At 42.1% G+C, this 576,716-nt stretch overlaps 6 protein-coding genes, 3 long non-coding RNA genes, 1 other non-coding gene and 3 pseudogenes across 26 annotated transcripts; 6 read left to right on the forward strand and 7 right to left on the reverse strand.

Annotated features, from left to right (window-relative positions):
- Positions 1-48,190: 48,190 nt before the first annotated feature.
- On the reverse strand, positions 48,191-51,752 carry LOC123330576. The gene is made up of 2 exons (XR_006546594.2): positions 50,053-51,752; positions 48,191-48,799 (listed from the first exon to the last, which is right to left on the reverse strand). It is a non-coding gene; the product is annotated as an uncharacterized LOC123330576 (long non-coding RNA).
- Positions 51,753-53,678: 1,926 nt separating this feature from the next.
- ARHGEF28 (Rho guanine nucleotide exchange factor 28) lies at positions 53,679-404,466 on the reverse strand. Of its 11 annotated transcripts, none has more exons than XM_044932457.2 (36): positions 404,403-404,466; positions 338,757-338,800; positions 261,356-261,503; positions 258,519-258,812; positions 237,968-238,151; positions 234,443-234,623; positions 226,967-227,039; positions 212,581-212,633; positions 211,948-212,008; positions 168,575-168,696; positions 163,253-163,530; positions 160,153-160,360; positions 153,333-153,444; positions 148,565-148,607; positions 142,655-142,778; positions 142,171-142,303; positions 135,204-135,259; positions 134,083-134,131; positions 131,527-131,671; positions 131,323-131,450; positions 129,981-130,121; positions 126,640-126,887; positions 119,231-119,353; positions 117,940-118,057; positions 113,772-114,026; positions 112,813-112,889; positions 109,246-109,424; positions 108,138-108,229; positions 106,463-106,645; positions 100,780-100,911; positions 97,752-97,852; positions 94,866-94,904; positions 94,720-94,767; positions 89,699-90,184; positions 88,141-88,441; positions 53,679-54,891 (listed from the first exon to the last, which is right to left on the reverse strand). In XM_044932457.2, exons 2-36 carry the CDS (start codon positions 338,787-338,789, stop codon positions 54,728-54,730), a joined length of 5,112 nt encoding a protein of 1,703 aa, XP_044788392.2. In that variant the 5' UTR covers positions 338,790-338,800; positions 404,403-404,466; the 3' UTR covers positions 53,679-54,727. The 11 variants fall into 11 exon arrangements, with proteins under 11 accessions (XP_044788392.2, XP_025126646.3, XP_044788387.2 ...); XM_025270861.3 differs by lacking the exon at positions 404,403-404,466 and adding an exon at positions 403,815-403,940; XM_044932452.2 differs by lacking the exon at positions 404,403-404,466 and adding an exon at positions 403,309-403,833.
- TRNAW-CCA lies at positions 112,168-112,240 on the reverse strand. Its single transcript has one exon. It is a non-coding gene; the product is annotated as a tRNA-Trp (tRNA).
- Positions 355,569-358,506, forward strand: LOC102396377 (annotated as a pseudogene).
- LOC102412391 lies at positions 359,999-360,963 on the forward strand (annotated as a pseudogene).
- LOC123330564 lies at positions 403,620-423,659 on the forward strand. The gene is made up of 3 exons (XR_006546578.1): positions 403,620-403,743; positions 418,167-418,327; positions 423,126-423,659. It is a non-coding gene; the product is annotated as an uncharacterized LOC123330564 (long non-coding RNA).
- A 5,685-nt stretch (positions 423,660-429,344) lies between these two features.
- On the reverse strand, positions 429,345-448,294 carry UTP15 (UTP15 small subunit processome component). 4 transcript variants are annotated; one of them, XM_006062117.4, is made up of 13 exons: positions 448,039-448,294; positions 442,873-443,036; positions 441,801-441,893; positions 441,526-441,710; positions 440,244-440,422; positions 439,662-439,787; positions 438,128-438,263; positions 436,483-436,567; positions 434,953-435,102; positions 434,128-434,229; positions 432,498-432,631; positions 432,272-432,330; positions 429,345-431,812 (listed from the first exon to the last, which is right to left on the reverse strand). In XM_006062117.4, the coding sequence occupies exons 2-13, from the start codon at positions 442,960-442,962 to the stop codon at positions 431,592-431,594; spliced, it is 1,560 nt and encodes a 519-aa protein (XP_006062179.1). In that variant the 5' UTR covers positions 442,963-443,036; positions 448,039-448,294; the 3' UTR covers positions 429,345-431,591. The 4 variants fall into 4 exon arrangements, with proteins under 4 accessions (XP_006062179.1, XP_044788640.1, XP_006062180.1 ...); XM_044932705.2 differs by having other exon boundaries at positions 448,017-448,294; XM_006062118.4 differs by lacking the exons at positions 441,526-441,710; positions 441,801-441,893.
- A 79-nt stretch (positions 448,295-448,373) lies between these two features.
- ANKRA2 (ankyrin repeat family A member 2) lies at positions 448,374-459,088 on the forward strand. Of its 3 annotated transcripts, none has more exons than XM_025270863.3 (9): positions 448,374-448,798; positions 450,781-451,148; positions 451,770-451,928; positions 454,276-454,341; positions 456,378-456,496; positions 456,949-457,074; positions 457,324-457,390; positions 457,902-457,982; positions 458,571-459,088. In XM_025270863.3, the coding sequence occupies exons 2-9, from the start codon at positions 450,860-450,862 to the stop codon at positions 458,624-458,626; spliced, it is 963 nt and encodes a 320-aa protein (XP_025126648.1). In that variant the 5' UTR covers positions 448,374-448,798; positions 450,781-450,859; the 3' UTR covers positions 458,627-459,088. The 3 variants fall into 3 exon arrangements, with proteins under 3 accessions (XP_025126648.1, XP_006062181.1, XP_025126649.1); XM_006062119.4 differs by having other exon boundaries at positions 448,388-448,798; positions 456,378-456,475; XM_025270864.3 differs by lacking the exon at positions 448,374-448,798 and having other exon boundaries at positions 451,023-451,161.
- A 17,692-nt stretch (positions 459,089-476,780) lies between these two features.
- LOC123330565 lies at positions 476,781-478,814 on the reverse strand (annotated as a pseudogene).
- A 16,244-nt stretch (positions 478,815-495,058) lies between these two features.
- On the reverse strand, positions 495,059-501,713 carry BTF3 (basic transcription factor 3). 2 transcript variants are annotated; one of them, XM_006062116.4, is made up of 6 exons: positions 501,555-501,713; positions 500,880-500,948; positions 497,965-498,078; positions 497,454-497,655; positions 496,322-496,378; positions 495,059-495,497 (listed from the first exon to the last, which is right to left on the reverse strand). In XM_006062116.4, exons 2-6 carry the CDS (start codon positions 500,946-500,948, stop codon positions 495,451-495,453), a joined length of 489 nt encoding a protein of 162 aa, XP_006062178.1. In that variant the 5' UTR covers positions 501,555-501,713; the 3' UTR covers positions 495,059-495,450. The 2 variants fall into 2 exon arrangements, with proteins under 2 accessions (XP_006062178.1, XP_006062177.1); XM_006062115.4 differs by lacking the exon at positions 501,555-501,713 and adding an exon at positions 501,317-501,529.
- Positions 501,714-533,874: 32,161 nt separating this feature from the next.
- LOC123330608 lies at positions 533,875-541,701 on the forward strand. The gene is made up of 3 exons (XR_006546632.2): positions 533,875-534,119; positions 538,065-538,192; positions 541,477-541,701. It is a non-coding gene; the product is annotated as an uncharacterized LOC123330608 (long non-coding RNA).
- Positions 541,702-553,697: 11,996 nt separating this feature from the next.
- Positions 553,698-556,479, forward strand: FOXD1 (forkhead box D1). The gene has a single exon (XM_025270865.3). It carries the CDS (start codon positions 554,321-554,323, stop codon positions 555,746-555,748), a length of 1,428 nt encoding a protein of 475 aa, XP_025126650.2. The 5' UTR covers positions 553,698-554,320; the 3' UTR covers positions 555,749-556,479.
- A 5,558-nt stretch (positions 556,480-562,037) lies between these two features.
- LOC112580688 lies at positions 562,038-567,122 on the reverse strand. The gene is made up of 3 exons (XM_044932735.2): positions 567,086-567,122; positions 565,702-566,295; positions 562,038-565,194 (listed from the first exon to the last, which is right to left on the reverse strand). The coding sequence occupies exons 1-3, from the start codon at positions 567,120-567,122 to the stop codon at positions 565,040-565,042; spliced, it is 786 nt and encodes a 261-aa protein (XP_044788670.1). The 3' UTR covers positions 562,038-565,039.
- Positions 567,123-576,716: the final 9,594 nt, after the last annotated feature.

Below are 576,716 nucleotides of genomic sequence, written 5' to 3' on the forward strand. Positions count from 1 at the left end.
TTTGAGAGGCTGCAGGAATCTGAAACTAACAATTTTCAGCTCTGGTGGAAGTACTTAACATCCTGTGCATCTCAGTTGATCATGTGGGATATGTTTTCCTAATGATAGCATGGTCTTTAAGGACCACTGACTAAATTTCCCCCAAAGTCATTCAGAGTCCCTTCTACTGCCTAAAGATAGAAGATGTGCACACCTTACAAGTCCCTTTTCTGTACACGCCTCTACAACAACATGTATTCTAATAATGACGTGGACAGAGGTACAGGGAACAGAACATGAAGAGAATACTTAGTTCTGAGATGGGCAGGAGGGGCAGGAACACCCTTGAGGTGGAATCCCAGAGCTGAGCACAAAATCCACATTTCAGTTCAGTTGCTCAGTCGTGTCCTACTCTTTGCAACCCCACGAACCGCAGCATGCCAGGCATCCCTGTCCATCACCAACTCTTGGAGTTTACTCAGACCTCATGATGTCCATTGAGTCAGTGATGCCATCCAGCCATCTCATCCTCTCTGTCGTCCCCCTCTCCTCCTGCCCTCAATCTTTCCCAGCATTAGGATCTTTTCAAAAGAGTCAGCTCTTCACATCAGGTGGCCAAAGGATTGGAGTTTCAGCTTCAACACCAGTCCTTCCAATGAACACCTAGGACTGATCTCCTTTAGGATGGACTGGTTGGATCTCCTTGAGAGTCCAAGGGACTCTCAAGAGACTTCTCCAACACCACACTTCAAAAGCATCAATTCTTCTGTGCTCAGCTTTCTTTATAGTCCAACTCTCACATCCATACATGACCACTGGAAAAACCATAGCCTTGACCTTTGTTGACAAAGTAATGTCTCTGCTTTTTAATATGCTGTCTAGGTTGGTCATAATTTTCCTTCCAAGAAGTAAGCTTCTTTTAATTCCATGGCTGCAGTCACCAACTACAGTGATTTTGGAGCCGCCAAAAATAAAGTCAGCCTCTGTTTCCCCATCTATTTGCCATGAAGTGATGGGACCAGATGCCATGATCTTCATTTTCTGAGTGTTGAGCTTTAAGCCAACTTTTTCACTCTCTTCTTTCACTTTCATCAAGAGGCTTTTTAGCTCCTCTTCACTTTCTGCCAGTAAGGGTGGTGTCATCTGCATATCTGAGGTTACTGATATTTCTCCCAGCAATCTTGATTCCAGCTTGTGCTTCCTCCAGCCCAGCGTTTCTCATGATGTACTCTGCATAGAAGTTAAATAAGCAGGGTGACAATATACAGCCTTGACGTACTCCTTTTCCTATTTGGAACCAGTCTGTTGTTCCATGTCCAGTTCTAACTGTTGCTTCCTGACCTGCATACAGGTTTCTCAAGAGGCAGGTCAGGTGGTCTGGTGTTCCCATCTCTTTCAGAATTTTCCACGGTTTATTGTGATCCACACAAAGACTTTGGCATAATCAGACAAATAAAAAATTAGAAGGCATATTTACTGGCCTCTAATTTTTTATTTGTCTGATTGTTTTGGTTTTGCTGAATCTGTTTCCCTGGAACTATAGGGGGAGGTAATAACTGTAGGTGGAAACAGGAGCTTATCATGTACTTAGCCCTGCTAGGGCTTTTGGATAGATGCTGTCTCGTTTCATCACTACACAGTCTGTGTAGTCAGCACTATTATACTCCTTCTCAACGTTATAGATGAGAAGGTTGAGGCCAAGAGAAGCAAAATGAATTGTCTGAGGCCGTAGGTACCAAAACTGCCTCCAGAGTCTGCGTCCTTTACCCCTCAGTAACACTGTCAACCACTTTCTTAGGCCTGTTGATGTAATGGGGAAGGACCACCTTCATTCGCTAACCCGTTCCCAGGTGTCGTCGTCACCTCCACCATATCTGAGAGATGGCACACGGGCTCTAAGGTCAGCACCCAATTATCCCTGAAACTCATCACTGTCTTTCCACACTACCCTGTTCCCAGCACCAGACATACCGGTGGACTTGACATCTGGGATCTCCATCTGCTTCCACTGCTCCTCCTCTCCCACGTACCAGAATCCAAAGGTGGGACTCAAATCAGAACTTTCCTTAAAAAGCACTTACACTGAAGCAACCATGTTTTCTCCAGGTTTTATCCTTATTTTCATAGTTATGATACAGCAGGAGCACTTCACATGAGTCCTGCACTGAGCTAATGGAATCATTACCTCATTTAATTATTGCAAATACCTTGCAAGGTTGCTGTTCCTATCTATGTCTTAAAAATGAGAAAACAGAATTAAACTACCCCACTCAATAACTAAGCGACGGAGCTGGGAATGGAACCAGGTGCATGCGATTCCGAATTCATTCTGTCAGTTTCTGCCCTTTGAAACTTGTGATGTCAAGATGTCTGTTTCCTCCACTATGTATTTAATAGGCGTCTGCTTTCTATTTGTTCACTTAATGTCTATCTTCTAAAGGCAACCTGAAAAGTAGTTGAAATAGCATTCTGGAGTGACCTCGGGCTCCAGGATTAAATTTTATTCTTATCCAAAGGGTCATAATGATAAATCACAAACAAGGTTCGCTACTCGTCAACACTGTTTCACTCTGCCCGCAGCTCATCTCTTTTTCCATCTCTCTCTCCTACTCTCTGCCTCCACACTTTGAGAGTCTGTTTCTATGAGAAAAGTGTTATAGCATCTACCACTGTGAGCATAAATTATCTCACTTTGTCTTTCAAACAAGGTCAGTTTGATTTGAACAAGTGAGGAACTGACGCAGAAGCCATCTGAGTGATTTGCCCTGAGTTACAGCAGTGGGGTCTGTGGCAGAATTTGGTGTATGTGTGTGAGTCACTCAGTCGTGTCCCACTCTTTGCGACCTCGTGGTCTGCAGCCCGCCAGGCTCCTCCGTCCATTGATTTTTCCAGGCAAGAATACTGGTGTGGATTGCCATTTCCTTCTCAGGGGATCTTTCTTACCCAGGGACTGAACCTACGTTTCCTGCTTTATCAGGAGGATTCTTTACCACTGAGCCACCTGGGAAGCCCACCTGGCAGAATTAGGAATCGGCGAAGTCCTTTAATGGCAAATCCATCAGAACAGCAGCCAAGTTAGTCAAGGCCAGTGGGCTCCTCTGCCTGCCCGGGGCCTCTCCCTCTTCTCCCCTCTTCTGGCTTCACCCCTAAGTCAACAGTGTGTGGTGGAAACACTGCAGACTTGGGGACTGAAAGATTTGGGGTTTGATTCTTGGTTCAGCTTCTCACTGGCAACTTTTAAGCCTCAATTTCTTTAGCTGCCAGAGAAAGGCAGCATCAGCCTCTGCAGTGTGTTCTGAGGAGTCAGGGAGAGAATGGTGAGTGAGGAATGTTGCACATGTGTGATTCGAGGTGCTCACCCGAATGTGTATCTTCCAAGTCCTTTGTCTCCTTCTACACAATGCCCATCTCTAAACAGGAACCCAGCGTGCCTGTCTCCTTTTGCACCACTTACGTTGGTATTTCTTGGCTGTCGTAGCACAGAATGTAGGTTGAGAGCTAAGTCGCCAGCAATGAAAGGGGCAAACAGCACAGGAGAGATACTAAGATTGAGGGCTCTGGAGTCCAGATGCTCAAGCTCCATCCTATGGCGAGCTTTGCTCCCAGTCAGCTGAGCAAATAACTCCTAAGCCCCACGTTCTTTCTCTGTAAAAGGGGGTAATAGCACCTTCCTCAGAGGGCTGATGCTGTCAGCATACTTGGTAGACTTCCTGGCATATAGTAAATGCACAACACATTTCAGCATCATAATCATTTTTATTAATACTCATTACAAAGGATGAAATTTAAGGTTCATTTCAATTTTTTCAAAATCAGTTCTGATTCAAATTTACCACTATAATGTCACTTTTTCTTGCATTCTGAGTGGACGAGAAAGGGGCAGGGCCATAGCCAAGAAATGCTGAGTCCTAAGAATGCCCACAGAGTGTCAGGCATGTGAGTGGCATGTGACGTCTGGGATCCAAGCTCAAATAATAACACATGCATAGTGTTTATGATATGCCAGGCATTCTTCTAGGTGCTTTATACTTATGAATTCATTTCCTTCTCACCAGCATTCCATAAAGTACTGTCACCATTTCACAAAAGAACAACACTGGGCAGAAGGGCTAAATGATTTGCCTAAGACCACATCGTATCAGAGCCAGAACTTGAACCCAGGTAGTCCTGCTACAAAGCTTACCCTCTATGCTATACTGTCAGACAAACAAACAAATGTAGAAAACCACTAATTTTAATATCATGTTCTTGATTAAAGAACTTAACATTCCAACAGTTGATTGCCTAATTGAGCTTTCAAGCACAACTGGTCTGTAAAATAGGACTCAGTCACACTTTCTGCATTCCATTTGGAGTGCCAGTTGCATATTTATTTACATTCCAAATAAGGCAGAAGCCATTGGGCTTCAGCCCCCTGGCATCTGGGCCTTGGGGAGGAGCAAGAGCAGAAGAGCTTCTTCCCAACCCCACTGTGGTGGGTCAGCCACACATTCATACAACCCCCGCTCCTTGAGCGCAGGTGGTACCTGTGACCGGCTTCAGGCCAGTAGAGAATGGCGAAGGTAATGGATGGATGTCACCCCGGAGTTATAGTACAGAGGGAGAGAAGCTGCCATGTTTTGAGAGGGGACCACCACATACAAGGACCCCAGCGATGGCCAGCAAGAAAGTGGGCTCTGCAGCTACTAGGAGCTGAATTGTGCTGACAGCCCAGTGAGCTTGGAAAGGGTCCAGAAAGTACCACATCCCACTGACACCTCAGCCTTGTGAGACCCTGAGAAAAGGACCCAGGCAAGTTGCACCCTGAGCCCTGACCCACGGAAACCATGGGACAATAAATACACATTGGCCTAAGCCTCTAAGTTTGTGACCATTTTTTATGTGGCAATAGAAAATGAAGATGCCCTGCTTCTGTCATCATGCAGGTGGAGAAGTTGGACTCAACTAGGTACTTCCAGAGGGATTAGAAAACAAACCTGCCAACTAATCTAACTCCTTAACTTAGCCCCAAAGGGTGTCTTTCAGGCATCAAGTTAAAAATGAGAAGAAATTCAGACATATTCTCTACCTAGGATCATCAATAAACCAACAGAGAGATGTTTCTTCCTTCTGAGTTCATTTTTCCCCAACTGGGAGTTTTTCTTGTTCTACAGGCTGTAGACTTAAAGAGCAGAGCTCCTCAGGAGTCTATCCCATTCATCCTCCTGGCTCCAGGAAGGGCCCCATCTAAATCCCATCTAATGAAAGGGTGTCTACTCTTTACTTAAATGTCTCCCTTGACATTCCAGTGACTTACAACCTCCAACCTCAGAAAGTTCTTTCTGTCCACTGGAAGGTCTCCTTCCTAAGCCTGCTTTCCTTTGGCCCCTTCTCAGAGGGGTGGAAGATGGGCTGTCTGCATCGAATGAACAGTTACACTTCATATATTTGAAGGCAGATAAATCCCTCTTAATGCCTGTCTTCCTGAGGCTGAAATCCCCTCACTCCCCCTGCATCTCTGTAGCTCCCTGGCGTCTCTTGCATTGACTTCCTGCTACCTGTATCTCTTACTAGAGTGGAGACTCAGCCATGTGAAGTCACAATTCTATCAGCTGGGGAGGAATCAGAGCTTCTCTCTGACCACAATGTAACTGAAGAGAGCCCCACAGGTTATTTGGAGGTAAAAAGATTAGAACTAGAAACAGGGAACTATTAAGGAAACGGGAGCTTGTGAAACTTCTTAGGGAATTAAGCAGGTGCTGGCAGATGCAAGTAGGAATTAGTCCAGAAAAAAATGTATCATTGATGTTATAAGGAGAAACAGGAGTTGAAGGAGATAGTTTAATTTTGATCGTGCATGCATGCATGCTTAATTGCTTCAGTCGTGTCTGACTCTTTCTGTCCCCATGGACTGTAGCCCGACAGGCTCCTCTTGTCCATGGGATTTTCCAGGCAAGAATATTGGAGTGGGTTGCCATGCCCTCCTCCAGGGGATCTTCCTAAACTAGGGGTCCAACCCACATCTCCTGTGGCTCCCACATTGCAGGCAAATTCTTTACCACTGAGCGACCAGGGAAGCCAATAATTTTGATCAGTGGTTCTCAAAGTGTGATTTGGGATGTCTTAGTATTTTCTAGATCTGCTGAAGTGGATTATCACAAACTGGTGACTTAAAACAACAGAAATTCCTTATCTCACGGTTCCAGAGGCTAGAGGATCAAGATCAAGGTGTAGGCAGGACCATGCTCTTGCTGAAGGCCCTGAGGAAAGATCTGTCCCACACCTCTCTAAGTCTGCGCTGTTGCTCCCAGTCACTGGCCGTCCTTGGCTTGCAGACACATCACTCCAGTCTTTGCCTCTCTTGTCACATGGCCTTCTCCCCTGTGTCTCTGTCTCTCTTCTCCTTTCCTTATAAGGACACCCAGTCACATTGGGCTCATGATCCACCCTGTTCCAGTACAACCTCATTTTAACTACTTACATTTGAAACGACCCTATTTCCAAATAAGGTCCTATTCAGAGGTTCTGGAAAGAGTGTGGATTCAGGGGTAGAAGGGGGGTCGGTGGGGAACCCTAACTCATTAGTCCTAGAAATCAGTTATAGATGGAAACTCCTGGGCCCCACCCAGTCAGTCAGTTCAGTCGCTCAGTCGTGTCCGACTCTTTGCGACCCCAGTGAATCGCAGCACGCCAGGCCTCCCTGTCCATCACCAACTCCCAGAGTTCACTCAGACTCACGTCCATCGAGTCAGTGATGCCATCCAGCCATCTCATCTTCTGGCATCCCCTTCTCCTCCTGCCCCCAATCCCTCCCAGCATCAGAGTCTTTTCCAATGAGTCAACCCTTCGCATGAGGTGGCCAAAGTACAGGAGTTTCAGCTTTAGCATCTTTCCTTCCAAAGAAATCCCAGGCCTGATCTCCTTCAGAATGGACTGGGTGGATCTCCTTTCAGGCCAAGGGACTCTCAAGAGTCTTCTCCAACACCACAGTTCAAAAGCATCAATTCTTTGGTGCTCAGCCTTCTTCACAGTCCAACTCTCACATCCATACATGACCACAGGGAAAACCATAGCCTTGACTAGACGAACCTTTGTTGGCAATGTCTCTGCTTTTGAATATGCTATCTAGGTTGGTCATAACTTTCCTTCCAAGGAGTAAGCGTCTTTTAATTTCATGGCTGCAGTCACCATCTGTAGTGATTTTGGAGCCCAGAAAAATATAGTCTGATACTGTTTCCACTGTTTCCCCATCTATTTCCCATGAAGTGATGGGACCAGATGCCATGATCTTCATTTTCTGAATGTTGAGCTTTAAGCCAACTTTTTCACTCTCCACTTTCACTTTCATCAAGAGGCTTTTTAGTTCCTCTTCACTTTCTGCCATAAGGGTGGTGTCATCTGCATATCTGAGGTTATTGATACTTCTCCCGGAAATCTTGATTCCAGCTTGTGTTTCTTCCAGTCCAGCGTTTCTCGTGATGTACTCTGCATAGAAGTTAAATAAGCAGGGTGACAATATACAGCCTTGACAAACTCCTTTTCCTATTTGGAACCAGTCTGTTGTTCCATGTCCAGTTCTAACTGTTGCTTCCTGACCCGCATACAAATTTCTCAAGAGGCAGATCAGGTGGTCTGGTATTCCCATCTCCAAGACCTCCTCAATCAGAAGCTCCAGGGGAGGGCTCCACTGAGCTATTTTAACAAGGCCTCCAGGTGAATCTGATGCTTGGACTTTTTGAGAAAAGCTGATTGTGATACAACTAGAGGCATTTTCCCTGGAAAATCCCATGGATGGAGGAGCCTGGAAGGCTGCAGTCCATGGGGTCGCACAGAGTCAGACACGACTGAGTGACTTCACTTTAACTTTTCACTTTCATGCATTGGAGAAGGAAATGGCAACCCACTCCAGTGTTCTTGCCTGGAGAATCCCAGGGATGGGGGAACCTGGTGGGCTGCCGTCTCTGGGATTGCACAGAGTCGGACACGACTGAAGCAACTTAGCAGCAGCAGCAGAGGCATTTTCCCAGCTTCCCTGGTGGCTCAGCCATAAAGAATCTGCCTCCAACGCAGGAGACAGGGGTTCAATCCCTGGGTCAGGAAGATCCCCTGGAGGAGGGCATGGCAACCCACTCTAGTATTCTTGCCCGGAGAATCCCATGGACATAAGAGCCTGGCAGGCTACAGCCCATGGGATTGCAAAGAGTTGGACATGACTGAAGCAACTTAGCAGGCAGCAGGCAGAGGCATTTTTCCAAGTACACACCAAAGTGACCTTGCTTGACTCAGAGTTCAGAATTTACAGACATAGGAGAGAAACCTCAGTGACATGCGAAGTGGGCCATTTCATCTGCAATCGCGTCTATGAGTCTGTCTATTTGGTGGGGAAATATTATTTTCTATGAGTACTTTCAGAGGATGCCTTGCATTTGCATACCAGGAACCAATACGTGACTGCTTTCTGTCATCATGCACTCAAAGACAGCCCAAGAAAAGCCCTGAGAGGAAAAAGACACTGATCTTAGATCACAGTTCATAAAGAGCCCTTGGCCCCTGCTGAAAGGACTCAGCCTCACTCGTAATAGTACAAAGGATTCTGAAGGAAGTAACCTCCAGGATCCAAACAAAGCTCCAGGAACAAGTCTGAGACCCCAAGTGGCAAAGTCCAGGCTCAAGGCAGCACAGGAGGAAAACACAGCAGGAAGAGGAGGAAGCATCCCCAAAGGAAGCATTTCCAGCTCCCCCTTTGCTGCATAAACACACCTGCCTGGGATGCTAGATGCAGGGCCTGAATTTTAGTACTGTCAGCAGAACTCCCCTGCAGGCTACAAAGCTTCATGCCATATCCTTCCAACTTGCTGAGTTTTTATTGCTGAGCATGGCCTGGAGACTTTGACTGCCTCTTGGGATGAAGTAAATGAAGGGACATGAAAAGAAAGTGAGAAAGCTTCGGGAAACGCCCCTCCTGCTGTGTGTAATGGAGAATAATCCCCGCAAAAAGAAATGGTAACGCATGCTTTGGGGACTCTGCGCTGCTACTTTGGGCCTGGGTTTCTGTTCTTCTGGAAGGAATTACGTGGTGATGTCGGCTCCTGCACAGGCGGCTGGGCTCAGGTTTCCCAGACAATATCCTGACTTTGGACGCATGTGTCTCGGCAAGATATATGTCCATCGGCGTGGGAGAAGGCAATGGCTGCTTGGTGGCTTGTTAGAAGAGTGAATATAGTAAGTGAGGCAGCAGTTTTTATTTTTTTTTTAATTCAAGGTCTTTTTGATTCAAACATGCCTGGAGGAATAATACTGCTTGTTACCTCAATTTTATGCAGACTTAGTCCTCTTAAAAGCTTCTTAAAAGAGAAATCAGGCTATTTAGAACCCCAAGTTTTGCTCAGACACTGCATCTTTTCTGTAGGTGCTTTGAGATTTGGAGAGTGCTGTTTCTAAAGAGTGTGGATGCCACTGGTTAGCTGCCACATCCGCAAGCATGTTTGGGGTGGGATGGGGCTTGAATGGTACCCACCCCAAGAGGATAGAAGGAGATGAGGCAGGAGACCTTATGTAGACAGGACCCGTCACATTCTGTGTGTGTCATTTCCCTTGCTGGCCTCCTTCCATACCCCCATCCCATCCCACCCCACCCCATTCATCCACCGCTTTCCCTACCCTTGAACACTTAACCAACCTCCCTCCCCCACCTCCCACCAGTCTCCAGGAAGGAGTCAGCCAGGGGCCACCACCACGGCCTTTACACCCCTCCTGCCCTGCCACCACCACTCACAGGCACCACTGGCTGATGCCAGCAGAGTCCCTGGTCTCATCTCCATCAGGTGGGCACCCAAAGGGGCAGAAGGAGAGGCCTGCCTCTCCAATCCACCCTTAACCCTCACTCCTCACAGGAGGGAAAAGGCACTTAGTGCCCCTGGAACCCAGAAGGAAACCAAGCTCAAGGGAAGTGTTTCTTAAGAAGCAATAAGCCCTTCCAACAAAAGTCTGGCTTTACTGCAGCTACATATTCCAGGTGATTACACCCAGCCCAGCCCACTGCCCAAGTAGCTGTGGGTTAAGATACAGGAGGAGTTTATCCTGTGAGAAACACACTCTATCCATGGGTTCTGAAATGCCTGGAGGATCTAGCCATCAATAAAAAAAAGAATGAAATTATGCCATTTGCAACAACAATGTTGGGCCTAGGGACTGTCTGAAGTCAAACAGAAAAACAAACATATCACTTATATGTGGAATCTAAAAAAACAGTACCCATGGACTTATTTACAAAACAGAACTAGAGTCACAGATGTAGAAGACAGTTACCAAGGGGGAGGCAGGAGGAGGAATAAACTGGGACATTGGGATTGACATATACCACACTGGTATATATAAAAATAGAGAACTACTAAGGACCTACTGTACAGCACAGAGAATTCTACTCAATACTCTGCAATGACCTATATGGGAAAAAGAATCTAAAAAAGAGTGGATATATGTATAACTGATTCACTTTGCTGTACAGAAACTAACACAGCATTGTAAATCAACTATACTCCAATTAAAAGAATTATTTTTGAAACAAAAAAACAAAAAAAAAGAAAGAAAAAAGTTTCCCAAAATAGAGCTCAGTAGGGGACAGACTTCCTGTTCCTTTCAGTGTTTCAACACCAGCCATCGGAGTATTCAGCGGAACTGGGGGCTGGAGGAGTGGGGGGCAGTGGATAGTGAGTCTGGAAATGTAGCTGTGTTATGTTGTGCCTGTTTTTTAATCAGCCTCAAGAATGAGCAGATTTATTTAGATGCTGCTAAATTATGGTATAACACAAGTGTTATGCAATCAAAATACGAAGCACCTGAAACCTTTCGGGAAGCATTGACAAAGACTCTCATATAACACTGTCAACAGCATAGCATACAGCATCAGATAGGTCTAGTAAGGTATAAAAGTAAAGATAAGGGACTCTGCCCAGCTATTATACACAGCCTGATGAATCATTTTAATTAGAAAATGTGAAAAGTAATGTATAACATCCCAAAGAAGTTCCCTCCTGGGGCAAATATTATATGTAGACGTTTTAAAGTTCTTTTTCAGTCTGCTGCTGTTTTTTGTTGCTTTGGCACACAATTATTTAACATCTTTTTCATTCCAGTCCTTTTGCAAACTTTTTTTTTTTTTAAACGGCCTTGTCTCTCTCTCGCATTTCCTGTCATGGAGTAGGAGCTTACATTTTTATTCTGTAATAAGGTTGCTTAAATCACTTCCCTCAATCTCTCTCTGGAGAACAGGGTTTCAATAAAAACACTTCAGGGGCTCTCAGAATGTCTTTCCTTTGTTGCTAGCTGCTTAGGAAATGGGGGAAAATGGAAACTCTTGCCATGGATCCGGGCCTGGCACGGAAAGCACAGGTGAGTCTCCAGAGATTAAGTACAAATTGGGAGGGTGGGGGCGGTGCCCACACTGCAGCAGCAGCCCCCCACCCTCCCCTGGGCCAACAGGAAAGGTGAGTGTTCGGTTGCTTCCCACCCTCCCTGCTGGCAGCCCTGCTCCCTCCCCAGGCTCCCGTGTGTGCAGGAGGGCAGCGATGGGATAGCTGCTCTCACCCCCTTGGAAATATTCACGGCTGAACATTGCAAATTGCTCTGGGAAGTCGTCCTATAAATTTCCTTGTGACCTCCACCTCCACACCTTCCCCGCTATCTTGAAACTCAAGAGGAATCAATCCTAGAATGAAAAAAGGGAGGGAGAGCTGAAATTTGATATTTCCTTATCTTCCTGGCAACTCCGAGTCTGCGTGAGCCACTTGGTTGGCCAGGAGATGACCCACTGGCTGGGAAGAAACAATTCCTGGAGGGGGTTTCCATGCCGGAGCTGGAGATGGTTCAAAGGGACTCGGCCCGTTTTGGAGAGATGGACACCTCAGTGTGTGGGCCGCCAGCGTGTAAGTCTGGAAAGAAGGGGTTACCTTCTCCTCATCTCTGGGGCAAGAAGTGAATGTTTGAAGCTGAAGAGGCCCACAGGGGCTTGGTTGGGATTCAGCGGTGAGACCTCCTTTTATGAGTTTCAGGAGACCCCCTCCCTTCTGACCCACGCTGGGGTAGTAAGCTGGGTGAAACGTCACGTGGGGCCAAGAAACAAGGGTGGTACTCAGACAGGACTTACCATCAGAGCGGCATCAAGGTCTGAGGGTGCTTGATGAAATGTGCAGGGCTCGCTGAGGGCCCACACGCACCCGCCTTTGTCCTCTGGCTCTGCATCACATCAGTTATGTGATTTGGGTTCCCTTCACTTCCTCTGTAAACTAGAAATATTTCTATCAACTTCAGAAGGTAATTGTGAGAATGAAACACGACAAGGTCTATCACCTCTTGCGTGACATCAAGCCCCAAGTGAGCCCTAATGAGAAGCCAGTTGTCACTGCCATTGATGTGATGGTGACATTGTGATGGCTTCCCAGGGACTCTGGGCTGGTGGCATCCTCAGTCTCTTCATGGCCGAGGGTCCTTGCTCGCTGCACAGCCTCTTCTGGTGTCTGTCCAGCCCCAAGCATGGGCCGAAAGAAATCCAGACCAACCCAGTGTGTGAGGCGCTAAGGTCTCCCTACCAATGCTCTCTCAGAAGTATTGACATCACAGACAAACATCCCTGACATACAAGTAACACGCTGAGCACGTAAATACAAGCCCTTTGACTGGAATCGAGGGACACTTGTTAGGGCTCCGGGATCAGTTGCTACGTGTGGCCTCATCACGCAGCCAAAGGATGCGTGGCTCACAGGCGTGACTGCACGTGGCCTGCCTTGCACACAGTGCACCTGCAGCTTTCATTTCATCTTCTCCTTTTCCTAGTTCTTCTGCACATTGCATCAGTGTTTGTGGCAACAGCGTTCCTGATTCTGGAGAAATTTCAAGAGATGATGAAAGTCAATGCTTTCAGATTTCTGAGACTTATAATCACTCCCCACTATCTCCAAGGCCAATTTGATGGGGTTTCCCAGGTTCAATTCCACACATCTTAGATAGCAAGCGAAATTTCTTCTTTACCTTTAAAGGCTTCCCTTCAAGTTCATTTCTGAATGACTGCCTACAAAAGCTTCCATGAAATAAGAGGGGAGGCTCAACAGAGAGGGGAGATGTGTGTGTGTATATATATTTAATTATGACTGATCTACATTTATGTATGGCAGAGACCACCAAAACATTGTAAAGCAATTATCCTCTGATTTAAAAAAAGGAGAAATATTAAAAAATAAATAAATAAAAGCTTTCACGTGTGCTGCCAGAAGGGGCCTGCATCCCCCAAGCAGGATCCTGAACATATGTACTCTCCTTCCCTTTGTAATCACCCAGGCCATCCTACCTCACCAGAAAGAACCATGCCTCACTTTTTCCCATATAACTTAGGGATCTAGAGCATTCTCCAGTGCCAATTGCCTTGACCACCAGGCACCATGGCCAGGATTGCAACATGCTCTGCAGAGCAGCCTTGACCTGTCTTACTTCGCTCCTTCCTCTGATCACGTCTTCGCTCCCTCCACAGTGGGGAGAGTGTCCTCCACCTCCCTGCTGTCCTAGTGAGTGAACAGACAGGAAAGTCATTAGTTCAGTAACAGAAATACTGGCTTTGCCTGCCGCACAAGAACAAAAGTGTCTTGGGTACTGTAGGGGTCCCATAGGGAAAGGAGAATGGAAACTAGCATCTCAGTCCTTTTGTTCAACTTAAACCCTCAGCCTGCAGGACCCCTGCTTGTTGTAAATACGTTTAAGTCAATAAATTTCAAGAGTTTTTTTCCCTCAGTTTCCATCACTGCCCATGACGGAAATGAATCTCTCTCTGGGACTCGGTCCTGTTTTGAATGGCACGTGGTCTCTAACACTCTTTCGATGGAATAACACTGAAAGGCCCTCCTTTCTATTCAAAGCTTCTTGGTCCTGAAGTAAAATCGCTTCTGATCAGAGAACACTACTCATATCATCACTGAAATATGCAATATCTATGTTCCTCGAGAGAGCAATCATCAACTATCGGAAAAGTAATGCTCTTAAGAAGTTGGAACAATCGTTTCCTTTAGCTCAAATAAAATCCCTACCCAGGCTGCACATTGTACTGGGAAACATTCTAACCCGTGGATTTCTGTACAACGCTGGGATTCTATTAGGAAGAAATAGGTCATGGGATGGATATTGGGTAGGCAACCAACAGTGTCGACCTTTCGTGGGCACCAGAGCACTGATGCTGTCCTTACTTAATCTTCATCACACCCTCATGGAGTGGGAGAAAATAGGGATGGCTGACTCATTCCAAATGGAAAAATATTACATGGAAATGACTTACTATAAATTTCAGGGTAAATTCATAACATAGGACCAGGACACTGCCTTCAACTCCTCACTTCCTACTTTTCCTGAATAAAGCTCCCACTGGATATAAAACTTCACACTGTGCCACTGTCTTCCATAACCTTCCAGTTCTTCTACCTTCTGTCTCACTTTAGAAGAGACTTCATTTCACTGTATCTTTGACATGCAATTGTTCCTTTACAGAACAGCTTTAGAGATGGAGTTTAAAAGATTGCAAGTAAAAAGGAAAAGCAAGTTGTGTAATGGAAACAGTCTTGGCTCAGCATTACAAGGCTTATTGGCCGAAGAGCCAGAGGACTCAGGTATAAAGGGTCACAACCATTTCTGACTTCTCTGCCACTCATGCCAGTTGCAAAGTGATTATCCTGTCTTATCTCTCTCCACTTAAGAATGACTGAATTGTGATTGGGAATAAGAACTCAACTCAGTTGCCTAACCAGAGAAGGCAATGGCACCCCACTCCAGTACTCTTGCCTAGAAAATCCCATGGATGGAGGAGCCTGGAAGGCTGCAGTCCATGGGGTCGCTAAGGGTCAGACACGACTGAGCGACTTCACTTTCACTTTTCACTTTCATGCATTGGAGAAGGCAATGGCAACCCACTCCAGTGTTCTTGCCTGGAGAATCCCAGGGACGGGGGAGCCTGGTGGGCTGCCGTCTATGGGGTTGCACAGAGTCGGACACGACTGAAGTGACTTAGCAGCAGCAGCAGTGCCTTACACTAAAAAAAAAGCTTGATTCACTGATCTAAGTGAAAATGTATGGAGATCAGGGATCAGGTGTGGTTTTTATAATATCTTGGCTTTACACATTGGGTTCTCTTGGCTACAGATAGGCACAGGTAGTCCATGAATTGTTTTAATTTTTGAACTCTTATCAACAGAGCTACAGAAGTTCTGGACCTTATGTTTGTACATGACCACCTCCATCCTAACTTTCCAGGCAAGAGCCTTAGGATTCATCTTGAGTGGATCACTTGGGTCACATGCCTTCATTCTGAATAGATGACAATGAGCAGAAAATGGGATGTGCTTATTGTCTTAATTAATTTAACTAAAAATGACCCCTGGACCATGGACCATTAGGTTGAATAATCTGAAACTATGCTATGCTAAGTCACTTCAGTCATGTCCGACTCTGTGTGACCCCATAGACGGCAGCCCACCAGGCTCCCCCGTCCTTGGGATTCTCCAGGCAAGAATACTGGAGTGGGTTGCCATTTCCTTCTCCAGTGCATGAAAGTGAAAAGTGAAAGTGAAGTCGGTCAGTCGTGTCGGACTCTTAGCGATCCCATGGACTACAGCCTACCAGGCTCCTCCGTCCATGGGATTTTCCAGGCCAGAGTACTGGAGTGGGGTGCCATTGCCTTCTCCAAATCTGAAACTGCTAATCATCAATTCATCATTTTGACTTGCAGAAACTGATTTCCTCTGGGTCAACCTAACAAATGGGATGTATGTGGAGCAGGATGAAAGCCAAATGAAAACCCACATGATTAAGAAAGTGGGTAGGAAACTGACAAGCCCCAGGTGTGACCATGGCAGGGGTGCTGGCAACATCTCTCTGACTAGCTTCACTGCGTGTTAGCTACATTAAGTCAGTTTTCCATTTCTCTGAGCCTCAGTCTCCACATTCACAAAATGAAGAGCACAACAGAACCATACTTTGAAGGTTGTGTAAGGATTCAGTGAGTTAATACACAATTTTAGAATGATACCTAGCTCTCAGAGATTTTGTTTAGACACCCAGTTGTGTCTGTTTGCAACCCCATGGACTGCAGCACTCCAGGTTTCCCTGTCCTTCACCATCTCCCAGATCTTGCTCAAACTCGTGTCCATTGAGTTGGTAATGCCATCCAACCATCTCATCCTCTGTCACACACTTCTCCTCCTGCCCTCAATCTTTCCAAGCATCAAGATATTTTTGAGTGAGTCAGCTCTTCACATCAAGGGCCCAACTGAGAAATTATAAGCCATTATTATCTGCTAGGTGAACCGACATGGGTTGTGAAAGAATTCACAGAAGTATGAACAAAGGAAGAAATGAGAGTTTTTAATCACTTTCCAGAGGAGGAAAGGGGCCAGATGCATAGAGTGTTGTTGATCCCGAAGGGTGAGGGTTTGAGTCTTTTACTGAGTTTTAAAGGGCAAGGTAGGGATTCCCTGGTATCTCAGCTGGTAAAGAATCTGCCTGCAATGCAGGAAACCCCAGTTCAATTCCTGAGTCAGGAAGATCCACTGGAGAAGGGATAAGCTACTCCAGTATTCTTGGGCTTCCCTGGTGGCTCAACTGGTAAAGAAAATGCCTGCAATGTGGGAGACCTGGGTTCAGAAGATTCCCTGGAGAAGGGAACAGCTACCCACTCAGTATTCTGGCCTGGAGAATTCTATGGACTATATAGTCCATGAGGTCACAAAGAGCTGGGCAGGACTGAGAAACTTTCACTTTCAAAGGGCAAGGTACAGGAAAGAAGGCATGGGTTCCTACATACTTTGATCCACAGTTGTATCTGGACTGACTGTGCTTCTACAGGATGTGAGTTTTTTGAGAATAGACCTTCTGTCATCAGTGATTTTCCAGTTGGTTATCTAAAGGAGACTTGATAGTGGTCATTGACAGGAATTGCTCCATTTTGAACCATGTTAGGTGTATTTATATTATCATTGTTTTTGTTATTTCTGGACAAATGCAAAGGCCTTCATTTGCCATCACTATGGTGCCTCTTGATTCATATTTGGGTGACGTGCTGTCTTGAATCAGTAGCTGCACTCCCAGACCATTAACATTCTGGAGTTTACTAAAAATTAGAGCAATCACATTTCATCACACTGAGAAAAGCTTGTTTCATTTCTGCTCTGTCCACAGTGGATCTGGTATCTCTATGCTTTCAAAGCCAGTTGAGTCAGTGAGTTACCCAGATGACCTAAAGTTAGTGAAATCTTCTGCCCGAATCATCTTCCAGAAAGCACCGAGTGACTCCATAGACGAAACTCAATTCCCAGGGAAAGGTCAGGGTTCCCACTATCCTGACCCTCTTAAAGGAGGTCTGCTTCGTTGTTTGTAAATCCTGGGTCTCAGTATTATCAGCAGCATCCTAGGAAAATCATCTTAGTTCATCCCTGTACCTCTCACCAGAATTTTATTAAAACCATTCCAGACTGAAGTGGGCTTCCACATTACCCTGAGGGAACCACCCGGCCTCTGCAAGAAGCACCCCCGCTCCCGTGTCCTCTGCTCTGTCCTCAGAGGGAACCTGGGCTGCAGCAAAAGAGGCAGCGGCAGGAGGAATGTTGATGGTGAAGTTTGGGGTGGAGTCTTAGCAGAGGAAGAACTGTTCTGAAAGTTGACAACACAAGCTGATCACTCCCCAGGCTGCTGCCCCTGCCAGCAATCTCTCCTGTGAGTGCTGGAGTGTGAGTGAAGGGGAGTAGATATCCTTTGTAAAGTAAGGTGTTTAGGCTGCACAAGCTTTATAATCACACTCAGCTAACAAGCTTCTAGGACTCAGGGGTTTGGGGTACCTAGTGACATCCCTCCTGATCAGTTCCATTCTAAATTCCCAGGGACACCATCGATTCACACACTTTACTGCAGGACAAACCCTGTGCTGGGCTCCAAAAATACCCAACCACATCACTGCCGGCTTCATACCCACCAAATGGTCTTTATCAGAAATGCCTTCACGACACAACCCAGGGAACCATCTGCGCCAAATATGATTTTTAGCTGCCTGAATAATAAGGCCATTGTATTGGAACCAGCTTTAATTCTTTTTTTATTTGTATAATATAGATTAATTGTAATAGTCACAAAGATAATAGCCAGCTTTTAGCATAGCTAATCTCCATAATAGCATGGAGATTCTGTATCAGGCCACTAAGCCCTTTGCCTGCTTTGTCTACTTGAACCCTGGCAAACAAGCCCTCTAAGGGGCTTGCCCCATACCACATATGAGGACACAGAGGTCAGGTTCAGAAGACATTAAGTAACATGCCCAAGGTCATCCAGCTGATATATGGCATGAGAAAGGCAGAACTTGAAGTAGGTGTCTGCTTCCATAGTTAATCTCCTTTCTTTTTAAAGTGCTTGTGTTTCAGCCTCCTCACGGACAAATACAGATCACTCTGGGCCTCCATCTCAGCTTCCAGCTCAGAACTCTGCACCTACTAGAACCTCACAGACCTCTTCTGATTCACCTTCCCCCTGCTGAGGTTCATTGATCTTCTGACACCTGCCCTGTCCACCTCTGACTCCACCCCATCTCTCTCTGTTCTTGTCATCATATCATCCATGACTACTGAATACCAAACAAAAGCAAGAACTATTAGTTTTGGAAGCCCTCACAGGTATGAAATGAATTCAGAATATTTGGCTGCCAGCCTGCTGAAACTTGAGGCATCAAGCAAGCACATGTTGTTCAAATTTGGGGATTTTTCTAGAGCTGCATGGCTCCCTTAGCTTTCATTCCACATTCTTTGGGTGCTTGGCTGGACATTCAATGTACAGCTTTAAATTTAACTTCCCAGCCCTGATAACAACCCAACGCTGTTAAATGGACCAGTGTACCTGGTAATTCATCTTACTTGAAATGTTCACAGCTGGGCGAGCATGCCTTCATTATCATAGAAATCACTTGAATGTTTAACAAACATATCTGGCGTATTCTCAGCATTCATGGTTCCCATTTTCACCTAACCTGTCATGATGCGTGCTATATGTACATAACTCAACAATTCTTGCAGAGATGGTTTTTCACTTTGTCTGAGAAAAGACATCCAGGTTTCAGATTGTTTTAGGAGAGAGGCTTCTCATTCTTCAATAGCCTCTGTGTTTTGACTCTGAGTAGCTATTCACCCAGGGTGACAGGTCCTCCTCCTATTCAAGATCTAGTTTAAGATTCAAACCCTGCTTGAAGGTTTCACTGAGTAACAACACATCTCCTGTGCGGTGGTGTAACACTCCCTTTCCAGAGCTGATAGTGTGTGGTTGCTATTTCTCCTGGGTTCCTAGGTCACATGAGCATGGGCCCTTCCTTTCGATTCCTGGGATTTGCCAGTTTCTATTTCTTTTGTGCGCTTCCCACACACTTTTCTGTTTCTAATAGTGCTGTGCCCTCTGTGAACGCTCTACAGATGGAAGACAATGTAGGGCGACAGGATATCATGTTTCTTTGAAAATATCGCAAAGACCCACCAGAAGCCACAGATCAGGTATCTTTAAACAAGAAAAAAATATATAGCCTGTCCCTTTTTTTGCAGATGGCCGGCAATTGAGTTGGAGAGAAAAGATTTTACGGATGGCATGATAAACCATGTTAAGTTAGTGTGGTAGATCCTTGGTGTTCTCCAATGTGCAATTTTAATGAGCTTCCTCATGATAGAAGAGGAATCAGACCAACTGTCCAGGCATACACGTAGAGCTTATCCTACATATTGTTGGCTCAGCGAGTGTTTAAAAATTTAGAAATTAGCTGCCAAGAAATTTATAAAAATAGAACATATCACAAATATATTTCCAGCTTCTCTTTAAAAAGTCAAACAAGTTTCTTTTTTTGGAAAACAGGCAATGCTGAATCCATATTCCCATTCCAAGATCTCTTTGGATGCGGTGTGAGTCCTTTCTTTTTCTACAGTACTCATCATTTTCTACTTTTATCTTCCAGCAATAAGTCAGAGTTCATCTAACACTTATTTTTTCACTTTTTTTAAATTTTAGTATTTTTCTTTTCAAAAAGCAAGAATAGTAGACTGAGAGGGCTGCATTTTTTATGTTTGTTTTTTTTTTCCAAAAAGTGTGTTAGAGGTACATTTCTAATGGAGAGGAAAACTATGACAATGTGTTTAACAGGAAAATTGTGTATGAGTGAAATAACACAGTTTAATGTTCCATTATGATGAGAACTATGATCTGGTCAAGAATATATCCAGCTTCAAGTAACAGAATATTCAAACATATTGGCTGAAGTATGAGGGCTAGCAGCTCCACGAAGCTGTCAGAGACACAGGCTCCTGTTTTTGTTTTCCATCTTTTGTGCAGTTTTCATGTCCGTGGTTGAAAAGCACTTTGCATATTTCAGGGACTGAGAAGGAAAAGAGATATGAGGCAACCTTCCCCAGGCCCTCTGCCTGTGCCTTCTCGCCAGGATTCTGTCACATGTCTATTCCTCATAGCAAGGAAACTGGGTAATCACGTTTCAGCCCCTAGAAGTGCGACAGAAAAAGAGAAGGGGGCTGAGTGAGCCCTTCCGTGCTATCACCACCATCAGCATGTGAAAAGCTGTGTGTGGAACAGGCGGAAATGGAAATACCCTCAGAGTGCACTGATGAACCTGGCTCTCTTCATCCCTGGGCCTGGGCCTGGAGGCATCTGAGCTTGCGGTCCTTGGTCCCCGATCTATTGTTATTGTTGCACACGCTAACTTGAATCATTCAAGGTAGGAGCATGGTGTATCCAGGAAATCATTTTGCCGGATGTCAGAGCCCAGTATAACCCACGGCATCCACCCCCCGACTCCCACCCCCTCAGATCTGGGCTCTGCTTCCCTCTGTCAGGGCCCACACAGTAATGTTGGTGCAATAATAAAATTTTATTTCTTTGTAAGACATGGCCCCGAAATGAAAGTCAACCAGCTTTATAAGTAACTTAAGTCCTGTATTTATAGAGTCATTAAGGGTCTAAAGGAACACTTAAATTTTTCTACCATATTTTATTACATTGTGTGAGGGATATTATTATGTTATAATAATATTTGCAATTCTAGAGATTTGCTAAAGCTTTAGACTGTATCTCCTGTGAATTCCAGGGGTCTATTGTGTGTAATAAATTACTAGCTGTGTGGTACAGATCAAAGCAAGGCCCTCAGGGAATCAGGAGAGGGATTAGCATGGGTTGGACTGATCAGGAAGACTTGCATCTTCATGGCTGGAGCAAATGGACTCACAAACTAAATTCAAGTAATGGATTCCTTTTCTCCAAGATTATAGCAACATCTCAATTACCTAGAATTCAGACATCTTGTAATTTCTCCTATCTGGAACACTTCAGAAAAACACTAAAAGAAGCACAAAAGTTTACTAGACTAGCCAAAAGAGAACTCACTAAGTCTATATACTGAAATGTAAATGTTTTATTTCTAAGGAAACCTCACTCAGACTATGAAGCCTTTGGTTTACTTAAGAGTTCACTAAGACCAGTTTATCTGGTTTCAGTGTAAAGTAAGAATGGCTGGTCTAAAGAGACCTCATACAGGGCAGGAATAGAGACCCAGACCTCAGGAACAGGCCCGAGGGCACGGCAGGTATGGGGCGGGAAGGGTGGGGTTAGCTGAGAGGGCAGCCCTGGAACACACACACTGCCCTGTGCAAAACAGAGCTGACGGGCAGGCGCTGCAGGGAGCTCAACCCAGTGCTCCGTAATGAGGGCCAGGGTGGGAGGAGTGGGAGGGAGGCTCCAGACGGAGGGGCAAATGTATATCTATGGCTGATTCACATTGTTGTACAACAGAAATCAACACAGCATGTAAAGCAATTGTCTCCCAATTAAAAATAAATTTTTAATAAGAGAGACATCACAGAAGTAAACTCACTGATAGAGGCAAGATGTTATACCAGCAGAACAAATGCAAGGAAGGATACAAGAACTATTCTAAAAATCAGAAATCCAAAGACATTGCTGCCCAGAACCATCTAAAAGAAACCATCTAATGAAGGCCAGTTTTGAACCCCTATAAGAAAGGTGATTTTTAACCCTCATTCTGAGTTATCAAAATGGTTAATTTATATTGAGAGTCACCATTTAGTTAGAGAAGTGTGTTTTCTATTTCAAAAAAAGATTTTCACTTAAATGATTACAATAAATAGGTTTTCAATCTTAAAAGGAATAAGTTTCAGTTGTCTTGAAAATTCCTATTGGGGAGGACTTAATTCCCTAATAATGCTAGAGAGATGTGACTATATGTATTATATCTATAGAGTGAAGTTATGTGTATATGTTCAATTTGTAAAAAACATGAGAAAACAATCCATGTTCAAGAGATGACCATCCTTTTCTAATTAGAATCCACTTTGAGTCAAGCTGTAAATATTGCCATACTTGAACACAGAATGAAATAAACATGCTCCAGGATATTTACTGACCCATACTAACTCCTTAAGTCAATGTGAGTCCAATACAAATTGCTTCCAAAGCATTCTAACCCCCCGCCTCTCACATACAACTCAGGCAGGACTGGACATTACAAGACAGAAAACAGAACAACCAAAGTCTAATGCTTATTAACCACAAGCATATGGAACACTCAAGCATGGTTTAATGACTATGTTCCAACTGAACCACAATACTGAAACGCATCACTTCCAGTAAATGGACACTAAATATTTTCCATTAAAGAAGTATCAAGTAACAGTCTCAAAACTCAGGTCTTTCTCAATGACTCTTCTGTTCAATAACCCTACTGCCTAAAAGGATATACGTTATATAGTGTCTGACACTTCAACAGGAAGCAATGTAGAACTACTTGGCAGTTGGCTCTTTCCATATCTCTTTGATAGAGGGTGCTTTCTTCTCCTACTCAAATGAAAGAAGGGTTGGACTTTATCAAGCACCTCCTCTCGGGTATTCCTAATCCGGTTTGGCAGCACCATTTGCCCCAGAAGTGGGGTAGACAGCAAGGGCAAGAACATTACTCTGAAGGCCATGTGAAGAAGTAATGAGCATCTTGCCTGCATCGGTGAGTCTAATACAAGGGCCAGCATCTGCAGGAAAACCAAGGATTTAGAGAGCATCCAGAGATTGAAAGGTTAAATAGAGATAAGTAAAGAAGGTTTCTAAGGTTAAAAACTAAAGCGTCAGTTTTTGCTATCAACCTTGATTCTCAGGCTAGGAATCAGCACCATTGTTATCCTCATCATTATGATTATATTTATGAATAAAACTCTATGCCAAACATTTTATATACACAAACTCTTATTTAATCCTATGAGGTAGCTGTTGCTTTCCCATTTTTATTGCTAAGGGTGTGAAAGAGTAAAGAAAGAGATTTAAGTGGTAGAAAATGGTAGCATTGGGGTTTGAACCCACACATCTGACTCCAAAGCTCACACCTTAAATCCTGATCAATGTTCTTATGCTCACTAAAGTAACCACATCACCTTCCAACGTCTTCCACCGAGTCAGGCTCAAGGAAACTGCCTCAGTTCTGCTTGGAGGAAGTGGCAGCATCAGGATAGGACTGGTGGTGTTCCAACCCTTTGTGGCTCAGATTCTGGTCTTTGTTTCTCTCTGGCCTCCTGTATTTCCTAATTACTATCCTAGCTCATGTTAACCCCTAACATCTTCTTTCACTGTCCTGCCCAAGCTCTACGATTACAATCCACCCATGTAGCTCTGTGTCACAGAAGGCAAAAATGATTAAACTGTAGGGAAAGGGCTTCCCTTGTTGAATTTGTCTTTAAACATGTAGAAGATCAATTGCCTAGTTCTATAGCTGCCAGGTATTGAAAACCCCAAGGTAAGTTGACTCAACAGTTTGTGGGTTTCCTATTAGCCACCTCCCCAATCACCTCAAATATATCTACTAAGATCCTTTTTACTTTCCCATAAAGCTGATTGCTTTCTCTCTACTAAAATCTTTCAGCATCACTTTCCTTTGGATACTTGTTCCCAAATCTTTAAAAATTTTTATCCCTTTAATTAACTGGCCCATAGAGATGAAGCCAAATGCCTGGGCTGTCCAGGAGGAGGAAATGTTCCATAAGGAAGAGGGGGAAACTGTTGACCTCCCCTTCTATACACCATTCTGTCCCACCCACAGTCGTTGCTTTAGCTTAGAGGAAAGGGAAGATCTAATACATCTTCCATTCTTAGTTAAAACTGTGGGAATCAACTTCCTCCTCCTGCCACCTCTCTTCTTAGGGGCATCACCTGCTTGTTTTCTTTTGCCTGGGTGGTGGCTTTCTCTGAGGACTGTTTTGAAGTAATTTGCATGCTTGGGTAGCCAAAAGAACCTAATTCCTGTCTTCTTCACCCCCTTCACCATCATGCCATTTTACCATTGTTTTATTTTCCCTGGAACTATAGCCACCAGCTTCTCATGGTCTTCGCTCGAGTTTCTCCCTCTCTGCAGAGCTCCTTCCTACTCATGAGAACCAGAGCCAGCTGGCTTTCCCACCTCCTCCACACTTATCACCAACACTTTCAAAGTCTGGCCTGCCCCAGCCCACGTGTTGGGTTGGGGGAAAAGGGAGTTTCAGATCAGCTGAAAGAGAAAAGTGGCTGGTATGGAAAACTGGGAATTAAGGGAACATCAAGGTCAGCCCCAGGGTGAAGAGCTGCTCAGGCTGGGCTGGGCCCAGGATCCAGAGCCAGAAGCCCCAGAGGGCTCAACTGAGAGCAGAGTGAGTGAGAGGTGGGAACCAGGCAAGGGGATGAGTCACACAGAGCAGCCCAACGCCCAGGGCCAATCCAGAAGAGGGGCCAGGTCAAAGCAAGTCATGACAGGAGAAGCGCAGGACAGAGGTGAATCCAAGGACAGGAATCGAGAGGCAAAAACGGAGCAGAGTTGAAGGGAGGCAGAGGAAATCAAGTGTCAAACAACAAGACGACAGGGGGTAAGGAGTGTGGTATGCTATCCAAGGGCTGAGTTTAAATTCCACCACCTAAATAACACCCCAGCCATATTTGCATCTGTTCATTCTAGAGGCATATGTAGGTTCATGCACTATAAAGCCACAAGGGGCTTCTAATGGTTTCTTACTCCCTGATCTGAGGCATCGTTTCCAAGAGAGGCCAAGGACAGTTAAGTCTGGCTTCCCCCCACAGGCTATTATTCTTTTGCTCATTAGTTGGGTGCAGATCTGGACTCAAGTCCCAGTTTTGCTGGTTAAAGTTGCCCTACCATTTGGTTGGTTTTGGCCACAAAATGACAATGCTGTATGGTTCAACCTAGTATCACAAGAGCTTAGACAGCTTACTTTTCTAAGCCTCAGTTGTCTTTTCTGTAAAATGGGGAATACACCTCCCATGCTATAGTGATTAGATAAAGTCACAGATTTTAAGGTGTTTGATATAATGTCTCACACCTGGTAAATGCTTAATGAACACTTATTATCCCTAGATTTTAGGAATAAACATTTGGAATTAAATTTGATAGTAAAACACTAAAAACATACACTAGGCAGGTAGTCCTGAACATACATATAACACTTTTGATACCTGCTAAAGCTGAAACTCCAATACTTTGGCCACCTCATGTGAAGAGTTGACTCATTGGAAAAGACCCTGATGCTGGGAGAGATTGAGGGCAGGAGGAGAAGGGGATGACAGAGGATGAGATGGCTGGATGGCATCACCGACTCCATGGACATGAGTTTGAGTGAGCTCTGGGAGTTGGTGATGGACAGGGAGGCCTGGTGTGCTGCAATTCATGGGGTCGCAAAGAGTCAGACACAACTGAGCGACTGAACTGAACTGAAGGGAACTTTTCATGCAAAGATGGGCACAATAAAGGACACAAATGGTATGGACCTAACAGAAGCAGAAGATATTAAGAAGAGGTGGCAAGAATACATAGAACTATACAAAAAAGATCTTCACGACCCAGATAATCACAATGGTGTGATCACTCACCTAGAGCCAGACATCCTGGAATGTGAAGTCAAGTGGGCCTTAGGAAGCATCACTACGAACAAAGCTAGTGGAGGTGATGGAATTCCAGCTGAACTATTTCAAATCCTAAAAGATGATGCTGTGAAAGTGCTACACTCAATATGCCAGCAAATTTGGAAAACTCAGCAGTGTCCACAGGACTGGAAAAGGTCAGTTTTCATTCCAATCCCAAAGAAAGGCAATGCCAAAGAATGCTCAAACTACTGCACAATTGCACTCATCTGACACGCTAACTAAGTAATGCTCAAAATTCTTCAAGCCAGGCTTTAACAGTACATGAACCCATGAACTTCCAGATGTTCAACCTGGATTTAGAAAAGGCAGAGGAACCAGAGATTAAATTGCCAACATCTGCTAGATCATCTGAAAAAGCAAGAGAGTTCCAGAAAAACATCTACTTCTGCTTTATTGACTATGCCAAAGCCTTTGATTGTGTGGATCACAACAAACTGTAGAAAGTTCTTCAAGAGATGGGAATACCAGACCACCTGACCTGCTTCCTGAGAAATCTGTATGCAGGTCAAGAAGCAACAGTCAGAACTGACATGGAACAACAGACTGGCTCCAAATTGGGAAAGGAGTACGTCAAGGTTATATATCATCACCCTGCTTATTTAACTTATATGCAGAGTACATCATGAGAAATGCTGGGCTGGATGAAGCACAAGCTGAAATCAAGATTGCCAGGAGAAATATCAATAACCTCGGACATGCAGATGACACTACCCTTTGGCAGAAAGCAAAGAACTAAAGAGCCTCTTGATGAAAGTGAAAGAGAAGAGTGAAAGAGTTGGCTTCAAACTCAACATTCAGGAAACTAATATCATGGCATCTACTCCCATCACTTCATGGGAAATAGATGGGGAAACAGTGGAAACAATGGCTGACTTTATTTTTGGGAGCTCCAAAATCACTGCAGATGGTGACTGCAGCCATGAAATTAAAAGACGCTTGCTCCTTGAAAAAAAAGTTATGACCAACCTAGACAGCATATTCAAAAGCAGAGACATTACTTTGCCAACAAAGGTCCATCTAGTCAAAGCTGGGGTTTTTCCAGTAGTTAGGTATGGATGTGAGAGTTGGACTATAAAGAAAGCTGAGTATTGAAGAATTGATGTTTTTGAACTGTTGTGTTGGAGAAGACTCAAGAGTCTCTTGGACAGCAAGGAGATCCAACCAGTCCATCCTAGAGGAAATCAACCCTGATTATTCATTGGAAGAACTCATGCTGAAGCTGAAACTCCAGTACTTTGGCCACCTGATTCAAAGAACTGACTCATTTGAAAAGACCCTGATGCTGAGGAAAATTGAAGCCAGGAGGAGAAGGGGATGACAGAGGATGAGATGGTTGGATGGCATCACCAACCTGATGGACATGAGTTTAGGTAAACTCCAGGAGTTGGTGATGGACAGAGAGGCCTGGCATGTTGCAGTCCATGGGGTCGCAAAGAATTGGACACAACTGAGCGACTGAAATGAAATGAGTATGCAGCCCTGAGGGATCTGTTTTATCTCCATCTAACTCAAGCAGGAGTGGGACAACGCAGTGTTAATTGCTCAGTCCTCTCTGACTCGTTATGACCCCATGGACTGTAGCCTGCCAGGCTCCTCTGCCCATGAGCATGCTCCAGGCAAGAATACTGGAGTGGGTTGCCATGCCCTCCCTTCAGGGGATCTTCTCAACCCAGGGGTTGAACCCAGGTCTCTTGCATGACAGGCAGATCCTTTACCATCTGAGCCACCAGGGAAGCCAAGGAGTAGAGATATGTTTAAAACCATAGCAGACTTAGAAGTCAGCTGGATAGTGGTTGAATGAATCTGTCTTTACCACTGGATGACCTTGAACAAATCACTCCACCTTTCTGAACGTCAGCCTACTTACTGGTTCTCTGAGAATAGCAATAGTACCTGCAGAAATACTGCCCGTGACATATTAGCACAACACATGACAAATCGTGAAGGATCGATATAGTAGTCCTCATGTGTTGATCAGATGTCAACTCTGACTCAGGTCTGCTTACATATTCCAGCTCCCAGCACAAAGCCACAGCAGCCCTTGCACAGGAGGAGAACAATAGATAAGCGCACCTGCCTATCTTCCATCCATTGCCCCATCTCCCACCTAGATTCTAGGACTTGTCTTGCCTGGAGGTCCTGGACTTACTGTGCTGCCAGTCATCAGCTATTTGTTCACGGCAGGTTAATCTGGGAGGCGATCTGGCTTGGTCTAGGAACTCTTACTTCGCCTGTGGTTTTGGGGTTTCAGAGGTTGAAGGACAATTTTTGGCAGGTGGAGAATTTCCCATTCAAAATATAACAGCTTATTTTAATTTAAAAGATCTGTTAATTTAATTTAAAAGATCTTGGACATCAAATGACTCTTATGAAGGAGAATATTAATTGGTTTCAGCAAAATGGTCACACTTCTGTGACCAGGCAAAGAGAGAACGTTTCCTTCTACATGCAGATGGATTTCAAAACTCGGTGCAGAGAGCCAGCAAGGATCCATTGATGTACAGCTGAGGCTGAAATGTCTGCAGGCACTGGGCTGAGCCTGGTCCATCTGCTGTTTTTCCCAGTGGAAAGTTGAGCTATACCAACCTCACTGCAGCCAGATTACATGTTGCTACTGGGAGTCATGTTAAGTCATCTTGCACAAAAATCTGCACAAACAAGCCAAGTTTCTTCAGTAAAAATCAAAGGCCCACTCCTCTCTTTCATCTTACCGGCTATACACCTCGAAGGCTCCCACGTTGCCACCTGCTGCTTAAACTCTGCTGATTTCAGTGCAAAGAGTATCTACTCAATTTGTGCGGGGTAACCCACGCTGCACAAACAGACTATGGCGGTGAAACAGAAGCAGCTAAGGGAGCTAAGAACACACTACTGAGACATGGGCATGGTGGGCAGAAGCAACAGGGACCATGGGACAATTTCACTTTGGTTCAAAAGAAGGAAACTGGTGGACCCTATAACATCAGGGAATGGTTCTATTGAAATTACTGACTCAAGAAAAAGTATTTGGCTCAGTTAACAAGTCAATAAAATTTCTGGTATTTTTTTTTTTTTTTTTGGTAGTATATAAATTACAGATTCTGTAAAGATTGTCTTCTTTACAGAGTGTGTGCATGCTAAGTCGCTTCAGGCATGTCTGACTCATTGTGATCCCCTGGACTATAGCCCATCAGGCTCCTCTGCCCATGGGGATGCTCCAGGCAAGAACACTAGAGTGGGTTTCCATGCCCTCCTCCAGGAGATCTTCCTGACCCAGGCATCGAACCCATGTCTCCTAGGTCTCCTGCTTTGGCAAGCAGGTTCTTTACCACTAGCACCACCTGGGAAGCCCTCTTTATAGAGTATGTGGGAACAAATTCAAGTCCAAGATGAACATTGAAATTAGACCCAGTTGGCCTCTAATGCAGCTGAAGAGGTTCAGGGGATTTTATGTCTTATTCAGCAACACATCATATTGGGCCCAACAAATTGTACCTGAGAATCAACTGGGCAAGAAGAGAGAAACAATAGGAATTTCTATGATACCTAAATGTGAGACATCCAGAAACCTCTATCTCTGGAAAATGGCTCATTTCTCTCCATATCTATTCTGAGGTATATTAATCTCAATTAAGAGAAATGAATTGAAAACAAATTAGTCTTGGGCAAGTGTGTTTAACCACCAGAGTCCCTTCCCTGTTGATTACATGTAATATGCTGAGACAAGAAGGTCATATTCCTATGGAAATTAGTATCTTGCCTGAGAGGTAGTTTTTACCGAAGCCATGGCATCTGCCATTCCCTTTTGCTCTGTGGGTTTTTGCTGCAACTTTGGCAGGAGTTTCTGGGTGGAAAACCAAAAGGTATCAGACTTAAGTATCTCAAGTGACAGTAGCTTGAGGTCTCGCCATCCCTCTTCCTTTTTATCCTCCCTTCTTGGGAGTGATAAATGACCATCAGCACTTTCCAGGGGAAATCATGAGCTTGTTCATGAGCCCGATGCCCGAGTGAAGAGAGAGGGATTGTGAAAATCCAGAGAACCAGCCAGTTCATGACCACTTAGGCACATACAGCATCGGTTCCACATCTTTGACAAAGATGCTATTAGAGGAAACTCTTCTCGTTTCCACTGTGGCAAAGTGGCCTATACTTGTTCTCTTCTTGATGATGTTGTGAGAATTAATGAGGACCGCCATCCACTTTTAACTTCTCAAAGAACCTCTATGAATAAAGTCATTTCAAGGGAGTAATGGGGATGGTGAATGCTGTGATCTCTTCAAGAAAATTAGAGATACCAAGGGAGCATTTCATGTAAAGATGGGCACAATAAAGGACAGAAATGGTATGGACCTAACAGAAGCAGAAGATACTAAGAAGAGATGGCAAGAATACACAGAAGAACTGTACAAAAAAGATCTTCATGACCCAGATAATCACTGACCTAGAGCCAGATATCCTGGAATGTGAAGTCAAGTGGGCCTTAGAAAGCATCACTACGAACAAAGCTAGTGGAGGTGATGGAATTCCAGTTGAGCTATTTTAAATCCTGAAAGATGATGCTGTGAAAGTGCTGCACTCAATATGCCAGCAAATTTGGAAAACTCAGCAGTGTCCACAGGACTGGAAAAGGTCAGTTTTCATTCCAATCCCAAAGAAAGACAATGCCAAAGAATGCTCAAACTACTGCACAATTGCACTCATCTCACATGCTAGTAAAGTAATGCTCAAAATTCTCCAAGCCAGGCTTCAGCAGTATGTGAACTGTGAACTTCCTGATGTTCAAGCTGGTTTTAGAAAAGGCAGAGGAACCAGAGATCAAATTGCCAATATCCGCTGGATCATGGAAAAAGCAAGAGAGTTCCAGAAAAACATCTACTTCTGCTTTATTGACTATGCCAAAGCCTTTGACTGTGTGGATCACAATAAACTGTGGAAAATTCTGAAAGAGATGGGAATACCAGACCACCTGACCTGCCTGTTGAGAAATGTGTATGCAGGTCAGGAAGCAACAGTTAGAACTGGACATGGAACAACAGACTGGTTCCAAATAGGAAAAGGATTTCGTCAAGGCTGTATATTGTCACCCTGCTTATTTAACTTCTATTCAGAGTACATCAGGAGAAACGCTGGACTGGAAGAAACACAAGCTGGAATCAAGATTGCCGGGAGAAATATTAATAACCTCAGATATGCAGATGACACCACCGTTATGGCAGAAAGTGAAGAGGAACTCAAAAGCCTCTTGATGAAAGTGAAAGTGGAGAGTGAAAAAGTTGGCTCAAAGCTCAACATTCAGAAAACAAAGATCATGGCATCCGGTCCCATCACTTCATGGGAAATAGATGGGGAAACAGTGGAAACAATGTCAGACTTTATTTTTCTGGGCTTCAAAATCACTACAAATGGTGACTGCAGCCATGAAATTAAAAGATGCTTACTCCTTGGAAGGAAAGTTATGACCAACCTAGATAGCATATTCAAAAGCAGAGACATTACTTTGCCAACAAAGGTTCGTCTAGTCAAGGCTATGGTTTTTCCTGTGGTCATGTATGGATGTGAGAGTTGGACTGTGAAGAAGGTTGAGCGCTAAAGAATTGATGCTTTTGAACTGTGGTGTTGGAGAAGACTCTTGAGAGTCCCTTGGACTGCAAGGAGATCCACCCAGTCCATTCTGAAGGAGATCAGCCCTGAGATTTCTTTGGAAGGAAAGATGCTAAAGCTGAAACTCCAGTACTTTGGCCACCTCATGCGAAGAGTTGACTCATTAGAAAAGACTCTGATGCTGGGAGGGATTGGGGCCAGGAGGAGAAGGGGACAACAGAGGATGAGATGGCTGGATGGCATCACTGACTCGATGGACGTGAGTCTGAGTGAACTCCGGGAGTTGGTGATGGACAGGGAGGCCTGGCATGCTGCGATTCATGGGGTCGCAAAGAGTCGGACACGACTGAGAGACTGAACTGAACTGAACTGAATGCCGTGATACAAATCAAGTATCTGAAAGCAAGTTCCAATAAAGGCTATTAATATACTCATTGGACTCTGTTAGGGGTTTCCTATGTACAAGGCACTGTTCTAAGAACTGTTTATATAACTGTATATATACTTCAAAATAACCTGATGAGGAACTTCTCTGGTGGTCCAGTAGTTAAGATTCCATCTTCCAATGTAGGGGGCATGGGTTCGATCTCTGGTCAGGGAACTAAGCTCCTAATTGTTGCAGAGTGTGGCCACATATTAAAAAAACAACAACAATGTTATGAGGTAGGCATGGCTACCCAGACAGACAAATGAAAAACTGAGCCACAGAAAGATCAAGCAATAACTCATTTAAGATTATGCAAGTACTCAGCAGTAGCCCCAGGCTTTGAATTGAGGTAGTCTGACTCTAGAACCCAGGCTTTTCCTTGCTACTTTGCACTGTTTTGTATTCACCTTAGATTTGTTAAGGCCTACTGGTTCTACTGTATTCTATTCAAACTCTCTCTCTGAAATGGAGAAAATGATGGGGCTAAATTTCTTTCTGCAAGTCTAGGATTCTCTTTGCCACGTTCCAGCTGATGAATTCTCCTCTAATTAGTTTGGAATGCTGTGCTGTGCTCAGTTGCTCAGTGTGTTGGACTCTCCGTAGCCCATGGGCCAGGCTCCTCTGTCCATGGAATTTTCCAGGTAAGAACACTGGAGTGGGTTGCTATTTCCTACTCCAGAGGATCTTCCTGACTCAGGGATCAAACCCATGCCTCTTGCATCTCCTGCATTGGCAGGAGTGTTCTTTACCACTAGTGTCACCTGGGAAACCTCTAGTTTGGGATGAATTAATCTTTTTTTTTCAAATTTATTTATTTAAATTGGAGGCTAATTACTTTACAATATTGTATTGGTTTTGCCATACATCAACATGAATCCTCCATGGGTGTACACAGTGTTCCCCATCCTGAACCTCCCTCCCTGTACCATCCCTCTGGGTCATCCCAGTGCACCAGCCCCAAGCATCCTGTCTCAGGCATCAAACCTGGACGGGTGATTCATTTCACATATGATATTATACATGTTTCAATGCCATTCTCCCAAATCATCCCACCCTCTCCCTCTCCCACAGAGTCCAAAAGACTGTTCTATACATCTGTGTCTCTTTTGCTGTCTCACATACAGTGTTATCGTTATCATTCTAAATTCCATATATATATGTTAGTATACTGTATTGGTGTTTTTCTTTCTGGCTTACTTCACTCTGTATAACAGGCTCCAGTTTCATCCACCTCATTAGAACTGATTCAAATGTATTCCTTTTAATGGCTGAGTAATGCTCCATTGTGTATATGTACCACAGCTTTCTTATCTATTCATCTGCTGATGGACATCTAGGTTGCTTCCATGTCCTGGCTGTTATAAACAGTGCTGCGATGAACATTGGGGTACACGTGTCTCTTTCCATTCTGGTTTCCTCAGTGTGAATGCCCAGCAGTGGGATTGCTGGATCATAAGGCAGTTCTATTTCCAGTTTTTTAAGGAATCACCACACTGTTCTCCATAGTGGCTGTACTAGTTTGCATTCCCACCAGCAGTGTAAGAGGGTTCCCTTTTCTCTACATCCTCTCCAGCATTTATTGCTTGTAGGCTTTTGGATCGCAGCCATTCTGACTGGCATGAAATGGTACTGCACTGTGGTTTTGATTTGCATTTCTCTGATAATGAGTGATGTTGAGCATCTTTTCATGTGTTTGTTAACCATCTGTATGTCTTCTTTGGAGAAATGTCTGTTTAGTTCTTTGGCCCATTTTTTTGATTGGGTCATTTATTTTTCTGGAATTGAGCTGCAGGAGTTGCTTGTATATTTTTGAGATTAATTCTTTGTCAGTTGCTTCATTTGCTATTATTTTCTCCCATTCTGAAGGCTGTCTTTTCACCTTGCTTATAGTTTCCTTTGTTGTGCAGAAGCTTTTAATTTTAATTAGGTCCCATTTGTTTATTTTTGCTTTTATTTCCAATATTCTGGGAGATGGGTCATAGAGGATCCTGATGTGATGTATGTCAGAGAGTGTTTTGCCTATGTTCTCCTCTAGGAGTTTTATAGTTTCTGGTCTTACATTTAGATCTTTAATCCATTTTAAGTTTATTTTTGTGTATGGTGTTAGAAAGTGTTCTAGTTTCATTCTTTTACAAGCAGTTGACCAGATTTCCCAGCACCACTTGTTAAAGAGATTGTCTTTAATCCATTGTATATTCTTGCCTCCTCTGTCAAAGATAAGGTGTCCATATGTGCGTGGACTTATCTCTGGGCTTTCTATTTTGTTCCATTGATCTATATTTCTGTCTTTGTGCCAGTACCATACTGTCTTGATGACTGTGGCTTTGTAGTAGAGCCTGAAGTCAGGTAGGTTGATTCCTCCAGTTCCATTCTTCTTTCTCAAGACTGCTTTCACTATTTGAGGGTTTTTGTATTTCCATACAAATTGTGAAATTATTTGTTCTAGCTCTGTGAAAAATAACCGTTGGTAGCTTGATAGGGGTTGCATTGAATCTATAGATTGCTTTGAGTAGTATACTCATTTTTACTATATTGATTCTTCTGATCCATGAACACAGTATATTTCTCCATCTATTAGTGTCCTCTTTGATTTCTTTCACCAGTGTTTTATAGTTTTCTATATATAGGTCTTTTGTTTCTTTAGGTAGATATATTTTAAGTATTTCATTCTTTTCGTTGCAACAGTGAATGGAATTGTTTCCTTAATTTCTCTTTCTATTTTCTCATTATCAGTGTATAGGAATGCAAGGGATTTCTGTGTGTTGATTTTACATCCTGAAACTTTACTATATTCATTGATTAGCTCTAGTAATTTTCTGGTGGAGTCTTTAGGGTTTTCTATGTAGAGGATCATGTTATCTGCAGTGAGAGTTTTACTTCTTCTTTTCCAATTTGGATTCCTTTTATTTCTTTTTCTGCTCTGATTGCTGTGGCCAAAACTTCCAAAACTATGTTGAATAGTAGTGGTGAAAGTGGGCACCCTTGTCTTGTTCCTGACTTTAGGGGAAATGCTTTCAATATTTCACCATTAAGGATAATGTTTGCTGTGGGTTTGTCATATATAGCTTGTATTATATTGAAGTATGTTCCTTCTATTCCTGCTTTCTGGCGAGTTTTTATCATAAATGGATGTTGAATTTTGTCAAAGGCTTTTTCTGCATCCATTGAGATAATCATATGGCTTTTATTTTTCAATTTGTTAATGTGGTGTATTACATTGATTTGCAGATATTGAAGAATCCTTGCATCCCTGGGATAAAGCCCACTTGGTCATGATGTATGATCTTTTTAATGTGTTGTTGGATTCTGATTGCTAGAATTTTGTTAAGGATTTTTGCATCTATGTTCATCAGTGACATTGGCCTGTAGTTTTCTTATTTTGTGGCATCTTTGTCAGGTTTTGGTATTAGGGTGATGGTGGCCTCATAGAATGAGTTTGGAAGTTTACCTTCCTCTGCAATTTTCTGGAAGAGTTTGAGTAGGATAGGTGTTAGCTCTTCTCTAAATTTTTGGTTGAATTCAACTGTGAAGCTGTCTGGACCTGGGCTTTTGTTTGCTGGAAGATTTCTGATTACAGTTTCAATTTCCGTGCTTGTGATAGGTCTGTTAAGATTTTCTATTTCTTCCTGCTTCAGTTTTGGAAAGTTGTATTTTTCTAAGAATTTATCCATTTCTTCCAAGGTGTCCATTTTATTAGCATATAATTGCTGATAGTAGTCTCTTATGATCCTTTGTATTTCTGTGTTGTCTGTTGTGATCTCTCCACTTTCATTTCTAACTTTATCGATTTGATTTTTCTCCCTTTGTTTCTTGATGAGCCTGGCTAATGATTTGTCAATTTTATTTATCCTCTCAAAGAACCAGCTTTTGGCTTTGTTGATTTTTGCTATGGTTTCTTTTGTTTCTTTTGCATTTATTTCTGCTCTAATTTTTAAGATTTCTTCCCTTCTACTAACCCTGGGGTTCTTCATTTCTTCCTTTTCTAGTTGCTTTAGGTGTAGAGTTAGGTTCTTTATTTGACTTTTTTCTTGTTTCTTGAGGTATGCCTGTATTGCTATGAACCTTCCCCCTAGCACTGCTTCTACAGTGTCCCACAGGTTTTGGGTTGTTGTGGTTTCATTTTCATTCATTTCTATGCATATTTTGATTTCTTTTTTGATTTCTTCTGTGATTTGTTGGTTATTCAGCAGCGTGTTGTTCAGCCTCCATATGTTGGAATTTTTAATAGTTTTTCTCCTGTAATTGAGATATAATCTTACTGCATTGTGGTCAGAAAAGATGCTTGGAATGATTTCAATTTTTTTGAATTTACCAAGGCTAGATTTGTGGCCCAGGATGTGATCTATCCTGGAGAAGGTTCCATGTGCACTTGAGGAAAAGATGAAATTCATTGTTTTGGGGTGAAATGTCCTATAGATATCAGTTAGGTCTAACTGGTCTATTGTATCATTTAAAGTTTGTGTTTCCTTGTTAATTTTCTGTTTAGTTGATCTATCCATAGGTATGAGTGGGGTATTAAAGTCTCCCACTATTATTGTGTTATTGTTAATTTCCCCTTTCATACTTGTTAGCATTTGTCTTACATATTGTGGTGCTCCTATGTTGGGTGCATATATATTTATAATTGTTATATCTTCTTGGATTGATCCTTTGATCATTATGTAGTGTCCTTCTTTGGTCTCTTTTCACAGCCTTAGTTTTAAAGTTCATTTTATCTGATATGAGTATTGCTACTCCTGTTTTCTTTTGATCTCTATTTGTGTGGAATATCTTTTTCCAGCCCTTCACTTTCAGTCTGTATGTATCCCTTGTTTTGAGGTGGGTCTCTTGTAGACAACATATATAGGGGTCTTGTTTTTTTATCCATTCAGCCAGTCTTTGTCTTTTAGTTGGGGCATTCAAACCCATTTATGTTTAAAGTAATTGTTGATGAGTATGCTCCCATTGCCATTTACTTTATTGTTTTGGGTTCAAGTTTATACACCCTTTTTGTGTTTCCTGTCTAGAGAAGATCCTTTAGCATTTGTTGGAGAGCTGGTTTGGTGGTGCTGAATTCTCTCAGCTTTTGCTTGTCTGTAAAGCTTTTGATTTCTCCTTCATATTTGAATGAGATCCTTGCTGGGTACAGTAATCTGGGCCGTAGGTTATTTTCTTTCATCACTTTAAGTATGTCCTGCCATTCCCTCCTGGCCTGAAGAGTTTCTATTGAAAGATCAGCTGTTATCCTTATGAGAATCCCCTTGTGTATTATTTGTTGTTTTTGTCTTGCTGCTTTTAATATTTGTTCTTTGTGTTTGATCCTTGTTAATTTGATTAATATGTGTCTTGGGGTGTTTCGCCTTGGGTTCATCCTGTTTGGGACTCTCTGGGTTTCTTGGACTTGGGTGATTATTTCCTTCCCCATTTTAGGGAAGTTTTCAACTATTATCAACTCAAGTATTTTCTCATGGTCTTTCTGTCTTCTTCTTCTGGGACTCCTATTATTCGAATGTTGGGGCATTTAACATTGTCCCAGAGGTCTCTGAGATTGTCCTCATTTCTTTAATTCATTTTTCTTTTTTCCTCTCTGCTTCATTTATTTCTACAATTCTATCTTCTACCCCACTAATCCTATCTTCTGCCTCTGTTATTATACACTATTTGTTCCCTCCAGAGTGTTTTTGTTTTGTTCTGTTTTTAGGATTCCCTGGTGGCTCAGAGGTTAAAGCATCTGCCTGCAATGCGGGAGACCTGGGTTCGATCCCTGGGTCGGGATGATCCCCTGGAGAAGGAAATGGCAACCCACTCCAGTATTCTTGCCTGGAGAATCCCATGGACGAAGGAGCCTGGTGGGCTATAGCCCACTGGGTCGCAAAGAGTCGGACATGACTGAGCAACTTAACGTTTGGCTTTTAGAATGTTTTTGATCTCATTTATTGCATTATTCATTATATATTGACTCTTTTTTACTTCTTCTAGGTCCTTCCTTGCTAAACTTTTCTTGTGTCCTCTCAGTTCTTGTCTCCAGGCTATTTATCTGTGATTCCATTTTGTTTTCAAGATTTTGGATCATTTTCACTATCATTATTTGGAATTCTTTATCAGGTAGATTCCCTATATCTTCCTCTTTTGTTTGGTTTGGTGGGCATTTATCCTGTTCCTTTACCTGTTGGGTATTCCTCTGTCTCTTCATCTTGTTTATATTGCTTGTTTGGGGTGGCCTTTCTGTATTCTGGCAGTTTGTGGAGTTCTCTTTATTGTGGAGTTTCCTCACTGTAGGTGAAGTTGTATGGGTGGCTTGTCAAGGTTTCCTAGTTAGGGAAGCTTGTGTCGGTGTTCTGGTGGGTAGAGATGGATTTCTTCTCTCTGGAATGCAAGGAAGTGTCCAGTAATGAGTTATGAGATGTTAATGCGTTTGGAGTGACTTTGGGCAGCCTGTGTATTGAAGTATATTCCTGTGTTGCTGGAGAAGTTGCGTGGTGTGTCTTGCTCTGGAACTTGTTGGCCCTTGGGTGGTGCTTGGTTTCAGTGTACGTATGGAGGCATTTGATGAGCTCCTGTCGATTAATGTTCCCTGGAGTCAGGAGTTCTCTGGTGTTCTCAGGATTTGGACTTAAGCCTCCTGCTTCTGGTTTTCAGTCTTATTTTTATAGTAGCCTCAAGACTTCTCCATCTATCCGGCACCATTGATAAAACATCTAGGTTAAGGATGAAAAGTTTCTCCACAGTGAGGGACACCCAGAGAGGTTCACAGAGTTACATGGAGAAGAGAAGAGGGAGGAGGGAGATAGAGGTTACCAGGCTGAGATGAGGTGGAAACAAAAGGGGAGAGAGCAAGCTAGCCAGTATTCACTTCTTTATGTGCACTCCACAGTCTGGACCGCTCAGAGATGTTCATGGAGTTATATAGAGAAGAGAAGAGAGAGGAAGGAGACAGAGGTGGCCAGGAGGATAAAGGGGGAATCAAAAGGAGCAAGACAGATCCAGCCAGTAATCAGTTCCCTAAGTGTTCTCCACCATCCGGAACACACAAAAAGACTCACAGAGTCGGGTAGAGAAGAGAAGGGGGAGGGAGGAGATAGAGGTGACCTGGTGGAGAAAGAGAGTCCAAAGGAGGAGAGAGCAGTCAAGCCAGTAATCTCGCTCCCAAGTAAAAATGGTACTGAAGATTGGGTTCCCAAAGGTACAAAATTGATAACAAATACCAAAAAGCAAAGATTAAAACTCTAGAGGTTGGATTTTCAAAAATATTAAAAAAAATTTTTTTAAGTCACAAAAATTATAAAATACATATATATGAACTTTGCTTTCATTTTTGGATAGTTCCTTGATCCGGCTTATATTTCTCAAGTTCTATAGGCCCCTTCCTATACAGTCCATGCTAACTACAGGGTTTTAATCTATTGCACCTGTCACTTCCAAGGTGGTTCCCTCTGTTTTAGCTTCTTCTGTTTGCTGGTCTCTTCAGTGTCTAATTTCTGCCCTGGCACAAGGGGGCGGTGGTGGACACTTTTTTAGGCTCACTTGTTCAGTCGCGCTGTGGGGAGGGAGGAATACTGCAAACAAATAACACTGGCATGTGTTCGCAGTGTCTGGGCCGCACTGGGTTTGCCCCCGCTCACAGCATATGTGCTTTCCCTGTCTACACTGCTTAGGCTCTAGGTTGCTCTGCCAGGAACTGTCTGAGGCCGGCCCTGGGTTGTATGCACTTCTGACGTCCAAGCCGCTCAGGTTCAGGTACACGAGTAGTCCTCAGAGGCACAGACTCAGTTGGGCCTGCGTTTTGTGCCCTTTCCAGGTCCGAGCAGCTCAGGTGATGAGGTGTGTGACGAACATGGTCGCTGCTACTTATCACCTCCCCCATCCCTGTTGCTTGGTTTTCTGGGTGTACAACCGGCACATCTTCTCAGGCAGATGTTGACCGTCCAGAATCCCAAGAAGTCTTAGTTAGCAATGAAGCCTGCTTGCAGTTTGGAAGATAATGCCTCTCTGGGGCTGCGATTGCCCTCTTCTGGCTCTGGCTGCCTGTCACTGGAGGGGGATGGTCTACAGCCAGCTAGCTCTGCTCAGTCCTTTGTTCTGTGAGCAGGCCTGGCAGTATCTTAGGTTAGGGCTTTTAGCATGGTAGCTATCCCACAGTCTGGTTTGCTAGCCCAAGTTAGTTCCCTCAGCATTCAGGCCCAGTCCTTACTCTAAGCAACGCAGCCTGCGCCTCCCTGCCCAGCCCCCGCTTGCTAGTGGCGGATGCAGGCCACTGCGCTGCTTCTCTGCTGGGGGAGTTACGTTGGGCACGTAATCTGTGGGTTTTAATTATTTATTTATTTATCCTCCCGATTATGTTGTCCTCTGTGGTTCCAAGGCTCACCACAGACTTGGCAGTGAGAGTGTTTCCTGGTGTTTGGAAACGTCTCTCTTTTTTAAGACTTCCTTCCCAGCATGGAGCTCCATCCCTACCTCTTTTGTCTCTCTTTTTGTCTTTTATATTTTTTCCTACCTCCTTTCCAAGACAATGGGCTGCTTTTCTGGGTGCCTGATGTCCTCTGCCGGCATTCAGAAGTTGTTTTGTGCAATTTACTCAGCGTTCAAATGTTCTTTTGATGAATTTGTGGGGGAGAAAGTGGTCTCCCCGTCCTATTCCTCCACCATCTTAGGACTGCCTCTCCTGATGAATTAATCTTCCTTTGCCTCTGCCCCCCAAAATGTTTCTGTGGCGCTTTCAGACTGCTCCCCCTAGAGGAGTACTTTGGAATTTCAATGTAACAGTTGAATGAATGTATTAGAGGCAAAATGTCTACACCAGCAATGCAACCCTAACAAATGAACAAGCACAACAATGAAACTCACTCGCTGGATTTATGCCAGCCATTCCTATATGCCCATCTGTAATCTGAGGTTGCCCAGATGAGTCCATCAGCAGGCTTTTCAGTGGAAGTTGTTAGAATTCCATGGTCCTCCAAGACTTTCTTTCTCTGCAGGGAAGGTTGGAGCAAAGAGTGGAAGATTTGTGCCTCTGTGGGCTGCACAAGGCTGCCAGCCAGCATGCAGAGCCTCAAAATTAGCACACAGTTCCTACAGTTCCTTAGCAACGTTGATGGGCTCTTGTCTTTCATTAAGCATCCTGAAAGTCAATCTCTTGATGGATCCCCCAAAAGGAAAAGTCAAGGAGGAAAGAGTTTGTTTTCAGATGCAGTTTAATGGCAACCAACTTACAAAGCACATAAAAAATAATTTGCTCCTTGGAGAAATATTTAATTAAGATAAATACCCCAAAAGTTATTTCACATAGATCTGTTTAGAAAATGCCCAATTAGGGTAATATAGACCACATTTCAAGGACCACAGGAGACTGTTTTGCTTCACTTTTTGTCATTGTTGATACTCTAGGTTTCTAAGAGAATTTTATATATATATATATATTCATGTTCAGGAGCAGAATATCCTATCTAAGGAAGGACTAGGAGCCATATTTGGTGGCACAATATCACCCCAATTTGGGGAGCCAATGGCTTAAGAGTCAGAACTAAAGATGATTTAGAGCTATGAATAGGATCTGAGTAAAAGGACAAATCTTATCGTCAATCAACTTCTGTGTCTGTTGACATGATTTGTGCGGTATTTTTCTGGGCTCCAAAATCACTACAGATGGTGACTGCAGCCATGAAATTAAAAGACGCTTACTCCTTGGAGGAAAGTTATGACCCACCTAGATAGCATATTCAAAAGCAGAGACATTACTTTGCCAACAAAGGTTCGTCTAATCAAGGCTAGGGTTTTTCCTGTGGTCATGTATGGATGTGAGAGTTGGACTGTGAAGAAGGCTGAGCGCCGAAGAATTGATGCTTTTGAACTGTGGTGTTGGAGAAGACTCTTGCGAGTCCCTTGGACTGCAAGGAGATCCAACCAGTCCATTCTAAAGGAGATCAGCCCTGGGATTTCTTTGGAAGGAATGATGCTGAAGCTGAAACTCCAGTATTTTGGCCACCTCATGCAAAGAGTTGACTCATTGGAAAAGACTCTGATGCTGGGAGGGATTGGGGGCAGGAGGAGAAGGGGACAACAGAGGATGAGATGGCTGGATGGCATCACTGACTCGATGGACGTGAGTCTGAGTGAACTCCGGGAGTTGGTGATGGACAGGGAGGCCTGGCGTGCTGCGATTCATGGGGTTGCAAAGAGTCCGACACAACTGAGCGACTGATCTGATCTGATCTCTAGTTAGCAAAATGAAATGAGCACCTACTTTTTCTGAATGGAAACTATGGGTTCTCTTATTAATGTGAATAAGTGGTTTGTAAATAATTTTAATTTATTTTTGGCTGTGCCAGGCCTTCCTGGCTGCCTGGGCTTTTCTCTAGTTGTGGTGAGTGGGGGCCGCTCTAGCTGTGGTGTGCCAGCTCCTCACGGTAGTGGCTTCTCTTGCTGTGGAGCACAGGCTCTAGGCACATGGGCTTCAGTAATTTCAGCATGAGGGCTTTGTTGCTCTGTGGTTTGCAGGATCTTCCCAAACCAGGAATCAATCTCATGTCTCCTACACTGGCAAGCAGATTTTTAACCCCTGAGCCAGCAGGGAAAACTTCTTCTCCTGTTAATTTTTACTGGGCTTCCTGTAGGCCTTTGTCAATCTGGCTTCCTGATAAATGTCCCCTAGTGTGGTTTCATTTCAAAAGGATTTAAAAGTATCTTGGATTGATCCTGAGTTAAAGTCCTTTATGAGTCTTACTCCGTTCATCTTCTGAGAGAGAGAAAGCTTTATTAGACCATTTTATGGATGGAGAAAACTGAAGCATGAGAGTTTGGAGGCAACCTAGGGGTGCCTGAGGCCCGCCCGCTACCCCTGCCTCTTCCCCCTCAGCCCTCTGATCATACTACACCTCGGAGCAGCGCGAGGCAGCCCTCTGCCCAAAGCAGAAGACAAGTTTCCAAACACAGGTTGGTTGGTTTAGCTTTCTGACCTGAGCTTTTCAAACCTCCCACATGTGGCGTAGGGTCAAAGCAGGACCAACCCACATACAGTATTGCTTTTCACCTGTCTACCTATAAGGCTGGTGTGTCCGGAGCACATTGGGAAATTTAAGATAGAAACTACTACTGTCTTTGACACAAGAAATGCCTACCAGGGTCTTTTTCCTGTTTGTTATCAAGATTCATAAGAGAATATGCTCTACTGAGCAGAAGAAAAGCAGTATTTGTATGACTTTTAGTCTCAATGCGATGCAAATTCCTGCAGTGCAAATGCAGAAAGTGCCTCCTCTCCTTTGCTTTTGGCCAGGAATAGATCATTTATTACCCCTCACCATGAGAAGCATGGCAGAGCTCTCATTATCTCATATCCAGTGCTTTCCAAATCCATCAGCTCCCTGCTATACTGCTGGGCTTTTTCATTTAAATGTCAGCTAAAGCGAGAGTGTGTTTTATAAAAACGTCAGAGCCCCGTTAACTTCGGTTCTGGGTTGGTCTTGTCTCTCACTTCGGGGTTGACAACATTAAGGAGATGACTTCTCTAAGGATGCTTGTCCTAAGGTCCCTCTTTGAATCTGCATGATGTGAGCCTTGAAAATCTGAACTCTGGTTGAAACAATCAAGGTGCTCAGAAACCAGTATCTATAAATAGTCACCTTCTCAGCGTGTGTGAAAGATTTCTAAATGCTTCCCCACTGTGAATTCACATTGTTAATTAGAATATATTCTCAAAAGCTGGCATTCAATCGGTGCTTCTCAGAGGGATTTTGGAGGCAGCTTCTATCCTTACAGACCCATCCCACCTACTGCAGCATCTGAGTGTCCCTGATCCTCTTTGCTAAATGTTAATAACTCTTCCCAGTTATGGTGACAATCAAAAAACCTTCCACTCGTTTCCAAACACCTCCCAAGCTGTGGTTTGCTCTGGTCAAGATGAGACTACATGGAAAATTTCAAACCTCTGACATCAGACAAAAACCAACCAAAATACTCACCAGCCCACGAAGTGTCTCCTCCCACCTCCCATCTCAGAACTCTCCCCACTTAACTCCTAGAACTGGGTGCTTGGGCTGTTCATTTATTGCTCTGTGCTGCTGCTTGAACCATATTGTTCTTTTGCTGTAGATAGAGGTCTCTTCTGGCTTCATAAATGGTGCCTTCTGGTGGGCACACACCTTAGAATAGGCATCTTGTGCCCCTATATCAAGCAGAGTCCTAGGCATGACAGATGTTCACTGACTTTGTTAGATGAATAGTTGGTGGATGGATGACAGAGAGGATTGAAATCCTGGACCGCTGGCCACTGGCCTAGGAACAAATAGAGTTATACACTGCATGCTTCCTGTCTTTCAGGCTTGCCAGGGTTGGGATTGTGTCTGCAGCATGGTGGCAACTGGGTTCTTTTGCCCTCATACTTTTAATTATGTTGGGCTTCCCAGGTGGTGCTAGGGGTCAAGAACCCACCTGCCAATGCAGGAGATATGAGACTCTGGTTTGATCCCTGGGTCAGGAAGATCCCCGGGAGGAGGGCATGTCAACCCACTGTAGTATTCTTGCCTGGAGAATCTCCATGGACAGAGGAGCCTGGCCAGCTACAGTCCATAGCGTCACAGAGTCATACATGACTAAGTGACTGAGCACCCATTAATAACACAGGGCAGGAAATGATAGAAGGAAAAGAGTTTGTTGCTGGAGCAGCAGGTATATTGAAGTGACACAAATAATGTGTGAGTGCATACACACACTTGCACACATGCAGAATACATATTAACATGTAACAAGAATCAAAAACGTTCTCAAAATTTGATGAGTTAGGGGAAAGGGAGATTTTCCTCAAATTCACTCCCTATACTGGCTCTATTTTCTTTTGTTTCGAGGTTTTTATTGTTGCTCTTATACTAAAGCACTTAACAGATGTCCCTCTAAAGGCATCAAAATGGTATTGCTTTTTTCTTCTTATCTCTAAGGATAAAATTACCCAGAATATATTTTTCCATTTATATATATTGGGGAGAAGAAAAAGACAATTATATTTTTAAAGGTCTTTTTTCTCATTAATGACCAGAGATGAAAAAAACCACAGTTGATTCAAAAGGCAAATCCTAATCCATTCTATTTATGTAGCCTCAGTCATGCTTTTTCCCATGACATAAATGGAGATAATCCTCAAATAAGAGGAAAAGTGGGAAAATCACAATAAATTGAACCATCAAGTTTAAGGGTGAATGAACTATAGGTCACATCTGGAGAGGACACTACAGAGAGGAAGACGGGCACTTATATTTTCCCCTCAGATGGTGATAAATTCACACTGATCCAATTTGTCCCTCTTTTCCTATCTCCATAGCTCCCAACAGCACACAATTGTAAGGTGTCTGATCTTCACTTAGATTGAGTGCCACCAGCAGCCTTCACCTCATTAAAAAAAAAAAAGAAAAGAAAGAGAAAGGAGCTCCCCATTTGTAGATTGAGCCAGGCAGTCATCAGTGGCATAGCAAAACTGGGCAAAGGGTACCACGGGGGTGGAGCATGGGAGCCTGCCTCTTGAGGGGCATACCTCTGTGATCAGATACCTGTCTCACCTTGTGAGGCAGCTTTGTCATTCCCTCTCCCTCCCCTCCCCTCCCTCCCACTCTACCCATCCCTACGGTGCAATTCCCTAGTACATCACCCCATTCTGACTCAACCCCACGGTCTGGGAATGGGAAGAAGTTGAGTTTGGCCACAGACGCTAGGACACTGTGCCCCAGGAAACAAAGTACCTCTGTGTGTGATGCTCCAATTCCCCATTTTCAGACAACACTGCTCCCACAGCTTTGAGACGAAGGAAAAATTATCTTGCTTCAAAAGCTACCAATTCTAGTCAAGCTGCTTCCAGTCCAGCAGAAAGATCTTAGCATGAATTTCAACCCATTAACTGCTTCCTGCTGACCAGGAGGAGGCAACATGGGGACACTTCTGGGGCCAGGAAGCAGGATTCTCAAGAAGCCTAATTTGCTGAACTTGGGTCTCAACCTATGTATCATTCACGTGAAAATACAAATACAGGGTGGTTTTTTTTTTTTTTTTTTAATCAACATTTAGTTCAAACTGAAAAAATCAAATATCCTCCAAATTAAACCTGAACTAGATTGATGTTTCATTTACTTTCTCATCTTGAAGGCATTCCCAGGACAATTTCTCCATGGCAGTGGGCAGCCAGTCTCTCTCTTGGCTGCCAAGTCACTGACAACAGCACCCCTGGCAGGTTGGACAATTAATATAGCTCCAGTCCACACGCCTGGCCTCCCTGCTACGTAGTTTAAAAACCATTTACATGGTCCAGTTTGATTTTTGAGTGTTCAGACAGATGGGCTGTTTGAACCCACTGATCCAAGAACACATTTTTGTATATTCCTATGCCTCTTATAAATCAGACCAAAGAAAGGAAGGATGAATGGGCCACTTGTCCATTTCAAGCAATTATCCTGTCTGGCATGGGTGGAGGAGATAATAGAGTCAGCGGAGTGATCAGTGGTTAGTTTTACCAGAGGAAATGTTACGTGTCCAGTGCCAAGCACATCTATCTGACGGCTTTGTCTCTGTATTTTTTTCTCCTTGCTCACGTACACACATACCCTCTTTAATTACTAGCAGAAAACAGTGCATTCTGCACACTTCACAACATCTGTTCAGGCCTTAATTAATCCAACCCTCATGGTCTCCATAGCAACGATGCTTCCCAGGCTCGGTCCCTGCATGCAGAAATCTTCCTCTGAGTAACACAAAATACGACCATTACTGAAATGTGTTTACATTAATTCAAGTGTCAGATATGAGAATTTTGCATGGAGGCTGTTTGCATGGAAAGACAAAGTTATGAAATTGTATTCAGCATCACCTTACTAAAATCAACTGTCTCAAATAGGGAGCACAAGTTAATACTAATTTTTCAAGGTATTGCAAGAAAAAAAAATCCCATTACTGTCTTTATGTTACAAGAAATTTTTGTGCTACAGAAGATTAATGGCCACAGGTACCTTGATGGAGCTTACAGTTATTGTTTGTTGGGCAGTAAGAAGAAACACAAGTGTTAAAAAGAAATTCTTGGGGCGGGGGAGGCTTCCTGAGCTTCTGGACCATAATTAAAAGCCTATTGTTCTTTGCGGGCACCTGCCAAATTTCTCCCCCAATTAGAGCTTGCCAGAAGCAGAGAGGTGCCTTAAGCCTTTCCAAGGAGGCCGTGAAAGCAGCCAAGGGAAACGTCAAGCACATTTCTGAAGAGTCTGTTTCAAGCGCCATGGCCTCTTCAGATGCTCTCCTTGATGCTGGCTGTGTTTGCGTTTCTGTTTGAAGCTATTATGTTAGAGACAGGAAAAAGAAACACTGACAACTACCCAGAAAACCTGCTCAGACGTCATATGCTCTTGGGGGTGGGTGGTGGTAAAGAGCATGGACGAAGGAAGACAGGCATTTGCCCCCAAGTGGCATTTCTGTCCATACCAGCTTCTGTCAATAAATATTTAACTTGAGTAACTTAGAACTCTGATGAATTGTTTACTCTTGTGAGCATCTAACACCTTTCCCCTTCACGGCTTCCTTCATTTGAATAGGGAAACAACACAAAACCCACTAAGGAGGGAGAAGAAAAGAATTTAGACATACTCTTGGGTAAGTAAAAATGCATTTCAGTAGGCAAATCAGACCCTTTTTATGATATACATTAGGATCCCCAGATGAGCCTCTGAGTAAGGAAGGGAACTTCCCAAACCATTCCAAATGACTGGAACTCTATAAGCCTAGAGACATTGGCCCTGGGGATAATGTATCTCCAAATTGAATGAAAGAGGAGTCCTTGAGGAAGTGGGGTTTTGGGCTCCCCACAGGCGTAAGGGCCAGTTCTCTAATGGAATTATGATATCTAATGAAATTAGCAAATGAAAGTGTAGTCCTATCTTCTAAATTCATTCTTTGCTGGCAGACAATTGTCTCTGAGTTTTTTGGCTGTTGTAACTAAAACGTCTGCCTTTCCTCTCTTCAAGAGTTTAGTTGGTAGGGAGACAACTAGGAGTCAGTTAATGGCATGCAGAAGTTTCTGAGCCATGACGCTTCTACAAAACTACTGAACCATGGTCCCCCATCAAGTTATTTCACCCAAAACAATATTCAATCATCAACTTGAAAGAACTGCTTTGAACTCATGAGCCAGAGGCAAAGAAACGGAATGGAAACAGGATCAGGGTTCTAGCTCCTCTTTGAGCTCAGATTTCCAAAGATTTTCCATTCGGTCAGTAAGTCGCATAACAATCTCAGTCTGGGTGCAGCATCGTGGCAGGCTTTGATCATGGACATCTCCCAGGGCAAAGGAGAATGGGCTGTGAAAAACTGAAGCAATGACGCCCCAACTACATCAGATCTTGCACAAGCCCAAGCTTGCCTTCTCTCCATCCCTATCACTAGCCATGGAACCCCGGCTGTCGTTTTCAGAGTGGTTACTGTGCAGCATTTACTGTGCTCGGCTTAACTCAGCTTTCACAACAGCCCTGCAAGATATGGCTATTATTATCCCCATTTCATCTGTAAGCAAATTTAGCTCAGAAGAAAGGTTGCAGGATTATGCAACTCCAAGAGATTCCATTCACCTTGAATTTCCATGAGCAAATTCATACAATGTAAGTGGTGTTGTGCAACCCTGTGGCCCAAGGGAACTGCAGTAAACAGAGCCCAGGTCTGCCTTTTCCCTGCTTCTATCACACTTAGGAGTGGGAGATCTGTGCCTGAGAGGCAGTCGGGAAAGAACGTGCTGGGCTCTTGGTGGGAATCACAAGGTCATCATGGAATCTTTATTTCATGTGTCCCCTCTACTCTTGTTTCTTTTCCATTTTCCACGAAGCCCTAAGTGGAAATGAAAATGGAATGAGGGACAGCATCAGCGTTGATAAAGAAAAAAAGCACGAGGTGGTTAAGACAGTGATGTAGGGAGATCCCACCTCCTCTGAACACACTAAATCGATACCTGCGTGTGTAACAATTGTCTCTGAAAAAGACCTAAAAACTAGCTTAACAGTTCCATTACTTTGGAAAACAAGATTAAGGGCTACATGGAGGTGAGATGCAGTCTTGCCCTAAGCCCCCAGCGTGGTGACCCACTATCTAGATGGAACTCACAAACACCTCCCTTAGGAACAAAAGGTTTCTCTCTCACATTAGGCACTTTAAGTTTTGATATCAGCTCTTTAGACTAGTCCCTGAAACATCTGACTTGAAAACCAATGGAACTTAGATCCCCAAGATCCACAGGACAAAACAGGGTCTTCTGTCCATGAAATTCTCCAGGCAATAATACTGGAGTGGGTAGCCATTCCCTTCTGCAGGGGATCTTCCCAACCCAGGGATTAACAACTCTAGTCTACCTGCATTGCAGGCAGATTCTTTACTGTCTCTGCCACCAAGGAAGCCCCAGAAGACTGGCTTTTACAGCCTCCCTCTCCTCAGGGCCTGTTACAGAAGTAGCCCTTTGAAAAGCCCACCGACTTTCTGTGAAAGAGATTCATTTGCTGATCTAAAAGCCTCAGCCTACACAGCTGAGTCGCATTCTCTTTCTGGATGGGGATGGAGATGCTGACAGGTGCCTCTTACTTGCCCTTCCTCTTCTCCCTCACTAAAGTTGCTGCTGCTGCTGCTAAATCGCTTCAGTCGTGTCCGACTCTGTGCGACCCCATAGACGGCAGCCCACCAGACTCCCCCGGCCCTGGGATTCTCCAGGCAAGAACACTGGAGTGGGTTGCCATTTCCTTCTCCAATGCAGGAAAGGGAAAAGTCAAAGTGAAGTCACTCAGTCGTGTCCGACTTTTCGCAACCCCATGGACTGAAGGCTACCAGGCTCCTCCGTCCATGGGATTTTCCAGGCAAGAGTACTGGAGTGGGTTGCCATTGCCTTCTCACTAAAGTTGGTGAGGTGCAATTGCTTTTTTCCCTCCTCCCACCCTCGGCCCCCCTAAAGCCACTCCCCTACACAGGCATTCCCCACTGGGTCGCCCCTGGTCTTTGCAGCTGCAGCCCAGGGGAGCAGAGGCAGGAATGCCACCTTTGTGTCCTCCCTCTGCCTGGCTCCAGCTTGCCAGTATCCCGCAGAAAGGAGTTTATACCTTCGTCTGCTGTCCTGGTTTTACGCTGTCGTCCAGCAGACACCTCCAGATCACCTGGCTCTCTTGGCCAGCTGGGCTTGTGCTTGCACTCCCACAGCACTGTCTACATTTCACTGTGAAGTACTGACACACTTTAAAGCTGCTGACTGAGGGTCTGGGTTCCTACCAGCTGAAATCTAGGTGCTGACTAAGGTTCCTTGCCACCCTGGGAGACACTGATAGGTTTCAGCACAGTCTCCACCACTGGGAACCACTAAAAACAAACACGGCTGCTTGGACAATCCCAAAGGTTTGGGAAACAACCCAAAGCTAGAGCAGGTTTGAACAAGAAGTTTCAATCTCCTACGCAAGACCAATTTTTCAAGATCAGGAGAGGTGGCTGTTTCATATATTGTGCAGAAACCCCCCACTCAGGTAAAAGGAAAAAAAAAAAAAGAATGTGTTTCAAAGGAAAGAAAAAGATAAAACCTCAAGAAAACCTTACTGAAATGGAGATAAGAAAATAAAGCAGACAAGCAAAGTGAGTCTCTTCCCCTCCCCCAGCTTTTTTTCCTCCACTTAAAACTCAACTCATCTGAGTCTTCAGTTCATCCCACAGAAGAAATTAACATATTTTCCTGGGTCCCTCTATTCCTATAAGCATCTTCAGGTAGCCCCAAGTAACCCCTTTACTTTCGGCTTCTTGTGGTTTAGGATCTGTAGGTAGACACCCAAGTAGCCTTTTGACCAGAACCCAGTTGCTCTATGGTGGAGGTGGGTGTGGAAGGACGAGGTGACAGGGTGCCCTCCTTTTGTCTAGCACTTAGCAAGCAAAATCGCTGAGACCCCCAACGTGTGCAGCAGAGAGAGAGCTTGTTCTTAAGGCAGCCGAGCGAGAAGACTGAGGAGTGCATCTCAAGTGTGCCTCCTAGAAAAACAAGCTGCTGGGGAGTTGGGGTATTTATGGGATAACAAATAATCATGGGGAGCATGGGGAAAGGATGGGAAAAGGTGCGGTAATCCTGGTTTTGCTCAGGTGTAACTGAGCTCCAGGGCTCTGCACGTTCTAAAATGGAGGCACTTAACACAAACTGAGGGTGGAGTTTTCAGCCCTTGGCTGATGAAAGGTCACAAAGCAGACACTCACGCATGCCCAGTTGGAGGGTCGTGGGCCTATCCAGTCTTAACCAGCTCAGCTTCAACTAGACACAGCTGACTCCAACTCCTGGAAAACAACTTGTTTAGGCAAATCTCTTCTTGTTTAGGCTCCGTGCCTCTTGGAGGACATGCAGGTTTTTTGTAGATGACCTGGATTAGTGAAGGCAGGTGAAGTGGATTTGAATAATGATTTCCCCAGGGTTTCAGCAGCCCTCCATCAGGTGGCTTTCTATGGCACCTGATCAAGTACCAAGTTCAGAGAGACATGTCCCTGTTTCCCCACAACTTGTACTAGAGTGCTTGAAAGAGGCCAAAGTAGATGGATTTTTCCCTGACTATTTTGATCGCGAGGGGAGGAATTCCTTCTGCAGCGCCTCCAAATATATGTTAGATTTGTCTTTTCTTTTGTACCTCTGGACTTTTGCTTGGGTTTCCCCTCCTTGCCTGGAATGTCTTTTCCTCACCCTCTAACTCTCTACTTATCCTTCAAGCCTCAGGCATCTTCTGCTTTAGGACAACTTCCTCCATTCTATATGGTCCATGCTAAGTCACTTCAGTCATGTCAGGACTCCTTGTGATCCTATGGACTGTAGCCTGCCAGGTTCCTCTGTCCATGGGGATTCTCTAAGCAAGAATACTAGAGCAGGTTGCCATGCCCTCCTCCAGGGGATCTTCCCGACCCAGGGATCAAACCTGTGTCTCCTGCAGCTCCTGCTCTGCAGGCAAATTCTTTACCACTGTGCCACCAGGGAAGCCCCTTTCTAAATATTACTGGCCCCCAACATGCCCTTTCTCTGAGCTCCCATAGCAATCTGTGTATCTCTTTTCATGTGTTTGTCTTCAACAGTTTTCAGGCTTGTTCATCTTTGCCTGCTTCTAACAGATTGTTTAGTCTTTAGCAGACAGTCAATAAATGTTTATTGAGCAAGTTGAATGGAAGCTTAGAGATGCTAACCTTATGAAGCCTTAGTCCGCTCTTACTACTGGAAATCTTCAGACTCCTGACCCTTCAGTGTTTCCGGCTATGCAGGTACAATCTGCCTAAGGACTGACCAATTATTAATGGAGCATGTGATATGATAATAGCCAGAATATGTTGTGATTATTATGCCCCAGGCTCTGTTATAAGCACATTGCATAATCATTTAATTCTCACAATTCCATAAGGTAATCATCCCAGTGTTTTTTTAATGAGGAAGCTTAAGACCTAGAGAGTTGAAGAGATAGGCCAAGGACACAGCCAGGAAATGGATCGTCCAACTCCAGAATTGATAATCCTCTCTCATTAAGACAGAGCTGGTTGAACCTTAATAATTTCAGTTTGATTCCAAGTTTGAACAGTGAGTCCTACCTAGGTCACAGAAAGGAATACCTAACTCCTTTTCATTTTTTTGTAATCCCATGATTTCACCTTGTTCACCTTCTTCATTTCATATTTTCCTATATACACCACCTCCTCTGCAGTGAGTATTTTTAGTCTTTTCTGAATTGTGAGTGGGCTAGAGAGTGTTACAGGACTCCAACAATTATGCAGTCCTGATGAAGTACAGAGAAGCTTGGACTGCAAATGAGATGCACATGAATATATGAAGCTTGGAAGGGACAGGGCAGAAATGCTGCTTTCATTCTACAACGAATCTTTAAAGGGATGACGGTTTCCTTTAAGATCTTCAGTTGGTGGGAAATGTTCTTTGAGGGCACCTTTTTATGATGCTGAGAAACAGGGTGGTCTTCTCCTAAGATGAGTGAAACTGTATTGGAGTCACAGGGTGAATTCCACTGTGAACTGAGCTCATTACATAGTGAGGATAAAGTGGAAAGGAAAAACTTATCAAGAAAGCATTGAGAGTTAGATTCAGTTGACAAGTCATAATATTAAATTTAAAAATTAGCAAGAGGAACCAATGAATAGAGATATATCAAATGATGCCAAAGCTTTCCCTGTGTGACTACCCAAAGTCCCATAGTTTGCAGGGCTTGAAAATCAACTGAGCACATGTATTTTTAAAGAACTCTATGGGGATTTTGAACATCTTTACCTATTTTCACATATGGTTATTTCCATATCCTCTGTCAGGAAAAAAGGAAAGATATTTATAGTTATTGGAGCAAGGATTTAGACTGAAATATCTATAAGATTTTTATTCAAAGGATAGGAAATTCTGGAATAGACATTATTGGAGAGAGAGGGAAGATAGATTTTTTTCTCTCTAGATGCCTGAGGAATAGAACATGCATCTTGTCATTTAGAAGTTCATCTTGGAGATGAAGTGACTGATTAAAATTTTAATAAGACATATCCATCTGTGAAAATTAGTCTCTGAATGTAATATGATTGTGACTAAAATGGCCAGAAGCAGTATTGAATGTCTGGGTGAGTTTAGTACTTCTCCTTTATTTTCATTTTTAATAAGGGGAGGTTGTGTTTGAGGGTGATGTATATATTTTACAATGGCTCAACACAATTTAAAAATTTCAAAGTGAAAGGCTGAGGTAAAAGATATTTATTGACACTGACCAAAATATATACAAATACTTGTGAAGAACAAACTGAAAACATTTCTTGGTTTATTTTCTCACAAAAGACTCCTATTACCCTGAAGGCAAGATGTGCCAATGTTCCTTTGTGGAAAAGCACATTCCGGCAGCAAGTTCCACCAAGAGGGCAGCCTTTATCCTTGAACCACTGCAGGGCAGAGGTCCTTCCGGTGAGTGGTTGTCCTTGGTGCTTCCGGAGCTGGTGGAGACAGGGCCAGGTGACGGAAGCAAGGTCATGACTAAAGCCTCGCTGCAGTAATAAAATTTCATTACTGAAGTTTTACATCATACTGGTTTGTTGGGGCTCTGCCTCTGGGCTGTGTTGAAAGAGAATGCTGAACTGTGACTTGAAAGACCACAAGCATTAAGACCTAGAAAGTGCACCTGAAAAGGCTCTGGCCCAGGTCCTAAGTGTCCAGATTGTGTCCGTAGCAGAGCGGCCAGCTGGTTAGGACAGGTGCCCAGACAGGGACTCCTTGGTTGCATGCGGACTGTTGCAACTCTCCACCATGACTGACTCCTTTGATGTCCCAAGACTAGCCAAGAAAAGATTTTTCCTACATCTTTCTCTGCCTTTGAGGCCCCTGAGGGCACTCTCCCTAACCAGCTTCCATGATTGTGAAAGTCTGCCCATTATATTACTCTTTCCATCCAAAGTGCTTCATCTCGATCTTAAGAGGCATTCCAAAAACCAGATGACCCAGTAGAGAACACTATGTGGGATTCTACTCTAGGGTTCCAATAACTTTGAAATTTTTCCTGCTTATCTAAAGTCAATTTCTCCTCCAGAAATCTGAAATTAGGTGTGATAAGTTAATGATGATACACAGTTGTTTCAATAATTTAATTATTAGACTCATGCCCCTCAAATAAACCTGCACAAAATATTAAACATTACTCCTAAAGTACTTTGGACAGTCACACACATCAAGAGAGGAAAAAAAAAGAAATCTCCCCAAAATGCCAGTATGTTGTCTCATTTGGAAAAATAACAACACAATTAGAGGTAAACAATATTTTCTTCTGCTCCATTTCCAGTTTCCCCATCTTGTCTGGTCACTCTCTGTAGATTTAGCTTTTCTTCTGCTATAAACGTCTGCAGCCGAGGGCCGTGTGGATTTGAGTCATGGAGGGGTGGGTATGCAGTCTGAGAGATGTTCAAATCTGCAACAGACAGAAAGCACAGGTCACAGGAGAGTCAGGTTGAGACCCACAAGGCAGGTGACACTATGAATCAGAGACGGAGCCCTCAAAGGCTGGGCAATACCGTGCCCACAGAGCCAGCCATGGAGAGAATGGCGGAGTCCCCTGAGAAAGGAACAAAACAGATATCTTGTGATTTAATAAAAATCATTAAAATCTTTGGTTGGGTGTACAAACATCTCCTGAGCCAAAAAAAAATCTTTACAAAATACTCCCAGTAAAATGTGAAACAAATAAAGACTTGTCACCATTTGTAAGCTGATCAAACACCACACCTGCTGAGAAAGGGGTCCCAGGTATTTTTGAAAAGGGGTTCAATGTCCTAGAAATACAGTATCTACTCTGGCTATGTGCAATAAGCCATATCTGCCTCTGCAAGGATCTTCCCTCACAGTATCTCAAAGTCAAGAACTGACTAGAAGACTCAAATAATGTACCTGGGATTTTCCTGATGTGGGTGAGAGGCAGGGAGAAAGGACATGAAGGACGGAGACCCTGCAGCCTCACCAATATGCAAATCTGTTAACACCCCACGAATCACTTAGCAAGAGTAGCCAGGTTCCTGGGGAAAATCATTTCAATATCAACTCTAACTGGGTTTGTTATTTTTCTGGTTACCTAGCAACAGCAGGGCATAATCTATTTTCCCCTTTTCTGATTAAACTCTCTCATACATGGTTTAAAGGGAAGGCAAAGCGGGGGACGGTGGAGGAGGTGATTTGAAAAAACTAAAAGCACAGCTCTTGCTACAAACCATGTTCTGTGGATTGCGCCACTGACCACCCTCCCCGAAGCTTGACTATGTGGCAAAATTACAAATAACCAGTTTCAAGAGGAGCAAAAAGCAGAGTAGACATGGAAACCCAGGTGGGGAAAATGCGGAGCCCTGAGGCCCACCTGTTCTTTTTTCAGCCATTAACAAGAGGTCATTATAATCCTTGCCACATTTTACTGAAAGCCTCTATTATTTACATGGATACACATAACTGCCACTATTCTAATGATAAAAATGCTTGTAATTTTTACCCTCCTGACAAGGATCTTTGGTTATTAGAGAAGGCAGGAAGCAAGGCCTGGCTGCAATGAAGAGCTAAATGTCCTCACAAGGCTCCATCTTCAGGGAGGCGGTTTCCTTTGCTACACCCCCTTTTCTCACTTCTAACAGGAGGCAGGGCCAATGGAGAGGGGAAGCCGGGGCCACAGGAAGTAGACACAGGTCACCTGGAGCAGCTGACCTTTGCCTCCAGGCCAGCTGAGGAGGATCCTGGGGGGAGGCAGAAGGAGAAGAGGGGAAGGGGAGGGAAGGGAGAAGGAAGGAAGGAGGGGCAGGAAGGGGTTGGAGACAGGAGGGGAGACTGTACTCCATAGCTCTGCCCAAAGGTTCAGACCATTCCTGACTCTAGGTATCAATGGGACACTAAGAAAACGATCCATTTACATTGAGGTGACTCGATTCTCCTGACCTTGATTCCAAATCCTGTACCTCAAATACAGGGTATTCATTCACTACTAAAAACATAACTACTGAAAATACCTCTAAATCCACCCTGTGTACAGGGCCTTCTCCAGGTAGGGGAGCTGTTCCAAGCTGTTTACAGTCATTATCCCCTTAAGCCTCCAAATGTCATCACCCACAATTTACAGATTGGGAAGCTGAGGCTCAGACTAGTTAACTTCTTGTCCACCATGCAGCTAAGGGAAGTAATCCAGAATGGAACTCAGAAGTCCATTGCCACATGTTCATCTGCTCAAGACTCTCATGGTCCTCATTCCTCGTTGTGCTGGAAATGACCTGACAATCTTTGCTGAATTAAGACACCCTGGATGTTTAATGTGTAATTTCCCTAAGGACCACATTTTGAAGAGTCACTTACCAAAAAAAAAAAAAAAAAAAAAAGGAAAGAAAGAAAAACACATTCTGAGCTCCTCAAAACTGACATAGTAATTATTATAAAATTAGGGACCTCTCTCATTTAATCAGGTAAACCCCAGGCAATGAGTTCACTATCAGGGCAATATAAATCAACCTAGAATGTTCTTCCTCCTATGCCTGTCTGAGGTCATCACACATTTTCACAATTTCAGCTCCTGGTCCCAGCCCTTAAAACCATTTCACCTCTAAAAATAAATATTCTAGTTAAACTACTGATGTTGTACATCATATACAACCTAAAAAACAAAAACGCACCTCAAAACTTGAACCTAGCAGATGCTGACAGATTGCAGAACAATTCACTTAGGCCACAGACCACAGCACTGTCTCCTGGCCCACAGAAGGTGCAGCCAGGGCACAAGAGGCACTGCATGGAGGATGAACAATCATCCATTGAACGAGGCCGTTGGGAAGTGATGGCTGACAAATGCGACACAGCAGGGCAAACGGAAGCCCCTGATCCACATACGTTTCCCTCTCGGGTACGAAACATGCAGCGAAGAATCCAAAATACTGGTGAGTCTAGGTATCTGGGAAGTCCCCGTCATGGTTTCAAGAGAAGACTTGTTCAAAAAGAGCCAAAGAACCAAATACATATCAGAAAGAATTCTTTTATCTTAAATTGTAGGCTCCAGTTCAGGAAGACAGAGAACAAAGAATAAACATGGGTGGTGGGAGGGAGATTTTTTCATTTGTGAGTAAAGGGGGTATAGAGGTATTTTTCATCAGAACTTTTTCAAGCAAGAATAAAAATACAGGAAAAAACATCTTCTGGACCCTAAAGTGAATGAATGGCCCACGTTGAAATCCCAGATGTATTAAGGTTATGCTGTATATCACCTGGAGGGGAACTCAATTTCCTTCTTCATGTTCCTTCTTGGTTTCTACCTGAACTATTTAGGCAAGGTCAGACACTCTGTGTTTGAAATTAGAAACCATGCCATGATTTCTGATTTTATTACTCCATTTCAACCCTGAAAGAATCCTAGCCCAGCAACTGTATATTTCTCAAGGTCAGCCACCTTTTTCCACACGTTCCACCCTAGAGAGTATGATCACCATGTAGAACCCTAAACTGAAAAAACATTTGTTAAAGTAAAACCACTCTGATTTAGAAAGCAGGATTCTTGGGGAGTAGAATTAATCATCCAGTTTTATTTGTGATCAAAATGCCTATAAATTACTGGAAATAGAAATATTACTTCATTTTTTAAAATAAGCAGGGAAATATTAATACAATCATAATTTGGTCAACTAAAAACCAAATGCTATTATGATGAAATAAAACGTCAAACTCTAAAGAACATTTTAATCTATACAACTGTCTCTCTTCAATGACATAAAAGAAATAATTTGATCCTTATCATACCTCTGGAAACTCAACAGAGTGAACATACAGTCAGTTCAGTTCAGTCACTCAGTCGTGTACGACTCTTTGCGACCCCATGGGTTGCAGCACGCCAGGCCTCCCTGTCCATCACTAACTTCCGGAGTTTACCCAAACTCATGTCCATTGAGTTGGTGATATCCAACCATCTCATCCTCTGTTGTCCCCTTCTCCTCCTGCTTTCACTCTTGCCCAGCATCAGGGTCTTTTCTAATGAGTCAGTTCTTCTCATCAGGTAGCCAAAGTATTGGAGTTTCAGCTTCAACATCAGTCCTTCCAATGAATATTCAGGACTGATTTTCTTTAAGATGGACTGGCTGGATCTCCTTGCAGTCCAAGGGTCTCTCAGGAGTCCTCTGCAACACCACAGTTCAAAGCATCAATTCTTCAGCAATCAGCTTTCTTTATAATCCAACTCTCACATCCATACATGACTACTGGAAAAACCATAGCTTTGACTAGATGGACCTTTGTTGGCAAAGTAATGACTCTGCTTTTTAATATGCTAAGTTGGTCATAGCTTTTCTTCCAAGGAGCAAGTGTCTTTTAATTTCATGGCTGCAGTCACCATCTGCAGTGATTTTGGAGCCCCCCAAATAAAGTCTGTTTCCATTGTTCCCCCGTCTATTTGCCATGAAGTAATGGGACCGGATGCCATGATCTTAGTTTTTGGAATGCTGAGTTTTAAGCCAACTTTTTCACTCTCCTCTTTCACTTTCAACAAGAGGCTCTTTAGTTCTTCACTTTCTGCCATAATGGTGGTGTCATCTATGTATCTGAGGTTACTGATATTTCTCCCGGCAATCTTGATTCCAGGTTGTGCTTCATCCAGCCTGGCATGTTTGCATGATGTATTCTGCATATAAGTTAAATAAGCAGAGTGACAATATACAGCCTTGATGTACTCCTTTCCCAATTTGGAACCAGTTCTAACTGTTGCTTCTTGACCTGCCTACGGATTTCTCAAGAGGCAGGAAAGGTGGTCTGGTATTCCCATCTCTTTCAGAATTTTCCACAGTTTGTGGTGATCCACACAAAGTCTTTGGTGTAGTCAATAAAGCAGAAGTAGATGTTTTTCTGGAACTCTCTTGCTTTCTTGATGATCCAACTGATGTTGGCAATTTGATCTCTGGTTCCTCTGCCTTTTCTAAAACCAGCTTGAACATCTGGAAGTTCACAGTTCACGTATTGCTGAAGCCTGGCTTGAAGAATTTTGAGCATTACTTTGCTAGCATGTGAGATGAGTGTAATTGTGCAGCACTTTGAACATTCTTTGGCATTGCCTTTCTTTGAGATTGGAATGAAAACTGATCTTTTCCAGTCCTGTGGCTACTGCTGAGTTTTCCAAACAATGAGTGAACATTATTAGCCTTAAAATAAGAACAAATAAGCTGAAACACATCAAAGCCTAAACCAAGTGAAGGAGTATAATCTTGGTGTATGGGCTTCCCTGGTAGAGAATCTGCCTGCAATGAAGGATACCTGGGTTTGATCCCTGGGTTGGGAAGATCCCCAGAGGAGGACATGGCAATCCACTCCGGTATTCTTGCCTGGAGAATCCCATGGACAGAGGAGCCTGATGGGCTACAGTCCATGGGGTTACAAAGAGTTGAAAATGACTCAGCGACTAAGCACACATATGGTTTTTTCCTATTTAGCTGAAATTTTCTTCATAGCCTAAAACTTCATCCTTCACAAGAAATTTCCTTAGACTTCTTGTAGGGTCTATGTCAGCCTTCTCATGAAGTTTCTAAAAATTATAAATGCCAACATTTTGGCAGGTGCTATCCACTTTGTCTTATGGGTGGGAAGCAGAAAATGCCCAGGCCATGGGGTTGCAAGATGCACTGATACTCAGAGACAGTTCTTCAAACACCTCCATTTTTAGCCCTTTGTTGCAACCTGTTGGTTGACATTTGAAGTAATCATTTCACTCTGCTCACCTGCTATTGAAATTTCAAACTGTTAAGGAAGAGAACATGGGATCTGGGACAACATATAATCTTAGGGATCAGCTCCTGAAAAGCTGACACAAGCCAGAAGGAAAATCAGCCTTCCCTCCAACAGTCCCTCATTATCATTATTCTTATGAGCCCACAGGATAATCAGTTATTTTTAAGACCAGACAGTAATGTCAAGGTATAAAATGCAACCATGTCTCACACTGGAAATGAATGAAGTGCTTCCCAAGCTGAGACATGATCTTTTACAGCACAAGTTAAAATGTAACCTTGGGCAAGTCACTTCTGCCCTCTGGACTTCAGTTCATGAATGACGGAACCAAAATCATTCAGCCCTATATTGTGGGAGAATTTTTTCATCTGTGTTTTGGCTCAGTAATGCACCAAATACTATTCTAGAATTGCAACAAATGGATGCATTTCTCAACTGCTTTCTACTCAAGGAATACAAATTTATTACCTTACTGCTGCTGCTGCTAAGTCGCTTCAGTCATGTCCGACTCCGTGCGACCCCATAGACGGCAGCCCACCAGCCTCTCCCGTCCCTGGGATCCTCCAGGCAAGAACACAGGAGTGGGTTGCCATTTCCTTCTCCAATGCATGAAAGTGAAAAGTGAAAGTGAAGTCGCTCAGTCGTGTCCAACTCTTAGCAACCCCATGGACTGCAGCCTTCCAGGCTCCTCCATCCATGGGATTCTCCAGGCAAGAGTACTGGAGTGGGGTGCCATTGCCTTCTCCTTAAGTTGCATTTAAAAGAATGTTTTTAGGGTAATTTCCAGACCTATGTCCCATCCTTCTACTTTTAATCTTCCTAACAACATGTATTTGAATTGAGCACAAATAGCCCTCAGAGTATAGTATTTGGAAAGCTACCTAATAAGTGGAAGATAAGTTCCACGGTCAAACTCTACACTTGATCTTCCCTTCTATGAACAGCAAACCTAAGAGTAACTCGTCATAAAGAACAGAGTTGTCTATTGTTTTAAAATATTTAATTCAAGTAGTCTTTGCCTTTTTCTGGATTTTCTGAACAGAAGAGCATTTAAAATCCTGATAATTTTTAAAGACAAGCTTTGTTTCAATTTAAAAGCACCAGTATAACTTCCATCGTAAACATTAACTCTCTAGGTCTGAATTTAGCTCCCCATTACCTGTCAGCCAGGCAGCAAGCAGCTCAGTGCTACAAAAGCAGGTTGAATCGATACTGGGATCATTGGTGATGCCATGTCAGCTTTCTCATGTCTTATCCCATTCCATTCTCCAACAAGACTCACAAAACAGAGTTTCATGTCCTCTGGGTCTTGGCTCCGTTCTTATTTATTTTAATGAAGTGTTCTGACTTATACTCCTTATTACCGTATCCCTTGTGTGTGTTCCTAAAATCAAAATTCACACTTTCCCAGAATAACACCACTTCAAAAAGAATTGTGATTCATGTTCTAAGTCTGAATAAGCTGTATTCCCCATTTAATGACCGATTCATGCTTGTTCTGCAAAACATTTAAAAAATTGTTTCCTGATGGCATTACTGGCAGTCACTATTTTTTTCTCATGAGCACTAATGCACAGCATTTTCCTTCTAATGGAAAACACTTATTGTACAAAACTCAAGGTGTCCTCAGAGTGGAAGAAAATCGGTCTCTCTCACTAATTGTGCTCAACTGCATTTTCCATAGCGAGCCACAAACAACATGTAGGCATCTGGCATAAAAACCAATTTGGAGCTGATATCTGAAGGCAAAGACCCAGTGAGTACTATGATTCCCTTTATTACTCCTCATATACCAATACTGCACTGGAAATAAAATAACTGAAGTGTGCTCTGGGAGGGGAGGGTGTGCACATGAATGCGTGTGGTGTACACGTGTAAATCTGTAACATAAGAAAGCAAACTGAAAAAATTTTAAGTTGTGACTGTTAGAGTTGGGCTTTATTTTCTTACCGGTAATTAACATATTAGGAATTCTAAGTTGGTTATGTAGATTACACTGACAAAAAGCACAGAAACTTAAGCAATCAATGTAATGAAGATAAAACCATATAAACACAAGACGCATTATGGTATGTCAGTTCTCTGTGTGAACTGTGGCTTGCTCTTAGCCTAGAAGGGTGCCCATGTTACCGAGTCTTGACCTTAACATCAGAAAGCCTCACAGGAGGATGGGACAAGCGCCTCCACCTTTCCCTCTTCTTTGAGATGCATTTCAAGGTGTGTTTCTCTAATCAGGATACTAATAGGTATTACTGATAAAAGAATATAGTGATCAAGCAAGTTGATGAAACTTGAAACTTAATCAAGTTTCTTTACTGACAGACTCCTCAGAGCTTCAATAGGCTCACCTGTATTATAAATTTCTAAGAGGGAAAAACTGTATGTGGCAGGCCTCGAACTCAGGGAGATTTTTCTCCCAGTGTACTTCGCAGTGCTGTGTTCTGTGTAGTACACGTGGGGCAATGGTGTACTAGAGAGTAATAAGTCTATTAAACACCACGAAAGGAAAAGACAATAAATGACCAACATGCAAGATAAATCAGGGGTGGGAAGCTGGAAATAGGTGAGACTTTCCAAATTCAGAAACTCTGCACCCTGTACATAATGTCTGTTTGAGGACTCAATCATCATCAACAGTTCCTAAAAGCATTTGGAAAAGAGCTGATGGGGAATGTTTTAATGGATGGATCAAGCTGGCAGCTCCTGAACCCATGCGTCAATCTTAATCAGAAAAACAGATATACCAAGCCTCCTAATAGGATGCAAGAGGAAATAATTCAACATATACAATATAGGAAGTAGACAACTCCATCTATGAAGATTTTTTTCATGTCAAAAAATAAAGATTGTATCTAGTCAAGTATCCAATATCTATTCCCAACTACCAGTTTACATCAGGAAATACAGAGACAGAAGATTATGTTAAGTGACACCACAGGGATGCAGTCAGCAAAACCCAGAACATAGCAAGTTCTTCAGAAAATACAACTTTTTCAGAAGAAAAGTCTTTTCAGCAAATATACAACCCAGTCTTTTCAACAAATTGTAAGATTATTATTTTTTTAAAGGTGAGGGAACTTTAGATTAAAAAAGACTTGAAAGATATACAAACCAGATGCAATATATGCAATTATTTGGATCCCAGTTCAAACAAAGGGAAAAAATGGAGATAATCAGAGAAATTCAAGTACTCAGAGTATGATTTTAAGTAAAAAATGTTAAATTTCTTAAGGTGTAATAATGATACTGCAGTGACATTTAAAAAGATAAAGAAAGAAAGAGTATATATCTTCTGGAGAAAGATACTGAAGTATTTTTAGATGAAATGATAGGACGTCCTGGATTTGCTTAAGATAACCTAACATAAGAGGACAGAGAAAAGGTCATCAATGAACCAGACTGGCTATCGGTAATTATTAATTCATTAAATGATTCTCTCTACTTTTGTATTTGTTTCATGATCAATTTTTTTAAAGTCCATAGTCTTTCATGAAAATGTTAGCTGCTCAGTCATGTCTGAGTCTTTGCCACCTCATGGACTGTAGCCCACCAGGCTCCTCTGTCCATGGAATTCTCTAGGCAAGAATATTGGAGTGGGTAGCCATTCCCTTCTCCAGGAGATCTTCCTGACTCAGCCATCAAACCCAGGTCTCCTGTATTGCAGGCAGATTCTTTACTGGCTAAGCCACCAGGGAAGCCCATATACTTGGATTATAAATGAGTCTCTGTTATTCTAATAGCATAGCTTCATATATCTGATATAAACAGAATACTATGGTAATAAATTAGATGTCTCTTCTGGATGTGAAATATCTCTAGATCAATTTTATTACAACTGTATGACAAGTCATTGGCAAGTGCTGGGTAGGGATTTATATCTATTTAGAAAGATAAACAATTTCTATGTACCTGTTCCATAAAATAGATGAGGTTCATTTGAGTTTAACAGCTCCCTATAAAAACTAATACAGATTCAGATATGGTCTTCACTCCTGTCTAGAAAATCTAACATCTCCTAGTGAAATATAATTCAGAAAAGATTTCATTTTATATCCTTGGTCCATTTGTCCATGGCAATAATTGATAAGGTTCATTTGGAATTTGGATTCCTATTCTTTAGCCTTCTAAAAGATTAAAAAGCTTAATTAAAATTTGTTTAAGAGTTAAAAATTAAAAAGCAATATTTTTTAAAAAATCAGAACTAAAAGTTGTACATCTAGTCCAACAATATCAAAGTTAATTTCAGTTCCTAATGATAGTAAATGTCAATATATATTGTCAAATGAATTAGTGAATTAGTGAATACCTTATTCAAAAATTCTGTCTACTCTAATTAGATTTGTGGGAATCACCAATTTGGAATTCTTATATTTAGAAAATACCTTACAATTTCATTTATTCTAATCCTCATCTTCTCAGTAGGAATCAAGTTGAAAATGGAATCAAGATAGAACTGCATAATAGAACTTCTCTCTTTAAGCCACTAACATTATTTGACTTTGAGTCAAACATTCAATGCAATTCAAAACTTCACACCAATCCAAAATGGTAGGTGTGATATGGAATATGGAAAAGAGAGCCTAAAACAGAGGCAAACCTAACTTGAAAACAAAACCCAACTCAGGAACACAAGAAGCTGAACACAAGAAAGCATCTACGCACCACAATAAACAATCTTTTAAAATGTAGTTTAAAAATATTTCAGCCACCAAATAAGTTTCCATAAAATAGGAACTATAACAGAACAATAAAAAACTCCTAGAAGTTAAAAATTTGCTAGCTGAATTTTTTTTTTAAATCAATGAAATATTAGAAGGTTAAGGGCAAGAAAATCTCCCAGGAAGTAGAACAAGAACATGAAGAAATAGAAATGAATAGAAAAAACAAAACAGAAAAATCAGAGGCTCTAAGAGATTTAATTTATAACCAGAGAGTTCCAGTAAGCTGAAGACTAGCCCAGTTTTTTAAGGAAGAAAATGTCACAGATTCAAAGGAAATAACAGTATATTTCTCAACGGAAAGAACCTAATGAGTAACTAGTAAAAATGATTTTAATAAAAGACTACACTAAGGCATATTATAAAATTCATCCAGGAATGAATAAAGTGATTATTCTAGAGACTCCCAAAGCACAAGCGGGTTACAAATAAAGGATTAGGAATCAGAAAGTCATTAGACTTTTCAACAGCACTGCTGAGAAGTAGAAGAATCAAATCCTTCAGAATTCTGAAGGAAAATGATTTTGATCTAGAATTCTAAACCCAGACATATCATAAAAACCAGGTGTAAAAGTAGCAAAAATAAATAAATGAAATGAAAGATACATTTTATGCTTTTATTTAGTTGGTTCATTTCATGTGATGGTAAGTGAATTATCACTTAGTAATAGATATCAGCAAAAGAATAGGAATTTACCATTAAAACAAGACTGAAACCGAAATTACAACGAAAAAATGACATTTCAACTAATGTGGAAACAATTTGTTTTATTAAATCTTTTCTGAGAAAGACTTAGAAATATGCTCCATCAAATAAAAGTGTGTCTTAATATGCCATAAAAGAGAGAGGATGGGAACGAGAGCAATAGAATCCAACAGCAGAGAGATGTGAAGAGATGTCCCAAGTGATGGCTATCAATACATTGCTGGCTGGGAGGGCAACAGGGTTTATTAGAATGAAGGACAGAGGATTCTGGAAGGGGAATTTGCAGGAGGGACGATGAAGCTGACAGATTTTGGAATGTGTTCAATGTGTTTAAAATAATATTGACGGGTTATTGAGAGAAGTATAGGAACCCTGGAGGTAGAAAAAAAAGTGAGCAAATGAAAAAATAAGGCAGACGGTGAAAGTCTCAGTAGGGTGGAACAGTCAATAATATTATTTTTGGTAGCTTCTGCTCATACAGGTGATTTTTCTCCATCTGAAAAAGCTCACATCTCACAAATGTCCTTTTCCAATTTTAAGTGTCCACATGTAATTATATTTATGATTTCTCTGAAAACTACTTCTTAAAGAACAAAATACATTGAGTCTATTCAAAAAGAATTAATGTGTCTATATAATTAAGATTGGGGTCTTTTGAAATTCCAATACCTATTGTTGGAAAAAAACTTTATGATCAGGCATTCAGAGAGGCAGAAACATAAATATAAAAAAGGTGCTAAGCTTCACTGGTAATTAGGGAAGTAGAAATTGAAAGAAAGGGGTTGCAGGCACGCCTAAGTCGCTTGAGTTATATCCAACTCTTTCTATCGAAGCATCACTATGAGCAAAGCTAGTGGAGGTGATGGAATTCCAGTTGAGCTATTTCAAATCCTGAAAGATGATGCTATGAAAGCGCTTCACTCTATATGCCAGCAAATTTGGAAAACTCAGCAGTGGCCACAGGACTGGAAAAGGTCAGTCTTCGTAGCCCACCAGGCTCCTCTGTCCATGAGATTGTCCAGGCAAGAATACTGGAGTGGGTTGCCATGCCCTCCTCCAGGGGATCTTCCTGACCCAGGGATCGAACTCCTGTCTCCTGTATTGCAAATAGATTCTTACCGCTGAGCCAATGGAAAAGCCGAGAAAACCATGAGATAAGGAATTTCTGTTGTTTTAAGTCACCAGTTTATACATATGGAGAAGCTCTATATAGTCAACAAAAACAAGACTCGGAGCTGACTGTGGCTCAGATCATGAACTCCTTATTGCCAAATTCAGACTTAAACTGAAGAAAGTAGCAAAAACCACTAGACCATTCAGGTATGATCTAAATCAAATCCCTTACGATTATACAGTGGAAGTGAGAAATAGATTCAAGGGATTAGACCTGATAGAGTGCCTGAAGAACTATGGACAAAAGTTCATAACATGGTACAGGAGACAGGGATCAAGACCATCCCAAGAAAAAGAAATGCAAAAAAGCAAAATGGCTGTCTGAAGAGGTCTTACAAATAGCTGTGAAAAGAAGAGAAGCAAAAAGCAAAGGAGAAAAGGAAAGATATACCCATTTGAATGCAGACTTCCAAAGAATAGCAAGGAGAGATAAGAAAGCCTTCCTCAGCAATCAGTGCAAAGAAATAGAGGAAAACAATAGAATGGGAAAGACTAGAGATCTCTTTAAGAAAATTAGAGATACCAAGGGAACATTTCATGCAAAGATGGGCTCAATAAAAGACAGAAATGGTATGGACCTAACAGAAGCAAAAGATATTAAGAAGAGGTGGCAAGAATACACAGACGAACTATATAAAAAAGATCTTCACGACCCAGATAATCCCGATGGTATGATCACTCACCTAGAGCCAGACATCCTGGAATGTGAAGTCAAGTGGGCCTTAGGAAGCATCACTATGAGCAAAGCTAGTGGAGGTGATGGAATTCCAGTTGAGCTATTTCAAATCCTGAAAGATGATGCTATGAAAGCACTGCACTCTATACGCCAGCAAATGTGGAAAACTCAGCAGTGGCCACAGGACTGGAAAAGGTCAGTCTTCATTCCAATCCCTAAGATAGGCAATGCCAAAGAATGCTCAAACTACCGCACAATTGCACTCATCTCACACACTAGTAAAGTAATGCTCAAAATTCTCCAAGCCAGGCTTCAACAGTACATGAACCGTGAACTTCCAGATGTTCAAGCTGGTTTTAGAAAAGGCAGAGGAACCAGAGATCAAATTGCCAACATCCGCTGGATCATGGAAAAAGCAAGAGAGTTCCAGAAAAACATCTACTTCTGCTTTATTGACTATGCCAAAGCCTTTGACTGTGTGGATCACCACAAACTGTGGAAAATTCTGAAAGAGATGGGAATACCAGACCACCTGACCTGCCTCTTGAGAAATCTGTATGCAGCTCAGGAAGCAAAGGTTAGAACTGGATGTGGAACAACAGACTGGAAAAGGAGTACATCAAGACTGTATAACATCACCCTGCTTATTTAACTTATATGCAGAGTACATCATGAGAAATGCTGGGCTGGATGAAGCACAAGATGGAATCAAGATTGCCAGGAGAAATATCAATAACCTCAGATATGCAGATGACACCACCCTTATGGCAGAAAGTGAAGAGGAGCTAAAGAGCCTCTTGGTGAAAGTGAAAGAGGAGAGTGAAAAAGTTGGCTTAAAGCTCAACATTCAGAAAACGAAGATCATGGCATCTGGTCCCATCACTTCATGGCAAATAGATGGCGAAACAGTGGAAACAATGGCTGACTTTATTTTTGGGGGCTCCAAAATCACTGCAGATGGTGACTGCAGCCATGAAATTATAAGACACTTACTCCTTGGGAAAAAAGCTATGACCAACCTAGATAGCATATTAAAAAGCAGAGACATTACTTTGCCAACAAAGGTCCATCTGGACAAGGCTATGGGTTTTCCAGTAGTCGTGTATTGATGTGAGATTTGGACTATAAAGAAAGCTGAGTGCCGAAGAATTGATGCTTTTGAACTATGGTATTGGAGAAGACTCTTGAGAGTCCCTTGGACTGCAAGGAGATCCAACCGATTCATCCTAAAGGAGATCAGCCTGAATCTTCATTGGAAGGACTGATGTTGAAGCTGAAACTCCAATACTTTGGCCACCTGATGTGAAGAACTGACTCATTTGAAAAGACCCTGATGCTGGGACAGATTGAAAGTGGGAGGAGAAGGGATGATAGAGGATGAGATGGATGGCATCACCAACTCAATGGACATGGGTTTGGGTGGACTCCGGGAGTTGGTGATGGACAGGGAGGCCTGGCGTGCTGCAGTCCGTGGGGTTGCAAAGAGTCAGACACGACTGAGTGACTGAACTGAAGTTTATGATAATCCATTTCAGCAGACCTAGAAAATACTAAGACACTCCAAATCACACTTTGTGAACCAGTGATCAAAATTACCAGCTTCCTGGGTGGCTCAGCAGTAAAGAATCCCCCTGCAATGCAGGAACCGCAGGAGATGCGGGTTTGACCCCTAGGTCAGGAAGATCCCCTGGAGGAGGGTACAACAACTTTCTAGTATTCTTTCAACCTACTTCTCCTGGATCTCCTGCACTGGCAGGAGGGTTACCATTTACCACCAGGGCTACCTGGGAAACCCAAGAAAGGGGATACCTATTCTATACTCATGACATCAGCCAATATTTAGAAATCTAACAATACTAAGTGTTGGAGAAAATCTGGAGAAACTGTACGTCTTGTATTTTGCTGCTGAGAGTTATACTACATACAATTTTAGAGAGAAATCGGTAACACCCAGCAAAATCAAAGACATCCCTACCACTTACAGGTGTTCATAATCTAAATAAACTCTCACTCATGTGCACAAGGAGACATGCATATAAGGATGTTTGCTGCTGCTGCTGCTAAGTCGCTTCAGTCGTGTCTGTGTGTGACCCCATAGACGGCAGCCCACCAGGCTCCGCCATCCCTGGGATTCTCCAGGCAAGGACACTGGAGTGGGTTGCCATTTCCTTCTCCAATGCATGAAAGTGAAAAGTGAAAGTGAAGTCGCTCAGTCGTGCCCGACTCTTAGCGACCCCATGGACTGCAGCCTACCAGGCTCCTCCGTCCATGGGATTTTCCAGGCAAGAGTACTGGAGTGGGGTGCCATTGCCTTCTCCGATAAGGATGTTTACTGAGAATCATTTGTAATTTAGAAAAACTGGAAATATCCTAATGGCTCATTAGGTGAGTAATGAATAGGGCTTCTCAGAAGATCCTCTGGAGTAGGAAATGGCAACCCACTCCAGTATTCTAGCCTGGAAAATTCCATGGACAGAGGAGCTTCAGTCCATGGGGTAGCAGAGTCATATACAACTGAGCAACTGAACACAAAAGCACAGGGTAATGAATATGTGGGTGTTTATCCACATAATGGAATAGCATACAACATTTTAAAATTAACTCTTTGTGCTACCTATATGAAGATGCACTGAATGAAAAAAGTAAGTTGTAAATACACATACACATGAGGGGAGAGGGTGAAGATGGAGAACAGGCTCTTTTTATACCATCACTACATATATATGTATCCATAAACAAGATATATATTTTTATTTTCTAAGCTGAAACTCCAATACTTTGGTCACCTGATACTAAGAGCTGACTCCTTTGAAAAGACCCTGATGCTGGGAGGGATTGGGGGCAGGAGGACAAGGGGATGACAGAGGATGAGATGGCTGGATGGCATCACCAACTCAATGGACGTGAGTTTGAGTGAACTCCGGGAGTTAGTGATGGACAGGGAGGCCTGGTGTGCTGCAGTTCATGGGGTCGCAAAGAGTCGGGGATGACTGAGCGACTGAACTGAACTGAACATATATATGTATCCATAGACAATAAACAATATATCATATTTTTTCTTTGTTAAAACAAAATAAAAATACATGTTTATAAATATATATATGCAATAAATATCATTTTTTGTTTTATTTTAACAAAAATATGACATGTTTATGGATACCTACATATACAATAAACAATATATTTTTTGTTAAAACAAAACAAAGGACATATATTTATGGATACATATACCTGTTTCTGGCATAAAAATATACTATCTAAATGATATACACCAATTGCAGGATATTGGTCAATGCTGAAGAGAAAAAAAAAATAAGGGGAAGGGATTTCATATCTAATATTTCTTTCAAAAATGGGGGGCAGGGCAAAGAGATGTCTGAAGCAAATATACTGTAAGGTTAACATTTGTTAAATTCATGCCTGATACATATTTTCTATACTTTTCAAGTTTGACGTTTTCAAAAACTTTTAGGTTAAAAAGTGCATTAAAATACACAGCGACCAATTGTAACACGTGGTCTTTATTTGCACACTGAGTCCAAAAAATAAGCGGGAAAAAGGACACACGCACTACATTTATAAAACAATTGGAAATTTAAACAGACTGTATGTTGATGTTATGGAATTTGGGATAATTTTTCCCAGGTGTGATAACAGTTTAAAAAAAGAGAGCCTTATCTTTTAGAGATATATACTGAAATGTTATGTATCAGTAAATGTTTACAGATGATGTTTAGAATTTGCTTCAAAATAGTACAAGGTGTGTGTGGTTGGAGGGTGGGGTTGGTGGGCAGGAATCTAGATAAAACACGACCGGCCCATATGTTTCTAATTTTTTGAAGTCAGGTGATGGTACATGAGTATCTCTGCTTAATTTTGTACATGTTTGAAATCATCCATACGTTCAGGTAGACAAGAAATATGTCAAGCTCAAATTTTAAATCAAAACAAATTAAGTTGTCCCAACCTCAGAGTCCATGTTAAGAAGCAGGGACAGCTTTTTAAGACTGTGCTAAATTAAACATGTAGGTCTCTAGCTACCCAGACAGGGCAGTATTTTCATGGCACTGAATTCCTCTTAAGGATGTAGAGACCAGGGACTCCTAAGTACCATGGCAATAAAACTGGAAACTGCTTCAGGACCCTACTCACATTGAAAGACTTATGCCTCTCATTTTGCTGAAAGAAGACTGAATACATTTCTCTGCCCGGTGAATAATGCAGGAAATCAACCTAGGAATTTTAAAGCTGCATTTACTTCTTACTGGTTCAGCAGAGGGAAAAGCAGCTGTTAAAATTCTTAAGCAAACAAGATCCAGTGTTCTTCTTTAAACTAGAAGGCAAGCAGGTAAAGCAAACACACCCAAGCTAATTAGTTCTACTTAGTTCTTAATAATTATGTTATTGCCAGACTTAAAAAATGGCACCCAATTATTTAAAGATATACAAATGAGTGTATTTTTCTCTTGATCAACCACAAAATTATGCGATGTCAAAGAACTTACATGCCTTTTCGTGTTCTAAGAAATTGGTATTTACAGTTTTCAGAGCAACATAAAATTTTTTTCTTTTTAAAATTGAAAAACACTTCATAATTCTTATCTGTTTGAAACATTTGCTGAGAAACCAAACCCTGAAATATCTTTTCCAACTGCAGCCTTGAATTAATGTCACTCAAAATGATTATAATTTTAAAAGTACTACATAATATATAGGAAATGTTTTGTTCAATGTAAATTTTCACATTTAGCATTCTTTTCATATTTAATGTTTGCAATCTGAGCAAAGACTGCTATATTACATTTCTGGAAATTAAATACTTTTAGAAATTGTACCATTAGTGAAGTAGATGATAGTCTGCAGGCAAACGCAGGCAAAAAAAGAGGCAAAATCAGGACTTTACTAAAACAGGAATCAAATGAGAAGATACATCACTAGATAAAACCACTTTACCCCTTGGAGCCATCTCTTCTTAGAGGAGATGACTTTATATATTATCTTATGCATACAATATCATGTGGAGCTATTCTAGATGTTAATACTTGTGCTTCCCGAAACGTGACCTGTGACTCACACTGGAGCCTGAGAAACTCATTTCCTTTTACACTGAAGTGGCTTGCCATTTCCTACTCCAAGGTATCTTCCGGACCCAGGGATAGAATCATGTCTGTCTCCTGCATTGGCAGGCGGGTTCTACACCACTAGGGCCACCTGGAAAGCCTAATCATCTACCAGGTGACACAAATCCCCAAGTGTGCACTCTATCCTCTCCTTTTAGACAGAGCTCTTTCTTCTGTAAACAACTCTTTCAAAGGAGGAGTCACAGAAGTAACATGTCATTTAACTTCTCTTCAGTGGAATCAGCCACCAACAGCAAAGAGCAAGCAGCCTCAGTGATGCCGTGGCCAATGGCCCCAGCTCCTTCCAGACCAGTAAGGGTCACTGCCCTCAGAAAGCCTATTACTTCACAGAGAACTATGAAAGAGGCTAACGAACACTCTCCACAGGCAAACACCACTTCAGAGACCTTCCCAAGAGAGCACCTTCAGGTGGGTGGCCAGGACAGGCCTCGGAGCAAAGACAGAACTGGAACTGAGCCTCGCTGCTGAGAATGTCAAGAGGAAGGGGTGGCCTCAGGTGGAGGTATTCCAGGTAGAGCTCTCTCCTATTGCAAAGGAAATGCTGGATGCTATTAAAAAAAGAGAGAGAGGGCTGTTTGGTCTGGCGGAATTGAGTTTGTGCAGGTAAATCAAAGAGGTGGGCTGGGCTGGAAGAATAGGTTGTGAAAGGTTCTGAATGGGAGCGCTGGGAGTTTTACCTTTGGGAGGGAAGTCGGCAGCTGCTGGCGAGGAGCCTCCTTCTATGGTCCCGTGTCCACACGTGGCTTTACCTGCACATGTGGATCTACGGCAGGGTCAAAAGGGGGCTGTTATTCCCCATTTCTTGTCTGCTTGGAATAAGCCCACAGTTAGCCAGTTTCCATCTCTCTGATGGACAAAGCATTAATTTTCTTTTTCCGTTAGTAGAGGGTGTGCCAGGCAGAAAACTGTTTTGAGCTTCTTGTCCACTCACCCTTCAATCAACACTGAGCACCTAATCTGTGCCCTGCACTGGGTCCAACACCAGCGAAACCAAGTTGAACGCGACTTTGTCTCAGCACCCAAGAAGTTTATAGTCCATTCAATCACTTTGAAAACTGTTTCAGTTTCTTAAGAGCTAAAGAGGCACCTATTCTAGGAGGAATTCTACTCATTCCAAGAGAAATGAAAACATAATTCACAAAAAGCCTTGTACAAGACTATTTACCGCAGCTTTATTCATAAGTGCCAAAAACTAGAAATAAGCCAGGTATCCATCCACAGAAGACTGGATAAGTAATTGTGATAAAATCATCTAAGCAAGATTCCTCAGTAATACAAAGGAACCAACTATAGACTCAGGCAACGGCATGGATGCATCTCAAAAACAGTATGTTGAGTAAAAAAAAAACCTAGACACATAAAGGTACATAGTATTTGATTCCATTTCATTCTAGAATAAGCAAAGTTAACCTGCATTTGATGGAAAGCAGATGAGTAGCTGCTTCTGGGAGGGAGGGTTGGTTGGTAAGAAGAATAAGGGAGCTTTCTAGAATGATGGCGGTATTCTGTGCCTTGACATTCTTTCCACAAAAATGAATAATAGAGTTAATGCCAGAGCATTTGATGTAAGTAAATGTCTCAAACAAACAATATACAGCAACTTAGAGTCCAAAGGGAAAACAAGTGACACAATATGGTGGAAAGTAATACAAGGATCTACTGGACACTACAGAATCGCAAGGTGCACTCCTAACCCAGATCAGGAAGGTCTGGATAGACATTTGGAAAAAAGCGCCCCTGGAGCTGGGTGTTGAAAGATGAACAAGAGTTTACCAGGTTGGGAATAAAGGGTGGAGGAGAGGATATTCCTGACAGAGGAAACAGATATACAAAAGCAGGGGGGTCATTCACATAAGTGGAGGAACTTCCTACGGCTGGACCACAGAGAGGAGGGACAGAGCAGCGTGTGATGAGACAGAGAGATCAGAGTCAGAGCAGGCCTTCAGGCCCAAACACGTAACCTCCTGGGCTTCATCAGCGATGACTAATTTCAGCACATGGTATGTTTGAATAAGTCCAAGAAATGTGACCCAAAAAAGACCTAAGTACTGGACACAAGCCCTTATTCGCAGGCCCAAATGCTTGCCTCGGGGCTAAACAAAGCTATATCTTATATTCATTGTGCTGAATTGGGTATTCAAAAGACAGCCCACGTGGTAAATCATGTCGGGATATGTTGTTTGGATTTCAATTGTTCCTACGGGGGGAAAAAAATGAAGGGTGTGCTATGTACATTGAATTTATTTCAACACCCACTTACATCACTGTTATTTTTTTTTTCCCCCTAGTGTATTTTAAGAAATAGTAGCCCTGCAAGATTCTGGGCTGGAGAAGAGGATGTTGTGGTTAAATAGGTTTGGGAAGTGCCACTTTTGGAGATTCACAGTACACATGAGCACAACGAAAGTTTTGAAGAAGTTGTTTAGTCTCCAAACCACCACTTCCCAGTATCATCTGATTATGGGAACTTTCTATGCAACATTTTTTGAGAAGTGTCTGTTTAGATAAGACTCAAACAAGACATAATATGTCCTTCCGGTCCCCAGAGCAGCTATTTTGGAAGTAACCTACTGGCTGAAATGACTGATTGCTGTTCCTAATGATTTATTCTTCTTTTAACACAAGATAAAATAGTAACAGCAACAATAACTATATCTACTGAAAATACCTTTTCTCTACTGAGAACTTCCAAAGTGCTCAGAATTCTACATGTTTGGTCTTATAAAATCCTCCTACAAAGCAGATAGTATCAGAAGTCCAATTTAATAGATGAGGACACTGAAACAGACCAAGTTTAAACACTTGCTTAGGTTTTCACAGGTGGTAAATGACAGAGCTGGAATCTAACCCAGGCCTGCTATCTTCACTCTGCCACTCAGCTCCATTGTTCAATATTAATCAAGTTTATTCCTTCATGTATTCACTTGTTAATCATTCATTTATTCATTCATTCAAACCCCTCATTTAACAGTGAAGTACCAGAAACTGTACCTTAAGTTCATTACATTGGAAGAGTATCATTTTAGTCTAGTTTTTGCTGAAACTTGGTTTAGGAAGTGGGAGAAGGAAGATTCTTTATCTTTTCATCTCTGATGATAGACAACTACACATCACCTACTCTCCTGACATGAATGTATGTCTCGTCTTGATCATTGTGGTCAAAAATGATATTGCTAGACAGGTTTCCACCCTAGCATTTTTTTTCTGGGTCCAGGTTACATCAGTCATTTAATTAAGCCCTTCATGAAATACATTTTCTGAAATTTTCCTGAACACATTCTCAAAGTTAGCCAATAATCTAAAACAATAATCATCATCATCATCATCTCTAAAAACTAGCCACCATTTCTATGTATTAATATCTCTATCTCTTATCTGAAGAGGAAATATTTTAATCTGAAGATGAAATAGTTTATCTCACTGGCAGTAGTATGTGCAAAAACTCTTCCATAGTCTTGTTAGGAGCAACGCTAACTTCTTTGAGTAGGATCATTTTAACATGATTTTTCCCAGTACTTCACTTACACAGTTTAGATTTAACCTTTTCTCCCATGTCCATACCCAGCTCAGAGCACAGGGAGCTCATTAAAGACAAATGCTGTATCTGATCTTTCACAATGCTTTACCTTGGGCTGCTTGTTCAGCATAAAATAACTAAATTAAAAAAAAAAAATCTTTGCAGGTAGTTGAGTGGAGCACCCTAAAAGGCAGCCAAACACGCCTTCTCCCTTGCAGTCCTGCTGCGTTCTCCTTTCAAGAGGGATGGGGTTCAGTTCACAATCCTCGGGGACACATCAGTGTGTGACTGGACTTCCTCACACTGGAGCCCAGATGCAGGACAGGGCCTCGTGACTACACACTGACTAACAGACCATCACATTTTGGCCCAAACGATCCTTACGCTTTCTCCAATTTACGTGCCAGTGAAAAGTAGTCTGCACATGCAAAACTTTGTGGGTATATTTTAGAGCTCATGCTAAACAGAAGCATCAAGCACCTAAAAATACAATATGAGCTCTGCTTTGTGTATAATCTATCATGCCAATCTGGATACATTTACAAGTAATCAAAAATAGGATGACTTTTTTTGGTAGGAATAAATTCATCAAGAGTCAGAAGTTGAATGTACTCACTGGAAGTGATATAGCTCTAAAAGGCTTTAGCTTCTTAAAAGAAGGTCCCATTTTAATCAGATGGAATATACATTAAGAATTACACAATTCCATATTCTTGTTATAAGAACATCCCCAAAACAAAGCCATATGGAAACAAGTCAAGAAAACACAACCTACATCTATCCAAGAGTTTAGGCTTATATAATTTTAAGAATATTTAATGGCTCCATATTTACTATGCTAAAATAAGAAAAAAGATTCAGCATAGCCCAACTTCAAGGGTGCGTCTGAAATGACAAGAATACAAGCCTAAGATACTAAACACCCAGATTCCAGAAGTTTTTGGCAAAGCCAAGTATGTAAAGTCTCTTTCTCCGTGACTTCTAATATCTCACCATCCCATCTTCTGCCATCTGCCTCTAGCAAATGTCAGTGTATCCCCAGGATGAAAACATGCTTCCTTTCTGAATCATCCCCTAAAATACTCTGAAAAATATGACCTATTGCAATTGAGCATGATTGCCCAGAATTCAGGGAAAATAACCAAACCCATAGTTTTTTTCCCAGCAATCCAGAAGAACTAATATTGTAGAGCAATTGTCCTGCAATAATTGTGTTTTTTCTATTAAAAAAAAAAGAATCCCCCCCATCTAAATGACTGGTCTAAACTGAACCCTTACAGACTCCTAAACTGACAGCCCAAACCGTCTTTGAGAGACAGCAATCAAAATTCAGAACCTACAAGGGAGTACTGAGGCTTCTGAGGACATGTTAGAAAACAGAGCATTAAAATCACCTCCTGACTTGGAGTTTTGCATGGAGAGGGCTTTGAGCATAGAGTTCCTCTTTTTGTTGCTGGCGGATTTGTGAGACTCTTACAGCGCAAGGCCCTTACTGCAGTGTTACAACATCCTGTGTGATTCATTGATTGCAAATCACTGCACGGGGTGCCAAGATCACTGGTAGGAAGCAGGTCATTAAATAAAATTAAAGCTCTGCCAATGTTTTGCTTGTAAATGCTTCTTCCAATGCCTTATAGCAATAGCACCAGTCCTTACAAAAGGACCTCAATATACCTGAGCAGTAGAGTCTCCTGTATTTTTTGGCAGATGATTCAAATATTCTATAATTAATCCAAACATTCAGCATGTTATGTTTTAGGAAGAAAAAGCTGTAGTGTATAATGGAATTTGCACAAAGAGAACTATGGAAAAGAAAGCGATGGAAGAGTCACCATGAAAATAATTAAATTTGCACAGTCACACTGTGAAATTATTTAGCAAAAAGGCTCAGAGTCCTATCCTACAGAACTGGGAACCTCTGCAAGACCACAGTTTTCCTTAGGTAAGCCTTCAAACCAAGCATTAACATTTCAAACTAAATTGAATTAATATCTCACTTAGAATGAGAACGGGTACCCCAGCCCCTTCTCTAAACAAACTCTACAGTGATTTACCATAGCAAATCAGCATTGCCACAGATTAAAACCCAGCCTTGGCTTATTTCTCATCTGGCTCAAAGTCTGAGCAGAAGAATAGGACACGACTTCACCCCCTCAGCCAGCTGTTTCTGGAAACTGACTAGCTGAGAACACATAGGTGCCTTTACATCGGTCTGTCTGGGGCAGAGCAAATGGATATATTTCTTAAGATGTGATCACATTTAATTTTAAGATTACTATAATAAATATGTGATCTTTCAGGCAATATTTTAAGGCTGATGAGCAGAAGGTGGTGCTAGGGAAACTGGTTCACATTCTAGGAGTGTACTTAACGAAACAAACTGGGGAGATACACTGGACTGTTAAATAGGATTTAGCAGAAGGAAAAAGGTTTAAGAAAGTGTTTCACTGATGCTGAGCTAGCTGCCCATGTTTAATTTACTGGTGTTCGAGCTACTTTATGGTTAAAAAGAAATACCCCAGTGAACAAATAGGCTGACTAATTGTTACTGATGTAACAATTCAATGCAAAATTGTTTACATGCCGTCTTTCTAAAATGACAGGGATGAATTCAGTTCCAGTTGTTTAGAATAAATTAAGGCATTTATGGAGAAGATGTTTTAACTTTTTGAGCTTTCATTTGCTACACATATTCATCTGGGGCTATACGTACAATATTCTAAAAGGAAAAAGAAGAAGATGTTCTCCAGAGTTGAACAAAGAGTACCTATATCAAACGCAAACGTGAGACTATACATTCGAAGACAAATTTATTTCAACATTAATGAAGAAAAAAAGTTGTTCAGTAGCTCAGTTGTGTTCAAATCTTTGCAACCCCATGGACTGCACCTAGCCAGGCTTCTCTGTCCTTCACCATATCCCGGAGCTGGTATTAAAGTGTGCTACTTAGCATCCAGAAAAGTATTTAAGGCAAGCAATCATATAGTTATCCTGACATTTTAAAAGTGCCATCTTACATACACCCACCTGACAGAAGTTTTCAAACTCACTCAATCCAGGTAGCTATCCTGAAGCACTTGTCTAATCTGTCTGTATTAACTACCATCACACCTCACACATCTGCTGTCTTTCCTCAACATCTCTCAATGCCTCAGTCAAGCCAAACGTTGCTTTCATTTCTGCTAAAGAGTGTGGATCTTAACTCCTTCATTCACGTCATGCCCAACACTGTGCTTGGTGCCCTGTGATGGAGCAATTAACAAAGGAGGTACATGGAGTTCCCCGCGCCCTTGAAGCTTCTTCTACAGCGGGGCAGGCAGTCCTTACATAAATGATTACACATGTCATTAATTCAAATTATGAGAAGTGCTAATAAGGGGTGCTTCCTGGTGATTCTGAGCCTTGATTTTTCCCAGTTTATCCAGGACTAACAACAACAAATCAATTCAGGATAACTGAACTCAAAAAGAAATTAAGGTCATAAACCAGAACACAATTTTTAAATTTAAAAGGGAAAATGATTTAAACCATAATATTCCTATTGGGCATTCTTAACATTTTCTTTCTGGGCGGAAAGCCTATTCAGGGAACTCAATTATTACTATAAGTTCTCCTGGGGATATATTGATGTAATGCAACCATTTATATAATGCAGCCAGTGAGGGTTGGGTGTTCTGTAGACATGGAAGCTCTGCATCCGAAATTGAGATGTTCAGTCTTGTCGCCAAAATCTCTCTTACATTTGGTTTTGAAAACATGGTTGACTGATGTAACTTCTTTCTCTACAGAGAGGAACAAGGGAAACAAAATGCTGTGACTTTTCCCTAAGACAGTTCTGATAATAAACTAACAAACACTTCTTCTTAGGCCAATATGGAAGAGGAGCTAACCCTTTATAGCCTATTATATTTCCATTCTGAGTAAAAACTTCCCCAATTTACATTTTAAAAAATTGTATTTGAAACTACTGGCTTCCTACTGTCATTCAGGAAAGTAAAGTGTTAGTCGCTCAGCTGTGTCCAACTCTTTGTGACCCCATGGACTGTAGCCTGCCGGGCTCCTCTGTCCATGGAGTTCTGCAGGCAAGAATACTGGAGTTGGTAGCCATTCCCTTCTTCCAGGGGATCTTCCTGATCCAGGGATTGAACCCAGGTCTCCTGTATTGCAAGCAGATCCTTTACGTCTGAGCCACCAAGAGACATTTTCATTTCTATCAGCAGCCACCTCTAAACCACAATTACAATGAATTCTTTCTGCCAGGTGGGGATAAAGCTGAAGTTCAGTGGACCCAGAACATGCTTGGCACTTTTTTCTAAGTTCTGCTAACACTTCTCTTTTGTACAGATGAGGAATTAAGGCTTAGGAATCACCCAGCAGGCATAGGAGCCTGAGTTAGCATTTGAACTGGGGTTCTTTAACATCAAGCCCAGCACTGAGGTTGGCAGTTCAGGGAAAGCTAACAGGATGGCTGCTTCAGAACCACCTAAGAAGAACATTAGAAATACAGATTTGCAGGCCCATCCAAGTCCGACCAAATCAGAATGTCTGAGCAGAGGAATGCATTCCTCTGTTTTATTGCTCTCTTGCAGAAACTGTTAGAACCATGGTTCTAGCAGCCAACCCCACACGTGGCATCTCATTTCTCATGAGCCTCATAGTTAGAGGGGGCCCTCCTCAACACCATCACAGGATTTAAGGGGTTGGAGATGGGGGGAAAGTCTCTCTGGGTTTCAATCCATTGGCCTTAATTCCATCCAGTACACTTAAACCCCATTTTTCCAAATTCATCTGCTCACAGGGACTGAATGAATAGAAAGTGAAAAAGAAAAGTTGTCTTTGAAAAACAGAGACAACAACCACCAACACACAAGGTTTTTGTAAAGGACATATGAGATCATGAATTCAACTGCGTTTTAAATGCCATGAAGTGCCATATAAGATTACACTACTAATTTCAACGGACTAATTTCAAGCCAGAAAGAATATAACCTCCTCAATTTAAGTGAAAACGATAAAACAAGTTAGACTATCTATTTTTACAAATAAAATTTTACTAGAACACAGTTTATCTCATTCTTAATGTATTTTCTATGACTGATTTTGAGCTACAGAGGCAGAGTTGACTATATGCAAGAAAGACCAATGGCCTGAAAGGACCCAAGCATTCACTATGTGGTCCTGTAAGGCAAAGGCTGCCACCCACACTGAACCAGATGGTCACATTTTTCTTAGGTAAACACGAAACATCAGTCCTTAGTGGAACACCCAACATCTTAAGTAAGCCCTAAAAATGAAATTTTCATGGTTGGATGGATAGGGATGAGGGAGTAGACAGTCCCCAGATTGGGATTTGTGAAAAGTGTGATGCTTTCTCTGCCCAGTTTGGATCACTGTCCCAGGAGTCACAGAGACAGACAGGAGCACACCTTATCCTACAGGCCGGTTTGGTACAAAATTGGTTACAAACTTTCCTTCCAAACCCAACCTTTAATCACTTTGAGAATAAAGCCACACTGTACTACAGAGGTCAAATATGCAAGCCATAGACCACAAACTTGTGTCTGCACATAAATGTATGTATGTAGATGCATGTGGGGTGTTCTTTTATTTCAGCTAAGGATGACCCAAGGTCAGGCCTAACCCCTGGAATCCTTCACACAGAGTAGGCTCCCACTTCAGCAGCTTGTTCAAACCAGCCTGGAACCTCAGCGGGGAAGAACAGACAGCCCCACGGCTGGCTGGCTGCCTGGGAACCCACCCACCTGCTGGTTTCGCTCTCCTGCTGTGTGCTGGGCTCTGCTCACTGCAGCGGGATGGCCCTGGCCCAGATGGCTCACGCAGCCAACCTGCCCCCAGAGAACTATGCAATCAGGAAGCTGGCAGCCAGCACCCGCAGCTCACCAGGCTCTACAAGCAAATGGCATGTTTCCCATTCCTGGTACAAAATCCGCAGAAGGTGAAAGTCAATCACCTCCACCCATCAGTGAGGAAGATTAAAATTAAGCCTTTGAGCCCAGCTGTTTATACTCTTGTCATGACACGGATGACCGAGAGCAAGCAGTATTATGGTTTCCCTTAAAATGTTAACCAAAGTGATAGCCAAGATTCTAGAAAAAAAAGATAAAGAGTTGATCAATAATTTCCCAGTTTTGACCTCTACGAACTCTCATAGATATAATAATTTCATGCCATATGAATATTCTCAACCCTTCAGATTTGGTTTTATTTAAGCAATTCAAAATAAAGGCATCTGATTCTCTCCCAATCATAGAGAGAGTTCAAAATTCCCAAAGCTATTTAATTAAGGTCTAGGTTTGGAAAAATATCCTAATGAATCTATAGACATCTTTTGCCCTAATTTCTGTGTTGAAGGAAATGGCAACCCACTCCAGTATTCTTGCCTGGAGAATCCCATGGGCAGAGGAGTCTGGTGGGCTACAGTCCATGGGGTTGCAAAGAGTGAGACAGGACTGAGCAACACTTTCACCTTCACTGTGTTGACAGAGGTTTGATAGCAGATACCTATATCTATAAAGAATATAGATATTTATCACAATTTTATTATTTTGCATTTGTAAAAATTTCTCTCTTTTTTTTTTTTTAAGTTCACACTGTAGTTGGAGAAGGCAATGGCACCCCACTCCAGTACTCCTGGCTGGAAAATCCCATGGACAGAGGAGCCTGGTAGGCTGCAGTCCATGGGGTCGCTAAGAGTCGGACACGACTGCGAGACTTCACTTTCACTTTTCACTTTCATGTATTGGAGAAGGAAATGGCAACCCACTCCAGTGTTCTTGCCTGGAGAATCACAGGGACGGGTGGGCTGCCGTCTCTAGGGTCGCACAGAGTTGGACACGACTGAAGCGACTTAGCAGCAGCAGCAGTAGTTAAATTACAATTCAACTTTGGTATTTTTTTTTAATTAAAGCTTCATGGCACCTAAAAATAGCAAAGAGAAAATAATAATTTATCCTGTGTTAAAGGCAGAATTGTATCCCCCTCCACAAATTCAGATATTGAAGTCCTAACCCCCAATGCCTCAAAATGCATTTGAAGATAGAGCCTTCAAAGAAGTAAATGAGTCAGGTCACTAACGTATGCCCTGATCCAACATGGCTGATGTCCTTTAAGATGAAATTTGAACACAGATTTGTACAGAGGGAAGACTATGTGAAGGCAGGGAGAAGACAACCCTCTATAAGCCAAGAGAGGCCTTGGAAAAACAAATCCTGCCAACACCTTGATCTTGGACTTCCAGCCTCCAGAGGTACAAGCAAAGAAACTTCTCTTTGAGCTACCCAATCTGTGGTACTTTATTCTGTCAGCTGCTGCTGCTGCTGCTAAGTCGCTTCAGTCGTGTCCGACTCTGTGAGACCCCAGAGATGGCAGCCCACCAGGCTCCCCCATCCCTGGGATTCTCCAGGCAAGAACACTGGAGTGGGTTGCCATTTCCTTCTCCAATGCATGAAAGTGAAAAGTGAAAGTGAAGTCTCTCAGTCGTGTCCGACTCTTAGCGACCCCATGGACTGCAGCCCACCAGGCTCCTCCGTCCATGGGATTTTCCAGGCAAGAGTACTGGAGTGGGGTGCCATCGCCTTCTCCACTATTCTGTCAGCTCTAGCGAACTAATACATCCACCTTTTCAAATACCTCTTTGTCATTGAAGTTTATACTATCCAGTGCCAGGTTCAGGCTTATGGGAAATTGCCTGTAGGTCTTTGGCAAAAGCTTCTTTTCACACAGAATACACAAATAAGGTACCCATTTCTGAATTACAGAATATCTTTAAAATGTTAGAAATTATCACCTACTCGCTTCTTAAAGACTATTAAATACTAACTAGAGCATAGCTTTTATTTGGAAATTTTCTATTATATTTCCATATGTCAAAAAAAAAGAGTCACTGAAAGCTTAACACAGCTGTGTTTAAAAAAAAATATGGCAACACTGCCAAGACGAAATATTCTGAATACAATGCTTTGAATCTGAAAATATTTTGATGGGCACTAAATTCTAACATGTAGTAAAGGGAAACACTCTTCTGGAATTCAAACTTAATAAAGTTATTCTTTTTCCAAAGTCAACTATGTGACTAATGCCTGAAATCTGGTTCTCAATTTCAGTTTTATCATATACATTATGGAAAAATTATGATTTTCTGAAAAGGAATTTTTCGGTAACCTGCAAATATTGAGGTACAGATAAAAATATAACTGAAAGGGGAGACTAAGAATATTTCAGATTAATTATCATACCATATTTTCTCTGTTGATTAATGGAAAAGGCAAATATAAACTCTGGGCTTTCCAGGTGGCTCAGTGGTAAAGAATCTGCCTGCCAATGCAGGTGCTGCAGGAGACGTGGGTTTGATCCCTGGGTCAGGAAGAGCCCCTGGAGGAGGAAATGGCAACCCACTCCAGTATTCTTGCTTGGGAAATCTCATGGAGAGAGGAGCCTGCTGGCTACAGTCCACTGGTTGCAAAGAGTGGGAACAACTTAGTGACTAAACAACAAATATAAACTAATAGAGACGCTGAGTAAATAGTTTGGGAATTCTAAAACTGGAAAAAAACGGCACAGAAAGAAGGTGGGTTTTGCTGATTTTTGCCTTTAAGAAGAGTAATACGGTTGAGCATTTCATGGGGCCATTTATATAGCAATTGTCCTATAGGGACTACACTGCTTAAAGAAATTCAAATTTTCTGGAGTCTTGCCTAGTGTCCCTCAGAAGAGTGTAGATTACTTTCATAAACCAAGCATCTCTTCGACTATAAATAAAATCAAATACCAATTTGAATTTAATGTTAAAACATCATGAATTTTGTTCATGAGACAACTTCCAAAACTGGAACGTAACGCTCTTTATAAACGATTACCTTAAAAAGTGTTTACAAGTAACACAGGGCTATTGTTAGGAACACTGGAGACACAAACGATCCTTAAGAAAATGTGTCTGATAGGGAACAATGTGAGGCTAAAGGGTATTCATGAAATCTGAAAATCCTCAGAACTCATGCAAGCATTGACCACCACAATCCAAATGATTTACAAATATTTTCCAAATGGTAATATTAAAAAAAAAGAAGGAAGGAACGAAAGCAATGACAACCACAAAGAACTAGGCCTTCAGTGTTAATATCCTGCCAAGACATTACAACAGGATTTATTCTAGTTCTACTCCAACTTCTTTTAAAAGGAGAATTTAAAACAGCACTCCAGAAATTAGCAACATACAACGTAACAGCTCAGCGCATGGGCTCTAGAACCAGTCTTCCCAGTGCATCTCCGGCTCTGCTATTTACCAGCTACTGGCCTTGGACAGATCACTGAGCCTCTCTTGCCTCCATTTCCCCCTCAAATGGAGACAATAACAGAGTCATCTCAGGGGGTGGTTGCTAGTACTAAGTGGATTTCTCCACACAAAACCCTAGCACAGTGCTTCAGATTGGGTTAAGTGACCTGTAACTGTCAGCGGTGGTAGTAATGATGGAGACACTGAAAAACAGTGACAACCAGAACACAAAGAGCACAGCAAAACGTCTGATGAGGTCGGCTTGAGCAACCAAAATGAAAATTCCAACCTGGGCGACGGCTAAACGCGTTCAGGAGTTGTATTTACACCCAATGTTCTTCCACTACGTTTACTGCTCCCCAAATTCACGAATAAACGTTTCCACTGACCTCAGCTGCTCTCAGGCACCCAACACGAGACCAGACAAAAGAGCAAATGATTCTTTAGGGAGTTGCCTGAAAATAGCCCACTGATGACATCAAACCACAGTTAAATGCACGTTTAACACAAACACCAGCCAAGAACAGGAGAGGCAAATTCTGTCAGTGAGAGCAGTGGCCCCTGATGGCCGCTCGCCCCACGATAGAGCCGCAAATGTGAAAGCTGGGACGCCGACACAGCACTGTCCTGGATCCCAGCACGTGGACCAGCCCCTCTCCACCAGCACAGCCTGGACTGATTTCTTCCAGCTTCCCCCCGCCCCGCTTCCCCCTTCCTGCCCCCTCCAAAGGCATGCAAGGAAAGCCCAGAAAAAGTCCAGTGAAGACCACCATCAGCGGCTTATTTTGAGCTACTTTCGATTCTGAGAACCGTGAAAGCTCTGGAATGGCTCGAACAATTTTATCTGGCCCTGACAACCCTCTTAAGAGTATCTATCCAATTTTCATTCCACTTGCCTATCACCTCCTCCTAATCTCTGTCTTTATTCTCTCTCCTCCAGAAACTGCTTATCATGCTTAAGTAAACCAACATAAATAGAGTTTTTTTGACTAGTTGCAAAACTCCAATGCTTAACAGCCCACACTGCATTTCTGATCTAATCCTTCCTGCACACACCAGGATGCTCCCAAGAGAGGAAGGCCAGAGTTGATTTTGCTCTCTTCTATCAATGTCCTGACTGTCCTTGGCCTATACTGGACACACTATCTGAAGCAGAAGCACATTTTCTCAGCATTTTCCTTGGCTATATTTAATTCCTTACATGTGGAGACACTGGGTTTTGTATAGAATCACTGTTTATTTCCTTAGTACATGTTCTATCTCCTGCAAGCAGGCAGCCAAATGTTTAAAAGCTTTCTACTTTAAAGCACAACTCAACAGAAAAAGATGGGAGATACAGAAAAAGTAGGAATACATATTTCAAACAAAAGCAGAATGTGGTTTAACTCAAACTGAGTTTCTGAATTATCCCAAAGCTGGCATGCAAAACCACACCAACAACACAGAAAGCACTGCAGATAGCAACTTAATGAATGCACACAGCAAAGCAATATGCTCAGGAGAAGGCATCCTGCAGCATGGTCTCTACAACATTAGAGCCGCAAGATAGTATATTCGAGGGGTTACATTTTCTACATTCAGCCCCTGTTTTAGATCTCAATTCACTATTCCATTTTTTTTCCTTTTGTTTAAAGAATATTTGAAATGATAAAAAAACTACTTCATTCTCTTATATGTTGACAAGAAATGTTGCAGCAGTGACTGAATAATGTAAAGAATTATCCACTACGAAGAATTAACACAATTTGGGTTAGTAATAGACCTACTTTTAACAGTGTCAGAATTATTACTCCCTAATTCCAAGAAGCTGGACACATTCAAACCTTTTTGCTGCTGACAAATTATTCTCCAGACAAGCTGAGCACATCTATGAAGCATGGAAACTGATCTCTGTCCAATTCTGACGGTCCCTGTACCACTGCTTGTTCCACGTTTCTGAAACATTTTGCTGTTGGTGATTTATTTCCCATCCATGTGGCCAGCCATTTGTTTATTCTATTGCATGCCATCTGTTTTTCGGTAGAGAGGTTTCAAGTTCTTCTCATTCCCTACCTCATATCCCACGGAAAACAATTTATAATAGACATAGATTTAAATCATTTGGATTCACATGGAGCTGGTAACTCGAGCTGCCTTTCATTTATATGTGACAAATGTTTCAATGGGATTAGCAAATTGTGTTATTATGAAGTACTTAAGGAGACACAACACCTTTAAAAAAAAAAATGACAGATGATGTTAACGGTTTCATCTGGGGTGTTTAACAGTACAGAAGACTTTACTCAAGTTGAAGGAAACTGCCCCAAGAGACAATAAAGCCCTACCACAAACCCTGTCCATGTCTTTTATTTCTGAGAGTCAACAAGGATATGTATCAGGATGTGGTCAGGTCTACAGTGAAGAATAAATATCAAGTTGCTTCACTTTTCAGGGGAAAGTTATCATTTAACCCACAGATATGATAACCCTGTCTGCTTCTCACATTTCGGTGACATCCTCTAAGCCCTCCACCCATGCTCTAGCTTGTCTCGATTCTCACAAGCGATGGAAGCCAGACTTCCCCAAAGAAAAGTGTATGCCGCAAACTCACACTCAGCAGCACCAATGTATTCCCATTCTAGGGCCCACTTCGATCTGCTCTAGAGAAGAGCCAACCACTCAGAGAAACAGCTTCCTGTGGAAACTACACAGATGACATGTAAAGTATTAATTACCATTTTTACAAGAATCCTTGCTGCTTTGGTGGAGAGGGGGTATCTGATGACAGGCCCCAGCCGCGATCCACAGTTCATGGTTGATATCTGAGGGTTGAGAAACGTCCGTCTTGAGGTCTACTTGATTTTCAGTAGTCCTTACCAAATCAGAAGGAGATATGCCTGGGGGGTAAGCGGCATCCTGATGGATATCTGGTGGCGTCGGTTTGTTCAAAGGGTTAAGTGACATTTGCAGTAAAGCTTCATTGATGAAGAATGAATTTTCATGACATAAAGTCTCAGATTGATTAAGTGCCATTACCTGTGCAAGAAAAAACACAATAATTTCTTCAGCAATTTGCACCAGTTTTATAAAGTATTTGTTCCTAATAGAATTCAGCAATCAAGACTTTAATGAGTATGGTAGAGGATATTACCCTTGACTCCCTCCTCCCATCCTCTTTTAATAAGCCAGTACCAAAAACTTCAATTAACAAAACATAGCATATCTTAAAAGAAATACAAATCAAATGAAAAAACATGTGCAGTAGTGTTCACTATCATTAAAATGTTTCTACTTTAAGGGAATAGCATTCTCACTTTTGCTAAATAAAAGTCGAAAACATTCATGTATAGTAAGGTATTTGCAACAAATATAATTTAGCCAACTAGAAAGGAAAATAACACAGATCATTCTTATAAGCTGATCAACTTCTACAACTTTATATCCTATTATTAAAAAGTATCTATGTGCACACAGTACAGAAAAGTAAACTCCTGAGACAAATGAATTGTCAAGAGTGGCTCAAGAGGGTGCAAAATGAAACACGGAACTTTTTGAAAGGTTTTATTCTGACTAAACGTTAAACTATTCACGTTAATGGCCACTGGTGAAAAATGGATTTTGAATTTACTAGGTCCTTGTGGCTCAACTGGTAAAGAATCCACCTGCAATGCAGGAGACCTGGGTTCGATCCCTGGGTTGGGAAGATCCCCTGGAGAAGGGAAAGGCTACCCCCTCCAGTATTCTGGCCTGGAGAATTTCCAAGGATTACAGTCCATGGAGTCGCAAGGAGTCGGACACAACTGAGAGACTTTGACTTTAGGTCAAATTTACAAAAAAGAGAATAAGCTTGGAATAATAGGTAGTATACTTGTTAAATTCAGTACCTGTGCACGTTCCTAGCTAATGATCCACTGAAAGGTAAATCTCTACAGAACTCTGAAGGCCAGAGCACATCCATCTTCAGACGTGAAACACACTCATGCTCAGGGAGACTCCAGGACAAAACTTGCCTAACTGGGACAACGCAATTCTGTATTGCTTCCCTTGGTATCGAGGGCATCTATCATGAGTACCATGAACCCATGATCCAGAAGTACCCAGACTTTTCAAATGTGCATATGTCAAGATGCATGGGTATTGTCTCTGGAAGTTCCCAGCTCTTGCTCCCTACACATCGAGTAACTCTTGCGAGCTCTTACATGAGCAGCAAAAAGACAGATGTGCAAAGGCTCCAAAACCACCATGACTGAAGCCGTCTTACTCTCTGCTTCTGCGAGCACAGGAGCCCCGTACCTCCAGGGCTCCTGGAGAAAACGCGGCGGGAAGGCTGCTCTGCCGCCCGTGCTTCCAGTGGCGCAGCAGGCTCTGCTGGGCCCGCATCCTCTCCCGCTCCCTCTCCACCAGGCGCTGGCCCTCGCGCAGCCGCTCCAGGCTCTGCTGGTAGTCCTGGAGCTGCTGGTCCAGCTCGCCCCGGCTCCTGAGCAGCAGCTCCTCCTGCGCCTGGCACTCCCTCTCGCGCTCCTGCAGCCGGCTGGCCCGGGCCTCCTGCTCGCGCTGCTGCTGGTCACACCTGCGGAGCCAGCGGTGCTGGTCTTGCTGGAACTGGAGCTGCAGCTTGTGGGTGTCGGCCAGCTCCTCCCGCTGCTTCTCCAGGCTGCGGGACTTCTCCTGGTCCTGAAAGGGGCTGCCTCGGAACGCGGGGCCCGGGGCCAGGCTCTCCCGCTGTTGGAGAACCAGCCTGTGGATCTCAATGTGGCTATCCTGAATGGTCAAGGCGGCCTGTCAAAGCAGAGGGCAAGAAAGCAAAGGCGTCCGTATTGTGCGCACCGTGAGCTGGCAGCACCTCTACACATGAAAGTATGAACGAGTGATTCTCTCTGAACACTTCTCCCCTTGCTCTAAGTTACCTCCCGGGATTGGCCTTGGCACTTCAGACAGGCTTGTCTGCATTTCCTTACTGGTACAGTCTGAGATGTATACACAAAGAAATAAAGCCCAAAAGGAATATTCTCTCCCTCCTTTGGAAATGTGGTTTTTTGATGCTGTTGGATAATATTTAAGCAAGTGTTCTGAGTAAGAATTCAGTCCATAAATTCACAAGACTGCCTTTCTGTGCTATGCCACATTATCTTTCTGAGGTCTTGACAGTCAATAATTCAGGAGAACTTAAGAATCTATATAAATCTGGTAGTACCTTTTGAGTCTCCAACCAGAAATTACTTAAGCTATATGACATATGTGAAGATATAAAAGTCAACCATTTGGAAGCTTTGCTAAGTAATTTTTTTAATCATAGCAGTTAATATCATATTTAGGAGATATATAAATGGTAAAGCTAGTCTCATTACTATTGTTTCTTTGTATTATAGCAGGAAGGTCATGCACAAAACACTAAGCTGAAATTCATCTGTTCGATAGAATGGTAAAAGGAGGCTGGAATGATTACAGGGACATAGATACTCTAAAACTCAGAGGAAATTACCAACCAAATTAAAAAAAAAATTGTCTTTGAGTTATGGTATCTACCTATTAAAAGTTTGGCAGTATCACAGGAAATAACTGCCAACTTTTGGAAGGATTCCACAAAATAAAACAAAACAAAAAAATGTGAATGCCCTTGGAAGCTTTTATTTTCAAAAGTTCCCACTGAAAGCACAAAGAAACAGAGAAGGAACAAATTGAAAATAGCCACAGACTGGGTATGTGTGTGTCCTGTGACTTGTTATGAGAAATTATTACCCTCCAAGGGATAAATTCTCATTTTTCTTTCCTAAAAATTTAAAAAGCTATCCATGTAACAGGTGCTGAGAAGATGGGGAGTTGACCATTAGTTCTTTAAGTCAGCAGTTTCCTATACTCTTGCAGATTAAAGAATTAAAGTATACTTTAAATTAGTATTTGTTTTGGAACAAGACTCAAAAATGTATCCAGTGAGGTCTTTGGAAATGAAATGTTTCTAAATGTGAAAATCAATTAAAAATTGAAATTCACATGAGTATTTGATTAATGTCTTTCAGTGGTTATTATAAAGAAAACAGTGATACCACTGAAAATAGGTCCTAATAACTTAGGTCTTTAAACATGAAATAATAAGCCATTCAGGACTCTGCTGACCTGGCTAAAGCAAACTGTAGACTGTACATCACCAGCTAATTCTAACAACTCCTAAGGGCATCAGCAGAGTAAAACAAACCAACCAACAAATCCAATATTCTATATGCCAAAACTTCCATAGGCAATGGTAACTCTCAGGTAATGATTACAATTAGACTAATTAAACACTAACATGAAGTATTTTTCATCTACTGAACATTTGGGATAAAACAACTCTCTTCTGTAGCATAGGGGTGAAATCTGAAGATTGGATATTCATCTGCACATTTAAAGTTTATGTTTACATGTCAGACAGAGAACAGCACTTACTTTTCAAGCTTAGGAAAATTCCCAATTCACTCTCTCTTTTTTTAAATTATGCTGAACTATAGTTGGTTTACAATGTTGTATTCGTTTCTGCTGTACAGCAAAGTAATTTAGTTGTACACATATACTGTCTCTCTCAACTTTTCTCTGCTGAAGTGTGTCTTTTCCTTTCTGTCTTGCCTGTACCTCATCTCTAACTCTATTCTTCTAACATAGGGATCAAATTTCATTTTCATCTGATTAAAAAAGGCTATGTAAAAAACTTTAATCATGCAGAAGAGATTCAGCTTCAAAGGAGATGACTGTGCCATGAACAGAAGTCTTTCAGAGCACACACCCTTAAGCCAGCTCAGAAGCTTTGGTTAAGAGGACACACTATAGAGTTTGCTATTTGCTTCAACCTAATGTTGCAAAAACCAGGTCATTTAGGTCACCCAGCTTTTCCGAACCTTGAATCCACAGATTCAAGGGCTGCACTTAGACAGACAGAACCTCGTGAGTTGTTTCCACCTGGCAAGCCAGCTGGGACACTCGATGTTTTCCTCTCCCAAAGTTAATGAACTGCGCTCACGCTATGTTCCTTCTCAGTTAAAATGCAGAAGAAAGAAGGTTTGTTTTATATGAGAAATTAATCTCTAAAAGCATCTAGCTGAGACCAGCATATCTAATGTAAGACAGTAAAGGTATTCCCACTAAATCTTGAATAAGACAAGGGTGGCCACTATTATTTACTATTTAATATTACTATGGCCACTATTAAGACATTTCAGAATTTCTAACCAATGGAGTAAGTCAAGAAAATAAAATTAATTTAATTATTGAAGAGTAGCCATAATACCATTACTTTCAATTTTTTACTTTCTACTTTGAATACTCCAAAGAGTCAAAAAAAAAAAAAAAAAAAAACAAACAAAAAAAAAAACACCCTGCTAAAACAAAAATTCAATGAGTTGGCCTATTAAAAAATAATTCATTACTTGTATTTATACAAGCAACTGATATTGGGGAAACATAATAAAAAAAAGAATAGTCTGTTCACAATAGGAACAGAGACAAATATCCAGGAATAAACTTGGCAGAAAAAAAGTACCTACATCAAGACAATTACAGAGATTTCCAACAGAACATAAAATAACATATTCTCAGTCAAGAGAACCAATTATTGCCAAAGTGTCAATTTTCCCCAACTTAATTCATAAATATAGTAATATTTTAATTAAACTCTCTCAGTATAAGTTTAAGAAATTTGTCAGAGTGATTTAAAAGCTTTTATGAAAGAACATTCAGATATTTAAAACAGTGGTACTTATCTTAATAATCTTAATAGATAAGATAATGGTACTAGATCAAGAATAGGCAGATGATCAATAGAACATCAAAGACGTCTTGATACAGCCCAAGTATTGACTCAATAACAAAACAGCAATGTAGCATGACTATCTTTTCTGATGAAAACTTAGTATCAGACTTTATTTTCTTTTAATAGTCAACAGATTTAAGATATGAAATCTGAATGACAATAAACCAGTGGGGGGGGGAGTTTAATTTCAGTAGTAACCAACAAATGCAAATTAAGGTCATGAGCTACCTTGACTTATTTTCAAATTGAGGAGAAGTAGAGAGGGGTGCTAATTATTTTGACAATGTCTTTCAAAAACCTCAAAAACTGATTTCAGTAATTCATCCTAAGGACACACTCAGATATGTTCAACGAGGTCAGTGCACAAAGACGTGCACTATAGTATTATTAACAGAAAAGTATAAACTGTGTGTATGTGTGTTAGTCACTCAGTGGTATCTGACTCTGTGACCCCTTGAACTGTAGCTTGCCAGGCTCCTCTGTCCATGGGATTCTTTAGGCAAGAATACTAGAGTGGGTTGCCATTCCCTTCTCCAGGGGATCTTCCTGGCCCAGGGATCAAACATAGATCTCCTGCATCGCAGGCAGATTCTTTGCCATCTGAGCCACCAGGGAAGCCATAAACTATGAGAAATGGATTAATTCCATAGACCTGAATATTATACAACCATTAACAATTGTGCTATAGAGACAACTGATGACAGAGAGAGGTACAGGCTCCAAGGGTACACATAAAATGATTTTTAAAAACCGGAGGGATACATACCCCCAGACAACAGTAATTCTCTCCACAGAATCACAAGTCATTTTATTTACATGTATCAAGATCTTTCTATAAATTTGTCTATAAACATTGCTTTCACATCATTTAAAAATATTTTTTAACTCACAAATTAAGCAATTGGATGTATTCTACCTTTCTTATGCAGGACTCAGGGGATCATCCAGCCCCAGAGCCCTCATTTTTAGGATGCCTGTCTTTCCTGGACAGACAGGGAGCCATCTGATGGTAGACTCTGTGGACCACTTGCCCTTTTGTGCTCAGTCTTCATCGCAGTGCCTGGCCTGGGGAGGGTACTCAATAAATGTTAGGTGGATGAACCAAGAAAACAGTGGAAGAGCATGTGAATTATTGACTGCCTCAAAGGCCTAAGGCCACATGTGGAAGTGAAAAGAGTTTAGGTGTGAATTTAAGTTTTCACCAGAAAATGTGAAGTCATACTACACTCACTTAAGAGTTTCATTGCAAACTTCCAGCCAGATCATATTCATCAATATTTTTTAAAGATATGAACTGTTTTATGGTTTCAGAGAAGAATGGTATATAAACTACAGTAATGGCGATGCCTCGTGATTACAAAACCAGGTGAAGCTCAAACCATCAGCAGAGTTACACTTGGGGTAGAGGTGGAGGGTTGGTGTTCTTTTAAGATCATTCATTACCTCTCAAATGTTCTAAATTTTAAAGTCTGGGACTCATCAAATAGAGTGAATTGCATGAGGGAAAACATTCACAGGGTCAGAGCATAGTTACCTGAAGGCTATATAAGAGACGAGTTAAATTCTGTATCGCTTGTATAATCTGAAAAATAAGATTGTGAGTGTCAAATTTTTGAAAAAGCATTCATTATGCACAAACAAAGAAAGGAGGATGACATATTTAAGGTATGCAGAGCTCACCTCTGACTGCAAAGAACCTGGGAAACTTCTATATTCCACCTAAAATACATAAAAACATAAAGAAAATGAACACTCACTCCACTCTTAAAAGGCTGCACTGCATTGTTCCACAGTCTATGACCTCAGGGAAATCACTGCTCTCGCTCTAAAACTCTTCCATAGTGACTGTTTCCTCCCAGAAAGCCAAGTCTATAGAATTCAACCACCACCAGATGAGAGAGAGCCCCCCCTGGGCAGCCTTGGTATCTAAGCTGCATGGCCACTTCCTTCCAGATGCACTCAGCCCTCCCTTAAGACGCCCAGGGAAGATGCTTGGGGAGCACTGCAGGCTCAAACCTATGCACACCGTGTTGTAAATGGTGCTCTGTGCACCCAGGCTAGTCTCTCAGGCCAGGCTTGTATCCTGGAGGCCAGGCTTGGAAACTACACGTCATCAATGCCCAGTCTCTAACTCACTTCGAGATTTGGGAAGTCATAACTGCCGCTGGCTGGGAGGAGAAACCAGACCCAGAGGCAGCGCAAAGGACAGCGCTCAGCCGGCCGGCATCCTCCCGCTGAGCGCGCCCGGGGCCCAGGCATGGGCACCTAGGAGAAGCCCTGGCAGCAGAGGCTGTGAACAAGGTCACAGGAGACCATGTGCTCCTTGGGGGGTGGGGGGTGGGGGGTGGATCTCTACCTGACTCCCTGCGTCTCCACTGCACACACTGAGAGCACATGTGCATAGTGAGGGCTTCCAGTTTTCAGACTGCAACATCTGTCTATTTGTTCACTGTCTCTTTTCTCTCGTTAGGATGCAAGCCAAGGAGTAGCAAGATTTCATCTGTGTATTCAGTGCTGTGTCTGCAAACCTAAGAGGGCTGCTTGGCATGTAATGGACACGCACATGCCATACTATAGATAAAGAGTGAGCAGCCACTGTGTCCTCCACACATCACACTGCGGGGATCCTCAGAGTTGCTGCCTCCCAAGGGCCTGCAGTCGCCTGCACACCGCCTGTGGTCTTGTCTGAGCACCTTTAAATCAAACCTCAAGGAACAGTTCTCAGGTAACCGGAAACTTGTTACATTAGTTCTTGTTCAATTAGTTCAGGCTGATGAGGCCACTGTGATGAGCTAGCCCGGCCTTTTCTCCCTACCCCCTCACTCCTCACCCCACACTGCCCATGAAAGCTTTCACTATCAAGCAGCATCTTGAACAGGGGAAGGACAAATGATGGGAAAGGAGATGCAGCTTATTCATTAGAGCTGTGCCCCACCCTCGGGAAGGTAATCCACTGCGTTTGTAAGAAGATTGTATGGCACATAATTTTTATACTCTATAAAAATTAGAAATACAGAAATGAGTTGGATTATGCCACATGAAGTCACCTATTCCCAAGATCCACTAAGCTTGATAGGAGACAGGAATTTTGAATTCTCATCTTTTTAATGGAGTTGGCCCGCCACCTTGTGGGCAATGTGCATAGCTGCATTAGGTGCTTTACACATGGGATATTTTGACATTTGGGTTACAAATGTGAAATTTTGAAAACATTTTTCAGAAATGCTTCTTTTAAAACCTTACCATATTAAGAAAGATAATTACAAAACAGCCATCATATACTTCTTTAAAGTGTGATTTCAAATGATTCTGCTCTATAGGTCAATTCATTTCTCAAAATGCCTTATTAATGGCAAAATTTTCCAGGTAGGTTCATCCAAAGAGGAACCTGGACACCTCATCTCTTACCTGGGACTGAATCATGGAAGGGGAGGACTTTAGGGGTGGAAGCCACCTCAGCTTTCCATTCAAAACTAATCAGGCCTTCCCCTACTTCCCTCCTCTAATAACAAAAAAGCAGCTGGAAACTAGACTTGAAAGTGAAGTTTGCCCTGAAAAGAGTGGAAGAGCAGGAATGTTTTAAGATGAAAACACTTAGAGAGCTTACAGTCAGAACAAGTGGAGTGAAATCTAATGACTATATTCATTTTGGCCTATGAAGTTTGAAAAAACACTAAATGACAGCCATCTTTTCTATGGCTTTTAAAATATCTTTGATTTCTCAGTCATATGTAATAAACACAAAAATATCTATGAAATACAAAATGTTACATAATTTACATAAAGATCTGACAGATGTCATTTTCCCACATTAACACACTGTGGTATCTGTAATGTACCTAATTCAATTTTAGATAAAGTAACTCTTGGGCCCAGATAACCCTGGGAAGGCCCACCAGCCACCTCCCAGAATCATGTTCTTGTTCCCCATCTCTCTCCGACATCTCAGTTTCATTTGATGTTAATAGGAAATTTCATTTTAAAAGACTGTGTTGTAACCTATGTGTATAGTACGTACAAAGGAAAGGTGATACCACAAAGCAAAAACTGATTAGGGTAACTACAAGACTATCAGAAAGGCAGGTGACGATAAGAGTGGTGAGAGGAAAACAATCAGAAAGGAGAGGAAGGTAAAAGGAAGTGAAGAAGCCAGGACGTTTCAAAGTCAAAATTATTTCTGCCACTTTGGCATCACCTGGTTGCATAAGGGCCTGCAAGCCCAGGACCACCTCTCAGCCAAGAGGTACTAAATGTCGTGGGTGAAAAGCTGGAGGTTTGCAGGGCGGAAAGTGAGACCAGAAGCAAGAGCGCAGACACACAAATAAACATTTGAGTTTTCAATCTTTTTAATAACTTCATTTGTTTCTTGGTTTATACCTACACAATATCAGAAAAGCAAGAACATTTTAAGAAAAAAGGTAGAAAGTTTAAGTACGAATACTGAAATGGAGAACAATGCAGGAAAACACTTGCAGACTATTCACTGCCGAGGACAGACCAGGAGCTGAGGTTGTTTTATTACACAAAGTAACCGGTGCCATTTACTAACGAGTCAGTTCACAATACCTTCTCCCCCGCATCAGAAAGCGCCAGGTGGGCTCCCACACCCTGGGTCCCGGCATCCACATGCCGACAGCCTCTTCCTCCTGTCCCTTCTGTGACTAGTGCTGGAAGCACATCGTTGAGACAGAAACAAAAAGGACATCATCAAACACCAGCCAGCGGACGGGGTCCTTGGTACACAGCTGACACATATTCCAAGGTAAGAAACATCGCAACGTCACATGTATCGAACATTCTTCTACGAGGTGCTAAAACAGAGCAGAGTAAAGTGCAGAGTCCCTGCCCCCAGGGAGCTTACACACTAGCAGGTGCCAATCTGACCCATGGCATCCAGCGTTTTTACTTTTCTTTCTTTCTGGCAGAGAGATGTCTGTGTGATGTCTGTGGTACCAAGACGGTAGGATTCTATCTCACATTCACTTAATGGGGAAAGAGACCTGGGGAGGGTCAAATAAAAACAGGCACAGCAGAAGAAAAGCGAGGGCTGGCAGACCAGCTCTAAGGAGACAGGTCTGGGAAGCCTCCTTCAGGGCCGATACAAGAGCAGCAGGTCATAAACAAGGGAGGGAGGCGTCCAACAGGAGGAATGAAATGTCTTTCTAAGCAGGTGAAGATGGCGAAAACTGCATGAGCTCAGAGTCATGAAACTGAGAAGCTGTCCTTACCTCCAAATAACTTACTAGTAATATTTTCAATACTTTCCAAGTGTGTTTTTTCCCTTACAATTCTTGCTTATGCTCTAAATTCACAAACACTGTAATTACTATATACTTAATGTATGAAAACACAGAAATATTTTTAGCCCAGAAATATGTTTAAGTACCAAAGAGATTTCACTCCATCCATTAAATCTCCAGTGGTGGGATTTTATTTATTTATTTATCCACCCATGTGAATTTAGTTAAAATTTATACCATGTTCATCTTGCACAGATTAAAACTAGACTTTCCAGAGCCGTTTCCCACATAGAATTTCACTGGAACTCTGCCCAATCAAGACCTCATGAAATAAATATTCATTTGTGACACTATTTATAATTTTTTTCCTTGGTACTATCTTAGAACTTTATTTCTGATGAAGGAAATACTTTTTTATTTAAATTAATTAAAAAATACTTAGATCTCTGGAAAATGAGAGCCCTCTATGATTCCAAAGGCCTCTTTTATTATGAAAAAGCTTTTGTTTATGCAGAAACTGCTTCAAATTATATCAGCTGAAATTTAAGTTCATTTTGCCCAAGCTGGTCAATGCTTCCTCTATAGTGAAGGGACACTTTGTAGAGATTTTTCTGGCACTCAAAAATGGTTCAACTCTTGGATATTATTCCTAACTCTCAGAGAGATGCCCAAAGAATTGGCCATTCTCTCTCTTGTCCCCCTCATAGACATGAGGACCACCAGATAGGGAAAGAAGCTGACGGTGAGCCAGATGAAGGCAAGAAGAGTGGAACGGATCAGGTTCCTCTGCTCCTGTATTCTCTTTCAGAACAGACAAGAGGGTCTTCGTAATTTCACAGGAAGTAGATTTACCTGTCTACCTGATTAGGTATATTGAGAACTGAAAACAGAGGGTCTTTCTTGGCCTGTAATCTCAGACTGACATGGGCCTGACTTAGAAGGACCCAGTCCTTGAAGCCTGTCATAGGACTAACCCATCCAGTTACAGACTTTTTGTTTAGGAAAGTGTTTTTCACCCTCATCAACTCTATAAGGAGCATCAAAGTCCGGTAGCACTGTGTTCCAGTCCAGCCCCAGCACTGAACACCAACCTGTCCCTCCTCTACAGGAACCCTGACATCAGGCCGCTGGGGACAGGCTCTGGATGGTTCTAGTAGATGTCAGGGGAGATGACGGCCCGGTCTGATGGAGGTGGGTGCGCCCTGTGCTCGGAGCAGCTGCTGGAGCTGAGCGGAGCCTCTCCAGCTGTCCCTGGGCTGAGGCTGAGAGCAGCAGATCCCTACTCGTATTTTTAGCTAGAACTTCCTCAATGGCATACTGAGGTTCTTCTTTAAAAAGGAAATCACCCGGGGCAGTACAACTCCCCTGACGAATCTGGGCTGTGTTGAAATGAAAAACATATGTGCACATTCTGAAAATAGAAACCCAGGATTAGATAAAGTAGAACCCAAGAGGGGAAAGTAATTATTGGTGCTAGTTTTAAAAAATGTATAAAATTTTAAAACTGGACTGCTTCCATTCATCTCTTAATTAACCAAGGGATGCTGTTAAAGAAATTCTAAGGCAATTTAATCCGCCAATCTCTAGCTACTAAAAGACATCTTATCTTGAGCATAGAAGACCTGGTGGAAGTAAGGTTTTTAGTCACCAGGATATAATGAAAACCACGTGCTTCTATCTCAAAACCCTCTAGAGAATGAAATATTTAGCTTACAACTACACATATGATTAAGTTTTGAGAAATTACTGAAATCAACTTACTACATTCTATTTTTCTGTATTTAAAGTCTTCCAAAAAACTGTTTAATAAATGAATCCCGACCTCAAAGTGTATAGCAACATTGATCAAGAATCTTTTGGTGCTTCTACATTTATGTGGGTGTGTGTGTACGTGTGTCTTGCATGTGTGCATGCACGCATTAGATTCTAGTTTTCTGAGTTTGGTTTTCTCAGTTGACCATATGAGATGAAGGTAAAGGACTTACTTTTTAATGAACTGCAGGGACCCTTTTCCAAAAAAAAAAAACCCAAAACTGCAAAAGCTCTTGCAAGACTGCATTCAGTTAAGTCACAGCCAACACAAGGCAGGGCAGGGTGTGGGGAAGGTCACTGCCTGCCTGAGTCGCCTACGCTGGGCAGCACCGCCTACAGCCACTCTCTAAGTCCTGGTCCTGGGAACACCAGTGTCGTTACTTTAGGTCAAGCAGGCCTGCGTATTTATTCTCAGATTGTTTCCTAAAGAACACACTCAGAACCCTCCAAATCAGGGCACAGTTGCTGCCTTCATCTTATGTGCCCCCGCTACGCTCCAGGTCTGTGCCCAGGCTCACCGCGAAGGCCGCATGCTCACTTACAAGCAGTAGACGATCCTGGTGCGTCCTGAGAACGGAGCACGTCCGGCATAGCAGGTTCTCCGCAACCTTCCTCGGGGGACTGGAACGCATCGCTCGTCTGGGAAGCCTCCACTGCCACTTGCAGACTCGCAGCTGAGGAGGAGGAAAACAAAAGCCAATTTAAAAGACACACACACACATTTTTTATTTAGTTCAGGGGTTAGCAAGCTGTATTTTACCTGTGTCTGTTTTTATACGTCCCAGGAGCTAAAAATGACTTTTACCTCTTTTACAGTTGTATTAAAATACACATCCATGCACAAAGAAGAGTGTGTTCCCAAAAAACTGTACATGGCCTGCAGAGCCTAAAATATTTACTATCTGGCCCTTTACAGAAAAAGTTTACCCACCTGAAATTTAGACCAATACTTTCAGTATCATTTTATGATATAGGATTAATTCAATTTTTTTAAAAAAACTCGCAGTATAAAAATAATTCAAATGCAACTTTCAGTAAAATAGTATGCTTTAAAAAAACTTCCTGAAACTCAGTTAAATATAATATCAGGCATTAGGATTTTCAAACTAACTACTCAGAAATATTAGTTATTCTTCAAAAGAGAATTTCCCCAAACATGCCTTAAATAAAATACAGGTTCCCAATTCTTACACCTCGACCTACTGGATCAGATTATCCAGAGAAGAAAACAGAGGAGTTGAATTTTAAAGAGCACCAAAGGCTCCTCTTGAGATCTGGTAAGACTGGGAAACACCACACCGAGAAAGGCAGGTTTTTAATGACAAGGAAAAGTCTGCAATTAGCATGGAGAATAGTATAATTCTGAGGATTCTACAAATATTTCTAAAACACTATCTGTCCAGTGATTCAATTTAGCAGCTAGTCATTGAGCACCTACTCTGGGGGCCACTGGGCATCTGCTAACTAATAAGGTGAGTTTGCAGAGGAGGAAAGAGACATATAGAACTAAGTCTGCTGCAGGGCAATGCACATCAGCGCCAAGTTCTGCCAGCCAGGTGTCAGAGCACCACAGAACGCCCAGCAGCACAGGCTAAAACTGCGAGCACGTAACTTATGTGATAAAGACATCATCAAGGATAATGAGAGGGCCCCTGGCTCATGTCAATCCAGCCTTTGGGCTTTATTTCTAAAACCTCTCTCGTCTCTACCCTCTTCTCTCTACTTGCATTGCCAACAGTCCTGGTCTAGACCAAGGCCCCAGCCTCTCTCACTGTAACCGCTTCTTAACAGTCTCCAGGCAAACTATTCCCCTTCTGATCTTGTTTTCCGTTCATCAACCCTCATTCTTTTCAAGACATAAATAAGATCATGCTACACCCATGATTAAAAGCTTCCAACAACTAACTTTCCATTGGTTTTGGAATAAAATCTCTCTCTCCCTCTCTCTTTAACCACAGTCTACAAATATCTGGTCCCTACCCACCCATAGCAGAGTCTCCTCTGCCTCCTGCCACCTGGCCTTCCTTCTTTCACTGAACATGCCAAGCTCATTGCCGATGCAGGGGCTACAAACTCACATTCTCTCAGCCCAGGAATTGTCTTCCCCAAGGTCTCCAGACAGTTGGCTTCTCATCGGTCAATTCTCACCTCAAAACATAACCTCAGAGCGTCTTCCCTGACCTCTCTACATTAAAGCCTTCCCCTCATCCAATCCCATTATCTTACTGGCTTCCTGAAATTACCTTGTTTCTTTGTGTTTTGTTCACTAGAGATTTTTATGAAAGCATTACTCTTTCCTTAGTTGGCACCAACAATAGTCCACATGGTTCAGTCCAGTTCAGCTGCTCAGTCGAGTCTGACTCTCTGCAATCCCATAGATGCAGCACGCCAGACCTCCCTGTCCATCACCAACTCCCGGAGCTTGTTCAAACTCATGTCCATCGAGTCGGTGATGCCATCCAACCATCTCATCCTCTATCTTCCCTTCTCCTCCTGCCTTCACTCTTTCCCAGCATCAGGGTCTTTTCAAATGAGGCAGCTCTTTGCATCAGGGGGCCAAAGTATTGGACTTTCAGCTTCAGCATCAGTCCTTCCAGCGAATATTCAAGACTGATTTCCTTTAGGACTGACTGGTTTGATCTCCCTGCAGTCCGAGGGACTCTCAAGAGTCTTCTCCAACACCACAATTCAAAAGCATCAATTCTTCGGTGCTCAGCTCTCTTTATAGTCCAACCCTAACACCCATACATGACTACTGGAAAAACCATAGCTTTGACTAGACAGACTTTTGTTGGCAAAGTAATGTCTCTGCTTTTTAATATGCTGTCTAGGTTGGTCATAACTTTTCTTCCAAGGAGCAAGTGTCTTTTAATTTCACGGCTCCAGTCACCATCTGCAGTGATTTTGGAGCCAAAAAAAAAAAATACTCTGTCACTGTTTCCATTGTTTCCCCATCTATTTGCCATGAAGTGATGGGACCAGATGCCATGATCTTAGTGTTCTGAATGTTGAGTTTTAAGCCAGCTTTTTTCACTCTCCTCTTTCACTTTCACCAAGAGGCTCTTTAGCTCCTCTTCACTTTCTGCCATAAGGGTGGTGTCATCTGCATATCTGAGGTTATTGATATTTCTCCCGGCAATCTTGATTCCAGCTTGTGCTTCATCCAGCCTGGCATATCACATGATGTATTCTGCATATGTTACATAAGCAGGGTGACAATATACAGCCTCGATGTACTCCTTTCCCAATTGGGAACCAGTCTATTGTTCCATGTCCAGTTCTAACTGTTGCTTCTTACCCTGCATACAGATTTCTTAGGAGCCAGGTAAGGTGGTCTGGTATGCACATGGTAGGTAGATGCTTAATGCATATCTGATGAATAAATGAGTGAGAGATTCTCCATCAGTGGACTCAGCCATGAAATTAAAAGATGCTTACTCCTTGGAAGAAAAGTTATGACCAACCTAGACAGCATATTGAAAAGCAGAGACATTACTTTGCCAACAAAGGTCCATCTAGTCAAGGCTATGTTTTTTCCAGTGGTCATGTATGGACGTGAGAGTTGGACTGTGAAGAAAGCTGAGCGCCAAAGAATTGATGCTTTTGAACTGTGATGTTGGAGAAGACTCTTGAGAGTCCCTTGGACTGCAAGGAGATCCAGCCAGTCCATTCTAAAGGAGATCAGCCCTGGGTGTTCTTTGGAAGGAATGATGCTAAAGCTGAAACTCCAGTACTTTGGCCACCTCATGCAAAGAGTTGACTCATTGGAAAAGACTCTGATGTTAGGAGGGATTGGGGGCAGGAGGAAAAGGGGATGACAGAGGATGAGATGGCTGGATGGCATCACCAACTCGATGGACGTGAGTTTGAGTGAACTCCGGGAGATAGTGATGGACAGGGAGGCCTGGCATGCTGGGATTCATGGGGCCGCAAAGAGTCGGACACAACTGAGCGACTGAACTGAACTGAACTGAACTGATGCCCTCCTCAGGCTTTCCAGGTAGCTCAGCTGGTAAAGAATCCGTCTGCAATGCAGGAGATCCTGGTTTGATTCCTGGGTCGGGAAGTTCCCCTGGAGAATGGATAGGCTACCCACTGCAATATTCTTGGGCTTTCCTGGTGGTTCAGACACTACAGAATCCACCTGCAATGCAGGTCACCTGGGTTCAATCCCTGGGTTGGGAAGATATCCTGGAAAAGGGCATGGCAAGCCACTCCAGTATTCCTTTTTTTTCCCCACTCCAGTATTCTTGCCTAGAGAATCCCCATAGACAAAGGAGCCTGGTGGGCTACAGTTCATGGGGTTGCAAAGAGTCAGAGATGACCGAGAAACTGAGCACACATGCCCTCCTTAAAAGCTCAGTCTCCTCAACTGTGAAACAGATGCAACAGATTCCATGACTTCTAAATCCTCTTCCAGAGGTAGTGTGCTGAGATTTCTAAGACAGAACTTAACAAATGTTTTCTGCAAACAACTAGAGAGTAAATATTTCAGGCTTTGTGGGCCTACTGCAACTATTCAGTTGCCTGTTGCAACTATTCATCTTTGCCATTGTAGCCAGAGAGCAGCCATAGACAAGAGGAAACACACAGGTGTGCCTGTGATCCAACAGAACTATCACTATAAAAACACGTGGTGGGAGGTGGGACGCATTTAGTCCACGGTCTGTAATTTATCAAGCCGTGTGCTGAATGACCGCATCCCCTGCCACTCTCAGGTGGTGGCTTTTTTTTATCTCCCAAGCCCTCCATCCCTATTGTCACTTCCAGTCTATTAGCCCTCAGATCAGATCAGATCAGTCGCTCAGTTGTGTCCGACTCTTTGCAACCCCATGAATCGCAGTACACCAGGCCTCCCTGTCCATCACCAACTCCCGGAGTTCACTCAGACTCACATCCATCGAGTCAGTGATGCCATCCAGCCATCTCATCCTCTGTCGTCCCCTTCTCCTCTTGCCCCCAATCCCTCCCAGCATCAGAGTCTTTTCCAATGAGTCAACTATTAGCCCTATTTCCTCCCTAAACCTGTTTTTCCTTTGAATTTTATGCCACCAGATTTATACCACTTACTGGCCCTCCTGGTTGTCATTCATCTACAGACTCTCAAACAACACAGCACCTGGCATAAGTCCTCTCCCCTCCCCCAGTGCTACTCTTGTCAAAATTCTCTGTCATCGCAACTCTATGAACATGGTCCTCCAACACCCTGGCCTCTCATCTCCCTAACTTTTTCCCCTTCACTGACCTCGTCCTCCACCTACCCCAGCCAGCAACTCCCACGGTTATGCCCTAGACTCTGTTATTCTCCCACACTGCACTCATAGGGTTCCTTTAAAAACACAAATCAAGACATTCCTCTACTCAAAACTCTGTACTGCTTCCCATGTCACTCACAATGAAATTCAAAGTACTTAATCTTGATCTCATCTATGTAACCCACGTCCTAGGCGCTGTCCCTCATCTCCCGCCACTCTCCACCCCTATTTCACTCCACCTGCACTGTCCCCTTTGCTGTTCCTCAAACAAGCTGGGTGCTCGCCTGCCTCAGGGCCTTTGCACCTGCAGTTCTCCAATCTGGAACATTCTTTCTCCAGTTGTCTACTCTGCTTTCTCACTTCCTTCTTGTCTGCTCACATATCACCATATCAAAGAGCACTTCCCTGGTCATCCTAACAAAATTAGAACCTCCCCAACCCCATCTGGAGAAGGCGATGGCACCCCACTCCAGTACTCTTGCCTGGAAAATCCCATGGACAGAGGAGCCTGGTAGGCTGCAGTCCATGGGGTCGCTAAGAGTCAGACACAACTGAGCGACTTCACTTTCACTTTTTACTTTCACGCATTGGAGAAGGAAATGGCAACCCACTCCAGTGTTCTTGCCTGGAGAATCCCAGGGACAGGGGAGCCTGGTGGGCTGCCATCTATGGAGTCGCACAGAGTCAGACACGACTGAAGTGACTTAGCAGCAGCAGCAGCAGCAGCAGCCAACCCCATCACTCTCTATTCCTCTTATCCTTATTTTCCTTCATAGCACTTGAACCAAACTGACATTTTTTTTAAAAATATATTTTGCTGTTTCTGGAATCAGTAAGGACTCTGTCTCTGAATAATAAGGATTTATTCTGCTGTATCTTCAGCTCCAAGACCACAACACATGGCACATAGTAGCTGCTTAATAAACATTTTGGGAGTCTGTTGAGAAAAATCCTTTTGGAAGCAACTTACCCTCTTTCAGTGCTGCGGCCAGTAATGAGGCTGCCTGGGGAGGCTCTCCGGGGTCTGGTTGAATGAGGAGGTGGGGCTCTAGATGGACATCCTGATATCCACTCAGTTCTCCAAGTTTCGCGTAGATATGCAGTTTCTCTTCCAAATATGTGCAAATTTGTTGATCTTGGTTACTGAGTATTTCTAAGAAATAGTATTTATCATTGAAAATTGTCACATGAATATAACAAATGAAAACCCAGGCTCTAAGACAAAAATGTTGCTAATTAGCAAGCAGGACGGTTGAACAGGTCAAGTACAAGTCATTGGGTGGAACAAACATAGATTCAAATCCTAACTTTCTATTTGGTGACTGTAGCTTCCAGCAGATGATTAAACATCTTCCACTGTCTCTTCTGTAAATTTGTTGTACTCAATAAATGTTTGTTTCCCTTCCAATTCCCCTAATTCCAGAAAACCTTGCAAAGCCAATCTTTGTTTATTCAGGCTGTTTTCTATTAAGACTAAACCTGAAGCTCAGGAATGAAAATTGAGGCGGCGCTGTCCATGATGAGAGCTTCCCGCAAGGGAAAACAACGCCAGGGCCGGGCCGCTCGGCCTTCAGCCAGTCCTGGTCAAACCAAACATACCGGTTTACATTTTTGGTTTCTCAACATCCAATTTCTTTAACCATCTTCGCATGCATCGTCTTCCTCTAATTTCAGCATGTCACACAATTCTTAGAGCTTAAAGGGACCACAACCAGCAGCGAATCCAGGGCTTCTCAGTCTGCCTCAGAATCATCAGAGGGGAGTTTAAAATCCTGGCGTGTACAGCCCATTGCCCTCAAATTCTGGGTGAGTTGGCTGAGGGTGAAATCCAGGCATCAGAATTTTTAAAGACCTCTGCAAGTGATTCTAATGCCCAGTGAGAGGTGAGAATCACTGAGCTCATTTAATTTCCTTATTTCACAGATTTGGAAACCAAGGACCAGAGTTCCTATGATCCTTGTCCAAAGTCAGTCAACTGTGGCCTAACAGTGCTGGGATCTAAAATCAAAACACTACACAACGGGGTTTCCCTGGTGGCTCAGTGGTGAAGAATCCACCTACCGATGCAGGAGACATGGGTTCGATCCCTGGTCCAGGAAGAGCCCACGTGCCATGGAGCAACTAAATCCACGTGCCACAACCCTTGAGCCTGCGCTCGAGAGCCCGTGCTCTGCAACCAGAGAAGGCCCTGCAACGGCTGCTCTCCACCCAGGAATCTGTATGTGAGATTAAAACCCAAACACCACAACCAGAGAGCAGCCGCCACTCACCACAACTAGAGAAAAGCCCGTGCAGCAACAAAGACCCAGCACAGCCAAAAATAAATTAATTTTTAAAAACACTAGACAACAGCTCCCATGCCTATCTGCGCCACACTGCCCATAATTACTGTCATGTTATATGCAGAATTTTAAACATATATATTTTAATCACTAAGGAGGAAGAGGTAGGGAGTCATTTTATTTGAGCACTTCTAGTATCAATATATATTAATATATATACATTTTTTGAGAGCAGCCAGGGTGGGCCTTGGGTGCATGCACAAAATTAATTATTCAGTCTTGAACTCCTATTCACGCCACCTGGGCCTTCCCAGTCTCCCAGAAGAACCGCGTGACCAGGACACAGGGGCGTCTGCTCTGTACCTTGGCATTGCTGAATCTTCGCCACTCTGGCTTCAGCTTTCCTCCTCTCTTCATCAGACTCACTTGTCCTTCCCCCTTCTTCTTCTGGGCAACTTTAAAAGACAACAGCCAAGAGAGACAACTGAAACCATACCCAGGTCTCTTTAGGTTCATTAGAAAGACATGGGAACTTGGCAGAAGAATTATTCAGAAAAGAAAAATTTAGCATAAAGAGAATTCATCATGCCCCCTGGCCAAGAGATTTGGTTTTCTTGAGTATATAATGGAGCTTGCATAATGTAAGAGAGCTTTCAAAGTGAGCAATTTAGGATGACTCAAATATTCCAACAAACACACACATACACAAACATCTACATACACAATACCAATGCCAGGAGTAGGTACAATTAAAAGAATACTTTTTGCTTTCTACTGCATTTGGGTATTTCCATTCTTAATGAGGGTAAGAGTAGAGAGACTAGAGGTGGATGGAGGTAGGGTGCCAGGCTGGGTGGAGTGCAGTGGAGGTGGAGGAGTTTTATACATCTTTCAAGATCTAATCAAATTACCATTAAGAACGATCACCCTCACACCCCCATTTATAAAAACTGTCATAGCACCAGCAATGAGGGGTCAGCTGATACAGATCCACTGGTCTAAAAATGTTTATTGAATGATTCTTCTGAATTATGGACACAGAAAAACAGAAGACATGGCCCCTGCCCTCGAGGAGCTTCCAATCTAATAACCAAACATATAGACATAAATAAAATAATAGCTTCAAGGCAGTAGCAGATATCAAGCATCAAATAAATGCTTTGGGAGCAGGTATTAAGGGATTTCAGGTTAGGAAGAGACCAGTGGAACTGCGGAGGTCTTCATGAAGATGCTGGGTCACAGCTGTACCAAGACGGGCGGGAGTCACACAGGCAGAGGGAGACGGGGCGTTACATGCAGGGAGGTGTGGAGAACAAAGATGCAGATGAGGGGCTATGGCAGGCGGGAGCAGGGGACAGGGAGCAGACCCTTCTAGCTGAGGCTGAGATTTCATGCAGGGGAGACATGGTTAGATTATTTTCCCCAACAGAACAAGTCCATTCCCACAATAGTGGACAGAAGGAAATGCTACCTTTCTACTGCCTGTTGGATCCGTCTCATCCAGGTATTTCTTTCCTCCTTGGAGTTGGTATGGATTTCATACATCTCGGGACCAGCAGATGAAGCGCTGATCAAAAACATTCCTCTCTCCTCATTCGCAACTTCCCTAGCAATGAGCTTCTGAAGGGAAATAACTGATGGCTTCTGATCCTACATAAAACAGGATGAGCTGCAGATGAAACAGTGTCCTACTTAAAGGAAGGGTCTCTCAAAACACAATAGCTAAGGAAAGTGACAGTATTAGGCAAATATCTCAATGCAACCTTTCCGGAAGAGCTGTGGAAGTGGGTAAGTTCTCCAATGAAAAAGGTATGGTGAAAAGCGGATGGAAAAAGCGGATGCAAGAGAATATCCTTAGGAATTGATGATTTTAAAAGATAGCATTTAAAAAGAACAATCAGAGCAATAGGAAAAAATATCCAAAAAGGCAGTAGTGAGGGATAGAGAGACTTTTCTAGAAGGGCATGGAAACAGTGTATCAAACATTATGAATAGATTAAGAGGGTTGGAAGACCTAAAGTGACCCTTGGATTTGGCACTTAACAGCAACAGTGTTTTCACAAGGTGATGCGTACAGAACCCCAAGCACCAAAGAGAAATCTATTAAAATGAAAGGTAAGCAAGGAGAGGCAAGACCCCAGATTCTCCAGGACCAGTGTCTCCTGCTACCACAGAACCAAGCACAGAGGCTCACTCCCACGGGCAAATGCCTCTTGTTCTCACCAACCGATAGGTGAGCTCTTGGTAAGCAGAAGTGGGTCTAATTCATCTTCATATACCTAACGCATTGTTTTGAATAAAGTAGGCAACTCAGTAAATGTTTGAAGAACTCTATTTGGCATAATTCCATCAGACGGAAATAGGAACAAAGTCTAAAATTTGGCTGATTAAATCACTTTTCCTATCAACATTTACTGTGATCCTTCAGGGCCTCCTTCTAAGCACTGGGGATTCAAAGATGAATAAAAAAACATGGATAATGCTAATTTTGGTAGGTAGCGATAGTTGAACAAATGGCCAAAAGAATGCCTACATAATGAACACTTTGGGGGCTAAATATGAAGAATCTTCTTTGGTTTGTGGCTTCTACCACTGTTTAATGAGCTGGCTGCAGCACGCAGCTTTGCTTCTGCCCCAGGAACCAAGAGATGCCTTTATCCAGAACATGCCACTCCAGCCCTCCTTGGGGACTCCTTAGTGCCACCCTATTTTCCCAGCATCATCCAGCTTCACCACATCTGAAGTTGTGTGCAAGGGTACGACCAGAGGATCACTTCACTCTATCTTCATCCAATTCTTAAGGGAAGCAAACACAAGAAACCAACCCACCATGGGACAAACCATTGGTCTACTCAGTCTTGGGTGCTGCCCTCTGCTCGTGGAAGTCAAAGCTGCTTTGTGCCAAAGCTTTTGGAATGCTGCATGTTCTAATTAGGGAGCACCTGTGAGCATGTTTAATATCCTTTACTCGATTATGGGTTTACTATATAAGACCTTATCTACTTTCCTTCTTGCAATGCTGTTTCAGCTTCCTCAGCTTACAAGGTCAGCAGTCTCTATACATAAAGAGGCAGAGGCAGAGTAGGTCTGAATATATATAAACACACACACACACATAATTTGAACCAGTACTTTAGTGTTGCAGGAGAGGAGGTGGTGGGGTCAGATATTTTAAAAATGAAAAACAGGTCAGTGGATAGACCTGTTTAACCACCATTTAACCACCATAGACCAGGAGGCATCAGGGGCAGGACCATGATTACTCATATGAACCACACAGGGACACTAGGGACGATCAAGAATTCAAATTAAATCTCTAGGAATGGAGGGAACCTGGCTACTTTGGAGACAGATGTCAAAAACTAGTGACGCAAAGGCCTAGGTCAGCTTGCAGAGAGCTTTTTTAAAAATAATTTTCCAGTCTCTAAAAACTGAGCATTTCACTGTTTTAAAATAAAAACACTAGATTTCTGAGTTTTGGGGGAAAGCAGAAGATTAGCATCCCTGGGCCCATGCCCTCATTTAAAACACAGGCAAAGGCTGAGTCATCCTGCCCTCTGCAGGAAAGGGCATGGATTCACCAGCCCACTCCAGTCTCTACCACTACCAGCTCCTTGACAGCAGGAGTCCGGGCTGGTTTACTCATTTATTAATATATTTCCTGCCCAATCCCTGAAGACACTGGAGTTGACAACCCCTGCCCAAGGGAAAGAGGTAAAGGAACTTCTACGTTCAGCCTCATTGTTACATCACATCCACTGGTGATTACATAACGTGGCCGATTCTGTTTAGTAATTCATTCCATATCAATCAATGGATGACAAATACCAACACTGCAGAGAGCTTCCATTATGCTGCTCACATTGGTACCGCATCTTAGATTCTTCCCTGTAACAGGGCCTGATGCTCCACAATGCTGATAAGGGGTTAACTGAGAGCATCTTCCACCTTTAACTGAGTCACTGTGAGCCACAAGATGCTGCATAAGACATGCTATAAAATATTGGTTTTACTGCTATTCTATGCCTCACTCTGTGCTGGCAATGAGATTAAATAACACAGTACAAAGATCAGTGTTACGTGAACAGCCTTATTATCTAATAGCCACTATGGGAGAATGAAGAAAGAAGCCTCTTTACACTTGAGATACCAGGATGGTGTTCTCATGTTTGGCAGAAGGGACAGCACGAATGGAGTTAGCAACTGGTACAGCAGTCACTGTCCAGCAGGGATCAAGAGAGTGAGGTACCAGAAAGACAGAAAGAAAGTGAAGTCGCTCAGTTGTGTCTGACTCTTTGCAACCCCGTGGACTGTAGCCTACCAGGCTTCTCCATCCATGGGATTCTCCAGGCAAGAATACTGGAGTGGGTTACCATTTCTTTCTCCAGGGGATCTTCCTGACCCAGGGATCGAACCTGGGTCTCCCGCATTGGAGGCAGACACTTTAACCTCTGAGCCACCAGGGAAGCAGCATTAATATCTCAGTTGCTGAGAAGTCAGGAATGGGAGGGGAGGGGGTTTCTGAAGGGAAGACCAAGATAGTCAAGCAGCAGAGGATCCCCTGGTGGCTCAGTCAGTAAAGAATCTGCCTGCAACGCAGGAGACCTGGGTTCGATGCCTGGGTTGGAAGATCCCCTGAAGGACGGCATGGCAGCCCACTCCAGTTTTCTTGCCCAGAGAATCCCCATGGACAGAGGAGCCTGGAGGGCTGCAGTCCATGAGGTTGCAAAGAGCTGGAGACAACTGAGTGACTAAGCACACATTCACCAACTAGTATTCAAGTACTTCAATATTTTCACAATTGATCAAATTGCTGCATCAACTGACTACCAGTCCTGGTTATGATAAATCAACTCACATCATGCTTGGAAAACCAACTGGATGCTTGTTACTGAACACTGTAATCACTGATAATGGGACTATACCACAGGCATGATCTTGTCAATGACCATTTAATTTCACTAGGCATTTCAGGCATTTTCCAAGAAGATGTGGGATTAAAGTAACTGAAATATTCATCACATGGCTGAATACTTACAACAGCTGCAAAGATGTATTTCTGGTCTTTTTCTTGTAAAAAGAGCAGCACATCAGTTAGAAGTAGAGCTAGGATATCTTCAAAGGAAAAAAATTACTAGTATTAATGAATCAAACCACAATTCAATGCCCTTATTAAAATTCTCATTTCCTGTTTAAAAAAATTAAATATTAAAAACCTATGATTAAGTCTAATTATAAAACTTTTATGAAAACGCCTGTATTATGATAGCTAAAGGCTTACTCTAGAGATAACATAGTAAGTAAGTGGCATTTAAGTGCATGCTTGTGTCTGTCGCTGTCAATACAGCTAAATCTCCAGCAAAATTTAATGTTGTAGCTTTCAAAAATGGAAGAAAAATATTCAGTGAAAAACAAAATCCTATTAAGTCCAGTGGCCAGTGTTGACAAAGCCTCAGGCAAGGTGCGAGCTACAGAATCATTCCTTAAGGATCAGAATAAACTGTCTTAGACTCTGACCAGATTAACAGATGACTGCTCGGTAGCGAACGCCCCCAATGTTAACATGTATATTCATGCATTATGTCACTCCGTACCAAAGATGTTTAGAGTTTATTTCTCTCCTCAATGGTCTGAGCCCTGGGCTGGCTTGGCACACCATAGACTCTGGGTGTGTAGGCATATTTTCCAGAACAATATTTCCATGCCACCAATTAGGATTCTCAGTGCCTTTGATTCAGACTTGATCGAAAACTTGAAAACCCGTGCAACACTTAGGAAGCCTTTTGCTTGGGGGCAGCAAACTCTCCCCAAAGGTGTGCAGGGTAGGCCACCTCTACCTGTTGAGGTTTCCAACTAGACCCTGCAGCAGTCTTTCCACTGACCCACAGTTTGTGTGTGTGCCTGCATTGCTGAACCATTTTTCTTTGGAAAATCTGTCCTCTATTAAATGAATAATGTGCATTAGAGAGAGAAACTGATCTGTTAAAGCCACAGTACCTTTGAAACGACCTGTAGCAGTTTTCCAGTAGACAAGGCCATCGTATAACAGGGTCCTCTCTTTACTCATCAGTGCCTGTTTCCTAAACACATGGCCATTTTTGAGCTTGGTGTATGTTTTGTTTTCGATCTTATTTAGGATCTCAAGCCATTTTTGTTTTTTCTCGTATTCGCTGACTTTTAAATCCACAGCTGCAATCATGTCTTTAATTAAGCAAAGAGCTTTGCATAAGTCTCTCTGTTCTTCAGTGCTCTCTGCATGGGAAAAAGAAGAATAGACACCAAGCAATAAGCCAGAGTGCTCAGGGAGACACTTTTCCTTTAATGTTAAAAAAAAGTTAAATACATCATCTAAATAGCAGAAATCCCATGGCAAAAATGCTGGACTAACTTCAAATAATGGACAACCAACAAGAACGTACTCTACAGTACATGCAACTCTGCTGAATACTAGGTAACAATGTAGACAGGAACATGTATAACTGAGCCACTTTATTGTACACCTGAAACTATCACAACATTGTTAATCAACTAAACGCCAATATTAAAAAAAGAGGGAAAAAATTCAAATAGTCTTTCATCACTCTGCATCCCTCCTGCCCAAAAGGATGGTTCAAATGTGTCCTTATGAAGATTTCCTTATCAGATACTTCAGCAGGAACACTGTGACTACATGATGTCTGAGTTCTAGAGACTGATCTGACCTTCCTCCCTAGAGCCGTGCCTGTCATATCCCAAGTTCAGCCTTCCTTCCACCTGCCCAGACATGAGTAATCAAGCAGTCCCCATACCAAGCTCCTCAGAACTTCACTGAGCTACAAGCCCAACCAGGAATCCTTTCCCAAAAGGAGGCTGCAGTGTGACTTGGACACCAGACTTATTTGCCTTCCTGGATCCCTTGCTCCATAAAAAGTAACATTCAAAATTATAGTTTAAAACTGCATTAGCATAAAGATAAATATACTAATAATATGTATTAAAACATCTTTCAGCCTCAAAAATTGGGACCAAGGCACTGTGCTGAGTGGCTAAGTCAGTTAAGCCAACAGAGTAGATAATCATCAGCCCAACTACAATTCTTTGAAATCCAGGCCAAATCTCTTATCTCTAGACTATCTGAAGAAAAACTTCTAGAGGAGTTTCTGCAACAGTTTCCTGGAGCTTCTGATGAAGTAAATTTAACTATTTTCTAAATTTGATGTTTAAAAAACTAATTGACGTTTATAGAGGTGAATGGAACTCAAAGGGAAAGTTTCAGAAGTCAGAAACCGCTAGAAGGAGAGAAGAAAAGAAAGTCGACAGAGAAAATAAAAGATTCTCTAGAGCACCAGAAGTAAATACACAGAAAGAGCAGTGAAATGGAATAAGGACTTGTCCTCCAAAGGATCTAAACGTTCCAGGCTCTAAATGCCTTAAACGGGTACATGAAGGCTTAGTCAGTCAACCATGGAACAGACTGTGGCACCGTGGTTAACAAGGGAGATTTTCTCGTTGCCCACAATAGAGCCTACTGCCTTTGTGACCTTACTACCCGTCACTCACCTAAGCTGCAGTCCCCACCACCAAAAATATTCTTCTTTACAAAGAGTGTATTTCTTTTTTTTTTTTTTTTTTAAACCTGAAACACTGTATTAGTTTTGCCAAACGTCAAAACGAATCCGCCACAGGTATACATGTGCTCCCCATCCTGAACCCTCCTCCCTCCTCCCTCCCCACACCATCCCTCTAGGTCGTCCCAGTGCACCAGCCCCAAGCATCCAGTATTGTGCATTGAACCTGGACTGGCAACTCGTTTCATACATGATATTACACATGTTTCAATGCCATTCTCCCAAATCTTCCCACCCTCTCCCTCTCCAACAGAGTCCGTAAGACTGTTCTATACATCAGTGTCTCTTTTGCTGTCTTGTACACAGGGTTATAGGAAAGCTGAGTAGAGAAAATCAAAGTTGAATTACAAAGTGACTTAAAATAAGGCAAGAAAAGGCTCCAAGTCTTCTGATCTTCAGGGATAAGTCACTGTCTTTTAACAGCCTGCAACTCAAAAGTGCAGGAATGTGCGTGCCACCCAGAAGTCTTGTCAGGAATGCTTGCCTTGGGTTCCACCTCAGTCCTACTGAAGCAGACTCTGCTTGTAAACAAGATCTCCAGGTGAAACGTCTTCTAATCACATTCCAAAAACACTGCCCTAGGAGAAGGCGATGGCACCCCACTCCAGTACTCTTGCCTGGAAAATCCCATGGATGGAGAAGCCTGGTGGGCTGCAGTCCATGGGGTCGCTAAGAGTCTGACACGACTGAGCGACTTCACTTTCACTTTTCACTTTCATGCATTGGAGAAGGAAATGGCAACCCACTCAGTGTTCTTGCCTGGAGAATCCCAGGGACGACGGAGCCTGGTGGGCTGCCGTCTATGGGGGTCGCACAGAGTTGGACACGACTGAAGCGACTTAGCAGCAGCAGTAAAGTCAGAGGACCTCATGTGCCCAGAAGCCAGAGAGAGAACTGGGGGAGAGGTCTGACTTAACTAAGGAGGCAGTGTTCACTCAGTCACTATGGCAGCTACACTGAGGAGCCAGAATTCACACTTCGCACTTCTGACACACCAAGTCGCAATCACTGTCTCACATTCTACCTGGAATTTTACATGGGACGATTCTTGGAGCAGCAGTAGCTGACCTCACACAATCTGACAGCTCTTAGACGTACATTAAAATTAAGAAAGAAAATATAACCACAATACAAACTGAAAGTCTTAATTTCATTTTCATTCTTTCACTAAGAACAAAATTATGAAGCATGTCTCTTTATATTGTGCTTATATTTTCTTGTATATTAATTATAGGAAGCAATAAAAACGGGACATAAGGAATGGGTGCTACCACTCCTGACTGAACTCACATTCTGCTGCTGCCGCTGCTGCTGCTAAGTCGCTTCAGTCGTGTCCGACTCTGTGCAACCCCATAGACGGAAGCCTACCAGGCTCCCCCGTCCCTGGGATTCTCCAGGCAAGAACACTGGAGTGGGTTGCCATTTCCTCCTCCAATGCGTGAAAGTGAAGCCACTCAGTCGTGTCTGACTCTTAGTGATCCCATGGACTGCAGCCCACCAGGCTCCTCCATCCATGGGATTTTCCAGGCAAGAGTACTGGAGTGGGGTGCCATTGCCTTTTCCAGAACTCACATTCTAATGTGACTAAAAAATTGGAAAGACTAAATCATGCATTTCTACTTACCAAGACCCCTACCAGTGAAAGGATGTTAAAAGCTGACTTTTTAGAGTGGGCATTATAATTTTCATGGTCTTCAAGTCAACTGATCATAATAAAGATAATAAAAACAGCTCCCACTCATCAAGCACCTTATTTATATTAGGCTGTATACTGAGCACTTTCTGAGACCATATTATTTAAGCCTCACACCAGTTCCATAAGATAAGGACTAGTATTTCCATTTGGTAGTGGAGAACACTGAGCCTCATTTCATTAACTTGCCCAACTAATGAGTGGCAGAGCCAAGTATCTGCAGTGGCCACGTGAATTTACACAAAGTCAAACCAAAGCCCTTGTTAACATAATACACTACCATCCTAATAATTCACTCATGATCAATAAGCCTGATCCTTGAGGAACAGGCACTTTTACCTATCCATTCACTGCACTGTTCTATTATTGATAACCTATTTGTACCAACCACAGGACTACCTATTGAACTAATAACCCCTCAAGGAGCTTACAAAACAGCCATGTGGCTTAACAGTGTCTCAGAGGATTCCCAGATATTAGTCTTTGATGAGTTGACAGGGTCAAAAATAGCTCCTTCATAAATCATCCTCAATCTAACAAATCACTGCTGGGAGGATAATAGGAAGATGAAGAGGAAGAGGTATTAAGGTTCAGATATGGGGGAAATAAGAGATGGGAAAGGCAGGGTCAGAGTATGAGGAAGCCTACTTGCTTTGGGCTGCTTGGAGGCTTCAGACTATTGGCCAAGTCACATTATGAAAGAGAACTTTTCAAACTGGATCCAAATCCTAAGGCTTTACAGTTTTTCTATAATGAACAATCTTTATGAATCAGATGCCACAAACATTTGTAGCTGTTTACAACACCTCGGCTATGTTTAAACCTAACGAAAGAGGCAAATGTTGACCCCAGAAGTATCACTCACCCTTTGTGTACTGCAATATCCTTTCCACCAAGACAGGGTATTTTGTGATGCGCTGAGTGACCAGCAGAATGCATTCTGGAATTCCTCGGCGTCGAGCCAGAAGGTTACTATTTCGGAGCTTAAAATATATATGCATATATATTTTAATATACACAAACACTACCTGTATTTTCTTTTTAGATAGGAATTTAACAATACAAAGAATCTGCAATGGTATCATTCTATTCAGACATAACATGCATGATCATTAATTCAAACAACATTATTTTCATTAAATTGTATACTTTGAAATTAATATCAACAACCCAAATCTCCAAGATTAATAAGTTTCAAGTTACTCTGATATAGTTAATTCCAAAATGAGCAAGTTTTAATACATATAAGTGCTAAGATTCATGAATAGCAAAAGTTTTGAAAAGCAGTCAGAAATCAGTTATATTTTGAACAGGAGTTTGCAATTAACTATTTGTTTTCCCAACAGGTTTTCCTCTACGTATGTTGTTCTTTATAATAGTTCTTAAAGTTTCCTCTAATCAGGGCAACTTTTTTCTAAAAACCTCAGTCTTCTTTTCAAGTTCTTAATACCCATGTATTTTTTTAAAAAAGAGAATCTGAAGGCATTCCTAAAAAGGTAGATAAAAAAATTAGAGTCTGTGAAACTCTAAGGGACAAATTCCTTCACTAAGTTGGACACCAAAAAATGGGATGGGGCATTCAATTTAAAGGTGATTTAAAAGACATAAGCCCTGCATACAATATCTAAACCTTGGTCAGATCCTAATTTAAGCAATCCAATTTTATGAGATAATCAGGGAATTTTGAACACTGGCCAACTCTTTAAAGATATTAAAGAAATATTGTTTATTTAAGTGCAATAACGCCACTGTAATTTTTAAAATATATATTGTTCAGAGATACAAGTTATATATGAAATGAGGTGCATCACAGATTTGCTTGCAATTAATCCAGTGGGGCTGAAGTGGATTCTTTATCTTTACTGTGACTCTTCTGACTTATTACTTGTCACAGCATGAAGCAGCTTCATAAGATACGACAAAGGTGCTCCGAAGTATGGAGAACATGTCTTCACAAATATAAATACAAAAGTAAATGATTTGGGAGAAATATTTTACTAACACAGAAAAAGCAGTCTTCTATCTTTGCCACACACATATCACTTCCTTCTTCCCTGAAAAACAGTATCTAGATGTGAACCTTGCTTAGATCATGTGAAAAACAAGCATGAACTTTACATTGGCTTACCATTTTGTAAGAGTTTTAAAATACTTGCCTTAATAAAATTCTGAAACTTTTTATTCTGCTGGAGTTCTTTAAAGAGGCTAACAGCCTCTTTGTGATGGCTACAGAATTCCCCATATATTTTCTTCATTTTATTTGCATTTTCTTCTGAAAACTGAGAAAAATAACATTTCAATGATGGTTTGAAAATTTAGTCAGTTCTAAGTGGCTCAGAGGGTAAAGTGTCTGCCTGCAATGTGGGAGACCCGGGTTCCATCCCTGGGTCGGGAAGATCCTCTGGAGTACTCTTGCCTAGAAAATCCCATGGACGGAGGATCCTGGTAGGCTACAATCCATGGGTAGTCGGACACGATTGAGCAACTTCACTTTCACCTTTTAAACACTAAAAAGAACATGCAATTTTCATATAGTTCAATGCATTCTTTGCAAATAAAGAATAAATTCCTGGGATTTCTGACCAGTTCTCTTCCACAGATACCTTTTAAAGAAAGAGTAAGTAATCAATAGGTAAGAGGAAGACATCAACATAATATGATTATATGATATTGAACTAACTCAATTATCAATAGCCAAATGAAAAACATTTGCTATCTTATATGTTCTGTGTGTTTACACAACTTTATAATTTCGATTTGCAGTTTTAATACTTTTATAGATTGAAGGAAGGGTATGGGGCATATTCAGGGATCCTCAGGAAAACCGACATTTACATTGGCTAACTGACCACGTCCACAGACTCAGTGCTCAGTTAGGGACTTGACTTGTCATCACAAATGGATCAAGAGGCAGGTTATTATTAACCAAGATGACAGAGAAAGATGAGTAACCAGAAGGCCAATTTATTAACTGATGGTCACAAGTAGAAACAGGGACTGAGGATTTCAAAAACCTATATATTGTCACCCTGCTTATTTAACTTATATGCAGAGTACATCATGAGAAATGCTGGGCTGGAAGAAGCACAAGCTGGAATCAAGACTGCCGGGCGAAATATCAATAACCTCAGATATGCAGATGACACCACCCTGATGTCAGAAAGTGAAGAGGAACTAAAAAGCCTCTTGATGAAAGTGAAAGAGGAGAGTGAAAAAGTTGGCTCAAAGCTCAACATTCAGAAAATGAAGATCATGGCATCTGGTCCCATCACTTCATGGCAAATAGATGGGCAACAGTGGAAACAGTGTCAGACTTTATTTTTGGGGGGCTCCAAAATCACTGCAGATGATGATTGCAGCCATGAAATTAAAAGACGCTTACTCCTTGGAAGGAAAGTTATGACCAACCTAGATAGCATATTGAAGAGCAGAGACATTACTTTGCCAACAAAGGTCCGTCTAGTCAAGGCTATGATTTTTCCTGTGGTCATGTATGGATGTGAGAGTTGGACTGTGAAGAAAGCTGAGCACCGAAGAATTGATGCTTTTGAACTGTGTTGTTGGAGAAGACTCTTGAGAGTCCCTTGGACTGCAAGGAGATCCAACCAGTCCATTCTAAAGGAGATCAATCCTGGGTGTTCATTGGAGGGACTGATGCTAAAGCTGGAACTCCAGTAATTTGGCCACCTCATGTGAAGAGTTGACTTATTGGAAAAGAACCTGATGCTGGGAGGAATTGGGGTCAGGAAGAAAAGGGGATGACAAGGAAGTCCCCTTCTCAAGGAAGTTCTCAAGGAAGGAAGAGAAGGATAAGATGGCTGGATGGCATCACCGACTCGATGGACATGAGTTTAAGTAAACTCCAGGAATTGGTGATGGACAGGGAGGCCTGGCGTGCTATGATTCATGGGGTTGCAAAGAGTCAGACATGACTGAGCGACTGAACTGAACTGAACCTGTAGAAAAATCTCTGTTGAAAAATCTACAAAGAAACCCACTTAGAATCATAAGCTGGTATGCAGAGAATCTGCTGAATAATGTGAATGCCAGTCTTTCAGACTCTGATGACCCCACACATACACATCCATGTTGAAAATCACTGCAACAGAAACCAAAATACAGCTACACCCCTTTAGAAAGTTCATCACTATTTCTGGACTTTTCAACTTTGCTCACAGTTTTATCTGTTTGAGGCAAATACATCTCAGGAAATAATTCTTAAACCACCAACAAGAATACACAGGTACAAATCTAACAAAACATACAGAGACCTTGTGTGCTAAAAACTACACAATGCTGATGAAAGAAATCAAAGAAGATTTAAATAAATACACCACATCCATAGATTAGAAGATTCAACACACTAAAAATGTCATTTCTCCTCAAAAGGTTTAATGCAATTCTTAATAAACCTAGTAAGTTTTTAGAGATCTAGACAAGATTATTCTAGAATTTATACCAAAGATAAAGGAACCAAAATAGCTAAAAATAATCTTGAAAAATGATAAAGTGAAAGAGCTGTCTACTCAATATCAAGATTTATTATAGAACTTATTATTAGATATATTATTACATAACAAGATTTACCATATACGGTCATAACTATCACTATGGAATGATACACACACATCAACGGAACAAAATAGGAACCCAAAACACCCAACAGATTTTGACAGAAAGCAAAGCAATTTATTGGAAGATGAACAGCCCCGTTCAACAGACAATATTAGAGCAGCTGAACATCCACAGATGAAAATAAAAAAGAATCTTGACCAAAGTCTTGTATTTTATACAAAAATTAACTCCAAATGGATCACAGACTTAAATGTAAAACATAAACCTGTAAAACTTAAAAGTGTAAAACTAGAAAAAGAAACATAGGAGAAAATCTTTGGAATCTCATGCTAGATAAAGGGTTCTTAGACTTGAAACCAAGAGCCTGAAACCTGACATATTGAACTTAACCAAAATTACAGAAGTTACAGATTTAGAGAAAATATTCACAAACTACCTATCTGCCTGAAGGTTAGTCTCTGGAATAGATAAAAAATAACAATATTCAACAGTAAGAAAACAATCCAAGTAGAAAATGGGCAAAAGACAAGGACAGACATTTCACCAGAGAGGACATGCACATATACGCAAGTAAGCACGTGACAGATGTCCAACATCATAAGCCACTGGGGAAATGTGATTTAAACCACAACGAGACACTACTACACACCGCTCAGAAGAGTTAAATAAAAAATAGTGACGATTCCAAATGCTGGTGAGGGCGTGGAGAAACATTGTTGATAGGAATGTAAAATGTTACATCCACTCTGAGAAACAGTTGGCAGTTTCTTATAAAATTAAACATGCAACTACCAACCATACAACCCACAAACTGTACTCCCAGGCACTGATCCCAGAGAAATGATACTTTAAATATGCATACAAATCTGCATGTGACTGCTCATGTGCTCACGTGTGCATGGATTCCCAGAAGGTTCAGTGGTAAAGAATCCGCTGGCCAATGCAGGAGACATGGGTTCAATCCCTGGATCAAGAAGATCCTCTGGAGGAGGAAATGGCAAGCCACTCCAGTATTCTTGCCTGGGAAATCCCATGGACAGAGGAGCCTGGTGGGCTACAGTCCCCGGGGTCACAAAGAGTTGGACACGACTGAGCGACTGAGCACACCAGCAATAACCAGGTGCTCCTGACTAAGTGAATTAAACAAACCGTGGCATATCCACACGACAGCATACAACTGACACACACAGCCATCTGAATGATGGAGAGAACTGTGCTGAATGAAAAACAGTCAATCCAAGAGGGACATACAGTGTATATAATCTGTACAACATATATATGACATATATGTCATGATTGAAATGACAGAGAACAGATTAGTGATGGCCAGCAGTTGGAGACAGGAGAGAAGCAGGTGTGGCTGTGAAGTGGCAGAGGAGGAATCTTCATGATGACAGCAACGTTCTGTAATTTTGTTGTATCTCTATCAGCACCTCAGCCGATACGTAATGAGATTATTATTGGTGGGAAATAATTTTAAAATGCCAAACCCCGGACCCAGTGCTATCAAACAACACTCTAGGTAGGGGGTGGGTACATAGGATATCTCATTCTTAAGTTTTAAGAGGCATCTATGTACCTGAAATTGGAAAACCATTGCTATATACCCACCATGCTCCACATGTACAGAATTCCTCACCAACACAAGTTCCCACTGACTAAATTACCATCACATTCCAGTCAGCCTCCTGAGGTCTGGAGTCTAAGACTGGAATGTGGGATTTCCCCAGACCCGCTCACACGCCCTTCAGCAGCTCGCTCGCCCTCTGTTCCCACAGAACCACTCCCACAGCCGCTGGCTGAGGACTTTGTTACTATATTGTTCAGGAAACAATTTTATTTACACAGTATTGGAAGGAAGCCTGCCACACCGACTAAGCGTGTCCACGAACAGGAACACAAAAGCAGACTTAATCCTTTCTCTGAATACCAAGAATTTCCCCCCAGTTGGAGAAGTGTGTGCTTTATCCCAAAGACTGCCAGGCTTTACCCTGTGCTAACAGTCAGCTTCCCAAAACTTGTCCTCAATTTCCACACAAATTAAATTAAAAACTGGTAGAAATGTGAAACTTTTGTCAACTATGAAAGCGATGAAAGAACAAAAAACTATTTTAAGTGATTAGAATTAAAAGTCATGATTGTATCAAGGGAAGAAAGATAGATGGAAATACTTTCAAATGATAAAATAATTTTGCACTTCATTTTTGGAAGACCTCAGATTCAAGTTCACAAAGACACAATTAGACATTTTAATTCAAACTGTCTTGCAAAGTACTTTAGTCTCTTAACCTGGCACTGTATATGTTTGGGGTGAATTATGAAGATAGAACAGGTCGAGGACTTTAAAGATAAGATGCAAAACATTCAGCACTTTGATTAGGAACTTAACACTAGTGTGGATTTTTACACAGAGACATGAGGGAAAAGATCTGGGGCAATTGTCAGGATTATTTTTTCTTTTTGTGTATTACAAATATTTGTATTTAAGTATATTTAAATGTTTAGTCTATAGACCAACAACTAAACTCCTTTGGTGTCTGTGACAGGGCGAAACTGATATAAAATTAATATTCTGAATGTGACATTTTGGCATCTACTTAGAGAAAGCCAAACTAAAGTAACTAGTGAGAGATATCCATGCCTTTCCTCAAAAAGCCTTAAGCAACTACAAAATATAGTCCTGGAGTGAATACCTGGTGTGTTTGCGGTGGTGGTTTAGTTGCTAAATTGTATCCGACTCTTGCAACCCCATGGGCCGTAGCCTGCCAGGCTCCTCTGTCCATGGGATTGTCCAGGCAAGAATACCGGAATGGGCTGCCATTTCCTTCTCCAGGGGATCTTCCCGACCCAGGAATCAAACCCGGGTCTCCTGCATTGCAGGCCCATTCATTCAATAAAAATTTATAGTACCCAGCACTGTTCTAGGTATTGAAATAGAATAGTAACCAAACACATGAGACTCCCTACCTTACTGGGACTTAAAGACTAGTGATGGTAGCAAGCTTGCCCAGCATGTTCCCATGGTATCTCAAAATAACATATTCTTAACTCAAATCCCAACTATGCCATTTAACAAGATGTGTGAACTTGGGAAAGTCATTACTTCTCCATACTTCAGTTTTAGGGAAAATAATATTTACCTCATTGTATACTGAAGATTTGGAGAAGGCAATGGCAACCCACTCCAGTACTCTTGCCTGGAAAATCCCATGGATGGAGGAGCCTGGTAGGCTGCAGTCCATGGGGTGAGGTAATATAATGGAAGTACGTTAAAAGTCCCAGCCATCTTAAGGCTGCTGGATGCATGTTATTTAACTTCTGCATTAGCATGTTCTGGGGCTTCCCCAGTGGCTCGGCGGTAAAGAATCTACCTGCAATGCAGGAGGCAGAGGAGATGCGGGTTTGATCCCTGGGTCAAAAAGGTTCCCTGGAGGAGGAAATGGCAACCCACTCCAGTATTCTTGCCTGGAAAATTCCACGGACAGAGGAGCCTGGCAGGCTACAGTCCATAGGGTCACAAAGAGTTAGATACGACTGAGAACGCATGCACACATTAGCATGTTTTAAATGGACAACTTCTTTCAGAGAGATCGGGGGCCAATACAAATTGCCAACAATACATCGTTTTTTTATAGATGAGTGGCACAGCCTATTCTCATTGATGCCTCAAACATCCCAAGCACCTAAAAAGTGCCTCCTTCTAATGAAACTTGCTTATCTCTCAGGCATGAACTCCAGGGCTCTCATGATAAGATCTGTCTCACTCCTAAAATTAGGCAGTGCTTATTTTGCAAATACTGATGAGACCATCAAGGGCCAATGAGAGACGCATGTTTTTAGACAGCCCATCACATCAAGAAAAGGGAACCCTCTTACACTGTTGGTGGGAATGCAAACTAGTACAGCCACTATGGAAAACAGTGTGGAGATTCCTTAAAAAACTGGAAATAGAACTGCGTTATGATCCAGCAATCCCACTGCTGGGCATACACACCAAGGAAACCACAATTGAAAGAGACACGTGTACCCCAATGTTCATCGCAGCACTATTTATAATAGCCAGGACATGGAAGCAACCTAGATGTCCATCAGCAGATGAATGGATAAGAAAGCTGTGGTACATATACACAATGGAGTATTATTCAGCCATTAAAAAGAATACATTTGAATCAATTCTAATGAGGTGGATGAAACTGGAGCCTATTATACAGAGTGAAGTAAGCCAGAAAGAAAAACACCAATACAATATACTAACGCATATATAAGAAATTTAGAAAGATGGTAACGATAACCCTGTATGCAAGACAGCAAAAGAGACACAGATATATAGAACAGTCTTTTGGACTCTGTGGGAGAGGGAGAGGGTGGGATGATTTAGGAGAATGGCATTGAAACATGTATAATATCATATATGAAACCAATCGCTAGTCCAGGTTTGATGCATGAGACAGGATGCTCGGGGCTGGTTCACTGAGACGACCCAGAGGGATGGTACGGTGGGGAGGTGGGAGGGGGCTTCAGGATGGGGAACACATGTACACCCGTGGTGGATTCATGTTGATGTATGGCAAAACCAATACAATATTGTAACCACCAATTAAAATAAATAAATACAATACAATAAATAAACAAAATAAATATAATAAATACAATTCAAATAAACCAATACAATAGTAACCTCAAATTAAAATAAATAAATTTATATTAAAAAAAAAAGAAGTGAATTTTCATAAGGAATTCATTTGTGGCTGCGCCTCCTGCTGGAGACAGTGATAGACAGATGGATGAGCCAGGCATCCTGCAACACAGAAGAGCCATTCACTGGCTGTTAAAAGCTTTCAGATATCGGTCTCACATACCAGCATCAAACAAAAGAAAACCAACTGTCAATAATCGTAATGAAATCAATTTCAGTTCCCTGCAGGTTTTGAACACTAGAAAGCCTGTACCTTTAGGCTTTGAGATTTTAAGACTTTCAAACCTTTCTCACCTGTTGTACTAGAATATCTCCAATTCGGCTGATGATGAAATTCCTGTCATTGCCAACACAGGATTCCTGCCTTCGCTCCTTCATACTACAGAAGAAATGCTTGTGGATTTCAAGTAACTCGTCCAGACAGGGGAAGATTTTGTCCACAGTGCTGTGGTCCAGCTGCAGCTCCTCTTTCATCCCCTTCCTGAAGATCTCAGACATGATGAACAGGGTCTGGATGTGATGCAGTTCTGTCTGCATTAGCTCTGAAACAGGTGAGCAGAAACAAGCTTTAAAACAAGTATCCCTGGAGGTTAACTAGATTTACTGTGCTGATCGTTTTGCAATATATATACAAATACCATTAAGTTGTCGTGAAACTAACATAATGTCATATGTCAGTCAGACCTCAGTTTTTTTCAAAAGTATCCCTATTGACCTAAATTTATAGCTAAACACTGTATGTTATACAAATAAAAGAGCAAAGGTTTAAGAATAACAATACTCTTCTACTATTAAATCAGCACGGACTAAATCTTTAATGTAAGCTCAAAATTATTCTCTTCTTCCCAGATATTATAAGAGGATATGTAAAAGTTAAGTCCAATACATACAGAATCCAATGTATCAAACTTTCATAATATAACCAGCTAACATCTTTAGGTACCTTCAGTTGGGAACCAGGTTTTATTTTGTCCTGAATACTCCATAAAATATAACTTAGTTTACCTCTTTTCTTTTTTTTTTTTTTTTTTTTTGCATTGAGCAGGAGCAAAATTTGAAAAGACCCTGATGCTGGGAAAGATTGAAGGAGGGAGGAGAAGGGGACGACAGAGGATGAGATGGTTGGATGGCATCACTGACTCAATGGTCATAAGTTTGAGTAAATTCCAAGAGCTGGTGATGGACAGGGAGGCCTGGTGTGCTGCAGTCCATGAGGTCGCAAAGAGTCGGACACAACTGAGTGACTGAACTGAACTGAACTGAGGAGCACAATTAGCTTGGTGAATTACATTGAATTAAATACAATAAAGTTCCTCAATGCATACAACAGTAGGTCCTTTCCATTACTGGATCTGTCTCCAAAGTTCTACTTTCTCCAAGAGAAGCCAATGTGTTATGATCAAGGGACATCATCAAGAAAGTGAAAACAACAATCCACGTAACAGGAGAAAATATTTGCAAATCATGTATTTGATAAGGGACCCGAGTCCAGAATTTATAAAGAACTCTTATAACTCAACAATAAAAAAACACAACAGTTCAAAATAGGCAAAAGATTTGAATAGATATTTCTCTAAAGAGATATACTAACAGCCAATGAGCAAATGAAAAGACAAGCAACATCATTAGCCATCAAGGAAACACAAATCAAAACTACCATGAGACACCACATTACATATACTACAATAATTGTGATTTAAAGGATGAACAATAAAGAAGCCTTGGTAAGCGTATGGAGAATCAAAACCCTCATACATCACTGGGGTGAATGTAAAATATTATCACTGCTTTGGAAAACAGTTCTTCAAAAGGCTCAACATAAAGTTACCATGTGACCCCCAAATTGGAAACAACCCAAAAGACCCTCAAGTCATGATCGGAAGAACAAAGTGTGGTATATCTGTACAATGAACTATCACTCAACCACAAAAAGGAGCAGAGTGCTGAATTATACTATAGCATGGATGGACCTTGAAAACAGTGTGCTAAGTGAAAGCAGCAAGGCCCCAAACCTAAATATTGTATAATATACACCATACATCCAGAATAGACAAATTCACAGGGACAGAAAATAATGAGTGGTTTCCAGGTGCTGGTGGGAGGGGGCCCAGGGGAATGGCTGCTACTGGGCACAGGTCTCTTTCTGGAGTATGGACCTGCTCTGGAATTAGACAGTGGCGGATGGTTGCACAACTTTATAAATATACTAAAATGTTACAAATATACTAGAATATAGATTTGTACACTGTAAAGGGGTGAACTTTAGATCTCAATTTTTGTGATATATCAATTTTAAAAATACACCATGAGAGAAAACAATAATTCACCATTACTAAGAGCATCAGAAGTGTCGGTTCTAGGCTAATGAGTATTTCCAAACCCACATACAGGTTTTAAAAAAGAATACAAAATATCAGCCATGGAGGGGAAACAAATCGAAATGTGGCTTTGTTTATTATTTTATCATAAACAAAACTCTCTACCCACAATTTATTATTATTATTGTATCCTACCACATTTTTAACACCTACTCTGTACTAAGTATCTACCATGTCACTTCATTTAATCCATTAATCCATTATGACCCCAAATATAAGAATTATTTTCTTATCTTTAAAAGCCAATGAAGAAAAGAGGGTAAACGATTTTCCCTGGAACATAAGACTTTCTGGCCCAAAGGCCCATGCTCTGAACCACACTACATTATAATTCACCCCAAATGGGTTAGACTATTTTTAATAATATATGAAATCAAGAAATAAAAGAAGAAAATTACAATATAACAAACTGCATGAGAAATACTAAAGGGGACAGCACCATCCTTTCCAAAGAAATTCCCTCCTATACAGCTCTAGACTGATTTCACAGCATGCATGCACATCGGCTCATCTGACCTGCATAACCACCTCACACAGGGGAGAAGGGGCCCTAGTCACCACCAGACTTTGTAGTGCTTTGCACACACAGGATTAGTGAAAACTAAGGGCTAGGCTCATATTTAAAGTTAAGGTGCCTTCTTGGAACCACTTTTCAGCATCTACTTTATACTTGAAAAATTTTTAAGCTTCATTTTTTCCTAACTACTCTATCATCTAACCTTCCCTAATTCAGACTGCCTTCACCCCAGATAGCAAGAAATCGTAAAACCTCCCACAACTGAACCCCACCCTCAGCACTGCCACCCACGATCACACGTGATGCCAGCCCAGGTGCTGTCAGTTCCACTGCATCTCGTGAGTGACCGTCCCTGGTGTGTGCAGGCAAACTACAAGGCCGTAAATGCAGCAGCCTTGACTACCCACCTTAAAAATGCAAACATTCTCTGTGATTCTTACAACAGAAGAGGCAAACGAGTAGAGACCAGGCCTAACTCAACTTGAAAAGGGTAGAAGAAATAAAATCTGCTTTGTACCAAGCATGTACAATGCCTCCTTTAAGCCTCACAACATTTTGATCCTGAGCCTCATTATCCCCATTTTACAAAAGGAAAAACTGAGTTTCAGGTGAGTTATTATTATATCTGAAACTAAGTGAGTAGGAAATGGTAGAACCAGGATTTGAACTCCGGCTTGAGTCCATGCTCTTTCCTCTGCACCACACTGCTGCAACCCAGAGACCATGATTATAATGCTTACCAAAAATGACATCCTGTCTTTGGATGACATCCTTCTCCTGCCGACTACAAAATGAAGGGTCCACCACCAGACTCCAAGATTCCGCTTCAAACTCCTGGGCATCACCGCTGAGGTCACTCCACAGAGATGAATCCACGACATCTAACATTCGTTAAGAAAAGAAAAGCTAAAGTGGGTGAACACGTGTAACACAAACAGACCTTCTCAAGTGCCTATGTTTACGGATTCATCGCCCTAAAGAAACCCGCTATGAACATAGAAACAACGAAGTCAAAATACTGTGATACAGAATTGAAACAACTGAAACCAAACTAGTGAAATGGTCCAGATTACTCATGAAAAGCAAAGCAGAATCAGGTATTAACAGCTGCTGTGTGTATACACACACAAAAAAAAAAAAAAAGATTCTTTCATTTGTTTGGCTTGTTCTATTTAAGTTTTATTTTTGGTCATCTGCAGAGTTCACACGTGCTCACACAGTCTTGAACTCACTGATTTCTTGGCCCCATGTTACTCTGCACTGTTCGCTCAACACTGCATCTTGTACATGTCCACTTGGTTTGCTCTTCACTTGCCTTGCTATCCTCAATATAAACATGAAGCAGGGTACGAGGCTGTGAGTCACATGTGAGTACAGATTTTTCTGAGAGAATCTGACAACACACACATACCCCCTTCAGGAAAACTAAATTCTATTTGTCCGAACAGCACCCCTCAGAGAGAATCCAGCTCAGAAAAGTACAGACGTGATGACAATGGACTTAAAATAAGCAGATGTATGGGGAAGAGTCTACCCCTTTCTCTCACCACTCCTCTCCCTTCATTTGGTTTTCCTCTGCCTATTAATACAGCTTGGATACAGCAAGCAATTCCCCAGATTGTCCTCTCCACAAACATGTTTTTAAAAAATGCTTTTATTCCCCCAGAAGTAGGAAGCAACACAAGGGGATAAATATCTTAGAGATCCAGACAAGTCCAGTCTTAAGTAACTGAAATATATATATATATATATTTTAAAGTATGATCCTATTCCAATTCATCAACAGCTGTAAAAAAATTTTAAAGAACATCTTTCTCTTCATGATGTTTATGACACATTCTTTGGAGAGTATGTCCCTTTAAAAAATATATCATGTTCTCTTGGCCACTATCTGGGAGTCTCTTCTGGGGCTCAGTGTTCATTGTTTTTATCAGAAGAACCTGCACCAAAGAGACACCATGAAACAGAATTCTCTTAAACAGAATAAAAGAAAAATGCTTCCATCTTATGTCCTTCAGAAAACATCCCTTTCAGCAAATGCTCACAGAAACCCATGTCAGCGCAAGGGCGTCTTCTCCTCACCTTCCGTTAAGAAGGAGTCCGTGGAGGGGGACGAGCCCATGGGCTGGAACAGCTCGTCAGAGTGAGACCTGCTTCTCCAGCTGCTGCCATCATTCTCGGACTCCAAGGATGCCCCCGGCCTCCTGAAGCTGGAGGGGCAGGGAGGACAGTCAGCCCGGGCTGCCACGCTGAGACTGCAAGGCGTCACACCTCAGCGAGCCTTACCTTTCCAAGGCGGTGCCTGGGACGCTTCTGGACAAGGGATGCACTTGCCCTGCCATCTCCTTCCTCCCGGTTGGCAACCCAATAGGCATGGAGGAGGAAGGATGCAAGGAGAGCCCAGGCGATGGGACGTCTCGAAACGAAGAATCTGGAAATCAGAATGGACACTTCATGATGTTTCCAAAGAGGGCAACGAGTAAAGGCTGTCACTTAAAAGCCAGAAAGCTGAACACTCCAATGGCGGCTTCTAATGCGTTGCAAGCCCAGCCTTGAAACCAGTTTCCTGGCCACATCCCAACACCTGCTGGAAATGTCCCTTCCAGCTCACACCCTTCTGGAACCAGGCTTCAGGCCTGCTTCAGCATCCCCACGTGGAGAAACTGGGGGCAGCTGGGATTCCACAAACAAACCAGAAGATGGAATGGGGAAACACTGGGGCAGCTTGCCCGTAAAATCCTGCTGCACTCCTCAGAGCCAGCTGGAAACAGAGACAAGGTGCTATTAGCACTGTTACGAGAACGCACACTGTGTATATAAACAAGCAGACACACACACACACACACACACAGAGCACGTCAACGGCTTGGAATGATGCTGGCGAGTCTGTTCTTTACGCTGTAAGAATGTCAGGCAGGTGAAACCTGCAAGCCAAGCGGGGATCTTCTCTCTCACTTACCAAAAAATGAAATGATGCTTCAGTACCTTTCTGGTCAGTTTAAAATGTGATGGGCATCTACACATTTGCATTTGATGTGTATTAAAAGTGACTCTCCGAAAATATTTCAATCCTGTATGATTGCTTAGCACACGCCTTTCTCAAGTAAAGGGGGACAAAGACTTATATAGAAACCTAAGACATTACAAAGGATTCTACACATGTATGATTTAATTTTATTCTCATGACTCCTAAGTCAAGAGAAGGAACAGGTGGTATTCTATCAAGTCTAAAATGCTTTTTAGTGATTTTCATGCTTCACCTTACGAATTTGAGGAGTGTCTTCCAGCTGAGGTCAAAGGGACTTCTGGTGAGGAAGCAGGGGTGTGACCAATGTCTGAAGAAGCAGGGGCGTGACCAATGCCACACTTGCCTGCACTAGTTTTCCCGTGTGTAACATCACACGCAGCCACACGTTGCCATCAATTTGCATACTTCCCTAACAACCCTGATTCAGATGGCTTTTAAAACACGGATCACACTGTTGCAGCACTGAAGTGAAAAGTGACCACAAACGTAAAGTGCCCGCCACAGGGCAAGCTATGTAATATGTGAAGCAGAAGAAACTGTGACATCTCTCACGTCAAATCAAAGGATTTTCAAACGTAGGACGATGGTCTGTCTGGTTCTTGCATGCAATGTAAAGACTGTCAAAGGCTGACAATTACTTCAATTTCAACCATGTATAATTCAAGAAAAAACAGAATCACTGAGTTTAACCACATGCAAACAAAACACAGGTATACCCTGAAATTTCAACTGTCATTCTAATGGAACTGATGCAATCACAGCCTCAGGCTGGCTACTAAAAGGTACGAGGTTGCTCTGATAATGAATAACAGAGACTGATAAGAATCTATAGATGCTCAACTTGAGGACTTTATCCTTATCTTGTGATTCTTACGAAGCATGTCTTATGTATTGGTCAAGATAAATATGTGCTGTTGCTAGGAAAACATAAAATTATGTACATTTAATGTAGTGTTCAGGCTTCCCTGGTAGCTCAGCTGGGAAAGAATCCACCTGCAAGGCAGGAGGCCCTGGTTCAATTTCTGGGTTGGGAAGATCCACTGGAAAAGAGATAGGCTACCTACTCCAGTTTTCTTGGGCTTCCCTGGTGGCTCAGCTGATAGAGAATCTGCCTGCAATGTGGGAGACCTGGGTTCAATCCCTGGGTTGGGAAGATACCCTGGAGAAGGGAATGGCTACCCACTCCAATATTCTGGCTTGGAGAATTCCATGGACATGGGGTTGCAAAGAGTCAGACGCAACTGAGCAACCTTCACTTCAATATGGTGTTTCTCTTTCCCCCCAAGAGGCTGTTATCAATAGTGCCCATTACACTAATGTGCATCTTAAAATTGAGGCAACATCATAATACGACCTCCATTCAGCCTTCCCTAATCTAAAAGATCATACAGCACATGTAGCACAAAGGCTACTAAGTTGCCAGAGCTTCTGCAATTCTTGCTTTATTTGTCAAGAAAAATTATGCCAATTTTGCCCAGCATGAGGCTTCCCTGGTGGCTCAGAATAAAGAACCTACCTGCCAGTGCAGGAGACTCAAGTTCAATCCCTGGGTTGGGAAGATGCCCTGGAGAAGGAAATGGCAACCTACTCCAGTATTGTTGCCTGGAAAATCCCATGGACAGAGGATCCTAGCAGGCTACAGTCCATGGGGTCGCAGAGAGTCGAACACAACTTAGTGACTAAACAAGAACAACATGCCCAGCATATGCTATGAAAGGAGGAATAACTGGGCAAATCGGAGAACTGAAAGAGGCAGGGAATGTGTGGTATGTATGAAATGGAAAAAAGTTCTTGCCGTTTTTCATATCACTTACTTCCAAGGATGGTCTGTGGTTTGTTCTTATTATATTTCTCTTGGGATTTCTGTAAAGAACATTAGAAACACAAAAAGAAAGATCAAAGCACCACTCAACTACAAGAACATCCACAGTTAAACAGAACAGGCTTCTTATCTTTGCCATTTTCATGTTCTTTTATTTCAAACAAAGAGGAATTCAAAGCAAAAGACATAAAACGCAACCATGAGAAAAGTGTTATGACAATGAGATGTACACATTGTAAGGGAGGTGCGCCTCCAGAACAGGTCTCAGCAAGAGCCCGGCTTTGGTAAATGCCTGAGGGGACTGCAAATCTCCAGCTCCTGTTCCAACCCAGGCTCAGAGAGGAGTCACGGCATTGCTATCTCCTTCCTACTTGTTCTTTCTGTTCTGGGCTATTCCTCCCACCTACAGGACACGGCGACCTTGAGCACTAAAATGTTACCCTCGACTTTGTGACCTGACAAAACGTGTGTTTCAAATAACACAGGGTTGGAGACCGCACACTTCCCTCTGAAGGGGCCTCGTGCTCACTCACATGCACTTCTGGCCTGGGTTTCCAGTGGGAGACAAAGGACCGTGATGATAAACCCCTCCATCTGCTCAAGCCCACCCCCAGACACTGCGAACGTTCCTCAGTGTTTGGTCCAGCACACCTCAAGCGTGGTTTGGGGACCAGTAGCATCACCTGGGAACACGTCAGAAAGGCAAATTCTCAGAACCCCCACCCAGACCTCCTGCATCAGGAATTCTGGGAGAGGGGCCCAGAAATCTGTGTTTTAACAAGCCCTCCAGGTGACTCTGATGTTGGCTGGTATTTGAGAATGAGTGCTCTAAACTTCATTTCCATACTCACAAGGTTTGCAATGGTAAACCAAGTAGGTCCTGACAGAAAGTCTAACCCACCCATATCATGTAATAAAAACAGAACATTCCCTCTATTTCTACAAGTGCATAGTTAAGTGAATAAGTATACACTTTAAGCATGTGTTATCATTACAATGACCACTTTAAAAATAAATTGAGACAGTAATAGTAGATCTAAAAATATAAACAGATAACACTGAAGCAGCGAGCTACACACAAGCATGTAATATCCACACAGGCTGAGACGTTACCTTGGTACACGGAGGGGCAGCATCTTTACAGACTTTATGTACGTTTCCATTACAGTCTGGAACAAAAGGAGAAGAGAGAAAAACATCCATCTTACTTAAATTAATCTGCAAAGTGAAATGCATAAGGCTACATCATGCCTTTAAGGATCATTATAAAAGTAACAATCCTTGGAGATCAAGGAGATAAAACCAGTCAATCCTAAAGAAAATCAACCCTGAATATTCACTGGAAGGACTGATACTGAAGGTGAAGCTCCAATACTTTGGCCACCTGATATAAAAAGCCAACTCACTGGAAAAGACCCTGATGCTGGGAAAGACTGAGAGCAGGAGGAGAAGGGGGCGACAGAGGATGAGATGGTTGGATGGCATCACCGACTCAATGGACATGAGTTTGAGCGAGCTCCAGGAGATGGCAAAGGACAGGGAAGCCTGGTGTGCTGTAGTCCATGGGATCACAAAAAGTCAGACATGACTTAGTGACTGAACAACAACAATAAAAATAACACGTAAACATTAAAACTATTTAGAAAATTTAAAAAGGAAAGAAAAAATGTTTAAACCACATTCTTGTCCCACCACTGGAGCAGAACACACTGTTAATATTTTAATTTCCTTGGAGATACTTTCCCCCTTCTGCACAAGGTCTTACTGATTACGTCAGCTGAAACTACGCGTGACACACACTTCCGTTTCTGCCTGAGAACTCATGTAGTGCTCCACACCCTTTACTCATCAGGGACCTCTTACATCTGGCAACTGCCTGCTCACACACTGGGGGAAATGCCTATGAGGACGGAAAGAAAGGAAAACGCACTACAATACTAGAAAAAAAATGTACTGTTGGGCTCTGAGAGAATTCCTACTAATTAGAGGAAACCAAATTAAAAGAGAACAGTTAGCAGCTTGCCTACGTTTTATTTCATGAAACAATGTGGCCTCACCTCACTGAAAGGTGGAAGGGAACACTTCTCCTGCCCACAGGCTAGGCTCAGAGACCTCCCTGCATGGGGACAGCTTCCTGCCAGACTGATGTCTTCCTGCCCTCTCCCCCCTCCCACTCCACCTGACCCACCAAGACGCCCTCATCCCATCCGCCCGCACCCCTACACGCTGTGTATAGATGGAGGAGCCTGTGGTTTATCAGAAACTCCATGAGACAAATCCTTCTGGAAGGGGAGACATTCTCACTGAATTCCGTCTAAGCCACGCTGGACAGCAGCTGCAGCCCCATGAGAACTGAGCAGGACACTGAGCCCACACTCTTCCTCCCCCTGCAGGTCTTCCGGGGCATCTAGTCAACACCTCAGTGGCCAATGAGCAGAAGCCAGGCTATCCACGTACTGGCCCTGCAGGCAATCACTGAAATGGGATACTTCCTCCTCACCCCAGAACAAGAGAATGAGACAGGAAAAAGGAGAAGCTAGGAGAGACCACCAAACCAAGTTATACTGAAAATTCACAGCAAGAGGGAGCCACTGAATATTCCAAAATCCAGAAAAAAGAAGAAAAATGCAGGTATGTGCCCTCCCTGAGATACACAAAACAGACCAAAGGCCATATAGGGAATACAGGATTTGACCACAGGCCAACAGGATGAGAGGCAAACGGAGCTTTGTGGGACAAGAAAGCTCTTCAAGGAAGAAAAAGAGCAAGAGTGAGAACTTAAGCTAAACTGAGAAGAATCGATATGACAAAGTATCAAAGCAGTACTATGAAATTAAACTTGAAAGATTCTCTCCAGAACGTGGAGAAAATGCAGCATATAATTATCAAACAAAAGATGTCATACAAAGATGCCAGATAACAGATCACATTTCTCCAAGGAAGAAATCAAAAAGATGAGACCAGAAGTGACAACTGACAGCTACAACTGACAAAAACTTTTATAAGGCTTAAAAAGAACCCAAAAAAGGCAAATAAAAAAGTCTTACTGTTTTCTAGGAAAAAACCATTAAATGGCACCTATTCTAATAGACACATTCTGACAATATCTGTATGATTAAAAAATTAAAAGTCCTCTTAAAAAAGTTAAAAGTTCTCAGTATAATACTAACTGCCTAGATATAAGGGACCAGTATTGGTAAATCTGCAGAGGAAAAGGTTTGGTTGAAGAATTTATTTAGCCAGATAAAACTGGCTACTGTGTGAAACAAAGATATAACCTTAGATACACGAGATTTCAGAAAACAGGTTATTCCAATAAACTTCTTGGGGAAAAAATTATCTGAAATCTTATTGCCTATTAAAAATAGAATCAAAATTAGGAGTTTTTACTGAAGGAAAAATACAGCAAAAGTGAGCACTGACACCAAACTAGAGTACCGCATCTTCAAAGTTACCATAAGTAGAGACACAGAACTGAATACAAATAGCTAATTATTACTGAAACATAAAATTATTCCTAAAAGATGAAACACACTATAAAAATATAATAATTAATTCAGTATACTCATAGAGGCTGGGGTAGGGAAAGAGTAACTATAAGAGAAATAAGAGTATTAAGTTATAAGCCTTCCACAGCTCCTTATTAATACTTATTATCAGTAAATATTAAAAAAGTCTACCTTGCCAAATACCTGGAGAAGATAAAAGCCAACACTATATGGTCTAAACCAGACATCCAGGAAAACAGTGAAGAACTATGAAAGATAGTGGACAGTTGTAAAATTAAATGTAAATAAGGAAAAAATGCTTAATATAAAACAAGTTCTCTCAGTTACATTATAATTACCTATAGCTAAACTAAAGACACACGCCTCAAATTAACAACTCAGAAATAGTTAAGAGGAATACAAACAAAAAGGAAGTCAACAGAATATCAATTTTAGACAATGTAAAATTCTTATAAAAGGCATTTAACTGCCTTAGGGTAATTTTAAGTTTATGAAAGCTAAATTTGCAGTGAAGCTGTGATTAGTAAATTTCTGTGCATCAAATCATGTAACATCAAAATGTAAGTAGTGAAGTCTATTTATAAACAAGGAGAATTTTATAGAAATATTTGTGGAAAACTAGCAACTCAGGCTTTAATAAAGAAGAATACAGACACCACAAGATTTTGAATATTTATATCATTTGTTTTATATCATAGTGTTTTTAAGATTAGATATAGTAATATTCACAGGCAGAACCGAATACACAGAAAAACATAGAAGTCCTCAAGTGCACATGTATGGATGGAAGCAGCACTTCATTAAGATGAAGGTGGTGAGAGTGCCCATGATAAACTGCGAAAGCAACTGGAGAGAGGGGAAGCGAGCACAGTTTGCTCTCAAGAGCCCAGAAGCACTGATGAGAAGCCACCAGAGCAGGAACCATGAGAAAGGAAATGGAAGAGGGACCGCACGGTCTAGGAGGACAGAAAGAGAAGGCACTAAGACTAACATGCCCAAGTTTCTAGCTGGCATCACAAACCCAGCAGGAAGAACAGCCTTCTGCAGGTGGACTGTGAGGTCGGTTTCAGACACCTTGGTCTGGGAGACAAGAAAATCTCTGGACAATGCCCACAGATGGGGTGCGATGGGGACAGTATTGTTTTATATGGTAGCTCTGCCATAATTCTCAAACAGGGCCACGAGTTACATGGGGGCTCAGCCTCCCTATGCAACTGGAAATATGGAAGTAGCAAGTGAGGTATAAAGATGTTCATCTGGGAAGAACAGGTCTAAATACCATATTTTAGAATAAAATATGGGTGACTATACTTAGAAACAATAAAGAGAAAAGAATGAGTGCCTGAGAACCAAGTTTGGAGGGCACTCAAAGTTAGGGCAAAGGAGACCATCCAGGGGATGGACAGAAGAGCAGTGTGCTCTGGAAAAGGGGACATCCTTCTGCATGGAGGGACAATAGACACGGAAACAGGAGAGAGAGCAGGGAGTCTGAGAACAGTAGCGAGGCAAGATGCTCAGACCTGACTAGAAAGTGACTCCGTGTTTCCATCCAGAAGAGGACTTTTAAGTAGTAGGGACAGAGGTCAAAATCTGATCATTAAGGAAGACGTGGCAGGAATGGACACCAGAGCAGTGGGTGGAGGCAGCCCAACTTGAGGAGTTCATCTAAAAATGAGGAGAAGGCTTCCCTGGTGGTCCAGTGGTTAAGAATCACCTGCTGATGCAGGGGACATGGGTTCGATTCCTGGTTTGGGAAGATCCCACATGCTGTGGAGCAACTAAGTCTCTGAGTCACAACTACTGAACCAGAGCTCTGGAGCCCGCAAGGCGCAACTACTGAAGCCTGCTCACCCTAGAGCCTGTGCTCAGCAACAAGAGAAGTCACAAGAAGCAGCCTGTGCACCGCAGAGAAGGGTGGCTCCCACTCATCGCAACTGGAGAAAGCCCACACCCAGCAATGAAGACCCAGTGCAGCCAAATATAAATAGATCAATCAATTTTAATTTTCTTAATTAGTAAAAAAAATAAAAATGAGAGGACAAAAAGGTCAGAGATGTGGCTGGGGTCATATCAAGGGGTCTGACCCTGTGAAGAAGAAAGGAGTCGCAACTGATGAAGCATGTGCCATCACGCCAGTAAACTGGCTGCTGACACGCAAATGTGGTGAAGTGAAGTTGCTCAGTCGTGTCCGACTCTTTGCGACACCATGGACTGTAGCCTACCAGGCTCCTCCATCCAAGGGATTTTCCAAGCAAGAATACTGCAGTGGGTTGCTGTTTCCTTCTCCAGGAGATCTTCCCAACCCAGTGATTGAACCCGGTTCTCCTGCATTGTAGGCAGACGCTTTACCATCTAAGCCACCAGGGAAGTCATGGAGGCAAGCCATTAACAATCCACAAACAATCCTTTCTGCAAACTTCTCAAAATTTAGCAAAGTAAATCACAGCTAGACTGTTTGATGCTATTTTTTAAATGAACAGACTTTATTTTTTAGAGTAGTTTTATTCTTTTTGCTTGATGCTACATCAGGTCCCATAAAAGAGAGAAATCAAGTCCCCAAGGAAAGCAACATTCAAACATGCAATGAAACTGGCATCTTAAAGACAATGTGTGAATGGATAGATTCACACTTTTAATCATTTTCTGGGAATTTATTGAAGAACTTTACATATAATCTTCCCCTGCTCTTCACCTCCCTTTGTACTCCCATGCCACTTCCAAAATGTCTCCTGAATTCTGGTCACCAACAAGTACCACAAAATGTATTTCATCTGCCTGGGCCTGAATTCTCTTGTACTGAGTTATTCTTTCATTCCACAAATATTTACTAAGCCCCTACTATGCAAGGGAAATAGATGGGGAAACAGTGGAAACAGTGTCAGACTTTATTTTTCTGGGCTCCAAAATCACTGCAGATGGTGATTGCAGCCATGAAATTAAAAGACGCTTACTCCTTGGAAGGAAAGTTATGACCCACCTAGATAGCATATTCAAAAGCTGAGACATTACTTTGCCAACAAAGGTCCATCTAGTCAAGACTATGGTTTTTCCTGTGGTCATGTATGGACGTGAGAGTTGGACTGTGAAGAAAGCTGAGCACCAAAGAATTGATGCTTTTGAACTGTGGTGTTGGAGAAGACTCTTGAGAGTCCCTTGGACTGCAAGGAGATCCAACCAGTCCATTCTGAAGGAGATCAGCCCTGGGATTTCTTTGGAAGGAATGATGCTAAAGCTGAAACTCCAGTACTTTGGCCATCTCATGCGAAGAGTTGACTCATTGAAAAGACTTTGATGCTGGGAGGGATTGGGGGCAGGAGGAGAAGGGGACGACAGAGGATGAGATGGCTGGATGGTATCACTGACTCGATGGACGTGAGTCTGAGTGAACTCTGGGAGTTGGTGATGGACAGGGAGGCCTGGCGTGCTGCGATTCATGGGGTCGCAAAGAGTCGGACACGATTGAGCGACTGAACTGAACTGAACTGAACTATGCCAAGCATTATTCCAGGTACTACAGACATAGCAGAGGACAAAATCAACAGACAAAAACCCACCCCTCGTAGAATTTATAATCTGGTGAAGGAGACAGATAATAAAATTGATACAGAGAACAGAGAGCAAGTTAGATGATGTGAAATGCTATAGTGGGATAAGAAAGAGGAAAGGGGGGCAGGAAATAAGCCAAGCAAAGGGTGGCCAGGAAAGGCCTAACTAAGGGGTGCCATCTGAGCAGACCTGAAGGAGGTGAGGGGGCAAACCATCGGCTGACTGTGGCAAGACTTCTGCAGGCAGGGGGATATGCAGGAGAGCCCACAGGCAGGAGCGCGCCTGGAGCCTGGCATGCTGGAAGAACAGCAAAGATGCCAGAGGGACTGAACCGGAGGAGTCGGGGAGGGGATGGGAGGAGAGACCACGAGGGCCTTGGAGCCATTGTCAGGGCTCTGGCTGTCCCAGGGGATGACATGAAGCGTCAAGAGGATTGGAACACAGGGATCAATGCCTTGACAAACGCACTCAGACTGAGGTTTTGAGAACTATACTTTCTGCAGTAAATGCACAAGGGAACCAGTTGCAAAGCCATTGAGATGGCCGCTTTAGACCAAGCTGCTAACAGTGGCAGGTGTGAGAAGTGGTTGGCTCTAAATATTAATATATTTTGAAGCTAGAGCCAAGAGTAACGCTGAAGGCTTGGATGTGGGAATAATTTTGGCACAAGCATTTGGCTGGCAGGATGGGACTGCCATTAACTGAGAGGGTCAGCTTGTAGGTGGGCACAGAGGGGAGTGAGAGGAGCCCCAGGGGGACACGTAACATTTGTGACGCTGCTCAGACTTCCAAGTGGAGACATCAGTAGGCAGTGAGGTATGCAAGCCTGTTTAGGGAGAGACTATCACATGTGGACAAAAAGTATGGAGTCAGCCATCACAGGTCGCTGCTTGCTAATGAAACCACATGGAGACACAGAAACAGATGTCTGTGTGAGTGCACTGAGCGATGGCACTACCCTCAGGATGCTTATTCTCGCGGGAGGCGAAGCGTGAAGACAGTCCACGTGGGGCCCAAGAACTTACTGGAGCACTGGAATGACTCTTTCCCCAGGAGCGTTTTATCACAAACCAAACACTGCAGAACCCCAGAGAAAGTTCCAGGGACAAACTGATGTCGAGTCAGTTTCTCTTTGTCTTTGGCATCCTTGCCTTTTGTCTTCAGGTATGGCAGCAGCAGCAGCAACGTGGGGAAAAAAAACAAGAAGAGAGAAATGCTCAGAGCCAGCCAACGTACAGAAGTCATACAAAGTCTTTACGTGTTCTATCAGGAGAGAAGGGCTGCACACCAAGGGATACAATAACGCCAAAATGAAACCTCTACCAGGATGACATGGTCTCTGTATTTCCAATGACTTGGAAAATACCCCACATGAAATATAGAGATGTTTAAACGTGTGTGTATAAAATATATGGTAAGTGAATTTAAAGGGAAAGTGCAAACGATACTAATTGCTCAGAAACTGAACCATTCATGCTTTATAGACAGTAGGCATAAAACCTTAATTACCTTCGATTTATTCCGAGGGCTGGTCATCCTATTCATGAGGAAGCTAAAAGTTCGGCTCACTTTGTATTTTTCAGATTCTGATTTGGCAGGTATGATGTATTTATCCCATTCTTCTTCCTGAATTCTACAAAAAAAGTTATCACAGCTTATAAAACTTATCAGAGGGAGCAAAAAAACCAGGAGTCATACATACATATGTGTGTGTACAGACAAATACACAGATGTATTTTACACATATATTTTTGTGTATATATATTACACATATATTTAAACATATATATTTTTTCAGCCTTTAATGGTTATTCTAAAGATAAGAATAGAAACTATCAAAAATACATCTTATATTTACTTGAACAGGTATGTGATAAAGCAACTATCTCACAATGAATGCTAACAATTACAGAATCTAGGTGGTGGAAACAGGTATTCTAGTATATAATTCTTTCAGCTTTTCTGAATACTTTAAAAAAAATTTTATATTAAAATATTGGAGAAACAAAGGAAATCCTAGAATCACAACTTTATTCTGAAAACGTTCATCTCCCTGTTCAACATGCTAATAGAATTTTTCTAGTACCCAGAAGCCAAATAACTAATGACATGAAACAGATTTTATTTATTTTTGGAACAGAGATAATACTCAGAAGACACACATTTCTTTGTCTGTATAGCCTGAGAAACAGATCATCTGCCTCAGGGTTCCGTCTCTCCCACTCAGTCACGTTTTCTGCAACCTGAGACTCTCTCTGTTGGAAAGGAGAGACTATAGAAACTCCCTCAAAATAAGAGGTAAGCTAAAGGTAACTGTACCCAATCTTTGAACACACCGAATATCATTTATTTTCCACTAGTCCACAGAATCACTCTTTAGGAGGAAAAAAATGGTCCCAGCTATGAAAATAAAATTTCCCTGGAACTTTCTTATTTTCCCAGAACTGTCTCCGATCTTCTGATATTTCTAATCCTATCACAGAGAGAGAAAGCATGAATATATTAAAGATCAAGCAGATAACATTTCTGCAGACTATTTCCATAATAAACATTTCATAACCAATGTCTCTCTATCCCCCTCAGGCTTCCCATTTGTCAGTGTTAGTGGCTAATACATTCATCTCTGGGAAATACTTCTCAAAAGCAAGCATACTATAGATATGCATGAAATGTAAAATGACAGCTTTCTAGGACTTCAACTTTTCCTATCTAATCAAAGACTAAATTATTTCTAAGGTTCTTTCTCACACTTAAATATAACATGTAATTACCTGGTACACATTAAACAAAACTAAGTTATTTGACCTTTCTATGAATGCATTTAAAATAAATAAGGAATACTTCAGAGCTACCTCTTGGTCCTGCAGGACGGTGTGTGTCCTGCCACTGAAACCCTGCAGTTAGTGAAACTGGGTTTGCTACTTACAGAAAATAGTTTAAAAGGTAAACAAAAATGAAAGTGTCTTACAACTACTCAGAATAACACGAGGAACCCAGGCCCTCTTATTTTCCTTCTACTTTCACAGCCACCTTCTCGGATAACTCACTGCTTAATATATCCATAAATTTCTATACCCCTTGTGTTTTAAGCATTCTGCTTTGCAAAACTCTTGGAATAACATGGAATGGAGAAAAAAGTACATTTGAAAGCTGAAAAAAAAATCCTCTCTGGAACACCTTTTGGGACCCCATCAAGAGCCATCCAATATCTAAGAGAAGAACAATATGGGAGGAGATCTAACTCTTGGAACTAAAGAATGGTAAGATCAATGTGAATTCTGAAGTTAAGAAGTCCTATCTCCTACTTCACAGCAGAAACACAACACTCTCTCAAATAAAACGTATTCATGTTTACCTAACTCTACTCCAAATTCCTTCCCATGCTACAGAAAACTATATCAAGAACAATGTTACAGCTTTGTTTTAAAACCTATATGTGCACCTAATTTACCAAATATCCTGTATGGGAGATGGACAGGGAAGCCTGGTGTGCTACAGTCCATGGGGCCACAAAGAGTCGGACACGATTTAATGACTGAACAACAACAACATATACTTCTCCTAAAAATGACATAAAATTATACCCTTTAATCTTTAAATTCAAAGGCTGAGAAGAACCAAGATGTGACAAAGTAAACCAAAAAATACTGAAACACTAAATATTAGAAACTCTGAATCATCTAAGCTGATAGTGAGTATCATAGACATGACCCACTTTCAGATTATAAGAATGAAAATCACAGTGTAACTTCTGGGCAAATGTAGAAGATTGGTTGATTCTATGTTTCAACTCTAATTTAGCTATGTGGTATTCACTTACACAACAATTACGTACTTTAGAGAAGAACTCAGAGGAAAAACTCCTCAACTGATTTTGTAACAGAATGTAAACAGCCTTCAATTTATCAAAATCTATAAAAAACTTAAACTCTTTCCACATCCCAGAACAAGAATGCCTAACTCTATTATTGATTTGATGACCAATAAGATTACCCACAATACAGTTTTACAAGCCCCATTCTTCAGAGAATCATGATATTATCTTTTTAATAGATAAACAGATATTTAAAATATCTTAATAATATGGATATAGCCTCAATATCTTCAGTTCAGTCTCTCAGTCATGTCTGATTCTTTGTGACCCCATGAATCGCAGCACGCCAGGCCTCCCTGTCCATCACCAACTCCCAGAGTTCACTCAAACTCACGTCCATCGACTTGGTGATGCCATCCAGCCATCTCATCATCTGTCGTCCCCTTTTCCTCCTGCCCCCAATCCCTCCCAGTATCAGAGTCTTTTCCAATGAGTCAACTCTTCGCATGAGATGGCCAAAGTATTGGAGTTTCAGCTTTAACATCATTCCTTCCAAAGAATACCCAGGGATGATCTCCTTTAGAATGGACTGGTTGGATGTCCTTGCAGTCCAAGGGGCTCTCAAGAGTCTTCTCCAACAACACAGTTCAAAAGCATCAATTCTTCGGCGCTCAGCCTTCTTCATGGTCCAACTCTCACATCCATACATGACCACAGGAAAAACCATAGCCTTGACTAGATGGACCTTTGTTGGCAAAGCCATGTCTCAGCTTTTGAATATGCTATCTAGGTTGGTCATAACTTTTCTTTCAAGGAGTAAGCGTCTTTTAATTTCTGGCTGCAGTCACCATCTGCAGTGATTTTGGAGCCTAAAAAAATAAAGTCTGACACTGTTTCCACTGTTTCCCCATCTATTTCCCATGAAGTGATGGGACCAGATGCCATGATCTTCGTTTTCTGAATGTTGAGCTTTAAGCCAACTTTTTCACTCTCCACTTTCACTTTCATCAAGAGGCTTTTTAGTTCCTCTTCACTTTCTGCCATAAGGGTGGTGTCATCTGCATAGCTGAGGTTACTGATATTTCTCCCAGCAATCTTGATTCCAGCTTGTGCTTCATCCAGCCCAGCGTTTCTCATGATGTACTCTGCATATAAATTAAATAAGCAGGGTGACAATATACAGCCTTGACGTACTCCTTTTCCTATTTGGAACCAGTCTGCTGTTCCATGCCCAGTTCTAACTGTTGCTTCCTGACCTGTGTAAAGGTTTCTCAAGAGGCAGGTCAGGTGGTCTGGTATTCCCATCTCTTGAAGAATTTTCCACAGTTTATTGTGATCCACACAGTCAAAGGCTTTGGCATAGTCAATACGCTAACCTATTTGTTTTTTTCAGAACCTGGCATCTAAGTGTTTAAAAAGCTCCAGTTATCCAAATTGAAAATTGACAGAGTTGAGACTTCAACTTTGAACACTCAGATCAGTTTTTTTTTTTAAATAAAAGGTAGTAGATCCATCAGATTTAAGATGGATGGTGGCAATAAAATAACTGAGTCATACCACATAATCCTAAGGACTTGGGATAGATGAAGTGTTTGCTCCTACAGGAATGAGCCTGCAAGGTCCAAAATGAGCCCCCCTCCCCTCCTTTTACCTGGCTGAACTCTTTTCCAGAAACTAAGTGATCAAAATAAATAAGGCAAATAAAGAAGGCAAACCTTCAAGTAAATATCTATAACATGACCAAAACAAAGCATTAGGGTCTAGGCAGGTATCATACTGGTGTAACCAAAAAGCTATCAGGAATACAGTGGGTGAGGAAAGATCTACTCTACTGGATACACCACGGGATAGGGCTAAGAAAGTTGGATGCTTTTGGGATGTAGACCAGAGACAGACCAAAGAATGGGGAAAAAAAAAAAACAGGAATGAGGAATATTAGAGAAAGAGATGATCCCTATACATCCCATCCAAGCTAACACTTTTTGTTGTTGTTCAAGCCCTTTTACTTTTTATTTTTAAATTCTAAATTCATTTATTTTTTAATTGGAGGATAATTGCTTTACAGAATTGTGTTGGTCTCTGCCAAAAATCAACACAAATCAGCCATAGGTATACATGTGTCCCCTCTCTCTTGAACCTCCCTCCCACCTCTCTCCCCATTCCACCCCTCTAGGTTGTTAACAGAACTCTGATTTGAGTTCCCTGAGTCATACAGCAAATTCCCATTGGCGATCTATTTTACATACGATTATGTAAGTTTCCATGTTACTCTCTCCATACATCCCACCTTCTCCTTCCTCCCTGCTGCCCCATGTCCATGAGTCTGTTCTCTGTCTGTGTCTCCATTCAAGCTAACACATTTTATAAGTCAGTACTTAACTGATTCTGACATTGGCTCACTCAGTCTTAAATTCCTCTCCTGATGGAAAATATTTTTGATTTAAAAAATAAATCTTTACAATCAGTCAAATAACCCCAGCCTACTTCTTCAATTGTTAAAAAGATGGCAAAGAGAAGACTGCTAATCAAAATGATGACCAGGATGATGAACAAATTCCAGTAGTCCATAAATAATTCAAATAAGTAATAAACATAAATCATCTAAAATGGTGCCAGGCACATAAAAACACCCAACAACAGTCATTGCTCTCTCCTGTCATCATCGTCATTGTCCTGATGCCATCCTCGTCGGCCTATGCTTAAATGGCATTCTAAGCCTGTCTCTGTTTCAAAATTTCTATTCTGGTTTCCAAAAAATAGAAAGGAACAAAAGGAGATTTCTTTTTCTTCTTCATACTTACAGTCCAAGATGTAAAGCAAAATAGTCCATTCTGATCTATATAGTATAAGATCTCAGAGTTTGAGCATTAATAGCACCCAAATTAAAACTATTTTCTTCCTTCTCATATGGTCTCTCAAAGTCAAACATTTGTGCCATGTCTGACATAACCCCAAGGCTATTTCACAGTGTGACTCATGAACAGTTAGTTTCTCAAGACCCACAGAACACAGCGGTCCAGTCTGTTGGCTCATCGGCTGCCCAAGGTTCACTCCAAGGACAGTTTTACCTTCTAGAGGAAAGAGCAGCTTAGGGCGTACAGCTTTCAAATCTGCATATTAATCAGAAAGTTGATAATGTTCAAAGCGTTTTCTGTATCATTTATTCTTTGTTTCAAACTTAACACTTCTAAACAAGACTCCATGATAACAGACAGCAGGGATGTTAGACACTTTCTGTAGCTGGCACCGGGGCCTGTTATCACGCAGCAGTCTTCCTGTTGTGGCGGACAGACCTTGTGAGAACCTGATGCCTTTCTAAAGCAGGTGGTCTCACACTGCTCCCCACTGTCCTGTGCATGGAAGTGTTAGGCTTTGAAAATAACCCCAGCCTACTCTGTCCCCTGTCCTGAGCCCTGCTCATCCAGGGACTGAATGGAGAAGCTGGCACATGTACACCCATGCAGATCACAAAGGGAGCAAAGCCTCAAGCAGGCTCTTTATGCAAAACCTCTCACAAACTACTGAACAGGTATCGAAAATGATGGCTGAACATTTCCAGAGATGGATCAAACAGTGCCTCAGGAAATCTGAAAGAGTTAAAATACCTTTGTTCTCTCGGTGGCTCCGGCAAGCTGTAAGCTCTTTGCTCTACAAGACACAGAACAATAAAATGAAAACGAAGGCAGACGAACGAGCAGTCATGTGTTAGTCTGAAGTGCACACAATGTATTCAACTCTACGTTATCATTATACATACCACCAGTTAACAAATAACAAGAAAACAAGTTATTCTGTATAACTAGGGCACTGCTCCAGATTTCTTTATCACTTTCCCTAATTTGGAGAAAATGGAGAGGAGCCCAAAACATGGCAACATTTAATGATTTTATGAACTAAGTTAAGGCAATGGCAACCCACTCCAGTACTCTTGCCTGGAAAATCCCATGGACAGAGGAGCCTGGTAGGCTGCAGTCCATGGGGTCGCTAAGAGTCGGACACGACTGAGCGACTTTACTTTCACTTTTCACTTTCATGCACTGGAGAAGGAAATGGCAACCCATTCCAGTGTTATTGCCTGGAGAATCCCAGGGACAGAGGAGCCTAGTGGGCTGCCGTCTATGGGGTCACACAGAGTCGGACACAACTGAAGTGACTTAGCAGCAGCAGCAGCAGCAAGGGGCAGCAGACATTTTCAGAAGGGTGGAAAACCAGTTCTATCTTTCTCAGTATCTCTCACTAGGGTTTCATCCCCTATTCTTTTTTTTTTTTTAACTTTTTATTTTATATTGGAACACAGCAATTAACAATGCTGTGATAGTTCAGGTAGACAGCAAAGGGATTCAGCCATACATATACATATCCATTCTCCCCCAGATTTCCCTCCTATCCCTTCATTCCTTATTCTTACCACTCGTTTCCCAACATAATACAGAATCAATAAACATCTTAGTGGCTTTTTCACAAAGCTTAAAAGAAAAGTCTTGCAAGCCAGCCTAAGGGAGAGTCCATTTTAATATACCTGTAATGCCTTCACAGAGCAGTCAGTTTGGAGATGTGCTTTGCAGCTTACGGGAAGGGGAGAGTCCCTCCCCCAGTGGGCTTGGGGGTGGGAGAGTAGAAAGAGGAGATTCCTGCAAACAGCTTAGCACCAGCTTGTTTGCCCAGCTGGAGTATCTACTACAGGAATGGAGCAGAGACACAGACATACACAGTGAGAGAGACTGAAGGAGGGGCGGCCGCTGTGGAGCGCAACATTCACACAGCAGGGACAGGCCCTTCACTGTCAGAGTCCGGGAGAGTGAAGAGGCACAGCGGGAGAGTGAAGAGGCACAGCAAGGTTGCAAAGGGAAATGGGCCAGATGGACATGGAGGAAAAAAAAACATGTCCTCTGAAATGTGGAATTTCAATGCTGAACCCAAGACTATCTTGTAGGTAGTAGAAAACCCACTGTGAAGAATCTGAAGACTTTTATTTTCTTCCCATTAAATATTCTGCAAATTATGTCATGGGCAGAAAGCATTATTCTTATTGTACACAGACCGAGATGTCAGGAGAATAAGCCATTTAGCCAAGATAATCAAGCTAATAAAGTAACAGAATCAGACTCAGGCAACTGGACAAAGTCTAACAGGATTCCATCCATCAGAGCACAACAATGTTCAAAAGTACATTCACTTCACTCCTCAAATTCTTACATGTAGAGCACTGGGATGCTGTAATTGTCATTTCAACATTGAGAATATTCCTTTTTATCTAAACCCATGACTACCAAAAGGAATTATAGTGAATTTTGTTTCATGTATAAAGCATTAAATAATAAAGTTGCCACCATTCTACTCTGGACTCAAAAAAACAGAACCAAAAAAAAAAAAAAAAGCATGAGAAATTATCATAAGTAACCCTTTGGAAATGATAAGGAAGACAAAACATTATAAATAAGTATAAAAAAGACCAAAAGCCCATCCTATCTTTGTGTATCTATATTATAGCTCCTGCACAGGAGTTTTCCACTGAGGAAAAGGAAACTTGGACTCTGCTCAAATAGAAAAAAATTTAGAGCTACTCAAAACTCACTGATCGAGGATTTATAAGAACACAAATGTCAATTTACCTCTGATTAAGCAGACTGAACAATGAAACATTAGAACACACCTTTGAAGCAGCCAAGCTTTCATACATGTGCTGTGATCATACACATGTGATCACACTCACACACAGTTAAAATTATTTCTTTTTCCTTAAGGGTTAATTTACTCTTCGCAGTCCTATGATTTTGACTGACCTAAATGTTATCAACCCAAATGTTTGCTACCATAGGAGAATATCCATTGGAATCTTTGTACATTTAGTGTGTAACCTCAACCTAAATTGCCTGTTTGTAATTCTTACCTCTGGAGAGTATCAAACTTCATTCAACTGTCCTATTTTTAAATATACTGTCTAAAGACAAGCTTTTATTCACAGAAAAAAAAACAGGGAATTAATTTCAGTTTCTTATTCTTTCTAATTCAAATGCAAAGATTTAAGGAATGTATGTAAAGCAAAAATACCCTTCCTTATTCATTAAAGAACTCATAAATCAGGGCTCTTTCCCTTACAAACTTCAATTTTTTCTCTCAGTCATCTGAGATTTCAAACATCATAACTTTCAGAATTTTACAATCAGAGATACTAGAGACAAAATGCCAAAGGTACCATTTTGCACACTGCACAGAAAACTTAAGTGTTCTCCAAATAGTTACAGCACAAAGTTAATTCGCCATCTCTAAGACTATTACTGAAAGGTATCCAAGCTGCCATTAAAAGGAATCCCAACCTAAGCTAAGGTCAGGGGGACCTGGAGATCCTAGAAAGACTTATGGTATTAAAAAAAAAAAATCCAGGGCAAATTCAATCCATCGTCTACTCCTGTCCCCTCAAGGTAGTTGTATCCTTGTTTTTCTTAGTCCTTTCTCTCCATCTTTTCATTCTAAAAATCAAAACTGACATTTGTATCAGTGTTGTTTTCTCTTCTTCCAAAAAGACATCCCAGGAAGAAAAAGGAAAAAAAAATGCCTGCAGCACTTGTTTTGTATTTTATGCATTTTGTCTAGTATATTCATTCAGCAAATATTGACTGAAGCCATTCATGAGTCATTGTTTTAGAATGGCAAGTCCAAGCACAAAGATTATGCTTTCAATATTGCTCCACATAGCATTAAAATGCAAAATAATGGCAATGTAACAAAGCAAGAATAAGAAAAAAGGAGTAAAATATGTTCTATTTTAAATATTCCAAATATTGAGAATACTTAAGCACATCTCTTGCTTTCTGAGTCCTCTAAGACTCTTAAGGATAGATAATAGACCAAAAAAAGGCATTATCTGATATACTGACAAAAAATTTATAATAATACTATATACTACAGACTGACATTAATACTTCTCAATAACACCTTTAAATGTAATTATTACATAATACACTATGAACAGAAAGTATTAAATAATCACACTCCAGAATTAAGCTAACAATTGGGATAGTAGCTAAGAGAGACTACAAGGGCAGCTCTGAGTTGCCCACAACTATTCTACTTATTTATCTGAATTCACTTTTGAAAATTCATCAAGCTACATGCTTATAATATGCACTTTTTTCTATAGGTATCAGTTCAGTTCAGTTCAGTTGCTCAGTCATGGCCGACTTTTTGCAACCCCATGGACTGCAGCACGCCAGGCCTCTCTATCACCAGCTCCCAGAGCTTGCTCAAACTCATGTCCATGGAGTCAGTGATGCCATCCAACCATCTCATCCTCTGTCGTCCCCTTCTCCTCCCACCTTCAATCTTTCCCAGCATCAGGGTCTTATCCAATGACTCAGTTCTTCACATCAGGTGACCAAAGTATTGGAGTTTCAGCTTCAGGATCAGTCTTTCCAATGAATATTAAGCACTGATTTCCTTTAGGATTGACTAGTTTGATCTCCTTGCAGTCCAAGGGACTCTCAAGAGTCTTCTCCAACACCACAGTTCAAAAGCATCAATTCTCTGTGCTGCTAAGTCACTTCAGTCGTGTCCGACTCTGTGTGACCCCATAGACGGCAGCCCACCAGGCTCCCCCGTCCCTGGGATTCTCCAGGCAAGAACACTGGAGTGGGTTGCCATTTCCTTCTCCAATGCATGAAAGTGAAAGGTGAAAGGGAAGTCACTCAGTCGTGTCCAACTCTTCGTGACCCCATGGAATGCAGCCTACCAGGCTCCTCCGTCCATGGGATTTGCCAGACAAGAGTACTGGAGTGGGGTTCCATTGCCTTCTCCAACAATTCTCTGTAGGTATGCTGTATTCTAATTAAAATTTGATTGTATAAAAGTTTATCTATAATTGTTTACATGGGCCACAAAAAATACTGTTTGAGATATACCTATTTGTGTTTCAAGTATGTTCTGTTATTTTAACTTGCTAAAGTTCCTTATTAGATAAAGAAATGAAGATAATCCATTTTGCAATGCTTTGCCTCTGGGGAGTTGGGTTATTTCAGCACTAATTTACTTAAATAAAATTCTCTAAAGTTCTCACCTAGAATAAATTCTAGTTTACACTGCCCTTGAGGAAAACATTTTATTAAAAAAAAATAAGGCCCTTGAGGAAAACATTTTATTAAAAAAAAAATAAGGCAGCAGAGAGGTGTGTACATATTTGTGATTTCATCAAAATAAAATTTATGCTTTATGTGATATCCAGTGAGCTGAGGGTTTTGCTAAGTTTAGAAAACTCAATAGTGAAAATGAAATTTAGAATACTTGCCTGCTCCTCTTGTATGTTTTATGCACTTTTACTAATTGAAAATCCACTCTGGAAAAGAATGCTTTCACAGCCAAATGGTAAATAATGCTTACCTTCAACTGAATTACACACTGTGAAATCACGGATCAATCGAGTTTTTCCTAAAGAAATTTTGGGTGATGAGCAGGAATATGAACGTGAACGGATTCCAGAAAACAATGATTCCTAAAAGAAATCATAACAAAGCTTTTTAAAAAATTCTATGGAAGATTTGAAAGTATGCACTCATCATCAACGTTACTAAATCAGGACCTTTACAAAAAGGATTCAACTTGAATATTTCTGATGTAATCTTCTTAATGATTTGTTTCTGTTTGTCTCTCACTCACAACTCTAAAACATGCTATTGTTTTTTGAATGCTCAAGTAAACCTGAGCTCCAGGAAGAGTTCCTATATACTTTATACAAGTATATAGGATATACTTAGGATACAAGTATAACATTCTAACCATGTTTGTTAAAAGTGAAAAATTAAGTCACATGATTTTCTCTGCATATTCAACAAGTCTGACTTTTTTTTGACCTGAGTTGTCATTTATTTTTATAATTTTAAACTGTAGCCTTTAAGCAAAATTCCATATGAACTGAGATCTATATACATAACAATTATTAGAAGGTAAAGAAACAGTCATCTAAAATTATGTTCTTAAAAGTTCCTAATGGCTATTTCCTGAGGGTGTCCCTGGTAGCTCATATGGCAAAGAATCTGCCTACAATTCAGGAAACCAGGGTTTGATCCCTGGGTTGGGAAGATCCCCTGGAGAAGAGAATGGCTGCCCACTCCAGTATTCTTGCCTGGAGAATTCCACAGACAGAGGAGCCTGGTGGGCTACAGTCCATGAGATCACAGAGTTGGGCATGACTGAGTGACTAACACACAAAGGCTATTTGTAATATTAGCTGCAGCCTCCAAAAAAGAATGCATCAGAGCATTATACAAATCCTTCTAGTCTTTGCTCATCTTTCAACAGATCTTCCATCCAGTACTTCCTGGGATTTTGTTTGAATTATCACTGGTTTATATAGTTTAACTTTATCCCTTTAAGTGACCTGCTGTTTTGTTCCTGTTTGCCCGACCACCTATTATTTCTATCATTATATTGGCAACATATGTGAAAGTGTAAGAAGGCAAGATAATAAAAACATGTTTTTCTTACATGTTCTAGAAATCTTACATGAATGTGCAACAGAATGTCACTAAAGCCATTTACGGCACCCAAACCCATCCAACAGAGGCCATGTGGACTTAGGACTGATGCCCACCTCCCATTAAGATACCACTTAAGGTTAGAGGTAAAAGAAAATGCTGCAAAATGTGTTACTAAAATAAGGCATCAGCAACAGCCCTTTAGAAGCACTATTTTCTTTTGTTCTCCATAAGTAAAAGCACATGGTTGCCTTAGGCTCGTGCTTTAGTTGAAGAGCCTGGAGGAAAGTTGAAAATAGAAGCCTGACCTTGCTTTGAATGGCCTTGGCCATGGCACCATGACTTTCTTATTTGGAAAGACCCAGTGGGCCTGGCAGTCCAAAAGGCCAACCTAAGTTATCCCCTAACAGTGAGTTGGTCACAAAGGGCCCTAGCCAAGTACCATCCTCTGCATTGAAGTCATGCATGGTAATCTTTTTTCCTAACAATAGCAATTTGAAAATTATCCAGAATTCTTGGCAAAAAGTTATACAGGGTAATTACAAAGGCAAGGACAGATTCTTCTTAAAAGTGAACAGTATAGAACTATTTCACAGAGAATTACTTTTCCTTCTAAGTAATGATGAGTTTTTCATGCTGCTGCTGCTGCTAAGTCGCAGCAGTCGTGTCCGACTCTGTGCGACCCCATAGACGGCAGCCCACCAGGCTCCCCTGTCCCTGGGATTCTCCAGGCAAGAACACTGGAGTGGGTTGCCATTTCCTTCTCCAATGCGTGAAAGTGAAGTCGCTCAGTCGTGTCTGACTCTTCGCGACCCCATAGACTGCAGCCCACCAGGCTCCTCCATCCATGGGATTTTCCAGGCAAGAGTACTGGAGTGGGGTGCCATTGCCTTCTCTGTAGTTTTTCATAGTTCCATTCAAATTACAAGTCAGAGAACTAGCTACATGAATAACCATATCTAATTTTTATTATCCAAAAATATCACACAATCTTCAGTTTCAGAAGATGACGACAGCTCTACAGACCTCAGAGCTGAGGGTACAGGGTTCAGGCTCCAGGGTCAGAAGGCCTGGATCTGAGTTCTGACTCTATCACCAAGCTTTGGGCAATGTGGACGTCTGTACAGGGTTCAGGCTCTAGGGTCAGAAGGCCTGAATCTGAGTCCTGATCCATCACCAAGCTTTGGGCAATGTGGACGTCTGTAGAGGGTTCAGGCTCCAGGGTCAGAAGGCCTGGATCTGAGTCCTGACTCTATCACCAAGCTTTGGGCAATGTGGACGTCTGTAGAGGGTTCAGACTCCAGGGTCAGAAGGCCTGGATCTGAGTCCTGACTCTATCACCAAGCTTTGGGCAATGTGGACGTCTGTAGAGGGTTCAGGCTCTAGGGTCAGAAGGCCTGGATCTGAGTTCTGACTCTATCACCAAGCTTTGGGCAATGTGGACGTCTGTACAGGGTTCAGGCTCTAGGGTCAGAAGGCCTGGATCTGAGTTCTGACTCTATCACCAAGCTTTGGGCAATGTGGACGTCTGTACAGGGTTCAGGCTCTAGGGTCAGAAGGCCTGGATCTGAGTCCTGATCCATCACCAAGCTTTGGGCAATGTGGACGTCTGTAGAGGGTTCAGGCTCCAGGGTCAGAAGGCCTGGATCTGAGTCCTGACTCTATCACCAAGCTTTGGGCAATGTGGACGTCTGTAGAGGGTTCAGGCTCCAGGGTCAGAAGGCCTGGATCTGAGTCCTGACTCTATCACCAAGCTTTGGGCAATGTGGACGTCTGTACAGGGTTCAGGCTCTAGGGTCAGAAGGCCTGGATATGAGTTCTGACTCTATCACCAAGCTTTGGGCCATGTGGACGTCTGTACAGGGTTCAGGCTCTAGGGTCAGAAGGCCTGGATCTGAGTTCTGACTCTATCACCAAGCTTTGGGCAATGTGGACGTCTGTAGAGGGTTCAGGCTCTAGGGTCAGAAGGCCTGGATCTGAGTCCTGATCCATCACCAAGCTTTGGGCAATGTGGACGTCTGTAGAGGGTTCAGGCTCCAGGGTCAGAAGGCCTGGATCTGAGTCCTGACTCTATCACCAAGCTTTGGGCAATGTGGACGTCTGTAGAGGGTTCAGGCTCCAGGGTCAGAAGGCCTGGATCTGAGTCCTGACTCTATCACCAAGCTTTGGGCAATGTGGACGTCTGTACAGGGTTCAGGCTCTAGGGTCAGAAGGCCTGGATCTGAGTTCTGACTCTATCACCAAGCTTTGGGCAATGTGGACGTCTGTACAGGGTTCAGGTTCTAGGGTCAGAAGGCCTGGATCTGAGTCCTGATCCATCACCAAGCTTTGGGCAATGTGGACGTCTGTAGAGGGTTCAGGCTCTAGGGTCAGAAGGCCTGGATCTGAGTCCTGACTCTATCACCAAGCTTTGGGCAATGTGGACGTCTGTACAGGGTTCAGGCTCTAGGGTCAGAAGGCCTGGATCTGAGTTCTGACTCTATCACCAAGCTTTGGGCAATGTGGACGTCTGTACAGGGTTCAGGCTCTAGGGTCAGAAGGCCTGGATCTGAGTCCTGATCCATCACCAAGCTTTGGGCAATGTGGACGTCTGTAGAGGGTTCAGGCTCTAGGGTCAGAAGGCCTGGATCTGAGTCCTGACTCTATCACCAAGCTTTGGGCAATGTGGACGTCTGTACAGGGTTCAGGCTCTAGGGTCAGAAGGCCTGGATCTGAGTTCTGACTCTATCACCAAGCTTTGGGCAATGTGGACGTCTGTACAGGGTTCAGGCTCTAGGGTCAGAAGGCCTGGATCTGAGTCCTGATCCATCACCAAGCTTTGGGCAATGTGGACGTCTGTAGAGGGTTCAGGCTCTAGGGTCAGAAGGCCTGGATCTGAGTTCTGACTCTATCACCGAGCTTTGGGCAATGCGGAAGTCTGTACAGGGTTCAGGTTCTAGGGTCAGAAGGCCTGGATCTGAGTCCTGACTCTATCACCAAGCTTTGGGCAATGTGGACGTCTGTAGAGGGTTCAGGCTCTAGGGTCAGAAGGCCTAGATCTGAGTCCTGATCTATCACCAAGCTTTGGGCAATGTGGACGTCTGTAGAGGGTTCACGCTCTAGGGTCAGAAGGCCTGGATCTGAGTCCTGACTCTATCACCAAGCTTTGGGCAATGTGGACGTCTGCAGAGGGTTCACGCTCTAGGGTCAGAAGGCCTAGATCTGAGTTCTGACTCTATCACCAAGCTTTGGGCAATGTGGACGTCTGTAGAGAGTTCAGGCTCTAGGGTCAGAAGGCCTAGATCTGAGTCCTGACTCTATCACCAAGTTTTGGGCAATGTGGACGCCTGTAGAGGGTTCAGGCTCTAGGGTCAGAAGGCTTAGATCTGAGTCCTGATCTATCACCAAGCTTTGGGCAATGTGGACGTCTGTAGAGGGTTCAGGCTCTAGGGTCAGAAGGCCTGTATCTGAGTCCTGACTCTATCACCAAGCATTGGGCAATGTGGACGTCTGTAGAGGGTTCAGGCTCTAGGGTCAGAAGGCCTGGATCTGAGTTCTGACTCTATCACCAAGCTTTGGGCAATGTGGACGTCTGTAGAGGGTTCAGGCTCTAGGGTCAGAAGGCCTGGATCTGAGTCCTGACTCTATCTCAAGCTTTGGGCAATGTGGACGTCTGGAGAGGGTTCAGGCTCTAGGGTCAGAAGGCCTAGATCTGAGTCCTGACTCTATCACCAAGCTTTGGGCAATGTGGACGTCTGTAGAGGGTTCAGGTTCTAGAGTCAGAAGGCCTAGAAATGAGTTCTGACTCTATCACCGAGCTTTGGGCAATGTGGACGTCTGTACAGGGTTCAGGCTCTAGGGTCAGAAGGCCTAGATCTGAGTCCTGATCTATCACCAAGCTTTGGGCAATGTGGACGTCTGGAGAGGGTTCAGGCTCTAGGGTCAGAAGGCCTGGATCTGAGTCCTGACTCTATCACCAAGCTTTGGGCAATGTGGACGTCTGTACAGGGTTCAGGCTCTAGGGTCAGAAGGCCTGGATCTGAGTTCTGACTCTATCACCAAGCTTTGGGCAATGTGGACGTCTGTAGAGGGTTCAGGCTCTAGGGTCAGAAGGCCTGGATCTGAGTCCTGACTCTATCACCAAGCATTGGGCAATGTGGACGTCTGTAGAGGGTTCAGGCTCTAGGGTCAGAAGGCCTGGATCTGAGTTCTGACTCTATCACCAAGCTTTGGGCAATGTGGACGTCTGTAGAGGGTTCAGGCTCTAGGGTCAGAAGGCCTGGATCTGAGTCCTGACTCTATCTCAAGCTTTGGGCAATGTGGACGTCTGGAGAGGGTTCAGGCTCTAGGGTCAGAAGGCCTAGATCTGAGTCCTGATCTATCACCAAGCTTTGGGCAATGTGGACGTCTGTAGAGGGTTCAGGCTCTAGGGTCAGAAGGCCTAGAAATGAGTTCTGACTCTATCACCAAGCTTTGGGCAATGTGGACGTCTGTAGAGGGTTCAGGCTCTAGGGTCAGAAGGCCTGGATCTGAGTTCTGACTCTATCACCGAGCTTTGGGCAATGTGGACGTCTGTAGAGGGTTCAGGCTCTAGGGTCAGAAGGCCTGGATCTGAGTCCTGACTCTATCACCGAGCTTTGGGCAATGTGGACGTCTGTAGAGGGTTCAGGCTCCAGGGTCAGAAGGCCTGGATCTGAGTTCTGACTCTATCACCGAACTTTGGGCAATGTGGACGTCTGTAGAGGGTTCAGGCTCTAGGGTCAGAAGGCCTGGATCTGAGTCCTGACTCTAACACCAAGCTTTGGGCAATGTGGACGTCTGTAGAGGGTTCAGGCTCTAGGGTCAGAAGGCCTCGATCTGAGTCCTGACTCTATCACCGAGCTTTGGGCAATGTGGATGTCTAATCTCTGCAGAACTTTAACAGATCAAAAATTAAAATAAAAATACCACTTTATATCCTAGGTGAGTTATGAGAAAATTATGTGTTTTGTACATACATGAGGTATGTTTTGCATATTGAAGAGCATACTGTAAAAATAAATCATAATCATAACCACCATATGTTTGAGATGAGATGTTAAAACACAGCACGTATCGTTTTATAGTGTTTTACTCAAACACGTTGCATTTACATTAGTAAACTCAATTTAAAAAGAAAACAAGTGGACAATAGAAATAAAACAGAAAACATAGGTCCAAACAGAAAAGGGCTTCCCTGTAAGACTGGAAAAGTTTAGTCATTTCAAGAAACCACAATGAAATGAAACTCCAATGTGAAAAAAGACACAAAAGCTGTCTCCTGTGGAAAAACTAACAGAGTCTATGGTATTCCAGATGAGTTCATGCAGCTCAACAAATGTTACCTGTGCCTTGGCAATATTATTTACCTCATCACCAGCACCAAGTAAAATTTTATGTGTGCAAAACAAGCTTGATCATTGAAACATACTACCAGCCTTTCTCCCATTGCTTAAGGGATGATGGCAGAAAACACTATAAAATGGTAACATTCTCCAAAAACATGAAAGATGGGGAGTCATGAAAACAAATCAGCCACTGTAGGTAAGGACTATACACATTAGAATGTGAGAGAGTGAAAAGACAGACTCATGAAGTTCATAGGTCTTCAATTAAAAAAACATTCACACATGTTATCATAAACATAATTTGCCTTTCAGAGATGAGAAGATTTAGACAACATACTTTCCAGGCTTTTAATCAAATCAAATGAATACTAATAAGAATACCTTCAGCTGCAGGCTACTTGATAAAGAAAATGATTCCGTCCTGGAGATATTAAAATCTGGTTCAGTGTTGGTCTCAAAAGAGTCCAATTCATCCCCGCTAGCAGTGCCAGTTCTCGAGGAACTCTGACACGCAGGAGTGTAGCAATTGTGTGACTGCTCCGAATGGCCCTCTCCTTCACTGTCAGCATCCAGGGCATCAAGGCTGGAACTGCAGCAAAAAGCAAACAGCTAAGTCATCAACTAAGACAGCCACGGCTCTCTACCTCCCTGAATTCAGACTCTCTATTGGTGTCAGCTACAAGGGGCTCTCATTCACTACCTAACAAAATTCATACTTAAGTGATTTCTATCATTTTGTCCTCTCCCCTCATCCTGAATAGATCTTCTTAAACAAGATTTTATGGTTCCCCGAATGAACATTTCAACCTAGCAAAAGTCATTTCAAATTAGTACTATCTTCATTATTTCTGTTTTGTAAATATAATTATTGGCCTTCCCTGGTGGCTCAGCTGGTAAAGAATCTGCCTGCAGTGCAGGAGATCTGGGTTTGAATATTACAAGGCCCAAATAGTTACCTTTCCAAAAAAAAAAAAAAAAACACAGACAAAACAGGGCCACTGAGCTGTTTAGTGGAGAGGGGGCAGGCTCTGGGCAATTTACATGTGAAAAATGCAGCATGGCTTTCTTTCCTTTGCCCCTGGACAAGTCAGGAGGGCGGAAGCACACTAAGACGAGGAGAGGTGTGAAGATCTCATTCCAGAGCTGGTGACAAGAAATGGGTCAGGCATGAGTCAAGTGAGGTTCCAAACATGTCCTGTTCAATTATCAATTTTAGAGATTTAAAAAAATGATTCCTATGACGACTCCACGTCAGAAGCAGGTGGTGATGCTGCTAACCTACTGCTTTTCTTTCCTCGTTTAACTTTGATAACCATAAAATTAAAAGGCAAGAATTTGACCTTGCACCTTTCCAGCTCCTTCCATTCCATCTACATTTTAAACCACTCAAGCTTTGAGGCTGAGAACTTCCATAGGCATGTTAATACATAATGTACTCTTTAAATGTAGTTTTTCTTTGACTGTTATACTTCTGGAGCTAAAATTTTAATAACAACACAATAAATCATCTTGATTTTGAAATAGAGAGAACCAGAAACAGACTTCAAATTTGGTTATTTTCCTTGTCTCTTATATCAAAGCAGAGCCCAAAATGTCCCATCAGTTTAATTTGCAGCCATGACCACACAAGCATCTTTAAAACTATAATTCACACAATAAAAATCTAGAGAAGATCTTTTATTATCTATCCACTAGACATCACTCTTGGTACCGTTACCTCTTAAAGGTTTCTAACCTCCAGCTGCTGTTTATCAGCGCAACCCAGGGATCAGCACCCAGTGACTGCTGCTTACCCTTCCTTTCACTCCTTTCTGATTAAGTTTCTGTCAAATATTCATTCAGGTACATATTTATATATACTCATATGTGTGTTCATTTTATTGTTATTTTGATTCATAATCTTATGTGTAAAACTGGACATATAATCAGAGGTCCAAGGCTCAACTTGAAACAAACATTGCCCACACCATTGTTTTATTCGTTCCCTACAATGCCCACTCAATGTAACAATTATCTTAAATTTGGGCATTTTTCTCTTCTTCATTCTCATTTGTCACTCTCATGAAGAATCCTCTTTGTTCTCACTACCTAAGGAAAGTAATGCGTGCTTAGTCACTCAGTTGTGTCCAACTCTGCAACCCTATGGATTGTAGCCAACCAGGCTCCTCTCCAGGGGATCTTCCCAACCCAGGGCTCGAACCCAGGTCTCCCACATTGCAGGCAGATTCTTTACCATCTGAGCCACCCGGGAAGCCCTAGGATAAAATGAAATCAGTAAAAATGGGCCTATTCCCTAAAGAAAATAGACTAAAGGATGAATGGATAAGAAGTGAAGACAAAGACACAGGGTCTCACACACATGCACACACACATAGAAATATGTACGATCATACACAATAAAACGATTGTTCTAAGGACATTTTTACATATACAAGAAATTATATGTAAGGTAACTACAAGTTACAGAGGATAAAAATAAAACAAACACCTCAATTTGCTGCTCCTTGATGACCTAGATGGGTAGGATGGTGGGGAAGTGGAGGGAGGTCCAAGAGGGAGGAGATGTGTGTACACATAACTGATTCACGTTGTTGTACAGCAGAAACTAACAATATTGCAGAAACAATTATACACCAATAAAAAATTTAAAATAAAATAAACACCCATCAACCCACTCAACTTGAAACAAACATTGGCCACACTGTTGTTTTATCCTTTCCCTACAATGCCCACTCAATGTAACAAGTATCTTAAATTTGGGGATTTTTATCCTCTTCATTCTCATTTGTTTTTCCTTATTGCTTAAGCACATTATACATGCCCTACAGTAACAGATTGTTTTTGCATTTTATAAATGTGAGATCTAACTGAAGTATTTTGTGGCTCCTTTTTTGTTCTACTTCATGTTTCTAAGTTGCACGTGATTACGCAAGTAGACGTAGTCATAGTTAATTCACTTTTACTACCGTACAGTATCCCATTATGTAACTATAGTGTAATTTATCTTTTCATCCCCTACCATTTGGGTTATTTCCTACTACAATAAATAGTCTTATGCATGTCTTTTAGGACACAGAAGTAACACTGCTGGGTCATAATATATATGCACATCCAACTTTACAAGAAAATGCCAAAATATTTTCCAAAGTTATTATACAACTTTCACTCATATCAACTGTATATAGGAGTTTCTATCATATGCATTTTCACCAAAATATGGTATTATTACACTTTATAAAGTTTTTGCATATCTAGTAAGTATTAAATGGTATCTCATTGTGGTTTTCTTTTATTATATTTTTGTCAGCTTTCTTATGTATCTTACTTTCAAGTCATGAAATATAAGAACCTAAATGGAGGCAAATTTTGATGTAGAAATAAAAATGGTGGGGGCAATAACAATAAGAAAATAGAATTTTCCAAGTCCAGCTACAAAGTTCTTTGATTTCCTACACCTTCTCTCTAGAATGTAGTACTTTACCTTCTTTTCTTTAGACGACTTTGCTCCTTTTCAAATCCATGAAGACCAAAAGAAAGATTCAAATTGGAAGCGTATGAACTAGACGGTATGAAAGACGCTTGGGCTTCCGTGTGTGGCGTCACTTCCGGGTTCTTCTTTGGTGGGTATGCGCCAGCACTGATTTCAGTAGGAAGGACGGGTTTGCTGCTCTCAGGCCCCAGAGAAGAATCCACAGATTCAAGACAGGCATTTGCAGGGATTTCCTCTATATTAATATAGTTAATGTCCAAATCACCAACCTGGTAGTTGAAAGAAAAATATTTGCTGAGAAAAAGCAGGAAAGATTGGCTGAGCAAAGAATACAGTTTTCACAATTTAAAGACCCTCCAACTTATTTATCTTTTCTGTTTTCTTTTGTTCTTGTTTTTCTTTATGTAAGCAAAGGAATTCTTACATGATATATTTTTGTTTACTTCCTGCTCTCCCATAATTCACAAAAGGAAGACGACCAAGTGTTTTATAAACTGTATTACAAAACCAGAAACTGACTATGATTTTAACATTTTATGAACCACTGACTCAAAATGAGGAGAAATGTTTTAAATACTTGAGACAAAAACTAAAGAGTGGGCATTTCAGCTTACAAAATAGTTTATAGGAACCTGGGAAACCAAGTTATTGGCAGTCACATAAATCTGAGTCTCCCAAACAAAAAGATCAAATAAAGCTACATAAGATGTATGGGTTTAGCATAACTAGAAGACAAAAAATACCCCAAACTTTAAATTACCTGTAAATTCTAAACAAGAGAGTACCAGAAAAACATCAATTTTTGCTTTATTGACTATGCCAAAGCTTTTGACTGTGTGGATCACAATAAACTGTGGAAAATTCTTCAAGAGATGGGAATACCAGACCACCTGACCTGCCTCTTGAAAAACCTGTATACAGGTCAGGAAGCAACAGTTAGAACTGGACATGGAACAGCAGACTGGTTCCAAATAGGAAAAGCAGTACGTCAAGGCTGAATATTGTCATCCTGCTTATTTAACTTATATGCAGAGTACATCATGAGAAACGCTGGGCTGGAGGAAGCACAAGCTGGAATCAAGATTGCCAGGAGAAATATCAATAACCTCAGATATGCAGATGACACCACCCTTATGGCAGAAAGTGAAGAGGAGCTAAAGAGTCTCTTGATGAAAGTGAAAGAAGAGAGTGAAAAAGTTGGCTTAAAGCTCAACATTCAGAAAACAAAGATCATGGCATCTGGTCCCATCACTTCATGGGAAATAGATAGGGAAACAGTGGAAACAATGGCTGACTTTATTTTTCTGGGCTCCAAAATCACTGAGGATGGTAATTGCAGCCATGAAATTAAAAAGATGTTTGCTCCTTGGAAGAAAAGTTATGACCAACCTAGATAGCATATTCAAAAGCAGAGACATTACTTTGCCAACAAAGGTCCGTCTAGTCAAGGCTATGGTTTTTCCAGTGGTCATGTATGGATGTGAGAGTTGGACTATAAAGAAAGCTGAGTGCCGAAGAATTGATGCTTTTGAACTGTGGTGTTGGGAGAAGACTCTTGAGAGTCCCTTGGACTGCAAGGAGATCCAACCAGTCCATTCTAAAGGAGATCAGTCCTGGGTGTTCATTCGAGGGACTGATGCTGAAGCTAAAACTCCAATACTTTGGCCACCTGATGCAGAGAGCTGACTCATTTGAAAAGACCCTGATGCTGGGAAACATTGAGGGCAGGAGGAGAAGGGGACAACAGAGGATGAGATGCTTGGATGGCATCATTGACACAATGGACATGGTTTTGGGTGGACTCTGGGAGTTGGTGATGGACAGGGAGACCTGGCATACTGTGGTTCATGGGGTGCAAAGAGTCAGACATGACTGAGCGACTGAACTGAACTGAAATACTAAACATGAAATCTCAGCCAGCAACCTGTCATACTCTTGCCATGAGACTTTGCGGTAGGGTAAGGGCAGTCTGGAAAAATCTGCATGGGAGGGAGTCAGCAGAGAGCCAAAGACTGATCTAAAATCTGCATCAGGAAGAAAAAGTACCACCTCCACTGGATGGTGTGAAAAAAACAGTCCCAGTTGGGGATCTCCCTGGTGATTCAGCAGTTATGACTCCGATACAGGGGAACACAGGTTCGATCCCCGATCAGGAAGCTAAGGTCCCACACGCTGCTAAGCCCACGCCCTGCAACTACAGGAGCCACGTCACAACCAGAGACTGTGCGCCACAATGGGAGCTCTCACATGACCCAACTAAGACCCAAGGCAGACAAATAAATAATCTTTTTTTTTTTAAGTCCCAGTGGATCAAAACACTTGCCCTAAGCAAGTGCTCAAAATTCTCCAAGCCAGGCTTCAGCAATACGTGAACCGTGAACTTCCAGATGTTCAAGCTGGTTTTAGAAAAGGCAGAGGAACCAGAGATCAAATTGCCAACATCCGCTGGATCATCAAAAAAGCAAGAGAGTTCCAGAAAAACATCTATTTCTGCTTTATTGACTATGCCAAAGCCTTTGACTGTGTGGATCACAATAAACTGTGGAAAATTCTGAAAGAGATGGGAATACCAGACCACCTGACCTGCCTCTTGAGAAACCTGTATGCAGGTCAGGAAGCAACAGTTAGAACTGGACATGGAACAACAGACTCGTTCCAAATACGAAAAGGAGTTCGTCAAGGCTGTATATTGTCACCCTGCTTATTTAACTTATATGCAGAGTACATCATGAACTCCGGGAGTTGGTGATGGACAGAGAGTCCTGGTGTGCTGCGATTCATGGGGTCGCAAAGAGTCGGACACGACTGAGTAACTGAACTGAACTGAACTGAACTGAAGGAAGTACTGGTGATCTGAAGTGGTGGTCATCAAAAGGCATCACTTCTGAGCGAGAAAACAGTAAAAACAAAGAGAGCAGCTCCAAAAACAACCTGGAATATATTCTTCAAAATTATTGTAAAAGACAAACACTAAAGAACTGTCCCAGATTAAAGAAGACTAAAAGAGACAAAACTAAATGCAAGACATGCTATTTAATTTTCTTTTGCTACAAAGAACATTACTGGAACAATTGGCTAAAATTGAATAATGTCTGTAAATGGCTAATAGTGTGTCGATGATGATTTCCTGATTTTGGTAACTATATGGCTTAAGTAAGAGAATATCCATGCTTTTAGGAAAATACACTATGAAAGACTGAGGAGTAAAAGGGCATCATATTTTCAATTTACTCTCAAACAAGTTAATATTTGTATACATATCTTAAGCATTTACAAGTACACATATACAAATACATACTCAGAATAATGAAGTAAAATATGGTAAAATTTGGAGAATTTTTTTTATTAAGAGTATACAAGAATTCTTTGTACTGAATTATACAGGCTTGAAATAATGTCCAAATAAATTTTTTTCAAAGTAGTTTATAGGATAATTTTCAAAGTAGTTTATATCACATGAGCTTCCTCATCAGGTAGCTTGATAACCTTGAAAATTCATAGGAAACAGTACGTAAATAAGCTAGCCACCTTTTCAGGTTTCCGTGCCAGATTGAGGGAGATGAAGAAAATTAGATTCTTTCCAGATATTGCTAGAAACTATTTTCAGTGTGCAGAACCTGGACTCCTTATGTTGTCCTTGCTATTCAAATGGACATAGGAACAGTAAAACAAATGATGTAATTATACTACAAACTACACCACACTGATATAAGAAACTCTGTGACTTGTAGCCAGATTTTGATTTTTGTTTCACTGCACAAATTCAGCAATCTTCTACTTCATTTCAGCTTACCAATCAGGCTGTTTGAGTTCTCTCTGGACGTACGTTTCACATTATTAAAGCAAAACTTCTCTCAAAATACTTTCAAACAGAAGTTATATCCTATCCTCAATTTGGCTTTGAAAGTTTTCCATTTTTAATGTATCTCACAACATACAAAGACACAGTTTGCCCCCACAAATGTTGAGTCAAGTACAATTTTAGCTTCTGGAGGTAAATGGAAGAACTGCAATATTCACTGGGGAACAGAATGAAAACATAATGACAAATGTATTTAAACACTGAGAAAATGTGGCAACAGAATAAAAAGATTAAAATCGGAATGTTGCTAGAGCACAGTAAGTCCAATCACCTTGCATCTTAAAAGAATGTCCCCAGAACTCCTACTCTGTCCTAAACTCTGTGTTTCATTCTAGACTTCTATAACTAGGGCTGACATTCAGCTGCTTTACACCAAAAGAAATACACTCGTTATTGAGAGCTGATGTCCATTCTGATTTTTTGGTTTTTCTGTCATTTTGAATATCACTCCAATCTATCCCATTTATACTATGCACTTAATGTAACAATTTCTCATAACCAAAGGAAAGAGACATTCAACCAATGGGCAGAAATTAGCATCCACTAGACAGAAAAAAAAAAAGTTTACATCATAAAAAATATCTATAAGTAATAGATACAATACGGTACAATATATGTATACTAACAACAACAACCCAAAAAGAACAAAATAGATCACTGTTCAATGAGCATATACAAAATGCCTCTTATGTGGAGATCAGGTTTTAAAACCAGGAAATAAGGCAGAAATTATGTGCTATCAAAATTACTCTTGAGAATCCCTTAAACCTCCCAAAAATTAGGGCATGCAGAAATTTTCAGATCTATAACTATAATTTTAAAAATATTAAAATGTGAGGATCACCAAGCTACAGGAAAAAACAAAGAATAAATCCCTAAGTAGATACACATCCAAGCCATCTGTCTCTACGAGTTTTAACTCACAAATCTCTATCAGGGAATGGGTAGAGAATTCTAAAGGGTTCCAGCCTCCCTGCAACATCTCACCATTCTGTTTTAATACTAAAGCTCTATATCCTAATCACACACTAATAGGTGTGTTGTGAGGATTAAGCAAGTAATTTATGTGACAGTCTCACATGGGGCTGGCATCAAGCTCTCGCTCATTAGTGTCTGCTGGACTTGAATACAAATATTACATAATCAGGTCAGAGAAGAAACTGGCCTCCCAAATGTCATTTCCTATTTTGGCCCCATGGATAAGTTCCCACATTCTTCTTGCCGGTGTCCTAAGACCCCTCCCATGGTGCTTCTCGGTGGAGGGTAAGGTGTGCTGGGTTCCCAAGGAAGGACCTACGTCAAGAGATCGTATGATGAGATTCCACAGCAACATCACCTGGCTGCTCTTAGGCTGGAATTTTCTGAGGATACAACAATGCACAATGGAATTCTGAGATGCGCACATTTTTAAAAGAGGACAGATCCCCCTAGCGACAGCACTCATACCTCACCTGATCTATCACCACGCAGTTAGCGTAGACGTCATCACCACCGTTCAGCATGTCAGAGAGCTGGCCAGCAGCAAGAAATGTTGGGGGGTGCTTGGATTTTTTGAGGGCATCAAAGGAACGATCTAGATAAAAAATGAAAACAGGGCAAATAAATAGAAGGAATTTATTTTACAGTTGAGCTTTACTGTCTTAACCAAACCACAAGAAAAAAATCCAGATGGCATTTCGCTGTCTTCACATAACAAGATTAGCAATGCAAGCATTTTCTCTTCTACATCCAAACCCTCTGTTAGCTAGAACATTTGTAAAGAATGAATCATTTCAGATAAAGAAATATGTGCCCTTTCAAGTACTATTTTTCCAACCATGAAAGATTTTTGTAAGAATCAACTGGGGTTTTGGTCTTCAATTCTTAACACTAAACTAAAACTCATTTCACTTTATAGCACAGAAGCATTAGTGATCATACTCGAAGCCTCGGATTCCACTGAAGTAGTCAGGCTCCAGACCTTTTCCGAAAGGACCCTGGATAGGACACAGTCTAGCCGTTCATTGCCTGCTGAATATGTATAATCTCATACAGAGAGAGTTTTGTTTCTATGTTTACTACAGAAATGTTTTCGCTTGCTTCCCATGTTCTCAGGTTTGTTCCAGGCAGTCAAAGTTGCTCAAAGTTGAGTCGCAGAGAGTTGAGATGTTACTGTATTTGTGAGGAATATAAAAAGAATGAAAGTTGCTCAGTCGTGTCCGACTGTTTGTGACCCCATGGACTATACAGTCCATGTAATTCTCTAGGCCAGAATACTGGAGTGGGTAGCCCTTCTGTTCTCCAGGGAAGGAGACCCAGGGATCAAACTGGGGTTTCCTGCATTTCAGGTGGATTCTTTACCAACTGAGCTATTAGGGGAGCCCTATATGAGGAAGATAAAGTTGAAGATAATAAAACATTGTCATGTCAGAATGCCTCATTTTTTGTGACTCTGGCTAACTTACTTGATCTCCAAAAACATTTACAAAGTATCCTCGTCCATAAAGAAACAGATAATTACTGTGCTTTCTTCATAGTGTGGTTATAAGGATTAAATGAGTTCAGACATGAGAAGCACTTAACACATGCCTGGCACTTAGCAATTGCTCAATAAATATTGTCACTGTTATATTTGATGTTTTGTTATTATTAATGGTGATTTTACCATGTTCAATGTGAGGTACAAGGTTATTAATACTAATCACAGTGTATTATCCTAACAGTAGATTCTTAACACCTGTAAATTACTTTAATAAGTTACAGCCACAGCAAATTTCATCCTCACTGACATCCCAGTAAGGTTTCTTGAGCAGGTGCAAAAGGGTTAGTGCTGCCTCTGCTCCATCAGAAGCGGCCTAATCCTACCACCCGTCTTATTTATGTCATGACTTAAATCCAGGTAAGCCCATGGGAATGAGTTGAGAAATGAAAAAACATTAATAACTGTTGCACTAATGTACCAGAAGTTAAAAAAAAAACAAAAAACTGTATTCTTCATGGAAAATCCTGGACAACAATATAAAATTCAAATATAAATATGTATGAGCCAAATGGCCCTGGGCTCAGATTCTACATCTAAGTATACCTCTTCCCTACAGAACAGTGAAGTGAAATTTAATTAAGCTTCTTGAGGAAATATACAATGTAAAAGCAAAACTTCATGTCTACAGTGTCTTGTTTTATCAAATTATTTAAATAGATGCAATATAACATACAAAACCCATAAATACTTCTTAAGTATAATTTTTATGATCAATTACTATACATTTTCATGCTAATTACAAAAATAAATAAATAAATAAAAGCATGTTCTAAAGGGTATAAATCAAGAATCTGACAAATCTCAATGTGTTCTGAAGAAAATACTTGCTCATTTATCAGTTTCCAGAATGTCTGAAAAACAATCATAAATAACATGACCCTCTGAGCTGTAATTAATCCAGCTTAACTGCTCTACAATGTCTTAAGTTCACAGACTATAGAATAGCTGGCTGGGGAGTCTGGTCATGCCCCTTTTTAAATATTTTGATCATGGCTAAATTAAGACAACATTACACTCAACTAAACAGTTGCAAACAATCGATGGATTTTCTATCTTAAAAACACAGAACCAAATGAAATATTCCCCCAAATTGTCTGGCGCCAGTGAATGCATTGCCATTTAGCCAATATCCAAGTTCTTAATTACCAAGAGAGCAAGTCCTATGTTCAAAACTGACCCTCACATCTCAAGGATGCGCAGGACCAAGAACTACTTCCATTTTCATGTACACAGGTATAAAGTCACTTGGAATGTTTCTTCCACAAACACATCTACCTGGCCCAATACAGCAGATCAGAATGTACACAGAGGTGATACACAGCAGTAAAATAAACTTTAAGATAGCAGAGCTACTTGGACCAAGTTGGTGTATAATTTGTTTTCCACATGATTAATTTGATCAGTATTTTAGAAAATGATGTAATTTGTTTACAAAGACAGATCTATAATCTCTTATCTGTGATTCTGAAATCTAGAACTCTCTGAAAATCAAAACTGTTTTTCTTAAGTTTGGTTCAAAACCATTTTTCGTGACCCGAGCTGAAGCACATGGGGTCATGTATTTATCTGTATTTATCCCACTGTACATTCATATATTTTCTTGCAGAAATACTGTAGTGCTTGATGACGGCACTGCCTCAGTATCTCCTAAGCCAGTCACATCATATATAACAGCTCCCTGCCAAGAAGGCCTCAACATTTTGAATTCCAAAACAAATACAGAAGAGACCGTAGATCTCTATACAATTAACCATAGCAGAGATTGCTGTTCTTTAGTCACCAAGTCCTGTCTGTCTCTTTTGCGACCCCATGGACTATAGCCCACCAGGCTCCTCTGTCCATGGGATTTCCCAGGCAAGAATGCTAGAGTGGGTTGCCATTTCCTTTTCCAGGACATCTTCCCAACCCAGGAATCAAACCCACATCTCCTGCATTGGCAGGTGGATTCTTTACCACTGAGCCACCAGGGAAGCCCTTAGCAGATATCTGACCAATATTTCCCATAATTTTGCCATTCCTCTATGAAATTCACTGTTTTGCCATGTCTACATATCACCTATATTATATACTCTAGTTCTTATTTTTAGATTAACTCCTCATTTTCCTTTGAATAAAACTAATTTTCATAGAAAAACCTTCTCCTCACTATAAACAGAAAGCCAGTATTTCCTGTCAAAAGTAGAAGAGAATGACACATACTAAAACAAGGAAACACAGAACAATGAAACTACATTCTGACCAAACACAGTTGCCTATCAAAGTTGGGGATCTTCAGAGCCTGCTCTCTGTCATAAAGGGAGATCCTGAAAGATTTCAGTTCAGTTCAGTCGCTCAGTCGTGTCCGACTCTTTGTAACCCCATGAATCGCAGCACGCCAGGCCTCTCTGTCCATCACCAACTCCCGGAGTTCATTCAGACTCATGTCCATCGATCAGTGATGCCATCCAGCCATCTCATCCTCTGTCATCTCCTTCTCCTCCTGCCCCCAATCCCTCCCAGCATCAGAGTCTTTTCCAATGAGTCAGCTCTTCGCATGAGGTGGCCAAAGTACTGGAGTTTCAGCTTTAGCATCATTCCTTCCAAAGAAATCCCAGGGCTGATCTCCTTTAGAATGGACTGGTTGGATCTCCTTGCAGTCCAAGGGACTCTCAAGAGCCTTCTCCAACACCACAGTTCAAAAGCATCAATTCTTCAGCGCTCAGCTTTCTTCACATTCCAATTCACACATCCATACATGACTACTGGGAAGACCATAGCCTTGACTAGATGGACCTTTGCTGGCAAAGTAATGTCTCTGCTTTTGTATATGCTGTCTAGGTTGGTCATAACTTTCCTTCCAAGGAGTAAGCATCTTTTAATGTCATGGCTGCAGTCACCATCTTCAGTGATTTTGGAGCCCAGAAAAATAAAGTCTGACACTGTTTCCACTGTTTCCCCATCTATTTCCCATGAAGTGATGGGACCGGATGCCATGATCTTCGTTTTCTGAATGTTGAGTTTTAAGCCAACTTTTTCACTCTCCTCTTTCACCTTCATCAAGAAGCTTTTTAGTTCCTCTTCACTTTCTGCCATAAGGGTGGTGTCATCTGCATATCTGAAGTGATTGATATTTCTCCCGGCAATCTTGATTCCAGCCTGTGTTTCTTCCAGTCCAGCGTTTCTCATGATGTCTTCTGCATAGAAGTTAAATAAGCAGGGTGACAATATACAGCCTTGACGAACTCCTTTTCCTATTTGGAACCAGTCTGTTGTTCCATGTCCAGTTCTAACTGTTGCTTCCTGACCTGCATACACATTTCTCAACAGGCAGGTCAGGTGGTCTGGTATTCCCATCTCTTTCAGAATTTTCCACAGTTTATTGTGATCCACACAGTCAAAGGCTTTGGCATAGTCAATAAAGCAGAAATAGATGTTTTTCTGGAACTCTCTTGCTTTTTTGATGATCCAGCGGATGTTGGCAATTTGATCTCTGGTTCCTCTGCCTTTTCTAAAACCAGCTTGAACATCAGCAAGTTCACGGTTCACAAATTGCTGAAGCCTGGCTTGGAGAATTTTGAGCATTACTTTACTAGCCTGTGAGATGAGTGCAATTGTGCGGTAGTTTGAGCATTCTTTGGCATTGCCTTTCTTTGGGATTGGAATGAAAATTGACCTTTTCCAGTCCTGTGGCCACTGCTGAGTTTTCCAAATTTGCTGGCATATTGAGTGCAGCACTTTCACAGCATCATCTTTCAGGATTTGGAATAGCTCAACTGGAATTCCATCACCTCCACTAGCTTTGTTCGTAGTGATGCTTCCTAAGGCCCACTGGACTTCACATTCCAGGATGTCTGGCTCTAGATGAGTGATCATACCATCGTGATTATCTTGTTGTGAAGATCTTTTTTGTACAGTTCTTCTGTATATTCTTGCCACCTCTTCTTAATATCTTCTGCTTCTGTTAGGTCCATACCATTTCTGTCCTTTATCGAGCCCAGCTTTGCATGAAATGTTCCCTTGGTATCTCTAATTTTCTTGAAGAGATCTCTAGTCTTTCCCATTCTGTTGTTTTCCTCTATTTCTTTGCATTGATCGCTGAAGAAGGTTTTCTTATCTCTTCTTGCTATTCTTTGGAACTCTGCATTCAGATGCTTATATCTTTCCTTTTCTCCTTTGCTTTTTGCTTCTCTTCCTTTCACAGCTATTTGTAAGGCCTCCCCAGACAGCCATTTTGCTTTTCTGCATTTCTTTTCCATGGGGATGGTCTTGATCCCTGTCTCCTGTACAATGTCACGAACCTCCATCCATAGTTCATCAGGCACTCTATCTATCAGATCTAGGCCCTTAAATCTATTCTCACTTCCACTGTATAGTCATAAGGGATTTGATTTAGGTCATACCTGAATGGTCTAGTGGTTTTCCCTACTTTCTTCAATTTCAGTCTGAATTTGGTAATAAGGAGTTCATGATCTGAGCCACAGTTAGCTCCCGGTCTTGTTTTTGTTGACTGTATAGAGCTTCTCCATCTTTGGCTGCAAAGAATATAATCAATCTGATTTTGGTGTTGACCATCTGGTGATGTCCATGTGTAGAGTCTTCTCTTGTGTTGTTGGAAGAGGGTGTTTGCTATGACCAGTCATTTTCTTGGCAAAACTCTATTAGTCTTTGCCCTGCTTCATTCTGTATTCCAAGGCCAAATTTGCCTGTTATTCCAGGTGTTTCTTGACTTCCTACCTTTGCATTCCAGTCCCCTATAATGAAAAGGACATCTTTTTTGGGTGTTAGTTCTAAAAGGTCTTGTAGGTCTTCATAGAACCGTTCAACTTCAGCTTCTTCAGCGTTACTGGTTGGGGCATAGACTTGGATTACTGTGATGTTGAATGGTTTGCCTTGGAAATGAACAGAGATCATTCTGTCATTTTTGAGATTGCATCTAAGTACTGCATTCTGGACTCTTGTTGACCGTGATGGCTACTCCATTTCTTCTGAGGGATTCCTGCCCACAGGAGTAGATATAATGGTCATCTGAGTTAAAATCACCCATTCCAGTCCATTTGAGTTCTCTGATTCCTAGAATGTCGACGTTCACTCTTGCCATCTCTTGTTTGACCACTTCCAATTTGCCTTGATTCATGGACCTGACATTCCAGGTTCCTATGCAATATTGCTCTTTACAGCATCGGACCTTGCTTCTATCACCAGTCACATCCACAGCTGGGTATTGTTTTTGCTTTGGCTCCATCCCTTCATTCTTTCTGGAGTTATTTCTCCATTCATCTCCAGTAGCATATTGGGCACCTACTGACCTGGGGAGTTCCTCTTTCAGTATCCTATCATTTTGCCTTTTCATACTGTTCATGGGAACAGTATGAAAGATTTGGGAGATGTTAAAAGGGCAATGGTGCCAACTGACTTCCTCCTTGAATCAGACAGTTAAAAGAAAACGGAATAGGAAATACCTGCCTTACTATGTACTCAGAGTCATCTAGTGTTAGGCTGGGACACCATATCAAAGATCAACAGTGGCCAGAGGATTTACCCTACACTTTGGACAACTGGCCTAGACCATGTCTTCATCCTGTCACTTAGGAAATGATAGTAAGCCTTGTTGAGGGAGGGCACGGCTATACAAAATCTTAAAATAGTAGCAAGAAAGGAAAATCTCCTCTCTCCATCTGTCATCCAAAACCTGCCATGTAGATTTTCTGGGTCAGACACTGCAACTATTTATAAAACTGGTCCCCAAATCCTTTGCAGTATAACTCCCTGAAGCATCCATAGCCTCCACTTGCCAAGATATATCAAAAGATAACAGGACCTAGAAGTGAATACAGACTAATAACCCAAAAGAGGACACAGACTTACTAGACTTCCACTCTTTTATTAACTTCAATACCAGTCACTACAAATAAGGAGCTGCAGACCAGCAGAAATAAGATTTATTGTGGAAAGAAAAGAGTCTTATACAGTATCTTCAAATAAACATCAGTTACATACATTCATATTAAAGTGATTAATGCTCTATTGCTAGTTTCAGTTCAAAGAAAAACCTACAACGGTTTCATAAAAAAAAAAACTTATCAAGATTTTCAAGATATATGATTTCATTACTTCCATATGTAACCACTTCAGTAGTGAATTAAGGGAAAAATTATTGCTCCCCCTGCAAAAAAAAATATAACCTTCAGGTCTTTCTTCAATGAACATACAGAAATAATTTACAATAAAAAAATCAGCTCTTTGTCCTAAATGAATGCTGTTTTGTAAACAGTTTTTCTTAGCAAAAAAATTAATTGTAGAGTTTTGCTGATAGTATTAATTTTTAGTATTTGGTAAACTCATATTTCAGAGATGGTTTAAAAGTAACAAAAACTCAATTCCCATCCAATAGCTGCCAATTGTAAATGAGTAAAGACCAGTGCACTGCAGTCATTAAGAACAAGGGTCTTGGAATGCTTGGATTCAAAGTCCTACTCCACCATCTATTAGCTGTTTGACTTTGGGCAAGTTACTTAACCTCTTCATACCTCCACTACCTGATCTATAAAATAGGGATGATAATACATCTCTCTCATCGAATTGCTGTATGTATTAAATAGTTCAAAATTTAAGTGATTAGAACACAATCTGAAACAAAGGATTTTAACCTGACACAAACTAATGCTTGCTATTATTAGAAAAGTAAACGAGGTTATATAATTTTAATTCTCTCATGGAGTTTTGAGAGTCCCTTGGACTGCAAGGAGATCCAACCAGTCCATTCTAAAGGAGATCAGTCCTGGGCATTCTTTGGAAGGAATGATGCTAAAGCTAAAACTCCAGTACTTTGGCCACCTCATGCCAACAGTTGACTCATTGGAAAAGAGTCTGATGCTGGGAGGGATTGGGGGCAGGAGGAAAACGGGATGACACAGGATGAGACAGCTGGATGGCATCACCAACTCGATGGACGTGAGTTTGAGTGAACTCCGGGAGTTGGTGATGGACAGGGAGGCCTGGCGTGCTGCGATTCATGGGGTCGCAAAGAGTCGGACACGACTTAGTGGCTGAACTGAACTGAACTGAACTGATATAGTTTTACTTCTTAAAAAAAACAATTTCAACTTTGGTTATAACTTGACACATATAAAACCAATCCAAGGCAACTGGAATGCACAAAACATTCTGTTTACTACATGAAGAGCTCCTAAAATGTTTTAACTCTTATTTCCAGATTCAGCTCACATTAAAAAACTTTGCCAAGTTCATCGTGAACACAGTAACCAAAACAACAAACCCAACCTGCCCATAAAATTCACCTCCAACAATTTAAGGATGAGATCTTACGAAATGGGAGAGATTATAAGAGCAGAACGAACAAAGCATCCAGTCAGGCAATCAGAGACAGCGTTTCTCAAGAACAAAGGGAAGATTTCAGAAACTACAATGTTCTAACATGATGAAGTGGACTCGGGCCAGGTTCTCCCTGCAGAATGCCTGGAGGATAAACAGTAACTCCAAGGGGATCTCCAGCTCGCTCTGCCCCGCACCCGCCTGCCCTTTATTCTCCCTGCTCTGTAATGTGATCTGTGGGACGTCTCCCTGCAGCAGAAGTTTTCAGCAGCACTCCTCGCTATACTGGACGCGCTAGTGAGGTGACGCACAAGAGAGGACCGGAAAGGCATTCACCTGGAGCGGGAAGGGGAATCGGGCGGATAGCAAGGCCGGAAAGGCGGGGGCATGCCTGTTCTCTGACACCGAACCTGTCCCCGCCGTGGCAGGAAACAGTTAAGAGCGTTGACCGGTCTACAGCCTCTGCAACCTGACTTCTAATGAAATCCAACTCTCCCTCAAGAAGCCAAGGGCCTAGGAGGCAGTAAGGGAAAGCGTGGCCTATTTGCCTGGTTACGTAAGAGCCCCACACCCAGACATAAACAAGCCTGACTAGGGCAGCTCCTGCAAACCTGCGGCTGACCTGGGTTGACTCACTCTGGGTACCAAGCTCTCGCTGCTAAACGCAGAACAGGGCCTCTTAGTTCACCTCTCCTGTGTGCATGTGTGCTTCTCTCTTTCACTCACTCATTCATTCAGTTTTGTTTTAGACCTAGAAGCTTATGAACACAGCAAAAGAGTTTATTGAGAATGACTAACCATCACAAAAAAAAAAGCGGGTAAAACTGACTTTTAAGGTCAGTGCCCAGCACTGCACCTAACCCATGCCATCCCCGTTACAGAATCTGGAGGTCAGCTCTCCTGTGACCTACAGCAGCCTCTGGTGCAGATGACTGCCTTTTTGTCCCCTTCTCTCTCTCTCTCTCTCTCCCACGCCTTTCCTTCTTAGTCTCCCTCATCTTCTAGATTTCGCAAGTTGCAGTGCTGCAGGGCCAATCCTCAAACCTCTTTTCTTTCTCTCTGCACTCATTCTCCAGGTCCTCTAACAGTACGGCATCACGTACCACGATAAGATGACAACTCCCAAATTTTCACCCCCATCCCAGCTCTCTCCCCTGAATACAACTGTCTCCTTGGTATTGCCACTGAGTTGTACAGCAGCCATGTCAAACACAACAGGTGTGAAACACAACTCACCGTTTTCCCTCCTACACCGACTCCTCCCAGGAGACAGCAACTCTTGCACTGTTCTCTTTCACAACCTATAGACCCAGAACCTGACCTTTCCTCATCACTCCACTGCTACCCAGGGCACCACCGCCACCTTCTTGTCAAGACTATCACAAGGCAGCATCTCCGCACTGGCCACCTTCCATCCGCTTCTCTGTCCTTCACAGCAGAGGCAATGCACTTCTTTCACAGACGAAATCAAATCATGCTCTGCCTCCGCAGAATTTTCCAGTGGCTTCCCACCTCATTCTGAGTTAGAGCCAAACTTTACCACAACCTACAGAGTCTCACCAAACTGGCCTGGGGCCCCATTCCCATGCTGAGGGTGGGGAGGCTCCCACACACTCAAGCGATTCTTGGACACAAGCTGACTGTCCTACAGCTCAACTCAACTCTGACACTGCCTACCCAAAGACAGCATCAGCTTCCAAAAGCTGAGGGTTCAATCCTACAAACTGCCACCCTGATAAATTTCAGACGCCAATTGCAAGCTCAGGTTGTTACCTGTACTTCTGATCAACTGGCTATAAATCCAAAGTTCCCATAATTTCTTCCCGGGGCTTGATCAACTTGCTAGAGTGACTCATGGTCCTCAAATACACATTTTACTTACCAGATCACCAGCTTATCATAAAAGGATATAACGCAGGAGTAGCCAGAGGGAAGGGATATACAGGGCAAGATATAGGGAAGGGGTATGGCGCTTCTGCGTCCTCTCCTATCAGGCCAGTCACCCGATATTTCCATATGTTCACCAACTGACACTCCCCAAACCCTTCTGGGGTTTTGTGGAGGCTTCACTAAACAGACATGATTGATTAAATCTCTGGCCATTGTTGATTGAACTCAATCTTCAGCCCCCATCCTTAGATCCAAAGTCATCTCATCAAACACAAAAAAAGCACCTGTATCATTCTCAGCACTTGGAACCTTCCAAGGGTTTTAGCTGCTCTGTGACCCCCCCCACACAAAAAAAGCAGCTAAAGACCAAATATTATTTTCTATTATAAACAAAATATCACAATTACATAATCTCCCCCTCCTCCACCCTAAACCAAACTCTCTGAAGTCTGCCACTTTGTCTACCATCCATGCTGGCCCTGCTGTTCTGTGCCCCAGGCCATTTTCACCTGCTGTTCTATCAGGAGTTCTTTTCTCCTGGATACACAGAAGCCTTGCTCCTTCCCTTACTTTCTTCCACTTTCTACTCATATGTTATCATAGAAGCTGACCATTATATGTATCAAATAGCAACCCCCTACACTCTTGTCTTATTTTCTCCTACACCATGTAACATCACCTAGCATATCATGTATTTGTCATGTATTGTCTGTTTCCTTCTACTAGAAGGTAAGCTCCAGGAGAAGGGTGACTTTGAATGCTTTGTTCACTCCCCCAGTGCCTAGAACCACATCAGATACATAGTAGATACTCGGTAAAGTATTCTCCAAAGGAGTGAATACTTTCTCATTGAGAAAAGGACAGAACCCCTGGACCCAGTACAACAAAACACCACTCTCTTATGGTCTGGCAAGGTTTTCTCTGATTCTGAGGGGTTTCCTGTTGCCTAGCTGTTCTTGTACTACTCCAGGTGGTGATGGGAGTGTCACTTTCGTATTCCTCTCATTCATCCACCCATTTACTCATTCATTCTTTTTCAGCACTTACTGAGTGTCTACTGACTATTGGTCCCCACGCTCCCTGGCCTCCTGCCTCCGCCTCTGACATCCCCAAAGCACAGTCACTATGGACGACCCCCAGGAGGTCCCCGCACAAGACTCAAGAGTCACGAGGCTGTCCTCCTTCTCGGGGCACTTCCTACCTGCTTCCTCTGTGTTTTGTTCCGTGTCGTCTACCACACTGCAGTGATGAGAGTCTCATTTTGCCCCTCCTGTTAGGATAAGTAACTGTTCTGGTTGGTGTCTGAGCTGAAAACAGACATCCCATTGTGCAGACCATCACAGATGTTAAGGGCTTCCTGTGTAACCCTATTGACGTGCCCTCTCTAGTAGCCCAGAAATATTACTCTGTAATCTCTCATTTAAAATATCAGGTAGGTTATTTTTAAAGGAATAATGGGACTTCCCAGGCGGCACTAGTGGTAAAAAAAAAAAAAAAAAAAAAACCCACCTGCCAATGCAGGTGATATAAGAGATGTTGAGTTCAATCCCTGGGTCAGGAAGATCCCCTGGAGGAGGGCATGGCAACCCACTCCAGTATTCTTGCCTGGAGAATCCCATGGACAGAGGAGCCTGGCGGGCCACAGTCCATGGGGTTGCAAAGAATTGAACTGGACTGAAGTGGCTGAGCATGCATACACAGGTAGGTTTGCAAAGTGAAGGTACCTGAAGAAGACGATCGGGGCTGGGGGAGGGGGACATTAAAAGGGAGACAGTAGAAGCCAACAATTGGATACTTGAGGAGGAAGCATCTATTGGACACCTGTGCCATACTGGATACTTACACGGGTTAATGCCACTATTTTAGCTATCACAGAGAGAGCTCTGAACCAAGCACCATATGATTTTTATATATTAACTTGTTTGATTCCCAAAGCCACCCATTAAAAGCCACGCTATTTGTTGTTTTTGCAGATTAGGAAACTGTGGTGCTATTTGATGAACTTACTAAGGTCACACAACCAGGAAACAGCAAGTCTAGTGAGGCAGGTATTCTCCCAGGTAGTTCAAAGTACTTTATCTGATAAGTGGAGTTACTCAGTATCCTACTTTATAAAACCAAAGAAATTGGTATTTGAGCAATGTCTGGTATTTTCCATTAGGAAGTTTCATTAATAGGTTACAGTATGACTTGTACCCCAGTGTATTTCTTCACTTCCTGCCCCTGGAGACCTACTGCCAGAATACAATGTGATCTGTGCTGAGAAAACACTCATGCAATAGTAAATACATGATTTCATTTGGTTTACCCACAGAACCACATGCAAGGTAACCAGGAGAAAAAACTGAGAAGATACACGGATGCTAATTTCTATTTCTAGGCGACGGATGAAGCACAGGTGGTTTTCCACTTTCAACACTTTCCTGTCTGTAATTTCTAGATTTCTGATAACCACTTTTACAACTAAAATAAGGGGGGAAAACTAAGTCATGGTTTAAAAACTTGCCTCCTGTTATGAAAGAACAGCTGTGGGATCTCATGCAAAATAGATTATCAGCAAATCAACCATATCGGGTAATAGGCATGTAAATGTGTTCGCTGGAAAAGTTGTACTCAAGCATCCATAGTATTGTTTTAAGTACCTGCTAACCCCACTCTCCCTAACCATAGGAGGTATTACCACTTTCATTTTGGAGACAAGGACAGCGGTCACCTAGAGACATTAAACGGTAGACACAAATGCAAACACAGTGCTGACAGAAACATCCTTTCTCACTGCAGTTCACTACCTCCCCAATCCTAAAGCATACAGCTAGTCTTTTCTACCTGTGGTCCTAGTGTGCTGCAGAGGAAAGAACAAAGCTGCCCTCACAAATGCTCATGAATATTGTTGAGGTACATTCAGCCTTTCTCTTCTTGCCTATTCTTCCTCTAATCCCTCTTGGGATTTTGCTGATATTGGGTTGGCTGAAAAGTTCATTCAAGTTTTTCTGTATGACTTCATGGAAAAATCCAAACGAACCTGTTGGCTAACCCAACTTTAGTCCTGACCTAGAACATCTCTTGGCCTCACTCCTCTGAGTTGGACTTTAGGTTACAAAGGGAAACCATCCAAACTCCAAGATGAGCCTCAGCCCAGGAATTTCCTGTGGGTCACAGACAAGCTAACATTACTCAGAAGACTAGTTCACACCAAGATGAGTCTGGGAGAACCCAGGGAACGTTTGTCTACCAAACTGATGCTAAGTCACTTCAGTCGTGTCCGACTCTGTGCGACCCCATAGACGGCAGCCCACCAGGCTGCCCCGTCCCTGGGATTCTCCAGGCAAGAACACTGGAGTGGGTTGCCATTTCCTTCTCCAATGCAGGAAAGTGAAAAGTAAAAGTGAAGTCACTCAGTCATAGCCGACTCTTAGCGACCCATGGACTGCAGCCTTCCAGGCTCCTCTGTCCATGGGATTTTCCAGGCAAGAGTACTGGAGTGGGGTGCCATTGCCTTATCCGAGTCTACCAAACTACAGTGGCTCAAGCATGGTTCCAAATGTCCAATTCACCCTCAGAACTCACCTCATACTCCTGGGATCCTGTGAAAAAAGAAACGTGAGCCCTGACATGAGATCAGGCCTCTCAACCAGCCCTATTTGCAGCTGATAACCGAAGTGAACAGATCTAGAAGTGCTGGGGGTGAACCTTGTTTCTCCAGCCCTCGGCCTTGGAACCACTGCTGAAAACTCCTTCAAAACAACAAGTTACAACTTGGCACTCTAAAATCAGATCCTGAAAGCAGCCCTTTCTGCTGCTTTGAGAGGCCTAATTATCAAAATTATTGAGGAATAAAACTAACCTTTTCCCTCATAATACACTGGAGGCACCAAGGGAGGTAGGGAAAAAGAAGGAAGAGAGGAAAAGAAAACAGAGGCTCAGAAATGCTACAGCTTTTTCCCCAGCCTTTCCAGGTCTTCATTCCTAATTATAGTAGTGCAAAGTAGCTCTCAAGAGAACACATGTTTATGTTTGAAAAAGGACGACTCAAAGATGAAAATAACTTTTCTCTGCCCCTGCTTCCCCCAAGCTATCAAGGAGATGTTCAGTCATGTGTGGTGTGCAGGCTTTGGTGTGATTAGATTTAACCAGCAATTCCTGTCCTTCTTGATGCAGTTCTCCAAAGCCTGCAGCCAATTGGTCAAAAGACAGAAAAAAACAGGCAAGCTGAGAGGAAAGAAACTAACAGGTTATACAAACTCCAGGACAGAAGTGAAAGACCTCACAGAAAGTGGCAGAACATGGACAGGACCCCTTCAGGTGACTGTCGATTAAAACATACGGACAAACTGATAAGGCAGATGCTCCTGTATGTTATCATCACAAGAAACCCGATGAGTGGTTCAAATCTTGCATAATCTTATGGAAAGATACAGGCATGTGAATATGATTGTGCCTACTTCAAAAGTCACCAGGAGCTCCAATTCTCCAGGACCTAGCCCTAGAACCATGGATTTTTGCTCTACTTATTCCCCAAAGTAACTGAGCTCTACTACAGACAAGGAACTCCACTAGCAAAATAAAGACTTCTCCACTGAAATGCAAATTAGTTCCATTTTTATTTTTTGAGATATGATTTACATATAACATTAGTTTCAGGTGTTCAACATAATGGTTTCTTATTTGTATATGTTGCAAAGTGATCTCAGTAAGCCTGGTTTAACATCCATCGCCACATGCAGCTACAAAAATTTTCTTACGATGAGAATTTCTAAAATCTGCTCTCTCAGCAACTTTCAAACACCTTTTGCTTATTTGGGGTCTTTAGCAAGCACCTTTTGAATTAGTGAACACATAAATAATGGAAGCCAAGCGCTGCCTGGCATGCCTCCAACCTGTTCTATGTGTCTCCTGGTTGGGAAACTACTTGCTTCCTGAATCCTGTTCCATTTATCCTGAGCAATTTCAGGCAGGTTAGCCTGAATGACCACTGGATAGGAGATTTATTGCAATTCATAACGAGGGCTTTCCACTGGCATGGGCAACAGAGATCTAAGGCAGAAGACCCACCGGTTCTCTGCCTGCAGAGAACAGTGTGAATTGGGCTGGGGGCTGCTCTGAGAGTGGGTGGGCGTTTCTCCGCTCCAACAGGGGTTCTGCATGCGATCGCCTTGCAGGCTGCCCCACCCCATCATGAGGACCACCACCACCAAGCCCCCTCGCGGTCAAGCAGGAGGGTCAGGGCCGGCTTTCCTGGGCTGTTCCCAGGTGCCCGAGGCTGAGCAAGGCTCCTCGAGACCCCACAGGCATCTGAGAGGCGCAGGAAGTGGCTGCAGTGAGTTCTCGTGGCCTGCCACAGGCCCATCACGGGGCAAAGGAAGGGCCCCTGTGCCAGATATTTTTAGGGATACATGTGAGCCAGCAGCCAGGGGCAGAGATTCCCAGGTCTCTGTAGTATAAAGAGCCAGGGCGAGGCCAAGTCAGGAAGGAGAGCCACGGGGTCCTGATCGACACCATGGAGAAGATTCAGCTGAAGGACTGTGGTCACAGATGCCGGAACACCCAATACAACAAGCGTGCCTCAGAGAAGAGCCTAAGACAGGAAATCCATAGCAGAAATCCATAGCAGAGCCCAGGAGGACCCAGAGAGCAGTAAAAGATGGACCCTCTTCCTCCCCCATATTACCATACTCCCCACACCCTCACCAGGAAACCACAGTCAACACCAGCTTGGCAAGAAAGGGAGAAGAGAAGGAAGAAATCTGAGAGACTAGATATTTCACTTAAAGAGACAAAGCAGTTATCAAAAATGACGATTTTCATTATTGCATCAGACCAAGTTTTCTGTTAGACTAAAATATATCCTTTCCCCTCCCCACTGCCTAGGGTAGGACTTCATCAGATCAGATCTCTTGTGGACAAAATAAAGAAATAAAGGCAAGAGGGGAAGCATGGTAGGAAGGGATAGTTAGGGAGTTTGGTACGGACATGTACACACTGCTGTATTTAAAATGGATAACCAACGAGGACCTGCTGTAGAGCACAGGAAACACGGCTCAGTGTTCTGTGGCAGCCTGGATGGGAGGGGGACCTGGGGGAGAATGTGCATGCTGTGTCTTAGTCGCTCAGTCGTGTCTGACTCTTTGCGACCCCATGGACTGTAGCCCACCAAGGCTCCTCTGTTAATGGGATTCTCCAGGCAAGAATACTGGAGTGGGTTGCCATTCCCTTCTCCAGGGGATCTTCCCAACCCAGGGATCGAACCCAGGTCTCCTGCATTACAGGCAGATTCTTTCCTGTCTGAGCCACCAGGGAAGCCCTACCTGGGGGAGAACGGAGACGTGTATATGTATGCCTGAGTCGGTTCGATCACAATATTGTTAATTGGCTATACTTCAATATAAAATAAGAAGTTTAAAGGCAAAATTAAAACTGAGTGTAGTGTAGTAAAACCGTGCACAATATGCTTTCATATTTACTGCTGACTTTCTGTGATCCAGCCACTGGAAATGTGAAAATACGTCAGGCGGGCTCCACCTTCAAGGAATTCAGTGTCTTCTGGGTTAAGGGACAGTAATGACAGCGGTAATACAGCAATCGGATGCCTGTTATAAAACTGCACACAAGTCACAGCGGCACGAAGGACAGAACAATGAAATTGAGGGAATTCAGGGGAGGTTTCCAGAATAAAGGACCCTCAGGCAGCACCTTGAAGGACAAGTTAGAGACTTCAAGTTGGAAGTGGGATAAACCGTGACCTGAATTTGCTAAACAAAAAGTAAAAGGGGGAGGGGAGAGATGTACAGAAGCATGTGAGGGAAGCTCCAGAAACGAAGGAATCTAACACTCAAGCTTTGGGGGGTTGGGGGGCGAGAATCATGGCAGCAACAGACCCCAGAGACTAGAATGCGCGTCTAGACTTCAGCAGGACCCACCACGAGACTGCTTATCCTTATGTGTGTGCAGGATTTCCTCCTACTACACACTGGTTTCTCCCAGCTAACAGCTTTCATTTCCACCCTTCCAGCACTGCTACCCAAGAAGGAAGATAAGGCCTTCCAAATTCCAGTTTGAAGAACACCAAGGAAACACTCTGATTGGCCAACTTGGGGTCATGTGCCCACCCTGGGCCAACAATTGTGACCAGACAGGAGGAGGGTTGTGACTGGCCCACCTGAATGGGATGCCCATCTCACTGCATCCCGGAAGACAAGGCCACATGAGAAGGTGGCAGCATCATCTGGACCCATGCCCAGAGCAGTGGAGGGGCCACCCATTAAAGAATGAGAGTGCTGTGCAGTGAAGGGCAGGAGAATACTAGAACCAACCGTCCAGGCCAATTTAACACTTGGCATCTCTCTCTGTTTTGTGCTCCATGAATGAACGGCACACAAAGATGGGCCACTGTCCATCACTTTGATACACTCTGTGTATATCTGACTCTGTCCACTTGCTTGGAAGGACAGTCTGTTAAAATTTCATTTCAGACTTCTCTGGTAGTCCACTGGCTAAGAATCCACCTACCAATCCAAGGGACATGGGTTTGATCCCTAGTCCAGGAGATTCCACAATCAAGCCCACATGCCTAGAGAAGCCACCGCAATGAGAAACCAATGCACTGCAATGAAGACCCAGAGCAGTCATAAAAAACAAACACAAAGAAAACAAGCCCCCCACTTGACCACAGGCTACTGAATCGCCATCCCTTTCATGATACCCTCAACTTGAGCTAGTCTCTTCACCTTGAACTTCAACAGTAATTTGTCCTGAACTCTCCTATAGGACTTACCACATTTTCCCTTAGTTCTCCCTTAATTAATGCATCTGAATAAACAACCCATTAGTCCTTCCCCAAAACTGGAGTGGTAGGGACGAAGCTCTTGAACATGGGATAATAAATTAGAATAATGTCTCCTTTCCACTGACGGGGATTAATGCAGACATGTACCTTGCCTAAGAATTTGAACTAACTCAAAATAAAGGAAACAAATCAGTTTCAAATAGTTGGCAAAGTATTTGTTTAACTAAAGGAAGCCACGAGGGGTATGTAGCTATGTGGTTTGGCAACGGCCTTCTTCTCTCAGGCTGACAAAGGCAGGCCTCTGGGTAGCGTCTGAAATTGAAACTGCTCTGCATGAGGTTCAATACTATCTTCACTGTGAGCCAACTAAATCTTAGCAGGTTATGTCACCTTTAGGAAAATGTTTCTCTTCCTTAATAAGAGTTTCTGTAGTGACTTTTTCCTTCTATGGTATTCAGGCATCCTTTAGGGAATTTCTAGATGAAATACACATATGCCCATGAAAGTGTGTGTATTCAATAAAACTTCTTGAAAGAAAGGAAGGAAGGGAGGGCAGGAAAAGAGGAAGAAGGCAAGTAAGCCCCTGAGACAAGAGTACCTCATGTCTCAAAATTATCATTAAATCTTCTGAAATACCATCATACCTTTCATACGCACTGGGTCAGGAATTAATTTTCACACTAAGTACCTGCTCTCCAAACACTAAATGAGCTCATGAGACACGCCAAGACAGTGGTCTCCTGATTCTTATCTCCATTCCCAGCACACTCACTCTCTCTGACTTCAGCTTTCGCTGAGACAAACCTAGGAATCTTCCAAGACGCACTGGAAGCTCTCCTCTCCCATCCTTTTCTCAGCTCCTCCTGCCTGTCCTGTTCCTCACCCAACTATCCAACGGTGCGGTCATCTACCAGCTCTTCTCTCAAACGAGGGGTGTGTGTCAGCACTAGATACACGTGTGTGAAGACGTGTCAAGACAGTGGAAACCGTGCTCCCCGAGTGTTCCCCAGAGTGTCTACTGCCACCTCTATTTCTCGTCCAAGATATGTAAGACAGGGAGAAGCTAGGGTCATGAGACACGGTGGCAACCAATGAATATAAGACAGCTACTCACTGAATTCACCATCTTTTATCTCTACTGAGAGCTGGTAAAATACACTAGGAAGAACAAAAGCTCTGAAATCAAGGGCTATGTTCTGTCGTAGGTCTGGTTCTGCATTTATTAGTCTAATCTTGGGCAACTCATTTCATCTCTCTGAGCCTCAGCAGGCATGCATGCTAAGTTGCTTCAGTTGTGTCCGACTCTGCAACACTATGTACTGTAGCACCTCCCCCAGGATCCTCTGTCCATGGGATTCTCCAGGCAAGAACACTGGAGTGGGTAGCCATTCCCTTCTCTGGGGGATCTTCCCGATCCAGGGATTGAACCTGGGTCTCCTGCACTGCAGGCAGATTCTTTACCATCTGAGCCACCGGGGAAGCCCCTGAGCCTCAGAGCCCCCAACTAATAAATGAAGATGATGACCATATCTGACATACAGGTCTTTTACAAGATAACACATGTGCAAACCACCTTATAAACACAATGCATGAATGCCATTCATTCTTTCCTTTCCTTATTTTTACCATGTAACTGTTATCTGCATTTCTCGGTATGGAAATAACTTTAAAAACACTTTAAGCCTCAGTTTCCTCAAATGTTAAACAGATACAATATCTCTCAGAGAAGTATTTTGAGAATCAGATGTTTAAGTGTCAAGTATCCACCACAGCTTAGTAAACAGTGGTTATTATGATTAATAAAGTAGTACACACATACTAGTTATTTTGACTATGACTACAGAAAGGCTGGTGCTATCTAAGCTCTCCAAGGTCATTCAGTTTTCATACAGGCATTGCCTCTTGCACCAGCAAAAAAAGGAAAAAAAAAGAGCAGTCTTTCACACTTTGTGCCACTGTGCGTGTGCGCCTAGTCGCTCAGTCGTGCCCAACTCTTGTGACCCCACAGACTGTAGCCCGCCAGACTCCTCTATCCATGGGATTCTCCAGGCAAGGATCCTGGAGTGGGTTGCCATTTCCTGCTCCAGGGGATCTTCCCGATCCAGGCATCAAACCTGAGTCTCCTGCATTGCAGGCAGTCTATGATGGACAGGAGCTGGAAAAGGAGCGAGCGAGACTCAGGGCATAAGCGAATGAAAGGCAGAAAGAGAAGAGCAGCTCAGCACTCCCTGGGGCCTGATGACTTACACCAAAGATGCACTGGAAAGACTTAGAATCACCGGGAACAGGCAAAAGCCAATCCTTACAGTTTCAAATTTCTCATGAATATTGTTTCTTGGTTGAATCTCCTACTGAAGTCAACAAAATAAAAATCCAGGCATTCCTGGACTCCTTGAAGCAAACAATCATGGAATCTGACCCACTCCAATTATTAACCAGTAGGTTCCCAGGACGGCCTGTCCTGGGCTGCCCACAATATGCCAAAGGCAACTTTGAGAACCCCAGGAATAGCTGTGGGGCAGTTTGGTTTCAACTGCCTTCACCCCCTGCTTACATCACATTACCATCTAGACATCAGTCCCTTCCAAAGGCCCTACTTCTAAGTTAGATCCTCTTCTCTTTCCTTATGAGGACATGAAGACAAGTACTAGTTGCAGTTTTAAGTTAATACATAAGCATTGATGCATTTCTGCCAATCCAACTTTCCTCTTATTACTATACCCTCTAAACTTTCACATCTCTCTAAACAGGCCAGTAATATGTGCATGTATCTATCAGAGAACAGTGATAAGGGCAGCAGGGGACATTAAAAGACAGAGAATACTAACAAGGAGGATCAGCACAGAAAAAGGAGAGGGGATAAAAAATATTTCTAACCAAATATGAAAGGTTTGCTTATAAGCCAGAAATTCTAAGCTCTCAATACCTTCCTCATGATTTCCTAGGAGACCAGAACCTACATCCGGAGAATGATGTTGGTGATGATTAGAAGGAAGGAAAGAATAAGGAAGAAACTCAAGACATCTTAAAGCCTGGAGAAATAATTAGATCATTTTCTAAGGGATAAAAGACCATAGATCATCACAATCTAGCCACGGGGCTGAAAAAATCAGGTTTCTCAGTGTTTCTTCTACTGCCGGGAGAGATGATCCATTCCCAATGCTAAGATCCTTGTAAGCAGACACAGGATCTATCTGGTTCACTACTTCATCCACCCTCTAGGAAGTGTCTGGCACTCTGGACATGCTTATTGAGCACTCAAACAATTCCCTAACACTTCACTTCGTTGGATCCCATCATTCTCATCTGTAAAATGAGGTGGTTGGGCTCAGGGATCTCTAAGGCCCTTTTGGTTCTGGGATTCCAATCAGCTGACAATAGAAACAGTGTGACCAAAGCCATCCTTCGCAACCAGCTCATCATCGTTTAATGAAGAAGGAAGCCTGGGATACTGACAACCCCACTCTCTGCTACCCACCTTAGCTTCACTTGTCCTTTGTTTACTAGCAGCAAACAGTTAATCATTTTCATACCTCAGGTACCTGCTTTCACTTGAATCGAGTCTAATTTATACATAACTATGTTATGACTTTCTGCTGGAGTTCAAACTGGCTGTGCTCCAACTTTGGATTTCAAAGGAGAATGTGATTAATGCATTCCCTACAACTCCACTGGACTCTGAGGGTTCTCCATCAGCCTCCTAATCATTAATCTCACAACTCTTCAGGTTGTTAGACTACCCAGGCCCCCCACAACATTGGCATCCTGCCCGCCAGCCAGGCAATACATTTAAATACAAATCTATATTAAACAGATTATTCCCCAAATTTGAGTGAGAATTAGCACAAAGATTAAAGAGTCTTACAGAACTGCTACCTGCCATCAAGAAGTTCTCCATGCACCAGAACTAGTAATATTCATTCTAAAGAATTAAGGACTTGGTGTAGCTCCAGTCCCAGAAGTCATTTAAAAGTTTTAAACAAATTATTTGGAAATAATTTCAAACTTACAGAAAAGCTGAATGAATAAAAATAACGTAAAGAACACTAATACTTGCCCTTTCCCCAGACCTACCTATCACTAACATTTTACTCCATTTTCCATTGGCGTGAGCTTGCTTTCACATGCACAAGCTTTTGTTCTTCATAGACTCTTCCCCCCACCCCCGAACTATTTAATAGTAAGTCACATTTGAATCATGGCTCTTTACCCCAAGAGAAGCAGCAATTAAATTTTAAAACAGGAGAACAGAATGTTGTACAAATGGTTTAAGTCCCCAGCGACGGAATTTCAAGGATGGCAATGAACAGGCAATGTTCAGGGTGAGGCTTTCTAGGACTCCTATAGAGTCAGCTCATCTTATTCCTGGGGTTGGGAGCCTTGATTTCAGCCCAAGAGCAAATACACACACACACACACACACACACCTCTTTATTTTAGAAGGAAAAATCCTTGAAGGAAATCAGGTATGTGGACAACTGCCAGCCCCATTTTTCTCCAGGAGAAGCAGAGGGCAATGTAGCAGGTCGTTCTGTTCTCAGATGATTCTGCCCTCCCCGCGCCCACCCCCATCACCCAGGATAAAGGCACAACAACAGCCCACTTTCAGAAACACCTTTTCTGCTTGCAAGCTCACAAAAATGTTTCTTTTTCTTTGAATTAAAAACATAACCACACAAGATAACGTCCACAAGACAAGAAAGGGTTGCTCACTACCTTTGTAGCTTTGATCAGCCTGAGAAGGCAACAATCCCCACCTGCCAGGGGTGGTGTACCAGATACTCAGGCCACCTCCCCTATTCCCTAAGACCATCTTATCTCCTGGTTTCTAGGACCTGCACCACGAGAGTGGGTTGCAGGTGAAGGGGAATAAGCAGTGTGAAGCCACGCCATCATTAATCATACTGCAAATAATAGCTCTTCTTCCTTAGGCAGTAAACCATTTTGCATACTGGTAATTATTATTAATAAATGTCTTAATATATGACTGCATCCCCTGGAGAAATACAGGCTTTTTAGCTGAAATTAATTTCTTAAAATCCCTTCCTTAGAGCATCTACAAAATCAAGAAAGTAGTACAGAAAAGAGAGAACTTTCTCAGGTATTAACGAAAAAAAAACTTTTTTTAATTAGCACACACTTGAAAACTAAAACACAAACACAGCAGAAACTGGGAACTGAATGTACACACAGTTCTCTGTAAATCCCACAAAGACCAGACACTTTTAAATCAATAAGACTCCTTATTGGCAAGGTAACACCAAGGTAACTCTGAGCAAATGATTCCAAAACATTTACCTTGTACTAAGCTCCCTGTTTATTTTTTTTTTTTAAGGGAGTAGCATATACACAATACAGCACAAAGGTAAATTTAAAGTGAAAGGAACACAAGAAGGGTGAGTAGGTTTACTTCAGAGGTCTACTGTAAAACACATATTGTGAGAGTTTTACGAAGACACGTATAAACATGCACTTCATCAGAAAGAGTTCTGCAAAGCAATGAGGAAAAGAAAGGTAAGAAGAGGAAGAAGCCTGCCTTGGCTCCAGGAGAAGTAAAAGATCCCATGAGCTACCTTGTTTGGACGCCCTCCGTCGAATCTTCATTTTGGGGAAGGAAGGCCACGAGTAGTTAAAAGGTGAGTCCGAGTCAGAATCCATCTTTTTGTCTTGATGAAATCAAACAGACTCGACAACAGAGACCCGGGAAGAACTGGGGCGTCCCCAGCCAGGAGGCGAGTCTCCCGTGTGATGTAAAAGGAAGGGATGGGGCTGGGTGAAAGCTGCACACCGGGGCGGGAGAGGCAATAAATGTTTTGCTTCCTTCAGGCGTTCAGGCATGTAGACCAAGGAGGAGGCTGTAAATATTCAAGCCAAACTGAGAAAGTACAAGGAGGTAAGCACGGCCCCTCAGAGTGGCACGGGTACACCGCAGTCCAGGTATTCAAAAGGTCACTGGGAGCAAATGAATCATTAACTCTTCTCCTTGCTGGAAATGGAAGCGAAGAAAAAAGGTAACTGGGAACTTAGAGCCGCCTGGAACTCAAGAAAAGCTTCCCAAGGCAGGCGCCTGTTTTGGTCGGGAGCTAGGGGATGCTTTCTCAGAAAAGCCACCCTGTGCAGCGTTAGATAAAGGTTGAGGTTTATGTGTGTGGACAACCAGAAAGCTCCGGTACATAGGCAAATAAAGGCCGTCATACGCAGGGCAGGGGTTTTTCCAGAGCGGTCTATTCTTTCATACGATTGGCAGGTTTGGCAGCTTTTCAGATCTAAGAGCCAAAACAGCTCTGATAATTCATTTAACAATCCAGTCTCCCCATCCTTTTAATCCTCAAGGGGTTGGAAGCTTTACCTTCCATCCAGAATTGTAGTTATCTCACTAAATTCATGCAGAGTCACCTACTTTACGCTTTAGCGCAACTGGGGCATTTTTTTCCCTCAAATTGTCACCAGGTTTGGTCGTCAGTCATAAGGCGTTGGGTGCCTTTGGGACTCTGATGCACACTTTCATTCCATCTCAATAGAGCTAGTGACTAATTTACACAGCCTCCCTGAAAAACTCTTTGGTAATTAGCATTCAGTAGAAGCCCGTTACTGCCTCCCCATAAATCATGACACTGCTCAAACTTACTTCTCTAAATCCCGACCAGCAGGTACACAGATACACTGGCCTCAAATAAGCTCAAGTACAGCAGCCAAGGTCAGTGGCAGGAAAAAAGTGCACCCTAAGTCTCATCCAGGAGTCTCTTTCAAGCATAGAAGTATTGTGCTCCGTTTTGAGGTCATCTGACAGCCAAATAAACTTTAAAGGCAAGTAGAAACAAGATGGGGATCTTTTCAGCTCTGAAGATCTGGAAATGCCATGATGTGTCTTAATGAACACCCATCTCTTTATTTTAATTAGTTCCTAAACTGTTGGCACTCTCATGCCATGCAGTGTGAGAAAGTAAGATGCATAACCTGCTCTCTAATAGTTAATCCTGTCTGATTGGGTAGCATTTGGGTGAGGGGTACAGCTAGATGTAAAAAAAAAGGGGAGAAATCCCTTATTTTCAAATTCAAATCAGAGTTACATAAGCCACCTCTGTGTTTTCATATTGTTTGCTTTGTAAACATAGCATACAAGTAGATAAAAATACAACTAGAAGGTAATTGCTAACATTACAACTAAGTGAAAACACACAATATATTCTCTACTTTGTGTCCTTTTATTTGAAAAGTATATATTTTTCTTACTCAGCTGGGTGCAACTATATGGAAAAAGTACTCTCAACTCTAATACTAGATAAGGTTTTAGTACACATGCATCTTTCTATAAGAAAATAGACAAAATTTTGTGAATGGATTTCCATTTCTTCTATTTTAGAACTGAGAACATTGTAGGCAGCTGTGAAATGAATGAATGATGTACACAGTTAAGTCCTAACCTGTAGATGAAGAATCTTCATATGAGAGCTGCAATATTTTTAGTATCTGATGGGTGACTAAATGTGTGCATCTGGACCAAAAAAGCTATGTGAACTCCAGCAAAATGTTTAAACATATATTTGCATTTTATTCATCATGGCAAGAACAACAGTATTGGGTAGAAAAGACCCTTTGTTCTCTAAGGCTCCAGACAATACTTGGGGTGGGCACAGAACTCCTGGCTGCCTGAGAGATGTCCAGAGACCCAGGAAAGCGAACCTCCTCCAGTGGAGATAATCACCATTTGAAAATGAAAGTACTACGTCAGGAGATACTGTTGTCTTTCTCATTATCACAGTTTTAGAACCACTTAACCAGGATAAATCCCAGGTCAACAAACTACTGCAACAGGCTGCTCCTCTACTGACCATCAGAGACAGGTCAGAAGACCTTCAGGTCAATGCAAAGACATAAAGGAACTTTGCAAAATGCAGATCTGGGAGCTGTCAGGTAGAGCCATCTAAATCTAATTTTCCCCAAAGTACAGTCCTGGTTGACCAATTCCATGTCGACTGATTGTTGATATCAAAATTATTCCAGCAATAAAACTACTAGTACTACCCAGCTGGTACATGTGAGAAGCCCACAAGAGACTTTCCATCCTCATTTGCTTTATTATTTATCAACCTTGTTTAAAGAATGAATTAAGTGTGCTGACCGGCAGCGCATAGTTAACATAAAAAGTGGAGTATTGTGTTGACACAGTCCTTTTTTTAGGCCAGCTCATTTTCCTACCAAAGAATTTCTCCTAAATATGGGTCATTTATCCTCCTTACTATCTATGGTAATTGAGTTCCACCGCCCCCCCACCACCATTAGGTCAATGTGATTGCATTTAAATTAATTCAAGATGTTATTTACATCTCATTCATATTCAACAGCTTAATTTCTTTGCTTTCTCTGACTGGCTGATTACAATTGCAGCTGGCAGAATTCAACGATATATCCCCAAGGCCACTTTCTCACCAGTTATCATACAACCACGACAACATGAGAATGTAAATTATTTCATCAGCCTCACTGTGCCTCCTTTAATTAAAAATCCTTTACTTAAAAAATAAAGTCACAATTATCCAGGACACGTACTGTCACCTACTTTTCAATCTTGATAAAACTGAACCTCCCTGGAAGAGTATTCATATTTTGATTTAAATTACAGCATTTGTATGGTTTTCTCATCCTCCAGTGGGATCCAAAATTCCTTGAGGGCAAGAACTGTGTTTTATATTCATATTTTTAAAGAACCACATGCTGAAAAGAAAAAGCATGGGGTTTTGGAGACAAATACAGATGGTCCCCAGCTTATGATGGTTCAACTTCACCAATGGAGCAGACGCATTCAGTAGAAACCAGATTTGAAAATTCGAATTTTGATCTTCTTCCAGACTAGTGATATGCCCTATAATAGTCTGTCATGATGCTGGGCAGTGGCAGTGAGTGCAGCTCCCCGTCAGCCACGTGATCATGAGGTTAAACAACCTGTACATTTACAGCCATTCTGCACCTGTACGACCATTCTGTTTTTTCACTGGCTTCCCCAGTGGCTGAATGGTAGAGAATTCACCTGCAATGCAGGAGCCATAGGAGACACAGGTTCAATCCTGGATCCAGAAGATCCCCTGGAGGAGGGCATGGCAACCCATTCCACTATTCTTGCCTGGAGAATTCCATGACAGAGGAGCCTGGTGGCTACCGTCCATGATTTGCAAAGAGTTGGACATGACTGAAGCGACTTAGCACACATTTAATAAATTACATGACATTTAACACTTTATTTTATTTTTTTGAAAGCATTTATTTATTTATTTTTTACTGTGATTTATTTTATTTATTTTAAAATAGGATTTGTGTTAGATGATATTGCCCAACTCTAGGCTAATGTACATGTTCTGAGCACAGTGAAGATAGGGACAGGCTAGGCTAAGCTAGGATCTTCAGCAGGTTAGACTTATTAAATGCATTTTGACTGATGATATTTTCAACTTACAATGATTTTATTGGGGCATGACCTCATGAGAAGTCAAGGAAGATCTGTATATCTGGGCTCTGCCACTTAGTTACTTAGTGGCCCTAACCAAGTCACTCACACTTTCTGATCCTCAGTTGTCTCCTATAAAATGAGATAACATCTATACTTCAAAGAGTTGTGAAGATCAAATGAGATTATGACAGTAGAGAACATAAGTTGTTGCTAAATTTCAGCTTACATGTTAAATGTTAATAAAGTTTTCCCTTTGATTACATTTCTCTTCTAAATTGTAGACACTGAAGGATGCTTATCTTCACCTCAAGAGTAATAGCTTGATTTTCAAAACAGAGATATGGCAACATACAGAGAAGTTCCAAGGACGTCATACCCAAACAGAAAAAGGAGGAGGATTTGTTTTGCTTCTCTGCTGCACTGTTTGACCACCAGAGACAACAGTTTTTAACACAGTTAAACACATTCTTGAGGAAAAAGTTAAAAAAAAAAAAAAAATACAGACAAGAGGCAGCAGGAGCCAAGATGCAAGGACAAGCCTATCTTGGATAACTTCAGCCACACACAGTGGTAATTTCAAGCCTCAATTTCCAGCATTAGGTGAAAGTTTCAGAGATGATCAAAGTCTTCCTCCAAAACCTCTAGAAGGCACCATGGCATCGCTCCAAGTGCAACAGAAGCAGTTCTTTGCTGGAGAACACCATTACCTTGCTTGGGTACCAGGTGCAATGGTTGGCTTTCCCTGAGAGGCCACGTTTTACAGAAAACAAAGGATCTTTACAACCACAGCTTGGGACTTCCCTGGTGGTCCAGAGGTTAGAACTTTGCCTTCCAATGTGGGGGTGGTGGTGGTGGTACAGGTTTGAACCCTAGTTGGGGAGCTAAGATCCGACAAACCTTGGGGCCAAAATACCAAAATATAAAACAGAAACAATACTGTAACAAAATTTTAAAGACTTTAAAAATAGTCCACATCCAAAAAATCTTTTTAAAAAGCACAGCTCACGTCCACATGTAAGATGTGCTCACTGTGAACCAGGGTAGGAAGCAGACACTCACATCCCCAGGGTCACACTCTCTCAGGGCCGTTAAACTCACTTGAGTCTAGAGCCACCCGAGGTTCACATTATTTTCTCCCTATCTCCTCTCCCTATTTAATTTTTAAAATAGAGCCTAGAAAGTTAAATTCACATAAAGTAGACACGAAGTAGGAGTGTGGTAGAGAGGCGAGTTTGATCCCTAGGTCAGGAAGATCCCCTGGTAAAGAAAATGACAATCCAATCCAGTATTCTTGCTTGGGAAAATTCCATGGACAAAGGAGCCTGGTGGGTGACCGTCCAGGGGTCACAAAGACTTGGACATGACTGAGCGCACGCACGTGCACACACACACACACACACACACACACAAAGGAGCATGATACAATGGTGGTCATAAATTGGATGATGCCATTCATAATACCACCTTACTTTAAAAACAAGAATTTTTTTAAATTTCTTACCTACCATAACTACCTTAATTTATCTGAACAAAAACTCCACATGCCCCTTCACAAGTTCTGTATATCCCCTTATGTCATCCTACTATCTAAGGCAGAAAAAATGGACACAACCTAGAAAGCCAACAAATGAAATTAGTTGTATTATGATAAATGCACGTGTAATATAAGAGAATACTCAAAAACACTTTAAGATAGGAAAATAATGGATTTTCTGACCAAAGTAACATATTAATGAATTATTTTGTCAAAGCTTCCACGAGTGTTTAGTATCGCCAGCAGGTGGAGGTTCTACTTAGATGATTCTCTAAGAAAAGAGAGATCCTTAGTGGACCTCTTTTGTTCTCAGGCATAACTTGAAAGAATTAGGATAAATTTATTAAGTATTCCTGAATGATACATTATGAAGAATTTTTAATTTACCCTGAAGAGGCAGCTGTGGATAGTAGATGTGAGAGACCTTTGGGGCAGAAGAAGCAAGAATATGGGCCATGAGTCTGCAGAGAGAAAGGAGGGCAAGGAGGAAAGTATTAACATCTTGTTACAACCTAAGAAGAAAAAAAAATTCTACATAGTAGGAAGAGCCAAGGTATTTAGGGAAGCAACACTTATGATTACATCTGAATTTATTCTCATCGGTTCAGTCACTCAGTCGTCTCCAACCCTTTGTGAACCCACGGACTGCAACATGCCAGGCTTCCCTGGCCATCACCAATTCCAGGAGCTTGCTCAAACTCATGTCCACTGAGTGAGTAATACCATCCAACCATCTCATCCTCTGTCGTCCCCTTCTCCTCCTGCCTTCAATGTTGCCCAGCATCAGGGTCTTTTCTAATGAACCAGTTCTTTGCATCAGGTGGCCAAAGTATTGGAGTTTCAGCTTCCTCATTAGTCCTTCCAGTGAATATTCAGGACTGATTTCCTTTAGGATGGACTGGTTGGATCTCCTTGCAGTCCAAGGGACTCTCAAGAGTCTTCTCCAACACCACAGTTCAAAAACATCAGATCTTTGGCACTCAGCTTTCTTTATAGTTGAACTCGCATATCCATACATGACTACTGGAAAAACCATAGCTTTGACCAGATGGACCTTTGTTGGCAAGGTAATGTCTCTGCTTTTTAATAAGCTGTCTAAGATGGTCATAACTTTTCTTCCAAGGAGCAAGCGTCTTTTAATTTCATGGCTTCAGTCACCAACTGCAGTGATTCTGGAGCTCCCAAAATAAAGTTTCTCACTATTTCCACCATTTCCCCATCTATTTGCCATGAAGGACCAGATGCTATGATCTTAGTTTTCTGAATGTTGAGCTTTAAGCCAACTTTTTCACTCTCCTCTTTCACTTTCATCAAGAGGCTCTTTAGTTCTCCTTCGATTTCTGCCTTAAGTATAGTGTCATCTGCATATCTGAGGTTATTGATATTTCTCCTGGCAATCTTGATTCCACCTTGTGCTTCATCCAGTCCAGTATTTCACTTGATGTTTTCTGCATATAAGTTAAATAAGCACAGTGACAATAAACAACCTTGATATATTCCAATTTGGAACCAGTCCATTGTTCCATGTCTGTTTATAATTGTTGCTTCTTGACCTGCATACAGATTTCTCAGGATGCAGGTAAAGTGGTCTGGTATTCCCATCTCTTGAAGAATTTTTCACAGATTGTTGGGATCCACACAGTCAAAGGCTTTGGTGTAGTCAATAAAGCAGAAGTAGATGTTTTTTTGGAACTCTCTTACTTTTTCTATGATTTAATGGATGTTGGCAATTTGATCTCTGGTTCCTCTGCCTTTTCTAAATCCAGCTTGAACATCTGCAAGTTCATGGTTCACATACTGTTGAAGCCTGGCTTGGAGAATTTTGAGCATTACTTTGCTAGCGTGTGAGATGAGTTGTACTGTGTGGTAGATTGAGCATTCTTTGGCATTGCTCTCTCTGGGATTGGAATGAAAACTGACCTTTTCCAGTCCTGTGGCCACTGCTGAGTTTTCCAAATTTGCTGGCATATTGAGTGCAGCACTTTCATAGCATCATCTCTTAGGATTTGAAAAAGCTCAACTGGGATTCCATCACCTCCACTAGCTTTGTTTATAGTAATATTTTCTAAGGCCTGCTTCACTTCACATTCCAGGATATCTGGTTCTAGGTGAGTGATCATATCTTTGTGGTTATCTGGGTCATGAAGATCTTTTTTGTATAGTTCTTCTGTGTATTCTTGCCACCTCTTCTTAATATATTCTGCTTCTTTTAGGTCCATATCATTTCTGTCCTTTATTGAGCCCATCTTTGCATGAAATGTCCCCTTGCTATCTCTAATTTTCTTGAAGAGATCTCTAGTCTTTCCCATTCCATTGTCTTCCTCTATTTCTTTGCACTGATCACTGAGGAAGGCTTTCTTATCTCTCCTTGCTATTCTTTGGAACTCTGCATTCAAATAGGTATATCTTTCCTTTTCTCCTTTGCCTTTAGCTTCTCTTCTTTTCTCAGCTATTTGGAAGGCCTCCTCAGACAACCATTTGGCTTTTTGCATTTCTTTTTCTTGGGGATGGTCTTGATTACTGCCTCCTATACAATGTCATGAACCTCCATCCATAGTTCTTCAGGCACTCTATCAAATCTAATCCCTTGAATCTATTTCTCACTTCCACTGTAATCGTAAGTGATTTGATTTAGGTCATACCTGAATGGCCTAGTGCTTTTCCCTACTTTCTTCAATTTAAGTCTGAATTTGGCAATAAGGAGTTCATGATCTGTGCCACAGTCAGCTCCTGGTTTTGTTTTTGCTGACCGTATACAGCTTCTCCATCTTTAGCTGCAAAGAATATAATCAATCTGATTTCAGTGAGGTCAATGTGTAGAGTCTTCTCTTGTGTTGTTGTAAGGTGTTTGTCATGACCAGTCCGTTCTCTTGGCAAAACTCTGTTAGCCTTTGCCCTGCACACTGAAAGTTACAGCAAATTGTCCCCAAAAATTGTTAGAGCTTGTACTGCTGGCAATGAAAGTCAGTGAGTGAGTGAAGTCACTCAGTCGTGTCCGACTCTTTGCAACCCCATGGACTGTAGCCTACAAGGCTCCTCTGTCCATGGAATTTTCCAGGCAAGAGTACTGGAGTGGATTGCCATTTCCTTCTCCAGGGGATCTTCCTGACCCAGGGATCGAACCCGGGTCTCCCGCATTGCAGGCAGACGCTTTACCGTCTGAGTCATCGGGGAAGTCTAGAATCTTAATTGCCCTTAAGTCCCTTCCAAGGCATTAACCACTGGGTATTCAGCAAGCCTGGGGGCTTTCCTGGTGGCAATAGTGGTAAAGAACTTGTCTGCTGATGAGGGAGATGTAGGTTCAATCCCTGGGCAGGAAGATCCCCTGGAGGAGGGCATGGCAACCCATGCCAGTATTCTTGCCTGGAAAATCCCATGGACATTGGAGCCTGTCAGGCTATAGACTATACGGTCGCACAGAGTTGGACACAACTGAAATGACTCAGCATGCACACACACACTCAGCAAGCCTAAACTCACGCAAACACACTGACGCCGCCATCAAGCCCAAAACTCAAGGATTTCTCTGTATGGACGATTCTTTCATAAAGTGTCTATACACACAGGTATTCTAAAGTGTTTCAACCAAAGAAAAGGAAACAAAATCCCTAAGTAGAAGTTTAACTTTCCATACAAAGCATTTACAAATACCACTTTCAGAATATATTCCATATCTTTCATTTGTTCCATGTTTTATAAGGTAGGTATAGTTCCCTTAAAATTTTATGCTTATTTGAAATTTATAATTGTTTGATTTAATCAAAATAGCATCTTTAGGGATAGAAGCTATGGAATTGTTCACTAAGCTGGTTTACTTAGAGTTGAGGATCCTATTCTGGAGAATGAAAAAGTTTAGCTTTCAGAGAAAGAACTGCCATTTTTTCCTCTCCTTGATTACATTTCAGAAATTAAGTTAGTTTGTGAGATGAAAGAAAAAGGCCATTTAGAATACACTACAACTGGGTTTCCCTGGTGGCTCAGTGGTGAAGAATCCACCTGCCAGTGCCTTCCAGTGCAGGAGATGTGGGTTCGATTCCTGAGTTGGGAAGATCCCCTGGAGAAGGAAATGACAACCCACTGCAGTATTCTTGCCTGGAAAATCCCATGGACAGAGGAGCCTGGCAGGCTACAGTCCATGGGGTCGCGAAGAGTCAGACATGACAACAAGTCAACAACAGCGACAGCAGCTAGGTTGGTACCACTGTCAAACATCAGGGCTCCTTGCAATGCCCTCATGACGTCAGCGGAAACAGCCACCCACTCCCTTCATTCCAATCTGTACACCTCTAAGTCCAATAAGTGAACATGACAGCAAATACAATCGCTTGATTTCTTCTTAATGTTTAAAAAGAATCTTTAAAGGCTTAATCATTTCATTTCGGTTCAACTAGTTAGGTAACTTTTTCAATGTATTTTTTATTTTTTACCTTTCCCTTAGATCTACAATGATATTGATGGTGATAATCATTCAAAGCCTGAAAACCTAAAAGAAATGGGCTCCCATTAATTGTTTTTGTAAACAATTGAAATCAAAGTAGAACCACACTTCTCCGATTTCAAAAATACTGAAAATCCAGTAAGTCAGGAGTGATTTCAGCAGAGCAGGCCTCCCTTAAGGAGCTTTGTCATGGTTCTCAATCTCGGCTGTATCTGAGAATCAGCTAGGGGAGCTTTTAGAACTCCTGAAACACAGGTTTGCACTTCAGGCCAATTAAGCCTGACCTCTCTGCGGGCGGGACCAGGGCTCCAGGATTGTTTGTTAAAGCTCCAAGGTAATTCCAGTGCGCAGAGAGAGTTCAGATAAGACAGTGCTTAGATTAACTAGCAATGCCTAATCTTAACTCACTTTCATTTTGCTTTATGTTTTTAAACACATAGTTATGAGCAAAAAATAGGCAGAACATTAGACCTATCATTGGACCAGACAGCTTCCTAGACTCTGCACTTATTAAAAAACAAAAAAGCAACTATGCAACTATGATAAATTATAAGACCATCACATGAAGACATTATACCTACAGTAAGGCTTTAGTTCCTTCACACTTCCTACTCTGTAGCATTAATTAACTTGATAATCCCAAAGTTCTCTTTTAATTTATGGGATGAAAGTCTGTCAATAAGTATTCCCATTGTCTAATTTAAAGAAAAGTGCTTTATTTGCATTCCACAAGGACAATTTTATTCAAACAATGAAACCACAAGTAGAGAAGGCAGAACACTCTTGATAAGAGAGCCAACCTCAGCTTATAGCACGTAGCACAATTCCAATAAGTCGGCAATTTCTTCTACCAAAACCAATTTTTAAAACCTCAACAACTGCAAGAAGAAATTTTCATTGAAGTGAACAAAAGGAATAAAATTCGAATCCAAACTTTTACAAATAACTTTGCATTCCAGTGGTCATCTCGGGATTTCTCCAGTCCCAGCTCCTTTATTCAAAACCAAAACACTGGTAAGCTTTGGTTTGTGGTAGAAAGATGATGCCCCCCCCCATGCAAAAAGAAATGAAAAGAATTAAATGAAGAAAACAAGGAATCTACCCAAAATTCTTATAGCCTGGGGTATAGAAACCTGCCAGAAATTAGGCTTAAAACTATTTTTCAGAAGGCTAACAGCTTTGCTAAGGTTACCCCCTCTCCCTTTTTTCCTTTTTCTTCCACATTTCATGCAACAGTTTTGAGATCTCAACATAGGTACATGTGTTACTAAATAATAATAGCTAAAAGACAGTGACAGATTTTATTTTCTTGGGCTCCAAAATTACTGTGAATGGTGACTGCAGCCATGAAATTAAAAAGATGCTGCTCCTTAGAAGAAAAGCTATGACAAACCTAGACAGTGTATTAACAAGCAGAGACATCATTTTGCCGACAAAGCAAAGCTGTGGTTTTCCAGTAATCATGGATGTGAGAGTTGGACCATAAAGAAGGCTGAGCACTAAGAATTCATGTTTTCAAACTGTGGTGCTGGAAAAGGCTCTTGAGAGTCTCTTGGACAGCAAGGAGATCAAACCAGTCTATCCTAAAGGACTGAATATTCACTGGAAGGACGGATGCTGAAGTCCACCGACTCAACTGACATGAGTTTGAGCAAACTCGGGGAGACAGTGAAGGACAGGAAAACCTGGCGTGCTGCAGTCCTTGGGGTCGCAAAGAGTCGGACACAACTGAGCAACTGAACAACAGCTACAAGAGAGGGCCGGCTTCCAGTGACATGAGTCCTAAATCTTAAGATTCCACATTTTAGATCTCGTTTCTGAAGATAAATGTTTTGAGATGTTTCCAAACAATTTTAAATTGCTCTTTATAAGCTTTTATAGCTTCAGTTCAGTCGCTCAGTCGTGTCCGACTCTTTGCGACCCCATGAATCGCAGCACGCCAGGCCTCCCTGTCCATCACCAGCTCCCGGAGTTCACTCAAACTCATGTCCACCGAGTCGGTGATGCCATCCAGCCATCTCATCCTCTGTCGTCCCCTTCTCCTCCTGCCCCCAATCCCTCCCAGCATCAGAGTCTTTTCCAATGAGTCAACTCTTCGCATGAGGTGGCCAAAGTATTTATAGCTTAGTAGCTTCAATTCCATTTACAAACTTTCACTTAGTATAAGAAGAAAAGACTAATCTAATTAGTCCTAATTAGTGATTTTGCCAGACTAGTACTACTGACTGCACTGTGTCCACCCAGCTCACCACCTAAATCCATGGGCCTGGACTCTCCCAGATATATCCACAAATGCAGGTCTCAGATAAAGAGTCTGCACAGCCCCTGACATTTCATTCTACAGGGACTATTCTTTGCATCTTCCAATCATTTTCTCCCAGTTACTCTTTGGTGGTGTTTTCCTAAGCTTTTTGTGTGGGTGCTCCGTCTTCCTCCGTCTAGTCTGCGTTGGCTGGGTTGCGCACCCTGAAACACCTCATTTCCTATCGTTTGTTTCTGCTTGTGCCTCCTCGTCCCAATTCATCTGGATGAGGGTTTTTTGGCATCACGTTAGGCTTCCTTCCACGTTCAGCTCTAGTTCTTCTTCTACCAGTGCCCACCTTGCCAGTCCCAACACCCACTGAGAGGTTTTCTCATTACACATAAGATTCCCTGGTGGCTCGGACAGTAAAGAATCTGCTTGCAATGCAGGAGACCTGGGTTCACTCCCTGGGTCGGGAGATCCCCTGGAGAAGGAAATGACAACCCACTCCAGTATTCTTGCCTGAAAAATTCCATGGACAGAGGAGCCTGGTGAGCTACAGTCCATGGGTGTGCAAAAGAGTCAGACACAACTGAGCAACTAACACTTTCACTTCACTTTCAACAAACAATAACAGCAATGAAGTGACCCAGGGTATTAACAAATAACTGGGACTTGAGCCTCCGGCATGTACTGACAATTGGGCCACTCTGTAAAATCAACAATTATATTATAAAAGGGAGGGTCTGAGGTTTTTTTTTCTTAGCCAATAAACATTTATGGTGGCTCAGATAGTAAAGAATCTGTTTTCAGTGCAAAAGACCCAGCTACAGTCCCTAAGTCGGGAAGATCCCCTGGAGAAGTGAATGGCTACCCACTCCAGTATTCCTGCCTGGAGAATTCCATGGACAGAGGACGCTGGCAGGTACAGTCCATGGGTTTGCAAAAGAGTCAAACACGACTGGGCAACTAACACTTTCAAACACTTACAGGGAGAATCTATGACATCTTCTCTTTCTTTTTACAAAAGTAATTCACATTTTTAGTAGAAAAAATGTACAACATTATTTTCAGCTACCTTCTAACATGGAGCTTTCCATATGGCATATAATCTAACGTGAATAAACAGGACACACAATCCTACTGTTTACATGATCACAACTATGTAAAAAAAAACATCAGTTCAGTTCAGTCACTCAGTCGTGTCCGACTCTTTGCGACCCCATGAATCGCAGCACGCCAGGCCTCCCTGTCCATCACCAACTCCCAGAGTTCACCCAGACTCACGTCCATCAAGTCAGTGATGCCATCTAGCTATCTCATCCTCTGTCGTCCCCTTCTCCTCCTGCCCCCAATCCCTCCCAGCATCAGAGTCTTTTCCAATGAGTCAACTCTTCGCATGAGGTGGCCAAAGTACTGGAGTTTCAGCTTTAGCATCATTCCTTCCAAAGAAATCCCAGGGCTGATCTCCTTCAGAATGGACTGGTTGGATATCCCTGCAGTCCAAGGGACTCTCAAGAGTCTTCTCCAACACCGTAGTTCAAAAGTATCAATTCTCCAGTGCTCAGCCTTCTTCACAGTCCAACTCTCAAATCCATACATGACCACAGGAAAAACCATAGCCTTGACTAGATGGACCTTTGTTGGCAAAGTAATATCTCTGCTTTTGAATATGCTATCTAGGTTGGTCATAACTTTCCTTCCAAGGAGTAAGCGTCTTTTAATTTCATGGCTGCAGTCACCATCTGCAGTGATTTTGGAGCCCAGAAAAATAAAGTCTGACACTGTTTCCACTGTTTCCCCATCTAGTTCCCATGAAGTGATGGGACCAGATGCCATGATCTTCGTTTTCTGAATGTTGAGCTTTAAGCCAACTTTTTCACTCTCCTCTTTCACTTTCATCAAGAGGCTTTTTAGTTCCTCTTCACTTTCTGCCATAAGGGTGGTGTCATCTGCATATCTGAGGTGATTGATATTTCTCCCGGCAATCTTGATTCCAGCCTGTGTTTCTTTCAGTCCAGCATTTCTCATGATGTACTCTGCATATAAGTTAAATAAACAGGGTGACAATATACAGCCTTGACATACTCCTTTTCCTATTTGGAACCAGTCTGCTGTTCCATGTCCAGTTCTAACCTGCATAAAGGTTTCTCAAGAGGCAGGTCAGGTGGTCTGGTATTCCCATCTCTTGAAGAATTTTCCACAGTTTATTGTGATCCACACAGTCAAAGGCTTTGGCATAGTCAATAAAGCAGAAATAGATGTTTTTCGGGAACTCTCTTGCTTTTTCCATGATCCAGCAGATGTTGGCAATTTGATCTCTGGTTCCTCTGCTTTTTCTAAAACCAGCTTGAACATCAGCAAGTTCACGGTTCACATATTGCTGAAGCCTGGCTTGGAGAATTTTGAGCATTACTTTACTAGCATGTGAGATGAGTGCAATTGTGCGGTAGTTTGAGCATTCTTTGGCATTGCCTTTCTTTGGGATTGGAATGAAAACTGACCTTTTCCAGTCCTGTGGCCACTGCTGAGTTTTCCAGATTTGCTGGCATATTGACTGCAGCACTTTCACAGCATCATCTTTCAGGACTTGAAATAGCTCAACTGGAATTCCATCACCTCCACTAGCTTTGTTCATAGTGATGCTTTCTAAGGCCCACTTGACTTCACATTCCAGGATGTCTGGCTCTAGGTCAGTGATCACACCATCATGATTATCTGGGTTATGAAGATCTTTTTTGTACAGTTCTTCTGTGTATTCTTGCCACCTCTTCTTAATATCTTCTGCTTCTGTTAGGTCCATACCATTTCTGTCCTTTATCGAGGCCATCTTTGCACGAAATGAAGATTTCATGCAAAAAAACAGATGCAAAGGAACAATACTAGTAGTACACATACCCAAATCTAACAGGAGCTGCTTTGGGGGTGGCAGAACTATAGGAGTGATTTCTTGTTTTCTATTCTTTCTGAAACTTCAAAGTTTTCTACTGTGAGCAGTTATTACTTCTGTATTACAAAAGACAAAATTATTTCTTCTGAAAGGCTTATTTAGCACAATGTGTGTATTAGTCACTCAGTCGTGTCCAATTCTTTGTAATCCCATGGACTGTAGCCCATCAGGCTCCATGGAATTCTCCAGTCAAGGATACTGAAGTGGGTAGCCATTCTCTTCTCTAGGGGATCTTTCCGACCCAGGGATCAAACCACCTAGATCTCCCACATTACTGACAGATTCTTTACCATCTGAGCCATCAGGAAAGCCCCATTTAGCACAATATCATGCTTAAAATCCCATTTGCATCAGGCTCCCATGGACGGAGGAGCCTGGTAGGCTGCAGTCCATGGGGTCACTAAGAGTCGGGCACGACTGAGCGACTTCACTTTCACTTTTCACTTTCATGCATTGGAGAAGGAAATGGCAACCCACGCCAGTGTTCTTGCCTGGAGAGTCCCAGGGACGGGGGAGCCTGGTGGGTTGCCGTCTATGGGGTCACACAGAGTCGGACACGACTGAAGCAACTTAGCAGCAGCAGCAGCACTCTCCACTTGCCAAACAGCAGATAAGGAGCTGCTTCACACCCAGAGCTTCAGGCACCAGGACTCCCCAGGCAGAAAGATGACACCGGTCAATTCCATCACCACGTCCCCTAGTGACCCTACCTCCCTACGACCTGCCCCTGTATGGAAAGTTAAGCATGCTCACAGAGCCTTGTCTTAACATGTCAGTCTTACCAAGCCTTCATTTTTTTCCATCCAAATGTTCATATAACCTACAGCTTTAGTAAACTTCATCAAATTATCTTTAGTCCAATGCAAACAGATTGAAGGCAGGAGGAGAAGGGCACGACAGAGGATGAGATGGTTGGACGGCATCACCAACTCGATGGACCTGAGTTTGAGCAAGCTCCGGGAGTTGGTGATGGACAGGGAAGCCTGGCGTGCTGCAGTCCATGGGGTCGCAAATGGTCAGACGCAACGAACTGAATGTAAACAATAGCTGATAAATGACTGCAGGAAAATCAGTTTCAAATCTGGGCTGTCATATACAAGCTCACTCACACTGGAATATCACTTGCTGAGAGGGGCATGTCACCTCCCGGGGCTTCCATAATCCACCTGAGACACTGGCGTTCTTGCTTCACAGTACTCAGTCGTGAACTTAACTTTCAACCAGAAATCTTAGTTTCTTACCAGGCACGTGTTTTTATTTTTTGATTCAACCTTTCAAAAGTAAAGTTTGCTTTTAAACTACAATAAACAACTAAGCAAGTCGTTTCCAGCTTTGCCAATCCAGAGCTGGTCTAACGCATCTTTGTTGGTAGCTGGGTTTCCAACAAGCAGCGGACGTTCACCCTCCCCGCTGTACTTCCCAAGGAGGGCCACGCTTCCTGCTCGACGTTCACAGCCCTTCTCCTTGCATAACACTCACAGCGGCCCACTGTTAAGCTTCGATTTCTTAATCACATTTAGCCCTGTATCCTCAAGCCAAACAGACCCCTTCTTCCTTTTTAATTTCCATATGGACCCATTTCATCTACCTTCTCTCTTTCTTTTGCTCCAAATGCTTTGCCCTCTCCTGCATCCCACCTGCCCAGAGTATGAAGGCGCCGTACGCCAAAGAGTCCTACTCTTCACGACGGCAGCATAACAATCAGACCCCGGCCCTCAACTCACACTCTCCCCTCTGAGCAAAAGGTCAAGACTGCACAATATCCACAGAGAGTGGGGCCCTCACTTCTGGACTCACCATAAATGTAACGTCAGTATCATGACTCACTGCTGACGCACCTCAGAGGCACTGGCTTGGGTGGGGTTACCACCTACTACCCACCGGAGACATTATTCCTCCCAAGAGCAGTCATCTTCAGCGTATAAATTAACATCGAAGTGGTTGTCCATGCTCTGATGCACCAACAACAGTACAGAGGAAAGCTCCTCTGGATCTTGCCTGTCCAGTGCAAGAGCTATAGTCCGAGGCAGTTCCTCAGTCACACTGCTCACACATCAGTCACACTGCTCACACATCACATGCCATACTGACATACGTGGCCACTGGCTGGATCTGAACAGTGCAAATACAGAACGAGTCCATCGTCACAGAAAATTTCCACTGGAACAGCACTGACATCATTGACAAGATCACACTAAACTCACGTCACACTGCTTTGAATACTACAAGGCAGCCAAGAAATGCACCTCAACCCCATAGCAATCCCCACTGCCTCAGAGAATAAGCACAAGATCAGCTTTACATACGAAGTAAAGCAGTTTAGAAGCGGCCCCGGGAAAAAGCCGTTTCTGGTTCCAGACAGCAGCTTACCACCTGACTCTTGCTCACTGCTTGCTGCCCTCTTCTGTCTCAAAGGTTCTTTTACTTTTTTTTTTTAATTTTTTTTTTATTTTATATTGAAGTATAGACGATTAACAGTGTTGTGATAGTTTCCGGTGGACAGCAGAGTGACTCAGCCAAACATATACACGTATCCATTCTTCCCCAAACTCCCCTCCCATCCAGGCTGCCACATAACATTGAGCAGTGTTCTCTTGTGCTATACGGTAGGTCCTTGTTCGTTACCCATTTTAAATAGAGTAGTGTGTTCATGTTGATCTCCAACTCCCTAACTACCCCTTCCTCCCAACCTTCCCCCCCTTCCCCACCCCGGCAGTAACCATAAGTTCATTCTCTGTGAGTCTGTTCAGAAGGTTCTTTTAAAAGGTATTACATTCTTCGCATAAGGTAATTTTTTTAACCCACCAAGTTTCGATGAACAACAAAGGAAGAGACAATCTGCCAAGGGACAACCATTCACAGACCTCCTTGTAAATGACCGAGATTAAAGGTGTACGGGCTCATCTCTCTCAAACTCGTCATCACACCCCTCCTCAGACACAATGATGCTACCGACAAAAACTTCCATTAGATCAGGTTACTAGTTTCCGTAACATGCGCCTTCTTATCCGGTAAGGATATCCATTTGAGAAGAGAGTGAATGTTTAGAGCCTAAAATTAAAATAATCCTTTTACCAGCCAACATTCCTCCCCCCACCAGCAATTTGTCTTGGTAAACATTCTTCAAAGTGAACATTCCTGGAAGCATGATGCAATCTGGAGAGGAGACATCCTACATGCATGAGCAGCGGCCGGACCCTGGGCTTCGGTGGCCCACAACAGTCATCTATGTGGACATGCCTGCTTTCCCTTCTTCCTCTCCCTCTCTTCCGGAAGTAAAGTACTCCTCTTATCCTCTTACCTTACGTAGCTTCCCAGGCGGCACTAGGGGTAAAGAACCCGCATGCCAATGCAGTAGACACAAGAGACACGGGTTCGATCCCTGGGTTGGGAAGATCCCCTGGAGGAGGGCATGGCAACTCACTCCAGTATTCTTGCCAAGAGAAACCCCATGAACAGAGGAGCCAGGTGGGCTACCATCCACAGGGTGACAGAGTCAGACACGACGGAAACAGCTTAGCACACGCACACCTTACATAGCATAAATAGTAAAGAGTGCACAGCGCCAGGGATGGTCTAGTTTCTCTCCAAATTTCAGGGGCACCTCACGCAAGGAGATCCAGAAACAACCTCTGCCTGTGGCACTGCCAAGTGGCACGCGGGGTGCTTCCCCCTTGCCCTGCTCTATTCCCCTGATTTCCTAATTGCTCTGCTCTGTGCCTGCCAGGCGAGAAAACACTGCCCGGGGAGCCCCCTGCACCCTCCACTCGGCAGGCCCACCCACCTAGGTTCTCACCCAGGGAGGTGTCCTGCTTTCCCCAATCCCCACCCCGCTGCAGCTCCTAAGGCTGCTCTGCCCCGGCGCTCTCCAGGCGTCCGAGCAGCTTCAGCTTCACTGAGCCTAAAGAAACTGACTGAGAAATTTCTCGATTCTCTGCTTCCCACTTCTCAGGTGCCCAAACGAGGCATCAGCTGATGGCCCTGCCTGTGCATATCCTCAAACCCCCAACAGCTTCATCAGGCTCTGACTCAAAGGTAAGAATGGAGCCCTGATGAGCCCTGAACAATCAGCAAAGGCTCGAGGAAGAGCTATGGGGAGACACCCCTCGCAAAGTGCTGAGATATGATGCCTGTGAGCGGATGGGAATTCCCAGGGCCACAGGAAGAAATACCTTCCTCTTGCCAAGAGAATGTCTGCTTCCTTTGAAACGACACCCACGTCAGATCCATGCCCCAGGGTGAGCATCTCGTCTTCTTCTGAGGCCAGGGGGAAAGATCCCACAGACTCAGTTCCAAGGGGTCCTCACCAGGTATCAAAGGGGGACAGAGGTAAACGTGGGAATTCTGAGGCCAGGTGGATGAAGCTATGAGTCTCGAGTCCCCCCTTTACTCTCCACAGTGGCCCCGGTCATATCACCTACACACAGAAGCTAGTAGTGCCTGGCTCATAGGGATAACAGGGTAACATACGACCAGCTCCAAGCCAGCACATGCTCAGAGTAAAACCGTCCAGGAAAAGCTTGGATTCCTTCCTTTGTTTTGATTTGTTTTTTAGATTGTAAATAGAGACTCAAATGCATTTCAAGAAACAGACACAGCTCCCAGGAAGGAATATTTTATTTCTAAATAGATTTTCCTCTTGTCCCCTGCATACCCGTGCTTGTGATACCCCTACATGAATGCCAGAGAAAGCCATATGTTGCAACATACCCAAATCTAGCCTCTCCTGGTCCTCATGTTCATTCAGTGGAACCACCGGGCTTTTCACACGCTGAAAAAGATAAAGTCAGGTCGGTTTTTCACAAGTTACTTACTTGCTAACGCTAATGTTTATTTTTGTAAATGAAAAAGCAACCTAAGAAAACATTAGGAAAGACATGTTACACAGGTCACCATATGTAAACAGAAAAAACAAGTCTTGTACTTAGTATTAAGAGCCAGAGAAGTAAGCAAAGGATCTGTACCAAGCTGAAGCATGCCTAAAAGCCATCCATAGACTATTTTATATTCAGGGAATATCTGAAGGTTCATTTCTGAAGACACATTGTTGGGAAACATCTATAGATACCATCTTCAGGTACAAAGTTTTAGAAAATGTATTCAAGTATCTTGCATAGACAAGACGCATATACAACCCAGAAAGACCGCTAGGTGTAGTCATCAAGGGTAGAGATCGAAAATTCGATAGAGGAAATAATTCAAGTTATTCTCAACATGTCTCGGGACATATCCCTGAGGTTTTCTTGCTTTGGGTTTTTTCCTGTGTGTATTAGCACCAGATCTTCACTTCCACTTCAACTCCAGAGAGAAGCAGAAAGAGGAAAACAGGCAGAGAACCATTACCTTTACATCCTCCTTCCCGGGTGATGATCTGCTGCACCCCGAATTCTTAATCTCTGCGAAAAGAAGAATTCTCATCAGGATCCACCAATAGGAACATCCTTTAAAAAAGGGGGGGCGGGGGAAGAAGAAGAAGAAAGGCAGAGGGAAGAGAAACTAGATGACAAATATAAATGATTTGCTCAGAGCTGTCTGTGTAGAACTCGGTTCTAGATTTGGCTTCTTAAAAGCACTCCGCAGAGCGGCGTATGACTGACAGCCCACGCTCTGCTATTATCTGTGTGGACCACGATGTAAACAAGCCAGCCCAGGAGCTCTCACAGGAAATCCTGAGGAAGACGACGACCATTAAACAAACAAACCCCCCAACCCAGAAGGAAGGCCGTGTGCTGACCGAAGCTTCTCCATACAGCACCCGTTCTAAGGATGTGACTCGTACCCACCTGAGGAAACCCCGCACTTCTCTTTGCTCCAGAACCACTGACTTCATGTTTCAAAAGAGCCTAGCTCATTCTAGACAAGGTTCAGCCTTTCCTTGCCCATGGTTTAGAGTCAAGAACAGCCCTAAACATCAGCCCAGCCCTTGGGCTGGGACCTCAGACAGTGCCCGGCTCCACCTCACCAGCCCCAGGCACCCGGGGGGCCCACCCTCTGCATAAAGGCTTTCCCAGAAGCATCAGTGCTCATGATGTTCCAGGATGAACAGGAAGGCCCACTTAAGGCGTATTTTTCTCTGTCTTGACTGATTGGTTCTCTTCCCAAATACTCAGTTGCCCATAAACAAGAGCCACTGTGGTTGGAACAAGCACCGAGAGCAGGTTTGGGCCTGAGAACAGAAGAGACGGCACTGCAACAAGGGCAGTAGGATGGAGATCTTCAACCGGGATTTGTGTTCGCATAATAACACCTTGGGCCCAGGCCCTCCTCTGCTACTCTGCCCCCCAGGCTCTGCAGGATGCCAGTTCTGGGGAGCCCCTAGTTTTCCCCCCAGGTGCATTAACTAGGCATTCCCTCCTCTTCTGCCACTCCTGTTACTGTTAGGCACAGAGGTCTCACACCTCCGAGTAGATTCCTTCAGGCTCTTCTTCCTGCCTAGCAACAAGGCCGGTTCTCTTTCCACATTTCTGCTTAGAAAAAGTCTAAGGTCTTCATTAGGATGGAGCAGAGAAGTCAACAAACACAAAGTCATTATGTGTTTTTTTTTAAATCTGCATAACAATAACTTTGAAATTGCTTTGCATTAAGCAAGTTAAAAAGATATTTGCGCTCCAACACAGTATATTGGGGTTTCCCCAGTATCTCAGCTGGTAAAGAAGCTGCCTGCAATGCAGGAGACCTGGGTTCGATCCCTGGGTTGAGAAGATCCCCTGAAGAGAAAGGCTACCAACTCCAGTATTCTGGCCTGGAGAATTTCATGGACTGTATAGCCCATGGGATCACAAAGAGTCAGACACAACTGAGCAACTTTCACTTTCACTTTTCAGAGTATATTGGGTCTTCCCTGGTAGTTCAGCTGGTAAAGAATTTGCCTGCAATGCAGGAGACCCTAGTTCGACTCCTGTGTCAGGAAGATTCCCTGGAGAAGGCATAGACTACCTACACCAGTATTCTTGGGCTTCCTTGGTGACTCAGATGGTAAAGAATCCACCTGCAATGCGGGAGACCTGGGTTTGATCCCTGGGTTGGGAAGATGCCCTGAAGGAGGGCATGGAAACCCACTTCAGTATTCTTGACTGGAGAATCCCCATGGATAGAGGAGCCTGGTGGGCTACAATCTATGGGATTACAAAGAGTCGGACACAACTGAGCGACCAGCGCGCGCGCGCACACACACACACACAGAATATATTGCTCTTGAACTCATACTGTATATTAGCCTCTGTGATGAAAAATTAAAAGGACAATAGCTTCAATTTCATGTAGTCATGACCACTGACCTCAACAGGGAGTAAGGACAAGACAGTAACTGATGCCCAGCCTTTTGTCGTCCAGCTTTTGTTGTCCAGCATCCCAGCCCACCTTTACATGCACATCCCAAGCAAGGCCTCCAGGTGGCAGCAGAGTACCATCTGCAGAACAACAGGGCCGCTGATGGAAATGTCAAAATGAGACTTCACCCTTCAAAAGCCTACTGTTTAAGCACCAAAGTCCAAAACACTATGTTAGGAGAAAGTTTCCGTCCTACTGCATAGATGCAGAAAACTGATGTGAAGCTCCTACTATAGTGTTTACTATATGAGAGCACAGCAAGTCTTCTGTTTTGAAATATATATAGACTGACCGACTGAACTGAACTGAACACTAAAAATTCAGTGACCCACCAACATGTTAAAAAAAGAAAAAAAAGAAGGGAAACTAGAACTTAGAGTTTCAACAGACACATCTGCACTGACAGCAAGAGAGCCACAGACATTTTTATTGCCCATCACTGGATATTACTTTATAGCCATTTTAGACCACATACTCTTAAATGATAAGAATTCTGCATCTCGAAAGAATTCTGCACCTATATCACTGATTCAGAAGAAGAATACGCATTTTATTCAGGGCTGCGGATGAAGAAATCTGTCAAGTAATCCACCTGCAGCAACAAAGGATGTGTTCACCCGGTAATCTGCTCAGAGTCCACCCCTGTGGGACGTTTGGATTCCATCTCCCTGCCCCTCTCAAAAGGCTAATCTTCATATACAGCCAGCCTCCATTTTCCTTCCAGTCTAAACCAATTCTGTTCAATATTCAAGCAAATAGTACAAACGACGTTAAAACAGATGTCTTCATAGAATGAGTACTTCATCTTAAGAACTTTCAAAGCTATAAAGCCTTTATCTCAAAATCATTAAAAATACTTGTGACAATAATGTATCTTTAATTAATCTAGGATGATACAGAACTACATCTTAGAGGTTTTAAAGAATTTGGCACTCCTTCCACTGGAGTTTAATTGCTCCAGCAGAGTTTCTGCTAAATGCCTAGGATCCTTTTACACTCAGCCATTGCACCACCAATTGCAGGGTGCAATCAAACTACTCATTGCTATAGCAACCTTCAGTGGATAATGGTATCAGTAAACCCAAGCTATTCTGTTTTAAAGGCCTATTACCCCTGGTGGCTCAGAGAGTAAAGCGTCTGTCTACAATGCGAGAGACCCAGGTTCAATCCCTGGGTTGGGAAGATCCCCTGGAGAAGGAAATGGAAATCCACTCTAGTACTATTGCCTGGAAAATCCCATGGACAGAGGAGTCTGGTAAGCTACAGTCCATGGGGTCGCAAAGAGTCGGATACGACTGAGCGACTTCACTTACTTAATCTTGCCTTCAAGGCCCACCCAGAAGTAAAGATCACCCCCTCCTAAATCAGACTTACCAAACATCATAAACATGTTCTTTATTGCCAAACTATAACAGAAAAAGAAGTAATCTCTAATATTCATGTTCACCAAGGACACTGCACCAGCAAACAGGGTTTTCAACACAGGATGGAGTAGCTGTAAGATTAGTATCAATGTCTTGTTAAGAAACATACTAGCCTAATAGATCTCAATTCTGTGCACAAACCATACTGTCTCCTTTTGAGAAATGGGACCACAGAGGTTAGACTTAAGCAATGACAAAGCTACATCAAAAATACAGGCTGCTCAGTAGTCTTCAACTACAATTTGCTGTGCCGTCTGACTCCTTCCCCAGAAAGAAGCAAAAAGAACCTGGATCAGAGGCAGCCAGACAACTACTGCAGCTTCCCTCCTACCTCAGGTTCAACTCTCTACAATCAAGTCCCCAGCTGGGTTAGACATGAAGGGCGGCATCAAAAGCACAAAGGAAAACAAGAGACATGCTCTCAGCTTGCTCTCCTGCCCCACCAATGTCCAAAAAGGGTCTCATAGGGTAGTTCACATTCTTTGAATGAATCCTCTTCTCCCAAAAGACTACAGGCACTAGGAAGGTTGGGTCCAATCAATTTAAGTTCAACACTTGCATCTCCAGGACCAAGCAGGGTGCCTTCCATATTACAGGTGCTGAACAAATGCTTCTTTCCTTGATTAGGATCCAATGGCCCAAAATAACTGATGAGTTAGAGTAGATCATTAGGGACAAGGAAGGGAAAGTTGTTCACTTTTTAAAATTACTAATCCAAACACATTCAATACAAGCATTATTTCATCACAACTTCTGAACTGCCAGGTTGATGAGACAGATAATGCCTTTCTCCTGGCTTCCCCCAACTCCTCCAGCTCCACAAGGCCCAAGCCACCCTTTCCTCTCCAGTTACACACTCAAGTTTCACTAATAACTTCACTTCCATGAATCATCTTAATGTTTTATCCGTGTGTGCATGTCTGATTCACAGCTACTCGAGAATTACAATGGCAAAGGGAAAAAATTTGAAAATATCTGTGACGTCTACCACTCTCAATTCAGAGGTTATCATAACACTCTGATCTTTTGTTTCAGTATCTCCATTATACCTTTTTCACTGAAGGAATTATAACTTTTTTTGTTCTTATTAGGAATACTAGCAAGAACTATCATTTGGCCTTCCCAGTATAAATATAGACTAGAAGAAACAATGAGAGACTTAGCCACAGAAATGTCAGCATGAGCCCTGTTGGTCCATGAGCTCCAACACTCCAGCCAATGCACCAAGCTCAACCCTCAACCAGGTTCCCACTGTGGCCCAGGATAAGCAGTCAGGGAGAGGACGGCAGGATGACAGAAGACCTCAAACAACTCTGAAACATCATCTTTTATGATATAATTTTTCTCTTTCTACTCTGCATTCTTTCAGAAAGAAATTAAAACACCTTTTTTTATTTTATTTTTTTTTTTTTTTTAATTTTATTTTATTTTTAAACTTTACATAACTGTATTAGATTTGCCAAATATCAAAATGAATCTGCCACAGGTTTACATGTGTTCCCCATCCTGAACCCTCCTCCCTCCTCCCTCCCCATTCCATCCCTCTGGGTCGTCCCAGTGCACCAGCCCCAAGCATCCAGTATCGTGCATCGAACCTGGACTGGCAACTCATTTCATACATGATATTTTACATGTAAAACACCTTTTTTTAAAAAAAAATACATACTGGGTTTTTTAATTTAAATGATTTGTAACACTTTTTTGAGCCACAAAAGTAATTAAGAAAACTTGAAAGGGACTAAGAAAAACAATCTATAAAACCACCATTAATGGCTTAGTATAGTCTCTTCACACATACACATATATATTTGTAATTGTATATTTGTATTTGTGTGTGTATATATGTGTGCATGTGTGTGTGTATATATATGTGTGTGTGTGTATACATAACAGCTTTAAGGTATAATTCAATACCATACTACTCATCCATTTAAAGTATACAATTCAGTGATTTTTAATATACTCAGAGTTGTGCAATCCTCACCACGACCAGTTTTAGAACATTTTCATCACCCCAACAAGAAACACCATATCCATTAACTCTCGCTACTCATTTCTCCCCAACTACCACCACTTCTGCCTGAGCCCTCAGTAACCACTAACTACTTTCTGTCTTAATGGATGTCATTTTGGATATTTCACATAAATGGAATTGTACAATATATGGTCTTTTGTAACTGGCTTCTTTCACCAAGCATGTTGTCAAGGTCCATTCATGTCATAATGCGTCAGCACCTCATCCCTTTTTACTACCAAATACTATCGATCTCCATTGTATAGATAGATCACATTTTTGTGTCTCCATTTCTCAGCTGAGGGACTTTTTGGATTGTTTCCACTTTTTTGGCAGTTATCAATAATGCCACTTTGAACATTTGCGTACAAGTTTAAGTAGATCTATGTTTTCATTTCTCTCGAGCATATATCTAGGAGTGTTATCACTGGGTCATATGACAGCTCTATGTTTAATATTTTTTATTTTATATATATATTTACATCTCCATTGTGTACTCTCTCCCACCCCCAGCCCCATAAAATCTCAATCAGTCAAAAATTAAGTCATGAGGTTAAAAAAAAAAAAAAAGGTATCCTCAGCCCCCAAATTTGGTTGCAACTATCAACTAAGCAGAAGCTCTAAGTCATTGTATTTCAAATTGAGGTTAGGACATAATTTTCTTGATTTACTCAACTGCTTGAATAAAATGAGGCAAAGTCATCTTTCAACAACATATAGGAATACTGTCATGTCCCTAAGATTTCACACTTGGATTATATTTCAATTCAGAAAAAATAAATAAATAAAAACTCCTTAATTATACCTTCAACTTGAGCTTATTTCAACCATATCAGACTCCTCAGTTAATATGCTTAGTAAATGCTTGTCCTTACCCCACTCCTGCTAATCTGACCTAGCTAGAGCAGAATGAGGCAAAATTGGATGTACTCAGATGAGTTCTGAGAAATCCAAGATTCTTTCCAGCTCAAACTAGGATTCTGGGAGAGGTAAGATGGAGAATTTTTATGTGTCTGAGAAAATACTGAAAGTGAAAGTGAAGTTGTTCAGTTGTGTCCGACTCTTTGCAACCCCATGGACTGTAGCCTACCAGGCTCCTCCATCCATGGGATTTTCCAGGCAAGAATACTGGAGTGGGTTGCCATTTCCTTCTCCAGGGGATCTTCCCAACCCAGGAATCAAACCCAGGTCTCCTGCATTCCAGGCAGATTCTTTACCAGCTGAGCCACAAGGGAAGCCCAAGAAAATACTAATACAAGCTGGAATCAAGATGGCCGGGATAAATATCAATAACCTCAGATATGCAGATGACACCACCCTTATGGCAGAAAGTGAAGAGGACCTAAAAAGCCTCTTGATGAAAGTGAAAGAGGAGAGTGAAAAAGTTGGCTTAAAGCTCAACATTCAGAAAACGAAGATCATGGCATCTGATACCATCACTTCATGGGAAATAGATGGGGAAACGGTGGAAACAGTGTCAGACTTTATTTTTCTGGGCTCCAAAATCACTGCAGATGGTGACTGCAGCCATGAAATTAAAAGACGCTTACTCCTTGGAAGGAAAGTTATGACCAACCTAGATAGCATGTTGAAAAGCAGAGACATTACTTTGCCAACAAAGGTCCACCTAGTCAAGGCTATGGTTTTTCCTGTGGTCATGTATGGATGTGAGAGTTGGACTGTGAAGAAGGCTGAGCGCCGGAGAATTGGTGCTTTTGAACTGTGGTGTTGGAGAAGACTCTTGAGAGTCCCTTGGACTGCAAGGAGATCCAACCAGTCCATTCTGAAGGAGATCAGCCCTGGGATTTCTTTGGAAGGAATGATGCTAAAGCTGAAACTCCAGTACTTTGGCCACGTCATGTGAAGAGTTGACTCATTGGAAAAGACTCTGATGCTGGGAGGGATTGGGGGCAAGAGGAGAAGGGGATGACAGAGGATGAGATGGCTGGATGGCATCACTGACTCGATGGACGTGGGTCTGGGTGAACTCCGGGAGTTAGTGATGGACAGGGAGGCCTGGCGTGCTAGGATTCATGGGGTTGCAAAGAGTCGGACACAACTGAGTGACTGATCTGATCTGATTGTAATAATACACAAAATGGACATTATATCAGCTTGGTATCTTATTTTAACCCTTGGACTTCTAATGATGAAACTGATTCTTTTCTGGGGGCAGGTGGGAGAAAGTGGACTGGCAAAGTCAGATACTAAAAGAAACAGAGAGAAGGCTGAATTCTCTGTCAAATGAAAGAAACATAGATGACTTCCTGGGGTTACGAAGTACATTCCCTGGGTGTGATTGGTAATTGTCTTGCAAATGCCCAAGTACCTGACTTCAAGGTAAACAACGCTGACCAAGCCCTTGGATGGACATTTCACAATGGGGTTAAAATAAGAGCTGTGTTCCCAGCTGAGTAATCACCCCTGCAGAACAGCCTTTGCAAGGGCTATCCTAAATCCCCAACGCCTCAGGCCCCAGCCATCCTAGATAAAGGATCTGCATCTTGACAAGACACTGGAACCATATTCAACAGTTCCAAAAAGATACACAAAGCCACAGTATTTAAAACGAAAAAATCTTGGAAAGGAAAGTCTGCATGGATAAAACACCTCTTGGTTTTCCCAATAATATTTCACAGGAGAGGTTCAAATAAGGAGAATCGATCAAATGATTTGGCTCCTGTGTGAAATACAAAAGAAAAAAGGTGGTACAAATGAATCTATCTACAAAATGGAAATATAGTTACAGATAAAACAGACTTATGGGTACCAGGGGGAAGAAGGGGAGGGATAAACTGGAAGACTGGGGTTTACATAAACATACTACTGGATATAAAACAGATAACTAGTAAGAACATACTGTATAGCACAGTACTCTACTCAATACTCTGTAATGGCCTGTATGGGAAAGACTCTATGATAGAGTGGAGGTATGTACATGTGTAACTGATTCACTTGACTGTCCTCCTGAAACAAACACAACACTGTAAATCAACTATACTTTAATAAAGCCTCTTGTACATGTATAACTGATTCACTTGACTGTCCACCTGAAACAAACACATTATAAATCAACTATACTTTAATAAAACCTTTTTAGAAAAAAGGAGAACCCACCACACAACACCCTCTTCCCGCGTCACTCAGAGCACACAGAGAAGAGCTGCACCCCCGTCTAAAGAACGCTCAAGCGAAAGATCTGCTCACCCGGCCACTGCGACATGAAGAGCTATGCCCTGATATCGCCACCAAGTCCAGCTGCACGCTATAACTCACACTCATCTCGAGACAGCGTTGGCTAAGCATCCCTGGTTAGATACTGGTCAAGGTGCCCCACCTGTATTTTCTCATTTAAACCTTATTTTGAAGGAAGTATGAAATGACACTCCCACTCCATTTTCCACAAAAGGAAACACAGCGGAGTCCCTTGCATCCTGTTGAGCAGTCAGCTCATGGCAGAGCTGAGGTTTTGAGCAGAGGCTGCTCGTTGCTGGTGTGTCATCAAGACATGTCTCTGCATGTGGGTCACAACCTCTCATCATAGCAGACAGGTCAGTCATGTGGAAAACAGCTCATTTCTAGGCAAGGACTCCAGTTTTGCACTTTTCCATCATACAAAAGCTGGAGAGGACTCCAGAGCAGCAGTACAAAGTCTAAGCATACAAATGTTCTGTGACAGAAGGGTGGCGAGTATCTACAGCAAGGTGGGTAAGAACATACCCACCTGAGTCCTGACTGCCCGAGCAAGCTGTCACCTCACACAAGTTACGTGACTTCTCTCTGCTACCACCTCCTTGTAGCCACAATGTGATTCCTGACTCCCAAAAGTGTCCCTCTCCAGGGCCGCGGGGAGGTGTGCTCTGTGAGTGTGCAAACTTGGCTCAGCTCCCAGCAGCACACCCAGTACCTCGAGCAGTGCCTGTCCCTCCACAGAGACGCGAGAGAAAGTCAGAGCAAGCACACTCCTTGAGATGAAGGTTTTTTCCCTCTTGGTCCTTTTGGGGAACTGCTTCATCACCAGTAAGGAGCACAGTGCCTGGCAGAGTGGAGCACTCATCAGAGGCTCACTGAGCAGTAAGTCAATGGGCATGCAGGGTGCCTGTCTGCTGCCTAGATCGGCTCTTGCATGTGGACCCCCGGCCCCTCCGCCTTCCGCACAAGACAGCGAGCGGGAAGCCCCTCTAAGCTGGCTGAAACTCCACCTCGGCCCTGAAGGAGACAATTTCTCCCTCTCCCGGTGTCTGGCATTCAGGTTCCAAGCCCAACTCCCTATTTCCTTGTTAAAGAGAATGTGCAAGATAATTTGTGGTAAGAAGACAACAATGTAAAAGACCAGTCACATAAAATTTGAGACAATTACACAGGGCTTTTTAAAACAGCAAAATAATAGAAGAAAATAGATTCATAGAGTGGTCAGTGGTATTGCAATGGTTGTATTTTATAGCCCCATACAATCTAGGCAGGTAACAGCCTCCCAAACAACATTAAAAACTACAGTGAGCTGTGTGAGCTCAGCATTCAAGATGACCACGAGTAGTTTTAAAAATGCTTCCCAAGCCCCTTCTCGGTGTGAGAATTATATACTAAGAGATGGAGAGAATCCACATGATGGTGAAAAGAGAGGACATAATAAGCTTGAAAAAGGGCAGAATCAGGAGAGATGAAGAGTAACATTCCCAAAGCACCTTCCACAGATCATTTTCATAAGATGTTGAAAATGAAGAAAAAAGGAATTCTCCCATGATCAAGTCAGAGAACTGCTGGGTTAAAGAAGAAACACAGGTTTCTTGACTGCAAGACTTACTAGAACCTACAAAACATTAAATGTATTCTTGATTTGCAAAGTCGCAAAGAGTCGGACACAGCTGAGCAACTGACACACAATTTCCAACAGAGGGGTTTCATGTGCAGCATCTCTACTTATTTGGACAAAGAATTCTTATTCTTCAGAGCATTTTCCAAGGTTGGTGTTCTGTACAATGCTCCTTAGGAACTACTAGAATAGGAGATCAAATGAGGACAAAGATGGCAAGAGACAAAAATGGAGTCAGTTGGTGGATCAATACACGCTAATAATTAGCTTATTCGTCCAAGCATAGTGAAAATGAGTGACCTTTTGGCCATTTATTTCATTTGCAATAACATCTCATCATTCTGGGAGAACAATTACAATCATGAAATTATGGAAACATAATTGATTCAGAGACAATAATAAAAACATTTATCACAGTAATAGGGAAAAGTATATTTCTAAGTTAAAGCTATTATTGTCTTTCAATCAATGGTAGCTATAGATACACACTTAAAACATCCCCCTCTACCCCAGGAGGAGTAGAAAAACATGATCTATTAAGAATCTTCTATGATATCTCAAAGGGAAAGTTTACTTTGGGGGCTTAAAGCGGGAGAAAAAAATCAAGCTCTTACACTCAAAAGGTTTTGTTCTTCCAGCTGAGTTGCCTGCAGGCTTTTGAATGAACAAAAACAAATTGGATGTTTTCATTTTAGCTAAATACTGCCCTCTGCCGGAATGTGCACACAGCTTCTAACATGTCTTCCAAGGGTATAAACATCCAAGCATTGTCTATAAGGTCTATAAAATACACACATTAATTACTTGGCATTAGAGAACTTGTGTTTCTATCCAAATTCTTTTGCTTATTGATTGAGTGATTTCGGTCCAACTGGCAGCCAGGTATATTAATATGGCTGACCCTGGGGCCCACCAGATTCAACCTCTCTAAAACTGAGTATTTATTTTGTCATGATCCTGCTTCTTATAAGGCCTATCCTACTCGGCAACACACCAGGGATGGAAGAATCACCCTTCTCCCTCACCACTGACACCCACCTGACACCCTACACCTTCAGGACAGTCCCCCTCCATCTCCAATCTCCTCCCACTGCTCTGGCGCAGACCCTCTTCCGCATTCCGTGTGGCAGCCCCTGGCCTGTCTAACCCATTCTCTGCAGTCTCGAAGAACGAGCTTCCTAAATAACAACCTGAACTAATTTGCTTAAAACAGTTTCCAGAGCTGTCAGGGTGGAGTTCCGATTCCTTGCCTTGTGTACAAGCCCTGTGGATCTGCCACCCTTTCAGGCCTATGTTCCTGGCATCTCTCTCTCTCTCTCTCACACACACACACACACACACACACCCCTATACTCCAGGGCCAAAAAGTGGCCTGCATTTTCCCCAGTGCATTATCTGGCTCAGGACTCTGTACTGTACATATTCCTATTGTCTAGAATTCCCTTCCCTCTATTAGATCATGGCACTGGGGTCACCTCCACCAAGCAGCTTTCCCTGGCCACTCCACCATCACACTCCACAAAGTTCTCTCAGTGTTATTTGCCTATGAGTCCTGAAGCACTTATAATGTGCCGGGACAGCTTGTTTTTCCATGCCAGTTCCAAATTGTCAACCCCATCTTTTACTATTTTTTTTTAAAATAGTAAAAGTATAATGTTTTATTATATATAAAGTTATTATATATAGTTTATTATATATAAAGTATAATGTTACTATTGTGATTATGTAACTATTACATGATATCATTGTATCATGATTGCTCAACAGAAAATAACAGAATTCTATATCACTAAAACTACCATTTAAGACAGAAACCTGTAATCACTTTTTAAAATCAGACGCATAATAGAATTACCTTGGAATTTCTTGAAAAATACAAATGCCTAAATATCGCTACTTTTCTCCAAAGCTCCAGATGTCTTTCTGATGAGCAGCCATGTTCAAAAACAACTGGACAATATGATGATCGTTTACTTTTATCTAGTTTGCTTCTCTTGTTCTATTTCACATTCAGTGCTCCCATTTCATTACGTTTCCCAATTTCTGTCTCTTTTTGTTGTTGTTGTTGTTCTTTCTCAAGCCTTTTTCAAAAGTAGTAGAAAAGCTTTCGGATACATATGTGTATACAGTATGTATAATATAATTTATATTTTAGAAAATTTATGAATTTTTGCCTAGCTAGAAAAATTATGACAGTTTGATTCCACTTGTTTGACTTAGTATGAATAGAATGTTAGATTTCTAATTTATTTTCACTGAAAACTTTGATATAGTTCCATGTGTTTGGCATCTGGTATTACTGCTAAAAATCTAGAAAATTTATTATCTTAGTGATTTTTTAAAAGTTTGAATAAGGCTTGAAACTTCTAATCCAATTCTGAGAATATAAAAAAGTACTACACTGTAAAAAAAAAAAAAAAAAAACACCCAGGAAGTTAACAAGTGATATACTATTATTAAGTAAAGTACAAATATTATTCAAATTTCAAAAAATTTTATGCTAGTGTCTATTATTTGTTTTCATACATTATTCAAGACTCTATACTGTATTTAACTGCATTGAGCAGCTTCAGCTGCATGCAACAAATTCTGATAAATTCTGTTTTCATTTTTATTCTATTACAAATATTTTCCAATGTTCCCTGTTATGACTTCTTAGATACACTCATAATTTAAAAGTGGACATTTAATTTCCAAATACAGGGGATTTTCTTTAAAGTATCTTTAATATTAATTTCTATTTTGATACTAATTTCTCATTTAAATGCTTTCTCTGCAATCACTTTCTGTGTTTTTCTCATTCTAACTCTATTGAGTCTTTCAATGGCTAAGTCAAAGATCTCTTTTCGTAAACGTCACACTGCACTTGAAAATATGTGGATTATTTTCAGATATCTCTTGATGTTGATTTCCAATATAATTCCATGGTGATAAGAGAAGAGACTCTGTATTATTTCAATACCTCTAGACCATGAAATTTTTTCACCTTGTTTTATGTCCCTGGATATGTTTCAGTGTCTCTGAGTTTACAGTCTCCAAGAATTTGAATAGAATTTGTATCCTACTATTGTGTGAAAATTGTATAAATCTTAATTATGTTGAATTGGTTTATAGTGCTTTTCAGGTCTACTATATCCTTCTACTTCTCTGTATAGTCATTCTATTAATTTTTGAGAGCTTGATATTGAAACTCCAACTAAAAATCTTAATTTATCTACTTAAAAAACAATTGTAATATATAATGGAACCATATATAACCGTATTCTGTTTGTTCCAAGTCTCCTGTAAATGGATTATCATACTTTCATAACTTAAAAAAGAGATTTTTTTTTTAAACTGGACTTGTCACTAGGACTCGCCAACAGATCAGATCTACTTGTATGTGTTAAAGGGGAAAGAACCTAAACTGAAGTAGAGATCACATGCCCTAATAAGGTGCCAAGTTGGAGAAAACAAGAAAGTATCATATTCTACAAACAAGCTGGATGTTACATGCAAGTGTGCCATCAACTCGACTCCCCGTTATGATGCGGAACAGGGTATTGAGGATGCATTTTCAAACACACACCTCTTGCTGTGGACACCCACCTTGAGCAGATTTGGATATTCAGCCTCTGAAGCGTCATCAGCAACGTGAACCACCGTGCAGGACAGCCTGGGTTGGTGGGGCCGCCTGGACTCTGAAGACACTCAGCACCCCTCATCACTCACCTCTGCACAGCAGCGGAACTCCCCAGACCCCACGGCAATCAGGACACCCTCACAACCTCCATCCTCTAGGACCCACTTGCCCAGCACAGAGCAGAGGCTCCACAGAGGTGGAACGAGCTGGAGAACGGGAGAGTGACGGAGGACTGAATGGAACAGACTGACCTTGGTAATGAGGGGAACGCCCTCTGCATGTCAGGAGAGGTCCCCAAGCACTGTGGGAGGAAACCAGTAAATGCTAACTGAGTCAAAAGTGGAAACACACAGTACCTTTGGTCAGTGCTGCTGGAGGAACTCTGGGCCCTGCTGCCCCAGAGCACCCTACTCTCGCCTCCGAGTCCATCGGCTCCTGCTCTCCTTCTCCACACACTTCAACTCGCAATTGACTAGAGAATGCTGAGCACTTTCTGAGTTCCCCGTGTGGGGAAGGAGCATGCATACCTTCTTCAGTTTCTGCAGCGCTGGAGGGCATATCTGGTTTCTCCTCTGACGTGCCTTCTTGCTCTTCAAGAGCCTAAGAAAGGCAGGAAAAAAAAAATCACTGAAAGCTGTTTGAGGCTTCAGATATGCAGCAAGAGATGCAGATCACAATCAAGGATCTGAGAGGTGAAACAGCCAGAGGCAAAACCAGGGGAGGTGGGGGCAGATGGGGTGTCGGGGAACATGAAACAGCAGCCTGCCTGACGCAAGAGATGCTGGAAGGAACTGGAGACAAGGGCCAAAACTGTCTCCGCTAGTGGTTCTCACTACTTCCCTGATCACAACACCAGAAGGTTCTCAGGAGCATGAGACATGAACCAAAAGGGGGACAGAGAAGAGCAAAGCTTGAAATCAGTACGAAGGGCTGCTGCTTTATGCATCTGCCTGCCTAGACTCCCATCCACACCCTAAGACACAGGGATCAGGGGCCTGGAGAGCAGGGGGAAACACTAATACACAGAGGACCACTGATACACGGAGGACCCAGGATGAGCATAAGCCAAGGGTTGCATGTTGGCACAGGCAGGATCAGGCTGCTCCTGGCCAAGACTGGGTCATAGGCCGTAGATAGAATGAGGCTACCCTTACAGCCCTCTGTACTTCCTTTTCAAATGGATTCCACACAGTCAATGAAAATGTGAAGAGACAGAATTATGCGTTGATGTGTCAAAAACTATCCAAGCCTGCAACAGCACATGTTCCAAAACAAATACATGGGCGAACTGGGGCGGGCAACCCTCCAACCGACAGAGACCCCTAAACCATCTCCCCACCCTCCGCCCTGGGCATGCTTTTCAGCTCAGCGCATCAAGTGCTTATTCATGACTATGTCAAAGCATCTTTTTGAGGCCAGAGCAAAAAGAACAGGAAAATATACATAATTGACCAAATCACAAAGAGGCAGGGAACAAGCAGGCCCCAGTCACCCAGGCTCTGTGGCTATTACCTGTCCCTAGCCTGACTCCCAGGACACCGTACTCACTCTTAGGGCCCATGATGGAATGAATGGATGGACCAGAGCAGGTATGTCTGGGGAGGTACTAAGGAAACGACAGGATGAGGGAAAGCGTTAGTTGCAAAATTGTGTCCTGCTGTTTGCAACCCCATGGAATGTAGCCTGCCAGGCTCTGTCCATAGGATTATCCAGGCACAAGTACTGGACTGGATAGCCATTCCCTCCTTCAGGGGATCCTCCCAGCTGAACCCAGGTCTCCCTCATTGCAGGCAGATTCCTTACCATCTGGGTCACCAGGGGAGCCTCACAGGATGAGTACCTGGGGTTAAAGAGGACTGACCACACAGGTTCAAGGCCGAAGATGGCCCCTGACTCCACGTGTTTACCTGGGGGTCAGCCTTAACCCCCAAACCCTAGTCTCAAAGGCAACTGGCAAGTCTATGCAAAATGACATCAGGCAATGCTGGTTTCTTATTACAAAATAAGGAAATACTTCTTTTTTAAATGGGGTGAAAGTTATGACCAACCTAGATAGCATATTCCAGAGAAGGCAATGGCACCCCACTCCAGTTCTCTTGCCTGGAAAATCCCATGGATGGAGGAGCCTGGTAGGCTGCAGTCCATGGGGTCGCAAAGAGTCGGACACGACTGAGCGACTTCACTTTCACTTTTCACTTTCATGCATTGGAGAAGGAAATGGCAACCCACTCCAGTGTTCTTGCCTGGAGAATCCCAGGGACGGGGGAGCCTGGTGGGCCACCGTCTATGGGGTCACACAGAGTCGGACACGACTGAAGCGACTTAGCAGCAGCAGATAGCATATTCAAAAGCAGAGACATTACTTTGCCAACAAAGGTCCGGCTAGTCAAGGCTATAGTTTTTCCTGTGGTCATGTATGGATGTGAGAGTTGGGCTGTGAAGGAAGCTGAGCGTCGGAGAATTGATGCTTTTGAACTGTGGTGTTGGAGAAGACTCTTGAGAGTCCCTTGGACGGCAAGGAGATCCAACCAGTCCATTCTGAAGGAGATCAGCCCTGGGATTTCTTTGGAAGGAATGATACTAAAGCTGAAACTCCAGTACTTTGGCCACCTCATGCGAAGAGTTGACTCATTGGAAAAGACTCTGCTGCTGGGAGGGGTTGGGGGCAAGAGGAAAAGGGGACGAGAGAGGATGAGATGGCTGGATGGCATCACTGACTCGATGGACGTGAGTCTCAGTGAACTCCGGGAGTTGGTGATGGACAGGGAGGCCTGGCGTGCTGTGATTCATGGGGTCGCAAAGAGTCGGACATGACTGAGTGACTGATCTGATCTGATTAAAACTTAATTTTTATTCCCGTAATTTTGGATACAACTTCAGAACACTTATATTTCCCAGCCATCTTATACATTAATTTTAGCCAAGTTCTAAAACTAAATTATCAGTATTCGATTAACATAAAAAGCTTTGTTATGCGGAAAGAACAAAAACATGATTAAAGATATAGCTAATATTTTGTCTACTGCTTAATTTCCTAATAACTACCTTTACACTTTGGATATGTAACACAAACCTGTCATTTTCAGCATTTAATATTTATTACAAATGATCAGCCTACCAGTGCCAGCTATAATATCATGTAATAACATGAATCTGTTACAACTCAGAACAAGGACTGCTTCTGAATGGGATCACCATCACCGGCACAGGTCTTCTATCCTGTAGAGCAAACTCCAGTTTCTGCAGCAGGTTTTATTGTCGTCACGCTAGAAGGCTGCAGATAACTGAGCAATGCCTGAACCCAGACCCGGAAGCTGCCTCGAGAACAAATGAGTCTCTCAAAGCAAAGTCACTGTCTATAGCTATTACATAAAAATAGACTTTTAGACGTCTAAGATTTAATAAATAAATATTTCATTACACTATATATAATTTTACATGTTAACCTGAACTGTAAAACTTTAGTGTGGACAGCCTATATGATGATCACTACCTGCTTACATTTACCTGGACTCGTCCAACTGGCTATAAATGAGATGTTCCCACAACCCCCTCCTTGTGTTCAATTAATTCACTAGAGCAGCTCACAGACATAGAAACATTTTACTTACTAGCTTCCAGGTTTATTATCAGCTCAGTTCAGTTCAGTCACTCAGTCGTGTCCAACTCTTTGAGACCCCATGAACTGCAGCACACCAGGCCTCCCTGTCCATCACCAACTCCTGGAGTCCACCCAAACCCATGTCCATTGAGTCGGTGATGCCATCCAACCATCTCATCCTCTGTCATTCCCTTCTCCTCCTGCCCTCAATCTTTCCCAGCATCCAGGTCTTTTCAAGTGAGTCAGCTCTTCGCATCAGGTAGCCAAAGGATTGGACTTTCAGCTTCAGCATCAGTCCTTCCAATGAACACCCAGGACTGATCTTCTTGCAGTCCAAGGGACTCGCAAGAGTCTTCTCCCAACACCACAGTTCAAAAGCATCAATTCTTCGGCACTCAGCTTTCTTTATAGTCCAACTCTCATATCCATACATGACCACTGGAAAAACCATAGCCTTGACTAGACGGACCTTTGTTGACAAAGTAATGTCTTTGCTTTTAAATATGCTATCTAGGTTGGTCATAACTTTCCTTCCAAGGAGCAAGTGTCTTTTAATTTCATGGCTGCAGTCACCATCTGCAGTGATTCTGGAGCCCAGAAAAATAAAGTCAACCACTGTTTCCCTATCTATTTGCCATGAAGTGATGGGACCAGATGCCATGATCTTAGTTTTCTGAATGTTGAGCTTTAAGCCAACTTTTTCACTCTCCTCTTTCACTTTCATCAAGAGACTCTTTAGTTCTTCTTCACTTTCTGCCATAAGGATGGTGTCATCTGCATATCTGAGGTTATTGATAAATACATGGTAACTCTAATAATATAGCTATATATATGAGAGAATATAACTCAGGAATAACCAGATGGAAGAGATGTACAGGGCAGGGTCTGAGGAAAGGGCACAGAGCTTCTGTGCCGCTCCAGGCAGGCCAGTCACCCAGCACTTCCAACCAATTCCCCAACTGGAAAGATCTCCGAATCCAGTCCTCTGGGGTTTTAATGAAGGCTTGCTTTATTAAGAAGGCATGCTGCTGCTGCTGCTGCTGCTGCTAAGTCGCTTCAGTTGTATCCGACTCTGTGTGACCCCATAGATGGCAGCCCACCAGGCTCCCGGCTAGACAAAGTCTTTGTCCTTGGGTGATAAAACTATACCTACAGGTCATCTCCCCTCCCTGAAGGTCAAGGAGGTAGGACTGAAAGTGGGTGGGTCTCCTGGTAACTAGCCCCTATCCTTAAGTGCTTTCCTAAAGTCGCCAGATTAACATAACAACAACAACAAAAAAAACACACACACATTTATCTGCTCAACATTTAGGAAATCCCAAAGGTCTGGAGAGCTATGAGCCAAGAACCATGGACTGAGACCAAATATATTTCTTACTGTAAGTTATGACATCACAATTTCTGGAAGAACCTCAGCCTCATTCCCTTCCCAGTCTCCCTATGCACCACCCAACCAACAGGTCAGGGCAGGAAGGATTAAAAAAAGGGATGCTGATACTTGGAACACAAGGCCATCCCACTGCAATGGATTCTTCTTTTACCAAGTGTTTTCCATAAAATGAAAATCTCTGATACACTAGAAAGTAACCTTCAGTTGGTCTTTGTTATAGCATAATCCACTATAATCAATTATTAAAGCATCTAGATTTACTCATCCTAAATCTCCCAAAATCATCAGTAAAAAATGATCTCAAATAGGTTATGAGAAATTACAAATCTGACTTAAGAATTTGGAGGTTTTTATAATGAAGGAAATGTTCCAAATTCCGGCTTTCCGTGGAGCACGCTCTCGCCTTTGCAGGAGTTTGGTGGTCCTGCTGCAGTCTGAGTGCCCCTCTGAGGACGCAGGTATTGCTAAGCTCTGCCCCTATGACGGGGGAGCCCAGTGGGCTGCCGTCAATGGGGTCGCACAGAGTCAGACACGACTGAAGCGACTTAGCAGCAGCAGCAGCCCCTATGAAGCTGCAGGGAGAGGCGCTCACCTTGAGCAAGGCTGCCGGGCCAGGCCCAGCCTCTGTCTGGATAGAACATCTACCCCTGGGGCCTGGGTAAGAAGCCACGGGAATGGCTGAGGGCTTCTGCATCTTTAAAAGTACCCTTAAGTACAATGAGGAAATGCCGTAGGCCAGAAAATTATACACTAAACTCCTTGGAAGGAAAGTTATGACCAACCTAGACAGCATATTAAAAAGCAGAGACATTACTTTGTCAACAAAGGTCCATCTAGTCAAGGCTATGGTTTTTCCAGTCGTCATGTATGGATGTGAGAGTTGAACTATAAAGAAACCTGAGCGCTGAAGAATTGATGCTTTTGAACTGTGGTGTTGGAGAAGACTCTTGAGAGTCCCTTGGACTGCAAGGAGATCCAACCAGTCCATCCTAAAGGAGATCAGTCCTGGGTGTTCACTGGAAGGACTGATGTAGAAGCTGAAACTCCAATATTTTGGCCACCTGATGCGAAGACCTGATTCATTGGAAAAGACCCTGATGATGGGAAAGATTGAAGGCAGGAGGAGAAGGGGACGACAGAGCATCAGATGGTTAGATGGCATCACCAACTCAATGGACATGAGTCTGAGTGAGCTCCGGGAGTTGGTGATGGACAGGGAGGCCTGGCGTGCTGCAGTGTGCTGCTGCTGCTGCTAAGTCGCTTCAGTCGTGTCCGACTCTGTGCGACCCCAGAGACGGCAGCCCACCAGGCTCCCCCGTCCCTGGGATTCTCCAGGCAGGAACACTGGAGTGGGTTGCCATTTCCTTCTCCAACGCATGAAAGTGAAAAGTGAAAGTGAAGTCGCTTAGTCGTGTCCGACTCCTAGCGACCCCATGGACGGCAGCCTACCAGGCTCCTCTGTCCATGAGATTTTCCAGGCAAGAGTACTAGAGTGGGTTGCCATTGCCTTCTCAGTTTATGGGGTCTCAAAGAGTCAGACATGACTGAACAACTGAATTGAACTGAACTGAAACTTCCTAAACCCAGCAAACAAAGGTACTTCATACTCTGAAGAGCATGTTTCATTTTTAATTGTTTAAAAAAAGAAAAAAAAAAAAAAAAAACCCTATACAGAGAAAGCAATAATCTTTGCTATAGAATATTTATGGTTAAATCTTTTGGGCTTTCCAGGTAGCTCAGTGGTAAAGAATCCGCCTGCCAATTTAGGGGCTGCAAGAGCCACAGGAGATGCAGGTTTGATCCCTGCATTGGGAAGACCGCCTGGAGGATGAAATGGCAACCCACTCCAGTATTCTTGCCTGGAGAATTCCATGGACAGAGAAGCCTGGCAAGCTACAGTCCATGGGGTCACAGTGAGTCAGATGCACCTGAGCATGAATTAAAAAAAAAAAAAAAGAAACTCCCTAAACTCAACAAACAGAAGTAGTTTATACTCTGAAGAGCATGTTTCATTTTAATTGTTTAATAAAACCCTATATGGAGTAAGTTATCAGCTTTGTTACATAATATTTATGGCTAAAATCTTCCATTTAGTTATATAAAGCAAACATTTTACAAAAGTCAAAACTGATAACAGTGTCAGTTTTCTAAACTGACTGTTCACTTTGTAAAGCCTAAAGTGGTGATGAAACTGGTGCTTTTTTCGGTGGTACTTATTAATGGATGTGCTTGAAAAGACTGGGGGTTGGGAGGTTGCAGGGGGTGTCACACAATCTGGTAAGTAAATCCGTTATACCTGTGAGCATTAGCAACTAAGCTGACTGAAGCCCTTTTACTCAAAAGAACATTCTGCTTAATAATAATTAAAATATATAAATCTGCTTACTAGTGTTTGAGATTTGACCAAAAAAATAATAATAATGAAGATAAAGCATTTTAAACCTAAGGTGGGCAGGCTATAACAACACTCAAAGCTGATGTTTGGGTGATGGTGGGAGGGGGAAAAAATATCTTTGAAAAAGTACTAGTCTCAAGTGGCTGGCCCCATTCAGGAAGTTGTACACTGAAACAAAGGCTTAATTGTATGTAAGTTCTTAAGAAATCCCAGAAGAAGGTATTATTCATGTAAAATAACCCTAAAGGCAACTGCTTTAGATAAGAATTATAATACAATCAGTAAATTAATAGCAAATATCCAACATTAGAATACTAAAATTCAACATCAGTGATGCTGGCTCATGAAAAGTAAAGGCAACAATATTATACAAATGACTACTGCCAAAATATTATATAATAATCTTCATTCTACTGGTGTAACAGTTTCCAATGCCATGTCCCTCCAAGTCTCATTAGAAAAAAACAAAGTGCTACCTCTCAAAAAAAAAAAATACTACAAAGTGCTACCTCTCCAAAAAAAAAAAAAAAAAAAAGTTCCCCAGATAACAAGTTTGCCGTTTGAACTCTCAAAGAGCATGAGTTATTATACCTTATACCATAATAAAGGGCACAAACCTTGATGAGAAAGGCTCTATCCCAAAAGTATTTTCTGAAGAGTTTAATATCCGCCTCCAGCAAATGCTCAGCTGTGTGGTTAAGCGTCAGGGTCAGGGTTTCTGATGAGTGAATATACCGCAGAGAGGCATCTTCGCTGAGCTGCACACGGGAGAAACCTGGGGAACGCCTGCCCTGGAAGCTGAAACACCAAAAGTCAAAACCCACAATCCCAGTGCCCTGATTTTATCCCATCAGCCCTGATATTATTACAAGCCCACTGGCTGAACAATTGCTTCCTACTGAAGACAGGTACATAAGACCATATAAACACATCCCAATAAAGCCATCTTTGTTTTCCCAGCTAGAGAAGTCATCAATTGAAAAGCTGTTCACATATATTATATACTTAAAAGAGTTACATAATTAATGCAACAGTACTGACTTGTAAACATAGTGCTTTACCTCAATATTTCACTCTCCTTTTAATCTGAAAAGATGCCTCTGGCCTTAATGGCACCACATATAGTAGAACAAACTGGCTGGCAGCTGACGGTTTATTAGGTGATTACAGTGGAAAACAGATATGATCTCTAGGGAGCATGGTGAGGTTTGGATGTTACAAACAAGCGAGATATTCATAACACACTGGTCCACTGCGATGAATCATTTCCTCATGCAAATGAAAACATACGTAAATTTGATCATGTTGATATCTTGAAATCACTCATGGGCAAAGGAACAATATCCTCAAGCTAAATTCTGAGTATCAGCTTATTTTCTGTGTGTCAGAGAAAACTGCACGTTCATTATTATTAGCTCTATGTAGGCGTCTCGGTTAGTGTCACAATATTCTGGATGGTCTATAGGTCGATAAACAGGGGTCCCAGGTAACAGCCCACCTCAGCATGTTGCCACAGCCCACAGGAGCTCCCGAATTCGTCCGTTCACAGAACTAGCTCTATGCCTCTCTCCTCTTCTTCCATTACATCACTTTGTTAACGAACATTTGCATATTTGCAAAATTATAGTATACTTCCAACCACATCAATGTTGTCTCCATCACATGGAATGACAGATCCATTAAGAACACTCGTACTCTAAGATTTGGGGCACCTCCCCACACTGCTGACATAATTACCGGCAGGGACTTTAGAATCTTCTAGAAAACAACTCCCCATGCTAACAGCAAACCACTGAAGTGAATAATTCAGCCTAAACCGTAAGAGTCTTGTAATTAATTTAGAAAATGGAAGCTCCTTCACATAATCAGAATTTAGCTTACAGTCTACTTCTAATCCCATCATGAATTTATTAGATGAGTAAACATTTAATTTTAATTTTATTGACATATAGCTGATTTTCAACGTTGTGTTAGTTTCACATATATAGCAAAGTGATCCAGTTATACATGTATTCGTTCTTTTTTAGATTCTTTTCTCTTATAGGTTATCACAGAATATATTGTGCTATATAGTAGGTCGTCTTTGGTCATTTATCTTATATATAATGGTATGCATACCTTCACCCCAAGCTCTCACTCACCACAATGTTTCCCCTTTGATAAACATAAATTTGCTTTCAATATCTGTAAATCTGTTTCTACTTTGTAAATAAGTTCATTTGTATCATTTTAAATTAGATTCCACATATGGATGATATTTGTCTTTGTCTGATTTAATTCACTTAGGATGATAACCTCTGGGTCCATCCATGTTGTGGCAAAAGGCATCATTTCGTTCTTTTTTATGTTAGAGTAATATTCCATTGTGTATGTGTGTGTGGGTATACACACATTTATACACACACACACACACACACACACACACACGTATAATATACCCCATACGTTCTTTGTCCATTCTTCTGGCAGTGGGTATTTATGTTGCTTCCGTATCTTGGCTACTGTACACAGTGCTGCTATGAACACTCAGGTGCATATACTTTTTAGCTTATGTTTTTCTCTGGATATGTGCCCAGGAATAGAATTGCTAGATCATACGCTAACTCTATTTTTAGTTTTTTAAGGAACCTCCACGCTGTTCTCCATAATAATTGTACCAATTTACATTCCCACCAACAGTGTAGGAAGGTTCCTTTTCCTCAACACTCTATCCAGCATTGTTTGTGGACATGTGATAATGGCCATTCTGACCAGTATGAAGTGATACCTCATTGGACATTTTATTTGCATGTCTCTGATAATTACTGATGTTGAGCATCTTTTCATGTACTTTTTTGGACATCTGTAGATTTTCTTTGGAGAAATGTCTACTTAAATCTTCTGCCCATTTTTTGATCAGGTTGTTTGCTTTTATTGACATAGAGGATGTGTAAACTTTTAAAATACATATCATCTTCTGGTCTTGGACACAACAGAAAGATACAAAGCTACCAAACAAGAAGTGGCGCTCCAGGTCCTCAGTGTAACCCTGAACTATCCACAATGACAAAGTCAAGGGAGTGGTCCCGCCTCGCCCTTTCCAGGTAAAGAAAGGGTGGTCACAGTACAGCAAAGACAAGGGCAACTCCATTAGAATGGGCTCTTTCCTTACTTGGTGTTCATTTGACCAAGTGAGAACAAAAATAGAAAGTTGTGACTTCAACATCTACTCAGGTGTCATACAACCATAAATTAATTACAATGAGTTCCATGGGCCAGATGAAAAGAACCAGTCCATGAAAACAATCCATGTAATAACACTGATAATATTTAAGTAATACTTTGCAATGCTCATTGCTGCTTCCCATTTATTACCACATAAGTCAAGAAAATCATTGTATAGGATTCCTCTAATCGTAAGTAAACACTAATAAAAATGACCAATTTGAACCATTCTAAGTAACAGACACTGAAAGTGTCGGTATCATCTTCAACATAGAGAACTTTACATTTGAAAAATTATTTCACTTCCATTATTTCCAGATCCTACTAACCAGCCCATTGGCTACATAGTATCTTAGGGTTTGTTATTCATTGATTCAACAAAAACTTATTGTCCTTCAATGAATGTATATGCTGAACACAGCAGGTAAAATAGAAATAAGTTTCAGTCCCCAAATGATTTAGAATGGAAACATATGAAATAAATGATGATGATTATATATAAAATCATAAATTATGATATATAGTATAAATTAGTGATCATTATAGTCACGATTAACACTTTAGTCATAATCATAAAAGATCAGACTAGGAAGGCCTCTCTGAAGAAAGGCTAATGAAAGCTTTAAACTAATGAAAGCTAAGTCAGGGTTAGGCTAGTGTTTCCCAAAATAGTTTTTCTTATTGTAACCACGTCCCCCACCATGGAGCCCTTTAAGAGACTTTTCGTGACTCCCTCTTCCCCATGAAGTGTGAATACCAACTATCACGCTATATCTGTTTATATATGACATGTATATCTATACTTTATACATGGAAACTGATGGTAAACTATAAACCAAATGTTAGCTTGTGGTTTGGTCATCTTTAATTTTTACATAATGCTTGGAAGACTTTATAGAAGTAAACTGAGAGAGAATCTATCAAGCAGCCAAACTCACTTTGTGATGTCTTCAACCAGCTTGGAATGTCCACCATGTAAAGCCAAGTCTAATGGCGTGGCACCCTCCTCGTTGGGTAAAGTCAGGGCCTGGGCTCCCCCAGGGAGACACAGGAGGAGCTGGGAAAGCTTAGCAAGGCCCCATCTCATAGCCAGGTGCAGAAGAGACTCCCTATGCAGAGAAACTGAAAAGGAAAAACATATGACATTATTAAAAGTTCCTCCATTTAAAAAGTTTATCTTACGTATTTTCTCCAAGAGATTGTCAGAGTAAGAACAGTAATAGTAAGCATGGAAGAGCTAGCAGGAATGATCAAAAACATCTGATCCAAACACCTCGTTTTGCAGATGTGGAAAGGTCAGTGACTTGTGCCAGGTCAGGCAGGCACTGGAGCCGGCCTTGCTCATCACTGGTACAACGTTGTTCTATCCACCACGGTGCACTCATGTTCACTGAAGTCATCTGGGGAAAACAAGTGCTAGGAGAGCACCATCTTTTGGAAATAGACATCATCAATTTCCTAAGGTGTTCTCTAAGGAGATGCTGCTACCCTAGCAGGACAGGCTAATAGGGGCCATGAGTGTCAAGGAGCCTTCATTTCCACCCTTTGTCCTCAGAGGTGCTCCTCCCCACTCAGCAGCTGAGGCAGAAATGGAATCTAAGTCCATGGCCTCTCTCAGACTTCACGGAGGTACTTTTACCCACCTATTAGATTCTGGGGATTACTTCAGTGTTGCCAAAGCTACATATACCTGTGTGTGTGTTTGTGTGTATATGTGTGTGTGCACTCAGGTGTGCTCAATAGTGTCTGATTCTGAGACCCCATGGACTGTAGCCCACAGCTCTTTTGTCCACCAGTACTTTCTTTAAAAAGCTTGACTTGTGCCTCTTCACATGCCCCTTGACATGGGGGTTCTTGCCTGGTCTATGTCTGGGTTTTCACTATTGGTGTTTGCCAGTGTGTCTTATGGTGTTTCCTGACTGTGTCCTCTTATAGGCTGAGGGGATCCTGGAAGTTTTTATTGCTAACATTTAGCATAGTATATGGGCTTCCAAGGTGGCTCAGTTCAGTTCAGTCGCTCAGTCGTGTCAGACTCTTTGCAAACCCATGAACCGCAGCATGCCAGGCCTCCCTGTCCATCCCCAACTCCTGGAGTTTACTCAAATTCATGTCCATCGAGTCAGTGATGCCATCCAACCATCTCATCCTCTGTCATCCCCTTCTCCTCCTGCCCTCAATCTTTCCCAGCATCAGGGTCTTTTCAAATGAGTCACCTCTTCATATCAGGTGGCCAAAGTATTGGACTTTCAGCTTCAACATCAGTCCTTCCAATGAACACCCAGGACTGATCTCCTTTAGGATGGACTGGTTGGATCTCCTTGCAGTCCAAGGGACTCTCAAGAGTCTTCTCCAACAACACAGTTCAAAAGCATCAATTCTTCGGCGCTCAGCTTTCTTTACAGTCCAACTCTCACATCCATACATGACTACTGGAAAAATCATAGCCTTGACTAGACAGACTTTTGTTGGCAAAGTAATGTCTCTGCTTTTTAATATGCTGTCTAGGTTGGTCATAACTTTCCTTCCAAGGAGTAAGCGTCTTTTAATTTCATGGCTGCAGTCACCATCTGCAGTAATTTTAGAGCCCCCAAAAATAAAGTTTCTCACTGTTTCCACTGTTTCCCCATCTATTTGCCATGAAGTGATGGGACTGGATGCCATGATCTTATGTTTCCTGAATGTTGAGCTTTAAGCCAACTTTTTCACTCTCTTCTTTCATTTTCATCAAGAGGCTCTTTAGTTCTTCTTTGCTTTCTGCCATAAGGGCAGTAATGTTTTTAAGTAATGCTCAAAATTCTCCAAGCCAGGCTTCAACAATACATGAACTGTGAACTTCCAGATGTTTAAGCTGGTTTTAGAAAAGGCAGAGGAACCAGAGATCAAATTGCCAACATCCGTTGGATCATCAAAAAAGCAAGAGAGTTCCAGAAAAACATCTATTTCTGCTTTATTGACTAGCCTTTGACTGTGTGGATCACAAGAAACTGTGGAAAATTCTTCAAGAGATGGAAATACCAGACCACCTGACCTGCCTCTTGAGAAACCTGTATGCAGGTCAGGAAGCAACAGTTAGAACTGGACATAGAACAACAGACTGGTTCCAAATAGGGAAAGGAGTACGTCAAAGCTGTATATTGCCACCCTGCTTATTTAACTTATATGCAGAGTACATCCTGAAAATGCTGGGCTGGATGAAGCACAAGCTGGAATCAAGATTGCTGGGAGAAATATCAATAACCTCAGATATGCAGATAATACCACCGTTATGGCAAAAACTGAAGAACTAAAGAGTGATTAAAAAAAAAATCCTCCTGCAATGCAGGAGACCAGGGTTCAATCCCTGAGCCAGGAAGGTCCCCTGTAGAAGGAAACGGCAATCCACTCCTATATTCTTGCCTGAAAAATCTCATGGACAGAGGAGCCTGCTGAAGTCATTCAGTATTTATTGAGTTGAATGACAAGTGACTGTTAAAAATCTCAATCATTTGTATATGTTTAAATCATCTAATTTGTATAGAGTTTGTATACCGTATTTCTACTACAACTCAGTACCTGGAACACAGCTGGCCCATGATAAACATTACACTGGAAACATGTAAAAGAATATACTTGCTTATATTTAGAAAAGCTAAGCCTATGAACTCCATAGGCATCAAGACACACCTTAAAACAAACTGAACACAAAAATGCTAACATTCAAGATCTGTCAGAATAAGTATGCAGTAAGGATCTGAGTTGCACATACCCTCCAGTTAAGCAATATTACTGACTGTTTGTAATCTGAAAGAGATCCAGAGGATGCTGCCTCACCCTGGAGTGGAAAGTCCCAGAGGACAGGACCTTATCTCTCTTTAATCCTAGCACAGTGCCTGGCGAGTTATATGCTCTATAAATATTTGTTGAATGAATAAATGACCAATGGCTCTTTCCCTGATGAGTACCCATGACAGTCAGCTTTTAATACATGGCTACACATGCTCTTTGAAGCATCTATCATTCTTAGTTCTTCCTCTGATATCAATACCTCTTGACTAAAATCTATGAACCCGAACTACATACTCCCACACAGCTGGGGCACTGAACACAAAACCTACGGATTTCTCCACCCAGCTTACTGTCTACACCAACATGATTTTGCTACTCCATTGTCTTCATTAGCATAACCTCACTAGTCCTGAAAGACTCCCGCTTAGGCAAAGATTTAATATTCATCATACGACCTTCCTTCAAGGCATGTCAATGCTTTATTAGAAAGCATTGACAGTTTAAGCCCTGAAACCAATATTTAACCACTCTACCACGATCTTGATCCAATCCTAATCAAACTCCCTTTCCTGCCACCCCCTCTGCCATCACTCCTCCTCTGCATTTGAAAACCCTCACTAAAGCAAACTTCCAGTTCTCAGTAAATTCCAACCATGTCTTCCCTCTTCAGGTTGATGCTAAGGCCCACTGCGGGGTGGCGGGGGGGTCTCCCTCCTCGGGCCCTAAACCCAGCCGGGCCTTACCAGCAGGCTGTGCTGCTGAAGCCAGCATCCAACAAGACTCTAACGTGAAACAATCAGAAGGGAATACTCCACTGCACATGGCTGCAAAAGAAAACGGTTTAGCTTCCATTTTTAATTGGTTTACACTATTTCTACATGTAGATCAGTGAGCATAAAGCCTTATAGTTCCAATGTGCCAACATCACAAACTTCACTGTACGTGTATCTGTGTGACACAGCACAGACCCTCCCTCCCACTCCAAGTAAAATGAGATCTGAAACATCTGTAAACAGACAAAGCAGCGCACGCCCACCAGCCAAGCTTAATATACTTGCTGTCTTTCAAAGACTACCAGAGAACTTATCTTTATTTTATCCTTTAACTTTTTGACTTTTAAACCCACTTAATTAGAAAGTAAGGTTTCTTTACTCTTAACTGATTCCCAACAAGGCACGTTTGGTAACATTGACACTTTTTTTCCTTCTTAATAATAATCAGGAAGAGACTTGTCAGGATCAGGTGACAACACATACACATAAACACACACACACACACACACACACACACACACAAGTACACTGCCCAGGGTGCCAGTCAGCATGCAGCGATAGGCAGCCACACTCGGACGGGATCGCTCAGTCACAGCTCACGGTCTGAACCTGGTGAGAAATGCCCATGCTTATATGGGATACAATTTTTTTTTTCCAAGAAAAATATGACCAAAAGGGAACATCTAAAATTTTCGTGTTCCCTGTTAAAATCGTAGCACTGATAAAGGCAGTGTGGTGTCAACCATTTAAATGGTGCTGCCTGGAGCAAGGCCCTAAAATACCCTCAAACCTGCCTGTAGTTCACTGTACCCAACCTGACTGAGGTGTGAGTGTGGAGAGAACCTGCTTCCTCCGCCAGCAGAATCTGCCAGGCCTGTTCATTAGACCAGCCCCCTGTTCTCTCCTTTCCAGCTCTATCTGTTACCAGCCAAAGCTCCTGGCCTCCCCCAATCAATAGAAATTGACTAAAAGTCAGACAAGAAATTCAGGCAAGGCTTTTCTGGGGCCCCTGCTGCCAGCAGAGGGGAGCGAGAATAAACAACAGGTTCCCTTGCTTGCTCCTTTCCTGAGCGGGGTAGAGCTTGTTCCTTATACGGGGCGAGGGTGGGGATGTGTTCAGAGGATGGCTGGATGGGTGGCTTAGGCGGTCTGCCCACCCCTCAGCCGGCGTTGAGTGCAGGAGGCAGGCGCAGTATTCTGCTTTTGCTCCAGCCTCTTCAAAGTGGCAGTTGGGTTTTTTGGTCTCTGTATCTTTCGTCCAGAAACTGTCCCAAATGCGCACGCACCCAAGTAACATTTAGTCCCAGACAGTTTCTCTGCATGTTGTTGCTCGAGGAGAGGTGTGTGCCGGTGTAAGCATTGCGGCAAAGGGTCCCAGGACGTCTCACTCCCGCACGCTGTGCTCAGCAGATCTGCAGGACTGGGCGCTCACTGTAGCCACTGTGTCCCTCTGGATCCACCTGCTTCCTGGGAAAGCGGGAAGGCAGGGGGAGAGAAGCACTTCTGATGTTTGAAGGAAACCAAACGCTGCCCAAAATGTGTTCAGAACAAGCTTTCGCAGTGAATATAGATGTTCAGAGCCCAGAATCAAGCAAAGAGCTTGAAATAGGAAACATCATGACATATATAAATAATTCTGCTTGTTACAGAGTTTCAGATTCTTAACAGGGGTCAGGAAAACAAGCTGTGGAAAGAGGTTCTGCAATTTGGCAGACATGGGAGAGTTTAATTAAAATGAAGGGCTGTTTTTTTTTTTAACCAGATAAATTTGTCTTTTCCTGTTTAGTTGGTGCCCAGAGTTATTTGATCTAATATAACTAAAGCAGAATTACTAATAATTGCTCTAATGGAAAACATTAAAAGATGTGACCTGTAACATCCTGGGAGCAAGATCACTCAGACACAAAATGAACAGCAGGCTGTGACATTCAATCAACAGTCCCATCACGGCATAAAGGGGGGCACATCTGCCCCAGACAAGGCGAGAGGCATGAAGCCCACCCTTGCCTCTCTGCCACACCTCAGTTTCTCTTCCTGGCAAATGAGCCTCTCACATCAAAGACCCAAGGTCCTAGGAAGATTCATCCTTGCTTTGGCTTTTTGGAGATCAGGGATCTATGAAATACAGCACAGATTACAGATAACAGATCTGCAACACAGATCACACACCAGAGCACCCGAGGCACAAGAGCACAGGTGACCAGTTTGCTTGTTACTAAAGGAGGGTGCTTTTGTAGACTGTTCACTCCAAACTCGGGGCCATGATCACACGAGGTCTGACTGTGCTTCTAAGGTAGCAGGAAATTCAGGTTGGAAGAATGAAAAATAAATTATCATGCGCTTAGGAACTCACGTGCACTGCTAGAGGAAATGTGAATTGGCACACCCACTTTGGGAAACACAGTGGCATAATCTAATAAATTTGAAGACACTAATATCATATGGCTAAGTGATTCCACTCCTATGTTTAAACCCCAGTGAGGACTGTGCTTTGTATGCACCAGGAAGCATGCATAAAAATGTAAATGATCAAAAATAGAAATGATTTTAATGTCCATCCATAATAGGATAAGTTACAGTATGCTGCTGCTGCTAAGTCACTTCAGTTGTGTCTGACTCTGTGCGACCCCATAGACAACAGCCCACCAGGTTCCCCCATCCCTGGGATTCTCCAGGCAAGAACACTGGAGCGGGTTGCCATTTCCTTCTCCAGTGCATGAAAGTGAAAAGTGAAAGTGAAGTCGCTCAGTCATTACAGTATAATCAAACACTAATATTCTAACAATAAAAATGAATTGCATGCTAATAGAGAAGAAACTAAGAAATATAATGCTGAGGGGGGAAGTCACAAAAGAATACACAAATAAGTTTTAATTAATATGAAGTTTTTTAAAAAGTGAAAACTAAACCTTATATTATATACCAATACACGGGTGGTAAAACTATGAGAAAAAATAAGATAACAGTTACCTAATAACACCTCTGAGGGTAAAGAGATGAATGTGGCTAGGCCGGAATGAGGGGCACTGGTATTACTGGGGCTCAGTGACGTCTGTAGGTCTCTTCCTCTCTCTCCCCATTCACCCACATAGCTAGCTGTGTTCAAGGCCTTCCTCAGAACAATTAAAATTCTGGGGCTGAGCTCAAGCAGCCATCTCTTCTAAAGATTCCAAAGGGATCCTATAACCATTCAAAGCCAGAGCTGAGATCTGCTACTTTAAATAAATATCTGGTAAACAAAATCCAGATCTATGTCTCCTGTTTATTCCACTGTATTCCCAATCATCTCTGGGAAGGAAATCCAAAAAAGAGGGGATATATGCATACATATGGCTGATTCACTTTGCTGTACAGCAGAAAATAACATAACATTGTAAATCAACTATACTCCAATAAAAAAAATTTTTTTAAAGAGGTCATTAACTAAAAAATTTCACCACTGAATGAGACCGAAAAATACTTCTGACTTTTATAAGCTATTTTTAACCTACATCACTTGCTGCTACACCAAGACACAGCCTTAAACATTAAGCAAAATATTAAACCTGTGGTGGGGACAATAATCTAGGAGCAAATATCTTTGAACAAGTCCTTCTACTATGTAGGGTTCAGAAGTCTTTCTCTTTTCTAGAGTTTACCAATGTTTTATAACTCCTGAGTAGAGCCACTAAAATTATTCAATCCTATAAGCTTATGAACAAAATATATTTTTTAATTCACATAAATCCTATCGATTAAAGTAAGTTCTACTCTGGTTTCCAAAGTGTATGTGAGACAGCAAAAGAGACACAGATGTATAGAACAGTCTTTTGGACTCTGTGGGAGAAGGAGAGGGTGGGATGATTTGGGGGAATGTCATGGAAACATGTATAATATCATATAAGAAACGAATCGCCAGTCCAGGTTTGATACCAGAATGCTTGGAGCTGGTACACTGGGATGACCCGGAGGGATGGTACCGGGAGGGAGGTGGGAGAGGGGTTCAGGATGGGGAACACGTGTATGCCAGTGGCAGATTCATGGTGATGTGTGGCAGAACCAATACAATATTGTAAAGTAATTAGCCTCCAATTAAAATAAATAAATTTAAATTTAAAAAAATACATAAATAAATAAAAGTTTTCCTCAATGTTCAAATAAATAAATTAAATTAAATAAGTTCTACTCTGGTTTCCAAAGCCACATATATATTCACAGAAGTTTTAATTTATGCATCTAAGTCACGGAGCAGACAAACGTTGAAGCAAAAGACTACCATACGCCAGGACCCACGGACACAAAGCAGAAGCAGCGCCAGCCCATTTTAGTTTGCAATAAAATAAATATCTTGCCCATGAAATCCTATCTGGTAGCTACAGCTCTAGGAAAGTGTGAACAGAAATAAACAAACTATCTGACCTACAAAGTTAATTACAGGTTAATCAACCTACATCATGTATCACGATTTGAAAATTTATAGATGTTTATAAAATGATGAGCATAAAAAGAATAAAAAACTATTAGCAAAAATTACACAGAGAGCACCACACACAATCTCTGATATTTTTCAGGACTCTCAATGAGAAAGGGAGGAGAGATTGCATATTATGGCATCTTCCACTTGGGGAGTCTAATCAGGGCTTTGGTGTGTGTATAAACAAATCCACCTTCCACACAGAAGACTGGAGCTTACTGAGTCTAGGATAGGAACTGCAAATATAAACACACTCATGGGAAAGATATGGAAACACGACGTCCCGTGGAGCACAAGACCAACATGGCAGGCATGGTGGGATCATAAAGCTAAAAGGTAGAAGAGGACTGAAAAAGCATAATGGCAGGTTTTAGCTTCCTAAAGGAGAAGGCAATGGCACCCCACTCCAGTACTCTTGCCTGGAAAATCCCATGGACAGAGGAGCCTGGTGGGCTGTAGTCTATGGGGTCACTAAGAGTCGGACACGACTGAGCGACTTCACTTTCACTTTTCATTTGCACGCATTGGAGAAGGAAATGGCAACCCACTCCAGTGTTCTTGCCTGGAGGATCCCAGGGACGGGGGAGCCTGGTGGGCTGCCATCTATGGGGTCGCACAGAGTCGGACACGACTGAAGCAACTTAGCAGCAGCAGCAGCAGCTTCCTAAAACATCTACTCTGTATCAGACACATTTGAGATACTCAGATCATAACAACCCCTGACTGAAAATCTGGGAAGACACCAACCACACACACAATCATTCCAGAAAATTCACATTTTGATACACAGTCCTGGAATGCACTTCATAGATTTTGTATCTCATAGAGGTTGACTATATTTACGTTGTGGGACTAGTACTAAATCAGCTGAAACACTAAAACATCCTTATCAGAACTCAACAATGGCAATCCCATCTCTGGCTTTCACAATCTGAGGACATTCCCAGACTGACTTGTACAATATGGGCACCGACACAAGATATGAAGACCAGACTCAACCCTGTCTAGTGCAAAGGGATTGGATTAAAGAGGTCAGAGACCTGGAGTTGAACACCTACAGTGATGCAGCTCTGGGAAGACCACTGAATTCTCAAATCTTAAGTTGCTTCATCTGTAAAAGGAAAGGAATATCTGCTCAGCCTAGTATCCAAGATTGTCAGGGGGCTGTAACGAAAATAAGATATGAGACAGGGTTCTCTAGAACTAAGAAAGCCTATATTGGGGGACTTACCAGGCATACATATTTGTCTGGTCTTTTTAATACAAAAATATAATAAACACTCGCTAAATAGATCTATGTATATTCGAAAGCAGTCTCCCTCTGGTTATAATTAAACATCATAATTTAAGGGAACTAGTTATCTGCTTAAGAGGCACTATAATTGCATCAGTGTAGGACACCAGATGTGCCATTAAGAAAAATGTGCGTCAATCCCACGGCTTGGGCAGCAGGCGGTCATCAGGTGCCGTAAGCAGTAATTATGTCATACTTGCTTTTCCAGCCTGTGCAACAGACTTTTTACATTTGTTGATATTTCTTCAAGGCTCTGATTTCCATCTACCACTCATTCATTCAGTTGATATTTGTTGACAGCCTACGATACATTGGGCATTCTTCTGCTCTCCCCTCACACCACAGGGGAGCCTCTGGAATTCCCAGGCACCCTTCCAAGTGACCCTCCAGGAACCCTGTTCTGTTTGAAAGACAAATGAAAATACACCACAATCTAATTTATTATTGACAAGAAGGAAAAGCATAGACTCATCATATCTTGGAAATGGCCTTTTGAAGTTTGCACTGAGATTTTGAATTTAAACACAACCAGGAAACTGGCCACACATCTGCCTTGCCCTGGAAGCCACAGATCCAAGCCCACATGGAGAAATATTCAATTTGGTGGCTATGAGCTGCAACTTTAGTGGGAGATCTTATCCCCTCCTTCAGGACAGGGGCAGACTTAGGAAGGGATATTCTGATGAGAGAAGGAGAAGATAAATGGGGTAACCCAAACAGAACACCAATATATAAAATGAAGTCTACCTGGGATGAGAGTGAGGATGGAAGTTCAGAAAAAGTTAATTAGAAGTCCAGATGGCAGCTGTTAGGCATGAATGAGAATCAGTCACCACATCTACTTTTATCTCATCCTTGCTAGGTGCCAATGACTACAAGGACTTTACACTTCTTGTTTCCCTCTAACATTTGCTATACTTCATCTCATCAATTCCTGACTAGCACTGCACAAGGTAGGGGCAGAAAAAGAAGCTTGGCACAATTATGCAACTGCCCAAACTCACTCAGGTAGTAAATGGAGCATCAAGAATCTGAACCCAGATTCTTCTACTTCCACAACTCAAGTTCCTAACTATTACACTTCCCACTGTTGCAGTTCAGACGCGCAGTCCTGTCGAACTCTTTGCGACCCCATGCACTGCAGCATGCCATGCTTCTCTGTCCTCCAGTATCTCCCAGAGTTTACTCAAACTCACGTTCATTGAGTCAGTGATGCCATCCAACCATCTCATCCTCTGTCTCCCACTTCTCCTCCTGCCCTCAGTCTTTCCCAGAATCAGGGTCTTTTCCAATGAGTTGGCTCTTCAGCAAAGATAATGAGATAAAAGAAGACAAACCCAAGCAAAGAAGAGCAGAAAGACAGAACTTGGATACATCAACAGATTGAGAGTGGGGAAGAGCAAGCGGCAGGAAACTAAGCCTCACCAACCCTAAGAGCTCAGGCATGCACCCCACTCTCCAGAAGGCCGTCTGTGTCCACACACAAGTGTGTGTGCACACACGCACTCTCTCATGACAAATCTGCAAAACAAAAGCTGCTACAGCTCCAGGTATGGGGAACAGAAAGTGGGTGTGTAAGAATCACTATGAAAGAAAACCCGGGGTAGAAAGACAGAAGACCTGAGGGCTATACAGACTTGTGCCCACATCATGACCCATATTTGAAAGAATCAAGACAAAGCCTTGTAAAGTTCACTGGGGCCCAGCAAAGGGGCCACTGTTCTAAGACACAGGTCTGACCACTTCCCTAAGAGCACCCCACCACTTCCAGCTTGCTACCCACCCCCCATGCCAGACCTCACCCACCCATCTTCAACCATCAGCCTTTTTAAGCTCCAAGCATTTGGAACTTTTTAACCAATATTTGATTTAATTTTTAAATAAAGTAGTACATTGAAAGTTGAAAGTGAAAGTATTAGTCGCTCAGTTGCGTCTAACTCTTTGTGACCCCTTGGACTGTAGCCCGCCAGGCTCTTCTTCCCATGGGATTCTCCAGACAAGAATACTGGAGTGGGTAGCCATTTCCTTCTCCAGGGGATCTTCCTGACCCAGGGATCAAACCAGGGTCTCCTGCATTACAGGCAGATTCTTTAATGTCTAAGCCAAAAAGCTGCCAGTATTCAAATTCTATTAACGAAATCTATGAAAACAGTAAAAAGTTTAACTTTTTTTACTCAAGATAAGCATTAAGAGAATACTTGGCTGCAGTCATTTTCAAATTCAGTTTCAGTCTCCCGTGTGCAACCCCAAACTGCCCCACACATTTGAAGGCTTCCCAAAAGAGAAAAGCCAGGAATGAAACACTGCCACCCAGAGATGAATTTCAAAACCTTCCACTGCCTTGAATCCTTTGGGAAGCACAGTAGGGATGGGCGTTTGAAAATAAAAGCTTCCACTTACATTGTTTTTTCCTTGAAAATTTTGAAAGTAGGAGAAAATGACCAGAAAATAACCTGAAGAGAACCCTATTTTCTATTTCTCAGAAGTGAGAATAAATATATCATTCTCTACCCTAGTCTCAGGGCCACTGGTGTCCTGTAGGAAGCTTAATTTTTAAGGAAAAGTTTAAGCTGCTTTTTCTTCTTTAAAATACAGTGCCTTAAACACTGTGCTTAATAAGTTGTGCTTAGTAAGTGCTTAATAAGAATGTGCTTAATAAGAGTTGACTGACTCAACTGCAGGAAAAGTCCAAGTGACTCAAAGGGGGAAAAGGGCCTTTCTTTAAGAGGTCAATTCTGTGTTAAATTCTTTACCGCCAAAAAAATTTATTCTTTAAAAATGACAAGGTTAAAAAAAAAAGAGAGATGAAAGGCAGAGAAACCAGCTTTAGGTTAAGGGTTTTAAAACTTCACAAATGATACACATTTGTGTGCATGTACATGGCTAAGTATTATGAAACAATTTTACCCATTTACCCTGGGACCTGTCTTAAAGATCATTCTCTCCACCACTAGCAGTTATCCAGTGTGTTACCTCAGCAACTGAAGGAATATAATACCAGATTTAAATGTCAGAAGAGAAAGTGTGGAGATGTCTGTTCCACCAGGTACTATCAGAAATGCCAGAAGGCTAGAAAGTAATACTGAGTGTATACACAGAACTGCTTGAAAAATGCCAAGATTTCCAGGAAAAACATATATCCCAGAATTAGTCAGCACCCATGATGCATTAATTTTAAAACCCTTCCAAATTTTTTTAAACCTACAAACTTGTATTTTGTGATAAATATGTCCTTTATAGGCTTCCTGCCCACTGGTAGGACATCAGCTGATGTTATCTCAAACTTTCTGTCCGGGACAGAGCATTTAGGGCAGAGAGACAAAGCTGACATTTCACAACGTCTGTGGGACAGCAAGCAAGTCTTCTAATTCATCCCCTTTACTAATAAAACCTGGTACCCAGGTGGCAGCCCACCAACAGGGCCTTGCTCCTGAGCCTCACTTTATTTTCTTTCAATTTCTAGAGCTGGCAGACTGTATTCAAACGCTAAACAAGCTCTGTTTTAGTGTTAAACAAGCCTTGCCTCTTACTGGTTACAGATCTCTTTTGTCTATTCAAGGAGAGATAAACAGATATCTCCCTCTGTCAAACACTGCTGGCCCTCAAATTCCCTTCTCTTGTTGCCTAGAAAGAGGGGATGCTCCGGGTATGTGGCTTGAAGCAAGATGTAGGTGGCACAGAAAATTGGCAGTTCCCACTGAGTCTTTCATAACGAACTGCTAATCCTCACTTAACAGCATTTCCTGCAGATAAGCAATATTATATGATGGTTCTTTAAACTCCTTAAAGAACACTAATGGAGAAGGAAATGGCAACCCACTCCTGTGTTCTTGCCTGGAGAATCCCAGGGACAGGGGAGCCTGGTGAGCTGCCGTCTGGGGTCGCACAGAGTCGGACACAACTGAAGCGACTTAGCAGGAGCAGCAGCAGCAAAGAACACTAAACAATTAAGACACGTGTGACAGTGGTAAAGAACCCGCCCGTCAGTGCAGGAGATGGGGGTTCTATCCCTGGGTCAGGAAGATCCCCCGGAGAAGGAAATGGCAACCCACTCCAGTATTCTTGCCTGGGAAATTCCATGGACAGAGGACCTGGTGGGCTACAGTCCATGAGGTTGCAAAAGAGTCAGACATGACCGAGCAGCTAAACAACAAGGGTTGCTGAATAACCCCTACTCCATTATAAACTTTTTTCCTAAGCCCTTCTGGTTGTCTACATTTCTTCTCCTTTTATCCCCCATTAAGTTGTAAAATAGAGAAAAACAAACATTCTCCTTCAAAGGGAATTTATAAAGACGCTATTAATAAGGTAGAGCATCATGCTAACCACTCTTCTTAGTAACAGCAGTACCTCACCATTAAACTTGTGGCCCCATTGAGGCTTCTATTTCTCCTTTAAGTCACCATTCATTACAGTATGACTTGTTTTCACACAAGACAGATACTATTAGGTTGGCCAAAAAGTTCACTTGTAAACTTATGGGAAATACCCAAATGAATTTTTAGCCAACCCAATACTTGGCCTGGCCCTTGCAACATGTATTCTGCAACCAGTGTACCATTTCTCTAACTTCTAGATTTAAGTCTGTTCTGTTTACTATAACTCCACTTGCAAGGAAAGGTACACAGTGTTGATCTGATCTTTGGAATTAATCATTAAAATAATAGTCTTTGGAATTATTACTAAAACAAAAAAATTCTCTAAGCCCTTGTCAGCGGGTCCTACCAATTTCATCCATTGCTTCTCTTTGGAGACAGCTCTCCAGCCAACCATAAAACTACAGAATGAGAAACCAGCTCTCAAAATACATTGGCTATGTTTATACCCAAGACAGCCATGCAAAAAAAAGCTGCAAAAGCTCAATCAGCTCACCCTGAAAACTTCTTCCACTTACAGAATCAGCTGTAAAGGTAGGGACAAAGTTTAACTCTTTAAACTTAATAAAGCAGTCTGACATATTTTCTTTGCTTCATTAAAAATTTTAATGTATATGTCCTACAGATTCAATTCATGGTGCCACCCTTCTTAAATGTTCTTACCACAGGAAAAAAAGAGAAATGGTAATTATGCGATGAGAAGTAGGTGTTAATGCTATAGCGGTAATCACGTGCAATATATCAATGCATCTAATCAACATGTGTACACAAACATAACTAACAACATACATCAGTTATATCCCAATAAAGCTGAAAAAACAGGTTGTTATGTTTTCACAATTGGTATAATTGATAAAGAGTTCTCATCCACAGCAAAGAACTTCTGCCTATAAGGAGATCTTTGAACAAATGAAGTACTTTTACCTAGAGACCTGAAGAAAAGTCCAAACCCATTTTTCACAAACAACAATTTACTTAGGCAACAAATGTCTTGAATCTGAAAATTGTTACTACAAATTGATTTGTAAATGTCTACATATGCTGTGTGAGAGAGTTTTATATGACTTTTTAAAAGTAAATGGGCTTTTCCTTCCTTAAATCAGAACGCACAGGTGACTTTCCTGGTGGTCCAGTGGCTAAGACTCGGCGCTCCCCATGCAGGGGGCCCAGGTGTGATCCCTGGTCAGGGACGAGATCCCACATACCACAACTGAAGATCCCACGTGCTGCAACGAAGGCCTGGTGCAGCCAAATAAAAAGAAAAAAATGCATACCCAAGACAAGCTCTACCTACCTCCATAGATCAGGAGAGGCGCTATGTTCCCAGGAGCAAGGCCGTCAGTCCTCTGAGACGGCATCTGCAGTCCCTTTGGGATCTTTACTCAAATGGCAGCCTCCCCACTGCTGCCAAGGTTGGTGATGGCAAGTTTGGTATTTGCAGCCATGTCAGGCTGCTGGACACACAAGTGAAAAGAAGTAATTTGAGCAGAAAGGGAAGCCTGCAACTCAAGTTATCTGACCACCAGCAGAATTTAAAATAAAAGAGTATTTCAAGCCAGTTAACCTAATTGTCAAAATTATGCCAATCTCTGAGAAAAGATTTCTGTCCAAAAAACAATTTAAAAATCCAGAACCAAAAAAATTAAATGTGACGTTTTATTGGTTATTATATTACTAAAGTTTTACTATAAATGTGAGGTCCTGAGACCCTGTAGAAGCTTTAATCACAAAAGCTATTTCTCAGAAAGAATGGGTTTAATTTTATGAGACAGAAATCCAATTTTATTTATGGCACCAAATTCAATAAAACACAGGCTATTTGCTTCCCTAGGAGAATAACTGAGTTGCATGATGAGGAATGGCGGGTAACATGCAGGCTAAGGAAAGGCTCTGCCTCGCTTTATAAGACACGACAACTCAGACTCTGGCCCTCCTACAGGTTCTCGGGTCTCTCTAATAACTCTTATTTAGTGTTTGAAAAGAGAAAAATAATAGATTTATAATCAAATGTGAGGAAATACAGTCGTGCTGCACGGTAAGGCTTGCATCAGGCTCATCCATGGCAAAATCATGACAGAAATCAATTTTACTCATTCCTTAACATCCTCTGTGAGTGAGTGCCAAGTCACTTCAGTCATGCCTGACTCTCCATGGGATTCTCCGGGCAAGGATACTGAAGTGTGTTGTCATGCCCTCCTCCAGGGGATCTCCCTGACCCAGGGATCGAAACCATGTCTCTGATGTCTCCTGCATTGGCAGATGGGTTCTTCACCACTAGCACCACCTGGGAAGCCCAGCATCCTCTGTACCCCCCTAAAAAGCATAAATACATACACAGGATTTTAAATAAATGTTAACAGTACAGTATCAAAGAGCTTTTGGGTAGGTCATAGGGGAAATAGTTACTAGAGGAAGAAACCTGTTTTCCATTCATGATGCCCCTACCATTAACACATGGTTAAACTTCAGTGTGCTCCATGCCACAGTTTACTCCTTACTTTGCTAATGTAATTTATCTGTCTCAAAGACAAGCAACACTAATAAAACATGGATGCTAAAAAAGCTGCATTGACTTTGCTGAAAATACTGGACAGTATCAAGTACTAATATTTTAATTCTACAATAACTAAAAGAAAATAATTCTTACAATAAAGTACATTTGATCTGCAAACTCTCTGTAATTGTAATATAAAGTCATTCTATTTTCAACACTTTTTGAGAAATTAATGGCCTTAATGTGAGTAAATCAATGAAAAATAAAAAATAAATTCAAATCACTCTGCTTACAGAGAAAGAAAAGAGAAGCACTGATCACGTAAGATATTCTAAACATCTTGGATCATAACTCTACTACACTGAAGGAGAAGGATCAGAAATGTGACTCAGCAGACTCCTGAACCACCCTCCTCCCATGGAAATGGACAGCTACACACAGAGCAATTCCTACTGAGAGAAATCCAGTAACTACCCCAGTGCCTCCTACACATAAGGCGAAAGAGAAAATACACTGAGATGGGCAGGAAAGGCTGAGACAAACTCTTGCCACTAACCCCACCCCAGCACAGCCCCATACAGTCAGAAGGGAACACCCAACTTCCAACTTTTCCCTGAGGATTCAAGGGTTTTCACTGTACATATAACACTCCAACTTTTAAGGCTCCCACCTGAGGGATGGGCCCCCAAAATATCTATCTCTGAACGCTTATATGACTTATATTCATGAATCTCACAGGACCGTAGCAATTAAAGCAGCAGCTCTAAGATGGGCACATAAGCACATACCATGGCTGTCCCCCAGGGATCAGTGTAGAATGAGCAGGCAAGAACACCCAGTCTTTCCCAGGAAGAGATTTGACTGTATATTTTATAAGCTGCTGCCCAATGGTCTAGCTTCTCATTAGCATGTATTGAGGGGCTGGCTGTGATTCTCCCTGGACCCCAAGGAAGCCACTTGGCAATTCCTTTATTCCTTTGCTCCAGTCCCACTCCAACAGTAAAGCCAGGTCACCAGCGTCTCTCTGAAAGGAACTGCTTTTATGGCTATGACTCAAGCAACAGGTCCCAGATCACCAGGCACTGATGGGCAATGGGGCTTGCATTCACAAGTCCCACAGGATTGTAGTGGATAAAGCAGCGGTTGTTAATGGGTGTGCACATAAGCACTGGCTGCAACAATCCCCCTAGGGTTCTTTACAGAAGAGCAAGCTAAAAACACTCATCTTCCAGTCTTTCCCTGGAAGGGATTTGATTGCATGCTTTCCCAGCTCATGCCTTCTAGTCGCCCTGCGTCTAGGTGCTGAGATCCTCCCCTTTAGGGCACTGACCCGTCTTGGCACACGCTCAACTACTGGGAACTACCAAGAACAAAACAGTAACTTGGACTATCACAAAGATTTAAGAGGCAACCAGGAGCTTAGGCTGGGATGATTGATTAGGCTCATCTACGCAAGAGCAGTCTGTCAAGACTGGGAGAGGTGGCTGTTTTATCTGATGCACAGAAAACAAAAGAGTCAAGGGAAATGAAGAAACATAATAATAACATCAAAAAAAAAAGATAAATCTCCAAAAACTAATCTTAATGAAATGGAAATAAGTGATTTATCTGTGAGAGAGTTCAAAATAACAAAGATGCTCAGCGAGGTCAGGACAGTAATACATGTACAAAATGAGAGTTCCAAAAGAAAGAAAATGTTTAAAAGTACCAAACAGAAATAACAGAGCTGAAGAACACAACTGACATTTAAAACTTCAAGAGTTCAACAGTAAACTAAATCAAGTGGAAGAAAGGATCTGCAAACTAGAAAACAAGAGCGTGGAACTTATTTAATCAGAGGACCAAAAAGAAAAAGTGCTGTCCCTGAACACTGATGTTTGTAGAGAAGTTCTATTACAAGTCTCTAGGCTGCAGGCAATGTTACCTCAACTACTATAAACTGTTCTTAGAGAAAGTCTAGAAACTTACTAGAAATTTCAAGGAATTGTTTACAGCACCAAGATTTTATCTTTTGCCTACAGCTTCATTTGTCCAGACCAACTGTAATTTCTTTTTCAAATATGTACATACAACCTACTCTCTATACATGGAAATCTGTTCACAAACACGCATGAAAGTCAACTTTTACTGAGAATTTAGTATGTTCAGACGTTGTTGTAGAAGCCTTATCATACACTATCTAATTCAACCATGGCAACAAGCCAATGAGTTTGGGGACTACCATGTCTCATTTTAGAAATTAAAACTGTGGCATCAGAACAAAAATAACTTGCCCAGAAGATCTTATAGCCAGGAAGCAACTGGGCCAGGACTTGGCACTTAATCTTAATGATTGTTACACTAGAAATGTTTTCCGATAAAATCCAGTGTCTCGCCACGTGAAGCAACTGCTCCAGTTTTTGTTTTTGTTTTTTAATGAAAAAAGATATAACAATATACACAATATGTACTTACATATCTTGGTGACATAAGAGCATGGTAACTAGTTAGAAGTTATGAAAAATTTATGTGTTGGTCAAAATGAGTCTGCCTTGCAAAATGTAAACTATCCTCCAATATTATTGATAAAATTTGTTTTAAAAGCCAAGAGGGTTAAGAAAATGAAGTCCCTTATCCAGAAAACATATATATGCATATGTATAAATGTATATATACACATATGAATGAATATATGTATCTACATATATATGCATAAATGAATATATGAATATATGTGTATATACATGTGAATCAACTTACTTAGCCAGAAAACATTTTTCCCTTCCTTATATGCAGGAGAGTTACAAAAGTGATATCTGGGAGGTGTGACTCCTTAAAGTCTTAGGATACACCCCTCATTCATTCAAGCATTTTTTGAGTGCCTGCTATATGCCAAGCCCTTTGCTAGATCCTGGTGAGCAGAACAGACACCACCAACTCCATCAGGAAGCCCACCCCTTCATTCATATCGGTCAGCTACCACACCAAGTCAGCACATGGGAGTCGGGCATTGCTCAGTGATGAACTGGGCTTGTGACTTGTTTAATCCAAGGTCTTAAGAAATAAGGCACACCCTTAAGTGCCCAGGAAAGTTTAAGTACAACCATGATAAGGATAAGAAATGGAGATTTTCTCTGATTGTGGCATATGGCCTTATGATTCATCTTTAAAAAATCATATCCCTTTTACCTAGAGTAGGGACTTCCCGTAGCTCAGCTGGTAAAGAATCCACCTGCAATGCGGGAAACCCTGATTCGATTCCTGGGTCAGGAAGATCTGCTGGAGAAGGGACAGGCTACCCACTTCAGTATTCCTGGGCTTTCCTGGTGGCTCAGCTGGTAAAGAACTGCCTGCAATGCAGGAGACCTGGGTTTGATCCCTGGGTTGGGAAGATCCCCTGGAGAAGGAAATTGCTTCCCATTCCAGTATTCTGGCCTGGACAATTCCATGGACTGTATAGTGTATGGAGTCACAAAGAGTTGGACACAACTGAGCGACTTTCACTTTCACTTTACCTAGAGTAGTACGTTTAATGTATCCATCACTGATTTTAAACCAACCTATAACCTGTAACCATCTGGAAGCAGAAATTCTTAAAAACAGCATTATCCAACCACAAAGCTAAAGGCATGGGCAGAACACAGAAAAAACATCAATAGTATATATTTTGTTGAATAAATACAGAGTGATATTTCTACCTCCAATAAAATGTCATCTGTAATCGCCATTAAGTACCAACTACTGAACAGTGTAGCCTCATGCATGGTACAGGCTTATAATACATCTATATCTCTGTTCACATTGGCTCCAAATGGTTTTAAGAGTTTATTTAATGATACTAAGACACTATGTAGTCTCTCAGAAAAGCAGGGGCATCCAGAAGTAATTCCAAAAGTTAATATAAATATAGAAAATATGAATGTTCTCAGTGACACTGACATTTCTGAAGATGTCAATGCATTAGCTAATTTCCGGCATGGCCACATTTCTCAGTGTTCCACAAGTAGGCTGCATGTTCTTCCTTGCTCAATGACGCTCCCTGTTTGAAAGAGGGCACCAATATACTCTTGTTACAGCAAGAAAACATGCCAAGGGAAGTGGAAGCACGGCCCAAACCTGCCACAAAGAAACAGTCTTCCCCTCCTTGAGGCAAAGTTCTTCACCTCTTAGAATACAGTGGCCTCACCAGCCCAGAGATGAGCAGCTCAGGACATCAGAGACCCCAGCTTGACCAGGGAAAGGCTTGGGTCAAAACAGGCAGGAAAACCCATCCAGATAAACAGATAACAGATCGCAGAGCACGTTTTGAACTTCACATAGAGAGGAGACACCTGAATTTTCTGGTAAGGACTCACCTTCCAGTGAAGAATTCCCCAAGACAGTCCACCCCAGAGGCAACTCCAGATGAGTCAGGGCCAGCACAAGCTCCTCGTCCAGAGCGGGCAATGCCCCCGCCGTCAAGGCAAACGGGGTCAGCAAGGTCTGGTGGCTGCTGGCGGTGAGGCGATCGGCCTGGGTGACCAGCAGACGGGCCAGCCTGCAGGCCATGTTGTCCACGTAGGTCACAGAGTCAGAGCCCATGGTCACCGGGGAGTAACCTTCTGAGCAGAGGCACACAGACACGGTGACCGTCTCCTGAAGCCCGTGGCCTGGACGACAAGACAGTGAACAGTTCACCCTGAGGCCGCCAAAGACGTGCTCCCAGTGTCCAAAGCGAGAGGCCGAGCACACACACCACACGCTCAGAAGAGTAAGGCAGACGGGAAACGCGGCCTGTCAGCTTTAAACGCTGCCCGGCTGGCGGGTCCAAATGAACACTGACCCCATCTTCTACCAGGGACTCCAGTTCCAAGCTAACTTTTATGAGCGCTGACCATTTTAGTGCCTGTTCTCTCGTCATTATTTCCCTGGTAGCTCAGTCAATAAAGAAGCCTGCAGTACAGGAGACCCGGGTTTGATCCCTGCGTGGGGAAGATCCCCTGGAGAAGGAAACAGCAAACCATTCCAGAATCCTTGCCTGGAAAATCCCATAGACAAAGGAGCCTGGTGGGCTGCAGTTCATGGGGTTGCAAAGAGTTGGGCACGACTGAGCGACTAACACTAACACTCCTATCATTACCACTGCTGTTTGGCACAACTTCACCATGTACTTCTGCCCAACCGTCAGATTCAAGTTTGTTGTCTTAAAGACCTTTGTCCTTTTCTGTTCTGGCATTTCCTTCTGAGTCACATGTTTTTTATATATTTATTTAGGTGATCATTTTATAAGGCAGCACCATGAAGTTACACAAGTTTATCCTAATTCCTCAGCGTCCTTTTGAACGTTGAGTAGGATGGGTAAACGCTAATCCACAGAAACATTAAAAATAATGTTCACTCCCCAGGCCACTTCTGAGAGCAGCATCTCTGTTCTGTAGCTATTCTTAATGCCTCTGCTATAGGTGGCCACCTAACCTTGCTGCTTCTCCCTCCTCCTTACACTCTTCCTTCATTTTACCAAGGTTGGGAACTTCACCCCAGGTATGTTTTTGTGTTGTCCTTGGCAGAATCTCACAGTTCTCTGACTATGATCATCACAGCTGGACAGAAGAAGGGTTAACACTCGGCCACCACTGACCCCCAAGCAAACAACTAACAGGCACAGATCGTCCTTGTTCTGCCTTATATTCTCCAGAGCCTTTCCCCAGGAGCTCTGCTGCCAGGCTTCAAGGAACAAGAGCATCCTGGGCTTACCAGGCAGGAACGACTGCCATTTTCTCATCATTGTCTCTTTAAAGTGGCCCAGTGGTACAAACACGGAACGCAGCTCCCACCACCAGACTAAATGTGTCTAGTATATACTATAGAAATCTGTTGTCCATACTTCAGAAAGGTACCCTTGCAAAGCTATATCCAGGAAAATTTAAGATTCAGAAACTGTCCTTTGCCTGTAAGGAATTTGTTAAACTCAAGGTATGAACGCTCCCTTCTAAGCAGGCCACAGTATACTCAAACAGATGTTCTTTAACACACAAGGAGTGGGGAGAATGTTCACCCCGACATGCAAGCAAAGAAAATGATAAAAATGTTGATGTTAGGAGTAGCACTTCTATTATTATTATTCTTTCTCTACATAAGAAGCTTGATTAAAAAAGAGAAAAACCAAGAAAAGAGGGCCAAGACAAATGCAGCAAAAACATCAACACAAGTGCCAAAGCAAAAGGGGAGAGGCAAAAGAGACTGACAGCCAGTATAATTTTGTGCCTTTAATGTGGTTTGACTTCTTTTTTTTTTTTTTATGAGGATGGGAGTTCCTGGGCCCAAGATAGGAGAGCTTATAACTGCCCAAAGTCCCAGAAGTAGGGCAGTAGATTGATTCAGTGATCAAACCCAAGGAGGGCTGCAAGGTGTCTGTAGATCACTACCGTTCTCACTATACCTGTGTTTGTATATTTACTGTCTTCCTTCTTCCCACATGCAACAGATATCCTACAGAAGCACTTAAAACATTTGTTTAAAAAAAAAATGAAGCTAGTCTTACCTACTAAAAAAACTGAAGAGTCCCTAGATGATATAATTTAAAGGGATCTTAAAGACCCACAGTTGAAATCAACCAATCAACAAACAAGAAAAACAACAAAAACTCCCCTTTCCTACAGGTAAAGGATGCCTTAATTGCACCTTTAGATTAGAGCTTGCTGTCGGATGCACAACCCACACCTACTGAAAATACAAAAGAACTGTCCCTAAGGAGGGCTGTTGGCTCATAACTTGTCATCTGTCACTGTGATACCTGAAGACATTTGGGAGAACTACAGGTTTCAGAATGTGAATGGTGGTGGGATAAGAAAGTTCTAGAGCCTGAGATCCAACAAGGAAACATCTGGATGGACAGGATGCTGAGTAAGGAACCCCAGCCACCCAAGGGAGCAAAGCAGAGAGAGGCCACTAGACCAACCACAGGAGAACGAGGAAGACGGAACTAAGATGGATGTCAGGTATCTCAGGCCTCCCTGAGCTGTCCCTGGCCACGGGTCCCAGGACAACAGGAGGCAATATTAAGACAGACTGCATCCACAGCCCTGCTCCCCAGTCTGGAGGGTAAGTCTAAGTTGTGGCTTCCTGGGGAGCTGCAGACACAGCTGGAAGAGCCTCAGACATGAGATAACCCAGTGTAAGTATACACACACACAGACACACACACACGCCTCACCTGGAATGCTGGACTGGAGAACATTATCTTCTTTGCGCTCTGCAATCACGATGTGTCTCTGATGAGATCCATTATAAATAAAGTAAAACTCAGCATCTTTAGGAAGATAAACATTTTTGCCAAACTTCGCGCAGACCGTCATCTGCCCCTGAAAAATGAACAAGTCGAGGCATCATCACACTTCCCTGTCCTGGCTCTAAGAAACCAAATAACAAGGGCCCCGGGCCAAAACAGGGTCCTTTGTTATGTTCGCTTCACGTGGGCGAGCCCAAATATCATGAATCCTTCTTCCCAACAGCAACATTTTGGACCTCAGGGAGATGCTTTCTGATCTATTTATGTATGCATGTCAGAGCTGGTTTGTTCTGCTTTCAAAAGTGAAGAAGTTAGGGCATACAAAAGAATATTTGTATTTATTAGATGATACTTTGTTCTTTACTTTCTTTGAATTCCTACCTGATGAACATATTGCTTGTATTTATGTTTTCCTGCACCTAAGATACTTCAAAATAATTATTCTTAGCTGGGGCCTATGTACTAGACCAAAGCAGCTTATAAGAACTTTGAGTTTCCTCAAGCACTGCCAAATAAACAGCCCTATGCAACCCAACAGTTGGCATGCCCTTTCTCACCACTGTTTGTCTTCTCTGAGGGATTGCCAGGTCCACTTTCTCACCCAGCCTGGCCTCACACCTTCTATAGAAAAGCTTCCGGCTGGCACCAATCCCTGCTAAACACCCAGGGTCCCACCCTGGGTCACTGAGGCACACTCTGAGGAAGGAAGGAAGGAAGGAAGGGAAAAAGGAAGGAAGGAAGGAATGAAGGACAGAAGTCATGTCAGAAGCAGCAGCAGGCTAGCAGCCCCCAGTATATTAGCATCCAGGGGTGGTGTGGGGCAGCCAGTCAGGGCTACAGCCCAAATGCGAGTGATGGATGAGCCTGCCGGATCGCCAAGGATTCAGGACACTCCCTCTCCTCAAATACAAAAAGGCAGTACAAAGGGGGCCTCCAGGGAGCAGGCACACACCCCCTAGCTTGTAGGGGTGGCTGGGAAATAGAAACCAAGAGATGGAGGGCTCCAGGGTTCAGTCCAGGGTAGAGAAGGATGTGGGCTTTTGTTCGCCTGCCCAACAAAAACAAAACTACCTTTCCAGAGTTCCTCATCCTGTGACAGGAGAAAAAGTGAAGACAGAAAGGCCCCCCGAGTCTCCTTCACATCTGTTAGCCTCTGATGGATATCAGCATGATATTCCATAGGATATAAAGAGGTAGACCAATCAGGACCAAAAACAAAATCAGCATGGACTTCCTCTTTCCAATAACTACATGGTTATTCTTGCTAAAATTTTTAAATAAACAGACTGTGTCTTCCCAGTGGTTTGCAATGCACCATACACACAAAACATCATCTTAAATCATAAATAAGAATACATACAAACTGCGGAGTTCAGGGGAAAAAAACAACACCAGTTTCCTATTTTGAATTATCCTTAATCTGCCTGTGAGCAGGCACATTAGCAGGCATGTAAGCACATGCTCAGATGCACACACACACACATATATACACAATCAATAGAAAATAACATGCCAAGAAAAATCTACCATACAATGGTTTCCAAAAAAAAAAAGTTCAGGAAGAGGATCAGAAAGGCAAAAAACAATAACAACTGTCTGACATGACAGACAGAGGAAACTTAGATGAAATTCCATTTCCTAAAAAAGGAAGACCAGTTTGCTTTAGTCATGCTCCGGGCTTCCAAAGAGACTGCTAATTACCCACAGACAAAATCTAAATTGATGTGTTGGTGACTTTTTTTTTTAATGTTGGAAAATAAACTGTACCAACAGGTCAAAGTTTTTCAAAAATCAAAAGCATATCTAATCTATATCTGTTCAAAACAATGATCATATTACATTTTATTTGGTTAGGTGAACCAGGACTATGCCTTATGAAAGAGTTTAACTGCAACCGTTTTCAATGCAATACAGCCCCAAACAGTAGAGTCTTACAATTCAATTATGCCTCCATTTCAAGACCATACTATGCTTTACATGGGCTTCCCTGGTGGCTCAGAGGTTAAAGCATCTGCCTGCAATGCAGGAGACCTGGGTTCAATCCCTGGGTTGGGAAGATCCCCTGGAGAAGGAAATGGCAACCCATTCCAGTATTCTTGCCTGGAGAATCCCATAGACAGAGGAGCCTGGTGGGCTACAGTCCATGAGGTCGCAGAGAGTCAGACATGACTGAGCATTGATCAAAGATAAGCAACAGGTGAGAAATGAGATGCAGCCATTACAGAGATGTCCAGAAGTCCTAGCATTAAGAATAATATTCAACAAGAGTCTCTCGTTTGCTAATCACAAAGAAATCAGAAAGATGTCGTGAAGAATATTAGGAGAGGAGGAGGGAGGAAGTGATACAGAAACCATCAGAGACCCAGTGAGACAGAAGGGGGTGGCAGGAGAGGAAGACAGGGAGAGAAAATAGGAAGGGACGAGAACATTCCACCCAAAAAAGTCAGATAAAGTTGAAAAGAGATTTCAATAAAGCTACAAAGGAGACCAGCAGGAGGAAAGAGACTCTGAAAATGTGCTGAGGAACAAGTAAGCCTCACCAATCAGCCACAGGTGACAGTCCATGCCTGAGAGTGAGGACATCTAACCACTGTGGCCATTCAAAGCTATTTTTCCCAAAAGGCCATTTTATTAACGGCAAACATAAATTCAATGTTTTTGAATGTTTTTGACTGAAATGTCAGTATGTCTCCATCACTTCCCCATCTGGACTCAGCTGCATACTTTCTTTCAGGCAATTGAAAACTAGAAACTTTTGTAAGTGAATGCTGGCATCAATATCAGAATCATTCCGCTTTTACACAGAAAAAAGACAAATGTTATCACCTGTTAATTCACTCTATCCCAAATAAAATTTTAAAAACACAGCTATTTCACCGAAACTTCTGGAAACACCAGGAGGCTTAAGAGGCAAAATTATTTTCCAAATTTAATCTATAGATTTACTACACTCCAAGTAAAACCAAAACTAAATTTGTCAAATGAAAATCAACAAACTTACTCTAAAGTTCATGTGGAAGAATAAATACACAAGACTGGAAACAAAAGTTTTGAGAAAGAGAATAAGGTTTGTGCTGGGATGAGGGGATGAGAACTTGCCCCTGCCATGGAAATTACATAACAATGAAGGAAGGTGGCATTTCAAATCAGTGGGGAAAGAATGCACTACTCAGTAAACCATTCTGGAACAGTAACTATCTATTAGGGGCAAAAACATTCTTCACATCAAATAGTTAAATTCCCAATTAATTCAATATTCAACATAATCCATAAGTGCATAAAATTAGAAAACTGTCTTAAATTTTTCAGTTTTCAACAAAATAACAAAGATATATAAATTTCATCTATAATAACACCACCCTAATTTATCAAACTTTTTAAATTTTTCCTATTTGCTTCCAGTCTTTGTTCAATGCACAGCTAATTATTACATAGTTATACTCATGGGATAAATACACATATGGTTGTACTTTTCTCCTATCGAAAGCATTTTTCCATGTTGTTACAATTTTGGCACCATTTTTAACTGCATTCCATTGAGTTGTCTGATGTTCCCTAATTTACTTAATCATTCCTCTATTGTACATAAAGGGTATTTCCAGCTTGTTAACATTATAAAAAAATACATTAAGTACTTTCATGCCTATTGTTTTTACTCTTTACTTTTTAGAGTAGAATTCCAGAAATGAGGCCAAGAATGGACACAATTGTCACAATGGGTGTGATCGCTTTCCAAAAATGTATCAACTTTTGAATCAATACATGTATATGTGTGGCTGAGTCCCTTCCCTGTTCACCTGAAACTATCACAACATTGTTAATCAGCTATATTCCAACACAAAACAAAAAGTTAAAAAATACACCAACTCTCATCATCACCTGTACTGGTCAAGAGTATTATTTTTATTCCAACTTTGCCAAAAGTTTTATTATTCCCTGAGTTAACAGATAATAAACAGCTTCTCACTTATTTCATATTTTTTCCACTGCTGCTGAAATTTATTGGCCACTTTTATCAAAGCCAATATTGATAGTTGCCTGATTAAATCCTGATTTAAAGAATTTTAGTCTTCTCTCCTCTGTTTATCTAAGGTCACTTTTGCCTTGAAAGAAAGTGAAATTGCTCAGTCATATCCAACTCTTTGCGACCCCATGGACTGTAGCCTGCCAAGCTCCTCTGTCCATGGAATTCTCCAGGCAAGAATACTGGAGTGGATAGCCATTCCCTTCTCTCCAGGGAATCTTCCCAACCCAATGAACAAACCCAGGTCTCCCACATTGAAGGTATATTCTTTACCCTCTGAGCCACCAGGAAAGCTCATGAAAACGGGAGTGGGTAGCCTATCCTTTCTCCAGGAGACCTTCCTGACCCAGGGATCAAACTGGGGTCTCCGGCATTGCAGACAGATTCTTTACCAGCTAAGCTACCAGGGAAGCCCCTACCTTTGCCTTAATCAGGTCAAAATTTTCACTTTTGCAAATGAACCAGTTGAAAGCAACATCACAACCATCCCCTTTCTCCTATTACCTTCTCATGCCCAAATCAAAAGCACTAGAGTACTCCAGTAAAACCACTAAAGGTCAGGTCATATGCAAAACAGGAGTAATAAAAGTAAGGCAGAAAACCTTAACTAAGTATAATCACACTAAATATCTCTCAGTATAAGCACAGACCCAAAAAATTAACTAATTAAACCAACCCTTTTTTTTTTTTTTTTTTACCATCAAGCATCCCCCTGGAGAAATTCTACTTGTAAAACCCATCAGTAATGTCCACGATCAAATCTTCTGCTGAAATGCTGTGACATCTATGTATTTCTTCTCAAAGGAACCAAAGAGGTAGAAAATGTATTTGCCATCTTAAAGTATTTCTTCCAACTCTCTTAGCTCATCTTCCAATGGCATTTAAGAAGAAAATGGACAGTGACATTGATGTGCATATTCTAAATATTTTTCATTAATCTATAATGGCCTCTAAGTCAAGTTCTCTAATACCCTGAACAACTTGGTGGCTATATTATCTTAATCTGAGTATTAGGTATTCTTGTATGAATGTTCTCCATCCCTCTCTCCCTTTCCTTTCTCACGCTCTATAGACAACACACCTGTACATACTTTGTTAATAAGTGCCACCTGCTGGACAACAACCTTAACTATCCACTTTCTAAACCTCCTGGCCCAACAGGGAATAGACAAATAGTATAGTTTCAAATGATGACAACGAGAACGAAGTGTGCAAGCATACACCTTTTTACAGTGAGGTTTCTTTAATCCGGGTCTACAGGAAGAGTCCATCTGGGTTTCCAGTGGTCTGGGAAACTAAAAATTATTAGCAAAACTGTTTATGCGCATGTGTGTGCAGTTTTCTAGGGGTTCCCAGGTGGCGCTAGTGGTAAAGAATCCGCCTGCCAATGTATGAGTCTTAAGAGCGTGAGTTTGATCCCTGGGGCAGGAAGATCCTCTGGAGGAGGACATGGCAACCCTCCAGTATCCTCGCCTGGAGAATCCCCACAGACAGCAGAGTCTGGTGCGCTGTAGTCCATAAGGTTGTAAAGAGTCAGACACCACTGAAGCAACTTAGCACTGAGTCCAGTTTTCTAAGGAATGGTTTATAGTTTCATCACATTCTCAAAGGCATTCAAAGATTCCACAAAATGTTAAGAACTCTAGCTTTTATAGTAATGAACAAAAATGGGAATTTAACAAATGCTTTTTATTGATAATTGTCACCTTTTAATATGACAGTAAGACTATTTGGTTTTCTAAGGTGTTCTAGTATTCTACATAGACTTTATATGGGATAATTTCTAATTGAAGCACAATGAGGGTGTTAACTGACATGTCAAATAGTACAATGAATGTTTCCTAATACATGCCATTAAAACCATAATCGTAATGTAAATAACATTCTATCAAATTTGATTTTTTTTTAATATTTGAAACTTGTCCTCTTTATAGTAACAACAACAACAAAAATAGTAATTTTACCCAGAGACTTCTCTGCAGAGAAAAATGTGTTAAATGTTGTAAGATCCTTAAAAAAATACACTTTAAAGAGATACATTGTCCCATGCCATAGGTAAGAGAATAAAAGTACAGGTATTAGTTAGAATCAACACTAATAGGATTTCAGAGCCAGATTAACAGTATTGGATTTCTTCTTTTCTGCCTCACCCCAAGTTATATTATCTTTACATTCCTTAAGAAAAATTGCAAAGAAAGTGCTATGGGCAAAAAGTCTTATTCCTAATTACTGTATTCAGCTGAAGTACTTCTTTAAACAAAGTTTGAAAAAGGAAAACTGATTTCCTATATACTGTGTGTACATATTATATATAAATGCATATTTATACACGTACATTTATTATTTTTCACATGAACAGTACTCCTCAATTTATTAAGTGATTTCTTGTGTATTTTTTCATCTCATTTCCACAAGAATGTCTGGGAAGGGTTACCATAATCTTTATTTTATAGATGAGAACACTGATACCATCAGGCCCAGCATATGGCAAAGTCACAATCAAATCTGGATTTCCTGTTTCAGGCCCAGCACACCTTCCTCCCCAACATGTCCTTGTACAAAGAGCAAGTGCTCAAGTATTAACTGACTTATCTACACCTTTACACTTAACATTTATTTTATACTGAATATAATGATTCTCATCCTGAAACCCATGGGTAGACATGGTATGGAGAGAGAATGGGAGGTAGGAGAAACATTCCTTAATTCCCATGAAGAACACGCTTCATACAGTTTTAAGCATTCACCTGGGGACAGTAGACATCTGTCTTTTAACCAGAGAGTCCTCGGAAGGTACAAGGAGCTTATGATTCCAAAAGGTTAAGAACCACTGATTTAAAGCATGTTTGAAGTGACTTCACTGGCGCTCCAGTGGTTGAGACCTCTGTCTTTTCAATGCAGGAGGTATGGGTTCGATTCCTGGTTGGGGAATTAAATCCCTCATGACTTGTGATATGGCCAAAAAATTAAGCATACAGGGAACCCAAAGCTGGTGCTCTGTGACGACCTAGAGGGGGCGGGATGGGGAGGGAGGTGGGAGGGAGGTTTAAGAGGGAGGGGACATGTGTATGCCTGTGACCAATTCATGTTGATGTATGGTAGAAACCATCACCATATTGTAAAGTAACTATCCTCCAATTAAAAATGAAACTAAATTTTAAAAATAAGTAAAACATGCTTAAAGCATCTTTTTCTAATTTACTTTTTAATTGAAGCATAATTGCTTTAAAGAATTGTGTTGGTCTCTGCCAAACATCAACATGAATCAGCCATAGGTACACATGTGTCCCCTCCCTCTTGACCCTCCCTCCCACCTCCCGCCCCATCCCACCTCTAGGTTGTCACAGAGCCCTGATTTGAGTTGCCTGAGTCATACAGCTAATTCCCATTGGCTGTCTATTTTATACACAATACTGTGAGTTTCTGTTACTCTCTCCACACTCCCCCCTTTCCTTTCTCCACACTCCCCACCCCCACCCCGTGTCCGTACGTCTGTTCCCTAGGCCTGTGTCTCCATTGCTGCCCTGCAAATAATTTCAGGACCATCTTTCTAAATTCCATATATATGCATTAGTACATGACATTTGTTTTTCTTTCTGACTGACTTCACTCTGTATAATTAAAGCATCTTTTGCATAGTGTAAAAATATCAAGATCACTAAAATTTATCATCCAAACCAAATCTAAGTCAACAAAATTCAGTTGAATATGAATTGAACTGGTTAAGTCCAGGAGGAAATATCAGAATGTCATTTTCTTAAGACAGGTTAAACCAATATGAGCTAAAAGACTCACAAGATGTTTCTTCAGAATTAGCTTTTGGGGTAGAAATGGCTTTTTTCCCCCACAACAGGATGAAATAGAGCAGGATAGGCTAACATTCTTGCTGGTAACAAGAAAACAAAGATGGAAAAATTAAAATTAATATTCTTAAAAGCATCAGAAAACTCTGGAAATGTGAATAAAATATAATTAAAACTCGGGAAAGGGCAGAACCATTCTGAGAAGGTATAGAAGTTAGAAGAGAATGGAATGACCTCTTTAAAGCAATAAAAGAAATTGATGACCTAAAATTCCATACATAACAAGAACATTCTTAAAAATGAAGTTGAAATTAACTGTTTAAGCCAAATACTGAAGAATTCCCTGTTAGCACTAAAAGAATTACTAAAACAACATATTCAAGCAAAAGTTAAATGATCTCACATAGAAATGTGAAAATACAAGAGGCAATGAGGTACAATGATGTGAGTAAATATAGTTAATACCTAATGTACAAAATAATAATTATAAAGTCGTGGAGTTTTAAATATTTGTACCACTACAATATCTGACTACAGTAACATAAAAGGAAAGTAGAATTAGAGCATCTAACAGTTTTGGGAAAGCATTAAAAGCAATAACTTACTATATAATGTGTCAAATCTGCTACTAACAGAATGGGAAAAGAATGTATAGTTAACAAGTTATAGAGTAAAAATAAAATAGAAAATAATCAAAAACATAAGATAGGAGAAATTAAGAATGTAAAACATGTCAAATAGAGGGTTATATGATAGATATAAACCCAACTGTATCAGCAATTTTAATATAAACAGACTAACTGATCCCAATACAATGCTGAGGCAGTTAAGTATGGGTTTTCAAGAACAAGAACAATTCAAGAACAATAACAATAACTATATGCTGCTTACAAGGATACACTTTAAAAATAAAGCAGAAAGTTTTAAAGTAAAGTAAAGTAAAAAGATACACTATGCAACACAAACCAAAAGAAAGCTAATATAGCCAAAGCAATATCAAAGTAGTTTTTAAATCAAGACATATTACTAGAGAAAGAAGACCTTTTTTCATCATAAAGTGTAAGCTAAACAAGCTGATACAGTACTAAATCCATATGCATCTAATAAATAGCTTCAAAATATATAAAAGAAAAAATAACAAATCCAAAAAGGAGAAAGTGAAAAATCCACAATCACAACGGGAAACTTTATTTTTTTTTATTTTATTTTATTTTTAAATTTTACATAATTATATTAGTTTTGCCAAATATCAAAATGAATCCGCCACAGGTATACATGTGTTCCCCATCCTGAACCCTCCTCCCTCCTCCCTCCCCATTCCATCCCTCTGGGTCGTCCCAGTGCACCAGCCCCAAGCATCTTGTCTCAGGCATCAAACCTGGACTGGCAACTCGTTTCATACATGATATTTTACATGTTTCAATGCCATTCTCCCAAATCTTCCCACCCTCTCCCTCTCCCACAGAGTCCATAAGACTGTTCTATACATCAGTGTCTCTTTTGCTGTCTCGTACACAGGGTTATTGTTACAATCTTTCTAAATTCCATATATATGCGTTAGTATACTGTATTGGTGTTTTTCTGTCTGGCTTACTTCACTCTGTATAATTGGCTCCAGTTTCATCCACCTCATTAGAACTGATTCAAATGTATTCTTTTTAATGGCTGAGTAATACTCCATTGTGTATATGTACCACTGCTTTCTTATCCATTCATCTGCTGATGGACATCTAGGTTGCTTCCATGTCCTGGCTATTATAAACAGTGCTGCGATGAACACTGGGGTACACGTGTCTCTTTCCCTTCTGGTTTCCTCAGTGTGTATGCCCAGCAGTGGGATTGCTGGATCATAACACAGTTCTATTTCCAGTTTTTTAAGGAATCTCCACACTGTTCTCCATAGTGGCTGTACTAGTTTGCATTCCCACCAACAGTGTAAGAGGGTTCCCTTTTCTCCACACCCTCTCCAGCATTTATTACTTGTAGACTTTTGGATCGCAGCCATTCTGACTGGTGTGAAATGGTACCTCATAGTGGTTTTGATTTGCATTTCTCTGATAATGAGTGATGTTGAGCATCTTTTCATGTGTTTGTTAGCCATCTGTATGTCTTCTTTGGAGAAATGTCTATTTAGTTCTTTGGCCCATTTTTTGATTGGGTCATTTATTTTTCTGGAGTTGAGCTGTAGGAGTTGCTTGTATATTCTTGAGATTAGTTGTTTGTCAGTTGCTTCATTTGGTATTATCTTCTCCCATTCTGAAGGCTGTCTTTTCACCTTGCTAATAGTTTCCTTTGATGTGCAGAAGCTTTTAAGGTTAATTAGGTCCCATTTGTTTATTTTTGCCTTTATTTCCAATATTCTGGGAAGTGGGTCATAGAGGATCCTGCTGTGATGTATGTCGGAGAGTGTTTTGCCTATCTTCTCCTCTAGGAGTTTTATAGTTTCTGATCTTATGTTTAGATCTTTAATCCATTTTGAGTTTATTTTTGTGTATGGTGTTAGAGAGTGTTCTAGTTTCATTCTTTTACAAGTGGTTGACCAGATTTCCCAGCACCACTTGTTAAAGAGATTCTCTTTAATCCATTGTATATTCTTGCCTCCTCTGTCAAAGATAAGGTGTCCATAGGTGCGTTGATTTATCTCTGGGCCTTCTGTTTTGTTCCATTGATCTATATTTCTGTCTTTGTGCCAGTACCATACTGTCTTGATAACTGTGGCTTTGTAGTAGAGCCTGAAGTCAGGTAGGTTGATTCCTCCAGTTCCATTCTTCTTTCTCAAGATCACTTTGGCTATTCGAGGTTTTTTGTATTTCCATACAAATTGTGAAATTATTTGTTCTAGCTCTGTGAAGAATACTGTTGGTAGCTTGATAGGGATTGCATTGAATCTATAAATTGCTTTGGGTAGTATACTCATTTTCACTATATTGATTCTTCCAATCCATGAACATGGTATATTTCTCCATCTGTTAGTGTCCTCTTTGATTTCTTTCACCAGTGTTTTATAGTTTTCTATATAGGTCTTTAGTTTCTTTAGGTAGATATATTCCTAAGTATTTTATTCTTTCCGTTGCAATGGTGAATGGAATTGTTTCCTTAATTTCTCTTTCTGTTTTCTCATTATTAGTGTATAGGAATGCAAGGGATTTCTGGGTGTTGATTTTATATCCTGCAATTTTACTATAGTCATTGATTAGTTCTAGTAATTTTCTGGTGGAGTCTTTAGGGTTTTCTACGTAGAGGATCATGTCATCTGCAAATAGTGAGAGCTTTACTTCTTCTTTTCCAATTTGGATTCCTTTTATTTCTTTTTCTGCTCTGATTGCTGTGGCCAAAACTTCCAAAACTATGTTGAATAGTAATGGTGAAAGTGGGCACCCTTGTCTTGTTCCTGACTTTAGAGGAAATGCTTTCAATTTTTCACCATTGAGGATAATGTTTGCTGTGGGTTTGTCATATATAGCTTTTATTATGTTGAGGTATGTTCCTTCTATTCCTGCTTTCTGGAGAGTTTTGATCATAAATGGATGTTGAATTTTGTCAAAGGCTTTCTCTGCATCTATTGAGATAATCATATGGTTTTTATTTTTCAATTTGTTAATGTGGTGTATTACATTGATTGATTTGCGGATATTGAAGAATCCTTGCACAACGGGAAGCTTTAACATGCCTTTCTCAACAGTGACAGAACAAAATTGACAAGGAAATAAACATGTGAATTACACAATTACCAGATTACTTAATCAAAAGGAATAACTGCCATAAGTTAAATGTATATAGCAATATTTATTTTAAAAGGCACCCATTATCCAAACCTCTGCATTATACTCAGTTAAACATAAACACAAACATAAAAAATTCTTGATGATTTTCCCACTTGATGAAATGATTCACCACTATAGAATTAAAATAGCCTTTGTTCCTGTAACACAGCTGACTTGAGTGAAAAACAATTCAGGATGATGGTCAGAAGATGACTCCAGGTTTCTCACAAGGCCAGAAGCAGGCTTTAAAAAGTTGCTCAGCTTACTTCCTTTTAACATCACTAACTTATTCACAGATTCCATAAAAACACAGAACTCCTAGAAATTGAAAACAAATAACTGATACTTCAAGTAGATCATAGTAGGAAATATACCAGGTTGGATATAAGAATACTTAAAGTATAATCGCTACCCTTCCATTATCAACATTTCTTGAGGACTAAATGTCCTGCCCTTGGTTCCAAAATAATCAACTGAAAAAAATTAAGAATGAAACAAAATACTGCTTCATAATTGGATATCAGAGGGGGTTTTAGTCAATAATCAACTAAGCATGAGTTATCACTGAAACAGCCACCTGATGCTAATTCTGCCCAACTCTGCATTGAGGAAAATCTAGAACGTTCCTTAAGAATGATATCATCCAGCTCTTCTCTATACCTATCAGACATACCTGGGCCATGAAATACTTGAAAACATACAGACCAAACTGACAACATGTGCAGAGGAAAATGACAAGGATGCTGCAGGGACACAGAGGCCGTGCTGTCGTACGGCAGAACAATTGAAGGAACTGGGGCTGTTTTGCCAAAGGAGAAAAGACTCATGAGTAAAGGCTCACCGTCACAAATACCAGGATCTGCCATGCAGACAAGAGGCTAGACATGTTCTGCAGGCCCCAGGGGAAAAGCATGAAACAATGGAGGGAAAGACAGGGCATCCAGTTCAGCTCTCCAGTGAGAGCCTTCTAAGGATCGGAGATGTCCAAAGATGACATGAATGACTTCATCTTAAGAGGAATAAGCACTAGCGGAAGGAGGAGGCTTTGATTTTTGTTTTTCCTTTGCTTATTTGTTTATTCTAAGAGAATGAGGCTATTTAGGCTTCAAAGTCTAAAACTGATAATACCTTGAATAATACCTCTACATTACTAGCTTCAATATGAAAAAAATGGGAGGTCTAGATAAGTGGTGATTGGAATTTTCTTATTTAATTTCTCCCATATTCTTTCACTTTGGTTTATTTCTTAGCTCCTTGGATTGATGTTTAGTTTATTTTTCATTCTCTGAATTGGTGGTTTTCAAACTGACATCAGGGGGACCACAGATTTTAAGAGAGGAAGGTTGCAACTTTGCAAACATTCCTTTTAAATTTCATTTTGGAAACTGTGTTTTCAGTTACATTTATATCTAAAAATATTTAATTCACTTAAATGAATTATTTACCAAATTTTGATACACTGGAGAAGCTTTGCACTCCTAAGGCTAAGTCATTGTTCTCATTGAATTAACGAACATAATAAATTCAAAGAAAACATTTATAATAAAGTTTGTATCAAGTTTATACATTCTCCATAATACTTTGTATGGGGAAAAAAAGATTCCTCCTTCAGAAAAAAAGTTTCAACCCCATCTATTTAGGGTCTCTAAGGAAATGGCAACCCACTTCAGTGTTCTTGCCTGGAGAATCCCAGGGACGGGGGAGCCTGGTGAGCTGCCGTCTATGAGGTCGCACAGAGTCGGACACGACTAAAGAGACTTAGCAGCAGCAGCAAGGCCCCTCTGACTCTAGCACACCCTCTGTTATCTAGTCTGTGTTGGAAAATAAAGTCCTATTAGCTCATTTTACATTTCAGAGCTCAAGCTTTATATTCACAACACAATAAACACTGCTGCTGCTAAGTCACTTTAGTTGTGTCCGACTCTGTGTGACCCCATAGACGGCAGCCCACCAGGCTCCCCCGTCCCTGGGATTCTCCAGGCAAGAACATTGGAGTGGGTTGCCATTTCCTTCTCCAGTGCATGAAAGTGAAAAGTGAAAGGGAAGTCACTCAGTCGTGTCTGACTCTTCGCAACCCCATGGACTGCAGCCCACCAGGCTCCTCCATCCATGGGATTTTCCAGGCAAGAGTACTGGAGTGGGGTGCCATCGCCTTCTCCACAATAAACACTATGATTCATCAAATTCAGACTCAGGTTGAACCTATGCAGACAGTAAGCTCACATGGTTATTTCTAACATCTGAAGTCTATAGATTTATGTCAAACCAAGTGGTGTCTGAAAGTCAGCGTAGGTCTGCTGACAGTACTGAACACACGACTCCAAAGACTACCAGGAATACAAGGAAACATAGTCTCTGTAAATTGATCTCTCCTAGACAAAGAACTGAGCCACACCGTCTGCATTCTTATTTCAGGGTAGGCCACGGACCTCCTGCACTCCACAGGAAATCCCTCTCATGAGGGCACACAGGAAAGGAGCCCTGCACCCCTCTTCTCTGGCCAGCTATGCCAAGACCCCTCTCCCCAGTACACACAGGCACACACTCATGCACACACTCATGCACACACACACACAGGCCCTTCTTAAATAAGAACACAGAAGATCCTGCCAAGTAAAAAGATCCCGTGCAAAATAAAAGAATCAGAATCCTCACTAGGAGAAGCATAGATTCTGAAACTTGCAAAATATACAGCTGAAAGAAACTTATCTGCAAGAAACTTACCTGGATCAAAACCCTGCCTTTACCAGTGACGTGAGGAAACTGAAGGCCCACCACGATAAGTGACCTGTTTTGGGTCCCATCACATAGCAGACCCAGGGCTAGAGCCCACGTCTTCACCCTCCTTCCAATCCTCTTCTCACTGCCCCAAGCTACCACTGCCAAGCCCTAAGTCAATCCTACTCCTTCCCCAAAGGACTGGGAAGAATCTTTATGGAAACAAATTAGAATCAGAAGCAAACTCCCCCAAAGTTCCCCAGTCCCCAAACCATCCATATCCTTCCACCCTCTCGTCTCTCCTCTCCTAGACCTCCATCACCTCTGCTCAACCTCAGAGTGCTCTCAGGGCCCATGGCTCTTCTTCTGACCCTTTTCCTTCCCAAATCAGAACCAATGCAGGTAAAAGCCGGCTCAATCACAGAATGGGAAACATGATGCCACAGAAACCACAGAAGCAGGACAATGAGGAAAGAGCATCCAGAAATCAAGATCAGCCTCAGCTCCCAAAGAATGTATGGGAGGCAAGAGAAAGACTGAAAATGAGGGCTCAGTGGGGAGAGAAAGGATAAAACGGCAGCAGCAGAGGGCTGAGGCATGATAACAATGCAAAAGGACAGCTAGAAAAACCAAGCACCGTGGAATGTAACTGAAACGGGAACAGGGCCAGAAGATGGAAAATCAATAAATCAAAATGAGCAGATGAGACACAAATGCCCACCCTCCCAGGAACTGCAATGTAGAAACACTTTTGTAAAAAGAAGGGGGGTAGGGGAGAGGACCTGAATTTCAATGCCTGCAGAGAACATCTCATCTGATCAAAATCAAGAACTAAGGGCAGGGACTTCCCTGAAGGTCCAGTAGTTAAGACTCTGCACTCCCACTGCAGGGGCACAGGTTCAATCCTTGGTTGGGAACTAAGATCCCACATCCCACATGGCACATAGTGCAGACAAAAAAGAGAGAAACTAATAAATAAGAATATTATTTTAAAAAACAACTGAAGGCAAAAGAAACAGTACAGAATGTGCACATCTGTGACACATCATAAAGGCAGGAGGGCGCGTCTTCAAACTCCTCACATCCAGCTACCTGCCACAACCCCACGGTAGTAATTCTCTCTTTCCTGTGTCATGAGCAATAACGCAGAAAGAAGGGGCAGACGCCCCTAGAGAGTCCCTTCTCATTCTCCCTTTAGAATTGACAATGGCTTTGGAATTCAGGAGCCCCCTTTTCTGGCCTTGTCCTTTTTTGCCCCTTAAGATTCCCGTTGATTCTTCAGGTCAACTTCTCAGGCTTCTTAACCAGTGAAAAACAGGACCTAGATCCAGGACTTCCAGATGCTGGCTTCATACGAGGTACCATTCAGTCAAAATTGTCAGCTGGAATCTGCTCCCTGTTCCTAACTTGGCACAAAGTGCAGCAAGACGAGTGCCACATTTGGGGCCAGCACACAGAGAACCAATCCAAAACGGCCGAGCACATGTTAACTTTGTTGTGAATAACACTTTCCATCTCCTTAGTGCTTCACCACTCACAAAGTGTTTGTGCATGCTGTCCCACTTGAACCTCGCGATCTCCAGAGACACAGACACATCAGAGACTGGCCCATGGATCCCCAGGTAGCCAAAACCAGCCCCTATGTCTCACATATCCATGCTTCATTCCAGGTAGGTACTGAGTGTCTACTAAGTGCTGTGGCTAAACCGAACCATCTACCCCATAATTCTAGTCTGGAGACAGACACAATGATCAAAAAATTAAGCCTCTGATATGTGAGTGATTCAGGGCTTCCCTGGTAGCTCAAAGGTTAAAGCGTCTGCCTGCAATGCGGGAGACCTGGGTTCGATCCCTGGGTTAGGAAGATCCCCTGGAGAAGGAAATGGCAACCCACTCCAGTATTCTTGCCTGAAGAATTCCATGGACAGAGGAGCCTGGTGGGCTGCAGTCCATGGGATTGCTAAGAGTCGGACACGATTGAGCGACTTCACTTTCACTTTTCACTTTCATGCATTGGAGAAGGAAATGCAATCCACTCCAGTGTTCTTGCCTGGAGAATCTCAGGAACGGGGGAACCTGGTGGACTGCCGTCTATGGGGTCACGCAGAGTCGGACACGACTGAAGTGACTTAGCAGCAGCAGCATGTGAGTGATTCAGGGCTTCCGTGGTGGCAGTCCACAGGGTCGCAAAGAGTCAGACATGACTGAGCGACTTCACTTTCTTTCTATGTGAGTGATTCAGAAGACCTGATAAAAATAAGGTGGGGGTAAAGAGATGTTTTACATAGGTCAGTAGGACAAACTCTCTAATGAGAAGATGTTCTAATAGAGACCTATTGTAAGAGAGTGCGCCCCATGGATGTGAAAGACCATGTGAGGTTGAGGGACCAGCAAGTGCCCCAGAATGTCTGGAAAACAGCAAGGAAACCCGCTGGTTGAAGCAGCAGAGAAGGCAAATGGGAGGCAAGGTCAGGGGTAAGGAAAGGCCACAGTAAGGACTTGTGTGTTAACTCTGCAGCAGGAAGCCATTGCACTGTTCTGGGTAAAAAGGTGACGAGATCTGAATTTTATGTTAAAAGGATCACTCTGGCAGCTATGTTGGGACTAGACCGTGATGGGACAAGGGTGGAATCAGGGGGGCCCACTGCAGGAACCCAGGCAAGAAGTGATGAGCATTTCTTGCCCTACCATGGAGGCTGGGCCAAGAGGAGGTCCATGCACCAGTCTCCCAGGAGACCACATCTTTATTCAGCTCTGCTTCTCACCGACTGCAGAAAGCCCCACAGCTGGTACCACGAGGAAGACGGGGCCACAGGGTATAAACAGACTTTTCAGCGTGGGGAAGTAGGCAGGTGTTCTAGGCCCTTGTGAAAATGCTTTGAGGAAACCCCGGCCATTCCTTCCATTTCTTATAGGGACATGGAGGGATGATGGATGGATGGAAGGAAGGAAGAGCTTACATTTACCCCTCTGCTGGCATTTCTCAGTAAGCAGTTTACAAATTCAGATGATCAAAGAGTGAAAGTAAAAGTCACTGAGTCATGTCCGACTCTTTGCGACCCCATGGACTAAACAGTCCATGGAATTCTCCAGGCCAGAACGCTGGAGTGGGTTGCTGGTCCCTTCTCTAGGGGATTTTCCCAACCCAGGGATCGAACCCAGGTCTCCCGCATTGCAGTGGGATTCTTAACCACCTGAGCCACAAAGAAAGCCTGATCAAATAGTACTATGGTCAAATGTCTTTTCAATATGAACATGAAACAACTCTGACCATCCTCTAATTCTAACCCAAACCTCTGTGGTATATAAACTCCTGGTTCTTCATAGGATCAACCATAGAAATTCAATAGACAAATATAATCAAATATGCTTTATAAACCTTATTGTGACAGATGCCTATTTTCAGATACTTTCAGTTCAGTCCAGTCCCTCAGTCGTGTCCGACTCTTTGCGACCCCATGAATCGCAGCACGCCAGGCCTCCCTGTCCATCACCAACTCCCGGAGTTCACCCAGATTCACATCCATCGAGTCAGTGATGCCATCCAGCCATCTCATCCTCTGTTGTCCCCTTCTCCTCTTGCCCGCAATCCCTCCCAGCATCAGAGTCTTTTCCAATGAGTCAACTCTTCACATGAGGTGGCCAAAATACTGGAGTTTCAGCTTTAGCATCATTCCTTCCAAAGAAATCCCAGGGCTGATCTCCTTCAGAATGGACTGGTTGGATCTCCTTGCAGTCCAAGGGACTCTCAAGACTCTTCTCCAACACCACAGTTCAAAAGCATCAATTCTCCGGCGCTCAGCCTTCTTCACAGTCCAACTCTCACATCCATACATGACCACAGGAAAAACCATAGCCTTGACTAGACAGACCTTTGTTGGCAAAGTAATGTCTCTGCTTTTCAATATGCTATCTAGGTTGGTCATAACTTTCCTTCCAAGGAGTAAGCGTCTTTAATTTCATGGCTGCAGTCACCATCTGCAGTGATTTTGGAGCCCAGAAAAATGAAGTCTGACACTGTTTCCACTGTTTCCCCATCTATTTCCCATGGATGGATGGGACCGGATGCCATGATCTTCATTTTCTGAATGTTGAGCTTTAAGCCAACTTTTTCACTCTCCTCTTTCACTTTCATCAAGAGGCTTTTTAGTTCCTCTTCACTTTCTGCCATAAGGGTGGTGTCATCTGCATATCTGAGGTTACTGATATTTCTCCCGGCAATCTTGATTCCAGCTTGTGCTTCTTCCAGTCCAGCGTTTCTCATGATATACTCTGCATAGAAGTTAAATAAGCAGGGTGACAATATACAGCCTTGACGTACTCCTTTTCCTATTTGGAACCAGTCTGTTGTTCCATGTCCAGTTCTAACTGTTGCTTCCTGACCTGGTAGTCTGGTGGTCTGGTATTCCCATCTGTTTCAGAATTTTCCACCGTTTATTGTGATCCACACAGTCAAAGGCTTTGGCATAGTCAATAAAGCAGAAATAGATGTTTTTTGGGAACTCTCTTGCTTTTTCTATGATCCAGCGGATGTTGGCAATTTGATCTCTGGTTCCTCTGCCTTTTCTAAAACCAGCTTGAACATCTGGAAGTTCACGGTTCACGTATTGCTGAAGCCTGGCTTGGAGAATTTTGAGCATTACTTTACTAGCATGTGAGATGAGTGCAATTGTGCGGTAGTTTGAGCATTCTTTGGCATTGCCTTTCTTTGGGATTGGAATGAAAACTGACCTTTTCCAGTCCTGTGGCCACTGCTGAGTTTTCCAGATTTGCTGGCAGATTGAGTGCAGCACTTTCACAGCATCATCTTTCAGGATTTAAAATAGCTTAACTGGAATTCCATCACCTCCACTAGCTTTGTTCGTCGTGATGCTTTCTAAGGCCCACTTGACTTCATATTCCAGGATGTCTGGCTCTAGGTCAGTGATTACACCATCGTGATTATCTGGGTCGTGAAGATCTTTTTTCCCCAGTTCTTCTGTGTATTCTTGCCACCTCTTCTTAATATCTTCTGCTTCTGTTAGGTCCATACCATTTCTGTCCTTTATCGAGCCCAGCTTTGCATGAAATGTTCCTTTGGTATCTCTAATTTTCTTGAAGAGATCTCTAGTCTTTCCCATTCTGTTGTTTTCCTCTATTTCTTTGCATTGATCCCTGAGGAAGGCTTTCTTATCTCTTCTTGCTATTCTTTGGAACTCTGCATTCAGATGCTTCTATCTTTCCTTTGCTCCTTTGCTTTTCGCTTCTCTTCTTTTCACAGCTATTTGTAAGGCCTCCCCAGACAGCCATTTTGCTTTTTTGCATTTCTTTTCCATAGGGATGGTCTTGATCCCTGTCTCCTGTACAATGTCACGAACCTCATTCCATAGTTCATCAGGCGCTCTATCTATCAGATCTAGGCCCTTAAATCTATTTCTCACTTCCACTGTATAGTCACAAGGGATTTGACCATTCAGGTCATATCTGAATGGTCTAGTGGTTTTCCCTACTTTCTTCAATTTAAGTCTGAATTTGGCAATAAGGAGTTCATGGTCTGAGCCACAGTCAGCTGCCTGTCTTGTTTTTGCTGACTGTATAGAGCTTCTCCATCTTTGGCTGCAAAGAATACTTTGCAGATACTTTACCACTGTCAAACACCCCACCATAAAGATGTTACTGAAGTCATCTCAGGAAAAAGAGATTTCATTATAAATCACAGTGAATATGAAATTTCTCACTTCTGGACATGAAAATTCAATGTGAAAATAAGAGTATTTATCAGTTTATTCACTGAGGTTCATAAGAAACTGTAAGGATAAAAATGGCCATCATAGGATCTTTCGTGTCTTAATTTATAGTAGCATGCATTTGAATGCACCAGGCACCATGTTATGCAAATTATTTCATGATGTCCTTACAACCATCCTTTGAGGCAGAAGCCATCAGTCCCATTTCAGATGAGTAAACTGAGGCTTTCCAAGGTAAAGTACTTTGACCACAGGGATCTGGAGGTTCAGGGACAGTACCAGGAGTCAAACCCATCTCTGCTACATCGACTCTGCTTCCCTCCTAACTCCCGGCACATCCCGCCTCCATGCTCAGCACTGCATCACCTGGAAGCAGCCCCTGGCCCACCGCACTGACAGTCTCCCCAGACACAGCTCTGTGGGGCCTCACGTTACATGGGAATGCACTTTGAGTGTCTACTTAGAGGAAAAGACTCTTGTCCAAAGAACGTGAATATTGTGACCACTTTGAATCATTTTATTCTCTCTTCTCCTTTCATTCAACAAATAGCTGATGTGTGCCAGGCACAGATGGTAGGAAGAAGACAAAACTCATCCTGACCTTCACCAAGCTCACAGCCTGCTAGGGAGAGAAAAGCTCAAACACACACATGTTAGTGCAGGGCCCCCACATAGAATGGGGGCAGGAGGAAACAGTTCCACCTGCAACACCGGGAAAGACCTCCCAGAGGATGAAAGGGACTTTGTCAAAGGAAGGGAATTCTGAGTATAAAGATGGGGTGTGGAACAGTTCTTGGGGAATGATGGTTTGCTGTGGCCAGGTGGTAACAGCGGAGGTGGGGAAGAGGGCCCGAGGGGAAGCTGGATATGGAGGCAGAGGCCAGCTCATGGACAACCTGGGGCACAGGGACTCACTGGAGGGATTCTGAGCAGGGGAGGGATGCAATTGGAGCTGCCACTTGACCTAGAAGACAGTCACACCAGAAAGGACACTGTGGAGGCTGGCCTTTCTTGGAGTGCAGCCTCTTTCACAGTACCCCACTGCTCCATCATTTCTACAGAGTACATAAGATAACCCTGATGCTGCTGCTGCTGCTGCTAAGTCGCTTCAGTCGTGTCTGACTCTGTGCGACCCCAGAGACGGCAGCCCACCAGACTTCCTTGCCCCTGGGATTCTCCAGGCAAGAACACTGGAGTGGGTTGCCATTTCCTTCCCCAATGCATGAAAGTGAAAAGTGAAAGTGAAGTCATTCAGTCATGCCTGACTCTTAGCGACCCCAGGGACTGCAGCCTACCAGGCTCCTCTGTCCGTGGATTTTCCAGGCAAGAGTACTGGAGTGGGGTGCCATTGGAAGCTAGAAAAACATGGGCTTGGAGCAACAGGACTGACCATGTGACGAGACGCGCTGGTCTGGATCTCTGTGCACATCCTGCTGCTGTAGACCAGCGGTCCCAACACCAGGGACTGGCTCTGTGGAGACAACTTTCCATGGACAAGGGGGAGTGGGGATGGTCTGGGGACGATTCAAGAGCATCATATTTACTGTGCACTTTACGTCTATTATTGTTAAACCAGCTCCACCTCAGATCATCAGGCATTAGATCCCGGAGGCTGGGGACCCCTGCTCTAGAGTAAAGAAGGCAAAGGTCGACTGTGAGGCCTCTAGGGTTAGAGCAGACCTGGGTTTCGATCTCAGCTGCCTCCGCTACTTAAACCGTGAAATGGGGATACATACAGAACTGACCTACCACGTGTGACAGTCAGGACTAAGTGAAGTCACATATGTTGATACATGTCCGCCAGCTAACACTTAAGTGCTTAACAAATAAATTGTTTATACTGTGCTTAGTTGCTCAGTCATGTCTGACTCTTTGCGACCCCATGGACTATAGCCCACCAGGCTCCTCTGTCCATGGGATTCTCTAGGCGAGAATACTGGAGTGGGTTGCCATGCCCTCCTCCAGGGGATCTTCCTGACCCAGGGATCGAACTTGTATCTCTTACATCTCCTGCATTGGCAAGTGGGTTCTTTACCACTGTGCCACCTGGGAAGCCCAATAAATAAACTGGCTGTTAATATAATAGTACCAAAAACATTATCTGTTAGTATTCTTTGTTATTGAAGAAACATTTCTTGAACACCTACTGTGTGCCAAGCACTTTCCCCCATCTAGGTACAGTGTCCTCATTTTTTTTTTTTAATTAGAGGTATTTTAATCCAGAAGATAATTTGCTGCAACAGTTTGGCCAAGTTGCATCAGTGATCGATTCTTCCGGACCTGGTTGTTACTTCCGTCTGTCTGTGCTCAGCTTCCCCTGTGGCTCAGTGGTAAAGAATCCTGCAGTGCAGGACTGTCTGTTTACAGATAAACAGAGCACTCACTTTCAAGGTCTGTAACCAAATACCTGGCAAACTCTGGGTCCCATGGGACCTAGATTTACCTTTGTCACTGACTATCCTTTTTTGTCCAAGTCTAGGCAATATCTTAATGCATAGATACTGCCCAGACCTGAAAAGCAGAAGAGTCATTTCTTACTGTTTGTTGTTTCCATTTTGATCTTTCATATACCACTTTCTTCCTAATCCAAAGTAAGATAGTTTCATACTTCATTCACCAAGTATTAAGCCCTTATTTGAACACATTCCACCCTGTTCTAGAAACAAGGGAGGCAGCAGTGAAGTGAGCAATTCCCTGATCTCATGGTTTAGAGTTTTCTGCGGGGAAGACACAATCAATAAGAAAATATCATCAGATAATGCTGAGTGCCACTCAGGAAATTTAAAACAGAATGATAGCAAGGACCTAGAGAGTTATTTTAGACCAGACAGTCAAGGAGACCTTTAAGAGGCAGGGCATGGAAGCTGAGACTTGAATCGCAAGATTTACAGGGCGTTTTTAATGAAAGAGGAGAAAGCAATGAGAATGGAGGAAAAGGGAAAGAAACAAAAAAGGTCAATGAAAAAAGCCAATCTGCTGGAAACAATCAATGAGGGCTCTGTCTCCAGGCTCAAACACAGGTCTGAAAAGACAGGGAGCTGCTCCAGTGCCTTACTCTAGTGACAGGTAAGTCGAAAGTAAAGCTGGCCCCTGGAAGCTAGCTGGTGTAACACAATGAAAGTGCATTTCCTGCTCACATAACAGCCTCACGCAGAGACTGCTGCTTGGGTGGCTCTCCTCCAGGCAGCTTTCCAGGGACCCAGGCTCCTGCCACCTTGCGGCTCTGCCACCTGCAACACTTGGCTACCAAGTGACCCTGCTCCATCCCAGCCGGAAGGAGAAAAGAATATGGGCCACCACAGCTGTCCAGGCCTGAGCCTGGCGCCCATCTCCTGCCCCGTTGCACTGGCAAGGCCTCAGCTACTAAGTGCAACTAGAAAATATCGTATAGTTGTGTGTCCAAGGGAAGGCTTGGTTATTGGCTTAATCTCTGCCACAGGCTCTGGCATGATGAGTTATTCCCAGAGCATATCTAAGAGCTAGGAGTGTCACTAAATCCCAAGCTCAATTTAATGAAAATTGAATAATACTACCCTTCAAAAAAAAATCTGAGAGGGGCAAGAGTTAGGGATTAGGACTTCCCTAGGGTCCAACAGTTAAGAATCCACCTTGCAATGCAAAGGATGCGAGGTCGATCCCTGGTTGGAGAACTAAGATCCCACATGACTTGGAGTAAAAGTCCATGAGCCACAACTACTGAGCCCATGTGCCCAAACTACAGACGCCCAGGCATTCTGGGGCTCACAGGCCACTCCTGAGCCCACAGACCACAACAACAGAGTCTGAGTGGCTACTTTCAAAAGCATATTCTGCATGCCCAGACTGTCAGCCTGAGTGTCTTTCTCTCTCTTTCTTTCTCTCTCTCTCTCTCTCTCTCTCACACACACACACACACATATTTTCTGTCAACAATTTTACCCCAAACACAGTGCCAAAAGTTATACTTCTGCTAGCGTTCCTTAATTCAGGGAAGGAAAAAAAAAACCTGGGAGAGAACAGCTTCATCAGTAAAGAACTGTTTACATAATAAAGGAAAACTGCCCTGTTTCAAATGTTGTTCCAAGTGATAAAAAGAGATTTCTGACACCGAACAGTAAATCATGCCACTTGGTATTATCCCAAAAGTAGAGCAAGCTCAACTAATGGCTGCTGAAAGCTTCCCAGAGGCACACAGCTTTATAATTTACCTGTCAGAGAGGTCCAGCACTAACTCTCTCCCTTCAAAAACAGCAGCTCAAAGAGGAGTCGGCTGGCCACGTGGTGACTGGGGGCTGCCCTGACGCGTGGCCACACAGAAGCCTGCTGGCCGCTCTGCTGATGTGCCCGTGTCCTCGCCGCTTCCGCAATATTCCAGGAGATCCTTTCTCCGAAAAATTCTTCAACAGCCAAGCAAAAGCAACCCCCCAAGATGTATGATGGTTTGTGTTTTTAAAGACACCTGTCTAACTGAAGAAATCCTTCAATTATAACAAGCCCTGAAGTTATCGCATTCCTAACAGGATAGACAGACTGTATTTTTGGTTTTCTTTAAAGTTGGTAACTCTTAACCCCCATGCCCCTGACACCCCTCCCCCACCCCACCTCCACTGGTAAACACTTAAGTTTGTTCTCTTTATACATGGACAGACTCTGTTTTTAAATGGTTATACCCTCCTTCCAAATTACACATCTCCAAAACTTTCTGACCATATAAGGAAGGCACACGTAACTCTCCCTCAGTAAACATGTTCTCAGCAGCCACAGACATTAAAGCATTCCCACTGAAACTCAATTTGCTAAATTTTGAGCCTATGGAGCACACAGTTGCTAAAAATGGATTATTCTCATCACAGAGAACATCAAGAGCTTTCTACATTTCTGGATAAGAGATTAGAGATGTTTTGTTTTAAAGCGTCAAGGCAAAGAAGAGGGGGAAATTGAGAGGTTTCAACCCATTATTACAATAAGAACAGCCCAGTCCAATCACAGACTGCTTCAAAGACATCTAAGATGTTGGTCTTCAACTGTTTGATTAAAGACTCAGTACCACCAATACAGTATATTAATGCATATATATGGAATTTAGAAAGATGGTAATAATGACCCTATATGCAAGACAGCAAAAGAGACACAGATGTAAAGAACAGACTTTGGGACTCTGTGGGAGAGGGTGAGGGTGGGATGATTTGGAAGAACAGCACTGAAACATGTATATTATCATATGTGAAACAGATCGCCAGTCCAGGTTCAATGCATGAGACAGGGTGCTCAGGGCTGGTGCACTGGGATGACCCAGAGGGAGGGGATGGGGAGGGAGGTGGGAGGGGGGTTCAGGATGGCAAACACATGTACACTCATGGCCGATTCATGTCAATGTATGTCAAAAACCACCACAATACTGTAAAGTAATTAGCCTCCAATTAAAATAAAATTTAAAAAAAGACAATACAGACTAAAAGACCAAGAGATTCTAAACAGGTGATTAATCTTTAGGGTAACCTCAAGAATCAATTTCTCTTTATAATATCTAAAGTTTTAAAACACTTTAGGTAAACACTGAAAACATCCATCTTTTAAGATATTCCTCTTCATAACAGATATTTTAACCTGTACTAATTGGGGTAGCATCCATCATAAAGTCAGTACTGTAATAAATGTATATAAATATGTGAATATTTATATGTATAATTTATATATATATTCATAAATATATGTTTATATAGTTATTATATAATTTATATGTATTAAACATATAATGTATAATTTATATACATACAATTATATGTATGTATATATAAATGTGTGAATATAAATCCATTAGAATGTGTGTTCTGAGAAAAAATATTTTCATTTCCTTCATTATGCCTAAAAGGTACTTATGGATGGCAGATAACACTGGAATCCAGCACGGTGAGCAGGATGTACCCTGTACACCACTGTTAGGAAACACATTTAATCCTTACAATAACATTGCAAGGTAGGTTTTGGAAGTCCCCATCTTATAAATGAAGGAAGCGAGAGGACAAGTTACAAGGTCACAGCTGGGATCTGAGTTCACGTCTACCGACTGCTTGCTACCATTTCAAGATCAAAACAACTGTTATTACGTGGATGGTTCACAGGTATTCACATACCCTTAAAAAGACAGGCCCCCCAACTTATGAAGTTCCTCTTTGAAACTACAAAAAAAAAAAAAAGAATCAGTCCACACGATTTGGGTGAGACTGGCTGCATACTGCCACGTGGCTCACCTTATTGAGGAAAGGAAAGCGCCTGGCTCCGTGTCAGAGAGCAGCCTCTCATTGACATGCGACCAGCACCAGGCAGACGAGAAACGCAACACATGCTGGCCGTGTACAGAAATAAGCCATGAGGCTATACGAAGGGTACTACTCAAAGGATGATAATCGAAATGGCTTTTAGGAACAGAAAACCTGGAGAATGAAAATTTTCCAACAGTCACTCAGACAAGAAGATCCAGCCAGCTACTCTGAATGTTTAGATCTCTTTGATAGCAGATAGCGAGCGTGAATATGGAAGCTCCTTAAAGCAGCATCTGTGGACGGTCCTCCTTTACCCCCGGGGATCAGCACTGTGCACGCTCATCCTCATCATTAGCGCATAATGTACCACCACCCCCAACTCATCTGCCAAGCCTGGTTCTAACTTCTTTCAACACATCAACTCATGTGACCCCACAACAAGCCTTCGAGGTAGGGGTTCTAGCAGGATCCCAATTTGACAAATGAGGAGACTGAGCAGGAGTCCTTAGATAACTTACCCGAGGCCACACAGCTAGTGAGGAGGCTGAGCCAGGCAGTCTCTTAACCTCATGGCCAAGTCCTCAAACAGACGCTGTTCTGCAGGCTGGCAACCCCTACCTGCTCCTCCCCTGAGGCCAAGACACGCCTCTAGAGGCACATAATTGCGGGTCAATCCCACCAGGTTGCAGTGATGCTTATGAAGCCCTATCTGATGTTCAGGGCTTTCTGCTATTTCCTAATTTTCTGCTCATCTTTTCTTCTCTGACTATACCTTGAACTGCTATAAAACTCATGTTTTAACACAAAGCACTATACTCTTCTTTGGTTTCTGGGAGCAAATTGACACACCTCTGGGCAACCATCCTGTAACAAACTGTTCCTTTAAAACACAAGTAAAATGGTAGGAAGAATAGCCATAGAAAACAAAATTTGCAGAACACACTTAACCCAGAGTCATTTGGCAGCTCCCTCCCTGACTGGTATCAGGACTTCCCAGTGGGAACCTTCCCCCTAGGATACAACTCTCAGGGCCCTGCATTCAGTGTAGGGATGTCACTAGACTCTGTGGCTAGGAATACTCCTTAGCATGGGCTTCCCTAGTCACTCAGTCAGTAAAGAGATTGCCTGAATGCAGGAGACCCAGGTTCAACCCCAGGGTCAGAAGATCCCCTGGAGGACAGCACAGCAAACCTCTCTAGTATTCTCGCCTGGGAAATCCCATGGGTAGAGGAGCCTCATGGGCTACAGTCCATGGGATCACAGAGTCAGAGATCACGGAGTCAGACATGATTGAGCGACTAACACCGTCACTTTTTCCACTGAAGTAGCTCAGCTGGTAAAGATCTGCCTGCAGTGTGGGAGACCTGGGTTCGATCCCTGGGTTGGGAAGATTCCCTGGGGAAAGGAATAGCTACGCACTCCAGTATTCTGTCCTGGAGAAATCCGTGGACTGTATAGTCCACGGGGAGGCAAACAGTTGGGCACGACTGAGCGACTTTCACTTTCCCTTTTAAGGAGGGGAAATACTAACCTGTCCACTTGTCTTAACTCTACATGATAAGTAAAAAGAAGGCTTTGTAGTATATTGTGCACTGTACTTTTTTCAATTTTTCATAATTTAAAACTATTTATAGCTCTTAGTAATGGATTTATATATCACATCTGACTTGAAAGAAAAATTGAACTTTCAGACTTGCAAAGTAAGGAGCTGATCCAAGATCTGTAGAGACACCACAAAGAGAAGCCACCAATTGTGAGCCATGATTCAACAGCAACTGGCCCAACCGTTTCTTTCCTACATTGAGACAAAACAAGGAAATAACTGTTTTAAGAACAAGAAGACTTTCCCAAAACCAAGCCAGGCTCTATCCTGTTCTACATGTTTACTAATGAATTCAATGAAGGCACACATGTCCTTATCAAATTTACAAATGGCAGGAGCAAAGCTGGGACGGTCAGTTATTACAAGTGAAGATTCAGAAGGAGTAGGGCCAACACTAACAAGAGGAGCTTACCGACTATCAATGAACGTATTATACTTAGAGAAAACTCAGCAGCACAGTGGAGGAGGACCAGAGAAACACCATGGTGTATACAGGATCTAGAAATTACAGATGGCAGCACTCTCGGGAGGGTGAACAGTGTGACACGCTGCCCGAGAAAGCTAAGACGACGCAAGGCTGCAGGACACTGTCCCCAACAAGGAAGGTAATAGTACCACTGTCCTCTGCACGAGCAGCCGCCCGAGCTTTCTGTTTAATGAGAGACCCCACGTTCTAACTCAATGGTGAGCGCAGCCAAAGTGATGACAGGTCTCAAACTCACATCATGTCGGGAACAGCTGCTGAAGTCAGGGGTACACTCTGGCAAAGAGAACACCGAGTGGGGAGGCAAGAAAGCCATTCTTAAACTTCTGAAAGTGTGTAAGGACAGAGTTCGGGGGAGGGGGGCGTTCCTGCTAGTCCAATGGGTAAGACTCCAAGCTCCCAATGCAGGGGGCTCGGGTTTTATCCCTGGTTGGGGAAGGAGATCCTACATGCAGTAACTAAGACCTGGCCCAGACAAATAAACAAATAAAAACACACTGCATACTGAGCCATGAAAAAAAAAAATCTAAAATAAGGAAGAACAAAGTTCATATACACGTATACAATGGCTCAGGGGCAAAACTAAAACCAATGAAGAGAACGACCGGAGATAGATTTTAAACCATAGTTTAAAATAATTTGCAATAATTTAAAACTGTCCAAATGTAGACTCTCTTCCATGTGGGGTAAAGAAGTTTCTCTCCACCATCAGAAGTGTTTAAAGAGGATAATGGGTCATCTATTCCTCTTGGCACAAAGAATTCCTACACCTAAGATTCCATAGTGAAAATGGTTCAAACTTGCACTGGGCTTTTTCCCTTTTCTGATATTCAGAGAATCGCAAAAGCACAGAGTAGAAGTGGTCACGAAAGATTCCATCCACTCCCTCCTAATTCTAAGGAGAGAGACAAGTCAAACTGCAGCACAAAGAGAACTTAATTGTTTTCCCTTTATGTGTCACCAAGAAGAGATTTCCCTATATTCTTAGTATTCCCATAGTTCTAGCTTTTTAGGAAACTCTTCATGGCGTCTAACTTGAATCTCTTCTGCTCCAATTACACTAGTTCAAATGGATAGTAAACTGGTCTCTGTAAAGATCATGGCAGGAAAACATTTGACATAAGAACATATAAATTAATTAAAAAAAAAAAACTTTGCAAAGGAAAAATATTAACCAATGGATTTTAAAATGTTCCTAATCTCTAAATGCCAAATGCCATTCAGAACATTTCTAGAAACCATTACAAGACCAGTTGACATACTTTCATTTCTAAGTGCAAACACTGACCTCCTTGTGTAAGAGCTCTGCTATTCTTTTCAGACCCAGCTCTCTATCTCTAAGCAGAGAGAACAAGACTGAAACCTGATGTGTTCAGATTAAAATCACTCAAAACTAAGGAGAAACTACAGTTGGGCAGCAGGAATACGGGACAACCTTCAAAGGCGAGTGACAACATTAAGTCCTTAGAAATGCCTAGTTCACTTAAAAGGTACTAAAAATCCAAATTAAATGAAATGTGTCATTCTCGTCTCTCTTTAGGAACTAGATAAGCTGCCCGAATACAAAGCCACCTTGCAACAGTGCTTAGCATATGATTCCGGTTGGCCTTATTCCTAGCTACTTACACTGTGCTTAGTAAATTGATCACACACTGGGCTGATACACTCCTCCACCAAATTAATTTGCCTACTAGTGAGTCAACCAATTTCCCAATGCTTTATTTCCCAATTAGCTAGAAGGCATATATTCTAAACTCTCTTTAATTGCTTCTCTAACAAAGATAAAACCAAAGCCAAGCTCTAGACCAACTCTTTATAAAAGAAAATTATTGTTTCTACTATAGCTGGGCTTCAGATAATACGTCCACAAGCAAAATAACAGATGAATATCTATACAGCTTGAATTTTGTTTAGAGGTTGGCTGGCCATACACAGCAGACTGGGAGCTCAGCCACGGGGGCTCTGTTCAGGCCTGGCCTTGCGTCTCTTACTCCATGGGGAGACGCGCTAGCACCCACACATCTCCCCCGGTTAAAAGTGTGAAGGATTTGGTCTCTGCAATCAAGCTCATTCCAATGGAAGAATAACTCACATTATCCAAGTCAGTCACCTTGATTACTAGAGTAACAACTGACTCTAATTTAGTGCTGTCTTAATCAAGAGACGGGTATTCTGAAGTTCGGAGCTTCCCTGGTAGGTCAGATAGTAAAGAATCCACCTGCAATGCAGGAGACCTGCGTTCGATCCCTGGGTCAGGAAGATCCCCCAGAGAAGGAGATGGCAACCCACTCCAGTATTCTTGCCTGGAGAATCCCATGACCAGAAGAACCAGGTGGACTACAGTCCATGGGGTTGCAAAGAGTTGGACATGACTGAGCGAGACTTGGCAGAAGAAAGGGTGGATGCTTAAGAAAGGGTTGCCAGAGAGGAATGAATAAAGATGCAGTACCTAAATATAATGGAATATTACTCAGCCATAAGAAGGAACAAAACTCTGTCATTTGCAGAGATGTGGATGGACCTAGAGACTATTATACAGAGTGAAGTAGGTCAGAAAGAAAAAAACAAATAAATATTAACACATATATGTGACTTCCCTGGTGGCTCAGACGGTAAAGCGTCTGCCTACAATATGGGAGACCTGGGTTCGATCCCTAGGTAGGGAAGATCCTCTGGAGAAGGAAATGGCACCCCACTCCAGTACTCTTCCTGGAAAATCCCTTGGACGGAGAAGCCTGGTAGGCTACAGTCCATGGGGTCACAAAGAGTCAGACACGACTAAGTAACTTCACTAACTAACCTAATGTGGTATCTAGAAAAATGGTATAGATGATGTTATTTGCAAAACAGAAATATAGACAAACTCAGAGAAAACAAACATATGGACACCAAGGGGGAAGGTGGAGGAATGAATTGAGAGGTTGGGATTGACATATGTGTACCACTGATGTGTGTGTGTATGAGTGTGTGCGCATGCGCTCAGTCACGTCTGACTCTCTGCAACCCCATGGACTGCAGCCCTCCAGGCTCCTCTGTCCATGGAGTTTTTCAGGCAAAAATATGGAGTGGGCTGCCATTTCCTACTCCAGGGGACCCTGACCCAGGGATCGGACCCGTGTCTCTTGCGTCTCCTGCACTGGCACGCAGATTCTTTACCACTGGGCCACCTGGGAAGCCATTAATAACACTATACATAAAATAGATAACTAAAGAGAAACTATTATAGCACAGGGAACTCTATTCGGTGCTCTATGGTGAACTAAATGGGAAGGAAATCCAAAAAAGAGGGGATATATGTAAACATGCGGCTGACTCGCTTTGCTGTGCAGCAGAAACTGACACAGCAGTATAAAGCAACTGTACTCCAACGGACAAAAAGAAACGCTTGCCAGATATCCACAGTGGAAAGCCAATTTTTTAAATTCTTCTCATATCCTTTTTCTTCATTACCCAGCCAAATGTTACCCTACTCTTCAGCAAACCACAAAAATACACCTGACAAGCCTAGGTCTTTGCAAATCAGGCATGCAAATGAATGTACTTCTCCCCCACCAAACACACCTATCATTCCCAAAGAGCAAACTCACTGATTATCTCAGTTCAGATCTCAGAGGTCTATCTGAGGTCTATCTCAGAGATCTCACCTGAATGCAAGCAGTATTCAGGCAGTACTCTAAAAAAAAGCTCTTTTGTTATCAACTGGTTATTTACTGTATGATAATCTCTAGCCTTAATTTCAGTTAAGAAAAATATTGCAAATTCTTATATGAAAGTGAAAAATGATAATATGATTATGGTCAGTAGTTAAAACATTGTTAATACCTACTGAATTTACACAAGGGGAAAAATAAAGCAGAGTGAATCAAAACTTTATTCATATCCATATGCCTCAAACCTAAAAGGTATATCTACAGAGGCAATTGGCCATATTAGTTTCTATTAATAACTGTTCTTAAAGAAATCCACATGAAATAGGGCTGTGCAGATATTATGAGGCCTGTGCAAATAGCTACAACTGAGGAATTCTAAGTTCCTCTGTAGCAAAATATCTCCTATATCAGTCTGCCATGATTTATGATACTCCTATCTTCAAATTTACTTCTAGGATATTATTGCGCTTAGTCGTTCAGTCGTATTCAACTCTCTGCAGCCCCATGGACTGTAGACCACTAGGCTCTTCTGTCCATGGAATTTTCCAGGCAAGAATACCGGAGTGGGTTACTATTTCCTGGGCTTCCCTGATAGCTCAGTTGGTGAAGAATCTGTGCAATGCAGGAGACCCCAGTTCTATTCCCGGGTCAGGAAAATCCCCTGGAGAAGGGATAGGCTACCCACTCCAGTATTCTTGGGCTTCCGTTGTGGTTCAGCTGGTAAAGAATCCACCTGCAATGTGGGAGACCTGGGTTTGATCCCTGGGTTGAGAAGATCCCCTGGAGAAGGGATCCTACTCCAGTCAAATAGTATTAAGTCATTAAAAATTATGACAAATAATATTTAATGATATAAAAATATCTGTGAGGTAAAAAACAGGTCACAAAACAATAGGTAAATAACCATTTTTGTTAAAGTAAATTATGCACATTCCCAGATGAAAAGGAAAGATATATGGGATAAGGATTTTTTTAGCCTTCTTGTCCCATACTTTTTTACATTCTTCAAAATTTCTATAATAAACATGTATCACTTTTACAATTAGAAGAAAAATTATAAAATGTAAAGTAAATTTAACAATCACATTTGATAAAGATAAACTAAACCATGCCACCCAGCAATCCATTCCTAGGTATTTATCTAAGTACTGTGTGAACTTAACATTCATATAAAACCTGTGCATGCATGTTCTAGCAGCTCTAAGCGTAATCACTGAAATTTGGAAACACCTCATATCCCTCCGTGGATGAACAGATGAATGGCAGTACCTTCACACAACGGACTATCACTCAGGAATACAAAGAAACGAACTATTGAGACATGTTACAAATGGATGAATCTCAAATGCATTATGCTGAATGGCAAAAGCCAGACCCAAACGGCTACCTGATGTATGAATCCACTTTGCATGACATTCTGCAAAAGGTAAAACTGTAGGGAGGGGAGTGGATCAACAGTTGTCAGAGCTAAGGGAGGAATTAACATCAAAGGGGCAGCACAGGAAATCTGGGGGTAATGGGAATGTTCTATCTGGGTTCCTGTGCTGGTTAAAGAACTGTATGTATTTGTCAAAACATAGAACTGTTTACTGAATTTTACTATATGCATATTATACCTTAATAAACTTGCCTTAAAAAAAAGAAAACAACTGAAAGCCTATTCAATTTCAGATTACATTCTACTCTTTGTAATTCTTTCTCTAAAATGTGTCTATCTTTTTTTTTAAGCAATTTCTTTTAGGATTACATATAGTAAGTACAGAACATAATCACCATATAGTAAGCATAGAATGCTAAAGGAACAGGGCCTTGAAAAGAGAATTTTTAAGAGGAGTAGATTAAATAAGATTCAGGACACTCAGGCCAGCGATGCCCCCACAGACCCTGGCATGGGCACCTCTGTGGGCCACCTGACAACCACAAAGGATTCCAGAGTTGAGAGAAGGTATTTAAAAGGAACTGGGGACAGAAGATATAATACTGTTTTCCTGCCTAATACTTTCAGAAGGTGGCCAAATGCAAACACTGGAACCCACTCCAGAGAGCCAGGGCTTTGGCTGGAGTTGAGCACTTCTAATTTTCCTCATGCCCACATCAGAAACATTTCTACATCGATGAATGCATGACTAAGCAGTCACCAGATTAATTTGGTTTATTCAATTTACAGCTTAAAATGCCTGCCACACCTCAGTGATATTATAAAAGTGCTTCTGAGAGGTGTCAGAGGAGACTTAGAAAGACTTCTCTTCCTACAGACTTCAATTTTTTCCTGAGCCTAGTGAGGGAACTGGGTTTTTGTCTTGGAAGAGCACACAACTAAGCTTTAAACTGATCTTTGTTACAAGTCTCAAAGGGTATAATTACCCAGAGATGTGCAAACAGGTTTTCATAAAGCAGGAAACTGTTTTCCCTAAGAAACAGTCTTTCTATCCAAGGGGAAGAGCAACACCCACTGTTCTTGTCCATGGAAAAGACAAGGGAGGACAGTGGCCTGGGACAGATTCAGGAATAATAATTGCATTCATCTCTTTCCTCAGTTCAGCTGCTCAGTTGTGTTCAACTCTTTGCGACCCCATGGACTACAGCATGCCACGCCTCCCTGTCCATCACCAACTCCCAGAGTTTACTCAAACTCATGTCCACTTAGTCTGTGATGCCATCCAACCATCTCATCCTCTGTCATCCCCTCCTCCTCCTGCCCTCAATCTTTCCCAGCATCAGGGTCTTTTCCAATGAGTCAGTTCTTCACATCAGGTGGCCAAAGTGTTGGAGTTTCGGCTTCAGTATCAGCCCTTCCAATGAATATTCAGGACTGATTTCCTTTAGGATGGACTGGTTGGATCTCCTTGCTGTCCAAGGGACTCTTAAGAGTCTTCTCCAACACCACAGTTCAAAAGCATCAATTCTTTGGCACTCAGCTTTCTTTATAGTCCAACTCTCACATCCATACATGACTACTGGAAAAATCATAGCTTTGACTAGATGGACCTTTGTTGGCAAAGTAATGTCTCCACATTTTTTTTTTTAATTTTTAAACTTTACATAATTGTATTAGTTTTGCCAAATATCAAAATAAGCTAGGTTAGCCATAACTTTTCTTCCAAGGAGCAAGCATCTTTTAATTTCATGGCTGCAGTCACCATCTGCAGTGATTTTAGAGCCCAAGAAAATAAAGTCCGTCACTGTTTCCATTGCTTCCCCATCTATTTGCCATGAAGTGACGGGACTGGATGCCATGATCTTAGTTTTCTGAATGTTGAGTTTTAAGCCAACTTTTTCACTCTCCTCTTCCACTTTCATCAAGAGGCTTCTTAATGAAAGTTATTCTTCACTTTCTGCCATAAGTGTGGTGTCATCTGCGTATTTGAGGTTATTGATATTTCTCCCGGCAATCTTGATCTCTTTCCTAGACACTTTGAAAATAAGTAAAACTTTCTTAAATTAGAATATGGACTGAAATACATCTTCATATTTTCATGTAAGAAATGATGACTAGCAAACTAATGTCCATTAGCTGATTTAAGAGATTAAATTATTTTTAAAAACTCAAAGTACTATTTACACTTTATAAAGAATTATCCTAATCTGTTCATTAAACCAGACCACCAAAGAAAAGCTACTTTAAAACTCGATTAGCCTTGTTTTTTAATATATATACACCCACAAACATATACACACATGCACATAAATAAGTACATATATAACATAAACATGAAATTACATAAAAATAAGTTGTGTGTGTGTCTGTATGTTTGTAACATATCAATAAAGCTGGTCATTCTGCTCTAGTCATCAATCCCACAAACTCCTTTTTTTTTTTTTTTTAAATCCCACAAACTCCTATTGAGTCCTTCCAGTCTGACAGTCCCAGGGTATCCATTAAATAGCTATGGAACTCCAGATCCATTATTTATAATCTCTGAGCCTTAGAGAGGGGAAAACCATACTGAGCACACTGGGTAAGTCATAGGAGTTAGAAAAAGGTTTACACAACTGCACAGTGTCTTCCATGTGGTGGATATTCAAAAATATTATTTGGCATAACTAATACAATTTTGTAAAGTTTAAAAATAAAATAAAATTAAAAAAAATATTAATTCTCCCTTTTTCTCTTTCCTTTCCTTCTGAAAAGCTTTAGTTCACATATAGTTCATATATTCACAATCTTTCTATTTAGTCTACTAAACAGTTTTAGCACAGCAGCAAGCTTTTCTGTCTCTGAGTCCCTATATGTCAGATATATTTGTGCACTGCTTAATTATTTTTCAATTAGCAGTCAACAGCAACAAAAGACTGTAACTGACAGGCTCCCAGATGTGATAACTGGACACTGAGTGAGCATCTGCTTGGGTGGATTCTTCAGGATCTTTTTTAACTTCATTCTGGATTCTCTGTCTCAATAAACAGGTTCACCAGCTATTCCAATAAAAACACACTTTATTATAAGTATGTAAACAGGCCATCCTTATAATAAAGTATATTATAAGTAAATAGATGGAGAAACAATGGAAACAGTGACAGACTGTATTTTCTTGGACTCCAAAATCACTGCGGACAGTTAAAAGACACTTGTTCCTTGGAAGAAAGCCTATGGCAAACCTAGACAGTATATTAAAAAGCAGAGACATTACTTTGCCAAAAAAGGTCCATCTAGTCAAAGCTATGGTTTTTCCAGTAGTCATGTATGGATGTGACAGTTGGACCATAAAGAAAGCTGAGCATCAAAGAATTGATGCTTTTGAACTGTGGTGTTGGAGAAGACTCTTGAGAGTCCCTTGGACTGCAAGATCAAACCAGTCAATCCTAAAGGAAATCAACCCTGAATGTTCTTTGGAAAGAGTGATGCTGAAGCTGAAGCTCCAATACTTTGGCCACCCGATGCAAAGGGTCCACTCACTGGAAAAGACCCTGATGCTGGGAAAGATTGAAGGTGGGAGGAGAAGGGGATGACAGAGGATGAGATGGTTGGATGGCATCACTGACTCAATGGACATGAGTTTGAGCAAGCTCCAGGAGATAGTGGAGGACATGGAAGCCTGGCGTGCTGCAGTCCATGGGGTTGCAAAGAGTTAGACACGACTGAGCGACTAAACAACAAACAGGTCACTGGTAACAGCAGCCATGTGTATTTCATACTGAAAAATATTGGAAAGCTCTGAGCACAGGAAGCAGAGAGCATCTTTCTGTAATGAGATTTATATCCTTCATATGAAGCTTATAATATTCACAAAGCCTTAGAATTCACATTTTCTCTAGATGGGAAATATTTATTATTACATATTAAGTCAAATGCATTTAGATGAAACGGACATTTTCTCCAAGCCTATGGAGCACAGATGTGACCATAGACAATGCTGGAAAAACATACCCTGAGAAAGTCTAAAGAAGACCCTGTGCCATCTAGGGTTGGCCAGTTATGAGAGAAGTGGTGTTTCCATAACAAAGTAAACTGAAACAAAGGCAGGGCCACATCAGTCTCAGCACCACAGGATGGCCCTGGGGCCACAGAACTGTCCCGCAAACTCTGGGCGGACAGGACACTGCTGATGATTAACACAAACAGACACACCCACAGTAAACATTATCTTCTCCCAAATTTACTCAATCAAAACAAACACAAACAAAATCAGGCCCCAAAATGTTAGGTTAAGGTGCAAAAAACTACCACAAACAACATGAGTAAAAGAAGGTGAAAGTCGCTCAGTCATATCCGATTCTTTGCAACCCCACGGACTATATAGTCCATGGAATTTTCCAGGCCAGAATACTGAAGTGGGTAGCCGTCCCCTTCTCCAGGGGATCTTCTCAACCCAGGGGTCGAACCCAGGTTTCCCACATTGCAAGCAGATTCTTTACCAGCTGAGCCACAAGGGAAGAATACTGGATGTCAAAATAGGCCCTCGGCACACGACACTGTACACAGACAAGAATTTTCATCTCAAGACTTCCCACCAAAACACTGCACAATAATTCTCAGTTAATTGGGACAGTTTAGGTGATTCCATTAATTTAAGGAATAAAGGTGTCATTACAATGAGCCATTAAATAAAAGAAAAAGCTCTCCTGGAGGGTACATTTTAACTTCTTACTACTACTACATCGCTTCAGTCATGTCCGACTCTGTGCGACCCCACAGATAGCAGCCCGCCAGGCTCCACCGTCCCTGGGATTCTCCAGGCAAGAACACTGGAGTGGGTTGCCATTTCCTTCTCCAATGCATGCAAGTGAAAAGTGAAAGTGAAGTCGCTCAGTCGTGTCTGACTCTTCGCGACCCCATGGACTGCAGCCCACCAGGCTCCTCTGTCCATGGGATTTTCCAGGCAAGAGTACTGGAGTGGGTTGCCATTGAAAGGCAAAGAAGAAAATGAAAGAAATACCATCTGAATGCAGAGTTCCAAAGAATAGCCAAGAGAGATAAGAAAGCCTTCCTCTGTGATCAATGCAAAGAAACAGAGGAAAACAATAGAATGGGAAAAACTAGAGATCTCTTCAAGAAAATTAGATACCAAGGGAACATTTCATGCAAAGATGGGCTCAATAAAGGACAAAAATGGTATGGACTGAACAGAAGCAGAGAAGGCAATGACAACCCACTCCGGTATTTTTGCCTGGAGAATCCCAGGGACTGGGGAGCCTGGTGGGCTGCCGTCTATGGGGTCTCACAGAGTCGGACATGACTGAAGTGACTTAGCAGCAGCAGCAGCACAGAAGCAGAAGATATTAAGAGGCGGCAAAACCAATACAATATTGTAAAGTAATTAGCCTCCAATTAAAGTAAATAAATTTATATTAAAAAAAAAAGAAGAGGTGGAAAGAATACACCAGAAGAACTATACAAATATGATCTTCATGACCCAGATAACCACAATGGTTTGATCACTCACCTAGAGTCAGACACCCTAGAATGTGAAGTCAAATGAGCCTTAGGAAGAAGCATCACTACAAACAAAGCTAGTGGAGGTGATGGAATTCCAGTTGAGTTATTTCAAATCCTAAGAGATGATGCTGTGAAAGTGCTGCACTCAATATGCTAACAAATTTGGAAAACTCAGGAGTGGCCACAGGACTGGAAGAGGTCAGTTTGCATTCCAATACCAAAGAAAGGCAATGCCAAAGAATGTTCAAACTATCACACAATTGCACTCATCTCACACATTAGCAAAGTAATGCTCAAAATTCTCCAGGCCAGGCTTCAACAGTGAACCATGAACTTCCAGATCTTCAAGTTGGATTTAGAAAAGGCAGAAGAACCAGAGATCAAATTGCCAACATCCGCTGGATCACAGAATAAGCAAGAGAGTTCCAGAAAAACATCTATTTCAGCTTTATTGACTACACCCAAGCCTTTGACTGTGTGAATCACAACAGTCTGTGGGAAATTCTTAAAGAGATGGGACTACTAGACCACCTTACCTGCCTCCTGAGAAATCTGTATGCAGGCCAAGAAGCAACAGCTAGAACCAGAGATGGATCAACAAACTGGTTCCAAATCAGGAAAGGAGTATGTCAAGGCTGTATATTATCACCCTACTTATTTAACTTATATGCAGAGTATATCATGCGAAATGCTGGGCTGGATGAAGCACAAGCTGGAATCAAGATTGCTGGGAGAAATATCAGTAACCTCAGATATGCAGATGATACCACTCTTATGGCAGAAAGCAAAGAAGAACCAAAGAGCCTCTTGATGAAAGTGAAAGAGGAGAGTGAAAAAGTTGGCTTAAAACTCATCATTCATAAAACTAAGATCATGGCATCTGGTCCCATCACTTCATGTCAAATAGATGGGGAAACAATGGAAACAGTGATAGACTTTATTTTCTTGGGCTCTAAAATCACTGCAGATGGTGACTGCAGCCATGAAATTAAAAGATGCTTGCTCCTTGGAAGAAAAGCTATGACCAACCTAGACAGCTTATTAAAAAGCAGAGACATTACTTTGCCAACAAAGGTCTATCTAGTCAAAGCTATGGCTTTTCCAGTGGTCATGTATGGATGTGAGAGCTGGACTATAAAGAAAACTGAGTGTCAAAGAATTGATGCTTTTGAACTGTGGTGTTGGCGAAGACTCTTGAGAGAGTCCCTTGGACTGCAAGGAGACAGAATCAATCAATACTAAAGGAAATCAGTCCTGAATATTCATTGGAAGGACTGACGCTGAAGCTGAAACACCAGTACTTTGCCACCTGATGCGAAGAACTAACTCATTGGAAAAGACCTTGATGCTGGGAAAGATTGAAGGCAGGAGGAAAAGGGGATGACAGAGGATGAGAGGGTTGGATGGCATCACTGACTCCATGGACATGAGTTTGAGCAGGCTCCGGGAGCTGATGATGGACAGGGAGGCCAGCATGCTGCAGTCCATGGGGTCACAAAGTGTCAGACACGACTGAGCGACTAAACTGAACTAACTGAAGGGCAAGTGAATCAAATAGACTGCTTTTCATTCTAAAATAAGCCTGTAGTTTAAATCAGAGGAGATTATCTTCCTCCTTCTTTGTAATAAATGAAGGTGGTAACACCACAGCTTTATTTCCCTGGGCTCTGGTAGCAGACACCATGCAAGCATGGGCAGCGGAAAGTCTGATTAGCACGTGTCACCCGTCAGTCAGCACAGGGTGAGGCACCGCTGCACTGTCGGCACCTTTTGTGAAACAGACTCACAACATCACGCCTAGACAACTTTATTTGCCTACGCAAGGTACAAACTCTATTAATGGCTCCCTAAGGAAATGACTAGCATATTGAGATAGCAGTGCTCTGGCCAGAAGGTCCATGCAACCTGCACCCCAGCACATTATTATACCTGGGTGTTCTACTGTGACCTATGTTACTGTTCAGTTTTGCTACACAGTGTCCAACTCTTTGTGACCCCATGGACTGCAGCACGCCAGGCCTCCCTGTCCCTCATTATCTCCCTGAGTTTGCCCAAGTTCACGTCCATTGAATTGGTGATGCCATCCGACCATCTCATCCCCTGCTGCCCCTATTCTCCTTTTGCCTTCAATCTTTCCCAGATCGGGGTCTCTTCCAAAGGTCTTTCTGTGACCTAGAGATAAAATCTATTTTTACAGCCAATACTGACCTAAAAATAACATGAGAAATAACAGCAACTTTAAGGTGTTGTGACATTTCACCTTTTGGAAATTTTGTTTATTTTCTTTTTTGTCTGAACAGCATCCAAAGCTCTTCCTATTTTTAGCAAGTCACCCATTGTGTGAGTCTCGGTGGCAGGCAAGACCCTACCTCACAATACGGAAATGGATATTTCCTCTGCTGCTCGTTGGCCATCATATGACCTACACTTAGCTCATCAAGTCCCGTTCAGGCTCTGAAATTGGAGTGAGCAACATTAAAAGCGCAGACTTTGAAGAGGTGATTCAGAGCAGCAGCAGGGGTGACTGCCACTCTGCCCAGCAGTGATAACAGCACCAAAGCTGGACTCCACCAGGGGCAAGACAAGCCTCCAACTGCGGGCCCTATCTCTTTACCAAGTATGGGTTTCCAGTCATCTTCCAATGACTTTATATTTAGTCTAAAGCAGTACTGAAGGTTGCAACTAAAAGTTCTAACTCACACAGTGGGTGAGATTTTTTTCTATGAATGATGGGAAATGAGTTAACCTCAAGAATTCCCTGGTGGTTCAGTGGTTAGGCCTTCCCCTGTAATGGGCAAAGGTTCAATCCCTGGTTGAGGAACTAAGATCCCACATGCCATGCAGCACAGGGAGAAGAAAGAAAAGGAAAAATGACTTGAGTTAATCTCATGAATTAGTATTTACTTTGTATAAGAAGTGATAATGAATTAATTGCTGGTACAGAGACTATAACCAAGATTTCACTTTTCTATCTCAACATATTTATGTCTTGCTGAAGCTGTATTTCTTCAATACTAATATGTTAGGAAGAAAAACATTCAGTTAGGATCTCTTACTATAGAATTACAGTGTTTACCTTTGGAAAGAATAATGGATAATAACCGGGAGGGAGCACAAAGATTCTATGTCTACGTCTATGTGTGCTACAAAGATTCTATGTCTCTATCTGGGTGATGATGACAGGAGTATATATTTTTTAAAAATTTACCACATGTACTCTCAATATTTGTGAACATGATTAAATTTAAGTTTACCTAAATCACACACATACACACAGACATACGAACAAATGCCCAGAAGCTGTGTTGATACTGATGTCATCATATTGATAATGAAGCAAACACAAAGAATGTCTTCAAATAAACTTTGTGCATACTATCCCCTTTGACCCTGGACTTTCCTGGGCATTCTGTTCTGCAGACAGAATTACCACTGGACATATTTTAATGCCCAGTGGTATTCTTCAGTGCCTCCTAAGTATGGGCAAGTCCAGTTCTGGTTTCATTCCTCATCACACCTTCAAACATTTTCATCAAAACTCTGAGAGTTCTAGCTGAGAGCTGAAGTCCTGCATTCCCCGCTTCACTGCACCTCAACTGTACTGACACCTCACTGCATCTCAGTCCCCAAACCTAGAGACTGATGTGTTCTTCTGCAAGGCCTGCCCTCATGCTTCCTCTTATCAAGTGACCCTGACCACTGTCTGCTCCCAGAGATGATGGTGACGACTCTGGGCCAGTCGTGGATGCTGGTACGTCACATGGCCAAGTACCATTATTCTCCTCATATGAGGACCCGAGACACATGGAGGTTAGTAACTTCCCTGAAGTTAAAGTGCTATCATAAGAGGACCAGCTCGACCTGCCTCTCCCACCTCTTCCTTAGACCCAAAATCCAGCACAGGCTCAGCCTCTTTCTTTCCTTCATTTGCTCTGGTGAGGAACTAATAATTTCTCTTTAAAGATATCCATTTGCCATTTCAAATTCTGCATACATGTATTAATACACATGTGCTAAAGGCAAGACAAAACGTGCAATGAAAGAGGAAAAGATACTTCAACCTGGAAGCTGTTACATAATTATTCAGTATTCCTTCCTTCAGGATGAGAACAAAAATATATAACTCATCATGAAAATTTCTTTTCATGTTTTTCCCTAGTTACAAAAGCCCATCTCATAAACATAACACACATTCGGAATGATTAACGGCTGACCCGCCCCTTCCTCCAAACATACCATCATATTTCCCTTCCTCCAGACTTCTGAGTGGTGGTTAATGTTCACAAACATGTCAAGATCACACCTCAAATAGTTCTGCCAGAAACTTCTGTTTATTCGGAATTGAAGTCAACAAGGCCTGGAAAGTACGAGTCCTGTGCCCTTACCCTACCACTCCCTGCCCCTGGGTCAGTCCTCACCCATTCCAAGAGGCAAAGTAAGTTGTATCAGCTAGAAAACTACAGCATCTGGGATTTGACACCTAGCCTTGAACCCTCAAAACCAGGCCAGCAACAGAGAGGAGAGAGAGAAGAGGGGAAAGGAGAGATGAAAGGCAGAGGGATAAGGGGAACTGGGGAGAAAGTGGGGAGGAGAAAGAGAGAAGGGAGAGGCGAAAGAGGGGGAGACACAATGAATGAAAATGAAGAAGAGAGATCTTAGAAGAACTGCTAGAAGCATTTGAGAATATACAGCAGAACTAGTCCCCAGGATATACTTGGGCAATAGGTTTTCACAAGCCTGGCAACTGGGAAACAGGTGTTCCACATTAAGAAATAAAGCCAATGCGGGAAGGTTAAGAATTTCTCTCAATAATAACTGCTTCATCAAAGAGTGCATTTCTATAAAAAGTTGGTTTTCATGTAGTGTCATTTTCTTAGGGCTGTTGGCTTAAGTGTAAAAGGCTGTTACACTTTTACTGGAAGTAAAAGTGAAAGGAAATATAATTACATGTGGGGAAACCACACATACAGTGATTTTAAAAAATACTCTCAGCAAATGCTCATTATGTTTAAATAATTATACTCTGTAGATCAATAAACAAAGAAGTGATCTCCAATCCAAGAACAAAATTTATATCATTGCACAACTCACTTGTTTCCCTCCATTTCTCCTCCAAAAGGCATTGAGAGAAGGGCAATTCATGAACGAGGGTAAGAGCCGCAGAAGACATGATCCTCTACATAGAAAACACTAAAGACTCCACCAGAAAATTACCAGAGCTAATCAATGAATATAGTAAAGTTGCAGGATATAAAATCAACACCCAGAAATCCCTTGCATTCCTATACACTAATAATGAGAAAATAGAAAGAGAAATTAAGGAAACAATTCCATTCACCATTGCAATGAAAAGAATAAAATACTTAGGAATATATCTAAAGAAACTAAAGACCTATATATAGAAAAGTATAAAACACTGGTGAAAGAAATCAAAGAGAACACTAACAGATGGAGAAATATACCATGTTCATGGATCAGAAGAATCAATATAGTGAAAATGAGTATACTACCCAAAGCAATCTATAGATTCAATGCAATCCCTATCAAGCTACCAACAGTATTTTGCACAGAGCTAGAACAAATAATTTCAAAATTTGTATGGAAATACAAAAAACTCGAATAGCCAAAGCAATCTTGAGAAAGATGAATGGAACTGGAGGAATCAACCTGCCTGACTTCAGGCTCTACTACAAAGCCACAGTCATCAAGACAGTATGGTACTGGCACAAAGACAGAAATATAGATCAATGGAACAAAATAGAAAGCCCAGAGATAAACCCACGCACATATGGACACCTTATCTTTGACAAAGGAGGCAAGAATATACAATGGAGAAAAGACAATCTCTTTAACAAGTGGTGCTGGGAAAACTGGTCAACCACTTGTAAAAGAATGAAACTAGAACACTTTCTAACACCATACACAAAAATAAACTCAAAATGGATTAAAGATCTAAACATAAGACCAGAAACTATAAAACTCTTAGAGGAGAACATAGGCAAAACACTCTCCGACATAAATCACATCAGGATCCTCTATGACCCACCTCCAAGAATATTGGAAATAAAAGCAAAAATAAACAAATGGGATCTAATTAAAATCAAAAGCTTCTGCACAACAAAAGAAACTATAAGCAAGGTGAAAAGACAGCCTTCAGAATGGGAGAAGATAATACCAAATGAAGCAACTGACAAACAACTAATCTCAAAAATAAACAAGCAACTCCTGCAGCTCAATTCCAGAAAAATAAACAAACCAAAAAATGGGCCAAAGAACTAAATAGACATTTCTCCAAAGAAGACATACAGATGGCTAACAAACACATGAAAAGATGCTCAACATCGCTCATTATCAGAGAAATGCAAATCAAAACCACAATGAGGTACCATTTCACGCCAGTCAGAATGGCTGTGATCCAAAGTCTACAAGCAATAAATGGTGGAGAGGATGTGGAGAAAAGGGAACCCTCCTACACTGTTGGTGGGAATGCAAACTAGTACAGCCACTATGGAGAACAGTGGAGATTCCTTAAAAAACTGGAAATAGAACTGCCTTATGACCCAGCAATCCCACTGCTGGGCATACACACCAAGGAAACCAGAATTGAAAGAGACACATGTACCCCACTGTTCATCGCAGCACTGTTTATAATAGCCAGGACATGGAAACAACCTAGATGTCCATCAGCAGATGAATGGATAAGAAAGCTATGGTACATATACACAATGGAGTATTACGCAGCCATTAAAAAGAATACATTTGAATCAGTTCTAATGAGGTGGATGAAACTGGAGCCGATTATACAGAGTAAAGTAAGCCAGAAAGAAAAACACCTATACAGTATACTAACGCATATATATGGAATTTAGAAAGATGGTAACAATAACCCTGTATGCGAGACAGCAGAAGAGACACAGATGTATAGAAGTCTTTTGGACTCTGTGGGAGAGGGAGGCGGGGGATGATTTGGGAGAATGGCATTGAAACATATATAATATCATATAAGAAACGAATCGCCAGTCCAGGTTTGATGCAGGATACAGGAAGCCTGGAGCTGGTACACTGGAATGACCCAGAGGGATGGTATGGGGAGAGAGGTGGGAGGGGGCTTCAGGATTGGGAACACATGTACACCCGTGGCAGATTCATGTTGATGTATGGCAAAACCAATACAATATTGTAAAGTGATTAGCCCCTAATTAAAATAAATAAATTTAAATAAAAAAAAAAAGAGCCTGGAATGCAAGTACTAGGAATATGTCTCTGCTCTGCTAGTTTAATGAGGACTTTTCCATTGTTCTGTGTATAATGGAAGCATGCTAATAATTTCAAGGGGAAAGTTCACTGAACTTTATGTTTGTTCCAAATACTTATTTCCCATTTCTCCCCACTGCTTAACATGCATGCAAAATTCTATGCAAATTGAGCCCAGGCTGGCTAGAACTTCAGGCACTGCCCTTCGGAGAAGCCTGGCACAGTTTTAGTAACAAGATACACACCTGCCTGGCCCTGGAGCGCACTTAGATACCAAAAAGAAAGCATCCATCTCACCAGTAAGGAGAGCGGTAAACAGAAATCGAGAGATCTAACACTTTCACTGTCAAAAAGTAGACTACTTGTAGAATCATAGTATTAATATTACTAACCATTGTTATTTCCTCATATTTTATATGAACAAAGAAAGAATTCTTAGTTTGTATATGGGGAATCTTCAAATGAAAGTGGAATTACACCAGCACCCCAACCTGACAAAGACAGTATAAAAGAAGAAAACTACAGACCAGTGTTCTTCATGAACACAGAAATAAACTCAACAAAATGTTTGGAAATTCAATTCAACAATACATAAAAAGAACAATACATCACAACCAAGTGGGGTTCATCTCAAGAATCCAAGACTGGCTCAACATTCAAATGCCAATGTAATTCACCATGTTAAGAGACTAAAGAAGAAAAACCACATCATCTCAATAAATGCAGAAAAAGTATTTAACAAAATTCAACATCCACTGATAACTACCCAGGATAAAGAACAAACTACGTTGGACATAAGCACTATACTCTAGTTGGTAAATATATGGTTTCACAGGAGTTCAGGTTACCAATTACCAGTGTATGAAGTTTAAACCGATAAGTAAATACATGTAGTTAGCAAAAGCCAAGTTTCTCACAGTCAAAAGAATTATAAGCAAAGGGTGAATACTAGAGTAAGCTTTTGGTGCTGGACCAAAGACTGAGTATGAACTTGATGTTTATGTTAATATATAGGTTGTACATACATGGGTTAGTGTACATACAGACATTTTTAGGCTCTGTCCGCTGAGAGGGCCTAGAAGCAGTGACACTCCAGTGGCAATGAGCATACATGGTACTCAGATCTTGGTATCAACACACCATTCTCCAATAGAAAGGAACCAAGGCTCCTTGGAGAAACAGCTGAGTCACGGAAAATACAAGATCAGCCTGGAACATCTCACGGTGCCAAAAACTAAGGAATTCCCAACAACAGCACAAACAGCTGACAGTATTTCAAAGAGCCAAGCTGAAAGAGCTCCTAATGTCCAGAGCTGGAAACCCTGAGCAAGTAAATAATAACAAGAATATCTGGTTATAACCCAAAGAAGAAAATAAATATCATGAGTCTATACTGATATGAATTTCCTTGCAGAAGAACTCAAATTAATAACTATAGGAAAAATGAGGGAAATAAAAGTTGCCAATAAAAACGTCACAATAATAACTGCTGTAGGAAGGTACGCAAATGAACACTAAAATCAGTGGGCAGATTTTTGAGGATGCTGAATAGCCTCAGGGCAGGTTTTATGGGAACATAGCCTGTGACTGTCCAGGGTCCCAGTCTGTCTGCTGCTCCAATCTTGAGATTTTCAATAATCCTGAACTCGGGGTCCCTACATTTTCATTTTGTTCCAGGCCCTACAAATTATGTGCCCAGAAGAAAATGAAATTATGTTTGAGTTGGCCAAAAAGTTCATCTGCTTTTTTCCATAAGATGGCTCCAGTAGTGTGTAGTTGTCTTTAACTTCATTTGAAACAATTTTGTTAGACTGTATTGTGAGAGCTGTCATATCAGCATGCATTTTTTTTAAATGATGAATTTTTGTGTAGACATTTTAACATTGACGATGGAAGCAAAAAGCAACATTTGGGTATGTTATGCTTTATTATTTCCAGAAAGGTAAAATCACAACTAAAACGCAAAAAAAAAAAAAAAAAAAAAAAAGAGAGAGAAAGATTTGTGCAGTGTATGGAGAAGGTGCTGTGACTGATTGAATGTGTCAAAAATGACTTGTGAAGTTTCTTGCTGGAGGTTTCTTGCTGGATGATGCTCCTCAGTCAGGTAGATCAGTTAAAGTTGACAGAAACCAAATTGAGATATTAACTGAGAACAATCGATGTCATACCATGCAGGAGATAGCTGGCATACTCAAATTATCCAAATCAAGCCTTGAAAATCATTTGTAACCAGTCTGGTTATGTTAATCACTTTTTTGTTTGGGTTCCACATAAGTTAAGCCAAAAAAACCTTTTGGACCCTATTTCTGCCTGAGATTCTCCACTGAAACATAATGAAAGCATTTCATTTTAAAAATAAATTGTGATGAGTCATTAAAAGTAGATTCTGTACAATAATGTGGCATGGAAGAGATTGTGGAGCAAGAGAAATGAACCACCACCAAGCACACCAAAGGCCAGTTTTCATCCAAAGAAGGTGATATTACATATATGGTGGGATTGGAAGGGAGTCCTCTATTATGATCTCCTTCTAGAAAACCAAACAATTAATTCCAACAAGTAATGCTCCCAATTAGACCAACTATAAGCTCAAGGAAAAGTGTCTGGAATTAGTCAACATAAAATCCATTATCTTCCAACAGGATAAGCACAAGACCTAATGTTTCTTTGATGATCAGGCAAAAACTGTTACAGCTTGGCTGGGAAGTTCTGATTCACGTGCCATATCCACCAGACATTGCCCCTTCAAATTTCCATTTACTTTGGTCTTTAGGAAATTCTCTTAAGGAAAAAATTTCCAAGCCCTGGAAGATTGTAAAAGGCACTTGAACAGTTCTTTGCTCAAAAAGATAAAAAGTTTTGGGAAGATGGAATTATGAAGTTGCCTGAAAATGGCAGAGAGTAGTAGAGCAAAATGGTGAATATGTTGTTCAATAAAGTTCTTGATGAAAATGAAAAATGTGTTTTTTATTTTTACTTAAAAACAAAAGGAACTTTTTGGCCAACCCAATAGTTGCTCCTGTAATCACCTGAAATTCTCTCCCATAAAATAGTAGTGACTTTAACATATGTCCATAAATTCTGAGCTTTATTCCTCCTCCTTTGAGTTAAGGATTAAAGTCACACATTATTTATATATATCCTCAGATAATCATATTTGCTGATATTAAAGCAGGAGCAAGAAGGGAAGGGAAAGGGAAAGGAGAAAGAATGAAGAGAACTCCTATCCAGGAAGTTGTTTACCCCCCTGGTACACCTTGACTTCCCATAAGTAACCACAACTTGTCTCATCCAAGGCCTTTATCCAAATGTCTCCTCCTCCTAAGCAGAGTAAGTCACACACCGGGATTGTTCTCTCCAGCCTTCTTAGTTCACCTAGAATTTCTTTACAAGGCAGGATCTGTAGGTGTCAGCACCATTTACCTTTATATGTTTCATTCATTCAGTCAATGTCTACTGAGCACCTTCTCTGTACCCGGCCTGGTACCCAGGACTCAGCAATGAAAGGCCAGGTCTTTCTTCTCACAACTCAGAGTCCCGTGAGAAAACAGACAAATTATAATACATGAATTTTGATGCGAAGTGAAGTGAAAGTCACTCAGTCATGTCTGACTCTTTGCGACCCCATGGACTCCAGGCCAGAATACTGGACTGGGTAGCCTATCTCTTCTCCAGTGGATCTTCCTGACCCAGGAATCAAACTGGGGTCTCCTGCATTGCAGATGGATTCTTTACCAACTGAGCTATCATGGAAGCCCCCAAAATGGAGAACATGTAATTCTCTAGGCCAGAACACTGGAGTGGGTAGCCTTTCCCTTCTCCAGGGGATCTTCCCAACTCAAGGATCGAACCAGGTCTCCCATATTGCAGGCGGATTCTTTACCAGTTGAGTCACAGGGAAGACTGTATGAAGTTGAACAGAATCTATTTTAAGATGTTGTATGTTTCCCAGAGGCTTCCCTCAGGACTCAGTGGTCAAGAATCTGCCTGCCGATGCAGGAGACTCGGGTTCGATCCCTGGGTCCAGAAGATCCCCTGGAGGAGGAAATGGCAACCCACTCCAGTATTCTTGCCTGGGAAATCCCATGGACAGGGAAGCCTGGAGGGCTACAGTTCATGGGGCCACAAAGAGCCAGACACAACTGAGCGACTGAACAATGACAATTCATTTTCCCACAGTTCATTTACCTTGTGACACACAGAAATCAAAATCACCTTCAGTGCTCTTCTGTTGGCTGGTCGGCTGATTTTTAACGATCTTCACTTGAATGGCTACCTCAGAGGATAAAACAACACACTGGATTTCATCTGCATCCTGTCTGAGCTATTTCTGCCCCTTTCACCAAAGAGCCCTTCTGCAGCAGCCTGGCCGGATGGTGTGCAAACACACAGACCCTTGGCTTCCTCAGTCCCACTCTGGGCTCTGACAGCTGCTGGACCTACCTAAGCATCCTGGGATAAACATTTTATTCTACCTGAGTGGAATTCACCACCACAAAAAGCCGTGGTCCTGAGAACACAGCCACACATCTCAGCTCTCCCAAAGGCTGCAGACAGGCACTCACCAGCATGTACTCACACGCCTAGCAGAAAGCCACTCTACTCACTGCCACCACTCCTGTCATTGGAGGTCAGCATCTGAGACGACAACACGGTCTCTAAACTCCTCTTTCCAACTTCAGAAATGCTCTTGGAAATCACCATCCCCAGAAACACTGGCCAGAAACAGTAGTTCCCCTGGTGCACAGCAGGGACTTTAAGACGAGGACGAGGTCTCCTCCAGTGGGCTTCTCTGCTCCCTGCTTCCTCTCTCATCCCCTAAAATCAATACCTAGAGCCAAATGTCCAACTCTTCTTCCAGAGGCATGCACACTCAAGATGTGGAGAGAAGGGGCTAACCTAGCTGGGGCAATGGGCACCTGGTGGCTTTTATTTATAGAAAAATTGGGAAGGATTAGGCTGATCACAGTGTTTATGATGAGTCCAGGCCATAAATATTGACCGAGGGCTTACTCTGCAAGTGCGCAAGCTGCTTAACATTCACTCAAAGATCACACAGTTAACCCAAATCTGGAAGGAGAGAGGTGTTGAGTAGGAAGTGTGAAGCTACCACAGTCAACAGAGAAGGTGCAAGCATTGGCTGAGTAACACAGGTTGTTTTAACACCTAGAACAGAGCGGGGAGGGATATAACTCAAAGTAGGAAGGGTTATCTTTAAAGTTATTTTTAATAAGGACACAGTTGCTTCTGTCCACACATGTCAATGGTTTTCAATATATAAAACATCTTCTGCTTGTGCAAAATGTTTTATGAAGACAAAGTAATTCATAGATTTAAATGTCACCTAAGAAAAGAGGTGACAGGCCACAGTACAGAAACATCACAGTTCTAAACTGTTTTAAGTATCTCAGTTCCCAAAACACCAAAACATTAAATCTTTCAACATACTCAAAGGTGCTCCACCTACCCAACCCAAATTATGTATATGAACCTCCTATCTTCTCCCCCTGCATCTACCAAATATTAACCAACAGCAGAGCAGGAACCCCAGGATGCCATGATGCACGAGATGACCTCCCAGTGAACCAGCTGTCCTAACACCCTGCTGGAGCCTCCTGGCTCATCTGGGAGTTCTGCCAGACAGTGACACTGTGGTGGTCACTGAACCTGCTGGCCAATCACAAATACAAACCCGAGCGATTTAACAGCTTTAGGATGAACTGATGGGCCTTCCTGGGGACACAAAGGAGTCTTCACTTTGGGGTATCAAACTCTAATGGCATACTTATTGAGCAAGTCAGAAAAGAACAAAGAAATACGCTGAGGAAAAAGGAAATCAAAATGCCTCCTGCCTAAATCAGGCTGAAAAAAAAATCTGGCAAATAAAGGTGATCACGTGGCCAAGATAAAGGCTACACCCTACTTACAGGAAAACAGAGAGCTGAAGCAAAAATGAAAAAGTAAAAATCATTTTGTTTAGAATTAAGGAAAGATCATGAGTCAAAGCCAACTCTGGAAGAAGTTAAGGTCAACATGTAGAATGTCCTTCAACAGAATCCTCCCTCCTCTCAGAACTCAGAGCCATCTTTACCCGGCATAAATCGTTGCTTGAAAAGGACCTGGAATTTGTTTTCCTAACTACCAGAAGCTCTTAAAGGGGCTACAGCTCTAGTAACCGCGTGCGGTTGCCGGCTGTCAGCAAGTGAAGTCAGTTATACTATGATCATGTTTCAAGTTTCCTCCTCTCGTTTCTAAGTTACTTTTGTATGCAATTTTTCATTTTACAAGCCTTTTAAAAAAATACTAATAATTCTCAGTTGGTTCCCAGCCTGGCTTACTAACTCCAGGCTGACTGGATTTGCATTTGGAAAGGCCATCTTGTTTTTTCATAAGGCAACCTCCACAGAGAAAGAGAGGCTTCCCTCGTGGCTCAGTGGTCAAGAATCTGCCTGCCAATGCAGGAGAGGCAGATTCAATCCCTGGGTCAGGAAGATCCCCTGAGGAGGAAATGGCACCCCACTCTAGTATCCTTGCCTGGGAATTCCCATGGACAAAGGAGCCTGGCGGGCTACAGTTCATGGGGTGTCAAGAGTCGGACACAACTGAGCAGCTAAACAACAATAAAAGAGAAAGAGATTGAACCAGTTCCCTTCTAATGGGTAAATGGGATTTTTTGTTTCTTGTTTTCTTATTTTGTTTTTAGATACTTTGAAAAGATTCACTATCTATCCTGGGTCAATGGATGGATATCTCCCCAGTCAGGGCCTTTAACACGTGGCCAACACAGCAACACTCATCACTCTAGTGGGGAGAAGCACGGATCTCCCAGAAATCTACCTCAGTCCAGGCAGGAAATGCCCTAAATGCCTTCTCCCATTCCTTCCTGTCTGAGTCCATTCAGGCTACTATAATAAAATACCATAAACTGGGTTACTTATAAACAGCAGACATTTATTCCTCTTAGTTCTGGAGGCTGAGGAGTCCAAGATCAAGTCACCAGCAGGATCAGCACCTGGTGAGGGCATGCTTCTCCAGGGATGTCCATCCTCTCACTGTAACCCCCATGGCAGAAGAGGAGAGAGAGCTCAGTGGGGTCTTTTTTATATAAAGACACTGGTCTCATCTATGAGGGCTCCACTCTCATGACCTAAAGCACATCCCAAAGGCCCCACCCGCTATGCCGCCTCACTGGGCATTAGGATTTCGGCACATGAATTTTAAGGGACACAACATTCAGGCCCCAACACCTTCCCATTCTTCTGCACCACCACCCCTCAACACACACATACACCCATGTTAAGTCACTTATTTTTTAAAATTCTCTTTTAAACAAAGATGACCATGGAAAGTGAATATGCAGTTTACATATACAGGCAATATTCACAATACACACACATACACTTTTGGCAAAGAATAGGTAAAAAAATTAAGATTTCCCAGTTATTACCCTAAACTGTGAAACGAAAAGAGACAAGGTCCATAACCCAACTTTCACCAATCCTTGGAAGGTAGCAGGTGAGCCCAACAGACACTTGTTCAAGCAATGACCACCATGAGTCACCTGCCCTCCCTGACCTCCCTGGGGCTTCTGGGCTGACCCAGGCCAGAGGCCTGAGAGCCTTCCTAAGTGCCGTCCCTCAGGAGTCCTATTTACACAGGAAGCCCCCGAAAGGGGCCAGAGTCTCTATTTCTTCCTATCTTCTAGGAATCAGAGAACAAATCAAGTGAGGTTCAGAAAACCCCAAACCCAAAAAGACTCTGGGTTTGGATTTGCAAGGCACTATAGAAAGTTATTCTCTTTAAACATCATTCAGGCAATCTGACCTAAAGTCACCAATTTAACCATAAAGCATGTAGTTTCATAAATTGATTGAGCTTTCCCTGCAATGTTGTCCATGACAAATGACTTTAAAATAATCTCCACTCTCTAAACTCCCACTGTCCCTTCTGGCTTTTTAGTCAGATTTATATAACTTTTTAGATTAAAATATTGCTATCCGAACTCTCAACTTTCCCTACTCAAAAGGATTTATCTAGAGTATTCTTCGCTATACGAACTTACCACATTAACTCTTGTTATCTGAATTCAAGATCCAAATATATTCATATAGTGAGAAATATCTACAATTTCAGAGGGATGTGTAAATTAAGTTTAATCTCCTCCTAAAGCGGACTGAAAACTTGTCACAATTTGAAAGGTCTAAGGGATCCTAATCAGTAATCTCTACTATAGGCATAGCTGAATAAACATTTCAAATCTCTTTATCAAAATCTGTACCAGACCACTCTACATACATGAGGATGGTTACTATCAAAAATTAAAAAGTTTTGGCAAAGACATGGAGAAATTAGAAATCCCAGTGCCATATACTGCTGATAGGAATGCACATGGCACAGTCATTGTGTAAAATAGTTTTGTGGGTCCTCAAAAAATTAAACACAGAATTATCATGTGATCCAGGCTTCCCAGGTGGAACTAGTGGTAAAGAACTAGCCTGCCAATGCAGTAGAAGGTAAGAGACTCGGGTTCAATCGCTGGGTCAGGAAGATCCCCTAGAGGAGGAAATGGCAACCCATTCCAGTATTCTTGCCTGGAGAACCCCATGGACAGAGGAATCTAGCGGGCTACAGTCCATGGGGTGGAAAAGAGTCAGACACAACTGAGCAACCAAAACACACACACACACCACGTGATCCAGCAATTCTACTTCTCTACTTCTAGACATCTGCACAAAAGAACTGAAACCAGAGACTTAGAAATTTGTCCACAACTTGTCCATTCACAACAGCAAAAGGTAGAGACCACTCAATGTCCAACAAATGAATGGATAAACGAAGTCTAGTGTACATATACAGTGGAATATTACTTAGCCTTAAAAAAGAATACAATTCTGAGACGTGCAACACAGGCAGACCTTGAAAACATTATAGTAAATGAAAGAAGACAGAAGCAAAGGACAAACATGTTCGGCTTCCACTTGTGAGGCGCCTACAGCGGCCAGACTCAGATTCAGAAAGCAGAACGGTGATCGCCGGGGCGGGGGAAGGAGGAATGGGGAGTCATTGTTTCATGGGTGCAGAGTTTCCATTTGAGAAAATGAAAAAGTTCTGGAGGTGGATCGTGGTAATGGTTATACAACAATATAAATGTACTTAATGTCACTGAACTGTATACTTGTATATAGTTATAGTGTTAAAATGAGCTATACATATTTTACCAGAATAAAGGGGAAAAAATCTGTAGTAGAGACTATAAAAAGCTATCACTACACACCTTTGAGAACAGCTAAAATAAACATATTGACAATGCTAAATGCAGACAAGAAGTTAGATCTCTCATATATTATAGGCATGAATGTAATAAGCTAAAGCCACTCCAGAAAAGAACTTAGCACTTCCTTTAAAAACAAAACATACAATAACCAAACAACCTACAACTTCATTCCTGTACATCTATCCCAGAGAAATGAAAATTATACCTACACAATTGTTCACAGCAGCTTTACTTATAGTAAGTAATATGAAGCAACCAAAATGTCCTAATACAATAGGTGAACAGTTGAACTATGATACGCCCATACCATGGAATTCTGCTCATCAATGAAAAAGAATAAATTACTGATACAACAATTTGGATGGACCTTAAAGACATTATACTGAGTGAGCAAACCTCAAAAGATTACATGCTGTATGACTTCATTTGCATAACATTTTCAAGATGACAAAATTCTAGAGATAGAAAATGGATTAGTGATTGCCAGGGGTTAGCAAGGGTGGAGAAGGAGGGTGATGAGTATATTAATGTACCATAAGTTTATCTACATGTCTGTGGAAGTTGAAGGTACTTTTATTTTCCACTATCAAAAAATGCTTCAAAAGTTCTGAAAGTTTATCAAGAGCAGAGCTACATACAATTTAATGGCTCAATATCCCTCCCAGTGATCTCAAGTTCCACTGAAGCACAATGGCAGCCACCCACAGAAATTCCACCAACAGACTGCCACATTCTAACTTATGCCCACCGCATCTTGGCCAATTTCCTTTCCTGTTTTGCCTGAGAGAGGGAGCTCACTATTGAATTCAGTCAGTGGTTTTGACAAATATCATCTATTTTCATGTTTAAGCTTTACCACTCATGTACAAAGGTCTTTTTAAAATTCAAGAACACACAAAGATGTATAGGGTGCTTCCAGTTCAAACAAACCTAGTTTACAAAAATCTGAATTCAAACATACAACTGGTGGGATTATCAAGAGTATTCACTATTGGGTTTTATTCAAATAGGGTACTCTCTGGCTAAAACATTATTTTATTGGTGTGCAACTTTTCCAAAATACCTTTATTAAAAAAGGGTACAAGGAAGGTAATAAAGAACCAGATAGTCACAATTCAAAATAAAAGCAGACAACTGATTAGAAAAGTCAGTCTTGGACTTAGTCTTGGACTTCACGCACATAGCCATTCAACTCCTGTTTGCACCACTAATCCTTTACACTCCATTCTACACAAAGTGTTTTCAATTTCTTACCAAAATATGCACTGCAACATTTTATGATGATTTTAAATGGCAAGATGTGTGATTCCTATTTGACCTACAAATTTATGGGTGGCCAAGTACCTTTAAGAGGATTGATGCTTTAATGATCCAACTTTATTAAACCATGTGCTGAAAATCTCGGCTGAAAATGAATACTTCAGTAACCATTTCATTTTTCTTGTGGGTTTTTTTATTATCTGTTCTCAAGGAAATAAAAGAAGCTATATTTCCAATTTCTAGAAAGTCACTTTTAATAACTATGACCATATACTAAACAATAAATGATTATGTCAGATTCTTAAGCATATTCGGTTTTAGTGACCTAGATTTTCAAATTCCCCCCACGGTCACCACTGCACACAACCCAGATCAACCGCAGAGACCAGCCCTCATCTGCGTGCTGCTCCACAGCCTGGGCATTTCAAATTACAAGCTGGCACAGAAGTGCATACTTCGTGTGGAATTCCATAGAGGATAAAGTCTTTGACATGATCTAGACCAGCAACTGTTTCTAAACTGCTTCTTGAGTTTCCCCCTAAATTTCCCTCTCCAGTGGATCCTCTTGATCTTCACAAAGAAAGGAAGGCTTAAATGAGACAAGTTCCTGGGGAAACATGGAACCTTGACAGCCATGCACCCACAAACAGTCCCCACGTGGACGCTATTACTGCCACTGTTTCAGGAGTACAACTCTCACTGTTACTCAGAAACTGTCCCCCCACCCCCTCTCTGACTCAAGCTGCTGATTCTGCCCTCCACAGTTCTGCTATCTGTCAGAAAAGGCTGAATGATGGTCTCCTCTACGTTTAGGAGGGAAAGAGTTTGCAAAATTAAGTATGAGAACCCAGAGAATGCATGGATCATCATATACTGTAGTAGAGCAGAGTCTGAAGACCTGGGTCTCAATGCCTGCTTTGCCCCCATCTGAAAATCAATCTCATAGCATCTTCCTCCCCAGGTTGACCTCAACCCTCCCCTCCAGACGGCTCTGACCAGGGCATGCGCCCTCCCACTCATCACCCTCTATCTGGACCGCACTTTACCCTGACACTTACCCTTCTCAACCCAGGGCGCTTCTCTGAAAAGTGTCCCCCACGCCCCTCTGGGTTTAAGGAGCATCCTCAGCTTGTCTTCATTGAGCCACTCATCACAGGACCACTAAGTGCTTTCGGTGAGTGTGCGGTGGCCTCTCCACTAGCAAACTGAGGGCAGGGCAGCCCACTTTCCCCAGGTTTGTACACACGCATGCACACAAACACCCATGTGAAGCTTAAGCTTAGGGCTCCCGGTTCACAAGGCCTCTTCCAAGGCCCTAGAAGAGCCTAAACATCACGTTCACACAGTCAGTTTTGTCTGATCTACAGTAAGGTAATCTTGAAAGTGGATAGAGTCTGATCTGTACAAGCCCGGGGTGGTCACCATGACCAGAGGAAGACAACAACGGGGGCTACTGGGAAATCTGGCTGAGATCTCGTGTTCACCCAAAGTATGTTGGGTGAATTTTACAGGAAAAATAATTAATAAAATTATTCTGTATTTCATGCCAGAGTTGGGGGTGGGGGAGACACTTTAACTGCCATCAGTGAAGCGTGCCCTCTCTTTTCATTCGCGTTCCCCCAGACACACTCCCCTTCCTGCTAGGTAGTACTGGAGCATCTGGCTAAGAGGAATATTGGGACTATTTTTTATATTTATGGGACTTGTCAATTTTTTCCAATTTTGTAATTTCTCGTCATTCTTACTTTCAATCTAATTTTATACTTGTAGTCTTATATTCCTTTTCTGAAAGAGAAAAACTGAAGAAGTTTCAGGCCCCATAAAACCTGGATTTACCCCAGCCTGTACCTCATATAGTCCTTGGCCCAAAAAATTTGTCATGGGAATGACTGCATGTAGGGATGCGCTCAGGGCAAGGCACTTAACATCTCTGGGTCCACCTCCTCTGCTAAACAGTCACGTGTGGTGCTAGTGAAATGGATCACGTGCAAAAACGTCTGGTAGGGACCTACAAGGCGCTCAACAACTACAGCAGTTGTGCCATGACCTTTTCCCCCAAAGACATGGAACATAGTAACTGAGTATTGGGTGGTTATCAGGAAAGATGCCAAACGGAGGTGCAGTTCATGCGACATGGCTCATAGATCATCCTTCCCAAGTTCAGGGACTCATCAGGTATCCTCTGTTAGAAAAGGCAAGCTTTTCACTCCCTACTACTTTATCAGAACTTCCTCACTCTTAAATTCTAATTCTCAGCTGGGAATTTTCTACCTCACAAAGACTTCCTTAATTTAATGCATAATTATGATACAGTCCATAAAGTACCTTCCAAATTTAGTTAGGATTCAAACTCTAGGACAATTTCCTCCCAAACCTCCCAGTTTCTTGACCATCATGACGACAGCTCCCCCTCCTGCTTGGCCGTCTTTCCGACTCTTCGTGCACCTGGAGAAGAGAAAGCTAGCATGGCTGCCCCCAGCCCAAAACAGGGATGGTCACATACCTGCTGGGGAAAGGCACATAACCACCCAGAAATAAGCAAACAAAACTAAAGCATGCTCCAAGATGAACACAGAATGCTGTTCTATTTTTCTTTTAAACTTTTTATTTTGTATTGTGGTATAGCAGATTAACAATGTCATGATAGTTTCAGGTGAACAGCAAGAAGGGAATGTATCCATTCTCCCCCAGACTCCCCTCCCATCCAGGCTGCTACGTAACCCTGAGCAGAGCACCTTGTGCTGTACAGTAAGGCCTTGCTGGTTATCCATTTTAAATACAGCAGTGTGTACAAGTCCATCACAAACTCCCTAACTATTCCTTCCTCCCATCCTTCCCCCACCAAGCAACCATAAGTTCACAGAACATTGTTTATTGAAGGCAACTAAATTAAAATCAAGTATTCATCCAATAAATATTTTTTGAACATGGCATTGAACAGGTACTGGAAAAGTCAGTGGGCAGAAAGTTTCAAATCTCTGCTGTCTTGGTGTCTACAAGCTAAAAAGAAGATACATTAAACAAAACAATAAGCAAAATCTCCTCAAAAATGTAAAATGTCCAGAGTGTCTAGAGGACTTTGAGGGTATTATTTGAGTTGAAACCTGCAAAGTGATAATTCTACACAGTGGGAAGGGGCACGAGCATGCCACATGGGGAACAGCACATACAAACGTCCGGGGGTAGGAAGATGCATGAGACTCCTGAGAAACTAAGAGCAGAGTCTGGCTGGAGCTCACGGTACAAGGAATCTGTTCAATCTCACAGATGGACCAAGCGCCATCTTTAATTATCAGTCTATTTGTCAACTGGACCCACTCCCCAGTGACCACAGCCATTGTCTAGAATGTTCTTGTTAAGAGTCAGAGATCAATCTTATCTCCATCCTCAGTGATTCTCTAGAAAAGCAATCAGCAAACACTTCTGCCAACTCTCCAATACACTGGACACTGCACCTGGTATTTCGATGTAAACAAAGGGCAAAAGTCTGTGTTCAAGGGACAGTTTGTTATAATTGAGAACGTCCTGGAGTGAGAGTCAGAAGACCCTGGGTTCAAATGCAAGTTCCAGCAGAATTCAGCTGGGTTGCCACCCTTGACTCAGTTCAGTGAGAACCTCAGATACTGGCCCAGATGAAAGAACATCACCTTGCTTCCCTGAACCTAAATTCTCTTATCTGTAGATGGAGATAATCCCTATCCCACAGAGTTTTTGTAAAATTAAATGAGAAATCATTAAAGAACATACTGTACACCATTGAGCACATAACAAGTTTATTAGAAATGTTTGGTTTTTAAGCTATTTCATTGGCACCAAATGTTTACTTTGCCCCAAATGATTTGTCCTACTTAAGTGTGAATCTAGTATTATTTAGTGGCAATTTCAATTTCCTAGTTCATTCCTTTTAAGCGAAAAGCTGTAGTTCTCTTTGAATTTTAGCCTCACCTTTGGAAAGCCCAGCCCTTTAGGCCACAGGCTATGCCCAAGGCACTTTGGGGTAACAATACATCCTGATCATTGCCAACATACCTAGGAGATAAGAAACAGCTTCCAAAATGGTAACTTAACCCATAAAGTGAAACCAAGCCTTAGGAAATTGCCAAAAAGATACCCATTGTACAGCTTTCTAGCATTGTAACCTAAATACCACACTGTAACCCATTCCTACCTGAGGCTATTCCTGGTTATGGAACTGGACCAGTTTGAACAAAGTTCTGCAAATAAGAGAATAAAGAAAGCCCACCAAGGTAGAAAGGGGACTTGTCTCAGAGGACCTGTCTCAGAACAGACAGAGTACAAAGCAAGAGATGAACACAAGATGATAACCAACATCTGAAAGAGAGAAGAAAGTGTCCAAAGTCTGAGAAACAGGCAGCTCTGCAGAGGGTAAAGGCACCAATCCAAAGATGAATGAGAATCACAGCAGATAAGAGAAAAGAGACAGTCGTGACCATCAGCACGTCTTGATGGCTGATCAAATACAGAAGACAGTAACAGAGGAATAAGGAAAACTCAGATTTAAAGCCAGGATGCCTGGGAGAATGGTGGTAGAGTAACACAAATCAGGAGGTTATAAAGGGGATTGGTTTGGAAACTTGGAAAAGTTTTTAAAAATATAACAGTCTGGATTTGAAGCCAAGGCTGAAATTTTGAGTGGAAAGAGCCAACAGGGCAGCTGGAAACAGAAGATGTAGCAGGGGCAGAGTTCAGGAGGAGGGCCTGCGTGTGGGAGTCTTCGAGGAGAAACTGCGGTTGAAAAACCAAGGAGAAATGAGCTGCCAGAGAAAGCAGGAGGCTGGGGGAACCCCCACGTAAGCAGGGGAGAAGAAAGTGCAACAGACAAAGAGCACAGGCTGAAAGAGAATCAACAGAGTTTGAGAACACTGGGAACACACATCTCAAGTACAAACCAGAGTGGGCAATTACCCCACCAAGACTCCCACACTGACTTCTCACTCATCACCCTGGCCACAAGCTCTCCATTGAGCGGCCTTGCCCACCTCTCCAACCCATCTCCTCTCCCCCACCACACACCAGCCACACGGGCCTTTGCTGATCCCGTGGGTACATGGGGCTCAACCAAATTCAGGGCCTCAGAACTTCTACCAGAAGGCTCTTGAGGGACTCTGGTTCCTAACCTATCAAACCTCACTCACACACACACTCTTCTCTACCATACCATATCACGGTCTGGTCCTAACGCACATCACAAGTGGAAATTGTTCTGTCTTTGTTCACCTACTGACTGTCTGCCTCTCCACTCACAGTGGACTCTGACAGAGTAAGGTCCTAGGACCTTTTCTCTTTCCCTCTCAACTACATCCTTAGTGACTGCAAAAGCGCACTGCACTTCATGGGGACTTAAGAAAAACCCTAGATTGAGCAAGAGCCAAAGAGTGCCCTTCATGAATCTAGTTTGGAAAAGAAAGACAAACAAAAGAACAAGGTTAAAGCCAAACTGGATCAAGTTATAGAGAGGAAAAAGAGTCAGGAATTTGAGATAACAGTTTTCAAACCATATAGCACATACCCTCAGGGGTGCAGGACAGGAACTGTTAAGAATGTAGAATCACTATATAGCAAATAAAACATTTTTACTGCTTCACATCTCACTTCTTCTACTGCAGGTTCTCCCAAAGAAAAATCTGACCCACACCCATCATGCCTAAAATTCTCGCTTAAGGTGGCAATACATCTTTTAAAAATCAAATAGAACAAAAATGTCGATTACTGCAAGTTCTATATTAAAAGACACAAGCCTGCATGTAACCCAAAACTGTGAAGGCTGCCACTGAAACACAGGAAATGAGACAAGAACACTTGTAGAACACTTGGTATTTATGTACCCATAGCCCCCAGCCCACACCAGCAAAGACATTCCTCCAAAGATGCTGTGTGCTGGAGTGAATTCTTCCAGCAGCTTCCTGCACGTGTAAATTTTACCTTCAGTTCTTTTCTCAGAAGCCTGCATCTCAAGACAACAGTAGAAGGGGGCACCATCAAGCGCCAGTGTGCTGAGGGCAAAGAGCAGTGTTTCTTTAAGAACCTGGACAGGAAGGAAGCTAAGGGAGGATTTATGTAGCATCTCTAGGTTGAAGATTCTGCTAGAGTTTGAGAAGTGGTTTTTTTCCCCCTCTACACCTGCCAGAACCATCAGAGAACCTCCTGGAGCAGCTAAGACGCTCAGGACTTCACAGGAACTGACATCGTGTGACTGCTGGCAGGGCTGGGCAGTTACCATGGTTCTCCTGCTCTGCAATGAGAACAACATACTGCTTTGGAGTTGGTCTGCCCCTTCCTTAAGGAAAGCAGGAGAGAAGGCCAAAAGGTAAAAGCAGGATCAAGCAGAGAAAGACCAGGCAGAAAAAGGTCAAGCTAAGTTGGTTGAAAGCAAGAGCCATCAAAGGAGCACTGACTTCAGCCAGTTCAGCTCAAGCAACAGTGGAGGAAGCCACCCAACAGGTAGCAATTAGTTGAGATGCTCATGTCATCCTGTTTAAGTCAGAACAGGTAAACTTAGTATAATTTCCTAAAAACAAATTTGCACAAAGTAAACGTGTGATCAGTAAGTTCATCCCAGGCAAATGCCTCTCCTGATCCCATTCTCAAAGCCAGAATTAGCTGTATGGACATGTGCTAAGAGAAACCCTCACCAGGGCCCTGACACCTGAACTAGCGACATTACTATTAAGTGGGGCTTGAGAGCTTGATTGCACAAAGGACCATCAGTTCCCAGGCCCAGCTTTTTGTGAGCAAATGAGCTTCAGAGGGTCAGGGGTTAGCAGGATTAAAAAAAAAAAAATGTGAGGGAAAAAAAAGAGATACTTTAATTGAAAGTCCAAGAAGTTACATCATTCTTCAATGTCGTAAAGCTCAAAGGGAGACTGCAGGGTGGTGAAGGACAAAATGAGGACCTGGCCACTGGGGACATGAAGTTGTAGTAACAGTGCAGTGGAGAGGTCATTTTGATTAGCTAGTGAAGATGCAAAAATCTCAGACTTATTGTGGATCTGCCACTAACAAACTTTCTGAGCAAAAAAAAAAAAAAATGTTATGGCTTCCAATACATCATTTACAGATCCTGAGTGTCAAACCAGCTGAGTTAATATAGTAAAATAAGTGATTCTCCCTCTCAGAACCTGGATTTCCTCATCTGCAAAGTGCGAGTGGCCAAGGCAAAGATCTCAAAGGTGCCTACACATACCAAGATTCCAAGCTGATGGTCAAGAGGGACTGATCACAGGAGGCCCATCAGGGGAGCCACAGGCAGAGAAGGGGCAGCATCTGGAGGACAGGATTTCCTTCGACAGGAACCAGAAGCCAGAAGGAATCTGTGGGAGTCAGGAAGGAGGTGTCCACCAGGTGAGCACAGAACAAAGCAACCAAGTCACTTACAGCCCCCTTAGGAAATGGCCTCCCTGGGCCCTGTCCTAGGGTCCCACTCCAGAAGGCTGGGGCCTGGGAGAGTGAGCTCAGCTAAGGAATTCAAGGACACTTTACCAAGCCCCAGAGATAGAAGAGGTTGAATGGAGGAGGTTCAGCTCAGCTACTTACAGCACTGATTAGATCACCAAACATCAGATTACACCTTCAATTACACACAGTGGGCCCAACAGCAACCAATATACTTGGGACCTAATTCAGCAGGATACTGAGACTCAGAATAAAAGAATAACGACCATAAAACGCTAAGGGAAGAGGTAAGCCACTTAGATCCAACTGGCAACAAGCTCCTGAAGCTAAAACTGTTGTCCAAATGGTTGTATAATCTGCAGCAGCAGGAGGAAAAAAATGATTACTCTCCTCAGTCGATTGCTACCATTAACACATCTAAAGGGTGGAAGAGAGCAAGAGCCCACACACAAAGTTCCACAGACACACCCTCTGCAGATGTTATAAAAGTCTCCATGGATTAGATGTTCTTATTAGCCAGAATCTAAGAAACAGCAGAAATGAAGCACCATGCCCTCTCCCCAAAACAAAGATTAAAACAAGGGAACTTGTTTGAACTTCTACAAAATTTAACATGCTACCCCTCTTTGCACAGTGAAAATGAATTTATAACCCCCAACTTCATAATTACCACAATTGTTAGGGCTAAAGAACTAGATATGAAGTATATCTGAAAGTTGCTGAATAAAATGTGAACTCTTACACCTCATTTTTTTTTGCAAAGAAATAATTGAAGTATGTAATATTCTTCATTCAACAATTCCACTTCTGGGAATCTATCCCATAAAAATGAAAGTATGCATAAATAAGGACTATGGACAAGGATGTCTAGTAAATAGTGATCCACAGAGAAGGGGCCTAACCCACACAAATATTTATTAAACAGAGTGAATTAGAGCTACACCTGATGACTTGCAAAGATTTCCACAAAGTAATGCTGGGTTAGAACACATATAGAAATTTATATAAATGTGATCCAGATTCTTTTTTGGGCCATTTATCACTCAGCTTGTAGGATCTTAGCTCCCCAACCAGGAATTGACCCTGCATCTTCTGCATTGAAAGAACAGGGTCTTAAGCACTGGACCATCAGAGAATACCCTGATTCAGACTTGTTAAATGATTTTACTAAAACCTGTGTCTGTATTTACAGATGTGTAGGGTTGTATGAGCACAGAGAAATGTAGAAGTGCACACACTAAGTCAGTGATTCTCAAACATTAGCAGACATCAGAATCACCTGAAGGTGACAGCTAGGCCCCACACCCAGAGTGTCTAATTCAGTAGGTTTGCAGTAAGGTCTCAGAACTTGTATTTCCAACAAGTTTCCCAAGGAGGCTAATGCTGTTGAGAATGACTGCAATAGGTTTCAATAAGAGTTACCCGTGAGACAGAAGTGGAGGTATGGAAATGGGGAGAGAATAATGGGGATCTGTGCAAGAAAACATACACAGCTTTTTACATGATTTCTTTCATCCACTGTGCGTGTGTACGTGCATTCCCACAAATTTCTGAAACGACTGTCATCAAAATACTAATGAAAATTCATCCAAAGGTGGAATTTGAAGTGATCTCTATTTTCTTCTTGGTAATTTCTTATTCTTTTTTATAATAAGCAAGTGTGATTTAAATAATCCTTAAAATAAAGCCATTTTATTGAGAAAAAAAACCTTTGGAAATCAATTTCTGAAGGAAAAGCTCTTCTATTTTGTTTACAGCACTGAACTGATATTTTTGTAAAGATGAATGCTAATTACACTTTATATAAAAATAAAAATATAATTAATGTGGAAAAGGAAGTTCTTGGATGAAGTGCATAACAACATGTATTTTATGCTGCGGTTGTTCAGTTGCTAAGTTGTGTCAGACTTTCTGAGACACCATGGACTGCAGCCCACCAAGCTCCTCTGTCCATGAGATTTCCCAGGCAAGAATACTGGAGTGGTTTGCCATTTCCTTGTCCAGGGGATCCTCCTGACCCAGGAATGGAACCCACCACTCCTGCATTAGCAGATGGATTCTTTACCACTGAGTCACCAGGGAAGCCATATGTGTATTTTATAACCTTTCTTAATCAACAAAAATTTAGAGAAAACTCAATTTTTAAAGTAATCAAAAATAACCTACAATGGAATATAATCAATAAAAAAAAAAAAACTAAATCACTATGCTGCACACGTAAAACTAACACAACATTGCAAATCAACTATACAATATTTTTAAAAATTCAGCAAAAACATACAATCTTTCTTGTGAATGTACAAACGTTTTCTCTTTCAAAATTCAATCTGATACTCAGTAAGCAAAATCTCTTTTTAAGCTGTACTTGCATCAGTTCCTCTTTTTACATACAGACTAGAAAATAAACAAAAACCAACTAAAAATAAAAAATAACTTTATGACTTCAAATATAGAATGTAAGTTCCCAAGTGGTGTCCATTAAAGAGCATTAAGCTAGAAAATAAGTATCTTAGATCAGTTATAATCATTGTAATTTACACTTTTCCAGGCTTTCCCATTTCTCATTAGTTTCTTCACTACAGCTCTTCGCTAGCTTAAAACATCTCCTCCTAAAACCATGTTACCATTCTATCTGAAAATTAAGCCTGGACTTCAAACCAGATGGCATGCCCCTGCTTTTCTATGGGGAACAAACGCCTGGCCTTTCAGAACTGCTTCCTTTAGTTCCCCTCAAAATACAGATGCAGGAAGCTGCTAGAGGCTGAAAATTGGATTTGTAATGCTTATATCCCTAAGGTTTGCAAATCAATATTATAAACTCTTGGCTATCAGTCCTGCCAACTCCATCTTCTTCTGTAATCTTATTATGCTGCAGTGTTTCTCTGTTCCTGCAATAACAACTCAACGGACCTCCATGGTTCATTTAAAAATTAGGGTAAGTCTAAGGCTGAGTTCAGGAATATTTCTGCATTCCCAGTACTGAGACTGTCCCATTCCTAAAGATAAGCAAACACAAATGCTTGCCAAGGAGAAAAAAGTTTGACCCCCAAAAATAAAGGAAAACATTTAAAGCACATGATCAGATAAACACATAATCAGAGACTATACTTCCCTCCCTCTGAAACAGATTCCTGGAAGATAGAGAAAAAAAGATTAAGTTCTTGCTTTGTGCTCACAATAAAACTAGGTGGGTATAAGAAGAAATATACCATGCCAAGATATGAAAATACTGCATAGAAACTGAAAACAAAGTAATGGCCCAAAACTGTTCTGGCAAGCAGGAAATAAACTTAATAGTACAGAAAACTAAAGTAAAATAGAAAAGAAAACATGCTGGCAGAAATCAGACTAAAAAAAAAAATTTTTAAAGGATAGAAGAGTTAGAACAGTCCAACCTTAGAATATCAGCTGTTCTAGAAGGTGAAGACAATGCTCAAAGACCAAAGGATAAAACCTTAAAAAGAAGTTGAAAGTTTTCATGGATTCAAACAAAATGTATGGGTCAGGGGGCAGGGAAAGACTTACATCCATAGAGTTTGTTTTTTTTTTTTTTCTATAGGTATAAAGAATCTACCATCTTTAGGAAGGATTCTCTATGGTGACCCAAAAATAAAAATGGAAAAACATTTTAACTATAAAAGTTTTGTAAGAAATAAATCAAAACAGGTTATAATCAAAGGAACCAAAAAGAAATCACTTATAGGACCCACTTGAATGAAGTATCTTTTTGTGAAGGATGGACAGAAGTTGGGGAATAATTGCTATTTTTTTTTCCCCATGATTATTGCCCCATTATGTGATTTAATTCTTCTTGAGGTAAATCTCACAATTTATGTTTCTAAAGCCTGTCTTAAACGATTTTTTCAGTGTATTAGCATACAATTATGCTTAATATTTTTTATAATCAAGATCAAGAAACAACAGTTAGAACCAGACATAGAATGGACTGGTTCAAAATTGGGAAAGGAATATGTCAAAGCTATATATTGTAACGCTACTTATTTAACTCATATGCAGAGTACATCATGTGTAATGCCAGGCTGGATGAAGCAGAAACTGGAATCAAGATTGCCAGGAGAAATATCAATAACCTCAGATATGCAGATAATACCACTCTAATGGCAGAAAGCAAAGAGGAATTAAAGAGCCTCTTGAAGGTGAAAGAGGAGGGTGAAAAACCTGGCTTAAAACTCAACAGTCAAAAAACAAAGATCATGGTATCCGGTCCCATCACTTCATGGCAAATAGATGGGGAAACAATGGAAACAGTGACAGCTTTATTTTCTCAGGCTCCAAAATCACTGCAGATGGTGACTGCAGCCATGAAATTAAAAGACAATCGCTTCTTGAAGAAAAGCTATGACCAACCTAGACAGCATATTCAAAAGCAGAGACATTACTTTGCCAACAAAGGTCCGTCTAGTCAAGGCTATGGTTTTTCCAGTGGTCATGTATGGATGTGAGAGTTGGACCATGAAGAAGGCTGAGCGCCGAAGAATTGATGCTTTTGAACTGTGGTGTTGGAGAAGACTCTTGAGAGTCCCTTGGACTGCAAGGAGATCCAACCAGCCTATCCTAAAGGAAATCAGTCCTGAATATTTATTGGAAGGACTGATGCTGAAGCTCAAATACTTTGGTCACCTGATGCAAAGAGACGACTCATTGGAAAAGACCCTGATGCTGGGAATGACTGAAGGCAGGAAGAGAAGGGGATGACAGAGGATGAGATGGTTGGATGGCATCACTGACTCAATAGACATGATTTTGAGCCAACTCCGGGAGATGGTGAAGGACCTGGAAGCATAGTGTGCTGCAGTCCATGGGGTCTCAAAGAGTCGGACACAACTGAGGGACTGAACGACAACAGCAAATCATCTCAATAGGTTAAGGACTCCTCATAATTTCTAGTTTTGTTTGGGTTCTCTCTTAACCACACTTAGAGTTATCTTGTTTTTCCAAAAGAACTAGTCACGACAACTAGACAGAATCACTGGGAATACACTGGAAAGAATCAAAATTCTGAGATTCAGTGTATCAGTCACATGAGAAAACACATCATGTAAATAAATGCCAAAAGAGCCTTCAATAAAATCCAACACAAATTTATAGATAAAACTCTGGGGAAAAAATACACCAAAATTTCAACATCATTATACATAACAGGACTAAAAATGGTGTTGATTTTTGCATGTATTTTAAAATAAATATATATAACATAATAAATATGAATAAAATACTATGGGCTTATAACCAGATTGCCGTAAACTAGGAGAAAACAGAAGTGAATATTTACAAAACATCTGAAGACAGAAGGTCACAGAGGAAGCCTGCCCCAAGATACAAAAACAAATAATAGCCTAGCTTGTGTCTGCTTTGCCTATGTGTTACTCATCTGATGAAATTTGATTTAAAACTTGTTATCATTATAATACTTCCCCACTGATGGCTTACTGCATGGGGTCAAATGGGAAGATTGGTTTAGGTCAATCCACAAAGATACTGACATAAAACATCAAGTAAAAAAGCACATTTCAGTTATGCTAAATATAGTGTATTTCATCTGAGATACCAGTTATAATATGCATTTTATATTCCACTAGGAGAAAAAACGGCCAAGTTTTTGTGAGTTTTTATATTTATTAAAAGAGCTCGTCGAAATTTATAGACTTTACCACATTATCATGTTGCTCTTTCCATGTCTTTCTATATACACAGTAACTTTGACTTTTTAATGCCAAATCACAGTGAAATCATTTTGAAAGCAATTAATTCATATAGAACCAGAAGGGCACATATGTAATTTAAAATGACGACAGTGTGAACCATTGCGACCAAGGTCACACACGCGCAGGTATTGACAGCTCCATCATGACCCCCGCCAGGATAAACACTGAAAGGAGCTTCTCTCAATTTCAGAGATGTAAAATGAGAAAATTACACGTTTAAACTGATAAATAACAATAACGTTTCACACCATCAGTCCCCAGCCATTTTGGCACTGGGAATGGTTTCATGAAGGACAAGCTTTCCCTGGACTGGGGGGTGCAGAATGGTTTCGGAAGGATTCGAGTGCCTCCACTCCGCCTCAGGTCATCAGACTTTAGACTCTCATCAGGAGCACACAACCTACATCTCTCATATGTGCAGCTTACAGTAGGGTTCGCACCCCCATAAGAACCTAATATCACCAATGATCTGGCACGAGGTGGGGCTCAGGTGACAATGCAAGCGATGGGGAGCAGCTGTAAATACAGACGAAGCTTTGCTTGCTCACCCGCCACTCACCTCCCGCTGTGTGGCCCAGTTTCCAACAGGCCACAAACCAGTACCAGTCTGTGGCCCAAGGGCTGGGGATCCCCGTTTTAAACCATCTATAGAGGATGAGATTACGAGTGACTTATTTTCTTAACACTTTCTGTATTTTTTTGGTTTTTTCTAATTAGTTTATATTATTTGATAATTTAAAAAAACTTTTTTGCTCTCCTTTGGTCTGTTTAAGTGTCTTCTCTCCTTAAGCAATGCATATCGACTCGTCCTAAATCTGGTCTTAATCTGGTAGTCTAGGTTTGAAATAGTTATACCAAAATGTTGATCAACTACAAGGTTTTGAAAGCTGGAGGCATAATCCTCCCAGACTTCAGACAATAATACAAAGCTCCAGTAAACAAAGCAGTCGGTACTGGCACACACCAAAAAAGACATATGGATCAATGGGACAGAACAGAGAAATAAACTTACACACGCACAGTCAACCAGCAACAAAGGGGGCAAGAATATACAATAAAGAAGAGACAGTCTCCTCAGCTAGTGGTGCCAGGAACGCAGCTATCCAGGATAGCTGCATATAAATCAATGAAGGTAGAACAATCCCTCACACTGTACACAAAAATAAACTCAAAATGGCTTAAAGACTTAAATACAAGATGTGACACTGTAAAACTCCTAGGAGAGAACATAGACAAAACACTCTCTGACATAAATCACAGCAATGTTCTCATAGCTCAGTCTCCCAAGGCAATAGAAATAAAAGCAAAAATAAACAAATGGGATCTAATCAAACTTAAAATGTTTTTCACAGCAAAACAAACCATAAACAAAACAAAAAGACAACCTACTGAGTAGGAGAAAATATTTTCAAATAATGTAACTGACAAGGGCTTAATTTTCAAAATATATAAACAGCTCACACAACTCAATAACAAAAAACAAAAGCCCAATGAAAAATGGGCAGAAGACCAAAATAGACATTTCTTTGAAGACAACATATGAAAAGATGCTTTACATTATTAATTATTAGAGAAATAGAAATCAAAACTACGGTGAGGTACCACCATACACTGGTCAGAATGGCCATCATCAAAAAGTCTACAAACAGCAAATGCTGGGGAGGCCGGGGGTCAGGGTGGGTGGTGGGTGTAGAGAAAAGGGAACCTTCCTACACTGCTGGTGGGAATGTAAACTGATGCAGCCTCTAGAAAACACACTATGGAGGTTCCTTAAAAAATAAAAATAGAGTTGCCATATTATCCAGCAATCCCACTCCTGGGCATTTATCTGGAGGAAACTCTAATTCAAGTAGATACAATGCACCTCTATATTCATAGCAGCACTATTTACAATAGCTAAGACATGGGAGTACTCTAAATGTCCACCGACAGATAAATGGATAAAGAAGATGTGGTGTATGTATGTATATGTGTGTGTGTGTGTTTATATATATATATGGAATGGAATATTATTCAGCCATAAAAAAGAATGAAATAATGCCATTTGCAGCAACATGAATGGACCTAGAAATTATTGCACTACATAAAGTCAGAAAGAAAACAAAAAATGCCATATGATAGCACTTATATATAGAATCTAAAATATGACACAAATGAACTTATTTATGAAACAGAAACAGGCTCACAGACATAGAAAACAAACTTACATCTACCAAAGGGAAAAGGGTGTGGAACAGGGATAAATTAGGAGTTTGGGATTAGCAGATTCTTGCTGTTGCTTAGTCACTTGGTCACTAAGCCGAGTCCAACTCTGTCACGACCCCATGGACTGCAGCCCACCAGGTTCCTTTGCCATGGGATTTCCCAGGCAAGCATACTGGAGTGGGTTGCCATTTCCTTCTCCAGGGGATCTTCTCCACCCAGGGACCAAACCCATGACTCCTGCATTAGCAGGTAAATTCTTAACCACTGAGCCACCTGGGATACAAACTGCTATACATAAAATAGATGAAAAACAAGGTCCCGCTGTACAGCACAGGGAACTATATTCAGTATCCTACAATAAACCATAACAGAGAAGAATATAAAAAAGAAAAAACTATATATATAGTTGTGTGTGTGTGTGTGTGTGTGTGTGTGTGTGTATAACTGAATCACTGCTGTATGGCACAAACTAATCCAACACTGTAAGTCAAACATACTTCAATTTTTTAAAAAGCTACAAAGTTTTATATCATGATTAGATTTTAGATCTGTTTGGTTTGAGGTAGGGGAGCAGAGTGGAAAGAATAAAGCTAAAGAGGATTAAGTTACCAAAAAAATTAAAAACTTGGGACTAAATTGGTCTAATGTAGCCTTGAACCAATCTCTTTTTTTAATCTTAATTATGGCTAGGCCAAGTCTAACTATCTATAGTTCATTTTATGACCTCCAAATCACAACCTAGAGAGAACACTCTAGACACTGGGTAACCCAGAAGGCAGCTTTTTCATTATTCAGTTATCTTATCATTTTGTTTTTCTCCAGAGAATAGAGTGGAATGTGTAAGGGGGAGGGGAGGACGCAGCAAGGGAGGAGGAGGAGGGGAGAGAGGGAGGGCCACCTGGGTAGTGATGTGTGTGTAAGGGGAAATGAATGACTATATTTTAATTGATTTAAGACTCTATTTAAATTTGTTTCAGTTCCTTGACATTTTGTCTATTGGGGATATATCTAAATTGAGATCATACCCTTATTTTAGATTTAATATTCTTGGTGTATTTCATGAGTGGATGATGCAAAAGCTACCTGAAACCCCAGTTCCAATGTATACACCCATGCCCACCCGTACACCCACAAACACAGGTTCCAAGAAAAGAGGTTATGCCTAAAATAAGGAAGATAGAGAAAATCATCTGTCATTTTCTATGTGGGGAGACAACTGTTCACTTCTGTTACACCTAGTAACTGCCTTCAGGAACAGAATCCTCTGTCAGCCCAGAAGGCACATCTGATCAGGAACCTCACCAGGCTGCTCTGCCCAAACAACCCCCAGTTTAGTTCAGTCGTTCAGTCGTGTCCGACTCTTTGTGGCCCCATGAATCTCAGCACGCCAGGCCTCCCTGTCCATCACCAACTCCCGGAGTTCACTGAGACTCACGTCCTTCGAGTCAGTGATGCCATCCAGCCATCTCATCCTCTGTGGTCCCCTTCTCCTCCTGCCCCCAATCCCTCCCAGCATCAGAGTCTTTACCAATGAGTCAGCTCTTCGAATGAGGTGGCCAAAGTACTGGAGTTTCAGCTTTAGCATCATTCCCTCCAAAGAAATCCCAGGGCTGATCTCCTTCAGAATGGACTGGTTGGATCTCCTTGCGGTCCAAGGGACTCTCAAGAGTCCTCTCCAACACCACAGTTCAAAAGCACCAATTCTTCAGCGCTCAAGCCTTCATCACAGTCCAACTCTCACATCCATACATGACCACAGGAAAAACCATAGCCTTGACTAGACTGACCTTTGTTGGCAAAGTAATGTCTCTGCTTTTCAATATGCTATCTAGGTTGGTCATAACTTTCCTTCCAAGGAGTAAGTGTCTTTTAATTTCATGGCTGCAGTCACCAATGCAGTGATTTTGGAGCCCAAAAAAATAAAGTCTGACACTGTTTCCACTGTTTGACCATCTATTTCCCATGAAGTGATGGGACCGGATGCCATGATCTTTGTTTTCTGAATGTTGAGCTTTAAGCCAACTTTTTCACTCTCCACTTTCACTTTCATCAAGAGGCTTTTGAGTTCCTCTTCACTTTCTGCCATAAGGGTGGTGTCATCTGCATATCTGAGGTTATGGATATTTCTCCTGGCAATTTTGATTCCAGCTTGTGTTTCTTCCAGTCCAGCGTTTCTCATGAGGTACTCTGCATATAAGTTAAATAAGCAGGGTGACAATATACAACCTTGATGTACTCCTTTTCCTATTTGGAACCAGTCTGTTGTTCCATGTCCAATTCTAACTGTTGCTTCCTGACCTGCATATAGATTTCTCAAGAGGCAGATCAGGTGGTCTGATACTCCCATCTCTTTCAGAATCTTCCATAGTTTATTGTGATCCACACAGTCAAAGGCTTTGGCATAGTCAATAAAGCAGAAATAGATGTTTTTCTGGAACTCTCTTGCTTTTTCCATGATCCAGCAGATGTTGGCAATTTGATCTCTGGTTCCTCTGTCTTTTCTAAAACCAGCTTGAACATCAGAAGTTCATGGTTCACATATTGCTGAAGCCTGGCTTGGAGAATTTTGAGCATTACTTTACTAGCGTGTGAGATGAGTGCAATTGTGCAGTAGTTTGAGCATTCTTTGGCATTGCCTTTCTTTGGGATTGGAATGAAAACGGACCTTTTCCAGTCCTGTGGCCACTGCTGAGCTTTCCAAATTTGCTGGCATATTGAGTGCAGCACTTTCACAGCATCATCTTTCAGGATTTGAAAGAGCTCAACTGGAATTCCATCACCTCCACTAGCTTTTTTCGTAGTGATGCTTTCTAAGGCCCACTTGACTTCACATTCCAGGATGTCTGGCTCTAGGTCAGTGATTACACCATCGTGAATATCTGGGTCATGAAGATCCTTTTTGTACAGTTCTTCTGTGTATTCTTACCACCTCGTCTTAATATCTTCTGCTTCTGTTAGGTCCATACCATTTCTGTCCTTTATCGAGCCCAGCTTTGCATGAAATGTTCCTTGGTATCTCTAATTTTCTTGAAGAGATCCCTAGTCTTTCCCATTCTGTTGTTTTCCTCTATTTCTTTGCACTGATCACTGAGGAAGGCTTTCTTATCTCTTCTTGCTATTCTTTAGAACTCTGCATTCAGATGTTTATATCTTTCCTTTTCTCCTTTGCTTTTCGCTTCTCTTCTTTTCACAGCTATTTGTAAGGCCTCCCCATACAGCCATTTTGCTTTTCTGCATTTCTTTTCCATGGGAATGGTCTTGATCCCTGTCTCCTGTACAATGTCACGAACCTCATTCCATAGTTCATCAGGCACTCTATTTATCAGATCTAGGCCCTTAAATCTATTTCTCACTTCCACTGTATAATCATAAGGGATTTGATTTAGGTCATACCTGAATAGTCTAGTGGTTTTCCCTACTTTCTTCAATTTAAGTCTGAATTTGGCAATAAGGAGTTCATGATTTGAGCCACAGTCAGCTCCTGGTCTTGTTTTTGTTGACTGTATAGAGCTTCTTCATCTTTAGCTGCAAAGAACATAATCAATCTGATTTCGGTGTTGACCATCTGGTGATGTCCATGTGTAGAGTCTTCTCTTGTGTTGTTGGAAGAGGGTGTTTGCTATGACCAGTGCATTTTCTTGGCAAAACTCTATTAGTCTTTGCCCTACTTCATTCCATATTCCAAGGCCAAATTTGCCTGTTACTCCAGGTGTTTCTTGACTTCCTACTTTTGCATTCCAGTCCCCTATAATGAAAAAGACATCTTTTTTGGGTGTTAGTTCTAAAAGGTCTTGTAGGTCTTCATAGAACCGTTCAACTTCAGCTTCATCAGCATTACTGGTTGGGGCATAGACTTGGATTACTGTGATATTGAATGGTTTGCCTTGGAAACAAACAGAGATCATTCTGTCATTTTTGAGATTGCATCCAAATACTGCATTTCGGACTCTTTTGTTGACCATGATGGCTACTCCATTTCTTCTGAGGGATTCCTGCCCACAGGAGTAGATATAATGGTCATCTGAGCTAAATTCACCCATTCCAGTCCATTTGAGTTCGCTGATTCCTAGAATGTCGACATTCACTCTTGCCATCTCTTGTTTGACCACTTCCAATTCGCCTTGATTCATGGACCTGACATTCCAGGTTCCTATGCAATATTGCTCTTTATAGCATCAGACCTTGCTTCTATCACCAGTCACATCCACAACTGGGTATTGTTTTTGCTTTGGCTCCACCCCTTCATTCTTTCTGGAGTTATTTCTCCACTGATCTCCAGTAGCATATTGGGCACCTACTGACCTGGGGAGTTTCTCTTTCAGTATTCTATCATTTTGCCTTTTCATACTGTTCATGGAGTTCTCAAGGCAAGAATACTGAAGTGGTTTGCCATTCCCTTCTCCAGTGGACCACATTCTGTCAGATCTCTCCACCATGACCCGCCCGTCTTGGGTTGCCCCACAGGCATGGCTTAGTTTCATTGAGTTAGACAAGGCTCTGGTCCTAGTGTGATTAGATTGACTAGTTTTCTGTGAGTATGGCTTCAATGTGTCTGCCCTCTGATGCCCTCTTGCAACACCTACCATCTTACTTTGGTTTCTCTTACCTTGGGCGTGGGGTATCTCTTCACGGCTGCTCCAGCAAAGTGCAGCCGCTGCTCCTTACGTTGGACAAGGGGTATCTCCTCACCTCCACCCTTCCTGACCTTCAACGTGGGATAGCGCCTCTAGGCCCTCCTGCATCCAAGGAGCGGTGGCTGCACGGGCGCAGGAGGGCCTAGAGGCACTATCCCACACAGCCCCCACCACCACCTATCTATGTATGTCCCAGCACTTCTGCCTTTGAATTTCTATTTCATGATTTTACCTGACTATCATGTTGCCAACTATCATTGAACCCCTCTCCTCCAAAGATACACACAGAAAGCACTCTTGGTTATTATCAGCATATCATATAATAATGTGTTCAAAAATCATCCACAGAGATAAACTGAGCATTTTTGAGTCCAGAAGTTAATACAGTTAAGCATTGGTGGTATAGCGGTGAGCAGAGCTGCCTTCCAGAAGTTATACAGTTAAAAGTTACTCAGGAAAATACCATTAAAACCTAGACTTTGGAACCAGGAGTCAACCAGTTTTAAAAGTCTCCATGCAAAAACTTGAACTAGACAGTAATGCTGTGTGCGGTTTTTTTAAAACTCCCAACTCAATAGCAAGCAAAACGTTTCTTCCCACTTTGGTCCCGTGTGTTTCAAGTCCAAGAATGAGCCACTTAGGCCTGCAGCCCAGGGCTTAGGCACTTACATACAGAGGTACTTCGCTGCAGTTCAGCTCCATGGTTTCCGCATCTGCAATGAAAATTACAAACGAGAGTTACTGGAGGAGTCCCCGTGTGCCCAACCGGTAGAGCTCTATCCTGCCTTTCAGTTAACATCATGGAGGGAAGAGATATCCACTAGATAGGAAAACTGTAGAGTCCAAACTAAGAACAAAGGAATAAGATGCTCTCCGTATAAAGTAACTTCCCCCCTTTCTTCTTTCACATGAATATCTACAATAAGGAAAACCTATCACCCCCAACATTATCCCACTGACTGCTCCCAAACAGAAATTATCAATATATTTCAGAAAGCCAAGAAAGGCAACACAAGCATGTGGCAAGTTTGGCTTTAGTTAATCACTTAGGCTACACTGAGGTCAGAATCCACTCCTGGCTGGACGGGGCAGGAGCCTATGGTGACAAGACAGATCTAGGACCTGTTACTCAGGACCTGAAAGCTTTCTCCGGAGGGAGGCAGCCCACTGTCAGGCTAGCCAGCCTCTCCACTAGCTGTAGACACCCCATCTGCACCCAGAAACCAGCTAGCAGCTTAGACAAAAGGAGCATCATTTAAAAGAGGTTCACTGAACACCTTCAATGGGCTCAGCATTGCACAAAGATGACCAGGAAGTGATCTACCCCTCACAGAGCTCACAGCTGAACGGACACCTAAAGATGGGAAGAAAGTGAAGAGTGGGCTGCACGTGAACTCTGAGGAGGGCCGACAAGGAGACTCACAGCCCCCATCACCTCTCCTCTCTTCCCACACCCACCTGCGTCCTCTGGGACACAGTTCTGCTCACCAGGCCAAGCCTGGCCCTGGTCCCCAGGCCACCACCAGCTGCAGTACTTTGGGGATGTCTCTTAAGAAGGCAGACACGGAGCACCTGAACTGTGATTTTGAGTACAGTAATCCCCAGAAGACACATGTGACTCAGAGAACAAATACAAAGAATTCTATTTTATTTTTTTATAAAATCATTTAGCTCACATTTTACTAATAGTTCATAAACATGCTGGCGTTGGCCACCTTCCTGGGTCACAAGTTACCTTCCATGACTCATCTGGAGAGAAGACAGAGGGCATCACAAGGCCAAGGGGTTGAGAGCTGGGCCCCGCCTTGGTCCTCGTTTTCAACACTTTGGGCCCTGTAGCAGTTCATGTGGACACACTTAAATGGGCTTACAGGTCATCATTAACAATTTTTAATGAAACTAACCTCATAAATGGAGAAGGCAATGGCACCCCACTCCGGTACTCTTGCCTGGAAAATCCCATGGATGGAGGAGCCTGGTGGGCTGCAGTCCATGGGGTCGCTAAGAGTCGGACACGACTGAGCGACTTCACTTTCACTTTTCACTTTCATGCATTGGAGAAGGAAATGGCACCCCACTCCAGTGTTCTTGCCTGGAGAATCCCAGGGACGGGGGAGCCTGTTGGGCTGCCATCTATGGAGTCACACAGAGTTGGACACGACTGAAGCGACTTAGCAGTAACCTCATAAATTGGATGAATGGTTTAAGGAGTCCAGAAGAAAGTTCAAATTAAAAATAAAAATAACCACAAAAATAACAAAACTGAGACTCCCAATCCCAAAAGGAATTGTTCATCAGCTACACTATAAAATAAAAATAATGACCAACCTGAGAGCATTGACAAATACATGCCCCCAAGATTCAAAATGATCAAGAAGGCATTTAAAATATGAATGTAGGACCTCCCTGGTGGTAGGGTGGATGGGAATCCACCTGACAATGCAGGGAGGGTTGATCCCTGTGCCAGGAAGATTCCACATGCTGAGCAGCAACTAAGATCCTGCACCACACCTGCTGAGCCTGTGCTCTAGGGCCCAAGGGCCACAACTACTGAAGCCCATGTGACTAGAGCTGTGCTCCACAAGAGAAACCACCATAATGAGAGGCTCGCACAACGCAACTAGAGAAAGCCCATACTCAGCAATAAAGACCCAGTGCAACCAAAAATAAATAAATAAAATTTAAAACATGTAGGGCTTCCCTGGGAGGCTCAGCTGGTAAAGAATACACCTGCACTGTGGGAGACCTGGGTTCGGTCCCTGGGTTGGAAAGATCCCCTGGAGAAGGGAAAGGCTACCCACTCCAGTATTCTGGTCTAGAGAATTCCATGTACTATATAGTCCATGGGATCACAGAGAGTCGGACACAACTGAGTGACTTTCACTTTCAAATGAATGTATATCCACAGCACATGTACCATGACTCTCACACTAAATGTATGCTGTGTCTCAAAATACTAGTCATTTTTCACCTGTTAACAGTCATGCCATACACAATTCCAATCTTTTATAAAACTTTACTGAACTTGATAATAAAATCAGAAGATTCTTTGAAGATTTCTACTTAATAGTAAAAGAAATGAATGCATTCTATATGGTAAGCACAGTGCTAAGAAAAAATGGCTGAAACACAGAGTCAAAAAACACAAAGTATAAAAACTAAAGCACGTTCCTTTAGGAGCGAAACTTTTAAAACTGAATGTTTTAAGAAGCCTATTAGGACAAATTAAGCTGTGTGGAAGACTTGCCATAGAGTTAGAGAAAAGTACAGATGGTATTAGATTTTGTCTGATAAAATACATTTAAAAAGTCACTTTGGGTGAGAATATGAAGATTTTCTGAAGAGTGAATTACTGCTTCAGTAAATAATGTTCAAAATACCACCCTGATGGGGCAGCTTCTCATAGGAAGTTTAAAAAGCACAAATGCAAAATCCATTCACTGTGTCATTCACGGGTGAGCTATCGTAACAAAAAACCTGAAGCCAAAAGCACACAGTTTCCCAGGATGTCAGTGTGGTTAATTTTATAGAAATAAGACCTTTAAACAGGGTCAAATCTTTACAGCCGCTGCAACAAGACGGGAAATGACCATAAAAATCTTTACCACATTAAAGGGTGTTGGTTATATCGCAACAAAGTACTTTAAAAAGTTGCCAACCATGTACCACCTAATCTTCTAACAAAAATAGAGTGTTCCAAACTTTTGCTGGGTTTTCCAAGATTAAAACTGGCTGTTTATAGCAGATTTTTCTTAAAATATTTTTCAAATAAATATCCTATCCCTTCTAGAAAGGGGTGATATTTAATAAGTGAAAAAGAAAATGCATCTCAAAAGAAACAGGTTATAGACAGTATATACCATCATAAAAACATTCTGAAAAAGTATTTGTATGTTTTTATTTTGTGATTTTGATGCAAAAATTATTTAAAGTTTGCCATCTACAAAAGCCCTCCTACACACATGCTTTAAATTTTGGGGAAAGGCTTTCTAATATACTTTTTTAACCTTGCCATATGTTTCAAGGGTTTTTTTTCCTTTTTAATGCAACAACTTCTGATTAATTTGCAGGAAGAATGATTAACATCAGGAAAAATGGGAATTTACTAGCTACATTTAAACAAACTCTTATATAATTGTTGGATGGGATTAAAATATAAATCCCTTTATTTATAAGTACACCCAGCACTCACTTCTTCAATTAGAATCTTTTTTACCATAGTACGGTATCCTTTCCAGCTATGAGACTTCAAAACCAATTTCAAAATAAACAGTACTTGGAACCAGACATTCAAGCCAAAGTACTACACAGCATTGCAATTACTAAGCATAGATTTTCAAAACAGTGGCACATTATCACTATATTACTCTGCCATGTATTACATGTCAATGCTTTTAGTGAGAACAAAAGGGGCTATTAAAAAAATTTTAGATTTGAGGTATGTTTTAGAATATACCCAGTTACAGTAGTTATTGTCGTTCGGTCACTAAGTCATGTCTGAGTCTTTGCAGCCCATGGACTGCAGCACGCCAGGCTCCCCTGTCCTTCACTATCTCCCGGAGTTTGCTCCAATTCATGTCCGTGCTACAGTAGCATGTTTTATTAGTAAGTACATTAAGTAAGGGATACATGCTAACATTTCATACTTAAGGGTACAGGACAACATTTTGAAGCTCTGCTCTATAAAGTAAGCAAGCCTTCCCCACAATGGTTAGGCTGCTTTTCCCAAGTCTTCCTCCTCCGGGTTCAGTAGACTAAGGCATGACCTGTGGAGTGCAGGGCGCTCACCAGAGCCTCTAGAGTTGTGTGTTTATCCAGTGAAAAGGCCCACGTGGGCTGAAGTGCAGTCCAGAATCCAACCTGGCACAGCTCTGTGAAGGATCCAGGGTCTGCAGCCAGTACAAGGCCCACTTCATCAAACGCCTGCCTCAACTTTGGACTGTAATTATCTCAGATGAAAACAAAACATCAAGAGCTAAACAACATATTTACATTTCACCTGATATTTAACAACTCATATTTTATTATTTCTGTTTACCTTTTGCCTGTTTTCAGTGAAGACAGTTAAGAACCATTTTGAGCAGCAGTTTTCTTGTTTTCCAGAGAAACTATATTTCACTGCTTGAAAAAAGAAACTAAAACCAAAACACCCACAGTTCTCAGCCTCAATTCCAACACTTATAAAACCACTATCAGGATCACCTACTTAGGCTGTAAAGAAAAAAGTTCAAAGCAAATATATCCTCAAATAAAACTTCAAACCAAATCAGATATTAAAAACTATATCCTCACTTTTCTGAAATTAATTCCTCTGTTATAGCTAAAAGCAGTAACCTCTGTGTTCACTTGCAGAGCTGCATGATGTAATGAGGCCACACCTCCTTTTACCTCAAGTTTAATGATAAAAAATTTGTATTTGCTAAACAAGTCACAATTGCCTAAGTTCTTCCCATGCTGTAGCTTTGCACTATGTAAGTGAAGTGTCATGCACTGCGCTTCATTTTCTAATGCTTGAGTTCTCCACCTGCAATTTCAAAAATTGAGACTCAAGTCACTTTTTTTTTAATATTTGAGAAACTGAAAAGCCAATACAGTTCTAGTCTTGCTGGCAGACACCATGGACTAATCTGGGGTCTCAGTAGAGAGCCGCAACTTTTAATTTTACTCCCAAAAGAGGAAACAATCTTGTGAAAAGATCATCAAGATACAAAAAATTCAATATTTTAGATATTTTTTGAAAAATATATACTATTCCAGTATCTTTGATTGCTAGTTAACGCTAAAGAAAAATATTAGACTGTTTTCAACAGGTGAAAAGAATATTTTAATGCTTAAAAATAACATTTAACTAATACAGAAAAAAATCAATTCTTTGAAGTTCTGGGTTTCTCAAGTTTTTGCATCTAAATGAAATATTCTAAGACTGAGTCAATATAAAACCATGGCTAATTTTGTCTTCAACATGCTAAAAACTGGTGTGTATGCCTCTCATACAACCTATTAACAGATCATGGTCAAATATTTATCAATACTATAAACAACTACATTTAGAAGGATAATGGTATGTGAAGTACTGCATTAAGTACTTTACCAACATCATCTCAGAGAATCCTCATGGCTGCTGTTGTTCAATCGCTGTCATGTCCGACTCTTTGTGACCCCATGGACTGCGGTACTCCAGGCTTCCCTGTACTTCGCTAACTCCTGAAGTTTGCTCAAACTCATGTCCACTGATTCAGTAGCATTGAGAAAATGCTACTTAGTTACCTAAACCTTCATTTACAAGTCCCTCCAGTTACAATGTTAACTGCAAAGCAAGTTAGCTAAACAAAAATATTTAAATGAACAGACCACTTACAGAATTACAAGCAACAACCTCCCATGTTCATTCTTCGCCCAACCCAATGCCAGCATCTACCCTCTAGCAATTTTATCCTGTACACCAAAACTTTTTCTATAGTTGTTTGCTTTGGCTTCATGTGGTTACCAGATATTTTAGCTAAAAAACAACTAAACTGAAAATAATGCTGGAAATCTTTTTTTAAGCATGAAATAAGGTTAAATAAAATTGAGAAGAGAGTTTGAGTACTGGAGAACTTCAATTCCCATACAAAACTATCAATGAGAATGTGACAGAGATCCATTAAAAAGTAAAAAGAAATAATCATAATAAGATAAAAGCTTAAAGACAGTAATTTAACATTAAAGGAATACGAGTACCTTCTTCCCACCTAGGAGAAAATAGAAGACAATCTTGGGTATTTCTAATAAAAATGACCCTCATAATAATGCTTTGCAAATCAAATATGACAACACCAATGTCCCACTGTGTAAGTTGTGCCAAAAAAAAAAAAGTCACAACCTCCTTCAATTAATCTCTCACACACACATGATTCACCTTATGTTCCTTCTAAGAGTCAACAGAGCTGAAAACTAACTGTGTAATAGGTCACCCTGAACAAGGCTAGGCTGGTATTTAAGCAGCCACTCCAGAACTGTAAGCTCTAGCCATGATGCTCTGCTGCCTTTCAGCCAAAGGAATAAAATATAAATTTTATAAATATTTACAGAATTTTAATTTCATTTTCAAAAACTAGAACCCCAGGCAAATCTTTTCTCCACCACTGTTACCTCTGAACTGTGGTCCCCATTTTAAGGACCTTCACTTTAAAGGGCCCTCTTCAGCTAGGAGGGCCTCCAGTCTCCACTTCACAAGGGCAAAGAAAAGCTCAGCAAAGTTGTGCCACTTGACTGAGAATGAAGCCAAGAGGCTAACTGTGGCCAAGGCATGTGGATCCAGCCTGTCTGACCCCAGAGCCCATGCTCTCCTTGGCCTCAGCACAGTCCTTTTGTAACATTACTACAATCTGAAAGACAGAAATTCATTTGGCTAAAAAGCTGTAAGAACCTCATAGCGAGGAGTATAGGCTCAGAAACAGACTGTGTTTGAACACCAGTTCTACCCTATTCTGTGTGACTCTGGGCCTGTTACTTACCTCCCTTCCCTAGGCCATGTGTCAAGTAGAAACAGTAACAGTACCTACCTCTTAAGACTGTGGGGATGATCAAGAGATTTGATAGAGTAAAAAGAGAAAACACTTAATGGGCACGCAATAAAGCCTAGCGGTAACTATCATAATCATCATCGCATATTATAATGCATGCATGCTCAGTCGTGTCCAACTCTTTGCGACCCCATGACTGTAGCCCGCCAGGTTTCTCTGCCCATGGGATTCCCCAGGCAAGAAGAGTGGAGTGGGTTGCCATTTCCTCCTCCAGGGGATCTTCCCGACTCAGGGATCAAACTGGTGTCTCTCCCGTCTCCTGCAGAGGCAGGGGATTCTTTACCGCTAGTGCCGCCTGGGAAGTCCAGTCATTGCATATGAAGCATACGCAAAGGGTTTCTTAAGCATTTGAATCTTGATTTCAAATAAAATCATTCAGAACCTCTACATATTAGACTGATCAAGATGATTTGGCAGTAATTGGGGTGAAAGGGTAAGAACGAGGTCTATTCAGCTCAGCCTCATTCTGGCGGCCCCAAAGAATTCCCAGGTATCAGGAATTCTGAAGAGCACTGTACCACATCACTATAATACCGTCAACCTCCACAAGATTTTTCATTAATTTTTGTATTTGGCTGCGTTGGGTCTTGGTTACAGGATGTGTAATCTTTAGTTGTGGCATGTGGGATCTTTCATCGAGGTGCACGGACACTCCGGCTGTGGTGTGTGGGCTCAGCAGTTGTGGCATGCAGGCTCCAGGGTACATGGGCTTCGCTGCTCTGCGCCATGTGGGATCTTAGTTCCCCAACCAGGAATGAACCTATGTCCCCCTGCACTGCAAGGCAGATTCTTTACCACTGGACCACCAGGGAAGTCCTAACTCCACAGAATTTTATCTGATTTTACAGAACCAAATATTCTTCCTCCACTTTGAAACTTCAAAGAGCAGAGAGCAATTACTATTAGGGTAATTCTATTGCTACCTTAGTTTGAAACCTGTGGCACTGGAGACAGAAATCTTGATTCACGGCTCCTTCAGTGAACCTTGGAGTGTAGAATTTTAATTGTATTTCACAACTGTTATACTAACAGGAGGAGAAAAGAACAGTTAAAAGGGAGTAAGTCCAAGTAAAAACCTTCCATGCCAACACAATGGATGGGCAGGAAAAAAGCATTTTAGAAATAAACCTACTACTGAATACACAGCAGTGTCTACAGACCTGCTTCAGACTGGAGTTATCTACCTGATTTATGCAGGTCTAAGCAGCTTTATGTGAAAGAGTAGAATTACTCGGTGAACTCAGTGTGGGGAAATGTCTGAAGATTAGAAAGCAGGCAACACAATAACCATTCAAAAGGATCTCATTAATTCCAACGACTGGGGGTGGGGAGGAAGAAGGGGAGCCAGTCAGTCTGAAATGGGACAGCCTAAATTAGAGGACGTTTGTAAAGTACAAAGAGGAGCAGGAGCTAGCTGCTAGCAAAATGTTCCGCCAAACCAGTCACACTTGCTTGTATTTCACAGGATGTATCTGCACACAGAATGATTAAGCCCTCAAAAAGCTTTTTTATACTTCAATGGAACATTCCCTTTACTGGCTCACTTTTGCTATTAATCTGTTTAGTGTATCCTTCATAGTCAATGCAAAGCTCAATCACTCAAGCATCGCGGGCAAGTTCCATCTCATCAGGGCATCAATGTCCTTATTAGCAACACAGCTCTAAAGCTCCTCTCTCATGTCAAAGTCAATTCACTGCACAACACTATGCAGGCTGTCATGGGAGGGATAATAAAATACATAAAGTATATATATATAATACTGTTCCTACCATGGATGAGCTTACAACCTGGCCAGGATAAGATCTATAGCCATGAAAAGTTAAGGGTAAAGGAGTAATACCCCTGAGCTGGCAGAACACGATAGTATAGGACGAGCATGAAGCGATAAATGAGTTACATACACAGAACGAGAGAAAGGAGGATTCAGCATGAAGACAGACCTGGACACATGATATTTTTATGAAACACTGAGGAGTTAGATAAATTAGAATAACAGGTCTGGAAACCAGAGGGAGTAAAGGTCACTGGCCTCTTACGTTAACACACAATTCATCCCCAAAACAACACACATTAAATCTGCAACAAGGACTTCCCTGGTGGTCCAGTGGTTAAGAATATGCCTGCCAGTGCAAGGGACATGGGTTCAATTCCTGGTCCAGGAAGATTCCACGTGCTGCAGGGCACCTGAGCCCACATGCCCTAGAGCCCGCGCTCTGCAACAAGAGAAGCCACGGTAATGAGAAGCCCGCATCTCTGCAACTAGAGGGTAGCCCCACTAGCCACAACTAGAGAAAAGCCCGCGCAGCAACAGAAGACCCAGCGCAGCCAAAATTTTAAATAAATAAATAAAAATCTATGACAAAGGTGACCAACAGACTCCCAGGGGGCGAGACTCCTTTGCCAAAGACCTAACAACATTCTTAATTTCATGTTTGCTTTGAGTCAGAATGTAAACAAAATATACTCCAGTTTTTCTGACAATGAGTTTTTCACTTTTCCATCTTAATGGAATGCATGATCAAGTTTAATACAACTAACTGATGCTGACAATTCTCTGCTTGGGCACAGATAATGATCATATCAAATTTATCAACCCTTGCTTCACCACCAGCATCTCATTTCTATTTTCTTATTTTGCACTCATCTTTATAAAACAAGGAAATAGAGCAAGAAAAATAAGTCACATACTGTAAACAGTCATGCTACTAAAACTGACCTGGCAGGTGTGAAATGCCCACAAGTTCACTCATTTGCTGATGCCTTAAAGCTCAAATTCAATACAAGACAGACTGTTTTCTTGGCAGAGCTGTTCAACCCAAGAAGTTTAAAGCAGCAATCTGGCAATGTATCCCAGAGTAGTCAAGAAAAATATTGCAGAGAAAGAGGCATTTGAGTCAGGTCCTCAACAGAATAAAGCCTGGCTAATATAGCTTTCTCTTATTTTGTAAAGTATAGAGTTTCTCCACTTTTTACTTCAACAAAAGAAAAATAACTCTCCCCAGAGTCTCTGCAGGATTACTGCAAATTAAGTGGATTCATACGACTTATAGTTCATTGATGAACTTTACAGAGTCTGTGAACACCAAAAATTTAGGTATGAAATTTTGTGTGATGTGCATTTTTCTGAGAAGAATTTATAGCTTTCAGATTCTCAAGGGACTACTGGACATTAAAGACTAAGACCTTTTTTTTTTTTCATCATGCTAGACATCAAAATTAAAAAGTGTTCCTCTGTGAAAGCCCAAGTGAGGGAGATCAAAAGGCATGCTGCAGACTGGGAGAAAATACCCAACAAAGGACTAGTATCTAGAATATATTAAGAACGCTCAAACAATCCAGTTAGAAAATGGACAAAAGACATGGACGTTTCACCAAGAGGATATTTGCATGGCAAATAAGGTCATGGGAAGACGTTCAACATCATTAACCACTTTAGAGATGCAAATTAAAACCACCATGGATATTAACTGGATTTACTGTGGTGATCAATTCACAATACAATCAGTCTCCCATATCCGCAGATGTGGAACCTGAAGATACAAAGGGCTGACCGCACTACACCATTTCATGCAAGGGACTCGAACATCCACAGATCTGAGTGTCCACCAGTGGGCCTGGAACCAGTCCTCCATGAATACCAAGGGATACCTGTATATACATATAAGGAATGATTGTGTTTTATACCTGAGACAAATACTATGTTTTAGGTCAATTAATTCAAAAAGAGAACTTTGGTTCATGTATTGGAATGCTACACAGCTGTTTCATCTACTATAGAAAGAAATACTTAATGCCTTGGAAAGATGTTCATGCCAAGTTAAATTTAAAATGAAAGTTATTTAAAACATATAGTATAATCCCATTTTTGCAAATAATATATGTACACAATATGTATACAAAAGACATGAGAAGGCTATAAATGTGAAAAAAAAATCAAAAACCACACACACACATAATGAAATATCAATATAGCATTCAAATGGCTATAACAAAACACAGTGGCATAACCAAATCTTGGAAAGGATGTAGAGATGCTAATCACTTACACATTGCTGGTAGAATGCAAAATAATATAGCCATTCTGGAAAACAGCTGGGCAGTCTTTAAAAAACTAAATACACGTTGCCACCAGTAATTCCACTAACAGGTATTTCCCCCACCCCCAGAGAAATAGAACTTTATGTTCACAGAAAAACCTGTATATTATTGGTAATAGCCTTATCTATAACAGCCAAAAACTAGAATCAGCCCAGATTCTCCAACAGTTGAACGCAGAAGACAGCACAGTCTGCTGTCTGTGTGCACACTTATGTGTGCATGCCTAAGTCAGCAATACACACTACTCAGAAATTAAAAGGAACTATTTACACACCATGGATCAATCTTTAGGAAATTATGCTGATCGATAGGAGCCGATCCCAAAAGGTCACAGACCATAATCCCACATATATAATAACATTTTTAAATGAGAAAAATTAATGGACAACAGATTAGTAGTGGCCAGAAGCAGAATACAGTATTGGGAGGGGTAAGGAGGGAAGGCGGTCATGATTATAAAAGGGCGACATGAGGGATCCTAGCAGTTTCAGAAGCATTCAGTATCTTGTCTGTGGCGGTGAACGCATGAACTTACACAGGTGACAAAAAAGGATGCTGCAATTTAAGATCACAGAGGCTAGTAAATATAAGTAAAACTGGGAAACCTGAGTAAGATGAGTACATTGTATCATTGTCAATATCAACTGATCTTAGTAGTAGTAGCAGTTAGACGCTCTGTCCTGTCTGACTCTTTGTGACCCCACAGACTGTAGCTCACCAGGCTGCTCTGTCCATGGGATTTTCCAGGCAAGAATACCGGAGTGGATTACCATTCCCTTCTCCAGAGGATCTTCCCGAGTCAGGGATTGAACCCAGGTCTCCTGCATTGCAGGCAGATTCATGACCATTTGAGCTGTAGGGCAATTGAGCTTATTATAGTTTTATAAAATATTACCATTGGGCAGAGAGTATAAAGTTTCTCTACAGTGTTTCTAGGGCACTCAGCAGTAAAGAATCTGCCTGCAATGCAGGAGACGTGGGTTAGATTCCTGAGTGAGGAAGATCCCCTCAAGAAGGAAATGGCAACCCACTCCAGTCTTCTTGCCTGGGAAATCCCATGGACAGAAGAGTCTGGTGGGCTACAGTCCATGGAGTCGCAAAAGAGTCGGACACAACTTAGCAACCAACCAACAACTAATAGTATTTCTTATAACTGAATGAGACTGTACAATTATCTCAATAAAATTGTCAATTTGAAAAGTCATGTTAGAATTTATGTATCCTAATCGATTTTCTCTTTTGCAGTGGCTACCATAGGCGGTCCACTGCCCCTCACATCTCACCCTCATTTTCCAATGATATTGCTACTGCTTAAAATATTTTTAGGATTCTTTCTCAGCCTGTGACATGTTTTGATTATTCTGTGTGACAGCTTTATCTTTAAGAATAAATTTCAAATTTTAAAATGTCAAAAGAAATTCAGAACTATGTTAGAGAAGAAACAAAGTGAACAAAGTAGGAAATACTATTTATGGGCAAGAAACAAAGTAACTAAGTCATGAAAGTGGTTCTCTTTTGTGGAGTCGTGGGCTTAGTTTAAGCTTGTGAGATCCAAGATTAAAAAACCACATACTTCTGATTGAAAATCCCTTCTAGAGGCAATGTGAAGCCAAAGAAGTATTTGAAGTGAGGCAGTAACTTACCTAAGGTCGTCTTGTCACAAGGTTGACCCAAAGACTGCTAAACGGACTACAGAGACAAAAGAAAGTAGCTGGGGGAATAGGCACATGGAAAATTCTCCTGAAAACTTAGGAGCATGTCTACTGAGATGTTAACAAATCCAACCAGAGGTGGAAGGCACCACCTCCCCCATGGCTTTCATCTGCATTTCAGACAGCAAATTGTGGCTTTGCACCACCCCCATCCACCTCCCCATTCCCAACTTGGCTTTATACGGTCTCTGCAGGAACAAAAAGGTACTCTCCACCTACTAACCACAAAAATTAAATTCTTAAACCAGAATAGCTAGATTACTGTACCCAATTCTAAACTATAAGACTAGTGGACAAATGAGTAAAGCCTGGAAAAATTCTCAAATGATGCTTTCACATTTAGAAATATGACCTTAATGATTAAAAGAAATGAAGCTTAACCTCAGAGAAACAGCTAGTTTCTAAATGTTTCATTTAGTTTAGCACATTTACTCTGAACTTCCTATATATGCTTAGTACTCATAAAAAAAAAAGTATAAATGTCTCCCTTCAAATGTCTATCAACTCTATTTGAAAAGAAAGGGTATACTGATATGAAACAGGCAAATAAGCTAAAAGAACAGATAACTATATACCAAGGAAAACACAACCATTCACTTTCTCTATAAATACTGTTAGGTAGTTAGAATAGGGAAAGTGAAGTCGCTCAGTTGTGTCCGACTCGTTGCAACCCCATGGACAGAGGAGCCTGGGGCTCCTCTGTCCATGGGATTTTCCAGGCAAGAATACTGGAGTGGGCTGCCATTTCCTTCTCCAGGGGATCTTCCCAACCCAGGGATCGAACCCAGGTCTCCTGCATTGCAGGCAAACGCTTTACCGTCTGAGCCACCAGGGAAAAGGAGTTCAAAATGGTGGTGGCTAAAAGATAAGGAAGAGAAAAGCCACGAAAATAGAACAAAGGAAGGCCCGAGGGCCGGAGTGAGGACCTCTGGTAGAATAAGCAGCACTCCTGGCTAACCCAATTTACACAGGGCAGGGCTGGAGGAGGGAAACATATAAAAAGAGGAGCCAAAGGGCTGGGGCTCTCTCTCTCTCTCCTTCCCCCCACCACACGTGCTGGGGCGCTCTTCTCTTCGCATCTTTGGGTCGGCACGCCCTCACGCGTCAGGGATGGATTTTCCTGTTATTATCTAGTTAAAATAGAGCTGTAACACGGATCTGTAACACTGATTTGTCTAAGAGCTATAACACGGTCTAAGACCCGAGAGCTGCGACACGCTAAGGGCTTTAATGTCCGTCACTCCAAATCTTTGTTGTGACGAGACAGAATTGAGGAGCATACACTCGCCTGACAATACTTATTGAGTGTCTATTATATCCTAGGTACTGGGGATGGAGGGATGAGTTCTTCCTAGAGAAACTGCCGGCCCAGTGAGAAAACGGAAAACAATGAGAATATAAAATGTGTGGGATTCTGCGAATCCAGGGAGATAGAAATGCTCAAATCACTCAGTAGCTGAGGTATCAGGCATGGTTCCCCAAGGAGATGAGGCCTAAGCTAAGTCTTAAAGAATACATACAATTGCTTTTTACTAAGGGCATTCCTACTTAGAAAAGCATTTGGAAATGAGGGCAGAGCATGTCTGGTTCTTACATGACTGAGTTGGTGGGGCAGAGGAGGAGCAGAAGAGGGAAGGGAACTGCTTCTGGCATTCAGCATCAGGAACCGTGCATGCTGAGCATTCAATAATACTGGACTGATTGTGCTCAAAGAACTGTCCCACCCAAATGCCAATAGCGACTCTTGTTGAAAATCATTGACATTCACCAGGTAGACCGTGAAATGGGAGGATATTGCAAGTAGAAGAAATAGGAGTAACTACACGGAAGCATTCAAGAAAGGGTTATTCATGGAGCTACAAACACCTCCAGGACTACTGAAAGTATGCATAGGGCAGTGGTGGGAGAGAAAGATGGAAAATTTTTCCAGGCCCCAATGTTACATCATACTAAGTAACACGAACTTAAAGCCAATTAGTGGCTTTAGGCAACAGACGCAAGCAACCCAAATTGCGTGTTAGAGAGATCACTGTGACACAGGGCTAAGATGAACTGAAAAGAGAGAGACCAAAGTCAGGGAAGTCAAGCAAGAGACCATTGCTATTGTTCAGGTGAAAGACAGTGAGAGCCTGAATCAAAGCAATGTTTTAGGGAGGACAAAGAAATGTGAGAGATTAAAGAACAAAATGAAAAGGCCTTGATGCTTAATTAGATGTAGGGCATAAGGACCAGGAGGAATGAATCTACGGGAACCCCTTGGTTCATGGCTTAGACAATGGAGAAGATGGTGCCACTGACCAAGAAGGGGAAAGTGAAAGGGGAGGCAGACAGATGACTTGGAGAAAGAAATAAAAATGAGTTCTGGCCATTAAGAGATTGAGATGTGATGACTGGTATCCAAGACAGGTCAAAAGCAGGGACCTGGAGTTCAAGAAAGAGGTCTGGGCTGGAGAGAAAGATTTTGATAATACAGTAACAGTAATTAAAGTCATTTGGGAGTAAATGAGATGGAGTAAGGAAGTGGATACACGCAAACTCAAAAAGGGCTTAGAACAGAAACTTGGAGAACTCCAAGAGAAAGGGAGAGGAAGCAGAGCTCACAAAAGGCACTGAGGAACAAAGAAATAGGGCTGACATTTACGGAGCACTATTTATTGTACTAGACAATTTTCATCCAGTCCTCACAAACATATGAAGTACCTTCTGCTATTGTCCCCATTTTACAGATGGGAAAAGTAAGGCACAGAGAGGTTAAACACTCTGCTCAAAGGCACACAACAACTAAATGGTAGAATGGAAATTTAAAACCAAGCAGTCTTGTTCCAGATTCCACACTCCCAACCATCTATTACCACGTTAGAAATTTAGAAGGGGACAAATGTGACAAAATCCAAGAGAAATGAACAAGGGAGCAAAAGCTGTGAGGCAAAGCAAGATAAGAACTGAGAAGGAACACTTGAAGCCGAGATTGGAGAGGTCGCTGGTCTGCCTGGCCACATCCATGCTGAAAGGAGCAGCCTAATGAGAGCAGTGCAGCAGTAACCAGGAGGAGAGGAGTGGAGAAAGTAAGGTTAAACAGCAAATGCTTTAAGAGTTTAGGAAAATGAGAGAGCTTTGCAGTTGAAGTTGTTAGAAAAGACTCTGCCTGGTGTGTCTCTCAAGCTGTGTCTCAGAAAGGAGAAACAGACTGAGAACTGGGGTTCAAATGTTTTCAAAAGCCACGTCAAAAACTGTTTTGTTACTGTGACTAAGATCCATCTATACCCCTGGGCTCCTGTGATCTGAACAAACGTGACCCACCTATGATAAGAATAATAACTACTGAGTACACGCTAGTTTCTTTTCTATGTTGGCCGTCTGCGGCGGCTTCTGAGGATTCTTATGTACTTCCTTTTTTCCTCCCCCCCCCTGAGATGTCGTGGTAACTTTATGGTCCCATTCCAAACTGAGATGCGATTGAACTATCTTTAGTAACTCTCCTTCCAATGACATATTAGACAAAGTCTTGTAGCGACTTCCTGCTGACCCCGGCCCCTTTGATTTCCGTCTTGGAGGTCCTCTCACCCATGACCTTTGCCAGTCATAAGACTTGTGGAATGTAAAGTATAATGTTTCTTGGTTTGGGGATTTTTAAAAATTATGATTATTCTGATATTGTATACTTTTTGTACATTTACTTACTCTGGCCAGGTCTTGTGGCTGGCGGGATGTTAGTTCCCTGACCAGGCATCCAACCCTGTGCCCTTGGCTGTGAAAATTCAGGAGTTCTAATCACTGAACTACTGGGGAATTGCTGCAACACTTAGACTTTAAAGGGCAGTAGTTTTGCTTTTAGGCAGCATGTGTTCAATGTCTGTCCCTGCAGTTCCCTAACTTGGGTAATTTAATCTTGGCCTCAGTTTCTGTCATTTGTAGAATGGAGAAAAGAAGAATGCCATTGTAATAACTTGCTGAGAGGATGGAATTAAGTCACACAGATTGCCTGGCACCATAGTCGGACAACTGATTTGCACATCAGGACCGCTACGGACTTCCACCAGAGTTTCCTCCGGCTTTGCCCTGCCCAGCATAGTTCACCATCTTTCTGGTCCTAACGTGTGTGCTCATGCACAGGAAAATCCGAAGCTGGAGCTGGGCAGGCAGAGCAGGACTCCAAGACAGGGATCCGCTTTTGGCCATCAATGGGGTCTCCTGCACCAGCCTCTCTCATGCCAGTGCCATGAGCCTCGTCGATGTCTCAGGGAATCAGCCTGTCCTCACTGTGTGGCAGGTAGAGGACGAGGGACCTGTGCAATCGCCATCCCCGGGTGAGCTTCAGGCACTGTCACCCGTGTCTCCACTGAGTCCCGAGCCCCCAGGAGCTCCAGTTCCCCAGCCTCTCCAGCCCGGGTGCCTCCTCTCACCCCCTGACAGTGAGGCTTACTAAGGAAAAACAGACAGTGATGCTGACGGCCCAGCCACCCAGGAAAAGACCCGCCGACCCCGCCACCGAGGCCCCACAAGGCCCACCCCTCCAGGAGCCCTACCGGATGAGGTCTACCTGTCTGACAGCCCTGCAGAGCCGGCACCTGCTGTCCATGGCCCTCCCAGCCAGGGTGACAGTCGTGTGAGCTCCCCATCTTGGGAGGATAGGACAACTCTTCAGCCACCCCCTGCTGAGGCCCTGCTGTTGCCCCATGGCCCCCTCCGGCCTGGCCCTCATCTCAGTCCTATGGTGGGGCCTGTTCCCCACCCACTGGCAGAAGATCTTACCACCACCTATACTCAGAAGGCCAAACAAGCCAAGCTACAAAGGGCACAGAGCCTCCAAGAGCGGAGTATGAAGGAGGCCAAGACCAAATGCCGGACGATTGCATCCTGCTCACTGCAGCCCCTAATCCCTACTCCAAGGGGGTACTGATGTTTAAGAAACGTCAGCAGAGAGCCAAGAAGTACACCCTAGTGAGCTTTGGGGCTGCCGCGGGGACCGGCGCTGAGGAAGAAGACGGCTTGCCTCCAACCGGTGAGTCCGAGCTGGACAAAGAGGCTTTCTCCGACGCCTGCAGCCTCACCAACCAGTCCGACTGGGACAGCCCCTACCTGGACATGGAGCTAGCCAGACCGAGCTCAGGCACAGCAGAGGGCCGGGGGCTGGGAGGGCAGCCGAGTGAGGCCTCCAGGCGAGGGGCCCAACTCTTTGAACAGCAGTGCCAGCGCGCAGCCTCCATCACCCAGCAGCTGGCCCAGGAAGGTCCAGCGGCCACGCTCAACAGGCAGGGCCTGCAGTCTCCACCTCAGCCACAAAGTGCTCCGCCAGAGGCGGCTCTACTCCCATCCAGCCCTTTGCCAGCCCCTGTAGTCAACCCCAGACCTTTCCTCCCCGGCTGTGGAACCTCTACCTGAGCTCCAAGCATCTTTAACCGTTCAGCTAGCACTCCCGGCTTACAAGGGCTGCGGTCAGGTACCACCTTGGTTATTTTCCGGCCCCTAGTTCCCAAGAGGGCAAATGAGAGCCTGGGAGGCCTCAGCACCGCCCCACCGCCTTTCCTATCTCCTCCGCAGGGTACCTTTCCTGTGCCCAGCTTCACTTAAGGGGTTCCAAGCCACGTGCCAGTCCCCGCTTCCCCCAGCACCCCACGCTCCTCCGGCCCCGTGACGGTCACCAGATCCCTATACATCCCAGCCCCTAATCATCCTGTTACACCAGGCGGAGCCCCAGAGCCCCCGGCCCCCGCTAGCGGAGCTGCCATGACCTCCACCACTTCTATCTTCCTGTCGTCGCCTCTGCGATCTGCTGCGCGCCCAGAAGCGCCTGCCCCTCTAGCTCTGCGGCCGCTGAGCCCCCCAGCGCCCAGGAGCAATGCATCTCCGTGCCAGCTGCTCGCACGGGCATCCTCCAGGAGGCCCGGCGTCGGGAAACCCGAAAGCAGATGTTCCGGTCGGGAAATAAGGAGACGAAGAACTCGCCCAACCCCGAGCTGCTATCATTGGTGCAAAACCTGGATGAAAAACTCCGGGCTGGGGGCGCAGAATCTGGTCCAGAGGAGGATGCTCTGAGCCTCAGGGCTGAAGCCTGCAACTTCATGCAGCCACCAGGGGGCAGGAGTTACAAGACGTTGCCTCACGTGACAGCTAAAACCCCGCCTCCAATGGCTCCCAACACCCCACCCCCTACGACTCCTAAGACTCCACCCCCAGTGGCTCCTAAGCCTCCTTCTCGAGGATCCTCCATGGGTTAGTGAACGGGGCCGCCCCTTCGGCTGGAATCCCTGAAACACCAAGGCTTCAGGGGAGGGGAGGGGAGCTGTTTGCCAAACGTCAGAGCCGAGCGGACAGGTATGTGGTGGAAGTTCCACCTGGTCCTGGCCTTGGCCCTCGGCCCAGAAGCCCTTCTCCTACCCCTTCACTGCCCTCTTCCTGGAAATATTCACCCAATATATGTGCTCCACCTCCTATTGCTTACAACCCACTGCTCTCACCCTTTTTCCCCCAAGCTGCCCAAACTCTCCCTAGTAAGACCCAATCCCAAGGGCCTTGGGCAGCCCCTAAGCAGGGCATTAAGGCTCTGGATTTCATGCGCCACCAGCCCTGCCAACTTAAAACTGCCATGTTCTGTTTTGATGAGGTTCCCCTGACTCTTGGACCCACCTCCTCAGGGCCTCCCCAAACTGCCTGAGTCCAGGAGATCTGCCGATTCTCAACTCCAGCGCCCCAGCCCACTGTGGAACCCCTGGCCCCCACTGTGCTTGCCCCCAGAGCAGCCACTACACTGGACGAGCCCATCTGGAGGACAGAGCTGGCCTCAGCCCCTGTCCTTAGCCTATCCCCTCCTCCAGAGTCTCCCAGGGGTCTTGGGACCTCCCCCAGCCCCTGTGGCTTCCAAGTAGCCAGGCCCCGATTCTCAAGCTACCAGAACAGGATTGCAGGCTCATGTGTGGAGGCCTGGGGCGGGCCACCACTGAACAGGGCACAGCTCCCAGGCCCAAGGGGAGGTGGAACATCCAGTTCCTAAAATTGCTTCTCCTTCCCAACGCTCTCCCTGCCCTGCACCCCCCCACCCCACCCCGCCCCACTAAGCAGGCTAAATTTCCCGTGCCAGAGATAATTTTGGAGTTGGTGTCCTGTTCCCCAGTTTCCTCCTGGCTCCCAACCTCCCTGCTGCTTTCTAATCTACTCTCTCTGCTTTGGTGTCTGTGCTTCTCTTTGTAGTTCCTTGCCTGGATCTCTGTCTTTAGGTCTCTCTCTTCACCTACACTCCTCTGCTGGTCTCTATTTCTCTACATTTGTGCCTTTTTCTGTGGGCCTTGTTTTAACATTCAATGAGAAACACACAGGGAAGTTACTACTAAGCCCTCAGGCAAGAAGCTCACCACCAGACAGGCAGCAAAGGGACTGAACTGACCCCTATTTGCATTAAGTCACTCACTGTTCCTCACTCTTCTTTCCCAGCTTGGCTGGTATATTCCTAGGCATGTGTATGTCTGTGAATGTGTGTGTATGTGTAAGTGTGTGCATGAACACAGATGTGCTCTTCTGTCTGAGGCAAGACTAAGACCAGAGGTCTAAATAAAGACCCAGTCTGGGTCTCACCTTTGCCCTGATTAAGAAAAAAAAAAGAAGAACTACAAATTTCTATCACATATACAATTAGGATGTAAAATCAGCAGTGGGGATTCAAGATTAAAACAGAAAAGAACTTTCCTACAGATTAAATATTAAAACAGTCCAATGAGTTACCAAAAAAATCTTCAACTAACAAATTAAATATTAAATACACTGTCCTGAATATTACTAAAGGCAAAGAGAAATATAAGATCCCGCCCTTGAGACATTTATAGAGAGACAAGTTCAAACACATGAGGAGTTCAGCAGCAATTTAAGAGCTTAAACAATAATTCAATAATAATACATAATTGTGGGCTTCCCTGGTGTTTCAGTGGTAAAAAAGAAAAATCCACCTGCCACTGCAGATTCGCTTGGACCAGAGACACGGGTTCAATCCCTGGTCCAGGAAGATCCCACACGCCACAGAGCAACTAAGCACATGGGCCATTAACTACTGAGCCCATACTCTGGAGCTTGGGGGCCACGACTACTGAGACCACATGCTGCAACTACCGAAGCCCACACGCCCTAGAGCCCAAGCTCTGCAACAAGAGAAGCCACCACAATGAGCAGCCAGTGCTCAGCAACTAGAGCGTAGGCCCCTGCTCTCTGCAACTAGAGAAAAGCACTCACAGCAATGAAGAATCAGCACAGAGCCAAAAATACATAATTTTAAATAATAATAGTACATAATTGTGCAGAGCTCATGAGGGACTGCAGTGAGGTCAGGAAGAATGAGGACTCAGAAGGAGCCACGGTCTTTGGAAAGTAGAAAGTTACGGGGAATCACTTCTAGTGCAGCGAAGAGGAAAGTGAAGGGGCTTTTGTTCGCTATTTTGGTCTTTTTATGTTGGTGGGGACCTGTGCATACTTACAAGGAGAAGGGAAAGGGGAGAATGTTCAAAGTGCTGATGAGAATAGACCTTGGCAGTTGGCACCCAGTGACCAAGGATGTTAAATGTCCCAAAACGGGAACAGTCCTGCATCTTGAAGAACTGTGCCATGTTCTTCTTAGAAATCTGGACAGATTTCCATTCTGCTCCTGATGGCTCGGGTGTGCCTTTTCTTCAAAAGAGAGCCTAGCCAACTTCAAGTCTCCACCAGAAAGGGCCTTCCTCATGGGAGAGTTCCTACATTCTAGAAAGTCATACCAGTTAACTACATGATACTATCCTTTATACAATCCCCCAGGAAATTAGCACATAATTTCTTCTCAGATCTACCATTAAAATTCCTAATATTTTCATTTAAATTATCATTTAATTGCCCAACTCATAAATTATATATTAATGTTGATTTTCAGTTAAATATGAAAACAGAGGGGTAAGCCGTGTGCGGTGGCGGAGTCGGCATCGGCTGCAGGGGGAGACTTTGGCGTGATTTCTCACACCATCTTGCTGGTATAGCCTACCAAGAGGCCAGAAGGCAGAACTTAAGCTGAGTATGAATCTGTGAATGAGCGTATGGAAGGTGTTTGTAAAATGTATGAAGAATATCTGAAGAGAATGAATCCCAACAGCCCCTCTATCACATATGATATCAGTCAGTTGTTTGATTTTATTGATGACCTGGCAAGCCTCAGCTGACTTGTTTACCGAGCTGATACCCAGACATACCAGCCTTGTAACAAAGATTGGATTAAAGAGAAGATCTACGTGCTCCTTCGTAGACAGGCCCAACAGGCTGAGAAATAGTTGAGTTTGGAAGCATTAGGGGGACGGGGGTGGGCTTGGAACACAGGTGTGTGCAGTGTGCTGTAGTGGAAGTTTTGTTTTATAGTTATCCTGTTTCCATTTTGGTATACCCTAGCCAGAACTGAATGTATTAGATAAAATGTGATGATCTTGTTCAATCTGAAAACCCCTTTGCGCCCTCCCCTCCCCTTTTTTTTACTTAAACATTTTTATGATGATTTAGATGGAAGTTGGTTTTTGTCAGTTCATATTGGTTCCAGTCCCTCAAACTCTTCATACCTGCTTTTAAACATCCACTGTACTAATCCTCCTTCAAACTGGGGTGGGGAGTGGGCGCAGTTTAGTTACATCCTCAAGATAAAGTCTTGGTGAAAAACAAATGTTCTTTAGTTATTAAAAAAAAAAAAATGAAAACAGAATACTAGTTTTACTTCGATTTTTCAAAAACATGGCGAAAAGAATTTAATACCCAAATGTGCATATCTTCTATTGGAGTGAATGGTTCTATTTCATGGCATATAAGTTCCTTGTTGATAGTCCTCACCAAGGGAGACCAAAGAATAAGGCTCTGTCTTTCTGTCAACCTGAACTTGGACAAGTGGGTGGCTCTTGGGATTGGATGTGCTCCAAAAACTGCAATGCCTGCCGTGAGGCAGGTAGAACTTGGCCCTTTCCCTCTGACTATTTACTCAAGTCCTCAGGAAAATTAGAAGTCCCCTTTTCAGATCATGTTTTCTATGGCTCTCACATAACAATGTGTTCCCTAAAGCAACACTGAGCCCATTATTCTGAAAAATGCACTATTAGAAAGGAACTAGGAACTAAAGGCTACAGTTTGCAGAACGTGAAGCAAAAAAGTAAACAGCACATCAAGGCAGATCTGCACGTGCTATGAACTGAACCACTCTCTACCTACTCTAGGGGTGGAAAAGCAGTCTGGAAAATGTTTGCATCAACAGAATACACAGGTGTGGTGAGTGCAGGCCTGAGTGTGTGTCCTCCCCGCAAACTCATATGCTGAAAACTTTACCCCAAAGATGATGGGGTTAGGAGATGGGGCCTTGAAGAAGTTCGTAGGTGGTGAGCGTGGGGGCCCATGAATGGAATGAGTGCCCATTCCCTAGCCCTCCTGCCAGGTGAGGACACAATGAGAAGTCTGTGACCCAGAAGAGGGCCCTCACCCAACCATGCTCCTGAACTTGGACCTCTAGCCTCAGAACTGTAAGAAATAAATCTGTTTAATAATATGAAGGCCAAATACAAGGTCCTGCTTCATCACTGTTTCCCATCATCTTAGGACTTCTCATAAGGCCACTAAATTTAGTTCATCTTAACCCCACTCCCAGTGTATACACATACACACATGCGTATTTACCTTTCATCTCCTAGTTCTTCACATTCCTGGCTTCCAGTAGGTGAAAGCTAACTAATGGAGTGATATAATCCGGTTAATATGGTAATGATAGTCATGGATATAAAGCCTTGATCTTCCCTACCAACAAATACTGCCTTGATTCAGAAACACTGACTAAAGACACAAATACAGGAACAAAGGCAGGGCACACAGTTTGGAGCAAGCAGGTCTATTAGCCAAATTACAGAAAATATGCTGGCCCCTGACTCAGGGCATGCATATGTGCCCATGTGTATTACAGATCTGTCTAGGTGTGTGGCCTATACATTTATATTACATATTTGTGGGGAAAACCCCATTTTAGATGAGAGCTGACAAAGCATTTAGTAAAACACCGATACCATACAAAATATCCCGGGTGTGGAAGGTACCCAGTAAACTTAATCACAGCAAATGAGTGATTTATTGAAGAACAGTCTATAATATCAGCTCCAGACCACATCCATTGCCCATCTCTGAAATGAGCTCATGCCAAGTTATGCTCTACCAATTCATTTCCCTTTTCTAACTACATTAAACTATTGCAAAGAACAACTATGGTTCTTTCCTTTTATTACCCCATCCTTAAGATATCACGTCATTCTGAACAAATTCCTATTCCCTATTTTGAAACCAACATTTCATAACATCAACTGGTCACATATCAGGCCTTCAGAGCTCTGTCTTTCTGGTTCTGCCTCCAATTCCCTCATCCAACTCTCCTCCTGTATTCTGGGTCCCATTCGTTCCCAACAGCCAAGGGACTTTTCACCCACAGTAGTTCAAGGTCCTTGCCCTTGGAAACTCCTGCCCTATTGTAGGAAGCATACAATGAAACAGCCAATGTCATGTAATTAACATTAGAGCAAAGAGATGAACTGATTGCTAACAGTACAAAAGAAAGGCACCAATCCTGCCAGAAATGGGCTGGGTACCTTTGTAAGATCAGTTGACAAGCACTTGTTCATTTAAGTGTTTAAGAAAACAGACTTCCTTTCTGCCAATATGATGAGTTAAATAACCTGAGAACTCTACTGCTCAAAGCATTTGTTGTTTATCATTCAGTTGCTCAGTCATGTCCAACTGCAACCTCATGGACTGCAGCACACCAGGCATCCCAGTACTTCACCATCTCTGGCAGTTTGCTCAAACTCATGCCCATTGCATTGGTGATGCCATCCAATGATCTCATCCTCTGTCATCTCCTTCTCCTCCTGCTCTCAATCTTTCCCAGCATCAGGGTCTTTTCCAATGAGTCAGCTCTTTGCATCAGGGGGCCAAAGTATTGGAGCTTCAGCTTCAGTATCAGTCCTTCCAATGAATTTTCAGCATTGATTTCCTTTAGCATTGACTGATTTGATCTCCTTGAAGTCCAAGGGGCTCTCAAGAGTCTTCTCCAGCATCACAGTTTGAAAGCATCAATTATTCAGCCCCAGCCTTCTTTATGGTACAACTGTCACATCCGTACACGACTACTGGAAAAACCCTCAGTTCAGTTCAGTCGCTCAGTCACGTCCGACTCTTTGTGACCCCATGAATCACAGCACGCCAGGCCTCCCTGTCCATCACCAATTCCCAGAGTTCACCCAAACTCACGTCCATTGAGTCGGTGATGCCATCCAGCCATCTCATCCTCTATCGTTCCCTTCTCCTGCCCCCAATCCCTCCCAGTATCAGAGTCTTTTCCCATGAGTCAACTCTTCACATGAGGTGGCTAAAGTACTGGAGTTTCAGCTTTAGCATCATGCCTTCCAAAGAAATCCCAGGGCTGATCTCCTTCAGAATGGACTGGTTGGATCTCCTTGCAGTCCAAGGGACTCTCAAGAGTCTTCTCCAACACCACAGTTCAAAAGCATCAATTCTTCGGTGCTCAGCTTTCTTCACAGTCCAACTCTCACATCCATACATGACTACTAGAAAAACCATAGCCTTGACTAGACTGACCTTCATCGACAAAGTAATGTCTCTGCTTTTTAATATGCTATCTAGGTTGGTCATAACTTTCCTTCCAAGGAGTAAGCGTCTTTTAATTTCATGGCTGCAGTCACCATCTGCAGTGATTTTGGAGCCCAAAAAAATAAAGTCAGCCACTGTTTCCACTGTTTCCTCTTCTATTTCCCATGAAGTGATAGGACCAGATGCCATGATCTAGCTTTGACTAAATGGATGTTTGTTAGCAAAGTGATGTCTCTGCTTTTTAATATGCTACCTAGATTTGTCACAGCTTTTCTTCCAAGGAGCAAGAGTCTTTTAATTTAATGACTGCAGTCATCGTTTGCAGTGAATTTGGAGCCCAAGAGAATAAAGTCTGTCACTGTTTCCATTTTTTCCTCATCTATTTGCCATGAAGCATGATCTTGGAAGGGAGCCTATTTAAGAATCACTGCAAATGCATATTTCTTGAGAACTCTCCCAAGAAAATAAGGAAGCTCTCCAAAAGTCACCAAATTAAGACTCACCGAAAAATATAGCAATAAACTGTGTTTTCACAACAAACTGTGGAAAATTCCTTAAAGAGATGGGAATACCAGACCACCTTACCTGCCTCCTGAGAAATCTGTATGCAGGTCAAGAACCAACAGTTAGAACCAGACATAGCACAACAGACTTGTTCCAAATTGGGGAAGGAGTACGTCAAGGCTATACATTGTCACCCTGCTTATTTAACTTACATTCAGAGTACATCATGTGAAATGCCAGGCTGGATGAAGCACAAGCTGGAATCAAGACTGCCAGGAGAAATATTAATAACCTCAGATATGCAGAGGACACCACCCTTAAGGCAGGAAGCGAAGAGGAACTGAAAAGCCTCTTGATGAAAGTGAAAGAGAAGAGTGAAAAAGCTGGCTTAAAACTCAACAGTCAAAAAATGAAGATCATGGCATCACCTCATGGCAAATAGATGGGGAAACAATGGAAACTTTATTTTCCTGGGCTCCAAAATCACTGCAAATGGTGACTGCAGCCATGAAATTAAAAGACACTTGCTCCTTGGAAGAAAAGCTAAGACCAACCTAGAGAGCGTATTAAAAAGCTGAGACATTACTTTGCTGACAAAGGTCCGTCTAGTCAAAGCTGTGGCTTTTCCAGTAGTTATGTATGGATTTGAGAGCTGGACCATAAAAAAAGTTGAGATCTGAAGAACTGATGCTTTTGAACTGTGATGTTGGAGAAGACTCTTGAGAGTTCCTTGGACTTCAAGGAAATCAAACCAGTCAATCCAAAAGGAAATCAGTCCTGAATATTCATTGGAAGGACTAATGCTGAAGCTGAAACTCCAATACTTTGGCCACCTGCTGGGAAGAAGACACTCATTGGAAAAGACCCTGATGCTGGGCAACATTGAAGGCAGGAGGAGAAGGGGACAACAGAGGATGAGATCATTGGATGGCATCACCAACTCGATGGACGTGTTGGTGATGGACAGGGAGGCCAAGCATGTTGCAGCACATGGGGTTGCAAAGAATCAGACACAACTGAGTAACTGAACTGAACTGAAAAATACAGAGATGACACAGCAAGAATCTTTGCTCTAAAGAGTTTGACTGGTCTCAGCTCTGAAGATTGAGTTTAAATGGCCTTTGAACGTAATCAGTTCAATTTGAATCTTAAGGGGTATAGCAAAAAGCTAGAATAGAAAGATACGAAAGATGTTAAGAAAGATGAAATATATGATGAAAAGGTTCGACATACTTTTTATAGGAATTTCAGACTGAGATAAAAGAATATTTGAAGAGATGGTTTTGAAGAACTCTTATTACTAGGGTAGTACTGACACTCACTGCTGCTGCTGCTGCTAAGTCACTTCAGTCCTGTCCGACTCTGTGCGACGCCATAGACGGCAGCCCACCAGGCTCCGCCGTCCCTGGGATTCTCCAGGCAAGAACACTGGAGTGGGTTGCCACTTCCTTCTCCAATGCATGAAAGTGACAAGTGAAAGTGAAGTCGCTCAGTAAGTGTCCAGCTCTTCGTGATTAGGTACTCAGTAAACTGCAGGGTCCTCGCTCCCCTCATATGCCCAATGACTGCCCCTATACAATCTAACAATTATATCTCAGCTTATTTCCCCAGCTAAATTATTCTCTTGCGTCCTCTGCTGTGTTCTGTTGTTGTTACTGTTGTTTGGTCACTAAATCATGTCCAGCTCTTTTGCGACCCCCTGAACTGTAGCCCACAAGGCTCCTCTGTCCATGGGATTCTCCATGCAAGAATACTGGGGTGGGTTGCCATTTTCTATTCCAGGGGATCTTTCCAACCCAGGGATCGGACCCACGTCCCCTGCATTGGCAGGTGGATTCTTTACCACTGAGCCACCTGGGAAGCGTTTTTTCCTATAAATATATGTATCCCTAATGTCAAATTCCCTGATAGATCAGTTGGTAAAGAATCCACCTGCAATGCAGGAGACCCCGGTTTGATTCCTGGGTTGGGAAGATCCGCTGGAGAAGGGATAGGCTACCCACTCCAGTATTCTTGGACTTCCCTTGTGGCTTAGCTGGTAAAGAATCAGCCTGCAATGCGAGGGACCTGGGTTCCATCCCTGGGTTGGGAAGATCCCCAGGAGAAAGGAAAGGCTACCAACTCCAGCATTCTGGTCTGGAGAATTCCACGGGCTGTATAGCCCATGGGGTCGCAAAGAGTTGGACACGACTGAGTGACTTTCCCTAATGTAAAATTTGGCTGACCGCGAAAGAGTTACAAAAATATTTTTGGCTTCTTTCTGAAGGATTAGTTCAGTAAAACCTATATCCTTTCAAAAACAGGAGGAAAAGATACATTATAATTTTAAAAGAATATTGCAGTTAAATACACTGTCTTTTAATGATTGGAGTCCCTACTGAGGCTTAATGAGAAGTATCTTCATATACATAAAAGTTCCTGAACTAAATAAGGCTACATATTTCATTACATACAATTATGGGTGGGTTCACACACACATGAAACATCCACCATCTGTGTTCTGTAACACACTGACATTCACACATGAGTCCTACAGACGAAAGGACTCTTCACGTGTATTTAATGATGTCACATTATTCCATTTATTTGTGCTTTTAAAAAAGCTTCATATACCTAGACATTTGTAGGTTGCTTTAAAAGAAAAACAACCTTGTAATCAGATTTCTGCAACATGACTTCTAATATAAATGTTTCCCTCAGTACAGATTCACTGAGAATTTTTATTAAAAAGCTTTCACGTATTTCAAATATTTTTTAAAGGTTCTATACTTTATATCACTAATCTGACATTCACCAAAACATCACTTCTGGATAAAGCCTTCCACATATGTCGCAGTCTTCGTGATCATCCCCTTTCAGAGTGTGCTCCTATGAGTCCGACTGCTATTTATAAAGTTTCTGAATGCTCAGGATACTGAGAGGAATCTCTGATTTATGATGGTTACCCTGAGAAATTTCCTGATGCTCATTTTACTTACAGGATTTCTCCCATATAGTTTCTGTCATACAACAGAGTATGACTCCTGAAAAAGAGGCTTAATTTGTAATGTTTCTATCATCTATGTTGCCTGATATTTAGTAAAAGTCTAATATATAGTAAAAACTTAATGCAACCAAAACAAATAAATTTTTTTAAAAAAAGAATCTTCAAGAAACCCACCAGTAGAGTTGTACCAATTACCATTACGTATTGAGAAATTTTCCAAACCTGCCTCAACCATCACATATGCTGAAACAATCACAGAAGCCTCACCACCTCCCAGAAGAGATAGGAGACCCAGAGCTGCACCACCAACTTCAAGAGCTACACCCCTTCCTAGACTCACTGCATCACCCACAACTAAATATTTAGAGACTCCTGTATCCTCTGAACCTTCAATATCCCCTGGGGCAGTGAAAAAAAAAAAATACTGAAAACTGCTTAAGTCTTCTGCAGGAAAAGGAAAGTGAAGTCACTCATTCGTGTTTGACTTTGCAACCCCATGGACTGTAGCCTACCAGGCTCCTCCATCCATGGGATTTTCCAGGCAAGAATAGTCAAGTGGGTTGCCGTTTCCTTCTCCAGTGCATCTTCCCGACCCAGGGATCGAACCTGGGTCTCCCGCATTGCAGGCAGACGCTTTACCGGCTGAGCCACCAGGGAAGCCTAAGTCTTCTGCCTCCTCCCAAAACTTTACCTTGAGCAGGTTATCGCTCTGCCCACAGAAGGCTGGAGCTTCCTAAGAAGGATATCTTTATAAGTACATTTAAGAGCCTGTGAACAAGTCGTGTATTTTTATTGCACAAAACTTGTAGTAAAATCATACACATGCACTTAAAAAAAGGCAGGGGAGAGAAAAACGGAAGGCCTGATCACATAAGACTTTACACGTAAAGTCACGTATGGGCTTTGGTTTCTCAGAGTATGAACGGATTCATTTGAGGATTCCATGCTCAGGAATGACATGATCTGACATATACACTAAAAGTATCATTCTAACTACTATTATGCAGGTCGACAAAGGGACCAAGAGCAGGGCAGGAGACTTGTTTGGAGGCCATTGCAATAATCCAGGCAAGAGATGATGGGGGGGCAAGAACAGGGTGGTGGCAAGGGAGGTGATGAGCAGTCCCTGGATTCTGAACACATTCTGAAGATTAAGCCAATAGGATCTCCTGTCAAGTTGAAAGTGAGATATAAGATAAAGAAGGTGTCTCCAAAGTTGGAAGAATGAGCTGAGGATGCACTTGCCATTAACAGAGATGGGGAGTGTTGTAAATAGTGCGGATTTGGGGAAGGAAACCAGGAATTCAGTTTTGTACATAAGTGTGAGATGCCCACACAGACAGTGAGACACACAGAATGCAGTTTATTCTGCCCACCAAGTCCTTTTACTGATTTACTCTCATCAAAGCATTAGTGAGAAGATAAAAGTTTAAGGGAGGAAGAGTAGGGAGTAGTTCCCTCCCCTTGAGTATGTAGAAATCTAAAAATGGGTGGCCTTTTCTGCCATCTATGGCACAGCCTAGGCTGGAACAGCAAATAGCGTCTTCTTTTTCTAACCCTTGGAAAGGCATCAAAAGAATGAGATGAGTATATCCAAAGAGTGGTTTCAGACACAAAAACATACCACCATGCTGACCGTCTGGGTTGCAGCTACAACCAAAGTCCCTGCCGGCGATACAAGAAAATGAAACCACATCAACCATTTTGCGATAAATCGCCCCCAAGTCTTCCCTTTCACAGTTCCATTCTTCAGATATTGTGGTCGACAGGGCTATTTTCCTTGGAAATCATAATTATTTTCCAAAGGAAAATGAGTTTGGGTTTTCTAATGGTCAAGCAAGAAGATGACACGGAGACCAGGGCCGCCCTGGTGCCCCTCCACAGGCCCCGCCTCGCCTCTGCCTCCTGACTCAGTTTCTCAATGTGTAAATACCACAGCAGGGAAAATATTTTCCACCACCTACACACAGGACTTCTGTGATGATTAATGAATTAATGTGTATAAAGCACTATGAGCTACTCAAATACAAGGACAATGGAACTCTATTTGTAAGCTGTTGAGGCCAAGACAGAGCAATCTTAACTCTTTTCTTACAAACCCCACTGAAAAGCACACTAAGATATCAGAAGTTATCAACCTGCATGGACGGGAAGAGACAAAATGAGATAAGATCTGAAAGCTCTTTGTGACATTCAACGCCAATGTTAGGATTTCCGGCAAAGATCCCTTAAGATAGAAATGCAATATTAAACAGGTTAAGAATGATAACCAGTCAACAAAAAGTTGTGGTTCTAGTAAAGCTCCCCACGGGGGTTAAATGTGTTGGCCTAAGAGGCAGTATTCTGAGTTGCTGCTGGAAGCATGACAAGACCCGGGAAAAAAATATGGACTTTTGTCTAAGAGCCGTAGAACTGAGCACGTCGTAAGAGCCATCCATGAAAAGAGCTTTGTTGAAAGCCTTTTCCCTTATTTTCTAGACGCTGTCCAAGTTCACTTAAATGGTCACGATTAACATTGAAGTGAATAGGCCACTGTATGGAGTCTGCCCCTAATCCAGAGAGATGGTTTTCTCTGCAGGCTGTGATTTTACACCAGCATTCAATCAACCTCTCCTGTTGTCTCATTCCTGGCCCAGACTGTGCCAGAGAGCAGATGAATGCACAGTCGGAGGTAAAATCTTTTCCCCACAAAGCAGGCAGGTGCCTGGATTACTGTGAACATTGAGTTTTCTCGCACCTCAACTTTTCATCTCAGAAAAAGAAGTGCTAATGGTGGCTAGAAAAGTATCCAAAACAAGCTCAAAATGACACCATGATTAACCTGAATCGGGACCAAAAATGTTGATGAGTTCATCCTGACCAAGTTTCCCCAAGGTGGCTGGCACAGTCAGCCTGCCATGGACACCTGAGGCAGGAAGGGCTGACGCACCCAAGGTCAGTGCGTTCTAATCCCTGAGTTGCTCGTGACTCACGGAAAATTCCGGACTTCAGTTCTGTGTTTACTGCACATGGACACTAATCTCCCATCTGGTTTCCCTACTTTTAGCCCCAGCTCCCTCCAGTCCATGTGGCCGGTGAGCAAAAGAGTCCACTTATTCAAATACTGCTCAGCTCCCCTAACCTACTCTAAGCCTCCCTGTGGCTCCCCACTGCCAAGAGAGGCAAGGTCCCCCTTCTGCACCTGCCGAAGGAAACAGCAACCCACTCCAGTATTCTTGCCTGGAGAATCCCACGGACGGAAGAGCCTGGCGGGCTACGGTCCATGGGCTTGCAAAGAACTGGACACAACTGAGCACACACACACACACGCACACACACACACATGCAAGGGTAAGTACGTGGCTAGAGAATTTATGCAAAGCAATGCCGGAGGGTCAGTTAGGATCATGTATAGGCAGCAAAGGCTGTTTCTGTTATCACCAAGATCTATGGCTGAGGCACTCTCCAGCTATTTCCTATAACTTCCCATCACCAGCTGGCTATTCTATGAGGGCGGCCAATGCATGGCCCCACCTCTCCCAACCCAAACACCACAGGTACACTTCTGCCCCTATGCTATCTTTCTGGAAAATCCGGGCAGGGGTGCCTGACCAGGGCAAGCACAGGGCAGGAACATCAAACCCAGTCCAGGAGCTGGGCATGCTGAGTCTTGAAAGTGAATGCAAGTGAAGTAGACAAGAAGGACAGGGGGCTGGGGAGGAAACCATTCCAGCACGTGTACTGAGGACAGGGAGCAAGTTGATCTGCGCAGGACCTGACGTCCCTTCTTTAGAGCTGTGTGCGTGACAAGGGGATAAGAGCTGAGACCAGAGACGCAAGCAGAGCTCTCTTCTCTCGATATGTGATGATTGTGGAGTCTCCACTCTGAAACCCAAGGGGTGGCTTACAAGAAGTGTAAGAATAAATCCCTAAAAGCCAAAAAGAGACCAAAATTGTTTCTCCCAATTAACTTCCCAAAATTCCTAACATTTACTCCAACTATGTGCACTTACCTCCATAAAATACAACAGTTTCAAGTCAAGACACCTGCTTCAGCTAAACTCATTCCAAAATCATTTAGTTTTGTATACATAGAACCTGAAGAAAAAAAAAAAAATCAACCCCATCACATTCCTGAACAAAGCAGGAAACAGAAGCAACTGCAGTGTGTCCAAGTGTCAGGTTGCGGGAAGGGCCAAGGCAGAAGAGAGGCACATACGCCTGGATTAGAGTCCCCAGTCCATCTCTACCTAGACGCGCAACTGGGGGCATGCTACTCAATTCAACCTCGACTGCCTTATCTGTAAGAGGTAGCTAATGAAGCCAACAGTTAGCAGACCGTCAGTGTGATGAAACTGAATATACTGAAAGCACTCAGTTCACATCAGTCACGAACTGACGCCATCTCCTTCTTTCCAACGATCAGTTTGCCCTTCAAAGACCTCAGTTTCTAGAAGGCATGTCCCACACAGCCTGAGGCATCACTGGAAAACCAGTGGGCCAGGAGGGTTCCAACCATTGCCATCTCCAACTGTGTGACTGGAAGAGGGCAACTTGGGAGCTCCAATTCCCTATCTGCAGAAGGAGGACACCACTGCCCAGTCCTGGCCATGCAAGGGTGAAGGGAGAGTCGCTGAGGCTTCTACGGACTCCAGGTACATAAACCACCATCACCGAGTATTTGTGTACTTCTAAGTGACCTGCCCTGAGACATAGTTCCGACACCACCTTGGAATTTCCAGTTCAACCACTTTCCTCATGCCACTCATGAACCTACAAAGACTCTTTATTGCTCGCTAGATCTCTCAAATTCTGTTTGATTTCCAACTCTCCTTAATGTGGCCCCACCCCACCTGGCTATTGAATGCTCTTTCCTCCTGTACCCCCAGATTTGCACACTCTCCTACTCATGGTCCACACTCAGCCCCGCCCCTGAGCTGACCCCTCACGCCTAAACCACCCATCCCTAACCTCTCGACTGATCTAGAATCTGTCTAGATTAGATCTGACTGATCTAAAATCTAACCCAACTAATTCTATCTGCTCCATTACACCACTGATCCCTCCAGCAATAAGGATTCTCTTCTAGTTCTAGTTCTCTTCTCCTCGCCAGACTCTCAGTTGATGTTTTACTCAGTTCCCTAATTTCTCTTCTCTGCTACTATTCTCTTCAATAAAATGACAAGAATCTTGCATGAAGAGAGCATATCATTTTTATGCCCATCCCCTAAAAAAGTTCAAAATAGCGCAACAGCATAAAACATGGACGAGAGGTTCTCACCTCTCTCCGTGCACAAAAATCTCCATCCTCCATTCATTTCCACAAATTTTTAACAAACACCTACTCTGTGCTGCTGGTAAGGAAACCAAGGTGAGCAGGGTAAGTTTCCAGGTCTCAGAGGCTCAAGGTGCCAACAGGTCAATGGCAGACTTCAGTATAGTGGAGCATGGGAAGTCGTAGCCCACACGAGTTATCGCACAAGATTCTAATACTGATTTTCAATCTATCGCCATGGTTGAAACATAAAACTGCCTCTTCTCTTGTAGGAATTGAGCCATAAATTCTGATGCACTTCATGCATTCTGAGCAAAATATTGAGAATAACCTAAAAGTCCCACATTGAGAATAATACAATAGAGAATTTTATGCAGTCACTGAAAAAGGTAAATTTTGAAGGATATCCAACATATTAACAATATCAAAAGTAAAAAATGAAGAATGGCTCATGTACATGTTATGGTGAAACAAGCTGTGCTTGAACACAAGTTTGCTGTCCACCAAACTCCACTTTGAGCACTTTACACAATGACCACAACAAGGCCAGCCTGGGTGAGAACTTCCACATCCCCCATGACCTCCACCAGCATTCCCCAAATAACACAACCTAATTAAAGCACTGTGGTTTCAAGACAAGCCCCCTTCTTCTAGTACAACTACTTTCCCTTCATTCTTATACAGAGGAAAGCTGGAGTCACCTCTTAACATTCGTTCATCATTTACTCTGCACCACTGTCCATAAAGTGTTGCTACTCTCATTTCACGGATGAGAAAACAGCTTGAAGGCTCAAAGTCACCAGCTAAACAATGGTAGAGCCGGGAGTTACAGCCGTGCATATCTCATCCTGAGCTCACTATCTGGACCACCACAGCACCGTCCATCCTCCTCTTAGGGCCAACCCAACTCAGCAGACTGTCCAAGCCCCACGTGTGTGGTTAGGACAGGGCTGAGCTTCCAGCTAAATCCTCTCTAATTCTCCTAAACACAGGAGGCCTAATTGTAGTGTCTGTCTTTCAAAACTGTTGTGGACTCCCTGAGTTGCAGAGGTTCAGAATGCCTAGTAATTCCTCCACACATTAATTATCAAGTAACCTTTACACAGACAAGCTTTTCATTTGGACAGATCAGAAACCTTCATACACAGGTAATTTCAATTAGTACACATCTCTCAGGTTATGAATGGGCCAGATTACAACACTTGTAAATGGGCTATCTGCAGCTCCTACATGCCAAGGGGGTTAAATATCCAGATCAGCCCACAAGAGCCTTTTTATTAATACCTCCAATACTAATCTGTGAGTATTGTCCTAAGCATCATGTACACCCATGTGTCTATGGGACAATCAAAGTTCCCATTTACGATTCCAAAAACGTACTTCCTCCTGCTATAATCCTAGTGATGGGATTAGACCCTTCTCCCCCCACCATAGTCATGGAGCCAGGGAAGCCAGGACATTCCCAACTCCTGTGAGATACAGAACCTGTGTGGGGGCTACAGCAGGGACCCACACCTGTGTCTGGGCCCCTCTCCTTTTCTGCAGAGGGATGGAAGGGGCTGACCCACGGTCCCCTTGCCTACCACTACCCACCCCACGTGATAGACACCAAGGTGTCTAACAGAAACAGATTCCGTCCCAATTTCTTCATTACCCTATTATTCTCCAAGCAAGCACACACTCTCTTCTGATACTGAAACATACAACAGAAATAACAAACAAGAGTTGGTTACTAGAGTCACCCTGATGCACATTACATGCCCAGATTTATTTATTTTATACCCGGAGTTTGTACCTTTTGACCCCCTTCATCCATGTGCCCCCACTAACCTCCCTCCCTCCCACTGCCTCACCACCCCCAAGTTGCTAGGAAAGTAAATCTGAAGAGTTCTCAAATAAAATTGTAACTACCTGTGGTGATCAATGTTAATCAGACTTATGGTAGTGATCATCTCACAGTATATACAAATGCTGAATCATTATGCTGCATATCTGAAACTAATGCTATATGTCATTTATATCTCAATAAAAAAGTATAACAACAAAAAAATAGAGTTGGTTACAAAATATTAATGAAATTCACTCAGAAGAGCAGGTTCAAGTATGCAGACCACACTTCATTTTACTCACTAGGAGCATGCCCCCGGGCAAGCAGTTTCAAGTCTCTGAGCTCCAGTTTCCTGATCAATAAAACAAGAGGGCTGAACTGCCTGACAACACAGCTCCCCAATCATAAAGAGGGTCACAGAGAAAGTGCTTCCAACACAGAGTGTGAGTCTGATATTTCTGGCTCTTCTTTGCTCTACCAGCCAAATCATCCTTGTTCTGAAAAGCCTCATCCAAACCCTCCTCAACCCCTTCAATTCCAGGTCAGGTACTCCTGGGCCCCTCTCCCTCTCCAGCCCTCTAACCAGCCCCACCACCACCAAGAACATATCATCTATCAAACAGGAAAAAAGCTATGGAAGTGATATTTTGGAGGCAGGGCCATATAATGGTTAAAAGCCCAAAATTTAGATTCAAATATGAGTGTCAATCCAGTTGAGCAATTTATTAGCTTGTAACCCCAGGCAAGTTACTTAGTCTAAGCCTCTGTTTCCCCATCTATAAAATGGGGACCATAACAATGCCTATTTCATAAGACAGAAGTGAGTAACACACATAAAGCCCTTAGAAGCCTGGCACACGCATGCACCATAAAACCATCATTGTGGTGGTGGTGGTGATTATTGCTGCTACAAATATTATTTTCCTGAAGGATGATTAACAGCCTGATTGAAATGAGATTCTTCCCCCAAAGGATAACTAACTTATAAAACTCCACCCAAGAGCCACTCCTGAGATGGGGAGGAGAAGCTTCTGTTTGCAGGGGGAATAGAAAGATGGGGTGAGGGACAAGGGAAGGTGTTGATGAAAAATGAGAGGGGAGATGTGGTCCCGTCCATTTATCCTTGCTCCCATTACCCTCCATTCTCCAAGGAGAAGGGCCCTGACATCAAGGATTAGCCCAGGAAAGGCAATCCTGCAGCCCCCTGACTCTGAGGGATGCAAGACAGGCCTGTGCAAGAGGAGAACAGCCTTTCACATCTAGAATTGAAAGAGTTTAGGGAACATTCAGTCCCCTACTTCATTTAATGAGAAGCTACATTCATGTTTCATTTAAAATTCTGGGAATCGCTGGTAGGTTTGGATGGCTTGTTGACTTCTGGTAATACTGTGTCTCATATGTAAAATATCTGTCTTCTAGCTGCAATAGATTTTTAATAGGATTTCCTGGAAATGGTCTATCTCCCCAAAGACTGAACAGGAACTCTCAATGTACGGGTTTCCATGCAAACAGTTCCATCTGGTTAACAGTACAGAGGAACCTCACTATTTCAGGGAAAACAGGAGTTTTCCGGACACAATTTTCTAAAACATCATTCATGGAACCAGAGAACCTGCCATATTATCAGCATGTGGACCTCAACCTAAAGCATCGCTGGATGTGTATTCACAGCAAATTTGTCAGATAAAATCAAGGTAAATTCACCTCCCTGAGGACAATATAACTTTTGATGCACAAGAAAGAGAACTACCCATATGAATGAGGATAATAATAAAGAGAATCGAAAAATTTAATGAAATCCCCAATCACTTCATTGGTTCACTGAACTAACATTTACTGGATAATTTAAATGTGCCAAATACTAAGATCTAGAGAAAAGATGATTCGATCTTTGCCCTTAAAATGCTCAACGCAATGAGAATGATAAACTAAAAGAGACGACATGCCTAATATGCCACAGGCAGGACCAAGCGGTAGGACCAAATCAGGACAGAAGAGCAGAGATGGGTTAGAAGACAGGTGACAGACTGCCCGATGGCCCCAAAACTCCACCCTCCCCTTTATCTTAGTGGTGAAATCCTTCCACTTTTCGAAATATGCTGCTGCTGCTGCTAAGTCGCTTCAGTCATGTCCGACTCTGTGCGACCCCATAGACGGCAGCCCACCAGGCTCCCCTGTCCCTGGGATTCTCCAGGCAAGAACACTGGAGTGGGTTGCCATTTCCTTCTCCAATGCATGAAAGTGAAAAGTGAAAATGAAGTCACTCAGTCGTGTCTGACTCTTAGCGACCCCATGGACTGCAGCCTACCAGGCCCCTCCGCCCATGGGATTTTCCAGGCAAGAGTACTGGAGTGGGGTGCCATTGCCTTCTCCGTTTTGAAACATGAATGCAGCTTTATTCAAGCTGAAACTGCACTACTTTAGCCACCTGATGAGAAGAACTGACTCAGTGGAAAAGACCCTGATGCTGGAAAAGGTTGAAGGCAGGAGGAGAGGGGACGACAGAGGATGAGATGGTTGGATGGCATCACCAACTCGATGGACATGAGTTTGAGCAGGCTCCAGGAACGTGATGGACAGGGAGGCCTGGCATGCTGTAGTCCACGGAGTCACAGAGTCGAACATGACTGAGCGACTGAACTGAGATCCTTCCATTTTAGCTGTGCACATGGCCAACAAGCTAAAGCTATATGGCACAATATGGTACCCACTACTACACACGGCTATTAAATACTTGAAATGTGGCTGATTCTACACGTTGAAATGATACCTTAAATATACTGGCTTAAATAACTGGGTTAGTTTCACTTGCTTTCTATTGTTCAATATGGTTATTCGAAAATTTTAAGTTACATGTGTGGCTCCCATTATCCTTTTCAGTACTGAGCCAAGAATTCTGTTACCCAGCCTCCCCTGAAGTTCAGTGTGGGCATATGATGAAGTTCTTACTGGCAGGATATGAACAGGAGTACTGTATACAGGGACTGAGTCAGGCTCTTCAAAGGAAGGAGTGGGGCCTCCACACCCTCTTGCCCTGTTCTTGCCGGCTGGATGCAGGTGTGTGGAGGTGAGCCAACTACACTCAGGCCAATAAAGATAATGCCCTATGTTTGGGGGAGCAACAGGAAAGAAGGAACACAGTCCCTGGATAACTTCCTAGAGGGAGACTTTTACATATGTAAGAGAAACTCCTGTCTTGTTTAAGTCTCTCTAAAGTCACCTCAACTATGTTCTAGCTAATAGAGAAGGCTATAAAAGGTTTCCTAAAGGAGATCGTACCTTTAAAGACATCTTCAAGAGTATTAGTTAGCCAGGCAAAGGAGAGGGGTACATTGGCCATGAGGGCCAGTTGCAAGAAGAAGTTGGGGCAGAGATGACAGAGCCAAGGTTGAAAGGCAAGGGTCAGTAGGATGTGTCCAGCAAGCTTTCAGACAGGAGCACAAGCTTGGAGACCAGGAGCTTTGGAAGATGGAGCGGCAGCACCCAAGGATGAGGCCGCAGAGGCTGCTCTAGTGCCTGAAAGCCTTGAACGGTGGACTGAGAACCTTCAACTTTTTTCACATAAGAATGGAGAACTACTGAAGATCCTGCCTAAGGCGGAAACAACCATTCTGGTGCTCACTCATGATGGGGATGTTCAGGAGGCCGAATTAAAGGCAGGAAGTGAGGGAGTAACCCAGATCAGTGTGATCAGGTTCTGACCAGCAGCAATGGCAACGTGGAGAAGATGGGACAGAATTAAGGCCTGTTCAAAAGGTCCAGTCACCCTAGGGGACAAAGAAGGAGGAGAAGTAAAACAAACTCTCAGACTTCTGGGGTAAAGGAGGGGACTGACAACTAAGGCAGATGTGCAGCAACGTGGATGGACCTAGAGGCTGTCATCCTGAGTGAAGTCAGACAGAAAAGGAGAAATATCGTATGACATCTCTTATATGAGGAATCTAAAAATAAATGATACAAATAAACTTATTTACAAAATAGAAACAGACTCACAGACAGAGAATGAAGCTATGGTTGCCAGAGGAAGGATGGGGGAAGGGCTAGTTAGGGAGTTTGAGAAGGTCATGCACACACTGCTATATTTAAAATGAATAACCAACAAGGACCTGCTGTAGAGCACAGGGAACTCTGTTCAATGTTATGTGGATAGGAGGGGACTTTGGAGGAGAATGGATCCATGGATATGCATGGCTGAGCCCCCTGGCTGTCTACCTGAAACCATCACAACACTGTTAACCAGTTATACTTCAATACAAAACTAAAAGTTTAAAGAACTAATGACTAAGGCAGGAGCAGGAGCCATTTGGGGTGGAATAAGGAAGTAACAGGCTCAGTTTCAGACACACTGAGAGAGATGCCTCCGTTTGTGCCAAAGCTCATCATGAACAGCTGTCCTTGACTAGAACCTAAAGAGGGTACCAGGAACAAGGATGAGATGTGGGGAGGGGCACATTTCTGTAGATACCCAGTTTCCATAGACAGCAACCGTACAGCAGGGGACAGTAAATGCCAGGAGCTAGGAGAGGAAGGGGAAAGGGAGGGGAAAATTAATCAAAATCACAGAAATGTAAACACTACTGAGACTCTCCAGGCTCATCTCAGGGGGAAAAAAAAAAAAAGTGGAGAAACAAATGTGCACAAGACCTTTTCGGGGGAAATGGTGAATAAAAAGGAGTTGAAACTATTACAAAAACTTAAAGTAAAACTTTTGTCTAAAAAGGCTCTCCTAACCTGTACATTAAATTTTATCAGGGATAAAAGCATATCCCAAATGACTTAGAATACTTTATTTTCTTGAATTCATTACCATACTTTTTAAGGAAAAATTACACAAAGATACTACAATCCCATTCTAAGTTTTATAAAATTAGTCAAAATGAGATTAAAATTTCATAGTGAATCATTTCTTTTCAAGACTCTAAATCACTGGCTCTGCTCTTTCTGCAGAACTTGTGAATTCACTTTGCCTATTTTTTAGGAAACAACCTGAGAAGAAACCCCATCACTTCTAAACTGTGAAAATCCTACCGTGATTGGGAACCCTAGAAATCTAGTTACATAAATACCTTTAAAAAACATGACCGTGAGCAAGTTGCCATCTCTGAGCTCCAGTTTCCTCGTCTTTAAAATGAAAATCTGACCCACCTTCCTACCTCCTAGAATTGCTGAGGATTAAGTGAGATGTTAATAGGAGCCCTCTATTCTAAACTACAGAAGGATGCACAAATTTTATTCTCTTATACACTAGAAACTCTGTGAGACTACTAAAATTTCTTCTGTGGGTGCAGTGGCAAACTAACGGATAGAGAGAAGGCAACCGCAATAATTAATCATGATTTTCATAAAAAACTTCCCAGGCGGAAAAAAGTAATCTATACCAATGGAGTTTAATACAGATTTCCAGATGCCACCTGCCAGAGATTCTAATTCAAGTGGCCTTAGTGCCCAAGAAATTATATATCAAGGCTCACCCCACCCCAGGTGGTTCTAATGACCAGATAAGTTGGAGACTCAAAGCTAGAAAACGCCTCAGATCACAAACCCTTTTGTATAAACTGTAACCCAGCTGGCTGGATTCTGTGCCTGGGTAGATTAGGTCTATCTACTCATGCAGTATTTATTGCGAGCACCCAGTCTGCACCAGATACAGAGCTAGGTGCCTGGAGCCTATGGTCCAGCAGGGGAAATTACAGACAATGCATATACACCAGTGATGACAACATGGAGCAGTAAGGACTATGACAGAGTGGATGTGGGTCCTTAGAGTGCACACAGGACCCGGATAACTGACCCAAAAGCCAAGAAGAACGGGAGGTATGCAGGTTTTTGCAGGGAGCAAAGATGTGCAGAGAAAAGGAAATGGTGAGCGGATGAAGAAGTGCAAAGGCAGAAAACCAAGGTGTGTTCAGGGAGCTGCCTGGGACTGTCAGGCAAGAGGAAGGCCAGAGAGGAATATGGGAGCCAGACCATGAAAGGTCGTAGAAATTATGCGGAGCTAGTGAAGGATTCTAAACAGAAAATGACATGCTCAAATCTGTATTTTAGCAACTTCACCTTGAGAGCAGTGGGAGATGGTGGGTGAGCTGGGAGGATGCCCACAGGTAAAGAGAGCCTAGAAACAGGGACTGCAGTTAGAAAACTATCATAGTAATCTAGAGAAAAGGTGCTGGAACCACAGGGCAAAGAGTAGAGATCACAGGAAGAGTTCCACAAAAGTTAACTCAGGGTCTGCTAGTTAAAAGCTTCTCTATAACCTCAATTCTCAATTTAGCAGATAATGTAAGATGGGAAGATATCAGAGCAACATCTAGGGTGATCCTAGCAGTGGTATACCTAGTGAATTTGATTCCGAAAGCAGGTCATTTAATATGCCCCTCCACAGCACCTCCCTGGTGGCCCGTGGTTGGGACTTTGCACTTCCACTGCAGGGGGCCCAGGTCCAGTTCCTGGATGGGGAACTAAGATCCTGCATGCCAGATGGCACAACCAAAAAAAACGCCCTCCCATATACAACAAAATTTTCCGTAATAGTTTTTTAAATGATAATGGCAGGAAATACAGTGAAAATATTGCCTTATTGAACTACAAATACATCATCATTCCAGGGGAAAAAAAGTGCTAACAGCAATAAAATTCTTAAATATCTTCCAAAGACACAAAGAAGGCAGCTACAAAACTGTGCCAGTAATAACTTTTCTTCACTTGTGTTTTAGTTCTGAGACAAATTTCAATTTGAAAGATATTCAAATGCAATAAAATATTTCAAATATAAAATGTTCACTTATGAAACAATATTAAGACTCCATAACACTCACTCTGCTTCACTCCTTTACATTTTAAACACCAGAACTCCAAGTACTCACACAGAGTGACAGAATTAAAGTAACCTAAGTTTTGATTCTTGGTGTTTCGTCATTGTTTTTTTTTTTTTTTACCATCACTCTCCTATCATTGCTGATTCCAAATCAACTGTTTAAATGAGCTATTAAATAGTACTACAGAGACTGGACACACAAACTGGACCCAAGATAAGCTTGAACAGTGCCAAATCCTTGATTTTACTCTCAGAACCAACTTGTGTACTATGTGCTGGGGACCAACTATATAACTGGGAGTTGTGTAAAGTAAACTCCATGTTGAATACAATGTTTATTAAACAAGTCATTAAAATGCACTAATTTGAAGCTTTCATGGATATTATTAAAATGCCACAGTGACTGCAAGAATTTTATAGACAAAGTGAAGGATTTTGTGGAGGAAAAGCAACATTAACAGACATTGTTTATAATTGCCAGTGCATGATGACAGTAAAACCAGTCTGACTCAAGTCGATTTCTGAAGGAAAACAACTTCTTTCTTGTCAGTTCCCTGGCCAAGTGGCCAGCAAGGAGGTGCGCATGACCCCTGCCCACCCTGACGATGCCTCTGAAACTAAAAAGACCCAAGAGGAGAGAATCAAGGCCAACAGGGGACAAATACAGAGTGGCAGAGTTGAACAGAAGCAAACATAAATCCTTGGGAGTGACGAAAGCAGAAGTCACCTTCAAGTTCAAAACACAGCGCATTTAAAACGCCAAAAGGCTGTCGGAATGCACAAAAATTCTGGGAAGAGAGCACAGGTAACGAGAGGTCAGAACTCTGGTTGAGAATACTGTGCCTAGTCTAGAGCCTTCCCTCTAAGAAACTGCCGTGAACTGAAGAGCTCATAATTGACCCACCAGCTAGCATACTACATTCTACGAGAAAAAGTGTATGAACTTCTATTTTTCATCCTGGAAAGATGACAAGCTATGTAAATCAGATCCTCTACCCCAGACAAGTGTCTTACCTGAATTGTGACAAGTGAGAAAGATGAGCTACTCAGTTTCACTAAGAAGACAAACCCGAAAATGTCGCGGCAGTGAACACTTGCTGAATCAGCTGAAGACAGCAGAAGCGCTCCTGGTCTCTTTGACATGTGGACAGGCTGCCTTCTCCCCTAAGCCTCCTGAGAGACATCATGCGCAAGTGGGGAGACAGAGGAGTCCCACAGGCTAGGAGGGATCAATAAACAAACTGCTGGACCTAGGGCAGGTTGTTTAACTTCCCATATCTGCTTAATTTCCTTATCTGTAAAACAGAGGAGGTTGTTGAAGGAACTTAAGATAACACGTACAGGGCTCCAAGCAGAGTGCTGAACAAAGGGGAAGCAGTTACCACCTGGATATCAGCGTCGTCACTATCAAACTTCAAAGCAAATGACACAAAGAGGTCTTTCTACAGCTGATGAAAATCTCAGCCCATTCTCCCTGTAACAGGGCCCTCAAACGCTATAGGGACATCTTGGATGGTTGGATAAGCTTCATAAGCGTCATTTCCCCCACTGTACAAAGCCATAAACAGAGTGGCTCTACCTACAGACTATGGCAATCACATACTTAACTAAGTATTAAGCAAATCTTTATTAATTAATTCATCTTTCACAGTAGGAACATTATGTACCCTATCCTCACTCCCCATCCCAAGATCCAGAAGTGAGGGGGTTTTCCCAATTGTGTTAAATAGCCAGTTCCTCCCACGCCATCTCAAGACTCTAGGATAACCAGTGTATACTTAGCCCAAATCATCTCCAGGATGGAGACTCAATTGACAGTAATAACACAATTTTACAGCTGAACATGACTCCAAAATCCAGATGAGACAAGCAAAAAAAAAAGTCTTTACCCCGTGGTTGCCTTTTTATGACAATCACCAACTGAAGAGAGAAGAGTTTTTCTGTCATTGGCTTTGAAGAATTAGAAGAGACTAACACTTGGGACCCCTGAAAAGTTCTTAGCGCGAGAGTGAGGAAGACATTTACAAATCACTTGGTGTACATAGCCCCACCGATCTATAAAAGAGGTACTCACAGTTCCTCTCCTGGTGGTAATTTATTTTTTCTGAATGGGAGATTGTGGTCTCATAAAATGCCTCACTAATGCTTCTGCTCAAGTGGTTTTACACTCTGGCTAAACAACAGAAGAAAAGAAAAACACTGGTTTTTGAGGGGGGGTTGTGTTTTATCTTTGGCAACCTCCAGTACAGAACCAGGGATTCCTACTAGAACATGTCCCTCACAGCCTCTTTTCTTCCACAACAGGCCTCATTGAGACTTTCCTCCCCTAATTTGAACTGGCTCCACATTTTCCTCTCATGTCACTGAATACAGAACTGCGTTAACAAAAGACACAGGCCTGGTGTATTACCTACTGATCATGTCCACTGCTTTTCCACAAGTGTATTCACAGAGTTATGCCACGGTAACTTTTCACAGAGCTATCATGCTTTAGGCTTTGATTTTATATCAATATATTACTTATCTTTTCCAAAGAATTTCCATCTGCAATTTCACTTGATTAGCAGACCACTCAGTTTTATCTGGGGTGTCACTGGTGGCTCAGATGGTAAAGAATCTGCCCGCAATGCAGGAGACCCAGGTTCCCTGGGTTGGGAAGATCCCCTGGAGAAGGAATGGCAACCACTCCAGTATTCTTGCCTGGAGAATTTCATGGACAGAGAAGCCTGGTGGGCTACAGTCCATGGGGTTGCAGAGAGTTGGACACAAGAGCAACTAACACTTAACACTTTCAGTTTTATCTAGACAGCTGGCATCATCCCCATTCAGAGAGGGAACACAGATGTGCAAAACGCTCTACTGAAGTTCAACGAGGTCTGCACGCCCAACCTCAAGTTTAATTTTGAGACTGAGAACACCTGCATTTTACCCAAAAGTGGCCTGTTAATAAATTCTTAACTAGCTGACAGAATAATTCTTTTAAGCTTTTTTCTAATGTTAGCAGTGCAGAAGAAAGCTCCGCTTTGACCTCTGCTGGCTGAAGTTTTCTTTGGCACAGTACATATCAAAGCAATGCCAAACTGATAGGTAAATGGCACTCTGACCCAAGCCATGTAAAATATACTTAATAAGGCCGTTTAACTTTCTTAAAGGGTTTTCATATTGTACATGCAACTGTTTATATGTTGCTCAGAGAGTCACAGAAGGGAGCAGATGAGGGAATTGAGGATAGGGATATGGGTCTTGCTTATGGGTTTGTTGCGAGGTTCCTGCCTGATCCCTGCCAGAGGAATGCAGAGAAGAATGCAAGGAGGAGTCCCAGTCCAGCTCACCTCACTCCCATCACTCTGCATAATGTAGAGCTAGTGTCCAAGCAAAATGTCCAACATTTTCAAGAGTGCTATTCACCATACGTACACCTGGCCTTAATCATATAGTGGTTTTGACACCTGTATTAATGCATTACAAAAATCGGACATTCATTGTTAACATTTCTGAAACAGACTGGTCTGCCAATAAATGCTTTTCTTTTTCTACACAAATTTGTTATTCTGAAATAAAAGGGTACAAATGTGAAAAATTAACCTTCCTAGCATAGCTAAAAGCTCATACTATACTAATGTGTCATAAGGACCATCTGTGATTGTGTAAGTGATAACCTCAACAGGCATGCCTTCTTCAGATCTACTTACAGTCTTCAGTGTGACATGGGATACACTATGAATTTCCATGCTTTTAATGTCTAGTCCATAAGACACTATCTATACCATGTAATCCCACACCACAAGAAAGGGAAAATTTCCGGTGGAAGAAACCACTGTTTTTAGAAGCTACCTACTGCATACTTAAAATGCAATAATTCTGTATCCAAGAAAGAAAAATAAGGGATTTAAACCATAAAATTATCCTACCAAAGAAAGCAAGCAGTAAATCACAAAAATCACACACAAAAAATATAAGGCATGCTATAAAATAGAATGCTGTGACTGACAACTCACTGATAAAAATACAATTTACAAGTGTTTTTATTCGATAATAAAGTGTACATGAGTTTAGTTATGATTCTACCTATACATTTTTACTAGTCAAAAATCCCCTGACCCAAATATCCCAAGGCAAACACATGAATGTCCAACGGCTGCACAAGTTACTGACAAACATTCTGCTTTGCCCACATCCGCATAATTTCTTAATTTAGAAAAAGGAGATTTCTGCACCTACTTCCACCGGAAGATGCTACAAGCCAAGAAGGTCTGCTTCCCTTGGCAGGCTTGTCCTCCCAGCCGCAGCCCCGCCCTGAGCACCTCGGGATTCTAAGCCCACACCTCCCCGAGAGCACTGCGCACAGTGCCCTGTAAGCGTGGCCGGCACAACGCACCTCACTGCACAGCACCTTGCTTAAAACAGAGCCCCGGAAAAAAAAAAAAAAAAAACCAGAGCCCCGGATCTTATTTTCCTAACTTGTTTTATTTCAGGGTAGCTCAGGTTTGATGTAATAATTTAAAAAAAAAGCATTCAATTGCATATATACACAGGAAATAAGAATTCCCTCTAATCTCTGCACAGATGACTGAACAACATTTCACACTCATCTGGCCTCAGACCCGGTCTGTCAACAGGCACGTCTTAACACCTCCTTGACAAAATTTTACACACTGGAGCCAAGAAGATTCACTCACCAGACAGAGGCATCCTGGCTGAATCCTAGTCTCCAAAAGGGCTTCTCATTCTCTCTTCCCTGTAAGAAGCCTTGAATTCAATATGAACAAAAGTGCAGCAGCTACTCTAAAGAAGGGGGAAAAGGAACTGTAAAAGTATCAGTAGGGAAATCAACTACATATTTGGAATTCTATGGGAATAAGTTAACAAGAAGAAAGCAGGCACCTGGCAGGAAAAAATGTTAAGGAAATTATTGAGACATGATACACTTCCTGTCAAAACAACACACGAGGTGGTGATTCATTTGGTCAGTATCTTTTAAGCGCTATGTGACTTTAAATGCCCTGTAAGTTTAGTGATATTGAATTGTGGCAACGAAGGCATTTATTTTTTAATTTTAAGTACTGAACTGTTCAAACAATGCTGTGCTCCAAAATAAAAGCCAGCATGTACTCAGGGTATCCACAGTAGTATTCTTTAATGTCACTACTATTAGTATTAGGATTAGTCACTCAGTGGTGTCCGACTTTTTGCGACCCCATGGACTGTAGCCCTCCAGGCTCCTCTGTCCATGGAATTCTCTAGGCAAAAATACTGGAGTGGGTTGCCATTTCCTCCTCCAGGGGACCTTCCCAGCTGTACATAAAAGGATTTCATTAATGTGCATTAGAGGATACCCCAGGTTAACTGTCATAGAAAACTGTCTCTTAAGCCTTTAAATTCTATACCAATTCTACACCTCTGGTTGGCCGACTGTTAGTTTCTTTACTTAGGTTTTAAGGTGAATGACCTGGGGCTATTTGTTTCCATCAACCTGATTGCGAATCTAAAGGAACACATGTATACCTGTGGCGGATTCATTTTGATATTTGGCAAAACTAATACAATTATGTAAAGTTTAAAAATAAAATAAAATTTAAAAAAAAAAAGACTAAAAAAAAAAAAAAAAGAAAGAAATGTCTATTTTTCTTGCCATCAGCAAAGATAAAGAACTACCCTTTGCCTCCCCTAGTTTAAAACTGGCGGGCGCGATGTAATGCACGTTGTGGAGTGTGTAGCCCTGCAGAGCTGTCGCCCAACAACACAAACATTAGAATCAATCCCCTCCTTGATCCAACGTTCAGAAATCTATAAAACTGCTTCCATTCTCAAGCGTCTGTAGTTAAGAAAAAAAGTGTGTGTGTGTATGTGTGTGTGTATAGAGCTAGGTTTTTCCATACAAATTTAAAATATAAAGTCATTATAAGCATATTGCCACAACAAATGTAAATAAATACAAAATAGGCCTTTCAGTTTGATAATAACCAATTTCTCCCCTGCCCCTTACCAAACAGTTACTGCAAATGTTTGATAACAAACAATTTGAAAAGTTTAGTTAGCAACAATTACATAAGTTTAATAAGAGTTTCAAAGTAAGTGCTGAGTTATGACATCTAAAAGATACTCCAATTATATTTATGAACTAAGTATACAGATTTTCATTAAAATATCTATTTCTTAAATTCACTTCTGTTTTTATAACGTCACTGAGGCAGATACATATTTACAATACAGATGATGTTTAGAAAACTATAACAACAAAACAAAGACTGGGCAATACTTTGATTCCCATTATACCAGGCACATCTCCCAGGCAGCTGAGAGCACCCTGCCCCTGCCATCTCCACATCACAACACACTCACTCTCTTTCATGGCTGCTGATCTGACAGCACTGAAAGCTCCTCAAAAGCTATTAATATTTCCAAGCCTCTTCTCTCTAAGCCTCCAGCACCCATATAAGCCTGCCTCATAGTAATTACTAGCCAAGCTCAACTCAGTGAAGGTTCAAAACTCTAGCAGAGAATTCCAGCTTCTGGTTCAAGATGGTGGCGTAGAAGGACATGGGCTTAGCTCCTCCTGCAAGAACACCAAAGTTGCAACTAGCTGTTGAATAACCACCAACAGGAGGATGCTAGAACCCACCAAAAAAGAAACCCCACATCCAAAGACAAAGAAGAAGCTTCAGCGAGATGGCAGGAGGGGTACAATCCTGACAAAATCAAATCCCATACCCACCAGGTGAGTGACCCACAAACTGGAGAACAACAACAATACCAAAGAAGTTCTCCCACTGTTGTGACGGTTCTGAACCTCATGCCAGGCTTCCCAGCCTGGGGATCCAACAAAGGGTCTGGGGATCCAACAAAGGGTCTGGGTATCCCCAGGGAATCTGACCTTGAAGGCCAGCAAGTCTGATTATAGAACTTCCACAGGACTAGGAAACAGATTTCATTCTTGGAGGACACAAACAAAATCTTTCACACACCAAGACCCAGAGGAAAGGAACAGTGACCCCACCGGAGACCGAACCAAACTCCCTGCTAGTGCTGGAGGGTCTGCTGTGGACGTGTGGGCCGGCAGGGGTCACCACAGGGACGGGGCACTGGCAGCAGCAGTCTGGGAAGGTCGCCATTGGCGTAAACCCTCTTGGAGGGCACCATTAACCCTACCATAGAGTCCAAGGCTAGGTTACTTCAGGCCAAAAAACTACCAGGGAGGGAGCCCATCAGCACCCATCAGCAGATAATTGGATTAAAGCTTTACTAAGCAGGGCACTGCCCAACAGAGCAAGACCCAGTTTTTCCCACCACCAGTTCCTCCCATAAGGAAGCTGACACAAGCCTCTTAGCCTCCTCCATCAGAGGGCAGACAGAAGAAGGAAGAAGAACCACAGTCCCCACAACAGCTAAAACAAAAACATTACAGAAAGTTAAGCCAGGATGAAAAAGCAGAAAGTTATGTCCCAGATAGAGGGACAAGATAAAACCCCAGAAAAAAAACTCAATGAAGTGGAGACAAGCAACCTTCCAGAAAAAGAATTCAGAATAATAATAGTGAAGATGAACCAGGATCTCAGAAAAACAATAGAAAAGATGCAAGAATTGTGTACCAAAGACCTAGAAGAACTAAAGAACAAACAAACAGAGATGACTATAACACTAGAAGGAATCAATAGCTGAATAACTGAGGCAGAAGAATGGATAAATGACCTGGAGGGCAGAATGGTGGAAATCACTACTGCAGAACAGAATATAGAGAAAAGAATGAAAAGAATGAAGGCAGTCTAAGAGACCTCTGGAACAACATTAAACACATTAACATTCGCATTACAGGGGTCCCAGAAGGAGAATAGAGAGAGAAAGGACCTGAGAAAATATTTGAAGAGATAATAGCTGAAAATTTCCAAAACATGGGAAAGGAAATAGTCAATCAAGTCCAGGACACACAGATAATCCCAAGCAGGATAAACCCAAGGAGGAACACACCAAGATACATAGTAATCAAACTGACAAAAACTAAAGAGGAAGATTAAATATTAAAAGCGACAAGGGAAAAACAACATCCAAGGGGACTCCCATCAGGCTCTCAGCTGATGTCTCAACAGAAACTCTACAAAGAAGGGAATGGCGTGATATATATAAAGTGATGAAAGGGAAAACCCTACAACCAAGATTACTCTACCCAGCAAGACTCTCCTTCAGATTTGATGGAGAAATCAAAAGCTTTCCAGACAAGCAAGAGTTAAGAGAAATCAGCACCACCAAACCAACTTTACAACATATGCTAAAGGAAAATCTCTAGGTGGGAAACAAAAGGGAAGAAAAAGACCTACAGAAAATAAACCCAAAACAATTTTTTTAAAATGGTGATAGGATAAATATTAATAATTACTTTAAATGTAAATGCATTAAATGCACCAACCAAAAGAGCAAGATTGGCTGGGCAGATGAAAAGACGTGCATGCATGCACTTCCACTTACCACATCACTCTGCTTGACCGCCTAAATTGTATGTTATTATTTTATATTGTTAGGTTAATCATGTTCCCATTATGGCTTGCAATTGTAATTATCTTTTATTTTTCATCTGGCTATTGATTGTGAAAGCAGATAAACATCTTTTACTATTGTGATTATGTAACTATTACTCACTTAATACCATTGTTTCATGATTGGTCAACAGAAAAATAACAGAACTCTCTACCAGCAAAACTAGGATTTAATAGAAAAAAAAACAACTCTAACAGAACTCTTAAACTCCCTGAGGTAGAAAAGCTTTGGAAAGAAGTCCTGGATAAATGTTTAGAGTCCCTACATCCAGTAAGTAAAATCCCAAACAGAAAAATGCCCAGTGTCCAAATCACAAGTACTATAAGATGTCTTCATCTTGAGGTGCCATGCCTTAAAATGGCACCTTTTCATGAGTACAATTTTGCTTTCTTTAATATCACTAATCAGGAGCTACATTAAATACCAGAGGTTTTATAAATTTGCTATACCTTTTTAAAAAAAAAAAGAAGGGATTTCACTTATTTGATTTTACAAGTTTAAAACAAAGTGGAGGGAAGTGGGGAAGCAGAGGAGGAGAAAGAGAAAGAGCCATTATAAGTGTTATTTTAGCTAAAAATGGGCATTTTTCAAAAAATGAAGTGGGGAAGCGGAGGAGGAGAAAGAGAAAGAGCCATTTTAAGTGTTATTTTAGCTAAAAATTGGCATTTTTCAAATTTTTTTTCAAAAAATGATTATCAGTGCCTATTCTCCACCTATCCTAAATGGAGTTAGGGACATTAACTCCTTCTGCTAAAATGAAATTAATACCCATTTTCAGTCATGTGTGGATTCAATTAAAAATAATTACGACATTATTACTGGCTGATTCCACCTCACTGCTCATGAAGTATTCAGATAACAACAACACGAGCTGCCACCACAGGGAAATCTCAGGCTGTGAACAACCATTTCTCCCTGTAAAGATGCAACCCTGAAGTGGCTTCTTCAAACCCAGTTTCCCGAACAATTCAGATGTTGCCACTCAAGTGTCTGAAAGCGCTCTAGGTACCAAGCAGTCGGCCAGTAATCTAAGGGAGGCTTAAAACACCATCCTTACCTCCAGAGAAGCACAGAACTGAAGAGACAGGATGTGCCACAGAAAAGGGGTTGGCCCAACTCCTCAGGTTTCAAATGAGGTCACTAGGGCCAGGAGAGGGGGTATGACTCCCCCAGTAGGTTAGTGGCAGTGCTAAGATTTCAATAGAAATTCTGCTTCTGCTTCAGCCTTTGCTATCCCCAGACTATCTTTTTAAAATGTTTCTTTTACACAGAATCTAACATCATTTTTAAATAAAAGGCACAAAACACCAGCAATCATGTCCCACTCCCACTAAAAAAAATTCTTAAATTGAAATCCAGACATCTTGTCTATGTCTATTAATTTCTGCAGCTACTTGTACATAAAGATGCCATACAGACAATAAACATAAAGTTTCCTACTATGAAGGTGAAAGAAAAAAGAAATGCTTATTCTATTTTTAATTTTAAGAAAAACCAACAAACCAGTATCTAAATTCTACTTGGCATTTCTTTCAAAATGAAAGTTTTCTTAACCTGTCCATAGTAAATTTGAATTTTCCCTAGCTCAGCCCCCTTTTTGTAAGTAAACCAAGTGAAAAGCTAATTTGGGACTTTCTACAGATATGAAAGTAATCTACAGTGTTCATTTTTATTGCAAAACAACCTAATTGAACTATATGTGAAATCTATTTCACCTCAACTTAAAAGTTTTTATTAAAAGGCCCAAAATCAAAAGCCATGAGACCTTTGCCTCATAATTTCTGTCCCATAGAATCTTTCTAAGTAAAGAACAAAAAACAACTCGAATTCCCATGACCGATTTTAAAGATTTTTGACATTGTGTTTTACATTCAATTATCAGGCTATCAACATTTCTGGTTATTAAATGGGAAAAGAAAAATACATATGTATTTTATATAACAACTTTGACATGAATGATACCATTTAAGAGAAATGCTTCTATTTTATTCTCCCTAAGAATGCATCCATTTAAAACTTAATAAAGCGCTGACAATAGGTTTTGTGTGTTGCCCCTTACAGCCAAGAATAGTGAGTGGCCCGCAGGAAACTGGCTAAGTCTTTAAGAGCTGGGATAGCGGGTATAAAAACAACTTCCAGAAATTCATCCCTGAGAACTTCTGACAAGTTGCAGAGCTGGTGATTTCATAAAAGGTAACAATGAAGAGTTAAATGAGCCATTTCTTGTACACGAATTTATATACTGATACACAGTAGGATCAAACCCACAGCTCCTACACAGTGCATCTCCTGCATTGCAGGCAGATTCTTTACAGCTGAGCTACCAGGGAAGCCCATCCAAATGCTATTATCAATCAGTGAAATCACTACCTAAAGAAATCACCATGGTTCAAAGAAGTAACCCAAGACCTCCCATTTGCAGATGATATGGATTCAGTGGCGATATAGAGAGATCATTATGTTCAAGGAGCTCAAGACTAAAGCCAGGCCTCCCAATTCCCAGCGTTGTGCTGTTTTCCATTCAGATGATAAAAATAATTGCTTTGCTTTTATCCTCCTCCCTGCCTCTTTTCCAGCACAGATAATGAAGACAGCATGCTCTTAAGAGCTGTGTCAGACAGACCAAAGGCCCAAATAACATGAGGTTGCCAAAAAACTAAAGATAATCAGATTTTTACTTCAATTTATTTAAGGCAGAACATCAAGGAAGGAATAGATAGATCTTCTTAGGACCGGTGATGTAGTATAGATGGATGATAAGGAGAGCTCCTCCACAGCCACTGAGACTTTGTCTACTCTTGGAGGAAGAAAACCTTCCACTTGAAGAGGACAGAAAGAACTTCTGTAAGTGGGAAAGTCGATCCTAAGAGGACACCCAGAGGTGCTGAACAAGTTGCTGCCTCTGGACAGGGTCAAGATGGGAAAGAACCCAATGAGATTTTCCAATCATAATCATAAGAACTATGGACAACGACAGGATTCAAACATAGGAGACAGCCAATTTTCAAAAAAGCCAATCCTAATGACCTATGTGGGAAAAGAATCTAAAAAACAGTGGACATACATATAACAGATTCACTCTACTGCATACCTGAAATTAACACAACATTGTAAATCAACTATATTCCAATAAAGATTTTTTAAAAAAAACAAAAACTAGAGACCGAAGGAGTTTCATTCAAACTCATCATAAGCAAGATTCTAGAGTAGACTAAAAAGCTGGTGTCTGAGTACCTCAGAGGAAGCAGTAGCTACCTGGAGCCAAGGTAAGTTCTGTAAGAATAAGTCACATGAGACTAACCCCACTCCACTATGTGGTCACCAAATTGGTAATTTCATATAGCAGATGTACAGTAGATTTGGTTGAAACAGCATATATCCTTATGACAGGATGGAGAATTAAGAATCAGATGCTAGTGCAAACAGGAATAAGTCTCTGAACAACTTTACCTAAAACTGATAAATATTAATCTGAAATAAAGTCTGTATGTGCGAGTGTGCTCAGTCCTGTCCAACTCTTTGCGACCCTATTGATTGTAGCCCACCAGGCTCCTCTTGTCCATGGGATTCTCCAGGCAATCCTGGGGTGGGTTGCCATTTCCTCCTCCAGGGGATCTTCCCAACCCGGGGATTGAACACAAGTCTCCTGAATTGCAGGCAGATTCTTTACCAGTGAGCCACAGGGGAAGCCCTGTGTACGGAAACATCAAATTGTTCTGCCCTTGAGCTCAGCCTAGGCAACAATTTTATTCCTTAAAACACTGAAGAAACGCATAATCTGTGGATAACTTGGAATAAAAAAGGGTTGTGAATGATTAATGTATAGATAAACAATCTAAAAGACTTTGAAAGGCTAGAACAGATGGTCATATACAGGAAATTTAGATAAATATTAAGTTTTATTCATGGGACTAAGAAGCCAATTGTACACATCCATGAATGAAGAGATGTGACTCAGCAGCAACATGTGTAAAAACAAACTTAGTTATTTCGAGATGACTGACCATCAAGAGTCAGCAATCTTGTTTTAGAAGGACTACGGTTGGAAAGCCATTGTTAAGAGAAATTATTCTATCTATCCCAGGTTCTGTGCTAAGCATTTTTAACAACCCTATTTAAGAGAAATAGGTAAAAACAGACTAAAAGTCCAGATAACTTACCCAACACAAGGCAGAAAGTAACAGCTGAAGAGTCTCCCTACTTTCGTAATCTGCAGCTGACAATCTTAACCATGGGGCTTCAGTGCTTACTGGGGCAGGGAGGGATGTTGGGAGGGAAGGGGATCTCAGCAAGGGTTAGAATGGTTCTACTTACTATCAGTCAGCATATAAGAAGAACATAGCAAACTGGTATATGTTCAGTATTCAAGGTAGTAAGATGATTCAAAATCATGTCACTTAACAAGGGTTGAAAGAGTTACCAACTTAAATAGGCTTCAAGGTAGGGTATGTAATTAGTTTTCAAAAATGTAAGATAGCCCACCTACAAACCATTCAAAAATGTAAGGTTTCCAAAGATAGCCCACCTACAAACCAATGAAAACAGTCCTGGGAAAGCTCTACGCTGCACAGCAGCAGCAGAAACCCTGTGGAGCTCAAAAACAGAGGATGACAGCATAGAAAAGCCTAGGAAGCATTTGTCATCACTCCATCCCTCAGTCCAGAGCAGCTTGGTGCAAAGAGGGATCCCCTTGGAGGGATTTCACTCCACAAATAAAAGGACAGTAGGAGAACCCTGGTAGGCCTCCTCCTCAACTCACAAAGGATGACAGTCAGAGAGGAAAAACAAAAGAACTATGAAACAATCAGAAAGCAATTAACAAAATGTCAATAGTGTGTCCTTTGCTATCAATAACTAAATTACTCTAAATGTAAATGGTTTAAATTAAAAGACAAAGAGTAGTTGAATGGACAAAAACTCAAGACCCAAGTATATACTTCCTACAAGAAACTCACTTAAACTTTAAGGACTCTTCATAGGCTAAAAGTGAAAGGATAGGAAAAGACATCCATGCAAATAGAAACTAAAAGAAAGGGGTACCTATACTTATGAGACAAAATAAACTTTAAGAGAAAAGCTGTAACAAGGGACAAATAAGGTCATTATATAATAATGAGGTCAGTTCATCAAGAGGATATACAATTATAATTATATGCATGCTGGTGGCTCAGATGGTAAAGAATCTGCCCGCAATGCGGGAGACCGGGTTCAGTCCCTGGATTGGGAAGATTCCCCTGGAGAAGAGAATGGCAACCCACTCCAGTATCCTTGCCTGGAGAATCCCATGGACAGAGGCGCCTGGAGGGCTACAGTCCACGTGGTCGCAGAGAGTCGGACACAACTGAAGTGACTTAACACACACAACAAATCTGAAGGCAGAAACAGCAATGCAAGCATAGAGGACTTCACAATAGACAGATTATCCAGATAGAAAATCAAGAAGGAAATAAAGAACTTAAACAATACTTTCGGTCAAATGTACCTAACATACAAAACATTCCATCAACAGCAGAAGAATACACATTCTTCTTACACACACACATATCCTCCAGGAGAGTATTTTGGGTCACAAAATTAGTCTTAACAAATTTTAAGAAGATGAAAGCCATATAAAATATCTTTTTCAACCACAATGATTAAAGCTAGGAGTCAATAACAGGAAGAATGTCAGAATAAAAATCAGATGTGTGGAAATTAAATTACACTTCTAAAAAACCAACTGGTCAAAGAAGAACTCAAATAATCCAAAAATCTTGAGATTAAAAATAGAAACACAACATACAAAAACTTATGGGATGTAACAAAGACAGTTCTAAGAGGGAAGTTTATAGTGATTAACACTTAAATTAATGAAAAAAGAAACATACATAAATCAATAAATGTGTTAACAAATGAAGAAAAAGCATTTAACAAAAGTTCAACATCCTTTAATAAGAATTCAACAAATTGGGTATAGAAGAAACATACCGCAACATAATAAAGGCCATATATAACAAACTCACAGATAATACCATACTCAACAGTGAAAAGATAGAAAGCTTTCCAAGTTCAGGAATAAGACAGGATGTCCTCTCTTATCATTTCCAGTCAACACAGTACAGAAGTTCTAGTCACAGCAATTAGACAAGAAGAATTAAAAGGCATCCCAGTGGGAAAGGAAGAAATAAAAATGTTTCTTTGAAGATGACATGATCTTACATAGTAAATCCTCAGTACTCCAACAAAAAAACTGTTAGATCTAATCAATGAAGTCAGTAAAGTCACAAAACACAAAATCAACATACAAAAATCTGTACACTAATTAACCATCTTGAGAATAAAGAAAATAATGCCATTTACAATAGCATCAAAAAACAGTAAGATACTTAGGAATAAATTTAACAAATTTAACTATACATCAAAAACTGTAAGACACCGAAGATACTGAAGACAAATGGAAAGATACTCGTGTTCATGAATCAGAGGAGTTAATACTGTTTAAATGCCCATACTGCCCAAAGCCATCTACAGATTCAATGTAATCCCTGTAAAAACTCCAATTATTTTTCAGGAAAATAGAAAACAATTGTCCTAAAATGTGTATGGAGCAATAAAAGACTGAATGGACAATGCAATCTTAAGAAGAACAAGGCTGGAGGCATCACACTTCCTGATTGCATATTATATTACAAAGCTATCAATATAGTATGGTACTGACATAAAAACAGACACAGAGATCAATGAAACAGAACTGAAAGCTCAGAAATAAGTCCATGCCTGTATGGTCAATATTTAACAATGAAACCAAAAATACTCAATGGGAAAAAGTCTCTTCAATAAATGATGCTGGGGAAATCAGACATACATATGCAAAAGAATAAAATTGGACCACTATCCTATACCACTCACAAAAATCAACTTGAAGTGGATTAAAGACTTGTAAGACCTGAAACCATAAGACTCCTAGAAGAAAATACGGCAGGGGAGCTCCTTAACGTCAGTCTTGGCAATGATTTTTGGATATGACACCGAAAGAACAAAGAACAAATGCAAAAAATCAACAAGTGTGACTGAAGTGAAAGTGAAGTCGCTCAGTCAGTGTCCGACTCTTTGCGACCCCATGGACTGTAGCCTACCAGGCTTCTCAGTCCATGGGATTTTCCAGGCAACAGTAATGGGAGTGGATTGCCATTTCCTTTTCTACAGGGGATCTTCCCAACCCAGGGATCGAACCCAGGTCTCCCACATTGTAAACAGATGCTTAACCGTCTGAGCCACCACTAAAGCTTCTGCACAACAAAAGAAACCATCAACAAAATGAAAAGGCAACCTACAGAATGGGAGAAAATATATGTAAACCATATATCTAACAAGAGGTTAATATCCAAAATATATAAGGGACCTCATACAACTCAGTAGCAAAACAAAATCTCATTTTTCAAATGGGTAGGGACTTCCCTGGTGGTCCAGTGGTTAATATTCCAAAGCAGGGGGCACATGTTCAATCCCTGGTCAGGGAATTAAGATCCCACATGACACACCGTGCAGTCAAATGATTAAATAAAACAAAACAAACAAAATGGGCAGAGAACCTACATAGATATTTTAACAAAGACAACATACAGCATCAGTGGCTATAGTTAAAAAAATATGATATTGTATACCGGAAAGTTGCTGAGAGTAGATCTTGAGTGTTCTCATCACAGGAAAAGTTAACTATGTGAGGTGATGAATGTGTTGATCATCTTGATCCTGGTAATTGTTCCACAATGTACATGTATATCAAATCATGTTGCACAATTTGACAAGTAATTGTATCTAAAGTTGCACAATTTGACAAGTAATTGTATCTAAAGTTGAGGGAAGAAAACAAAGACAGACTGGGGTATCTCTGGTTATTAATCCCCCATTACTGAAAGTATTCAAGGACAATAATCAAATGGTCAACCATTTGGAGGTATGCTATACATGGGGATTGTTCACTTGCTAGAAACTAGAGAAAAACCTTTCGAGTTTCCTTCAGTCTTAAGACTATAACTCTGAACAAGAATTTCATTCATTTCCCCAGATAGAACGTACTGCTGCTGCTAAGTCGCTTAAGTCATGTCCAACTCTGTGCGACCCCATAGACAGCAGCCCACCAGGCTCCACCATCCCTGGGATTCTCCAGGCAAGAACACTGGAGTGGGTTGCCATTTCCTTCTCCAATGCATGAAAGTGAAAAGTGAAAGTGAAGTCGGTCAGTCATGTCCGACTCTTCGTGACCCCGTGGACTGCAGCCCACCAGGCTCCCCTGTCCCTGGGATTTTCCAGGCAAGGGTACTGGAGTGGGGTGCCATCGCCTTCTCTGAGACAGAATGTACAGTTACCTAAAGAGGCCTGGGTAGCCTCTCATTTATATCTGAGAAGGACCAGCCATCTAACTTCTTGAGCAACATTCTCCTTCCCTCCCATGCATCTCAATATTTTCCAATGCAATCCACACCTGATACAAAGGAAAACATCACCATTAGCATCTGTGGGGATGCTGTAAATTAGGACTTGATGTAACAGTGGAATTACTAACCAACCATCCAATATATGTATATTCTGCTCGGAGACCCTACAAAGTAGCCTAAATCGGCGTTCTTGCCATAAATCGGTTTATGCTCGAGTTGGAAAATTGAGAATTCAGTTAACAGTTTCAGAGATGGTGGCTTAAGCTTGCTTTGAGGACTGCGAGAGACTTGAGCTAGAAAGAAAAGGGGAACAAAGGAACAACGTCAAAGAAGTTGGGAAATACAGGGCTTGTTCCACAGGAAGTTACTAGTCCTGGCTAATGGGAGCAGAGGGTCCACGAGACCAGGCAGTAGGAGACATGTGACTTGACCGTCTAAAAGGAATGCCATGAAAATCACCCTTTGCTGGATTCTTTCAGCTGCAGAAAGCCAGAAACACTAAAGATTAGGAGAGTAGCTAGCAAACCCTTTTATAAGTAACTAGTGTCACCTTTTTGAAAGATGATGCTGGCCCCAAGTTAAACGATTCTGAACCCAGGTGATTCCAACAAACAGCCAGGCTTCGAATCCTGGGCTAGAGACTCAACTAACCCATAATCTCATTAATCACTGAGCACCCCATACTTTTTTAAACTAACACCTGGCCACATAGCAAACCAGGAGTCTGGTGGAGCAAGAAAAAGGATCAGGCACAGACAATAAACAACAGTCATTAGTGGGGAAGAGACAAATTTGCCCCAGAAGGATTTGCCTGAACCATTCAGCCCAATGAAAACTTCCTCGATAGTTAGAAGTCCTTAAGAGACTGTCTTTTCTCCAAACCCTTCTAGTTTACAGCATCCCTGCAAAGGCCATTGGTGACGTTTTCCCTTGTATCAGGTGTGAAAATGTTTTAATCATGAAATTCAGAAACAATCAGCCCACTTGTTTTTCACCTTCTCAGCTCTACCCTGCCCTCTTCCACAAGGAGCGGGGTTTTCCACAGAAGAAAGGGAGCAGGATGGTCTATGACCCACAGGCATGGGCTCCAGACTTTCATGTCTGAAATCCCTCTGAACTAAGTCCAGAAAGATAACTCAGTCATTTCAACCTGATGACTGTCTGGTGATCAAGGTGAGGTAAGTTAATAGTATTATTTCATAATCCCTTCAAATGTTTCCTGACCACCCGCTGCAGGTGCAGGACTGACCCTGTCGACAGTACATCCTGGCCATGCTGCCCAAGACAGCAAAAGCTGAATTGACATTCACCCCCCTCACCTTCAAATTTCAGGGCTGTATCGAACGTTCAAAGCAGCAGGTCCGTAGAGACCATCAAGTCTACTCGTTCCTCTGTGACCAGATGAGGAAGCTGAGACCCACAGAGGGGTTATACCTGCCCCAGGTTACACAGCTGAGAGGCCAGAGGCGACAGTCTCCACTCCTGCCCTGGACTCCCAGCCTAGGGCACTTCCCCCTGAGATCACACAGACATCTCACTGCGCTCTGAAACCCGGAAAACCTGCCCAAGCTCCCTTTTCAATGTATATTTTCCATTTGTTATAAATCTAACCATCACTTTCTGACACTTAATCTCTGCCAGGCACTACTAGAAGTGCTCTCTGCAAATTAACTCACTGAATTCCTCCAGCAACCCTAGAGGGCAAGTTACAATGATTATCCCCATTTCACAGATGTGAAACCTGAGGTAGAGAGAGGCGACAGAGTCAGGTCCATCGCATGAGACAGACTGGCCCCAGAGTCCCCACTCTTAACCACTTGGTGATAATTTACAAAGGATAATTGCTTTAAATTATAAAATAATGGAAGAAGAGGTGCAAGCCTTGAAAAGGGCACAATCACTAGTGTATGATAATGAATCTAAGAGCTAAACCATACATTTTGTTAATATATGCAATATATTTCATGATTTTTTTAAGGGATTGTGTGTCTGAGAGAAATATAGAAAGCATATTAACATTTTAAGCATTTTTAAAGGTAAAATGATCATGTGCACAACAGTCAAAGTCTGCCACTTGAAACAAGCAGTGTTATCTGAGTGCTGGTTCTCCTCATGCTATTATGTAAAGCAAAGGTGTCGCCTGTCTTCTCCTATGCTGGCCTTCATTCTCGGCTATGAGGCACTCCTTTTACATCAACCCTCTCCAGAAATCAAACCTCAAAATACCAAATTGAGGATTAAAATAAGAGACTGTACCTCTGAAGATTACATTTTTTTATAAAAATGTCGAAAATCAAGATCACTGGAACAAATGCCCAATATTCAATTATGTTTTCACTCTCCTTCATACTAAAAATGTCAAATCTCATTACCTTGGTTATCCAGGAGAAAAAGTCCAGGAGCAATCATGGTAGAAATAAGAAAATTACGATTGTGCCCAAGATCAAATTTCAAGAGAAAAATTGCAGTCAAGCTAAGAAGATGCACTGTCACAGAAAAAAGTTACCTGACATTTTATCAGCCCAAAGTCTTAGTGTTGAGCGTGCAAGGCCCGCTCAAAATGCAACAGATCCTAAAAATTCTAAAATCAGGAAAGTATTGCCTTAGATATGAACCCCACAGTACAGAGAATCAAAGCAGAGAGCAGAGCCAGGCATACGGTAGGTCCTCAAGTATTTGTCAAATATATATAAGAAAATGTTCATCAAAAGACAGAAACATGATAGAGACTGTCAGAATGCAAAATAGCAAGTGACGCTGCTTAGAGGTTTTAAGAACTTTTAAATACCAGGATGACAGCACGAGAACTAAGGATTATATAGACTGGACAAAAATGGCAGAGTACCATCCAATCAGGGCAAAATGCTCTGTGATCTAGTACCTGACCTGTACTTCTTAAGCAAAAGAACTCTTAAGCCCAGCCTGGCCTAAGGGAGGGATCTGGACTCAAGCCCTACAACGTGGCATAATATTTGCAGTACAACTCTAACATGGCAAAATTCCCTGAATTTGGTGCACTTCCAATATAACACTGTTTTTAATTTAGAACTCTCAACAGGAGTTGCTGGGCTTGACCCATCTCTTCATAACAAATTCAAGGTCCCACTAAAGCAACATAAATACAGATGCAATTAAACAAAAACTACATAAACCAGGTCTGCCATATCTGATCAGTAAATTAAATTACAACTGTAATAAAATTACAGTTGGCCTGGCAGTTTGAGAGTAATCTGGACTCTATGCAGTACCATTCTAGCCATATTCCAATTGCAAGGGGTTTTCCGACATTTATACCATAAATCTTTTTTCTGGGGAGTCACACTTGGTCATAAACTCTGGCTGAATGTGAAGTTAGAGCTTAAGTACCAGTATAGGGGCTACCAATTCTGTACAGAATCCTCAATATAGAAGTAATATTATAGTCCTTTATGTTTTAATACCTCTTTAGAACACATTTCCTTTTCTCATATACCAAAGGAGGTCACGTAACAGAGCTCACCTGAAATTCCTGCGAAATTTAAGTCTGAGCCACAACAGTAGTTTCTTATAAAAGCACAATGAGAAAATATTCCAGACTCTTCTGCAGTACTCACATGATTAAGCAAACAAACAAAAAAAAGGTGTGAAACACAAGTGAGGAACCTGATGAAATTTCATAGAGCCTTAGTTACCAACTACCGTTTTCTTCTCTACCTTTAAGTGTTTCTAAACTGCTTAACAGACAGGAGAGGTGCTTCAAAGGAAAGTCTAACGACACACCTGTTACATAACCTGTTCTTGGTTGACCAGGTTATGTGGCTTTGATAAGGAAGAAAACATAATCAGAAGCAGGACAAACACTAATTCTCTGTTCTGCCTTCTCACATCAGCCAGGGCATTCACCTGAGTCACATGCACAATAGCTAGCTCTGTGCCTCAGTTTCTCTAGTCACTAACCATGAGGTCTGCTGCTATCCAAATTCCTACTGGATCAAAGTTAATGAGCACAACAATCACACAGAAAGTCCACAAAGGAATATTAAACTGAAATGCTATGTGGTGTAAGAAAAAAGCCAAAGGTTTTTGCAGTAGTCATTTGTTTTCCTCCAAATAACTCCATAGGAGTCAGCTTGGCCATAAATCAGGATAAGGTAAATACCTATGTGCTTTAAGAATGCACATATAAAAACTCAAGACAGATAAATTTAAAAGCTTCCCAAGTAAAGCTGTCACTGCTTGGACTATCCTGTTCAAAGATCAACCCACAGAACCCAAGAGAACAGGTCTTTGATTTTTTTGTTGTGAAAAAAAGGACTTCAATTCCCCTGACATCTTCAAGACCTAGAACACAAGATGGCAAAGCTTTAGAAAACCTGGGGCCCCGTGGGAACCCAAATGATCAATTCTTTCTAAACATCTTACGTTTTCTTATTTTTTATCTATTGGTGGGGGTCTGCTGATAAAACCTCTTTAACTCTGGGTCTGCAGAGGTCTATCGCTACCCAGGCAGGGGTCAAGAAGGGAGACGCTGCGCAAACACAGATGTTGCTGCCAGCTGAAACTAAGGAGAGGGGCGGGGGCTGCAATGGGTTCCTAGGGAGGCAGATGGATTCTCTCCTGGAAATCTAATTGGTGTCTGGGAACGAGAGCTGGGTTTCCAAGGCGGCCTGAGCACCCAGCTTCTACAGAGCCCTTCATAGGCGAGGAAGCCTCCGTGGCGCCAGCACAGGACGTCATCATGCCCCACCGTGGAAAACTCCCAGCACAGGAACGTTAGGGGACCACCACGCACACCCCAGGTTCCCAATGGAAAAGAGACCCACAAAATAATCCTATGGAAGTCCAAAGGAATTCTGGCCGCCTCTCCTAACCAGGATAACTATAGATACCTTTTAAAACACACTTACGTTTCCACGCGAAAGAAACGTTGGCGCTTATGTCCTGAGCGGAATTCCACTCGCTCTGCTGCTCTCCGGGGACCTGCCGCGCACCCCTCACCCCGGAGCCAGGCACTGATGGGAGGGGCGATCCCAGCTTTCGAGGCTCTCCCTTCTCCACCGCAGGAAGACCGCTGATTTCCCCGGCACCCGAACGACAGAGACCCAGCTTCCATCCACCCATCCCCAGTCCCCGGAGCGGGTCCGGCAGGGGGCGAGAGGGGCCGCGCGGCCGGGGAACCCCGCGCTCCGCCGCCGCCGCGCCGCCTCTGCACTTGTTGCAGTCCCCGAGGGGCCGGGAGGCGGCGGCCATCCTTCGCGCCGCTGAGCCCGCGGCAGCACCCCCTCCCACCCCCCTGGAGACCCTGGACCCTGGAGAAAGTAGCTCCGCGACGGCGAACTCAGGTGAGGCGGGCAAACTTTTCCGCCCCGAGGGGCCGGGGGACGCGAGGATGGAGCCCCCAAAGAGCACTTACCCGGAGCAGCAGCCCCGCAGCCTCCGGCGCCCGAGCGAGGCGCTGCCCCCGCGCCCAGCCCGCGGGCGCCCGGAACGCGCCGCCCGAGCCTGGGAGGCTCTCCCCAAGCGGCCCACGCCCGGCGGCTGCGGCGGGGCCCGGCCGGCGCGAGGGGGCGGAGCCGAAGCCGCGCTCCGGGGCCGGGCTGGCTGCGCCCGCCGCTGGGGACGCCCGGCTAGCTCCGCGCCTGCCGGCTGCCGCTGGATCCGGCATCACATGGCCCGGCCTGCCCGCCGCCGCGCCCGACACGGGCTCCAGGAGGAAACCTGAAGCTGCCGTACCGCGCGGGCTCCGCCGGTCCCCTCCCGCCGCCGGCGGCCGCTCGCCTGGGCCTCCCTCCCCCGGCCCCCAGCACCAGGACCGGGAGAGGCTGCGGGACCGCGGGCGCGAAGTTGCGCCCGGATGGCGGCGCCCGAGCGCCCCGGATCCCACTGGAGTCAGGGGCCGGCTGCCCGCGCCTGAAAGGATATGTGCAGGGCCCGAGGAAGGCCCAGGCTGCCCTCGGCCAAAAGCCACCACCGTTGTGACTGAACGTGCTCCAGTTCTTACCTAAACATCAGTAGACGCCTCTTCTTTCTCGAGGCTCACGATCCTCCACCCCAGAGCTTCACCAGCTGTGTGATTCTTTGCGTGTTCACGCCCGCAAGGGGCTCATTAGAAGTCATCATAATTCTGACCAGTGCAAATTCGGTGCGTGAAACAGGGCACCCAAAGCTGGTGCTCTGGGACAACCCAGAGGGATGGGTTGAGGAGGGAGGTGGGAGGGGGGTTCAGGATAGGGGGACATATGTACACCCGTGGCTGATTCATGTCAATGTATGGCAAAAACCACCACAATATTGTAAAGTAATTAGTCTCCAATTAAAATAAAAATTAACTTTTTAAAAAAGAATCAACAAAAAATTAAATTAAAATGAGAATTTAAAAAAAAATCATAATTCAAAAACATGAAAACCCTGTTACTTACCATAAACAACAATATGAGAGGGAATCCCTTACCATCCAAGGCGCTTTTCTGGTTAGAACTGATCACAACCCCAAGCAGAGAAGCCTCTCCATCAGCCAGGCCTTCCTAAAAGTGATTTCAGATAATGATAGCAGCTTTAAAGACAAAAGTACCCATTTGATCTTTCTCATAATTAGATAGTGAAGGACAGGGAAGCCCGGCATGCTGCAATCCATGGGGTCGAAAAGAGTCTAACTAGACTTACCAAGTAAACAACAACCCATTTGATTTTTCTCATAATTACCTTGAGTCTCTGTTTTGGTTTTCCTATAAAGACCTGTCAGAACCAGACAGAACCAGGGCAGGGGAGTAGGCCAAAGGAACTGTATACCAAGACACCCCTTCACCAGCTGTCACCAACACCCCTCCCAGGCGGTGGTCAATTTCGCCTCCCTGTCCGTCCTCACCTTGCCCAGGCCACCTTGCTGACAGGGCAGCCAGAGCAAGAGGGCAAAGCTGAAGAGGAGAGCAAGAAAACCCTGCCTTGTGTCCGAAGTCACAAAGGTCCAGCCTTTTGCCTTGATAAAGGGGCCCCATTCTGTCATTGCACACCAGACCCCATGCTACAATCCCACCTCCTATTTCACAGATCTGGGACCCCAAGGCCTTGCCTCAAGGCATAGCCTTTTAAAGACAAGTTCCTGCCCATTGCCAGGTCTTCAAAGTACTGGACAAAAAATAAAAACAATAACACTGTTTTCAAAACTAAAACATACTTCCAACCGTAAATGTCTGCTGGAGTTGAGATGAACCAACACACTGGACAAAAATGGTTTCCAATCCATGGTGAGCAAAAGCTTGGATGGATTAGTGGCCTTAGTTGTTATGCTCCTTTCTGCTTCTGCTAAGTCGCTTCAGTCATGTCCAACTCTGTGCGCACCATAGATGGCAGCCCACCAGGCTTCCCCGTCCCTGGGATTCTCCAGGCAAGAACGCTGAAGTGGGTTGCCATTTCCTTCTCCAGTGCATGAAAGTGAAAAGTGAAAGTGAAATCGCTCAGTCGTGTCCGGCTCTGAGCAACCCCATGGACTGCAGTCTACCAGGCTCTTCTGTCCATGGGATTTTCCAGGCAAGAGTACTGGAGTGGGGTGCCATTGCCTTCTCCATATGCTCCTTTCTACATCACCTCAGCTCAGTTCAGTCACTCAGTCATGTCCGACTCTTTGCAACCCCATGAACCACAGCACGCCAGGCCTCCCTGTCCATCACTAACTCCTGGAGTTTACCTAAACTCATGTCCATTGAGTCAGTGGTACCATCCAACCATCTCATCCTCTGTCGTCCCCTTCTCCTCCTGCCCTCAATCTTTCCCAGCATCAGGGTCTTTTCAAATGAGTCAGGCTCTTCGCATCAGGTGGCCAAAGTATTGGAGTTTCAGCTTCAACATCAGTCCTTCCAACGAACAGCCAGGACTGATCTCCTTTAAGATGGACTGGTTGGATCTCCTTGCAGTCCAAGGGACTCTCAAGAGTCTTCTCCAACACCACAGTTCAAAAGCATCAATTCTTTGGCACTCAGCTTTCTTTATAGTCCAACTCTCACATCCATACATGACTACTGGAAAAATCATAGCCTTGACTAGACGGACCTTTGTTGACAAGGTGAAGTCTCTGCTTTTTAATATGCTGTCTGCTGCTATTGCTAAGTCGCTTCAGTCGTGTCAGACTCTGTGCAACCCCATAGACGGCAGCCCACCAGGCTCCGCTGTCCCTGGGATTCTCCAGGCAAATATGCTGTCTAGGTTGGTCATAGCTTTCCCTCCAAGGAGTAAGCATCTTTTAATTTCATGGCTGCAATCACCATCTGCAGTGATTTTGGAGCCCCAAAAAAACAAAGTCAGCCACTGTTTCCACTGTCTCCCCATCTATTTGCCAGGAAGTGATGGGACCGGATGCGATGATCTTAGTTTTCTGAATGGGTTCCCACTTCCTCCTCCAATGCATGAAAGTGAAAAGTGAAAGTGAAGTAGCTCAGTCATGTCCAACTCTTAGCCACCCCATGGACTCAGCCTACCAGGCTCCTCCACCCATGGGATTTTCCAGGCAAGAGTACTGGAGCGGATTGCCATTGCCTTCTCCGACTAGCGTGTGAGATGAGTACAATTATGCAATAGTTAGAGCATTCTTTGGCTTTGCCTTTTTTAGGGATTGGAATGAAAACTGACCTTTTCCAGTCCTGTGGCCACTGCAGAGTTTTCCAAATTTGCTGACATATTGAGTGCAGCACTTTCACAGCATCATCTTTTAGGATTTGAAATAGCTCAACTGGAATTCCATCACCTCCACTAACTTTGTTTGTAGTGATGCTTCCTAAGGCCCACTTGACTTCACATTCCAGAATGTCTGGCTCAAGGTGAATGATCACACCATTGTGATTATCTGGATCGTGAACATCTTTTTTGTATAGTTCTTCTGTATATTCTTGACACCTCTTCTACATCACTAGTACTGTGCATTTTCTGCTTTCTTTTTCCCCTCTCCTTTTTTTCAGTACTTCTGTCAGAGAGAAGAAAATAAGAAAGTGTGGGAGGAGGACCAACCATTATTAGAAGTTACCCCCAAACCCCTTCTCCACTAAAATGAAACAAACAAGCAAAACTAGTGTTGTGGAACCCTCAGCACCTGAGGACATATAATCATGCTATCTGCAGTTTTCTTGTCTTCTCTCAAGCTCTGAGCTTGATCAATATTTAAATAAGTACCTGGCTTTCAACTTCTCCTGGTTCAAATATTAAGCAAAGTGTACTCTAGCACCTTAAAAGAAGCCTGTGAATGTATGGAGCAGGAAACTATCAATTGTGTAAATAGTCCCCATGTCTGATTGATTTTGTTGCTCCAGATATAGGTCCCTCAGGACACTGAGACAGTGCTAAGCTTGGCTAGGATGGCATTTGTTTAGAATTCAAAGACTATTCTCTGGCCCCAGAGAAGGGACATTCAGCCAACAAGAAAACAGGTTGGTAATTCAGTGGGAAAATTCTTGCTGGGACAGTATTAGGCCAGTGTCCCAGCTCAGCTCTGTCTTTTCTAGTTTTTCAGTCTCCATTCATCCTTACAGACTTCAGTCAGAGCTCGTCCATAAATGCTTTCTTCGTTGTCCGGTTTCTGCCAGCCTCTGAACTTTGGCAAAGCTTAATGACCTTAGCACGCAGTTTAGCACCTGATTCTACTCTCTGTCATGTGTTGGACTATTACAGTTACTTATCCTCTTCGCTTGTCATTTCAAGGGCAAAGACTGTCTCTTACCCTAGTAATCTCCAAAGTCCTAACACAGGGCACCTCTGGAGTACTTTATTTGTATTAATATTTGTTTTTTTAAAGTACACTATCATATCAGTTATTCAGGTTGGAAAAATATATATCATAATTTTCAAACTTTTCTTTAATGGAATATAACCACTCCAAATTCTATTAGCTACTTAATTCTTTCCTGCTCTTCATTCTATTTCCTTTGCCAGTAATTCTCAAAGATTGAATAACATTGTAAATCTAATGTTTGGACATAGCAGTTGGGAAATTTTCAATGTTTCCTAAATAAAAGCATGATACTAGAAGACTATAGATTTGGGGCCGGGGGGACAAGTTTTGGAAGTAGAAATAAGATGAGCTTGGGAAGAGCCAACCTTTCTAAGTCTCCATTTCCTCAACTGTTAAATGAGCATAAGAATAGTATTTATTATCATTGTGAAGATTAAATGACTGAAGGTGATTATGGGACATTTAATAAGGATGCAGGAAATGGTGGCAATTAATATTTCAGGGTATGGATATATTAGGAGAACACTTCAGAGCTTTGAGAATTAATAGAGCATGTCAGACTCTGAGGTAAGAAACTAGTTCTGGATTATACACTTGATTGCTCAGACTGAGAAGGTTTTGGGAAACACAGAGAAAAGAAGCCAAAATGATCAAAACCAGGGGGAAAATCTTGTGGGGAATGTCTCACAGTTCTCATTCTGGCTACACATTAGCATCACCTTAGAAGCTTTAAAAGTAAGACCTTGATTCCCACAATCCTACCCTACACCAATTATTTCAGAATCTCTAGGGGATGAGGCCCACACATTGAGATTTTGGGGATTTTTGTTTGGGTTGTGTGGTGTTTTTTTTTTAAGCTCTCTCCAGGTGATTTCAATGATCTGTAAAAGTTGAAAACAACTGGACTAAAAAACTGAATTAATTACCCCTGGAGAAGGGTACGAGCTAGCCCTCGATTATATGAGGTTAAGGGAATCAACTCACTCATTTCTACTAATGATGAACCATCCTGTTTAAATTGCAGGCCCGTGGTGCTTCAGGTAACGTGCATGTGAATTACCTGCAGATCTTGTCAGAATGCAGATTCTGACTCGGTGTCAGATGGAGGCTGATACCCTGCATTTCTGACCAGCTCCAGGCGGTGCCACTGCTGCTGGCCTGTGGACCATACTCCGAGCAGCCAAATGAGACACCCAAAATGTCCCATTAGGAACAAAAAGAGAGAAATATTCATATTGTTAGAAGTCTTGACATTTCTGAATATTTTTAATCAATGAATATTTATTGCACACCAATGGAAGCTAAAGCTCCAATACTTTGGCCACCTGATGCAAAGAGCCAAATCACTGGAAAAGCCCCTGATGCTGGGAAAGATTGAGGGCAAGAGGACAAGGGGGCAACAGAGGATGAGATGGTTGGATGGTATCACTGACTCAATGGACATGAGTCTGAGCGAGCTCCAGGAGATAGTGAAGGACAGAGAAGCCTGGTATGCTACAGTCCATGGGATCACAAGGAGTTGGGCAAAATGACTGAACAACAGCCACTATGTATAAAATATATTTTGCAATCTTTTAAGCCACTCCGGTATTCTTGCCTGGAAAATCCCATGGACAGAGGAGCCTAGTAGGCTGCAGTCCATGGGGTTGCTAAGAGTCGGATATGACTGAGTGACTTCACTTTCACTTTTCACTTTCCTGCATTGGAGAAGGAAATGGCAACCCACTCCAGTGTTCTTGCCTGGAGAATCCCAGGGACGGGGGAGCCTGGTGGGCTGCCATCTCTGGGGTCGCACAGAGTCGGACACGACTGAAGCGACTTAGCAGCAGCAGCAAGAAAAGATAATTTCCAGCCAGTTTTGAGTGTGAAGACTTCCCTAAAGTGAAGGTACAACCTCTCAAACAGAGCCAACGTCTCCACCAGGTAGAGCAGTTTCAGTGCCCAAGCCTACTACACTATTAGAAGCCAGCAAGCTGTTTTAATTTCTTTTATAAGAAAAAAGATGAACTTTCAGGTCAAAGAAAATGTTTTAACATATTAGTATATTTGACTTTGTGACAATGGAGTCTTAAACTGTAATTATTTACTTCATTTTTTATGGAGGAAGTGACCTGTGAAGGCAAAAGTGCCTAGGGCCCACAAAAGTCCACAGCCATAATGTAGCTATGCTCTGTTTCAGTCCCAGGTAGTTTTAGGAAAGCACACCAAGCCTGTTGTGGTTGATATTTGCGTACTGATATTTACATAAACAGGAAAATGGGGAAGACATAAATTGCCCCTTGACTGGAGTCAGCCCGAACACCCTACAGAGTTCATCACTTCCCATGTGCGTCATTTGAGGAACGGCAGGAATGCTCCATTGACAAAACACTATTCCTCATCAGCTGGTTTCTACCACTGGAGACTTTTTCCACCTCCAGAGCCAGTCTATAGCAGCTCACACTATCTAGAGACCCTTCCTTTGTAACACTGACTTTCTTTCAGCTCCAGTTCTTTTTGCCTTCCAGATCTAGGACCCCATCTCAGGAACTCATCAGGGGATTTTCTTCAAAAAGAAGAAAACATAATGAGATTCCATTTTATAAGAAACATCAATTCTAATCAGTTCCTAAAAGTGTAAATGTAGCCATTTATGGCTAAACAATATCACTTTCATCACTATTATTCAATACATTAACCTCAACAAAAATTACTGATTGTTTTACTGTCCACTACTATAGCCATAAGTCACATGATACTACTTAATTAAAATGAAATGAAATCTAAACATCAGTTCCTCATTGCACTAGCCGTGTTTTGAGTGCTCAATAGCCACATGTACCCCTTGGACAACACTGATACAGAACATTTCCATCATTGCAGAAAGTTCCATTAGACAGTGATGTTTCAAGGATTTCAAGTAAAGAGGGGCCCACCCTTCCTGGATCCTCTGAAATGCAAGGCCAGTTGAGGAAGTATGCAGACTCTAGCTGAGGCACATTTTTTGATTCCTATTTGTGAGCTGGTTTCCAACTGCCCAGATCAACAGTTGCTTTCCTCTTTTCTAAACCACCCACGCCAGGCTTTCTAGAAAACCAACATTTTGTTGAAATTCCCTTGCCCTTCAAGAAAGCTAGCCTTTTTTGACTTGAGAAGGGCATTAAATTCTATTCTTGATCCATCTAAGGAACGGCAAAGATTTTTCCCAGGATCTCTAACAGTTTTTATCCTAAAAAGTGATTGTTTATTTGCATCACTGGTTTGTTTAGGTTTTATCCTTGTAAAATGACTCTACTCTAGCTGTCCTCAAGTTGTTGTTGACTTCTTAACTTTTAAACTAACTCCAAGGCCCCTTTTTGATCTCCCAGGCAGTCCCGTGTAAGGCAGGCCAGCTGGATAATGCCCCAAATGCATGTGTCTGTAAATCTCCTATCATCAGCAATTTTGCTTCCAAGAGCACTGCTGGAGAGCTCAGGTATGAGGTATGGGGCAGAACAACTCACTATCCAATATTTCTCCAATCCCCTAACACCTGCTGAGTACTCACATGAAAATATTCAATCCCAAGTCTTCACAGTTATATAACGTAAGCCCTGAAAAAACAGAGTTGATAACTGGGACTCTAACACCATTTTAATTAGGTAGGGAGGAGGTGATACAGGTGGGAAATAATGTGTCTGCAGCTGTCACATGGGCTGTAATTATGTTTAAGACTTCTGGTGACATGACAGATGGTGAGAACGCAGCTTCAGTGTTCTGCACATGATGTCATTTGGAAGCCTTAAAAAGCACGTATAGCTTTGGGCAGCTATTACTCATTAAAGAGGATTGAGATCCTGTTTTTCCATTTACAAAGGGCAGGCAGAGGAAGGGAAAAGACAGGAAAATCTATCAATAAAATTAGTATGAATCAGTCCCCCCCCAAAAAAAATTTTTTATAAATATATTTTAACTCAGTTCTTTCATTCAGATCCATTTGCTCGCTCCTAAAATATAACCCAACAACTAAGTTTGGAATCTTGCCACTAAAGAATCCAAGAATTGCTTAATAGCCTAAGTTAAATGTCCTGAAATTTCTGAATCCAACTCAAAAGACCAAGATAGTTAATGCTAAGTGTAATGCACAAGAACTGTTTTATTGTTGTTATTTTCAATTCTGCAAAGACTCCATCACCATTCAGCCCTGAAGTTGTATATTTTGGCAGAGCTTTTCCTTTGGACTTTAAGGGGGTGGGAAGGGCAAGTAAGCTTATACAGGTCCTGAGACTCCAACTCAGATAAAGAGACTTAAGAATCATCCATAATGTACCAAGGAAAATTGAAAGACTTGGGAAAAAATAGAGTCCAAAAATAACACGTCTTTAACTCTTCTTGTTTTGCAATAATATAGTGTCCTATCCAGAGCCCTGCCATAAAAGGATGTTGTTCTATCAAAGTAAATGTCTTAAATGATCACTTGCTGAGATTATTGCATAGTGTAAATAATTCATTTTTAATTTTGAAAAATCATTTCAGCCATAAATGAGCATAGAAAGCAACCACGACAGAAGTGATGGACAAGCTCAGGGCTTACAAGATGGCCTCTGCCTTCTTCTAGACCAGGGACCAGCAAACTTCCTCTGTAAAGGGCCAAAAAATAAATATTTTAGGCCTTGTGGACTGTATGGTCTCTGTCAAAACCACTCAACTCTGCTACTGTAGTACAAAAATAGTGAGCCACAATATGGAAACAAATGAACTTGTCTGGGTTCCAGAAATCTGTGTTTACAAAAGCAAAGTGGGCCAGATCTGCCCCACAGGCTGTAGCTTGCCTGCCCGCTGCTGTAGACCACTGGAATATCATGGGGAGCTTTAAAAACCACTGAATCCTGGATATTGTTTCAAATATGGACAATTATATTTCTATAAGAAAAGCCACACTATGACAAAGAGTCCAAAATTTAACTATAGAATTAAACTAAAGAAATTAAAATTTAAGCTATAGGGAAGAAAAATAAAACAGACACAGTGCAAGGAAGAAAACAGAACTTGCCATCAATTTAGTTCAGTTGCTCAGTCATGTCCAACTCTTTGCAACCCCATAGACTGCAGCAAGCCAGGCTTCCATGTCCATCACCAACTCCCAGAGCTTGCTGAAAATCATGTCCATCAAGGTGGTGATGCCATCCAACCATCTCATCCTCTGTTGTCCCCTTCTTCCCCTGCCTTCAATCTTTCCCAGCATCGGGGTCTTTTCAAATGAGTCAGCTCTTTGCATCAGGTAGCCAAAGTATTGGAGTTTCAGCTTCTGCATCAGTCCTTCCAATGAATATTCAGGATTGATTTCCTTTAGGATTGATTGGTTTGATCTCCTTGCAGTCTAAGGAACTTTCAAGAGTCTTTTCCAACAACACAGTTCAAAAGCATCAATTCTTCAGCACTCAGCTTTCTTTATGGTCCAACTCTCACATCCATACATGACTACAGGAAAAACAATAGCTTTGACTAGACCGACCTTTGTTGGCAAAGTAATGTCTCTGCTTTTTAATATGCTGTCTAGGTTGGTCATCGCTTTTTTTCCAAGGAGCAAGTGTCCTTTAATTTCATGGCTGCAGTCACCATCTGCAGTGATTTTGGAGCCCAAAAAAATAAAGTCTCCCAATGTTTCTATTGTTTCCCCATCTATTTGCCATGAAGTGATGGGACCAGATGCCATGATCTTCATTTTTTGAATGTTGAGTTTTAAGCCAGCTTTTTCACTCTCCTCTCTTACTTTCATCAAGAGGCTCTTTAGTTCCATAAATTTCCATAAATTCTCATTAGTACATTCCAGAGGTATAAAATGAAATAATGTGTCTATCAAATAAGAACAGGAAGCTATGAAAAGGGGACAGAGGACAAAAAAGTATATTTAGACATGAAAAAATAAGGTAGTAAAGTTTAAAAACTTCAACACAAGGTTGAAGACAATGTTGAGAAAATATTCCAGAAAGTTTAAGAAAAGGCAAATGCTAGAGAAAAGGGAACCCTCCTACCTTGCTGGTGGGAGTGTAAACTGGTACAGCCGCTAAGGAAAACAGTATGGAGGTTCCTTAAAAAGCTAAAAATAGAGTTAATGTGTTATACAACAGTCCTCAACATTCAGAAAACTAGGATTATGGCATCCGGTCCAATCACTTCATGGCAAATAGATGGGGAAACAGTGGAAACAGTGGCTGACTTTATTTTTCTGGGCTCCAAAATCACTGCAGATGGTGATTGCACCCATGAAACTAAAAGATGCTGACTCCTTGGAAGGAAAGTTATGACCAACCTAGACAGCATATTAAAAAGAAGAGACATTACTCTGCCAACAAAGGTCCATCTAGTCAAGGCTATGGTTTTTCCAGTGGTCATGTATGGATGTGAGAGCTGGACTATAAAGAAAGCTGAGTGCCAAAGAATTGATGCTTTTGAACTGTGGTGTTGGAGAAGACTCTTGAGAGTCCCTTGGACTGCAAGGAGATCCAACCAGTCCATCCTAAAGGAGATCAGTCCTGGGTGTTCATTGGAAGGACTGATGTTGAAGCTGGAACTCCAATACTTTGGCCACCTGATGCGAAGAGCTGACTCATTTGAAAAGACCTGGATGCTGGGAAAGATTGAGGACAGGAGGAGAAGGGGACGACAGAGGATGAGATGGCTGGATGGCATCACCGACTCGATGGACATGGGTTTGGGTGGACTCCAGGAGTTGGTGATGGACAGGGAGTCCTGGCGTGCTGTGGTTCATGGGGTCGCAAAGAGTCAGACACAACTGAGCAACTGAACTGAACTGAACTGAACAGCAGTCCCACACCCGGACATACATCTGGAAAAGACAAAGACTTTAATTCAAAAAGATGCATGCAACTCAATGTCCACAGCAGCGCTATTTACAATAGTCAAAATATGGAAGCAACCTAAGTGTCCATCAACAGATGAATGCATAAAGATGTGGTATATATATACAATGAAATAATACTTAATAATTAAAAAAGAATGAATTATCGCCATTTGCAGCAGTATGGATGGACCTGGAGAATATCATACTAAGTGAAGTCAGACAAAGATAGATATTATATGACATCACTTAAATGTGGAATCTAAAAAAATGATACAAATGAATCATATATAATATATATACAAAACTGAATCACTTTGCTATAAATCCAAAACTAACACAACACTGTTAATCAACTATACTTCAATTTTTTTCATAAAGGCAAATGCACAGAAAATATGAAGTAAAAAATAAAAGTTTTTAAAGATTAAGCTCACATATTCAACATACTACTAAAAAAAGCTACAAGAGAAGGAAGAAAGGAGAGTGAAAGAAAGTATCAAAGATACATTTTTTTCAGCTCTGAATTCAGAGAAATATGTCTGCTCTAAAAATGTGTCCTAAAGGCATATGACTCAGATGAGGCCCACAAGCACCAACAGGCACTGCCAGGCCCTTCAGGAGCAGCGGCCAGGACTTCAGTGGCATCACCACCTGTGGAACTGTGCAGAGTGTCAAAGCCTGGGAGCTTAGAGGACAGAGACCAACGAAGACTGGAGTAGTCAAAGATGCTTCATGGAGGAAGTAAGCCTTGAAGGATGATAAAGGCAGAAAGAAGAACAGTATAAGCCAAAAGGCTAGTAAGAGAGAAGACATGGATCCTAATGAGCATGCAGCATTCAGGCAAAGGTGAGGACAGGAGTCCATCTACCGTCTAGATGGACTAGACATCTAGATTAGAGATACCATGTTAGTTAAGATTAGGTTTGGCTGCATACAACACAAAACTCACACAACAGTGGTTTAAATAAGAGAGAGCTTTAATTTTCTTTCATGTCAAGGGAGCCCAGAGATATATTGTCCTGATCAGCTTCATCATCATCATCAGGGCCTCAGACCCCTTCGTTCTTGCTTTACCATCTTTACACTGCTTCCAGTCCTCAAGGTAGCCTCATAATTGCAACATGGCTACTATAGCACCAGCCATCATGTCTATGTTCCACATAGCATGAAGAAGGAAGGAGCAAGGGAAAGAGGCATACCTCCCAGATCAACCTCTTTTGAAGATCAGCCTCTTTTGAAGCTTCCTGGAATCTATACCCAACAACCTCCACTTATATCTCATTAGGTACCACTGGCAATTACAGGAGGCTGGAAATGTGTAGGCTTTTTAAGCTGGGCACACTGGTGTTCCTATTAATATAAGATTTCTAGAAGAAAAGAAGAAAGACTGTTAACCATCTTGCTAAGTGATTAGGTTAAACTGTAAAGGTTTTTGAAAACAAGGCAGACAAAAGAACTTACATTTGAAAAGGGGAGAAAGAAATTAGCAAGTTACCTATCACTCATAAAAAGTAGGTTTAAAATTGAACGAACTTAGAGGAGGGTTCAGGATGGGGAACACATGTATACCTGTGGCGCATTCATTTTGATATTTGGCAAAACTAATAAAATTATGTAAAGTTTAAAAATAAAATAAAATTTAAAAAAAAAGTATAGAAGAAATAAAACTGAAAAATAAATGAAAAACACACTGCTGCTGCTGCTGCTGCTGCTAAGTCGCTTCAGTTGTGTCCAACTCTGTGCGACCCCATAGACAGCAGCCCACCAGTCTCCCCTGTCCCTGGGATTCTCCAGGCAAGAACACTGGAGTGGGTTGCCATTGCCTTCTCCAATGCATGAAAGTGAAAAGTGAAAGTGAAGTCGCTCAGTCGTGTCCAACCCTTAGCGACCCCATGGACTGCAGCCTTCCAGGCTCCTCCATCCATGGGATTTTCCAGGCAAGAGTACTGGAGTGGGGTGCCATTGCCTTCTCCAGAGAAACACACTAACAGATACTTATTTTTGAGAGTAGATAAAATATTAGTTACACAATTAAATGAATATACTTAATATTATTGAACTATATACCTAAAATGGTTAAGATAGTAAATATGTTAGGTGTGTTTTACTACAATTAAAATTTTTAAAAATTTTAAGTAGCTAATTTCTAATTTTGTAGTTACATATCTGAACTTACAAAAATGTGTGGCCCAGCTCCATTCAGAAACTTCGACATTTCTCCAATTTTCTAAATAGGTATAGTAACACTTAACCGTGTACCCCTTATACTACCAGTACAGGGTAGACCTCTGGTCTGCATGTGACGACAGAAGTCAGCCTTTGTCCCTTCTCACCCATATACTCACGGTGCCTCGAAGATACCACTGTAACGATTGCTGCCACACTATGCTTTAATTGATTGCTAATCATGTTGCTGGTTAAGAGACAATGTTGAGTAGAAAGAGCAGCCTTTGTCATCAGACAGACCTGACTTTCCCCTTGCTAACTATTTTCCTCTAGCAAGTTAACTTTCAAGATGTGCTTCAGTTACCCTCAATGTGAAGAACATAACATGAACCTTACGTGCATTTTTGAGACTCTGGTGAGGACTGGAGCTCGTACTCAGCCAGAACTTGGTGAAATGGTAGGCTTCATTATTGTTTATGTCTTCCTTTCTGGATTCAAAGGTCTTCTAAAGGACTTATCTCTTTGTGAACCCCTAGTATCAACACAATACTGGAAGCCTTGGCAATAGCCATTTCAGCAAACAGAATTGTCAACTGTGGCTCAGAGGTTAAAGCGTCTGCCCGCAATGCAGGAGACCAGGGTTCAATCCCTGGGTCCGGAAGATCCCCCGGAGAAGGACATGGCAACCCACTCCAGTATTCCTGCCTGGAGAATCCCATGGACGGAGGAGCCTGGTAGGCTACAGTCCACAGGGTCGCAAAGAGTCGGACATGACTGAGTGACTTCACATACATAGACATTCATGAAAGTTCTAAAGCCAGCAGCACGCAGACCAGCCCACAGCGGTGCAGTGAACATCTCTGGCGCATGGCAGTACCCCAGAGTCAGGAGGGAAGCTACGGGGACTAAACCTCCCCAGGGACAGCAAGCGACATTGTGGAATTCTCTTTGTGGGACATTTGAAATTCTGAGATTCTAGACAGCTAACAATTGTTGCTTCTTTTCCTCTTTTATGCATCATAGTTTATAAATATGTTTTACATTAACGATGTCTCCTTTAGGTGTACTCAGGCGAGGTATTCACGATAGAGTGCTTCCTGAGAAACACCCACAGACAGCCCCTTGTGGGACACAGAGATGCATTCAAGCCTGACCAGTCCCATCTGTGTTCCCTGCTTTGGAGACTCCACCTACATCAACATCTTCTATGGATGGTTGTAAAGTAAGAAGCACAAAGCCTCTGCATAAGCTCCCCAGACCCTCCCTTGTTTAACATAAGTCAAATTTCTAAAGCACAGGGCACCACACCCTAATCCCTTCGGTTGCAAAGCTCTTCTGTTGCTCTTGTCCTTTTATCTTTGGCCTCACCCCATCTCTTGACATCTGCACATGGGAGCATCAAATTGCAGGGTGGAAAGGGAAACGATCTGATTTCTTCTGTGTATTCAGGAAAACAACCCAGCAGCAGGGTGTGCCTGGCATGCTCTTCGCTCAATTCATTCCCTGTTGGGTTGTGGTCCTACAGTTAGGCAGAGCCAGCCACGCTCTTCAGGCCAGAGGTCTGAGCAGACATATCACCTGAAAGCCTTTTCCCCATCACTCATGCCTGGCCCCTACACCTGGAGGTGCTGAGTCAGCAGAGCTGGGAACATCCTGAACATGTGTAGTTTGCAGATGCTGCCCAGGTGATTCTGTTAGGTTCCTCTCAGCTCTGCCCTTGGGAAACACCAGCGTTCCCCGTGTTCCCTTCTGAAGAACTGCTGTCGGCCCTGCTGCCTAAAAAGCCATTTCCTCATCAGCCACTGGTCTCATTCACTGGTGCTGTAAGGAATTTCACTGTGGACCACGGCCTCAGAACCAAGAGTACCACCGATGCTTAGTACATACCAGGGCTCTTATACTAACTTATTTAATCCTTACAACAACACTCCGAAATACTCGTTTTACCAAGAAAGAAACTCAGCCCATATTCATAACCGATACCCTGCACGGCCTCTTGCAGTGAGTTTCAAAAGCCCTCGGGGGTCATATACTTCTTTATGGTCAAACTAACCCCAGTCACCATGCTGACCATTCCTACCTTGGTGCATCTGGCTCCCTCCCCGGCCCCAGGCTTCCCATCTCTTTGGTCTGCTCAGCCGCATAGCTTCTAAAAACAATATTTAAGATCTCGGTATTTTCCTACTGATCTCCTAAGTCTACTGATCTCTGGTCTTAGCTCAGGCTCTGCTTCCAGAAAATGTTCCTCCATGCCAAGCTCAATTAGGTACCTTATCTACACTTCCCTCTTGTTCTGTGCATTTCTTGATCACTAAGCTTATTATGCAGCGTCGTGACAGTCTGTGACTGCTTTCATCTCCCTCGGCTGGGAGTTCACTAGGGTCAGGAGTACGTTTCAATCATCTTTGGTTCTCTGACACCTAGTACAAAATCTGGCAGAAGCAACAGATCACTATTTGTTGAATAAACATTGGCTTCAGTGTTACCTCCACCCCTCACCTTACAGAAAGAGGTGTCCATTCTACTCTGGAGTCTGGGCAAGAAGGAACATCTTCCAACAGCCCCTTATTAAGACTTCATCTCTAGAGATGACACACATATTCTTTGCGTCTTTTTATATTTTCCCTTTCAAACCCTCACCCCAGTACACATACATTCCTTTTTTATGCCTAAAGTGCCAGGGACACAAAAGTCTTGCTTAATATGCAAAAGATAAGCTCCCATTCAACCTCCAACTTTTCTAACAGATAAGTCCCCTTTATCATCCCTAAATCTCTCTTTCCCACCCTACCTAGACTTGTTGGTAGGGGACTTACTGCAACAGGTGAACATGGGGCCTTAGGGCTTCTGGATGGAGGCTCCAAAATGTAGATGTGTGACAAATGGAAACATTTCATAGCATCTGCAACCTCAAGGTTGTAGATACAAACTCTCTTGTCTTTCTCTTTTAAAATGTGAGGTCTCTGGAATTAGTTGCTGTTTGTGAAGTAGTGGGAGCTGAGCAGGAACCGCCTGGAAACACCCAGGGGTCAAGGAGCTCAATAAACCAAGGAAGAAGGAGCAAAGCATGGCAGGTGCTTTTCACAACTTCTCTGCAAAACTTTTCATCTGGTTTTATAGATGACAAATATTTTTTATGATTTCTACTAACAATTTTATAAATAATTTCTATTGATCCCTAGAATGCTCATGATAGACCAGGTTACTAAACATACTATCAACAAATCTCATTGTTCATCACTTTCTCCTGGCTCCCCTGCCCCCATCATATGCGTGTAGCTCAGGATCTATTTGTTCTGCCAGTCACTTCAGCACTGTTAAAATGTGCCACAGGTGGCTCAGACAGTAAAGAATCTGCCTGCAATGCGGGAGACCTGGGTTCAGTCCTTGGGTGGAGAAGATCCCCTGGAGAAAGGAAAGGGAACAGCAACCCACTCCAGTATTCTTGCCTGGAGAATTCCATGGACAGAGGAGCTACAGTCCTTGGGGTTGCAAAGAGTCAGGCACAACTGAGCAACTAACACTATAACACACAAAATGGCTTTGATGACAAATACAAAATACCATCCTTAAAACATTCCTTAGTAGAAAACACTGCATTCTTCCTTCACACAACATGAGCTGTCTTAAGAAACAGGTGAAGAGCCCTTGAGAGAAGGATGGATATGGTGTTCCACAAAACCTTTAACATGCTGCTGGGCGACTTACACCTTTGACACTGACTGCGTGATGAACTGTATAAACCACAATAAGCAAACATTACACTGCAAGATTAAAGCCTCGGTGGGAAAGTGTATCATTAATCACACCAAACACGTATTTGCTTTTTTTGTTGGCATCAAAATGTAATTGTTTCTCTATAAGTTAAACATACCTCATGGTGCAATGCTGAGCCAAATCTGTGTAGCTGGCAACATAAAAGGAAAGCTTATCGTCTTTCATCCATTGTATGAATGTGTTTTCCTCCAACCAAAATGATCAAGTTGGACTAAAGTTTATTCTGTCCTCCTCTATCTGTGTTGCCAAACCCAGTGCTTCAGGTTTGAGTAAGTACAAAAGAATGATCTGTGTTTGTCCACTCGGCTGATTAAAGAAACGGCTTCTTTAATCAGGAGGTAGAGGGAACAAGGTCACAGACACATTTGAGAATTTGGGGAAAAGCTCATATTTTCACCCTAAAATAATACACATTTACTCATATTCACCCAATTGTGAATTTACTTTTCACGAGGTTCTTAACCCTACCAGAGTGAAGTAAGCCAGAAAGAAAAACACCAATACAGTATACTAACGCATATATATGGAATTTAGAAAGATGGTAACAATAACCCTGTGTACGAGACAGCAAAAGAGACACTGATGTATAGAACAGTCTTATGGACTCTGTGGGAGAGGGAGAGGGTGGGAAGATTTGGGAGAATGGCATTGAAACATGTAAAATATCATGTATGAAACGAGTTGCCAGTCCAGGTTCGATGCACGATACTGGATGCTTGGGGCTGGTGCACTGGGACGACCCAGAGGGAGGGAATGGCGAGGGAGGAGGGAGGAGGGTTCAGGATGGGGAACACATGTATACCTGTGGCAGATTCATTTTGATATTTGGCAAAACTAATACAATTATGTAAAGTTTAAAAATAAAATAAAATTAAAAATAAAAAAATAAAAAGAACTCATACATTTGAACAAAAACTTCATAGGGTACAGAAATTAAATCATTTGCATTTCTTGGCAGCAATCCTATTACCTAAGATTAAATATGATAACATTTTGAAGTAGGATTTAGTAATAAACCAGTTTTTAGAAAAGAGCTTTGAGGATCCTTCCCCTTTTAACCCCTCACAAAGAGCTTGTCCATAAATATCAGCAAAGCACCCATCTGATAAGGGGGTATTACAGAAAAATATATAAGGAACTCATACAACTCAACAGCAGAAAAAGAATAATCCAATTAAAAAATGGATCCAAATAACATTTGGATAGATATTTTCCCAAAGAAGTCATCCAGATGGCCAACAGGTACATGAAAAGGTGCTCAACAACACTAATCATCAAGGAAATGCAAACCAAAACCACAGTTAGTGGGCGAAACTGGGAAAGCTTAAGCTGAATCAACTCTGAATATTCATGGGAAGGACTGAAGCTGAAGCTGAAGCTCCAATACTTTGGCCACCTGGGGCAAAGAAAGAGCCGACTCGTTGGAAAAGTCCCTGATGCTGAGAAAGATTGAGCGCAAGAGGAGAAGGGGGAGACAGAGAATGAGATGGTTAAATGGCATCACTGACTCAATGAACATAAGTTTGAGCAAACTCCAGGAAATAGGGAAGGGCAGGGAAGCCTGGCACGCTGCCATTCATGGGGTTGCAAATGGTTGGACACAACTGAGTGACTGAATAACAATGACAAAAGCTGAAAATAGGATATTTGCATAATCTCAAAGTATCTCTCCAACATATTTCTCAATTACAAAGGGAAAAATAATAACCTAATCGTAGAGAAACCTGGCCTGCAATGCTTTAATTAACTAAGCGATCAAAGCTAAAGTCACCAGTAATAAGACATAGAGACATCATGAACACCTGACCTGACACTCTGAGAAAGACACAAGGTCATTTGTGTGATATTCTTGCTCAAAACTCGTAACCTGAAACTAATCATGAGAAAACATCAGACAATCTCATATTGAGGCTCATTCTACAAAATAACTGGCCAGTCTAAAGTTTCAAGGTCATGAAAAACAAGGAAAGTGAAAGTCGCTCAGCTGTGTCTGACTCTTTGCAACCTCATGGACTATACAGTTCATGGAATTCTCCAGGCCAGAATACTGGAGTGGGTAGCCTTTCTCTTCTCCGGGGTATCTTCCCAGTCCAGGAATCGAACCCAGGTCTCCCGCATTCCAAGTGGATTCTTTGCCAGCTGAGCCACCACGGAAACCCAAGAATCCTGGAGTGGGTAGTCTATCCCTTCTCCAGCGGATCTTTCCCGAGCCAGGAATTGAACTGGGTTCTCCTGCATTACAGGTGGATTCTTTACCAGCTGAGCTACCAGGGAAGCAAGACTGAGGCATCATCACAGATTGGAGGAGACTGAGGAGACACAACTAAATGCAATGTAGGATCCTGAATTGGACCCTAGGACCGAAAAGGGATATCAGGGAGAAGACTGGAGGCCCTGGCATGTCCTCATTAACAGCCTTGCACCAATGTTCATTTCCTGGTTTTGATTGTTGTTAACTTTGGGGGAAGCTGAGAGAAGCTGCACTATTCCTAGAACTTTTCTGTAAAACTAAAATGACTTCACAATAAAAACATAATAAAATAAAAATCCTAGGGTTTTGAAGCCTTATGTCCTTGAAGCTTCCATTTTTATTTAGTTCTCAGGAGAGAGCTAGAAAACTCATTCTTTGTTTAGCCCTGAGGGAACCAGCCACCTTCCACTCTAGTAGCCCAACTCACCTCCATCTCAAGTCTGACATTTGCCTCCGAGGATTCAGCGTTCAAGCAGCAAATATTTATTAGTATCTCCTTTCTGCCAGACCCTATACTTAAGGCAGGTATGGCCCTGTCTTCTCACAGCTTACTTCTTCTCTTATCCATTCAACATTTCGTCAATTACTATTTAAGTGAGTCACCACTCAGATTTTAAATATTGTACTTACCCCTGTCTTTCCAGGATGGATCCAAGAGATTCATATTTTTATCTCCTATACTGCTGAGAAAGAAACCCAGAGGAGAACTAATCCATGTTACTATTTGGACTATTAATGTAACAGTTTATATTGGTTGAGCTGAACATTAGGCATGAGTGTTCCTCTATCAAGTGACACTCGTGTCCTGTTTTCTAAGAAAATCTATCATTGATCACACAGCTTCCTTATAGCAACAGCAGAGACAATGTTTTATTTACAAGAACAACGAGTTACCTGAGGCTCTTTGCAAGAGCTTGATGTGTTCACCTTTTAATGACTTAGATTCACCACATCTGTGGTCAATTCTTTTTTTAAGCTGCTTGTTCTTTTGTTCCCCTCAGCTTTATTGAGGTATAATTGACAAATAAAGAGTGTATATGTTTAAGTTCTACAGTGTGATAACTTGATATACATATACAGTCATTACTACAACCAAACTACATAACATATCCATCACCTCACACAGTTATGACCTTGTTTCTAATTGTGTTTTATTTGCATTAACTTAACACATTTACTGCAAAAACAGTTAATTTTGGTAGAGTAATAGTACCAACTCCAAAGTTGTGAAAATTAATTAGTATATGTACATTGGTGAGAACAATGCCTTAGTAAGCATATTATTAGTATTCACCATTATTCTTGTCCATCATTTTCCAGTGTTGATCACTCTTATTGTTAAAGCAGAATCAAACATGGTCTTCTTTACAAATTGAGTAGAGAGATTGAAGGTGGGAGGAGAAGGGGACGACAGAGGATGAGATGGTTGGATGGCATCACCAATGTGATGGATGCGAGTTTGAGCAAGCTCCGGGAGTTGGTGATGGACAGGGAAGCCTGGCGTGCTGCGGTCCATGGGGTCGCAAAGAGTTGGACACGACTGAGAGACTGAATTGAACTGAACTGAGAGAGTTTCCTGCCACTAATGATGTACTGTCTTGTGCTATCTTAAATAACCTGCACTCACAAGATAAGTAAATAAAACCACTAGGTTATGTGGATGTTTATGGTAATAATGTTGTGGTAGAAAATCATGTGTATGACCTCATAATATTCTCCTAGAAATTATAGAAAAATGAAGTTCAGATATACTACTATCAACAAATGTCATGCAATTGTCTATTTTCAGTTCTTTCTCCTCATGTGGATCTTTTCCCATTGAAAGAATGGGTTAGACAGGTGAGCCTCAAAGTCTTTTTTCCTAAGGGGAAAACAGTAAAAGAAAAAAATCTGACCACTGCTTTCCACTTGCTTCCTGTGAGGAAACTGCTTTTGACTCGAGCCTTCTGTTTTTTTTATTGGGAACACTTTGTCAAGAATCTATCTTAGTACACCTGAAACTAACATAACTTCAATTATATCTCAATTAAGAAAAACCTTATGTGAGTGCAGTGTTTAGAGTAGCGTTTATTGAAAAATTGTCAACCCTCATTAACAGAATTCTAAACTAAAACCTTTTAGTCAATATAGCCATCACACAGTCACAGCTAGTACAGTGAATTTGCATAAAGAAAAGTCTGCATTAATGTATGTTTAAAGACATAATTCTGCTTAAAATTTCTTCTATAACATTAATAATCCAATGGGAACTCACATCTTACTTTCATGAATAGGGGTCTTATTTGTACATACTGCAAATCATACCATTTACTTTCAAAATCAGAGACTTGTAAGCAGTCTTTCTCAAATCAGTTCAACCCTTTATTTTATAGTGTAGGCAATTAATTTATTTTTTTATGTTTTTTTCAATTAATTTATTTTTAAAAACATCCTTTATACTAGAAAGCTTCAGCCTAACCATTAAGTGATACAAATGATGTTAATACTCAGAGAAATTAAGAAAACGCTCCAAAGAGGTTCAGGGCAAGCATACTTTTCATAATCACAAACGTGAATGACACAGCAAAGCACCTAACGCACTCCGGCATGTCATCGCATTTATCTCCACAACACTCCTATACAGGAAGTGACGTTCACTCCATGTGACAGATATGGAAGCTGAGGCCCGGGGACTTACCCGGGATCGCGTAGCTCATGTTCTTTCCATTATTCTACATTGTTGAAAAGTTCCATCTTTGATTAAAAATGGGTGTTGGCTAGGTTTTGTTTCCACATTTCTGGCTAGCATCTAATAATTATTGATGACTTCTGAACCCACTGGGTCAACATTACAATAACCAAATATCTTCATTGTTTTCTGAGAGAACTCACCTTACAACTCAGCACCACAAACTTGATTGAGAGAAAAGGCTACAGAAAAAGCAGGTTTCTCATGCTTTTCAAAGTAATACTGCCACCTCGTGGACTACTAGTGAGCTAGTGGCTCTGATGCATGGTTTAAGTTCCACCTGATTAAAATTCTCAATGGGCAATAAGGCCAATTTCCAGAAACATTTTACATTGCAGCTCTCAGAAAATGCAACCATTTCATCTTGTTCACAGGAACTACATTGCTGTTTTCACGTGAACTGCCCGAACTGGATCCAATAAGCATTCCTTCACTCCATTCAGTTATTCAGCACATTTACTAAGCACCAACCAGGAATCGTGGATAAAGTCGAGAATGCAAAGATGAATAAAGACATATTCCATGTTTCTAGAATATTCCTGCAGTGGATGAGACTAGGTACTCTTCAACCAGACTAAGTTCAAATCCCAGATCTGGCACCAACCAACCGTGTGATTTCAGACAAGTCACCTAGACTTCCTGTGCCTCTTCAGTCACCATATGTAGGGCAGGAATATGAGCAGCCCTTGCCCCTAATAAGGTTAAAGTGTCTTATTAACCCTAAGGGGCTTCCCTGGTGGCTCAGAAGGTAAAGAATCTGCCTACAATGCAGGAGACCCCACTTTGATCCCTGGGTCGGGAAGATCCCTTGAAGGAAATGGCAACCCACTCCAGTATTCTTGCCTGAAGAATTCCATGGACAAGAGGAGCCTGGTGGGCTACTGTCCACAGGGTGGACAGGAGTCAGACACGACTGAGCGACTTTTACTCACTCTCACTCAACCTATGGAATACAAAGTACCTGGAAGAAGAGGTCTTTAAGGAAAACATTTTGCAAGTGATTCTGGTGGGTGGAGCTTGACTGAAAGCTAGGTAGCACCTCCTTAGATAAAGATGAGCAGCAGGGATGATGTTACTTTGGAGTGGGAAGACAAAGACTTACACTCTAGGATTAGGAGTCAATTTATCCCAGTATATATCTCAAAATGCACAAAAACTTACGTAAAAGCTTACTCAATGCCTAACTGCAAGAATGGAAAGAGTCTGGTTAAAACTGATTATGGCACATCTTGTTCAGTGAGATAGGGCAGGATAAAAAAAAAAGATGAAGCAGAGCTCTATGTACTAAGTTGGCAGATTCTCTGATGCACAGTAAGTGGAAGGTGAAATGCACAACAGCAAGTATAGCGTACTCCCATTTGTTTAGAGTTGAGGGTGTATGTGTGTGTGTTACTCACTCAATCATGTCCGACTCTTTGCCACCCATTTACTATAGGCCACCAGGCTCCTCTATCCATGGGAGTCTCCAAGCAAGAATACTGAAGTGGGTTGTCATTCCCTTCTCCAGGGGGTCTTCCTGACTCAGGGATCGAGCCCAGGTCACTTGCATCTAAGACAGATTCTTTACCATCTGAGCCAACAGGGAAGCCCAGATGTGTAGACCATTTTGAGGGTATGTATGCTCTTATATTCGGAGAAGGCAATGGCACCCCACTCCAGTACTCTTGCCTGGAAAATCCCATGGACGGAGGAGCCTGGTGGGCTGCAGTCCATGGGGTCGCTAAGAGTCGGACATGACTGAGCGACTTCACTTTCACTTTTCACTTTCATGCACTGGAGAAGGAAATGGCAACCCACTCCAGTGCTCTTGCCTGGAGAATCCCAGGGACGGGGGAGCCTGGTGGGCTGCCGTCTATGGGGTCGCACAGAGTCAGACACGACTGAAGCGACTTACAGCAGCAGATATATTCACACAAGATTTGAAGGCAGGAGGCAGGGGGTCCTGCTTCCCGTGTGTCCTTGCTAGCCAGCTTCCTCTTCGGTCCTCCCGAGTGCCGCTAATGTTGTCCCCACACCCCTCAAACAGCTGTCCTAACAGGTAGGGCAGGTGAGCCTCAATGCTTCTGGACCACTCTGCCCCATTCCTTCCCAAGAAAACCTCTCCTTAAACTTTAACATCATTTGACTACATATGTAATACTCCACTTTATTGTTCATCAATAAGGGCCACTCTGTATTGATTCTTTAAAAAAAAAAATATTTTTGGCTGCACTGGGTCTTCATTGCTACACATCAGCTTTCTCAAGTTGTGGTGAGCAGGGGTGGGCAGGGACGACTCCTCGTTGCGATGGCTTCTCTTGTTGCAGAGCCCCAGGGTGCGCGGGCTTCAGTAGTTGTGGTACACAGGCTTATGTCCCCTGCACTGGCAGGATTTCCAACCACTGGACCACCAGGGAAGTCTTCCCCATAGAATTTTCAACACTGTTGCTCCTCGCTTGCTGTCACTCTCTCTGACGTTACTCTTGGCTTCATTCAGTCATAATCTTGGCTTGTTCACCAGCACATTTCATGTCTCCAGCTTACTACCTTTAATACCCAAACTGTAACTCCTCAACTCCACACATACCAACAGTCCGTCAACCCGGTCCTTCTCAGTCCCTCATGATCTCATTTCCTTACTTACCCAGCTTTGATTCCATGGTGCATTATACATTTCATATCTCAGCAATGCCCTTGTCCCTTTCTTAATTACTCTGCACTCACTGATGAAACCTCTGCTGTTGATTAAGTCCATACTTCAGCCTACCCAACATCTGCATCCTCAGAGCCAAACGTGACAAGAGAAAAGCAGTCATGCTGATTGGTCTTGCTCCCGTAACACTTCTTCGCACGTGGGCCTGAGCTCTGCTGGTAATGCTGCTTCGCTCTCTACTACTTTCATTCCCCCAACAGTAACAACAGCAAACAACAGAAATAGTCTAGGTACTTTTATAGGCATTAACTCACTTAATTCTCACAGCCACTCTCTGTGGTTGTGTCTAATTAACAGATGAGGAAAATGAAATACAAAGTGGTAAAATAATTTGCCCAAAGTCACAGTCACACCGCCAGCGACTGGCTGAGCCAAGATTCAAACTCAGGCAGACAGGCTCCAAAGTATGAGCTCTTGGCCTCTCTCATACCTACTCCATGTTCTCTTTTCAAACGTTCAACACCTCTGATCTCCAGCTTCTCCAGGCTGTTTCAGTTGCTTGTTTTTTCCAATAAAGGAACTCATTAAAGACCTTCCACAAACCACATCACTGCTACACACTTAACTGCATCTGTGTCACATCTCTGTCTTCCTTCCTGAGCAATGCGAAAACCATTCATACACTGCCTAAGCCAACCTTTGCACACGCAGACCCCTACCTCCTCCCAGGGACACTGATCCAGCCATTGGCACCCCTCTCCCATAATCATCAGTTTCCCCTTCTCTACAAAGGGATTATCCCCACGAGCATACACGGTCATTCCATTCAGAAAATTACTATATTTTAACAATCATTTTAAATGAGGCTTTTAATTTATGTTTGATAGAGCTGATTCAAGTTGAACAGACTAAATTTCTTTAAACAAACTTACTTATACCCCAGAGTCCTTTAAACAACTTAATAGCATTTATACATCGGAGGTATTTGATTTTCTTGTAAATAGCACTTCAAATCAACAAGCATTTGAAGCAACAAGCATTTGACCAACAAGCAAAACTTTCCACAGTTCGTAACTTTTATAAATAAAATAAATTAAATGTACAGTGAATAAGTTCTCTGAAACACTTCAATATTTCTGCGGGTTTAGTAACATCTTAAAAATAATTTCAACTAAAATTCACAAATCTAAAAACCTGTTAGGCATTTTTAGGCGTTTTAAGTTGGAAATGAAGGCCAATGTTACACTGTAATATGCCAATTACAAATAGTACTTCAAGTAGCAAACACTACAGCTTGTCCCAAACTTTAAAAACTATTCATGAACTCAGCACTGAACTACTGATGGCTATGAGAACTGCTTCCTAGCCTTTTTGAAAATTTATAATTATTACATATCTCATCTAAAAAATGGCAGCACTCTGGTGAAGTTGTGTTAAAGGAATGAGTGGTTTTGGCCCCAGCAAGCAGGCCAGTTCACAGTGCTGGGATGAGGAACTCAAGCTTGGGGAATTCAAGGGTGAATTCAATGATAAATGAGAATACCAACCCTGGATGCCAAAAACTAGTTTTTTGGAAGAACCTCAACCTTTCAGCTTTACTAGTACCGCATTTATCGGTGTATTTATGAAATTTAAAAAAAAACTTATAAATTAACCCTTCTTAACATAAAGACAGAGCTTCTGATCTTGACTAATCTCATAAATACTCAAGGAAGCAAATTCTTGGTTTCTTATAAGCCACTGGGCTTCATAATGGCTTAAATCAATTCATGAAGGGAAAACCAGATTCTCTTTTGAGCATACATCCTATCAGAACATGGGAATATTTCTTTCTGCTTTAAAAATACACATATAAATTCACAGAACTGGAAGTGAATTTAAGAGGAGATTGCAATTACAAATCTTCCTTTAATTAAGGACTCTTCTAGCCTAAGACATATTTCCTTACAGATAGTTAACTACTTCAGGAACTGGAGGAAGGTGGAAAAGGGACCAAGTATAAAATCAGTGTGCTAGAAATGAATAGTCAGTGACTATCCATCAGGAATTGATACATCCCAGGAAGTCAAGAAGAAAATAAGAGTCTCTTTATAAAAAATGTGATTTATGTTAAACTTAAAAAAAAATAAAAAATACAAGGGGTTCTGAAACACAAAATGATATTAAGAATAGAGGAGGGGAAAATAACCTAAATACAGGCCAAAGAAAATGATTTTCAGAGGTAGGTAGCGGCAAGATAAGCTCCAAATATAGGTATAAAAAGGCTGAAAGGCTATTGGTCACAAGAGAAATGGCAAATTTTATCATTCCCCTGACCTGAAACAAGCTGAAAAGCTGGTAGAAAGGCTGCATACTGAGGGGAAAAGGATAAATATGGTTCCGAAGGCTTACCTACAGGCCCTGTCCTGAGCAGCACAGTCAAGATTATGGGAAGAAAAAGAAAACACAGGCTGGTGAGCACAATTTCTAGCTATCAAATCTGCCTCATCACACTCTCTGAATACATGTCAAACTCGTGTCAAGCACCCGGAGTTGGCTACTAAGCTGCCACACCAGGAACAGATACAGCCCAATTACCAGCTGAGGTGGAACTCGTGACTTGGGACAAATGACAACAGCAAGGAAAGGGGGCACGTTCAGCTGGAGCCTGGCGACCCCACGTGCACTGACTGGAGAATTTACTGGCTGTTGCCATTTGTTTTCCTGTTTTTCCACGATAGAAGGAAAAAATAAAGCCCTGTTCCTCTGGCAGGATTCTTAAGTCGAAACCCTCTCCAGAGTTCTGAGTGTTTACTCAAATGTTGAAACAGAACTCAGCTATATTAAAATTAATGCCGACCTGTCCAAGATGGACATACACTATGACCAAAACTGAGATCTCTTCCAGCTGAAGATGCCATGAAATAATTCAAAATAGAACATGGAAAACCATGTTTAAAAAGTTTCTTATTTTCCAAGCATAGTTATTCCAGTCTCTTCTATAAAACTGCTTCTGCAAATAGATCTTTTTAATGTATCAAAGAGATTCTCTTCCCAGTAGTTAATAGCATCAAATCTATTCCATGTTAGGAGTTCTTAAGTTTCCTGTTAAGCAGACACTATGATTCAATCTTATTGTTCTCTAGAAATCCATCAGATGTATTATGCTGCAACACAGAAGTGCTTTCTTTCCTTGTCATGGTAGCAAAAAGCATATCCATCATCCCCAAGGTTTCCAGTAGTTCTCGTTGGTAATCAATCTCTTTTTCTACAAGTCCTTGAAGTATCAAAAACTTTTTATCAACTACAGGTGATTGACCAATCACAGGTAGATATATATCTAGAAAGAGAGGAAACATTAACTATAAACATCTTTCTAAACAAAATATGAACAGCAGAATTTAGAAAAAGTACAAAAATATTAATATAAAAGACACCAAAATATCTGTACTTGTACAATTTATGTTTTACATAAATAATCCATCTGAATAAATGTATTTCAGAGAGAAATAATTAATTCCGACTTATTTTTCGTTTTCTCATTAAAAATTAGTCATGGTCATTGTAGGTATTTAAAGAAAAAAACTTTTTAAATTATAATAACCCTAGTGCTAGCAATTGAAAGCCAATCCATTGTAAACATTTTACTCTACTTTAAAATGCACTGACTTACTATTATTGTTTTCTCCATGAAATCTTTACTGGAGACTTGATACAGACAAGGTATTTCAATCTATTTGATTTCATTATCTGACACCTCTACTTCTTCAAGCATGCTAGAATTTTAGCAACTACTTACCAATAATTATTTCAGCAGCATTAATCAAAACAGGGGCAAATCTTGGCTGAGACAGATTCCTACAAAGCAAAAATTCTGTTTACTGAAACCTGCAAACTTTAAAAAAATCCTTAAAACCGATTTACTAAACTGTTCTGTCAGTTCTCTACAAATCTCAAACTAAAAGTAAATTTGGAGATAAAATTTCAGATGCAAAATACATGCATTTCAGAGACAGAAAACATACCTTATCAAAAAATTAAGAACACGACTGATTTCCTTTTCATCTCGACCTGCAAGGGCATTTGCAAGGACTCCTCTTCGATTTAGCTCCTTTATGATGGAAACTGTAACCTCGGGTGTCTTTATTGTACAAGTAGGCTAGAAAATTTTTCAGAGTCAACATGAACAGCACAAGAAAAGAATCAGTCTTAGTACTCACTAATAATTACCACATTTAAATAGGTTTTTTTCCTTCCCAGTTTTGAGTCATGGCAAGAAACAAAATAATTCTTTTAAAAATAAACTCAATGTTATATGGCAGCCTGGATGGGAGGGGAGCTTGGGAAAGAATGGATACATTTATAGCTGAATAGATACATTTACAGCTGAATGAATACATGAACAGTCAAGTCCCTTCACTGTCTACCTGAAACTATCACAACACTGTTAACTGGCTATACCCCAATACAAAATAAAAAGTTTAAAATAAAAAAAAAATTCTTTAAGCTCCAGAATTCCCTGGTGGCCCAGTGGCTAAGAATTTGCCTGCCAGTGCAGGAAACCCGTATTCAATCCCTGGTCTGGGATGATTTCACATGCCACAGGGCAACTAAGCCCATGCGCTGCAACTACTGAAGCCCGGCACTTTCGAGTTCATCAGTTCAGTTGCTCAGTTGTGTCCAACTTTTTGCAACCCCATGGACTGTAGCACACTAGGCTTCCCTGTCCATCACCAACTCCAGGAGCTTGCTCAGACTCATGTCCATCGAATATGTGATGCCATCCAACCATCTCATCCTCTGTCGTCCCCTTCTCCTCCCGCCTTCAATCTTTCCCAGCATCAGGGTCTTTTTAAATGACTTAGTTCTTCTCATCAGGTGGCCAAAGGATTGGAGAGTTTCAGCTTCAGCATCAGTCCTTCCAATGAATATTCAGGACTGATTTCCTTTAAGACTGACTGGGTGGATCTCCTTGCGTTCCAAGGGACCCTCAAGAGTCTTCTGCAACACCATAATTCAAAAGCATCAGTTCTTCGGTGCTCAGCTTTCTTTATAGTCCAACTCTCATATCCATACATGACTACTGGAAAAACCATAGCTTTGACTAGATGGACCTTTGTCTGCAAAGTAATGTCTCTGCTTTTTAATATGCTGTCTAGGTTGGTCATAGCTTTTCTTCCAAGAAGCAAGTGTCTTTTTCATGTCATGGTTGCAGTCACCATCTGCAGTGATTTTGGACCCCAAGAAAATAAAGTCTGTCACTGCTTCCATTGTTTCCCCACCTATTTGCCGTGAAGTAGTCCTACTGGTTCCAAATTGGGACAAAAGTACATCAAGGCTAGAGTCCATGCTCCGTAACAAAAGAAGCCACCAGGAGACTCCCGTGAACCATAACTAGAGAGAAGACCTCACTTGTCACAACTAAAGAAACCCTACATAGCAACGAAGACCCAGTGCAGCTAAAAATAAATTATAAAAGTTAAAAATAATGTCCTTGTGGGTTCATCAGTTCCAACAAATGCACCCCGCAGGCTCTGCATGTGCGGGGCAGATGGGAAAGCTCTGTACCTTCCCCTCAATCATGCTCTGAACCTAAAACTGCTCTAAAAAAAAGTTTTTACAAAAAGAAAAATCGCACACACTTTACTCACTCACCTCAAGGACTCTGTCAAGTGCCTTAGAGATCCGGAAGTTTTTCAGATCCCTGTCATACAATTCTAGATGTTTCTTTGATGGTCTGTTGATCAAAATGTCATCCTGCATTGAAAAGCAAATTTACAAAGAAAAATCAATATCCAAATAGTTTCATTCGAAATAATCATAGTTCCACACTGTCCTCGAAGTCTATCATAAAGAAGGGTTATAAGCCCATGAAGTCAATCAAATGAAAATGGAACAATCTGCCACATCACCATGTTCTTAGTGTCCTGTGATTTTAACTTGGGATCCACACACAACATCTCCATCCTGGGCAGACACTGCTCACTGCAATTCTCTTTACATAGCAAGCAGTGACTGAGTAGAAAGAGAACAAGAATCCAAGCAACCAACTAGTCCCAGTAAAGAAATCCTGGATCAATCACAACTTCTTTGTATCTCCATCTTCTCAGATGTCAAATGGAGATATAATTGGCTCTACTCTTTTTCAGGGTTATTTAGAAGATCAAACCAGACAGTGTGTGAAAGACACTGTTCTGAGCATAGTAATGTTGCCAAGATTCAGGGCATTAAGAAGTATCATTAGACAGTTTCTTCAACAAATGGTTTTGGGAAAACTGGACAGTTACATCCCATTACTTATTAATTTAATGTCCCCAATCTAGCAATCTGGAGATAAATATGAAGTAGAGAAAAGTAAAATCAAGTTAAAAATGAAGCTAACTGCCAGGTGAACTACACTTTTTCAGAAATGTGCAGGGATGAAGCTGGCTATTCTAACAACTTTCATCTGTAAAAAATATATATGAAATATACAAATACCTGTTGTTTCATATAATTTTTTCCCTTAATAAAAGTTCGATATGCAGGCCTTCTTCTCCTGGGCACTGAATCCTTCTTTGCTTCAGATTTCCGATGTTTAACACTCAGTATTCCATTGGTCATTCCTACAACTATTGTCTCATCTTCATGCTAAGAGCAATTAGAAAAGTAAGTTAGTGTATTAGGAACTCATAATTCACCTTGCTTTTTCTTCCAAATACCATTTATAATGTGCTTGCTACTTTCCGTACTTTCATCAAGAGTTCCATTAGGATACTGATTCTCTGCCTAACAGTGACTGACCTATGTGAAAAGTTAAAGTAAAATCATTTTTATTCCTCTAAGATACTACTGTTCGACAGGAACTGCTGGAGAACGGATAGGCTACCCACTCCAGTATTCTCGGGCTTCCCTTTGTGGCTCAGCTGGTAAAGAATCCACCTGCAATGAGGGAGACCTGGGTTCTATCCCTGGGTTGGGAAGATCCCCTGGAGAAGGGAGAGGCTACCACTGCAGTAATCTGGCCTGGAGAATTCCATGGACTGTATAGTCCATGGGGTCGCAAAGAGTCAGACACCGCTGAGAAATTTTCATTTTTAATTATACCTGGAAATTATCACTGCCAGTTGGTATAATAATACACAGTTAATAACATCTTGGGAAATATTTCCAAAATAATTTTTCCCCATACTCTCTTCCTAGAAAAAGAATGATGTGGTAGCATGCGTGTGTGGACCCATGCTAAGTTGTTTTAGTCATGTCCAACTCTTTTGTGACCCTTTGGACTATAGCACACCAAGTTCCTCTGTCCACAGGATTCTCCTGGCAAGAAAACTGGAGTGGGCTACCATGCCCTCCTCCAGGGGATCTTCCCAACCCAGGGGGTGAACCCACGTCTCCTACGTCTCCTGCACTGGCAGGTGCGTTCTTTCCCACTAGCGCCACCAGGGAAGCCCCAGAGGTGGCACGACTTTCCAACATCTTGTCAAGAAAACATTTTATAACTTCTTTTTCACTCCCAGTTCAGATTTCTATATAAGGTGTTCAAACCTATTCCTCCTCCTCAATAGCTCATGAAACTTGACACTAAACACCCCAGAAAGAGCAGTTAACAAAGAAAAGGAGACATTTCATTTTGTTGCCCCTTTGTCTCCCCTCACCCCTTGCCCGCCCTTTTGTTTTTTGGCTTAGAGAGCCAACCTGACTTTTTGGAGTATTTAACCCTTGTGTTAAATGTGCTGAAGAGAGATTTATCTACTTTCCAGGTCCCTCCCTTAGTGTTAACAATGCCTATACAACACTACAGTTAGTTTGAGTTGTGCAATGAGTAGGACCTAAATCTGAATTCATGCTTAGTTATTAAGACAACTCATATATTCCAGCAATTGTCTTAACCCAATTATCTAATGTGACAAGAAGACAATAATACTTATTCAAATGCAAAGATAAACCTTAATACTTCACGTTAGTTTCATTTAACAGGCAAGGTTAGTCAAAGTTTAAAAAAAAAAAAAGGCTAAAAATACTTACTGCAAGTGCAAGACTCAAAATTGAAGCTGTATAATCAAAACTGTGGACTACTTTGTAGGAAGTTGTGCTATATACTTTCACCTTCCTAACCAAAAAAGAAAAAAAGAGCTTTGTCACAAAGCATCTTAGAAATGAGTATAAAAAGTTAGTTTTTAAAAATTCAATATATGAATATTAAAGCATACAACAATGAAGAAAAATGATTAGTAACATTAGTTACAGAGTTATTTATCACTGAATCTCTTTTAAAAACAAACTCTTTTTTATTGTTTGCATAAAGACTTCAACCAGCCACCAGAAGGATAGACCAGTGTCTCCTGAAGATGAAACTCGAAACTAAAGAAACAGCATCAAAGTCCACTGAAGTCAAAGAGTAGGGTTTCTCAGCTGCACTCATCGTTACTGACACTGTGGGCAGGATAATTCTTTGTAATGGTGGCTGTCCTGTGCGCTGCAGGACCTTCAGTGGCGTTCGTGACCTTTTCTCCCTACACACCAAGAACACTCTACCCCCAGGCTGTGACAACTACTGAAAACGTCCACAGAGAGTGCGAACAGCCCCTGAGGGACAAAAGGCACTCTGGGTTGAGAACTACTATGAACAGAGCTAACCTACCAGGAGCTTTTGAAGGGACACATCTAAAAATCAAGTCCCAAACTGTCTACTAATACCACTGCAGGGAATTTGCTTTATATTTACATGGTAAGTTCCTCTGTATCAGAAGTATTTTCTAGCTTTTAAAATATGCATACTTTTTAATAAATATGATGAAAAACCAAGGCTTTACATAACAGTGAAAAAAGAAATATGGAAATAAAAGGAGCAACAACAGATAAATGAAAGTAAACTCTAGAACTGGGTCATCGCTCCAGCCACATGTGGCTCGTGAGCACTTAAAATGTGGGCAGTGAAAAAGAAGTGAATTTATTTTACTTAATTTTAAAATTGAGGCAGTATAAAAATATTTTTCTATTAAAACAACTATATTTCACTTAAATCATAAAGTATCATTGGGCATGTATATGAGGCTGAACTTGTTTCCGGTCTATCATTAATAATTTTATGCTGATTACATACTAAAATAATGTTTTAGAGTAAATATATTATTAATTTTACCTTTTAAACATGGCTGGCAAAACTGAAAATTACATATGTAACTCAGACTGTGTTTCTGTTGTACAGCACTGTTCTAGAACATTAACTGGTGAAACACTAATGCTTACTGAATATAGTAATATTTAGAAATACATAATTTCCAGACAATTAATACATAGAAATTTTTATACGAAGTTTTAAATTTTAAAGAATATAAGCTAGAAAATATATACACATACTCATAAGTATTTCAAAATATACAATAATGGTTTTAAAAGAAAACTACAGAATAACAAATTATTTTAAAAGCATATTCAAATGATTCAATAAATTCCTGAAGTATATAACTAAAGCAAAAAATTACATCAAGGGAGAAAATAAGTTTGCTCTGTATAAATGAAAGGTCAAAACTATTTTCAACTCAACAGATTTTTTCATGGAAATCGTTTGGCAGCATATTAATGCTATCACAAGTTGGGCAGAAATAACATTTCTTCAAGCAGTAAACATATGCACACTAAGAATGATTAAGAAAATTAAAATGCTAACCTATCCAGTGAGCCAGAGAGTAACCTCTGTCCCGAGCTGCTGAGACATAAACATGTCACAGTTTTATGATGATTTTTTAAAGACACTAGCAACTGTCCTCCTTTTAGCATGTCCCAGACTTTAACATACCGACCTCCTATAAAAAGAAATAATCATTAGTTTAATTTGGAAAACAACTGAAAAGCACCATAAAATCATTCTTCAAAGGAATTTTGTACAAAAATGGGAAAGAATAACGAAGATATCGTTTCCTAAAAATTTTGTGAATCCCAACAAAACTGAAAAACTTCTCTATAACTTTTACTCTAAGAAGGGGAAGCATTCTTAAAAGCAATTTAATCCAATGGTTTAAAAAGAAATTTTTTAACATGGCATCTTTTCTTTCAGTTAAGTTAAGCAAAAGTCTAGCAGGTAAAACAGAAATAGGCTGGAAAGCAAGGAGTGGGGGAGGACAAGGAAGCTGGGGTTGGTGGGGACAAAGTTCTTACCCATCCTGACTGTGAAAAAGGGCCTGGAACCCAATTCTCAGTCCCTGTCTCCCCATGGGCAGCAGCTCATGAAAGAGACCACAGTTTGAAACCACTGACCTTGCCCAGTGGTCAGATAGACCTCTCATCTTCAAGGTCTATCTATAAGGGATTGCCCAAGGTCACACAATTAATTAGTGACAGAGAGAGATCAGCATACTAGACATCCATTCTTCCTGTTCAACTTGTACGTACTTCCATTTCTCAAAATAACAGCAAGAAAAATAGAAACTCTAACAATATTATCAACTTATTTTGAAATCAAATAGGTATGAGGAAAAGAGTATAAAACAGGATAACTTCTATTTGGATTTTAGAATTAAGCAAAAAAACAAAGCAAAGCTATACACTACCTATGTATTCTTCTAATGCCAACACACGAATTTTGACTTAACAAATGAAAAAAGCCAATTTACTACTTCCATTATAAATCTGAAAATGCACTATGAAGGATAATGAAAAAAATACCTCAGTTTCAACTTGACAAAAAATACACTGAGGCCACTCTGAGTCCACGTTATCTCCTCCTCCAGCATGATCAGCTCTTTTCTGGGTAAGGCCATTTCAATCAAAAGTCACATAAAAAGAGAGAAGCCTAACTCTAGATCTGAAAGAACCTATGTTTTCAAAAGCAGCTACAGATCTCGTATGTAGGAACAACAGCAGGAGTCCGACCTGGATTTCTGGGTAAGTACGTAACACAGGCTCTCAAATTCTGAGATTGCTGATTTGCTACTTACCACTTTTTCTTGGACAAATTACTTAAAACTTTGTCTTTATTTTGTAAAACAGAGAAAACTATCTTTTAAGCACATCTAGGGGACTGGAGAGAATAAAAGCACAGTGCCTGGCTCACAGTAGGTTCTCAGTAAATAAAAATTGCTCGCCTATCCCACTTATCAACTGTCTAAGCAAAAAAACTAAATGTGCAATTCAAGTGCACACTGACAAAGAAATACCTGACTTGAGACAAACAATACTGGTGAAACAATTTTTAAAGGAAATACCTGCTGATACCAGAAGACCTCCAGAGGGAAAAAGCAGGACACTCTCCACTGGCTGTCCATGCTCGACAGAGATAACACTCTGGTTTGTTCGTGCATCAAACATCTTCACAGTATGATCATATGATCCTAAAACAAAAATGTGTGTGTGTGTGCATATTCAAACAAAACTTTACCAGGAGAAAAGGCTTAGATGAAATTTTAAAAAGACATATGTATACTCAAGATACAGTACTTCTAAACCCTATGTTACCACTGTCTGTTTCTGAAACACTAACCTACATGGAACCTTAAACTATTTCTGCCTTCAGATGACTGAGTCATCTGGGAGTCTGACACAGACACCCATGACGACTGGACTGCATCACCTCTGCTTCCTGATCACTGGGGGATCTCTGAAAACCAGAGCATGATGTTTCAAATCACATGTGGAGGACAATTAAGAACAATCCCCCAAAGAAGAAAAAGAAAAGAAAACAACAGGATAAACACATACATATTTCTTTGAAAAAGAATCCCAAAGTAACATCCAAGTATATCAATAAAATTACCAACTTCAAGAGGGAAGAAAAAGATTTCACTAACCTGTGACAAAGAGATCTGGATTCAGTTTGCTAGCACATCCACACCTCACATAATCAGAATGTTCTTTGAATGTCAGAATTTCTTTGGAGTTTGGAATATCCCATAATTTAACTGTATAATCATCAGCCCCAGAAACCACATGATATTTGTCAGCTGTAAAATCTACTGAATGAACTGCTCTGAAAAATCAAGAATCAATATATCAAAAAACAAGAAAAAATTATTTCTGGTATCTTCTAACATCCTAAATAACAAGAAAAGCAGCTCATTTTCAGTAAGTAATTGTAGAGAGAAATCATGAGAGAAAAATAAAATCTTAAAAATCTTTAAACAGATGTTTATCCTCAAGCCAATTTAAAATGTATATATCCCTGGTACTATGAAGTTAATAAAAATACTGAACAATGGCCTTAAAATTATATTTTCTGATATGTTAACATTTCTATTTTGCTGCTCAGTGGAAAGTTAAATGTTCTAAATGTTGGCACAAAGTTACTTTAATTTAAAAAATTTAAAAATGGGTAGTTCTTAAAAAATTCTAAGGAGACTTGCCACTAAGCAGGATCATGTTCCATGAATTTGCTATATTTAAAACATTTCACTGATGAACTAAGACTATCCTGATAATATACTATAAAAAACACTTTTGAGACTTAAAATCAACAGTAAATTTCAGCAATGACATTGGTAATCCTGAAACAAAGTTATAACACTGCCTTTGGCTGTTTAATTTTTAAGAAGCAAAATACCAAATACAAGTAGAAAAAAAACCCCCACCTTCCAACTTGATTTCAAAAAAACAAACTCTAATATAATCCAGGCCTCTTGAGTTCTCCATAACAGTTGTGAGGTTGCCTTTAGAACCTCAATGGGGTCACAAAACTCACTGAGAAGTTAACGAAAGCTATAGGACGTCTACATAGAGAAACGCACATTTCCTAAAATGTTGCAAAAAATTCTAGGGAATTCATGAGCCCCATCAAAATGGACCATAGGACTGAACCAGGTTATGCACTCTGTCTTAGAACAACCAGGAAATAAAGTCCATAGTGGTACATAATCGTCACAGAACTCTTTCTTTCAAAGCCTGTAAAACCAACAGAACTTACAACAAAACAAAAGTACAGAAAGACAACTACTTGTAACCGTATGGTGACAGATATTAACCAGTTTATTGTGACGATCATTACACAATACACACAAATACTGTACACCTGAAAGTAATGGAATGTATGCTAATTATACTTCAATAAAAAAATAAAACAAAACAACTGTCTCTTACTTAGTATGGCCTTCAAACTGCCTGAGGGGAGCCCTCCCGCTTATATCAAAAAGCTGAACCCCACCATCTTCACTGCCAGCCACAAGGAGTCTACCATCCTGTCGAAAAGTAGCACAGTATGCTGTGTCTTTAAATCGGGAAAAGGTTTTTATAGGTTCTTGGGAGTATCGGCCATAAATGTGAATCTACAACAAGATAAAAAACACAGCATTTTACTAGATGGCTCAAGAACAGCAGTAAATATAAACTCCGTAAAAGAAAAATATTACATTTACCCTTGAAGAAGCTGTGACTGCATAGTTATACGGAGGCTGGGGAGAAAAGTCTACTTTTGACACTGCACCAAACTCCTTGATCTGAACAGGTGTCTTAATGAAAAATAATAGAGAGTATTAACACAATTACAACCATGCAGGCTACTTTGTACCTTGCCTTTTTTTCACTAACATATCTTAGCTAACTTTTCATGTGAGCAATAGCTTTACCATCCATTGTAAGATATATCATAATTTACTTTACCAGTCCACTACTAACAAACAGGTTTTTCTGAGATTTCTAATATTATAAATAATACTTCAATGAGCATCTTTACACATAAGGATAACATACACAAATTTTGGAGAGTATATTCACTGATTAAGTTCCAAGCTGTGTAATTTACAAGACCACAAGTTATTTTTATTGTAAGAGATAATGCCAGAATTGCCCTCTGAAAAGTGTGTGCCAATTTTCCCTACCCCAAGCAGCAATGATGATCAAAATTTTTCATTTGTGCCAACATTATACATGAAAAGGTATCTAAATTATTATTCAATAATTATCCAATTATTGTTTTAATTTGCACTTATTCAATTATGAGTGAAGTTGGAGCTCTTTTAATATACTTATTGGCTACTTAAATTTCCTTTCCTATAAACTTTCCAATCCGAACATCTTTCCATTTTTCTATTAAGTCAATCATCTTTTTTATAAAGAAAAATCATTTAATTAGCCTTTTCAGACAGCACAGAATTCATTTTACATGTCTTCCTCCTGATATTAAGAAAAAAAAATTTTTTTAAACCTTCTTTCATATGAGATTCAAGTTCTAAAATTTAATTCACTTGCATTGATTAATCATCTATTGTGTGTTAGATACCTGTATTATTAAACTGATTAAGGAATATGGATTTTTATATAATTCCAAGAAAAAAAAAATCAGACATCAAATTTTCCACCCAAACTATAAGCTGCTGACAGATTATTTTTAGTTATTAACTCTTTACTAGCATATCCAAAGTCTTACAAATGCTGGAGAAATTGGCATTAAATGCAAAACAGCACCCCCTTAATTTTGTCTACACTTACCTTATAGTTGTTCCAGTACAGTGTATCTTGGGTGATTTTTTCACCAAGTACAGGATATGTCTGGATTGATACAGGCTTATAACCAGCCATACTTTCATATAATTGCACTGTTATCCAAGGGTAACTAGCTTGAAACTGGTGTAATTAAAGTGACTGTCTTATGTCTGAAAAAAAAAAATTTTATATACACATTACTACTATTCATAAACCTATATATAGTTATGATTCTCACTGTGTCTTTTCCAAAGGTTGTGCGGTAGCTTATAGATCAGTGATCATAACCATTTAACCTTAATACAGAAAAGACAATCTAAAGGAAACAAGAAGAAAACAGGGCTACCATAGTGTACTATCTGCTCAGTTATACGCAGAGACTACACACAAATGTTCCCACACCTAACTGACCAATTTACAACACTTGGGAATAAATCTGGCTCAGCCATCCAGTTGCCAAAGCAGAAAGAAACACACTGGCTTGGAACGTTCATTTATTAACAACAGAAAATATTAACATGAAACTGCAAATACAAATGCTTCCTAAAATTAAACTTAAGACAACATTTAATCTATAAGAACATAGTCTAGGGACCCGGGGCTTCCCTGATGGCTCAGAGGGTAAAGCGTCTGCCCATAATGCAGGAGACCCGGGTTCGATTCCTGGGTCAGGAAGATCCCATGGAGAAGGAAATGGCACCCCACTCCAGTACTCTTGCCTAGAAAATCCCATGGATGGAGAAGCCTGGTAGGCTACAGTCCATGGGGTCACAAAGAGTTGGACATGACTGAGCGACTTCACTTCACTAGGGACCTGACTTTCTGAAAGCCTAAAACTGCCAAGAAGAAAGCAGAGCTGATATTTTAATGTAGACGAATAAAATTAAATTTAAAAGCTTAAAATAAAAATCTAATATTCTGATGTATAAGATTAAAATTAAGTTAGTTGATTTTAAAAGACTTAAACTTAAGAAAGAAAACAAGAATAAAACAATTCTGAAGTGAAATTCTAGGGAGAAATATCAATAACCTCAGATATGCAGATGACACCATCCTTATGGCAGAAAGTGAAGAGGAACTAAAAAGCCTCTTGATGAAAGTGAAAGAGAAGAGTGAAAAAGTTGGCTTAAAGCTCAACATTCAGAAAATGAAGATCATGGCATCTGGTCCCATCACTGCATGGCAAATAGATGGGGCAACAGTGGAAACAGTGTCAGACTTTATTTTTTTGGGCTCCAAAATCACTGCAGATGGTGATTGCAGCCATGAAATTAAAAGACGCTTACTCCTTGGAAGGAAAGTTATGACCAACCTAGATAGCATATTGAGAAGCAGAGACATTACTTTGCCAACATAGGTCCGTCTAGTCAAGGCTATGGTTTTTTCAGTGGTCATGTATGGATGTGAGAGTTGGACTGTGAAGAAGGCTGAGTGCCAAAGAATTGATGCTTTTGAACTGTGGTGTTGGAGAAGACTCTTGAGGGTCCCTTGGACTGCAAGGAAATCCAACCAGTCCATTCTAAAAGAGATCAGTCCTGGGTGTTCTTTGGAAGGAACGATGCTAAAGCTGAAACTCCAGTACTGTGGCCACCTCATGCAACAAGTTGACTCATTGGAAAAGATTCTGATGCTGGGAGGGATTGTGGGCAGGAAGAAAAGGGGAAGATGGAGGATGAGATGGCTGGATGGCATCACTGACTCGACGGACATGAGTTTGAGTGAACTCCAGGAGATGGGAGGCCTGGCGTGCTGCAATTCATGGAGTCACAAAAAGTCGGACACAACTGAGCGACTGAACTGAACTGAAAGCTTTTATAATTCCACATTTGTTTTATTAAATCTAAGGTTTAAAAAATAACTTTTCACAACATGAAGAGTGTTTCTTTGCGTAAGTTTCTTCACATACCATAGGATCTTTACAATACCTTTACCTAAATGTTTTACAATGTTGTGCTGGTTTCTGCCATACAACAACTAATTAAAACTTTTAACTGACATGTAATCAAGCTGAAATGTCTTTCCAGAACCATTTATTTGCAACAGGGGAATGATTCAGTGGAGCAATTCATCTATTCTCAAAAGTCTGAAAACGCTGTATCAGTAACACCAAAATGCACAGGTGTAACATATTTTAAAGGCTTTGATGAAACATGGCAATTCATGATTTAAAAAAGGGAAACTTCTCTGTTCACCGAAGTACTTACAAAGTAACACACTGTTTTAGGCACTGGGGTACAATGCTGAGTGAAACAGACATGGTCAGTGCCTTCATATACTCTGAGACTCTTCATTTCAGCTGGTAATTGGCACCAGCTGGGAATCTTGAATCAGTCTTGTCATTCCTTCTCACTTCTAACATATAATATTTAGCAAGAGCTGCTGATTTTACCTTCCAAATCTTTCTAAACTCCATAATGTTCATACCACCTAGGTAGACTGCTCTAATTCACATCTTCTCAACTACTGAAATAGTGCAATATAAGGTCTCCCTGACTCTGTCTGTCTTCCAAATAGCCGTCAGAGTTACCGAACTACCATGCAAATCTAGCTTTTGCTACAAAGCCCAAAACTGCCCAGAAAAGAAGGTGCAGGCTCCTTCAAACAGAATTAAGGCCCTCTGTAATCTTGCCCTTGCTTATCTTTCCAGCTTCACTTCTTTTTACTCACTTAACACACCATGTTCTTCCTTGTCTCAGTATCTGTCTTCATCTGTCCTCTCTGGCAAGAATGATCTCTTTCTATCTACCTCTTATTTATCACTTAATATTCGAGAATCACATCCTCCAGGAAACCTATGACTTCCTTAGCTAGGTTATGGGCTTGTCTTTTATAAACCTACTTGACTGTATTTCTGTCAATTCATATAAACATATGGCATCATAATGATCTTTTTTCCCCATTAGTCAAAGCAATGGTTTTTCCAGTAGTCATGTCTGGATGTGAGAGCTGGGCCATAAAGAAAGCTGAGCACCTAAGAATTGATGCTTTTGAACTGTGGTGTTGGAAAAGACTCTTGAGAATCCCTTGGACTGCAAGGAGGTCAAACCAGTCAGTCCTAAAGGAAATCAGTTCTGAATATTCATTGAAAGGACTGATGCTGAAACTGAAACTCCAATACTTTGGCCACCTGATGGGAAGAACTGACTCACTGGAAAAGAGCCTGATGCTGCAAAAGACTGAAGGCAGCAGAAGGGTATGACAGAGGATGAGATGGTTGGATGGCATCACTGACTCGATGGACATCAGTTTGAGTGGGCTCCGGAAGTTGGTGATGGACAGGGGCTTGGCATGCTGCAGTCCATGGGGTGGCAAAGAGTCGGACATGACTGAGGGGCCAAACTGAAACTGAACATGTCATGTCTGGAAGACTAAAAACAACTGCTCGATGGGGGCTTCCCTGGCTCAGACAGTAAAGAATCTGCCTGCAATGCAAGAGATGTGGGTTCAATTCCTCGGCTGGGAAGATCCCCTGGAGAAGGGAATGACTATACCCACTCCAGTGTCCCTGCCTGGAGAATCCCAAGGACAGAGAAGCCTCATGGGCTACAGTCCATGGAATCACAAAAAGTCAGACATGACTGAGCGACTAACACTTCAGTTTCAAATAAATATTTGTGAAAGGAACAAAAGGAAGCATTGTGCTGGGTTATATGGGAAACAAAATTAAAACCATGAGTGGTGCAAACACTGCTATAAAGCACAAAGTCCACAGAGTTTTTCTGTAAAAGGCCAAAGAATAAATATTTTAGGCTTTGTAGGCCAGCAGGCAAAATGGAGGATATTATGTAGTTACTTACATACCAAGAAAGAAAAAATTCCAAATTTTTTACTAACAAGCTACCCCCAAAGAACTGTAAGTATGATATTCTGTTTATGAATGAGACTCTTTGGAGAAGGGGGAGAAAGTTTTATGGACTTTGAATGATGTGTCCTGTCATCAAATAGGGCTTCCCCGGTGGCAAAGTGGTAAAGAACCTGCCTGTCAATTCAGGAGATGAAGGAGACTCAGGTTCGATCCCTGGGTCGGGAAGATCCCCTAGAGGAGGGCAGGGCAACCCACTCCAGTCTTCTTGCCTGGAGAATCCCCATGGACAGAGGAGCCTGGGGAGCTAAGGTCCACAGGGTGGCAGAGAGTGAGACACAACTGAAGCCACTTAGCACATACCCATCATCAAACAAATCACAAACGCTCATCTATAAAAAGCATACGCGGCTCACTGACGGCCGCAGAACAGACAGTGGGCCAGATCTAGCCTGCCTGTGGGCCTTAGCCCCTCACTAGAGCACGGCTGACCCTTGAACAGCGGTTTTGAATTGTGTGGGTCTGCTTAGAGCAGATTTTTTTTTTAACAGTAAATACCACAGTACTACAGAATTACGGCTTGTTGAAAGCACAAGTGGAGCCCAGGATGTGGAGGAATCCCATACACGGAGAGTCCACTGTAAGTTATCCCTCCCAAGAAGGTAGGGGCCCCTAAAGCTGCCTCGCCGCAGTGTTCGAGGGTCAACTACATAGGCGATGGAGAACATAACTGCCTTGAAAGAAGTACTTTACAGTGGTTTGCCAGATTAAAGTGACGAACAGCATCAGAGGCAGGAGAGGGGAAGCAAGACGGTGCAAAAGCACGGATGCAAGAAGTGACGTGAAAATGAACAGGAAGAAAACAATCAGAGAGTGGTAACAGCCTGAAAAAACCGGGCCTGAATGAAAACTAGGTACTACTACATCACAAGGCACAACACCAAAAGTATGCTATAAGTAATATACAGAAAACAGAACGCTCAGACAAGACTTTAACTGGGAGGCTACCAGAAACATTCAAAGTGTGCATTTCAGTTGGGCCTTTAATATAATATTGAAACTAATTAACGACTTAATAAGAGCGGGCACTGCAAACTGAGAGAACCACATAAGCAAAGACAGAGATGGAGATCTGCCTACTACTTTGAAAGGGTGTGGATTACTCCAGGGACTAATAATGGTGGACAGTAGAAGTGGAGAGTGACCGTGGACGAGGAAAATCTAGATCGAAAGTAAATTGCGAGGATCCTGAGAGGTTGCTTAAGGAGTTGAGCCACTCCGCGGAGACTGGGAAGCCCCAGGGAAACATGCTAGATAGCAAGGAAGGCCTGATGTGAGTCTGGGGTACCTTCATTGGGAGCCCCCTTTACCTCCGTGAGCCCGGACGGTCCGCCGAGACTCCAGCGTCAAGGAGAATTTCTTGGACTCCGCCAGTCCCCTTCCTGACTATGCAGGAGAACGTGCAGAAGATCACGTGGATACTGTAAGAAACCCCTGAAACACGCCGCGAACAGAAGAGCCCTTCGTGTCGCACGAAGGTGACGTCAGGGCGCAGGCTCCCGAGACGCACGCAGCCTGGGTGACGCAGGGGCGGGTCCGATGGGCGGGGCTATGGTGGAGGAGGAGGCGTGGCCAGAGCGCGAGGCCAAGGCCAGGCGATAGACCCAGATCCGTGGCTGAAATAACGCTATCTCTGTAGTGACTGGGACCGTAAAGATCGCGTGGCACAGCGGCGGGAAAATACCTGGAAGTCCTCTCGGCTGCAACGACGCCGAACGCTTTTTGGCCGGAAACCGAAAGCAGAAATCGGAAGTGACGTCGCGATCACAACAAGCCGGGGCTTGACTGGGGTCCTGCAGTGACTCTGGCCGCAGATGGAGAGGCCCGACTCGCTGCGGACTGTCGAGAGTGGTTGCCAGGCCCTGCGCCCCGACCCGGGCCGCCTCCGGTCCCTGTTGCCGGGGCCAGCCCGCCGCGGTTGAGCCAAGAGTTTCCGCCCGCCGTGCCGGATCCGCGCTGGGATTTTTTTCGGGCAGAGCTGGCGGATGGCGACAGAGCGAGACTGCCCTCCCTGCCACAGTCTCCCCTCCAGCGGGTTCCTGTCCTGGGACGCCGGGACACCTGTCGCCTGTGAGGCATCATGCATTCTCATAGCACCTTTCTTTCCTCCTAGGGCAACTCCAGGATGAAGAACGGTGGGCGGGGGATTCCTGTTATTAGTACCCACTGGGGAATAACCCAGTTGCCCATTTTATTTCGTTAGGGCCGCTCTCCCCTTCTCCCTGGGCTCTGACTGGTTGAGGTGATTCTAGCTTTACCTCTTTTTTCTCACCGCCTCCTCTTCTGGATCGTCACCCCGCCCCCCCGCCCCTTCTTTTCTTATACTTCAAAATTATGGCTTACCCAGTCAGTTTTGCCTCTCCTCCTCTCTAGACTGGTGCCAAGATAAGCATTCTGCTTCCACTTGGTTTAGAAAGAATTGGTTTCTTTGGCTTTAGTGCTGCTTTTTATTTTAATGAACGGAGTGATGGGAGTCATGAGCTCACTGTTTCTCTTCTCTGCGGTGGACATCGATTATGATTACCTACCCTGACTACTCAAAGGATTGTTATAAAAATTAAATAAAAACATAAAAAGGATTGTTATAAAAATCTCGGAAGATGTTTTAAAACTGTAAACAGGGCTACTCTAAAATGTATGATTTGCCAACTTTTGCTTCACTGTGATCCTCTTTTAGTTCCAATTAATTACAACTTTAAAACACCTTGCACACTCAAAATTTCTAAGAGGCAGTAAAGCCTTAACGTGATAAAATTGTTTTGTTTCGTCCCTAAGTCCTGTCCCACTCTTTTTGCAACTCCGTGGACCGCAGCGTGGTAGGCGCCTCTGTCCATGGGGTTTCTCAAGCGAGAATACTGGAGTGGGTTGCCATTTCCTTTTTCCCGACACAGGGATTGAACCCACATCTCCTGCATTGGCAGGCGAATTTTTTACAACTGAGCCACTGGAAAGATTATGAAAAAATTAACTGGATGCTATTTATTTTCTTCCTGTCTCAGTGACTATATATCTATGACAATTATGTATCTTGGAGTTATTTTTTAGAAGCAAATTTAGGTACAAAAATGAAATTTCTCTTCAGATTATATATATTGAGGTCCATAGGAAAGTGCCAGTGATTACCTTACTGAAAACTCATTTAAAACAGTGGTAAATGATTCAGTAACAGATGTGCTTATAACCTGTATTTTGAGAATTCACATTTTTTGAGTTTATGTCTTGACAATATTTGGATAAAAATCATTAATCCTTATTTCTTAATACTTATTACAAAGATTGGGGCCCAAAATTATACTTAATATCCTAGAGATGCTAAAGCAAAGGAAACCAATTCATAATCTATTTTTTATTTTTCATAAAAATGAAAATTGTCATTTTTCATATAAAAAAAGTATGTATTAAGTTGCTAACACTTGATCTGAACAAAAACTGATTAATAAATATGTCTTCAGTTATCATAACCAAGACTTTGTAAAGCCTTTCACTACTCAGGACCCAAGGATACTGTAGTTGCTGATCTATTTGTGTACAAATGGGTTCTACCTTTTCTTAAATTCAAACTGAGAGCCAGTTATAAACAGCATGTTAAAAAATGAACCTCAGATTAGAGGTTAATATTTCTTACATGAAAAGTTTATTTTTGTTGTTAGCCTGATTTTTTAAAAATCCAGTTAGCAGTATTCAGGAATAGGAAAGGGAAGGGAAGGGTAAGTACAGTTTGTTGGGACCTAGTAATGGAGGTGAAAATGTTACTGTATTTCATCTGATCTTTGCCAAGATCCTGTGAGATTATTGGTATATCCCCATTTTACAAGTGAGACTGAGGCTTAGAGAGGTTGAGGAACTAATACAGATTCACATCAGCTAATAAATGGGGAAACTTGGATTCAGACCCAGGTTTTTCTACCTTTGAACACTGTATGCTTTTTATTATCTATCAATGCTTGTAAGAGCACTGTTTGCATATGTGATTGAAAATTATTATTTTTTGTACATTAAGTTGATATACTTTTATTTTTTTTCTTTCATATGTTTTAATACCCAATTCAAAGAATACATAGTATACCATTCTTCTAAAACCAAGAGGAAATCATGAAGAAATGTTTTAACTGTTGAAACTCAGTTGAAATCATGGCTACATCAGCAAATCTGGATATTGGAGCGCAGCTGATAGTGGAAGAGTGTCCAAGCAGTTACAGTCTAAGTGGCATGCCAGACATTAAAATAGAACATCAGCTGGACTCAAGTGCAGAAGAAGGATCAGCTCAGGGTGTTGCCATGGGAATGAAGTTCATACTGCCTAACCGATTTGATATGAATGTCTGTTCTCGGTTTGTGAAGTCCTTAAATGAAGAGGATAGTAAAAATATTCAAGATCAAGTTAACTCTGACCTGGAGGTGGCATCTGTCCTATTTAAAGGTTGAAAGTTATGGTATAAATACCTGCATTTGTTTTGTTTTTGTTTGTTTGTTTTTTCCTTTCTGTTCATGAAATTTTCGTTTGGGAAGAGAGTTTGAAAGTCACCTTTTAATATGGTTTTCTAGAATCTCACAGAAACCAGAATTAAGTAATTTCATGTTATATAATGTCCATAGGTACATGTTGACTTTTTTTTTATTTCTTGCTTGACCTTTGTTTACTTAAATTCTCTACTGAAGTTTCTTATTGTACCTTTTAAAATTATAGGAGAAACAAATTTATATGTGCCTTTTATAAATGAATGAATTCCGTGAATATGTGATTGGCATTAGCTTCTTGTGCTTTAATGCAGTGAAATCTGTCATCACACTGTAGATTTACTTTTATAACCATCTATTGAGTAAAATAAACCTCTCTGGATATTATTGCTCAAGCTTAATATTGATTTTTTTTCTGGAACTTTTACTAGTACAAATTTTTTATGGCAAAAAATAATGTCACTTGAGAACCAGTTGAAGATATTATACATATTGTATTTTTTAATGTAAACATTGACATAGAATTTGGAAATGCTTTGTTGTTAAAATATTGTTTTAATGTGCTTAAATTAATTTTGCTTAGCTGAATGCAATATCCATACATCTCCTTCTCCGGGAATTCAAGTAAGGCATGTCTACACTCCGTCTACAACAAAGCACTTCTCACCCATAAAGCAGTCAACTACTTTAACCAACAAACACAGAGGAAATGAGGTCTCAACCACACCTCTGTTAGCAAATTGTAAGTATTTCCCACTGCTGTATGAAAATATTGTTCTTGCTAATGTCATAGTTTCAAGAGTTTGGCTTTGAAACATTATTTTCATTAAATGTATATCCTGTTTTGGAAAGCATAAGTGATATCCTGATAGTTTTAGTAATTTAAAACTTTCACATATTATCACATATTCAAATATATCATGTTTTATGTTTCTCTGTTGAGAATGGATTGAAACTTTAATTCTTAAAACCTTCATAGTTTTACTATAAAAACTATAGTAAAAAGTTAAATAAAAAACTATAGTAAAAAATGAATTATAAAACTATAAAAAATGAGTTATTCTGAACTTTGGGCAAAGCAAGACATTGTCTTTTTGTGTTCTTGGAGTGGGTTTTACTTGTAAACTAGATCACTATCAGCAAGTGATTTGTAGTAAAAACTGAGTGATCTTTAATATAATTTTTAATCAAAATATAATATGAATATGAAACCACCTCTTTAAAAACTTTGAATTTACAAATTTTAAAATGTAGAATTATTCCAAAAGAAATAAAATGAAGATTTTCTGTATAAGTTAGAAAATACTCTATATAGTTCAGATTTCTTAATGAGAGAAAATCAGTCAGCAGTTTGATGTTAGGAACTGTATTTGAGAATATAAGGTAAATGTATCTATATTCTAAAGCATGGTGAAACATATGTCTTTACTTCAGAAACATTCTATCCTTCCAGATTTTGAATCATATCCTGTGACAGGTAAGCTAGAAAGAGTTCATGGACTTTTAACTCCACCTCAGGGTGATTTTTGTTTTTTTGACATTTTTGTAAATTTGCATGTGGCTCCCAATTGCTTTCCTTTCTGTATTAAGGCCACCCAGTCATATCACCTGAAGTCAAGGATTGAGTGATACTGATTTTAAAGTGAGCTATGATATAACTGCGGAGAAGGCAATGGCAACCCACTCCAGTACTCTTGCCTGGAAAATCCCATGGACGGAGGGGCCTGGTAGGCTGCAGTCAATGGGGTCGCTAGGAGTCGGGCACGACTGAGCGACTTCACTTTCACTTTTCACTTTCATGCATTGGAGAAGGAAATGGCAACCCACTCCAGTGTTCTTGCCTGGAGAATCCCAGGAAGGAGAGCCTGGTGGGCTGCCGTCTATGGGGTCGCACAGAGTCAGACACGACTGAAGCGAATTAGCAGCAGCAGCAGCATGATACAACTGTGCCTGTTTGGCTTTGTTTTAAAATAAAGAGATTACCTTAAAATATTCCAGCCATAGTTGTTGTTTTTTTAACCATACTGAGAGGCTTAAGGGATCCTAGTTCCCCAACCAGGGATCAAACCCAGGCCCCTGCAGTTAGAGCACCGAGTCCTAACCACTAGACCACCAGGGAATTCCGCAAAACCATAGCGTTTTTGAGCTTAAAAAAAAAAACAACAGCTGGAGATCATGTGGTTCACAGCCCTCATGATACAGACAAAAGTGTTTAATCAGCTCTCCAGGCTCCCACAGCTAATTAGCCAGAGCTAGGTCTGCACTCAAGAATGTACTCTCAAGGCTAGTTTTTCATTTATTTCCTCAGTTCTCCTAAAGTTAAGAAATACCCATTATTTCAAGAAATAATATTTGGGACTTAAAAGGAATTCAGTCAGTTAAAACACAAGAGTCTTTTAAACCCAACTTCCTTATAAGCTTGGACAAAGAGAGATTTTAAACTTTTTATTTATTTATTATTTTTATTTGTCTGTGCCAGGTCCTAGTTGGGGCAGGATCTAGTCCCTGACTAGGGATTGAACCCAGGGCCCCCTGCATTGGGAGCACAGAATCTTAGACACTGGACCACCAGGAAAGTTCCAAGAGAGATTTTAAAAATTAAGTACCTAAACCATTTCTTTAATTGATAAGATCAGTAACAATTCGAATTGTTAATAATTGTCAAACAATTTTCATATTCATTGACAGTAACACTTTGCAGCTGTCAGAATTACCTTAAACATACATGAGTCAATTCTCAGACTCTTCTATGTGTAAGATAATGCTGACATTTGCAAATGTTAGGCTATATTTTAAGCTGAAAAGTGAAAGTGTTACTCACTCAGTGGTATCTGACTCTTTGCGACCCCGTGGACTATAGTCTGCCGGGCTCCTCTGTCCATGTAATTCTCCAGGCAAGAATACTGGCGTGGATAGCCATTCCCTTCTCCAGGGGATCTTCCCAACCCAGGGATTGAACGCGCGTCTCCTAAACAATAAAATGATGGATTGTGTTTTGGAGGAGAAAATTGCTACACAAACATAAACAATGAGATGATGATAGTGTACTCTACAGATACATGTGAAACTTTTTTATGGTATTGTTTCAGCTTTATCTGTTCACCAGCTGGCTGCCCAGGGAGAGATGCTCTACCTGGCTACTCGAATCGAACAAGGTACTAGCCTATATTTAAGAAACAAATTTAATAGGATTTGTCAGATTTGTTATTTTATTTTTATACAAGAAAGTATAAAAACAAAAAAGAAATGGTTGCATAATCTCACCAGGCAGATAACCCAATAGATTATTTTAAAAATAATAATCTAAAAAATAATAAAAAGATTATTTAAATAATAATAGATTATTTTAAAAATAGTAGTGTCATGTATAGAAGTTACAGCTTCACTTACCACCCTAGACTTTCCTCCAAATGCACGCACTGTAAGTTTTTTACATTTTCAGAAGACTTTTCTGGAGAATATTTCTATTTATACTTGGGGCTATATGTGAGAATATGTATGTGCTTTTTTTGAAAAAAAATATACACACTGCATTACACTTTACTCTTTTTCACCCATGTAAACACACAAAGATCTGTTTCATTCCTTTTTAATAGGTCTGTGGTTTTGCACTCGATTGCATGTGTATATGCTATGTTCTTTATTTTTTAATGAGTCCCCCTGGTAGTAGTTGATTCCAGTTTGTTTTTATTTTAACAATATTGTTGGCATTGTTTTGAAGTATATCCATAGGGTAAATTCCTATAAGTATATTTACTGAGTCAAAAGGTACATGAATTTTTATATATATATACATATATATATATATGTAACCAGATGTTTGCCCTGTCCTCACACCAGAGTTAGAGTTTCTGCTTCCCCATAATTCCACTGACACGGAATACTATCAGATTTTAATCTTTGTTAATCTCATGGGTGAAAAATGGTATTTCATCCTGGTTTTATTTGCCTTTTTTAAATTATGGTCTATTTGAATTTCTTTTTGTGTGAACTGCCTGTTTTATATTGATTTATATGAGCTCCTACCTAAATTAAAGAAGTTCACTTTTTGCTTATGTTGCATATAGTTTTTCCCCAGTTTCCCATTTTTCCTTTGACTTTATATTTTCAAACAAAAGCTTAACATTTTTAAGTGGTAAACTTTTATCCTTGTGAGTCTGAGTTTTATATCTTGCTTAGAGACGATTTCCTACTCCAAGTTTATAAATAAATTCACTCATGCCTTATTCTAGAATTTCTGTGGTTTCCTTTTTTACATTTCTTTAACCTACGTGGAACATGTTTTGGTGCAATGAGGTAAAGATGGAATTTTACTCTTGTTTTCATTTTTCAAAACACTAGCCAATTGTCCCAATATTATCAGTTGAATGCAGGGCATATGATTAAAGAGTGGTTTTTTTACTCATGTCATTCTTTTATAAGAAAGGCTCATTTCATCATTTAGAATCATGTCATTCTTTTATAAGAAAGACTTATTTTATCTTTTGTTTGTTTATAAGTATATGAAGGTCTTATTCTCAATATACTAAATAAATTTAGGGATGAAACTGTGGACCCAGTAGACTGAGTCTAGGGAACAAAATTGGTTTTGAGGTAGAATTGCATAAAACTGTTTTTCAAATGATTGAGTTTTCATTCACATTATGATACCAAAAATTTGAGAAAATTCAAAGGCAGCAATGTTAACTGGCGAGTAAAAATAGCTTTAATAAGATCTTGGACTTTCTATAATATGTATTTATATAATGCTAAGGGCTATCATTAACCTAATTTTTATTGTGATCCTCCCAGTTTTACATTGAGATGAGCAAGGTCTTATTCTGGATGTTAGAGAAATTAAATGATATGCCTAGAGTCACACTGCTGGAAAGCGACAGTCAGCATTCAAACTCTGGTCTCCTGATTCTGAGTCCGGTGTTCTACGGACTGTCCTGTACCTAGCATTATGTTGTATCTAGTAGTTTATAGTTTTAATAATGTACTGTTTGAACTCAGCTATGTACATTGAGGCAGATTTTAATACATTCAGACTGAAAATTGCAAAAACACAGTAGGAGTTCAGTGAACCCGAATCAGCACAGTATGAACCTCATTGAGTAATAGTCACCTTTTTAGAATGCCAGTATTTTCATAGCGATATTAATATGTGGTTGTTAAATTAGATCACAAAAATTGCTTTTCTTTTAAATAGAAAATGTTATCAACCACACGGACGAAGAAGGATTTACGCCTCTGATGTGGGCTGCAGCACACGGGCAAATAGCTGTGGTAGAGTTTCTGCTTCAGAATGTAAGGACCCCCAGACCATGCGTATGTGCAGCTATTCAAGTTCAGTTAAGTGTATAGTGGTTTTTGTATCTCCAGCCAGCTAGATGTAATGGCAGAGGATCAAAAAAAAGAAAGTTTACATACTCTTCTTCATATTGTTGTGGAACTCCGATCTAGTTAAATAGGCAAGTCTAGTCATTCATGAAGCAGTGAGAGAGAAGTGAATGCCCAGCGCAATGGGGAAAAGTCTGTAGGAGAAGCTTCTTGGAGAAGATGTAATTTGGCTCCAAGTGGCAAGACAGTTAGGATCCAGGTAGAGGGAGAAAGGAAGACCTTCAGATGACCTTGATAACGGCGCATCCAGGAGTAGACATTTGTGTTAGTACCGTGTTAACCCCAGAACGTTACCTGACCTATAATTATTATTGACGAAAGTAACAATATTCTTATTTTCAAAAACCTGAGATGTCTTTTCTCTCCATTTCCCACTCCAGGGTGCTGATCCCCAGCTTTTGGGAAAAGGTCGAGAAAGCGCTCTGTCATTGGCCTGTAGCAAGGGCTACACAGATATTGTCAAAATGCTGCTGGACTGTGGAGTTGACGTGAATGAATATGATTGGGTGAGTCTATGATACTGATTTTTAGGTTTTGGAAAACTATATTAAACACTTAGAAGAATACCTTTAGTTAATGAAACACCTAGAAGAAAAAGCTACTGTCCTAATTCTGATTTAAGTATTCCTCACAAAATTTTTAAATTAGCTTAAGCTACTTTTACATGCCCAATTCTTAGTAAAGCTTCACACAGCAGCACTAAATTATTTGAATCTTATCCTTGAAAAGCTAAATCACCTGTTTTTTTCCCCCAGAATGGAGGGACACCTTTGCTTTACGCTGTACACGGAAATCATGTGAAATGTGTAAAAATGCTCTTAGGTAAGCAGGCAAAAGTGGAAATATTGAGAAAATGCCACATGAAGATGTTGTTTTTTTACAAGCTGGCCTCACGAGAATCATGAGCTGTCACTGCTCTATTATGCACCCCTGGAGCACGCCTTCCCTGAGGTTCTCATGTAAGCCCCAGCCCCAGCACACAGCACGCCTGCAGTCACAGCGTCTGTCCTTGCTGCTTTGCTTTCGGAGCTCACATGTGAACCCGTGGCTTTTTTCTCTTTCTCTACCTACAGTGTCTTTAAGCCAAAGTTCTGTCTGTGGTTGTGTATTCGTTTCAGTTGCTCTAGAGGATGCCTGTATGTTTAAAGTGTCTTCCCTCTGACCCACCAGAGTGAATTCTATGCCCTTCCTGTACTCTGTACTTTGTCAGACCATCCCGAAAATACCCTCCAAATTGGCTAAAAAGCTGTCCTGCTATTTTCACATGAGCCACCATAGACAGACACATCCACGTGTTCATTTTGTTTATGTAGATGTTTCTATTTTGGTATAGAAAATGGAGCCGACCCAACAATTGAAACTGACTCTGGGTATAATTCTATGGATCTAGCTGTAGCCCTGGGCTACAGAAGTGGTAAGTGTTTTAGAATTCTCAGGTTCCATTTTAGTAAAGTTCTGTGATAATAGAAGCCAGTGGTCCAGACTGTTCTCACCATTTGCAGTCATGGAACACGTATGTTATCCTAACTCCTGACATATACTTTTAATTGTGGGCAAAATCAACAGATTCCTACAAAGTCTAGAAATGAGTTTGTTACTGTTACTTTTCACCCACCCAAACAATAGTTGCTGGAGGATAAGTGCGCACCTATTTACAGATCTGTTTAATGTTTCCTAGCACACTGTTTAAACAATGCTTGATAGTTGCCCTTTCTCTGTTCCTTAGAACAGAGAAATATAAGAACAGCCTTATATTCTGGACTCTTCTTCAGTTCCAAAATTTAGAAACCCAAAACAGAAAAATCCAATAACTTGAACAACTGTTAAAGCCAGTGATAGACTAAGTTTTATGTATTGCATTGTAATCTTATCTCCCTTGAACTATGAGTATATCCTAATTAGAAATTATTTTAGAAAAAAGTTGGTGAGGTTAAGTTGAATTTGATAGTTTTTAAAATTTTATAATGAGCGTGCTGTAGTCTTGATCACCTGTCTGTTTTAGTTCAACAGGTTATTGAGTCCCATTTATTGAAACTGCTTCAGAACATCAAGGAGTAGACAGAGTCGTCAGAAAGTGTTGTCTGCCCTTCGGTTTACCTTCGGCCCTTATAAATGATAGTTTTGTTTACTTATAAATTTTTACCTCAGTTGCAATATTTACTGATTTTTAGTAAGTTTTAATAAGTATTCCTCTGAGTCACTGGTTTATAAAAAAGTTAATGTTGATGGTTTTTTTTAATAAATGTGTTTTACTGCATATTTAAAATTAAAGTGAGTGTTTTGTGGCATGTAAATTTTTATGGTACAGATGGTTATCTGTCTTTGTATCAAGTGCTGTAATTTAACGTTTTCGGAAATTATTCCTCCCTATTCATCTTCACTCTTGTATTAACTCATTGACTTTATATAGGGTTTGCTATAAATCCATAGAAAAAAATTTGTTATTATTGAATTTCAAAATGCACAGTGTGATTGTTTACAAAATGATGTTATAAATGAATAAAGTCCTTTTTTGCTGTTTGCCTGCAGCTTTTTCTTTGCAATTACATAAGATTATTAAGGGAATCGTTTAGGATTTTTAGTTTAGCCCTTCTGTCCTGCCAGGGTACTCCAGTAGAGCAAACAATACAGTTAAAATAAATTCAATGTAAGTTAATCAACATAGACTTATTACCATTTCTAGAAGTATATTGAGAATATTTTTCTCCCGTGAATAAGCTTTTTGGTAGGAGAAGTCGTCTGGGAAAGAGAACTCATTTCTTCAATAAAAGTCAGATGTTCTTTACTTCCACTCCAGGAACACTATAAACTCACGCTGCACCAACATCTGGAAGAGAGAGCAGGAGCTCACAGTTGGTGTGACCACGAGGTGGGACTTGGGTTAAATCACTTCATCTGGAAAACAGGTGTGACATCAGTTACTACAGTGGGTTGCAAGCCACATAAACTTGAGCTAACTTACGCAAACGGGAATTGATGGAAGGAAAAGCTGAAGAAGTAGGCAGTCCCAAAGGTTGAAACTAGACCAGCTATCTCAATCAGGAAGTCATGGCCAGCCATGTTGGGTGCCTCTTTGGTAATGCTTAAATCCCCTCATTCATCACTGGGCTCAGGATTAAATTTTCCAGGAGGCAGAAATCCATTACCCCTGGATATAAATGCACCACTGTATGGAGTTGAGGGGAGAAAAGGGAAGACTGTTTAACAACCCACCCTTGCCCCCAGACCACCTGGAAGGCAGGAGGCACAGTCTGCCTAAGGAAAACCATGGGGAGAAAAAAATGATAGATGTTTGCTCCAAAGGCAAGCTCAGTCATATGTGAAAATAGTACCACTGCTGCCCCCATGTCAGGCATATGCTTTAAACTGATTTTACCTAACACCATTCCCCCCTCCATTTGGTTCTTTTTCTTACTAATAGCCCATATCCATCAAGTGTTAGTTCCTATTCATATTGCATGTGTGTGTCTATGTGGGTATATGCACTCAGTCACTTTGTGATCTGACTCTTTGTGATTCCATAGACTGTAGCTTACCAGGCTCTGTCCATGGAATTTTCCAGGCATGAATACTGGAGCGGGTTGCCATTTCCTCTTCCAAGGGATCTTCCCAACCCCGCGATAGAACCAACACCTCTTGCATCTCCTGCATTGCAGGCCAATTCGTTACTGCTGAACCATAAAGTAACAAGATCCAGTGATCCATTTGGGCATATCACTCTTGAGTATTGTTTGCAAGTGCTCTCCACAACAGAACAGGCACCAAAAAACATTGCTGGGATTGACTCTAAAATAACCACTTCTCTCCTGGTCTGACTCAGGTTGACAACCAACGGATCTCAGAGAACATCTTGAACAAAATTCCCCTTTCCAAAGCCGTGCCTCTTAGCCCCAGGGTCCCTGATAACAAGCCCCAGAAAACTCCTTTAAGAAATAGACAAAGTGAATTAAAACAATAGCAATGATAATTAGGGCCAGTTATAAAATTCCTCTTTTAAAAGTTAAATACCTTTTAGGTAGTGTTTGTTGATTGCATAAAAATTTATTTAGAGCTCATGTACCAGACACTGCTTGATGTGAGGGTTAAATATTGAGCAAAACTGGTCCTGCCGTCAAGGTGCTCACCGCCTAGTACAGGACTAGGGCTCATTACTGCCACAGAGTGAAATACATTAGCAAAACTTATCAACGGACTTCCATCCAGTGGGTAAGAATTCACGCTTCCCAATGGGAATTTGCTGTATGACTCAGGGAACTCAACCGTGGAATGGGGAGGGAGGTTCAAGAGGGAGGGGACATATACCTATGGCTGATTCATGTTGGTGTTTGGCAGAAACCAACTCCATACTGTAAAGCAATTATCCTTCAATTAAAAATAAATTTTAAAAAATAGCAGATCAAATAATCATCAAGTATTAAAGTAGAAAAGCACACTACAACTGTTATCTCTACAGAGCAAATATTGACAATAAACATTTTGAATAGAAGAAAAAGGAATCCTTGCTTCAACTGCAGGGGTGTGGGTTTGTTCCCTGGTCAGAGAATTAAAATCCCACATGCTGCATGGAAAGATCAAAAATTAAAAAAAAAAAACTCCAATTTTCAAAAAGTTTAAAGCTTTTATGCTTATGTAAGTTTAAGTTGAACACCTGTCAAAGATTTTATTCAGCTAATGAACTGGTAAGGAAACCAGTAAAATGTTAAAACTAATTTCAGGAGCTAGGTATTTTAGGCAATATTAGTAAAAGATTGCTGAGTGAGACACAAATCTGATTAATGTCCAACAAGGCCATAAACCCTAACCTTTAATCATAAACCATAATCTTTTCCACAGGACAGAAATTACTGGCATCTCTAAGGACAGAAATCTACAAGCTAACATGTGACTTCACTAAAACTGGTACTTTCAATCAACAATAAACAGTTTTACCTCTTGATGAAGGTGAAAGAGGAGAATGAAAAAACTGACTTAAAACTCAACATTCAAAAAATGAAGATCATAGCGTCAGGTCCCATCACTTCATGGCAAATAGATGGGGAAACAATGAAAACAGTGACAGACTATTTTCTTGGGCCCCAAAATCACTACTAATCGTGACTGCAGCCACAAAATTAAAAGACGCTTGTTCCTTGGAAGAAAAGTTATGACAAACCTAGACAGCGTATTAAAAGGCAGAGACATTACTTTGCAGACAAAGGTCCGTCTAGTCAAAGCTATGGTTTTTCCAGTAGTCATGTATGGATGTAAGAGTTGGGTCATAAAGCTAAACGCCTAAGAATTGATGCTTTTGAACTGTGGTGTTGGAGAAGACTCTTGAGCATCCTTTGGACTGCAAGGAGATCCAACCAGTCCATCCTAAAGGAAATCAGTCCTGAATATTCATTAGAAGGACTGATGCTGAAACTCCAATACTTTAGTCACCTGATGCAAAGAACTGACTCCTTGGAAAAAACCATGACGCTGGGAAAGATTGAAAGCAGGAGGAGAAGGGAATGACAGAGGACAAGATGATTGGATGGTATCACTGACTCAATGGATATGAATTTGAGCAAGTTCCTGGAGATGGTGAAGGACAGAGAAGCCTGGCATGCTGCAGTCCATGGGGTTGCAAAGAGTTGGACACGACTGAGAGGCTGAACAACAACAGTGAGTTGAACTAAGCAGTTTCCCCTGGATTAATCAATTAGTTCTCAAATTTTAGTGTATATCAGAACCATCTGTTCAGTTCAGTTTCTCAGTTATGTCCAACTCTGCGATGCCATGGACTGCAGCACGCCAGGCTTCCCTGTCCATCACCAGCTCCCAGAGCTTGCTCAAACTCATGTTCATCAAGTCGGTGATGCCATCCAACCATCTCATCCTCTGTCCTCCCCTTCTCCTCCTGCCTTCAATCTTTTCCAGCATCAGGGTCTTTTCCAAGGAGTCAGTTCTTTGCATCAGGTGGCCAAAGTATTGGAGTTTCAGCTTCAGCATCTGTCCCTTCCAATGAATATTCAGTACTGATTTCCTTTAGGATGGACTGATTGGATCTCCTTGCTGTCCATAGGACTCTCAAGAGTCTTCTCCAACACCACAGTTCAAAAGCATCAATTCTTCAGCACTCAGCTTTCTTCACAGTCCAACTCTCACATCCATACATGACCACTGGAAAAACCATAGCCTTGACTAGACAGACCTTTGTTTGCAAAGTAATGTCTGTGTTTTTTAATATGCTGTCTAGGTTGGTCATAGCTTTTCTTCCAAGGAACAAGCATCTTATAATTTCATGGGTGCAATCACCATCTGCAGTAATTTTGGAGCCCCCCAAAAATAAAGTCTCTCACTGTTTCCACTATTTGCCCAACAATTTGCCATGAAGTGATGGGACTTGATGCCATGATCTTAGTTTTCTTAATGTTGAGTTTTAAGACAGCTTTTTCACTCTCCTCTTTCACTTTCAACAAGCAGCTCTTTAGTTCTTTTTCGCTTTCTGCCATAAGGGTGGTTATCTGAGGTTATTGATATTTCTCCCAGCAATCTTGATTCCAGCTTGTGCTTCATCTAGCCCAGCATTTCGCATAATGTGTTCTGTATATAAGTTAAATAAGCAGAGTGACAATATACAGCCTTGACATACCCCTTTCCTGATTTGGAACCAGTCTGTTGTTCCATGTCCAGTTCTAGCTATTGATTCTTGATCTGCATACAGATTTCTCAGGAGGCAGGTCAGGTGGTCTGGTATTCCCATCTCTTGAAGAATTTTCCACAGACTGTTGTGATCCACACAGTGAAAGGCTTTGGCATAGTCAATAAAGCAGATTTTTTCTGGAATTCTCTTGCTTTTTTGATTATCCAATGGATGCTGGCAATTTGATCTCTGGTTCTTCTGCCTTTTCTAAATCCAGTTTGAATATCTGGAATTTCATGGTTCACATACTGTTGAAGCCTGGTTTGGAGAATTTTGAGCATTATTTTGCTAGCGTGTGAGATGAGTGCAATTGTGAGGTAGTTTGGAGAAGGTAGTTTGGAGAAGGGAATGGCAAACCACTTCAGTATTCTTGCCTTGAGAACCCCATGAACAGTATGAAAAGAACCATCTAATGGCTTGTTAAAATACATATTTCTGGGTCCCACCCACAGAGTTTCTGACTCAGTCAGTCTGGGTTGGGACTCAAGAATTTCAAGTTCTAACAAGATTCCAGGTAATGCTGGAAATGGACTGTTGTTATATAAACCAGAATCTTTAAAATGTTTCCAAGCTAGCAATTTCTGTAAGAAAAATATTTTTCTTAAAATTCTAGCATACAAAATACTAGAGGAAGTTCAGTTTTCTTTGTCTTCTGAGTTTTGAAGGAATATTTGACTCATATAAGTGACTATGTTTAAAAACTAATCATAACAGTGCTCCTTTAAGAGACATCATAATATCACTTTTTTCTGAAGGAGATCAGCCCTGGGATTTCTTTGGAAGGAATGATGCTAAAGCTGAAACTCCAGTACTTTGGCCACCTCATGCGACAAGTTGACTCATTGGAAAAGACTCTGATGCTGGGAGGGATTGGGGGCAGGAGGAGAAGGGGACAATAGAGGATGAGATGGCTGGATGGCATCACTGACTCGATGGATGTGAGTCTCAGTGAACTCCGGGAACTGGTGATGGACAGGGAGGCCTGGCGTGCTGCGATTCATGGGGTCGCAAAGAGTCGGACACGACTGAGCGACTGAACTGAACTGTGTTAGGAAAATATTTCTATTACACAATGAGAGGTGAAGGGCCTTCTTAATTATATTTTTAAATTTATTTTTGTTTAATTTATCCATTATAGACATGCAGACACACAGAGGGAAAACTTCTATCTTTGCACATTAGCTACAGATTAGAAGTGAATCAGAAACACAAAAACTTAGGGTGACTTTTCTTACATTGAGCACGTAATTCTTAATTGATTTAAGGTTGCAAATAGACAAACAGATTGGTTTAAAAGCAAAAACAAGGAAGAAGACTACTAACTGGATTCTCTGTCATCTCTCACCCAACAGAGAACAGGTCTTCATTAGAGATCACCAAGTAGTCAGACCATAATAGCAAACACCCATCATTGCTGCTCTCTGTTCAGACTGACTTACTGAAGGTGTACAAGCCAGACATAAAAACAAGCACATAGTATCAGTAGAAAAAGAAAAAAATAACTAGAGAGTTGTGTTGTCACCCAGGATTCACTTCAAAAGCCAAGAAAACATGTGCCCACAAATAGATTGTCTCCATCGGGTTAATCCTCTCAGCCAGCTCAGAGGATGACCTTCAAAACGGATCAGATACAACTTTCAAAAGGTCACATGACTCTCTAATGTGAATAAAATGAACATGTGACAAAGACTTAATTCAACTTACTAACTGATGATGTAAGGCGTCCAGCTGCTTGCCAGTCAAAAGCCAATAAAGAGGTAAGGCTGGAGGAAAGGAAAGTGTGCCTCATTCTGGATGCTGGCAACTGGTGGGTGGGGTGGGGAACACCTGTCCAAAGGCCATCTCCCCCTCCTACAACCAGTGGGCAACTGGGCAAGAGCTTTACTAGGCAGATGGAGGGAGCTATAGACATCGGCAGTACAGTCAGCTCTGACAGTCATCTTGAAATTGGTCCTGAGTGGTCTGACCAGCATCATATTGGTTGTTTTAAGTACAATTAATCTTCAGTACCAAGGCCAGTTTGTTCCCAATTTCTTGAGGCAAATTCTCAGAATTGTGGCAGATTATGTCATGGCTATCGTCTGGTCATCCTGTAGTTAACTTCTTCCACTTTGTGGGAGTTCCAGTATCTAAGACAGCCCACAGGATATGGCTCAGGATATTATTTATAGCTCTTGATAAGGAACTAAAGGTCCTTGACTATGCTTAATGACTAAACTATTATTATTTGGTTTCCTGGTATTGGTATTATTGGTGTTCTTGGACGGTTTTCCTTTGTTTCTGCATTTTCTTACTTCTCTGATTAAACCTATTCTTTGGCTAAAGTTTTCCCACAGACAAAAGGCAGGCAGAGGACATGAGGGACAAGGATCATAGGGTCTTGCTCTGTTTCAGTGAGGAAACCAGTAAGATATGAAAACTGACTCCAAGAGCATTTGAGAAGCCAGGCATTTGTAACAACGCTAAGATAAGATTGCTGGGTTATATACAAGTCTGACAGTCATTCAACAGGGACAGGAATTGTCATCTGGGGGATCTTTTCCCAAATGACAGAAGAAATTGCTTCTCTATCAGACAGAAATACCCAAATTAACATGCAACTTCACTAAGTCTGGGACCTTGAATAAACAGTATATGGTGAATCAAACCACATTTCTCTAGGCAATCCTCAGGTGGCCTTCATCTCATGTGGCCCTGAGGAAGGCCATGTGGCCAGACCCTTCTTAGTACCTCAGTGAAAGCCAGCCCGGCTTTAAGCTCATCACCGTCTCTTCTGTCGTCAGCTGAGAGGTGAAGCAACGTAAGCCTGCTAGTGTTGGTGGCAACGCCCCTCTCACATCCTCCTCCTGACTCGATCACTAATTCACTCCACGGTGAAAGAAGCTGTGAACCAGAGAACTCAGTGAAAAAGGTTAGTCATGTTAATATTCTTGAACTTTTCAAAAAATATTGCCGATAGCTTGAAAAATGGTTGTTTTTATGGAAGATGTAATGGGGGTGTTAACCGTTAAACTATAAAGATTTTTAAAGTTTGTAGCTTAGAATTTTCTCCTAAAATGCCAATGAGTGACTGATATAAAAAAAACAACTATAATTTCATTATCATTTCATGTTTCTTTATCCATACCAAAAGTTAAAACCTATAATATATTTTGGTAGAACAAACTGGTTGCATATGAATCTGCTATCTTTTTACATGTTTTACATGCTTCCTGTAATATCACTATTTATATTTCCAGTCGGTGGCATTGAATGCATTTCTATCCATTAGGTGATTTTCTGTGTGATAAATAGTTTCCAAATATGATAGTTGCAAAGAGAATAAATAGAATGAAGGGTAGGCAAAACTCTGACTATTATAAAATCCTTAAGTGTCCTTTCTCTTTAATATTCAAATGTTCTCTGTGACAGTGCTTCTCAGGTTTATAAAACCTAATAAGAGCTTCAAAGCTTTACCGCCTTACTCCTTGTAGTGGACAGTACTGATAAAACCCAGGATGGCAAGAGTAACTGTTTACATTTTTTGTTGCCTAGAAATGTTTACAATATGTATAGGTTGGTTTTAAAATAGCAATAAAGATATGGAATGGGATTGTAACATGATTGAAACTTTTTTAGGTATGCCTTTAGACAGGAGATGCAATCACTTCAGAGGAGTACAAACCACAGATATTCGTGTGAATGTTTTCCGATGAAAGTAAACTTCACAGGTTTATGGTCTGTTGTGTAGATTTTCCTGTTCAGACAGTGAAGCCTTTTCTGAGCTGTATAATAGGAGCTGGTACGCACAATCATGCTTGACCTGCATTACCATCATGTCAATGACGGGAAGCATGAAACAGTGGTGAGCTTATGCTCTGGGGTTGAAACTATGGTTGGATATGTAATTATTACACTGAGACTAGACCATCCCAAACTCACTGCCTGCTGAGTTTTCCTCTCTGTGAAACAGAGTACTATATGGTACATCTGCCCTGCATTTCATTGTTTATTCATAAACTCAGTGAAATTGTTCTCCACTCAGATTTGTTCATGTTACTTTATGAATCTAGGAAGTGCCTTAAACTTGTAGATGTTTCTGTTATTTTCCTTCTTCACATTCCCTGAGAATAGTCAGATGTATTCATATCCCAGAATCAATTTATGAAAAGTATCTTAAATAGCTTCTTGGTGCTCAGTGATTTTTATGTTCACCATCTCTCCTCCAAAAGATTTAATGTTTGAAACAAGAAATGTCCCCCTGAAACAGCCATTCAATCCCCCTCAACACATGTTATTGAGCCACGCTCTGTGCTGACTTGGGCTGGGCCCCAAGGATGCAGTGGAGACCAGCATAGACCCAGGGCCCTGCCCTGCCCTGCAGATCTTATGCAGTGACCGCATAGCAGGCGAGTGTGGCTTTGCTGAAACTCATCTCCCCTCATTCCACACAAGTTCAAAATGTCATGTACTCAGGTGAATGGATAAAGAAGATGTGGTATGTATAGACAATGGGACACTACTCAAATAGAAAAAAATAATGAAATAATGCTATTTGCAGCAACATGGATGCAACTAGAGATTATCACAGTGAAGTAATTCAGAAAGAGAACAAAATACCGTATTATATCACTTATACGTGGAATCTGAAATATGACCCAAATGAACCTACCTACGAAACAGACTCAGGAACATAGAGATCAGACCCCTGCTTGCCAAGGGGGAGGGAGCTGGGGGAGGGAAGGATTGGGAGGTTGGGGTTAGCAGATGCAAACTATTATATACAGGACGGATAAACAGCAGGCCCTACTGTATAGCAAAGAAAATTATATTCAGTATCCTATGACGGGGCTTCCCAGGTGGTGCTGGTGGTAAAGAGCCTGCCTGCCAATGCAGGAGGATATGAGAGACGCTTGGAGAAGAATATAGAAAAGAATGTATATATGTATAACTGAATCACTTTGATGTACAGCAGAAATTAATACAACATTGTAAATCAGCTACGCCTCAATGAGAAAATGTCATGTACTAACTGAGGTATGTTCAAGGCTTGTTGTTGCTTTCGAGTCACTACATCGTGTCCAACTCTTTGCGACCCCACAGACTGCAGCACGCCAGGCTTCCCTGTCCTTTACCATCTCCTGGAGTTTGCTCAAACTCATATCCATTGAGTTGGTGATGCTATCCAACCATCTCGTCCTCTCATCCCACCAGGGAAGCCCCTCGAGTCTTGAATATGTCTATTACTGAGTTTCCCATATGCCACTTGTTCCGCTATGTCAAAGCATCAGTGCTCCTACTGATACAACAGAAACTCCTACATCCTGAGAGGAAGCAGAGAGCCCAGAAACTTAGAGTGATGGCAGAAAGCTCCATTCCAAGGGCAGCTGGTTCTCAATTCCCATGATGAATCATCTAGAGAGGTCTAGAAAACACTGAGGTCGGCCCCACTCCAAACCCCAGAGAGTCTGATTTTTCAGTCTAGGATGCCTTAGGGGGACATATAGCTTTCCAGGTGATTCTAATGTACAGCCAAAGCTGAGAACCACTGTTCTAAGGGAGATTAGCTCCTGGCTGGTAGAACCAGTATATTTCAAACCACATCCTAACATTTGCCTCTCACATTGCCATCTTTGTCTATAAAGAAACCTAGCTTATCCTTTCTGGCCTGTTGGTACCTGCTCTGATCTTTTGGTAAAGATTAACATGTTCCCTTTTAAACCTGTGTGACAAAATAAAGAATTTTGAAACCCTAATCTTACCTTTTGTGAGTGATTCACCTTGTCATTCAGCAAGCTATTAGTTACTATGACTCAACATTACTTGTTAACCTGCATTTCTGAAAGACAGAGCCCACATCTGATGCCTCGTAACTGTTTACTTATCTTGCTTACCTTTTGGATAAAAAGGAGTCCTGAACACCCAGGACAGAAGTTGGCATCCAGAAATACCAAAGAGCTTATCTTGTTATTTTTGTGTTCTAGGATTTCCCTGGAGACACAGGCATTGACTGAAGCGCTGGCCTCCTAAGCCCATGCCAACTCACAGGGTCCATCTACAGGGCCAGGTGATGCCCCCTCCCTGATGCATGCCTGTATGAAAACTCTCTCCTCTTACTTGCTGCTAGTGTTTGCTCCTCTTCCGAGGAGGCTGTCAATAAGAAGTAAGTCAACTGCATGCACCTCTGCCTCAGTGAGTCCCTTTCTCAGAGGCCTTCTCATCTGTGTCAGGAACAGGGTGTCAGTATTTTTTTTTTTAAGATTTTTTTGATGTGGACCATTTTTAAAGTCTTTATTGAATTTGTTACAATATTGCTTCTGTTTTATGTTTTGGGTTTTTGGCCCTAAGAAGTGGGATCTTAGCTCCCTGACCTGGGATTGAACCCGCACCCCCTGCATTGGTAGGTGGAGTCTTAACCACTGAACCACCAGGGAAGTTCCCAGAGAATCTGTATTTAAAGAAGAGCCCATCTACCCAACCGAGCCAGAGTTTGGCTTGACCACCCTCTTCAGAAAATAAACCACTGTGCTGTTGCATGGTTCTTCTTTTAGAGATAATGCTGCCCTGCCTACATTGATGAGATGTTATGGGGCCCTCTCCAAGAGAGCACAGTGTCCTTGGTCAGCTTTCATGTAGCCTCCTCCTCCTGCTGCTGCAGCTACTGCTGCTGCTAAGTTAATTCAGTCGTGTCCGACTCTGTGCGACCCCATAGACGGCAGCCCACCAGGCTCCGCTGTCCCTGGGATTCTCCAGGCAAGAACACTGGAGTGGGTTGCCATTTCCTTCTCCCACATAGCCTCCTACTTGGGGACAAATCAAATAGATCAACCACTATTGTCTTACAGCTTAGCACAAACGTCAAGCTTTGTGCTGCCTGCTGGGGTCACGGTTACAGTGCCTTGCGGCTCTCAATGTTATACAGATTAACCAACCACAAACCACTATGATATGGTAGATAACAAAACCCATTGTCTAGCAGGAATGAACTAGGGGAAGAAAATTCTTTCTATGGCTTTAGGAAGCAAATGTCAGATCTCTAGTACTTAGACATTTTAAAACCTTGACCTTTATTATTTTTCTGAATATAAAAGTAATGTATACTTCTTGTGTCTGTTATTAGGATGCTTTTAGCTGTAAAATAAGACAACACTATTGATACTATGTATAAAACCAGTAACTAATGAGACTATGGGCTTCCCGGGTAGCTCAGTGGGTAAAGAATCCACCTTCAATGCAAGAGACTTGAGTTTGATCTCTGGGTCGGGAAGATCCCCTGGAGAAGGAAATGGCAACCCACTCCAGTACTCTTCCCTGGAGAATCCCACAGACAGAGGAGCCTGGCGGGCTACAGTCCATGGAGTCACAAAGAGTCAGACACAACTGAGGTGACTGAGCACACAGCACAGTGAGAATATACTCTAGAGCACAGAGAGTATTTATTCTCACAATGAGAATATACTCTTAATGCCCTGTGGCGATCTCAGTGGGAAGGAAGTCCCAACGGGAGAGGATATGTGCCTGTGTGTGGCTGATTCACTGTGCTGTATAGTAGAAACTAACACAACATCGTAAAGCAACTGTACTCCGATAAAAGTTAATTAAAAAAAAGAAAGATACACCTAAGATGGCTCAAATAAACAAGTGAGTGTGTTTGTTCACATGGGAGGAAGTCCAGAGTTAGGCACACTGCAAGGTTGGTTTGGAGTAGCTCAGCAGTGTGTCAAGTAAGACCCAGATTTCTTCAGACTCTGCACTCTGCCGGCTGCAGTCCAGCTTTATCCTCTGTCTGGTTGCCCTAGGTCTCACAGTGTGACTTCCAGTAACAGGGACTATATGCTTCCTGGTTTCCTAGCCCATTGGAGAAAATAGGTGTCCCATACCCCCTTCCAACCGAGTGAGGAAGAACGTCCCCAGAAGCTTCCAGGAAACCTCTCCTTTAACCTCATTCACTGCAGTTAGGGCACATGCTTATTTCTGAACTCGTCAGGGAGACTGAGCTTACCCTAGTACCCACCAGTCGTACCCATTCAGCTGAGAGTCGGCATCTTGTGGAGCACCTGGGCTGAATGGGGAGAAGCACTGGCTTCTCCAGGAGAAAGAGGAACAAATACAATATATACGAAATTCACTTTGACGAGGCCTGACCAGTAGATAAGCAAAAGAATAATACAGAACTGAAAAGCTAACAGAGAAGATAAAGTGGAATGATAATTTAAAAAATACACTTGATTGATTCAAAAAGGGCAGGAAATGAAAAATACGGGAACAAAGAATAGGTGGGACAAATAGAAAACAAACAGCACATTGGTAGACTTAAATTCAACCTTCAATGTACAATTCCAAACATTCTGGTTGAGAGACTGGACTAAAGAAACCAACAAGAATCACTTATGACTATTTTAAAGACACACACTTTGATTAATATCAGCATATGGAAATGGATGGTCAAAACTTGAAGAACAATGTAGAAGAATTAAATTACCCAATCTCAAGACTTACTATAAAGGTACAGTGATTAAGACAGGTGTTGACAAAGCAAATAAACCCATGGAACAGAATAGAGAATCTAGAAACAGATGTGTACATATGTGTCAATTAATTTACACAAAGACACCACTGAGACTCAGTGGAGCAAACATTTTTTTTCAATAGACAGCCCTGGGTCATTAAATATCACTGTGAGAAAAAATTAAATTTCAGCTCTCACATCTTACTGAAAAGTTACCTAGAGATGGATTATAGATCTAGACCTAAATACAAATCTTTGGAGGAAAACGTAGGAGAATACCTTCATGATCTTTGAGTAGGTGAAGACTGTTCATCATCCCTCCAGGGTTTCTAGCTTTTTAATCTTCATCCTAATGATTTTAAATGGTAGCTTGTTCCCACTTTAATTTACAATTCTTTAATTGCAAGCAAGATCGGACAACTTTTCACAAGCTAAGCCACTGGTATTTAAGTGTTCATTTGTCCTACTTTTCTGTTAGGTTATTGTCCTTTTTCTTACGTAAAAAGTTCTTTATATACTAAGGAAATGTATATACCAAGGAATATTTCTTAATGTTTTTAAAAAAATTATTTTTGGTTGTGCCGGCTCTTCTTTGCTTTGTGCAGGCTTTGCGCAGAGAGTGGAGGTACTCTTCATTGCGGGGCCCAGGCCTCTCACTGTGGTGGCTTCTCTTGCTGTGGCGCACAGGCTCCGGGGCTCGTGGGCCCAGCAGCCGGGACTCACAGGCCCCGGGGCTCGTGGGCCCGGCAGCCGGGACTCACAGGCCCCGGGGCTCGTGGACTCGGCAGCCGGGACTCACAGGCCCCGGGGCTCGTGGGCCCGGCAGCCGGGACTCACAGGCCCCGGGGCTCGTGGACTCGGCAGCCGGGACTCACAGGCTCTAGAGCGTGGGCCGGTAGTCGTGGCGCACGGGCTTAGTTGCTCCACAGCATGTGGAATCTTCCTGGACCAGGAACTGAAATTGTGTCCCCTGCACTGGCAGGCAGATTCTTATCCACTGTGCCACCAGGAAAGTCCCTGCTTTTTAATTTTTAAGAACTTAAGTTTTTAGGGCAGTTTTAGGCTGACCCCAAAATTAAGCGAAGATACAGAGATTTCCCATATGTCATTGTTCCCTCACATGCACCCTTATCAATATCCCTGCCAGAGTGGAACCCTTGCTACAAATGATGATTAAAATATGAGGCATATTTTAATCCCTCAAAGTTCGTGGTCCATATTAGGGTTCACCTTTGGTGTTATACGCTCTATGGGTTCGGATAAGTGTGTAGTGGTATCCCAGTATTAGGATCTTTTCTAAGGAGTCAGTTCTTTGCATCAGGTGGTCAAAGTATTGGAGTTTCAGCATCAGTCCTTCTAATGAACATTCAGGACTGATTTCCTTTAGGATTGACTGGTTGCATCTCCTTGCTGTCCACAGGACTCTCAAGAGTCTTCTCCAACACCACAGTTCAAAAGCATCAATTCTTCAGCATTCAGCTTTCTTTATAGTCCAACTCTCACATCCATACATGACCACTGGAAAAACCATAGCTTTGACTAGACAGACTTTTGTTGGTAAAGTAACGTCTTTGGTTTTTAATATGGTGTCTAGGTTGGTCATAGCTTTTCTTCCAAGGAGCAAGCATCTTTTAATTTCATGGCTGCAGTCACCATCTGCAGTGATTTTGGAGCCCAAAAAAAATATAGTCTGTCACTGTTTCCATTGTCTCCCCATCTATTTGCCATGACGGGATGGAACCAGATGCCATGATCTTAGTTTTCTGAATGCTGAGTTTTAAGCCAGGTTTTTCACTCTCCTCTTTCACTTTCATTAAGAGGCTCTTCAGTTCCTCTTCACTTTCTGCCATAAGGGTGTATCATCTGCATATCTTGGGTTATTGATATTTCTCCCTGCAATCTTGATTCCAGCTTGTGCTTCATCCAGCCTGGTATTTCACATGATGTACTCTGCATATAAGTTAAATAAGCAGGGTGACAATATACAGCCTCGACATACTCCTTTCCCAATTTGGAACCAGTCTGTTGTTCCATGTCTGGTTCTAACTGTTGCTTCTTGATCTGCATATAGATTTCTCAGGAGGCAGGTAAAGTGGCCTGGTACTCCCATCTCTTGAAGAATTTTCCAGTTTGTTGTGGTCTACACAGTCACTCACTCATTCACACAGTCAAAGGCTTTGCATAATCAATAAAGCAGAAGTAGGTGCGCTCCTAAAACAATGTCTTAAATCACTTCCCTTTAAAGAAGCCAGAAAGCCCAGCTACTCCTTTACCCAGCCTCCATTGCAGCTAAAATGCAAGTATGTGATGAAGGTTTAACCAATCAGATGCTCCCACTCCAGATTTTTTATTTGGTGTCTGTTGACGCAAAGCAGTAAGAACAGTGGAGTCCACAGCAGCGGCAGCAGTGAGCACAGCAATGTCCAGTTTCTGGGAGAAGCAGATACTGTACAAAATGTCACAGCCATTTCCTCACTGGCAACACAGCGCTACGGGCCTGTAGATGCCTGGTCTCCCTTATCCCAGCCTTCTGCCGGCCTGCCTTTCAAGCTTCCTGGTATTTCTGTGAAATGATGGCTTTTCAGTCCATTCCTTTTCTGTTTAACCACAGTTGATTTTTGATGCTAAACTTTTTAACAGGTGTAAGGAAACAAGGAGAAAATCCCTCTCCCAGACTCTGTCCCGCTCTGCCATATGAATGCTAAAAACTTTTCACAAAAACAGCTCCTTACATACCAACAACATGCAAACAGCTTATACAGCTCAATTTAAAAACAAAAACAAAAAAAAAAAAAAAACCTCAGTCTAAAAAACATACAAAGAAGACAGACAGCCAGCCAATAGGCACATGAAAAGGCACAATTGCTAATTATTAGAAAGTGAAAAGTGAAAGTCACTCAGTGCCACTCCCATGGACAAATTCTTCAGGCCAGAATACTGGAGTGGGTAGCCATTCCCTTCTCCAGTGGCTCTTCCTGACCCAGGATTTGAACTGGGATCTCCTGCATTGCAGGCAGATTCTTTACCAGCTGAGCTACCAAGGAAGCCCAATTATTAGAAAAATGCAAATCAAAACCATGATAACCCTAACCTCATAACAGTCAGAAGAGCCATCATTAAAAAGTTGACACATAACCAGTGCTGGAGAGGGTATGGAGAAAAGAGAACCTTCCTATACTGTTGATGGGAATGTAAATTGGTGCAGCCTCCTGTGGAGAAAGTATGGAGGTTCATTAAAATACTGAAAAATAGAGCTACCATATGATCCAGCAATCCAACTCCTGGGCATCTTATCCAGATAAGATGAGAACTCTAACTCAAAAAGATACATACACCCCATGTTCACAGCAGCACTATTTATGGTGACTAAGACATGGAGGCAACCTAAATGTCCAGCAACGGGTCAACCTAAATGTCCAGCAACAGATCAACCTAAATGTCCATCAACAGATCAACCTAAATGTCCATCAACAGATCAACCTAAATGTCCATCAACAGATCAACTGAGAAAGAAGATGCAATTGATACATGTACAATATAATATTTCTCAGTCGTTTAAAAAATGGAATAATGCCATTTGAGGCAACATGGATGGGCCTAGAGATTATCATATTAAGTGAAGTAAGTCAAAAAGAGACAAATATCATATGATATCACTTATATGCAGAATCTAAAAAGTAATACAAATTAATCTATATACAAAACTAAAATAGACTCACAGACAGAAAACAAACTTATGGTAACCAGAGAGGGTAGCAGGGTAGGGATAAATTAGAAGCTTGGGATTAACAGATACAAACTACTATATATAAAATAATAACAAGGACCTACTATACAGCATGGGGAACTATATTCAACATTCTGTGTAATAACTTACAATGGAAAAAAATCTGAAGAAGAATATACATAGATGTATAACTGAATCACTCAGCTGTATACCTGAAACTAAAACAACATTGTAAATCAACTATACTTCAATTTAAAAAACTCAAACCCAGCTCCTTTAGTCCTGATTGCATTTGCTCACCTTCTCCACCCCTCCCCTCTCTCTAAGACTCGGGTATGATTTCAGATTTCAGAGGACCAGCCCAGGAGCCAGGATCAGGCACATTTAGCCTGCTCTCTCTCTATCCCTCGCTGTCTGAACCTCCTCCATTAACCTTCCCAGAGAAGGGTCTCCACCCCGAACAACATGACTCCTATAATTCATCCGTCTGTCCAGACAAGTCTAACTGCCTGGAGAGGACACAATTTGTGCTTGGCTTAGAACTCCTACATATTGAGAAACAGGATACTTTCCCCAAAAAGATCCTTCTAGATTATCTTTAGTAGGACTAAATGATTCTTGTTGAACCTGACACCTGCTTCCTAAAAGCTTGGACTCTGCCAATTTCCTCCTTTCCTCCTTCTCTCCCTCTCCCTCTCTTTCACCAGCATTCACAGAGCAGCCTTTAATGAGGCAAGATGGCAGAGCCTCAGCTCAGCTGTCCCTCAGAGAACTCTCGCTTCACTCCAGTATGTTCTGTAACCCCAAGTAATTACTGTGCATCAGAATAGTCAAGCCTGTTCCTTCTCTTACAGGTGACAGAAGTCTCTCCTTTCTCCACTGCAAAGGAAATGCCTTCAGATGTGAGTCGTAAAAAAGATGACATTTCTAATTTTTTGAAAAATAAATAAAATGGCTCTGCAAAGCAAGAACATTTGGGTCACATCCCAGAGCCACCCAATGATACCTTCTCTGTGTTTCAGCCAATGGCTTCAAGGCACCTAAAGTATCAGTAGGGGTTTTCCAAACTCTGGCTCCTGGACAACTTTACCTGGAGGGCAGCTGCAGGTAAATCCTGAGTAGCCAAGCTGGTGGGTGTTAAATCAGCTGCCTGGGTCATACTCAGGTCCTTGGGGTTCCCAGAGACTGAAGATTCTGCACAAGAATGGCTCAGGTACATTCATTGCCAGTCACTTCCAATAATCAGAACTTCCCATAAATGTCGATATGCTTATATTGATGTATGAACATGACACACACGCATATATACACACATTATATAATAGTTTCATTATAAAGACATTTTAATAAAGTTAACTATATGCATAAGCACATATTGTCTCCAATTAAGTTTTTGCCCTAAAATTGGTAAATAGGCTAACCTAGTTACCAAATAACAGAAAGCAGCCATGATTTTCATTGCTGCTAAAAACGACTTTCCATGATCATGACCGAAGGAGATTTTTTGCAGCCCACAGTTCCCGGAGGTCAGATTTTCTACATCACCCGGTGCCAGGGTCACATACACTTATAATCCTTCTGTCAGACAAATAGTCTGGACCTGGGGAGGATTATTCCAATATGGGGCCATCAAGAGGAGAGGGAGAGAGGACTCCCCAAGTGAGGAAGCCCCGGAAGAGTTCTCCTGCTTTGAGGGGCCCCAAGTCTGCTCCCCACTGGGCTCCTGAGTCACAAGCTTCCCACAGCCTCAAGGGCTCATTTTGGAGACCACGAGGGCTCCGAAGTTTGGCTGCCTGAAGAAAGGGGTTTATGCTCAGGGAGTCCCCACGTGCCTGCCACGTAAGCGTGCACCCGGGAGATAGTTGTGGCTGCCCTTGGGTGGGCTTTCCGCAACCTGTGCTCTGCCCACTGAGCAGGACTGGAATGCCACTGGAATGGGATGGAATGGCCATCCCATAAGACAACAGTTTGTCATCTTTTTTTTTAACCAGTCATTGTTTATTGGATGTTAATTCTCCATCAGGATTTGAAAGGATTCAGGGGTGCCTGGCAAAGGTGATGGTCAGGAATGCAGAGTGCGCCCTCTTCAGTGGCACTTGCGTAGCCGCTCTTGTTTGCGCTCCTTGTAAGAACGGCAGTAGCTGAAACCGCGTAGGCCGCCAGCACCAGAGAGAGCCCCGCGATGCTGCCTCTCTTCTCGTTCACGTACTTGTTGTAATACCGATAGTACCCTCTTTGAAATGCTCCAGCGATGCCTGAAGGGGTGAAATCCCGCATCAGTGTCCACCTTGGCAGCTCCCCTAGTTCGACTTCCAGGAGCTTCTTCTCCTTCCGTGGTAGGACTGACGCCATCTTGGAGTCCTCTGTCATCATTTTTAAACCTGAAAGTTGGCCAAGTTCTTTACCACACACAGACTTAGATCCAACCCTTGGATTTTGTTCCAAAATTATTTTAAAAGTCAAAAAAAATTAAATTGAGAAGTTTTGTTTCTACAACCTCAGGCACTTGCCAAAATACTCTCCAAGAATTTTTTCAGTCATTTTCATTATACATTTGCAGAAAGCTTTTAATAGATAGCAAAATGCATCTGCACATCGCCTCGTTGGCTTCACGTAGGAGTCCCTCAGAGCTGGGAGGACGGGTGAGTGTATCCATCAGACAGTCAAGGAAATGGACACCCAGAGAAGTGCAAGACTCACACAGCTAGTAATCAGTAAAGGAACCAGACCTCCTGCAGGAGCCGGCGTGTGTGTATGTTCACAGTAGAAATGCACTGAGGACTGTCCCTTGGCACACCGAGGGACCAAAAGCACCCACAACTATCTTATGAGGTCTGCTATTAACTGTTATATTTGAAAGAGAAGAAGTTAACTGTGAATAGCTTTCTATCTATATTTTCTGAAAGGAAAGAGAAAGAAAGAAAAAAAAAAGGAAGATGATCAGGACTAAATCATGTACTGATGTCAGAGCCTTTTCTCTCAACAGGTGAAAGGCACCCACTCCAGTGTTCTTCCCTGGAGAATCCCAGGGACGGGGGAGCCTGGTGGGCTGCCGTCTGTGGGGTCGCAGAGAGTCGGACACGCCTGAAGTGACTTAGCAGCGGCAGCAGCAGGCAATAAGCACAGCTTCTGCGAGGCTGTCCTGGCGGCTGTCACCTCCTTTGTGCAGTAGTGACATTTCACCAACATTGTGCATCTACTGGGGTTTAATAAATTAAGCCATATTTTTAAAAACCAGAGCCATTATTTAAGGATCTAATATGAAAATTTTATGTAAAAAATAGTCACTAATATGTTTTATGCAAATATATCCTGTTTCAACAATTTTAAAGTACACTCCTCCCCGCCCCCCTCATTTTTACCTCTAAAATTAGCATCCATCTGGGAAAACAGGATGCAGCCAATGTGTCATACAACAATTGTCCCCCAGGTGGCAGTCATGATGTAAAGAAAGAAAGTGAAGTCACTCAGTCCTGTCTGACGCTTTGCGACCCCATGGACTGCAGCCCGCCAGGCTCCCCCGTCCATGGGATTTTCCAGGCAAGTGTACTGGATTGGGTTGCCATTTCCTTCTCCGTGATGTCATGATGTAGTTACAAGAAATATTCCATTGACTGCATTCCAGCAGGATGGAGAAACCATCAATCTCAAAACACCTTAGGTTAGATTTGATGAAATGGGTAATGGCTTCTTTGAAGCAAGATACAACTACAGCAAGTGTTCGTTTAAAATAATACCACTTGTTGTTGCTAAATTGTGTCCGACTGTTCTTCATCCTCATGGACTGTAGCCCGCCAGGCTCCTCTGTCCATGGGATTTTCCAGGTAAGAATACTGGAGTGGGCTGCCATTTCCTCCTCCAGGGGATCTTCCCAACCCAGGGATCAAACCCGCATCTCCTGCATTGGCAGGTGGATTCTTTACCACTGAGCCACCAGGGAAGCCCTAAATAATACTAAGAACTAGGTTATATTCTCACACTAGCTTTGGAATTCAGCAATAAAGTGAAGCTGTGAAACCCTAGGCACTCCGCCTTCCAGCCCAGTAAAGCCCTGGGTTTCGCTGCCCCACACCCAACCCCACTGTGTGACCCCAGGTGTGCCCTGTACCCTCCAGGACTTCTGAATCATAAAACTTGTCTTTTCAAAGTTCCCTAATGCAATCAGTTGCTGCTGAGGTACAATTTGCAACTATAAAAGGGCAGGGCCATTCCACACCCAACATCGGTTGGGGAAATGTCTATGGGGGTCTCACAAGAAGTAAGAGTTGCCAGGATGAGCACCCCCAGGCATTTTTCATGAGAACATCACTATCCATAGGCTGAGACCAGACACAAAACAACTGTGTTCTCCTAAATAGCTCACACCATTATTTCGTGACCTTTTATAGTTGGCAGCTTACACAGAACATTTCAAGTACACATTTTACACTAGGAAGATAATTATTTCCTTCTTCTCCACTCCAGCCTCCTATGAATCTGTCCTCACTATACATTTCATAAGCACACCAATCAGTATGATTAAAATGTCCCTAAAAAGGCAGCCAACCTTCAAAGAAGCCAATAAGACATGACCCATTTCATCAAAAGAAAGAAAGAAAAAAGTTGGTTCGAAAACAGCTGAAATGTCGACATGGTTGAAAGAAACCAATCAGTAATACAGATATAAAGATGCTATGCTTGTAATTAGCTTGATTAACAAAATAACAAAATAATAAAGCCAATTAGAAAAATATTAATAAAACATTCTGGCGATGAAAGCTTATCTCTGATGAGTTGGAAAAGCAAAGAAAAATAATCCAAAGCTATTCCCTAGTTTAGAAAGATTTTGTTTATCCTCTTTGTTAGAGTTGGAGCCAACCATTCTGATGGTTTGGATTAGCTGTTAATATTTCCAGCCATTTGAGTATTCACATCAACAGTGCATTTCTGGGAACAGACGGCATCACCACGGATGGCAGGCTGTGGCATGACACTTCTCCACACCTAAGTCACAAGTCTTCTTCTCCTTTCACCACCTTGATCAGTGGCCTTTAGTGGAAACTGGGCAAAGGCAAGTTAGTGACCCCGGGATATCAACACGGCCACGCCTGCGTGGTGGCTGTCGGACCTCCTCCATCTCCAGGGTTTCCATGCGCTAGGCTGCCCACCAAGAATCCAGGCTTGCGGCCAGTTGACCCTCCCTGTTATGCATCTTAATCACTTGTTTTTTCTTAACATTATGAAAGGTGAGGCAGTGAAACAGTGATGGAGAGGGGCAGTCCGTGTGGATAAGAGGCTCATACAGTTCTCGAGATTTGAGAGAGATGAGTCCTTTTATCAGGAAACCTATTCTAGACTTGAATAGAATTCATGTGTTCACTTATTCATTCACTTTACAAATCCATTATCTCTTCAAATGACTATACGTATAAGATTCATACCATAGTGGAAATAATTGGAGTTTTAGAATCATTCTGACCTGGATTCAGCTCTTGATTTGAACAACATTTTTTCTGAGCCTGTTCCATCACCTGTAAATTTAGAATAATCACATCATCTTTGAGTGTTTTTCTAAAGATTTCCAAAAATGTGTGTAACATTACTGGCACATAGTAAACAATCAATCAGAGCCATGGCTAGTACTATTTTATTATTATCAACTACTTCTGCTAAGCAATACAAGCCCCTGGTTCAGTCCTTCATATTCACCTGAGGATGAGTCTTCCTCTTAGCCAGCTGCTTCAGCCTGACAGAAATTCAGACTCCCACTGGGTTTTGTTAACTTAGCTCAGCCTGGCTATGCTCAGCCTCTAACAGACTTCTTTCCTGACAAACCTTAGTCAGCTCCTCCTGTAACTGAGCGCTAGCTTACTTCCCGATGCATGTAGAAGCCGTGGCATTTGCTTTAGAAAAGGTTTTATTTCAAGATCAGCTGACAAGGAGGCAAGGAACCCAGCTCAAATCTGTGTTTCTGAGCCAGGATTCAGGCAAAATGTAAGGTTTAGGGGAATTTCAAACTTGGAAAGCTGATTGGTTAGTCTGATATCAGTCCTTATATGCTACTGGTGCTTCTGGAAGCCAGATTTTCTCTATTGGAGGACCTCTCACTTCGTAAAGGGCTCTGGTAGAAGCATTTCTATTCTTTGAGTTCTGTAGTCTGAAGATTCTTGGTTCTGGGCTCATCCTGGAGACCTGGGTTCTCATCCAGCACGTATATAGTGCTGTCTCAAAAATAACTCAAGGTTTGATGAATCAATCAACCTATTTCAGGAGCAAAATCAGTTTAAGCTGGTCCGTATTTTACCCGCTGATTTACTTTCAACCCTCTTCTTGACTTGACCTTGGCCTGTGCCCTTGACCTTGGCCTGCTGGCCCAGTCTTGGCACAGTTCCTCCTAAGCCAGTTTAGTGAGAATCTCCCACTCTTGATAGGTAATTGCCTTGGCCTTCTTTAGCAAGAATCCAGTTTATCAAGAGTCCCTCTCAGTTCAGTTCAGTTCAGTTCAGTCACTCAGTCATGTCCGACTCTTTGCGACCCCATGAATCACAGCACACCAGGCCTCCCTGTCCATCACCATCTCCTGGAGTTCACCCAGACTCACGTCCATCGAGTCAGTGATGCCATCCAGCCATCTCATCCTCTGTCATCCCCTTCTCCTCTTGCCCCCAATCCCTCCCAGCATCAGAGTCTTTTCCAATGAGTCAACTCTTCTCATGAGGTGGCCAAAGTACTGGAGTTTCAGCTTTAGCATCATTCCTTCCAAAGAACACTCAGGACTGATCTCCTTTAGAATGGACTGGTTGGCTCTCCTTGCAGTCCAAGGGACTCTCAAGAGTCTTCTCCAACACCACAGTTCAAAAGCATCAATTCTTCAGTGCTCAGCTTTCTTCACAGTCCAACTCTCACATCCATACATGACCACTGGAAAAACCATAGCCTTGACTAGATGGACCTCTGTTGGCAAAGTAATGTCTCTGCTTTTCAATATGCTGTCTAGGTTGGTCATAACTTTTCTTCCAAGGAGTAAACGTCTTTTAATTTCATGGCTGCAATCACCATCTGCCGTGATTTTGGAGCCCAAAAAAATAAAGTCTGACACTGTTTCCAATGTTTCCCCATCTATTTCCCATGTAGTGATGGGACCAGATGCCATGATCTTCATTTTCTGAATGTTGAGCTTTAAGCCAACTTTTTCACTCTCCTCTTTCACTTTCATCAAGAGGCTCTTTAGTTCCTCTTCACTTTCTGCCATAAGGGTGGTGTCATCTGCATATCTGAGGTGACTGATATTTCTCCAGGCAGTCTTGATTGCAGCTTGTGCTTCTTCCAGCCCAGCGTTTCTCATGATGTACTCTGCATAGAAGTTAAATAAGCAGGGTGACAATATACAGCCTTCTGCTGCTGCTGCTGCACAATATACGGCCTTCTACCCTTGATGAAATTCCTCCTAGTAACTTTTCATCCACTGACCCCCTCATTCTGCTCATTGGTCATAAATCCCCAGTTGCCATTGCTGTATCTGGAGTTTAGTTTCTCTCTTCTCTTGAAATATTCTCAAAATAAGTCTTCCCTATTGTTCTAATTGGCCTAGTAGTTAAAAAATCCACCTGCTGGTGCAGGAGACACAAGAGACATGGGTTCAGTCCCTGGGTCGGGGAGATCCCCTAGAACAGCAAATGGCACCCCACTCCAGTACTCTTGCCTGGAGAATCCCATGGACAGAGTAGCCTGATGGGCTGCAGTCCATGGGGTCACCAAGAGTCAGACACCACTGAGCACACACACACGCAGAGTTCTAACAAGTGTCAGAATAACTTTTCTTTTGCACCCTTCATCTCTGTGTGTCTGTTTCTGACTAGATGGTGCCTCTGCCCATTAAGACAGAAAATGGCACTCAGCCTCCTGTAGGGCCAGGATTACTCCCTGGGGGAAACTCAACCGGTTCCTCTGAAGCAGGACCACCTCTCATCCACGGGCCATACTGGACATTCATCTTCTGAAACAGAACCACAGAGCTGGCTGCACTCAGATCCATGAAAGAAGTGAAATGGCTCCACTCCAGGCCCAGACCTCCCCAACATGCTGAATCCAAAAAAACCACACTGCTGCCCCCTACAGCCACCTCTGTTTCTCCTTGAAGGCCTGCCCTTGTCCTCTCTTGGTTAGTTCCTCTGACTGAAACTCACGCATCCTGTTTCCCCAGTCCCTTGGAGCCTTGCTGAGTGCCTCACTGAAGTACTGCTAGGAGCGAACTGCTGATGCTGATTCCAGGTCCTTCCTCTCAGAACCACACTCGCAGTGCATCTGGGGCTTTTTGATGACTCAGAACTGACCAGCCAGCAGAGGCCCCAGTGCTCAGCAAGCCCTGTGTTTTCCTGATGATAGCAATGAGCTGAGGCCCTTGTTAAATGCAATAGGCATCTTCCCCTAGATATTCCAAGCCTGGGTTTGGAATGTAGGTTTTTAAGAAACACTCCAAGGGATTTTTATCTTCAGGGATTATTGGGAGACCCTGAAATTCTATCAAAACCCTGAATATTTTTACAGAAGTGGAAGCTGAGGCCAAATCCAAGTCCAGGGTCAGGTTGCTGATTCCTAGTGCAGTCACTGTGCCCTGTAGTCTTGGCTCAGAGAAGCAGGCATCTCAGGCTGGGAGTTTGTGCATCCCACTGGCCAGTGGCCTGCCTGCGGGCGAGTTCACCTCTCAACTGAGACAGGAAACGAACAGGCAGCGCAATGGCCGCTGCGCCCCATCCTCTTTCTGTGGATCTGTTCCCTGTGCTGAGTGTCAGGAGACCATCTACAGTCTCGAGTGACCTTGAACTAGACCCATTTTATCCATTGAGGCCCCAGTTTTTTCATGTATAAAATGAGGTAATTGAACTAGATTAAGATATCAAATTTTTCCCAAGAAAAGGAGACCCCCTGTTGGGTCCAGGAGCTCAGTATAGAATTAGAGTAAGACTTGGGGCTGATGTTAGGGAAGAAGAAAGAGGAAGAATGGAATCTGTGGGCCCTGGTTAGAGGTGAGCCATCCTGGAGTGGGAAGGGAATAAGAGAGCTTTCTCAGGTGTAAGTTCCTCAAACCAGGTGATGAACAGAACCCTTCACATTCTTGTGAAATTATTACAGACCCAAGCTATTATTTTAATTTTTAATATAATGTTATTTCTATATGTCCAGCCCTAAAAAATGTATAAACTCCATGTTTATAGGTTAATATATAAATTGCAGAGCAAAATTGAAATTAAATATCATAAAGCTAATGAAATTCAAATTGATATTAATTTAATGTGATAGATGAGTAGATGACATTGTCTTATAGAAACTAAATTGCCAATTTGCAGCTAATAATAGGAAAATGTTAGCTCAGATCTGGTGATATATTTGGGCTTCCCAGGCGGCACTAGTGGTAAAAGAACCTGCCTGCCAGTGCAGGAGACGTAAGAGACAGGGGTCCAATCCCTGGAGAAGGACATTTCCTACTTACAATACCTACTCCAGTATTCTTGCCTGAAGAATCCCATGGACAGAGAGGCCTGGCAGGCTCCTGTCCACAGGTTGCAAAGAGTCAGACACAGCTGAAGCGAATGAGCATGCATACACAGTCATATATTTAGTCTTTTCCTATAATGTAAGTTTGAAAGAACATCTGTTTGCACATAAAACAGCAGTTTTAATACATGCCAGCCTTTGTTTGTAATTCAGGAGCAGGAAAACTACCACTTAACCAACACTCTGTAAGTGAGCAATGCAGATGTCACTTGATAACTCTGAGAAGTTTTCTCTTTGATTTGAAGATATTCATCTGCGTTTAATGGACAACTAATCCAATTATTGCTTTACTCCAGAACAGAGCCATTCTTCAAGGCGCACTGACTACCAACATTATTGTTAATTGAATCATTGGAAATTGATATTTTCAAAGATGGAGACCACAGTGCACATCTACTGGAAATATAAACACGAACATTAGGAGGCAAACTCCTTTTGAGTCTGACACGCCTGTATTTTGTGTGTCCTGAGATGATTCAGTTCTCCCACATTTCCGTGTTCAGCCTGTGGCAAGAAATCTCAGTGACAGAGTATACCAAGAAGTCAGTTGGGTTTCACTTGATATAAGCTCAAAGAGAAACAAATCAAAACAGAAACACAAGCGTTCTGATGGTACATATCACTCCTCAAGTGTAGTCATCCGGAGGAGTCAGAATCTGTTTATAACAGCTGTGACAGATTATCATCACTATGAAAACAAAAATTCAAATTCCTCATAGAGCATCTACAGGTCTTTGAGAAATTGACCAACCCTGAGAAAGGAGAATTTAGCAGGAAAAGTTAAACTCTGCTTTTAGGAGGCTGAGGTCCAAGTCCGACTCTGTCACTAACTGGCTCTGGAAGGTTGGGCAAGCGTTCACATCTTTAGGCATCTGTTTCCTCATCTATGAAACAGTCCTACAACCCCCTTGCCTCACAGGCTCACTCTGATGGTGAATGAGACAGCTTACGTGAAGGTACTTAAACTATCCACTTCCTGCTTTCTAATGGAAAACAATCACCATGGCAGGGCCAAGTGGCTAGAGGTTGACTTCCAAACACTTTGAAATGTCCTGGCCAGTTATCCTTGAGTAGCCGGGGACAGATGTGAATATCTTGTGGTCCTTCCCGTCCTTCCTGTCCAGGCCTCTCCTGAGGGAGTAAGGGTGATGGTAGTTGATGAAGCGTTCTGAAAGCATCGAAGGCCCATTCCTTGCTCTCTGCTGCCCTCTCCAGTATGGAAGCTGCCATTGCATCAGACGGGTTCACAGCAAGTCAGGAAGTACTGTGCCGGCCCAGGCCTTATTGTCCTCTGGGCGCCTCAGTCAGCCCCAGCCATTACTCAGGATCCGCAGCTACAGCCTGGCCTCAATTCACTGCAGGCTTCAGACCCCCAAGCCTTGAGCAAGCTCCTCTGTTCATTTATCAGTCTGCACACTTCCTTCTCCCACTTTCTTGGTTGTTAGGACTTAGTTAAGATGACTTTAGGACCCAGAGACCCCATAAAGTTTCCTCATGTCTGCTGACCTGCAATGAAATGATTTCCAATTACATGTTAGCCACTGAGGAAATAGAGACATGCTTTGTTCTAATTCCATTTTAATGTCTGAGGTCTATTTGAATACCTAATTCTATTTTAATGATTAGCATTTGCATTAGCCTTTTAAACACCCTTGAGGCTGTGGTACTAAATAAACAAGGACTTCTTAAAAGTAGCTTTTTTGTTTGCCATTCACAGCCTCATTATTCTTTTGAATAGAAAAGTAATTTCTAAATGAACCACATGGGACTTACAAGAGGCTCCAGCAGGTTCAGGGAAGAAAATATTAGGACTTTTATTTTTATATAGTATATTTAATTTTAGTCTTATAAAATTTCAGTCTCGGACAATATTTTACAACATACATAATATACTAGCAGACCAGTACAGGCATAGAATTTACACATAAATTTGAGAATTTTTTTAATTGCAGTATAGTTGATTTACAATGTTATGTTAGTGTCTGCTGTATAGTAAAGTGATTCAGTTATGTTAATTATATTATGTGTGTGTATATATATATATATATATATACACATATTCTTTTTTATATGTTCTTTTCCATTACAGTTTATCACAGGATATTGAATATAGGTCCCTGGCTATACAGTAGGGCCTTGTTGAGTATATACATAAATGTTTATATATTTTATAGGAATGCTAGGTTCATTTAATTTGTTTTGTTCCTGAAGGGATATATCATACAATGATAAAAGATTAGAGACCTCTTTTCTAGAAGAGTATTCTCCTGTCTGGGTTTCAGAGTAACAAAGTGGAAGTGAAAGCCACTCAGTTGTGTCTGGCTCTTTGCAATCCCATGGACTGTACTGTCCATGGAATTCTCTAGACCATAATACTGGAGTGGGTAGCCATTTCCTTCTCCAGGGGATCTTCCCAACCCAGGGATCGAACCCAGGGCTCCTGCATTGCAGGTGGATTCTTCACCAGCTGAGCCACCAGGGAAGCCAGAGTAACAAAGGGAGCTTTCAAAAAAAAGTATATTATACTCTAACCCCATCCCAGACAGAAAACCACCATCTTCAGGAGTGAAGTTTGTGATATATGAATTTTTTAAAAAGCACCCCCTGGTGATTCTGACACAAACCCCTCTGCTAAAAATCACATCGTTTAGACTGTCAGCTCCCTGAGGGCAGACAACAGCAGTCTTGTTCATCGTTTATCTGAGTAGCCTGACACACTGCCTGACACAGACATTCTGTAAATATTTGCTGAAGGAATGAATGATGAACAAATGAATCACCATCTGGAAATGGCCACTGCTAGCGCCCCGCCTTTGTTTTTATGTTTTGTGTTCCTCTATGATTATTTTGCACAGTGGAGAACCAACTACATATAAAAGTGAGTAGCTTATTTGATCACTTTTAGTAAACAGATGTTCAATATTAAAAATGACTGAAGTATTTCAGCATTGTTTACCATTTGCCATCGCCTATTACAAATTACACTAGGTAAGAAAATCTTTTTACATAGAACTGTCTTCTATATACCTAACTGTAGGCTGAGGATAGAGTCCCTGAGTGGGATTTTCAAAGAATGAGAACATTTTAAAGGCAGTAGCTGCTGTGGGAAGGATGAAGGAACACGGACCCCAGGAGCAGGAGACTGTGGTTTCAGGAGCACGAACTGTGGTGTTTGTGATCTAGCAGAGGGAGGGTCTTCAGTGGAGCTCTGTGGGGCAGCAAGAAACCGTGGTGCATCTCATTGTGTCTGAGCCCTGCTTCCACCACTCCCTGGCTGTGACCCTCAGATTCTTTAAGCCGAAGTTTCTCCACCAATAATGTGACTATTCACAGCCACATGACAGGACAGTTGACTCTGAAGCTCTTCTAGGTGTTAGAAATAAAATAATGTTTATACTTGTCAGAAGGACAGAAAAAGCCTTGGAGTCCGGGAGTGGTTTCCATGAAAAGATGCCATTCTGCCTCTCTCAATACACTGTTGACCCACCAGGTGGGAGTGACTGCAGACCCAGGCCCCCGAAGAAGGTGCAGAGATGCTAGGAACTCTGGCCAATGGGTCGCTAAGAAACATCAAGGGTGTGTCTCCGTTTGCACAGGCAGTGCTGCTGAGCTCTGAGAGATCAAGAGCAGTCTGAGCACTCTTTTTCTCTTCATGGTGTGCCCGTAAAACCAGCCAGGCAGCTTGCCTCTCCTGCTCTCCCAGGCCTGCTCAGGCCAGGAGCCAGCAAGCAATGTCCTTTGGAATGCTTGAAACCAAGATCAAGGTTTGTACCAAACTTTGGTGTGTTTTAAGAGTGACCTGAGGTGCTCCGAAAATATACAGACCCCCTGTCCCACCCTCTGGAGATCCTATAGGCCTCAGGCAGGGGGAGCCCAGGAATCTGCATTGCCTTCCGTGATTCTCAGGTAGGTAGCCTAAAGGCCAGTTTGGGGAAAAAACACTGGCCCAGCCCTGGGTGGGGAACCAGAAGACCTGAGTGTGAAATTAGGTAGTTCCCCTGACCTCAGCATAAGCCTCAGAAGTCACTCCACCTCACTGGCCCTGTTGCTTCACCTTAAAGCTTCATTTTTACAATCCAGGGAGCAACGCCCATTCATCAAAAGCCTGTTGCTCAGAGATTGAATTAGATGCTGTAGACAGGAAAAGTACCACTACAACTCAGAGCACATGCTGAAGGTCCTAAATGTTGTCTCCCGCCTTTCACACTGAGGCAAACACAGACCACGGCTGGCCAATTTACGCCACGCCCCCAACCCGAGACTCTACCCCAGGATGAAGACCTGTCTCCCCTCTGTGTTTGTGTGCTTTGCTGTGGCAGAGCAATGCTGGCCCCCCACCAAGCAGCATCTCTGCATTTCCTGCCTGGCATTCCGTGTGCTCGGAGCACTGGCTGCTGCCATCAGTCCTGGGATCACCTTCGGGATACCTGGAAAACCTTCGAGTAAGACTCCCCGAGAGGTGATGGAGCTGTCAATAATCCACACAACCAGCCAGAGCAGGTTTATCCTTCATGTATTTCCAGAATGCGTGAGTCTCCTGATGTGGCTAATAAGGAGTGAGTCCACGTGCTGCACGCCAACCATGGCTCTGGACACCCAGCACAATATTTCATTCCTGTCAACCATCTTGCGAGGTGGTTGCTGTTATAACCATGAACAACAGAGACTTGGGGGAAGTTAGGGGACTGGCCCAAGATTATACAGCTTGGTAAACCGACAAGCCAGGGTTCCAATCCAGGTCTGACCAACGCTGAAGCTTCCGCAGATGTGGTTTCTCTCTTCAAGGAGTTTCTGCCACATTTAGGGACACGAGGATACGGTGGTGAACATTTTATCCAGTGTTAAATGAGGTTGGGTGGGCTGACAAATATCGTTAGCAATTCAAGTGAGACTAGCCACAGTCATAGTGCCAAGCATCTCATGGATTAAGGGATACACACAGTGGTGTTACCTGCCTCTTAAATTATTAACCTAATCCAACTGTAGAACTTTCAAGAAGCAAAATACAGAGAGCCTGAAGTTCACAGTCACAGATGCAACCTTTAACATCCAGTACTTGTCTCATAAATCCTCCAGACTTGTCACATTGACAGTGTCAAACAGCTTCACAGGGCTGGGCTTCTTATGTGGGGACCTCACTTACTTGCTTGCCCCCCTCCCTGCTCCGTAATGGCTGGCTGGACTGCAGTGCATAGACAAGGCAAATTAAAAAGCAGTCACCAGCAACTCCTATCTAAAGTACAGAATTACAATTAAAACATTATCAATGAATGAATGCTTCTATTAGAAATAACGCCATTGGCCATAGGCCAAATGCCCAGCAGTCTCCCACAAAACTGAGTATTCATGTTCCCCAATCAGAAGACATGGACATACATGGACGAGGTGTGTGACACAAGAAACGACTGTGGGGATTGTTCAGATGAATCAGGTAAAGACGGAAACATGTAATTAATGTTTTAACGGGTTCTTAGAGTTGCTATCCTTACATTTCAGTCATATAAATTGACTCACACTTAGAAATCTTCCTAAGGATGTTCACATTCACAATTAAGCAGTTCTATCATTTCCAGTAGTTTGTACATTTAAACTAGATGAGTTCTCTAGCTAAGAAGCAAATAAAGCCAGATTTGCCAAGATTAACAAAGGGAAAAATCTTGATGAACAATTCTTGCATTTCTTTAGAAATCTGGTAAGATCAAAGAAAATTCTGAATGCTTTGACTTTCAAAGATTTTTGTTTGTTTATTTAACCTTTGGCATTTCCTTGCCAGCCATCCACCACTCTCCTCTCGAGACGCCTTCCACAGTGTTTTCCTACGATGATTTAACACTGTGCAGTACCCTGATCACTTTACAATCTGGTAAAGTGGATTACTCTAAAACCATGGTGGTAGATACAAGATATATTGCTGGCCCAATGTAGAAGACTTATCGGAAATAAAATACACTAAACAGACCATACGTTGCCTTTTGTATAGTCCTCATGGAAGGTAGAAATAGAAGTGCTTCCTAGGAGTTGGATGTTATCTAACGAGGTGTTGGCAACAGAACACTAGAAGTATAAACATCTTTGTTGCCAGCTGCCAAATTACCAAGTATCAGTTCTCTTCCTCATCTATTAAATGTATAAGCTCATACAGATCCTCCTTGTTTATGCAGTGTGTCAGTATGAGGTAGTACTCTTTTCAAAGTACAGATTCTCTCGCCCAAATATGTAGAATCTTTAACAAACAACTGCAATATTCCTCTTGGACTGTTTTTCTTAATATTTTAAAAATCCAAATGGCTGGTTTTTTTTTCCCCAACTTGACATTTTACCAGTTATGCTTTTAAAAATAGTAAGATTGTGTAGTTTTACAGTGCCCAAAGTGTTCAGGCTGGAGATGTGATACTGTTTTCTTTGCCGACTGTGCCTGCATTCCCAGAACTCGCTGCAAAGATGGCATTCAAGACTGTGCTGACTGGAGTGATGAAACTTTATGTGAATAGAAGCTTTTTTAAACTATTATTTTGGAAAGACTAAAAACAGTTATTAATTCTGTTTAGACTTTTCTCCCCATAATATGACATATGTATCTTAAAGGTGTGTGTAGAGGGAGTGGTATGGAGGGAGTTACTAAAGCACAAATCGAGTGTTATGTAATAGAGAACAAAATGATGGATGGAAATCAGACCCAACCTTTAGTGACCTTTGGCCTGTTTTTAAACTTTAAATTTGTTTCCAATTTTTAGAATGTAGCTTTCTGTCCTTACACACAGGGTTATAATGATACAAATGTACTCTAGTTCAGTTATTTCAACAAGGTTTTTAATCCTGGGACTTCCCTGTTGGTCCAGTGGCTAAGACTCCACACTTTCAATGCAGGGAGCCCAGGTTCCATCCCTGGTCAGGGAACTAGATCCCATATGCCATAACTAAAAAAGAAAAAGATCTCATATGCTGCAACTAAAACCTGAGGCAGCCAAATAAAAAAATAAAACTTAAAAAAAAAGAATATTAATCCTAAGAATCCTCAGTTCATAATCGATGTCTATCTCTTTATTAGTGTAACCCTGGTTTAGATCCAACTGAAAGTAAGTTTGATTCAAAAGCAGTGGATGGCAGCCAGCAAATAGGGATAATAGCCAAAAGATCAACCAGATCAGAATCATCTGCCCTCCAGCCTGCCAGGGCCTGAAATTCTTTACGGTAGGTACTAAGGTCAAAAGAGCAGACCTGGGTTTGAGTCTCACCCTACTACTTATGAGCTTCCCTGGTGGCTCAGATGGTAAAGAATCTGCCTGCAATGTGGGAGACCTGGGTTCAATCCCTAGGTTGGGAAGATCCCCTGGAGGAGGGCATGGCAACCCACTCTAGTACAGTTGCCTGGAGAATCCCCGTGGACAGAGGAACTTGGTGGGCTACAGTCCATGGGATCACAAAGATTCAGACACGACTAAGTGACTAAGCACACACACACATTACTCCTCAAGGGGTATGTTTTAAGGGCTCTCTTATCTGAATAATGTGACTCTTTAGAGGAGACTTTTATGACAATCGGTAATCACAACCTAAAATCAAAATTGCTAGCAGGAATATCAACAACCTCAGATATGCAGGTGACACTCTAATGGCAAAAAGTGAAGAAGAACTAAAGAGCCTCTTAATGAAGGTGAAAGGGGAGAGTGGAAAAGCTGGCTTAAAACTCAGCATTCAAAAAACTAAGATCATGGCATCCGGTCCCATCACTTCCTAGCAAACAGATGGGATGGGGAAAAAGTGGCAAATTTTTTCTTGAGCTCCAAAATCACTGTGGGTGGTGACTGCAGCCATGAAATTAGAAGATGCTTGGTCCTTAGAAGAAAAGCTATGACAAACCTAGGCAGCATATTAAAAAGCAGACATCGTTTGCCAACAAAGGTTGGATGACATCACCAACTCAGCAGACCTGAGTTTGAGCAAACTCCAGGAGATAGTGAAGGACAGGGAAGTCTGGCATGCTGCAGTCCATGGGGTTGCGGAGTTGGACACCACTTAGTGACTCAACAAGATGGTATGCATTGTACAGTGCTTAAGGTACAAATAGCCACAGGAATTGTGGGCAACTAAAGAAAAATTGTAAGGATATGGTGGACTCTATTAGCTGAAAAAAAAAAAATCTGCTCTCCTTTTGTGGGGGAGGATTATACTTCCCCAATCCTCATGGCTACCAGACTATGTACGCGCCTTGTCTGGCTGCCAACATTTGTTAATGACGTGTGTCACTTTCCAACCGAAGTTTGAAGAGCCAGCCAGTTGTTTGCAATCTTTTTCCTGTCCTGAGACTGGTGATGCTGATTCAAGGCTGTTTTTTGGAGTCAAGTGGGGCCCAGCCACAGGCAAACCACAAACATCAAGTGATACTGAAAATGTTACAAGAAAAACCTTACTTGTCCATAGCCACCAACACACCACCAGATCCTTTAAATAATGGACTGAAGAAGTAACATTTTTAGAGGTTGTTAGGGAAAAATTCTCTGAGCATAGGCAAAACAGGAGTAACCTTAGCCAGCATCTACTTCAAGCAGTAAGTGGCCCTGGGATAAGCCTCACCTGGAAATCTACTGCAAATCTCTATTTAGACCCTGTCCTGTACAGATCAAAGGCAAGTAACTGAAAGGGCGTTCAGACAGTGGCCTTTTCACATGCTCAAGCCAGCCTATCACTGCAATCTCTTGGGGTGAGCGGAGAACATTTCTAAATGTGCTAGTGAAGAAAGCATCCTCAGGGAGCTCATGAGAAACGCAAATCCTTGGGCCCTACTCCAAGTCTTCTCAATCCTCTGCCCTCCAAGCAAGCCACTGCACTTGCTTTAGCCAGTTACACACAAGACGTGGTAGGTCAACAGCTTTAAGAGCCAGCACATGACCCTTCATCTCGCTCTGCCAGATGGAGGCCGCTTCATCAGCCTGGGACCGGGAGTGTGTAGCATAGCCCACCTGACCCACAAGTCTGGAGACACGTACTTATGTTTTGTAACTTTGTAAACCACTGAGGCTTTAGTCCTAGCTACTGTAGCAGCACATCTTAATAGAAATATAGGAAGATATGCACACTTTTCTCATAGCATCTCATTTTTGTGAGTTAAATAATAGTGACTTTTAGATACAGTTGTATAACTTCAACAGGTACTTTTAAATTGGTATGGAAATTTAAAACGAATTCTTATTGTTGCAAGCAGAAACTAAGGTATGATTGCTAATACAATTTTTAAAAAGTAGCCCTATACTGCAAGAATTTTCTGGGGTAATGGAACTATTCAGTATCCTGTGGTGGCAGTCACGTTAACATTCTTACAACTGTCACTTTTACTCTATGTTCATTTTAAAAGTAAAAAAAGTTTAAGGAAAACAGTGTTCATTTAAAGTGTTATCACTTTAGGAAGACAAGGTGACACTCCTAACACTTTTTTTTTCAGGCATCTTAGAGAATAATTACCTAGAAGGGAGCGAAGAAATTAACTGGTTTGTTTTTTTTTTTTAAGTAAACCTCAGTTGTATCTGGAAATCTACTGTAGATCTGCAGTAGATCTTCCAGGAGAAGGCAATGGCTCCCCACTCCAGTACTCTTGCCTGGAAGATCCCATGGATGGAGGAACCTGGTGGGCTGCAGTCCATGGGGTCGCTGAGGGTCGGACACGACTGAGCAACTTCCCTTTCACTTTTCACTTTCATGCATTGGAGAAGGAAATGGCAACCCACTCCAGTGTTCTTGCCTGGAGAATCCCAGGGACGGGGGAGCCTGGTGGGCTGCCGTCTGTGGGGTCGCACAGAGTCGGACACGACTGAAGCGACTTAGCAGCAGCAGCAGCAGCAGTTGTATCTACAAAATGGAGCTAATAGTCCCTACTTCATAGATTGAGGATTAAATGAAAGAAAACTATTATATATAAGGCACTTAGTATCTTTACAATACAGACAATATTAAGAGAAAACACTCCACTCACCCACCAGAGAATATTTTCTTATAATTGTTACACCCATCACAAACCATGGAAGCCCAAGACCCACTGGAGAAAAAGTTTTCAAAAGAATTTTATACCACCACTGTTACTTATACTGTCATTTAAATCTTTAATCAGTTTCCATTCATGATTATCAGTCATATTACATGCCATGATTAGCTTTCTATAAACAATTTTGCCTTCTGTGTACAAATTGGTATCAATGAAATAAAAAATAAAACCATATACTAGGCAAAGAATTTTATTTATCTTTGTCTCAAACTTTATTCTTAGGCTTCTTCAGCTTCATTAGCTGCAAAGAATGAATTGTATATAAGCAAAAACTGAAAAGAGCTGCAGTGTCCAGGGGCTTAGGCTTAAAAATATCAGAGATCTAGATTTTATCAGATCCATAAACAAAATTTTAAAAAGCAGTCATAATATAAAATAGCAGCTCCCAGTAACTTCTTCAAGATTTATCTTCTTCAGAAGTTAACTCAATTCAGTTTGCTTCATTCTTGGAAGCCTCATCAAAATTCTCCACAAGATCTAGGAAAAGGAAAAGAAAAAAGAGAAACTCAGAAAAAAAAAGCCAAGTCTACAAAAATAATCATCAGTTGTTAAAAAGGAGATAGGAAAATGCTCTCAAAATATATCCTACAGTTAAAATTAGGATATATATTAAGACATTTTTTATTTCCAATGAGGCCACTAACCATTTGATATATTTTGAAGTGTATAATTTGACATATAAATAACACAAGGAAAAGAGGGAGATATTAATTTTCAATGACACAACTACTATGCTTAAAGAATATATATGCCCCCTCCCTTCCCACTCCATTCTAAGAATTACAGTTTAGCAATGTAATATATTAGTCATGTTAGGGCAGAAACAAAGAATACCACTACACAATCTGAAGTTTTCCTTGACCCCTCAGGACACCTGTCTATGCAAAGTAGTATTTCCGAGTCTAGGCAGTCTACTGTCCAGTATTTGTTTCTCAACAAAATAAATTATCCAGTGACAGCCAGGATAGAAAAATGCCTCACTATTGCCAAACAGGTTTTTCTGCTGATTTTAGAGTGATTATATACCAAGATATTTCTACAACTTCTTCATGCCGTCTCATACATCTATGGATCTCATACATCAGTGGGAAACAGGTGATTTGTGATCTACAAGTAGCTATTATACTGAGGTTACAACATACATACCTATTAACTCAATATTTAAGGTTAGATACCTTCCTAGGATTCCAAACAGAAAAACCAAGCCTAGAAACCTAACTTCCAACTGAATAACACTATGTTATTTTTCCCCTTCTCTCTTGCTAAGATTCTCTAGTTTAACCACAAGTGAAGGTTCCTACCTGGAACTTCATCATCATCCTCCTCTCCAGTGGCAAGTGGTGCTTTTCCATCCACAGCTGTGAAAGAAAACGTGAGTGTTCAACAAACATTAACCAAGAGAACAACAGATCAAAGGCCAAATGCTGTTACAACTCAGGTCTATGGTGACATGTGGGATTTCATCTATAATACTAGCAGTAACATGATAGTCTGATGTCCACAAATAAGCAAGAATATTAGTACCAGTCAACACGCCAAATTCCAAACCCATCCTTTCAATCCCGCTGACCTACAAGAGGGTAAAGGTAAATCCACATACCAAAAAACCTTTACTGAAGTGAAAATAAAAAACCAAAAAACTAAAGGTGCCTTTGACTGATAAGCCTGCACTTTCCTTTTACTACACAAGCGAGAGTGAACTACACTTGGAAAGGTGAGACCTCACAGTACTAGCCGTGTACAATTTTCCGTGGCGTCCTTCAAAAGCCCACCTCAGCTATGAAAGCAGGCTTTTCAGCAAGAAAAAACAAGCAAACACACACACAGACATACAAATTGATTAAAGCAGAGTGAGCAAATGTCAAGAAAAACATGGATGATTAAATAGCAGGTCATATAATAAATCTTGATTCATTATTTCCACTGCTCAAAATTTTAATCAGAGGCCTTCAGCATAAAGTAGCTATCCCCCTTATGTACACCTATTCAACCACACAACCTTCTGCTCTGAACAGAATCCTCATTACACCATAATCCAGAATAGTGGCAAGCTAATTCTTGAAGACTATTGGCAATACCAGTTGAATTTGTAAAACTAAAGAATACATTTTAATATATTTTAATCTAAACTGCCATTCATTTTTAAAAAGTCCTCATTTCTAGCTAAAAAAGGTAAAATGTTTAGTCTCTGATCCAAAAGAGAAAGCTAGTAGAAAAACATTTCATTTAATCGAGTATAATGATCATAGCATACCAGATAAACTACTGAACACACTAAGAACACTGGCTTAAAATCAATATAAAACTTTATATTCTTTAGAGGAACGTTTACATTTCCAAATTTAAAGATATTCATATCTATTTGCATCATGAATTTTAGAACTCTACTGGTCAGTCAGTCACCCTGGGCAAAACCGCTACTAGCAAACTCACATTGTTTGGGCAGAGCTTCAGCCAGTCTCCTTAAACTGGTCAGACTGTCGGCACCAAGCTGGTTTAAGATGCTGGGGAGCATTTCTGTCAGTTGCTTTGTCTCAGCATGGCCCGTAATGGTGAAAGTGTTTGCTGCCAGAGATGCCTGAACTTTAGGGTTGTTAAAGTGGATCACTGTTCCTTGATTTGTGAACATATTCACCTAAAAAGAAAAAAAAAAGTTAAACTAGCAACACCCATCAAAATCTCTTTAAACCTGAACATTTTATTAAGCAGAAGCAGAAGTCTAAGCAACCTGTATTTCACTGTACTGCAGAAGCAAAATTCTGCCTGCAATGGAAAGTACGACCTAATAGCTTTACCCTTAGTAATCTTCCTGATATTAATCGAGTACAAACAAATATTTTAGAGATGAAATTCTCTGCTGGAAGAGAGTCAAAAATCATAAATGCACGAACAATAGTTTTTAGCCAAATCTTAATTTTGTGAAGAAATACAATTTGACACTTACCTCTTCAATACCAGAGATATTGTTTACCCCTAACTTCTTTAAAGAGAACTGAAGTTTTTTGTCATCTGCTGTGGCTGTTCTATGAACCACCTTCTTCTTTCTGCGAGCAGTTCCCTATTGGAGGGAGAAAAAGAAAGAATACAGCACATGTTTATGCCACAAGAGGCATTTTCAAATGGACAGTTTCTAATTCCTTTCTGGCTTCTCAATCTGTGTTAAGAAAATTACAATAACCACAACCTTTTATGCAGTGAGTAGGCATATTAAGGCATTGTTGAAAGCCAAAAGAGAGGAATGAAGAAAATTGCATACAAATCCTTCATAATCTCTACACTTCTAGTTTTGTCAGATATAAAGGAGTGATCTTTCCCAAGTTTTACTTTTTAACATTATCTGCTCTAGAAATTATCTGAGGTAGCTAACCTTAATTAAGCCTCATTTAGAAACTCCATGTCAATAACCATTATTTAACCTTCTGTTTTTATATTAAAGAAAAACCAACATTAATATTCACAGCCAAGATCCTAAAAGACACAAGTCTATATACAGACTTCTACAGCACCCAAGAGTAAAACCTGAATTTCTTAACTCACCAGGCCCCTACACAATCTGCCCTGCCCCTACTATGCCACTCTTGACACTACTACACACACACTTACCTTCAGCCAAGTAAACCTTCTTGCTATTCCTTAAATAGGCCAAATATGCAAACAGGAGTCTCTGCATGTACTGCTCCCTCTTGTAACATTTGCACGACTCCCTACCTCACTTCAGATTTCTGCTCTTATGTCACCAAACCCGGCCTTTCCCAACCAACCAGTGAAAAACAGAAATTCCCACTCTATCTATCCAGGTTTTTCTTCAATCTAGTAGAGTACAGTATCTGAACTCACTGAAGGCATACAACTTGATGAATGAATAAAATACAGTCTTCAGGAAGACTTGCCTCCTGTGCACTTACACCCAATCTCCACATACCCATCTTCCCAAAGCTCAAGCCACCATCTGTCTGTGCCTCCCCCAAACTGCAGTTAACACCCAATCACCACGACCTCTGCATGTTGAAAATGCTTCCATTTCACTATGTATACTACACTATGAAAAGTTTCCTACTTTTTTAAAGATGCCTATCCCCCCTACTAGGACTAAAGTCCCCCTCTAACGACTTTCAACTTCTTAAATTTTATACTCTCAGGATTGAGCAATAGTAAAGCCTTAAACAAATCATAGTGTACCTGAAGAAAATATCAATAGCTACAAAAAATATGGGTTATGAAACCCCTCAAAAACCTTTAAGGATAAACATTATCTTGAAATGGTCTTGCAGATACCCTGGTTTCCAAAGAATTCTAAAATACATCGCAAAGAATTACGTAACATTCTAAAAACAAAACCAGTGTGCATTCTTTACGTTTCACACTCCTGACATTCAATTTTTACTGAAATAATTTATTATCAATGCTCTGACCAGATATTGAAAAAAAGGGCCTTCACAGCATTTACCTAAAAATACCTAATATTTGCAGGTTTCTATAAAGCAACACTAACTCATCTAATTTCACATACCACAGTAAGTAGGTTTCTTAAAAGGTGAAGAAAATGTTTCCACATTACAATGATGACAGAAAGACCACCTACATTAACAATTAAAATTTAATCCTACACCAGCCTTAAGAATCTTCAACTTCCCTTTACCCTAGAATCTCTTTCACAAGTTAAAGACTAATGATCAGATTAATAATAACAACAACTACAGGCACACAAGCACATTATTCACCCGACTCCTCTGAAACCTGCACTGAAAGGAATGATGATTAACAACCTACAGGAGCACCCAAACACTGACCCACAAGCAATGAGTCTTCTTGGCACCTGAAGGTCACATCTAGCTTGTAACAATTGCTAAAAAAGAAGAAACACCTACTACTGTTAATGGGTAGGTGCTGATCTGAAAACCAGCTTTGGGAGACGGGAGGGGAGGATTAGGATACTTTCACTATTGGCAAAATCAGTACTTAACAGACTCTACTTGAAGTCAAATGCTTAAAGTGGGAAAAACTAATAGACAATAAACTTGTAGCATGGAAGCTTTATACAAGTTTTACCAAGTAAAGACATGTTCTGTTTTCAACAAGCTACCACACCTTGTTAAGCACTAGGAATGTACTAACACAATGCAAAATAAAATTCGGTAAGCCTCTGGTAGAGTGGATTTCTTATTTAAGCAAATTAAAGAATCTAAATCTTATCAAGTTCAAAAAAGAATCCCCTTGAAGGGGACCAGCAGGCACCAGGAAAAATCAATTAACCAAAACCCGATCATTTAAAAACCTGCCACTCATCACTCTCATTTCCTCAGTTTTAGTGTAATTAAAAGTAAAAACGGAAAGATACCTACACAGGTAATATTTCCAAATCCAGTCATTGCTCTTGCATCCCTATGCAAAGTACCTATAAGAATGACATCTTCAAATACCCCGGAAAATATACAACTACTCTAGACTGCATTTAGCTAAGAAAAGATTACAGAAACGTCTTAATTTACAAGTGACCTGAACTTCCAACTATTAAGTACAATTACCCAGAGCCATTTAAAAAGATAGGTTAAACTTAAAATCAGTTTTAGTTGTTTATTAAAAAAAAAAAATCAAGCACCGACTTTACACAACTTAGGTTATAAAGTCAATGACAAAACAAACCAAGGGTTTAAGGGCCACGTGATGACCTAACTGAAATGATACACAGACTACATTGTATATCTAATTTAATTCCTGCCATTCCCTTCACACGATTTGCTAGTTCGGTGAAATGCCCTCTCGAAACAAAGTGACAAGTCAGTTATATTAGAAATGCAAAGGAGAAAAAACCTAAACCACAAAGCTTCAAAACAAAAACCCCCAACTATTTAAACTTACTTTCCCACCAATGCGCACTTGTGCCTGCAGTTTGGCGAGTTTCTCCTGGTTCATGATAGTTTCTTTCATCTAGAAAAACAGGAAACCCTCAGCGAGGAAAGCTCTAGTTCACTCCAGCATTCCACGCTCATTATTTCCCAAGACATCAGCAGAATACATGTCCTACACAGGCGAAGGCCTGGATCCCAAACCCACCCCGCCAAGCTCCCGAGTTTCAATTTTCGAGGGAGCCCAAAGAGCACCCGCTTTCCCATCCCACTCCCACAACTCCCCAGCTCTTTACAAGCCCAGAGAAAGGGCTCTAATCCACGCCGGATCGCCCCCCCACCCCCACCCCCACCCCCACCCCCACCCCCACCCCCACCCCCGGCCCCGGCCTGGCCTCGGCCTAGCCAGGGCCTGCCCTGCCCAGCCACTCTCCACAAGCCTCGCGGTACCTGAGGCTCCTGTCCTCGGGTTCCGCCGGGAGGTGGAGGAAGAGATGCCGCCGCCTCGCCCCCAGGGCAGCCGCCCCTGGCCCGACCTCGACCCCGAGAGTCAGCCTGAGTGGGTGCGCCTGTCCGTCGCATCGCCTTCCTCTCCTCAGCCCTGTCCCTCCCTGTCTCGCTCCTTCCGGGAACTTCCCGCCCCCGTTCCCGTCCGCCTCCCACGCCGGCGTCCAGAGCCTTTTTGTACCTTGTTGGAGCGGAAATGGGGCCGCGCGGGGGACTAGGGTTGGCGCTCAGGTGGTCTCGGGCAGACCAGCTGAGGTTAGGCGCACACACGCGGGGACGCAAGATGGCAGCTAGAGGAAAGCCGGAAGTGACGCAACGCCACTTCCTCCAAAAGTCAGGAAACTGACTTCTGCGAGCGCTCAGTGCCTGGCTGCGCACGCGCGGCCTCATGGGGCCGCGTTTGTGACGGTTCCCTGTGCACTCCTTCCCTCGTCCAGCAATGGCAGGGTTGAGACCGCACGAGAGACTGGGCTGGCAGCACCGCGAGTGGCCCTGGGAAAGGCTGTGGAGGGGCCAGAGAACACGGTTCTTTGCATAGTTAGGGTTGAGTAAGTCGCACTGTCTCAGGGCCCCATCCCCAAGTTCTTCAGGCTCAGAAGACAGCGCCTGTTCACGTTTGCGGAAATAAGTGGGGCACCTAGAGTGTGCTCACCTATTTAGCCAACTCACCACTCGCTGGGAGGTGTAGATTGGAGCAATCATCGGAATACTTTAGAATTTCCCTTTCCGCCCGATTTAATCTTTACTAAGAGCTTTTGTTTAAAAAAAAAAAAAAAAAAAAGGCTAATTTAGCTTTCCAAAGTTAGGTTGGTTGCCGGACCATGGTTCAGAATTTCTGGGAAGCGTGTTCTGAAAGCAGACCTGAGTTCCATCTCTCAGCGATTCATTCTGACTGAGGATAGGAGGAGGTAATCTGCAATTCAGCAGGTGGCTAACCGCTTTAGATCCGTGAACTTACTTACCTTACTTCTTATGAGTCTTAGATAAAAAGTTGACTACTTGATACCAGTTGACATGGATTTGACTATTAGCGATTCACAGTTGAACACATTTTACCTTTCTGAACTGAGTGATTCAGTCAAAGGAGAATATGTGCCCGGTGTGCTTGGGGAAGTTAAAAATTTCTACACACCTGGACAAGCTTTAAGACAGTCTTAAAACAACCGATATTGAAAATGGCAATTTAAATCATAATGCTAGCTGATCAGCCTTTTTGTGGTCTTAGCTGGGAAAAGTCTTTGCATATTAAAAAGTGAGTCGGAAACCTAAGCTAGAGAAAATATAATGTATATAAAGCAAGAAAACTTGTCTAGGTGCAGATTTCTCTCCAATTAAGATGAATATTTCTGTTTTTGAATACGTATCTAATGTGAATGTGTCAAATTGTAGCGTCTCTGGGAAAAGAACCGGTGCGGACCGCAGTGTTGTTTTTTAGGATAGTGTAACAGTTGATATTTTCTCAAAAAAACAATGTTGCTTCTATTATTAAGTTTACTGAAGAAAAGGGAGTTTGTACTGTTAGGCTCTGCTGCTGCTAAGTCGCTTCAGTCGTTTCCGACTCTGTGCGACCCCAGAGATGGCAGCCCACCAGGCTCCCCCGTCCCTGGGATTCTCCAGGCAAGAACACTGGAGTGGGTTGCCATTTAAATTCTGACTCTGCTAATATTTACATACTAGTCTTTAAAAGAAATAACTGAAGAGATTCCTCCCTGACTCCGTCCCCAGAAAATAGCTACTAAGTTGCCATCTTAGCTCAGTGACGCCAGAAAAGTAACTCACATATTACCGTTTCCTCCGAGCTCCCTATGTCTATGGCAAATATGGATAACTGGCTCTCACACTTTATTGCTGAGCTTGAACAAATCTAAGAATCCTTGACTGAGCACTCAACCTGGCTGTGGTCAATAAAGTAGGCGAGAAAGGGGAAACCTGCAGTCCTCCTTGGTTTACAGTTTAATCAATGTCCGGGAATTGTTCTCATCTCTCAGCTGTGCTTGAGTCAGCTTCAGTAAGAGCTAAAATATTTACTTTATTTGTTAAGAACCCTGTTCTGACCCATAAGAAGTATAAGGAGTCACTGAGGATAAATGTTCCCATGGTTTCGGTTGCTTCACTTTCTGGCCCTTGTCTGATAGGGCTACAATGTGTCTGATAGCCACCACGGACTTTTTTTTTTTTTTTTTTTTTTTTAGTTTCTAAACCTTAAACTCTTCTCCTAGCACCCCCTACCTTGATCAAGTTAACAGCTATACCTCATCTAGCCCTCAGTTTAAGTATTTCAGGAAAGCTTCCTTTGACACCCTCAACCTCTTTAAGTTACATCCATCATACTCATTTTTAGTTGTGGTATTTTATTAAATGCAAAATGAGAGGTTGATAATTTTGTTGAGTAAATGGAGAATTGAGAATTACTGAACTAGGGTCTTAATAACAATTTTCCACTGGGTTAATGCTGTGTTGGCTCTTTGTTGAATCCTCAGAGAAAGCTTATGAGATAGGTACTCTACATATTCATGGCGTGGGAATTGAGGCTTAGAGAGTTAAAGCCTGAAAATAGACATACACAGCTCCATCTTACCTCCACCAAGTCTATCCATCTATATGTATCTGAACGTGTTTGTTGTCTTCCCTCCTGTTACACATGAAAGAAATAGTCCCTCTGCTTGTTTCACTCAGGTCCTTGATTCTTCTGTTAATGCTTCCCTCTTATATCTATTTTCCCCCTTTCAACTAGATCATTCTGCCAGTACACTGAATATGCCTTAGAATCAGGTATCTTAACAGAAAACAAAACAAAATTTTGACTTCTCTTCACCTCCAATCGAGCTTCGCTGGTGGCTCAGCTGGTAAAAAATCCGCCTGCAATGCAGGAGACTGGGATTCGATCCCTGGGTTGGGGCAATTTCCTGAAGATGGGAAAGGCTACCCAGTCCAGCATTCTGGCCTGGAGAATTCCATGGATTGTATAGACCATGGGGTCGCAAAGAGTCGGACACGACTGAGTGAATTTCATTTCCCCTCCAGTCACTGCTTAATTTTTGTGTTCCTTTTTATAGCAAAATTTCCCCCCAAATTGTCTAAACCTCCATCTTGAAAAATCCAGAGGCAAATTCTCAGTTCTCATTTTAGGCAGTATTTGACTCACTTCGCCCTTCCACATTTTCAAACATTTTCTTCTCTAAGCTTCCAGGACATCTCACCTGGTCTCCTTTTACTTTATTGGCATCTCTTCAGTCTGCTGCATTTTCTTCCTCTGACTTCTAAATATTAGAGATGCTCACATTTTAGTCCTATGTTCTTTTCTGTCTATATTCTCCCTAAATGGTTTCATCCCATGGTTATAAATATCTTCATTTTGGTAAGTCCTAAAATTATAATTCCAATTTTTTGACTATCAGACTGAACGTTCTTTTTGCATTATTATGGAAAACTTCAGGCACATGAAATTAAAAATAATATAATGAGCCTCCATAAGTTCATCACCCAATCATCAACAATTATTAAACTAACACATAGACTCATTGTTCTTTTTTTTAACTGATTTTTTTCAATCACACACACTCACATTAGTATTTTAGCAGCAGGCAGGATGTTTCCCCAACCAGGGATCAAACCCCGACCTCTGTAGTGAAAGCACTGAATCCTAGCCACGAGGCCACCAGGAAACTCATTATTCTTAATATGGTAGGGTGATTATTTATTTTTCATTTTTGAAGTTGACATATTTTCAGACCTCTGTTCCATATATATTTTAAGTTTTGTTCAATTATTTAAATTTTTTTGCCCTTGGGATTGATTGTGTAGATTTGGGAAGCGTTTTAAATCTTTATTCATTAGTGTATGAGTCTGCATTCAACTGCAGGAAACATATCTGACTATTTTAAATGTATACCGATTTAACATGGGGAATTGGTGTTTAGAATATCGTTTAAAGGGTTGGAGGAGCAGGCTGTCCGAAATGAGTCCCAGGATAATACTGCCAAACTGGGCTGTCAAGGAAACTTCTACACTGTCCCCTGGATGATGGAGAACCAGGACTCCACAACTGAACTTTTTGATGTTAAGAATACACTGCTGTAGCTACAATTCAAAAATTTAGAAGATATTGTAACAGTAAGTACTCAAAGCAAATGACTGCGCTTTGGAAAGCTGCTGCAGAAAATACTAGGATCTTAACCGTGCTCAGCAGCCAAAACACAAAGTAGCAAAAAAATTTTTGCTACTTCCCAAATGTTACTTAAATGTATCCAGTTGACAGAAATCACTTACCTCTAGAACTCTAATTGCCTGCAGAATTGTAGTGTTTAAAATTTCAAGATTTAAAGGACAAGAAAGCAAGCTTGAAAGAAGTTTGAATGAATGCTGATTCTTCACATTCACAACCACCATAATGCATCTGTTTTTCAAATATTTTATGCACTTCAATAGACATATAACTTTTTGAAGATCTTATTCAGTCTTTGTTAGCTGGATTCCCAGGCATAAAATAGTCTATTTTTTTTATTTTTTAGATATTGCAAATATCTTCTCGTGGTCTGTTACATTTGTAGTACCCTTGTTGAACAAATCATTACTTTTTAACCTCAAGGTGATGCATCAATTTACAGAATATATGAGCAACAGAAAAAAATGAATTATTCCACCGAAGGCAGTCAACAAAATTCAGGTTACAGGAAATGACAGGACAGTTAATCTGGTTATTTCAACAAATAAAATTTAAAGTAAAAAAGGGGGAAAAGGAGGATAGAGGGGTTCCTTAGCTAAAAAGAAACCTAAGAGAAATCTCTCCCCCCCCTCCCCCCAATAAAAAAGAAAAGAAAGGCCAGGCAAAGCTAGAGTGTTAGGGATGCATGATAAAAATGAGAAAGAGATGGTCAGAAACATCAGGATAGTAGCTATTCTTGAAGAAGAAGGGTTGTAATTGGAAGGAGACAATGTGGAAGGTTGCTAGGGTGGTGACCAAGTGTCTCTCTATTGACCTGTTGCTGCTGCAGCTAAGTCGCTTCAGTCGTGTCCGACACTGTGCGACCCCATGGATGGCAGCCCACCAGGCTCCCCCGTCCCTGGGATTCTCCAGGCAAGAACACTGGAGTGAGTTGCCTTTTCCTTCTCCAAAGCATGAAAGTGAAAAGTGAAAGTGAAGTCGCTCAGTCGTGTCCAATTCTTAGTGACCCCATGGACTGCAGCCCACCAGGCTCTTTTGTCCATGGGATTTTCTAGGCAAGAGTACTGGAGTGGGGTGCCATTGCCTTCTTCATTGACCTGTTAGTGGTATGCAATTTTCTGTATTTGCTATACTTAACCATAAAAGTTTTTTAAAAGGATGAAAAGCAATATATATAAAATATAGTTATGTGCATATTTAAGGTCATATTTCAATGTTAGAATGGTGTGGTATAAACAGAAATATGTATTTGGACTTTGTCCCAGGTTTCTGGGCCATAGCTCCTAACACCCTTGGTGTGGTAAGAGTGTCTTTCGTATGCTAACAAGATGATAAGTGTGTTGGAGCCCTTGCATAGCTTCCGGTTGGGTCAGGTTGCCACATAAGATGAAGGCAGGACTGGGGGATTGAGGGTTATAACTTTTAGGCCCATCCCTCACCCACCGCCTTCCAGGGAGGAGAGAAGGCATAGAGGTTGAGTTTAATCATCAGTGGCCAATATTTTAATCAATCATGCCTATAAAATGAAACCTCTATGAAAAATCCCTAAACAAGAGGGTTTGGAAAGCTTCAAGGCTAGTGGTGACCACATCAAGGTGCTGGGAGAGTAATAGAGGCCAGAGAGGGCAATGGAAATATGCAGCAACATAGATGGACTTAGCATCATGCTGAGTGGAGTAAGTCAGAGAAGAAGTATCGTATGACATCCCTTACATGTGGAATCCAAAAAGAAATGATACAAATGAACTTAAAAAACAGAAAGAGACTCACAGACTTAGAAAACTAACTTATAGTTGCCAGGGGGAAGGGATAGTTAGGTAATGTACACACTGCTATATTTAAAATGGATAGACAACAAGGACCTATTGTATAGCATGTGGAACTCTGCTAATGTTATGTTCCAACCTGGATGGGAGGAGGGTTGGGGAGCGAATGGCTACCTGTATATGTACGGCTGAGTCCCTTCACTGTTCATCTGAAACTACCACAACATTGTTACCTGGCTATACCCCAATACAAAATAAGATGTTTAAAGTTTGGAAAGCTAAAAATAAGTAAAGTTTCAGATCAGATCAGATCAGTTGCTCAGTCGTGTCCGACTCTTTGCAACCCCATGAATCGCAGCACGCCAGGCCTCCCTGTCCATCACCAACTCCCGGAGTTCACCCAGACTCATGTCCATCGAGTCAGTGATGCCATCCAGCCATCTCATCCTCTGTCGTCCCCTTCTCCTCTCGCCCCCAATCCCTCCCAGCATCAGAGTCTTTTCCGAGTCAACTCTTCGCATGAGGTGGCCAAAGTACTGGAGTTTCAGCTTTAGCATCATTCCTTCCAAAGAAATCCCAGGGCTGATCTCCTTCAGAATGGACTGGTTGGATCTCCTTGCAGTCCAAGGGACTCTCAAGAGTTTTCTCCAACACCACAGTTCAAAAGCATCAATTCTTTGGCGCTCAGCCTTCTTCACAGTCCAACTCTCACATCCATACATGACCAAGTTTCAGATAGAGACACTTAAAAAAAAAAGAGGTGGCATGAAGATTCCAGAAATTTCTTTCCCGCACACCAGTCCTTATTTATCTCTTACGTTTGGCTGTTCCTTAGTAATGTCCTTTATAATAAGCCAGAATCATAGGTACAGTTTCTTGAATTGTGTGAGCCACTCTAGTGAATGTCTGAACTTGAGGAGGTCATGGGAACTCCTGGTTTACAGTCAGTTGGTCAGAAATAAGGGTGGCTAAGGACTTGGAACTGGCACCTGAAGTGGGGGCAGCCTTGTGGGGCTGATCCCCCCTCCTTTTTAGACAAGATGTATGTATGTATTGACTGTGGTGCGTTGTTCTTTGTTGCTGCACGCAGGCTTTCTCTAGTTGCAGCTTGTGGGGCTAGAGTGCTGGCTCAGTAGCTGTGGGTACACTGGCTCAGTTGCTCTGTGGAAAGTAGGATGTTTCAGGACCATGGATTAAACCAGTGTCCCTTGTATTGCAAGGCCAATTCTTAAGCACTGGACTATCAGGGAAGCCTGGACTGACATCCTTTAACTCCAGGTGTGTGCTCAGTCACTTCAGTTGTGTCCAACTCTCTGCAACCCTGTGGACTGTAGCCCGCCAGGCTCCTCTGTCCATGGGGATTCTCCAGGCAAGAATACTGGAGTGGGTTGCCATGCCCTCCTCCAGGGCATCTTCTTGACCCAGGGATCGAACCCACATCTCCTGTATTGCAGGCACATTCTTTACCACTGAGCCACCAGGGAAGCCCTTAACTCCAAGTAGATAGTGTCTTCATCAAAGTGAATTATTGGACTCCCAATTAGTATCCAGAGAATCAGAAAAGTGTTTAGAGGGAGGAGAATAGGAGTGAAGGTCTGCTGCTGCTGCTGCTGCTGCTGCTGCTGAGTCGCTTCAGTCGTGTCCGACTCTGTGCGACCCCACAGACGGCAGCCCACCAGGCTCCCCCGTCCCTGGGATTCTCCAGGCAAGAACACTGGAGTGGGTTGCCTTTTCCTTCTCCAATGCATGAGAGTGAAAAGTGAAAGTGAAGTCACTCAGTCATGTCCGACTCCTAGCGACCCCATGGACTGCAGCCTACCAGGCTCCGCCATCCATGGGATTTTCCAGGCAAGAGTGCTGGAGTGGGGTGCCATTGCCTTCTCCATGAAGGTCAGAAAAGAAGAAAAAATGAGAATGCCTGGCATGGACTGAAGATGACTGTGCTGAACATGGCTAATGTCTGTGTAGGTTTTACACTAGACATCATTCTTAGTGCTTTATGGATTAATATTAACCCACTGGAGCCTATGAAGTAGGTACTATTGCTCTCATTTTATAGAAACAAAAAATTGAGACACAAAAAAGGTAAAGTAATTTATCTAAAGCCACAGTGCCAGTAAGAAGCCAAGGTGAAATATGAATGCAGGCAGGGAACTCCATAGTCTGGGCCTATAACTGTTACACCATGATACTGAGTGCTAGGGAATATGATTTTCTCAACTCTGTACCTGGTACCCAGCAAAAGTTTATTCAACTGCTCACTCATCTCTATCTAGATGACTAACAGATATCCCAAGTATACCACATCTTAGGCAGAACAATATTTCCCATCCACTATTAAATCAACACTGAGTCAACTTTGTTCTTTTTTCCTATAGCCTTCCATACCAAATCCATCAGCAAGTGTTATCCATTCTACCTTCAGTATACACCCCAAATTTGGCCACAGATCATATTTACTGATTCCACCCTAATCCAAGCCACCATCACTCACCTGGGCTGCTCCTGTGACAGCGTCCGGGCTTACCTCCCTGTCCCCACTTTGTCCCTGCATTCATGCTCCACACAGTAGACGGTTTTGTTTTTTTACAAAGCAGATATTACTCTCCTGTTTATACCATCCCAGTGACTGCCCATTGCATTTAGAATAAGATCTAGATGCTTTACTACGACCTTCAGAACCACACATAAGATGCATTAACTATTTCTCAGATTTTATCTCTTATCACTCTTCTAGTTCTTAAGCATCTTTCACATTTGGGCTACACAGAATACACCATAAGGGCAAGAAGTTTCCTTGCCCTTCATTTTTATTTTGAAAAATAAAATCAGGTTCAAAATATTAGGAATGATAAGTTTATTTCAGTCTCAGGGAAGCAGTCATGGTATGGTAAGTAACATTTGAACTGACCACTCCCCAATCTCAGTTGTTCATCAACTTCCTTAGGTCGTAAATTGGCCTAGAGAGCAACCATCAAAGTCACTGAAGAACTGAAGGATGCTGTTCAGTTTCAGAGAGCGAATATGACAGGGAGCAAAACAAGGAAGACTGTTAGAAGGAAGGGAAGGTGGGCAGGAGAGGGTACGCCACCAACTGCTTCACACTGGGGTACAGTTTGAATGGATTCAGCAAATACCCATTCCCTCTTCCTTCAACCATGGGCAGAGGATACGTCTTTGCCCATTTTGGGGGGTTGCTTAGATTTCTGGGTTGGGAAGATCCATTGGAGAAGGGATGGGCTAATCACTCCAGTATTTTTGGGCTTCCCTGGTGGTTCAGCTGGTAAAGAATGCACCTGCAATGTAGGAAACCTGGGTTCCCAATCCCTAGGAAGATCCCCTGAAGAAGGGAAAGGCTACCCGCTCCAGTATTCTGGCCTGGAGAATTCCATGGACTACGGTCCATGGGGTCTCAAAGAGTCGGACATGACTGAGCGACTTTCACTTTCACTTTAGTCAAGACTTGCTTTCATCAATGAAATATTAGCCAGATATGAGATAAGCAGAGACCTTAAATGTGTTTGTATGGTTTCTTTTGGCTCTTCTTTGGAGAACACCATGAAAAGAACATGGCTTAGGGAGCCACCGTCCCTTGAGTTTGGCCCAGAATGAACACAAGTGGGGCAGTCCTGAAGCCTACGTACAACCTGCAGTAAGGCCATCTGGCCAAGCCCATACAGCTGACCTACAGGCTTATGAGCATGGAAATAAATTGTTATAAGTCACGAAGTTTGAGGTAGTTTGTTATATAGTATTATTGTGGCGCTAGTTGATAAATACAGTGGTAACAATTAGTGCTATATGCTGTCATGATATTGTGGTTTATAATACATATAGATTTGGTCTCTGTCCTCAATTCTAGCACAGAGTGCCTAAAACCTTTGGATTTTCCTAAGTGAAAAGAGCAATTAGGGCATCTTGATTTTCATAACAAATCCCTTTCAACCATACCTGAGTTTATTTTAATGAGATAACTTTTGGAAGAAGTTGGTTGGGATGATTTTTGCCAAAGGAGCCAACTTTGATTAGAGGGTTGTAATTTAGCCCCACCCTCTGAGAAGGGGAGGAGCTGCAGTTTGAGTTCAATCACCAGTGGCCAACGATTTAACCAAACATGCCTGTGTAATAAAGCCTCTATAAAAAACGCAAAAGGACAGAGTTTGGAGAGCTTCCCAGTTGGTGCATACATGGAGGTTAGGGAGAGTGGTGCACTCAGAGAGGACTTGGATCCTCCATGCCCCTTCCAACATGCCTTGCCCTATACACCTCTTCCACCTGTAAACAGGCTGTTCCTGTTTGTGTCCTTTATAATAAACCAATGATCTGGTAAGTAAATTATCTAGTAAGGAAACTCACTGAGTTCTGTGAGTTACTCTAGCAAATTAATCAAACCCAGTAGCCTCCAAACAATAATCAGTTGCTCAGAAGAGCAGGTATCAACCTGACCTTGTGATCGGCATCTAAAGTGGGTGGGCAGTCTTAACTGAGTTCCTAACCTCTGGCATGTGACAATAGTGTCAGAATTGAGTTCCACTGTAGGACATTTTTGGAGTTAATAATATTTTATAAAAGCACTGTCCAACAAAAATATAATGTGAGCCACAAATGCAAACCAAATATGTAATTTTAAATTTCTAGTTTCTACATTACAAAAGTAAAGAAACAAGTGAAATTAATTTTAATATAGGACACCTAGTCAGTGTGGATACCTGGTGTCCACTGAGAATTGAGAAATTGCTTGGTGGTGATGGGAAACACGCACTGTAATTGTCTGTCTTATTCCCTTACCAGTAGCTCTCAATGGCCCTATAATTATTCTCTTTGAGCATAATCAAAATAGTTTAATTAATTAAAATTGTACAAATTCTGCAAAGCATTAAAGTATTATACAATGAAGAATAGCATATACAAAATGCTTCCTTTTGGTAAGAGGAAAGTTGGAATATATATGTTATTTTTACAAAAAAAAGTAAACAATAGAATAAGAAACCAGAACATATATATAACACACATATATGAAATATATATGAAATTTATATACATGATGCGAGCAGAAACAAAATGGAGCAATGGAGGGGATAGGTATGGAAGCAAGACTTCTCAGAGTGTACCTTTTCAGTTAGTTTTGACTTGAACTTCTTATGTATTTAAAAATGTAATTAATCTGAAAAGAAAAACACAAACCCTAAAGTTGAACAAATGGAAACAAAGGGCCCCAATCAAACAGTACAAGTTGCCATATAGAGAAAAGAGTTACTTCAAATGACTTTTGAACACAATATGAAAATTGTCCAATTTTATTGGCACATGTTGTAAAGGAAAAAAGAATAGGAAAAATGTAAACCTCACTCACTAGTCTCATTATTTGTAAAACTGGCATTGTAAGCTAGAAGATATTTTCTGTATAAGATAGAGCCAATGAGTAAATTACCTTTTATTTTCTAACATTTTAGTGAAGTATCATTGATTTACAATGCTGTGTTAATTTCTGCTGGACAGTGAGCTGATCCAGTTATACATATAAACACTCTTTTCCCTGTTCTTTTCCATTATGGTTTATCACAGGATATTGAATATAGTTTCCTTTGCTATAAGTAGGATCTTGTTTAACCATTCTGTATTTAATAGTTTGCATCTGCTAATCCCAAACTCCCATTCAGTCCAATGAATAAATATTTTAAGTTTATAGAAACTGAGAATTTTGGTTTAAGAGGAATGGAGTCATGAATGCCCTACCTACCACTTTATTACTACAAAGTGTTAAAGTAATAAAAAAAGTGTATTATTAGAAATAATATTATTAAAATAGTAAATTGTGTATTTGAAAATTATTTTTAAATTTATGGTTAGTACTATTTTTTCCCTAAGAATTTTATTCACTCCATACTCCTTTTTTCTTGAGGTTTTTGTTTTCACAGTTGGCTCTATGAACCATCTCTAATATTTGGTTATGATGTAAAGTAGAGATCAAGGTTGGGGTTGGGAATTTTTTGGTCTGTGTCTGTGTTTTTCCTCACATGGATTCTAGAAAGATCCTTAGTAAAAGACCAGAAAGAAAAGTTTTGAATTGGACTCTGGGCCTAGCTCAGCACAAACAAGTAGTTGAGGTCTCTCTGGATACCGATAATACAATGTAAATTAGTAATATAAAGTGGATCATTACATTTTAGAAAATTCTACTAAACCTGACACAATGATATTAAAATGGTAGGTGGAGCATTCATACTTATTTGGGCTTTTCTATGTCCTCTACTATCACAGGACTTTATTCTGATTCATTGGTCAAAATAGCATCATGAAATCAAAATCTAAAATACCACCAATGCTGCCTAAAGCACTGCTCTAGGGGGAAAAAGCACCTGTGGAATAATATGTATATATTATTCTATAAAGTGTAGCTCAGGTGGTAGAGAGTAATAGTTTTCAGTCTCCTGTAGTTTTACAGAATTCAAAATTTAAATGTTATACTCACTATTATTCTCTTTCAGCATACAGTCTGTTTTGAGCTCAAATCCACTGAACACTTGAGGAAAATGACATTCACATTAAAGCATAGTTAAATTGTAACCATGATCTGTGCTTTTAAGTATCATGGCTGATTTTCGGACTTGATCCTTCACTGTTGATTCAAACAAATGAGGAGTAGGTGGGTATAAGTATTTATTCTACTGACAAACGTAGAACCATGGCTTCATAGTTCCATTATAAGCAGTCTTTTTATCTACATTTTAAAGTCTAAAATAAAAACCTTCACAAACAATGGTGAGTTATCCCGTTTTTCACTTCCACTTCAGTCCCTGGACAAATAAATCGATCTCTCTGAATCTGTTTTTCTTCCCTGAACAGACTCTCTGTCTTTGGTGTGTGTCATATTCCCCTGGAGAGCTAATACAGCAGGTAGACTCCCAAGCCTACTCGAGCAGGAGGGGGCTGGGTCTAATTCTCTGTGTTTTTTCCAAGTGCCCCCCAGTAATTATGATTACACACCAAAATTTGAAAACTGTTGTCTAAGTATACTTCTATGGATTGATTGAGTCATGCATTTGTTTGTTTGTTTATGCATGTGTGTAGAAATAAGCATGTATGTGTCACTCAGTTACACAGTGCTGAAGTCTCAGAAATGAAATACCTAGCCCTGCTCTAAGAAGTTTTCAGTGTAGTGGAAGAAACAAAAAACTAATTACAGCAGTATTATGTGCTCTGAAACAGGCAGACAAGATGCTGAGGAAGCACATCCCAGATTGCCTAGAATTGCTCACCAGGACAGAGTTCCAGAAAACTAAGATCATGGCATCCAGTCCCATCACTTCATGGCAAATAGATGGGGAAACAGTGGAAACAGTGGCTGACTTTACTTTTTTGGGCTCCAAAATCACTGCAGATGGTGACTGTAGCCATGAGATTAAAAGATGCTTGCTCCTTGGAAGGAAAATTATGACCAACCTAGATAGCATATTAAAGAGCAGAGACATTACTTTGCCAACAAAGGCTAGTCAAGGCTATGGTTTTTCCAGTGCTCATGTATGGATATGAGAGTTGGACTGTGAAGAAAGCTGAGCGCCAAAGAATTGATGCTTTTGAACTGTGGTGTTGGAGAAGACTCTTGAGAGTCCCTTGGACTGCAAGGAGATCCAACCAGTCCATCCTAAAGGAGACCAGTCCTGAGTGTTCATTGGAAGGACTGATGTTGAAGCTGAAACTCGAATACTTTGGCCACCTCTTGCGAGGAGCTGACTCATTTGAAAAGACCCTGATGCTGGGAAAGATTGAAAGCAGGAGGAGAAGGGGATGATAGAGGATAAGATGGTTGGATGGCATCACCGACTCGATGGACATGAGTCTGAGTGAACTCCGGGAGTTGGTGATGGACAGGGAGGCCTGGAGTGCTGCGGTCCATGGGGTCGCAAAGAGTAGGACATGACTGAGCGACTGAACTGAACTGAACTGAACTGAAAGAGTTCTCTGCATCTTGAAGGGGCTAGATGAATCAACTGGGTGAGAATTAGCAGTTTAGGCACAGAAGAATAAGGAGGCTTGGAAAGTATAAGCAGTTTGAAAAGTTAGTATTTCTCAAAGACTGAGACACATCACACCTAATGTTCAGATTTTAGGAGGTTCAAGGTCAGGTAAGTCATTACTTAGTGGTAGAATTTTACTCTACAATTCTTTCCCCACATTTTCTTTCTAGAATGAAACACCTTTGTAACATTTGCTAATCTTTTAAAGAGTAGGCTTGAACTCGGAGCTTCAGACAGCAGCAGCATCTAGGTAGATTAAACAACACATCTTCACTTCCTAGCAATTGAAACTTAACTTGCTATTTTTGTAGAGATATACAAAGTTTTCTCTTTTAAAATCACCTATTCAAGTAATTGATCTATTTTAAAAATATTGAGTAACTAGTTCATTTGGTATTGGGATGTGCCACAAACTGTGAAGATGGTGTATGAATGAATTTTTGAAGTGTTGCACGGAAATAAGTGTCAGAAGTTTAGGCTGCAAAGACAAAGGACCAATTATGAGGGACCCTGGAAGCAATGTTAAAGACTTTTAAGTTTTGCTATAAGGTGACTGGAGGACTCCTTGAAGAATGTCAAACAAGAGAATGTTAACCTTGGAAAGAGTGACAAAAAATAATGCCAGAATGAAGTGGAGAAGCTGGTGTGAGGTAGGGTGGGTAGAAAGAATTTTCAAAGAGGTTTGGCTTTAGACTATCCAAAGCTGTTCTTGGTGGACTTGGTCTATTCATCACATCGACGGAGACTTCAGAAGTGGGTGGAGTAAATCACTTTAAGAGCCTTCAGTCCCATTTAGCTGACAGCTATAACTTAGATATGAACAGAATAGCTAGTTTAGTAATATAAAGCATGACAGTTCTGCAGATTACTAGCTATATGGAGTAATATTCCACGCTAAACATAAGAAATTTGGAATATAACAAAATTATAGCTTTTCTATGATAACAGGTACAAAAAAATATGTACTCTTAAAACCAAAACCAAACAAACCCTTGTACTATGTAATTTGGGTGAAACACTTTGTACCACTCTCCACTGCCCCCAAATCTGGATGCACAACTCCTGTCAAGTCATTATCCCCCCACAGAGATTGGGCCAGGCGTGACTGCCAGCTGCTCTAACCAGTGACCGAACTTGCTCACAGAACCAGATGCCAGACATCTGTCTTCTATCAACTAGAGCCAAAATGGAGCCCTAACCACTAGATGACTTAACATATAACATACAACCTAAACAAAAACTGCCCTGTCGCCTGTTTTGCAAAATCTCAATTATAAGACTTTTTTTTCCCACTTTCTCAACAGCTGTTGTGGAGAAGGCAATGGCAACCCACTGCTACATTAGGCTGCAGTCCATGGGGTTGCTAAGAGTCAGACACAACTTAGCAACTAAACAACAGCAATAAGCTGCGGCATCATCTCTCATTAGCTGGTCTGCTGGTCTATGATTTGTGTCATGGACAGTTAACTGAGAATGCACCAGAGCATTTTAAATCTTTTTTAAAAAAATTATTTAGTTTTGGCTGTGCTGGGTTTTGGTTGCTGCACGGGCTTTTTTCTCTAGTTGTGGTGAGTGGGGGCTACTCTCTAACTGCACTTCGCCAGCTTCATTGCAGTGGCTTCTCGTTGAAGAGCACAGACTCTAGGGCTCATGGGCTTCAATAGTTGCAGCATGTGGGCTCAGTAGTGGCAGCTCCCAGGCTTTAGAGCACAGGCTCAATAGTTGTGGCGCATGGGCCTCGGTGCTCTGTGGCATGTGGGATCTTCCTGATTGAAACGTGTCTCCATCAACAGGCGGATTCTTTACCACTGAGCTACCCTGTACCACTGAAGGTTTAGGAAACCCCAAACCATCTTTTGTTAGTATCTTTGGCTAATGAATTTCAATGTATTTATTTTTAAAATTAAAAACATTTTTTTTTGAGAGGAAAGCATTCAGGAGTAAGGTTGTTGAAAATTAAGAATTCACTGGAATTCAGCTTATTGAGAACAGAATTATTAAATGGATACTCCTGAGGAATACTGAATAGCTTTAGCACTAGTGAGTGCGCTGATTAGAACCTTACTAGCAAATTCCACAGAGAAGGCGATGGCACCCCACTCCAGTACTCTTGCCTGGAAAATCCCATGGATGGAGGAGCCTGGTAGGCTGCCGTCCATGGGGTCGCTAAGAGTCGGACAGGACTGAGCGACTTCACTTTCACTTTTCACTTTCATGCATTGGAGGAGGAAGTGGGAACCCATTCCAGTGTTCTTGCCTGGAGAATCCCAGGGACTGGGGAGCCTGGTGGGCTGCAGTCTATGGGGTCGCACAGAGTCGGACACGACTGAAGTGACTTAGCAGCAGCAGCAGCAGCAAGTTCCAAAATATAATAGCCAGTATATACTGTAGTTCATTCTTTGGCATTGCCTTTCTTTGGGATTGGAATGAAAATTGACCTTTTCCAGTCCTGTGGCCACTGCTGAGTTTTCCAAATTTGCTGGCATATTGAGTGCAGCACTTTCACAGCATCATCTTTCAGGATTTGAAATAGCTCAACTGGAATTCCATCACTTCCACTAGCTTTTTTCGTAGTGATGCTTTCTAAGGCCCACTTGACTTCACATTCCAGGATGTCTGGCTCTAGGTCAGTGATCACACCATCATGATTATCTGGGTCATGAAGATCTTTTTTGTACAGTTCTTCTGTGTATTCTTGTCATCTCTTCTTAATATCTTCTGCTTCTTTTAGGTCCATACCATTTCTGTCCTTTATCGAGCTCATCTTTGCATGAAATGTTCCTTTGGTATCTCTGATTTTCTTGAAGAGATCCCTAGTCTTTCCCATTCTGTTGTTTTCCTCTATTTCTTTGCATTGATCGCTGAAGAAGGCTTTCTTATCTCTTCTTGCTATTCTTTGGAACTCTGCATTCAGATGTTTATATCTTTCCTTTTCTCCTTTGCTTTTCGCTTCTCTTCTTTTCACAGCTATTTGTAAGGCCTCCCCAGACAGCCATTTTGCTTTTTTGCATTTCTTTTCTATGGGAATGGTCTTGATCCCTGTCTCCTGTAGAATGTCATGAACCTCCATCCATAGTTCATCAGGCACTCTATCTATCAGATCTAGGCCCTTAAATCTATTTCTCACTTCCACTGTATAATCATAAGGGATTTGATTTAGGTCATACCTAAATGGTCTAGTGGTTTTTCCCTACTTTCTTCACTTTAAGTCTGAATTTGGCAATAAGGAGTTCATGGTCTGAGCCACAGTCAGCTCCTGGTCTTGTTTTTGCTAACTGTATAGAGCTTCTCCATCTTTGGCTGCAAAGAATATAATCAATCTGATTTTGGTGTTGACCATCTGGTGATGTCCATGTATAGAGTCTTCTCTTGTGTTGTTGGAAGAGGGTGTTTGTTGTGACCAGTGCATTTTCTTGGCAAAACTCTATTAGTCTTTGCCCTGCTTCATTCCATATTCCAAGGCCAAATTTGCCTGTTGCTCCAGGTGTTTCTTGACTTCCTACTTTTGCATTCCAGTCCCCTATAATGAAAAGGACATCTTTTTTGGGTGTTAGTTCTAAAAGGTCTTGTAGGTCTTCATAGAACCGTTCAACTTCAGCTTCTTCAGCGTTACTGGTTGGGGCATAGACTTGGATTACTGTGATATTGAATGGTTTGCCTTGGAAACGAACAGAGATCATTCTGTCGTTTTTGAGATTACATCTAAGTACTGCATTTTGGACTCTTTTGTCAACCATGATGGCCACTCCATTTCTTCTGAGGGATTCCTGTCCGAAGTAGTAAATATAAGGGTCATCTGAGTTAAATTCACCCATTCCAGTCCATTTCAGTTCGCTGATTTCTAGAATGTTGACATTCACTCTTGCCATCTCTTGTTTGACCACTTCCAATTTGCCTTGATTCATGGACCTGACATTCCAGGTTCCTATGCAATATTGCTCTTTACAGCATCAGACCTTGCTTCTATCACCAGTCACATCCACAACTGGGTATTGTTTTTGCTTTGGCTCCATCCCTTCATTCTTTCTGGAGTTATTTCTCCACTGATCTCCAGTAGCATATTGGGCACCTACTGACCTGGTGAGTTCCTCTCTCAGTATCCTATCATTTTGCCTTTTCACACTGTTCATGGGGTTCTCAAGGCAAGAATACTGAAGTGGTTTGCATTCCCTTCTCCAGTGGACCACATTCTGTCAAATCTCTCCACCATGACCCGCCTGTCTTGGGTTGCCCCATGGGCATGGCTTAGTTTCATGGAGTTAGACAAGGCTGTGGTCCTAGTGTGATTAGATTGACTAGTTTTCTGTGAGTATGGTTTCAGTGTGTTTGCCCTCTGATGCCCTCTTGCAACACCTACTGTCTTACTTGGGTTTCTCTTACCTTGGGCGTGGGGTATCTCTTCACAGCTGCTCCAGCAAAGTGCAGCCATTGCTCCTTACCTTGGACAAGGGGTATCTCCTCACCACCGCCCTTCCTGACTTTCAATCTGGGATAGCTCCTGTAGGCCCTCCTGTGCCCACGCAGCCACGGCTCCTTGGACGTGGGGTTGGTCCTCCCGGCCACCGCCCCGGCCTCGGTCGTGCGGTTGCTCCTCCCCACCGCTGCCCTTGGCCTCGGGCTTAGGGGCGTGGGGTATCTCCTCCCGGCCGCCGCCCCTTACCTCGGACGCAGGGTAACTCCTCTCGTCGCCGCCCCTGGCCTCGGACGCTGGGTATCTCCTCTCGGCCGTTCCTGCGCCGTCACAGTCTGGTATTCTAGGCCGCTGCCCCTGACCTCGGACGTGGGGTAACTCCTCTTGGCTGCTGCCCTTCGGGCATGGGGTCCTCCCGGCTTCTGCCCCTGACCTCGGATGTGGGGTGGCTCCTCTCGGCCGCGCTATGGCAGCCCGTCGCAGCCGCCTGAATTCTCTAAGCCAGGCTTCAGCAATATGTGAACCGTGAACTCCCTGATGTTCAAGCTGGTTTTAGAAAAGGCAGAGGAACCAGAGATCAAATTGCCAACATCCGCTGGATCACAGAAAAAGCAAGAGAGTTCCAGAAAAACATATATTTCTGCTTTATTGACTATGCCAAAGCCTTTGACTGTGTGGATCACAATAAACTGTGGAAAATTCTGAAAGAGATGGGAATACCAGACCACCTGATCTGCCTCTTGAGAAATTTGTATGCAGGTCAGGAACCAACAGTTAGAACTGGACATGGAACAACACACTGGTTCCAAATAGGAAAAGGAGTACGTCAAGGCTGTATATTGTCACCCTGTTTATTTAACTTATGTGCAGAGTACATCATGAGAAACGCTGGACTGGAAGAAACACAAACTGGAATCAAGATTGCCGGGAGAAATATCAATCACCTCAGATATGCAGATGACACCACCCTTATGGCAGAAAGTGAAGAGGAACTCAAAGCCTCTTGATGAAAGTGAAAGTGGAGAGTGAAAAAGTTGGCTTAAAGCTCAACATTCAGAAAACGAAGATCATGGCATCTGGTCCCATCACTTCATGGGAAATAGATGGGGAAACAGTGGAAACAGTGTCAGACTTTATTTTTCTGGGCTCCAAAATCACTGCAGATGGTGACTGCAGCCATGAAATTAAAAGATGCTTACTCCTTGGAAGGAAAGTTATGACTAACATAGATAGCATATTCAAAAGCAGAGACATTACTTTGCCAACAAAGGTTCGTCTAGTCAAGACTATGGTTTTTCCTGTGGTCATGTATGGATGTGAGAGTTGGACTGTGAAGCAGGCTGAGCACCGAAGAATTGATGATTTTGAACTGTGGTGTTGGAGAAGACTCTTGAGAGTCCCTTGGATTGCAAGGAGATCCAACCAGTCCATTCTGAAGGAGATCAGCCCTGGGATTTCTTTGGAAGGAATGATGCTAAAGCTGAAACTCCAGTACTTTGGCCACCTCATGCGAAGAGTTGACTCATTGGAAAAGACTCTGATGCTGGGAGGGATTGGGGGCAGGAGGAGAAGGGGATGACAAAGATGAGATGGCTGGATGGCATCACTGACTCGATGGACGTGAGTCTGGGTGAACTCCGGGAGTTGGTGATGGACAGGGAGGCCTGGCGTGCTGTGATTCATGGGGTTGCAAAGAGTCGGACACGACTGAGCGACTGATCTGATCTGATCTGATCTGACTGTAGTTCTGTTAGGTAGGTAGAATAGGGAAAAGGAGTCCAAAATGGCGGTGGCTAAAAGACAAGGAATGTCTGAGGACCAGAGTGAAGACTTCAGGCAGGACAAACAAAACAAACAGCACGCCCGGCTAAGCCCAATTTGCGTAGGGCAGGCCCAGGTGGAGGAAAAAACATATAAAAGGAGGAGCCAAAGCGCTTTCTCTCTCCCGCGTGCATGCGCGCTCGCTCTTTCTCTCTCTCTCTTTCTCCCTCCCCACGCACTCCTCCACTCCCTTCTCTTTGAGTCTTGGATTCTCCTGCTATCTTCTAAATAAAATGGAGCTGTAACACTGATTTGCCTAAGAGCTGTAACACGGTTTGTCCAAGACCCGAGAGCTGTGATGCGCCGAGGGCTTTAATGTCTGTTGCTCCAAATCTTTGTTGTGACGAGACAACTGAGGAACATACACTTGCGTGACAGTTCAATTAAAATTATTTGTATTTGCATACTTCATTAAAAAGTGTCAAAATCATTTTCACTTTACTCTCTGTTTATCTGTCATAAATTAACAATAGACAATTGTCATGGAGGGTCAGCGTAGTATCTCACAAGTATAGATTCAAGTCTATTGCTTTTCAGTGTGCAGCACCTTCATAATACATAGTTAATCATCCATGAGCTGTTGACGATAGAATGCACCTAATTAATTTATGTATATTTACACATATGGCAAACACTGTGCTGCTGCTGCTGCTGCTAAGTCGCTTCAGTCGTGTCCGACTCTGTGCGACCCCATAGACGGCAGCCCACCAGGCTCCGCCGTCCCTGGGATTCTCCAGGCAAGAACACTGGCATGGGTTGCCATTTCCTTCTCCAATGCATGAAAGTGAAAAGTGAAAGTGAAGCTGCTCAGTCGTCTCTGACTCTTAGTGACCCCATGGACTGCAGCCCACCAGGCTCCTCCATCCATGGGATTTTCCAGGCAAGAGTACTGGAGTGGGGTGCCATTGCCTTCTCCGAAACACTGTGAAGGTGTCAGTAAAAAGGAAATAGAATACAAACTTTCAGATAAATAGTAATTCACAATTTAACCAAGTGGCACCAGCAATACTGCTTCAGGATTAGTGTTTGAGCCTCACAACAGCACCCAGCAAGAATTGTAACAGTTTCTCTGAGAGTGGAGTTGAGAAGAAATAGGTGATGGGTCAAGGCTCCATGTGGGGAGAGCAGATTTGGATGAGGAAAGGAAGAGGGTTTCCCAGGCTCTGGATGGCCATGGAGTGAGGGAATGGGGCAGAGCTGGGTTAGTAAGTGAAAAATAACCCTTCTGATTGCTAGTGACAAAGGCTTGACTCCAGTTGGTCTAAGTCACAAAGGACACCAGAAAGTCCAGGGGCTCAGATAGCTCCAGGCACGACTGGATTCGCTTCCCAGTCATTCTCCAGCTCTGCTTTCTGTGGGGTGGGTTCTATTCTCAGCTAGGCTTTCCTGAGATTATGGCAAAGAGAGATCCTGGCAGCTCTGAGCTCACAACCTGACGAATGTAACCCCTACAGAAAAACAGCTCCTCAGTGCAAGCAAAAGTCCCAGAATTAATACTGACTGGCCTGGCTCAAGTGACAAGTTCACTGCTGGCCAGGCGTGGGTCATCTCCCAGCATGGAAGCCAATGAATGGGATTATATATGGCTCCAAAAGGAAGAGAGTGATTCTGTTTTTAAAACAGGTAACTTGGAGTGGGGAAAAGAAACAGAGGGGATATGAGGACAAGACAAGACAAGACTGAATAAACCCATTCTTATTTTCCAACTTTGGCTGCAATTCATCCTGGCAAACCAAGAGTGAAATGTTTTCATGCCAAAATGCTTAGAAGGCTTTAATTCAGAGTTTCTCAACTTCTAAAAAATTATCATTCATTAAAGACCTTTAAAGACATTGTTTTGCCAAATTGTTCCCTATGAAATTCTAATATCTGTGTTATATTAGATATACAGATGTACAGTTCATACAGTATATGTATATCTGGGCTTCCCACGTGGCGCTAGTGGGAAAGAATCCACCTGCCAATACAGGAGACCTAGAGCTAAGGGTTCAATCCATGGGTGAGGGAAGATCTTCTGGAGGAGGGCATGGCAACCCTCTCCAGTATTCTTGCCTGGAGGGTCCCATGGACAGAGGACCCTGGTGGGCTACAGTCCATAGGGTGAAGAGTTGGACATGACTGAGCGTAGCTTGCAAGCGTGCTCATGCTTTATACATAGGACAGTGTTCGTCACTCAGTCCTATCTGACTCTGTGACCCCATGGACTGACTGTATGTAGCTCACCAGGCTCCTCTATCCATGGAACTCTCCAGGCAAGACTACTGTAGTGGGTTGCCATTTCCTTCTCCATACACAGAAAGAGTAAGCATAAACCTCTTCCTTTTATCTAATGCAGAGTTATGAATGACAAAATTTTAAAGTACATTTTAAATTCAAAATCAAAGCTATAACCTTTATAACTATATTTGCTGTTTATCTTCTAATATAGTTTTATTTGTTTCTGAACTGAAATGTATCAAATTATATATAGATACTGGCAATTTTTAGAAGTACATGTTAATAACAGTGTAATCAATTTAAAAACAAATCATTCAAAAAGGGTTTGTTTTTTTTTTCAGTGATAGAAAAACAATTTTAAAAAATTAAATTTCCTAAACATTAAATTTTAACTTCTGTTTGATATGAGAAAATGGCTTTTAACCTAACTAGATGTTAGATACTTATTCAATTATTGTTGACAGTTTTTCTTGTCAACAGTTGATGTAGTTAATTTGTTGGCTAGCTTTTATAGGATTAAATAGTAAGTATAAATCATTTTTATTTACTTCTCAAAGTTCAAATCCTATAGAAAGCAGTGAGCATCACACACAGACAATAGCCTCAAGGCTGTCCGTGGCATGTGCAGGCCACCCCTTATGATGTGACTTTGAGATTGAGTCCTCAGTCTCTGTCAGTCAAGACAAACTCCTCCAATCACAGCCATCTAGTCGCCATAGATGTAGTACAGATTTTTGCAATAGTGATCTAGCAGACATTTATGTACCTTTCTTGACTGTGGCAATGCTGCTTATATGACACCAAGGAAGGTCAACAAGAGAAATTAATACTAAGGAATACAAATATTCCAACCCTGAGAAAGGTTGACTTTTGAAGGGTCAGAAATCACTGTGATGTTACTTTTTGCTCACCCCCACCCTGCCTCAAATTAGTTTTCACCCCCTTGAGGGCACTATCACTCCTTTTGAGGATGGATGTACTTGATGGTGTTATTTAGTCGCTAAGTTGTGACCGATTCTTATGCGACCCCATGGACAGTAGCCCGCCAGGCTCCCCTCTCCATGGGATTTTCCAGGTAAGAATATTGGAATGGGTTGCCATTTCCTCTTCCAGGGGATCTTCCCAAACCAGGGATTGAACCTGCGTCTCCTGAATTGGTGGGCGGATTCTTTACCACTGCACCACCTGGGAAGCCCTTGTCTTCTAGTAAAGTTCACTTATTGATTCAAATTTTCCCATACCAAGAGTATTAATCTTTCACATGAGAGATCCTCAAATATTTGGAAACAGATGTTATATTCCCAACATACTGAAAGTCTCCTCTAAATATTTCCTTTTTAAGGCTTAACTCAACCAGTTTCCTTGGACTGGCACCCATTTGACTCAGTTCCCCTGTTGCATTGGGTGTCCTTTGGGGACAGACGCCATGCCTTGTTTACCAGGCTGCTTGCTCTGTTGGGATCCACTCCAACTTGTTCTTAAAGTGAAATATCTATATCTGAACATAGTATCTGACACAGAGTCAAGGAAGGCAATCTTCCCTCATTTGGGATGGTACTTCTCTATTAGCAGAGTCAAAGATGACGCCAGGGCTGCCTGGATGGCTTGCTGATGCCTATTCAGTCATGAACTGAAGACCCTAAAGCCTTTCTTCACAGACACGCTGACATGCTGATTTCCTCCTCCCTTTAGTTCCAGTTTTCTGAGATCTGTGTGTGCTTTGCATTCACACTTATGCATTTATGTTAGACTTCCAAATACTCCCTTATGCTGAGACATTTGAAGATTCCAATTTGGTTATCCAACTCATTTGGTCATTCATCAGTTATACTTGCTTTTCTAAACAGTTTTTTTTTTTTTCCCCCATAAAAGTTAATAAGAATGGAACATCAGTATGAGGAAAAAAAGAAGCACATTTTCCATCTCTAGAGCTACTGTAAGGGCTGAGCCTGGGTTCATGAAGTTTGCATCTAGGCTTCTTTCTGCAGGGGAAGTTTGCATTCCTCCTCCATGCATCTCCCATTCCACAAGGGGAAGCGATCTAAAAGGGTCATCTAGGGACTTACCCAGTGGTCCAGGAGCTAAGACTCCGTGCTCCCAAAGCTGGGGGCCTGAGTTTAATCCCTGGTCAGGGAACTAGATCCTACATGCAGCAGCCAAGAGTTTGCATGCCACAGCTAAACCTCATGCCATAACTAAAGACCCTGTGCAGTCAAATAAATATGTATTAAAATTTTTCAAATTGTTTATAAAAATGAAAGATCCGTCTCAGGAGTTTCCTCACACTGACTTTTCCAAAGTAAAATATACTTAGCACCTGAGATCTAATAACCTAGTATGTATCAATGTACTTTGTAAATTGTGAGGGTTATTGGAGTAGCAGAATCTTATAAAAATACAGAACATTGTCCTTTTTAAGCTCATAGTACATGAACTATTTTATCATTTTGGCCATATTAACATATGTTTACAATGTGACATCAAACACTGAATCAACAGCATAATTCTGGAGGAAAAAAGAGCTTGCTACTGATACTCTCTAAAATGAAGGCAAAAGAGTGTTTCTGACTTGAATAATTTGGACATTTGGTCCAAACCTTGGGTCAGCGAGAATAGACCTGGCTTATGAGAGTTAATTCATACCATTTGGAGGCTAAAATAGTTATAAAGCTGCTTTGGAATGTCCTAAATTGTGCCTAAGAGACCTGTTTTTGACAGATGTGTTCATGTAGTCCAGTCAATTGGCATATGGAATTTTTATGTACAAGCTAGTGCAAAAGTTTCAACATGTAACATTTATTAGTGCTTCCACTGGCATGGGGAGACAGATGGAATACACATTACTTGCAAAACCAAGCTTTGCAGTTGGCCTCACAAGCCTGACTTTTCTTGGTTACTTAGGTCACTTATTTTCACCCGCCATGTACACTTCCTGCCCCAGGTCCTTATAGAAATTCTCTCCCAATTGCTTAAGATTTCCCTTCTTTCCATCCATTCCTTGGCCTAGATCCCCATCTCCCCTATCTGTGCCCCCTCCAGCTGGTCCAGGGTGCAGTTTGGAGGCTGAGGTAGGGAAGAACACTCCCCAATAGCTGTTCTCAGCACCCCCCACCCCCGATGTTAGTCTTGGCAACATCCAGCCCATTTCCTCCACATCGGCCCCAAACTCCCCTTCTCTTGAAGTCTCAACTCCAGCAATGAAATGCCCAGTTGAGCAAGAGCTACAGATTAATCTTCTATCCTAGATATTTCTAAAGAAAAATTGGGGTTAGGGGAAATGTCTTCCCTTCTCTGAAGTACCTACATGAACCGCACCAGAGGGACACTCAGGGTGGACCCTTTTTCCTTTTTCAGTCCCTACTGTCTCTCCACTGCTAGTTAGTATACAAGCCCTTTTAAAAAATCATTACAGATGTGTGTGTGTGTGTGTTTAAAAGCTGTATCTAAGGAGGTAAGAAGCTGAGTCTGAATTCTGTCTTCAGTTGCCCAGAGGAGTAAAGATTCTGTTCAGAAGCTGTTGATGGTGGTAGTGGAAAAGGAAGTGGATGGGTTGGAATACCTGGGATCCAGCCTTTGGAGGCACATTAGCATGAAACCCAACAGCCACGAGGCCTCGAACTCTAGTTCCCCAGAGGCCCATTTCCCCTCTTCTCCACTTGTTTGTCCATCTAGGTGCTCGCCCTAGTTTGTTCTAGCCTCCTCTCCCAGCCCCATGGTTTGGATGGAGAAGTATAAGGAAGGGGGACCCACCATTTCATTACAGTGGTGGTGGGAGAAGGGCAGAGGAGAGAGAGAATGAAATTCTGGACATATCTTCTTATAGGTTGAGTAGTACTGTTAGAACTGCCTTACACAGAAAGATTGGGCTTACTCAGTAAGCCATGGGGTGCAATAGATAGAGAATTAGCCAAGGAACCTGAACTTTCCTTCTATCCTTGCCTCTGTCAACCAGCACTTTAGACAAATCACTCAACTTGCGTGTTTTGCAAAACATCCATTTATGTCTCTTTCCAGTAGAAATTATGATATCTGCCCACCTTCCAGGAGTGTGAGGGCTTTTAGATTTTATAAAACAGGCAAATAATGCTTTGAAAGACATGAAGAGTCATACTGCTGAGCAGGGCACTGCACTCTTGCTGGCATGCGAGACACAACCTGAGAGGATTAATATGGGATGGGGAAAACTGGGCATGCAGGCCCACTGGGCAGTGCAAAGATGGAATGGAGTCCCCTACACATAGCTCTGGAGTCTTAGGGTTCCAATGGTGCACGGTAAGCATGAACCCTTTTTGAGTCCACTTAGCAGCCAATCCATTCTAAAGGAGATCCGTCCTGGGTGTTCTTTGGAAGGACTGATGCTAAAGCTGAAACTCCAATACTTTGGCCACCTCATGCGAAGAGTTGACTCATTGGAAAAGACTCTGATGTTGGGAGGGATTGGGGGCAGGAGGAGAAGGGGATGACAGAGGATGAGACGGCTGGATGGCATCACCGACTCAATGGACAAGAGTTTTGGGTGAACTCCGGGAGTTGGTGATGGACAGGGAGGCCTGGTGTGCTGCGATTCATGGGGTTGCAAAGAGTCGGACATGACTGAGCGACTGAACTGAACTGAACTGAACCAGGCCTAGAGGTGAAGCACGGATTACATCTTGCTATTTTCATTTCCACCCCTTCTCCAGGAGCTATATCAAAGCCTCCATAGAACTCTACCCTTTTCAGTACTCCCCACAGCAGAAATCATGATTGAATGCACCTATGCATTAATTTTCTTTTCTTGTATGTGATTTTAAGTCCCTTGAGGTTAGGGATTGAGTCAAATTCATTTTTTATAGCACCAGTTCTTAGAACAGTGCCAGGTTAACTGTAGGTACAGGTAACAATTACTGAATATTGGAAAAAACATCTGCTAGAGAGATTGTTGTTGTTCAGCTGCTCAGTCATGTCTGACTCTTTGTGACCCCATGGACTGCAGCACGCCAGGTTTCCCTGTTCCTTACCACCTCTTGGAGTTTGCTCAAACTCATGTTCATTGAGTCAGTGATGCCATCCAACCATCTTATCCTCTGTTTTCCCCTTCTCCTCCTGCCTTCAATCTTTCCCAGCATCAGGGTCTTTTCCAATGAGTTTGGCATCGGGTGGCCCAAGTATTTCAGCTTCAGCTTCAGCATCAGTCCTTCCAATTAATATTCAGGGTTGATTTCCTTTCAGATTGACTGGTTGGATCTCCTTGCAGTCCAAGGGGCTCTCAAGAGTCTTCTCTAGCACCACAGCTAGAGAGATGGACCTTGGTATTTCTAGAACAGTTAGTGGAAGAGTCAAGTTTTGACAAAATACTTGCAGAATTCATTTGGAAGTATAAATGTTCAATAGTAGTCAGGAAATACTTGAAAAGTGTTAATGAAAAAGGATTGAACTAGCACTACCATATATTAAAATACATTATAAAATTACAGAAATTTAACATGTGCTACCATCACAAGGGTAGATCAATGGAAAAACTCTAATCCAAAATCTAGAAGAAACTAAAGTAGATGCAAAAGGTTAGTATATAATAAAGGAGATACTTTAAATCAGTGAGAAAAGTATGTATCATTCAATAAATAAAAAGTTTTAGAACAACTGGCTATCCATCTGAGAGGGAGAGCCAACTTAAGAGCCTTATCCTATACCTTACAACAAAATAGATTTCAGATGGATTAAATGTGAAAAGGGAGGTATAAAAATTATATACAATAAGGTAAATATTTTTAAAATCTTAGTATGAGGAATGTCTAAGAATGACTCTGAAGGAAGAAATCATAGATTTGACCAAATAAAACTATTTTAGAAATAACCAAAGTCAAAAGACAATTTGGAACACAGCATTTGCATATGTGCAACAGAAGATTCATACCCTTAGTAAATAAAGAGTTCTGATATATCTATAAGAACCATTCTCCAAAAGAAGGTGGATAAGGAACATGAAAGAGTAATTCAACCAGGAAAAAAGAAATTCAAATATGTATATATTTAACCTCAGCAGCAATTAAGGATACATCAATTAAAAGAATGAGATTTTTATTTTTACTACTTCAGTGACAAAGATTTTTAAAAGAACACAGTGCTCAGGACTGGCAAGGCTGTGGGAAAGCAGGTTGTCTCATCTCAGAGGGCTTGTTCACACATACTTGGGAATCAGGATGGAGTGTTGGGAGAGAGGGTGGAACAGTCAGTGGCAGACAGCACAGCACTTCCAGAAAGAGGCTCAGTGTCCTCAGCTGGAGATTTGCTGGAAACTCTTGATGGGATAGAGAGTCAGGATAGAAGCAGGATCAAAAGAGAGAAACAGACCCAAGAGGGTACCAGAAATAAGGGTGATTTCTGATGTCATGACATCTATGTTTCCCTTCCTAAATTCTTCCTTGGCCACAGTTTTGATTTTTATAGAGCATCCCAAGAATCAACTCTTAAAACCCAGGGCAGGTTTAAAAAGAAACCAGTAGGTTTCTTTATAAAATTGTGTTCATTTTCAATGTTTACATTCGGGTCGTGCAATGCAGTGGCAGAAACAAATTAGGGCTGCCTTTTCTGCATGATGCATGGCGTGCAGGACAAAGTCACCCGCAGATGTGCAGGGTAGGTTCAACTGGGAATGTGAATCTCAGTTTATTACCTTCTGGGTTCCAGGCACATGGTTCAAGCTCTTCGAATTTGTTTCCTATATCTTTGTAGTTTTGTAAGTAGGAATAATACTCCTAATGTCACAATGTTGTTGTGGGGATTAAGTGACATTGTGTATGTAAAATCCTGAGAATTAGCACATGCTCAGTAAGTTTGGTTCCCTTCCTGGCCGAGAGCACCAGGGCAAGGATTACTTATTTTACAGGACTCACTCCACATTTCATCCGTGGTCTGGTTCCCTTCCAAACAAACTCACATTGCCTGAGGGCCTTGCTAACCCTTGATAAAGGGTTCTTGGCAAAGAAAGGAAATTGAGCTGTTTCCTATTTTGTGGGCCTCCAGGCTGAGAGGAAGGCTCTGGCTTCTGGCAAAATACTGATGGGTTCAATCCAGCAGGGCCTTCTCCCAGCTGCCTAGCTGGAGAAGCTCATGTGTTATGGCTTGCATAAAAATTAGAGAGGATGTGACCCTATCTGGTGAGGAAATGGAGAACAGAAGATGGGCTCAGGAGCCCCAGAGAGCTTCCCGCTGCTGCTGCTGCTAAGTCACTTCAGTCGTGTCCGACTCTGTGCGACCCCATAGACGGCAGCCCACCAGGCTCCGCTGTCCCTAGGATTCTCCAGGCAAGAGTACTGGAGTGGGGTGCCATTGCCTTCTCTGAGAGAGCTTCCTAAGTATACTCTAATCACACTGGGGGTGGCAGCGCCATCACAGAGCGTCTACTGAATGCAAATGGCTGGCAGAATTTGGGAATTACCTGTGGCCATCATATCAAGGACACAAAACCACCTATTAAGGCCCTACAAAGAAGCCAAGGTTGCAAGCCCATACTCAGCACAGGGGTGGTGAAGGTCTGACTGCTCTCCCTCACTCTGAAATACATGGAATTAAGACATTGCTGCTGCTATTGTTTCTAGAGCCTTCCTTTTGGTAGTGTGAAAGATAGTGTGGTGAGAGTGTGTTTTTAAAAAGTAGAGATGAACCTATGTAAGAAACAGAAGATCAAGGTCTTAATTTCTCCACTGCTGTCTTCCCATTCATCAGAATCATCTGGAACTCTTACTGAAACAAGATCAAGAGCCCCAAGCTGGAATTTCTGGCGTAGGCCCCGAGAATGTGCATTCCAAAAGCTCCTGGGTGGCGCTGATGCTGCTGGTCCTGGGGTGGCTCTGAGAAGGGCTGCTCTAGGTAATTTTTAGAAAAGGTCTGGCCTCCCTGCTAGGACACCCACATTGAAGGGGCTTCCCTCGTGGCTCAGACGTTAAAGAATCTGCCTTCAACGCAGGAGACCCAGGTTTGATCCCTGAGTCGGGAATATCCCCTGGAGAAATGAATGGCACCCCACTCCAGTGTTCTTGCTGGAGAATTCCATGGACAATGGGGTGTGTCAGACACAACTGAGTGATTACCACCACCTTGAAGACTCTTGCTCCCACCCACACCCAGATTATTCAGACCAGTGCCCTCTAGCGTTCAAGACATAAAATTCCCCTAGTCTCTCTTGTTCAAAACAAGAAGGGATTACTCAGATGAAACGGAAAGGACAGTTTATAACAGGGGTTCACTGAAGTGCAGATTAGTAATAATCCTCAACACTGGTTAAACTTTAGAAAAACCTAGGAAATAAGGCAGAGAGGGAGGCAGCCCTCATACCCAGATACTTTGGCTTAATTGGTTCAGGGTGGGGTCCTGGCAGGAATGTTTTAAAAGTTCCCCATGTGACTAATTTGCAAACAGGGTTGAGAACTGCTAGTCTTTATCACTGGTTCTCAAGTTTGCCTGCATAATAGAAGTACCTGGGAAATTTAAAAAATACATACCTTGCTCCTACCTTCAAAGATTCTAATTTATAATAGGATTCAGGGACTTCTTTGGTTGTCCAGTGGTTAAGTATATACCTACCATGCAGGGGACACAGGTTTGATCCCTGGTCCGGGAAGACCCCACATGCTGTGGGGCAACTAAGCCCACATGCCACAACTATTGAGCCAGGGTGCTGCACCTACTAAAGCCCGCATGCCCTGAAGCCTGCGCTCTGCAGCAAGAGAAGCCACCACAGTAAGCCCATGCATCGCAACTAGAGAGTAGCCCCCACGTGCTGCAACTAGAGAAAGCCTGCATGCAGCAACAAAGACCCAGCACAGCCAAAAACAAATAAGTAAATACAATTTAAAAAATAATAGGGACGCAGCCTGGGCATCCAGAGTCATTAAATCTCCCCGGGTGATTCTAATAAGTCTAATATGCAGACAAGTTTGAGAGCCACTATTCTGGGTTTCAGAGAAGGCAATGGCACCCCACTCCAGTACTCTTGCCTGGAAAATCCCATGGACGGAGGAGCCTGGTAGGCTGCAGTCCATGAGATCGCTAAGTGTCGGACACGACTGAGTGACTTCGCTTTCACTTTTCACTTTCATGCATTGGAGAAGGAAATGGCAACCCACTCCAGTGTTCTTGCCTGGAGAATCCCAGGGATGGGGGAGCCTGGTGGGCTGCTGTCCATGGGGTTGCACAGAGTTGGACACGACTGAAGTGACTTAGCAGCAGCAGCAGCAGCATTCTGGGTTTGGGGCTTCCCAGGTGGCTCAATAGTAAATAATCTGTCTGCAATGCAGGAGATGCAGTTTCCATCCCTGGGTCGGGAAGATCCCCTGGAGAAGGAAATGGCAACCCACTGCAGTATTCTTGCCTGGGAAACCGCATGGACAGAGGAGCCTGGCAGGCTTCAGTTCATGGGGTCACAAAGAGTCAGACACGGCTAAGTGAGTACACAATTCTAGGTTTAACAAGTTGGGTTGGTAGCTTGATCCACCCGCTTCCAGCTACTTTCTACCATACTATTACTACTACTACTACTAAGTCGCTTCAGTCGTGTCCGACTCTGTGCGACCCCATAGACGGCAGCCCACCAGGCTCCCCCGTCCCTGGGATTCTCCAGGCAAGAACACTGGAGTGGGTTGCCATTTCCTTCTCCAATGCATGAAAGTGAAAAGTGAAAGCGAAGTCGCTCAGTCGTGTCCGACTCTTAGGGACCCCATGGGCTGCAGCCTACCAGGCTCCTCTGTCCGTGGGATTTTCCAGGCAGGAGTACTAGAGTGGGATGCCATTGCCTTCTCCGACTTTCTACCATAGTGGTTCTCAAAGTACGGTCCTTGGACTAGCATAAGCATCACCTGGAACTTTTTAGAAATGTGATTTTCAGGCCACACCTCAGACCCACTGAATCAGCAATTGTGGGGGTGGGAAGCAGCAGTCTGTGTTGTAACAAGCCCCTCAGGTGACTTGGATATACCCTAAAGTCAGAGACGCACTGGTGTATTATCACTGTTGTAGCTTGAGGGGCCTGTTGCCATTCCCCTAGAGACCAGCCAGAGCAGGAAGCAAGGACTTCAGTCTTCTGAATTTGGGGCAGTACCAAATCCTCGGTTTCCTGATGAGTGATGCCAAAATTCTTAGTGTAACTGAGTTTTTATATAGCCTATGAAGCTTTTGTTGGCTGGAAACTGGCAGCATTAAATTGGAGAGTCAGTTACAGGCTACAGCTGCAATCTTGGTCAAAGTTACAAGCAGGGAAGAGGTAACAGAGGGAAGGCAAAGTAATGCAATTATCGGCCCCTCCTATCTGGGCTGTGAAGCAGGAGTATGAAATAGGAGGGGAAGGAGGAAAGGCAAGGGTCTACACCAGGTGAGACCAGAGGGCCTTAGTCTGGGAGATTTTTTTCTTGCGTGCTAATGTCCTTCAAGTTTGTTATAAGTGCAAATGAGGTCTGTTTTCCTCTTCATAGGGACCTGCTCTTTTGCTGAGGGAAAGAGCTAGGGTGTGCTGTGTTAAAAGCTGAAAGAAAATCTCCCTGATCACTTCAGGGCCAGGCAGAGTAACAAAACATGCAAGGAACTTTTACAAAGGAGTCTTAATGTGCTTGACAAAGGATTCCTTTGCTTACCCCCATAAAACCAGTTTACTCTAATCCATTTTGTCCTGGGATTAGATGTTGTGAGTACTGAGGTGAACATGCCGTAGACCCTGCCTTTGAGTGGATCACACTCTAGAGGAGACAGGTGAGGAAGTATATTTCCACACCTTGTGTTAATTGCTGTGTGAGTGAGGTACAGTCAGAATCCAGAGGGGAGAAGGACTAATTCTGGATGGTGGTAGAGGTGTATCAGGAAAGACCTCACAGAAGCAGACCCTGAAGCTGGATTTTGGAGGGTGATAGGTTGGTAGTCAAGATGGGCAGAGTGTTTTCAGCTGGAACCAGGGCCCAGTGGGGTGAAGCAGCAAACTGAGTCTTGTGAACTACTGGTAATCAGGGTCGTTATGGGTAAATCATGAGACGGGAAGTGGTGAGGGAGGCCACTGTAGGGCTGAGCAGGGCTGAGGACCTTTGTAAGCTATGCTGAAGGAACTTGATCACACTGATCTGTAGTTGGCAAACCTTGCTGATCACCAGAATTACCTGGGCAACTTCCGAAACAATACCTGCGTCCCACCTGCAGAGGATCATAGTTCAGTAGGTCTGGGTATCTCCCCAGGTGATCAGGAGGAGAAAGGCTGACCAGCAGAAAAGAGGCTGGGAAAAGCAAAACAGCGGGAGTAGCAATACTGAAAAGCAACCTGGAGAATTGGTCCAGTAGATTGTGGGGTGACTAGGTTTCTACCCCACTCTTTTTCTCCCCTACTTTAAAAAGAAATGTTTGGGCTTTCGAGACTGGCTTTTGTACAATCTTAACTGGATGAGTGCTTGTTGCAGAACATCTGCTGATGTGCACTGGGGCATTAAGAGTGTTACTAATACCGATCTGGGTTTGGCAGGAGCCCCATCTGTGTGTAAAGTTTATTTGGCTCTACACGCGTCATCTCAAGTAGTCACAGTAATGGTAACAAATGAGGCATGTTAGGATTTATTGTTACAGTACATATTTATTAATATTGTTTCCCCAAAAATTGATTAAAAAATACATGTTTAAATTTACTTTGCATGTAAAACAAAACTAACAGGGATGAGTTCCTCTGAGTGAAGACAAGATTGGTCAAGACTGAACTATAAGCACTAATAGAGAGTGTCTACTACAAATAAGCAAATCAGCAAAGGAGTTTAAAGTAGAGTGAATCCTTGGGCCAGAAATAATAATTTGTTGGAAGTTCTGTTTGGAAGCACTAGATGGTGAAGCACAGCCTTTTGTTGCCTTGGGGGAAGAGTCGATCACAGAGTTTCCCAAGTGTCTTGTTTGGATCCAAACAGTTGATATTTGAGCTCTCCATCCACTTTAAAAGTATAAAACATGTGATAATAGTGCCCCCTCCAAAGTAAATGTTCTATATGTTGAGTGCTGACCTATATGAAACGAATAATACAAGCAATGATAGGTTCTCACTATTAAACTTTTTTATGTCATGATGTGGTAGATTATATTTTCCAGTGATGGCAAGCGTCAATACCTCCCACTGCACTTTTTACATGATGACTTTGACATTGCCCATTGAAAGTTGGAGTCTACATTCCTCTTACGGGTTGTTTCTTCAAAAATTAATATGTTGAGGTCCTGACCTGCAGTATTTCAGAATACGCCTTTATTTGGAGATAGGGTCTAGAGGTTGTCAAGTTCAATTGAAGTCATTAGGAGTAACCCTGGTTGTTGTTCAGTCACTGAGTCATGTCCGACTCTTTGTGACCCCATGGACTGCACCGCGCCAGGCTTCCCTGTCCTTTGCCATCTCCCAGAGTTTGCTCAAACTCTTGTCTCCCTAATCCAATATAAAGGGGGGAAATTTGGACACAGAAGGATAGTGAGGTGAAGAGACATAGAAGATGACCATCTGTAAGCCAAGGAGAGTGGCCTGGAACAGATCGTTCTCTCACAACCCTCAGAAGGAATTAGTTCTGCTGACAATTTGATTTTGGACATCTAACTTCCAGAATGGTGAGACAGTCGTTTAAGCCACCCAATCTGTGGAACTTTGTTACGGCAGCCTAATAAACTAACACAGCTCCCTCCTCTTGAATCTGGGGGAGTTATGACTACTATGGGAATAGCACATGTGACTTTTCAGGCTAGCTTCTAAAAGGCAATGTAGCTTCCACTTGTTCTTTCAGGAGACTGGTCCCCTACGCTGTGAGGAGGCCCAGGCCTCTGAAAAGGTCACTTGGTGTTCCAGCTGAGTCCCAGGTGACAGCTCTCATCAACTGCTGGAGGCGTACATAAAGACACTTCCAGACGATTCCTGTCCACAGCTCTGAGTCCCCCCAGCCTTCAAGGCCTCCTAGCTGAGCCCCCATATAATGTAAATATATCAACCCTTCTGTGCTCCTTGGGAATTCCTGATTCATAGAAGTTGTCAGCATAGTAATAAGTTGTTTCAAGCCTAAATTTGGAAATAATTTCTGTTACTTAGTAGTTGGCAATGTCTTTGTTTCAAATTTTTACTTTACCTGACTGGTGTTTTTGTTGAGACCATGAGGTACCTTAGCCCCTAGACAAGGGTCTTCACTTCTCTTGGCCCTATGTGACATTAGGCTCAGGCTTTAGTCAGGAACAATTGGTGACCCTGCCTCAAGTCAATTTAATAGACTTAATGAATGAACTTCAGACGAACTGAACAGGATAGGGAACAGTGGCTCAGAAGCGAGGGTAGGAATTTCAGAACAACTTCTGAGATGATTACAAGTTCATTAGCAAGGTTAGTGCACTTTGCCTGAAGCAGGGGAGGAACCTTGGAGGCCCTTAAAGCAGTACTTTCCTCATTTGGGACAGAGTCCAAGAAAAAAAAAAAAAAATGCCTGCTTGTCAGGGGGGTATGGTGGAGGAATGTAATAAGTATTGGCTAGAAAGAAGGAACTGGGAAGCAGATTGTGGCAGGATCTTAAATCTCAACCAAACTCCAGAGCACTGCCAATCTGACTCCCCCGCAAGTTCAGTGTCTGAATCCCTCATGAGCAGAGTTAGGAAAGAAGACATGGACCCATCTGTGCTGAGAAGCTGTGTTCATCAGACTCTTAAGTATGTTTCATACTTTAAGGAGAATGTAATCTGTAATCTGCCCCCAATTATTCCCTAGCTCACTCTTCCTTTTTGCTTTTGCTTTGCCTTTCCTTGCTTTTTAAAAAAATTCATTTAGATAAATTTCAAATTTTGCCAGGGATGGGGGAATTAAAAAAAAAAAAACAAACAGCTTTACTGAGGAATAATCATACACTACACTACATGTATTTGAAGGGTAGGATCTGATAAGTCTTGACATATGTATATACCAGTGGAATCATCATCATAATCAAGATAGTGAGCATGTTCATCAGTTCCAAAACTTGACCTTTAAACCCATCTCTGTCATTTCTAATCAGACTAAAGGGATGAGGGAATTTTGACTCCCACATGTCAGCCTTGTTTGAGAGGCATATTGCCCCTAGTGGCAAGGTGTGGGTCATGACCACCATGCTTGCTGGAAACCTCTCCCCCATAAGGAGAAAAGTGGAAATTAAGACTCTGTACAAGTGGAATGAGGGTGGGTATGTATGCGTGTATGTATGGGTTTCTTACCGGCCCTTTCTTGATTACCCTGATAGACCTTATGAATTGCTTTGTTACCTGAGGACTTCTTGAGTATAGTTTCTCTATGCTTGTTCATTGATAGGTATTGTGCAGGAGATAAAAGGGAAGATTTCCAAGCTCACCAGTGGTGTTAAGAAGTGAGAGGAACCACTTCATACTCATTAGAATGACTACTTCAAAAGATGAAAAAACAGAAAACAACAAGTGTTGGTCAGCATGCAGAAAAATTGAAACACTTGGGAATATATAATAGGATTCAACCACTATAGAATACAGTATGCTGCTGCTGCTGCTAAGTCGCTTCAGTCGTGTCTGACTCTGTGCGACCCCAGAGACGGCAGCCCACCAGGCTCCCCCGTCCCTGGGATTCTCCAGGCAAGAACACTGGAGTGGGTTGCCATTTCCTTCTCCAATGCATTAAAGTGAAAAGTGAAAGTGAAGTCGCTCAGTCGTGCCCAACTCCCAGCGACCCCATGGACTGCAGCCCACCAGGCTCCTCCGTCCATGGGATTTTCCAGGCAAGAGTACTGGAGTGGGGTGCCATTGCCTTCTCCAAGAATACAGTATGGTAATGCCTTAAAAATAATGTTCCTGTATAACCCAGCAATTCCACTTCTGAGTATATTTCCCAAAGAATTGAAAGCAAAGGCTCAAAGATATATTTGTATACCTATGCTCATGGCAGCATTATTCATAATATCCAGAAAGTGGAAGCAACCGGTGTCTATCCATGGATGAATGGATAAACAAAATGTGATCTGTATATCCAAAGGAATATTTTTCTCAGCCTATTAGGAAATTTTGATACATGTTACAACATGAATGAATCTTGAAGACATGCTAAGTGAAAAAAAAGACAAACATAAAGGACAACTATTACATGATTCCATTTATATGAGGTACCTAGAACAGTCAAGTACATGGAGAAAGTAGAACCGTGGTTACCAGAGGGTGAGGAGAAGGAGAAAAGGGATCTACTCTTTAATGGGTTCAGAGGTTTGCAAGTTACATAGATTTCTGTGGATGGATGGTGGCACAACCATGTGAATACATCTAGTGCACTGAATAGTACACTTAAGAATAGTTCACTTCAGTTCAGTCGCTCAGTCGTGTCCGACTCCTTGCGACCCCATGAATTGCAGCACGCCAGGCCTCCCTGTCCATCACCAACTCCCGGAGTTCACTCAAACTCACGTCCATCAAGTTGGTGATGCCATCCAGCTATCTCATCCTCTGTCATCCCCTTCTCCTCCTGCCCCCAATCCCTCCCAGCATCAGAGTCTTTTCCAATGAGTCAACTCTTCACATGAGGTGGCCAAAGTATTAGAGTTTCAGCTTTAGCATCATTCCTTCCAATGAACAGTCAGGACTGATCTCCTTTAGAATGGACTGGTTGGATCTCCTTGCAGTCCAAGGGACTCTCAAGAGTCTTCTCCGACACCACAGTTCAAAAGCATCAGTTCTTCGGCGCTCAGCTTTCTTCACAGTCCAACTCTCACATCCAAACATGACCACTGGGAAAACCATAGCCTTGACTAGATGGACCTTTGTTGGCAAAGTAATGTCTCTGCTTTTCAATATGCTGTTAGGATGGTAAATTTTATGTATATTATATACTATAATAATAAAAGAAGTAAGAGAAAATAGAGAATTCTGTGTGGAATTTTTGGCCTGATTAGAGGTTAATGTGAACATGCTTAACAATTTTTTCCCCTATGTTAAAATTTATATATATAACGAGGAACTTCAGCCATATGGACAACATTTTTTCTTATATCAAGCAGTAATGCTTCAGTGTCTCGTAATTCTTTTAATTATCTTTTTACATATATAAAATATATTACAATATAAAATTTAGAAAGTATAAATGTTTGTTTATTTAACAAATACTTTCAAGGCACTTAGTCTATGCCTGGTTCTGTTTTATTACTGGGGTTACAGCAGTAAGTAAAAAAAAAAAAAATCTGATATAATTCCTCCCTCCATGGAGCTCACATTCCTGTGGGGGGAATGTTTGCATGCAGCACTTTTTTTTTTTTTTTCCAATGAACCACTTTTTATAGAAATGATTATTTTCTTGGAATTGATTCCTAGAAGTAGAATCATTGAGCCAAACAATATAAACATTTTAAGGCTCCTACTATATCGTACCAAATGCCTTCCAGTCCCATCAGCAAGTCATAGGAGTATCCCTTTCTTCACACCTTACCATCCTTAGCTATCTTTCCCCCACTTTGGGAAGGAAGATAAAAGGGAAGTTTTCCAAGCTCAAATTGTTAAGCACATTCACTTAACCTTCTGATCAGTCCAAAAATTCCACACAGAATTTTATCTTTTCTGTCATTGCTTTTGCTGAAATCAAGATTGCTGGGAGAAATATCAATAACCTCAGATATGCAGATGATAGCACCCTTATGGCAGAAAGTGAAGAACTAGAGAGTCTCTTGATGAAAGTGAAAGAGGAGAGTGAAGAAGTTGGCTTAAAACTCAACGTTCAGAAAAGTAAGATAATGGCAGCTGGTCCCATCACTTCATGGGAAATAGACGGGGAAACAGTGGATACAGTGAGAGACTTTACTTTTTTGGGCTCCAAAATCACTGCAGATGGTGACTGCAGCCATGAAATTAAAAGATACTTACTCCTTGGAAGAAAAGTTATGACCAACCTAGACAGCATATTAAAAAGCGGAGACATTACTTTGCCAACAAAGGTTCTTCTAGTCAAAGCTATGGTTTTGTATGTATATGAGAGTTGGACTATAAAGAAAGCTGAGCACTGAAGAATTGATGCTTTTGAACTGTGGTGTTGGAGAAGACTTTTGAGAGTCCCTTGGACTGCAAGGAGATCCAACTAGTCCATCCTAAAGGAAATCAGTCCTGAATATTCATTGGAAGGACTGATGCTGAAGCTGAAACTCCAATCCTTTGGCCACCTGATGCGAAGAACTGACTCATTTGAAAAGACCCTGATGCTGGGAAAGATTGAAGATGGGAGGAGAAGGGGGCGACAGAGGATGAGATGGTTGGATGGCAACACCAACTCAATGGACATGAGTTTGAGTAAACTCTGGGAGTTGGTGATGGACTGCGAGGCCTGGCATGCTGAAGTCCATGGGGTCACAAAGAGTTGGACATGACTGAGCGATTGAACTGTCACTTCTTTTATTATTATAAAAAAATACACATAAAATTTACCATCCTAACTATTTTTGTCCTCTGTCCCCTATTTATGTCCACTGGTCATATTTGTTGTAATTACTTCTCCCATCTGATCTTTTCCCTGTTGCTTCTCTCTCTCTCTATATATATATATATAAATTTTTTTTACACAATTTTTATGTAGCAAAATGTATCCATCTTTTTCTTCACAATTTATTCCATCTCTAATACTTAAGGTGCTTGCACATTCTAAGATCCAATTAAAAAACTCCTATATTTTTCATTAAAAATGGTTTCATCTAAAAAATGTTTTCATCATTTCCCTTTATTTTCAGCTAAAATATTACAGTTGGGGGACAGAAGAGGATAAAGCACTTTGAAAAACTCTCCCCAAGTGAGAAGTCCTTGTCATCCTCTCCCCATTCTAAAGAACCACCAGTTTTATTCACCTGGAATTTATTTTGATATATGGGCTAAGTGTCTGATTTTATTTTTTTGGCTCCCTAGAAAAGTTAATTGACTGTCCTATAAAATTTACGGAATAATTCCTTCCTTTCCCCTCTAATCTGTCGTGCCACATTTAAAGTTGTATACTAAATAATCCATGTTCACAGTTCACGGCCTGATTCTGGACTCCACAGTTTGCACCATCTCTTTATTTCTATGTGAAGTCCCCATTGTTTTAATTATTATATTTATTTAATTATTATAGCTACATAATAATATCTATGTAAGGCAAGCTCTAGCACCCAATAACTCTTCAAGAAATTTCTTGGTTATTCTCACTCTTTTGTTCTTTGATATAATCTTTGAATGAAGTTTTTAAAAACCACAAATTTTTTTTTTTTACTGTAATTGCATTAAACTCACAAATATCAGGGCTTCCCAGGTGGTTCAGTGGTTAAGAATCCACCTGTGAAGTAGGAAACATGGGTTCAATCCCTGGGTTGGTAAGATCCCCTGGAGAAGGAAATGGCAACCCACTCCGGTATTCTTGCTTGGGAAATCCCATGGACAGAGGAGCCTGGCGGCCTACAGTATGGGGTTGCAAAGAGTTGGACACAAATTAGCAACTAAACAACAACACAAATATCAATGTTTTAAAAATAGTCATTATGACCACCTATCCGGTTACAGTTGTGATACAGCAGAGCACTTGATTTATCTATGTTCGTTTCACACCAGCGAAGCCTTGCCAAACACCATATGTGGATGCAAAGATGGCCGACACACATCTTCTTAAAGACTTCACTGATGATTAATCCACGCTAGAGCGTTGTGAATGCAACGGAATATGCAGTTGAAGGTACAATTTGATACATTTTGACAGGTATGCTGCTAAGTCACTGCAGTCGTGTCCGACTCTGTGCGACCTCATAGACGGCAGCCCACCAGACTCCGCCGTCCCTGGGATTCTCCAGGCAAGAACACTGGAGTGGGTTGCCATTTCCTTCTCCAATGCATGAAAGTGAAAAGTCAAAGTGAAGTCGCTGAGTTGTGTCCAACTCTTTAGGACCCCATGGACTGCAGCCTACCAGGCTCCTCCATCCATGGGGTTTTCCAGGCAAGAGTACTGGAGTGGGGTGCTATTGCCTTCTCCTTTGACAGGTATACATCTATGAAATTGTTACCACAATCAAGATAATGAACCTAATCATCACTCCTAAGTTTTCCTTGTGCCCCTGTGTAATCCATTCTCCCATTTCCCCCACTACCTTCAGGCAACCGCTGACCTGCTTTCCATCACTCTAGATTAGTTTGCATCTTTTAGAACTTTATATATGTGGAGTTGTACAGAATATATTCATTTTTTATCTGGCTTTTTTCCCTTACCAGGCTTGCCTGGTGGCTCAGACAGTAAGGAATGTGCTTGCAATACAGGAGACCTGGGTTCAGTCCCTGGGTTGGGAAGATTCCCTGAGAAGGGAATGGCTACCCACTCCAGCATTCTTGCATGGAAAATTTCATGGACAGAGGAGCCAGGCGGGCTACAGTCCATGGGATCACAGAGAGTCAGACATGACTGAGAAACTAACACTTTTCCCTCACCATGATTTTGAGATTCATTTGTCTTATTGCATGTGTCAACAGTTCCTTTTTATTGCTTGGTAGTATTCCACTATGTAGATATGCTTCATTCATCTATTAATGGACATTTGGGTTGTTTCCAGTTTGTTACTTTCACTGACGAAGCTGCTATGAACATTCACATACAAGCATATGAATGACCATATGCTTTTGTTTTTCTCGGATAAAGAGCTAGCAGTGGAATGACTGGTCATGTAGTTGGTGTCTTTTTCACCTTTCAAGAAACTGCCGTATTTTTTTTTTTCCTAAGTGGTTGTACCATTTTGCTTTCCCATCAGGAGATGCCAAGGCAATTCAATGACTAGCCTGTCAACAAACAGCACTGAAACAATCAGATATACAGATGCAAAAAAAAAAAAAAACAACAAAATAAGCCTCTATCTATACCTCAGACCACATACAAAAATTTATCCAAAGTGGATCACGGACCTAAATGTAAAGCCTAAAGCTCTAAAACTTGTAGGAGAAACTACTTTAAAGAGGCTGAGGTTGGGTAGGATTCTGCTGAGGATGTGGCATTTGAGCCAGACCTTGGATAAAGTAGAACTGAATGGACTCAGTAGCAAACTAGACATTGCAGAGTGAGGGAGGAATCAGACTTGGTCTGAGTCTCAACTGGCAGGATGGCAAGAGACTGACACGGAAGCAATGAGGCATACAGAAGGAATCATGGGATCAGAAGTCAGAAGAGAGCATTTGAGTCACCAGCACAAAGTCAAGGTAGATACATCCAGCACACAGCTGGAAGCAGCACACCACAGCTCATGGAAGAGCTATTATTGGCCTAATAATAACAGATAATGCTATGAGAGTGGATGATGCTATATAGAATGAGGTAGAGTTGAAGACACAATCTTGGGGAACACCGACATTCAGGTGATGAAGGAATTAAAAAGCAGCTTAGATGGAGCAGTGCCAAAACTGCCATGGAAAGACCAGATGAGATGATTATCTTTGACTCCTGTCTTGATCTTCTGTCCTATGTTCAATGTGAGGAAGTCTCATGAGATCCTTCAAATTACACCTAGAATTCAACCACTCTCACCATCCCCCCTGCCATCCCCCTGATTCGAGCCACCAGCAGGTCTCACCTTCATTAAAGCAATCACTTTCTAACCTATCTTCCTATTTCTTCCCTTGTTCGATACAGGATATTCTTAATAGAGCAACCAGAGAGGCCCTTTCCAGTATTTAAGGATTTAAGTTTGAGCAGGTCACTGCTCTGCCTGACATCCTACAATGACTCCCCATCTTACCTAGAGTAAAAGCCATTCTTTCTAATGCCTACAAGACCTTGCATGGTTGCCTCCTTCCAGCCCCCAACCCTTTGACCTCTTTTCCTGTCCTTCCATTCTGTATCATTCTCCCCTTTATCCACTCCACTAGATCACCTGACCTGCTTGCCACTCCTTGGATATAACAAGCATACTGTTATTGAAAGTGGGGTCTGGCTGCTGCCACTCAAAAGTCAATAAAAGAGGCAAGTTGGTGGAAAGAAAAGTTTGCTTTATTTTGGATGCTGGCATTCGGGGTAGGTGGGGTGGACTCCTGTCCAAAGGCCGACTCCCGCCTACACCCCGGCAATCAGGGGCAAGAGCTTTTATAGATGGAGGGAGGAGGCTACATGCAAAAACGCAGTTAGCTCTGACAGTCATCTTGAGACTGGTCATGTGGTGGACTGACCGGGGTCATCTCGATTGTTTTAGGTAGGTAACTGTCCCATTCCAGCGTCAGCTTGCTTCCATTTCTTTGAGGCAAATTCTAGGAGCCGTGACAGCTTATGTCATGGCTGCAGTTTGGTTATCATGTGGTTAAGTCTTCCTCCACCTGGTGGAGGTTTCATTATCTATAAAGCAGCTCACAGGCCATGGCTCAGAAGATTACCTATAGCCCCTGAGGAGGAATTAGAGGTCCTCGACTGTGCTTACAGACTAAACTACTACTACTCGGTCTCCTTGGACTGTTTTCCTTTGTTTCTGCATTTTCTCATTTCTCCAATTAAACTTATTCTTTGGCCGAAGTGTTTCCACAGACAAAAGGCAGAGGACACAGGGTGGGGAGGTGGGAAGGACCGTAAGGTCCTGCTCTGTTTCACTACCTCAGGGCCTCCGTGCTAATCATCCTCCTGCCTAGATTTCTTCTCCCCTAGACATGCAGCTGTATCACCATTCCAGTCTCTGGTCATCACTGAAAACTGTAACCCACTTGTTTCTTCCATCCTGTACTCTCACCACTTCCAACACTGTAACCCCTACTCTCTTCGCTCACGGTATCCACTACCTTCTATCATACCATATAAGTCATCTATTAATTAATATATTCATTTTATTTCTTGTGGTATGTACTCTCTTATACTAAATATATATAACTCCCTAGGGCAGAGATCTTTTTAAACATTTTATTGATTTTTGGCTGCACTGGGTCTTCCTTGCTGCGTGCGGGGTTTCTCTAGTTGCAGCGAGCAGGGGCTAGTCTTCATTTCGGTGAGCGGGCTGGTTATTGTGGCGGCTTCTCTTGCTGTGGAGCACAGGCTCTAGGGTACACAGGCTTAGCTGCCCTGTGACATGTGGAATCTTCTTGGATCAGGGATCGAACCCATGTCCCCTGTACTGGCAGGTGAATTCTCATCCATTGGACCACCGGGGAAGTCTGGGCAGAGATCTTTTTCCCCTATTTACTTACATATCCCATGTGCCTAGAACGGTACCTGCCCCATAGTGGATAATAAAAATTTCTTAAGTGAATAAATGAGAAGAATCCTTACTCTGGGCAATTAGAAAGTTATTGTTAACTCTTTATCATATTATTTCAGTGAGCTCCATTTTCCAAACTGGTGTTTCATGGTAAAATAAACTTGGAAAGTGTTTCATTGCATCTGTATCCCTCTGGAAGTATCACAATGTACTTTATATACCAAAAAAACTCCAAGTGCCACAGTAAAGGCACCTGCTTTCTTCATTTAACTCAGTTTTTCCTAAATGTGGACAGCCAGACTTTTCCATGGCACATTAATTAATACAGCAGTGGTGTTCAGAGTTGGAATGAGGGTCTAAGCAGTGGGCAAGAGATGACGTTGGAAGCAATGTGGATAAACCAGCCTTTTGAAAACAGGTGATGAAAGGAAGGGGAGAGGACGGGACTTCTTGCATTGGCACACTCAGGAGAGAAGAACATGTTTGCAAGCTGAGACGAGCGTTAAGAGAAAAAGAGGATAATTATGAGCCAAGTTCCAGGGAAGGTAGAAAAGAATAGCAAGATCATGATATAAACATATATATATTTTTTAAATAGTAGCTGTCAAACTTTTTTTTTTTACTGTGGCCCACACTAACAAATTTCACTTTACATGGCAACTCAGTACACACACATGCATTAAAAAATAGAAAATAACTGAAGTAAAGTTTCACAAACTATTCTTAGCATCATGGTGTGTCATCTGATGCTATTTTTTTACTCTATTCCATCGCCTTCCGTCCCATCCCGTCACATTCCATCCAATTCTATTTTCTCTCAGTGCTGACTGCAACTCACTCACTTGATTTCATGAGCCAGAATTTTGTCCTTTCCAGCTGCTTTTGGGGAGACTTCTTTAAAATGATCTCCAAGTTCAATCCATTCTTCAGTTGTATCCCTTCTGCTATTTATTTCATTGATTTGTTCTTTTTATTTCATCTATTACATTCTTCAGTGTTTCCACTAGGTTTTTAAAAAGTTATTTATTTTTCTTGCTTAATGTTACTAACAAGTTCCCTTTCTTCCTTAAGATGTTTATCACACTTGCTTTAAATCCTTGGTGTCTGTTGCAATATAAACTGTTCAGTTTCTAGTCTTTCTTTCACACTAATAGTGCTCTTCAGGTGCCTGAACTCGGCAACTTGGACATTGCTCATTGTGAGAAATTTGGGAAAACATAGAAAAGTACAATATAAATACCTAAATAAAAACTAGCCATACTGTCACTTCTTGGGAATCACCACTTGACATTTTAGTGCATTTCATTTCAGTCATACAATCTACATGTTTACAGCATATAGTATATTAAATATAATTAGTACGTATTACATAGAATTTTTGCTCTGGCCTCTTCATTTACCTTCATCTTGAGGTTTTTTCAAGTTATTAAAATTGTTCACAATTTTTAATGGTTGCAAAATATTCCATCTTAAGGAAATATAGTAATATATTTAACTCTTGGGCATTTAGAAGGTTTCCCATTTTTGCCCTTTAAAAAAAAAATTACTCCACCAAGTATTTTTGTACATAAAACTTTGTTCATATTTCTGGTTCTTTCCTTATGGTAAGGTCCTAGACTAAACGAATCAAAGAGAATGGCACTTAAGATTCAAGCTTGCATTGCCAAATTGTCTGCCAGAAGGTTTCACCAGTTTACACTTTACAAAGTGACTGAGTTCTTACCATCATGCCCATCATCTTCATGTAATTTGCTAATTTGATAGGGGAAAATTGCATTTCATCATTTTTAAAATTTCCATGTCTTTTTAAAATTTTTAACTAGTGATCATTATTTGCATTTACTCATCTGTAAATGTTGAGTTCAGGACCTTTCTCAGTTTTTGCTGCTCTGGAAGGCCAGCAACCAAAGCCTTCTAGCAAAGGCGATTCATTCACAGGAGCCTCTAGTGGAAGACATTTAGAGTGCTTTCTGCACAGGGGACTATATTTGTACTCAACTGCAACAAACCTCTGCTTCACTCTGCTCACCTCCCCCAGTTTGAGGTCAGACCATTGTCTCAGGTGCAGGGGTTGCCCCTGAGGGCAGACATTGAGCTTCCCTTGTGTTTGCATAAGTAGAAGTTGGAGGTGATAGTTCAGCCTCAGTTGAAGCCTGAACTTCAGGTTAAAAAGATTGTGTGTGTGTGTGTGTGAGAGAGAGAGAGAGAGACAGAGAGAGAGAGAGACAGAGAGAGAAAGAGAGGGCTGGTCACTGTACTGTATACATTTGACTTCTGAAACACTGCTGCTGCTGCTGCTGCTAAGTCGCTTCAGTCGTGTCCGACTCTGTGCGGCCCCACAGACAGAAGCCCATCAGGCTCCCCTGTCCCTGGGATTCTCCAGGCAAGAACACTGGAGTGGGTTGCCATTTCCTTCTCCAATAAGTCGCTGAGTCATGTCCAACTCTTAGCGACCCCATGGACTGTAGCCTACCAGGCTCCTCCGTCCATGGGATTTTCCAGGCAAGAGTACTGGAGTGGGGTGCCATTGCCTTCTCCATTTGAAGCACAAACAACTTCAGTTCAAGATGAGGCTTTCTCATGGTCTTATAAGAATTCATTTTCAGTGTGTTCTGTGGATAGCTACATCCCTAGAGTCACTTTGGAGAGCCCCATTCTTCCCAGAGAGACTTCACAAACAACCCCTGAGGCAACAACAACAAGAAATAAAAGTGCTCTTTCTAAATGTGGTAATATTATTTTTTTCAATTCTTATATTAGAATTAAAAATACTAAGTATATCTCCAGGAAATTAATTTATTAAACAATGTAAATAAATACTAGATGATGACAGAACCACACACTCTTGGGCCACGAACTCCTGAAGGTCTTGTATTGAAGCCAACCTCCCAAACAGAGGGATTCTTTCTGTAATGGAGTTGTGTATATTTTACATTTAAATTTACAATAAAAAAGAACTTTGATTTGGGGGTGCAAAATTTAAATGTACGCTACTGCAAACCACTGAGGCCCAGAGCTGAGCAGGTCTGTGTTGGTATGTGTTGGGATGGGAGGGCTAGTCCAGGTGAACTGCAGTAATGAAAATTCCTGAGTCAGTGTAAATAATTTTACTGTTTTAAAACACAGATTTAGACCTTTGCTGACATTCTGAATTCTTGAGGATTTCTAAATCCTGCTCAGGCCACGAAATGCTTGTTTAAGGAGCTGTTGTACAAGCGCAGACTGCCTAGTAAGACCCAGGAGACCACTAAAATATCTTCTTCACAAAGGAATCTCACCTCCCAACTACAATGCCTGAAGATAACACTATTTCAAACCAGATTATGCCAGTTTATCAACAGAATTTCTGGGTTAAAATGCATCTATTATTGGGAGAGGTGCCAACCACTGTCAGCCAATAATGCCCTGCCTTGAACTTATCTTCAGACTCCCTAACTTGTCCTGAAGAAACAGACTGTGGTGTCGTAGGGGTGGAAAGGACCTGGTGGAGTCCTGTGCTTTGGAGGCTGCTAGAACTGGGACAGGATGATAGAAGTTACTGCTCTGCCACTACTGCCTCCACAACAACTTGCAGCAACTCTCAAAGCCTGCTTCCTCAGCCATCATACTGGAGGCACCTACTTGTTGTGACCTTGAAATTAGCTTAGTGGCACATGTGACCCAACACTCATGGCATTCACATGGCATTCATCATCACAGGGTGATGCTGAAATGAAGGGCCTAGATGGCCAGAGAAACATTTCAAAATCATCTTGGGCCCTCAAGGATTTAGGATTGGTAAGGAGACACAAAAAGGATATAAAAAGTGTGTGTGTGTGTGTGTGTAACTAATTTTGGCAGAGTCTCAACTCCTATTTTTTTTTTTTAAACGCAAGATAATACACAGCATCAGAGTCTGAAAGTTTCAAAACTGTGAGCAAGTTAAGCTCACAGTTACAAATCCAGCAGGGCACAGCAAAAAACCAATGAGGATCCTTGGAGGATTTCTGGGGTAGAAATATGTAGGAAAATGAACAGGCACATCTTTACTGAGAGCCTACTGCATGCAGGGTGTTACAAAGAGCTAGGTAAGTGGAAATTAAAAAATAAACAGAAAAGGAGGAAACAAAGCAAATGTCCATTGATGGATGAATGAATAAACAAAATGTGGCCTACATAATAAACCATGGAATATTCTTCAGCTTGAGGAATGAAATTCTAATACATACTACAACATGGATGAACCTTGTAAACATTATGTTAATTAAGTAAAATAAGTCAAATATTCTATGCTCCCATTCATATGAGGTAGGTAGCTAAAATAGTTAATTTCATAGAGACAGGAAGTAGAATAGAGGTTGCCAAGATGCTGAGGTGAGTGGAGTGGGGAAGAATGGGAGTCATTCTTTAACCAGTACAGAGTTTCAGTTTGGGATGATGGAAAAATTCTGTAAATGGATAGTGGTGATGGTTGCACCAAACTGAATGTACTTAATGTCTCTGAACCCTACACTTAATATGGCAAATTATATGCTATGTATATTTTAACATGCACACACGGAAAAACAAACCGAAAACAACACATAGAGTCCTTTTTGACCTCCCAATGCTTGAAATTACAAAAATAAGGGAAGATGCCACAAGAAGGGAGGCGCAGAATCAAATAGAGTCCCCAAAGGACACAAACCCAGAAGCATCGCTCACATTAGTCTGGAGTCTCAGAAAGCACTTTGGGGGTGGGGGTGGGGGTGGGGGCGGTCCAGGGCATGGGGCTTATGGGATCCTACTTCCCCCACCAGGGATTGAACCCGTGACCCTTGCATTGGCAGGACGGAGTCTAAACCACCAAGAAAAAGTTTCTCAGTTAGGCACAATACTTATCTATTTACCTGGTTTCCGTGAGTTACCCAGAAACTCGCCGTTTTTTGTTACTCTCTCCAAAAACCGGAGTGCCAGGCACAAATTAGTATCTCAACGCAGATGTAAGTCGAATGACTTGGAGGCGGAACAAGGCTCCGACAGTACCGGAGTTTGGAACCGCGCTCACATTGACGTTCCCGGGTAAACGCCTGGGATGCGCTAGGGCCTAAAGCGAGTAGTCCAGGTTCCCGCCTGCAAGTTTACGCCCCCAAGTCAGTGCCAGTCCTTGCGAAGGAAGCCCCTGGACGTTATGAGCTCGAGGTCCCGGGCCCAGGGGCAAAGAACTGAGGCGGTGCCTGCCGAGGGTCCTGCGGCCTCCTCTGCCCTGCGGCGTGGCATCCCGCGTAACTCCGGGAGGGCTCGTGGAGTACCAAAACCGCCGAGGGAAAATAGCCGAAACACACAGTCCAGGGAAATGACTCCGCGCACGCCCAGTTGCCCCAGAGAAGGCGACGTGGGGGCCTCGGGGAAGAAAAAGCCTTGCCGCCCGAAGCCCAGGTGGAGGAAGCCCCGGAGCCCACCGGCCGCACGCACAAAACGCCCGCGGCTTCCCGAGCTCCGGCTCGGGACTGGCTCCGCGCCGCGCCGCCGCCAGGAGGCAGGCCTCGCCCACTGGGGCACCACCCGGCCCGCAGGAGCCCCGCCGCTTTTCGCGTCCACCCGAGCGGGGCGTGCCGTGGCTGGGGTCGCAGCGACGGTCCCCGCCCGCGTCACGGAGTTTATTTCCATCCGAGTTCGAGAGCTGGGAGCCCTTTGGGGCGGGAGACCCGAGAGTAGGGAATCAAGGAAGGCGAAAGAGGGAAGCGCGGACAACGGAATGCTACGGTTTCCGCGAAACTCCCCGGAGTTTCACGAGCGCAGAGCCAAAGGTGTACACAAATGTAGCTTAACTAAAGCAAACAAAACAAGTGGGGTGCCCAAATGCGAGGCTTCAGTAAAGCTCACCCAACTCTGCCTCTGCAGCGCTTCTCCCGGTTTGATTTTCCGCTCTGACCTTCAGTAAATCCTAACACTTTCCCCTGAGTGGCCAGAAGATAACTTGGCCACGTCTTTTTTCCCCAAAGGTTTCCAGGGAAAAGCTCTTAACCCTTTCGGGAAGGACCTTCGGACAGTACAAATGGAATGCAAAGTCAATCCCCGAGCCCTTCTAGGTCACACACGTTCACAGCGGTGGTAACAGAAGGGAATGACGGCTGTAACTGATCATCTAAAATAACTAATGGTCTGCGAACAAATTCTTCCTCTCCGTTTCAATTTTAAATGCTTCGCCACACACGAGCCCTCAGTGCAGAGAAAATCACGGTGTTTATTTAGATAAAACTTAAACTTTCAAATGTAAAAGTGAACTCCTTGGTAAGGACTCCTGGCTACATCAACAAAGCAATGTAATGCCTGATTAATAGTGCTGATAAATGTTGGCTTAGGTTAATACCCATTACAATACTTAAATGATTCAGCCATATATCAAACGAGAGTCAATGAAAAATAATTTATTTAAGACTTTGAGGCATTCTCATAGATCTTTCAAAGATCTGTGATGGACTTTATGGGTCATTTGTAACTATAACTGGTTGATAGCTGTCCTCAGCAACAAAAACTCGATTTAAAAAGAAGTCTTAGATGGGTTAACAGTTTGTTTTTGAGACTCTATAATTGATAAGAGAAGCAATGAAACATCTGGAAACATGAAAATTGCTAGGTCCATAAAGTGATATATTAATTTGTAAGGGCAGCTCATTTTTCCTACATGCAGCCATTCATTTTTGATCCTCAGTTCTTGTCAAGCCATCATTTTATAAAAATTTGAGGCAAGTCCCCAGTTTGAAATAAAAGTGTCTTAGGAAATGCAAAACTCCAAGATGTATGGCTGTGTGAGTATGAAGTCCACAAGCTATTAGGATTTTTCCACTAGCCAAAGTAAAAATGAGCCGGTGATAAAGATAGGTGTACTTAAAATACCATCGTTGGATTATTTCCACTACTCTGTCACCCGAAAAGGAAAATTGAGTTGAACAGAACTTGAATCTTCTTTTTAAAAATTATTTCGTTTCTTCTCACCAATACCTATTGGAAATATTTAGTGGATTAAAAAATACATTTTAAAAAACTGGCGTGAAAGTTTCAAATTTATCATTGTAGTTTCTATTATTAAGCCTGACTGTGTAGAGATATGTGTATTTTTTTTAGTGATTTAAACACTTTTAGATTACTGTGGAGTGTTGATTAGAACATCCCAACTTACAACTATAGAATCCCTTACCCCATTATGAAAGAACTTTTTTGAGTCACTCCTAGAAGCAGTTTTTTTGGTGTGTATTTGGGTTTCCACTAAAAATTTGTTTCTTCTCTGCATTCAATGGTTACTTTCTTTATTCCCACGAAATTCCCACGAAATCAGATCCTCTCATTAGAGTGGCTTAGTTTAGCAGTCAAATTTCTCGCATTCAATTTCAGATAGTGACTAAAACGCCACCCTAACAGCATTTTTATTAACAGATGGTGGAAAACAAACGTCTTTGAAGAAGAACCGAAGGGGACAGGTTAAAAGGTCAATAAACAATTATTATTGCGCTTAAACTGGGGTGGGGGGCGGTTTCTCATCAGATTCCGTGGGGAGCCGCTCGCTATCTGGAGGATACGGAACAAACCAACAAATCTCAGGGCCGTTCCCCAGGGACCACCTCAGACAACCCTCAGGGATGGTCATATCCTGGCCATCGAGTGGTCAAACTGTCGCGTCCCAGGAGTGTCTGGGGTTCGGGTTGAGGGCTCATTGAAGAGGAGACTGGGAACTCGAACTCGTGCCACGGCCCTTGATCAGACCAACACGGGCCTGCGCAAAACTCAGAGGTCTCAGCTCCTATGGGAAGGAATGGTGGGGTCCTGCCTCCTCCCCTCTCTTCACAGTTGCTGCTCCCTCCTACAGTGAACTTTCTCTCGGAGCAGGGCTGATTTTCTAGGCTTTCTTTCCCTAGCCTTGGCAGCGCTCTGACGTGCACACCATGTGACAGGCCTCCTTCAGCTATAAGCAGGGGAAAGGTCCGCCCTCTCCTGGACTCAGCCCTCTCCTCGCCGAGCTCTGTCCCTAGACTCTCCACCGTCTCGCACCCTCCCGGGCGCCAGCCACTCTTGAATTGTTCCCTCGGTACCCCGCCACCCCCTCCTCGACGGACGCGGCGAGGGGCTGCTGGTGGAGAGAGGAAGGTCAAGTCCCCCGCCCAGGCGGGGTGCGCGCCGAGCCAAACCAGCGCGGAGATCGCGGGACCACCGCGGCGGCGCAGGAATTACAAAGTCGCAGCGCGAGCCTCTGCCGCTACCGCGCAGCACCAGCGCCGCAGCTCCAGCAGTCGCGGAGCACCGTCCCCCCCGCCTCCCCCACCCCGCCCAGCGTGGCGCCCCCGGGCCAGGCCTGCCAGCCGGGACCTGGGCTGGGGTGCGGCGGGAACCCGGAGCCCGGCGCCCCTATGGGCCGCCTCGCCGCCGCCGCCGCGCCACAGCTATGACCCTGAGCACGGAGATGTCCGATGCCTCCGGCCTCGCCGAGGAGACAGACATCGACGTGGTGGGGGAGGGCGAGGACGAAGACGACGAGGAAGAGGAGGACGACGACGAGGGCGGCGGCGGCGGGCACCGCCTGGCTGTCCCCGCGCGGCGGCGGCGGCGGCGGCGCTCGTACGCCGGGGAAGACGATCTGGAGGACCTGGAGGAGGAGGACGACGACGATGACATCCTGCTGGCTCCGCGGACGGGGGGCTCCCCGGCGCCCCCGGGTCCAGCCTTGGGGGCGGGGGCCGGGGCCGGGGGCGGCAGCGGCGCGGGCGCGGGCGGCGGCGGCGTGGGCGCGGGCGGCGGCGCCAAGAACCCGCTGGTGAAGCCGCCCTACTCGTACATCGCGCTCATCACCATGGCCATCCTGCAGAGCCCCAAGAAGCGGCTGACGCTGAGCGAGATCTGCGAGTTCATCAGCGGCCGCTTCCCGTACTACCGGGAGAAGTTCCCCGCCTGGCAGAACAGCATCCGCCACAACCTCTCGCTCAACGACTGTTTCGTCAAGATCCCCCGCGAGCCCGGCAACCCCGGCAAAGGCAACTACTGGACACTCGACCCCGAGTCCGCCGACATGTTCGACAACGGCAGCTTCCTGCGCCGGAGGAAGCGCTTCAAGCGGCAGCCGCTGCTCCCGCCCAACGCCGCCGCCGCCGAGTCGCTGCTGCTGCGCGGCGCGGGGGGCGCGGGGGGGTCAGGGGACCCGGCTGCGGCCGCCGCAGCCGCCGCGCTCTTCCCGCCCGCGCCCCCGCCGCCCCCGCACGCCTACGGCTACGGCCCCTACGGCTGCGGCTACGGCCTGCAGCTGCCGCCCTACGCGCCGCCCTCGGCCCTCTTCGCCGCCGCGGCGGCCGCCGCCGCCGCCTTCCACCCGCACTCGCCGCCGCCGCCGCCCCCGCCGCCGCCGCCGCCGCCCCACGGCGCGGCCGCCGAGCTGGCCCGGACCGCCTTCGGCTACCGGTCGCACCCGCTCGGCGCCGCCCTGCCTGGCCCCCTGCAGGCCTCGGCGGCCAAGGCGGGCGGCCCGGGCGCCTCGGCGCTGGCGCGCTCGCCCTTCTCCATCGAGAGCATCATCGGGGGCAGCCTGGGCCCGGCCGCTGCCGCCGCCGCCGCCGCGCAGGCCGCCGTGGCCGTGCAGGCCTCGCCCTCCCCATCTCCCGGGACGCCGTCCGCGCTCGGGGCCGGCGGTAGCGACGGCGGCGGCGGCGGCTGTGCGGCTCAGGCGGCCGTGGGCCCGGCCGCCGCTCTCACCCGCTCGCTCGTGGCCGCCGCCGCCGCCGCCGCCTCCTCCGTCTCCTCGTCGGCCGCCTTGGGAACTCTGCACCAAGGGACTGCCCTGTCCAGTGTCGAGAACTTTACTGCTAGGATCTCAAATTGTTAATAACGCTATGTTAGCGCGCTTGAGAAAGAGAAGGTAGGAATCATGGCTCCTATTTTCATCTGGGTGGTTTTGTGTTTCGTTCCCTCCTCCCGGCGCGGCCCCTCCCGACCTCGCGCCCCCATTTCGCCGCTTGGGATTCTCAGACGAGACTGTGTTTGGCAACTTCTCGGGCGCGCTCTTCGGCTCTTCAGGTCCCTCTATTTATGCAAAGGCGCCCTATGCTGCGGCCCCCCCAACCTGGGGTGGGGAGGAAGAGGGTGCTGGTGGAGATCCGCTCTGTTTAGGCTTCTTTGACAAGGGGCTTCCTTGACTTTGGGAACATTTTTAAAAAATCTAAGCCTTTTTGAGGTCTAGAGAGTCTCAGGTCCAGGCGTTAAAAAAAAAAAACAAACCAATAATGTTCAACAGAAGAGCAATGCAAAAATAGTAAAGGTCCCGAAGAATGCCAGAGAAGCAATAGTTTTTATTTGAGGACATTTGTCTGGTGTGCTTTTTCATGAAAAGGAAAAAATGATTAACATGTTTACACAAGGAAAAAAGTCAAAATTATCATTTCTTATTTTAACCTGTGTTTTGTATCATAATAGACATGCGGAATTTTTATTTTGTACTTACTGCGTATTCTTTACAAGGAGTATTGTAAATTTTGGCAATTATTGTACTATTCTAATGTAAGATTTTTACACTTTTTCAGAAATAAATACTTAATTTTCAAAGAAAATTCTCCAAAAGAATCGACTTTAGTCATCCCCTTCTTAGTTTATTTTCTTTTCTGTTAAAAAAAGTTTCCTTGTGGGCTAAGTAGGAACCCATTATCAGAAGAGAAACGTAATATTTTCAGAGACAACAAGAACATCATGCCATGATTCTTTATTTATATTAAGTCAAAACCATTGCAGGGGATCAGAAATTATTTTTAAATGACTACAAATAAAAGTTACTTTGGTATACATTTCCAAATCTTATTTGATTCCATTTTGAAGAGCACTGAGGATTCTTAAAAGCCACAGTTCTCTAAGATAATTTTATAGAACTTTAAATTTTATTTTGGAGCTTCACACTCCATTTAATTTCCACTCACTTCTGAGCACAATATCCTATAAATCTGTAAAAACTCTGCAACATAAGGTTATGTTTTAATGGGAATAAGTAAAACAAATCTGTGACCTTTGAATTAAAAATTTATTAGAAAAAATTTCATAGAGCTCATCATCAGTTAAATAGCTTTAATCAGACAAGAAAATACATAGATAAAATAAATTGTATTTGAAAGCTCTAGTATTTAAAGCTATTTTCTTTGACAGAATTCCAGTAGTTGCATAAAGAAGTTTTTATTCTAAAAGGCAGTGTTAACTTCAAAATTCTAGTTGGAATGAATAGAGTATGTAAAGAAAATCTTTAATTTTCAGATACTCTTTAAAAAATGAAAATGCATCAGGTGTTTATTGAACTACTTATATTTTAAAATTTTAGGTGATCTAGGATATCTTTTTTCAAATTTTATTTTCCTTAACTAGTTATTGCAGGTAGTTTATAGTTCTTTAAAAAGATGAGACTAGTTTTGGTTACTACCAGTAATGTGGGCTTCAGATAAAATGAAGGCATAGTAATTTTCATACTTAATATCAGTGAACTGTTAGTTTTTTCAAATATCTGGACAGGTATATATCTGAAGAGCTGGCGATTTAACCTGGCAAATTAACAAAGGCCACATTGTAGGCCACTCCTTCCCTCCCTTTTTGGGGAGGGAAAAAAACTGACCCTCATAGCCTCAAAATTAAGTTCTACGTTTTTTACCCTATGAAATATTTGAAAGAGGGAAAATAAGAGGCTAAAGTAAACACAATCACCCCCAAGTTTATCAATGATACCTAGATACAAGTTGAAATTCGTTAGACCAAAGTGTTTTTTTGAAAAGTTACTTTTACCCTAGCCCACCTAAGGAAGAGGAGACATTGGAACCCGGAAGGTCCGGATGTCACTGGCGCCCTGAGTGGACAGGCTTTAGCAGGCGGAGCCCAAACCGCAGAAGCACTGCTGGCGGGCCTCAAAGCCTTCTGTAACGCATAGATCTGAATTTTTATCTGAAAGTAATTAGGGAGAGCGCGCGAAAATAAAAATCGTGTATCTAACTATTTGCGTGATGCTTGGGTATCCTGAACCTGGGAGTCCCGGCTAATCCCTTTCTCTATCCAAATTTCCGCATCTTTAAAAAAGTGCAGGGACGCGCTCCGCCTCCCAGGCTGTCAGTGCTTTTAAGAGAATGGCAAGAAAGCCTGGGCGATCCAGCGCTGTCTTCGGTCCGGGACAGGGAGCCGGGGTCCCGCTTCCCCCGCAAGTGCGTCGTGAGTCCTGAATCCTGAGAAAGGGTGAAGCCGACCCGCCTGCCTCAGTCTCGAGTTTTGCGTCCTGCGAGTGCAGCTCCTCCACTACTGCCGGGTTTGGGGTTCCCCCGTCGGCTTTGCTGGCTCCGCGGGCCTGGCCGACCTATGGGAAAGCGAAGGCCGCGTGGACAGGCGAGGGGTGGGTAGTGGGCCGCCAGGCGAGGGCCGCGGGGCAAGCGAGGAGTGAACCACGGGCAGTGGGCCCGGTGAGCCAGGAGCTCGGGGCGCGCCCCGTCAGGCCGCGGGGGCGAGCAGGTGCTGGAACAAAGGCCGCCCGGCTACCGCGGCCTTTGATGGGCCAGGACGTCTCCTCCCGGGGCTCCTCATTCGCATGCAAATCCAGCTCTGGTCCCCTTTTCTTTGAAGGCAAACAGAAGGATGTTTGTGTGTTTGTAAGGACGAAACCGGCTTGAACAAGCCTTCCTCAATAGGCTGGGTCTCGAAAAATAAACCAGTTGGACAAACATTGGACACCAGCTCTCCTCCTCCCGACTACAAAGTGTGGATTTGCTACAACTCATTAACCCGAGGCTTTTCTCCCCTTCTCCTTGTTTCTCTGCTCATCAAACGCCCCCGTAGAGCCTGGAGACAAATGACCGAAGCGCAGTCGGGAGGGAATTGCAGTTAATAGGGAGAGGGATATATTGGGGCTAATGGTTCAGGCAGCTCCCGGAGAAGGACCACACAAAAAGGAGCCTCTCCATTCAGGACTCTGTTATGCTGCGGAGATTTAATCTGCAGCTAGATTTAGCCAAATGTTATCTATTGCGGGAGTAATGAAGCCCTTATGGATTGAATTGTTCCTTGTATCATACATGATGTCATGACCTTAGATCATTTCTTGGTCGATTTCTTTTTTTCTCTATTGGGTAATTATTTTATTTCTTTAAAATAAGAAACTAGCGCTTCTGCTCAACAATGTGTTTCCTCTCCATCCCCATCCTGTGAATTTAAGAGGCCCTTCCCTTCCTCTAGAAAAGAAACTGAGGAGGGGAAGGAAAAAAAAATCACGAGGACTTTCATGTTTTACTAAAGCATCTTGTTGCACATCTCTCCTTCCCTGCCCCCTACTCAGTGGCCCATTCCTGCCCAAACTTTCTGCTGACAGACTTGGAGTTTGGGATATATTTGTTATCACACTTCTTACAGTGTAGTAAGAATCCATCCGAAGGGGGCTGGAGGTTTCTGCCCTTCACAGGTTTTTTTTTTTTTTTTTTTTTTTTGAATCCACCATTTCTTCCTCTCGCCTGTCCTCTGAGAGAACTGGGGGAGGTGGTTATTCTGATGGAAGGTGATTATTTTGATGGAATACCAGCCCGTGTCATTTATTAAAGGCTGTCTGAGGCCAGCGGTTGTGCCTGTTTTGTTTTTCTCTCTAGCTCTGGTGGTTCTGATTTCCGTGCTTGACCGAGGACCAAGCTTGGAGCAGCTAACGGTGTTATTACAACTGCTGTTGATGGGTAGGGATCTGATGTTACTATCTCAAGCCAGGAATTAAGAACTCTAGTTTTAGTTGAGAAATTCTCTGCTGGCTACACATTTTGCTCACACCTGTTTTTATTACGGACTGAGAAGTCATTTGGGGGCCAGTTAAAGGCCATATCAGCATCAAACTCCATCCAAGTCAGAAATCTGCCCAGGAAACACCTTGGTTTCTCTGGGTTCCTCCAAGGGGGTTGGGGTGTAACCTTGGGACTAATTGCAATGCCAGGGGTCCCTTTCCCCCTTTCGAACGGAACCAGACGAGGGTAGTCCTGGGGAGCAGAGGACAAGTGAAGTGGGCCCGGCGTTGGCAGCATCCATTCTTGTCTTTACTGGTTTCCGAGTGTTACAGTTGGGTCACACATATACACACACAGGCGTGCATGCTCATTGCCCATCAGCTGCCACTTGCCTCCCTTTCCCCCTATGATTTTGTAATTAGGCATATGCTTTTTGTTGGTAAATGTGTTTGATGTCACAGCCAGTGAAACGTGGAGTGTTTATAGGGCCATGAATGTAAATGTGTAAATATGTTTAGTGTAAAATCTGGCCCTTCGACTTTAGCAATAAATACCCTGCCAACTCAGATACAATTACATTTGACAGAAAGATGGAGAATCTGATCATGACCAGCTGCTCAGGGCTCTTTCGGTCTTATACTTTCCCAAATGAATTCACTTTTCAGATAATTTCGTTGCATGTCACATCTCTCTAATCACATCTTTCCTTTAATGTGAACAGTTTTGGGCTCCTTTTTACTGTTGGCCCTTCTGTTGTGCAGGAAACTTCCTGGTTCACTCCTGCTTCTATACCAGGAAAATGCTATTCAATAACGAGCAAAAAACACACATAGAAAACAGCTGATTCTTATCATTGAACCCCCATTTTGAGTCCCCAGTCTCTGGGTGTGATAAGGAAGGAAGAGAAGTGAGGATAAAATATGTAAGCTTCATATTTCTAATTTTCCTTGTCCTTAGCGTTAAATCATAATTTTAAACTGTTTTGAGCTAGTCTAACTTTTAAGTGAGCACCCCTGTGTAACCCAGCTTCAAGTCAAGAAGATGTTACCAGTACCCCAGAACCCCTTTCCTGTCTATTCCAGTTACTACCCACACTACACATTAACTTTTCAAAGGACTTTCACTAATATTTCTCTCAACCACACTGTGAAATAGTGAGGACAATAATTGTTATTGACCGCACTTTACAAATAAAGGTATAAAGGCTCAAATGATATGACTTGCCCAAGGTCACAGCTACTGAGATATCAGCATTTAAATCCCATTTTATTTCCAATAGATCACACTGCCACCATGTTACCATCATTGTGATTGATTAAATGTCCACCCTGGTAGGGCAGTTGCCTTAGAGGTCGCTGTGTAGAAGAGTCATTTATTTCTTATACATTTTTTGTTTTTGTTTTTGCTAGGTTCTCCTCCCTGCCACCTGTACTCAGGGCTTCCCAGAGATACCCAGCCCGTTTTGGATGCATTTGGAATTGAAAGTCAATTATTCAGAAATATCAGCTTCCTCCACCTAGTTCTGTATATTTTTTTCCTAGCATCACTTTTTTTTCTTTGCATCAGCCATCTTCTCTAAAACATCACACATACACACACAACACACACACAGATGACTTATCTTTTTCACTACTGTACTATTTGTCCATTTCCTCAGCTTTTCTTACTGATTTTTAATGCTTGAAATCTACCATACTGGCAGAACTTTTTTTGCTAAACTGTTCAGTAGGTCTTTTTAACCAGACTTAGGGTCTCATCCTTTTCATGTGGAAATGAGCATGTTAAGAGTCATATCAACTGACTCAACATTTAGTGAGAAAGCAAATCTTTTTTTTTTTTTCGGAGAATATGCCCATTCCGCACCCTCTTAGCCATTTTACTGTCTTTGAACAGTATCAGGTGTTGAGTGGGTTCTTTTAGCTCCTGCGCAGTGAACACAAGGCACTGGAGTCTCTTGAGGGGCAATCCTACCTCAAACTCCAAACTTCCTGGCCACTAGTCTCCCTGAAATGCCTTGGAGGTGGGGGGGGCGGGAGAAGAGAATTCCAGACCACCTGCTGGAATTACATCTTTCCCTGGATGTGACCAGCTTATCCTTGCCAGTCACCACCAGAAGCTTCAGTGAAGCCCAGCCTCCTCCAGGAGGCTCTGGAGCCACTCCTTGTCCCTTATGAGGCCACCCAGGCTGGAGCCAGTGTGGGGATTTCGTCTCCCTGTGAGCTGCAGACTAGGAAGGAAAGTGTTTGTGCTGATTTTTTCAAGAAACGGTGCTTAATGCAAGATAACACTGATTTTCCAGAGAAAAGATGTCTTTTTTTGTTTTAAAGCACACTATATTTAATGCTTCCATCTTTAAATGGGTAACCGAGCAAATGCCAAGTCTGGATTCACTAGATGAGCCTGAGTGTTTTTTGCTATAGAGACACACACACATATACACATACATGCATAATCTCGTTAAGCTTTTTATTTTGTATTGGGGTATAGCCGATTAACAATGTTATGATAGTGTCAAGTGAACAGCAAAAGGACTCAACCAAACATACACATGCATCCATCAGAGAAAGTGTTTTTGCAAATGCTTTTTTCCCCTTCTAAATTCTAAGTTGTAAAAGACAACAAAACCCCATTTCAGGAAGAAATGCAATCTATTGAAATCAGAATCTTCAAGAATGTGGAAAATTCTAATTCTGAATTTGAAATTAGGTCTGGAAAGATAATTTTCTAATCTTAAAGTGAGAGTGTCTCTATTTTTCAAGATTGGATGTTTCCCTTTATGTAAGATGCTACCGTTAAGGAGAATCTATCTGGTCCATTAGGCAGAATGCAATTCTATGTAAGGCATCCATAGGTCCAGCGAGTCCCTGGAGCACCAGGAAAGGATGGATCTGAGGCCATGGGCCTTGCCTGGGTCTGTCTGTCCCAGAGGGAGACAGAAACAAACTACGGAGTCTCTCTTAATTGCAACTCTGATCAATAACAGACTGGCAAAGAAAGGGGGAGCAGATAATTATGGCAGAGAGCAGAAGCTTCTTTTTGCACTAGCTTAGGAATTTCCTTCAATATAAATAAAAGGCTGATATTTCCAGCAATAAAAGGTGTGATGCATTTTCTGACAAGTCAATAATGAAGGATTATTATGAATGAACAATAATTTGGTTTTTTATTTCTATTTTTATTTTTTATGCAGAGTTTCATATATATGAAAATGACTGTGACAAGATTGTATTCTGTTAAATGAGGGGGGGGGGGGCGGGAAATCACAAACCAAAAAAAAAAACCCTCCAGAGGTTGCAACAGAAGACATAAGACTCAGTAAAAAATAAATATTAAATCAGTTTTCTTCACACTCACTTATATTTGCGGGGAGTGTGGTGATGGGTTTTGAGAATCAATATGCCAATTTATATGAAAATATTTTGGAAAACATAAAACCTACACACATGTATAGACTGATGATTCTTTTGTGGCTTCTTCCCACATCCATATTCTTCCAGGAAATGAAAAACCTCTAAACTCTGGAGTATACCCAAATCCTTAGTTAAGAGAAACTTTTGGCCTCATGTAAAGCTCATCTTTCTTCAACATTCCCACCCTATCTATGAAATAAATCGTTATTTAACCCTTTCTAGAAATAATGAAAAAAGAGGGGGCATTGTGTTTTCTCTTACCTCAGTCAGATGTATATTTGGACAGATAACTTTCTCCTCCCTTCTAAAATAAACAAAGCAATGGTGTTTTAAATCCCTCTTCTGGTCTCTTGTTCTATTTCTTTTCTCTAATTATTTACCTACTGATCATCTCTTTAACCTCTAAGCTTTGAAAAGTGGGATTAGTCTGCAGTATTTATTGAGCACCTGCTACACTGCAAATCCCTTTATTCCCAATTTAAATACAGGGAACAAACGCAAGAATTCCCACCACCAAGTTGCCTCTAATAACAGAAACATACACTCACGCAGCAAGAGGAACGAGCCATTTCAGCAGCAAACAGTGGGGTGGAGGGAAGGCTAGGAAGATCTTTTTTCACTTCTCCACTTAACAAAACCATTAAAAAAAAAAAAAAAAAAAACCCAAACTCAATTGTCTGTAAACTTAAACTGAAGTTGCTTCTTTAAACTATCTTTCTGGTGTGGCAGTTCATTCACAAAGCACCTAAAAGAGATAGGTGCCTATGTGGTATGGAGGCTCCTCCACTCAGAGAACTAGGAATTTGAGTTTCTTCTCAAGTTTTTAAGGCTTTCTACCAATCGTTTACCCATCAGTCTTATCCCTAGCCACCAGTTCTAATCAGTGAAGAACTGAAAAGGAGGCGGAGGATCTTCATGATCAGGCTCAGCACAAAATGCTCACACTACGGAGAACTGAGACTGATCTGCAAGGAATGCGTTTATGTTCACATGCGTTTGTGAAAAGACTCAGATACGGAGGCACAGTGAAAAGCCCTGGGGCACTTTTTTCTTGTTCTTAAACATTGTATTCCAAATCAAAGAAAAACTTTAAAATAAATTTTTAAAGAAAAAATATTTTCTTGTATTCTTTTCTCACTTTTAAATATTTTCCACTTGCAGACACTGTAGACACACTAATATGCAAACTCAGAGAAGTCAGGGTTCGGAAGAGTTTTTCAGGACTCAAGCATTAAGCTCACCTTAAAATTCTAAACTGAGGGGGCAGGTCACCAAGTTTGGGTCTTGTTTTCCTCTTCAAAAGGAACCAGGGGTACGGAGAACAAAAATAAAATGTTGAGGCGCTGTGTTCTGTTGGTCTATTTAAGGAATTTAATATTTCTTTGCCTTCCTCCCCCTTCCCCCACTCTCCTCCCATCTGCATATTTAGCAGGACTCCAGCAAACCATCCCCCACACGTCATTAGAACTGCGTGGGATGGGATCCCTTATTTTGGGGAGTTGGTGGGTGCGAGTTGTTATTGTAACTCTATTCTGTAACTAAAGCTCTGGCATGTAATAAATCTCTCCCCAAAGACTTTTGGATCTTTGATTTGAAAAATCGGATTCCTTTTGTGGAAACAGTTGACAGGAACCTAAAAGGATTAGTTGCATTCCACATAGGATAATTTTTACTGGCAACATTTTGAAACGATTTGGTCCCTTTCAGACCTTAAACAATGTCCAGAAAAATGATCTAACGAGACTTGTATTGTTTTCCTTTGTCTGTGAATCCGTTTGCCGCTTGTGCCAACGTCTCCGTAGGGTTTTGACAGGGTGCTGCTCCCGAGCTGTGCACCAAATTAATTTTTGATCGCCTCTTTCTACTTGGTTTACCTCCTTCGGCCAGGGGTGCAGCAGTGTTTTCCCCTCGTCAGCCCCTGAAATGAAGCGGGAGCCGGTGGTCTGTCTCTCGGTGGCGCCGCGTCTGGGAGGAGGCGCAGGGACTCGTCGCGACTCAGCGAGGCCCGCGCGCCCCGGGCACAACGGCCGGGCCCTCGATCGACAACAGCTCCGGCTCTCGGACTGGGCAGGGGTCGGCGAGGCTGCGCGCACTTCCTAACCCTTCGCCGTCTGACAGTCCTGGGGTTCTCTGTCCAACAGAACGCGATGCTGAAAGCGAGAGGGCGAAAAAGGAGATAATTTTGCTTCTCCTTCCTCCCTAAGTACCCCCCTGCCCCGAAAAAGAGCCCCAAACACAAACCCAGGAGAGGCCTGCCTCCTCCCAGCAGACGGCCGCTGTGCTGCTGCGCGCGGGCCGCGGGCGACCGCGCTCCCCGCCTCCCCCGGCCCTCTCCACTGTTTATTTTGTTGTCAGCGGACTTATCAAGATGTTAGTTTGCTGGAGGTTCTGACCTGCCCGGGCGCTTTGGCTGCTCAGCCCAGGCTTTCCCCTCTGTTTTTACACCTGCACAAACTCCACCGCACTCCCCTGTCTGATTTATGGCCCAATTAAAGGTTCAGTGTTCTTGAAGCCACCCGCGCTGCTCCGGGCCACGGCGGGCGCAGGAATGCGCGGGACCCGGCCGCTCTGCGCGCGACGATCCGGAGCGCGCGGCCGCCGGGCGGCGCGGGTGAGGGGCCTGCTCGCGGAGCAGGGCAAAGGAACCTCGCACGCACCCAGCGTACGGCCGCACGCAGTTAAGCCTCCTTCTTCAAGCCAAAGTTCTTTCCTTCTTGGGGTTTCGGCTTTATTGAGACGAAGCGCAGCTTGGACAGCCCGCAAGGCCCGGGGCGGGAGGGCGCGGGGAGTGGCCACGTGGCGCGGCGGAACGCAGAGGCCCCGCACCGACCTTCCGGTCGTGACCCCCGAAGTCCCCGCTGCCCGGCCCGCCGGCCGCCCAGGCCGCGCCTCTGCACCGCTTTCCAGGGGAGGAAGGGGCGGCGGCGGGGCGCAGCGGGCCGGAGAGGCTCCGGGCCGGGGCGCGAGGCCGTGCAGCTCTCGGCCTCGGCCCTTCCTTCTAGCTTCTCTCCGCAAAGGCTGTTCGTCCCGAGGCCCTGAGATTCGCTCTGGGAGAAGCCGGAGGTGCCCGCTGTCTGCTCCGGCAGAGCGAGGGAAGCGCGGGGTCAGCGACCGCCCAGCTCGCGGATCCCGCGGGAGCCGAGCCTCTGCAGGGCGGGCTGGCTGGCTGCAGCTCCAGCCTCCTCCTTTTCGGCCTTTTCTTTCTGGAGAGAATAAGCGGCTACCCAGCCGAAATTGGCAGCATTGCGCATCTTCCTAACCCAACTCTTGTCTTCTTCCCATCTATCAATCCACCTTTCTAATTAGACTAATTAGGAGCGCTCCAGAGTGTCGCTAGGCCCAGGGACTGAAACGCTTAGAGGTTGTGAAAAGAGCCCTGAATGGCCACGCTGGGGGCCGGGCGGGGGTCTTCGTGACCCATTCAGCACAGAGTAACAGTGGCAACATTTATCCCTGGCCATTGAAAAGAGGCTCGATTAAAACGTTTGGGAACTAACGCCCACCCTGCATCCCTTCTCTAATTAGAGGAGCCCGGGGCGATTTCGAGAAGGTCGGGATCCCGCAGACACAAGCCCTGAGCGCCACTGCTTTCCGCCCTTTCATCTCAGTCCATTTCCTTCCCAGAGACAGAAGTCCGCCACCTCCCCACCTGCTGCTGGCCTGCCTTTCCCGCGCACCGCTCGCCCCTCACTCTGCCCAGGCTGGGGGCCCAGGCAACTGCGGTAGGACGTGCAACGGGGCAGAGAAGTTGAGGGCAGCCTAGTGGAAAAGTACCCTGTAGCATTTGGCAGGCTCCAGATTTTCCCCCCCATCCAAGGGAATTTTCACACGGCTTCTGTATAGGTTACTCTTTCCCTTACTTTTAAAATATGAATTTTCCAAGTCAAGATTCTGGGAATGGGAGTCTCAGATGCCCTCTTGATCTACTATATTAGCATAGTGGCACGCTGTTACAGGAGTTCTTCACTCACATAATTATTTGTACTTTCTCTTACCCGGCTTTTAAATAAACGTGTATTATGTGCCTAGCCAGATTCTTACTGTACACGTCGGCCTTCTTCCTTCCGTATTGGCACATCCCCAGACACGTCTTGGGACTTCCCTCGTGGCTCAGACGGTAAAGAATCTGCCCGCAATGGCAATGCGGGAGACCCGGGTTCAATCCCTGGGTTGGGAAGATCCCCTGGACAAGGGAAAGGCTACCCACTCCAGTATTTTGGCCTGGAGAATTCCACGCACAGGGGAGTGTCCCCAGCTGTGGGCTCGCAAAGAGGCAGACAGGACTCAGGGACTAACGCTTCATATATGCCTTAGGAAGCTAAACTTGACTTGGTTCAATTCTTCAAGCAAGTTGTACATTCTAGCCACCCCCGCCCCCAGGTTTATATGCAGCTTTTAGCTTTTTCATGGCTTAGTAGGAAGGTACCAAGACCCAAGGTTTTCGAGGAACAAGTGATAGAAATGTGAAATAGCAGACACATTTCAACTACAGATTTTGTGTATGTGTGTAGGGTTATTTGTTCATTTTCTTGGTGATAGGGTAATATCTGATATTTTTACAAAAACTTGAAACACATTTTGCCCTAGAATAAAGTAGATTGAAAAGGGTTGAGTTCTTTTCCTTTTCTTCCTTCCTTTTTCTCTCTCCCCCCCCGCCCCCCCCTTTTTGTTACCCTAATCCTTCTTTTTGGAAAAGTGCCAGGTATACAAAGAAATATCATCAGGTCACTGTTCTTGATCTTGTTAATTTAGAAAAGTGGAACCTCAGCAAAAGATGCTATTAACTAAATGTCAACCCACAGCATGCAAAATTCCTTGGATCCAAACTTCAAAAAAAGGAATGAAGAATGTCATGTTAGTGAAAGGAATTGTGGAATTTTTAAAGGCCTAAAGTGATCTTAATAAATTTTTATTGCTTCCACACCCTGCTTCATAATATTTTAATTTAACAGTTACAATATGCATGACATTGTAACAAAAATCTAACTTGTTAAGAAGCTGGGAGGGGCAGAGAAAATGAAAAGAGACAAGCAAAGTGGTTCACTTCCAATGGGGAAAATTATAATTTGCAAAATTTTAAATTCCTGGAAGCATAGAAGTGAGAAGCCCAAACTGATTCTGTCTGTGATTTTAAATCATCAAACCTCTTACTTTTTCATTTCAGTTGCTAATTTAAATTTTAATTAAATAACAGCAACTAAAGTACTCAACTCCTAAGCATACAACTTGGTAAACCACTACTTAGATCAAGTTATTGAACATTTTAAACACCCCAGAAGATTCTTCCATGTTCCTTTCCAGTCAATACCACCCCACCCTCAACCACTATTCTCATTTCTATCACCACAGACTGTTTTTAAATGTTGAACTTCAGATAAATGGAATTATACAGTTTGTATATAGTTTTTTTGTTTGGCTTCTTTTACTCATCAATATACTTTTGAGGTTCATCTGGTAAAACTCCTATTTATAAGACAATTTAAATGGTAAGTCAATTTATATAGATCAAGAAGGGCAGACAGACACTGGAAAGCTTTAACTTACTCCCAAATTGAAAACAAGCAACATTAAATTAAAAACAAACATCCCTCCCAGCTCTACCCCTCCTCCTCCAAAATACATCATTATCAACCAGCAGAGGTAATTTTATGATTACAAGTACATACGTAAACAAATAAGATGAAATGGTTTACCTGCAACAACTGTTAGTTACATCATTATCAAGATGTAATTGTGGGTGAATGTAGAGGAAGCAGAAGCCACAGGCTGCTTTTGTCATTGGATTCTGTTTCCTACTCACCATCTCAACAGTAGGAAGTACTTTAGGCCTCTTCACAAAGAATGGCATGAACTTGAGGGGGGAACATAAATGCATCCAGCTTGTTTTATCCCAGACATGCAAGTACTTAGTGCAACAGGCTGTCAAGTGCACTTTGAATTTTGTTTGAAAGTGTTCATTTTGCAACTAATCTAGCCATCTATACTTGGGTCTCATCCATGGGTCATCATACAAGCCAGTTAACTCTAAACAGAGAAAACTGCACCCTATGAATGAAAGCAGCACAGCCAACCTATAGGATTGTGACGGTCCTGTCCCCTAGGATCCCCAGCAATCCAGCCACAGAGACTGCTCTCTCACGAATCCATGAGGCTGACCAACCAGAGACAACCAGTGAGCCCATCATTAGTGCTCCTTCCCTCCAAAGAAACAGAAGAATGCAGCCACTACTGATTCTTTGCCCAGGAAGGACAGCATTTTTAGGCATGGGCATGTTTGTGCCATGGGATAAATTACGAGATGGGATAGAAGAGACTAAAGTGAGGTTTTGATTGCTTATTAGTGGATATATTGGTAAAGTTGAAGTAGGGAACATATCTCTTTATAATGTTAAATCTAAAAAGTTAACATAAATATAAAATAAGCCATGAGCTTCATATTCAGGAAGGCACTGTGAAGACAAAAAGTCATTTCTACTGAATTCTCATCGTACCAGTCATAGAAATTGAATCAGTAATTTCCAGAAATAGGCAAAAAAAGAAAAACACTACATTCCCATTATAATAGCCAAAATTGAAAAGAACAATAATACCAGTTGCTAGTGAGGATGCAGAGAAACTGGGTATCTCATACATTATGGGTGTGACTGTAAAATGGTAGTCACTCTGGAAAAGAGTTTGTCAGTTATTTACAAAACTAAATATGCACCTATCATACAGCCCAGCAACTATACTCCAGGCATTTACCCAGGAAAATGAAGATTTATGTTCACAGAAAAATCTGTGCATAAATCCACAGCAGACTTATCTGTAATAGCGAGAGGGAAAAAGAAGACAACCCAAACGTCCTTCAGGCGGTGAAATTCTGGGATATTCATACAGTGCAGTGCTGCTCAGCAATGAAAATGAGTTAACTACTGGCTTCCCTAGTGGCTCAGTAAAGAACCTGCCTCGATGCAGGAAACCCGGGTTCGATCCCAGGGTTGGGAAGATCCCCTGGAAAAGGGAATGGCAGCCCACTCCAGTATTCTTGCCGGGAGAAGTCCATGGACAGAGGAGCCTGGCGAGCTACAGTCCACGGGGTGCAAAGAGTCAGACACAACTGAGCGACAAACACACACACAATGGTGATGCAAAAAAAAAAACACAACATCTTAAATGTGTTTGCTTAGTGAAAAACTTCAAAAGGTTATATATTGGATGATTCTATTTATATAATGTTCTTGAAATGACAAAACTATGGAAACAAATTGGTTGTCATGGGACAGGGGAAAGGGTGGAAGGGGTTCACAAACAGAAGTGTAGCAGGAGGGAGCTGTAGTGATGAAAGAGTTCTGTGACCTGTTACATGAATCTATAGATGCCCCAGTGGCTCAAGAGGTAAAGAAGCCACCTACAATGCAGGAGACATAGGAGACACAGATTTGACCCCTGGGTTGGGAAGATCACCTGGAGTAGGAAATGGCAACCCACTCTGGTGTTCCGGCCTGGGAAATCACATGGACAGAGGAGCCTGGTGGGCTACAGTCCATGGGGTCACAAAGGGTCAGACATGACTAGGCACACACGCAACATAAGCAGGAGGGAGTTCTAGTGATGGGAGAGTTCTGTGCCTTGTGTGCTGTGGCCGTTACAGGAATCTATAGATAGGTTCATGTAACTCTAAATTAAAATTTATGTAATCTAAAATTGCACAGAACTACACACACACATGAATGCATGTAAAAACTGGTGAAGATTAAGTCCTCTTGTAACCTGTAAGCTACTTAATGGTGTTAGGCAATGTCAGCTTCTTGGCGTTTATATTGTACTGCACTTAGTTATATGACATGTCACCACTGAGTGGTGGAAACTGAGGGGAGGAAACAGAGAAGGGTGCATGGAGCTCTATGGACTATTTTGGCAACTTCTGAGTCTATAATTATTTCACAATAAAAAGTTTAAAAATAAGTAAGAGATGCTTTAGTCAATGTCCTATTAGTAGAAGCCTCTGTTGATGACAAGAGCTTTCATTGGTTGGTTTCTCATAATTAATAACAATGAATTTAGTCCTGTCCTTGCTACAGATATTTTATAAGCAATGCTTAAAAGACATCATTTAACACTGTATTTTCTATTGATAGGCCCAATGCTGAAAATTTCTTGGAAACCAAAACAATCTGCCCATTTGTTTGAAAAGCTTCAGTCTTTGAGGGTGGATTTGATTTTTGCAAATAGCCAAATGCCACTGAGAGTTAAATACCATGAACAAGACAGATGACTACATGGGGTAAAACAGCTTTTTTGCAAAGCCAAAGTGTACCTGAAGATTTATCATCTAGTGTAAACTCGTCACAAAAAGAGTCCTCAAAATGGCCTTGGGAGCAAGAGCATCACGGGTATCACGTGACCTCCTATGGCGACTGCTTAAAAAGAAACACTCATTTTCATGCATAAGATCTGATGACGGCTTAAAAATCTGGTTTGATTTCTAGAGCATGGCTGTAAATTAAGTCCTTGGAAACGTGTGTCTTATTTTAAAAATAGTATGTTAAACAAAATATGGAGTGTTCGAAGCGTAGCAGTTACCAATCCCTCTTTAAGCAAAGCACTACTCATTACCTTATCTGTTTTGTAATTGAACTATGGCCAATGAAATGTTAACGTTTATTAACTCGAGACATGGCTGTGACTCTCTTACTCCCTCTACCACAGTGTTTAAAGGTGATTCAACCAGTACTACCACTAGTTACGGTGTTAAACATCTCCATCAACACGAAGAGTGTGTTCAGTCCTCATAATCAAGAGTTGGCACGATTATGGCTTGGACTCAATGCAGAGCCCGCCCAGGAGATCTGGTCTGCCTATCAGTAAGTGGACCATGACATAGAAACAATCTTAAATTCCCACTGTAAGCACACCAAATCGTGAGTGACTAGATTTCAGACACATCAGTTTTGAGTCCTGATGCCAGTGTTTTAACTATGGTACTTGTTCTTTTCCTTAAATGTTTTATTGCTTTATTATTTTATTTCCTCTAGGAATTGTGGAGTTCTAAATATTATTAGTGGTTTACCACTTTTACACACATGTATCCTATTATTTTTGGAGATTTATATATGGAGAGAGAGCTTGGCTTCTTTATTCCATCCATTCATCTACCTGCTCACATATATGGGCTCCCATCTGTTTAAAGAAGGGAGAAGGGACCACACAGAATCTAAGACTTGAGCAGAAGAATTTGGTCATGAGTATCTGACAAAAATTTACTTTTATTATAGAAAAATCTCTAGTACTTTATCAAAAAATTTTTCTCACTTATTGATTTACTTGAAAATAGTTTATTATTTTTAAAATAAAGCAACTTAAGAAATATTACTTGGCATCATTTCAACCAAACTTCTTGAAAAGAATGCAAACATTTTCATTTAAAACTGTAATAAAATACATGAAAAAAGTAATAACAAACTAAAACCACTTCTTATGAAATGCTATAAAAGTGTCAAAACTTGGGAATTTGTTACCAGATTCTTGGGTCTATATAGTATTACAAGCATAACATATATTAAAGATTAAAGAAATTACAAATAAAGATAATATTAAAATATGGATATTAAAACTAAAACAAATGATCAAGGCTAGCCAAAGACCTACATTTGATTTTTCATTCATTTACCCATCTTGCATTGAGTGGACACCTCAGTATGTCTCAGCCATGGTGTGATGTGCTGTGGATACAAAGAAAAAATAACACATCTGGTTGGAGAAGTTGGGGGAGAAGACATGTATACTAATTCAAATATAAGCTTCAATAGAACTATGAATTGATTCGTGTAAGATCACAGTGAAAGAAGGATCAAGAAAGGCTTTGTAGGGGAAGTAATGTTTGAGATTACATTCAGAAAACTAAGATCATGGCATCTGGGCCATCACTTCATGGCAAATAGATGGGGAAACAGTGGAAACAATGTCAGACTTTATTTTTTTGGGCTCCAAAATCACTGCAGATAGTGATTGCAGCCATGAAATTAAAAGACGCTTACTCCTTGGAAGGAAAGTTATGACCAACCTAGACAGCATATTAAAAAACAGAGACATTACTTTGCCAACAAAGGTCCATCTACTCAAAGCTTTCATATTTCCAATAGTCATGTATGGATGTGAGAGTTGGAGTATAAAGAAAACTGAAGGCTGAAGAATTGATGCTTTTGAACTGTGGTGTTGGAGAAGACTCTTGAGAGTTCCTTGAACTGCAAGGAGATCCAACCAGTCCATCCCAAAGGAAATCAATCCAGAATATTCATTGGAAGGACTGATGCTGAAGCTGAAACTCCAATATTTTGGCCACCTGATTCGAAGACCTGACTCATTTGAAAAGACCCTGATACTGGGAATGATTGAAGGTGGGAGAAGAAGGGGACGACAGAGGATGAGATGGTTGGATGGCATCACCAACTCAATGGACATGAGTTTGAGTAAGCTCCGGGAGTTTGTGATAGACAGGGAGGCCTGGAGTAGTGCAGTCCATGGGCTCGCAAAGAGTCAGACACGACTGAGCGACTGAATTGAACTGAATGTTTGAGATGAGCCTTGAAGAAGAAAGAATATTACACAGGGGAAGAGAATTATAAAAAATAGCAGCATGAGAGAGCAGGATAAAGAGCAGGATGTTTTCAGTGAGCAGATAATTGAACACTAAAACCTCATCACGTGGAGTCAACCAAATGCCTATAATCAATGGATACTCCTAGTCTGGTCAACAAAATCGGAGGTTTCTTTGACAGGGACTAGAATCACTTCAGAGGTGAAGAGCAGGGAAAGGGTGGACTAGGGATCCCTTAACTTGAGTGTGTGGTTAACACTTCCAGCATATTTCTATTACCCTGACTCCAAAATGGAAAAGTTCTATGGGGCGTATGGTTTTCTGAATCAGGAAAGGAGAAGGGTGTTTCCAGAGATGAGTCTCAGACATCTAGAGCCTGTTCTTAATGTCCACCTTGATAAAAGCTGGACAGGGATACAAGGGTAAGGGGCGAGACTACTACCTGGGGCCTGCTGGAAAGAGTGAAGAGTCAGCCAGCCCCCGGGGGATCCTTTTGATGGGTCAGTGTGGTACCGCTCACAGCCATTGCATCAGGCCTTCTCTTACTCGAGGGATAACCAGATGTCATCCCCAACTTCTCCAAGCTCTAGTCCTGGTTTTCTAATGACTGTTGACATCCCCAGGATTTAGTAAGGCTCAACTTTAACATTTCTAAAATAAGCCTCTTTCCATAACTGGCTTCCCTTTCTGACTGCTTTACTTCCAACAATAGTACTCCATTTTCACATTAACCCAGGCTTCACATTTTCACAGTCTTCCTTTATTTCACATTAATTCTCACATCCACTCATCTACCAAGTTTGGTCAATTCTTCCTCTGCAAAGACTCATTTCTCCTGTTTCCACTCTCACAGTCAGATATCAAGCTCCTATCACCCTGTGCCTGTACCCCTAAAATAATTTTTTTCCTCTGGTCTTCTTATCTCCAGTCTCCCCACTGTCTAGTATATGCTGCAGATTACCTTTCCCAAAACCTCTTTATCATGTCACACTTTGCTCAAGAATCAAAAGTCATTCTTTATAGGTTGCATGATGGAGTAGTAAGTTTACCTTATAAACAAGATCTTTCACAACTGGGCCAAACTTACTGTCTCAGCAGACACTACAGTCTTCCTGCTTTTCACACTATTATTCTCCATACCTGTACTATCTTTTCTTCTTCTGTGGTCTCCACACCTAGCTGAGATACTTCCCCTCTCCAAGAATACCACTACTACATGAGAAGCAATGCTACACAAATACTGTTATTACATGAATGCTGTTACTACATAGTTAACATGTATGGAGCACTTTCTGCTGAGTGCTTTGCTAATTATGTTATGCAAATAATCTCATTTTAATTCTCAGAACCATCCTATAAAGTACATCCCTGGCTTTCACAGGGGAGACGTAAAGCATGATAACATTGAGCAGTTTGTCAGTGTCACGTATCCTTAAGTAGGTGAGCTAGGGTGAGGTTCTGATTTCAGAACCTGGGCTCCATTAGTTTTCATTGCTCCCAGAGAAGGACTTGTCTCTCCAAACCTGAAGAATTTATTAAATGTACTACTTAATTGGCATTAATTCTATAAGACACCATCACCAATAAATCACATAGGGCTGCTGAATTAACTATTTAGATTAACAAATTTAATACATTATATAATCAGGGAGGGAGAATCACTCTGGTGAGATATCTGTTAAGAGCTTTTATGATGTGTTCATATGCACTGCCCTCTATTAAGTATCCACTGTGTTTTAACCTGCTTAAAAGAAAGCATATACCTTGTAATTCTCTGTATTCCTATAATGCCTTGTACATGATTAGCATTTGATAAATATTTTCCAACTGATAAATAAACTGACTAATCTATCGTTCAATTGAAAAATCTGGGTAGAATAATTTGGAATTGATTGGCTTTGTCTCTGATTCAAAGGGCTTCCCAGGTGGTAGCGTATCTGCCTGCCAATGCAGGAGATATAAGAGAGGTACATTCAATCCCTGGGTCGGGAAGATTCCCTGGAAAAGGGCATGGCAACCCACTCCAGTATTCTTGCCTGGAGAATCCCACGGACAGAGGAGCTTAGTGGGCTACAGTCCATACGGTGCAAAGAGTCAGACACAACTGAACCAACTTGGTACGCACACATGCACTGAGGCAAAACAGTGAAAAAACTGATGTAACCATAACATTTAGACTAATGGATCTATACTATCCAACTAGAGCATAGGGTTATGATGATTCTTATTCCTGGGTATCTGACATTTTTACTACTACTGAGTGGTTTGACCAAAAGTCATATGAATGTTTCCATTTCTCCATTTACCTGACAGGAAAGAAGACTTCTTATCATTTTTGGGTACAAGAATTTTTAAAGCTCTTCCCATTCAAAATGAGCAGATTTTTTTTCTTCCTACTTTCATTTATTTGCTTGCTAAAAGTTGATTTGTATTAAGTGAACAAAAGTTATACTTTCATATCTACAAATCAATCACTGAAAAACAAGCATTCAATATATGTCTTTGGGCCATTATAGTATTTTAAAGTTCTTTTAATTATAAGGCAAGGAGTTGATCCAACAAGATATTTTTTAAATGAAAGAATATTATAAAATGGCACTAGAATATTTGCTACATTTCCTTCTGAATTGTTCATTTTCACCTGCACCTTTTAGTGAAGTCACTGAAGTCAGTTAATAGGATGACTGGGATAGCTGTCATTTAGAATCCACCTGCTGATGCAGGAGACCTGGGTCTGGAAGATCCCCTGGAGAAGGAAATGGCAACCCACTCCAGTATTCTTGCCTGGAGAATCCCATGGACAAGAAGAGCCTGGCAGGCTACAATCCATGAGGTTGCAGAGAGTTGAACATGACTGAGTGACTAACACACAGGCCTTTGCCTTAGCATTTGGCCACAGAATTGCCAAAGTAGGGCCACATTCTTCAAGGCTTGGAGAGGTTAAAACTTGCTTAAGGCCACAAATACTAAGTGGCAGGGTTTAGATTTGAACCCAGATCTTTCAACCCCAGAATCTGTATTTGCATCATGGAGGTCTCCGGAGATGAGTTTGAGAGGATAGTATAGAGACCAAAGGGACATAACTGGAAAGGA

Source organism: Bubalus bubalis, chromosome 19 (genome assembly GCF_019923935.1).
Source record: "Bubalus bubalis isolate 160015118507 breed Murrah chromosome 19, NDDB_SH_1, whole genome shotgun sequence".
NCBI lineage: Eukaryota > Metazoa > Chordata > Mammalia > Artiodactyla > Bovidae > Bubalus > Bubalus bubalis.

What these genes read in the sequence shown, in the direction of transcription:
- ARHGEF28 (XM_044932452.2), bottom strand. Translation starts at nt 403,651, where the DNA reads ATGGCCGCCGCCTCCCGGCCCCTCGGGGACTGCAACAAGTGCAGAGGC. An exon ending in CGTTTCTTTCGCGTGGAAAC is followed by an intron (nt 338,801 to 403,308) that starts GTAAGTGTGTTT and finishes TTTTCATTGCAG; the next exon opens with ATGCGGAAACCATGGAGCTG. An exon ending in GGCCGCAGCACTGAAAGAGG is followed by an intron (nt 100,912 to 106,462) that starts GTAAGTTGCTTC and finishes CCTCCTCCTCAG; the next exon opens with CTGCGAGTCTGCAAGTGGCA.
- UTP15 (XM_006062117.4), bottom strand. Translation starts at nt 442,962, where the DNA reads ATGGCTGGTTATAAGCCTGTATCAATCCAGACATATCCTGTACTTGGT. An exon ending in CTCTCTGGCTCACTGGATAG is followed by an intron (nt 436,568 to 438,127) that starts GTTAGCATTTTA and finishes TTTTTTGGTTAG; the next exon opens with GAAGGTGAAAGTATATAGCA. An exon ending in TTTTGAGTCTTGCACTTGCA is followed by an intron (nt 435,103 to 436,482) that starts GTAAGTATTTTT and finishes AATTGCTCTTAG; the next exon opens with CATGAAGATGAGACAATAGT.
- ANKRA2 (XM_025270863.3), top strand. Translation starts at nt 450,860, where the DNA reads ATGGCTACATCAGCAAATCTGGATATTGGAGCGCAGCTGATAGTGGAA. An exon ending in GGCATCTGTCCTATTTAAAG is followed by an intron (nt 451,149 to 451,769) that starts GTTGAAAGTTAT and finishes AATTTTGCTTAG; the next exon opens with CTGAATGCAATATCCATACA. An exon ending in ACGTGAATGAATATGATTGG is followed by an intron (nt 457,075 to 457,323) that starts GTGAGTCTATGA and finishes TTTTTCCCCCAG; the next exon opens with AATGGAGGGACACCTTTGCT.
- BTF3 (XM_006062115.4), bottom strand. Translation starts at nt 501,448, where the DNA reads ATGCGACGGACAGGCGCACCCACTCAGGCTGACTCTCGGGGTCGAGGT. An exon ending in AAGTGCGCATTGGTGGGAAA is followed by an intron (nt 498,079 to 500,879) that starts GTAAGTTTAAAT and finishes TCCCTCCAATAG; the next exon opens with GGAACTGCTCGCAGAAAGAA. An exon ending in TGAAGCTCTGCCCAAACAAT is followed by an intron (nt 496,379 to 497,453) that starts GTGAGTTTGCTA and finishes TTTCTTTCACAG; the next exon opens with CTGTGGATGGAAAAGCACCA.
- FOXD1 (XM_025270865.3), top strand. Translation starts at nt 554,321, where the DNA reads ATGACCCTGAGCACGGAGATGTCCGATGCCTCCGGCCTCGCCGAGGAG.
- LOC112580688 (XM_044932735.2), bottom strand. Translation starts at nt 567,122, where the DNA reads ATGTGCCAATACGGAAGGAAGAAGGCCGACGTGTACA. An exon ending in GAAGAAGGCCGACGTGTACA is followed by an intron (nt 566,296 to 567,085) that starts GTAAGAATCTGG and finishes TGGGTTAGGAAG; the next exon opens with ATGCGCAATGCTGCCAATTT. An exon ending in TGCGTGCGGCCGTACGCTGG is followed by an intron (nt 565,195 to 565,701) that starts GTGCGTGCGAGG and finishes TCTCGCTTTCAG; the next exon opens with CATCGCGTTCTGTTGGACAG.